Consider the following 467,500-nt stretch of genomic DNA (forward strand, 5'->3'; position numbering starts at 1 on the left):
TGTGTGGCTGGTGCAAGTCAGTGTGTGTGTGGCTGGTGCAAGTCAGTGTGTGTGTGGCTGGTGCAAGTCAGTGCGTGTGTGGCTGGTGCAAGTCAGTGCATGTGTGGCTGGTGCAAGTCAGTGCGTGTGTGGCTGGTGCAAGTCAGTGCATGTGTGGCTGGTGAAAGTCAGTGCGTGTGTGGCTGGTGCAAGTCAGTGCATGTGTGGCTGGTGCAAGTCAGTGCATGTGTGGCTGGTGAAAGTCAGTGCGTGTGTGGCTGGTGCAAGTCAGTGCATGTGTGGCTGGTGCAAGTCAGTGCATGTGTGGCTGGTGCAAGTCAGTGCATGTGTGGCTGGTGCAAGTCAGTGTGTGTGTGGCTGGTGCAAGTCAGTGTGTGTGTGGCTGGTGCAAGTCAGTGCCTGTGTGGCTGGTGCAAGTCAGTGTGTGTGTGTGTGTGTGTGTGGCTGGTGCAAGTCAGTGTGTGTGTGGCTGGTGCAAGTCAGTGTGTGTGTGGCTGGTGCAAGTCAGTGTGTGTGTGGCTGGTGCAAGTCAGTGTGTGTGTGGCTGGTGCAAGTCAGTGCGTGTGTGGCTGGTGAAAGTCAGTGCGTGTGTGTGTGTGGCTGGTGCAAGTCAGTGCGTGTGTGGCTGGTGAAAGTCAGTGCGTGTGTGGCTGGTGCAAGTCAGTGTGTGTGTGGCTGGTGCAAGTCAGTGCGTGTGTGGCTGGTGCAAGTCAGTGTGTGTGTGGCTGGTGCAAGTCAGTGCGTGTGTGGCTGGTGCAAGTCAGTGCGTGTGTGGCTGGTGCAAGTCAGTGTGTGTGTGGCTGGTGCAAGTCAGTGCGTGTGTGGCTGGTGCAAGTCAGTGTGTGTGTGGCTGGTGCAAGTCAGTGCGTGTGTGGCTGGTGAAAGTCAGTGTGTGTGTGGCTGGTGAAAGTCAGTGCGTGTGTGTGTGTGGCTGGTGCAAGTCAGTGCGTGTGTGGCTGGTGAAAGTCAGTGCGTGTGTGTGTGTGGCTGGTGCAAGTCAGTGCGTGTGTGGCATGGTGTGCATGGGGAGTCTGTGTAATGGGAATAATAAACTACAGGTTCCAGGGAATCAGCAAGCTTTAATAAAGAACGACAAGTCAGAGCGTAGTGATCTAATCCAAGCTGGGAGAGTCAGGTATGGGAAAGAAAGTGTCATCCATAAAGGGCCACTTCTGGAGAACAGGACTCAAGAGGGTGAGACAAGTTGGAGGAGTGTAGATTTCCAGATCACTGTAGTAGCTGGGATAGGAAAACTCATTATTATTATTAACCCTCACCCGTCCCTTTAATACAGGTGCATTGGACTTTGAACTCCTGTATTGTAGCCGGTTTTGTCATCCTAGATACTTTTGTGATGCTAATATCTGTTTGTACAGTCAAACCTGCCCATTCAAGCCTCACCGGCTTTGAAGTAGAATATTGGCACACTGTTATCGAAAACAGGCCATTCTCATGATCAGCATGCTACAGTCAAATGCTATCAAGGCATGCTGGTATCATGAGTCCTCTGTGCAGAGCATCTTGCACATTAGGAGATGCTCTGCTGTGTTTTCCTGGGCTACTGGCTGGCAGGTTGATTGACAGTGCAGGATTCTATGCTGGTTCTGAGAAATGCTGATAACTCAGGTGTTCCATCTTTCTGGTAATTGCTTTGCTTCTTTACTGAGCATGCTCTCCCAGAACATTGCCAGTCGTACATTCTGGTTCTGTAGTTGTGCTGTTGGCTTGTGTCTCTGCTTTGTTCTGATCTTTGTTTCCGAACCACTGGACTGTTATGTGACTACACTCTGCTCGCTCCCTGTTCTTATCATGACCTCCCGGCTTTTGACCTCGGACTGTTACCTGACCACGTCTCAGTTTACCCCCTGAATCCATTACGTGCCTTCCCGGAATTCTGACCCCTGGATTGTGACCTGACTATGCCTCTGTGTACTCCCTGTGTCCATATGTGTCCTCCTGTTACCAGACCCCGGCTTTCCTGACTACCCTATCATTTGTACTACCCGTAAGTAGTGTCAAGCATCACAGCTGGGAGTTGTAGTTTTGCAACAGCTGAAGAGTCGCTGAATCACACCAACCCCATGATCAGGTATGATTTTTCCTCTTTCCATGGATGGGGGATCAGGATCTATTAAAGCCACAGGAAACAAAAAAAAAAAATCTCTATACCATTCTTTTCCTCCCTCCTCCTTTCCTGGCCGAAATATCTAAAAATAATCTTAGATTACCAGAATAAAACTTTGTGGGGGGTGGAGGGACTTTTGATCAATCAGTAGAACATAAATTGGCAGTCACCACTAGGGGGAGCTTGATGAATATGTATTTTTAACAATTTAAAGGGTTATTTCCATCTTAGTTCCATCTTTGTAAATCAGCGTTGTCAGATAGTGCTCTTAAGAACAAGCACTTTTGCAATTTACTTCTTAATAAAATTTGCAGCCGTTCTTGAGATATTAACACTTTTTCTTTTGTTTACATCTCGTTGCCTAGGAAACCGACTACGGCTGTTATCTAGCTTGTAAGCACTGAGAAGAAGCCAGCTGGGATTAGGAGGTACAGTTTGGTCCAGAAATCTTTGGACAGTGACACAATTTTCGCGAGTTGGGCTCTGCATGCCACCACATTGGATTTGAAATGAAACCTCTACAACAGAATTCAAGTGCAGATTGTAACGTTTAATTTGAAGGTTTGAACAAAAATATCTGATAGAGATTGTAGGAATTGTCACATTTCTTTACAAACACTCCACATTTTAGGAGGTCAAAAGTAATTGGACAAATAAACCAAACCCAAACAAAATATTTTTATTTTCAATATTTTGTTGCGAATCCTTTGGAGGCAATCACTGCCTTAAGTCTGGAACCCATGGACATCACCAAACGCTGGGTTTCCTCCTTCTTAATGCTTTGCCAGGCCTTTACAGCCGCAGCCTTCAGGTCTTGCTTGTTTGTGGGTCTTTCCGTCTTAAGTCTGGATTTGAGCAAGTGAAATGCATGCTCAATTGGGTTAAGATCTGGTGATTGACTTGGCCATTGCAGAATGTTCTACTTTTTTGCACTCATGAACTCCTGGGTAGCTTTGGCTGTATGCTTGGGGTCATTGTCCATCTGTACTATGAAGCGCCGTCTGATCAACTTTGCGGCATTTGGCTGAATCTGGGCTGAAAGTATATCCCGGTACACTTCAGAATTCATCCGGCTAATCTTGTCTGCTGTTATGTCATCAATAAACACAAGTGACCCAGTGCCATTGAAAGCCATGCATGCCCATGCCATCACGTTGCCTCCACCATGTTTTACAGAGGATGTGGTGTGTCTTGGATCATGTGCCGTTCCCTTTCTTCTCCAAACTTTTTTCTTCCCATCATTCTGGTACAGGTTGATCTTGGTCTCATCTGTCCATAGAATACTTTTCCAGAACTGAGCTGGCTTCATGAGGTGTTTTTCAGCAAATTTAACTCTGGCCTGTCTATTTTTGGAATTGATGAATGGTTTGCATCTAGATGTGAACCCTTTGTATTTACTTTCATGGAGTCTTCTCTTTACTGGTGACTTAGAGACAGATACACCTACTTCACTGAGAGTGTTCTGGACTTCAGTTGATGTTGTGAACGGGTTCTTCTTCACCAAAGGAAGTATGCGGCGATCATCCACCACTGTTGTCATCCGTGGACGCCCAGGCCTTTTTGAGTTCCCAAGCTCACCAGTCAATTCCTTTTTTCTCAGAATGTACCCGACTGTTGATTTTGCTACTCCAAGCATGTCTGCTATCTCTCTGATGGATTTTTTCTTTTTTTTCAGCCTCAGGATGTTCTGCTTCACCTCAATTGAGAGTTCCTTAGACCGCATGTTGTCTGGTCACAGCAACAGCTTCCAAATGCAAAACCACACACCTGTAATCAACCCCAGACCTTTTAACTACTTCATTGATTACAGGTTAACGAGGGAGACGCCTTCAGAGTTAATTGCAGCCCTTAGAGTCCCTTGTCCAATTACTTTTGGTCCCTTGAAAAAGAGGAGGCTATGCATTACAGAGCTATGATTCCTAAACCCTTTCTCCGATTTGGATGTGAAAACTCTCATATTGCAGCTGGGAGTGTGCACTTTCAGCCCATATTATATATATAATTGTATTTCTGAACATGTTTTTGTAAACAGCTAAAATAACAAAACTTGTGTCACTGTCCAAATATTTCTGGACCTAACTGTAACAGCACGCTCCAGTAATCTTGGCTTCCTTACTAGCTCAATAGAATACTACTTGTGAGTATTCTGCATTCTGTGCTGTTTAACTGCAGTGGTCGGTGTCCAAGGCAACGAACTGTAAACAAACTGTAAACAAAAGAAGAAATGTTAATATCACAGGAATGGATGAAAATGTTAATACGCAGTAAATTGCAAAAATGCTTGTTTTTGCAAGCACTATCTGATGATAGTACTCATTTCTGGAGGTGGGAATAACCCTTTTAATTGGAGCTGTATAAAAATATATGTGCAGTGAGCTCCCCCTAGTGGTGAGTGCAGGCAGATAAAATTTTTATCATTTAGTACTATGTCTATGTGAATTTACTGTAGATGCAGGTGAAATTCACCCAAACTGTATCCATTGTTTCACCATTTCGCTGCTGCCTTTGTGAGAAAATCTGCATGACGCTGGTACAATTACAGCAATATAATGAATAGAAAGTGAAAGGGAGAAACGGCATAATACAGAAAGGTTACACAAACCCATATTAGAGAGATAGGAGTAAACGCAAGGGACAGAAGCTTGTGTTATTGTCGTTTGCTGAATACAATCGATTGTTCTCTGTTATCAGCCATTCTAGGAGTAGGCGAAGCGGACTGTAATGTTCTTTGAAGCTTTAACTGGCAGGAAGTCCAGAAAAGTTCCCTGCCCTGTAATCCATGCTTTATCTCACATATTTCCAATTCTGAGACCCTCCAGATACATTTACACACAAAGGTGTGACTAATATCGGCCAGTCGGTATCCAAGGATGGTGGGGAGGCAGAATTTTATCACCTCCTATAGGATATCAGGGGCAATGAGGGTGCGCCCCCTAGATATCAACATGTGCTCAGCTTTTTTCCCCTCTGTATTGAGAAAAAGAGTAAAGTATAAAAAAGAGGTGTGGTCATGGGATGTGGGTGGAGCTTAAAGGGGTTGTCCACCACAGAGAACAAGTAATACTCACCTTCACCAATCCAATATTTTTGTGGTCCTCGATGGTCTCTACCCCTGGTTTTGTCCTGAAACAGCAAAAAGAGCCCACACAGCCATTGTTTTTGCCATTGTCTGAGTGTTTAAAAGAGAGTAGGGTTAGTGGACCCCCTGGACCACAGGGGGGGACAAATGCTTACAATTTAGTGGGAGGCAGACACCAGGTACCATTCCCAGGGCAGTGACCGGGACTGTGGCAGCTAACCTCCAGGGCAGGAGACTGACTAAGGTATAGGCACAGGTGAAGACAGGTACAGGCTGGATGGCTGGGGCAGACAGGCAGGTGGGTAAGGACAGATATGGTGGGCACGACAGGGACAGATGGGTAAGGGAAGGCATTTACAAGTGATGTACATAGGGATAAACGGGACCTGACAACTAGCTAGAAGACTGGTAGCTAATCTGCCTAAGGATGTTGCGCAGGCACCTCCCCTAATGGGAAGGTGCCTCAAATAAATAGTTAGTCTCAGCCTTAGGCTGAGAGACATTTCCTGGAAATAGTGCCGGCCCTTTAAGAGGAGGGCCGGTGTGCGTGCGTGCACCCTAAGCACATTCCCAAAAGACCTGGGCTGCATGCACAGGCCTCGGGAGGGGCAGGAGAAAGCAACACATGTGGACGGCCGGGGAGGTACGGGGAGGATGTGACCTGGCTGGGGCAGTAAACTAGGAAGTAGGGATTAGCAAGGATCAGGCAAATGAGAGTGGTGATCTGAGCTCTATGTAAAAAGAATTTTCCACCAACCCTATGAATATAGACATGGTAACCACCTGTCATACTAGAGGGTGCAGATGCTCAATGTACAGCGTGACACAAGTGTAATAGAAGGAAAGCCCTGGCGTTAGGGAGAGGGTACACTTTTTGCAACTTACCTGAGTTTGTAACCTATGTTCCCTACCGTACCTAACTTCCCCCCCATTGCCGTCAGGTGACTAGGCTCTTGCTTGTAGTGAACTCACACTGATTAGTGAGTCGACCAGCGATAACAATAGTCTCACCACTGCAATAATCGAAGACAAGGTAATTGAGACAGATAGAGGGAAAATAGACTCAAAAAAGAAAACACTTCAAGCTCTTCCAATGCAGCTAAACACCACAGCTACAACAGTCACAACTCCTCAGCTTCTTCCAGAGACAGGCATCTTCCAAAGTGGTCAGCATAGACTGAGAATGTGTAACCGGCATCAGATGGTAAGACACATGAGTTCTTATAGCAAAGGGGAGTGGTCACAAAAGAGCTGCACCTGAGATTAAGGCTACAAAGGACAACCAGATAGGAAAGAGTCCTTAACCCCTACAGCACTAAAAGCAAGTAGATTAACTCAAATTCAAGTTGTAGACCTGTGAGCAATAAGGCATTGTGACCTTGTGGTCCCAGACTCACCAAAGAACTCCCCAGAGTGGGACACACTTATGACACAACCATGTTGACCTTCCAGATTTGAGCGAGCAGACAGCACCTTGCAAAAACAACCTGCTATTACCTGAATACTCAGGTGCTGCACCACTGCCTGAGCCGGCCTTAAGAGACCTGGCAGAATTATAACAGAGGCATGTGCCACTTACCCGACGAGCACTAATAATGCTGGCTCCCAGGGAAGGAATAAGCACAGCCCAGTACTGAAGCCAGGACAGGTGAGTCTAAACAGCGCCTTCCCTGCCTTTTTAGTGGAGTGGAGCTGTTGTTCTCTTGTATGCAGGAGAACTGGAATTACCTGAATACTCAAGTGGTGTGCTCTGCCTGAGCTGGCCTTAAGAAACCAGGGAGAATTATAACAGAGGCATGTGCCACTAACCTGACGTGCACTAATACAAAGAATGCTATCTCCCGGGGAGAGAAGAAGCACAGCCCGGCACTGGAGCCAGGACAGGGGAGTCTAAACTACGCCTTCCCTGCCTGTTCAGTGCTATGGAGATGTAGTTCTTTTATATGCAGGGAAACTGGAATTACCTGAATACTCAGGTAATGTGCCACTGCCTGAGCCGGCCTTAAGAAACCTGGAAGAATTATAAAAGAGGCATATGCCACTAACCTGACGTGCACTAATACAAAGAATGCTATCCCCCGGGGACGGAAGAAGCACAGCTCGGCACTGGAGCCAGGACAGGTGAGTCTACACTATGCCTTCCCTGCCTCTTCAGTGCCATGGAGATGTAGTTCTCTTATATGCAGGGGAACTGGAATTATCTGAATGCTGCTCAGGTAATGTGCCACTACCTGAGCTGACCTTAAGATAACTGGGAGAATTATAACTGAGGCATGTGCCACTAACCTGACGTGCACTAATACAAAGAATGCTATCTCCCGGGGAGAGAAGAAGCACAGCCCGGCACTGGAGCCAGGACAGATGAGTCTAAACTACGCCTTCCCCGCCTTTTCAGTGCTGTGGAGCTCTAGATCTGTTGTATGCAGTACCTGAATACTCAAGTGGTGTGCCACTGCCTGAGCCAGCCTTAAGAAACCTGGAAGAATTATAACAGAGGCATGTGCCACTAACCTGACCGCACTAGTACAAAGAATGTTGGCTCCCAGAGGAGGAAGCACAACCCGGCACTGGAGCCAGGACAGGTGAGTCTACACTAAGCCTTCCCCGCCTTTTCAGTGCTGTGGAGCTGTAGGCAGGAAAACTGGAACACTACCGTCACTAAAGGAGGCAGCAAGAGGCAAACAATGGGCATAAGTTGAGGGTCACAATACTTTTAGTGCCAGAATGGAAAGTCACGATAAAGGGCGATGTACCCGGACCGATTTGTATGGTTCCAGTTGACAGGTCTGGCACTTTACCGTCAATGTATCTTCATTATGGCAGCCAATAATTAAACCACCGGACCCTCATGGCTGATGTTAGGCCTCGTTATACTGTGTCATTTATCAGCAGCACCCGGACAATGTGCTCTTTGTATGGAGCAAAACTAATGAATGCCAAGCGGGACACTTATTATACGGAGATCAGTGCCCGCTCTCCCATTCTCAGGCCCCCCCTCCCTCTTGTTTTCCCATTTTATATGCTCTTTTGTGAAATGCTTCGGGTTATTGTATAAGGTTTCCAGCCGCCTTAAGTATGTCAGAGCGGAGACTGTGCCAAATTCTGCAAGAGATCCTCTCACCGCGCAAGACCATTGTTTCAGGTCGAGAACTGCCAGCTTTTAACTCTCACTGTATAAACCTGGGAATTACCTGGACGCGAAACAAGGTCAACCTGTTCACCAGGACTTACACCACTCATGATACGGGTGTCTGAATGCAGCAACAAAAAATAACACAAATGTTGGTATTTTCTAAAAAAAAATAATACACAAACATAAAAATATGTAATAAAAATAAAAATAAACATAACAAAAAAAAATTTTTGGTATTTTCTAAAAAAAATTAAAAAAAATACACAAACATAAAAATATGTAATAATGGAGCTGGGAGCCACAGTGCAGACAGAACTTCAGAAGAATGCGCAGCCACGCCCTTAAATGGAATGTTGACGTGTCACAATGCAGCCAGGGAAAGAGACAGACACAGACAGGGAAAGAGGCAGACACAGACAGGGTAAGAAACAGACATAGACAGGGTAAGAGACAGACACAAAGAGACAGACACAGACAAAGAGACAGACTGACAGGGAAAGAGACAGACAGGGAAAGAGAGGGAAAGAGAGAGACAGGTTAAGAGACAGACACAGACAGGAAAAGAGACAGACACAGATAAAGAGACAGAGACAGACACAGGGAAACAGACAGACAGGGAAAGAGAGGGAAACAGACAGATAGGGTAAGAGACAGACAAAGACAGGTAAAAAGACAGACAAAGAGACAGACACAGGGAAAGAGACAGAGGGAAAGACGGAAAGAGACAGATAGGGAAAGAGAGAAAGAGACAGACAGGGAAAGAGAGGGAAAGAGACAGACAGGGAAAGAGACAGACAGGGAAAGTGACAGAGATAGACAGACAGGGAAAGAGATAGATAGACAGACATGGAAAGAGATTGAGACAGACGAAGAAAGAGACAGAGACAGTCAGAGACAGACAGGGAAAGAGACAGAGAGACAAAGAGATAGAGAGAGAGAGACAGAGAGATATATACAGAGGGGGAGACAGACATTATAATTACATTTGTATCTATTTGTTTTGTGGTGTTTGTGTGCAGAATACATTTTTGTTAATACATTCTATTTTGTTAACAGCAGTTATTAACCCGGGCGAAGCCGAGTAGTACAGCTAGTAATATATAGCAATAAACATAACAAAAAAAACACAAATTATGGTATTTTATAAAAAAATATATACACAAAAATATAAAAATATGTAACATAAAACAAAAATTTTGGTATTTTCTAAAAAAAAAATACACAAACAAAAATATAATAAAAAAATAACAAAAAACCCCCACAACTTATGGTCTTTTCTAAAAAATATATATATTTACACAAAAACTTAAAAATATGAAATAAAAACACAAATTTTGGTATATTCTAAAAAAAATACACAGATAAAAATTTATAATAAGAAAACATAACAAAAGAAATCCCAAATTATGCTATTTTCTAAAAAAAAAACCAAAACAAACATATATACACAAAAACATAATATGTAATATAAAACACAAATTTTGGTATTTTCTAAAAAAAAAAAAATACAAAATCATAAAAATATGTAATAAAAATAAACAACAAAAAAAACACAAATTATGGTATTTTCTAAAAAAAAAACCACACAAAAGCATAAGAATATGTAATAAAAACACAAATTATGGTACTTTCTAAAAAAAAATATTCACAAAAAAATGTAATAAAAAAACACAAATTTTGGTATTTTTTAAACATAATACAAAAACATAAAAATATGTAATAAAAATGAACATAATAAAAAGTACACAACTTAGGGTATCAACATGGGTTTATGACAGAGTATCAACATGGGTTTATGAGGGATCGATCATGTCAAACTAATTTGATCAGCTTCTATGAAGAGGTAAGTTCAAGCCTGGACCAGGGAAATGCAGTGGATGTTGTGTATATGGACTTTTCAAAAGCTTTTGATACGGTGCCACACAAAAGGTTGGTACATAAAACGAGAATAATGGGGATAGGGGAAAATATGTGTAACTGGGTTAAAAACTGGCTCAGTGATAGGAAACAAAGGGTGGTTATTAATGGTACGTACTCGGACTGGGTCTCAGTTCATAGTGGGGTACCACAGGGGTCAGTATTGGGCCCGCTTCTTTTCAACATATTTATAAATGACCTTGTTGGGGGCATGCGGAGTAGAATTTCAATATTTGCACATGATACTAAACTCTGCAGGGTAATCAATACAGAGGAGGATAATTTTATATTACAGGGAGATTTATGTAAATTGGAGGATTGGGCTGAGAAGTGGCAATTGAAGTTTAATGTAGATAAATGTAAGGTCATGCACTTGGGTAGAGGAAATAACATTTATGATTATGTACTTAATTGTAGAACACTGGGTAAAACAGACACAGAAAAAGACTTGGGTGTATGGGTGGATGGTAAACTTCACTTTAGTGGACAGTGTCAGGCAACTGCTGCCAGGGCTAATAAAATAATGGGATGTATTAAAAGAGGTATAAGTGTTCATGAAAAAAATATAGTTCTTCCTCTGTACAAGTCACTAGTGCGACCGCACTTATATACTGTGTACAATTCTGGTCACCGATATATAAGAAGGACATAGCTGAACTGGAGAGGGTGCAGAGAAGAGCCACCAAGATTATTAGAGGAATCGGTGGGCTGCAATACCAAGACAGGTTATTAAACTGGGGGTTATTTAGTTCGGAAAAACGAAGGCTTAGGGGGGATCTAATCACAATGTATAAATATATGAGGGGACAGTACAGAGACCTTTCCAAAGATCTCTTTACACCTAGGCCTGCGACTGGAACACGGGGGCATCCGCTACGTCTTGAGGAAAGAAGGTTTAATCATAATCACAGACGAGGATTCTTTACTGTACGAGCAGTGAGACTATGGAGCTCTCTGCCGCATGATGCTGTAATGAGTGATTCACTACTAACATTTAAGCAGAGCCTGGATGCCTTTCTTGAAAAATTTAATATTACCAGTTATGTATATTGGATTTTATGACAGGGTATTGATCCAGGGAACTAGTCTGATTGCCGGATGTGGAGTCAGGAAGGACATTTTTTCCCCATTGGAACTTGTTTGCCACATTGGGGTTTTTTTGCCTTCCTCTGGATCAACATATTAGGCTACGGGTTGAACTAGATGGACTTAGAGTCTCCCTTCAACCTTAAAAACTATGATACTATGATACTATGATACTATGAGGGTATTTTCTAAATATAAAAATATATATATTTATATATAAATACATATATATATACACAAAAACATAAAAATATGTAATAAAGAAAATACAAATTTTGGTATTTTCTAAAAAAAAAAAAATAAATACACAAACATAAAAATATATAATAGAAAACAACAAAAAGCTACAAATTATGGTATTTTCTAAAAAAAAATATATATATAAACACAAAAACATAAAAAATATGTAATAAAGAAAACACAAATTTTGGTATTTTCTAAAAAATAATACAAAAACATAAAAATATGTAATAAAAATAAACATAACAAAAATAAATTTTGGTATTTTCTAAAAAAAAAAAATACACAAACATAAAAATATATAATAAAAAACATAACAAAAACCCCACAAATTTTGGTATTTTCTTAAAAAAAAGTATCCAAAAACATAAAAATATATAATAAAAATAAACATAATCAATAAAGCAGAAATTATGGTATTTTCTAAAAAAAAAAATATATACACAAAAATATAAAAATATGTAATAGAAAACACACATTTTGGTTTCTAAAAAAAATAAAAAAATAAAAAGAAATACACAAACATAAAAATATATAATTAAAGTAAACATAATAAAAAAGCAAAAAATATTCTATAAATTTGGAGATAGCATAATTGGTACAACCAACAAAATAAAGAAATCATGGCACTTATAGAAAATGGTAAATGCCACAAGGGTGATGAAACACAATAAACAAAAGCTGTTTTTGGGGAGCTTTATTTTACTCCCCTCCCCCCAAAATATTAAAAAGTTATACTTTATTTTTCCCTAAAAAATACCATCATGCAAAAAAAATAAAAAAGCTCAAATACAAGGACATAGACTGAAAAATAAAACATTTTAAAAGTTTCTGAAATTCAGATTACAGCCAGTGAGAATAGAGGAAATACATATATATATATATATATATATATATATATATATATATATATATAAAAAAAATTATTTAAAATATATATATATATATATATATATATATATAAAAATATATCTATATGTATATATATTTTTATATATATATATATATATATACTGCATATATATATATGTACTGTATATATATATATATATATATATTCCTTTAAAGGGAATTTGTCAGTAAAACCAACCCTCTTAAGCCGTCTATATGGCTACGTGGGTCATAGGAAGCTGAATAAAATGACACCTTGATATTTGCGATCCAGTGTTTTATTCCAGAGAAATCCATATATTTCTTAATATGTAAATGAGCTGTTAAGATCTATGGGTGGGACATAGCTCTCCTTGAGAATCTGCCTCCAGAGATTATCTTAAAGGGGTCCTCCACTACTTGGACAACCCCTTCTGATTCCACATGTTTCCCTAATGTAAAATAACAAAACCTATACTCACCTTCTATACCGGAACCCTTCCAGCGGTGGTCAGGGCTCGTGGTTTCGGGACTCACATAGGGGTTGTGACATCACGTCCAATCAGCGTCAGCCTTTCTCTCCCCGCCTTTGGACCAAATGAACAATCAACAGGAAGTGAGCACAGCCACAGAGCTCACTTCCTGTTTCAGGGTGAGCTATGTCCAGCCCATAGATCCTAACAACTGATTTACATAGTAAGAAAAACTTGGATTTCTCCGAAATAAGACATAGGATCGTAGATATCAAGACCTAAGACATTTTCTATGTTAGGCCTGTTTCACACGTCAGTGAAAACACAGATGTTTTTCACTGTCGTGTTAAAGACGCATATGTCCCTCCGTGTGCAGTGATTCACGGCACACATGGGTTCTACATGTGCTATCCGTGATCAGTGATCCGTGATCTGTGATAGCACATGGAGATAAACTCACCTGTCCCTACTCCTGCTGTCCGTGGTGCTGAAGTCTCCCGGATGCTGTGTCCGGCCACCATGGTCTCCCGTCTGCAGTTACATCTGGGTCGGCTGTGCAGTGCATAAATGCATATACATGAGAATAATGAGCTGGCCTGGAAGTAGCAGAGAGGAGCAGCAGGAGACAGCGTTGCTGGAGAAGGTGAGTATAAAAAGCTCTTTATTTTCAATGTACAAATTTCTCTGGCATGTGTTTCATGGATCACACCATAGTGTGGTTCGTGATACATCAGTGATGCTAGAAAAAAACGGACATGTCTACGTGCGGATCACATGGACACGCATGTGCGTTGCATGGAGACACGGTGAGTGAAAAATCACTGATGTGTGTGCAGACTTATTGATTTTAATGGGTCTGCGTATGTACATGATTCTGGTACGTATAAAAACTGTGACATATGTACTAGAATCACTGATGTGTGAAACAGGTCTTAGTGATCACTTCTCCTTTGCCGAGATAATTCATCCACTTCACAGGTGTGACATATCAAGATGCTGATTAGACAGCATGATTATTGCAATGGTGTGTCTTAGGCTGGCCAGCATGATTATTGCATAGTTGTACCTTTGGCTGGCCAGCATGATTATTGCACAGGTGTGCCTGAGGCTGGCCATTATGATTATTGCTCAGGTGTTCCTGAGGCTGGCCATTATGATTATTGCACAGGTGTGCCTGAGGATGGCCAGCATGATTATTGCACATGTGTGCCTTTGGTTGGCCAGCATGATTATTGCACAGGTATGCCTTAGGCTGGCCAGCATGATTATTGCACAGGTGTGCCTTAGGTTGGCCAACATGATTATTGCACAGGTGTTACTTAGGCTGGCCATCATGATTATTGCACAGGTGTTAGGCTGGCCACTATGATTATTGCACAGGTGTGCCTTTGGATGGCCAGCATGATTATTGCACAGGTGTGCCTTTCACTGGCCAGCATGATTATTGCACAGGTGTGCCTTAGGTTGGCCAACATGATTATTGCACAGGTGTTACTTAGGCTGGCCATCATGATTATTGCACAGGTGTTAGGCTGGCCACTATGATTATTGCACAGGTGTGCCTTTAGATGGCCAGCATGATTATTGCACAGGTGTGCCTTTCACTGGCCAGCATGATTATTGCACAGGTGTGCCTGAGGATAGCCAGCATTATTATTGCACATGTGTGCCTTAGGCTGGCCAGCATGATTATTGCACATGTGTGCCTTAGGCTGGCCAGCATGATTATTGCACATGTGTGCCTTAGGCGGGCCAGCATGATTATTTCAAATGTGTGCCTTTGGCTGGCCAGCATGATTATTGGACAGGTGTGCCTTTGGTTGGCCAGCATTATTATTGCACAGGTGTGCCTTAGGCTGGCCAGCATGATTACTGCACAGGTGTGCCTTAAGATGGCCAGCATAATTATTGCACAGGTGTGCCTTAGGCTGGCCAGCATGATTATTGCACAGGTGTGCCTTAGGTTGGCCAACATGATTATTGCACAGGTGTTACTTAGGCTGGCCATCATGATTATTGCACAGGTGTTACTTAGGCTGGTCACTATGATTATTGCACAGGTGTGCCTTTGGATGGCCAGCATGATTATTGGACAGGTGTGCCTTTCGCTGGCCAGCATGATTATTGCACATGTGTGCCTTAGGCTGGCCAGCATGATTATTGCACAGGTGTGCCTGAGGATAGCCAGCATGATTATTGCACATGTGTGCCTTAGGCGGGCCAGCATGATTATTTCAAATGTGTGCCTTTGGCTGGCCAGCATGATTATTGGACAGGTGTGCCTTTGGTTGGCCAGCATTATTATTGCACAGGTGTGCCTTAGGCTGGCCAGCATGATTACTGCACAGGTGTGCCTTAGGATGGCCAGCATAATTATTGCACAGGTGTGCCTTAGGCTGGCCAGCATGATTATTGCACAGGTGTGCCTTAGGTTGGCCAACGTGATTATTGCACAGGTGTGCCTTAGGCTGGCCACAATAAAAGGCCACTCCAAAATGTGCAGATATACAGTGTTAAGGGTATCTGGGGAGTTAAAAAAAGCAGTCAGTATCTGGTGTGAGCACCATCTGCCTCACACATCTCCTGCGCATAGAGTTGATCAGGTTGTTGATTGTGGCAGGTGGATGTTGGTCCTCTCCTCATCTATGGCTGCGAAGCTGCTGGATATTGGCAGGAGCTTGCACACGCTGCCGATCCAGAGCATAAGAAGTAGAAGTCGCACCCTGTGTCCATCCTGCTCAGTCACACCCCTCATCATTGCTTTGTTCTACTCTTCTGGTGAGAACTAACACACCCTTGTTATGAAATTTGGCAGGCTGGAAGAAATTAACCCCTTCCGTAATCTTAACAGGACCAGAAGATACCAAAACATAAACAGGATAAGACTGCATCTGCAGCCAATCCGTGGCCTTACTGGTCTGGTGGGCAAATAATGATCTTTTCTGGACCCACCGAAGAGCACCAAAATGATGAAACTTTAGAGGGGTCCAAAACCTTTTGTTTATTTTTAGAAAGATCCCTTACAAAAAATGGTGAACCCCTTTAAGGTATCCCCCCTACCTCCAATGTATAGCGGCTTATTGGCCCCCGCGACACAGTGACGATGCCCCACCAGCCTCTCCTATGCCCTGGTCCCTAATGATCAATGATAATGGTGAGGATGTAGCTGCACAGACAGTACATGTGGCCTTCAGAGACAGGCGTGGCATCATGGGAGCGTCACTGTTTGTGACTACGTGTTTTACAGCCAGGTGGATCGTGTCACATGGAATTAGATCTTGTTTGATTAAACCTGGCTCATCAGAGATGTCAGTGGAAAGTAAAACATAGAGTGCCACCTATACGTGTGCACCCCCACAAGTGTCCCCAACTTAGGACAGTCAGTAATTAGGGCCCGTTATCCTCTGAAACTGTAGTTCTGCTCCCACGATGAACCATAGAGATCTTGTCGTGGGAGATGCCTCCTCCAAACTTCGAATGGAGGAAAACATGTAGTAAAAGAGCTTTTTATTATATAGGACCGGTACCACTGAGACTGGTGTAGAGTGGCGTGGGGCGGTAGTCGTGAGCAAGGGATTATCTATGGACTCCCCGGCATGCTACTGTGACGCCCCTGGACTATCGGGTCGTCACAGGGTATTGCACAATCTGCCCTCCCGTGCAGTATCCACCTCCTTCTTGGTTGTGGGTCCCTAACTACATGGTGTTGCCTACATCAGCTGATTAAAGTCCTAGGTACACTCTGCACCACACCCACCGGACACACCAGTGGACGGCCTGAGTGGAATAGGGTCGCCCACTTGGGGGGTTGGTTAGGGGAGGTCAAAAGTGTAAGCAGAAGGAGAGTGGAGTGTTGGAAGTGAAGGAGAGAGGAGGTCAGGAGTCGGGCTCCTTGGAGACACCTAGGTGGCAGATGTTGGTCTGGGCCTAGAGGAGCTGGACCCTCCTCGGTCGCAGGGGATCGTGACAAGGGGCACGGAATTGTCGAGGAGGACAGTTGGCAGCCTTGTACCTGTGGCGCCCCTGAGGCTTCCGTCGCCACAGAGACATTGCACCCCAGTCAGAGGTGTGATGTCCCATCCTGAGTAAGGAAAGGGGTACATGCCAGTTCACAGGTAAAACTGCACTACACCCATTGCTAGGCACACACTGGGACCAGGGACAGTGGCAGCAACCCTCCCATGCTGCATGCTGAGAGGGGCCGTAAGACCCATCCCTGCTCCCATAGGGTGGTAGCTTAGCAACCGGGGGGTGGGAAGAGCCAGCCGAGTGTAGAGCAGAGAGGAAGGTCAGAGTTTCAGTTTACCTCAGAGAGTGAGAGAGTGAGGAGCCAGCATGTAGCTGTGAAAGAGAAAGGAGCTCTGTGAGTTCAGAGTGTCCACAACAGAGAAAGAAAGCAACAGAGAAGGAGAGAAACAGAGAGTAGAAGAAGAGCTCTAGTCAGGCAGGAGCTAAAGAAAGAAGAAAGAGACGCTTCCTGGTGAAGACCCTGGGACTCGGAGGGTCCAGGTGACACCAAGCAGGGAACGAAGGGATTCCAGGGCCACAGATAGCTTCAGAGCTGGTGGCCAGTGAAGTCAGCTGAGAAAGGACACAATTAGAAGGGTGCACTGGCATCAACCCCCAGATCTACCCGGGATCGGCGGAGGTCCCTGACAGTGGTCCCAGCAGTCCAAAGGCTCCTGCAGGCCTTGACAAGAACTGTGAGTAAAGACCAACTGAAACTGCACCCCTGGTGTTGCCTCAGTTATTTCTCTGCATAGACACTAATAAGCACCAACTGTGCCCCGGGGCTCCGCTCCACCTGTGGGGAGCAGTACCACCATTGCTGCCATAACATCACCCCGGAGGCCTCACACAGCAGCGGCGGCTTAATAGCTGCATACCACAGGTGGCGTCACGAACACAAACTTTATTCACCCCAACACTGCAGCCATATTTTATTGACACCCACCAGGGCCACGGAGTCGGGCCCCGCCACCACTGACAACCACCGGACTAGTCCGGCCCGGCACCGGGTGTCCCATAGCCCTGGGGTGGGCGAGTCAATTTTGGCGTCACAAACAGGATTTCGTGCCCGGACCCACCGGGTACTGTGCGCCTGAAAAGACTGTGAAAGAACTGTGTTTTACTGAAAAAACTGCCGCCATTAGCCTGGCTGAGCGTGGGAAGAAGAGGGGCGTGCCTGCAGAAAGAGCGCGAAAGTAAGCCCCACCCGCTTTGATCTTGCAAGGAAGAGCGCAAAGCGGTGCCCGCTATGGAGAGCGGACGGAAGATGTCTGCGTTCAGCCCTGTCGGCGGCATAGCGGGACTCCGAAGTGGAGGAGGCGGAGTGGCTTTTGAAGTGGAGGATCGCGGCCCGAGTGAGCTCCCCGCGGGAACCGCTGCCTGGTTGGAGCGGGAGCTGGGTCGATTCTGCGTCCGGGTGAGAGCACAGACACTGCAGCAGGTGCTCGACTGGAAGGCGGAAGTCAGGAGGATGGTCGCCACAGTGTGGGCCCAGGAACAGAGGGCCGCCGCAGCAGCCGTGTCGCGTGAAGATAAAGCCACGCAGACCCCTACGGCATCCCTCCTCAGCTGGGAGCCAGGACCCGACAGCACCGTGACGCGTGAGCCCTGTGAAGCACCACTTCGGGATCAAGAGGTACCGTGTACGCTGCCCCCGCCACCGTTCCCGCTGGAGGTTCAGAGCCCGGGGATGTATTGTGCCTGGAGAAGAAGTCCGGTGTCCCGTACGACATTGGCACAGTACGGTCCCCTGCAATGGTAATCGCATCCGTAAGTTCACCCCTGAAGTTAAACGTTTGAGTTGAAAGTTTTAAAGGACCTGCTCCAGAAATAATGCTTCCTGCCTTTGTTGAACGTCCCTAAGTTCTCCAGGAGACGCCACCCAGCACAAGAGGTGGAAGGAGGAGGACCTTGTCAGACTTGTTGACCGTCGCTGGGTCAGAGTCCCAGTGGGCGCCATCAAGGGTCGGAGCCCCTGGTGGAGGACGACAAGGAGTTAATGGAGTCAGGACAGTACATAGCCCCTGAATGTCTGCCCATTGTTCTTTTCAAAGATGACACCCTATTCCTGAATCCTTGTCCCCTGTTCTTTTTGAAGATGACCCCCCCCCCCCCGTTTATGTGTTACCGGGCTACTGGACTGGAATGTGGTCCCCGGTGAATGTGTTATTTATGTGCCTCCCATAAAGGGATGTAATGTCCTAAAGTTTTAATGTTTTATGCATAACAAAATTTTGCAGTTTGTTCTATTGTTTTTGTTGTTTCAGCCCGAGGACGTGCTGGGATTCGCTGTGGGGGAGTGTGGCGCCCCTGAGGCTTCCGTCGCCACAGAGACATTGCACCCCAGTCAGAGGTGTGATGTCCCATCCTGAGTAAGGAAAGGGGTACATGCCAGTTCACAGGTAAAACTGCACTACACCCATTGCTAGGCACACACTGGGACCAGGGACAGTGGCAGCAACCCTCCCATGCTGCATGCTGAGAGGGGCCGTAAGACCCATCCCTGCTCCCATAGGGTGGTAGCTTAGCAACCGGGGGGTGGGAAGAGCCAGCCGAGTGTAGAGCAGAGAGGAAGGTCAGAGTTTCAGTTTACCTCAGAGAGTGAGAGAGTGAGGAGCCAGCATGTAGCTGTGAAAGAGAAAGGGGCTCTGTGAGTTCAGAGTGTTCACAACAGAGAAAGAAAGCAACAGAGAAGGAGAGAAACAGAGAGTAGAAGAAGAGCTCTAGTCAGGCAGGAGCTAAAGAAAGAAGAAAGAGACGCTTCCTGGTGAAGACCCTGGGAGTCGGAGGGTCCAGGTGACACCAAGCAGGGAACGAAGGGATTCCAGGGCCACAGATAGCTTCAGAGCTGGTGGCCAGTGAAGTCAGCTGAGAAAGGACACAATTAGAAGGGTGCACTGGCATCAACCCCCAGATCTACCCGGGATCGGCGGAGGTCCCTGACAGTGGTCCCAGCAGTCCAAAGGCTCCTGCAGGCCTTGACAAGAACTGTGAGTAAAGACCAACTGAAACTGCACCCCTGGTGTTGCCTCAGTTATTTCTCTGCATAGACACTAATAAGCACCAACTGTGCCCCGGGGCTCCGCTCCACCTGTGGGGAGCAGTACCACCATTGCTGCCATAACATCACCCCGGAGGCCTCACACAGCAGCGGCGGCTTAATAGCTGCATACCACAGGTGGCGTCACGAACACAAACTTTATTCACCCCAACACTGCAGCCATATTTTATTGACACCCACCAGGGCCACGGAGTCGGGCCCCGCCACCACTGACAACCACCGGACTAGTCCGGCCCGGCACCGGGTGTCCCATAGCCCTGGGGTGGGCGAGTCATACCATCACCAGGCTGGGACCAGGGCACAACCGGGTACGTGGACCCTAGGTCAGGGAGTAGCTTCAGGCAACCTGACAATTTACCCGACGAGAACGAAGCCTCTCCACCCGCTCCAGAATTGGGGTACCAGCGCAACAAGGGGGATAGGACTTTCCACAAAAACGGTCCAGAAAATCCCAAGCGTGAACCCTGAGAGCAAGGTCCCACTGGTTGGCTTTGTTATGGGTTCACTATGGTTATCTCTGTTATTGAGGCCCTGTTATGGGGGCCCTGTGGTTAGCTCGGTCATAGGGCTCTGCGGCTGGGTCTCTTTTGGGGCACTCTGGCTGTTACAGCTATGGGGCCCTGAGGCCAACTCTGTTATGAAGTCTGTAGTCGAATCTGTTATGAGGGCACTGTGGCTGACACTGCTATGGGGCCCTGAGGATAGCTTTGTTATGGGGCTCTCAGGCTGGCACTGTTATGGGGATATAGTAGATACAGAAGTTTGTTCTTCAGAAGCAACAGACACAGAAACAGTTGAAAGATCTGTTCAACTCCATAGCACAGTGCTGCTTCCGGTAAGCCTCTATGAGGTTGGCCAATGTTTCGGGGAGGTCCAGTCAGACAGGGTTTATAGCAATATGCAGCCGATAAACCTGGTGATCCCCTTTAAATGGAATTGCAACATGTGGGTGTAGTTAGGATAAGAATTACAGTTTACCGGTGACTAAATATAAATCAGTCAGGCTATAATTTACTATGCTACTGTCTGCCAATGTGAGATCCCGGAGCCCGAGAAAATCCTCAATATGATGTACAATATAAATCTCCTCGAATGAAGAGGTGACGTTCACACTCAGTATATACCGCTACATTCAAGCTCAGTATATACCGTTATATACCACCAGGTACGATGTAGGTACTTTCATGATGTTGAAGGAGAACGTCACGTTTTCATTTGTGATCCGTGTTCTCTTCATGGGTGAGTTCTGTGAGCTCTTCATGGGTGAGTTCTGTGAGCTCTTCATGGGTGAGTTCTGTGAGCTCTTCATGGGTGAGTTCTGTGAGTTCTTCATGGGTGAGTTCTGTGAGTTCTTCATGGGTGAGTTCTGTGAGCTCTTCATGGGTGAGATCTGTGTGCTCTTCATGGGTGAGTTCTGTGAGTTCTTCATGGGTGAGTTCTGTGAGTTCTTCATGGGTGAGTTCTGTGAGCTCTTCATGGGTGAGTTCTGTGAGTTCTTCATGGGTGAGTTCTGTGAGCTCTTCATGGGTGAGATCTGTGTGCTCTTCATGGGTGAGTTCTGTGAGTTCTTCATGGGTGAGATCTGTGAGTTCTTCATGGGTGAGTTCTGTGAGCTCTTCATGGGTGAGTTCTGTGAGTTCTTCATGGGTGAGATCTGTGTGCTCTTCATGGGTGAGTTCTGTGAGCTCTTCATGGGTGAGTTCTGTGAGTTCTTCATGGGTGAGTTCTGTGAGTTCTTCATGGGTGAGTTCTGTGAGTTCTTCATGGGTGAGTTCTGTGAGCTCTTCATGGGTGAGATCTGTGTGCTCTTCATGGGTGAGTTCTGTGAGTTCTTCATGGGTGAGTTCTGTGAGCTCTTCATGGGTGATATCTGTGTGCTCTTCATGGGTGAGTTCTGTGAGTTCTTCATGGGTGAGTTCTGTGAGCTCTTCATGGGTGAGATCGGTGTGCTCTACATGGGTGAGTTTTGTGAGTTCTTCATGGGTGAGTTCTGTGAGTTCTTCATGGGTGAGTTCTGTGAGTTCTTCATGGGTGAGTTCTGTATGGGTGAGTTCTGTGAGCTCTTCATGGGTGAGTTCTGTGAGTTCTTCATGGGTGAGTTCTGTGAGTTCTTCATGGGTGAGTTCTGTGAGTTCTTCATGGGTGAGTTCTGTGAGCTCTTCATGGGTGAGTTCTGTGAGTTCTTCATGGGTGAGTTCTGTGAGTTCTTCATGGGTGAGTTCTGTGAGTTCTTCATGGGAGGAACCAATCCAAAAAGTCATAATTTGATTCCAGGAGCGCTGTAACAAGGTCTTCATGGAATGTTGCATAGGAAGGTGAGATTCTATGATTCTATGAATAGTTAATTGTGGGAAACGCCTCAAGAAGTCATATTTTCAAGATCGCCTTGGAAGTTCCTCATGGGAGGAGACAAATCAAGACGTTTTAGTATAAAGATGATTTCAGGAATACTTCAGAAAATGATAGTAGTGATGAGCGAGTACTACCAATCTCGGGTGCGCCATACTTGTTAAGAGCAGTTGGATGCTTGGATGGGCGCGACTCAAATGACTCAATAATGAAAGTCAATGGGGGACTCGAGCATTTTTCCTGAAGATATCCTGGAAAAATGCTCGAGTCCCCATTGACTTCCTTTAGATTCAGGTGCTCAAGTGATGCCCATCCGAGCATCCAACTGTTTTAAATGAGTACTGAGCACCCGAGCATAGCAGTGCTCGCTCATCACTAGTTACGAGTACTGAGCAACCGAGCATGGTAGTGCTCGCTCATCACTAGTTACGAGTACTGAGCACCCGAGCATGGTAGTGCCCGCTCATCACTAGTTACGAGGACAGAGCATCCGAGCATGGTAGTGCCAGCTCATCACTAGTTACGAGTACTGAGCACCTGAGCATGGTAGTGTCCGCTAATCACTAGTTACTAGTACTGAGCACCTGAGCATGGTAGTGCCCGCTCATCACTAGTTACGAGGACAGAGCATCCGAGCATGGTAGTGCCCGCTCATCACTAGTTACGAGTACAGAGCACCCGAGCATGGTAGTGCCCGCTCATCACTAGTTACGAGTACTGAGCACCCGAGCATGGCAGTGCCCGCTCATCACTAGTTACGAGTACTGGGCACCTGAGCATGGTAGTGCCCGCTCATCACTAGTTACAAGTACTGAGCACCTGAGCATGGTAGTGCTCGCTCATCACTAGTTACGAGTACTGAGCACCCGAGCATGGTAGTGCTCGCTCATCACTAGTTACGAGTACAGAGCACCCGAGCATGGTAGTGCCCGCTCATCACTGGTTATGAGTACAGAGCACTCGAGCATGGTAGTGCCCGCTCATCACTAGTTACGAGTACAGAGCACCCGAGCATGGTAGTGCCCGCTCATCACTAGTTACGAGCACTGAGCACCTGAGCATGGTAGTGCTCGCTCATCACTAGTTACGAGTACTGAGCACCCGAGCATGGTAGTGCCCGGTCATCACTAGTTACGAGTACAGAGCACCCGAGCATGGTAGTGCTCGCTCATCACTAGTTACGAGTACTGAGCACCCGAGCATGGTAGTGCTCGCTCATCACTAGTTACGAGTACTGAGCACCCGAGCATGGTAGTGCCCGCTCATCACTAGTTACGAGTACAGAGCACCCGAGCATGGTAGTGCCCGCTCATCACTAGTTACGAGTACAGAGCACCCGAGCATGGTAGTGCCTGCTCATCACTAGTTACGAGCACTGAGCACCTGAGCATGGTAGTGCTCGCTCATCACTAGTTACGAGTACTGAGCACCCGAGCATGGTAGTGCCCGGTCATCACTAGTTACGAGTACAGAGCACCCGAGCATGGTAGTGCTCGCTCATCACTAGTTACGAGTACTGAGCACCCGAGCATGGTAGTGCCCGCTCATCACTCGTTACGAGTACAGAGCACCCGAGCATGGTAGTGATCGCTCATCACTAGTTACGAGTACTGAGCACCTGAGCATGGTAGTGCCCGCTCATCACTAGTTACGAGTGCTGAGCACCCGAGCATGGTAGTGCCCGCTCATCACTAGTTACGAGTACTGAGCACCCGAGCATGGTAGTGCCCGCTCATCACTAGTTACGAGTACTGAGCACCCGAGCATGGTAGTGCCCGCTCATCACTAGTTACGAGTACTGAGCACCTGATCATGGTAGTGTCAGCTCATCACTAGTTACGAGTACTGAGCACCCGAGCATGGTAGTGCCCGCTCATCACTAGTTACGAGTACTGAGCACCCGAGCATGGTAGTGATCGCTCATCACTAGTTACGAGTACAGAGCACCCGAGCATGGTAGTGCCCGGTCATCACTAGTTACGAGTACAGAGCACCCAAGCATGGTAGTGCCCGCTCATCACTAGTTACGAGTACTGAGCACCTGAGCATGGTAGTGCCCGCTCATCACTAGTTACGAGTACAGAGCACCCGAGCAATGTAGTGCCCGGTCATCACTAGTTACGAGTACAGAGCACCCGAGCATGGTAGTGCTCGCTCATCACTAGTTACAAGTACTGAGCACCTGAGCATGGTAGTGCCCGCTCATCACTAGTTATGAGTACTGAGCACCTGAGCATGGTAGTGCTCGCTCATCACTAGTTACGAGTACTGAGAACCTGAGCATGGTAGTGCTCGCTCATCACTAGTTACGAGTACTGAGCACCTGAGCATGGTAGTGCCCGCTCATCACTAGTTACGAGTACTGAGCACCCGAGCATGGTAGTGACCGCTCATCACTAGTTACGAGTACAGAGCACCCGAGCATGGTAGTGCCCGGTCATCACTAGTTACGAGTACAGATCACCCAAGCATGGTAGTTCCAGTTCATCACTAGTTACGAGTACTGAGCACCTGAGCATGGTAGTGCCCGCTCATCACTAGTTACGAGTACAGAGCACCCGAGCATGGTAGTGCTCCCTCATCACTAGTTACAAGTACTGAGCACCCAAGCATGGTAGTGCCCGCTCATCACTAGTTACGAGTACTGAGAACCCAAGCATGGTAGTGCCCGCTCATCACTAGTTACCAGTACTGAGCACCTGAGCATGGTAGTGCCCGCTCATCACTAGTTACGAGTACAGAGCACCCGAGCATGGTAGTGCTCCCTCATCACTAGTTACGAGTACTGAGCACCCGAGCATGGTAGTGCCCGCTCATCACTAGTTACGAGTACTGAGCACCTGATCATGGTAGTGTCAGCTCATCACTAGTTACGAGTACTGAGCACCCGAGCATGGTAGTGCCCGCTCATCACTAGTTACGAGTACTGAGCACCCGAGCATGGTAGTGATCGCTCATCACTAGTTACGAGTACAGAGCACCCGAGCATGGTAGTGCCCGGTCATCACTAGTTACGAGTACAGAGCACCCAAGCATGGTAGTGCCCGCTCATCACTAGTTACGAGTACTGAGCACCTGAGCATGGTAGTGCCCGCTCATCACTAGTTACGAGTACAGAGCACCCGAGCAATGTAGTGCCCGGTCATCACTAGTTACGAGTACAGAGCACCCGAGCATGGTAGTGCTCGCTCATCACTAGTTACGAGTACAGAGCACCTGAGCATGGTAGTGCCCGCTCATCACTAGTTACGAGTACTGAGCACCTGAGCATGGTAGTGCCCGCTCATCACTAGTTACAAGTACTGAGCACCTGAGCATGGTAGTGCCCGCTCATCACTAGTTATGAGTACTGAGCACCTGAGCATGGTAGTGCTCGCTCATCACTAGTTACGAGTACTGAGAACCTGAGCATGGTAGTGCTCGCTCATCACTAGTTACGAGTACTGAGCACCTGAGCATGGTAGTGCCCGCTCATCACTAGTTACGAGTACTGAGCACCCGAGCATGGTAGTGACCGCTCATCACTAGTTACGAGTACAGAGCACCCGAGCATGGTAGTGCCCGGTCATCACTAGTTACGAGTACAGATCACCCAAGCATGGTAGTTCCAGCTCATCACTAGTTACGAGTACTGAGCACCTGAGCATGGTAGTGCCCGCTCATCACTAGTTACGAGTACAGAGCACCCGAGCATGGTAGTGCTCCCTCATCACTAGTTACGAGTACAGAGCACCTGAGCATGGTAGTGCCCACTCATCACTAGTTACGAGTACTGAGCACCCAAGCATGGTAGTGCCCGCTCATCACTAGTTACGAGTACTGAGAACCCAAGCATGGTAGTGCCCGCTCATCACTAGTTACCAGTACTGAGCACCTGAGCATGGTAGTGCCCGCTCATCACTAGTTACGAGTACAGAGCACCCGAGCATGGTAGTGCCCGGTCATCACTAGTTACGAGTACAGATCACCCAAGCATGGTAGTTCCAGCTCATCACTAGTTACGAGTACTGAGCACCTGAGCATGGTAGTGCCCGCTCATCACTAGTTACGAGTACAGAGCACCCGAGCATGGTAGTGCTCCCTCATCACTAGTTACGAGTACAGAGCACCTGAGCATGGTAGTGCCCACTCATCACTAGTTACGAGTACTGAGCACCCAAGCATGGTAGTGCCCGCTCATCACTAGTTACGAGTACTGAGAACCCAAGCATGGTAGTGCCCGCTCATCACTAGTTACCAGTACTGAGCACCTGAGCATGGTAGTGCCTGCTCATCACTAGTTACGAGTACAGAGCACCCGAGCATGGTAGTGCTCCCTCATCACTAGTTACGAGTACAGAGCACCTGAGCATGGTAGTGCCCACTCATCACTAGTTACGAGTACTGAGCACCCGAGCATGGTAGTGCCCGCTCATCACTAGTTACGAGTACTGAGCACCCGAGCATGGTAGTGCCCGCTCATCACTAGTTACGAGTACTGAGCACCCGAGCATGGTAGTGATCGCTCATCACTAGTTACGAGTACAGAGCACCCGAGCATGGTAGTGTCCGCTCATCACTAGTTACGAGTACAGAGCACCCGAGCATGGTAGTGCCCGGTCATCACTAGTTACGAGTACAGAGCACCCAAGCATGGTAGTGCCCGCTCACTTGTTACGAGTACTGAGCACCTGAGCATGGTAGTGCCCGCTCATCACTAGTTACGAGTACAGATCACCCGAGCATTGTAGTGCCCGGTCATCACTAGTTATGAGTACAGAGCACCCAAGCATGGTAGTTCCAGCTCATCACTAGTTACGAGTACTGAGCACCCGAGCATGGTAGTGCCCGCTCATCACTAGTTACGAGTACTGAGCACCTGAGCATGGTAGTGCTCGCTCATCACTAGTTTCGAGTACCAAGCACCCGAGCATGGTAGTGCCTGCTCATCACTAGTTACGAGTACCGAGCACCCGAGCATGGTAGTGCCCACTCATTACTAGTTACGAGTACTGAGCACCCGAGCATGGTAGTGCTCGCTCATCACTATTGGATCCACTGGACAAAAGGCACTGATCACTGACCTGGAGGACCTAACCTGAATGGCTAACAAATTATTGATAAAGGCACAGATGGTGGATATAGGCTAACACACTGGTAGGTAGCTGACAAGGGCAGCCCCAGGGGATCACGGTACCTTGGCAGCTGGCACCACAGGTATGGACACAACAGTCTCTAATAATAAGATCAGCAGCAGCAGCCAGTATGCTAGGTTTTACCAAGATGGATGGACATAGCAGCAAGGGCCAGACTGGATAGTTGCAGCAACAGCAGTGGACAGTAACGTAGGTGTGGCCTATCTGGATGGTTTGCGGCTGTGGTATGGATAATGGCAGCAGCAGCAAACTTGACAGCAAAATAACAGCAGCAGCAAAAAAAGAACTGAGAACTAGCAACAGAAAAAAGACATTGCCCAGGCACCTGCCCGAAGGGGAAAGGTGCCTTTAATACCTGATGTCTCTCAGTGATAGGCTGAGAGGATCTTCCAGCTGATGGAGTACTAGCTCTTTAAGAAAAGGGACGTGTCCATGCGCATGCCGTAAGGACACTCCCAGGAGGCCCTGTGAGACAGTAGCATGGACTAGGGACAGAGCAGCGCAGTCGGGGAGGTGAGAGTGCCAGCGCCCCTGCAACTAGAGAGGGGCAGGACAGTTCAGGGATAAAGCAGTATAAATATTAAGTACTCCAAAAATCCTCTTAATATTATGACTTCTCTGGTTATCTCCTCACGGTAGGAACTCTTAAGGTGATCTTTTGGAGTACTTCAGAAGAGATAGTAACTAAAGAAGCCTAAAGATTCCTACTTTCTGCATTTTCATTGGTTGCCAGCCCTGCGCGTTTTGTTATCCCTCTCTGCTGATATTGCCACCCTTTTTTAACCCTTCACAACTAGCACAATTTATGGTGTCTGGACTGACTCCTCTGCGGGAATGATGCTGCTTAGATAAAGCAGGCAGAGAAATGTAAAAGTCTTTCTGCCCATATTTGCCACCAGGGGGAGCTCTTCCATTTTAGAATTATACTGTGTAGCAAGTATTATTTTCAAAAGGAGCTGTATAAATCTGTATCCATCAAGTTTTAACTAATGTTGACCGTAGGAAGCCAGAATTTTAGCATTTAGGGCTGTGTTCATGGAACCGGAAAACAGTTTCAGCGATGGCCGTCATGAGACTGTCACCGGTATCGCTCTGTCCATTCACCTTTGTGCTGTGTATCATTCAGGCACTGTTATTCCAGGTAACCTGACGGATTCATTACTAATGGATGTTTAAGTTTTGGGTTGTTGAATCATGACGAGCCATCGTTATGCCATCCGGAGCTGCGGCAGGCATGTGCACCAATGACTCACTCCAGAGATCCTGAATGCTGACTTTCCACTGTCCCTTTATTTCCTGAACGTGGAGAAGTGACACAATCATAGGAGATGGAACTTCTTATGAAAACACTGGCGGGGCTGCCAGCAAAAAATGCATTCAGTCATTTCGGCAAAGTGTTTGTACTGGGGGTTGGGACTCTGCAGTTGCTCCACTTTGACAAATAATAGAGATGCTATTGAAGGTGCTCATCTCGGAATGTGCGCCTCTCCGCCCCGGTGTGCGGTGTAAGGTTTCCCCTGCAAACAATGGAATGAAGGAACGCCTGCTGTAATGGAGGCCTGGGCATTGCAAACCTACACAGAACTACACGCTGCAGCTAAAAAACATTTCCGAATACTGTAAAAAAAAAAATATCTTAATGCCGAGTAATTTTTATATAATAAAAAATAAAATTGTGCCTACCTTCAGCCACCACTAGAGGGAGCTTCTGAGCCAACTGTATACAGGTGTAAAGCACCAGCAATGGGAGCTGGAGCACAAGTGTACGGGCTGTAAAGCATCCACTAGGTGAAGTTCTTACACAGTGGATGAAAGGGGATAGTCGTAAGAGCCGGGGTCGGTGCCAGGAGATAAGGCAATACCAGGGGTTGGACGGAAACTGAGTCAAGGGAAGCCGGGTCAGAAGCCAAGAAAGAGTATCAAGGACCGAAGGGGTGCGGAAACCAGAGTCAGTGACGAGCCGTGGTCGGGAGCTGGGAGAGCAGATAAAGGTGGGGAAACGCAGGGAGAGGAGCGACGAAGAGGGAGTCGGAGAAAGTAGGACGGGAGTCAGGGAGGACAGACGCAGTCAGGAGAACAGGAAACAGGGAGGATGGAAACAGTCAGGAGGACGGGAGACAGGGAGGATGGAAACAGTCAGGAGGACGGGAGACAGGGAGGATGGAAACAGTCAGGAGGACGGGAGACAGGGAGGATGGAAACAGTCAGGAGAACGGGAGACAGGGAGGATGGAAACAGTCAGGAGAACGAGAGACAGGGAGGATGGAAACAGTCAGGAGAACGAGAGACAGGGAAGATTGACGCAGTCAGGAGAACCTGAGACAGGGAGGATGGAAACAGGAGGACGGGAGACAGGGAGGATGGACGCAGTCAGAACGGGAGACAGGGAGGACAGAAACAGGAGGATGGGAGAACAGGGAGGACGGACGCAGTCAGGAGAATGGGTGACAGGGAGGATGGAAACAGTCAGGAGGACGGGAGACAGGGAGGACGGACGCAGTCAGGAGAACAGGAAACAGGGAGGACGGACGCAGTCAGGAGAACAGGAAACAGGGAGGATGGAAACAGTCAGGAGGACGGGAGAGAGGGAGGATGGAAACAGTCGGGAGGACGGGAGACAGGGAGGATGGAAACAGTCAGGAGGACGGGAGACAGGTAGGATGGAAACAGTCAGGAGGACGGGAGACAGGGAGGATGGAAACAGTCAGGAGGACGGGAGACAGGGAGGATGGGAAACAGTCAGGAGAACGGGAGACAGGGAGGATGGAAACAGTCAGGAGAACGAGAGACAGGGAGGATGGAAACAGTCAGGAGAACGAGAGACAGGGAAGATTGACGCAGTCAGGAGAACCTGAGACAGGGAGGATGGAAACAGGATGACGGGATACAGGGAGGATGGACGCAGTCAGAACGGGAGACAGGGAGGACAGAAACAGGAGGATGGGAGAACAGGGAGGACGGACGCAGTCAGGAGAATGGGTGACAGGGAGCATGGAAACAGTCAGGAGGACGGGAGACAGGGAGGACGGACGCAGTCAGGAGAACAGGAAACAGGGAGGACGGACGCAGTCAGGAGAACAGGAAACAGGGAAGATGGAAACAGTCAGGAGGACGGGAGACAGGGAGGATGGAAACAGCCAGGAGGACGGGAGACAGGGAGGATGGAAACAGTCAGGAGGACGGGAGACAGGGAGGATGGAAACAGTCAGGAGAACGAGAGACAGGGAGGATGGAAACAGTCAGGAGAACGGGAGAAAGGGAGGATGGAAACAGTCAGGAGAACGAGAGACAGGGAGGATGGAAACAGTCAGGAGAACGAGAGACAGGGAAGATTGACGCAGTCAGGAGAACCTGAGACAGGGAGGATGGAAACAGGAGGACGGGAGACAGGGAGGATGGACGCAGTCAGAACGGGAGACAGGGAGGACAGAAACAGGAGGATGGGAGAACAGGGAGGACGGACGCAGTCAGGAGAATGGGTGACAGGGAGGATGGAAACAGTCAGGAGGACGGGAGACAGGGAGGATGGACGCAGTCAGGAGAACGGGAAACAGGGAGGACAGAAACAGTCAGGAGGATGGGAGAACAGGGAGGATGGGCAGGATCAGGTACTTACAGGGACCAGCAATCACGCTGCGGAGCAAAACTATAACTGGTACCAGATCACCGGAGATGACCCCTAGATAAGGTGCCATGATCCTGGAAACGAGGCACAGGAGAAAAACTCCTCCCACAGGCCAAGCCTTGGCAAAAGCTGACAGTCCTGCAGCAGTAGGGTCAAATAGGTTGTGACAACAGGTATAAACAGTATGCAGTGAACTCCCTTTACACATAAAACACAAACATGAGCAATTCCTGCTCCCCCATGTAATACACCCTCATTAGCAGGACATTACTGGTGGTACAGGTTTGAAGCAAACTCTCCGAGTGTAATGGCGGCATCAGACACTGTTCACACTACAGATTCTGACACTCCACACTAGGGTTTCTATTGTGTATCTGAGTCGGGCATCGACCAGCTGTGCGCTCATTAATGGTCAGCCTAGTAAGAGTTAGCCTCTGCTAGCTACTTGTTACTTCTGGGATCACATGTTGTTGGAAACCTATCACATTGGCTCCCTTCCTATTTAGATGGTGGAATCTGTCTTCCCATGCCGACTATAGCTTTGCTGTGTTGGCCTGTGTGCTGTTGTGTCCAATTCCTGCTGGTGATTTTATTGCTTTGTGTTTGGAGTTGTTGTGGCGTTCTCTCATTGTCTTGTTTCCTCCCTGCTTTTATTTTCCTCCTTACCTCTTATCTTATGGTTTCCTCCCTGCTCTTATTTTTCTCCTTACCGCTTATCATCTTGTTATTTCCTCCCTGCTCTTATTTTCCTCCTTAACTCTTATTGTCTTATACCACTGGGTGACCGTGCTGTGAGATAGAGTTTTGGTTTCCCCCTGTTTGTCTATTTCTGTTGGCTTAATCAAACTCTTGTCTCGGTCCTCTAATGGGGTTGGGTGTATAAGATCAGAGCTGGTCAGAAGGGCGGTTTAGATATCATCACCTTCAGAGGTAACTCTGAGATCGGGATAGCTAGGGCCCCCCCCAAGTCTGAGGGCCAGTCTAAGAGACCCTGTAACCTGCTTTCTCTATAATCACCGTGACATTTACACAGTAGTATTGAAAAGTGTAGCTGTGAATTCAGAATGGGGCTGAGATAAAACACTTACTAGAATGTGTGCGTGTCTGTGCATCTCCCTTCTACTTTGTTTGGGCCACCTATGATATAAATAAACCATCTTACATACCTATGAGTAATTGCCTATGATATGTATTAATATATGAGCAGAGTTCTTATAGATGGTGAAGAATTGATACACAAAATATATAAAGAAGTTGCTAAACTTTCATGACACAACGATTTACACTTTACTTTAAAAAAATTAGAATTCCCCTTTAAGGATCCCCACCCCCACACACGTTTCAGAAGAAATTTCAGGCATTTTCCAGACTTCCATGTTTTCAGTTTCCCTGTGGATCATAATTCTTGATCATCAGCAGCCAATTACAAGTAAATTATAGAGATCGAGATGAGTAAACTAAGAAAAAAATATCCATTAAAGCTTTCTCCGTCCATGTATTACTTGTCCGGAGCAGACATCTGATTATCTCCAAGGCTAGAAATTACATTATCTGACTCTGGGTTAAAGATTTACCCGTCTGCAAAGAATTACAGCTTTTCTTACTGAAAGCCAAAGAGGGAGTTACCAGGACAAATGAATCCAGGGTAAAGGCGGCCACAGACTCAACTTCACCATCTGGAGGTCCGTAGACACATTGCCCTATAATGTATAATGGCTTTACCTGCAGATGACAGACACTGTGCACTATACAAGAAATCTTTCTAGGCTTCCAGGATGATAAGATGGCATTGGGATTAAGGTTATTACTTAAACGGACTATAGATTACCCTACGTATGTACCTCCTCTAAACTTGACATCTACAGTCATGGCTGAAAGTGTTGGCACCCTTGAAATTGGTTCCAGAAAATTAAGTATTTCTCCCAGAAAATTATTGAAATTACACGTTAATATCTTTGTGTATTGGAAGAACAGAAAAAAAACAGAAAAAAAAAAAAAAAAAGACTACAAAAATGGGCTGGTTGGTCAAACACCTTTGTTTCTATTATGTGATGCTGTATGGGCAATATAAAAATCAAACCTGAAACAAGACAAAAAGGGGAGAAGTTGACTCAAATTTTGCATTGTGTGCCACACTAAGGATGGAGAACAGAAAGAGGAGGAGAACTGTGAGGGTTTGAGAAGCACAATTGTAGAAAAATATCAACAATCTTAAGGTTATATCTCCAGAGATCTTGATGTTTCTTTGTCCACAGTGGTGCAACATAATCAAACGTTTACACCCCATGACACTGTAGCTAATTTCCCTGGACGTGGACGGCAGGAAAAAAAAAAAATTGTGAAAGCTTGCAATGCAGGATAGTCTGGATGGTGGATAGGCTGCCTCCAATCAAGTTCCAAAGAAATTCAAGCTCTCCTGCAGGTTCAGGGGGCATCAGTGTCAGTGCGAACTATCCGTCCATATTTGAATAAAATGAAACACTATGGAGAAGACCCAGGAGGACCCCACTGCTGACAGTGATATAGAAAATCTAGACTAGTGTGCCAAAATGTATGTAACCAAAATCCTTATTTGAAAGTGTCTCGTGGACAGATGAGACCTAGGTAGCGCTTTTTTGTAAAACACATCATTCTGATGTTTGCCAAAAACAGAATGAGGCCTACAAAGAAAGGAACACAGGACCTACAGTCAGATATGGTGGGGGTCAGAGATGTTTTGGGGTTGTTTTGCTGCCTCTGGCACTGGGTGCCTTGACTTTGTGCATCTGAAGATTACCGAAGGATTTTGGGTGGCAGTGTACTGCCCAGTGTCAGAAAGCTGGGTTTGTGTCCTAGGTGAAGGGTCTTCCAGCAGGACAATGACCCCAAACTTACTTCAAGAAGCCCCGGAAATGGATGAAAACAAAGCACTGGAGAATTCTTAAGTGGCAGCAATGAGTCCGGATCTAAATCCCATTGAGATCTGTGGAGAGATCTGAAAATTGCTGTTGGGAGAAGAGAAGATGCCTTCAAATATGAGAGACCTGGAGCAGATTATAAAGAAGAGTCCAAAATTCCACTTGAGAGGTGTAAGGCTATGTTCACACAGGGCGTTTTTGCTCAGGTTTGTTTCTGCAGCAAAACCTCATCTTTGACCAGGAAATAAACTGCAGTTTTGCACTTCCTCAATGATTTGCGGTAAAACCGCAGCAAAACCAGTGAAAAGAATTGACACGCTCATTCTTTCAAAAAAGGAGCAAAAACCAAGGGGGTTGACAAAACAGGAAAAAAAACAAAACAGGTGCTCGCTGATCACTAGTTACGAGTACCGAGCACCTGAGCATGGTAGTGCCCGCTCATCACTAGTTACGAGTACCGAGCACCCGAGCATGGTAGTGCCCGCTCATCACTAGTTACGAGTACTGAGCATGGTAGTGCCCGCTCATCACTAGTTACAAGTACAGAGCACCCGAGCATGGTAGTGCCCGCTCATCACTAGTTACGAGTACTGAGTACCCGAGCATGGTAGTGCCCGCTCATCACTAGTTACCAGTACTGAGCACCCTGAGCATGGTAGTGCCCGCTCATCACTAGTTACGAGTACCGAGCATCCGAGCATGGTAGTGCCCGCTCATCACTAGTTACGAGTACCGAGCATCCGAGCATGGTAGTTGCCCGTTCATCACTAGTTACGAGTACCGAGCATCCGAGCATGGTAGTGCCCGTTCATCACTAGTTACGAGTACCGAGCATCCGAGCATGGTAGTGCCCGCTCATCACTAGTTACGAATACCGAGCATCCGAGCATTGTAGTGCCCGCTCATCACTAGTTACGAGTACCGAGCATCCGAGCATGGTAGTGCCCGCTCATCACTAGTTACGAGTACCGAGCATCCGAGCATGGTAGTGCCCGTTCATCACTAGTTACGAGTACCGAGCATCCGAGCATGGTAGTGCCCGTTCATCACTAGTTACGAGTACCGAGCAACCGAGCATGGTAGTGCCCGTTCATCACTAGTTACGAGTATTGAGCATCCGAGCATGGTAGTGCCCGCTCATCACTAGTTACGAGTACTGAGCACCCGAGCATGGTAGTGCCCGCTCATCACTAGTTACGAGTATTGAGCATCCGAGCATGGTAGTGCCCGCTCATCACTAGTTACGAGTACTGAGCATCCGAGCATGGTAGTGCCCACTCATCACTAGTTACGAGTACTGAGCACCTGAGCATGGTAGTGCCCGCTCATCACTAGTTACGAGTACCAAGCACCCGAGCATGGTAGTGCCCGCTCATCACTAGTTACGAGTACTGAGCACCTGAGCATGGTAGTGCCCGCTCATCACTAATCGTATCAGATTTAGGTAACAGTCTAAAAGAATAATAGTATTGCTTTAACAACCAATCACATCGCTTTCAATTTCTAAAACCAGAATATAAAATGAAACCTGTGCCGTGATTGGTTGCTATTGGCAACAAAGGCCTCATTTATCCTGTAGACACTTCTATAAATCTCTCCCATATTAGAAAGTGGTAAAACTTCATTACACTGCGCTTAGTCTATACATCGAAGAACCGGAAAACCCCTTTAAGTAGACTTTTGACATTTACTGAGTCACTAATGCGTTGTTATTTCCTTCTCGGCCTCATCTCCCCGGTGTGCGCCATTCACATCAGATAAACAAGGCCTGTTATTGTAAGTCTCCCGTGGAGACCGGGCCGAGCGCTCCTCCGTAGATTATATACTCAGGTGGAAGGGTTTGGTTTGGATGACTTGTTCATTTGTCATCGCGTCTAAAATCAACGTTCAGCATTTTGTGTCGCCGCGGAAACCAAACACCATAATAAAAGGTCAAAAACAGAAAAAAAAAAAAAAAAATTTCATATAAATCTTAAAGGGGTTTTTCCAGTTTTCAGTCGGTTTTCTGGGATGGGGACATTGATGACCTTTCCAGATAAGTTATTAATATCATAGGCTCAAGTCTAGTCATAAACCTTACATATGAAGAATATTTGGAATCCTTCACAAACAACCAGGCAGCCATGTTGATTTTTTTAGACAATGATCAGTACTGCCTAGTGATCATTCATCAGGGGTCTTAGAGGGATTATCTACTTATCAGGGCCTGCGTCACCACCCGACGTACGCGGGCAAGTGCCGGGGCCCACTTGCTCTCGGGGACACCATCAGCGCTGTTTGCCAGTCTGTGTCCACAGCGCTTTGTGATGTTTGGTGCCCACCGTCCGGGTAACAGTCTCGCCACTCCCCGTGTACTCTTTCCTCTCGTGCGCTCTCTCTCTGCATTATGTAATGAGCGCAGCGTCCTGACTGCTCCTGGCATATGAATACTAATAAGTCGGGAGCAGAGACCAGTGATATCACCTGACACCTATGGGTCAGCAGCACTGATCTCCTGCATCGCTGGGACACCGCTCTGCAGGAAGGACGCTGCCTCATCACACAGCGCAGGGGACCGCACGGGGGTGGGGTAAAAAGACGGACCGGGGGGGGGGGGGGGGGGAGCTGAACACAAGAGACTGCACAGGGAGGGGGGGGGGGAGAAGAGACCGCAAAAGGGAGGGGGGGGGGGGAAGAGAAGAGACCGCAAAAGGGGGGGAGGGAGACCGCAAAAGGGGGGGGAGGGAGACCGCAAAAGGGGGGGGGGAGGGAGACCGCAAAAGGGGGGGGAGGGAGACCGCAAAAGGGGGGGGGGGAGGGAGACCGCAAAAGGGGGGGGGGAGGGAGACCGCAAAAGGGGGGGGGAGGGAGACCGCAAAAGGGGGGGGGGGAGGGAGACCGCAAAAGGGGGGGGGGAAGGGAGACCGCAAAAGGGGGGGGGGGAGGGAGATCGCAAAAGGGGGGGGGGGAGGGAGATCGCAAAAGGGGGGGGGGGAGAGAGACCGCAAAAGGGGGGGGAGGGAGACCGCAAAAGGGGGGGGGGGGGGAGACCGCAAAAGGGGGGGGAGGGAGACCGCAAAGGGGGGGGGAGGGAGACCGCAAAAGGGGGGGGGAGGGAGACCGCAAAAGGGGGGGGGAGGGAGACCGCAAAAGGGGGGTGGAGGGAGACCGCAAAAGGGGGGAGGGAGACCGCAAAAGGGGGGGGGGGGGAGAGAAGAGACCGCAAAAGGGGGGGGGGAGGGAGACCGCAAAAGGGGGGGGGAAGAGAAGAGACCGCAAAGGGGGGGGGGAGGGAGACCGCAAAAGGGGGGGGGAGGGAGACCGCAAAAGGGGGGGGGGAGGGAGACCGCAAAAGGGGGGGGGGGAGGGAGACCGCAAAAGGGGGGGGGGAGGGAGACCGCAAAGGGGGGGGGGAGGGAGACCGCAAAAGGGGGGGGGGAGGGAGACCGCAAAAGGGGGGGGGGAGGGAGACCGCAAAAGGGGGGGGGGAGGGAGACCGCAAAAGGGGGGGGGGAGGGAGACCGCAAAAGGGGGGGGGGAGGGAGGACCGCAAAAGGGGGGGGGAGGGAGACCGCAAAAGGGGCGGGAGGGAGACCGCAAAAGGGGGGGGGAGGGAGACCGCAAAAGGGGGGGGGAAGAGAAGAGACCGCAAAAGGGGGGGGGAGGGAGACCGCAAAAGGGGGGGGGGAGGGAGACCGCAAAAGGGGGGGGAGGGAGACCGCAAAAGGGGGGGGGGGGAGACCGCAAAAGGGGGTGGGGGGGGGGGGGGGGAGACCGCAAAAGGGGGTGGGGGGAGACCGCAAAAGGGGGGGTGGGGGTGGGAAGACCGCAAAGGGGGGGTGGGGAGACCGCAAAGGGGGATGGGAGACCGCAAAGGGGGGTGGGGGTGGGGAGACCGCAAAGGGGGGGTGGGGAGACCACAAAAGGGGGGGGGGAAGAAAAAATAAGACCGCAAAAGTAGGAAGAGAGTATGGTGAGAGACCGCACACAGGGACAAGAAACCATACAGGGGAGAGTATACACAAGGGGAGAAGAAAAAGCACATGGGGAAAGACAGCGCATAGGGGGGGGGGTTATATTTATGGGAATTGTATAATTATATAGCTAAGGCGAGGATGGGGGGGGGGATGCAATTTTGTGGCACTTAAATAAAGTGTTACATGTTCTCATTTATTTCTTATTCACAGACTGTGCAGATCTCAAGTTCTCAAAGTGGAAAATGGAAAATCATGTGACCAGCCCTGCCCATCAGCCTCCTCCAATTGCAAAACACCACTTTAATGCAGCATTAAATTAATGCTGCATTTCTATTGGAGACCAATGGGCAGGGCTGGTCACATGATTCTCCTACCATCTTCCACTATAAGAAGAGGAGAACTGTGCAGTCTGTGTGGAAGTACGGGAAGAAAACGTGTAATACTTATATATTAGAGTCACAAAATTACATGTGCAACGCATTTGTTAAAAATTAAAATAAAGTGGAGAACCCCTTTAAGTGTGTGCAGAGTCTTTGCGACAACTCTGATTGTTTCTTCACTTCTCCGGCACTCTCCTCCTCCTCCTCCTCCTCTTGGCACAGACTTGAATGATGAACTTGCTGAGCAAAGTGATTTACGCTTCCCAGTCAGTCAGTGACCGGAAACATCAGCGCAGCCCTGGAGGCGAGTGAACTACCAAAGTATCGACTCCCCCCCCCCCCCCCCCTCTACCCTAGACCACCAGCGAGGATCAGTAGTTATCCCTGGTGGCAATCGAAGGGTTATTTAAAATGATTAACTCCTTCAGTACTCTAGCTCACCAGGGCTCATATGGAATTATCCAATTTCTGTTGTATCTTAAATTTCGGGAAATACGGTAAATTTTTCTTTTCCGTTTAAAGCAAAAAAAAACAGGGAGTGCCTGGGGCCTCTGACATGTAAGGCTTAAGAAACTTCCAGGAGAGAGAAAAAACATGTGTTTCCAATCTGCGCCGCCAGTGACTCCCAGCTCTTAGTCATCGTTTCCATGATTTAGAGGAAAGACGTTTTAAGCATTTTTTTCAGTTTTCGCCTCATATCTGTATCCGCCTGTTAATGTTCTGCTTTCCATTAGAATCTAAAGTATTTTTTATTTTGCCCCCCCCCCATTACACAACGCAAAGGCCCATAATGACCCTGCGGACATTGAGCCCTCTAACTTGGGCTCATTTTAGGCTAATCTGATGGCCGTCACTTCTCCCCTCCCCCACTTGCTTACACTACACAAGTAAAGGGAAGATTCGCCGTCTCCGCGGGTTTAGGTCGCAGCCACAGGCCCATGAAATAAGCGCTGATGGCGATAATCGCTGCCCTTGCCCTGTGCCCTTCTACTGCTTTCTGTGGCTTGTAAAAGCCAGAGGTGACCACAAAAAGGAAGAGCACAATAAGGGCACAAAAACCAGAAGAACAAAAGAAAAAAAAAAATGCATAAAATAAGTATTTTATCACCAAGCCACCATCAAGAATTCTGTTCTTACAGACCAGTTATTTTTTCTCCAACTCTGCACTCATTACCTGTATTAAATGCACCTGTTTGAACCAGTTACCTGTATAAAAGACAAGACTAACAAGCTGTCTAAGGATACTGAGGGCAAAATTGTGGACCTGCACATGGCTGAGATAGGCTACAGGACAATAGGCAAGCAAGACTAACAAGCTGTCTAAGGATACTGAGGGCAAAATTGTGGACCTGCACATGGCTGAGATAGGCTACAGGACAATAGGCAAGCAGCTTGGTAAGAAGGCAACAACTGTTGGTGCAATTATTTTAAAATGCAAGAAACACAAAAGGATTCTCAATCTTAATTGGTTTGGGGCTCCATGCAAAATCTCGCCTCAAGGATTACTCTGAGAAAGTTCTGGGCTGGTTCCTGACCTACACGGGAGGACCTGGTTGATGACCTAAAGAGAGCTGGGACCACAGTCTCAAAGATTACAGTTAGTAACACACTGCGTCGTGATAGATTAAAATCTTGTAGTGCACGCAAGATCCTCCTGCTCACACTAACTCATGTCCAGGCCCGTTTGAAGTTCGCCAGTGACCGTCTGGATGATCAGAGGAGGCATGGATGGTCATGTGGTCAGATGAGACCAAAAGAGAACTTTTTGGTATCAACTTCACTCTCCGTGTTTGGAGAAAGAATAAGGATGAGTACAACCCCAAGAACACCGTCCCAACGTGAAGCATAGGAGTGGAAACATCATAGTTTGGAGGTGCTTATCTACAAAGGGGACAGGATGACTGCACTGTATTAATGGAAGATGGATGAGATCATGTATCGCAAGATTTTGGCCAACAACCTCCTTCCCTCAGTAGATGGATCGTGGCTGGGTCTTCCAACATGACATGACCCGATAAACACAGCCAGGGCAACTATGGAGCGGCTCCCAAGAAGCATTTCAAGGTTCTGGAGTAGCCTAGCCAGTCTATGGACCTGAACCCAATAGAAAATCTTTGGAGGAACCTGAAAGTCAATTTTGTCCAGTGACAGCCCCGAAACCTGAAAGACCATGTGTATGGAAGAGTGACCTGAAAGATCTGAAGAAGATCTGTATGGAGGAGTGAGCAGAAAGATCTGGAGAAGATCTGTATGGAGGAGTGAGCTGAAAGATCTGGAGAAGATCTGTATGGAGGAGTGAGCGGAAAGATCTGGAGAAGATCTGTATGGAGGGAGTGAGCGGAAAGATCTGGAGAAGATCTGTATGGAGAGTGAGCGGAAAGATCTGGAGAAGATCTGTATGGAGGAGTGAGCTGAAAGATCTGGAGAAGATCTGTATGAAGGAGTGACCTGAAAGAGCTGGAGAAGATCTATATAGAGGAGTGACCTGAAAGATCTGGAGAAGATATGTATGGAGGCGTGACCTGAAAGATCTGGAGAAGATCTGTATGGAAGAGTGACCTGAAAGATCTGGAGAAGATCTGTGTGGAGGAGTTGGTCAAAATCCCTGCTGCAGGGTGTCCAAACTTGGTCCAACCTGTTGTGCACAATCATTGGCTGGTCACCGCTGCAAAAGTCACATATGGTAGCAAAGAGAAAAGCCTAGAAGAGGAAATGCGGGGGTCTGAGGGCGAGGAACCATGCTTGGCCACTTTTTTTTTTTTTTTTAAAGTTTAGTTGTAGACAACCCCTTTAAGGATGGTTTTAAAATGGTCGTGAAAACCGGTCAGGTCGGAGAACATCGGCATCGTAAAGATTTTGCTAGAAACAAAATGTTGGATTATTGAATGTCAGATTAAAAGGAATTAAATTGTATTTTTTAAAATTCACGGGCACGGATCCCAATAAAGTAAAAACAGATCACGTTGATTTTTTGTACAGGATTTTTATTTTCTAATTAGGTATCAAATTATATTCAACATAAGTTATGTCTGATTAATATAAGAAAGAGGCAAAATTCAGAATAAAAAGGAATAAACTCGACACGGCCTTGTGTACATATACAATATACATATATGAATTTAACCCATCAACAAATCAGGTACCTTGTATCATTGGTTGAACATCTGAAAACATACGAGTGGCAAGCTTCATATTGAAAAAAAAAGAAAAAAAAATACAAAAAAATAAAAACAAAAATACAATAAAGCCCAAGAAAAAAAAAAAAAGCCTTGCATTAAAATAAAAATATAGCACAACTTTATTTTTTTTTTTTAGAAAAGGCTGTTCAAAATACTAAGACTGACATCATCCCTTTATCCCCATCCCCCGCCCCCCATATGAACTTTTTGGTTGACTTTACACTTCCATTATACCATCTCTCTGTTGTTTCGGATGGCGCAACAAAGGATCATGCTGAAGATCATTCCGAAAATCTGCAAGATACAAAGTCCCGCAGGTTAAAGAGGTTGCCACAGTGGAAAATCAAAATGGCCGATTGATAGATCAAGGAGGACTACAGCGATGGTCAGGACTCCTGGACTGACCCGGACTGGCCCACAGGAGGGCAGGAGAATTCTCTGGTGGGCCCCTTTGCAGCATTAGATCATTTAACACCCTCAATATAATCAGTAATTGACGCAATACACTTGATTCACTATGTACACACAAAGGAAACCTCTCATCATTGATTTTATAAACTCCCGAGTATATTATTATATAGAAGCATAGGTAAATGTAGGACTAGTATTTGCATGTAGTTAATCAGTAGGCCCCAGAGTCCAAGTCACTGGTGGGCTCCTGCCTCCTTAGGGTAGTTTCACACTTGCGTTGAACGGTATCCGTTGCATTGCGTTGTGTAACGATGCAACGGATGTGTTGCATATAGTGACACAACGGATGCAACGGATGCTGCAAAACAACGCAATTCGTTTTGAGTTTTTTTTTTTTCCCGGTTTTACCAGCGCAGACTATAGTGAACGATCAGCTGATCGTTCCCTGCAGCCGGCCGCCGGGTGATCAGCTGATTGCTCCCAGTAGCCGGCCGCCGGGTGATCAGCTGATCGTTCCCTGCAGCCGGCCGCTGGGTGATCAGCTGATCGCTGTCACTTGCCGGCGCCCGGGCATGCCGGCGGGCGCTCAGCTGAGCGCTGTGACTTGCCGGCGGCCGGGCATGCTGGTGGCCGGTCGTTCAGCTGAGCGCTGTCGCTTGCCGACGGCCGGGCGCTCAGCTGAACGTTCGGCCACCGCGAGCCAAAATAAAGTTGATTTAAAAAAAAAAAAAGAGCATGCGCAGTGAAATCCAGAGGATTCCGCTGCTCAAAATAACGTTACATGCCGCGTTCCTCCCGCTGGGCGGAAGCAACGGAGCGTCGCCCAGCGGAAGCAACGCAGCTCTTTTGGTACAATCCGTCAACCATACAAGTCTATGGGAAACAGCGGAATCCGTTAACGGATTACGCTGTTTCCCAAAAGGGCGGATTGTAACGGAAGGAAAATAACGCAAGTGTGAAAGTACCCTAAGTCTGCACACTATTCAAGGACCAACATGTGATCAGTAGAACAAGGAGGACTATAGCACAAGTCTAACTCAGTCACTAACGAGTGATCAATAGATCATGGAGGACTAGATCATCAGTCTAATTCCTGGACCAACTAATGATCAGTAGATCAAAGAAGACTACAGCGACGGTCTGACTCCTGGACCATGTAGTGATCAGTAGATCAAGAAGGACTATAGTGAGTGACTGACTCCTGGACCAAGTAGCGATTAGTAGATCAAGGACTATAACACCAGTCTAATTTCTGGGACCAACTAATGATCAGTAGAACAAAGGACTACAGCGCTGCCTGACTCTTGGACCATGTAGCCATCAGTAGATCAGAGAAGGACTATATCACCGGTTTGACTTCTGGACCAAACAATGATCAATAGATCAAGGAGGACTACATCACCGGTCTAACTTCCAGACCAACTAGCTATCAGTAGATCAAGGAAGAGTAAATCACTTGTCTGACTTCTGGATCAACCAATGCTCAGTAGATCAAGAAGGACTTCAGCACCGGTCTGACTACAGGACCAACTAGCAATCAGTAGATCAAAGAGGACTATATCACCAGTCTAACTTCTGGACCAAACAATGATCAGTAGATCAAAAAGGACTACAGTGACGGTCTGACTGCTGGACTAAGCAGCGATCAGTAGATCAAGAAGGACTACAGCGCCCGTCTAATTTCTGGACCAACTAATGATCAGTAGAACAAAGAAGACTACAGCGCCGGCCTGACTCCTGGACCATGTAGCCATCAGTAGATCAAGGAGGACTACAGCACTGATTTGACTCATGGACCAACCAGTGATCAGTAGATCAAGGAGGACAAAATCACTTGTCTGACTTCCGGATCAACCAATGCTCAGTAGAGAAGGACTACAGCACCAGTCTAACTCCTGGATCAATTAGCCATCAGTAGATCAAGGAGGACTATATCACCGGTCTAACTTCTGGACCAAACAATGATCAGTAGATCAAAGAGGAAAACAGCACCGGTTGACTCTTGCCCAACCAATGAAACAGTAGAACAAGGAGGACTACAGCATTGGTCTGACACCTGGAGCAACCAGATGATCATTAGAACAAGCAGGATTTCAGCACCAGTCCGTCTCCTGACCAACCAGCAGCAATTAGTAGATCTAGGAGGACTACAGCTACATTTAGACAACACGTGGTTTGGGGCCATTCTTAAAAGGTTATAACGCCTTTGACATGTGGTATTTGTGGTGGATGCTTTCTATTCCAATACACATGCTGCGAAATTCATCCCATCCCACTTCAGACCAATTTGACTGTCACGGCCCGAGTATAGGCTGCAATGTCTGGGACCGGCCGGCGCGGGGCTCCTAACTCAAACTCAACAGCCTCATAAGAATAAATAAGGATGTCGAATTCAGGTCCTTTAACCCTTCGTCTGTCCGTATACCATCATACATAGGTGGATAGTTGGATTGTGAAAGTCGAATGTGTGCAACCTCCTAATTCAGGACAGCCCGTGTGATCTGCCCTCCCTGAATACTTAGCCGCTTTCCTCCATTCTGATCTGCCATGTGCAACTTCCTACTCCTCACTTGTATCTCTAAACAGGAGAAAGGGAGACTGGGAGCACCGGCTCCGCTTAAAAGGTCTAAATTAGGGGCACCAACTACAGGTGGGGAGGAGATATTAACCCATCCATGGCTACCAGAGGTTCAAACACCGTGAAGAGCACCCTAACTATGCCGACCAAGGATTGTCATAGCTTGAAGGGGTTGTCCACGACTAGGACAAACCCTTTCTGATTCCACGCTTCCCGCAGGTAATATAATAAAGCGTATATTTCCCTCCGTGGCCAGCGCGATTCCAGCAGTTTCCGGCTCGTGGTGCTGGGCTCACGTGAGGTTGTCACGTCACACCAGTCCCACATTCAATCAGTGCCGCCTTCCTTCTCCCTGGGTTCGGACCAGTTTTGGATTAGTGGGTGCAAGCCGCGGACAGCCTTACATACGTACCATGACCACTGCAATTCCAATCCCAACTGCTCCAATAATGTGAAATTTCTTGGTGAAAATTTCTTCGATGGCTCTAGGACAACCCTGGAAAACAGAATGTAATATTACAATCTCAAAGCCGGGTCACAATGTCCCAATAAAGAGAATATTGCGGCCGTTATTTTGACCTAGGTAATCTAACATATTATATGTCCTGCCACCACTAGGGGGAGCTAAGGAGATCACTTCACACCAGTTTATTACCGAGTATACAGGAAGCTCCCCTAGTGGTGGCGGCAGGCAGCCCAACTTTTAGCATTTAAATGGGTATGCTGGCTGCATAAATTATCACCTATCCAGGGGCGTAACAACCGTGGTCGCAGAGGTAGTCATCGCGACCAGGCCTGCAGTGTTAGGGCCGGCACACTATACACGGAGGCCTATGGGGGGCCGGCACACTATACACGGAGGCCCTATAGGGGCCGGCACACTATACACGGAGGCCTATGGGGGCCGGCACACTATACACGGAGGCCTATGGGGGCCGGCACACTATACACGGAGGCCTATGGGGGCCGGCACACTATACACGGAGCCTATGGGGGCCGCACACTATACACGAGGCCTATGGGGGCCGGCACACTATACACGGAGGCCTATGGGGGCCGGCACACTATACACGGAGGCCTATGGGGGCCGGCACACTATACACGGAGGCCTATGGGGGCCGGCACACTATAGACGGAGGCCTATGGGGGCGGGGCACACTATAGACGGAGGCCTATGGGGGCGGGGCACACTATAGACGGATGCCTATGGGGGCAGGGCACACTATAGACGGAGGCCTATGGGGGGCGGCACACTATAGACGGAGGCCTATGGGGGCGGCACACTATAGACGGAGGCCTATGGGGGCGGCACACTATAGACGGGAGGCCTATGGGGGCGGCACACTATAGACGGAGGCCTATGGGGGCGGCACACTATAGACGGAGGGCCCTATGGGGGGCGGGCACACTATAGACGGAGGCCTATGGGGGCGGCACACTATAGACGGAGGCCTATGGGGGCGGCACACTATAGACGGAGGCCTATGGGGGGCGGCACACTATAGACGGAGGCCTATGGGGGGCGGCACACTATAGACGGAGGCCTATGGGGGCGGCACACTATAGACGGAGGCCTATGGGGCTGTATTATACAATATGAAGGGGCACCTTATAAATAGACTATAGGGGTGCATTATACATGGAGTTCTAGGGGCTGCATAATACAATATGAAAGACACCTTATACATGGACTATGGGGCTGCATTATACAATATGGAGGACTATGGGACTGGATTATAATACATATAGGACTATGGGGACTACCTTATACATTGACTATAGAGGTAGTGTAGAAAATTATCTAGCATCCAGATCAGTAGATTGGCTAAAAATCAATTATTCCAAACTTCATAAAAGCATAAAATTCTCCATCATGATGAAGAACGCATCACAAGGCGTGTAAGGTGGACCATTATTGTATTTGGAGAACTATATACGAGGGGGGCAAAGATACAGACCTGGGATGAGAAAGTTTTGTACTGAGGGAAAAAGGCTCTGCTATACATCTTCTCTCAGTACCAAGCTTTCCCATGCTCTGCTATAAATCTTCTCTCAGTACCCAGCTTTTCCCATGCTCGGCTATACATCTTCTCTCAGTACCCAGCTTTTCCCATGCTCGGCTATACATCTTTAACTGAGCACCCAGCTTTCCCATGCTCTAATATGAAAAAGCTGGGTGCTGAGGGAACGATGTATAGCAGAGTATGGGGAAGCTGGGTGCCGAGGACAAGATGGATATCAGAACATAGGAAAGCTGGGTGCTGATAGAGGGATTTCAGGTCATGTGAAACCTGGTGCTGAGTGAAAAAGCCAAAGTGTCAGCATCATTATCCTGTACCCAGAGCCCAAACTTTGCACCGGGCGAATCAAACTAATTACGCCACTGCACCTATCCTTTGTATATGGTCACGGTTTACCCACACGACAGATGGTCTACATGCCACCACATACACTAAACAGGTCCACACATTATGATATAACTATACCTGGACAGTGAATTGCTCCAATCCAGACTTTGGACAAGTATCTGTCATGAAAGTTTCTGCTCCTAAGACTTTACCGCAACAATCCAACTGCAAAATAAGACCGCCAAACAGCAAGACGTACATCAGAGACAAGCAAGAATGGCAAAAAAAAAAAAAACAGGTACTAAAATAAAATTGATGGTTTAATGATCAAACATTGTTAAAATATTTATACATATTAAAAAGCTAGTGGATGTGGTAAAGAGAAAGAAAAGAGGGACATACAGCTAGCTGGGGAGGGGGTGGTCAGAGAGGGAGGGACCAAGAGGCAAAGGGGTCAGAGAGGCAAAGGGGTCAGAGAGAGAAAGAGGGACCAAGAGGCAAAGGGGTCAGAGAGAGAAAGAGGGACCAAGAGGCAAAGGGGTCAGAGAGAGAAAGAGGGACCAAGAGGCAAAGGGGTCAGAGAGAGAAAGAGGGACCAAGAGGCAAAGGGGTCAGAGAGAGAAAGAGGGACCAAGAGGCAAAGGGGTCAGAGAGAGAAAGAGGGACCAAGAGGCAAAGGGGTCAGAGAGAGAAAGAGGGACCAAGAGGCAAAGGGGTCAGAGAGGCAAAGGGGTCAGAGAGAGAAAGAGGGTCAGAGAGGCAAAGGGGTCAGAGAGGCAAAGGGGTCAGAGAGGCAAAGGGGTCAGAGAGGCAAAGGGGTCAGAGAGGCAAAGGGGTCAGAGAGGCAAAGGGGTCAGAGAGGCAAAGGGGTCAGAGAGGCAAAGGGGTCAGAGAGGCAAAGGGGTCAGAGAGGCAAAGGGGTCAGAGAGGCAAAGGGGTCAGAGAGGCAAAGGGGTCAGAGAGGCAAAGGGGTCAGAGAGGCAAAGGGGTCAGAGAGGCAAAGGGGTCAGAGAGGCAAAGGGGTCAGAGAGGCAAAGGGGTCAGAGAGGCAAAGGGGTCAGAGAGGCAAAGGGGTCAGAGAGGCAAAGGGGTCAGAGAGGCAAAGGGGTCAGAGAGGCAAAGGGGTCAGAGAGGCAAAGGGGTCAGAGAGGCAAAGGGGTCAGAGAGGCAAAGGGGTCAGAGAGGCAAAGGGGTCAGAGAGGCAAAGGGGTCAGAGAGGCAAAGGGGTCAGAGAGGCAAAGGTGTCAGAGAGGCAAAGGTGTCAGAGAGGCAAAGGGGTCAGAGAGGCAAAGGGGTCAGAGAGGCAAAGGGGTCAGAGAGGCAAAGGGGTCAGAGAGGCAAAGGGGTCAGAGAGGCAAAGGGGTCAGAGAGGCAAAGGGGTCAGAGAGGCAAAGGGGTCAGAGAGGCAAAGGGGTCAGAGAGGCAAAGGGGTCAGAGAGGCAAAGGGGTCAGAGAGAGAGGGAGGGACAAACAGGCAAAGGGGTCAGAGAGTAAAACGACAGCTGGGGAGGTAGGTCAAGAAGGAAGAAGCAAACATCTGGTGGGAATGGGGGGAGTGTCAGAGAGGGAGGGATGGACAGCCATGTGAGTCAAAGAGGGAGCAACGGATAGCCATGAGGGTAGGTGGGGAGGGGGGTAGGGGGGGGGTTCAGAGAGATAGGCAGACAGCCAGGGAATGACAGAGTGAGAGCGAGTGACAGACAGCAAAGGAAGTGTCAGAGGAAGGGACAGACAAAGAGGGAGCAACTGATAGTCATGTGGGGAGGGGGATTAGAGAGAGTGGGAGACACTGTCGGCAAGGAAAGGGTCTGAAGGACAGGAAGAAAGAGGGGCAGACAACCACGGGGTATCAGACAGGGAAGGACGGAAAGACCAAGGGGGTCAGAGAGTGACAGACAGCTGGGATGGGGAAGGGGGGGGGGGGGGGGAGGATGTTGGGGCAGTGAGCCAGGGATGGAGATTCAAGGGGGACGAGTCAGAGCAGGAAAAATCAGCCATGAGGGTCAGAGACAGAGAGGAACGGACAGCCACGAGGGTCAGAGACTGAGAGGAACGGACAGCCACGAGGGTCAGAGACTGAGAGGAACGGACAGCCACGAGGGTCAGAGACTGAGAGGAACGGACAGCCACGAGGGTCAGAGACTGAGAGGAACGGACAGCCATGAGGGTCAGAGACTGAGAAAAACGGACAGCCACGAGGGTCAGAGACTGAGAGGAACGGACAGCCACGAGGGTCAGAGACAGAGAGGAACGGACAGCCACGAGGGTCAGAGACAGAGAGGAACGGACAGCCACGAGGGTCAGAGACAGAGAGGAACGGACAGCCACGAGGGTCAGAGACCGAGAGGAACGGACAGCCACGAGGGTCAGAGACAGAGAGGAACGGACAGCCACGAGGGTCAGAGACAGAGAGGAACGGACAGCCACGAGGGTCAGAGACAGAGAGGAACGGACAGCCACGAGGGTCAGAGACAGAGAGGAACGGACAGCCATGAGGGTCAGAGACTGAGGGATGGACGGCTGGGAGATAGGGGGGTGTAAGAGACAACAGGGAAAGCCAAGTGTGGAGTAGGAGAAGGAGACAGACAGATAAGTGGCGACTGTCCCCTTATTTCAGGGGCACGGACACTTACAGCAGCATGAATGGACTTGAGTGTTTCCTTCAGAGCGGGGTCTGGATTCTGCTTATATTTATCATAGGTATCACTGTAAATTGCCTGGAGCTCCTCCACTATCTGAAGAGGAAGAACAAGAACATCCCATGATTACAGCTCCGAAAAACAAAAAGCAAAACCTACACAGTACAGCAGTACATAATACCGCCAAACAGTGCTCACAATACTAAGTGTATATAAAGCCAAGATGCTGTAGTCCTCAAGCAATGCGACTTTCTAAAAACCTGGCAGATGCCCACCCCTAAAGCTGACCAGTCTATTTTATATCTACAAAAATCATTTTTTTTTTTTTTTTTTTTTTACCTTGTCCTTATTGGCGAAACCCCAGATTCCTGCCGCGATTTCAATGGCAAAAATGACCAGAAGGAAAGCAAAGAACTGCAGGGATAAAAACACAACAGTAAGGGAAAAAAAAAAAAAAAAAAAAGTTCCACGACATCTACAACATACAACAGTCTGAGGGAAACAGCGCCACCATTATTCCTTGGCTAAGTCTGGTATTGCAACTGCGCACCAATACCACACATATACAAGACTGGATCTGTTTCTCCTCCCAAAATAAAAAAGGGCCATCATATCACCAAAAATCTATATTTAAAGGGGAGATCCAAAAATTGTACATCCATAGGTGCCTGATCATTGGGGGTGGAAGGGGTGGGTGGGGGGGTGGGGGAGTTGTTGAGGCCTTTGGAAAAGGCCATTGTAGTCACGACTGGTGAAGAGGCCGCTTTTCTCCAGGAAGTCTTTGAATTCTATGGAGGTGGGGACCCCGGTGATGGGATATGAAACCCAAAAACTTACCAGTCCCAGCATGCATTCTGACTCCTGAATTGCCCCACAGCATCCGAGGAAGCCAACCAACATCATAAGGGCGCCAGCGCCGATCAAGATGTAGACCCCTGCGAGAAGAAACACGGGAGATGAACATTACATCTTAAGGTGATCTCGAGACAAGAATGAAGAACCATACCACTGACCAAAGTCAGTGAATAGAATCAAAGACTACCATAATGTATGGCTGCAGGGATCACAGGCGATGAAGAATCATCCTATAAGGGCAGTAGTACAAAAAAAAGGGACGGGACCAGATTACCATAATCCACTAAGATTGAGTCTTGTATTTTTTTTTAAACTTTGGGAAGAGTTTTTCCCATTTATTTGAGCAACTATTGCATTTTGTCTGCTCACGGCCACCACTAGATGGAGCTTTTTGTGTAATGTTCATCCATTTAAAAAGAGACTGTCAACAGGTTTCTGCATTGTAACCTGAAGACAGCATGCTGCAAGAGTTAAAACAGAGAATTCAGTCCAGTGTCTGTTATCACAGTTTTGTGTTTTTTTACCTGTAATTTTAGTTTAAGCCTCTTATCTTTATCATTAGTGGATCTCAGCAGCAGTGAGTTGTAGTCAGACACCGTCCCCTTCTGTGATTAGCAGCTTCTCTCTATGGAAATGTGCACTGAAGGCCTGATGTGAGCTGGGGCAAGTCTCAGAGCACAGTAATCTAAGTAATACATCGTTGAAATCAGGGCCTCTTTACCTACATCATGTTCTCACGAGACAGCAAAAACCTGCTGACAGATTCCCTTTAACTCTATAATAAAACCGTATGCAGTAAGCTTCAGGGCTCCCTCTAATTGTGGCTTCCAGAAAAAAAAAAAAAAAAATAAAAGTAATTATCGTTTTAGTTTTTAATTCATAAAACAATTGTACATATGAAAATAAACAACTTTGTAATAGATCTTATCAGAGAAATCCGCTTCTGTCTCCCACCCCTGGACTGATCTTTTACTCTCTAATCATGGGTTAAGTCTACACATTTTTCACATTATTGAGATGGGAGATGACAGTTGGTGCTTATAAAATTCTATGAAGAGGGGAGGAGCTAGAGGCCGACACAGACATCTGCTGCAAGTTCTCCTGAAATGACAGTTACATATTAACTTATTTTTTTCCCCATAGATTTAAAGTGTAACTGTTATGTTGTGGCACTTGCAGCAGAATGTTCGTGTCTCTAGCTCCTCCCTCTCCATAGAATCTTATAAGCACCAATTGTCCTCTCCTATCTCAGTAATGTCTGTGTCGGCCTCTAGCTCCTCCCCTCTCTATAGAATCTTATAAGCACCAATTGTCCTCTCCTATCTCAGTAATGTCTGTGTCAGCCTCTAGCTCCTCCCCTCTCCATAGAATCTTATATGCACCAACTGCCCTCTCCTATCTCAGTAATGTCTGTGTCGGCCTCTAGCTCCTCCCCTTTTCCATAGAATCTCATAAGCACCAACTGTCATCTCCTCTCTCACTAAAGGCTGAAGAAGTAATTTACTGATTTTCCACCATGAATTAAAAGTGAAAGCTCAGTCCAGGAGGATAAAGGCAGATTTCTCTGATAAGATATATTACAAAGTTGCTTACTTTCATGTGCACTATGGATTGATGAAATAAAAATTAAAACCACAAACACCCTTTAAAATTACTGAATTCTATGGTTAAAGAAAATTGAGCTCTAAAGGCTACAGATTGATAATATTAAAGGGGAGACTTACCAGTATAAAAGGAATTTCCGTTGGTATCTACTTCAAACATGGTCTTTGTCTGATTGTCGAACCGCAGCCATAGTCCTATTGCGAGAACGGCTGTTCCTGCCAGCTGTGGAGACACAGGAGAAAAAATATATATATTTATATATATATATATATATATATATATATATATATATATATATATATATATATATATATATATATATATATATATATATATCTATATCAAATAGGCTGCTGCAGGAGATTGTTCTGATATGCAAAACACTTTCACTGCCAACATCTGTACTCCCAAGTGAGTACATTCAAATATCAATGCAGCTGAAGGCGATAGACTGGGGAGTTTGGAAGTTCTTCTATGCAATTTTTTTTTTTTTTTTTTTTTTTAAAGGGATGAAAAAGCCCCTAATATAATAAAGCAATTTGCAGATTTTCAAAACTCTCCATGCTGGATAAAATGATAAAAAATAATAATAAAAGTTTAGTTACTCTTTATAGGGGTATCCCAATATGTAGTAGGTGTAATAATATTAGCAAATACCTCCAATTAGAAATGATTAGCTATGTCACTTACCTCATGTGCAGGGCATTGCATGATCTTAGGTATCCATGATTCCGACCACTCCTATAGTGACAGTTAGTTGCTAGTGTTTCTAACCATGGATATATAAGTTGCAATGCCCTGCACATGAGGTAAGTGACATAGCTAATCAGGAGAACTATACTACATTTCTAGTTGGAGGCATTTGCTAATAATATTATTATTTATTAATAAAATAATAATATTAGCAAATATATTCAATTATGTTTGTAGTATAGCTCTCTTGATTAGTTATGTCACTTACCTCATGTGCAGGGCATTTCAGGACCTTAGGTATTTATGGTTACAACCACTCATATAGTGACAGTTAGTGGCTAGTGTTCATAACTATGGATAGTTATGAACACTAGCCACTCATATAGTGATAGGGTAAGTGACATAGCAACTGTCACTATATGAGTGGCTTTGTCACTTACCCCATGTGCAAATGTTAGCAAATACCTCCAATTAGCAATGTAGTATAGTTCTCCTGAAGCTGCAATGCCCTGCACATGAGGTAAGAGACGTAGCTAATCAGGAGAACTATACTACATTTCTAATTGGACGTAATAATAATAATAATAATAAATTAGTATTATTATTATTAATATTATTATTATTAATAATTATTTATTATTATTATGAATATTAAATAATAATAATAAGCTAACATTTGCACATAGGGTAAGTGACATAGCAACTATGTGGAAATGTTAGCTTATTAATAATAATAATAATAATAATAATAATAATAAATACCTCCAATTAGAAATGTAGTATAGTTCTCCTGATTAGCTACATCTCTTACCTCATGTGCAGGGCATTGCAGCTTCAGGAGAACTATACTACATTGCTAATTGGAGGTAATTATTTATTATTATTATTATTATTATTATTATTGCTGCTAACATTTGCACATGGGGTAAGTGACAAAGCCACTCATATAGTGACAGTTAGTTGCTAGTGTTCATAACTATCCATGGTTATGAACACTAGCAACTGTCACCATATGAGTGGTTGTAACCATGGATACCTAAGGTCCTGAAATGCCCTGCACATGAGGTAAGTGACATAGCTAATCAGGAGAACTATACTACATTTCTAATTGGAGGTATTTGCTAATATTATTATTACTACACCTACTACATATTAGGATAGGATCTTGGAGATGGGAATAAACCTTTAATCTGAATGACAAGTCTATTAGAAGCAGTGATGGCAGCCATATTGGCTGTCCGCTTACCCAGGAACAGGCAAAGGTAAAAAAAATGGCTGAATAAAATAGTAACAATCCGATGACGACTAAGAAGATCATAGAAAAAGGAGCTTCATTTCCCTGCAGCGCCCCTACAGGATCAAAAAGGTATTAAACAAATCCTGCACTATTGAGATCATTGGGATGGCTGAGTAATGAGGGCGAAAGATGCTCTTTGTAGCCGCTGTCTGGAGGCGGATGAGGGGAGGGGATTGGCTTAGAAAGGGGAGTGGTTAGTTACTTAGCCATCCACTGCCTAAAATTGGCATTACCAGTAATATCTGCCAGCTTAAAGTCTGTCATATCAGCATTAAAGGGGTATTAAAGATCTTATCCCAATATGTAGTAGGAATGATAATATTATTATTATTATTATTATTATTATTATTATTATTAATAATAATAATAATAATAATAATAATAGCAAATACCTCCAATTAGAAATGCAGTATAGTTCTCCTGATCAGCTATGTCTCTTCCCTCATGTGCAGGGCATTGCAACTAAGGTATCCATGGTTGCGACCATTCATATAGTCACAGTTGCTTAGATACCTAAGCTGCAATGCCCTGTCCATTAGCTACGTCTCTTACCTCATGTGTAGGGCATTGCAACTAAGGTATCCATGGTTACAACCATTCATATAGTGACAGTTGCATATATACCTAAGCTGCAATGCCCTGCATATTAGCTATGTCTCTTACCTCATGTGTAGGGCATTGCAGCTTAGGTATCCATGGTTACAACCATTCATATAGTGACAGTTGCTTAGATACCTAAACTGTATGCCCTGCATATTAGCCATGTCTTTTACCTCATGTGCAGTGTATTGCAGCTAAGGTATCCATGGTTACAACCATTCATATAGTGACAGTTGCTTAGATACCCTAAGCTGCAATGCCCTGCACATTAGCTACGTCTCTTACCTCATGTGCAGGGCATTGCAGCTTCGGTATACATGGTTATGACCACTCATAAAATGACAGTTGTTCGCGGTCATAACCATAGATACCTAAGCTGCAATGCCCTGCACATTAGCTACATCTCTTACCTCGTGCAGGGCATTGCAGCTTAGTTATCCATGGTTATAACCACTCATATAGTGACAGTTATGTAGTTAGTTGCTCGTGGTCATAACCATGGATACCTAAGCTGCAATGCCCTGCACATGAGGTAAGTGACATAGCTAATCAGGAGAACTATACTACATTTTTAATTAGAGGTATTTGCTATTACACCTCCTAAGATGTGTGGCAATGGGAATACCCCTTTATCTAAGTAAAATGTATTGTTACCTGTTATCAGCCAGCTTAAGTTAAAAATAAATTGTAAGATTGTTAAAACTAAAAAAACAACAAAACAAACCTGCGCCTCCCTCCCCCATCGCCACTGCTTTATCTTATACATCTCTAGTTCTAAGAACCTACGAATACGTGTACGTACCAGGGCTGTGGAGTCGGTAAGCCAAACCTTCGACTCCGACTCCGACTCCTCAAATTCTTTTGCACCGACTCCGACTCCGGCTCCGACTCCGACTCCTACATATATTGCTTATAGTTAGGTGAAAAATTTATTGTAGTACATGAATATGTGTATGTGAACATCAGACATTTAATAATTTTTATGATACAATAATCAAGATATTTGGATAGAACATAAAATATATTTATTGGAATACAACTTTAGAACCACAAAAACTGTAATAAATTGTAAATATGTAATACACTATGTAATATACAGTAGATTACATATATATCTTGTGTGTGTGTGTATACACTGTATATATATATATATATATTATATATATTACATATTTACAATTTATTAGTTTTTTTGTGTTCTAAAGTTGTATTCCAATAAATATTTTATGTTCTATCCAAATATCTTGATTATTGTATCATAAAAACAATTAAATGTCTGATGTTCACATTATACTACAATAAATTTTTCACTTAAATATAAGCATTATACTAAATGTTGTTATTTAGTAAAATATTCAGCACATTCTGCATTGCACTCCTGTCCCCAATTTATTATATATTTTAGGAGTCGGAGTCGGTGCATTTTATACCGACTCCGACTCCACCAAAATGAGCTCCGACTCCGACTCCACGACTCCGACTGCGACTCCACAGCCCTGGTACGTACGTGACAGTTTGTACGTAATTTTGAGGTTAGTGGCCCTTTAAGTAATAGTGGAAATTATACAGGTCAGGTGAAACCGCAGCGCTCTACCCAAATTTTCCACAAAGATGACTCATTGTTGTGTGGTGTGACGCGGTAATAATGGAGACTACTGCTCAGACTGGTTTTTCTCACATCGCGCAACCAGACGGCTCAGAATGGGAAATCTCATACTGCGAAACGTGAATCAGGGGGTTCAGGATGAGCAGTGCAGAGATTCTTCACAGATATTTATGTAGTGAATGAGAACAGGTGATGAGGGCAAACCTAAATGTACAGCCTGTGGTAACTTCCTATATAGCACCGAACACAAGGGAAAAAGGTAAGGCTGAAAACACCGAGCGAAGAAAACAGCGAGTGTTATGTTTCCATAGCAACAGGTGGACAGCAACAAAATCTCCATGCAACCGCAGTCTGAACTCCGTGATATGGTATCCGTGGGACGAAACTACCACGTGACTGCCGAAAAGAGCAGAGATTTCTTTACATATGGAACAGGTGTGTCACTTGGTTTAACAGCAGTCGCAGAGCGTCCACTCCTCCATGACGAAGCTGCCACAGAGCGTCCCCCCCTCCACGACGGCGCTGCCACAGAGCGTCCCCCCCCCACGACAGCGCTGCCACAGAGCATTCCCCCCACGACGGCGCTGCCACAGGACATCCCCCCCCCCCCCCCCCCCCCCCCCCACCGAAGGCGCTGCTACAGCCGCAGGACGTCCCCCCCACAACGGCGGCAGTCGCAGGGCTTCCCCCCACCCTCCATGACAGCCCTCCAATAACAGTTCCATACCGGCAGTATTTTCCTAACACTAAACGCCGCAGAGTCGCCCCTCAACAACAGGGCCCGCCGCAGAGTCGCCCCTCAATAACAGGGCCCGCACGCAGAGTCTCCCCTCAATAACAGGGCCCGCACGCAGAGTCTCCCCTCAGCAACAGGGCCCGCCGCAGAGTCGCCCCTCAACAACAGGGCCCGCCGCAGAGTCGCCCCTCAACAACAGGGCCCGCCGCAGAGTCGCCCCTCAACAACAGGGCCCGCCGCAGAGTCGCCCCTCAACAACAGGGCCCGCCGCAGAGTCGCCCCTCAACAACAGGGCCCGCCGCAGAGTCGCCCCTCAACAACAGGGCCCGCCGCAGAGTCGCCCCTCAACAACAGGGCCCGCCGCAGAGTCGCCCCTCAACAACAGGGCCCGCCACAGAGTCGCCCCTCAATAACAGGGCCCGCCGCAGAGTCGCCCCTCAATAACAGGGCCCGCCGCAGAGTCGCCCCTCAATAACAGGGCCCGCCGCAGAGTCGCCCCTCAATAACAGGGCCCGCCGCAGAGTCGCCCCTCAATAACAGGGCCCGCCGCAGAGTCGCCCCTCAATAACAGGGCCCGCCGCAGAGTCGCCCCTCAATAACAGGGCCCGCCGCAGAGTCGCCCCTCAATAACAGGGCCCGCCGCAGAGTCGCCCCTCAATAACAGGGCCCGCCGCAGAGTCGCCCCTCAATAACAGGGCCCACCACAGAGTCGCCCCTCAATAACAGGGCCCACCGCAGAGTCTCCTTTCAATAGCAGTGCCCGCACGCAGTCTCCCCTCAATAACAGTGTCAGCCACAGAGTCTCCCCTCAATAACAGGGCCCTCCGCAGAGTCGCTCCTCAATAACAGGGCCCTCCGCAGAGTCGCCCCTCAATAACAGGGCCCGCCACAGAGTTGCCCCTCAATAGCAGTGCCCGCATGCAGAGCCTCCCCTCAATAACAGTGTCAGCCGCAGAGTCTCCCTTCAATAACAGGGCCCGCCGCAGTCTCCTCTCAATAACAGGGCCCACCGCAGAGTCTCCCTTAAATAACAGGGCCCGCCGCAGTCTCCTCTCAATAACAGGGCCCACCGCAGAGTCTCCTCTCAATAACAGGGCCCACCGCAGAGTCTCCTCTCAATAACAAGGCCCACCGCAGAGTCTCCTCTCAATAACAGGGCCCACCGCAGAGTCTCCTCTCAATAACAGGGCCCACCGCAGAGTCTCCTCTCAATAACAGGGCCCACCGCAGAGTCTCCTCTCAATAACAGGGCCCACCGCAGAGTCTCCTCTCAATAACAGGGTCAGCCACAGTCTCCCCTCAATAACAGGGCCCACCGCAGAGTCTCCCCTCAATAACAATGTCAGGCAGAGTCCTCCACCCAATACCAACGCCAGACTAATAATCCCACCAGTGGGCAGTACAAGCCTAACCCATTCCCATCAATGAGGAATAAAGTACTGTATGAGGAAACCCTGGAGAAGGTTGTGTGCAGAATACGGGGGATGACGTTGGGAAGGAGACCCCGCTGGTGGAGGATGTGAGTGATGACAGCAGCAGAGGAGGAGTGCTCTGATCTTGTAGGAGGCAGTGACCTGACCAACCACATGATGATGTTAGGGAGGACAAGCCGCTGTGTGATCTGCATCGTGATCTGATGAGGAGGAAGTTTGTGGGAAGTCACAGACAGAAGAAAAGTTCATAGCACAGAGAGGTGGGTAACGCCACATGGTCTGGCTCAGCCGAAAAAAACTCGATAATTTATAGATGTGAAAAAAAAAAAAAAAGAATCCGTTCCTGACTACTTTTGAGAAATATTTTAAAAGGGACAAGTTGTGGGGAGGTTTAAAAATATTTGCCCTGCCCCCTACTTTTTAGGTCACACTCCATTTACCCTAGAACCATGCGTACTTCACATGATCTGCACCCAAAGTAATGGTAGGTCTTTATGCACGTCACAAAACTTAAGGAAACGACTGTCCTAGAAATGTATGGGATATCCACCTAATCTGCACTTCTCTCTGGATTCGGGCAGGTAATGGATGAAGGAGTGGCTGTGCACACAGTTCTCTACATTCACTTCAATAAATTACTGAAAAGGCCTTTCTTTGGACAATGCCCATAAAAATGAGTGGATAGTGTAGGGCATAGAGAAGAGGTCCTCAACCTTTTTTGACTGGCAAGCCCCGACAGAGGCCAGAGAGCCCCAGCCAGCCCCGACAGAGGCCAGAGAGCCCCAGCCAGCCCCGACAGAGGCCAGAGAGCCCCAGCCAGCCCCGACAGAGGCCAGAGAGCCCCAGCCAGCCCCGACAGAGGCCAGAGAGCCCCGGCCAGCCCCGACAGAGGCCAGAGAGCCCCAGCCAGCCCCGACAGAGGCCAGAGAGCCCCAGCCAGCCCCGACAGAGGCCAGAGAGCCCCAGCCAGCCCCGACAGAGGCCAGAGAGAGGCCCGCCAGCCCCGGCCAGCTCTCACCGTCATCACAGTAGTGACACCCAGAGCGCCCATTACCACTACAATGACAGCCAAAGCTTTTCCACAGAAATCACACCGAGGTAGTACACCAAGATCCAGGGGTACCTACCTTACCCCCCATTCAGATCTACTTACAAAAGTCACCATCTGGAGACCTGCTCTTCATAGCTGTTTGCTAGACCTGTTGCTAATGCAACAATCGGAAACACAGCCGCGAGGCACACATAATGGGCCCATGAGCCACATGTGGCTCCAAAGCTACCTGTTGGGGACCCCTGGTATAGAGTATAGGATGAGGTGGACCCACAATTTCATCCACTATAAACACATATCCTATGCTGAAGACAAAAATGTCTTGAATGAGAAAACTCCTTTGAGATTCCAGAACCCAAACCTCAAGAGGAGACACCGGCCACTCACCAACCTCACCGGCTCATACTCCCCCAATACGGAGATCTCCCCCAATCACATCTAAGAATATCCCTAACCTAGACTGGACCACCCAACTTTGTGGCCAAAAGGGGTTCATTATTTATGCAAACCTTACCCAAACTCCAAGGATTGTGGCTGAAAAATCGTGACAGACCTGTAACTATCCAAACAGTGGCCCAATGCCAATGGCCAGCGTAGGGGAACTAATACAATGTGACATTTATCAAGAGGATGTAATGGATTACTAGACCGAGCGATGACGGACCTAATACACCGGAGTGCAATATCCCGAATATTAAGACACGTTGACTCATCCAAACATTAGCAAAAGTCCAGATTTTTCACAAAATGAATGCAAAGATCCACAAAATGTCTTGCGAATTCTCAGTCCCATCCCTTTAAGTTTCATCCCTTTAAGCAATTATCAGACCTAATCCTGCTACGACGCTAATTACATGCAGAAAACGACATCAAAAGACGTAATAACCTCCATAAGGAGCAGCGCTAAGATCTCAGAGGGCCATGAAGAATATACAAGGGCAGGTGCATTATAACCAAAACAGCCTCATCATAAACCCAAGGTCATAAACTGAATACAAACAGATGTCAGAATCATTTATGGGGGGAGACGTCTTAGGGCAAATCCCTGTCTGGATATAAAAGGGTATGAATACTTTTGCAACCAATTATGACTTTCTAAAGAATGAAATGAAAAGGTACAAAGAAATTCTATGAACGAGAAAATAAATATCTGATTCTACTGGTCTGTGTATACAGCTCCTCTGCCAACCTATGTGTCGCCATGGTTACAGATTACAAATAAACCCTATGTGGAGTTTTCTTGTAGTCATGTGTTACTTATTCGCTCTGCCCCTTCTTGATACCGTAAAGGTAATTGAGGAGGTAGATAGAAAAGAGTAACACATGACTGCAGGCTCTGACTACACAGGACTGTTTGTAGTCTGTAACCATGGAAACACAGAAACCTGGTTACCAATGTTCTATTCCCTGTTAAGTTGTCATGTAAACAGCCATCATCGCTGGTTAATGACATTTCACTTTAAAAGGACGATCCCCAGGGATTAAAACACTTGAAATCCCTCTCACTGAGATGTAACCAACCCTCCTGATATAGCCCCCTCACTGATATGCCACCAGCGGACTTTAGATAACCCCATCACTGATGTCACTAGTTCTCCTAAGCCGAGAGCACACCCTTGTTGTGATGTCACCAGCCCTCCTCCTCAATATGATTGTCATAAACCCTCCCGAGAACCCTCCTCTATCACTGTGATGTCATCAGCTCTCCCTCACTGTGAGGTTACCAGACCTCCTGAGACAAGCCCTCCCCTTCTCTGATGTCACCAACCTTGAGACAAACCCACCCCCTCACTGTGATGTCACCAGCCCTTAGACAAACCCAACCCCTCACTGTGATTGTCATAAGCCCCCCCCAAAATAAGCCCTCCCCATCACTATTATGTCATCAGCTCTCTTCTGTGAGGTTACCAGATCTCCTGAGAAAAGCCCTCCCCCACTGTGATGTCACCAGCCCTAAGACAACCCCCCCACTGTGATGTCACCAGCCCCCTCAAGACTACCCTTTCCCATCACTGTGATGTCAGACCTCCTGAGACAAGCCCTCCCAGTCTCTATGATGTCACAGCCCTCCTGAGACAAGCCCACCCGCTCACTGTGATGTCACCAGCCTTCCTGCTAAAAGCCCTCCTCCCCTCTATGATGTCACCAGCCCTCCTGAGACAAGCCCACCTGCTCTCTGTGAGGTCACCAGCCCTCCTGAGACAAGCCCACCTGCTCTCTGTGAGGTCACCAGCCCTCCTGAGACAAGCCCACCTGCTCTCTGTGAGGTCACCAGCCCTCCTGAGACAAGCCCACCCGCTCACTGTGATGTCACCAGCCCTCCTGAGACAAGCCCACCCGCTCACTGTGATGTCACCAGCCCTCCTGAGACAAGCCCACCCGCTCACTGTGAGGTCACCAGCCCTCCTGAGACAAGCCCACCAGCTCACTGTGATGTCACCAGACCTCCCCTTCACTGCGACTGTCAAAAGCTGTAGAGATAATCCCTCCCCATAATTATGATCTCACTAATGAACTCCCATCCTCACAGTGATGTCACCATCGCCCCTAGAATGAGCCCTGCCCCTTGCTATATCACTGTCCTGTCTCAGATGATGTCTCCCCTCCCTGTGAGTCTTTTGCACCCCTGTGATTTTACTAGCCCCCCAATCTAGTGAGGTCGCTCCATTCCTGCAATGTCCCTTTAATTTCCAGATTACAATGTGTGTGTGTAGTTCTCCTTTCTGGAAACCACAGTCGGGTCGTGAACCTCCTGTCATATTACCAAAGCACATGATGTCACGATGGACATTGCCCCATACCCGCAGTGTATTGGCTGTGGTGCCGTACGTAATTTCCGTCTATGCAATATATGTATGTCAGAGGAAAACCCCTTTAATTCTTTACATGGGCTATACACAAAGCTTTGAGATGATGTAACTATTCATTATTGTTCCCATTCCCTAATGAGCTACCATTTTTAATTGGGGTTGTGATAGCATTGGCCACTTATAATCTTATGCCATGCTGAAAGAGCGCCACCGCTGATTGCAGGTGGTGTCTGGTATTACAGGAGACTAGCTGCAACAAGCAGGTATGGAGGATTTAGCTTGACTATGTATTTAAATGGATTCCACGAGCAAAATGTCATTCACGTGAACAAGTAAAATTTTTCATACACATGCAATAAAAAAAGTTTTTTTTTTCCTGAAATAGCACCACTTGCCCATAAGCATCTTATTAAAGGAGTTATTCAAATTTAGAAAAACATGGCAGCTTTTTTTTTCTAAAAATGGCGCCACATCTGTCTGCAGGTTGTGTCTGGTATTGCAGCTTAGCCACCAAATTGTATAGGGCAGAGCTGCAATACTAAATGCAACGTATGGACCAGTTTGGTACAGTTTTTGAAAAAGACAGCAACCATATTTTTCTTCTTCTGTAAAATCCCTTTAAGGAGGATCTGTCACTTGCCATAAATATGTATTTTTTTTTCTAACCTAAACGCCGCTGTTCTCCTGAATCTGACGATGTTTTTCTTTTGTTCCTACGCCTCTCCGTTCCTGGGATATAGCCCTGTTGATAAATCTAGTATTTTTGCCAAGTGGGCAGTCCTAAAGAAAACTCCCATGAAGAAGAGATGAGGACCACACCCACTTGTCTAAAAAGACTAGATTTAGAAGCAGGGAAGATGGGGCCATATCTCAGGAACGGAGAGGCGTAGAAACAAAATAAAAACATCGCCGGATTCAGGAGAACAGCGGGATTTGGGTCAGGTAAAGAAAGTACATATTTATGGCAAGTCCTGTTTAAAGGGGTCCTGCCATCTACACAATGTTTATCCACCTATGCTAGACGTAAGAGTCTGTCTGTGCTATAGACTTTAAAAAAAGCGGCAGGGCACGTGCTCAAACCACCAATATATTAAAACATCTCTTTTTCACTATCTTGTGGCTCCAGGTAAAAGGGGGTCTCAGGTGTTCTAGCGACCCTGGGAACCCATCACCGATATAGCACTTATCACCAAAAAAAAAAAAAAATCTGCAGATTGGAATACCCCTTTAATTTGACCAAGATGCAATACCAGGCACAGCCTAGGACAGAGAGTGGCGCTATTTTTGAAAAAAAGAGTAAAATGATACGACTGTCTTTTTTTAATGTCTAATTTTTAGCAGCAGCATATACATTGTGAATAGAAGGAATGATATTTTCTGTCCTGGAACTAAAAGGACATTTGACCTACAGAAACCAGACTGATGGAAATGAAGCGGTGCCCCTTTATAGTCCCTCACACACCATGTGAAACCTCATAAACAATCCTTGCGGTGAAGGCGTGGCGGCCTCGTGACATCACCGCAGACGGGCGATTAGCACAAAACAATGGCCTTTTCAAGACAGCAGATCAAGAATGGCAAGTATTTCAGAAGAAGGGTCACAGAAGAGCGGCCCGAGCTAATATTTACATTTCTAACCTCTCTCCTTCACGCCATCTATAGCAGACGGTCCCTGAGCAATAATCACACAGGGGCCCCTTGCTTTCAGAAATCTCATCATAGAACATTCCCTTATTAGTGATGAGCGGGCACTACCATGCTCGGGTGCTCGGTACTCATAACTAGTGATGAGCGGGCACTACCATGCTCAGGTGCTCAGTACTCGTAACTAGTGATGAGCGGGCACTACCATGCTCGGGTGCTCAGTTCTCGTAACTAGTGATGAGCGGGCACTACCATTGCTCAGGTGCTCAGTACTTGTAACTAGTGATGAGCGAGCACTACCATGCTCAGGTGCTCGGTACTGGTAACTAGAGATGAGCGGCACTACCATGCTCAGGTGCTCGGTACTCGTAACTAGTGATGAGCGGACACTACCATGCTCGGGTGCTCAGTACTCGTAACTAGTGATGAGCGGGCACTACCATGCTCGGGTGCTCGGTACTCGTAACTAGTGATGAGCGGGCACTACCATTGCTCAGGTGCTCGGTACTCGTAACTAGTGATGAGCGGGCACTACCATGCTCGGATGCTCGGTAATGGTAACTAGTGATGAGCGGGCACTACCATGCTCGGGTGCTCGGTAATGGTAACTAGTGATGAGCGGGCACTACCATGCTCGGGTGCTCAGTACTCATAACTAGTGATGAGCGGGCACTACCATGCTCGGGTGCTCAGTACTCGTAACTAGTGATGATCGGGCACTACCATGCTCGGGTGCTCAGTACTCGTAACTAGTGATGAGTGAGCACTACCATGCTCAGGTGCTCGGTACTGGTAACTAGTGATGAGCGGGCACTACCATGCTCGGGTGCTCTGTACTGGTAACTAGTGATGAGCAGGCACTACCATGCTCGGATGCTCGGTACTCGTAACTAGTGATGAGTGGGCACTACCATTGCTCAGGTGCTCAGTACTCGTAACTAGTGATGAGCGGGCACTACCATGCTCGGGTGCTCAGTACTCATAACTAGTGATGAGCGGGCACTACCATGCTCAGGTGCTCAGTACTCGTAACTAGTGATGAGCGGGCACTACCATGCTCGGGTGCTCAGTTCTCGTAACTAGTGATGAGCGGGCACTACCATTGCTCAGGTGCTCAGTACTTGTAACTAGTGATGAGCGAGCACTACCATGCTCAGGTGCTCGGTACTGGTAACTAGAGATGAGCGGCACTACCATGCTCAGGTGCTCGGTACTCGTAACTAGTGATGAGCGGACACTACCATGCTCGGGTGCTCAGTACTCGTAACTAGTGATGAGCGGGCACTACCATGCTCGGGTGCTCGGTACTCGTAACTAGTGATGAGCGGGGCACTACCATTGCTCAGGTGCTCGGTACTCGTAACTAGTGATGAGCGGGCACTACCATGCTCGGATGCTCGGTAATGGTAACTAGTGATGAGCGGGCACTACCATGCTCGGGTGCTCGGTAATGGTAACTAGTGATGAGCGGGCACTACCATGCTCGGGTGCTCAGTACTCATAACTAGTGATGAGCGGGCACTACCATGCTCGGGTGCTCAGTACTCGTAACTAGTGATGATCGGGCACTACCATGCTCGGGTGCTCAGTACTCGTAACTAGTGATGAGTGAGCACTACCATGCTCAGGTGCTCGGTACTGGTAACTAGTGATGAGCGGGCACTACCATGCTCGGGTGCTCTGTACTGGTAACTAGTGATGAGCAGGCACTACCATGCTCGGATGCTCGGTACTCGTAACTAGTGATGAGTGGGCACTACCATTGCTCAGGTGCTCAGTACTCGTAACTAGTGATGAGCGGGCACTACCATGCTCGGGTGCTCAGTACTCATAACTAGTGATGAGCGGGCACTACCCATGCTCGGGTGCTCAGTACTCGTAACTAGTGATGATCGGGCACTACCATGCTCGGGTGCTCAGTACTCGTAACTAGTGATGAGTGAGCACTACCATGCTCAGGTGCTCGGTACTGGTAACTAGGGATGAGCGGGCACTACCATGCTCGGGTGCTCTGTACTCGTAACTAGTGATGAGCGAGCACTACCATGCTCGGGTGCTCAGTACTCATAACTAGTGATGAGCGGGCACTACCATGCTCGGGTGCTCGGTAATGGTAACTAGTGATGAGCGGGCACTACCATGCTCGGGGTGCTCGGTAATGGTAACTAGTGATGAGCGGGGCACTACCATGCTTGGGTGCTCAGTACTCGTAACTAGTGATGAGCGGGCACTACCATGCTCGGGTGCTCAGTACTCGTAACTAGTGATGAGCGGGCACTACCATGCTCGGTGTGCTCGGTAATGGTAACTAGTGATGAGCGGGCACTACCATGCTCGGGTGCTCGGTAAATGGTAACTAGTGATGAGCGGGCACTACCATGCTTGGGTGCTCAGTACTCGTAACTAGTGATGAGCGGGCACTACCATGCTCGGGTGCTCGATACTAGTAATTAGCAGTTCGACGCTCTGATGGGCATGACTTGAGTACCCGAATATAATGGCAGTCAATGGAGAACTCAAGTATTTTTCGGGAATTTTTCCTGGAAAAATGCTCAGAGTTCCATTGACTTCCATTTACCTGAATCGTGCCCATCCAAGCGAGCATGGTAGTGCCCGATCATCACTAGTTACGATTACAGAGCACCCCAAGCATGGTAGTGCCCGCTCATCACTAGTTACCATTACCGAGCACCCCGAGCATGGTAGTGCCCGCCTCATCACTAGTTACGAGTACTGAGCACCCGAGCATGGTAGTGCCCCGCTCATCACTAGTTACCAGTACTGAGCACCCGAGCATGGTAGTGCCCGCTCATCACTAGTTACGAGTACAGAGCACCCGAGCATGGTAGTGCCCACTCATCACTAGTTACCAGTACTGAGCACCCGAGCATGGTAGTGCCCACTCATCACTAGTTACGAGTACAGAGCACCCGAGCATGGTAGTGCCTGCTCATCACTAGTTACCAGTACTGAGCACCCGAGCATGGTAGTGCTCGCTCATCACTAGTTACGAGTACAGAGCACCCGAGCATGGTAGCGCCCCGCTCATCACTAGTTACCAGTACTGAGCACCAGAGCATGGTAGTGCCCGCTCATCACTAGTTACCAGTACTGAGCACCAGAGCATGGTAGTGCCCACTCATCACTAGTTATGAGTACAGAGCACCCCGAGCATGGTAGTGCCTGCTCATCACTAGTTACCAGTACTGAGCACCCGAGCATGGTAGTGCTCGCTCATCACTAGTTACGAGTACAGAGCACCCGAGCATGGTAGTGCCCGCTCATCACTAGTTACCAATACTGAGCACCCCGAGCATGGTAGTGCCCGCTCATCACTAGTTACGAGTACTGAGCACCCCGAGCATGGTAGTGCCCGCTCATCACTAGTTACGAGTACTGAGCACCCCGAGCATGGTAGTGCCCGCTCATCACTAGTTACGAGTACTGAGCACCCGAGCATGGTAGTGCCCGCTCATCATTAGTTACGAGTACTGAGCACCCGAGCATGGTAGTGCCCGCTCATCACTAGTTACGAGTACAGAGCACCCGAGCATGGTAGTGCCTGCTCATCACTAGTTACCAGTACTGAGCACCCGAGCATGGTAGTGCTCGCTCATCACTAGTTACGAGTACTGAGCACCCGAGCATGGTAGTGCCCCGCTCATCACTAGTTACCAGTACTGAGCACCCGAGCATGGTAGTGCCCGCTCATCACTAGTTACGAGTACTGAGCACCCCGAGCATGGTAGTGCCCACTCATCACTAGTTACCAGTACCGAGCACCCGAGCATGGTAGCGCCCGCTCATCACTAGTTACCAGTACTGAGCACCAGAGCATGGTAGTGCCCGCTCATCACTAGTTACCAGTACTGAGCACCAGAGCATGGTAGTGCCCACTCATCACTAGTTACCAGTACTGAGCACCAGAGCATGGTAGTGCCCACTCATCACTAGTTATGAGTACAGAGCACCTGAGCATGGTAGTGCCCGCTCATCACTAGTTACCAGTACTGAGCACCCGAGCATGGTAGTGCCCGCTCATCACTAGTTACGAGTACTGAGCACCCGAGCATGGTAGTGCCCACTCATCACTAGTTACCAGTACCGAGCACCCGAGCATGGTAGCGCCCGCTCATCACTAGTTACCAGTACTGAGCACCAGAGCATGGTAGTGCCCGCTCATCACTAGTTACCAGTACTGAGCACCAGAGCATGGTAGTGCCCACTCATCACTAGTTACCAGTACTGAGCACCAGAGCATGGTAGTGCCCACTCATCACTAGTTATGAGTACAGAGCACCTGAGCATGGTAGTGCCCGCTCATCACTAGTTACCAGTACTGAGCACCCGAGCATGGTAGTGCCCGCTCATCACTAGTTACGAGTACTGAGCACCCGAGCATGGTAGCGCCCGCTCATCACTAGTTACCAGTACAGAGCACCTGAGCATGGTAGTGCCTGCTCATCACTAGTTACAAGAACTGAGCACCAGAGCATGGTAGTGCCCATGTGACGCCCTGGACAAGCTAGGGGTCACAGGTAATGACATCACCACACCCTACACCCCGGTTAAGCACACCTAAGCTAGACCTGAAATCCTTGTTGCCTTCCCCAGGGGCTGATGTCCACACCAGGGGGTGGAGCCAGGCCCCACCAAGGAGTTCACAGCTCTGGAGGAAGGAAAACACAGGCAGTTAGAGTTTGGAGGAGGAAGTGAGAGGAGTTGAGTTTTGACAGTGAAAGTGAAAAGAGGAAAGTGACAGCTTAAGAGCCTGAAGTTGGTCCGGGTGTGTGCCCCGGACGGAGACAGCAAGGTTAGCAGACGGCGGTGACCGTCTGCAGGAGAGGCTGATTGGAGGTTGCCGAAAGGACCGTGGACGGGTGGTGGCCCGGCGGTACCGGAGCGGTATACGAAGAGAAGCCAGCACCATTGGCAGGGGACTTTCGGATCCCGGCAAGGCTAGGAGTCGCCGTGAATTTGCCAAATCCGTCAGTGAAGGGGACCTCCGGGTCTCCAAACAACTAAGTCCCGATTGAAGGCAACCGTCCAACCGTATGAGAGAGACACCGCCACCCGCCAAGGCACCAGTTTCTCAGGGCCAGCACCTGCGGGCAAAGAGGGGCTCCTCCGGCCCATATCCAAGCCGGGGAGCGGGCTACCGGTGGGAATCCATCGCTACCAACATTACACAAGGTGCAGGGAAAGAGACAGTCACCGTTAACTACCGGGGAAAAACAACAGCAGCCGTCCGTGGGAACCGTCTTTCCAGCCGTGTGTTTTACCGAGAACTGTGTCACCGTCTCAGGCTGAGTGAGTACCACCGTGCCGTGAGGCACAGCGCTGCCCCCCGCGACCCTGCACCTCACCAGGCCCCGCACCCGGCCTGCCATCCCTCATCCTCCACCTCATCACTGGGCCCCGGGACAACCCACCCCTACCCACGGAGGGGAGAACTAACAACTCTGCTGCTCCCTGTCACCGCTCCCGGGATCCCCATACAGAGCAGCGGTGGTGTTACCAAAAATCATCACAACCGTGGGTGGCGTCACGGACAATAAATCCCCAAAACCAAACCCCTTTTCACTCACGGGCGAAGAGCGCCGCTCGAGTCCCCGGGATCCGGCCCATCGCTCGAGCCACCGAGCAGCAGCAGGCCGCAGCAGCGGCGGCAGCCGGACCCGAGCAGTGGGAGAGCGCAGCGTCCCCTCCTCCGCCCGCGACACCCGCTCATCACTAGTTACAAGTACTGAGCACCAGAGCATGGTAGTGCCCGCTCATCACTAGTTACGAGTACTGAGCACCAGAGCATGGTAGTGCCCGCTCATCACTAGTTACGAGTACCGAGCATGGTAGTGCCCGCTCATCACTAGTTACGAGTACCGAGCACCCAAGCATGGTAGTGCCCGCTCATCACTAGTTACGAGTACCGAGCACCCGAGCATGGTAGTGCCCGCTCATCACTAGTTACGAGTACTGAGCAACCGAGCATGGTAGTGCCCGCTCATCACTAGTTACAAGTACCGAGCACCCGAGCATGGTAGTGCCCGCTCATCACTAGTTACAAGTACCGAGCACCCGAGCATGGTAGTGCCCGCTCATCACTAGTTACGAGTACTGAGCACCTGAGTATGGTAGTGCAGTATGGTAGTGCCCGCTCATCACTAGTTACAAGTACCGAGCACCCGAGCATGGTAGTGCCCGCTTAACACCATCTCTTAAAATCAACTAGTAATTGTCATTAGCACAGTACTTAAACCTGCCCCATTCACTTAGCCTGAACACTCGGCAGATAGCCATTATTACCGACCCCCCCCCAAATCAAAACTATGCACACCCAGCTCACCCCACCATTCACGTATTTTGAATAGACTAAGGGATAAAAGTCGCTGCCAAAAAGCTCTGGTTGCGCCTTATCTCCCCTTAAAATAAAAGGATTGTGCCTATTGGTTAATATGCCCCATCATTTTCCTTCCTCCCAACATTAAAGGAAAATTGATAGGCACATCAGATAGATAGCCAGTCCCTCCATAAATTAGTGGTTTTAGCTGACTTTATTCCAATTTGTCTTGGGGCCTTTAAATACAATCTAAATGACAATAAGAAGCTGCTTTTAAAGGGGGATCTTTTACTGGATTTTTTCATTTAAACCTAGCATCTTCTCCAATTCATGCTGCCCCTCTGATTCTGGAGCAGTTTTTCTTTTTCTTCTGCGCCCCTCCGTTCCAGAGCTATGCCCACCGCTAGTAAAGCAGCAAATTTTCCCCTTTAACTGAGCGTGTACCAGTGAACTCTGTGGGTGTGGCTATGTTTTGACTGGCCAGCGCCTAAGGAGGAAAAGGCAAAACGCCCACAGAGAAGTTCTGTGGTAGACACCCACTTAGGGATTTCCGGGGAGCATAACTTTGGAACGGAGGGTCACAGAAGAAAAAGAACAACTGTTCTAGAATCAGTTGAGAAGCAGCAATTGGAGGAGGTAATAGGTTAAATAAAACAAAATCAAGTGGAAAGTCCCCTTTAAGTATTGGTCCCATTATTAAAAGCTATCAATACAAAAGCTAGGTGAGAACTTGCAGATCAGTGGTGGTCCAAAAATTAGGGCGCCCTCAAATCCTTAAAATTAGGTTCTGAAATGCAGTGTTGGAGTGTAGAGGGCAGCCGATACACCACTTATTAATTCCCATTGGCTTAATACTCGAGCTCCGATAACTCTGGATAGTTCTGTAGAATGAAGCGATGGTGCGCGACCACTACCCCATTCCGATGGGCATTTCAACACTGCGTTCTCAGGATCTGTGGAGATCCTAGCGGTTGCCTAGAAGCCTATCTGCCCCCCCCCCCCCCCCCCCACAAAAAAGAAAAAATGTACCATGAATCCAGTTTCATACACTGAACGTGACTCATAAGAAATATACCAAGAATTGCTGTTGTACGTCACAGACTCGGAATATTGTGGGATTTCCCCTTTAAGAGCGATCGGTGAGAGAGAAACTTGGAGCTGCACAATCCTCCCTTTATGAGGCATTTCTCCTGCCAATGTTTGTAAAACAATGAACAGACATGTAGGCCGGTCCAGCGCGCAGCTCCACGCCCTGACAGATCACTACAGCGCTCCTAATCAATGTCAGCCCCAGAAATAGAGGAGTCCTCGGAGCATCGTCTCATGGGGAGGGAGAAGGCTGCGACATAACCTGCCGGAGCGGGGACTCCCTAGAGAGGTGACAGTATTACATATACAGTCAGGAGGCTGCGGGAAACATGACCAGATCTACAGTGAACGAAAACACAGAGTATTTTAGAGCTTAAAGGGAATGTACCACTTTCCATAAATATGGAATTTTGTTTACATTGTGTTAACGCCGCTGTTTTCCTGAATCCGGCGATGTTTTTCTTTTGTTCCTGCGCCTCTCCGTTCCCGAGATATGGCCCTACATAAATCTAGTCTTGTTACCAAATGGGCGTGTTCGTGACTCTTCTCTATGGAATCTTCTTGATGACCACACCCACTTTTTAACAAGGCTAGATTTGCATGCAAGGAAGAAGGGCCCTTATCTCAGGAACGGAAAGGCGCAGGAACAAAAGAAAAACATCGCCGGATTCAGGAGAAAAGGGGCATTTACACCAGGACTAAAGAAATCATATTTATGACAAGTGACAGGTCCACCTTAAAGGGGTTTTCCTGTTGTACTTTTTTGCCATGATAAGCCGATGGAACCTCTGTGATCATCTCTGATGGAACTTGAGAGCAAGTGTTCAAATTTACCTACAGCGCCACCTTTAGGAGACAAGAGGGATTACACCATTCTTATGGAAATCACTGCCAGAATAGCGCAAGGACATAATTAGTCCTCCAAAGCAAGAGACGCTCTTTGTACAAGATGTACCGACAACAAGCAGAGAATCTTACAAATAGTGAGGAATCGAGACAAAGACTGGAAAATCCAATTAAGGCCAGTTTCAGGTGGCTGTTTAAGGGCAGCAAGACCCCAACGTAGCCCATGAGGCGGCAAGAACGGGGTCAGAAGACCTACGGTTGGAGATGCAGGCTGTTTTATGACAGCCTGTTCCTGCTTTTCCATAATAGTCCTGGTTGAAGTAATTTATGGAATTGCTTTCTATGCAATTTCCTATTAAACTAGCAATGGGTCACATGCTTCCCAGTTGGGTGGCAAATACCTTTTAGACGTGGGCAACAAATCATGGGCAACGGGACGTCTGACTTAAAGGGCCACCTGTCCAAATGGCTCCACCATGACAGCACATCTGCTGCTTCCATCACCCATAAAGGAGGGGAGGGGGTGTTCTCCTTCAAGAGCACCTGCCCCCCTAATCTTAGGTAGTAGGTGGCTGCAATTTTTGAGGGTCACTATGTCATCTAAGGGTGTTTTCACTACTTATATAACTCATTTTTTCATTACAGCGCCACCATGAGGACAAAATAAGTAGTGCAAGTTTCATTTGGAATCACATCCCAAGCCTTGAAGGTCTGCTGTTCCATTAATCTATAGGGGGCGCTATTGCAACAGATCGTAAATCCCATCACATTTGGTCCTCAATAAAAGAAGGACAGGAATAACAACATCCATGATGGCGACACCTTAGCCCCTTTGATCTTCGCTCTTCCCTATTGATCTCCAGCAAAAAGCCCCAACATCTGTATAGTCCATCATGTCCAGATGCGAACTCCATTACTATGGCCTGGTATGAAGGGGTTAACAGTCGCCCAATAAGGAGGACGGGGGAGGTGACGTGTTTAACCCATTCGATTCTCAAAAACCAGACAGAACTGCTGCTGTTTAAATGTCTGTAGAACTACAAGTACCATCACACCTCCCCTCTAGACAGACAGTGGGAAAGCTATGTATGGGATGAATACACACTCTTCTGCTTGAGAAGGACTACAATTCCCAGCAGAGAACAACAAGTACCATCACATCAATCACACTCATGTAGTCATAACATGGAGTTTAGAAAACCAGGCATGATCAGGTACTTTTTCACTTGTGGGACTACAAGTCCCAGCATCTATCTATAGCTGTACCAGATACTGGAAGAACTCCTTCCAAATGGAGGTTTCAGTGGAACTACAAGTTCCAACATGTCCAGAGTTAACTGGTGCCTGCATAAATGTTTAACCTATTCTGAGTAGAGTGGAACCACAAGTACCAGCATAGTAGGTTGGAAGGTGTGTGTGTGTGTGTGTGTGTGTGTGTGTGTGTGTGTGTGTGTGTGTGTGTGTGTGGTGTGTGTGTGTGTGTGTGTGTTGCTTAGAGTGGAACTACAAGAACCAGCATGGTGTGTTTCTGATTAGAGTGGAACTACAAGTGCCGGCATGATATCTTGGGAGGGGATAAGTTTCTGGTTCGAGTGGGACCACAAGTACCAGCATGGTATGGGGGGGGGGTAAGTATCTGATTAGAGTGGGAATTCCAGTACCAGCATGGTATGTTGAAGAGGGGGTGGGGGAGGTTTCTGGTGAGAGTGGAACTACAAGTACCAGCATGGTATGGGGGGGGTAAGTATCTTCTTATAGTAGAACTACAAGTACCAGTATGGCATGTTGTGGGGGGGGGGGTTAGGTTTCTTATTAGAGTGGGACTACCAGCATGGTAGGTTTCTTATTAAAGTAGAACTACAAGTACCAGCATGGTATGTTGGGGGCATAAGTATCTGATCGTGAGTGGAACTACAGATATCAGCATGTATGTTGGAGGGGGGGGGGGAATGGGGGATAAGTAGCTGATTAGAGTGGAACTACAAGTACCAGCATGGTATGTTGAAGAGGGGGTGGGGGGGAGGTTTCTGGTGAGAGTGGAACTACAAGTACCAGCATGGTATGGGGGGTAAGTATCTTCTTATAGTAGAACTACAAGTACCAGCATGGCATGTTGGGGGGGGGGGGTTAGGTTTCTTATTAGAGTGGGACTACAAGCATGGTAGGTTTCTTATTAAAGTAGAACTACAAGTACCAGCATGGTATGTTGGGGGGGGGGGAGGTTTCTTATTAAGGTAGAACTACAAGTACCAGCATAGTATGTTGGGGGCATAAGTATCTGATCGGAGTGGAACTACAGATATCAGCATGGTATGTTGGGGAGGGGGGGGGGGGAATGGGGGATAAGTAGCTGATTAGAGTGGAACTACAAGTACCAGCATGGTAATGGGGGGGGGGGGGTGTGTGTTAATTATTACATACTGTGGGAGTATTCCAGCTAAGTACATGAAGGCACATGGAGAGAAAACGTGAGGTTGTGTGTATTCCCTGCGCTACAGATACGCAATATGATAGAACAAAAAACATAACACCCCAAAAGTACAAAACAACATACCATAATGTAAATCACAGCATATAAACACATAAAAACACAAATTACTATGTAGAAATGACAAAACGCACAACCTATAACCACATAATACATAACACAATGAAAAAAGAACATATTAAAACACATAATACACAATATATAACCAGATAATACATAAACCACAATGAGACAATAAAAAAACACAAGTCACATAATACAAACACAATGTGAAAGAACACTATAACACATCACACAAACATCATGCACAATAAACAACCATATAATATATAAATCACTATGAAAAATATAAAATAAATAATAAAACACAATATAGTCACATAATACAGAAACAACATAAAAGAACACTATAACACATCATACACAATATATAACCAGATAATATATAAATCACTGTGAAACATAACATAAAACACAACATATAAACCACATAATACATAAAACACAATGTCAAATATAACAAAACACAACATACAATGAAATAACATAAAACAACCCTATAAAACACATAGTACAAAAGTTCCAAAGGAGCACTCCACCAAAAGTTCCCAGAGAAGCTCAGGCTCTCCCCAACCCCTGGTTTTCACCTTCCTCTCCCCCCTCTCCCCCCTCCAACCTTCCCCTCCAGACCCCTCACATTTGCCCGCAGAGCTTACACTCACCCAGAAGATGAAATTAAAGGCAAAGAGCAGATATTTAATGCACTTGGTTCCTCCTTTGACGGGCATGGTGGAAGTTGTGTGTGTGGTGGGGTCCGGAGAAGTTGTGTGTAGAGCAGAGCTCAGGGTGTGCCTGCCCTGCCTTACAAGCAATGCTGCCGTCCAGCCTCTGCTCTGGCGCCCTCTGGCGGCGGACACTCGCACTGCGGGCTCAGGTTACAGCCACACCTTCCTGGTGGGAGCCTCAGTGCTCGGTGTTATTATTAGAGGCTATTCTCACCTATTATATCACTTTATATCATTGCATTTGCTTCCTGGTGATTATAAGATGCCAGGGTCTCCTGCTCCTGTCCTCTTCTGTCCTCTATGGGGCACTGTCCTGGCCAATTCTCCGCCATGAGTGACATTGGGCAAATGGACGAATTTTACTGCCAAATCTGACACCAATTTTGGCCAGAATCATGCACCGGTCCCTTATACATGACCCAATACCTGAGCCCAACCAGCCGCGCCCTTCTTTTCTCCAAGAACCCAATACGCACTGATGAAATCATCCACCCCCTTAGCTCCACTGTAGAAGTTCAAACCTCCATTACAAGCTCAGCTCTGCTACACCGCTTCCCCCTTGCGGAGTTAACTTTGCTGCGCTGCTGTGCTATAATGAGTTTCATTGCAAAATCAGCCCCACTTCACCGTTTCTGCTTTGCTGACAGCTCTGCTACATCGCTATGCTATCATATGCGAATTCAGCTCTGCTACATCAATATGCTATCTCTCACATGGGAATTCAGCTCTGCTACATCGCTATGCTATCTCTCATGCAAATTCAGCTCTGCTACATAGCTATGATATTTTTCATATCCAACTCCACTCTGCTACATAACTATGCTATCTCTCATATGCGAATTCAGCTCTGCTACATCATGATGCTATCTCTCACATGGGAATTCAGCTCTGCTACATTGCTATGCTATCTCTCATGCGAATTCAGCTCTGCTACATCACTATGCTATCTCTCACATGGGAATTCAGCTCTGCTACATCGCTGTGCTATCTCTCACATGGGAATTCAGCTCTGCTACATCGCTATGCTATCTCTCACATGCCAAATGCAGCTTTCCTACATTGTCTCCTCACCGCAGAGTAATCTCTTCTACATCACTAGATTCACACTGTGAGAGTGATCCTTCGTTGCAAACTTGGCTCTGCTACTTTATTTCTTCATTGTTGAGCGCACTCTGCTACATCACGGATCCAGCTCTGCTGCCAACAAATATTGCTGTGCTGCACCAGCTCCACCTGTCCGTGCTGCATTAGAACTGCTCATCCGGACCGAGAGCTTCAAGGATCCAAACCTGTGAGGCCGGAAACACACGACCAATTTTTGATGAATTTTTTGAGCCAAAGACAGGAATGGGTTCATTAGGTATCACTGTTTTTCCCACCATAGAGACACTCCCGGCCACCAGGCTATGGAAGGTTAATGGTGTCATTTACGAGTGAAGCACCATCTCCAGGCTTGATCCAGACCCCTGTGAGTCTCCTTGGTTCCCTCTTTGCCTAAATTGTTTCTTCCTCACCTTCCATGAGCTGTAACTTTTTCAATTTTTCATCGATTTCTTAGTATTCGGCCTTGTTTTCTTGCGGACAAGCTGTTGTTTCTTATTGATACTGGTGGAGGCGAATGGCACGGTCAGGATGGACAGGCAGAGTCACTAGCAAGGCTGGGACCACCGGAGTGGTGTAGGCAGATGGTATGGCCAAGACGGAGAGGCAGAGTCACTAGAGCCAACAGGGTAGGACGGACAGGTAGCAGGTACCAACAGGACAGGAGATACTGGAACCAGGTACAGGCAGGTCAGGAAGGACAAGGAGACCTGACAACTAGCTGGCTAAGGTACGGAACACTAACTAAACACGGCGTTGATCAGGCACCTTCGTCTCATTCACAGGTATGAACACTGTTCATTTGAATTGACCCTCTGAATTTCCTGCACAGATCCTAATCTACTCTCCTGTTCTGTCTTCACACTTAAAGCTGTTTCTGATATTGGTATGTTAAACTGACCTATCTCTGCTGTGTAATTAGTTATGTGTTGTCTTCTCTCCTGTGAGTTGTTTCCATACATGGTGTAACTCTTTGATCTGCTTCCTTCTCTCTTGCTCACCTGCTGTTCATCTTGTGTAATGAGACTGGTATATATTTAGGGCATTAGGTCTGTGTACCTTGGTCTTTGTACTTCTACAAGTGCTTCATAAGTGCTCAGAAATATACCAGAAGTGACCAGAAGGTGAACTCTACTTCTTTAACTGTGTGTCTTTCACTTGCATTTAGTTCCTTCCCCTTATTCCCACTTGAAAACCTAATTCACACCATGTTCACTTACGCCCTCACAGTTTTTGCTCCACTCCTCCTCACTCTCCTTCGCTATCCCCAAACCCCAGCAATCTCCAAACAAATATTCATCTCCCCTTCCATCTTACCTCCCCACCTGTTCTCATCTGCTGACCTGCTCCTAAACCTCAGATCGCTTCTAGTATCGCGCAGACCAGGCCGTCCACTCTCCTTCTCCCACCTGCTCTCCCTTTCTCTACTTCTCCTCACTGCTGGCGACATATCTCCCAATCCTGGACCCCCACAGATGGGACACTCCTCTTTATCACCCCCCTATCGCTCCCCATCTAGTAGTAACTACCGCAACCTCTCCAACATAAAATCCATTCCCCTCTCTGCCACTCCGCAGCCCCCTCTCTCTGGAGCGCTCTGGAATGCCCGTTCCGTCTGTAATAAACTGCACTTCATTCACGACCTCTTTACCTCTAGCAGTCTATCCTTTCTGGCCCTCACCGAAACATGGCTGACACCATCCAACACTGCCTCCCCTGCTGCGCTGTGCTACGGTGGCCTCCACTTCACCCACACTCCTCGCCCTGGCAATAGACAGGGTGGAGGAGTGGGCCTCCTCCTTTCTAACAACTGCAGCTTCACCCCAATGCCACCTCTACCCTCCCTTGTCCTGCCTTCCTTTGAAGTGCACTCTGTCCGCATCTATTCTCCCTCCAACCTCCAAGTGGCCGTCATATACAGACCCCCGGGCCCAACCACTGCCTTTATTGACCAGTTCTCTGCCTGGCTTCTACACTTTCTCTCTGCCGACATCCCCACTATCATCATGGGTGACTTCAACATCCCTACTGACACCCGCCAGTCAGCAGCCTCCAAACTCCTCTCCCTCGCCTCATCTTTTGGTCTAACTCAGTTGTCCGCCTCTGCCACCCACAAAGATGGCCACACACTAGACCTTATCTTCACCCGTCTCTGCTCTCTATCTAACCTCACTACCTCCCCTCTCCCCTTATCTGACCACCATCTGCTGACCTTTTCAGCCCTGTCCTCCTCACCTGCCCCCCCTGTCCAGCACGTATCACACCCCCGCAGAAACCTTGCACACATCAACATACACACCCTTTCTGACTCTATCCTACCGCTGTCCTCCATATCTTCACTCCACGACACAAACAGTGCCACCATTTTCTACAACGCCACTCTCACATCAGCTATTGATTCAGTCGCTCCTCTTGTGAACGGCAGAGCAAGACGAATCAATAGACAACCCTGGCACAACAGCCTCACTAAAAAACTACGGCAAGTGTCTAGAGCCGCAGAGCGGCGCTGGAAGAAAACGCACTCCCAGGAAGACTTCACCACATTCAAAAATACAATTCACACATTTCGCTTGGCCCTTACCTCTGCTAAACAGAATTACTTCAAAAACCTCATATCCTCTTTAACACACAACCCCAAACAGTTATTTAACACTTTTACCTCCCTCCTTCGCCCACCGCTGCCCCCTCCAACCTCCCTCATCTCCGCAGAAGAATTTGCCACATATTTCAAAGAAAAGATCGACCAAACCAGACAAGTCTTTTCTGCTGAACCACCACAACCCCTTCATATAACAGACCACTGCTCCTCCCCCATAAACTTCCTCCCCACCATCACCGAAGGAGAGCTTGCACATCTTCTCTCAAAAGCGCACCTCACCACATGCGCACTTGACCCCATCCCATCCCACCTCCTCCCCAACCTCACCACTATCCTTATTCCAGCCTTATCCCATCTCTTCAACCTATCTCTAACAACTGGTACCTTCCCTTCTGCCTTTAAGCATGCAACAGTCACACCTATCCTAAAGAAACCTTCCCTCGACCCAACCTCTACTACCAGCTATCGACCCATATCGCTACTCCCACTTGCCTCAAAACTCCTGGAACAGCACGTCCATGCTGAACTTTCCTCCCACCTCTCCTCTAACTCTCTCTTTGACAACCTACAGTCCGGCTTCCGTCCACATCATTCCACTGAAACTGCCCTGACTAAAATCACAAATGACTTACTTACCGCCAAAGCTAACAACCACTTCTCTGTACTCCTACTTCTAGACCTATCCTCAGCCTTTGACACTGTTGACCACTCCCTGCTACTACAGATCCTCTCTTCCCTTGGTGTCAGAGATCTCGCCCTCTCTTGGATCTCTTCATACCTCTCCAACCGCACTTTTAGTGTCTCCCATTCCCACACAACCTCTTCATCCCGTTCTCTCTCTGTTGGTGTCCCTCAAGGCTCTGTCCTGGGACCCTTACTTTTTTCTATCTATACATTTGGCCTGGGACAACTCATAAAGTCCCATGGCTTTCAGTTCCACCTATATGCCGATGACACTCAGATCTACCTCTCTGGTCCAGATGTCACATCTCTGCTGTCCAGAATCTCAGAGTGCCTATCTGCTATATCTTCCTTCTTTTCCTCTCGCTTTCTAAAGCTTAACGTGGCCAAAACTGAACTGATCATCTTTCCTCCATCTCCCCTACACTCTCCACCTGACCTATCCATTACAATTAATAACATCACGCTCTCCCCAGCACCCAAAGTTCGGTGCCTCGGAGTGACCTTTGACTCTGCCCTGTCCTTCATACCGCACATCCAATCCCTCACCACCTCCTGCCGTTTTCAACTCAAAAATATCTCCAGAATCCGCCCTTTCCTCAATCCCCAATCTACAAAAATGCTAGTGCATGCCCTCATAATCTCCCGCATCGACTACTGCAACATCCTCCTCTGTGGTCTCCCTGCTAACACACTCGCCCCTCTCCAGTCCATCCTTAACTCTGCTGCCCGAATGATCCACCTCTCTCCTCAATACCACCCCGCTTCTCCTCTCTGCAAGACCCTCCACTGGCTCCCAATCGTCTATCGTATCCAATTCAAACTACTAACCCTGACCTACAAAGCAATCCATAATCTGTCTCCTCCATATATCTCTGAACTAATCTCTTGCTACACTCCAAAACGTAACCTCCGGTCCTCCCAAGATCTCCTTCTCTCCTCCTCTCTCATTCGCTCCTCATGCAACCGACTCCAAGACTTCTCCCGAGCATCCCCAGTCTCCTGGAACTCACTGCCTCAACACGTCAGACTATCTACTACACTTGCAAACTTCAAACGGACTCTGAAAACTCATCTGTTCAGAAATGCCTATAATCTACAATGACGCCACTGCCCCACCATCGTGCGGAGCTGCCGCCCCACCACCGTGCGGAGCTGCCGCCCCACCACCGTGCGGAGCTGCCGCCCCACCACCGTGCGGAGCTGCCGCCCCACCACCGTGCGGAGCTGCCGCCCCACCACCGTGCGGAGCTGCCGCCCCACCACCGTGCGGAGCTGCCGCCCCACCACCGTGCGGAGCTGCCGCCCCACCACCGTGCGGAGCTGCCGCCCCACCTACACCCCACCTACTGTCTCCTCCCCAAAATCCTTTAGGATGTAAGCCCGCAAGGGCAGGGCCCTCTTCCCTCTGTACCAGTCTGTCTATTGTAACTTGTATATGTATTCTGTATGTAACCCCCTCATGTACAGCACCATGGAATCAATGGTGCTCTATAAATAAACAATAATAATAATAATAATAAAGTACCCAGTGCCTCTCAGCGATAGGGTGAGAGGCACTTCCTGGGAGTGATGCGCTGACCCTTTAAGAGAAGGGCAGCTGTGCGCGTGCACGCCCTTGGAGCGATCCTGGAGGACCTGTGTCATATGCACAGGCCCTGGAAGAGGGATACAGGACGCGGCAGGGATGCTGGGTAGCGTGGCAAGGGCGTGGTGAGTGAGCGCGTTTCCAGACGGGGAGGAGAGCAAGGGGTGCAGTGACGCTGGTGCGACAGTTGGCGTGTGACAGATGGTTTATTAGCGCAACCGCAAATTGCTGCTAACGGTTTGAAGGTGTCGGAATGGATCATCCTCATTGTTTAGGACTCGTTGACAATCATTATGCCCGTAGACACCTGACTAGTAAAAATCCCACAACCGCTCCTTTTCCTTTACGTGACTGGACCTGTTTAGGACTCTACAGCGGAGGTAGGAGCCCGGTCAGCACAGATTTCTCTTTTGATCGGTGGAGAGTGACGTTGCTCGGATGTTTACACTATGGCTAATGTTATTGTTGCGTACAATAAGGTCAGGCGTGGCCCTCTATTGAGTAAATTGTCTTGGAGGAGGTAAAATGTTCACGGTAAGAGGGGAAAATACACATTTTTGTGCTGTTCTAAGGTCTGGACCAGATCCATAGACTGAAAGCAGAGATGGAGCTGGTGGAGGAATCACAGTGGACCCTGGAGGGCCACCATGTAATGTCCATATGACCTTGGCACACTCCTTTGATCACCTTTCCAAACAAGTGGGCAACCACCACATCTAGAAGATTTCTGCATCCTGTAAGGCTGTGTGCACGCAACATATTTGCCGGGGAGTTTTTCTATGCGAAGACGTCTTTTTCCTTAAACAGTTTTGCCGGCGGCTTTGCCATTGTTTTTTCCCACCGGCGTCTTTTCTTCGGGCTTTCCCATACAGTGGTGAAGGTCTTCCATCCTAAGAATGTACGGTACTTTCTTAACCTGAAAAATAGAATTCTCGACAGGGCAGGTCGCTTTAATTAGGCAGATGGAGTTACATTGTGTGTTTCGGCACGGACCTCCTTTCTAAGGAGAGCATAAAACAGAAGGAGGACACTGCCAAAACAGAAGCCACACGTGACTCCATGACTCATTTACATGAACACTCAGTTGAGGTTCCTCTAAATTCCGAATTTTAGGGCTTCAGACCAAAGCTCCAATGAAGCCATTGATGCGTGACCAAAACGCAATGTGAACCCACATGGACAATCCATGGCAATTAGGACCCATGAAAACATAAGCTATTATTATTTATTATTATAGCGCCATTTATTCCATGGCGCTTTACTTGTGAAAAAGTACAATAATCATGAATAATACACGGCATCAACCGGTACAGAAGGAGAGCGGATCCTGCCCACGAGGGCTCACAGTCAACAGGAAGAGAGAGGACCCTACCCTCGAGGGCTCACAGTCTACAGGAGGAGAGAGGACCCTGCCCATGAGGGCTCACAGTCTACAGGAGGAGAGAGGACCCTGCCCACGAGGGCTCACAGTCAACAGGAGGAGAGAGGACCCTGCTCACGAGGGCTCACAGTCAACAGGAGGAGAGAGGACCCTACCCACGAGGGCTCACAGTCTACAGGAGGAGAGATGTCCCTGTCCACTAGGGCTCACAGTCTACAGTAGGAGAGAGGACCCTGCCCGCGAGGGCTCACAGTCTACAGGAGGAGAGATGTCCCTGTTCACTAGGGCTCACAGTCTACAGTAGGAGAGAGGACCCTGCCCGCGAGGGCTCACAGTCTACAGGAGGAGAGAGGACCCTGCCCATGAGGGATCACAGTCTACAGGAGGAGAGAGGACCCTACCCACGAGGGCTCACAGTCTACAGGAGGAGAGAGGACCCTGCCCACGAGGGCTCACAGTCTACAGGAGGAGAGATGTCCCTGCCCACGAGGGTTCACAGTGTACAAGAAATACCCCGATTCACCATGACCTTTAGCCTGTTTTTTTGTCTAGTGTTGTGTGTTTTTTCTTTGCATCCAATTCATTATTCTATTTGTGCCTCGTTTTGAAGGCCACTTTGTATGCAGAGTTTAGCAATTCCTGATATTTTCGCCTGAAGTAGCAACATTTGGTGCAACTCCACCCCAGCCGCCCAGCCCCCACCTTTCTTGGTCTATTTCCGAGTAAGCCAGTATTTTGGCACAATTTTACAAATACGTCAAAAAATTGCAAAAAAAACCTTCAAGGCACAAAGAAAGATAAAATTTTGATTCATGACATTTTGAAGAATATGATGCCAATGAATAACAAAAGACAGAAAAAGGAAAGTGGTCTTAAAGAGGACTAACCACCAGGATTTTGCTGTATGAGGCGCAGGCAGTGCCATATTGGCAGTAAGATGCTGAATCCAGGCATACCTGTTGTAGAAAGATTGGATGCAAAAATATCTTTAATCAAAGTTGCACAAATGCCCCGCACTTTGATTGACAGGTGCAACGAGGGCGGGTGTTTGAACTCTTGAGTTTCCGTCAAATCTGAAGCAGAAACCTAAAAAGTTCAGCCTTCAGGTTAATCATGGCCAATAATTAACGCTTATCTCTAGATTACTTCCCCTGTTTATCTGTAGACATACCTGCTACTTTTAAGGAATGCGGTCTATCCACCCGTACCAGATCTGTATGGCTTTTGCCAGTTGTTACTCCTCATTCCATCAATGTTGTACTGGATATAATTCAAGAAACAAACAAAATAAATAAACTTTTTATAAGGGAAAAAATTCTAAACATTTACAGAAAGTGTAACAGAAACTAAAATCTGACCTTTTGCCTCTGAGCTTTTAGGATCTTTCTCATGTTTCTTTGTGCCGGCAAACCGGCCATACCTGAAGAAGGGATCCTAATTTAAGCTCTTTCAGAAAGACTGTGTAGGCTTACGGATAGTATATAGACGGAAGATTAGTCAGGAAAGCCGGGGTATGGTAACAAGATGACATGTATGATCACAGGGAGTAAACAGAGGCGTAGTCAGGTCACAATCCGAGGGGCAGAATTCCAGGAAAGCACATAATAAGTTCAGGGAGAAGACAGAGATGTGGTCAAGTAATGGTCCGAGGTCAAAAGGCAGGAGGTCACGACAGGAACGGCGCGGGCAGAGAGAAGTCAAATACCGGTAACAGTCCGGGGTCAGGGAGAAAAGATCAGAATACTGGCAGAGACACAAGCCAAGAGCACAACTGCAGAACCAGAAAATACAACTGGCAAAGTTCTGGGTGAGTATGCTCAGTAAAGAAGCCTGAGCAATTACCAGGAAGGTGAAATGCCTGAGTAATCAGCACCAACATGGAATCCTGCGCTGTCAATAAAGCTGCTAGCTTGGTAGCTCAGGAAAGTGCAGCAGAGCATCTCCTAGTCTGCAAGATGCTCTGCACAGAGGAATCGTGATAGACTGACTCCTCCATACTCAGAGAGGAGGGGTGAGTTTTCCCTAATAGTAGCTGTTGGTGGAAAGAATGATCAGGCAGTTGGATCAACATGCCCTATGTTTTTGCTCTCAGGTTAAGAATAATATAATAATATATATTCATTTATATAGCGCTGTTAATTCCACAGCGCTTTGCATACAATAGCATCACTATCCCCATTGGGGCTCACAATCTAGGTTCCCTATGAGTATGTTTTTGGAGTGTGGGAGGAAACCGGAGTTCCCGGAGGAAACCCACGCAAACATGGCGAGAACATACAAACTCCTTGCAGCTGGTGTCCTTGGTGGGATATGAGCCCAGGACCCCGGCACTGCAAGACTGCAGTGCTAACCTCTGAGCCACCGTGCCGCCCCAGGTTAGTGGCTTAAGTCCCTTAAAGAGACTCTGTCAGTAAGATCCACCCGTCTAAGCCGTCTATCTTGACATATAGGTCATAGGAAGCTGAGTAAAATGATACCTTGATATCTGCGATCCGATGACTTATTCCAGAGAAATCCATGTTTTTTCTTAATATGTAAATGAGCTCTATCTCATTTACATATTACTTGAAAAGTGGATTTCTCCGGAATAAAACATCAGATTGCAGATATCAAGGTATCATTTTATTCAGCTTCCTATGAACTAGATGCCCATGTAAACGACATAGGAGTGTTGATCTTACTGACACACTCCCTTCAAGGAACTTAAGTCACTACCCTCAGAGCGAAAAGATGGGGCATACTGAAATCCAACTGCATGATCCTTTTTTCCAGCAACAGCTACTATTGGGGAAAGCCCACCCCTCCTCTCTGAAGTGTATGGGGGGGGGGGCAGTCTTTCTGAAAGCGCTTAAATTAGGAACCCTCCTTCGTGTATGGCAGGAATGACTGACGACAGAAGGAGGATTTGACCAACAGCTATCTAAAGCGTATGGCTAAGATGTAAGGCCACTAAAAGTTTCTGTTTATTGCCTGTTTACACTTTTTTGGTGTCCCCATTTGTATAAGACTACACAGGCTTTATTTGTAGTCTGTATTTGGGGAGACACATAGGTCTTCATGGGAGCTGTTAACACAAAACGGTAGGCATTTTTTACTTGAGACTATTTGCAAACTTTCTCCATTTTTTATTACAGATGCGCATAAAGCATGAACCTACAAACTTAATGAACTATTATGCAGTACATGGCAGAGCAAGCCCAAACAGGCAGCTCTAAATACGTGAAATGACGCATGTCATTAAGTTTTATAATTAGATCTTTGCTTGTTTTGCAGTTGCACAATTTATATATTATGTAATGTATATATTAGGCTCATTACAGTCACTCCGTGTCTTAGAGTCCTAGATAACCCCTTGTAGGACCTAGTGGGCGCTAAGGGTCCAATTTAATCAGGGTAAATCTGTATTATGCTTAGGAAGTCGATGGCGGAGAAACGAGGACAAGGACAAGGTGCAAAACAATCTAGACCAGCGGTGGGTCATTAATTTTCCCGAGGGGGTCACATGAGGACCAGAACTGTGGTGGAGGATCGAACCTTATCAATAACATATTAATTGTAATGATTATTTTATATTAATATTAAATTGTGTCACTTAATATTGATCAGAATTAGGTATGCTCACAGCCCCTATATACAGTTTAAGGCCCTACACAGCCCCATATACAGTATAAGACCAAACATAGTCCTCCTATATACAGTGTGAGCCCTCACACAGCCTCCTATATTCAGTATGAGCCCTCACACAGCCTCCTATATACAGTATAAGCCCCACATAGCCTCCTATATATAGTATGAGCCCCCACATAGCCTCCTATATACAGTATAAGCCCCACATAGCCTCTTATATATAGTATAAGCCCCCACATAGCCTCCTATATACAGTATGAGCCCCACATAGCCTCCTATATATAGTATAAGCCCCCACATAGCCTCCTATATACAGTATGAGCCCTCACACAGCCTCCTATATTCAGTATGAGCCCTCACACAGCCTCCATACACAGTATGAACCTTCACACAGCCCGTTATATTAAGTATGAGCCCTCACACAGCCTCCTATATACAGTATAAGCCCCACATAGCCTCCTATATACAGTATAAGCCCCACATAGCCTCCTATATACAGTATAAGCCCCACATAACCTCCTATATACAGTATAAGCCCCACATAGCCTCTTATATATAGTATAAGCCCCCACATAGCCTCCTATATACAGTATGAGCCCCACATAGCCTCCTATATATAGTATGAGCCCCCACATAGCCTCCTATATACAGTATGAGCCCCCACATAGCCTCCTATATACAGTATAAGCCCCACATAGCCTCCTATATATAGTATGAGCCCCCACATAGCCTCCTATATACAGTATGAGCCCTCACACAGCCTCCTATATACAGTATGAGCCCCCACATAGCCTCCTATATACAGTATAAGCCCCACATAGCCTCTTATATATAGTATAAGCCCCCACATAGCCTCCTATATACAGTATGAGCCCCACATAGCCTCCTATATATAGTATGAGCCCCCACATAGCCTCCTATATACAGTATGAGCCCTCACACAGCCTCCTATATAAAGTATGAGCCCCCACATAGCCTCCTATATACAGTATAAGCCCCACATAGCCTCTTATATATAGTATAAGCCCCCACATAGCCTCCTATATACAGTATGAGCCCCACATAGCCTCCTATATATAGTATAAGCCCCACATAGCCTCCTATATATAGTATGAGCCCCCACATAGCCTCCTATATACAGTATGAGCCCTCACACAGCCTCCTATATACAGTATGAGCCCCCACATAGCCTCCTATATACAGTATAAGCCCCACATAGCCTCTTATATATAGTATAAGCCCCCACATAGCCTCCTATATACAGTATGAGCCCCACATAGCCTCCTATATACAGTATGAGCCCCCACATAGCCTCCTATATACAGTATAAGCCCCACATAGCCTCTTATATATAGTATAAGCCCCCACATAGCCTCCTATATACAGTATGAGCCCCACATAGCCTCCTATATACAGTATAAGCCCCACATAGCCTCTTATATATAGTATAAGCCCCCACATAGCCTCCTATATACAGTATGAACCCCACATAGCCTCCTATATATAGTATGAGCCCCCACATAGCCTCCTATATACAGTGTGAGTACTCACATAATTCCTTTATATACAGTAGGAGCGCCACATAGCCTCCTATATACAGTATGAGCCCCCACATAGCCTCCTATATACAGTATGAGCGCCACTTAGCCTCCTATATACAGTATGAGCCCCCACATAGCCTCCTATATACAGTATAAGCCGCACATAGCCTCCTATATATAGTATGAGCCCCCACATAGCCTCCTATATTCAGTATGAGCCCCACATAGTCTCCTATATACAGTATGAGCCCCCATATAGCCCACCTATATACAGTATGAGCCCCACACAATCCTCTATATACAGTATGAGCGCCACATAGCCCCTATATACAATAAAAGCTCCCACACAGCCCTCTACATACAGTATGAGAGACACATAGTCTCCTATATAAAGTAAGAGTCCACACACAGCCCTCCTTTATACAGTATAAGCTCACATACAGGCCCCCTATATACAGCATGCGCCTCGACATAGCCCCCTATATACAGCATTATCCCACACACAGCCACTTATATACAATATGACCCTCACACGGTCCCTCTACATACAGCATGAGCTCTCATGTAGCCTCCGCATACAGTTTGAGCCCCTATGTATCCCCTCTATAAACAGTATAAGCCCCAACATAGTCCCCTTATATTCAGCATGAGCCCCCACATAGACCTAGTATATACAGTATGAGCCCCCACATACCCCCTATGTAGAGTATGAGCCCTCACATAGCTTCTTACTGTGTATACAGTATGAACCCTCATAGCTTCATATATACAATGCCACATAGCCCCCTATGTACAATATGAGCCCCACATAGCCCTATATTCAGTATGAGCCCCACATAGCCCCCTATGTACAGTATGAGCCCCACATAGCCCCCTATGTACAGTATGAGCCCCACATAGCCCCCTATGTACAGTATGAGCCCCACAAAGCTCCCTATATACAGTATGAGCCCCACATAGCCCCTATATACAGTATGAGCCCCATATAGCCTCATATGTACAGTATGTACTCCCCCATAGCCCCTATATACAGTATGAGCTCCCACATAGCCCCCTATATACAGTATGAGCCCCATATAGCCTCATATGTACACTATAAACCCCCACATAGCCCCTATATTCAGTATGAGCCCCCTATATACAGTGTGAGCCCCTACATAGCCCCCTATATACAGTATGAACCCCCATATAGCCCTCCTATATACAGCCACACATCTTACACACACATAGGGGAAAACAAACAAAAAAAATAACAAATACTCACCTCACGCCCGTTCCCCTGATTTCCTGCTCCGGTCTCGGGTGTACTGAATTTCTGCAAGGCAAACACAATTAATTGAAGTAATCTCGTCTGCTGTCTAAGTCGCAAACGTTGACTGGTGGAAGAAGGAGCCGGCGGCTCTGTCCTCCACCAATGTATTCAGATGCAGATAGCGGTGACATCGGGACGCGTGCAGCAGGAGGGGGAGGGCATGGTGTGGTCCGTCAGCCACTGTTTTTAGTCCTTCAACTTTCTCGGTCTACAGGCCAGACCAGAAAAGCAACAGGGCCAGACCAGAAAAGCAACAGGGCCAGACCAGAAAAGCAACAGGGCCAGACCAGAACAGCCAAAGGGGCCCAGGTCTGTATTAGACCCCAATGCAAAATCCGTAATCTGCCATGGGGGGTCTCCTTATGTGGCAGAGGTCCGTAGTGTGTCTACACCTCTTATATCTACCCCTCTTCTTTACCAAGGAGCTCCCCAAAACTTGACTCCATATCTACATTAGAAAAACTTAAAATCCCTTCCTGGCAGCTCGGACAGAACAAATGTGTTTTGCAGAGAATGATCAGAACAAAGCGGCCATTATGCTGCCGGCTCCAGAAAATCCTGACTTCTGGTGAGCTCTGTCGGCTCCGTGCTGCATGGGCCAGATACTACAGATGCTAGAAGGGGAAAAAAATAAGTTGCTTTGTGCTGGGTTCACAATTCTCAGAAATGCTCGGGTCTATGCATCTTCTATTATTAAGCTGGATGACAACCGATATGTCATCACTTGTCTTTCCCCCAGATCCCTTTATGGATCTCTGTATAACTAATTATCAAAATGTGACTGCAGGATAGCGAGGCACAGGGGGCTAGGGGTCGCTAGGCTATCCCTAATCTCCGGATTACCATTAATGGTGGAGATGCCTGAGTCCTGTACCTGACTATTTGTCACATACCGGCTGGAGTCCGCTCCTGTATCTTCTGCTTTGGTCATCAGGAGATGCCGTCTTCCCGCCATGGATAGTGCTGGTGATAGGAGTGGAGTCGGTGCCAGTGGCTCTTGCAATACCATTGGCTGACTGTACGTGGCATATGTCTTCCAGCTGAAGTTACCACCATTCAGCTACAGCCAATGGGAAGACACCACACCCTTCTAATTCCACCTGTGGTCTGCTGGTCCCTGCCAGATATCATTTTGTATTCCTGCGTGTGTCTGGTTCTCCCTGTTCTGAATATTGATCCCTGTGTTTTGACCCCTGCCTGTTCTCTGACTACTCTCCCGCCTGCTGTTTTTGTACCTCACTGCAATCTCCAGTTTTGACCTCTTCCTGGTTTCCTGACTACGCCCTTGTCTGCTGATTTTGTCCCTTTTTCGTATCTCCTGGTTTGACCACTACTCTTCTTGGACTCAGCCTTCCACAGGTAGCGATCTCCGGGGCCCTGTAGTAATTCCAAATCCCTGTACGGGTGTTAAAGGGTTTCGGGGTTCTCGGGATCCTGTTTAGTGAGTGCACTGAGCGGCTTTCCCCTAGCTTGTCCGTCACAGCCATTCTGAGACTGTGGTTCCAGGCAGGCGTGACACTATTTTCCTAATCAGAACTAATCTGTCCCCCCCACCCACCCAGAAAAGGAAGGGTCAGGAATGTGATGGCAACACAGATAAAGACAGACAAGGAAAAACAAAACTCAAACACACCGCAAACTCACAGGAACAAACAGTGAGAAACTAAGGAGAAAAGCAAGAGCAGGAAGGCAGCAGCAAAAGGATGAAAAGGGTTAACACCAAAACTGCTCATAGCAATAAAGTACTACAATCACCACTAAAGGCCCTGTCACACACAGAGATAAATCTGCGGCAGATCTGTGGTTGCAGTGAAATTGTGGACAATCAGTGCCAGGTTTGTGGCTGTGTACAAATAGAACAACATGTCCATGATTTCACTGCAACCACAGATCTGCCAAAGATTTATCTCTGTGTGTGACGGGGCCTTAAGTCTGGATCACAACACCTCACCAGACCAATATAGAGAAGCTATAGCTGGCATTGATGAAATTGTCCAGCCAGCATATATAGGAGTGGAGGGAATGTGACTGGCTCTCCTACAGCATGTGATCAAAGGAGACTAACAAGCAGACCAGCAGAGATCAACGCTTGCTAGCCTGCCTATGAACTACAAGTCTGTGGGTTGACACCCGAGTCTGGCTGTGTTGATCACAGACATTAGAGAAGTTATCAGGTAGGGGGCCATAATCCGTAATCTCCATCTGTTGGAAAAAAAACTGTCAGATCTCCTAAAGCCTCCTGACGCCACCTGGAACACACGGTGATTACAAGGACATCCATAGGGCATGAACAAAAACAGGGGACGTGGCTAAACAGGTCCAAAACTATTCACCCCTGGACATCAAACTTCAAAATTTGGGGTGATTATGTCCACAATGGTCAGGTAGCATTTCCGTGGTAGAAGACCGACCTGATCCTTGGAGTTTTGTGCCGAGGATTTGCTCCTTGTAGATGGTCGTCCGAACCCGTCGATGGTTAAGGAGGTCTTTATGGTCCAGGTTGGACGCCTTTATCCATATTGATGGATTTCTTGACAGCGTTTGGTGCTAAAATAACACTTCTCAGAATACAAATCCCCAGATCAAACTCTGGGCAGGCACTGAACAGGCAGGGGATGCCGGGAAATGTGAGCTCAGCAGTAAAGGGAAACACAGCCAAAGGGAAAACAATAATTTGTCCCTATAGAGGTCTGAAATCCAATTTTATCATGGTATAAATGATAAATTTCTCTTTACTTGAAGCCACCACTAGGGGGAGCTCACTGCACACAATACTACAACAGCAAGCAATAAGCTCCCAATCTCCCCCTAGTGGTGGCTAAAATATTGCCCTTTATTAGTGTGGATGTAAAATTGACAATTTGTGATGTTTTTTCATATTTTTTGTGGATTTATTATTTATATAATTGGGAATCTTAAAGGGGATCTGATTTTTTTTTTCATTTAAAGCAATGAATCTTTTTTTGCAATGGGGCTATATTAAACATTTTGCATTTTTTTTGCTTGTACAGGATGTTTTCCTGCACATTCAACTTTGATGTTGTCTGTTCTTATCAATCAGATGAAAGGAGGAAAAAAACAGGGATTAAAAAGAGTTACAAACTATCCTCTATGGCAGAGCTCACTGATGGATATTCAGTTAACTCATTTTGACAAACAAAACATAGTGAAGACCAGCTGTCACTCAGGACCAGACTGGATTAAGTCCTTTAGCTAAAAAAACGGGAAAAAAAAGTTACAAAGTCTCCTCAAAGGCAGAGCTCACTGATGGATACTCAGTTAACTCATTCTGACAATAATAGTTAATGAAGACTAGCTGTTGCAGAGGGCAAGACTGGATTAAGTCCTTTAGCTAAAAAAAAAAACGGGAAAAAAAAAGTTTCAAAGTCTTCTCTAAGGCAGAGCTCACTGATGGATACTCAGTTAACTCATTCTGGCAATAATAGATCTTGAAGACTAGCTGTTGCAGAGGGCAAGACTGGATTAAGTCCTTTAGCTAAAAAAACAGGGATAAAAAAGAGTTACAAAGTCTTCTCTAAGGCAGAGCTCACTGATGGATTCTCAGTTAACTCATTCTGGCAATAATAGATAATGAAGACTAGCTGTCGCAGAGGGCAAGACTGGATTAAGTCCTTTAGCTAAAAAGACAGGGATAAAAAAAAGAATTACACAGTCTTCTCTAAGGCAGAGGTCACTGATGGATACTTAGTTAACTCATTCTGGTAATAATAAAGTCCTTTAGCTAAAAAAATGGGGATAAAAAAGAGTTACAAAGTCTTCTCTAAGGCAGAGCTCACTGATGGATTCTCAGTTAACTCATTCTGGCAATAATATAGTCCGTTAGCTAAAAAAACTGGGATAAAAAAGAGTTACAAAGTCTTCTCTAAGGCAGAGCTCACTGATGGATTCTCAGTTAACTCATTCTGGCAATAATATAGTCCTTTAGCTAAAAAAAACTGGGATAAAAAAGAGTTACAAAGTCTCCCCTAAGGCAGAGCTCACTGACGGATACTTAGTTAACTCATTTTGACAAACAAAAGATAGTGAAGACCTGCTGTCACTGGGGACCAAACTGGATTAAGTCCTTTAGCTAAAAAGAAAGGGATAAAAAAAGAGTTACAAAGTCTTCTCTAAGGCAGAGCTCACTGACGGATACTCAGTTAACTCATTCTGGCAATAATAAAGTCCTTTAGCTAAAAAGACAGGGATAAAAAAGAGTTACAAAGTCTTCTCTAAGGCAGAGCTCACTGATGGATACTCGGTTAACTCATTCTGGCAATGATAGATAATGAAGACTAGCTGTTGCAGAGGGCAAGACTGGATTAAGTCCTTTAGCTACTTTTGAGCTTCTGCAAACAATTCTGCAATTATTTGAGAGTATAGCGCCACCGTTCTCTAGTGGTCGTGGCTGGTATTACAAGTCCTAATTGGAAACAGACCTACTAAAGAACTGACTTTGTACCATGTCCCCCCCCGTTAACCCATTGCTCTCCCCCCACCGCTAGCCTACATTGCTTATCTAAAAAGTTTTTGAAAAAGTCTAAAAACTCTTTGTTTTGTGTGTAGCTTGCTGCAGGCCGTCTTACCACCCAGTGTACATGGCATTGTTTAGTATATAAACTACAAAGTTACTTTCTGGTCTGCCATTGTTTACAATATATACATTTCTATAAGGAAGGAAACTTCCAGGGAAAACTCCGAGATTTACATGACTCCAAATTTGGTTAAAAAAAAATCCATTCCTTTAAAAGCTGGAAATTTCGGATGTATGTTACCCTCGGAAGTATCTGCCCTTCCTCAAGAGGCCGAGTCTTTCCACATATTACAGCCACAATGCTACTTTTTGGGGAAAAAAATTCAAATATCCAAAAATGTAAAATATTTACTTTTGCATCTCTATTGCCACCTAGTGGCCAGAAGTAGTTCTGCATCATTTTTTTTTATTTTTTTTTTTAGATTAATTTTTGCAACTTTTTTAATTTTTATGACATTTTGATTCTTTGACAGGCACAAGTAATGTTTTCAGTATGACTTTTTTTGGGATAGGTAAGGTGTAATTTATCTATAGCCTAGTACAGTCAATCAGTTATTGTACAGACGGGGGAGAAGGTGATCTGTGATATCACCTAATGTGAATGGTGGATTCTACGTTATCTACTGTATATAGAGGTGCTATCAATCATTGTAGAGGAGGGAAAGAAGGTGAGCTGTGACATCAATTATTGTGAATGGTGGATTCTGTGTTATCTACTGTATATAGAGATGTTATCAGTCATTGTACAGGAGGGGAGAAGGTGAGCTGTGATATCACCTATTGGGAATAGTGGATCTTGTGTTATCTACTGTATATAGAGGTGTTAACAGTCATAGTACAGGAGGAGGTGGAGGTGAGCTGTGACATCACATATTGTGAATGGTGGATCCTGTGTTATTTACTTTATATAGAGGTGCTATCAGTCATTGTACAGGAGGAGGTGAGCTGTGACATCACCTATTGTGAATGGTGGATCCTGTGTTAGCTACAGTATATAAAGGTGTTATCAATCACTGTACTGGAAGAGGTGAGCTGTGATATCACCTATTGTGAATGGTGGATCCTTGGTTATCTACTTTATATATAGGTGTTATCAGTCATTGTACAGGAGGGGGAGGAGGTGAGCTGTGATATTACTTATTGTGAATGGTGGATTTCGTGTTATGTACTGTATACAGCGGCATGCAAAAGTTTGGGCACCCCTGGTCAAAATTACTGTTATTGTGAACAGTTAAACGAGTTGAAGATGAAATTATCTCTAAAAGGCATAACGTTAAAGTTGACACCTTTCCTTTGTATTTTAGATTTTCGTCTTGCATGCTCTGTGAGATTCCTGGCTCGTCGTCCAGTTCTGTGAGATTCCTGGCTCGTCTTCCAGTTCTGTGAGATTCCTGGCTCGTCTTCCAGGTCTGTGAGATTCCTGGCTCGTCTTCCAGTTCTGTGAGATTCCTGGCTCGTCTTCCAGTCCTGTGAGATTCCTGGCTTGTCTTCCAGTTCTGTGAGATTCCTGGCTCGTCTTCTAGTTCTGTGAGATTCCTGGCTCGTCTTCCAGTTCTGTGAGATTCCTGGCTCGTCTTCCAGTTCTGTGAGATTCCTGGCTCGTCTTCCAGTCCTGTGAGATTCCTGGCTCGTCTTCCAGTTCTGTGAGATTCCTGGCTCGTCTTCTAGTTCTGTGAGATTCCTGGCTCGTCTTCCAGTTCTGTGAGATTCCTGGCTCGTCTTCCAGGTTTGTGAGATTCCTGGCTCGTCTTCCAGTCCTGTGAGATTCCTGGCTCGTCTTCCAGTTCTGTGAGATTCCTGGCTCGTCTTCCAGTCCTGTGAGATTCCTGGCTCATCTTCCAGTTCTGTGAGATTCCTGGCTCGTCTTCCAGTCCTGTGAGATTCCTGGCTCATCTTCCAGGTTTGTGAGATTCCTGGCTCATCTTCCAGGTTTGTGAGATTCCTGGCTCGTCTTCCAGTTCTGTGAGATTCCTGGCTCGTCTTCCAGTCCTGTGAGATTCCTGGCTCATCTTCCAGTCCTGTGAGATTCCTGGCTCGTCTTCCAGTCCTGTGAGATTCCTGGCTCATCTTCCAGGTTTGTGAGATTCCTGGCTCATCTGCCAGGTTTGTGAGATTCCTGGCTTGTCTTCCAGTTCTGTGAGATTCCTGGCTTGTCTTGCATGCACTGCTCTTTTGAGCTCTACTCACAGATTTTCAATGATGTTCAGATCTGGGGACTGTGAGGGCCATTGTAAAATCTGCAGCTTGCGCCTTCTGAGGTCATCCATTGTGGATTTTGATGTGTGTTTAGGATCCATTTATAGAAGCCTCCTCTTTTCTCCTCTTTTCAACTTCAGCTTTTTTACAGACTGTGTTATGTTTGCATCAAGAATTTGTTGACATTTCATTGAATCCATTCTTCCCTCTACCTGTGAAATGTTCCCAGTGCCATTGGCTGTAACACAACCCCAAAGCATGATTGATCCGCCCCCATGCTTAATGGTTGGCGAGATATTCTTTTCCTGAAATTCTGTGCCCTTTTTTCTCTACACATATCTTTGATCATTGTGGCCAAAGACTTCTATTTTAACCTCATCGGTCCACAGGACTTATTTCCAAAATGCTTCAGGCTTGTTTAGATGTTGTTTTGCAGACTTCTAATGCTGAATTATATGGTGAGGACGCAGGAGAGGTTATTTTCTGATCACTCTTCCATGAAGGCCATATTTGTGCAGGAGTCTCTGAACAGTAGAACAATGTACCACAACTCCAAAGTCTGCTACATCTTCCTGAAGGTCTTTTGCAGTCATGCAGGGGGTTCTGATTTGCCTCTCTAGCAATCCTACAAGCAGCTCTCACATAGCTTTTGGTTGGTCTTACAGATCTTATCTTGACCTCTGCTGTTCCTGGTAACTACCATCTCTTTATTACATTTTGAACAGAGGAAAGGGCGACTTTAAAATGCTTTGCTAACTTCTTATAGCCTTCTCCTTCTTTGTGAGCCTTTACCATTTTCATTTTCAGAGTGCTAGGCAGCTGTTTACAAGAACCTAAGGCTGCTGTCTATTGGCACAGGATTAGAGAAGTCTGGGTTTTTATGAAGTTGTGAAATTTGCCTTTCCTAATGATGATAGCGAACAAGCCATAACCCTAACATGGTCATTAAGGTCTGAAACCTTGATCAAAGTTATTTGAGCACACAAATCTCCAAGGGTGTCTAAACTTTTTCATCGTTGCGTATTCCTTTTTTGACAATTTTAAAATGTAAAATGTAAAGTATTAAGGAAATGTGGCATCTTTAACTTTTTGCCTTTTTAGAGATCATTTCATTCTCAACTTGCTTTACTGTTCACAATAACAGTAATTTTGACCAGGGGTGGCCAAACCTTTGCATGCCACTGTATAGAAGTGCTATCAGTCATTGTACAGGAGGAGGAAGATGTGATCTGTGATATCATATATTGTGAATGGTAGATCTTCTGTTATCTTCTGTATATAGAGGTGTTAGCAGTCATTGTACAGGAGGAGGAGGAGGTGAGCTGTGATATTATATATTGTGAATGGTGGATCCTCTGTTATCTACTGTATAAATAGGTGTTATCAGTCATTGTACAGGAGGGGAAGAGATGAGCTGTGACATCACCTATTGCGAATGGTGGATCCTGCGTTATCTACTGTATACACCGTAGAGCTATTAGTCCTAGTACAGGAGGAGGAGGTGAGTTGTGACATAACCTATTGTGAATGAAGGATCCTGTGTTATTTACTGTATACAGAGGTGTTATCAGTCATTGTACAGAAGGAGGAGGAGGTGAGCTGTGATATCTATTGTGAATGGAGGACCTTGTGTTATCTAGTGTATACAGAGATGTTATCAGTCATTATACAGGAGGAGGAGGTGAGCTGTGATATCTATTGTGAATGGAGGACCTTGTGTTATCTAGTGTATACAGAGATGTTATCAGTCATTATACAGGAGGAGGTGAGCTGTGATATCTATTGTGAATGATGGATCCTGTGTTATCTAGTGTATACAGAGGTGTTATCAGTCATTATACAGGAGGAGGTGAGCTGTGATATCTATTGTGAATGATGGATCCTGTGTTATCTAGTGTATACAGAGGTGTTATCAGTCATTATACAGGAGGAGGAGGTGAGCTGTGATATCTATTGTGAATGGTGGATCCTGTGTTATCTAGTGTATACAGAGGTGTTATCAGTCATTATACAGGAGGAGGTGAGCTGTGATATCTATTGTGAATGATGGATCCTGTGTTATCTAGTGTATACAGAGGTGTTATCAGTCATTATACAGGAGGAGGTGAGCTGTGATATCTATTGTGAATGATGGATCCTGTGTTATCTAGTGTATACAGAGGTGTTATCAGTCATTATACAGGAGGAGGAGGTGAGCTGTGATATCTATTGTGAATGGTGGATCCTGTGTTATCTAGTGTATACAGAGGTGTATACAGAGGTGTTATCAGTCATTTTTCGATGACACTTTCCCTCTATAGATCCCCTATAATGCTAGATATTACCAATCATCCTAATGTCCGGTCTGGTGGTTATCATGAGCTTTTTATCCTTCCATTGCAGTCACTTGATGGGTGTTTGAAATAATTTCATAATTGTCGCCCCCTACTGGCCATACTGGTCAGTGCCTGGTTCTCTCCCGGATGGCCATGAGCACAGAGGTCTCTGCTTTCCTGCGGGGCAGTGCGAGGATTTCCCTTTGTGATCGCACTTTTTACTGTTTGCCAGAGATTATGAGAGCTAAATCCTTGGAAATATTTCCTTTTGAAGGCTAATATTTGGCATGTGCCTGCGATGGTGACTGATTCTTTCATCTGATGGGTTTTGACTTCATATCCTTTGAAAATTGAAACAAAGCATCATCCACGCCCCTAGACATGTTATCACGGTATTATTGTGGAGTTTGATGGCAGTTTAGGGCTACGGTCACGCATGGTGCTCGCCGTGTGGTGGATGAGGGCGGATTTCAGGTTTGTGTTTTTGCTTTAACAAAACATTTCTTTATTTTGTCTACCAAAAGGACTAATCTGCGATGTCACAGCAGCAGCAAGGACTAATCTGCGATGTCACAGCAGCAGCAAGGACTAATCTGTGATGTCACAGCAGCAGCAAGGACTAATCTGTGATGTCACAGCAACAGCAAGGACTAATCTGCGATGTCACAGCAGCAGCAAGAACTAATCTGTGATGTCACAGCAACAGCAAGGACTAAACTGTGATGTCACAGCAGCAGCAAGGACAAATCTGTGATGTCACAGCAACAGCAAGGACTAATCTGCGATGTCACAGCAGCAGCAAGAACTAATCTGTGATGTCACAGCAACAGCAAGGACTAAACTGTGATGTCACAGCAGCAGCAAGGACAAATCTGTGATGTCACAGCAACAGCAAGGACTAATCTGCGATGTCACAGCAGCAGCAAGAACTAATCTGTGATGTCACAGCAACAGCAAGGACTAAACTGTGATGTCACAGCAGCAAGGACTAATCTGTGATGTCACAGCAGCAGCAAGGACTAAACCGTGATGTCACAGCAGCAAGGACTAATCTGTGATGTCACAGCAGCAGCAAGGACTAATCTGTGATGTCACAGCAGCATCTCCAAGGACTAATCTGTGATGTCACAGCTGCTCTAAGTGATCTGTGATGTCACAGCAGCAGCAAGGGACTGATCTGTGATGTCACAGCAGCAGCAAGGACTAATCTGTGATGTCACAGCAGCAGCAGGGACTGATCTGTGATGTCACAGCAGCAGCAAGGACTGACCTGTGATGTCACAGCAGCAGCAAGGACTGATCTGTGATGTCACAGCAGCAAGGACTAATCTGTGATGTCACAGCAGCAGTAAGGACTAATCTGTGATGTCATAGCAGCAGCAAGGACAAATCTGTGATGTCACAGCAGCAGCAAGGACTAATCTGTGATGTCACAGCAGCAAGGACAAATCTGTGATGTCACAGCAGCAACAAGGACTAATCTGCGATGTCACAGCAGCAGCAAGGACTAATCTGTGATGTTACAGCAGCAGTAAGGACTAATCTGTGATGTCACAGCAGCAACAAGGACTAATCTGTGATGTCACAGCAGCAGCAAGGACTAATCAGTGATGTCACAGCAGCAGCAAGGACTAATCAGTGATGTCACAGCAGCAAGGACTGATCTGTAATGTCACAGCAGCAGCAAGCACTGATCTGTGATGTCACAGCAGCAGCTCTAGGGACTGATCTATTATGTCACCACCACTTTAATGACTGATCTGATGAACTGTACTGTACGCATTATAGAGAAAAAAAAATCAAGTGAAACAGCGTTATCATTGTTATCCTGTAATACATCGGTAGAGCAGAAACCACATCCCTCATCCATTTAGTTTATTGCCCATTTTATCTAAACCACAACCATTTGCTCAAAATGTCAACATTTTTTTAGTTTCCACTCTCAATATTAATGTAAAAATATATGAAAGAGGAAACTTTGTATTTGTATGATCAGTACTATTACAGTGTATACTATACTCCAGAGCTGCATTCATAATTCTGTAAACATCAGAATCACCCAGAATCCTCATTTATAACTCAAGAACCCTGTGAACAGGGTAGTATATATATATACTTACAATTTTTTCATTTTATGAATAAAAGCCATATGGAGCTTGCCCATTGCATCCGGTAACAACCAGCTGAATTGTGATTCCAGTGTCGCGGGCGGAGGAGGGGACGCCGCGCTCTCCCACTGCTTGGGTGCGGCTGCGGCCTGCTGCTGCTCGGTGGCTCGAGCGATGGGCCGGATCCCCGGGACTCTAGCGGCGCTCCTCGCCCGTGAGTGAAAGGGGTTTGGTTTTTGGGATAGTCTATTGTCCATGACGCCACCCACGGTTGTAGTGATTGAGTGGACACCACCGCTGCTCTGTCTGGGGAGCCCGGGAGTGATGGTATGGAGCAGCCAGTTGTTGATTTGCCCCTCCGTGGGTAGGGGGTTTGGTGATCCCGGGGCCCAGTGATGGGGTTGGAATGTTGGACAGGCGGGTATGGGGCCTGTAGAGGTGCAGGGGCGCAGGGGCAGCGCTGTGCCGCACGGCATGGAGGTACTCACTCAGCCAGTAAACACGACACAGTTCTCGGTAAACAAACGGCTGGTTGGACGGGTCCCTCAGACGGTTACGGTGCTGATGTTCCCTGCAGTTGACGGTGACGGTCTCTTCCCTGCACCTATGTGTAATCTTTTGGTAGCGATGGATTCCCACCGGTAACCCGCTCCCCGACCTGGATATGAGCCGGAGGAGCTCCACTCTTGCCCGCAGGCGCTGGCCCTGGGAAACTGGTGCCTTGGCGGTGGCGGTGTCTCCCCTTAACGGTCGGACTGTTGCCTTCAAACGGGACTTGGTTGTTGGGAGACAGACGTCCCCTTCACTGACGGATTTGGCAAATTATGGCGACTCCTAGCCTTGCCGGGATCCGAAAGGCCCCTGCCCTGGTGCTGACTGTTCTTTGTATACCGCTCCGGTACCGCCAGGTCACCACCCGTCCGCGGTCCTTTCGGCAACCTCCGAGCAGTCTCTCCTGCAGACGGTCACCGCCGTCTGCCAACCTTGCTGTCTCAGTCCGGGGCACACACCCGGACCAACTTCAGGCTTCTTGCTGTCACTTTTCTCTTTTCACTTCCACTACTGTCACTTGCTCCTTTACCACTTCCTTCTACTCTCAACTCTACAACTCAACTGCCTGGTTTTCCCGCCTCCAGGGCTGTGAACTCCTCGGTGGGCGGAGCCAACCGCCTGGCCCACCCCCTGGTGTGGACACCAGCCCCTGGAGGAAGGCAACAAGGATTTTAGTTTTGACTTCGGTGTACCTGCAGGGAATGTGGGGTGCATGTGGTGTTGTGACCTGTGACCCCTGGCTTGCCCAGGGCGTCACACCAGCTCTGGAGTACTATACAGATACAGGATGAGGATGAGGATAAGATGACTAATACAATGTATTTATATTATAACTCAACCTTTTTTTACAGTGGTGTAATGTGAAGCTCATGGATTCCAATGCAAAATGTCCAACTATCACAAATTTTCCCATATGGGCCAAGGGGACTGCAACCCCTGTACCAACTTTAGTGTCACCCTGGATGTGTGGAGACATCAATTTGCTCACATCCATGCAGCTCAGATTGGGAAAACTTGATGGCCTACTATGGAGCACAGATGGTCTCTTAAACTCGATGGCCTACTATGAAGCACAGACGGTCTCGTAAACGAGATGGCCTACTATGGAGTACAGACAGTTTGTTTTCTAAACTTGATAGCCTACTATGGAGCTCTGACGGTCTCCTAAACTCAATGGCCTACTAATGGAGCACAAACTGTCTTTTAAAATCGAAGGCTACTATGGAGCTCTGACGGTCTCCTAAACTCAATGGCCTACTAATGGAGCACAAACTGTCTTTTAAAATCGAAGGCTACTATGGAGCACAAACGATTTGTTTCCTAAACTCGATAATCTACTATGGAGCACAGACGGTTTCTTAAACTTGATGGCCTACTATGGAGCAGAGACGGTCTGAAAATCGATGGCCTACTATGGAACTAAACTTGATGCTATACTATGGAGCAGAGACGGTCTCAAAATTGATGGCCTACTATGGAACATAGACGGTCTCCTAAACTCGATGGTCTACTATAGAACTCAGATGGTCTCCTAAATTCGATGACCTACTAAGGAGCGCAGATGGTTTTCTAAACTTGATGGCCTACTAAGGAGCATAGACAGTCTCCTAAACTCGATGGCCTACTATGGAGCACAGATGGTCTCCTAAATTCGATGGCTCACTATGGAGCACAGATGGTCTCCTAAACTCGATGGCCTACTAAGGAGCATAGACGGTCGCCTAAACTCGATGGCCTATTATGGAGCAAAGATTGGTTTCTTAAACTCGATGGCCTACTATGGAGCACAGACGGTCTCCTAAAATTGATGGCCTACTATGGAACTCAAATTTTCTCCTAAACTCGATGGCCTACTAAGGAGCATAGACGGTCGCCTAAACTCGATGGCCTACTATGGAGCACAGACGGTCGCCTAAACTCGATGGCCTACTAAGGAGCACAGACGGTCTTCTAAACTTGATGGCCTACTATGGAGCACAGACGGTCTTCTAAACTTGATGGCCTACTGTGGGGCACAGATGGTCTCCTAAACTCGATGGCCTACCAAGGAGCACAGATGTCTCCTAAACTCAATGGCCTACTCTGGAGCACAGATGGTTTCCTAAACTCGATGGCCTACTATGGAGCACAGATGGTCTTCTAAAATCCTAAAATTGATGGCCTACTATGGAACACAAATGTTCTCCTAAACTCGATGGCCTACTATGGAGCACAGGTGGTCTCCTAGAATTGACGGCCTACTATGGAGCACAGGTGGTCTCCTAGAATTGACGGCCTACTATGGAACACAAATGTTCTCCTAAACTTGATGGCCTACTATGGAGCAGAGACGGTCTGAAAATCGATGGCCTACTATGGAACTAAACTTGATGCTATACTATGGAGCAGAGACGGTCTCAAAATTGATGGCCTACTATGGAACATAGACGGTCTCCTAAACTCGATGGTCTACTATAGAACTCAGATGGTCTCCTAAATTCGATGACCTACTAAGGAGCGCAGATGGTTTTCTAAACTTGATGGCCTACTAAGGAGCATATGGTATGCACACCAGTGACTATGGAAGGGGAATACATGGAATAGCAGAAACTGCTGTGTGAATACTGACATGAAAAATTCAATAGCTATTAGTAAGAATGAAATGTGAAAAATGGAACCTGCATTACTGCCATGAATATATGAATAAAGAGAAATTTAGCTACTGAATTGATCAATGCAGAAGAGCCCCAACACTACGCCAAAGTATTTCTCTACGTTGGGGTCCCTAGCTTGTGTGTGTCCTCTCATGCAGTTAAAAAACTTACCGTGTATGGGACGCTGAGACCCAGGCTATATATGCGTATAATGTGGATTGGCAATAGGTGTGTCTGGGGAGGGTTCACAAACGAAGGTTTTTTGCACCCAGTTCAGACATAGAATGGAGTTCCAAACGTTATTCCTTAATGTTAGTAGTTTTTCGTTTGTGAACCCTCCCCAGACACACCTATTGCCAATCCACATTATACGCATATATAGCCTGGGTCTCAGCGTCCCATACACGGTAAGTTTTTTAACTGCATGAGAGGACACACACAAGCTAGGGACCCCAACGTAGAGAAATACTTTGGCGTAGTGTTGGGGCTCTTCTGCATTGATCAATTCAGTAGCTAAATTTCTCTTTATTCATATATTCATGGCAGTAATGCAGGTTCCATTTTTCACATTTCATTCTTACTAATAGCTATTGAATTTTTCATGTCAGTATTCACACAGCAGTTTCTGCTATTCCATGTATTCCCCTTCCATAGTCACTGGTGTGCATACCTTATCTCCCCATAGTGATGTTTTTTAGGTTTTTTGCACCCAGTTCAGACATAGAATGGAGTTCCAAACGTTATTCCTTAATGTTAGTAGTTTTTCGTTTGTGAACCCTCCCCAGACACACCTATTGCCAATCCACATTATACGCATAAATAGCCTGGGTCTCAGCGTCCCATACACGGTAAGTTTTTTAACTGCATGAGAGGACACACACAAGCTAGGGACCCCAACGTAGAGAAATACTTTGGCGTAGTGTTGGGGCTCTTCTGCATTGATCAATTCAGTAGCTAAATTTCTCTTTATTCATATATTCATGGCAGTAATGCAGGTTCCATTTTTCACATTTCATTCTTACTAATAGCTATTGAATTTTTCATGTCAGTATTCACACAGCAGTTTCTGCTATTCCATGTATTCCCCTTCCATAGTCACTGGTGTGCATACCTTATCTCCCCATAGTGATGTTTTTTAGGTTTTTTGCACCCAGTTCAGACATAGAATGGAGTTCCAAACGTTATTCCTTAATGTTAGTAGTTTTTCGTTTGTGAACCCTCCCCAGACACACCTATTGCCAATCCACATTATACGCATATATAGCCTGGGTCTCAGCGTCCCATACACGGTAAGTTTTTTAACTGCATGAGAGGACACACACAAGCTAGGGACCCCAACGTAGAGAAATACTTTGGCGTAGTGTTGGGGCTCTTCTGCATTGATCAATTCAGTAGCTAAATTTCTCTTTATTCATATATTCATGGCAGTAATGCAGGTTCCATTTTTCACATTTCATTCTTACTAATAGCTATTGAATTTTTCATGTCAGTATTCACACAGCAGTTTCTGCTATTCCATGTATTCCCCTTCCATAGTCACTGGTGTGCATACCTTATCTCCCCATAGTGATGTTTTTTAGGTTTTTTGCACCCAGTTCAGACATAGAATGGAGTTCCAAACGTTATTCCTTAATGTTAGTAGTTTTTCGTTTGTGAACCCTCCCCAGACACACCTATTGCCAATCCACATTATACGCATATATAGCCTGGGTCTCAGCGTCTCATACACGGTAAGTTTTTTAACTGCATGAGAGGACACACACAAGCTAGGGACCCCAACGTAGAGAAATACTTTGGCGTAGTGTTGGGGCTCTTCTGCATTGATCAATTCAGTAGCTAAATTTCTCTTTATTCATATATTCATGGCAGTAATGCAGGTTCCATTTTTCACATTTCATTCTTACTAATAGCTATTGAATTTTTCATGTCAGTATTCACACAGCAGTTTCTGCTATTCCATGTATTCCCCTTCCATAGTCACTGGTGTGCATACCTTATCTCCCCATAGTGATGTTTTTTAGGTTTTTTGCACCCAGTTCAGACATAGAATGGAGTTCCAAACGTTATTCCTTAATACTAAGGAGCATAGACAGTCTCCTAAACTCGATGGCCTACTATGGAGCACAGATGGTCTCCTAAATTCGATGGCTCACTATGGAGCACAGATGGTCTCCTAAAATTGATGGCCTACTATGGAACACAAATTTTCTCCTAAACTCGATGGCCTACTAAGGAGCATAGACGGTCGCCTAAACTCGATAGCCTATTATGGAGCAAAGATTGGTTTCTTAAACTCGATGGCCTACTATGGAGCACAGACGGTCTCCTAAAATTGATGGCCTACTATGGAACTCAAATTTTCTCCTAAACTCGATGGCCTACTAAGGAGCATAGACGGTCGCCTAAACTCGATGGCCTACTACGGAGCACAGACGGTCGCCTAAACTCGATGGCCTACTATGGAGCACAGACGGTCTTCTAAACTTGATGGCCTACTATGGAGCACAGACGGTCTTCTAAACTTGATGGCCTACTGTGGAGCACAGATGGTCTCATAAACGCAATGGCCTACTATGGAGCTAAGATGGTCTCCTTAACTCGATGGCTATTGAGCACAGATGGTCTCCTAAACTCGATGGCCTACCAAGGAGCACAGATGTCTCCTAAACTCGATGGCCTACTCTGGAGCACAGATGGTTTCCTAAACTCGATGGCCTACTATGGAGCACAGATGGTCTTCTAAAATCCTAAAATTGATGGCCTACTATGGAACACAAATGTTCTCCTAAACTCGATGGCCTACTATGGAGCACAGATGGTCTCCTAGAATTGATGGCCTACTATGGAACACAAATGTTCTCCTAAACTCGATGGCCTACTAAGGAGCATAGACGGTCGCCTAAACTCGATGGCCTACTATGGAGCACAGATGGTCTCCTAAACTTGATGGCCTACTATGGAGCACAGACGGTCTCCTAAACTTAATGATCTACTATGGAACACAGACGGTCTCCTAAACTCGATAGCCTACTATGGAGCACAGGCAGTCTCCTAAACTCGATGGCCTACTCTGGAGCACAGATGGTTTCCTAAACTTGTTGGCCTACTCTGGAACACAGACGGTCTCCTAAACTCGATGGCCTACTATGGAGCACAGGCAGTCTCCTAAACTCGATGGCCTACTCTGGAGCACAGATGGTTTCCTAAACTCGTTGGCCTACTCTGGAGCACAGACGTCTCCTAAACTCCATGTCCTACTCTGGAGCACAGATGGTTTCCTAAACTCGATGGCCTACTATGGAGCACAGACGTTCTCCTTTTCCTTTGGTGAGGGAAGGTAATTATAGCATGATCCTTGCAAAACCTTTTGACTTAGATGTTTAGGATGCAGATCATGGTGGCTTCTTATTTTGGAGACGGCTTGCCATATTTTGCATCTTTGTTCCCTTTTTTTGCATTGCGAAAGTATATTCCTCAGGGTAATTTGATGTAATTTTTTTTCAGTAGTGGATTCTTTAGGTTTACAGATATCAAAAACACTGACCTAGATCATTAGTTTCCGACAGTGGTTTGAGAACCACATAGAATTACAATTTCCTGCCATCCACATGCTAAACACAACACTTCCCACAGTGCACATCCACACAGCTCGCTGCAGACCAGCGGTGGGTTGCATTTAGATTGGGGTTGCTGCAATACGAGAGCCAAGAAATAATGTCCTGAATTTCCTTTCACTGTTTTTAGAAATGTCCATGTTGCAGCTGTAGATCCACCACACGATAAGGAATGAAAAAGATCTGCAGCAGCTGATTATTATAAAATAGATCTCAGACCTAATGAGACTGATGGATTCATTTAGATCAACTAATGCATGTCAGAATGTCTGGATAGTCTATAGATAGTCTATAGAAAAATCTTTAACTCAGTCTCTGCCTACCTAGTCTTATTACCAGCTCCTCAGTGTCCCACCATGCTGCTGCTCAATTACCACCCACCTAGGCTGATTGAGAAGTCTTCAAGGTCCTTCCTCCCTGCTACTGCTCAATCTCCACCCACCCAGTCTGATTAACAGCCCCTCAGTGTTCCTCCTTCCTGTTGCTGAATCTCTTCCCACTTAGCTTCAATGACAGCTCCTCAGTGTCCCTCCTATCTACGGTTACAACTCTGCCCACCTAGCCTGATTGACAGCTCCTCAATGTACCTTCTCCCTGCTTCTGCTGAATCTCTGCCTACCTAGTCTAATGATTGCCCCTCAGTGTCCCTCCTATCTACTGTTACAACTCTGCCCACCTGGCCTGATTGACAGCTCCTCAATGTACCTTCTCCCTGCTTCTGCTGAATCTCTGCCTACCTAGTCTAATTGATTGCGACTCAGTGACCCTCCTCCCTACTTCTCTTGGATCTCTACCTACCTAGTCTAATTGATTGTCCCTCAGTGACCCTCCTCCCTGCTTCTGTTGAATCTCCACCCACTTAGTCTGATTACCAGCTCCTCGGGGTCCCTCCTATCTGCTGTTACAATGTTGCCCACCTAGCTTGATTGATAGCTCCTCAGTGACCCTCTTCCCTGCTTCTGTTGGATCTCTACCTTTCTAGTCTAATTGATCGCTACTGAGTGACCCTCCTCCCTGCTTCTGCTGAATCTCCATCCTCCTAGCCTGATTGACAGCTTCTCAGTGTCTCTTCTCCCTGTTTCTGCTGAATCTCTGCCTACCTAGTCTAATTGATTGACCTTCAGTGACCCTCCTCCCTTCTTCTCTAGGATCTCTGCCTACCTAGTATTATTGATCACTCCTCAGTGACCCTCCTCCCTGCTTCTGCTTAATCTCCACACACTTAGTCTGATCAACAGCTCCTCAGGGTCCTATCTGCTTTTACAATGTTGCCCACCTAGCTTGATTGATAGCTCCTAAGTAACCTGCTTCTGTTGGATCTCTACCTTTCTAGTCTAATTGATTACTACTGAGTGATCCTCCTCCCTGCTTCTGCTGAATCTCCATCCACCTAGTCTGATTAACAGCTCCTCAATGTCCCTCCTATCTGCTGTTACAACACTGCCCACCTAGCCTTATCAACAGCTCCTCAGTGTCCCTTCTCTCTGCTTCTGCTGAAGCTCTACCTACAGTACCTAGTCTAGTTGATCACTCCTCAATGACCCTCCTCCCTGCTTCTGCTGAATCTCCTTCCTCCTAGTCTGATTAACAGCTCCACAGTGTCCCTCCTATCTGCTTTTACAATGTTACCCACCTAGCCTGATCGACAGCTCCTTGGTGTCCCTTCTTTCTGGTTCTAGTGAAGCTCTACCTACCTAGTCTAGCTGATCGCTCCTCAATGACCCTCCTCCCTGCATATGCTGAATTTCCATTCACCTAGTCTGATTAACAGCTCCTCAGTGACCCTTCTATCTGCTGTGACAACAGTTCCCATCAAGCCTGATTGACAGCTCTTCAATGTCCCCTCTCCCTGCTTTACTGAAACTCTGCCTACCTAGTCTAATTGATCACTCCTCAGTGACCCTCCTCCCTGCTTCTGCTGACTCTCCATCCACCTAGCCTGATTGACAGATCCTCAGTGTCCCTCCTCCCTGCTTCTGCTGAATATCTGCCTATCTAGTCTAATTGATTTCTCCTCAGTGTTCCTCCTCTCTGCTTCTCTTGGATCTCTGCCTACCTAGTTTAATTAATCACTCCTCACTGCCCCTCTTCCCTGCTTCTGCTGAATCTCCACCCACCTAGCCTGATTGACAGCTCCTCAGTGTCCCCTCTCCCTGCTTCTGCTCACTCTCCATCCACCTAGCCTGATTGACAGCTCCTCAGTGACCCTCCTCCCTGCTTCTGCTCACTCTCCATCCACCTAGCCTGATTGACAGCTCCTCAGTGTCCCCTCTCCCTGCTTCTGATGACTCTCTGCTCATCTAGTCTAATGAATCCCTCCTCAGTGTCCCTTCTCCCTGCTCTTGCATCTCTGCCCACGTACCTTGATTTGACAGTTCCTCAATGTCTCTCCTCCCCGCTTCTGCTGAATCTCTCGCCACCTAGTCTGATTGACAGCTCCTCACTAATTTTTCTCCCTTCTGTTGATGAATCTCCACTCACCCAGCCTTACTGACAGCTCCTCAGTGCCCTCCTCCCTGCATTTCTGTCCATTTGACCAGTTTCTCAGTGTGCTTCCTCCCTGCTGTTGCGGAATCTCCACCCACTTAGCCTTGTTAATAGCTCCTCAGATCTGTCAGTCATGCTGGGTGGGCAGAGACTGATTACACTTACCGTAGACTCAAGCTCCTATTTTCCCATTTTCCATTGAACCCAATATTAAAATATCATTACGATCGCATTATTTCACAGCAGGCTGTAAAGCAAGTCAGCTATCAGAGCGTTAAACTGTTGCGCTGACATCTAGTGGACACCATAAGAATTGCAATATTTAAATTTTTCATTAGCCTTCCTAATAATTAATAGGAGTGAATAGAGGAGTGTGTCCATTATCCAGGCCGGAGATAAATATTCATACTTGATTTAGTAATTAATACCGCGAGCCGTCGGCTCCGGACAGAACAACCGCAGGTGACCACTCGTCCGCAGCCGGTCAGGTATAGTTCTGTGTTTAGAAAATAAAACAAAATCCTCATATAGAGCAGGAATGTCTCCGATCGCTGTTTACACCAAAGCACATTATCCTCTATAGAAACTTTGCTTGCAAACAAACCAGGGACTTGGCTGGCATTGTAGACACAATACGGGGAGGGGGGGCGATGTCTTCATGTTATTTACCGGTATACAGACGTATTGCTAGGATAGAAGCAGCTTAGAGAAACATGTTGTAACTAGAAAGGTCTGCTGTGCCTGATGAGAGATGCAGGTCGTGGGGGCAGTCCATGTCCATAGATTTTTTAAGGGGTGTCTTCTAGGAGCCAAGAAGCTATGCAAGACTCAGTCTCTATCAAGGAACCATCACTTTGTGATCAATGGAGGGCAGACGTCCACAAGTGCAATTGTCATGAGTATATCACACTCTGGGGGATCTGGGATCATAAGATCACAATGTATAGTTGATCGCAGATCCGCTTTGGTGCCCACTCATCATTTACCCTGAGTTGTAGCATATTTAATGCCATCCAGTACTGAAGGGGTTAAGGTTCCTTTCTATCCTGCAGTGATCTAACAGGTAGCTCTAACCTCAGCTGCAGCCAGTCCCTTCTGCTATAAATATCGACTCCTCACTATTCCCTATGCCGGCTATAGCTCATACCTATGCTGTCCATGTTGAAGGAGCTTGTCTGTGGAGAAGCTGAGGTGTTGCTGTCCATGTTGAAGGAGCCAGTCTCTGGAGAAAGCTGAGGTGTTGCTGTCCTTATTGAAGGAGCTTGTCTCTACATATGTGTTACTGTTGCAGCTCCGAAGTTCTTAATTGTCATGAGTGTGTCACGGCGTGATGTGATCTCGGGGGGAGCTGGGATCAGAAGGTTACAGCGTATTGTGGATTGCAGATCCACTTTAGTGTCCACTTGGAGCATATTTAATTCCATCCGGTACTGAAGGGGTTAAGGCTCCTTTCTATCCTGCAGTGATCTAACAGGTAGTTGTAACCTCAGCTGCAGCCACTCCCTTCTGCTATAACTATCCGCTCCTCACTCCTTCCAATGCCGGCTATAGCTCATACCTATACTGTCCATGTTGAAGGAGCCAGTCTCTGGAGAAGCTGAGGTGTTGCTATCCTTATTGAAGGAGCCAGCCTCAGCAGAAGCTGAGGTGTTGCTGTCCTTGTTGAAGGAGCCAGTCTCAGCAGAAGCTGAGGTGTTGCTGTCCTTGTTGAAGGAGCCAGTCTCTGAAGAAGCTGAGGTGTTGCTGTCCTTGTTGAAGGAGCCAGTCTCTGAAGAAGCTGAGGTGTTGCTGTCCTTGTTGAAGGAGCCAGTCTCAGCAGAAGCTGAGGTGTTGCTGTCCTTGTTGAAGGAGCCAGTCTCTGGAGAAGCTGAGGTGTTCCTATCCTTGTTGTAGATATAGAGAAAGGAACAAAAACCGCTCACCACTGCAGAGACAAGCCTGAATATATCCTCCTGTTAATGTCCTTTAGTCCGGCACGGATTACAGCAGCAAGCTGAGAAGGTAATGGAACAGAACAATGGAAAAGATCCAGCTGGACCCAAGGGGATGAATAAAAATGCTTCTTTATTTGTAACTTGGTTAAAAATAAATATCCATTTTCCAAGTGAAAACACCGGCTTGTGCACACTGATGAATGGCAGATGTATACCACAACGCGTTTCGGCGGGACGTCAGGGTCATGACCTGAGGAAGGCGTCCCGCCGAAATGCGTTGTGGTATACATCTGCCATTCATCAGTGTGCACAAGCCGGTGTTTTCACTTGGAAAATGGATATTTATTTTTAACCAAGTTACAAATAAAGAAGCATTTTTATTCATCCCCTTGGGTCCAGCTGGATCTTTTCCATTGTTCTGTTTCATATCCTTGTTGTAGGAGCCAGTCTTTGGAGAAACTGAGGTGTTGTTCTCCTTGTTGAAGGAGCCAGTCTCTGGAGAAGCTGAGGTGTTCCTGTCCTCGTTGAAGGAGCTAGTCTCTGGAGAAGCTCAGGTGTTGCTGTCCATGTTGAAGGAGCCAGTCTCTGGAGAAGCTTGCGTGTTGCTGTCCTCGTTGAAGGAGCCAGTCTCTGGAGAAGTTGAAGTGTTGCTGTCCTTGTTGAAGGAGCCAGTCTCTGGAGAAGCTGAGGTGTTGTTGTCCTTGTTGAAGGAGCCAGTCTCTGGAGAAGCTGAGGTGTTGCTGTCCACATTGAAGGAGCTTGTGTCTCTGGAGAAGCTGAGGTGTTGCTGTCCTCGTTGAAGGAGCTTGTGTCTGGAGAAGCTGAGGTGCTGCTATCCATATTGAAGGAGCCAGTCTCTGGAGAAGTTGAAGTGTTGCTGTCCTTGTTGAAGGAGCCAGTCTCTGGAGAAGCTGAGGTGTTGTTGTCCTTGTTGAAGGAGCTTGTCTCTGGAGAAGCTGAGGTGCTGCTGTCCTTGGTGAAGGAGCCAGTCTCTGGATAAGCTAAGGTGTTGTTGTCCTTGTTGAAGGAGCCAGTCTCTGGAGAAGCTGAGGTGATGCTGTCCTTGTTGAAGGAGTTTGTCTCTGGAGAAGCTGAGGTGCTGCTGTCCTTGTTGAAGGAGCCAGTCTCTGGAGAAGCTGAGGTGTTGTCCTTGTTGAAGGAGCCAGTCTCTGTAGAAGCTGAGGTGTTGCTGTCCATGTTGAAGGAGCCAGTCTCTGGAGAAGCTCAGCTGTTGCTGTCCATGTTGAAGGAGCCAGTCTCTGGAGAAGCTGAGGTGTTGCTGTCCTCATTGAAGGAGCTTGTCTCTGGAGAAGCTGAAGTGTTGCTGTCCATGTTGAAGGAGCTTGTCTCAGGAGAAGCTGAGGTGTTGCTGCCCTTGTTGAAGGAGCTTGTCTCTGCCCATCTGTGTTGTCATTACTGTTGCAGCTGCGAAGTTCCTGCTAAAGAAAACCTAGGAGAGCTTTTTGTTGAGTCTTTCCCCACCCATTTCTCTTAGCTTCCTCATGTTGTCTTATTGCAGTGGCGAGACTAGCGCCTCGCTGGCCTTCACTAGTCAGGGTGAGTTCAGAGCCAGCAAGGGCCTAGGCATCTGATCGGGATATGGGGGGAGGACCCATCTAGGGATGTTACAGAGTGCAGGGATGTTACAGAGTGCAGTGATCAGCCTCAGGTGAGTGTTAGGAGGTGACCCCAGTCCCCTCTCCCTAGCGCCAGGGTCTCCCCTTACCCTGGTTTTCCCTCTGTGTCGCGCCACTCGTTGGGAATCATCGTGTACCTGACGTGACAACCACAGTCACATCGTGACACCAATATGACAGAAGCTGCTGTGATGGTTCAGCAATGTAACCTCTACTGCTCCTGGACCTATCACGCACAATTACATCCTATTTTTGGTGCGGTTTTATGAAGTGGGTGCCAGCTGTGTTATACAGCCAACACTTGTCTCTAACACCAATGACTGGAGCCAGGTCCAGAAAATCAAGAACCACCCTCCGCTCTGGCTCATAGAGTGGATCCCACTACTTGACGAGACAGGATAGATCTCATTTATCAAAACTGCATTAAGACACAATAAAGTACGCTAATGATTTGGGGGGGATCAGCCAAGTATCTAATGTATATGGAGACCTCCTGACTCTCGTTTGACACATGATGTCAGGAAGAGAAGGATTTGACCATTGGAAGTCCAACAACCGATCATTTTGTTTTCGGGGGATAAAGCCACTGCCAGATTCCTCTGCCAGTGACCTTGACTTAAAATCAAACACATGTGAATGCTCGGTCAATTTTTCTTATACACAACTTTGAAAGGCTCAAATGCTGGGGGACGGGAATTCTAATGCAAAAATGAAGCTGCGCTTTATAATTTAGTTGATGATTTATTTACCACTCACAAAAGGTGATATCACAACTCACCTCCCCTGCTTTTTCCATAATAGTTGAAAACAACTTTATATATAATAAATAACACAGGATCCATCATTCACAATATATGTTGTCACAGCTCACCTCCTCCTCCTCTTGTACAATGACTGATAACACCTCTATATACAATAGATAACTCCGGATCCACAATTCATAATAGGTGATGTCACAGCTCACCTCCTCCACTCCTGTACAATGACTGATAACACCTCTATATACAGTAGATAACACAAGATCCACCATTCATAATAGGTGATGTCACAGCTCACCTCCTGAACCATTCACAATAGATGATGTCACAGCTCACCTTCTCCACCTCTTGTACAATGGTTGATAACACCTCTATATACAGTAGATAACACAAGATTTACCATTCACAATAGGTGATGTCACAGCTCCCCTCCTCCCCTCCTGTACAATGACTGATAACACCTCTATATACAGTAGATAACACTGGATCCACAATTCATAATAGGTGATGTCACAGCTCACCTCCCCCTCTTGTACAATGACTGATAACACCTCTATTATACAGTAGATAAAACAGGATCCACCATTCACAATAGGTGATGACACAGCTCACCTCCTCCTCCACCATTCACAATAGGTAATGACACAGCTCACCTCCTCCTCCACCATTCACAATAGGTGATATCACTGCTCACCTCCTCCTCCTCTTGTACAATGACTAATAACACCTGTATATACAGTAGATAACACAGGATTCACCATTCACAATAAGTGATGTCACAGCTCACCTCCTCCTCATCCTGTACAATGACTGATAACAACACTACATACAGTAGATAACACAGGATCCACCATTCACAATAGGTGATGACACAGCTCACCTCCTCCTCCACCATTCACAATAGGTGATGTCACAGCTCCCCTCCTCCCCTCCTGTACAATGACTGATAACACTTGTATATACTGTAGATAACACAGGATCCACCATTCACAATAGGTGATGTCACAGCTCACCTCATCCTCCTGTACAATGACTGATAACACCTCTATATACAGTAGATAAAACAGGATCCACCATTCACAATAGGTGATGACACCGCTCACCTCCTCCTCCACCATTCACAATAGGTGATGTCACAGCTCACCTCATCCTCCTGTACAATGACTGATAACACCTCTATATACAGTAGATAAAACAGGATCCACCATTCACAATAGGTGATGTCACAGCTCACCTCCTCCTCCACCATTCACAATAGGTGATGTCACAGCTCACCTCCTCCTCCACCATTCACAATAGGTGATGTCACAGCTCACCTCCTCCCCTCCTGTACAATGACTGATAACACCTGTATATACAGTAGATAACACAGTGTCACCATATACCTGTATATATAGAGAGCTTGCTCAGCAGGAGCGGTGACATTCTTTGTGAGCTCCAGTTTTCCATGATAAACACTGATTACATGAGATAAACCCCTGCAGTGTACTATTTCTCTCTGAATAGTAATGACCTGCACACATTGTTATTTGATCAGGAACCTTTATGGTCGTTTTGTTATTTGTCTTTTTGGATAATAAATAATATCTTATCTGAATAGTTATTGAATGATTTAGGGATCAGAACTTTTTTTTTCTTTTTCTTTCACCTTTCTTTTTGCTATAACATTTTTTTTTTTTTACATACAGTTGAAATCATACATACATCCACTCTCTAGAAAAACACATCTGCAGATAAAGTATCCATGTGCTACGCAATAAAACCACCTATAGCGCCACCTAGTGGAAAACAACGGAGTTAGCATTTTTATCTAGAAAACGGAACGAGATAGAGAAAAAAAGTGAATTACAAAGTTGTAGGGCATCATCAATTCAATACGAATCGACACCTTGCATGCAGAAATGCTATGATTAGAACGTGTAAAACTCACAAGACTGCGGACGTGAAGCGATACCTCATGGAGACCTTCCTACAAGTCATTGGGTATGGTGTCTGTGTGGAGTGGCCTCCGCGCTCACCTGACCTGACCCCATTGGACTTCTTTCTGTGAGGTCACATCAAACAGCAGGTGTATACGACCCCTCCACCAACATTGCAGGACCTACGACGACATATCACAGATGCTTGTGCAAACGTGTCACCTGCCATATTGCACAATTGCAGCAGATACAGTATGCTGTGCAGAGGCCAGACGTGCATTGCAGCTGACGGGGACCACCAAGAGCATCAAAGTTACATGAGCGCCATATGCGTGACCAGCATTCAATGTTTTGGGGGGGTCATGGGTTTTATATCATAGCATTTCTGTATGCAAGGTGTCGATTCGTATTGAATTGATGATGCCCTGCAACTTTGTAATTTACTTTTTTTCTCTATCTTGTTCCGTTTTCAAGATAAAAATGCTAATTCCGTTGTTTTCCACCAGGTGGCGCTATAGGTGGTTTCATTGCATAGCGCATGGCTACTTTACTATACCTAGACACCACTTCTATGCCTATAGCTGCCGCCGTTCTCAAGTTAATGGCGGTGGACAGGATATGGGTGGACACTCTGTATATGGAGACCGGTGTGCAGCCAGATATCTGGGATCAATTCCGGGCCCGAGCCCCGTTTTTTTTTTTTAAAAAAACCCGGTTGGACCTGCCGATTCTGGGTATCTGTGGGCCAGCCCATCACTATTCGATTGAGGATACGACAGAGCCTAAGGAGGGAGATATATGACACGGTATATATACATTCCCAGCTCCAAGTTTAGCATTCTATTATTCTATTGAGCTTTTTAGTACAGGATTTAGGTCAAAGTAGTTGTGTGGGAATACTTTACATGAATTCTCCAATTACATGAGTATTTGATAGGAGTCACACGGTTGGAGGGTCCGTATTGTGTGACCGCTCATTCATGTACCCTTGTGTTTATGCTCCGGGGAAAACAATGACTCCGGGATTGTTGTTCGGGGTATTGTTTGATAAGTGATTCTTTTTGTTTAGTCTGTGTATATACATATGTATATCACTATGAAATCTGCTTTTTCTTCTTGGCTTCCTCTGTCGTCTCCTTCCATGCACTGGTGACATTCTCTTTACTTTAGATTTCCATAGACTTATATTATGCCATAGAATAAAAGCACAAAAAATGAAATTGCTTGATTAGATTGGATAACCCTGGTCAATGTGTTCTAGATTCCTGCTAAAACCCAGAGTGGAAGTTTAGTGTCTCCGTTTGGGGATTCAATCTGGTGACCGGGGGTTTCGTGGTCAGTTCCACTATCTGCTGGGCTATTGCCTTTTCTTCCCTATCCAAATACTGATGGTTCTTATGATCTTTGTTGTACTTTCTTGGTTTGCTCCTCTCCAGGTGTTTCTCATTTTCCTGTTACAGTTTGAACCATCACATTCGGGGTTGGGTTATATATGTTCACCTTTTCACTTTTTTCCTTGCTGGCTATATCTCTATGTGGACTTGTTTCTGGGAGTTCCAGCCCTTCAGTTTTGGGGTTTAACTTTGAAGTACACACCAGGTGAATGCCTGCTGTGAGTTGTTGTGTTTTCCTTCCCAAACCCGATTCCTTTCTTCTTATTTGATCTTGTTCTAGCTTATCTCACTCCAGGTTCCTATTTGTTCCTGTGCACTTTCCTCTCCCATTGTAGGTACTGTGTGGAGACCTCTTTCTTGGTCCTTCAGATGGCACGAGAAACTGCTTGATGGCCTTTTAGGGAGCCACATTCAAGGTTGTGGTTAGTTGTGAAGATAGGGTCTTTTAGTCTGTACAGGGACAAACTGGATGTGACCGTGTCTTCCCCTTTACCTTTACCCATGTGTGTGAGTGATTTATGTTCATAAAATTAAGAAGATGGCGTCCAACCCAATGCCCCATATGAAAATGTATTTTGATCCAGAAGAAAGAAAGAGCCACGGCACAATCCATCCAATGTTCCAAAGTGCTTTATTTACTTCATTCGGTGCAGGTAAAAATAGCGGGGAAAGAGCCGGGTGCAGGCCCCCAGTGGACGACGGCCTTGTGTCAAATGGCTTCACTATCGATAAGGGCAGAGCAGGACACAGGCCTGTCTGTTCAGAAACCTGCCCATGGAAAGCTATTAGGATGAGATCCCTAGCTCAAAAAGGGTGGCCACACCCTGTATGTAGAAAATACAAGAAACTACAGTAAAACCAAAGAAATCAGCCAGAGCACTGCATCTGTGAGGTAGGAGGGTCACTGTGCCTGTAAAGAAGAAGGGTCACTGTGTCTGTGAGGCAGGAGAGTCACAGTGTCTGTGAGGCAGGAGAGTCACAGTGTCTGTGAGGCAGGAGAGTCACTGTGTCTGTGAGGCAGGAGAGTCACTGTGTCTGTGAGGCAGGAGAGTCACTGTGTCTGTGAGGCAGGAGAGTCACTGTGTCTGTGAGGCAGGAGAGTCACTTTGTCTGTGAGGCAGGAGAGTCACTGTGTCTGTGAGGCAGGAGAGTCACTGTGTCTGTGAGGCAGGAGAGTCACTGTGTCTGTGAGGCAGGAGAGTCACTGTGTCTGTGAGGTAAGTGACACTGTATCTGTGAGGCAGAAGAGTCACTGTATCTGTGAGGCAGGAGAGTCACTGTGTCTGTGAGGCAGGAGAGTCACTGTGTCTGTGAGGCAGGAGACTCACTGTGTCGGTGAGGCAGAAGAGTCACTGTGTCGGTGAGGCAGAAGAGTCACTGTGTCTGTGAGGCAGGAGAGTCACTGTGTCTGTGAGGCAGGAGAGGCACTGTGTCTGTGAGGAAGAAGAGTCACTGTCTCTGTGAGGCAGGAGAGTCACTGTGTCTGTGAGGCAGGAGAGTCACTGTGTCTGTGAGGCAGGAGAGTCACTGTGTCTGTGAGGCAGGAGAGTCACTGTGTCTGTGAGGTAAGTGACACTGTATCTGTGAGGCAGAAGAGTCACTGTATCTGTGAGGCAGGAGAGTCACTGTGTCTGTGAGGCAGGAGAGTCACTGTGTGTGTGAGGCAGGAGAGTCACTGTATCTGTGAGGCAGGAGACTCACTGTGTCGGTGAGGCAGAAGAGTCACTGTGTCGGTGAGGCATGAGAGTCACTGTGTCTGTGAGGCAGGAGAGTCACTGTGTCTGTGAGGCAGAAGAGTCACTGTGTCTGTGAGGCAGGAGAGTCACTGTGTCTGTGAGGCAGAAGAGTCACTGTCTCTGTGAGGCAGGAGAGGCACTGTGTCTGTGAGGCAGGAGAGGCACTGTGTCTTTGAGGCAGGAGAGGCACTGTGTCTTTGAGGCAGAAGAGTCACTGTGTATGTGAGGCAGGAGAGTCACTGTGTCTGTGAGGCAGGAGAGTCACTGTGTCTGTGAGGCAGGAGAGTCACTGTCTGTGAGGCAGGAGAGTCACTGTGTCTGTGAGGCAGGAGAGTCACTGTGTGTGTGAGGCAGGAGAGTCACTGTGTGTGTGAGGCAGGAGAGTCACTGTGTGTGTGAGGCAGGAGAGTCACTTTGCCTGTGAGGTAGGAGAGTCTCTGTGTGTGTGAGGCAGGAGAGTCTCTCAGTGTGTGAGGTAGGAGAGTCACTGTGCCTGTGAGGCAGGAGAGTCACTGTGTCTGTGAGGCAGGAGAGTCACTGTCTCTGTGAGATAGAAGAGTCACTGTGTCTGTGAGGTAGGAGAGTCACTGTCTCTGTGAGATAGGAGAGTCACTGTGTCTGTGAGGCAGGAGAGTCACTGTGTCTGTGAGGTAGGAGAGTCACTGTCTCTGTGAGGCAGGAGAGTCACTGTGTCTGTGAGGTAGGAAAGTCACTGTGTCTGTGAGGCAGGAGAGTCACTGTGTCTGTGAGGTAGGAGAGTCACTGTGTCTGTGAGGCAGAAGAGTCTGTGTCTGTGAGGCAGGAGAGTCACTGTGTCTGTGAGGCAGGAGAGTCACTGTGTCTGTGAGGCAGGAGAGTCACTGTGTCTGTGAGGCAGGAGAGTCTGTGTCTGTGAGGCAGGAGAGTCACTGTGTCTGTGAGGCAGGAGAGTCACTGTGTCTGTGAGGCAGGAGAGTCACTGTGCCTGTGAGACAGGAGAGTCACTGTGTCTGTGATGCAGGAGAGTCACTGTGTCTGTGAGGCAGGAGAGTCACTGTGTCTGTGAGGCAGGAGAGTCACTGTATCTGTGAGGCAGGAGACTCACTGTGTCGGTGAGGCAGAAGAGTCACTGTGTCGGTGAGGCAGGAGAGTCACTGTGTCTGTGAGGCAGGAGAGTCACTGTGTCTGTGAGGCAGGAGAGTCACTGTGTCTGTGAGGCAGGAGAGTCACTGTGTCTGTGAGGCAGAAGAGTCACTGTCTCTGTGAGGCAGGAGAGGCACTGTGTCTGTGAGGCAGGAGAGGCACTGTGTCTTTGAGGCAGGAGAGGCACTGTGTCTTTGAGGCAGAAGAGTCACTGTGTATGTGAGGCAGGAGAGTCACTGTGTCTGTGAGGCAGGAGAGTCACTGTCTCTGTGAGGCAGGAGAGTCACTGTGTCTGTGAGGCAGGAGAGTCACTGTCTGTGAGGCAGGAGAGTCACTGTGTCTGTGAGGCAGGAGAGTCACTGTGTGTGTGAGGCAGGAGAGTCACTGTGTGTGTGAGGCAGGAGAGTCACTGTGTGTGTGAGGCAGGAGAGTCACTGTGCCTGTGAGGCAGGAGAGTCACTTTGCCTGTGAGGTAGGAGAGTCTCTGAGTGTGTGAGGCAGGAGAGTCTCTGTGTGTGTGAGGTAGGAGAGTCACTGTGCCTGTGAGGCAGGAGAGTCACTGTGTCTGTGAGGCAGGAGAGGCACTGTCTCTGTGAGATAGAAGAGTCACTGTGTCTGTGAGGCAGGAGAGTCACTGTGTCTGTGAGGTAGGAGAGTCACTGTCTCTGTGAGATAGGAGAGTCACTGTGTCTGTGAGGCAGGAGAGTCACTGTGTCTGTGAGGTAGGAGAGTCACTGTCTCTGTGAGGCAGGAGAGTCACTGTGTCTGTGAGGTAGGAGAGTCACTGTGTCTGTGAGACAGAAGAGTCTGTGTCTGTGAGGCAGGAGAGTCACTGTGTCTGTGAGGCAGGAGAGTCACTGTGTCTGTGAGGCAGGAGAGTCACTGTGTCTGTGAGGCAGGAGAGTCACTGTGTCTGTGAGGCAGGAGAGTCACTGTGTGTGTGAGGCAGGAGAGTCACTGTGTGTGTGAGGCAGGAGAGTCACTGTCTGTGAGGCAGGAGAGTCTGTGTCTGTGAGGCAGGAGAGTCACTGTGTCTGTGAGGCAGGAGAGTCACTGTGTCTGTGAGGCAGGAGAGTCACTGTGTCTGTAAGGCAGGAGAGTCACTGTCTGTGAGGCAGGAGAGTCTGTGTCTGTGAGGCAGGAGAGTCACTGTGTCTGTGAGGCAGGAGAGTCACTGTGTCTGTGAGGCAGGAGAGTCACTGTGCCTGTGAGACAGGAGAGTCACTGTGTCTGTGAGGCAGGAGAGTCACTGTGTCTGTGAGGCAGGAGAGTCACTGTCTCTGTGAGATAGAAGAGTCACTGTGTCTGTGAGGCAGGAGAGTCACTGTGTCTGTGAGGTAGGAGAGTCACTGTCTCTGTGAGGCAGGAGAGTCACTGTGTCTGTGAGGTAGGAGAGTCACTGTGTCTGTGAGGCAGGAGAGTCACTGTGTCTGTGAGGCAGGAGAGTCACTGTGTCTGTGAGGCAGGAGAGTCACTGTCTCTGTAAGATAGGGCTGCGGAGGGGGAAATATTCAATTTGCGCAAAATATAATTTCCTAACAAATTTTGGTAAAGATGGTGCCAATTTGAATTCCAGAAGATTTGCTCATCGCTAAACATTCCACTTACCCTGAAGAGGTTCCTTCTTTTTCCTGGTGATTTTCTGCTTTCCTTCTTACTATTTGACCATTAGTTATTTTTTGTCACTTTTTTGTAAATGCCTTTTAGTTTGTGACGTCAAATTGTTCAGCGTAAAGTTAATGGATTTATCAGAAGTGGCAGGAATCGCTCCTTAGTAGATGAGGCTGATTTTATAAGTTTCCTCTTAAAAACTGAACAATGGTGAGTCTGTTTCTATAAAATCCCTGCGATACAGAGGCCAGGCTTATTTTCCTGTAACCGGCATATTCCTCTGCTGGGGAAGTCACCCCGTTGGACATCTGTACATGGTGCAGGGAACATTTTACTGGCAAAACACCAGAAAACCTTTTCTGTATAAAGAATGTTATAATAATGTATTGGTTCAGTTTATACAATTTTTAATAGAAATATTTTTGTTATTTTTCAAAACATTTTTTTATTCTATTTTTGTTCCATAAAGTTCTCAAAAAAAGGACAGTTTCCTGAAGCACTTTTCACTAGAAAACAGTTTTTTATGGCCTCAAATCTATTCTCTGTACATATCCTAATGGATATGTTCACACTGAGTTTTTGACACGAGGTATGAAATGACATAACAGGGGTTCCTAGGCTGGCTCTCAGACTTGAGACTTTGCGCTGTCCCTTATCTCAGATGTAGACTTGATGGTAGCCAGGTCCGAGCCTCCAGTATGACCCTGACACCTTTCCGAGCCCTGATCTTACTACCCCTCTCCCACACCCTTGGGGTGGGCCAGGATACACAGTAACAACACCCTGCAGAAACAACATGGACGAGGGAGAACGAAAACTCGTACATACTGCACTCAAACACAAAGGAGAGACTATATGTGTACAGGGGAATAAAGAGAAAGGAAGTAAACACACAACAGGGGAACTTCCACACCACTCAAAATCACAACTACAGATCACCACCAACTTGATCACCACAAAGACCGGAATCGCTGGAGCTACTCTTAAGCCATAAGTGGCGCTGAGTATCAAGGTCCAGAATCTTATATAGAAATGAGATGGCGGTGTTTCGTAATTAGCAATCTGAGCTCCTAGCGGAGTTCCCCGGGTCAGCAGGAATTAACTCCTGCAGGACTGAGGAATGGAGTGTGATATCGAGAGTTTACTTCCAGGATACAGCGGGTCACGAAACGGAATGAAACCAGACTAAGTTTAACTGCAAACTATACCCCGGTAAGGGAAACAGGAGGAGAACCTCAAAATGCAAAGTGAATATAGACTCCAATAAATGTACAAACACCCGCTTACCAAATCAGTATCAGCATGCTGGGCCAGAGACCGATTCTAGTGGGACAAGAACCAGCATGAACAATTTACTATCCAGGAACTTCTGGAAGCACTAGAAGGTGTAAATCACTGGGTGTATTAAGGAGCTGTCTCTGGACCAGCACATCAATTAACAATCTTAACAGAAATTCTAATTCCCTGCCCTTCCCCCACACATATGATCAATATAGGAAACTACCCGGGGGGGTTAAACCCCTGCTAGCAAAGATATACAAACAGTAAAATTCAGTACTGCAACAGTGACCGCTGCATGGTATATATATTAGACCTGGTTTAGCGCTAAAACCACTACCGAGACTGTGTGCACACTTGTCCGCAAGAACAAAAAGATATAGGCCAGGCCTGAGCTCAGGACTCACTGTTACACGTATTTGTCGAGGAAGGCTCTGGGAATAGGGGTATCTGCTCCGCGTCCAGCTCTGCAACAGTTCTCTATGGCACCAGAAAACACAGGGGCAGTTCTCCTCAGGCTCAAGTCATAGTCTCATAGGAAGGCATCAGATGCAGAACAGCTTCAATCACAGTTTTGCCTCTCCCTGGCAACAATCAATGAACATAGGCACTTAGCTGTGTGGCCTTACTTCACACAGCAATTAGCAGGCTGTCTGGAGCAGTTCAGGGACTTGAGACCAATGCAGGGACATTCAGCCCCTACACTTCAGTGTCGCTCTTACTCTCTCTCCCTCACTGCTTCTCACTTCCGGTCCTTTTCTCCTCCCAGAATCCTCCTCTAGGACTGAACAGACATCCCTCTGGTGGACAGAAGGAGACACTGCAGCTGGAGTATCAGCAATATCAGCACTCCCACAAGAGCACATGTATCAGCTAATGCTCAGCTCTGGCTGAACAACTAGGAGACATCAGGTTGCCTGTCAGGGTCTGCAGTCTGAACAGAGCCTGATGCCACCAAAACACCTAATGAATCTGGAACCAAGAAGAAACCTCTTCAAGAAACTGTTTTTCTTTGGGAAGTTTTTGGAGGAATGTTTCTCTTCCTGGAGCGCTTTTTAAGATATTATGAAGGATTTTGGTAGAGGGGTTTTTTTTCCTGACATGTTTGATTGCACAAAGCGAGGTTTCTTACAGGATATGTGACGCCGCTGGTCTATCGGGTCGTCAAAGGGTATTGAACAATCTGCCCTCCCGTGCAGTATCCACCTCCTTCTTGGCTTAGGGTCCCTAACTACACGGTGTTGCCTTCATCAGCTAATCAAACCCTAGATACACCCTGCACCACACCCACCAGACACACCAGTGGACAGCTTGAGTGGAATAGAGTCGCCCACTTGGGGGGGTTGGAGAGGAGAGGTCAGGAGTGTCAAGAGGAGAGAGTTGGGTCTGAGAAGTGAAAGTGAGAGGAGGTCAGGAGCGGGGCTCCTGGGAAGTAATCTAGGTGGCAGACGGTGGTCTGGGCCTAGAGGAGCTGGATCCCCGGTCACAAGGGATCGTGGCACGGGGCACGGATCTGTCGAGGAGGATAGCCGGCGGCCTTGCACCATCACCGTGCTGGGACAAAGGCACGACGAGGTACGTGGACCCTAGGTCGGGGAGTAGCTTCAGGCAACCCGATAATTTACCCGAGGATAACGGAGTCTTCAAGATCCATTCCCACCCGCTCCAAAATTCAGGCATTAGCGCAACGAGGGGGATAGGACTTTCCAATTCAAAACAGTTTAGAAAATCCCAAGCGTGAGCCCTGAGAACAAGCTCCCACACTTAGCCATAGTGGGGAGCGGGGCCCGGCAAGTTTCACACTACCGGGACCACCAAAGAAGTAAACTTAGGGGTACTTTGCATGCTGCGACATCACTAGCCGATGCTAGCGATGCCGAGCGCGATAGTACCCGCCCCCGTCGCACATGCGATATCGTGTGATAGCTGCCGTAGCGAACATTATCGCTACGGCAGCTTCACACGCACTTACCTGCCCTGCGACGTCGCTCTGGCCGGCGACCCGCCTCCTTCCTAAGGGGATGGGTCATGCGGCGTCACAGCGACGTCACACGGCAGGCGGCCAATAGAAGCGGAGGGGCGGAGATGAGCAGGACGTAAACATCCCGCCCACGTCCTTCCTTCCGCATAGCCGGTGGAGGCACGTAAGGAGATGTTCCTCGCTCCTGCGGTGTCATACACAGCGATGTGTGCTGCCGCAGGAACGAGGAACAACATCGTATCACCCGATGTAGCGACATTATGAAAATGGCCGACGCTACACAGATCTCCGATTTACGACGCTTTTGCGATCGTTTATCGGCGCATCTAGGCTTTACACGTTGTGACGTCGTTACCGGCGCCGGATGTGCGTCACTTTCGATTTGACCCCGACGATATCGCAGTAGCGATGTTGCAATGTGCAAAGTACGCCTTAGTGCCAGGAGGCAGGTCACGGATCACCAGGAAGCACCATTGGGGACGAGACCCGAACTAAGCTCCCCTTTAGTTGCAAAGGCATCCAGAGACTTGTTTGACCAGTTGTCGGTGTCAGCTTAATGGACTGAGTGAGTAGTACCACAGTGACCCCCTTGCATACAACGGTACTCCCCTTCGATCACTGAGCCCCGGGGTATCGCCCCTACCCATGGAGGGTCACAACACCTGGCTGCCCCATTCCATCACCCCCGGGTACTCCCAACTGCAGCGGTGGTCCTCCTAATTACCACATACCACGGGCGGCGTCACAAACTCTGTAAAATCCCTTGTAAATAACCCCCTTCATTTGAGTGGTCGCACAACCCCCGGGTCCGGAGACCCTCGAGCCACTGAGAACCAAGATCCGAGCAGCCCGGCTGCTACCACGGGGGCAGCACAGATACAGCTCCAAAAAAAGTGACATGCACAAGGCTTTGTGCCTACCGAGCGTTTTGAGGAGGTTTTGGATCGGAAACTGAGCAGAAACTAAGTGGAAACTCTCCAAATCCTGTGGAAAAAAATGCAAAAATCCACAAAAATTTGTGCCAATAACAGTGGAAAAGACTCCGTGTGGACATAGCCTACTTCTTTTTTTCCAGCAGGAGATTTTCAAAACCTCTTCAGGATAAAAGGAAAAGCTGAAAAAACTCACAATATTTTCCGTAATAGTGATTTGGAAGAGTTTTCCAAGAGTTTTTCAGGCTAAGTGCACACGACACCTTTAATAGTCTGCGGCAGAACATTTCCGGTCGTTTTAGCAGTCGAGCCACCACTGATGTTTTTCCCTATATCTTCTATAGGCCACACAGAGAATGAACATGTTGGGAAAAGTATATAATCTCTCTCCTCTTAGCTAAACTACATTTCAGTTATGTATATTTTTGGGGTCACCGGGGCAAAGGCTGCCGCTGGGTTTGGGCTGTTCCCCATAAAGTTCTAAAAGACGTTAGAGAATATTTTATTATTTAATTAGGTTTTTGTATTCTTGTTTTCTCCTGTAATGGAGGCGGCTAGTTGTCTCTCCTGAGCCCAATTCTAATGGTATCCCTGTGTCACCCACGGATAGGGGGTACTCAGAGCCGGACCAATGGGGTCGCTTCTAGAGGTATCACGGTGGCGTGACCCGGTCTGTGATCCCAGGCTCCACAACAAAAGGGGAATATGTAAATGGAGATTGTCTGTGACGCCACCCGTGGGTTGCGGTGATGAGATGGTGGCACCGCCGCTGCCTCTGGGGACCGTGCCCGGGACTGATGGTGTGGGGCAGCAAGGTGGAATCCCCTCCACGGGTAGGGGATGTGTAGTCCTGGGGCCCAATTGGGAGTTGTGGTGGTGGCAGGGATTGCAGGGAGCAGGAAACTCACAGTTCGGTTGTCCTGGTGTTGGATGAGGCTGTTTTCATGTGTAGGGTCAGGAAACACAGAGTCCAGCACTTAACCAGAAATTGCCGGGGTCCGTAGGCCTTTGGTACGGTGGTGTTCGGATCCGACACCCGGTACAAGAAGCAGGGCCCTCTATCTCCCCTGCACTCCAGCTATGAGTCACCTTCTCCGTTTCGGACGGGTGAAATCCTCCCTCTGCCCAAGTCCGGGGTCCCGTGCACACTACCGGCGAGCCACTACCCTGCCCCGGTCCACTACGGGTACCCCTGAGCCTACTCTCCACTTCAGCTCCAAGACTCTGCCTTTTCCTTGCTCCACTTCCCCAGCAGCACAAGAGCTGCAGCCCTTGTCTGCTTTCCTTCCTCTCACCTTCCACCGACTGACTCAACTCCTCCCCTCCTGCCCTTTTTGTTACACTGGGGGGAGGGGGCGGCTGCCTCACTGTACCAGTGTGTGATCAGGTGGTACCAAGGAGGTTTAACTCTTTCTGTGACTACCTGGCTGGTCAGGGCGTCACATACCCACATTGTTGTCCTGTCCCTCTTCCCTGGCAGTCGGTTCTCTCACCTTCCTAGTTGTCCTGCGGTGGTTACCCCATTTTCAGTTCATGCTGCCATCTGCCGGTGCCTGCACACATCGCACAGGCCTTCTGGGAATGCCCGTAGGTTGTGCATGCCACCACAATCCTTTTCTTAAAGTGCAAGTACGCCTTGGCCCGGAAGTGCCCCTCACGTCAGCTGAGAGTGGTATTTAAGGCACCTTCCCTTAAGGGAGGTGCCTGGGCAACGAGTTCCTAACGTTGCTAGTTCTCAGGTCTCATTGTGCTGCTGTTGTCATTATGGTGAGTGTGGACCCTAGTGCTGAAAGACAACCTGTCAGCAAGTGCACAAGATACATAACAGAGCATATTCAAATGCAAAATGCTCCGCACAGTGGAGCCGTGACAAAAGCATTCCAAATGCAAAATGCTAAGGACTTTTTTGGTATAAGGGCGGCATGTTGTTCCTGTTTTCTGTTATTAGAACACAATGTAATCGTCTGATAGGGACTTTTATGAAGGAATAAAGGAAACTCCGGATGTCATTGCAGGTGGAGAAACGATTAACGTAATTCCACACAGGTAGCAGGAAACAATTGAATCATGGAAGCGACATATGTGAATGTTAGAGGACAAATACTGAGTGTAACTGAGCGCTGACCCTGGTAGCCTGGCAGCTCCTAATAGGGCTTCAATAAATAGGTTTTGCACATGGTACTCTGTTTAGCTGGTCCTGGGTACCTTGGCATTTACACTTCATCCCCTATATAGGGATTGGGCCCCCTATGTTATATCCACGGGGTGACTGCTGGCCGATGGAGCGGTATGGCAGAGAGAAGAGTCATAAAGCCTTGTTGTTACCAGGAGGTCAAAGTCAGGAACAAAATCAAGAGACTGTCAGGTAGTCAAAATACAAGCCAAGGTCAGGAACAAAACACCAGAAAATAACGCTTGCTATAACTAGAGAAGCAACAGACCAAGGTAGCTACAAACTATAACTGGCAGCTAGAAGTAGCTTCTGGGAGTTTAAATAATGAGTGGCTCTTCCCAAGGCTCACAGCAGAGAGTTGACTACAACAGATATCTGTTGCGTTCACAGGTTACATCTTGTGTTGGAGCAGATTTTCTTTCATTGACAATGAAAGAGTTAAGGACGCTTTCCTGTCTGGCTGAGATTACTCATAGCTGTGGCATCTTGTTATCACGCCCTTCTGCTATATTTACCCACTCCTGGCTTTTCTCCGTGTCGGTGATAGAATCTCTATACTGACCACTTTGAAGGAGCCCATCTCTGGATTAGCTGAGGTGTCATTTCAGTTGCAGCTGTGAAGTTCCTGCTGAAGAAACCTAGGAGAGTTATTTGTTGTGTCTTACCCCACCCAGTTTGTCTTACTTTCGATGTGTTGTTTTATTGTAGTAGTGGGACTATTATCTGGCTGACCTTCTCACTAGTCAGGATCAGCGAGGGCCTAGACACTTGATGGCGCAGGGGGGAAGGACCCGTCAAGGGACGTTAGGGAACTCAGGGATCAATCACAGGTGAGTGCAAGGTGGTGATCCCTCTCCCTATTGCCAGGGCCTTCCCTGATTTTTCCCTTGTGTGTTGCACTGCACGCCAGGTGTTCCCTAGCCCAATCGTGTCGATATCACTTTGAACATCCATTTAGCCTCTCTTCTGATGAATAGGTCCGGCGCAACATTATCATTGCTGCGCAACAAAGGAATTTAATATCGACAGCATATCTTCATCAGTATCAGATCAGTTGAGGTCCAGCACCCGACACCTCCACCCATCAGATGTTGGCAAGTTAAGTCTTTGCTGAATTCTCACAGTAGATGAAGTCGGTATAGCCCAGCTCAGTACACCGCCTAGTGGCCATTCTTGGGTACTGCAACTCTACTTCCATTGAAATGAATGGGAGCTAAGCTGCAATAACTGAGAACCTCCACTATACGGAAGGATGAACTCCATACGCTGTGCACAACCTGCTGCATACAGGCGGGCTCTTCATCACGGCAGCTCCGCCCAGATAACTATTGAGGGCGACGAACAGTGGTTTTATTACTTCATCTTTCCCAACCTGGTAAAATTAAGGTGTAAGGGGAGGTGACTTTTACAAACACCTACAGCAAAGCTAATAATCATAATGCTGAAAGAATCGCTATAAAGCTATGACTATGCTGAAGATTTGGAACACTGCTTAAGGCCCCCTTCACATGTACGTGAAAAAAACGAACCATTTTTTCACGGACGTATTAAAGGGGTGGTTTGCTCCCCGTGTGCCGTGTTTGTGGCACATTCCTGTTCTCCGTGTGCTATACGTAATAACACACTGAGAACGGATAGTCCTGCCTTACCTGATTCTTCTGGAGCTGTCTGTGGTGCTGACTGACAGCGTCCGGCACAGGCCACGCCCCGCTGACGCTGCTTCCGGCCCCCAGTGAGGAAGATGCGTTGTTCAAATTCACTGGGGTCGGATGCCGGTGACAGGCGCGGTAGAGACTACAGGGACGGTGGAGGTGAGTTTGTGTTTTTTTATTTTAACAATGACACGTGTGTTTCTCTGGCGCATGTCACGTGGGTCCGCATCCACACTACATCCGTGTGGTACGGGTGCGGGCCGCGTGACACCCGTGCTGCCGGAGAAAAATGGCATGCCTCCGTATGGATCACACGGGCACACGTCTGCTCCACACGGAGGCACGGGCCAATGGCTGAACACGTGCGTGCACATAAACCCATTGATTTTAATGGGTATACATGTGCCCGTGTCTCCGGTACATGCGGAAACGGACCTAGCACGTACCAGAGACACGTGCGTGTGAAGGGGGCCTTAGGAAAATTAAGCTCTTTTCATTTAGTAAGGTTTTGAGGAAGAGGCATTGATGGCTATGTGGCGCCCCTGACCTGGTCAGGCACCACAGAGTATTGCACCCATGCGGGGACAATGCTTCCAGGTAATTTCCAAAGGCCAGGATGAGGTGCACACACAAACATATAGTGATCAGGCCTCCCACATCACCAGAGGGGACCCTTGAGTAGCCAGAAGGAGTTAACTTTCAATTCCCAGCTAGGGGTGTGTTCAGGGGCTGGTTGCTAGGAAGCAGGGCAGAGAGAGAGAGAGAGGAAGTGAGAGAGTCGAGAGGAAGAAGTTGAAGTGTATGGAGGGGGGGCAGAGAAGCTCCCGTGCAGACAGGTCCTGAGGAGTGCTGTAGCTGAAAGCGGAGGAGAACGGAGTACTGTGGGTCGGCCTGAAGAGCATCCAGAGAAAGAGGGGTGGCTGAGTACGGAGATCCCAGTATCCGAGCACACAAGGGGAACTAGGTCCCCAGAACAGGCAGCAGATCATCCAGAGCTGCTTAACCTACAGGTTGGGGGGGTACTTCATGCCCTCACCACGACTACACAGAGCTTGAGCCAAGCAGCACACCAGGCCCATAAGGGGACAGGGCCAGAAGCCATCCCACCAAGGCCACGCTGCCGGCAGACGAGCCAGAGAGAGGGGAGCAGGGTGGTAGCAGCTTCCCTGGAGGGGTCCTACCACGCTTCAAGCAAAGGATCCTCCTAAAACAGAAAGAGTGCAAGGAAGGCGAGTGGACAGCTACCCTCAGAACGGCCTCCTGGAATTCCTGGTTCCACCTGGTTATCACAGTGTCGCCCGGGCATCTCACCGTGACCTCCAAACAGTGAGTAAACACGTTAAAAGACTTCTTGGACTGTGTTTGAGTCATTCTGCGACTTGTGGTACTACAAACTCACACCGGGCCCTGGGGCTTGCCTCACTCTCAGGAGGCTACTATATCCGACTGCACCCACCATCAGCCCCAGGCGTCCCCTAACCTGCAGTGGCGGTCTCCACTGACCGCAATACTGAGAGTGGCGTCACGATCAAAACTGAAGATTCCCTACCTGTGACCAGCACCAGCTACGTGGAGTCCCTGAAGGTATGCACCGATACAACACCTGTGGGGCTTCACATCTTCTGGCGTCACGAACAGGATAAGGACTAGACCTGTTCAGACAGGTGACCGTGTGCCTCAGAGGTCCGACCGCAAAAATTGAACCGCCGCCATATTGCCATCTTCAAAAGCGCGCGCTGCAGCCCGCGCGAGGGAGAAGAGCACCGCCCACGAAGAGGTGTGGCCGCCCCAGAATCCCCACAATTCAGAGAGCGTTCTGACCCAGGAAGTGGAAAGGGAGCGCGCAGATTTCTGAAGAAAAATGGACGCTGCAGGAGGTAATGCCCCTGGTCAGGGCGACGCAGCCCAAGCGATGCCAGCCCCTGTCGCGCTGGACGCCGCAGCGCCTGGTGCCGGTGCCGCGGTCGCAGCTGCGCCGGCCGAGGTCGCCCCCATAATGCCAGTGTCCTTGTTGTATGCCCCAGGGGCGCAATGGCTGCCTCAATACGCCGGTAAAATAGACACGCTGACCGGGTTTAAGAAAAAGATCAACACCCTGCTAGACATGCACGCGATGACTGGTAAACAGAGGGCCGCTGTGGTGCTGGGACAATTGACTGAGGCAGCAGAATTGGAAGCTGAGTCCTGGACCAATGATGACCGGAGCTCTGTTGAGACCATCTTTGCCAAACTAGCAGCTGCTTTTGAACACCGCACCGAGGGAGAGCTGAGGACGGACTTCTATAACTGCCGGCAGAAGCCCCAAGATAGCATAAGAGACTATGCCCTCAGGCTGCAGGCTGCACTACGGGCTCTCAAGCTGGTGGACCCTGTCAGTGATCAGGAAGGAAACCGGATGATGAAGGAACAATTCTTGCGGGGCCTGCGCTCTCCTGAGGATGGGAAGCAGATGAAGCTGTGGTCCCTAGAACACCCCGACGTGGACTTTGCCATTCTGAAAGACCGGGCAGTGAAAGCACTCCAACCCCCTGTGGACACAGACCCTGCCAGTTCCACGGCTGCAGGAGCGGAATCCTCCACGCAGGCCCTGATGACTGCAAAAGGACTCAACGCGCCAGCAGAGACCATAAGTACGCTATCCTCCCAAGTGCAGCAGCTCACTAAGGACGTCGCACAAATCCTGAAAGCAATGCAGTTGCCCTCAGAGACCAAAGTCCCTCATCAGATCCTGCTAGCCGACAACCCAGAGGACGTCCCTTGGATGCGGAGGAGAAGGGGTCCCCCAACTCGAGGCAGGAGCAGTGATCGCTATGACTCAGCTGGACAACCCATCTGTCGTCGTTGCCAGAAGGCAGGTCACTATGCAAGGGCCTGTCCTTTAAACGAGTCAAACCTGGGGCCGAGGGCCAGTCCTCAGGATTAAGAAGATCAGGCCCAAGTCGCTGCTGTGATCAGTACGTGGGTGGACGTCCTGTCCTGTCCATCGTCTTGGACGGGATCCCTACCCCGGCATTATTGGACACCGGCTCTCAGGTCACCACGATCCCGCATGTCCTGTATCGGAGGTTTTGGTCGGACGGCAATCTCCGACCACCGGACCCCTCCCTCACCATCTATGCTGCCAACGGACAACCTATAGACCAGATCGGGGTCAAAGAGGTAACCATAAAGGTGGGAAGGCAGGAAATGAAGGGACAAGGACTGATTGTTGTGGACACTGATGTTAGAGAAAGGAACCCGCAAATGATTTTGGGCACTAATGTCATAGAAAATTGCCTAGGGGAAGTGTTGTTGTTGCTTCACCAGATTGTTGAAGGTGCTGACGGCAGGTCGCAAAGAGCCTTGCAAAAGGAGATCCGAATCATTCTGAGGAAGCAACAGGTAAAACAGACTGGCGGTGAGATTGGTAGTGTACGGGTGATGGATGCTAACCCCATTGTGATACCCCCACGGAGTGAAATGATGATGTGGTGTAGAGCAGCGGTAGGTCTCAGAGGACAAGATTACCAGGCTGTACTAGAGCCCACTCATTCAGACCACTGGCCCACGATTCTGACAGCCAGGGGGGTAGTTGATGTACACAAGGGACGAGTGCCTGTACGAGTGTTGAACTGTGGGGAGGAGGAAGCCAGACTACCAAGGTACGCTACCATAGCCAAACTGTTTACATGCTCAGATGACGCCATAACACCTGTAGGTCCCCTGACACAAGCTGACTCAAAAGAGGGCGAGACCTCCCAAAAGCAGTTAGAGGATTGGTGCCAGAAACTACACGTGGGGACTGACTCTACACCCGACTACCAGAAACATGGGGTTTACAGGGTCGTGCAGGAATACGAGCAGGTCTTTAGTAAGAACCCACTAGACTTTGGTAGGATCAAAGGGGTGCAACATCACATACCCACAGGCAGTCATCCTCCCATTAAGGAAAGACATAGGCCTATTCCACCAGCCCATTACCAACGCACAAAGGACATGCTGAAGGACATGAAGGAGGCAGGCGTCATAAGGGACAGTTGTAGCCCCTGGGCGGCTCCCCTGGTCCTGGTAAGAAAGAAGGATGGCACGATGAGGATGTGTGTGGATTACAGACGGATAAATCAGATAACACACAAGGATGCCTACCCTTTGCCAAGGATAGAGGAATCCCTCGCTGCCTTGAAAGCCTCTAACTACTTTTCTACCCTAGATCTTACTAGTGGCTACTGGCAAGTATCTGTAGCAGAAGAAGATCGGGAGAAGACGGCCTTCACCACCCCAATGGGCCTCTGTGAGTTCAACAGCATGCCATTTGGACTCTGCAATGCCCCCGGGACCTTCCAGAGGCTTATGGAATGCTGCCTAGGGCACCTCAACTTTGAAACCGTCCTGCTCTACCTGGATGATGTCATCGTGTACTCCAAGACCTACGAGGACCACCTGAAACACCTGGCTGAAGTCTTTGAAGCACTATCCCGATATGGAATGAAGCTGAAACCATCCAAGTGCCATTTACTGAAGCCAAAGGTCCAGTACCTAGGTCACGTGGTCAGTGCAGAAGGAGTAGCACCGGACCCAGAGAAGGTCACAGTCATCCAGGAATGGCCCACACCTACTACCGTCCGGGAGGTACGTCAGTTCCTTGGCTTGGTAGGCTACTACCGAAGGTTCATCAAGGGCTACACGAAAATGGCAGCGCCTTTGCAAGAGCTCCTGGTAGGCCACCCAAAGAAGAAAGGAAAGATCTCCGGCCCGCCATTTCACTGGGGAGAAGCAGAAGAACACTCCTTCAGACAAATGAAAGGGGCCTTGACGGGTGAAGAGATCCTAGCCTACCCTGACTACGGTCTGCCATTCGTACTGTACACAGATGCCAGTAATGTGGGACTGGGAGCAGTGCTTTCACAGGTGCAGGGAGGCAAAGAGCGTGTGATTGCTTACGCCAGCAGGAAGCTCAGGCCTACTGAAAGAAACCCGGAGAATTATAGCTCATTCAAGCTAGAGTTCCTGGCCATGGTATGGGCTATCACAGAGCGGTTCAAGCACTACCTGGCAGCCACCAAATTCACTGTCTTCACGGACAACAACCCCCTGACTCACTTGGATACTGCTAAATTGGGTGCCATGGAGCAGCGTTGGGTAGCCCGACTGGCGAATTATGACTTTACTGTCAAGTATCGAGCTGGCCGCAAGAACGGCAACGCAGATGCTCTGTCCAGGATGCCTCACCTAGCAGACGAGGGTGAAGATGAAGATGATCTTGAAGAGATTGAGCTGCCAGCGTTCCATCGCCATGGAGCAAAACAGTGTCGGCAGTCGCGTGCCAACCGCCAAGAGGTGACCCTGAACCCACTACCTCACTACAACTGGAAGGAGACCCAGGAAAATGATCCAGCGGTAGGCTTGGTAAAGAAACTGATCAGCCAGCCTGGCGCCAGCCTTGACAAAGGAGCCCCACCTGAGGCACAGTACCTATGGAAGGAGAGGGGTCGATTATTCATCTATCAAGACAAACTTTACAGGAGCATCATTGACCCGAGGACGCATGAGAAGGTGTGGCAAGTGATTGTACCACAGAAGGATACGAGGATGGTGCTAGAAGCCTATCACAATGGTGCAGGCCATTTTGGTTGGAAGAAACTGGAGGCCCTACTTAAAGTAAGATTCTACTGGGTGGGCATGAGATCTGCCCTAGAGAAGTGGTGTCGAAACTGCGGGCCTTGCAATCTTAGAAGAAAAGACCAGCACCGCCAGAGAGCACCACTCCAGCCCATCCAAACTAAACGGCCTCTGGAGATCGTGGCCCTGGACCATGTAAAGTTGGCACCCAGCAGACAAGGCTACAACTACGCTCTCACTATGGTTGACCACTACTCCAGATTCCTGGTGGTAGTACCAGTCAAGGACTTGACAGGTCAAACTGCAGCCAAAGCTTTCCAGACACACTTCTGTCGACCACATGGCTATCCAGATCAAGTGCTCACTGACCAAGGACCAGCCTTTGAAGCTGAAGTGTTTAAGGAGTTTTGTAACCTGTACGGCTGCCAGAAGATCCGTACTACGCCTTACCATCCTCAGACCAATGGCATGTGTGAGAAGATGAACCACATCATTCTCGATCTTCTGAAGACGCTCCCATTGGAGGAACGAAGTCAGTGGCCAGAAAAACTACCCGATCTAGTGGACATGTATAACAACATCCCTGTGAGTTCCACGAACTGCACACCGGCATACCTGATGAGGGCCAGACCAGGGAGATTGCCAGTAGATCTGGAAATGGGAGTTGAGACCCCTGAAGACCATCTACAAGGTGCTGATTGGGATTCCAACCGCCAAGCCCAATACAAGAAAGTACAAGAGTGTGTGGAGCGAAGCCTGACTCAGCAGCGTGAGAAACAAGAAAAGGCCTACAATCGAAAAGCACCTGCTGTTCCTTTGATGCCAGGAGATATAGTTCTCAAGGGAAAGAGAAGGCGTCATAAACTTGACAATCACTGGGAAGAAGAACCCTATACTGTGTTACCATCGATGCTTAGCAATGAAAAGACATGCCTTATCAGCAAAGATGGAGGAAAAACAACAGCTGTCGTTTCTAGAGATCGCCTAAAGAAATGTCCTGAACAACTAAGAATCCCTGAAGAAATTCCCAACCCTTTGCCAGTTCAGGAACCAAAAGAAAGGATGATCCATACTGCGCTTGGAGATTTTCCAGCAAGTTGGCCTCAATACAATGGAGCAGTTGTTATTCCAGTCATTACATTCACTCAATCTAGAGAAGTAGGAGACCTAGAAGCACCTGTTCAGAACCTAGAAGTGCCAAATGTAGCTGAAGCAGAAAACCACGCATTGGTATCAGTACCCAGTACATCCAGAATTCACATTGAGACACATACATCGGGTGGGAGGACACAACCTCAGACAGATGACAGTATAGTACTGCGTAGATCAACCCGCAGCAACTTTGGTCAGCTCCCATTACGCTATAGACAAAGTACAGTTTAGTTCAAAGTGACTGTATGAAATGTAATGTTTAACCTGTTTATAGTTAAGCAACGTTTAAGCGAAATGTGCCCACAAGGACTATTGTGAGACCTTCTTAAAATGTTAGACCACTGGTTATGAACTGGCTTTAACCACAAACTTTGCATTGTAAAAAGTTGCCTTCTTGGTACCAACCCCAGAGTCTGCCTGTTGAGGGGCATGGCTCTGCACCAACAAGGGGGCACGCCTGTTTATGGGGCCTGCCCTCCAACACTCGGAAGCGGGTACGCCTGTTTATGGGGCCTACCTTACACCACTCCCCTCAGGAGAGGAAGATTGGAGGAAAGGTCTGGGGAATGTGATGGCCCAGACCTGGTTACCAAAAGGACCGGTGACCTACCTCCTGGAGGTTTTTGGGTGGGTTCGGACATGTGGGTGGTTGGTGGTGGAATGGTACCTGGCATGTTTAAATGTAAATAATTGCCCCTGTGTGGGAAAAGTTTGTATTTACCTTTTTCTCTTGTCTTTGCAGCCCGAGGACGTGCTGATGATAACTAAGGGGGAATGTGGCGCCCCTGACCTGGTCAGGCACCACAGAGTATTGCACCCATGCGGGGACAATGCTTCCAGGTAATTTCCAAAGGCCAGGATGAGGTGCACACACAAACATATAGTGATCAGGCCTCCCACATCACCAGAGGGGACCCTTGAGTAGCCAGAAGGAGTTAACTTTCAATTCCCAGCTAGGGGTGTGTTCAGGGGCTGGTTGCTAGGAAGCAGGGCAGAGAGAGAGAGAGAGGAAGTGAGAGAGTCGAGAGGAAGAAGTTGAAGTGTATGGAGGGGGGGCAGAGAAGCTCCCGTGCAGACAGGTCCTGAGGAGTGCTGTAGCTGAAAGCGGAGGAGAACGGAGTACTGTGGGTCGGCCTGAAGAGCATCCAGAGAAAGAGGGGTGGCTGAGTACGGAGATCCCAGTATCCGAGCACACAAGGGGAACTAGGTCCCCAGAACAGGCAGCAGATCATCCAGAGCTGCTTAACCTACAGGTTGGGGGGGTACTTCATGCCCTCACCACGACTACACAGAGCTTGAGCCAAGCAGCACACCAGGCCCATAAGGGGACAGGGCCAGAAGCCATCCCACCAAGGCCACGCTGCCGGCAGACGAGCCAGAGAGAGGGGAGCAGGGTGGTAGCAGCTTCCCTGGAGGGGTCCTACCACGCTTCAAGCAAAGGATCCTCCTAAAACAGAAAGAGTGCAAGGAAGGCGAGTGGACAGCTACCCTCAGAACGGCCTCCTGGAATTCCTGGTTCCACCTGGTTATCACAGTGTCGCCCGGGCATCTCACCGTGACCTCCAAACAGTGAGTAAACACGTTAAAAGACTTCTTGGACTGTGTTTGAGTCATTCTGCGACTTGTGGTACTACAAACTCACACCGGGCCCTGGGGCTTGCCTCACTCTCAGGAGGCTACTATATCCGACTGCACCCACCATCAGCCCCAGGCGTCCCCTAACCTGCAGTGGCGGTCTCCACTGACCGCAATACTGAGAGTGGCGTCACGATCAAAACTGAAGATTCCCTACCTGTGACCAGCACCAGCTACGTGGAGTCCCTGAAGGTATGCACCGATACAACACCTGTGGGGCTTCACAGCTATATTTGAGATGCAAAATTCATGTTTTCTATCACGGATGTGTCACAGGTGACAAAACAGTCATGTGGTTTCTGGCAATAGAAGGTCACAACGTTTGGATGCGCAAAATGCTCCCTGACTTTCTATTGTTCCTGCTGTCAGTATTCATTGTACTAGGTATTTTTCCTGCTAGGTTTTCATCTCCTTCCCCTTAAGACTCAGTAGAGCTTTCCTTACGTCCAGCTGCTGATTATCAGTATTCCCCTTGTGCTTAAATACTCCCTTCTTCCCTGGACTGGTGCTGGTGATATTTTCCGTTCCTTCAAGCCCTGGTTGCAAGCAGGTGGCTTGTACTCATCTGTGGTATCGTTGATGAAACTTTGCTGAACTTCTGCCTGAGTCAACTGTGGATAAGTAGTTTATGCTTTTCCCCCTTTTTGTCCTTCTTGTGTCTTCTCTAGTGTTTAGTGGGGTTTACAAAGAGCTCATCCTACCCGTTCCCTATTTAAGGCCCAGTACTAGGGATACCTAGGGTCAGGCGTACGGCTCAGCGCATAGGTGCGGAATCTATCTAGGGTGGTGAGGGACCTCAGGGCCCAGCACTAGGGATACCTAGGGTCAGGTATCCGGCTCGGTGCATAGGTGCAGAACCTATCTAGGGTGGTGAGGGACCCCAGGGACCAGCACTAGGGATACCTAGGGTCAGGTATCCGGCTCAGCGCATAGGTGTGGAACCTATCTAGGGTGGTGAGGGACCCCAGGGACCAGCACTAGGGATACCTAGGGTCAGGTATCCGGCTCGGCACATAGGTGAGGAACCTATCTAGGGTGGTGAGGGACCCCAGGGACCAGCACTAGGGATACCTAGGGTCAGGTATCCGGCTCGGCACATAGGTGAGGAACCTATCTAGGGTGGTGAGGGACCTCAGGGCCCAGCACTAGGGATACCTAGGGTCAGGTATCCGGCTCGGTGCATAGGTGCAGAACCTATCTAGGGTGGTGAGGGACCCCAGGGACCAGCACTAGGGATACCTAGGGTCAGGTATCCGGCTCGGCACATAGGTGAGGAACCTATCTAGGGTGGTGAGGGACCTCAGGGCCCAGCACTAGGGATACCTAGGGTCAGGTATCCGGCTCGGTGCATAGGTGCAGAACCTATCTAGGGTGGTGAGGGACACCAGGGACCAGCAGTAGGTTCGGTCAGGGGTCACCATCTCCCCCTTCCCTAGACGCAGGTATCCCCTTTTCTTACCTTTCACCGTTTGCTTGGTACTCCCCCGTACCTACTGTGACATTTTCTCTGTCAAATCTCTATAATCGTGTCCGAGAATTTAGTCTAAAGCCTTACACACTGTTTCCATTTTACTTATTATTACGGGAATGAAAAGAAGATAGAACTGGATAGAGGAGTGGAATATTTACCTTGTATGTCTGCCAAGAGCTGCGTGCGAGCCGCCTCCTGTAGTAAACCGATGGTGAGGATCGGGCCCGATAAGACATCAATAAAGTAAATGTTAGCTGTGTACACAGAGTATATACAGAGGTGTCAGGTAATGGCCTGACTTGTCTAGCAGTGATCAGTCGCACCACAATTATGCTTTTACATTGCACTCCAGAGGGAAGACTCAGGAAGAAAAGTACAGTTAGGTCCAGAAATATTTGGACAGTGACACAATTTTGGCGAGTTGGGCTCTGCATGCCACCACATTGGATTTGAAATGAAACCTCTACAACAGAATTCAAGTGCAGATTGTAACGTTTAATTTGAAGGTTTGAACAAAAATATCTGATAGAAATTGTAGGAATTGTCACATTTCTTTACAAACACTCCACATTTTAGGAGGTCAAAAGTAATTGGACAAATAAACCAAACCCAAACAAAATATTTTTATTTTCAATATTTGTTGCGAATCCTTTGGAGGCAATCACTGCCTTAAGTCTGGAACCCATGGACACCACCAAACGCTGGGTTTCCTCCTTCTTAATGCTTTGCCAGGCCTTTACAGCCGCAGCCTTCAGGTCTTACTTGTTTGTGGGTCTTTCCGTCTTAAGTCTGGATTTGAGCAAGTGAAATGCATGCTCAATTGGGTTAAGATCTGGTGATTGACTTGGCCATTGCAGAAGGTTCCACTTTTTTGCACTCATGAACTCCTGGGTAGCTTTGGCTGTATGCTTGGGGTCATTGTCCATCTGTACTATGAAGCGCCGTCCAATCAACTTTGCGGCATTTGGCTGAATCTGGGCTGAAAGTATATCCCGGTACACTTCAGAATTCATCCGGCTACTCTTGTCTGCTGTTATGTCATCAATAAACACAAGTGACCCAGTGCCATTGAAAGCCATGCATGCCCATGCCATCACGTTGCCTCCACCATGTTTTACAGAGGATGTGGTGTGCCTTGGATCATGTGCCGTTCCCTTTCTTCTCCAAACTTTTTTCTCCCCATCATTCTGGTACAGGTTGATCTTGGTCTCATCTGTGCATAGAATACTTTTCCAGAACTGAGCTGGCTTCATAAGGTGTTTTTCAGCAAATTTAACTCTGGCCTGTCTATTTTTGGAATTGATGAATGGTTTGCATCTAGATGTGAACCCTTTGTATTTACTTTCATGGAGTCTTTCCTTTACTGTTGACTTAGAGACAGATACACCTACTTCACTGAGAGTGTTCTGGACTTCAGTTGATGTTGTGAACGGGTTCTTCTTCACCAAAGAAAGTATGCGGCGATCATCCACCACTGTTGTCATCCGTGGACCCCCAGGCCTTTTTGAGTTCCCAAGCTCACCAGTCAATTCCTTATTTCTCAGAATGTACCCGACTGTTGATTTTGCTACTCCAAGCATGTCTGCTATCTCTCTGATGGATTTTTTCTTTTTTTTTCAGCCTCAGGATGTTCTTCTTCACCTCAATTGAGAGTTCCTTAGACCGCATGTTGTCTGGTCACAGCAACAGCTTCCAAATGCAAAACCACACACCTGTAATCAACCCCAGACCTTTTAACTACTTCATTGATTACAGGTTAACGAGGGAGACGCCTTCAGAGTTAATTGCAGCCCTTAGAGTCCCTTGTCCAATTACTTTTGGTCCCTTTAAAAAGAGGAGGCTATGCATTACAGAGCTATGATTCCTAAACCCTTTCTCCGATTTGGATGTGAAAACTCTCATATTGCAGCTGGGAGTGTGCACTTTCAGCCCATATATATATATATATATATATATATATAATTGTATTTCTGAACATGTTTTTGTAAACAGCTAAAATAACAAAACTTGTGTCACTGTCCAAATATTTCTGGACCTAACTGTATAAATAAGCCAAAAACGTATACTTACCTAGTCCCCCTGAACTTCAAAAAAGCCCGATCTCTAGAAAATCTGTTATAGATCTTACATTGGTGTTTAGGGGGTCCCATTTATGCTCCTCTTGGGTTTTGGAATTACACCTAGAATGCAGGTCTGAAACGCGTCAGTTCTGTAACGTTTGTCAGGTCTGATGTTCTACTGCGATCTTGGACTTCTATCATGTTCTTATTTTTCTTCTAAGTTCTCCTATCATTAGACTATTTCCACTTAAATCCATAACTGTCCATGTAATCCATGGACACATTGTTACATTAGGTATGGGAAAATCCCAAGTAAACGGTGAGAAGGGAGGAAAGGGAAGAAGGAAACACTTTATTTAGGGAAGGGGGAGATGGTAACCCCTGATCAAACCTTCTGTTGGCCCCTGGCTCTCCTGACCACTCTAGATAGGTTCTGCACCTATGCGCCGAGTAGGATACCTGGCCTTGACTGACCCTGAACTGGGTCCTAGGTAAGTGACGGATGGGATGAGCACTTAGTCATGCCCAATAAGATGTAAAGAACACACAGGGAACACAAACAGGAAAGTAAATGAGAAACTTATCATCAAGATGACTCATGGAGAGGAACAGCAACACACAACAATGTTTCTTCAGATGAATACAAGCCAACTGCTTGCACTCAAACCCTATAGAAATATAACTCTATCACCAGCAAACACCATGGGGAAATGCAGGTATTTAAGGACACAAGGGGTAATGATGAGGATTAAGAGCTGAGAAGTGAGGATATCCACAGGGTCCTAAAAGGAAAGGGGTTTACCCCAAACAGAGAAGATACATAGGTTTCTAGTTACTCCACGGAAGGGAAAAGAGAATGTCTGGGAGCAGTTTGTGTAGCCAAACACTGCGACCTTCTACCGCCGGACACCAGAGGACTGACTGTCACCCATGATACACCCGTGACACACATTGAGTGCTCCAGAATGAGAGACTCTCCTTGTAAAAAAATTGAAAAATCCTGAACACGGGACTCTGTCTCATCCCTTATAAACTATTGCAATTGAGTTTTCTAAATGAGAAGGTTCCTTTAAGGGACATTTGGCTTTCCAAGAGAAGTGACTTACTAGATATTGGCTCATATGTTTTTAAGACCTGGCTGATGCTCCATTCATTCTCATTTGATATCTGCTATATGACATCCATTCGTTTGTTTTTGTACATCTGTTGCTTTGGCGGACGTCCCAGAAGTAATTACATTGGAAGTCACTTCTGATATCCACAACCGGCCTGAGAGCATCCGCCTACAACCTTGTCGTTTTTCATGACCAGTGAATTCTGACTTTAGTAAATGATGGTGACACTTCTGGTTGTGTTATATAGAGATGTCATTTATAAAGATCCATGTCCCACCTTGATCTCCTGACGTCTTCTTCATATGACCACTGTGGTTACTGGCCACTGATCAGCTGCAGCCTTCACATCCAAGACAGAGGAAATAATTTGTTTTCTTGCTCGGATTAAAGGTAAACTCTTCAACCAATCAGTGATTGCTGATCAGCTGCAGTGGTCATGAGATGTCCACCGGTGGAGAAAACCTGAAAACCGGTGGGGGACACAGGCGGCAGAACGTCAGGACCTGGGTAGGTCATTGGCAACTAATCAGCTGCAGCCTTCACATCCAAGACAGAGGAAATAATTTGTTTTCTTGCTCGGATGAAAGGTAAACTCTTCAACCAATCAGTGATTGCTGATCAGCTGCAGTGGTCATGAGATGTCCACCGGTGGAGAAAACCTGAAAACCGGTGGGGGACACAGACGGCAGAAAGTCAGGACCTGGGTAGGTCATTGGCAACTAATCAGCTGCAGCCTTCACATCCAAGACACAGGAAATAATTTGTTTTCTTGCTGGGATGATAGGTAAGCGCTTCAACCAATCAGTAATTGCTGATTAGCTGCAGTGGTCATGTGATGTCCACCGGTGGAGAAAACCTGAAAACTGGTGGGGGACACAGGCAGCAGAATATCAGGACCTGGGTAGGTCAGTATATATTTTTCTTTGTTTGAATCTGAGCTCATTTTTTATAATAAAAAATCCAGTGGACAACCCCTTTAAATCTATTGAAATCTGATGAGCTCCCTCTAGTGGTGGCTGCAGACACCATACTTTTATTATGCTCAGATCACCGACATTTAGTACCCTGAATGTTAGCCCCTGTAGATCCATAGGGCTAATAAAACAAAACTCATCAACATCCTCCCTCAATGTAAAATGGATTTCATATTTTAGAATTTCTTTAAAAAGCCTTTTTTTAGAGATTTTGGAGACCAGAAATGTTTTTTTCTTAGCCACAAGTCCTTATATAACCCTTTTCCCTGACCCTTTCCCACCCCTGGATACTAGCTCTATCTGATGATGAACCATAATGGCACCAAGGACTAGAAACATTTCTGGGAGGTTTTTGAAGGCTTCTCCAGCACCCAGAAGATTTGATGGCTCTTCCAAGAGTCCAGGCAGTTCCTCGTTTTTTTTCGTGGCGTCTCCTGGATGTTCCACAAAATAGGTGTGACGCCCTGGGCAAGCCAGGGGTCACAGGTCACAACACCACACACACCCCACATCCCTGCAGGAACACCAAGGTCAGACCAGAAACCCTTGTTGCCTTCCTCCAGGGGCTGATGATCACACCAGGGGGTGGAGCCAGGCGGTTGGTCTCCACCCACCAAGGAGTTCACAGTCCTGGAGGCGGGAAAACCAGGCAGATAGTGTTTAGTTGAAGTTGAGTGCAGAGGAGTTTTAGAGTTGAAAGAGTGAGGAGTAAACAGTGGAGTTGTAGTGAGAGAAGGAAGAAGTAAAAGGAGAAAAGTGTCAACAAGAAGCCTGAAGTTGGTCCGGGTGTGTGCCCCGGACTGAGACAGCAAGGTTGACAGACGGCGGTGACCGTCTGCAGGAGAGACTGCTCGGAGGTTGCCGAAAGGACCGTGGACGGGTGGTGGCCCAGCGGTACCGGAGCGGTATACAAAGAACAGTCAGCACCAGTGGCAGGGGCCTTTCGGATCCCGGCTAGGCTAGGAGTCGCCATAATTTGCCAAATCCATCAGTGAAGGGGACCTCCGGGTCTCCCAGCAACAAAGTCCCGATTGAAGGCAACAGTCCGACCATTAAGGCGAGACACCGCCACCGCCAAGGCACCAGTTTCCCAGGGCCAGCACCTGCGGGCAAGAGTGGGGCTCCTCCGGCCCATATCCAAGCCGGGGAGCGGGTTACCGGTGGGAATCCATCGCTACCAAAGAACCGTACTTAGGTGCAGGGAAGTGACCGTCACCGCTAACTGCAGGGAACATCAGCACCGTAGCCGTCCGAGGGACCCGTCCAACCAGCCGTTTGTTTACCGTGAACTGTGTCATCATCCTTGGGCTGAGTGAGTACCTCCGTGCCGTGCGGCACAGCGCTACCCCTGCGTCCCTGCACCTCCACAGGCCCCATAACCCGCCTGTCCACCATCCCAACCCCATCACTGGGCCCCGGGACCACTAAACCCCCTACCCACGGAGGGGTCAATCAACAACTAGCTGCTCCCTGTCACCGCTCCCGGGAATCCCATACAGAGCAGCGGTGGTGTCCCTACAATCACCACAACCGTGGGTGGCGTCACGGACAATAAACTATCCCAAAAACCAAACCCCTTTCACTCGCGGGTGAGGAGTGCCGCTCGAGTCCCCGGGATCCGGCCCATCGCTCGAGCCACCGAGCAGCAGCAGGCCGCATCAGCAGCGGCAGCCGGACCCGAGCAGTGGGAGGGCGCGGCGTCCCCTCCTCCGCCCGCGACATAGGCAAGTATGATGTTTACCCACTTGCCAACATTCCTGATTTTTCTGGGGTAATCCCACAAATCCCATCCCAAAAGGAACATGACTAGTGATGAGTGAGCACTAAAATGCTTGAGTGCTCAGTACTCGAATTGAGACGGTCGGAGGCTCAGAAGGGCTTGACTCGTGTACCGAGCATAATGGAAGTCATTGGGAAGCTTAAGCCTTTTTCCAGAAGCCCCTAAAAAGAGGGCTGGGGACAAGATCTCTATCTCTCTCATTCATGGTCCTCCTCTTAGGGGCCTCTTGAAAAATGAAAGTGCAAGAATATGCCGGGCAGGAAATTGATCATATTGCGCAACCGCACGATACAGGGCCGAGTATCCTGATACTCGATCGAGTATCGAGCAGAGCCGAGCACGCTCGCTCTTCACTAATCATGACATCCAAAAGCACACATACAAAATCCAATGTTTAGAGGCCATTCTGAGCCATATTAGGGGCATGCCTCTGGGTGGGTTTTAAGGGCTCAAATTTTTAGCTGTAATTTCTTAGTTATGAATAACAGATCATTCTATAACCACAGGGACATTACAGGAATGCTATCACCCAGGCCCCCATACACATGAGATAAAAGTCAACTAAACCCACCAGTTTTGACCGGATCCACCTTTCATCTAATGTGTGGAGGTCTCCTGACTCTACACTAACAGATGATATTGGAGGGCAGGAATTGGCCATCGGAATTTCATCGGCCAAGCCTTTTTGTTCAATATTGAGATTAGCCTCTCTGGTAGAGAACATTGGAGTGCTCGGCCAAGCCTTATCATTGGAATAGATAGCTCTGTCCCGAACAAACCTTCAGCCGACAGCTATCTGTTACACTGTCAGCACTCCCAGCTCAGGAGTGCTCTCCACAGCTTACCTCCGTTGTACCCACTGTCCCTGCTCATTACCACAGTCCCCAGGGCTCTCTTGCCCTGCTGGTCCTCCGGTTCCCTGCGTGTCAGGGGCACCTCTATGTCCCTGCTTGTTCCCCACTGTCTGCTCCTTCCTTTGGCTCCTGAGGCCCACACATGTACTGTAGGGCTCTCAGCAGAGTGCTTAGGGTGCGTCCACACTGTTCTCCCTTTTCTTAAAGGGCCAGCGCCACCTTACCCGGAAGTGGTTCCCGGTCCCCGTCATTACCCCAATGTATATAAGGCATCCTCCCCCATAGGGAGGTGCCTGTTCAACGTGTCCCTGTAGCTTAGTCTTCCCTCACTAGTTGTCAGGTCTCCTGTGCTATTTCACACTCTGTCTTGGTGTCTTACTCTGTCTCTGTTCTCATCCAGTAGTACACATGTTTCTGTCTTGTCCGTCGGATTACCTCCGGTTCCTGCAAGTATCAACTATCTGCCAGTTACCACCAGCCCCAGCCAGCTTTGGACTGTTCCAGCATTTGTCCATGTTCCCGGTCTACATCTTGTGGCACCAGCTGCTGAGGTATCGGGATCCCTCGGGGCTACCTCCAGGCAGCCACTTACCAGCGTGTGTATCGGCTGTCACCTTCGGTGGCAGTAGTGAAGACTCAACGGCGGCTCCGGTTTGCTCCTCTGGGGCAGTGAACACTACCTAGGTCCACCTCACCCGGTAACACAGGAGTTACACTATCTTATGTGTATGGGTGCCTTATTTCTTCCTATATCAAAATATAGAGATAAAGTTGGTGAAATGACTGCATATAAAAGGGGGTGAAAGGTAAAGGAGGCAAATTTTGCCATTTTGGGCACTAACTCATTTCGAAAACCCTCATGAAATTCCTTCATTTGCTTCTGTATCATATGATATTAGCTATAAATCCCACAGTCTTTCAAAAACCTCACTGCTTTATTAGTGTTGAAATGTGTCGTGACCCACAGAGATAAAAGCCTTTCTTCATCACTAATGTAAAACGATATTTCGAAGTGGAAAAGAAGCCGATAAAAGTCAATATGGATTTTAATTATTAAAAAGCATTAAATAAAGCTAAAATAAATTCTCTGCAAACCATAATATGGAGCATTATTTGATCTGGATAAACAACGGAACAAAATAAAAGAGCCGCAAATTTCGCTATTAAAATTGTTTACAATTGTTTGTTTTAAAATTAAATATGCAAAAGAAGAGGATTTAGAAGTCTAGCAATCCCAAAAGTCAATATCTACCCTTTAACGAGCCTCGCCACATGACAAAATAAAAGCCAAAGCAGAATCTCTTTTTCTCAAAAATGGGTTTCAGGGTGTTTTCCCCTCATCAGTGCAAAGGAAGAGGTCTGATTTAAGAGTATCAAACTGACACTGAAATGTCAAGCATATCACTCTCCTCAACCATAGATATTACCCCTTAGATACCTGTCAGGTGCTTATCAATCAGCCAAATCAGACCTCTTGCTTTGCACTGATGAGGGGTAAACACTCTGAAACATGTATCTTCCAATAGAAAGTATGGCTTGACTTTTTGATCCAAGTCATGGGAAAGGTTTGTTTAAAAGTTGATATTACCTTTTAGAATTGCTTGTCATGCGATCTCCAGCTTTGCACACATCTGCGGGCACGGTGTTGTTGGACAATGTTCACATCACAGAGCCTGACAAGCAACGTGAGGCTTCGGTATTGACCAACCTGTTTCTGGTTCACTGGTCTTCAGCTCTGTAGGAGTTAATTCCTGCAGACTGGTGAGCAGGACCTAAATTCTCACGGATGCTAATTGCCCTGTGCAGCTGTCTCCTCCCTATTTAAAGCACGGCTTTCTTCCAGTAGGTGCCAACGATGATAGCTTCTGCTTTAGCTCCAGCAATTCCAGGTCTTTGTGATCTTCCTGTTTATGGTGATCCATGTTGTGTTTCTGAGTGGTGTGAACATTCCCCTGTAACTTCTTTACATTTCTATTTACACTGCTTTACTCTCGAAAATGGACAGGGATCTGACCGTGGGTACTACGTTGTGACCTACGTAGAATTGGTGGTTTTCCTTCACTGTTTGGTGTGTTTTCTGACCTGTCCTGGTCTCCTATGTCTATGTTACAAGTAGGCCTAGGTCTTACTGGTAGGGTGGGCAGCCACCTACGACTCCTTAGACTTCCCATGAGCATGACATATTCGCTGCTGGCAGGGAGTATGTTCTCCTGTTCCACTGCTGGTGTGGCATCTGTTTCCTTAGCCGACTGGTCTTCAGGTTGGTCTTGAGTCTCTGCCGCTTCAGGTAAGACAACTTGAGGAAAGGTCAGGACTGGTACCACAATGGCTTGGTTCACCTATGTTCAGGTCTTGGAAAACTCTCCAAGGATAGTTCGAACTGTCTCTACCACTTTTTCTGCAGGTTGGGGAACTTCTTGATCTTCCTTCCTGGTCTTCAATTGGTTAGGGCATGCCTTCAGGTGATCCCTTGAAACCGTTTTTGAAGTCTTTCCTCCATCCTTACTGATGAGGCACACTTTGTGGTTGTCAAAGTTCAAGGGCATGATGGTGTATGGCTCAGCCTCCCACTGGTTGTCCAGCTTGTGAATCCCCCGCTTCCTTTTGAGGTCCTGTTCCCCAGGTGTTAAGAGAGTCACTGGGGCCATCAGGTTATAATTCTTCTTTTGTCTCAGCCTTGCCTGGGATAAACTTTTCTCCATGCACTCTTGGACCTTGTAGTACTGTTGCTGCTGCTCAGTATCCCAATCCGCATCTAGTTGGATTGCCTCAGGCGTTAAGACTCCCATGTCTAAGTCTACAGGTAACTTGCCAGGTCTTGCCCGCCTCAAGTAGGCTGGGATACAGTTGGTGTACAGCTGTCTCCTCCCTATTTAAGGTTCTGGAGCCTGTTTGTAGCTTCATCTTATGCTCCTGCGATTCCCGTCTTTGTGGTGATCCAATTCTTGGTGACCTGTAGTTTGCTGTTTGAGTGGTGTGGAAGTTTCTCCATTGTATGTATACTTCCTTCCTCATACTTTTTTCCCTCCTGTACATGTATAGTTTATCCCTTGTGTTTGAGTTTATGAGTTTTGTTTTTTCCCTTGTCTGTGTTATTTGTGGGGTTTGCATCTCCACTCATGGGGTGGAGGAGAGGGGGTGTTAGATCATGGTTTGGACAGGAGTTAGGGTCATGCAGGAGGTCCAGACCTGGCTACCATCAAGCCTACTTCTGGGATAAGGGACAGCACAGTGTCTCTAGTCTGAGGGCCAGTTTAGGGGTCCCTGCTCCAGTTACACCGACAACTCCATGATACCCAGGGGTGCAGCTATAGGCTGATACAATGGTACTCAGTGGCTTTTGGACCATATAAGAAGACTCCCTGGGGGACATGATACAATGGCATTTGGTAGGTGAGATTTTTTACAGATGTCACCTTTGGTCTAGTAGCTTCACATTATACCTCTGATAGGGTCTAAAGATCCCAAGGATCAGTGGTATCCGAGAAAGTCCTAACCCCACATCTGGACTTGCAACTATTCAGGTAAATCGTTGTACAACATTCCGACCTATTGTTTTTGGGCGAAATAATGGGTTGAGATCTAAATTTTTACTGTTCCTTGGAGCTTTAGGTCCCAACAAAAAATGGAAAATCTCAGTCTGCAAATTCTCCGGTGACGAAAAAGCATTTCTATTTTCCAAATGTTCTCATAGCAGTGTATTAGCCATAGAGCATTTTACTCGTAATATCGTGGGCCATCATCACGTGAAGCTAAAAGCTTATCTTCATTACTAATGTAAGACACAATTGGGTGCTAATTACACTGCATTAGATGGATTGAAAAGACTGAAGCCAGGAGAACACCGCGCAAATTTTTCAGCAAGATGAGAGAAAGAATCAATATCTTCATTTGACTGGAAAAGTGATTACAGTCTTGTTTCCATAAATATTAATGTTTATCTGATTTGAGGTCCAATTCACATATGAAATTAGAATTTGGATAAATTATTTATCTGTTAATGATCCTGACAATTTTATATACTTCAGAGCTGCATTCATAATTCTGGAGGCTTCACAGGTGAAATCCCCCAACATTCTATGCTCACAAGGTCGACAACCTTTTCTGCTGATTGGCTGCAGTGCTCACGCGGCATAACAGCTACTTTCCAATAAACTGAATCAACCTGTAGACCTGTGTGACACTATTTTCGGACAAAAACAGCCTTATTTTTTTAATCCCATTTAGGAGACCCTGTCATTTGCTATAAATATGTAATTTTTTAATCTAATATATAAAGATGTGTGTATGTATGTATGCATGTATGTATATCCGCTAAAGGAATTTGCACCATCGCATTTACAATCACAAATTTTTGCACAGACACCCCATGTGACTCAGGGAACGTCATAGACTATGTTTTGACGGGAAAATTTAATCCCGCGCTTTACAGTTACTCTCCAAAAAACCTGCCTCCATTAAAGACAATGGAGCTGCGAGCTATTAGGTTATTAATAGGAGCTGTGATTTGTTGCTACAGGAACAAAGGAAATTGTCAGTATAAGAAGCTTATGTGTGAGGTAATAAGATGTTGGTGGGGAGACGTATAGAGAAAGACAGAGAGAGACAGAGAAAGAGAGATATACAGTCAAAGACACAGACAGAGACAGACAGACAGAGACAGATAGACAGAGAAAGAGACAGACAGACAGGGAAAGAGACAGACAGAGAGACAAAGACAGACAGGGAAAGAGACAGAGACAAGTAAAGAGACAGGGAAAGAGACAGAAACAAGTAAAGAGACAGGGAAAGAGACAGCCGGGGAAAGAGACAGCCAGGGAAAGAGACAGACGGGAAAAGAGACAGACGGGAAAAGAGACAGATGGGGAAAGAGACAGACGGGAAAAGAGACAGACGGGAAAAGAGACAGACGGGGAAAGAGACAGACGGGGGAAAGAGACAGATGGGGGAAGGAGACAGACGGGGGAAAGAGACAGACGGGGGAAAGAGACAACGGGGGAAAGAGACAACGGGTGAAAGAAAAAGACGGTGGAAAGAGACAGACCGAGGAAAGAGACAGATGGGTGAAAGAGATAGACGAGGGAAAGAGACAGGCGGGGCAAAGAGACATTTACTATCCCAGGCAACGCTCGGGTACTACAGCTAGTGTAATATAAAAGCTGCTGTTCGCCGGAATCCGGCGATATTTTTCATTTGTTCCAGCGCCTCTCCATACCTGAGATATGGCGCTTTCTTCCAATTTAGTTTTGTTAGCCAAGTAGGTGGGATCCTCGATTCTTCTCTGTGGGCGTGTACATTTGGACTCCGCCCTTTAACGTCAAGACTAGATTTATATATGGAGAAGATAGGAGCATATCTCAAGAAAGGAGTGGCGCAGGAACAAAAGAAAAACATCACCGGATTCAGGAGAACAGGGGCATCCATGCCAGATGACATATTTATAGGTAGTGATGGGTCTTTTCTAAGTGCTGATTAAGATGCCATGTTCAAACTTTTACTCTATTGCCCTACAAGCTTTTGTTCTATGAGTGTAAGATCATAAGTCATTGATCTATAGATCATAGATTAATTTGAGTTTATGTAAGGTCATAAGTACTATAAAGGCAATTTATTAACCTGCTATGGGGCCAAGACAAGTGAGTGTAGAGGGTGCACTTGCCCCTGTACTGTTTATACCATGTATTTTATGTGTTATACCAATTGTCTATGTTAATGTGTTATGCTGCTAGGTGGGTGCACATTCCAGGTTCTGTGGAGCAGGACTATCACCAAAGGTGCCACTTAGTGGTTGGGCTGGGATAGCAGTAGGATGGAAGAGGAAGGGTTAAAGGGGAAGTGAAGAGGACAGTTGGGAATACTGAAGAGGAGCCAGAGTGGAATAGGGTTCAAGTGTGAAAAGACATGGCCTTCGTGCTAGCGCCAGTCAGGGAACCCTGACGTAACTTCGAAAGGTCCGGAGCCTACAGCTCACCCCAGCAGGCTTAGAGAGTCATCCGGCTAGAGAGCCACCAAGGCTCAGAATTGTATGAAAGGGAATAGAGTCAGGGTGAAGGAGACACAGACCCCGAAGCTTGAGGAAGAGATCCAAGATAGCAGAGGGGAACAAGTCGAGAAGTAGTGTTCCAAACTGGAAGGAAGGAAGGAAAGGAAGGCTATGTCTGTCATAATGGTGTAAAGAATAAAAGGTAATGTTTCTGGCTGGCTAAGCGAGCTCTGGTATTTGCGTGTGTTATTGTCGGACCCAGAGATATGGGGTGCTCGTTTCCGGGCAAAGTCTCTATTGGGGATGTCACGGTGATGGCCGTTACCCGGTTCCGTGCCCTGGGCCCTTCTTGTAATAGGGTTATTTACAGGGGATGTTGAGAAAATGTTTGGTATTGGCAGCTAGAATGGTATATGGTGCAGTGGGCGTCGGAAGAAGGAGTCCACACAAGTATTCAGTGCAACTGGTTTACTCACTGCTGGTAGATGTTAACTGGTTGCCCGAGGCCAGCTGGTTTCGCCTCCAGGTCCCCTTCGTCCCAGTGCCAGTCTGGTTCTCTGGTACCTTCTTCCCCTGCACCAGTCTCTGGTAAGTGGGTACCCGTGGTATAGAACACTGGGGGTCCCCGGTCTGTGTTTTGTCCACTTTCCGCCTGACGGTAGCGTGAACCCTGTGGTGTTGGAGTCTCTGGTCCTGTCCCCGATTGTCCCTTTGCTACTGAGTCTTCGGATTCGTTAGGGTCGGCAAGGTCCTTAATGGTCCCCTTTGCTGTGCAGGTGTTAACAGGATGGCTTGAAGCTCTTTCCTGTCCTAGGGTCCTGTACCCCATCGGTGTATAGTTCCAGGAGTACTCTACCATACTCCACCGACAACCACTTCTCCTGGGTACCAGGTCACCGTTAACCCGCGTCAGACCGTCACTTTGCTTCCACCTTCACACTCACTCTTACTCTGTCTGCTCTGTCCTCAGTCCACCCCTCCCACCTGGTCAACTAGTAGACTGGAGTGGCTCCACCTCTAGGCGGCCATCCATTGGTCCCACCCTAGCTGGGTACCACTGTATGGGGGATTGTTTGGGGAAAACTGGTATTACCTGGGTTTTTGGTGTTACCGGCACTGGGGTTCTGGGTCCCTAAGGGGGTAGGACCTGCATCCTTGTGGGGATGCAGAACCTTGTAGCACCCTGATGGTTTCAGGGGTGCTACATTAGTGTCTATGATTACCACCAGCAGGGTGAGGAAACAGGCCTGAAGATTACAGTAAGTTTCATGCACCCCACCTGAAGTCACATTCACACACAGAGTCCCCTTGGCGAAGGAGTGTGGCCTGGGGCCAGCACCTTCCATCATGAGGGCCAAGCTCAGAGGATGAAGAGGCAAGTTTAGTCCTTTCTTTCATGTCTTGAGAAGGGTGAGTTGTTAAAGTGGTTGTCCACTAATATACTTATCTTACTGATGAACCCATGGTGATGTTAGAAAAAAAAATAAACAAAATCAGCTACTTGTCCCCAGTCATTCCTTTGCACGGCTGCCCATGTCACCTGCCGGTCTTCTCTCTTATGCAAGGGGTTTATCACGTGGCCATCTTGGCTGCAGTGGTAGCGTTCTACACAAACTTCAAGAGAGTATTAGGAAATTGTCTCTTCTGGCTCCGACAGGTCATAACTAGTGATGAAAGAGCACTTCCATGTTTGAGAGCTCAGTACTCGTAACTAGTGATGAGCGGGCACTACCATGCTCGGGAGCTCGGTTCTCGTAACTAGTGATGAGCGGCCACTACCATGCTCGGGAGCTCGGTACTCATAACTAGTGATGAGTGAGCACTACCATGCTCGGGTGCTCAGTACTCATAAGTAGTGATGAGCGAGCACTACCATGCTCGGGTGCTTGGTACTCGTAACTAGTGATGAGTGAGCACTACCATGCTCGGGTGCTCAGTACTCGTAACTAGTGATGAGTGAGCACTACCATGCTCGGGTGCTCAGTACTCGCAACTAGTGATGAACGAGCACTACCATGCTCGGGTGCTCAGTACTCGTAACTAGTGATGAGCGGACACTACCATGCTCGAATGATCTGTACTTGTAACTAGTGATGAGCGGGCACTACCATGCTCGGGTGCTCAGTACTCGTAACTAGTGATGAGTGAGGATTTCCATGTTTGGGAGCTCGGTACTCATATCTAGTGATGAGCGGGCACTACTATGCTCGGGTGCTCGGTACTCGTAACTAGTGATGAGCGAGTACTACCATGCTTGTGTGCTCAGTACTCGTAACTAGTGATGAGCGGGCACTACCATGCCCGGGTGCTCGGTACTCGTAACTAGTGATGAGCGGGCACTACCATGCTCGGATGCTCAGTACTCGTAACTAGTGATGAGCGGGCACTACCATGCCCGGGTGCTCGGTACTCGTAACTAGTGATGAGCGGGCACTACCATGCCCGGGTGCTCGGTACTCGTAACTAGTGATGAGCGGGCACTACCATGCCCGGGTGCTCGGTACTCGTAACTAGTGATGAGCGAGTACTACCATGCTCGGATGCTCAGTACTCGTAACTAGTGATGAGCGGGCACTACCATGCTCGGGGGCTCGGTACTCGTAACTAGTGATGAGCGGGCACTACCATGCTCGGGTGCTCAGTACTCGTAACTAGTGATGAGCGGGCACTACCATGCTCGGGTGCTCTGTGCTTGTAACTAGTGATGAGCGGGCACTACCTTGCTCGGGTGGTCTGTGCTTGTAACTAGTGATGAGCGGGCACTACCTTGCTCGGGTGCTCTGTGCTTGTAACTAGTGATGAGCGGGCACTACCATGCTCGGGTGCTCAGTACTCGTAACTAGTGATGAGCGGGCACTACCATGCTCGGGTGCTCAGTACTCGTAACTAGTGATGAGCGGGCACTACCATGCTCGGGTGCTCAGTACTCGTAACTAGTGATGAGCGGGCACTACCTTGCTCGGGTGCTCTGTGCTTGTAACTAGTGATGAGGGGGCCATACCATGCTCGGGTGCTCGGTACTTGTAATGAGCAGTTGGACGGTCGGATGGGAGAAACTTGAGTGCCCAAGTGTAATGGAAGTCAATTTGGAACTCAAGTGTTTTTCGGGGAAATATCCTGGAAAAATATTCGAGTTCTCCATTGACTTCCATTCTGCTCCGGTACTCAAGTTGCATCCATCCAATACTGGTCTTCATGAGTATCGAACACCCGAGCATGGTAGTACCCGCTCATTACTAATTGTGATCTCTGTTTTGCCTTTATTGTTAGCACCATATAGAAGTAAAGAAAAACAATTTTCACATCGGTAAGGATCCCATTTGTTGCACACCTCTTTTCTTCTTTTTATTGTCTTAAGGCCCCGTCACACGGTACGATATATCGGGTGATATGTCGTCGGGGTCACTGAGCTTGTGACGCACATCCGGCATCGTTAGAGATGTCGTAGCGTGTGACACCTCCGAACGACTGTTAACGAGCAAAAATACTCACCTTATCGTTGCTCGTTGACACGTCGTTCATTTTTATAATGTCGTTCCTCCTACTGTATGCCGGTTGTTCATCGTTCGCGAGGCAGCACACATTGCTATGTGTGACACCCCGGGAATAACGAACACAGCTTACCTGCATCCCACCAGCAATGCGGAAGGGAGGAGGTGGGCGGGATGTTACATCCCACTCATCTCCACCCCTCTGCTTCTATTGGCCGGCCGCTGTGTGACGTCGCTGTGACACCGAACGTCCCTGCTCCTTCAGGAAGAGGATGTTCGCTGCCCGCAGCGACGTCGTTAGGGAGGTAACTACAAGTGACAGTGGGTTAACGAGTTTGTGCACCACGGGCAACTAATTGCCCATGACGCACAAACGATGGGGGCGGGTGCGATCACTCTTGCGATCGCATGATATATCGGCGCGTGTGACGCCGCCTTTAGTCTTAGGGGTACTTTACATGTTGCGACATCGCTGCCGATATATCGTCGGGGTCACGTCATTAGTGACGCACATCCGGTGCTGGTGGCGACATCGCAGCGTGTAACACAAATGAGAGACCATCAACGAGCGCAAAAACGTGCAAAATCGTTGATCATTGACACGTCGTTCATTTCCATAATATCGGTGCTGCTGCAAGTACGATGTTGTTTGTCATTCCTGCGGCAGCACACATCTCTATGTGTGACGCCACTGGAACGACAAACATCTCCTTACCTCCGTCCACCGGAAAGGGAAGAAGGAAGGAGGTGGGCGGCATGTTCCGGCCATTCATCTCCACCCCTCCTTTTCTATTGGGCGACGGTTCAGTGACGCTGCTGTGACGCTGAACGAACCGCCCCCTTAGAAAGGAGGCGGTTCGCCGGTCACAACGACGTCGCAGAGCAGGTATGTGCGTGTGACGCTGCCGTAGCGATAATGTTCGCTACGGCAGCGATCACCACATATCGTGCCACCGACGGGGGCGGGTGCTATCGCACGCGACATCGCTAGCGATGTCGCAACGTGTAAAGCACCCCTTACAGGTGTGTTTTTTGGATTGATCCCGTTTATATTGCTGTAGTGCCCTCTTGTTCTCAGTTCCATATAAATCGGTAAGGATGGACACATCAGAGCTGGGTCCATGGAGAACTCATTGTTAACATAATACATTCATTGTCTTGGATGTTGTAGTTACAAATTCAATCACTGGATACGTAGAATAAGAATGAGTCATCATTGACGCTTCCTCTAAAATGTGACTTATTTCCTGAGCGATCCCTTCAAAAGAAAAGTACAAAGTCAAGATGGAGGCTGCTGGGAATTTGTGACTACACGTAAACCATCTTTCATCTACTGTTTTTCAGAACCATAAAGAAGCCCGATCTACAGAGCCAAGGCCACATCTTAAGTGTCTGCAGGAAGCATGGCGCTAACGTATCCCTTGTTGAAATGGGACCAAAACATGAGACGCTGCCAGAGTCGGTGAAAGCGTCTTCAAGAAATGCCTGAGTCATACGCTTTCCTTGGAATATTGTCTAAGGCACACACAGATGAAACTGCACTAATTTTGTTCTTCATTTTTTTATTCTACCCATAAAAGTGCAAATATCTTATTGTTATCAAAATTTGTGATCATGAAAAAGTGAAATAACTTTTTGTTGAATTGCACCAAGTAGGGAATAGGTAGAAAATTAACTTAAAAGGAACTCAGTTGCAACACTGGAGATAACCCATAGATGGGTGTGGTGCCGTTTATGGAAAAAGAAGCCACAAATTTAAAGAGTGCACCATTAGAAAAGAAGTCGGGCAGTTCCGTCCCATTCACATATGTTGAATAAGCTATAATACTTTACCGTCACGGGTGACAGACAACCTGTGGTGTCCAGCTATGGAAGGCCACAGCATTTGGCTGCACAAACTGATCCCTCATCTTCTATCATTTCTGATTGATTTTCATCCTTTTCCCTTTAGGACCCTGCAAATTTCCTCAGCCTGGCAGCTGCTGTTCATCAGTACTTCCTTTGTCTTTATATACCTTCATTTCCTATTATTCAGTGCTGGTGATATTTGATACATCTTTGTCAAGTCTTCAGTGCAAGCAGGCGGCTTGCATACATCTGGAGAATCTTGGTGGTTGTTGCAGCTTCTATCCCTGAGTAAACTGGAGATAAGTTGTTTGTTGTTTTCCCTTGTTTGTTATGCCTGTGTGTCCTGTAGAGCCTTGTGGGGTTGGTGAAGAGCTCATCCCATCCGCTCCGTACCTATGGCACAGATCAGGGGCAGCCTAGGGTCAGGTATCCAGCTTGGCGCATAGGTGAAGAATAGTGTTGAGCGGACCCGGATCCGCAAAATCTGGATCCGCACGGTTTGAGAGTCCGATCCGAGTCCGACCAGTACCCGGGATTCGGGGTGCACGATCCGGATCCGTTTTTTTTTTCTCTCTCTCTCTCTCCATTTACATGGACACGGATTCTGGATCGGATCCGGACTTCTGCGGCTACCCAATCCGGATCTGCCGGACCCGATTTATGACCAATCCGCTCAGCTCAAAATGACATGGAAAAATATATTGCAGAAAATAATATGATAACTGACAAACAGCATGGATTCATGAAAGATAAGTCGTGTCTAACCAACCTGTTGGGGTTCTATGAGGGGGTAAGTTCAAACCTGAATATTGGTAATGCAGCTGATGTGATTTATTTGGACTTTGCAAAGGCATTTGATACTGTACCACATAATAGGCTTATACTAAAGCTCCAGAAGCAAGGACTAGGGGACACAATATGCAACTGGGTAAGGAATTGGCTAAAAGGTAGGAAACAAAGAGTAGTCATAAATGGTACATTCTCTAAATGAGCTATAGTCAGCAGTGGGGTGCCGCAGGGATCTGTGCTTGGACCGATTCTTTTTAATCTCTTTATTAATGACCTTGTGGATGGGATTGATAGTACAGTGTCAGTCTTTGCCGATGACACCAAACTATGTAGGATATTAAAAACTGACCTGGATGGTACAATATTACAAAAAGATCAGGATAAGATGTCAGAATGGGCAGATACTTGGCAAATGAGATTTAATGTTGATAAATGTAAAGTAATGCACCTAGGACGGAGTAATCCTATAGCTGCGTATACATTAAATGGAAGTAAACTCGGGACTACAGAACAGGAGAAGGACTTGGGTATTCTCATTACACATAAGCTGAGCAGCAGCACTCAATGTCAAGCAGCAGCTCCTAAAGCAAACAAGATTTTAGGGTGTATAAAAAGAGAGATTAGATCCCGTGATCCCAACGTATTGTTACCCCTCTATAAATCACTTGTAAGGCCACATCTGGACTACGGGATCCAGTTTTGGGCTCCACATTTTAAAAAGGACATTCAGAAGTTAGAGTCAGTTCAAAGGTGGGCAACTAGACTATTACAAGGAATGGAGGCCGCACATATGATGACAGGTTGAAAAAGTTAGATATGTTTAGCTTAGAAAAAAGACGTCTCAGAGGAGATCTCATTTATATGTATAAATACATGTGTGGTCAATATAAAGGACTGGCACATGACTTATTTCTTCCAAAGACAGTACTAAGGACCAGGGGGCACTCACTGCGAGTGGAAGAAAAGCGATTCCGGCAGCTAAATAGGAAAGGGTTCTTTACAGTTAGAGCGGTCAGACTGTGGAATGCCGACCACAAGAGGTAGTAATGGCAGACACTATAACAGCTTTTATATCAGGGCTGGATGATTTCCTCAGTACGCACAACATTGTTGGTTATAAATGACTTAGTGACCAAATGTAGAACTGGTGGAGGAAGGGTGAACTAGATGGACCTAGGTCTTTTTTCAACCTAAGTAACTATGTAACTATGTAACTATGTAACTCTAGTGAAGAACCTATCTAGGGCAGTGAGGGACCTCAGGGCCCAACGGTAGGCTTGGTCAGCGGTCTCCATCTTCCTCTTCCGTACGCACAGGGTTTCCCTTCCCTTTCGCTTTTCACTTGGTACGTCCCCGTACCTAGCGTGACACATACATGATTAATGGATTGAAAATAAAACAGATCCATTATTTTTCTGATCTTAACAGTCCCCTTTAAGGCAAATATATTGTCATGGCTCAGGTTGGGCATTCAATCCAGTGACCTATGTTTTTGTGGTCAGTTCTTTTTTTCTGTCTGTTCAAATTCTGATGGTTCTTATGGTCTTTGTTTTCCTTTCTTCATTTGCTCCTCTCCAGGTGTTTCTCATTTTTCCATTATTGTTTTCCCCATCACATTCTGGGTTGGGTTATGTATGCTCACCTGTCGCTGCACTTCCTTGCTGGGTATATCTCTAGGTAGATTTGTTTCTATAAGTTCCAGCCCTTCAGTTTAGGAGGTTTACCTTTGATGTAAATAACAATTGAGTGCCTACTGTGAGTCCTTGTGTTTTCCTTCCCAGGCCCTATTCCTTTCTCTTTATTTGATTTTTTTTTCAGCCTCTTTCACTCCAGGTTTCTTTTTGTTCTGCACACCTTCCCCTCCCCTTGTAGGTAGTGTGTGGAGGCCTCCTCTTTGGTCTGTCAGGAGGTACGAGAAACCCCTTGACGGCCTTTTAGGGAGCCAGGTCCAAGGTAGTGCTGATAGTTGTGCAGCTAGGGTGGTGAGACTACATCTTCCCCTTTTCCTTTACCCATGTGTGTGTTGTTCATTCATGTTTACAACATTAATAAGATGGCTTCCAGCCCATTGCTCCATACGAAAATATATTTTGGATTTGGATGGGATATAGCAGAGGTGAAGATACTATCTGTTGAGAAGTACCAAAAGGAACTGGCAAAAGAAATGAACCGATAGGTGCGTTAGTAAACTTTATGGAGAAAAAGGGCAAAAATGGTGGACTCTACCATCTCTATTCAAGTATCCAGTATTATATTCTGTAGAGGAAGTTAAACTGAGGAAGTAGATGAAGGAGGAAACATATGGGAAGGCAAGGAAAGATAAAGCAATCCAGGTTTGGTCTGGGACAGTCTTCAAACTAGACCATATGGGGCAACCTCTACTGGTTCCCCAAGATAGAACCTTCATTATCAAAAAGTCTACAGGAGATGACCAGCGCTCATGCCTTCTTTCCATTGACCCAACACTATCTTTTCCTACAGGCAGGAGAAGACCCATGTGCAAGAACAGAATGTGGTCTCTTTTCAGTTCAGTTGCTCATGATAAAGTAGGCCCTTTATTGTCTGCCAGAATCAGTTTGCAACTTTGGAGGTGGGAGAAGGCCCTCTAAACTTTGGAACACCAGTGAAGCCGCACAGGTTGCACCAGTAGTATGTCCATCACTGGTCTTTCCATGTTATTTAGATCTCACAGGTACTCAAAGGTGAGTGGGTCCAAGAGCAGCGCGGATTAACCCGTTTCTTCCAGTCTTCTAGCATCCAAATGGTTTGGCCAACTGCAATCTGAGCTGACACTACCAGACAAAGGAGCTGTATTTTCATGAGTTACTTGTGAGAAAACCATTGGCTGACATGTTGGCTTATCTCTGGGAGAACAATGTGATGGCAGTCTGAAATTGAACATATGTAATCAACATCTCCTGACCATAAACATTAGATAGTCTGCCAAACTCAATGATATCGACAGGTTTAGCAGAAATTAATTTAATGTGTATGATGGCTTAAAGGCACCAAAAAGCTCTGGGCTTTGTCTCACCAAGGACCCCTTAGCAGCCGTATTGACGTCCCATATGGTACATATGGCATTGGTAGCCACCAATGATGAAGTATATCATTGATATAGGCAACAGGTTGGATCTACAGTAAAGCGGGCTTTACACGTTGCGACATCACTAGCCGATGCTAGTGATGCCGAGCGTGATAGCACCCGCCCCCGTCGCACATGCGATATGTGGTGATCGCTGCCGTAGCGAACATTATCGCTACGGCAGCTTCACATGCACATACCTGCTCTGCGACGTCGCTGTGACCGGCGAACCGCCGCCTTTCTAAGGGGGCGTTTCGTTCAGTGTCACAGCGACGTCACAGCAGCGTCACTGAACCGCCGGCCAATAGAAAAGGAGGGGCGGAGATGAGCGGCCGGTACATGCCGCCCACCTCCTTCCTTCCTCCTTTTCCGGTGGACGCAGGTAAGGAGATGTTTGTTGGTCCAGCGGTGTCACACACAGCGATGTGTGCTGCCGCAGGAACGACAAACAACATCGTACCTGTCGCTGCAGTGATATTAAGGAAATGAGCGACGTGACAACGAGCAACGATTTTTGACGTTTTTGTGCTCATTGATCATCGCTCATTTGCGTTACATGCTGCGATATCGGTAACGGCGCCGGATGTGCGTCACTAACGACGTGATCCCGACGATGCAACGTGTAAAGACCGCTTTAGACACTGTAAGCATTAGATTTTTTTTAAGTAAATTCAGAGAAACTTTTGTAATTATTTTGGTCTATTACTTAATTTGTTGATACCAAATATATATGTAATCAGTGTGGGCATAAAAGCTGATTGAGTTTCTGGGGTCCAGACAGACTCTTGTATCTTTCATCCATCCACTGATGTTTCTGGATTGTGAGTCATGGGGAAAGCGAAAAAATTGTCAATGGATCTACAGGAAAAGATAGTTGAACTCTATGAAACAGGAAAGGGATACAAAAAGATATCTAAGGAATTGATGTCAGTCAGCAGTGTTAAACTGTAATTAATAAATGGAAAAACAGGGCTCTGTAAAAACCAAACTACGATCAGGTAGACCAAGAAAAATTTCAGCCACAACTGCCAGGAAAATTGTTTGAGATGCAAAGAATAACCCACATATAACATCAGCTGAAATACACGACTCTCTGAAAACTAGCGGTGTGGCTGTTTCAAGATGCCCAATAAGGAGGCACTTGACAAAAAATGGGCTGCATGGTCGAGTCACCAGAAGAAAGCCATTACTGCACACATGCCACAAAGTATCTCACCTACAATATGCCAAAGAGTACAGAGACAAGCCTTCAAACTTCTAGAACAGGGTTATTTGAAGTGATGAGACCAAAATCAAACTTTTTAGCCACAACCATAAACGTTACATTTGGAGAGGTGTCAACAAGGCCTATGATGAAAGGAATACCATTCCTACTGTAAAGCATGGCGGTGGATCGCTGATGATGTGGGGATGTGTGAGCTACAAAGGCACAGGAACCTTCGTCAAATTTGAAGGAAAGATGAATGCAGCACATTATCAGCAAATACTGGAAGCAAAGTTGCGCTCATCAGCCTGGAAGCTGCGCATGGGACGTACGTGGAAGTTCCAACATGACAACGATCCAAAACACAAGACTAAATCGACCTGTGATTGGCTACAGCAGAGCAAAGTGAAGTTCTGGAGTGGCCATCTCAGTCTCCTAACCTCAATATCATTGAGCCACTCTGGGGAGAACTCAAGCGCGTAGTTCATGCAAGAAAACCCCAGGAATTTTCAGGAACTGGAGGCTTTTTGCCAAGAAGAATGGGCAGCTTTACCATCTGAGAAAATAAAGAGCCTCATCCACAACTACCACAAAAGACTTTAAGCTGTCATTGATGTTAGACTGGGCAATACACAATATTAAGAACTGGGGTATGTGAAATTTTGATCAGGTTAATTCGGATGTTTTTGGTTGTCATTATGATTTAAAAAGAGAAAACACAGTAGTTTGACAATAAATGGCTTCACCCGACCACTAACCATGAGTGGAAAAAATCATTTTGTGTTAGCATTCATATTCTCTGAAAAAAGGCCAAGAAAGCAAAAAATATTACGGGGTATGTAAACTTTCGAGCACAAGTATATACAGTACAGACCAAAAGTTTGGACACCCCTTCTCATCTCTAGAACAACTATTAAGAGGAGACTTTGCGCAGCAGGCCTTCTTGGTAAAATAGCTGCTAGGAAACCACTGCTAAGGACAGGCAACAAGCAGAAGAGACTTTTTTTGGGCTAAAGAACACAAGGAATGGACATTAGACCAGTGGAAATCTGTGCTTTGGTCTGATGAGTCCAAATTTGAGATCTTTGGATCCAACCACCGTGTCTTTGTAGAAAAGGTGAACGGATGGACTCTACATGCCTGGTTCCCACCGTGAAGCATGGAGGAGGAGGTGTGATGGTGTGGGGGGGCTTTGCTGGTGACACTGTTGGGGATTTATTCAAAATTGAAGGCATACAGAACCAGCATGGCTACCACAGCATCTTGCAGCGGCATGCTATTCCATCCGGTTTGTGTTTAGTTGGATCATCATTTATTTCTCAACAGGACAATGACCCCAAACACACCTCCAGGCTGTGTAGGGGCTATTTGACTAGGAAGGAGAGTGATGGGGTACTACGCCAGATGACCTGGCCTCCACAGTCACCAGACCTGAACCCAATCGAGATGGTTTGGGGTGAGCTGGACCGCAGAGTGAAGGCAAAAGGGCCAACAAAAGCTAAGCATCTCTGGGAACTCCTTCAAGACTGTTGGAAAACCATTTCCGGTGACTACCTCTTGAAGCTCATCAAGAGAATGCCAAGAGTGTGCAAAGCAGTAATCAAAGCAAAAGGTGGCTACTTTGAAGAACCTAGAAGATAAGACATATTTTCAGTTGTTTCACACTTTTTTAAGTATTTCATTCCACATGTTTTCATTCATAGTTTTGATGTCTTCAATGTGAATGTACAATTTTTAGAGTCATGAAAATAAAGAAAACTCTTTGAATGAGAAGGTGTGTCCAAACGTTTGGTCTGTACTGTATATATATATATATATATATATATATATATATATATATATATATATATATACTAGAAGGTGGCCCGATTCTACGCATCGGGTATTCTAGAATTTACGTATTGTGTAGTTCATGTATGATTTTTGTTATATATATATGTAGATGTTGTTGTGTGTAGTTACCAAGTGTTTGTGTAGGGGCTGTACATGTTCTGGGTGTTGTCTGGGTGTGATGGGGGGTGAGAGCAGTGTTGTTTGTGTGTTGCGTTGTTTGTGGAGCGCTGTGTGTGTAGCGTTGTGTGTGTGTGTTGCGCGGTTTGTGTGTGTGTGGTGTGTTTTGGGGGGAGGTATGTTTTGAGCAATGTGTGTGTTGTGCAGTATGTGCGTATATTTGTGTGTGCAGCGTTGTCTGTGTGTGGGTGTCTGTGTAGGGCAGTTGTTTGTGGTTCCCAGTGTGTCCCAAGGCTCTTGCCAACTGGTCCAGGAAGCCATCATCTATCCCCCATGAGCTGGCTGGATTGTCATTTTAAATAAACACTTGTACCTTGCCCCTCCCCCCATCTCATTGTAGATTGTAAGCTCTCACGAGCAGGGTTGCCATTTTTCCTTTTAAATATTGTAGCCTCTATAATTGTTACTTGTTTGTATATGTTTATGTATATGATATGTATATGTTCCTCCTGAATTGTAAAGCGCTGCGGAATATGTTGGCGCTATAGAAATAAAGATTATTATTATTATTATTATGTGTGTGTGGTGTGTTGTGCAGTGCACGCGCGCGTGTGTGTGTGTGTGTTGGGGGGAGGTGTGCACTCCCCATCGTGCTCCATCCCCCATGCAGCGCACTCCCTATCATGCTCCATCTCCCATCCTGCGCACTCCCAAACGTGCTCCATCCGCCATGCTGCGCACTCCGAAACGTGCTCCATCCGCCATGCTGCGCACTCCCAAACGTGCTCCATCCGCCATGCTGCGCACTCCCAAACGTGCTCCATCCGCCATGCTGCGCACTCCCCATCGTGCTCCATCCCCCATGCTGCGCACTTCCCAAACGTGCTCCATCCGCCATGCTGCGCACTCCCCATCGTGCTCCATCTCCCATGCTGCGCACTCCCAAACGTGCTCCATCCGCCATGCTGCGCACTCCCAAACGTGCTCCATCCCCTATGCTGCGCACCCTCCATCGTGCTCCATCTCCCATCCTGCGCACTCCCAAACGTGCTCCATCCGCCATGCTGCGCACTCCCAAACGTGCTTCATCCGCCATACTCCGCACTCCCCATCGTGCTCCATCCCCCATGCAGCGCACTCCCCATCGTGCTCCATCCCCTATGCTGCGCACCCCCCATCGTGCTCCATCTCCCATGCTGCGCACTCCCAAACGTGCTCCATCCGCCATACTCCGCACTCCCCATCGTGCTCAATCCCCCATGCTGCGCACTCCCAAACGTGCTCCATCCGCCATGCTGCGCACTCCCAAACGTGCTCCATCCGCCATGCTGCGCACTCCCAAACGTGCTCCATCCGCCATGCTGCGTACTCCCAAACGTGCTCCATCCGCCATGCTGCGCACTCCCAAACGTGCTCCATCCGCCATGCTGCGCACTCCCAAACGTGCTCCATCCGCCATGCTGCGCACTTCCAAACGTGCTCCATCCGCCATGCTGCGCACTCCCAAACGTGCTCCATCTGCCATGCTGCGCCAGCATCAGCCTCTCTACCCGCAGCATCACCCTCTCTGCCCGCAGCATCAGCCTCTCTGTCCCCAGCATCAGCCTCTCTGTCCCCAGCATCAGCCTCTCTGTCCCCAGCATCAGCCTCTCTGTCCCCAGCATCAGCCTCTCTGTCCCCAGCATCAGCCTCTCTTCTCCCAGCATCAGCCTCTCTCATCCCAGCATCAGCCTCTCTGTCCCCAGCATCAGCCTCTCTGTCCCGAGCATCAGCCTCTCTGTCCCCAGCATCAGCCTCTCCTCTCTGTCCCCAGCATCAGCCTCTCTCCTCCCAGCCTTCCCCAGCATCAGCCTCTCTCCTCCCAGCCTCCCCCAGCATCAGCCTCTCTCCTCCCAGCCTCCCCCAGCATCAGCCTCTCTTCTTCCAGCCTCCCCCAGCATCAGCCTCTCTCCTTCCAGCCTCCCCCAGCATCAGCCTCCCTCTCCCAGCCTTCCCCAGGATCAGCCTCTCTCCTCCCAGCCTCCGTCCTCCCAGCCTTCCCCAGCATCAGCTTTCCCCTTCCAGCCTCCCTCAGCATCAGCCTTCCCCAGCATCAGCCTCTCTCCTCCCAGCCTCAGCCTCTCTCCTTCCAGCCTCCCCCAGCATCAGCCTCTCTCCTTCCAGCCTCCCTCAGCATCAGCCTCCCCTTCCCAGCCTTCCCCTGGATCAGCCTCTCTCCTCCAAGCCTCCTTCCTCCCAGCCTCCTCCTCCCAGCCTCCTTCAGCATCAGGCTTCCCCTCCCAGTCTCCCCCAGCATCAGCCTCCCCCTCCCAGCCTTCCCCAAGATCAGCCTCTCTGCTCCCAGCCTCCTCCAGCATCAGCCTCCCTCTCCCAGCCTTCCCCAGGATCAGCCTCTCTCCTCCCAGCCTCCGTCCAGCCTTCCCCAAGATCAGCCTCTCTGCTCCCAGCCTCCTCCAGCACGCCGTGCTCCTCTGGCGACACTCACACACACGATCGCATCCACTCACACACACGATCGCATACACTCACACACACCCGATCCCGACACTCACACACACGATCGCATCCACTCACACACACGATCGCATCCACTCACACACACGATCGCATACACTCACACACACCCGATCCCGACACTCACACACACCCGATCGCATACACTCACACACACAGACACTGACGATATCGCACATACGCGCTCACAGTCACAACATCCGGAGATACCACATGCTTCTGGCCATGTGATCCTCCGTCAGGTCCTGGAAGGTCACAACAGCACAGTATCGAGGCCGAGAAGCAAGGGATATCGCCGGATGCTGTGAGTGTGTGGATGCGATGTGATGTGTGTGTGAGGTGTGTGTGAGGTGTGTGTGAGAGTGAGTGTGAGAGTGAGTGTGAGCTGATGTGTGTGTGTGTGTGCGTGTGGATCTTCCGCCGCTACAGGACCTCGATGCGCTTGTAACCATGCCAACGTATCCCGTCCCCCCGCTCGCACGGGAGCCCACACCACTCCTGTGCGAGCGGGGGATGGGGGATGGGGGGGGAGTACAGTACTCACCCCCCTTAACAGCCGTGTCAGTTCGGGGAATGCGCGGGGGGGGGGGAGTACAGTACTCACCTCCGTGACAGCCCTGTCAGTTCGGGGAATGCGCGGGGGGAGGTGGGCGGGGCCAGAGCTAACGTGCGTTGCGTGAGGGGGGCGGGGCGTGGCGTGGCCGAATTGCCAATGCCTGCAGGGTGCCGGGGCGAGAGGCCAATCTGTGGGGGGGGCGGAGGCTGGGCGAGCGGCTGGCCAATCCGTGTGGGGGCGCAGCCTGGGCGAGCGGCCAATCGGTGTGGGGGGGCGGGGCCATGGCGAGCCCAGCGGCCAATCAGCTTTGTGTCACCGTAAGGACACAATGTCACCGGAAGGACACAATTTTGAAGCATGACAGACAGACAGACAGACAGACAGACAGAATAAGGCAATTATATATATAGATATATATATATATTCTATACAGAGCGGCATCTCTCTGGAGGACCTCGTATTTCCATATATTACAGGGGTAGCTTATTGAGTTCTATGGCCAGCTTGTAATGCTTCATTTTTCCTGCGGGGGTGCTGTAGGAGAATTAAACATTTGTTGGCACAACCTGTTCCTCCGGTGATGATCCAAAAAAAGAACAAACTCGTTGCCCCTATAAAAAGACTCAATATCCTCAGCACATTATGACAGAATATTTATTTTTTTTTGGTTCTTGAGAAGAAAACTTTATTTTTTTTCTTAAACAAATCTGCAGTATCTCATGCCTGGATTATTTTCAGCTCCTTTATCCAACTTAAGTACATAATACAGAGTTCACCAGAGGCCAGATATCCACTATATTCTCCTCCCGGGGTAATTGGATTTCGTCTGTATCTTTTGGAACATTTTCTTCCTAATAATTAAATCTCTCCGAATCGTAAGATCTTGGTTGTTGCTTTATAGGAGTAACTGGACAAGGGAAGCGAGCGGTAGACTCGGCCATGTCTGTGATCTCAGATCTAAAGTGTCTGTTGAATTATGGATGAATACATGAAAACAAAAGATCTTTGAGAAGCATGATATACTAAATATACTGAGGATCCAAAAAGTACTCGGATGACAACCCCTTCCCTCAAAATTAAGCTAATTCCTATTTTTTTCTACTGGTATAGAAAACTATGCTTCAAGAAAAGTGCAATTGGCAGAAGAAACCTTTCGAGGATTTGTTAACTCTTCCGGTAGTCAAGCCTTGTTAAGCAACGGAGACAGCTCAGCTTCTCCGCCTTCTTCCCGCTCAACATGTTTATAACACCAATGCAGCCAATAGAGATTTTATTTTTAAAAATCCTTGGCGGACGTCCAAGTCTGAAATTGACCAGGAGAGCTGATTGCCGATGAGCCCCATTGTTACGCCAAGGAGGCAATGGATTATTTTTATTCCTCAACATGTAAATAGAAGTATACAATATTCCAATTACATGTATTGATGGCAGTATGTTGGTGACTATATACATACATCCTAGGGGGCACTACTGGAGGATAAGAGGTTACCTGAGAAGAGTTTTTGGGAACATAAGGGTACCGAGCAAAGTGTGAGACAAAAGGAAACCACTATGTGGGCAACACATGTGGTAGAGGTGTCTTGGTTTAACGCAAGCTTTACACGCTGCGATCTCGCTAGCGCGATCGCAAGCGATCGTACCCGCCCCTGTCAGTTGTGCAACACGGGCAAATCGCTGCCCGTGGCGCACAACCTCGCTTAACCCTATCACACGGATTCACCTGCCCTGCGACGTCGCTCTGGCCGGCGATCCACCTCCTTTCTAAAGGGGCGGTTCGTGCGGCGTCACAGCGACGTCACACGGCAGGCGTCCAATAGAAGCGGAGGGGCGGAGATGAGCGGGACGTAACATCCCGCCCACCTCCTTTCTTCCGCATTGCCAGTGGAGGCAGGTACGGAGATGTTCGTCGCTCCTGCGGTGTCACACACAGCGATGTGTGGTGCCGCAGGAATGAGGAACAACATCGCTAATAAGCAGAAAACGATTTTTTGTTTCAGGACGACCTTTCCGTGGCAAACGATTTTGACCGCTTTTGCGATCGTTTAAGGTCGCTCATAAGTGTCACACACTGCGATCTCGTTAATGAAGCCGGATGTGCGTCGCTAACGACGGACCCCAACGATAATTCAGTAACAATATCGTAGTGTGTAAAGCCCGCTTAAGACTCGAAATAAAGATGAGCAAGGTAGTGGAGCAAAAAGGAGCTGAACTGTAGCACTGGTTTATTCACCCTCTAGTTTGAGGCAGACAGGAGCGGACGGGGGCCAAGAGGTCAGGGGCCACATCCACCTCCAAATCAGGGGGATTGTGCATTTCGATGAGCTCTTGGACTGCAAAGGGTCACATATACTGTTCTTGTACAGGGGCCCTCTTCTGTCTGTGTCCACCAGTGGTGGTGGGGGCCTCATGAGCAGAAACTACAGCTTTAAAAGGGATATAGGGGGTTGTCAGGAACTATTTTTTTTATTATGTGGCCTAAGAACAAACAGCCAAGTAGCTCCTACCGGCGAGTCTGTGATTTTCGCTGATGTCACATCGACAGAACAGTTTTCTACACCTCTGCTTTGTTGACAGGGTGTGACAGCTGATATCATGCTGATTGACAATCGCCTCCCTGCTGCCTAAGGGGTGCTTCACACACAGCGAGCTCGCTGCCGAGATCGCTGCTGAGTCACGCTTTTTGTGACGCAGCAGTGACCTCATTAGCGATCTCGCTGTGTGTGACACTGAGCAGCGATCTGGCCCCTGCTGCGAGATCGCTGCTCGTTACACACAGCCCTGGTTCGTTTTCTTCAAAGGCGCTCTCCCGCTGTGACACACAGATCGCTGTGTGTGACAGCGAGAGAGCGACAAATGAAGCGAGCAGGGAGCAGGAGCTGGCATCTGGCAGCTGCGGTAAGCTGTAACCAAGATAAACATCGGGTAACCAAGGTGGTTACCCGATATTTACCTTAGTTACCAGCCTCCGCCGCTCTCACGCTGCCTGTGCTGCCGGCTCCGGCTCTCTGCACATGTAGCTGCTGTACACATCGGGTTAATTAACCCGATGTGTACTGTAGCTAGGAGAGCAAGGAGCCAGCGCTAAGCAGTGTGCGCGGCTCCCTGCTCCCTGCACATGTAGCTGCATTACACATCGGGTTAATTAACCCGATGTGTACTGTAGCTAGGAGAGCAAGGAGCCAGCGCTCAGTGTGCGCGGCTCCCTGCTCCCTGCACACACAGCTAAGCGGTGTGCTCTGGTAACTAATGTAAACATCGGGTAACCATACCCGATGTTTACCTTAGTTACCAGTGTCCGCAGCTTCCAGACGCCGGCTCCGTGCAAGCGCAGCGTCGCTTGCACGTCGCTGCTGGCTGGGGGCTGGTCACTGGTCGCTGGTGAGATCTGCCTGTTTGACAGCTCACCAACGACCATGTAGCGATGCAGCAGCGATCCTGACCAGGTCAGATCGCTGGTCGGATCGCTGCTGCATCGCTAAAGTGTGAAGGTACCCTAACTGCAGAAAGCAGGCTGTCAATCAAATCAGCATGAAATCTGCAGTCATGGTTTGTCATCAGAGTAGAGTGGAAGATGAAAAGCTGCTCTGGTATCAGGAGTGGTCCATCACCCCTCTTTGTTGCCAAGATCTGTGCCGGTCAGAACAGGCAAGTAGTTAGCAATTACCTGGCTGCTGTTTGTTGGGCCCATTGTAAAAAAAAATAATACTGGACAACACTTTAATAGGGGAGTATGTTCCATGAAGCTGCAAAGAGATCAAACAGAAGCACAGAGCACCTGGTGTACCGACAGTACAAATACCTAAAAGATAGAACAGACTATGCCAAACCTGTGTGCAATTGCTAAGGTTTAATGATAAGAGAGCACAAAAGTGTTGAGTGCTCTTTAGTCAAGTTGGGCAGGTTGGACACCTTGACCAGCTTGTCTCGAGTAACGAGTATAATGGAAGTCACTGATGGGGCAGATCGACTTTCCACCCGCTTACAGCCAGTCATACAAAGAGCATTTCCGGGGAGGGAGAGTTTTTCTTTTTTTTGGGACACACTTCATCGGAACATATAGTTTTTACCCCCAGTAAGAGCCATTCAGAGACTACAAGTGTCTCTCACTGGGGTGCCGGCTCCCATCATTCAGTGTATTTTTTGTTAAATTTTTCATGAATGACACATCCGATCACGGCGAGTACCAGAGCATCCCAATGCTCCATCGAGTGTCGAACAGTGACGAGCTTGCTCGCTCATCGTTAGTGATGGCATCTTGACCATGGTCACCAAGCCCTGCAGCCAAGGAACAAAGGAACAGGAAGCAGTGGTGATTATTTCTTCTTTCTTTCTAAAGATCATTACCCTATGTAAACTTTTTTTTCTGTAATGTAGCTACAAACCCCTTTTAATGATGATGTAGACTACTTTAGTGAAAAGAAGAGAGATACTTTAATCAAGTCTTTGATTTTGAGACTCTAGCCTGTTTCTCAGGTGATCAATCTACAAATACTCGAACATTGCCCATCACACGTACATGGCCTTCTTGGTTTCCTTATGTCCAAGTGCCTACAAGAACTTCTAGTCTAGAATAGGCCCCTCATAATAGAAGTTTTTTTTTTTTACTTTTACAAAGTCTATATATACTGTATATATGTTTATGTACCGGTCTTTAGAAAAACTAATTTAATCATTTTTTTCTGGTAATTTATTTAACTATTTCTAAATCAGAGAGAATTTTATGTTTTTTTGTTATGTTTCTAGTCATTTTCCACAAAAATTGGCTTCTGTTACTGATTTGCTGACAGCTTAGCAAGGATGATCAAAGTGTATAGGTCAAGGTGAAATGAATGAATCGTAAAGGCTGATAGTTCAATTTAGCAACCTCATGATGATCAATAACCAAATATCATTATTATAGTCTGGCTTCTTTACTCCCTATTCAAAACACACATCTACTTGGGACAAAGGAGCATGCTTGTTCATGGAGAAATCAGATGACCCCACGGCCACTTCACCACCACAGGAGCTGCCACCTTACCACCATGGGAGCTTCCGCCTCATCACCACCAGAGCTGTCACCTCACTACTGGAGCTGCCCCCTCATCACCACATGAGCTGCCCTCCCAGCACAATCGGAGCTGCTGCCTCACCACCACTGGAGCTGCCGCCTCATCACCATCGGAGCTGCTGCTTCACCACCACAGGAGCTGCCACCTCACCACCACTAGAGCTGCTGCCTCATCACCACCTAAGCTGTGACCTCACCATCACCGGAACTGCTACCACACCACCACTGGAGCTGCTGCCTAACCACTACCAGAGCTCCTGCCTCCCCACCATTAGAGCTGCCCCCTCACTACCACTGTAGCTGCCCTCTTACCACCACACCACTACTGAAGCTGCCACATCACCACCATCAGAGCTGCTGTCTTACCACCACCGGAGCTGCCCCTTCACCACCACTGAAGCCTCCATCACACCACCACCAGTGCTGCCACAACCCCCCAATCTACTGCATCCTCTCCCATTGCTCTGCAGACTGTAAGCCCTCAAGGGTAGTGCCCTCTCCCCTCTGTATCAGCCTGTCTCTATTATTTTATTTATTGTAATTTTATATTTTATATGTAACCCCTTCTTACTTTTACATTTTCATGAAATAATTAGTGCTCTAAAAATGAATAATAATTTTGAATACAACATTAATAAGATAATATATCCAACCATTGAATTGAACAGGAATTGATATTGGCCATATGGTCATTTTTTTGTTTTCAAAAACATTTAATTAAATAAAGTTTATTTTGTTATATTTCTTTAAATCATAGAAGAGTTGTAAAAATGCCGTCTTTGGCTTAAAAATGTGGTCTTCTGACAATGTACAGCTAATAATATACAACTTTTAATTCCAAAACATTATCCATTCATACTTAGATTTTTATTTTTTATTTTTATATTATTTTAACAAGTTCATAACATTCTCTTGTCTTATGTAATTCTTTTTTTTGTTTGCTCATCAGTATTGCCAAGTGTATTCTCCCATAAAACCTTTCAATGTCTAATCAGTCATGAACCATTTTCGTATTTTTTTTTCAAGTTGTTTCCTTTCATTGTCCTCGTCTGGTAATTAAGCCAACTGATTTTTTCTGATAGGAGTTTTACACCATTGTGTCTACGTTCAGACGGATGTAGCACTCACCATTTATCTTTCCTTTTAACGAACAAAAGTTCCTGCTTTAAGTATACATAAGATGTCAAACTTCTAGGACCCTCCAGATCGGTCCGGGCGTGAAGGTGACCGGTTGCAATGGGCTGCTAAAACTTCAGATCCTCCAGGTTGTTTGGGATTTTTAACTTCTTTAACACGGTAAGTGGATGAGTTCTCTCGCGGATTTATACTTTTTTTGCCTTTTATGTAAAGTTCCAAAAAGTTTATTTGTACAAAGTGTTTCTAAGACGTTGACTCAAATCTTAGACTTTTTGTAATTGCCTTATGTCAGAGATTTTCTCAACTTTTTGGGTTATTTTTTTTTATTTAACACCTACATATACCGTACTTAAAAACAAAATTGATCTTTAGTCAATATAACAATTGAATGCCTATGTTTTATGTCCCAGTTGATGAAACTAATAGACAGATATCTCTCCAATAAAATATTTCACAAAATGTACTCCAATTTTGTTTCTGTTTTATGTTTTACAAGAATTCAGAGCAGTAAATGACAAAAACAATTTAAAGATCTTTTCCCTTATATCTTCTATTGTATAGATAGCCCTCCTATAGTGTTGTATGGAGGTGCACAAAAAAACACATTCAATTCTAAAATGATTTATAGCAGGTTTACATTGAAATTCAAAATTATTATTAACTTCACGTAAGATATTTGTATTGCATCTTTTTTGGTATTTTTTTGTAAACTTATTAATATTGTCAACTTAAAAACATGATTTTTTTGGCACAAACAGCAAAAATAAGTGTTATACAGGTTATTTCTATTTTGGGGGGGGGGCTTTTTTTACAAGTTGTTTTTAATTAAAGGAACTTAATATTATTTCTTACTTTTGTTTTAAAATGTGTGCCAGGGTTTGCACATTTATTGCACTTTTTCACTCATTTTAATATTTTTTTTTAGCACCAGGAAGTATATTGGCACCATATATATACTGTATAAATAAAATATTATTATTATTTACATATTTCTGTTACTTATGACTTTTTTCTGCTTTTTATGCATTGTGTTCACTTTTAATACATGAACAGATGCATTCCCTGCCATTCACCGTCTTACTGGCCTGCTTGATTCCACAAGGTATGTTAATTATATTATTATTGTTATTATTATTATTATTATTATTATATTTGATTATTATTATTATTGCTAGTATTATCATCATTATTATTGTATTTTATTATTATAACTACTTTATTTGAATATTTTTAAAATTGTTATTTATTATTATTGTTATTATTACTATTATATGTATTATTATTATCTTTTTTATGATTATTTTCATTATTAGTATTATTATTTTATTATTTTATTATTATTACCATTATCATTATTAATTATCATGTATTATTATTGATTATTATTACTAGTTTATTTAATTATACGTATTATTATTATTATTATTACTTTATTTAATTATTAGATTTATTATTCTTATTATTTTATTCATTATTATATAAAAAAAGTATGTGCTTTTTATATATATATATATATATATATATATATATATATATATATATATATATATATATATATATATATATATATAAAAATAGTCTAGAACAATTAGTTAACCCCTTTACCCATGAGGAATTTTCCATTTTTTTTTCTTCCTCCCCTTCTCCCAAGATCCATAACACTTTTATTTTTTCCATCAATATAGCCATAGCAGCCCTTTTTTTGCAGAACAAGTTGTACTTTTGAACAACACCATTCATTCTGCCCCATATTGTACTGGAAAGAAATTCCAAGTGCAGTGACACTGCAAAAAAAGTGCAATTCCACAATTGTTTTATGTTTTCAGTTTTTTTTTTATTTATTATGGTCACTATCTGATAAAACTGACCTGGCAGTATGGTTCCCCAGGTCAGTACGAGTTTGTAGATACCAATCATGTATAGTTTTACTTTTATGTAAGTGGTGAAACAAATTCTGAGGTTTGTAAAAAAAAAAAAAAATGAATTGCGTTTTTGTCGCCATTTTCCCAGACCCATAGTATTCTCATTTTTCGGGATCTCGGGCTCAGTGGTGGCTTATTTTTTGCATCTTGAGATGATGTTTTTAATTATACTATTTTTGCATAGATGTGATGTTTTGATCTCCTGTTATTGCATTTTAATGCATTGTGGCGGCGACAAAAAAATGTAATTCTGAGGTTTTGATTATTTTTTTCTCTATGCCCTTTTTCAATCAGATTGCTTGAGTTTATATTTTGACAGGTCGGGAATTTCTGAAAGCGGTGATACCAAATATGTGTATTTTTTAAAACTTAAACTTAACATATTTTTAAAAACTTTTATTATACATTTTTTAGGGATTTTACTATGGATGTGCTACTCTTCAGAGTGATACTTCAGCAGAAATGCTGATTTCCTGTGAGTGTCGATGCTCTGCCGGCTCTAACAGGAAACACGTCATGGCAGCGACTGGGGTCATCATATGACCCCGCACTGTCTGGGCAATCCATCTACGATCCGTGATCATTTCAGGAGGTCAACAATGGCGGTGTGAGCAAAATACACTCCTTCTATGCCATTGGATCTCCAAATTAGTAAGATTTGTTTTACAAGCGCTTGGGAAATCATTACAGCCCACACGCTTTGTGGTGTACTGAAACTTGCTTTTTTACATCATGTGACCATTTTATATAGTACCCCAAACAAAGAAATAACTCCTCAGAACTATGCACCAATAAGAGCCACAGGGGTGTGTATAGAAATGTGAAACGTCCTCGCCAATCAGTGTTAGCTGATTCCTATGACATCATTCAGTTAGAAGACAAGATGGTTTCTATAAGAACAAAAGGTATTCTCTCACACCGGTGGGGATCAGCATGATCCCCACTGGAGCATGTTAGATCTCGCCGTATGAGTGTGATCTAAGGATGCGGGTGGATCTCCAATCTATCCGCGCCTGTTAGCCACAAATGTCTGCTGATCAGTTCAGCCAACATGTGCAGGGAATAATGCAGGCTCACCGAGCGAACCCGCATCAAAGGGACAGACACAGCCAAGGACTTATATATACGTCCTTGGTCTTGAAGTGGTTAAAGTGTAATACATTTCCAGAGTTAATTTTATGAAAACCATAATTCCAAAAGTTGACAACAAAATCAGGCCATTTTGGAATAAAATCAAATGATTTTCCATATCGCAATATTCAAAATATTCTGTAAAATAATCATTAGAAATATGGTTTAAAATTTAAAAAAAATCCCCAAAAATTCAAAAATATACTCATGAAAATTGAAAAAAAAGTTTAAATATGTAAAATTATTATTGGCTTTAACTTTTTTTTTAAAAGGAAAATCTCTGGATGTATTTGGTAAGCCGGACTTTTCCTCGCTGTCAAGGTGCAGCCTTTTTGGAAAAAATCACATCCGAACATTTGATGGAACGTTCTATGATTTTCTGGGAGACTGCAGTTACATGTTGGCCGGGGACTGTCACAAGCATTCATTCTCACTACTAGGTGAGTACAGTCGTCCCCCGCTATATCGCGGTTTGCTTATTGCGGCTTCAATGTATCCTGGGTGCTGGGGGTGGCAGCAGTGGTGGTGGAGGGATGTCACAGGAGGCAGGGGCGGAGGTGGAGCAGGGCGATAATGCGGACGGTGCAGTGGGTGTCCCAGATTCTTGCTGCAAGTGCTGTCAGGAACGTCCAAAAAAAAGGCGGAGTGGGCTTCAAATAATGGCGCCCGGAATCAGCGCATGTGCAGGTTGCGCTCTCGCCTAAAGATCTCTTCTGCGCACGCGCTGCCTCCAGCCCACTGATTTCCCAGCAGTGGACTTAAGGTGACACATGTGCTGATGAGATCTCGGTTCGTCATTGAGCCGATAGCTTAGGCACTTGGAGGCACTTGGAGTTGATGCGTACGCAGAATAAGGCCGGTGTCACACTTGCGAGTACTTTGCATGTATCTGGCGCGAGTTTCGTGGTGCATCACCCGGCACGGACTCACACTCTCCTCACAGGAGTGGGTCGGTTGCATGCATCTCTATGCAGCCGATCCGCTCCTGTGAGGAGAGTGTGAGTTTGTGCTGGGTGATGCAACATGAGACTCATGAGAGATACACACAAGGCACTCGCAAGTGTGACACCGGCCTAAGCTATCGGCTCAATGACGAACCAAGATCTCATCAGCACACGTGTCACCTTAAGTCCACTGCTGGGAAATCATTGGGCTGGAGGCAGCGCGTGCGCAGAAGAGATCTTGAGCCGAGAATGCAACCTGCGCATGCGCTGACTACGGGCGCCATTATTTGAAGCCTGCTCCGCCGGCATTTTCAGGATGGCCCCTACCTAACCTTCTGCAGCGCACAGTCCACAGTGTTTCTGCCCCCTGTCATCACTCTCCACCACCCCCCGGTAAGCTAGATTTGGCTTATAAGACGCACCCCTCATTTTCCAACCTTATTGGGAGGAAAAGTGAGTCTTATAATCTGAAAAATACAGGTAAATAATAAAGTAAATATAACTCCGCTATTTCGCGGATTGTCACCTATCGCGGGGTCTCTAGAACGTAACTCCCGCGATAGGTGAGGGATCACTGTATATACTCATTCATGTTATTATAATAGTTTCTATGTCATAAGGATGGGTGGATTTGAGGGAGGGCAAAATTGGTGACTACCAGGAGGCTCCAAAAACTCAAGAGGAGCTTATCTCTTTGCAATTTGTAAATAGTAATTCTATATATACAATGATGTATTATCTCTTCAGTGGACTACAGACAAGGTAAAAAGAACAGCGTATCCATGTACCTGGGAGAATACTATGACATTCATGTGTTTCTGGATGGGACAGCCACTGAAGGAGAGAAAACGTAAGTAAAATGAGCGAAACCGCCTATATATGTGTCGGTGACCACCTAGATGAGCTTCTGGCCCTTGACCTTTATTCTTGGCCCCGCTGGTTGCCCCAATGATAAGAGAGGAGTGACGTGTCTTCTGGGTCTCTCCGTCTCTCCGTGTGTTCAGTAATATTATCATCGAGCTTTTCCCGCAGCATCACTATGCCGTACGCCGCAAATGGGATTTACCTGGAGAACGAGGCGGGATACTACAAACTCTCCAGTGAGGAGCACGGAATCATGGTGAAGATCGATGTCAGTGGGAACGTGCAGGTCATCCTGTCCAATGAGCACTTCAATAGGACGTGTGGACTCTGCGGGAACTTCAACCAGTTTGCAGAAGACGATTTTATGACTCAGGAAGGTAAAATAATAATTTTACAAAATTAAAGGGGAGGTCCACACAAAATAATTTTGACTAAAGGGGGCTTTACACGCTACGACATCGCTAATGCGAACTCGTTTGGGTCACGGAATTGGTGACGCACATCCGGCCGCATTAGCGATGCCGTTGCGTGTAACAACTATGAGCGATTTTGCATCGTTGCAAAAACGTGCAAAATCGCTCATCGGTGATATGGGGGTCCATTCTCAAAAATCGTTACTGCAGCAGTAACGAGGTTGTTCCTCGTTCCTGCGGCAGCACACATCGCTCCGTGTGACACCGCAAGAACGAGGAAGCTCTCCTTACCTGCCTCCCGGCCACAATGCGGAAGGAAGGAGGTGGGCGGGATGTTACGTCCCGCTCATCTCCGCCCCTCCGCTTCTATTGGGCGGCCGCTCAGTGACGTCGCTGTGATGCCGCACGGACCGCCCCCTTAGAAAGGAGGCGGTTCGCCGGTCACAGCGACGTCGCCGGGCAGGTAAGTATGTGTGACGGGTCTGGGCGATGTTGTGCGGCACGGGCAGCGATTTGCCCGTGTCGCACAACAGATGGGGGCGGGTACCCACGCTGGCGATATCGGGACTGATATCGCAGTGTGTAAAGCCCGCTTTAGTCATTTTTTATGACCTTTCAGCTTTGCTCTGAGGCACATGTGGAGTGATCCCTCTCTCATCTTTTTTGAACCTATAATGGTGGGCACAGATCATATTTACAAAGGTTTAATTTACCTGCTTACATTTATTATTCTCTATGTACTGCTAAGTTTACCCCCAAAAGAAAACAAACACCCCCCAAAAGAATTGCACTTACCAGACCCCAAACAATTAGAGTTGGCAAATGAATGGGCTCTCACATATAGATCTGCATCGCTGTCAGGTCCTCCTGCATTCTACAGGGGTTGGCTCCCCCTAGTGACTGGAAGCAGTATCACTTGCGCAGGGTGATATTTGTACACGATCTGTGTGTAAGAGATGTAGTGCAATGCAGCTGGAATGGCGATGGACCCGACAGCGACGCAGATCTCTGTGTGAGAGTCCATCCACTCTTGGCACTTGCCAACTGTAAATTGTTTGGGGTCTAGTGAGTGAGATTTTTTTAGAGGGGTGTCTGCTTTCTTTTGGGGGTGTCTGCTTTCTTTGATGAAGAGTCTTGCTGTTAGGGGGCGTTGTCAGGTTTCGACGGGAGCTGGCAAGCGCATGACCACAAGTGTGAGATTTCAATAATTGCGGTCACGTGCCAACTAGACTTGAGTCACATCAGTCAATAGATGTAAATTAAGTGAGGCCAGACACGTCTAGTTGGAATGTGCCTAAGAGTATGCAAATCACAAACCTACAGCTACGTGACTAATTGTATCCTGACAGCGCACATTGTGTGCTCTGTGAGGATTCACATATCTGCAGTCACATAGAGTGAGAATAGAGTTGCATCCGAAGCCTGGAAAACCCCTTTAAGGCTATGTCCGCACTTTGCGTCGTCCAAAACGCATGTCAAAACGCACCCTCTGGCAGTAATTGATTATGCCCAAAGTTGCTTTTGACCAAAAAATAGCGCTAAAAACGCATGCGTATTTACCGCGTTTTTAGCGCTTTTTACATGCTTTTCCATTGCGTTTTGATAGATGTGTTTTGAACATGAAGACACTGCTTGATAAAGTTGTAACAGTCAAACTTAATGAAAAAAATGAAAAAAAAGAAACAAATTTATATTTTTAAGGAAAAAAAGGAAATAGATATATTTCATAAAATTATTGCGGTAATATTAAATTTATCGCAAAAATAACAAAAAAATAATAATTTTCTTTAATTAAATTGTCGGACTATGTGTGTGTGTAAAGGGACATATGATTTCATTATTTTCCTGTTCAAAAAGCATAATTTCTGCACCTGAAAAGCAGGGAAAACGCTGGAATTTTGATGTTTCTTGGTTTTTGCCATTTCTCATTGACTGCAATGTTAGCAAAACGCACCCAAAATGGCAAAAATAATTGACATTCTGCTTCTTTGAACGCATGTTTTTTGCCACAAATTATGCAAAATAAACGCTGCGTTTAGAAACGCTAAGTGCGGACAGGAATTGAACATTTTCCATAGACTTTGCTGGAAAATCAAAACGCATGCCTTTTGGCATGAAAACGCTCCAGTTCAAAACGGACCTAAAAAGCAGCTAAAACGCAGGTGAAAACGGAAAGTGCGGACACAGCCTTAGGCTATGTGTCCACGGTAGAATGTACCTGCAGATTTTTCTGCCTGAAAATCCGCGACTTTCGCGGCAAATCCGCACCCGCGGATTTGCCGCGGATTTGCCGCGGATTTACCGCGGATTTGCCGCGGATTTTGATGCAGATTTTTTTTTTCCCCATTCAAAACCAAAAATCCGCACCAAATCTGCACCAAACAATTGACATGCTGCAGATTTTTCAGGATCAAAATCCGCGGCAAATCCGCAGCGGAAAAATCCGCAGCATGGACACAGCATTTCCAAAATGCCATTGAAATGGCTTGGAAGTGCCGCTGCTGCAGATTTTCGGGAAATCCGCGGCAAATCCGCGGCAAATCCGCGGTAAATCCGCAGCGTGGGCACATAGCCTTACAGTAATGAGTAAGATATGCCGGAGGTGAAGCTGCTGCCAGAACAGCAAAGCTGCCTCAGGAAAGCGAATGACAGCATTTTCCTGAAGTGCACCTGGGAGAACTCGGTGTCTGACAGACACTGTGTGCACATAACGTAAGGGTACGTTAACACTGAGATTTGTTTTTTGTTGTTTTTTTTTTGTTTTTACCAGCAACTGCTGTAGGTTACTCTACTGTTTTGGGGATTCTCATTATGAGATTTTTTTTTTTTTAAATCTTTTGGGAAAAAAAAATCTTTAAAAACTGCTTTTATATACTCTTCGAAAACTCTTGCAAGTAAGTTCCGTAGGAAAATGTATATGAAGAGAGTAAAACAGTACTTGTGTTACGTTGCCACCGGAGTCTGCTCCAGCGACTTCTGCTCCGATCGCCAGGCGACGCCGTGTTCCTGCCGTGGATAGTGCTTGTGATGGGAGAGGAGTCGATGGCAGCGGCACCGGTGGGCGCAGGCTCCGATCATCCACTGGGCTGGGTTAGCTTGGGATCTGCAGTACCACTGGCTGACTGTGGGTGGCTTGTGTCTTGCAGCTGAAGTTGCCAGCGTTCAGCTACAGCCAATGGGAAGACACCACACCCTTCTTAGTTCACCTCCTGTCACATGACCACTGCCAGAGATAGTTCTGATTTCCTGGCTCCTGGTCCGACCCTATTCTGTTTAGTGATTCCTGTGTGCTGACTTCTGCTTGTTTCCTGACTACCCTCCTGCCTGCTGTTTTTGTACCTCGCTGCCCGATCCTGATTTGACCTCTCCTACGTTTTCTGACTACGTCATTGCCTGCCGATTCTGTCCCTGTTCTGCTATTCCTGGTTTGACCCTGCCTGACGACTACTCTCATTGGACTGCAGCCTTCCACAGGTAGTGATCACCGGGGCCCTGTGTAATTCCAAATCCCTGTATAGGGGTTAAAGGGTTTCAGGGTTCTGGGGGTCCTGCTTGGTGAGTGGCTTCCCTCTAGTCTGTCCATTACATCCCCCCTGAGTCTGTTGATCCAGGCAGGCGTTACAACTTGTTATGAGTATAGCGAGTACGAATAGTTAGGTACTCGCTCAACTCTAATAATACCTAGTAGTAAAAAAAAGAAAGTTTTCCCAATGGAGTCCGCTCCAAACTAGGCACTGGCCAATCAAAAGGCTACAAAGAATCCATCATGGAAAAAAATCTTTTGCGAAACGTTTCAAAATCTCTACGAAAAAAGAATAACTTCTCAGAAAATGCATCTGAAGAAGAATGTTTACTGAAGCTATTTCCACTTGAAATTTTTTTTTATTTTTAAAAATCTCCAAAAAACTGTGTGTGAATAAAGCCTTAAATGGGTTGTCCACTACTAGGACAACCCCTTCTGATTCCACGTTTCCCCCAGGTAAAGTAATAAAACTTATAGCGTCACCATTCCAGCGGTGCCGCATTTCGCGTTCTTGGGGTTCACGTGACATTTTTACTTCCAATCAGCGCCACCTTCTGACCAAATGAGCAATCAACAGGAAGTGAGGGGCAGCCACAGCGTCACTTCCTGTTGAAGTCAGGAAGCCAGCACTGATTGGATGCGTACCTCGTGTGACGTCGCAATGTCACGTGAGCCCCAAGAACGCGAAACGTGGCACTGCTAGAATGGCGCCGTTACGGGAGGTGAGTATAGGCTTTATTATTTTACCTGGGGGAAACAAGTGAAATCCGAAGCGGTTGTCCTAGTAGACGACAACTCCCTTAAGGCCCCAAGAAGTGGTCTCCTTTTAGTGAATTTGGTGCATCTTTCCACGTCCCATTCCCCCAACCCACAAAGCTGGACAATATTTAACAAAACGTCGGCACAGCTTTGTCGGTCTTGACAAAAACTGTTTGATTAATCGGGGCCATTATGGTTTTTACGGGACTGACCCCCTCCCCCACTGCATTACTTTAACTCAAGGCCACTCAGAAATAGCCCAGCAAAATATTCAACTCTGTTACAATTTTTTTTTTATGCTTTGTTGTTTTTATTTTAGGTATTTTGGCTGAAAAAAGTTATGAATTTGCCAATTCCTGGGCCCTGCACGGTGGTGAAAAGAGATGTAAAAGAATTTATCCTCCCAGTAATACCTGCAATATTTCTTCTGACGCTGCGGAGAAGGTATGCCCGCGATTACCCTTTAATGATATATATCTAAGCAGAGGTGTAATTATTGGGGGTTGCGTAGGTCCCCAATATATTTGGAGGCTGTGGGGGCAAAAGGTGGTTTACCCCTTACTGGAGTAAGATGTGTAACTGTTACTGTGACTTTACACTGGTAGAAGTTCAGCAAACGTTTCAGCAACGATACCACAGATGAGTACAAGCCACCTGCTTGCACCCAGGGCTTGAATAAACGGGAAAATATCACCAGCAGCAGTCCAATAAAGGAACGGGTATTTAAGCACCAAGAGAATACTGATGATCAGCAACTGGGTGGAAGGCAAGATCCTGCTGAGTCCAAGAGGGGGAGAGATGAATCCAGCAGGAAATCTTCCTATACCAATGAATACTGACAGCAGGAACAATGGAAAGTCAGGAAGCATTCTGTGCAGCCAAACACTGTGACCTTGTATGGCCAGAAACCACATGACTGTCTGTCACCCATGACACACCCGTGACAACAATGATATCTCTCTCAACTGGCTTCAATTCTGTGACGTAAAGTAGTCTGTCATCCCGATATTATGTTCTGCCATCTACTTCAACATAGCTACATGTGTGTTTTTACATCATTGATCTGTTAACTGCTTTCCAGTCCTGCACTTTGCATTGCTCTGTCTGCATAATAGAGCACTCCATAACTGATACAAGAAGGGCTGATCTATGTTTGATTCCTGCTGCTGACAAATAAATGATGCAAAATTGCAAATGCCACTTTGTTGATGCATATGGCAGAAGATTATCTTCTGCCATATGCATCAACAGAGCTGCATTTGCAGATTTGCATAATTGATCAGTGAGCAGAAGGCGGTAATCAGCTGTCACCTCTGCACTGCTTGTATACAGACAGAGAAAGGGTAGGAATGTTGATCTTTACTCTAAACAAGCTAACAGATCAATAACATAAAAACACACATTCAGCTATGCTGATGCTATATATAACTGCCTGTCCTTCCTCCCCATGTCCTTCCTCCCCCTGTAATAACAGAGACAAGGGGAGGAAGGACAGGCAGCAGACAGGGGCGGAAATAACTAGCAAAACCCGACCTACCTATTAGATATTCCGTTGCACCTATCAATCAAGTAACAGTGCATTTCACAAACCTTACTTGCCTATATCTCAGAAAGTATATATCTGATCTCACAACTAAAGGTATGTATAGAATCCGCATGATAGCATCAGGATAGCACTGGCTTTAGTTTATATATGAAAATCCTGGTGGTTGGTCCTCTTTAAGGTCATGCTTTATGGCAGGCTGCAAAGTTACACTATCCTAATTAATTTGGTATATCAGAAGGAAAAAAAGATAAACTCAACTTCCCTTCTCATCTAGCCAATGTATCTGTGACAATATTGGATACAAATCCTTTGGTCACTTACGATTATGGAAGTCATGCTTTATGGCAGGCTGCAAAGTCACACTTTTCCTATTACTCTGGTATGTTTAAGAAGGGAACGATCCATGCTATTTTTCTTTAGGCACTGCCTCTCCTTTCTATGTAACCCCATATATTGATGACAATAATGGATACAAGTTCATTGACCGCTTATTTTCATTGCTCAAGTGCGAAGGTCATGCTTTATGGCAGGCTGCAAAGTCAAACATTTCCTATTACTTTAGTATGTGAGAAGGATCACAACAGCTATGGCTCGGAGGAGTAATTTTGGATTATTACCTGCTGATAACTTGCCCAATATTGCAATGTGGGTGACAATTTATGGTTTCGCGCTTTCTAACTCTATTTTTGCGGCCAGATTGGTAGCTCATATACTATTTTTTGTGTTATGAATGTAATGCAGTCAATGTCATCGCCTTTTTTTTTTTACAAAACTTGGAATAAAATATCTCGATTCACGGACTGTAAATAAAATTCTTTGTTTCTTAGCATCACTTCCAGGAATGCAAATTCCTCCACCCTCCCCATCGCCCCCTTAACACTTAGCCTTTCTGTTGGGGGCTCAGATGCCAACGATCGTGAACAATAAGAATGGTTGATTTCTTTGCTTTTCAATGGTTTTGTTTCTCTTTTCGACCCACTCAGAAGAAATAGTTCTTACATAGTGTTATGAGTCTATTTCGGGATTGGAGCAGATAGGATGAGCCGATTATGTCCTGATGTTGACTGCCTAGATTAGGATCCATTGAAAACAATGAGTCTTTTTATATATATATATATATATATATATATATATATATATATATATATATATATATATATATATATATTTATTTATTATATACATATATATATATATGTATACATATATATATACACATAATATATATTTATATATATATATATATAATATACATATATATTATATACATATATATATATATATTATATACATATATATATATATATATATATATATACAGTTAGGTCCAGAAATATTTGGACAGTGACACAATTTTGGCGAGTTGGGCTCTGCATGCCTCCACATTGGATTTGAAATGAAACCTCTACAACAGAATTCAAGTGCAGATTGTAACGTTTAATTTGAAGGTTTGAACAAAAATATCTGATAGAAATTGTAGGAATTGTACACATTTCTTTACAAACACTCCACATTTTAGGAGGTCAAAAGTAATTGGACAAATAAACCAAACCCAAACAAAATATTTTTATTTTCAATATTTTGTTGCGAATCCTTTGGAGGCAATCACTGCCTTAAGTCTGGAACCCATGGACATCACCAAACGCTGGGTTTCCTCCTTCTTAATGCTTTGCCAGGCCTTTACAGCCGCAGCCTTCAGGTCTTGCTTGTTTGTGGGTCTTTCCGTCTTAAGTCTGGATTTGAGCAAGTGAAATGCATGCTCAATTGGGTTAAGATCTGGTGATTGACTTGGCCATTGCAGAATGTTCCACTTTTTTGCACTCATGAACTCCTGGGTAGCTTTGGCTGTATGCTTGGGGTCATTGTCCATCTGTACTATGAAGCGCCGTCCGATCAACTTTGCGGCATTTGGCTGAATCTGGGCTGAAAGTATATCCCGGTACACTTCAGAATTCATCCGGCTACTCTTGTCTGCTGTTATGTCATCAATAAACACAAGTGACCCAGTGCCATTGAAAGCCATGCATGCCCATGCCATCACGTTGCCTCCACCATGTTTTACAGAGGATGTGGTGTGCCTTGGATCATGTGCCGTTCCCTTTCTTCTCCAAACTTTTTTCTTCCCATCATTCTGGTACAGGTTGATCTTTGTCTCATCTGTCCATAGAATACTTTTCCAGAACTGAGCTGGCTTCATGAGGTGTTTTTCAGCAAATTTATCTCTGGCCTGTCTATTTTTGGAATTGATGAATGGTTTGCATCTAGATGTGAACCCTTTGTATTTACTTTCATGGAGTCTTCTCTTTACTGTTGACTTAGAGACAGATACACCTACTTCACTGAGAGGGTTCTGGACTTCAGTTGATGTTGTGAACGGGTTCTTCTTCACCAAAGAAAGTATGCGGCGATCATCCACCACTGTTGTCATCCGTGGACGCCCAGGCCTTTTTGAGTTCCCAAGCTCACCAGTCAATTCCTTTTTTCTCAGAATGTACCCGACTGTTGATTTTGCTACTCCAAGCATGTCTGCTATCTCTCTGATGGATTTTTTCTTTTTTTTCAGCCTCAGGATGTTCTGCTTCACCTCAATTGAGAGTTCCTTAGACCGCATGTTGTCTGGTCACAGCAACAGCTTCCAAATGCAAAACCACACACCTGTAATCAACCCCAGACCTTTTAACTACTTCATTGATTACAAGTTAACGAGTGAGACGCCTTCAGAGTTAATTGCAGCCCTTAGAGTCACTTGTCCAATTACTTTTGGTCCCTTTAAAAAGAGGAGGCTATGCATTACAGAGCTATGATTCCTAAACCCTTTCTCCGATTTGGATGTGAAAACTCTCATATTGCAGCTGGGAGTGTGCACTTTCAGCCCATATTATATATATAATTGTATTTCTGAACATGTTTTTGTAAACAGCTAAAATAACAAAACTTGTGTCACTGTCCAAATATTTCTGGACCTAACTGTATGTATATATATATATATATATATATATATATATATATATATGTATATATATATATGTGTGTATATACATATATATATATATATCTCATTCCACATGTGTTAATTCATAGTTTTGATGCCTTCAATGTGAGTCTACAATTTTCAGAGTTATGAAAATAAAGAAAACTCTTCGAATGAGAAGGTGTTTCCAAACTTTTGGTCTGTACTGTATATATATATATATATATATATATATATATATATGGGCCTCCAAAACAGCAGAATTTGCTAATAAAACTATTAATTTGCTGGTCATTAATTTTATTGGTCGTCATGTAATACTACTTTTCACCTGTAGTGGCCACTGTAGGGAAAAAGTACAGTATGACTAACTCAACCGGATTGCCAAGAATTTTTGTGATTGGCTTAAATGAATTGTCCAGTTTAGAAAACCCATTTTTATTTATCTTATTAACAAATTTGGAGTTAAAGGGGTTGGTCAGGGCTGACATATTGATGAACAATCTTCAGAATAGGTCGACAATATCAGATTAGTAGAGGTCTGACTCTGGGCACCCCCACCTGTCGCGCAGTTACTACCGGGGTCCAGCCAGGTATAAGGGAACTCCCGACGAATGCCACAACACAGGTAACACGATACAACAGTGAGCCCTGGTGCTAGGGAGAGGGGAACGAGGTCACCTCTTAACACTCACCTGAGGCTGATCACAGTACTGATTAAATTTCCTTTACGGGTTCTTCCCCTTCTCGCCTATGCCATTGCTTGCCCTGAACTCACCCTGACCAATGAGAAGGCCAGTGAGAGCACTAGTCTCACCACTACATTGATCACTCTAATCCCTAAAGTCCTTATTCGGGTCCTTCCTCCCCATCGCCTAGGCCCTCTCTTGCCCTGAACTCATCTTGACCAATGAGAAGGACAGTGAGAGCACTAGTGTCACCACTACACTGATCATTGTAATCCCTAACGTCCTTATACGAGTCCTTCCCCCCATCGGCTAGGCCTTACCTTGCCCTGAACTCATCTTGACCAGTGAGAAGGCCAGTGAGAGCACTAGTCTCACCACTACACTGATTACTGTAATCCCTAAAGTCCTTATTCGGGTCCTTCCTCCCATCGCCTAGGCACTCGCTTGCCCTGAATCACCCTGGCTAGTGACAAGGTAAGCAAGAGCACTAGTCTCACCCCTACACTGATCACTGTACTCCCTAACATCCCTATACGGTTATTTCTCCCTGTCGTCTAGACCCTTGCTTATCCTGAACTCACCCTGGCTAGTGAGAAGGTCAGCAAGATCACTAGTCTCACCCCTGCAACAATAGAACACAAGGGAAGGAAGACAGATGGGGGAAAATAGACATAAAAGGAAAACACCCCATGCTCCCCCAATGCAGCTAAACACCACAATTGCAATTATCACAACTCCTCAGCTTCTTACAGAGACAGGCTCCTTCTAAAGTGGTCAGCATAAGAATGTAGAATCTTTAACCGGCATCAGATGGTGAGACATGTTACATTTTATAGCAAAAGGGAGTGGTCACAAAGAGCTGCACCTGACAATAAGGCTACAAAGGATAGCCAGTTAGGAAAGAGTCCTTAGCCCCTACAGCACCAAACTAAAGCTGATTCACCCAAACACAAGCTGCAGACCTGCGCATAATAAGGCACTGTGACCTTCTGGTTCCAGACTCGCCAGAGATCTCCCCAAAGCAGGACGCATCCATGACACCACCAATCAGCTGTTATCAGCTTCTCCAGGACTGCACAGCCCCATATGCTAAGTAGTGGCCATTCTAAGGTACTGCAGCTTAATGCCTATTGAAGTGAATGGGCACTGATCAGCAGTTCCTGGTAATGGCCACTACAGAGTTGTGTTGTTCTGGCTCCATACACTATTTACAGTAAAAGCTGATCAGTATCGGTGCCGGATGTCACAGATCTGATACGGATTACCTATGCTAATAATAGATAATCAATATTTAAGTATTGGGAAACCAACTCAATAGAGAATAATTGTCTGGTCAGGATCCTTGCCTGTTGACCACAGCAGGGAGCGGGTTCAAAGAGTGTCTCTAAATTTGGAGGATCAGTGTTGCCCTGCATTTCGCCGACAGCCCTTTGTATTGAATGGGGGTGCTGGTGGGGATAGAAATGAAGATCGGCTCAATGTTTTTACCCACCGTTCTATGGAAGAATTGATTCTAATTTCCCCTATTCTCTGGATTGGTGGGATTCAGTATCTTTTGAACATGTCCTATGGGGTACTAAAATCTTTTATGCAGGGGTGGAATGATCGCGGTCGCAGTGTTCGTGACCGTGACCGGGGCCTGCCGGCCCTAACCCCTACTTTAGCTGGATGTGCCTCCGAAGGCACGCATCCAGCTGAAATGTGTCGCTGTGCAGAGACCCGTCAGGTCCCTGTGCTGCAATACACGCTGCCAGCCAAACAAAAGCTGGCAGCTTTCAGCGGCATCCCCTTGACTGAGGTGGCGCATAACAATGACATGAGGTGTCATGGCACGGACGCTGATGAAAGCTGGTGGTCACTGCAAGCCGTCTATAGAGATTTGAACCACGGAGGGTGAGTACAGTATAAGTATATACCAGGAGGAGGACAGTATACATGGGAGGGGCCCAGGAAAGGAACATATATACCTGCAGGGTGACAGTATATTCCAGGAGGGGCCCAGGAGAGAAACATATATTCGAGGAGAGGGACAGTATATACTAGAGGGGTACAGAAGGGGGACAGTATATATCAGGATGGGGGACATGTATGCCAGGATGGGGGACGTACCAGGATGTGGACATATATACCAGGATGTGGGACATGTATGCCAGGATGGGGGACATGTATACCAGGATGGGGGACATATTTACTAACATGGGGGACGTACCAGGATGTGGACATATATACCAGGATGGGGGACATATTTACTAAGATGGGGGACGTACCAGGATGGGGGCATATATATTAAGTAAGGGGGCATATATACCAAAATGTGGGACATATTTACCAGGACGTAGCCAAGGAGGGGTAACATTAGAACAGGATGGGGGACTTTACTACATAATGGGGTGGGGAGGGCAACTCATATGTCTTTATAAGATATGGAACACTAAATGTATACATACATATATATATATATATATATACATACATCTGACCAACATGCAGGTATGGGGGGGGAATCTAGGTCTAATTTTTGCACTTGGGCTCATCGAACTCTAGTTACTCCACTGCCCTTATGAACACTAATTTGGAAAAAAAAAACATTTGTAGCTATAGGGGGTTGAGTTATAAAACATAATGGGGGGGGGGGCTATATTAGGTTTTTCACTGTGACCCAAAAGATATACCTCCTCTGTAATCCTGGTCTTGTTTTACTACATTTTTATGTTCTTTTAGCTTTGACCGCTAAGGTAAATCTTGGCAAAAGAAACTGGAAAGGATGAGTCAGGGGGGATGTTTTCGGTGCAGAAAAGATAATATTGATGTTTCGTAAATTCTTGAGTTTTCTGGCACGAGAGGCTTTAGACAATGATCATGTTTGTTTTATGTTATTATTGCATACGACAAATTGTAAGTGTAAAAGTCCCATACACAGAGCGAAGGTGGCCGAATCTGACCACATCGGGCCAAAAATGTAATGTGTTTGGAGGTTTCTGACTCCCCCCCCAGCTTTAAAGGGAATTTGTCAGCAGATTTTTGCTACCTCATCCGACAGTAGCATGATGTAGGGGCAGAGACCCTGATTCCAACGATATATCACTTACTTTACTCGGTGCAACAGTTGTGATAGAATCACTGTTTTTTCTGCTGCAAATTTACCAGTGCTTAGAAGTATAACCCCGCCCCCACTAGTGATTGGCAGTTAACCAGTGCTGGGGGCCGAGTTGAACCAGGAGGCAGAAGACACCTAGTCCTGGAGTGATAATCTCCTGGTGATAAAACACTGATTTTCTTGAAACAACAAGTAAGTGACACATCGCTGGAATCAGGCTGTCAGCCCCTACATCAACTTGTTCTCAAATTACATAGCAAAAACCTGCTGACAGATTCCCTTTAAGAAAAGCACCTGTATAGAGGAAAAAGTCCTTCTAGGACAATCCTCCAGGCCTTAATTTTATTTTTCACAGTTGAATTAAAAATAATAAAAATGACCGTGGATTTCTGGAAACCATGGTTGGAACCTTTCACCATCAACAGTAGCATGGAGATCCAGTATTATCACTTCTATCTTGGAAAACTGAATGTGCCTGTGGTTCACTCTAAATGGAGCCATTTGAGAGATTTGGGGGTATCTCCGAGAAGAATAATGTATGGGGGCTTTGGTTTTCCCAAAAGGACAGATATGGACTACAATTACAAACCTTAGTTTCTATGAAAACTTCCTTTTCGTATTCTATATAAAAAGAGGCAACTTATCAGCAGAGGCTGGATTAAAATGCTAGATAACACCTCTATATAAAGGAAGGACTTTTCAGCAGGCTCCATATCAGCAGAGGCTGGATTAAAATGCTAGATAACAGCTCTATATAAAGGAAGACTTTTAAGCAGGCTCCATATCAGCAGAGGCTGGATTAAAATGCCAGATAACACCTCTATATAAAGGAAGGACTTTTCAGCAGGCTCCTTATCAGCAGAGGCTGGGTTAAAATGACAGGTAACACCTCTATATAAAGGAAGACTTTTCAGCAGGCTCCTTATCAGCAGAGGCTGTATTAAAATACCAGATAGTACTTCTATATAAAGGAAGACTTTTCAGCAGGCTCCTTATCAGCAGAGGCTGGATTAAAATGCCAGATAGCACTTCTATATAAAGGAAGACTTTTCAGCAGGCTCCTTATCAGCAGAGGCTTGATTAAAATGCCAGATAACACGTCTATATAAAGGAAGACTTTTCAGCAGGCTCCTTATCAGCAGAGGCTGGATTAAAATGTCAGATAGCACTTCTATATAAAGGAAGACTTTTCAGCAGGCTCCTTATCAGCAGAGGCTGGATTAAAATGCCAGATAGCACTTCTAAATAAAGGAAGACTTTTCAGCAGGCTCCTTATCAGCAGAGGCTGGATTAAAATGCCAGATAGCACTTCTATTTAAAGGAAGACTTTTCAGCAGGCTCCATATCAGCAGAGGCTGGATTAAAATGCCAGATAACACCTCTATATAAAGGAAGGACTTTTCAGCAGGCTCCTTATCAGCAGAGGTTGGGTTAAAATGACAGCTAACACCTCTATATAAAGGAAGACTTTTCAGCAGGCTCCTTATCAGCAGAGGCTGGATTAAAATGCCAGCTAACACCTCTATATAAAGGAAGACTTTTCAGCAGGCTCCTTATCAGCAAAGGCTGTATTAAAATACCAGATAGTACTTCTATATAAAGGAAGACTTTTCAGCAGGCTCCTTATCAGCAGAGGCTTGATTAAAATGCCAGATAACACGTCTATATAAAGGAAAGACTTTTCAGCAGGCTCCTTATCAGCAGAGGCTGGATTAAAATGTCAGATAGTACTTCTATATAAAGGAAGACTTTTCAGCAGGCTCCTTATTAGCAGAGGCTGGATTAAAATGCCAGATAGCACTTCTATATAAAGGAAGACTTTTCAGCAGGCTCCTTATCAGCAGAGGCTTGATTAAAATGCCAGATAACACCTCTATATAAAGGAAAGACTTTTCAGCAGGCTCCTTATCAGCAGAGGCTGGATTAAAATGTCAGATAGCACTTCTATATAAAGGAAGACTTTTCAGCAGGCTCCTTATCAGCAGAGGCTGGATTAAAATGCCAGATAGCACTTCTATTTAAAGGAAGACTTTTCAGCAGGCTCCTTATCAGCAGAGGCTGAATTAAAATGACAGGTAACACCTCTATAGACGACTGATAACACAGGATCCACCAATAGCTATAGCTGACATCAAAGCTCCACTTTTTTTCACAATGAACTTTGCACACGCTCATTAGATGCTTCAATACAAATGTCAATTAATTGCTGTTAATGTTCATGTTTATTTCCTTAAATATCAGAAAGTTAGATTTTAAAAAAGCTATTGTTCCTTATTCCAGGACTTCATGCAGCGGTGTCAGTATCTGAAAACATCCCCGGTATTCGAGAAGTGTCACCAGGCCGTCAACCCTGATCCCTTCATTGCCATCTGTGAGAATGACATGTGTGATTGCGCAGAGGACGTGAACTGCCCGTGTCATACCTTCCTGGAATATGCGAGAACCTGCGCACAGCAAGGCGTCATTGTCAGCAGCTGGCCGATACACACCACCTGCAGTAAGTTAAAAAAATGCAAGGTGTAATGCATAAAATCTCCTGTAGGTGTCACTGTAAGTAGTGTGAAGCATAAAAAATAATCTAATATAAACACTAACAACAGGGCAAAGCCTAACAACAAAGCGGGCCTGACTCCAGGTCAGTACGATTGCGAGGATACCAAACATATATTATATAAATATATATATATATATATATATACATATATTTTTTTTTATTTTTTTTTTGGGGGGGGGAGGGTTGTTGTTTTTTTTTTTTTGTTTTAAATTTAAGTAGTGAAAAAAAAATTTGAAAATTTGTCCAAATTTTTCATTACATTTTTTGCTTGTGTCGCCATTTTCCAAGACCCATAACGCTTTACATTTTTGGGATCTGGGGCTCAGTGACAGCTAATTTTTTGCGCCCTGAGTTTATGTTTTTACTGATAATATGGTGAGTTAGGTGTGATATTTTGATCGCCTCTTATTACATTTGCAATGTTGCGGCGGCCAAAACCCCTCGTTCTGGAATTTTGATTTTTTTTCTTGTTGTGCTATTTAGTGATAGGGTCAATTTATCTTATACTAGCTGTAGTACCCAGCGTTGCCCGGGATAGTAACTGTCTCTCTGTCTCTCTCCAAGTCTCTGTCTGTCTCTGATGTCTGTCTCTGATGTTTCTGTCTGTATCAGTCTCTTTCTCTGTCTCTGTATCAGTCTCTCTGTCTGTCTCTCTCTAGCTCTGTGTCTGTCTGACTCTCTCTGTCTGTCAGTCTCTTTCCTCGTCTGTCTCTTGCCTCGTCTGTCTCTTTCCCCTTCTGTTTTTGTCTGTCTCTCTGTCTCTTTCCTTGTCTGCCTCTTTCCAGGTCTGTCTCTTTCCCTGTTTGTCTCTTTCCTCATCTGTCTCTTTCCCCGTCTGTTTTTGTCTGTCTCTCTGTCTCTTTCCCCGTCTGTTTTTATCTGTCTCTTGCCTCGTCTGTCTCTTTCCCCTTCTGTTTTTGTCTCTCTCTCTGTCTCTTTCCTTGTCTGCCTCTTTCCAGGTCTGTCTCTTTCCCTGTTTGTCTCTTTCCCCGTCTATCTCTTTCCCCGTCTGTTTTTGTCTGTCTCTCTGTCTCTTTCCCCGTCTGTTTTTGTCTGTCTCTCTGTCTCTTTCCTCGTCTGTCTCTTTTCAGGTCTGTCTCTTTCCAGGTCTGTCCCTTTCCAGGTCTGTCCCTGGAAAGACCTGGAAAGGGACAGACCTGGAAAGAGACAGACCTGTCTGTCTCTTTCTAGGTCTGTCTCTTTCTATGTCTGTCTCTATCTCTCTTTCCCTGTCTCTCTCTCTCTGTCTCTCTCTATCCGTCTCCCCACTGACATCTTATTACCTCACATATAAGCTTCTTATACTAACAATGTCTTTTGTTGTTATAGCAACCACTCACAGCTGCTATTAAAACCTGTAGTTCCAGGCTCCATTTACTTTAATGGAGGCAGTTTTTTTGGAGAGCAACTGTAAAGTGCGGGGTTAAATTTTTCTGTCAAAACATAGTCTACGACGTTCCCTGAGTTACATGGGGTGTTTGTGCAAAATTTCATGATTATAAATGCGACTGTGCAAATTTCTTTAGCGGACATACACACACATACATATACTCAGCTTCATATATTAGATTTTGATAGATCGGGCTTTTACATATGCAGCGATGCCAAATATATGTTATTTTTCTTCATTTATTGTTTTATTTTTAATGGGGCAAAAGGTGGGTGAGTTGAACTTTTATATTTTTTATTCATATTTTTAAAAACAATTTTCATAATTTACTGTGCTTTACTGTGTTTGTTAGTCCTCTTAGGTTACTTGAGTTTGAGCTATACACAGTAGTGCATCAGCACTGCTATGTATAGCAAAAATAATAATAATATTATTCACTTATATAGTGCCATTAATTCCACAGCGCTTTACACACATTGGTATCACTGTCCCCATTGGGGCTCAAAATCTAAATTCCCTATCTGTATGTCTTTGTAGTGTGGGAGGAAACCCACGCAAACACGGGGAGAACATACAAACTCCCTGCAGAGGTTGTCCTTGGTGGGATTTGAACCCAGAACCCCAGTGAAAATCAATGTATCTTATTAATGCATGCTAAATACTGGCTTTCACAGGACAAGCACAAGGTCTTCAGCAGCCCCCTGGCTGTCATGGCCATGGCCCCTCCTGATTGATACAACCCACAACCTCAGATCTTCACAGGTGGATTTCCAAAATAATAACAAAATAATTAAAATTTAAATTAAAATTTTTAGGAGCAAAACAGTAACAATGCAGTGACATGACAAGAATCTGCATAACTAATCATATGCTAAATAGTTCCAAGTCAAATTTATGTATGAGCTAGCCAAGATGATTGTCTATAAAATGAAGGTCGTCCCACGCTGAAAGCTGTAGTGGATGATGAGATATGGAGTCTGAAATTCAAAAGTTCAACACATTGTTACCCTTTTGCTCTTGCATCCAGACTACAAACAAACTCTGTGTAGTCAGCAATTTGAACCGTTTCTATCTTTCTCCAATTTCTCTCCATTAGCAAAAAGTACTATGTAAGAGTGAATGTTTTTTTTTTCTTTTTTTTGCCCAGAGGAATATTTGGAATATTTTTGTGGTGTTTTTTTCCTTAGTTTTTGGCTACTTTGTTCTAATTTTTCATACTTTCTCCGTTATCCAATATATTGTAGAGGGGGGTCCTAGGTTAACTCTATGGTGCTGAAAGATGGGTATGCGTGCCTAAAACACAAAAACAATACAAGCAGGAGGCCTTTTGAGGCTGGACCTCACTGCAGGAGGCTTAGTTTCCCTAAAGCTCGGAGGTAGGAGATGCCTCCTGCATGCGTCTACTGTGTAGAAGAGATACCGATTTGAGGCTGTAAAGGGAGTGTCCAAGTTTGGACAGAAAGTCTATGTGACTGCAGATTTGTGACTCCTGACAGTGAGGGGTGTGCACGCCTTCAGAAGTCTACAATGTTGCCTATGAGAGTGAGTGGTCATGTGACTGCAAGTATACGATTTGCATTTTTCTGGCCACATTCCAACTAGACCTGAGTGAGGCTGAGCACGTCTAGTGGGAATGCATACAAATCATATACTTACAGTCATGTGACAATCTGCTCTCACAGGCAACACTGGAGACTCCTGATGGCGTGCACACCACTCACTGTCAGGATTCATAAGTCTGAAGTCACATAGAGTGATTGGAGATTTTCATTCCAAGCTTGGACAAACCCTTTAAACTATAAAGATTTCATACTAGTCCATCCCTTCCCATAGAGAGCTTCACAAATGGACATTAGGAAGGGAGCGTGACTTCAAGACCGGTCTACCGAGGGTTTGTTTTGTAGTCTCTTACAATGGAGACATCTAGGTCTTCATAGGAGCTTTAGATGCAAAATTGTAGAAGGTTTTGACTCAAAATGATTTGTACAGTTGATTGTTTTTTATTTCTTTTTGGATTTTAGGTGTTTAGGAATAATTCTGTTATGAATCCTTATTGAGGTTGTCAATCTTTTATTCATGCAGAGCCCCAATGTCCGCATGGAATGGTGTACAATGAGTGCGTGTCGCCGTGTGTTAAATCCTGCCAGAGCCTCGATATTAATGAAGTGTGCCAGGAGCAGTGCACTGATGGCTGCAGTTGTCCTGGTAAGTGGAATCATTATCTATATGTCCTCATTTTAAAATAAATCCGACCCAACGATCAGCCGATCAATGCAAATCATCAAGAAAGTATCAACTATTAGCCACATTTCCTGCAGTGGCCACTAGAGGCATGATGTAGTATTACATATTGACCATTCTCCTCCAGGTAATAAGTGCCTGGGCCTGGTCCTCCAGAGTGGATGACCTGTGCTTTTTGCTCTCGGCTTTGATAATAGTGAGGTTTCCGAGTGGAGGACGAAGTACTCCCATCTCATCATGACCATATCCCTTTTATGATACATAGCTAACTATCACTTGTGTGATGCTACGGATAGTATAGACAGGAGGGTAGTCAGACAAGCCGGGGTCAGGAAACTGGAGGACACGACAGGACACAGGGAGTAAGCAGAAACGCAGTCAAGTCACAGGCCAAGGGTCAGAATTCCAGGAGAGTATGTATTAGATTCAGGGAGCAGACAGAGACGTGGTCAGGTAACAGTCTGAGGTCAGAAGCCAGGAGGTAACAACAAGAATGGGGAGAGAGCAGAGAGGAGTCAATGAATGGTCTGAGGTCAAGAGACTTAGATCAGAGCACAAGCACAAAAACAAGCCAAGAGCACAACTGCAGAACCAGATAGTACAACTGTCAAGGTTTTGGGAGAGCATGCTCAGTAATGAAACAGAGCAATTACCGGGAAGAAGGAAGACCTGAGTAATTAGCACCTCCCAGAACCAGAATGTATGACTGGCGAGATTCTGGGAGAGCACACTCAGTAATGAATCAGAGCAACTACCGGGAAGGAGGAACACCTGAGTAATCAGCACCTCCCAGAACCAGAATGTATGACTGGCGAGATTCTGGGAGAGCACACTCAGTAATGAAACAGAGCAACTACTGGGAAGGAGGAACACCTATGTAATCGGCACCTCCCAGAACCAGAATGTATGACTGGCGAGATTCTGGGAGAGCACACTCAGTAATGAAACAGAGCAACTACTGGGAAGGAGGAACACCTATGTAATCGGCACCTCCCAGAACCAGAATGTATGACTGGCGAGATTCTGGGAGAGCACACTCAGTAATGAAACAGAGCAACTACCGGGAAGGAGGAACACCTGAGTAATCAGCACCTCCCAGAACCAGAATGTATGATTGGCGAGATTCTGGGAGAGCACACTCAGTAAGGAAACAGAGCAACTACCGGGAAGGAGGAACACCTGAGTAATCAGCACCTCCCAGAACCAGAATGTATGACTGGCGAGATTCTGGGAGAGCACACTCAGTAATGAAACAGAGCAAAAACCGGGAAGGAGGAACACCTGAGTAATCAGCACCTCCCAGAACCAGAATGTATGACTGGCGAGATTCTGGGAGAGCACACTCAGTAATGAAACAGAGCAACTACTGGGAAGGAGGAACATCTAAGTAATCGGCACCTCCCAGAACCAGAATGTATGACTGGCGAGATTCTGGGAGAGCACACTCAGTAAGGAAACAGAGCAACTACCGGGAAGGAGGAACACCTGAGTAATCAGCACCTCCCAGAACCAGAATGTATGACTGGCGAGATTCTGGGAGAGCACACTCAGTAATGAAACAGAGCAACTACTGGGAAGGAGAAACACCTGAGTAATCAGCACCTCCCAGAACCAGAATGTATGACTGGCGAGATTCTGGGAGAGCACACTCAGTAATGAAACAAAGCAATTACCAGAAAGATGGAACACCTGAGTAAAAGCACCTCCTAGAACCTGCATGGAAACCTGTGCTATCAAACAACCTATCAGCTAGTGCTCAAAGAAACACAGCAGAGCATCTTCAAATGCAAGATGCTCTGCACAAGGAAACATGTCACTGTGGCTCTGCAGTTCAGGAAGGCACGGCAGAGCATCACCAGGGTGCGAGATGCTCTGCACAGAGGAATCATGACAACCTGTTTATGTTCTGTGGTTTTTTAACTCTCTGGTGGATGTGGTATTATATGGCCTCCATTTAAAGGGGTTGACCACTTTTGGGGACAATTTCTTTTTTCATTTCGGGCTAAAAAAAATATTTTTTTTTTTCATTATTTGGCTTCTACAGGCTCTTTGTTTCACTGCACATTCAATCTTGATAAAAGGGTTACAAACTTGCCTGTGATTCATTCTGAATGAACTCACTGATGGATTCTCAGTTAACTTATTACAGCTATCAAGAGAGCAATACAGAGGCTATAGTAGATTTTGTTAACCCCACTCTATGCATTTAGAAAAAAAGCATGTCCCCAAAGGTGAACAACCCCCTTTTCCTCTCCCCGCATAAAGAAGGAAAAGTCCTTGATGGATCCCGTTGTGTGGCACCCGCAGAGTGCTCCTGCATCCATTCTGGTAATCGCTATCCTGTAGGATCCACAATCAAAAGAGACTGTAATACTTGGTAGGTGATATTTTATCTACTTCTTATTATACTGCTTTTAATATATATTATTATTTCATGACATTTAGGCTAAATATGTTGCACAACTATGAGCTGATGAATGAGGGTCTACCATGTGTGGTAAGAGGAGCATCCTAACAAAAAAGGAGACAGCTGCACTCTGAAATGCTAAGATACTGTATGTTTACAATGAATATAGGAATATGAATATGCATTACATACAAATTGAGATACATAGCAAAAAAGGCAAGTTTTATGTGAGCCCAACAGCCAACGTCAAGGCGTATCTCTTAGTGTTTCATCCCTATCTACTATAATGCGCTATTTTCACCTTCACTTTCACCTTTCACTGTTCACACTTGCATGTTAGGAAATGCCAACAGTCTTTTTCCTGAGATTATGCCTTCTAGTTGAGCACTCCTTCTCATTAGCCTTAGGTGATTTTAATTCTGCTTAGCGGGTTCCTAGTGACCTATAAATTGGAGGGGTTTTTTTTAACACAAAGAGAGGCATTATAGTAGATAGGGAGCCAGCATTAAGAGATACGCCTTGATATTGGCTGTTGGGCTCTCATAAAACTGAATTTTGCTAAGTATCTCATGTTTATATTTTTTTTATTAGCAGTAATGAATGCTCAGTCATATTCCTATATCCATTGTTAACATATTGTCATGGGGTGTGAAGGGATAACAGGGGACCTGAGCTCCTAGAATAGCCCTCAGGCTAGGGGGCCCTAGTTGTCCCTAATCCAAGCTGTGATTAGGCATTAATCACAAAGAGAGGCGTTATAGTAGATAGGGACACTGCATTAAGAGATACGCCTTGATATTGGCTGTTAAGCTCTCATAAAACTGGCTTTTTTATATGCTAAGTATCTCATTTTTATATTTTTTTATTACCAGTAATGCATACTCATATTCCTATATCCATTGTTAACATATTGTCATGGCGTGTGAGGGAATAACAGGGGACCTGGGCTCCTAGAATAGCCCTCAGGCTAAGGGGCCCTAGTTGTCCCTAATCCAAGAGATACTTCTAATTGTTAAGATATCTGAGCCGCCTTCCTTTCCCTACTCTTGGCAGATATTTGGTCCGCCTTCCTTGACCTGCTCTTGGCAGATATCTGGGCCGCCTTCCTTGACCTGCTCTTGGCAGATATTTGGGCCGCCTTCCTTGACCTGCTCTTGGCAGATATTTGGGCCGCCTTCCTTCACCTGCTCTTGGCAGATATTTGGGCTGCCTTCCTTCACCTGCTCTTGGCAGATATCTGGGCCACCTTCCTTGACCTGCTCTTGGCAAACCCTGATCTTATACCCCCACTCCCCCACCCCAGGGGAGTACCGGGACAGGAATGGTTGAGCCCACAGATATAGACAAACGGTGAAACCAAAAACTCTATCACACAGCTAGAACATACTGAGAAATAAGACAATATTGGATAGGGAGGAAATAAAGAGCATGTAGGAAATAACCAGATGATGAGAGAATTTCCACAGCACACTAAGCAGAATGCAATATAATTACCAGCAACTGGAATATAACAGCACCTGGACCGGTTTAGCAAAAGCTATAGTCGGCATGGGTAGACAGGCTCCACCATCTTAAAAAGGCAGAAAGTTACTGTGTTAGGTCTCCCACAACATGTGATACAAGAGGTAACCAGCAGGCTAGTAGAAATTAACTTCTGCGAGCCCAGTCATTAATGAGCACACAGTTGGTTGATGCCCGAGCCTGTCTGTGCAGGAAGCAGAAGCAGTAGAAAAGGCATAGTGTGGAGTGTCAGATTCTGCAGTGACACTCGGCAAGTTTAGAGGCAAACACCTTGTGACACATATCTTAGCATTTCATAGTGCAATTGTCTCTTTATTTGTTAATATATCTCCTGCTCAGTATGCACCTGTTCACACTTGCCTGTTAGGAAGTGCCATCAGTCTTTTTCCTTAAGATCATGAATTTCTATTTCTATCCTGTATACATCCCATGAGCGTCAAATACATTTTCATTCTCATTTGATTTTCTTTTTAAGCTCCTGCAAAAGCGGGCTGTGGGAGTGCAGCAACGAAGACTGTCCAGGTAATTCCATAAACATGGTCCATACAATAAAAATGTTGTGCTTTGAGGAGTTTTTTCATTTTTCACAAAATTAAAGGGTTTGTCCAGGAGAAATATATTAATGACCTATTCTTCGCATAGGTTCAGATTGGTGAGAGGGGTGATGACATCTGACAATCCTATCGATCAGTTGTCGCCTTGAAAAGGTTGTCCATCTCTGGGTTGGGTTTATTTTTTTACGAAACTATGTATTTTGGGCTAAAATCATTTTCACAATTGGATTTCTTTAAAGTATTTGCACCATTTGGCTTTTACACGACTTTTTTGTCACCGGTGTGGCACGGTTGACATACAACCCTGTGGTGCCCGGCTGCAGAAGGTCGCTGTGTTTGGCTGCACAAACTGCTCCTTGATTTTTCCATCCTTTCCTCTGCTGTGCAAATGGAGTTTTTCATCTTCTCTGTTAGGGTTTACTCTTTCCCCTTTAGGACCCTGCAGAGATCTTTTCCTTTCAGCTGCTAATCATCATCCCTCACCCTCTGTGTCTTTATACATCTGCATTTCCCCATGGATGTTGCTGGTGATAGGCTAAGGGGTACTTTGCACACTACGACATCGCAGCTGCGATGTCGGTGGGGTCAAATGAAAAGTGACGCACTTCCGGCATCGCATGCGACATCGTAGTGTGTAAAGGCTCGATGATACGATTAACGAGCGCAAAAGCGTCGTAATCGTATCATCGCTGCAGCGTCGGTGTCACGAACCACCGGGGGGGTCACTCAGAAATCCCCCGCGCTGGCTACCAGTACGTCACAATCGGGGGGTAACAAGTGGGGGGTCACCCCTCCTTTATACCTCCCGACCGACAGAGCACGTGATGCGCTCTCTAGCGCCCCTCTTATAGTCAGGCCAATTATGGAATTGCCCGACAATAAGCAAGGAGGCCGCTATACTACTTATGCCGATTATTGAAGGGTCCCCGGTGAGAGTAGGGTATATATTCCCCCGACCTCCGCGGGCGGAATATATAAAATCTCCCCGAATCTCACTGGCCTCCCCACAATAATCCTTGGCACAAACTCGCTGCCACCAACCGCTTCACGGTAACTATTAGCCGAACACACAGACGTGGGATTCAAGATCGAGATAACAGAACAGCCCAAGATTAATTATATAATTTAATCAGCCTAAAGCACACTAGAAACTACAATATATACAATAGGGAATCTACAGAATATACATATGTCAGAGTACAGTTACAGATAAAGCATGGTTTACAAACAGGCATACACAGTTCCAGCAGTTACCTTGTTGCGTCTGGCCACAGGGGGGCGCTGTACCCAGGTTTCTAGGATCCTTCCCACAGATGTTTCCTACACGTGCCCCCAGCGAAAAGAACACTGGAAAATGGCCGAAGTAGGGTTATCAACCTGGACAAATCCAGGTCCCCTCCTACCTTCGTGACCTCAGAGGGAGCACTGCTCCACCCCTGGCTTGAGTTATGGACAATCCACAACATGGAATATGGGCCATAACTTTGCCTGGGAGCGTCGTAGGCGGACGCCAATGCTCTCATTGTGACAGTTATGAATTTAGCTACAGAACGAGGGGACTCATGACCTGTCTGCCAGTTCCCCATTGGCTGATATCACGCCTGGGGCATTTCCCAATGTCCTGCTCCCATAAAAAGGGTGTGCCGGCATCGTCCGCATGCGGAGACACCATTTTTATGGTTGCCATATTTATCGGAAATATGGCTTGCGAGATATGAACCATTTTTTACTGGAGTCGTTCTGTCTGGCTAGTTCCAGAGCCTTATAATGAGATACAACTCTTGTTACAGGGTGACGGCAGGGAGTCATCCTGTGTCCATTGTTCCCACACCACCTCATCTCCATATCACAGGAGATGGCCATGGGATTTGTTGCTAAACCAGTTGTGTGAAGGAAAGGGGGGGTGACACCAGGAGAGGGCTTCCTGACATACTTGAATATCATGATTTATCGTCATATCTCCGGATTTACCTCACACCTCCCCCCTTTTGAGGGCGCTAGGGGGCAGCACACTCCGGTGTTCCCCCGTGCGCCCGTCCGCGACCTCTCCTTGTCGGGACAGCCCGTCTGCGTTACCGTGGTCACGGCCCCTTTTGTGGCGAATGGTGAAGGTGTATTGCTGGAGCGCAAGGCTCCATCGCAACAATCGCCCATTCGTCCCAGAGACGGTGTGCAACCAGCTGAGGGGATTGTGGTCCGTCTCCACGATGAAGTGGCGCCCGTATAGATAGGGTTGCAGACGCTGCAGGGCCCACACTATGGCCAGGCACTCCTTCTCCATCGTGGAATAGGCAACTTCCCTTGGTAACAGCTTCCTGCTCAGGTACAAGACTGGGTGCTCTTGGCTCGCAGAGTCCACCTGGCTGAGCACCGCACCGAGGCCGAAGTCACTGGCGTCGGTCTGTACTACAAACGGCCGCGTGAAGTCGGCTGCCTGTAGCACGGGCGGGCTGGACAGGGCGTCCTTTAGGGCCCGGAAGGCTGTCTCGCAGTCCATTGTCCAATCGACTGCAGAGGGCAGCTTCTTCTTGGTGAGGTCCGTCAAGGGCTTTGCCAGGCTACTATAGCATGGAACAAACCTCCTATAGTACCCAGCGGTCCCCAAGAAGGACATCACCTGCTTCTTGGTCCTGGGGGTGGGCCAGGATGCGATGGCTTCCACTTTCTCAGGCTCGGGCTTCAGTGTTCTCCCACCTACCCGGTGACCGAGGTACTGGACCTCGCTCATGGCCAGCTGACACTTTCCCGGCTTGATGGTCAAACCTGCCCGGTGGATCCGCCTGAGCACCTGTGCTAGATGCTCTAGGTGATCTTCCCAGGTGGGACTGAAGACGGCAATGTCATCCAGGTACGCGGCCGCGTACCCTTCAAGTCCCTTGAGCAGGGTGTTGACCATCCGCTGGAAAGTGGCAGGGGCATTCCTCATCCCGAATGGCATCACCGTGGACTCGTACAGTCCAAATGGGGTAATAAAGGCAGAGCGTTCCCTGGCCTTGCGAGTCAGGGGGATCTGCCAATATCCCCGGCTCAGGTCCATGATGGTCAGGTACTGAGCCCCGGCCAACTGATCGAGCAGGTCATCGATGCGTGGCATTGGGTACGCATCGGCGACCGTGACAGCATTGAGCCCCCTGTAGTCCACGCAGAACCGAGTGGTTCGGTCCTTCTTAGGGACGAGGACTACAGGCGAGGCCCAAGCGCTGTTGGATGCCTGGATCACCCCCAGCTTCAGCATCTCGTCAATCTCCTGGCGCATGTGTTGCTGCACCTCCAGGGAGACCCGATATGCTGAACGCCGGATCGGGGGATGATCCCCAGTGTCCACGTGATGGACAGCCAAGTCAGTCCTTCCGGGCTGGTTGGTAAACAACCCCCGGAAGGGGAGGAGGGTGGCCCACAGCTGGGACCGTTGGTCTTCCAAGAGCTGGTGGCCAACCTCCACATCCTCAATGGATCCGCCTGCCCTAACCTGGGCTAGCATATCCAAGAGGGTTTCCGCTTCTCCCTCCTCGGGCAGGTTGCACACGGGGAGCGCACATGCCTCCCGCTCATGATGTGCCTTCATCATGTTCACATGGAAGGGCTTCCGCCTTCCACGGGCGGGGTCCAGGGTGACCAGGTACGTTACAGGGTTGAGCTGCTGGTACACGAGGTATGGGCCCTCCCAGGCTGCCTGAAGCTTGTCCTGTGGTACGGGGACCAGTACCCACACCTTTTGACCCACTTGGTAGGTCCTCTCACAAGCGTTCTGGTCGTACCAACGCTTCTGATCGGCCTGGGCTTGAGCCATATTGTCGTGTACCAGTTGCGTCAAGGCCTGCATTTTGTCCCGGAAGCGCATGACATACTCGATAACCGACACTCCAGGGGTGGCCAAATCCCCTTCCCAAGCCTCTTTCACCAGAGCCAGGGGGCCCCGCACACGTCGCCCGTACAGGAGCTCAAACGGTGAGAATCCTGTTGAGGCCTGTGGAACCTCCCGGTAAGCAAATAACAGGTGTGGGAGATACCGCTCCCAGTCACGCCCATGGGAGTCGACCAACATCTTAAGCATCTGCTTTAAGGTGCCATTGAACCGCTCGCACAGGCCATTAGTCTGTGGATGGTACGGGCTGGCCACCAGATGTCGCACCTGGACTTGCTTACAGAGGGCCTCCATCAGCTGGGACATGAATTGGGTCCCCCGGTCAGTGAGCATTTCCTGGGGAAAACCCACTCGGGAGAAAATCTCCAGCAATGCGGTGGCCACCTTGTCAGCCCGAATGGACGACAAGGCCACTGCTTCTGGGTACCGGGTGGCATAGTCCACTACCGTCAGTATGAAGCGTTTCCCGGAGCTGCTGGGGATGGCCAGCGGGCCGACCAGATCCACAGCCACCCTCCTGAAAGGCTCATCGATGATTGGCAGAGATACTAGTGGGGCTTTGGGGCGTGGCCCCGCCTTCCCCACTCTCTGACAGGTTTCACACGAACGGCAGTAGGCAGCCACATCGGCCCCCATTTTTGGCCAGTAGAAATGCTGGTTTAACCTGGCCTTGGTCTTAGCGATCCCTAGGTGTCCGGCCATCGGAATCTCATGTGCGATCCGCAACAACTCCGTCCGGAACGGATAGGGTACCACCAACTGTCGGTCCCTGGGCCACGCCTCCGGTGAACCCTGCTGGACCGTGGCCCGGTACAGCCGTCCTTGGTCCCAGACCACTCGCTCCGGGTCCGAGTCCGAGGGAGGCTGTGCCGCCTGCTCCTTAAGAGCTTTCAGGCTGTCGTCAGCTTCTAACGCTGCCTGAAACCCCTGACTAGATGTGGCCAGAATCGACGAGACTGTCACATCTTCAGTCAGTACCCCGGGACCTGTGTCCTGGCCTCCACCTGACTCGGCTGCCACTTGGTCAGAAGGGGAAGAGCTATCGGACCTCCGGGAGGCCCCTTGGCTTCCAGCACTCCCACTGCGGGTGACAGCGGCCACAGCCGCTGCGACCGTGGGTCGTGCCTGCTCCTCCTCCGTTCCTGACCAAGTCGCCGGTTCAGGCAGACCTACCTGGCTTCCTGACACCCCGGTTGTGGGGGAACCATGCACCGAGATCTTACCTGGGAGCACTTCCGCTCCTGGACCGGCCCCAATCTCACCTGCCTGTTCCCCTCCTGCAGCAACAGAACCCCGCTGTGAAATCTCTGGGGACCCCACATTTGCTGTGGTAGCCCCCACCCCACACACTGGTCCTCCCCCTGCAGCACCCTGCTCTCTGCTTATCCCTGCAGAGGGCAACAGATCCCAGCTCACAGGCTGGTTACTTGTAGAGGCATTGTCACACCTTTCTCTGACCCCCTCCCCTCCTGTCACAGCTGCAGCTGCGTGTGTGTCTATGGTGTCTGTGCAAGCAGAAATATCAGAGTTCACTCCCTCCTCCCTTACATCATTCATAGATAACACATTAACATTGTCAGGAGTCATGTCAGTACTGGCTGAAGGTTCAGCCCTTGGGGGGGGCCCAAACTGGGAGGTTATCTGCCCCAAATCTGTCCCAAGTAGCACGTTTGCAGGGATCCGATCAGTTACCCCCACCTCCCTCACCCCCCGCCCTGCGCCACAGTCCACATAAATGTCAGCAACAGGCAGCGCCGGGTCAGTGCCTCCAATCCCGGAGACAGCGAGGGTTTTTCCAGGGATCAAGTCTTGGGGGGACACCATCTCAGGCCGCACCAGAGTCACCTCCGAGGCGCTGTCTCGCAGTCCTATGGTCACAGACCGGCCGACGGTGACAGGTTGGAAGCTGTCCAGGGACCTACCACCACCCCCACCCACACAATACACCTTGGGCGGCCCTTGGGACGGGGACGGAGCCGGGGCCTTGGGACGCTGAGGGCACATGGCCTTGAAGTGTCCAGGTAGGTTGCACTGGTGGCACCGTCTTGGTTCCGCCACGGGCCTGGAGAGGGGAGTTGAGGGGGACACCCCCTGCAGTCTAGGGGCAGGTGGGGCAGTCGCAGAATTCATCTTACCCCCTCTCCAGGTGCTGCTGGTGGCCGCTCTCCTGGCCTCAGGGGCCCGGTTGTTGGTGTAGTCATCGGCAAGGGCAGCTGTAGCCGTGGACCCCTTTGGCTTCTGGTCTCGGATGAACTGGCGGAGATCCTCAGGGCCGTTCCACAAGAGTTGCTCCGTGATGAACAAGTCCAGGATCTCCGGTCCGGTGGAAAGCTGCAGGCCTTGGGTCCAGTGGTCGGCAGCTCGGGCAAGTGCCCGCCGGTGGTCAGCCCAGGAGTCCTTTGGTCCCTTCTGTAGGCTCCGGAACTTCTTGCGGTAGGACTCTGGAGTGAGGTTGTACTGTTGGATCAGGGCCCGCTTGATGGTGTCGTAGCCCTGATCTGCCTCAGCAGGCAAGTCCCCAAGGATATCCAGGGCCTTACCCCTTAAACGGGGGGTCAGGTATTTGGCCCACTGGTCCTTGCCCAGATGGTGCTGCAAGCAAGTCCGTTCAAAAGCAGTCAAGAAAGAGTCCAAGTCTCCATCCTTCTCCAGCACTGGGAAGTCCTCAACACGGACGTTTGGAAGTTTGGTGTCTCGAAGGTCACATGTGGCTGATGAGGGCCGGAGCTGAGCTAGCTGCAGCTGGTAGTCACGGTCTGCCTGTCGCTCTCGCTCTTCACGCGCTGCCTGCCGCTCTCGCTCCGCAGCCTCACGCTCTGCGTGCCGCTCCGCAGCCTCAGCGTCACGCGCTGCCTGCCGCTCTGCCCTGCGCTCTGCCAGGAGTTCCTTGTAGCCCTTCTGGTCTCCAGCCTGGAGAAGGGCCATAGCCATTTGAAGAAGGCTATCCGAGCCTCCCAGGCTCGGTGGAATGGCACGTGGTGATCTGCGGCACGCTGCAGAGCTAGGCGATTCACTGTCCCTTTCAGAGCGGAGGGCTGGCATCTGGCTCGTTGAGGAACCTTGGGTGAGCTCCTCCTCATCTTGTCCAGCAGTGCCAGGTTGCGCAATGTCCTCGGCAGAACGGTTTTCTGGCTTCGAGCTCCTGGAGGACTCGTGGGCAACCTCCTCATTGCTGTCCACAGCACCGTCCTCCCTCTCTTCGGCTCCTGCCTTAGCATTGGCCAGTTGCATAGCTCTGCTCCTGGTGCCATCAGCCATTCTTGCAGACTTTTGGTCACTGACACAGAACTGACACCTGATGCCTCCACACACCTTACAGTATCTGCACTCTGACACTCTAGTGTTGAGCTAGTCTGAAGACCCCAGCAGCCACAGCTGCTGCAGGCAGTCTTTAGTGTCTGGGAGTATGGGTCTCACACTCACACACACTATTATCTCGATCCCACCGCTATGCCACCAATATGTCACGAACCACCGGGGGGGTCACTCAGAAATCCCCCGCGCTGGCTACCAGTACGTCACAATCGGGGGGTAACAAGTGGGGGGTCACCCCTCCTTTATACCTCCCGACCGACAGAGCACGTGATGCGCTCTCTAGCGCCCCTCTTATAGTCAGGCCAATTATGGAATTGCCCGACAATAAGCAAGGAGGCCGCTATACTACTTATGCCGATTATTGAAGGGTCCCCGGTGAGAGTAGGGTATATATTCCCCCGACCTCCGCGGGCGGAATATATAAAATCTCCCCGAATCTCACTGGCCTCCCCACAATAATCCTTGGCACAAACTCGCTGCCACCAACCGCTTCACGGTAACTATTAGCCGAACACACAGACGTGGGATTCAAGATCGAGATAACAGAACAGCCCAAGATTAATTATATAATTTAATCAGCCTAAAGCACACTAGAAACTACAATATATACAATAGGGAATCTACAGAATATACATATGTCAGAGTACAGTTACAGATAAAGCATGGTTTACAAACAGGCATACACAGTTCCAGCAGTTACCTTGTTGCGTCTGGCCACAGGGGGGCGCTGTACCCAGGTTTCTAGGATCCTTCCCACAGATGTTTCCTACACGTGCCCCCAGCGAAAAGAACACTGGAAAATGGCCGAAGTAGGGTTATCAACCTGGACAAATCCAGGTCCCCTCCTACCTTCGTGACCTCAGAGGGAGCACTGCTCCACCCCTAGCTTGAGTTATGGACAATCCACAACATGGAATATGGGCCATAACTTTGCCTGGGAGCGTCGTAGGCGGACGCCAATGCTCTCATTGTGACAGTTATGAATTTAGCTACAGAACGAGGGGACTCATGACCTGTCTGCCAGTTCCCCATTGGCTGATATCACGCCTGGGGCATTTCCCAATGTCCTGCTCCCATAAAAAGGGTGTGCCGGCATCGTCCGCATGCGGAGACACCATTTTTATGGTTGCCATATTTATCGGAAATATGGCTTGCGAGATATGAACCATTTTTTACTGGAGTCGTTCTGTCTGGCTAGTTCCAGAGCCTTATAATGAGATACAACTCTTGTTACAGGGTGACGGCAGGGAGTCATCCTGTGTCCATTGTTCCCACACCACCTCATCTCCATATCACAGGAGATGGCCATGGGATTTGTTGCTAAACCAGTTGTGTGAAGGAAAGGGGGGGTGACACCAGGAGAGGGCTTCCTGACATACTTGAATATCATGATTTATCGTCATATCTCCGGATTTACCTCACAGTCGGCATAATCCATAATTACGCTGACGCGACAGTCCGATGTTGTTCCTCGCTCCTGCGGCAGCACACATCGCTGTGTGTGAAGCCGCAGGAGCGAGGAACATCTCCTACCGGTGTCACTGCGGCTTCCGTAGAATATGCAGAAGGAAGGAGAGGGGCGGGATGTTTACATCCCACTCATCTCCGCCCCTCCGCTCCGATTGGCCGCCTGGCGTGTGACGTCGCTATGACGCCGCACGACCCGCCCCCTTAACAAGGAGGCGGGTCGCCGGCCACAGCGACGGTCGCAGGACTGGTGAGTCCATGTGAAGCTGCCGTAGCGATAATGTTCGCTACGGCAGCTATCACAAGGATATCGCTGCTGCGACGGGGGCGGGTACTATCGCGCTCGGCATCGCAGCATCGGCCTGCGATGTCGCAGCGTGCAAAGTACCCCTAAGTTTCTATAAATATCCTGATTGCAAGCAGTCGGCTTGTAATCATCTGGAGAAATGTTGTATGTTGCTGTTTCTCTCCCTAAGTAATCATGGAGATAAGTTGGCTATTTGCTTTCTCTGTTTGCTTTCTGTGTGTATTCTTTAGGACTTAGGGTACCGTCTCACTAAACGACGTACCATCGATTCCGACCACGATATGACCTGGTCAGGATCGCTGGTGCGTCGCTACATGGTCGCTGGTGAGCTGTCAATCAGGCAGATCTCACCAGCCACCAGCGACTCTTGGTAACCAGGGTAAATATTGGGTAACTAAGCAAAGCGCTTTACTTGGTTACCCTATATTTATCCTGGTTACCAGCATACACCGCTTAGCTCTAGCTCCCTGCACATGTGTAGCCAGGGTACACATCGGGTTACTAAGCAAAGCGCTTTGCTTAGTTACCTGATATTTACCCTGGCTACTTGTGCAGGGAGGCAGCGCTAAGCGGTGTACGGTGATAACCAGGGTAAGTATCGGGTAACCAAGCAAAGAGCTTTGCTTAGTTACCCGATATTTACCCTGGTTTCCAGCGTACACCGCTTACAGGCTGCCCACACTGGCTCCCTGTATACATAGCTAGGGTACACATCGGGTTACTAAGCAAAGCGCTTTCGTTAGTTACCCAATATTTACTCTGGTTACCAGCGTACACCGCTTAGTGCTGGCTCCCTGCACACGTGTAGCCAGTGTACACATCGGGTTACTAAGCAAAGCGCTTTGCTTAGTTACCCGATATTTACCCTGGCTACTTGTGCAGGGAGCCAGCGCTAAGCGGTGTACGCTGATAACCAGGGTCAATATCGCGTAACCAAGCACAGGTAGTACAGCTAGTTGTCTATAAAAGGCAAACGGTGCAAACATTTCTAATGAAATCCAATTACAAAGATTCTTTTTAGCTTCCAAATACACGTATTTAGGTATAAAAAAAGAAATTATCCCAAATGGTAGACGACCCAGGACACTATAGCTCCATTCACATCGCCAATCTGGCTTCAGGGCCCGTTTTTATGCGTTGTGTCTTCTTTAAAATATCCTAATGGGGGAATTTAAAGCACTGTCTATATCAAACTATTATAATAATTATTATAAGCCGCATTATCACAATTTACGGGAGCTTTATATGATTATAGTTCAGAGCAGGACAAGTTCCGGCCTATTCAGGAATAATTATATTCCGGCTCTAGGTAATCGTCCTCGTATTAGTAAACCAGACATATCTGGACCAGTTTCCATTCAGCGTGGTAACAAGAATGATTCTGTAATCATTAACTATTATGAGCCGTACATTTTCCGCTATTTCAAAGCAAAACTTTCCACATCCCCTGAAGGCCCGGACATCAGATATTTCGACAAACTTGTCCACGCAAAAATGGTGGAAGATTCAAATTTATGTCTAAAACTAAGACTTTCTTTGTTGCCCACAGCGACCAATCAGAGCGCGGCTTTTATTTCATACTGAGCTCTTGAAAAACAAAAGCTGCGCTGTGATTGGTTGCTATGAGCAAAAAAGACAGTTTTCTTTTAGGCCGAATTCAGATCCATTAAACATGGCCCTTTTTCCTCATATATGCCTATGAGGCCTTCAAGTTCTTGTCAGGAGACCCTCGTCTATTCCGTGTTTAGTATATGTCTGAATTCACCCCTTAAATGTTAGAAAACTGACCCATGTAATCCCATATAAAAGAGTAAGACGACAGTGGGCCTCATTTGTCAAAACTGTCTAAACGTAAAATTGCCCATAGCAACCAATCAGAGCTCGGCATTCATTACTCAAACTGCTCTTGAGAAATGAAAGCTGCGCTGTGATTGGTTGCTATGAGCAACCAAAGACAGTCTTCTTTTAGGCCGAATTCAGACCGATTAAACATGGCCCTTTTTCTGACTTAAACTTGACTGCCTCGTATATGGCAATGAAGCTTTCAAGTTCGGGTCATTAGACCCTCATCTAGTCCATGTATTATGGTCCATTCACGGACCGCGTATAATATATGTATGAATTTGCCCCTTAAATGTTAGAAAACTGACCCATATAATCCCATATAACAGAATAAGATGAAAATGGGCCTCAGTTAGCAAAATTGTCTTTGTTGCCCATAGCAACCAATCAGAGCTCAGCATTCATTGCTCAAACTACTTTTGAGAAATGAAAGCTGCGCTGTGATTGGTTAATATGGATAACAAAGACAATCTTTATTTTAGGCAGCTATAAATCTTCCCCCATGTGTGCATGATCAAGAAAGTTTGTTAATGGTCTGTATGTTCACGCCTGTGAGCAGAGGCGTAACTATAATAAGTAAAGGGGTTGCCCTGGAGCCTAGGGGACCCCAAAAATCCATTTGGCCTATAGGAAAAGACCAATGTTACCAAAGACTTGCAATAATTGGGGGTCCTGTTGGAGCTTATATGATCGGAGTCGTGAGCTTCAAGTTGCAACACTGCCTTTAGGGAATATGAGGGATCAGATTAGAGGTGCCCATTGACATCTATGAAAGGATGAGGTTGTGAAGAGTAGGAGGGAAGTGCAGCGTGAGGTACAACTGTACCACCCCCAGCAGTGGTCGAACCGCTCGGATCCGGGTGTCACTACTCGTGGCTCAAGGGTCTCCGGACCCGGGGGGCGTGGGGTCACTCTTAATTTTAGATAGGGGGTTATTTACAGGGGAGATATAGTTTGTGACGCCACCCGTGGTGTGCAGTAATAGGGAGTACTGCCGCTGCCGATGGGAGTATCGGGGTTGATGGAACGGGGCAGCTAGATGGCGTTTTCCCTCCATGGCTAGGGAAGACCCCAGGACTCTGGATGGTGGGATGGATTGCAGGGGGAGCGCAGGCTCGCTGGTGGCAGGGGCTGATCAGGTACTCAGAAGGAAAGCAGACGCTGACAACGTTGTAAACCAAGTCTCTGAGTGCCGCTGCCCTATTGGGGGAGCTCGTCCGGGTCCCGTTCCCCTGCAGTACTGCTTGATGGTCCGGATCCTGCCTCCGTGCACATTAATTTAGTAGTGTGCAAGTGGCCCGTAAGCTTGCAGCTGTCCAGGCCCCGTTCCCTGCTATGGGTAGAAGAGGAGCTTGCTCTCAGGGGCTCACGCTTAGGATTTCAGTGGGCTGCTTTGCTTGGAAAGCCTGATCCCCCTCGTTGCGCTAGTGCCCCTGATCTCTGAGCTTTGTGGGGACAGTCATTAAAGCCCCTGTCCTCCGCAGGTTAATTGCCAGGTTGCTTGAAGCCTCTCCCCGACCTAGGGTCCAGTACCCCGACGTGCCTTCGGCCCCAGCCCAGCTATTGCACTGCAGCTGCCGACCGTCCTCCTAGACGCAGCCAGGCACCCAGTCCCAATATCCCGCGACCGGGTCTCCGACTCCTCCGGGTCCAGACCACCATCTGCAACCTAGTCCACTTTTCCCCTGGGAGTTCTAACTTTCAGCCTCCTACTAGCTCCTCACTGCTCGAGGGCTACCACAGAACTTCCTCTCACTTTGCTCCCCTGGAGCCGACTCACTTGTCACCTCCCACCTCCCTGCCTGACCCCTAGGTGGGTGGCCTTATTCCAGTTTAGCAGTCCACTGGTGTGCCTGACAGGGTGTGGTGCGAGGTGTGATTAGGATTAGGATGTGATGGAGGCAGTACTGCAAGGTGGGAACCCAGAACCATGGGGGGTTGAGTCTTGCACTGGAAGATAAAGAGCGTGCAGTACCCTGTGACGCCCTGACTAGTCCAGGGGCGTCACACAACCACACATAGACAGATTGTGCTGCAGCTTTTTAGTAAGTGTTTTATCTCACAACAGAGCTGGATTCACTGCAACACTGCTCAGTACTAGAAATATAATGTGCTGCATCTTGACATGTAGTACATAGAGACAGGGGAGCAGGAATCCCTAATGGCTGTGTATGGGAGACATTACAGCACTCAGTGTTAGCTCAGAAACAGGGGGAAATTAGAAGGGAGAACTTCCTGCAGAAGGGAGAACTGGTGACAAATGCAGGATACAAGACATATAATGGTCATACATAGTGTAAATCTTCATGCTCACACAACAGTATATTATCAACAGTCACCTGAAATGAAAAGTATGCCTTAAAGAACAACCGTCATTTTAATTCTTCTTTCATACATCAAGTACATGTTAAAATAAGAGACTTTGTAATATGTTATTTGAGAAATCAGTTTCTTTTGGAGATGACAGTTGGTGCTCACAAAGTTCTATGGAGAACTGTAACTGTTGTTTCTGTCTCTTCCACCTCCTCTCCATAGAATCTTATAAGCACCAACTGTCTTCTCCTGTCTAAGTAATGTTGAAAATCTGTCGTCACTGATTAGATTCTACCCATCCAGGAGGAGAAATAAGCAGATTTTTTCTGTTAATATTACAAAGTTGCTGATTTTGTACTATTAAAGGAAATCTGTCAAGTGATTTTCTAGTACAATACTAATGTTATCTTTAAATAGGGCTTAAGGAGACTGTAATACCTGCTTTGAACCACAGACTCAGAATGGCTGTAACGGACAGGCTAGAGGAAAACCGCTCACAAAACAGAACCCCGAGAACTCTGAAACCCTTTAACCCCTATACAGGGATTAGGAATTAAGCAGGGCCCCAGAGAGCACTACCTGTGGTAGGCTGCAGTCCAATGACAAGGAGAAAATTGTAGAAAAAATACCCTGACTATAAATAAATAAATTGCAAGTGCTTAATAAACAGGGTACTTACTCACTAAGTACCCTGTTTATTAAGCACTTGCAATTTATTTATTTATAGCCAGGTTATTTTTTCTACAATTTTCTCCTTGGTTTTTTTCTAGTCTTGAGGCTGCAATTCACATGCTTGTAATGTTGCATGTTTATTGAACATTTGTCACAGCTCAGTTTTTTGGGTTTTTTTTGCAGTCCAATGACAGTAGTAGTCAGGCAGGGTCAAACCAGGAAATGCAAAACAGGGACAAAATCAGGCAGGCAAGGATGTAATCAGAAAACAAGGCCGAGGTCAAATCCGGATCAGGCAGCGAGGTACAAAAAGGGCAGGCAGGAGGGTAGTCAGAGAACAGGCAGAGGTCAAAACACAGGAATCACAAAACAGAACGGGAAACAGGTAGCATGAATTCAGAACTATCTCTGGCAGAGACCAGCAGACAGGAGGGGGAATTAGAAGGGTGTGGTGTCTTCCCATTGGCTGTAGCTGAATGGTGGTAACTTCAGCTGGAAGACACACGCCACCTACAGTCAGCCAGTGGTACTGCAGATCCCAGGCAAACCCAGCCTAGTGGATGAGCGGAGTCTGTGCCCACCAGAGCCACTAGCACCGACTCCTCTTCTATCACCAGCACTATCCAGAGCGGGAACGCGGCGCCGCCTGGGGATCGAAGCAGAAGCCGCAGGAGCGGACTCTGGTAGGGACCTGACAGAAACCTTTCAGGATCAGTAAGTTTTATTCTTCTACCTTATCCTGTTATCTTGTTGTAAGCTCTGTAGAATTCAGTGTGAGGCAGTTACTAGTCAAGTGTATTTAAATACAAACTGCATATGCCCTGCTCCCTCTCCAATCTCTCAGTGCTAGCATCAGTGACAGTAAGGGTACCTTCACACTTAGCGATGCAGCAGCGATCCGACCAGCGATCTGACCTGGTCAGGATCGCTGCTGCATCGCTACATGGTCGCTGGTGAGCTGTCAAACAGGCAGATCTCACCAGCGACCAGTGAACAGCCCCCAGCCAGCAGCGACGTGCAAGCGAAGCTGCGCTTGCACGGAGCCGCCGTCTGGAAGCTGCGGAGACTGGTAACTAAGGTAAACATCGGGTATGGTTACCCGATGTTTACATTAGTTACCAGTGTGAGCAGGGAGCAGGGAGCCGCGCACACTGAGCGCTGGCTCCTTGCTCTCCTAGCTACAGTACACATCGGGTTAATTAACCCGATGTGTAATGCAGCTACATGTGCAGAGAGCAGGGAGCCGCGCACACTGCTTAGCGCTGGCTCCTTGCTCTCCTAGCTGCTGTACACATCGGGTTAATTAACCCGGTGTGTACAGCAGCTACATGTGCAGAGAGCCGGAGCCGGCAGCACAGGCAGAGTGAGAGCTGCAGAGGCTGGTAACTAAGGTAAATATCGGGTAACCACCTTGGTTACCCGATGTTTATCTTGGATACAGCTTACCTCAGCTGTCAGACGCCGGCTCCTGCTCCCTGCTCGCTTCATTTGTCGCTCTCTTGCTGTCACACACAGCGATCTGTGTGTCACAGCAGGAGAGCGGCTTTGAAGAAAACGAACCAGGGCTGTGTGTAACGAGCAGCGATCTCGCAGCAGGGGCCAGATCGCTGCTCATTGTCACACACAGCGAGATCGCTAATGAGGTCACTGCTGCGTCACAAAAAGCGTGACTCAGCAGCGATCTCGGCAGCGAGCTCGCTGTGTGTGAAGCACCCCTGAATCTGAACTGAATTTGCACTGCACCCATACTCCTTCTTTTTCACCTCTCAGAAGTGATAGTGAATACACTGAGAGGTAGGTAGGGGGAGCAGTGAATATGCAAATTGTATTTACATTCACTTGTCTAGCAATGCATTGAATTCTATGGAGCTTACAACAAGATAACAGGATAAGGTAGAACAATAAAACTTACTGATCCTGAAAGGTCTCCTAAAGTCCTATCTAAAGATAACATTAGTATTGTACTACAAAATTACCTAACATATTTCCATTAATTGTACTATTAATTAATAAAATAAAAACTAAAACAACAGTTTTGTGAAAATGAAAAGAGCTCCCCACCTTTGCTGATATGTAGAATCACTGTCAATGAGTGTAGAATCAGCTGAAAGAAATCATTGTTGATGGATGCTATATTCTGCTGAAGGAGCTCAACCACAAACGTGGAATAAATGGGGAATTTAGCGCATCCATTCGAGAATATATTTTTCAAAGTTTTCATTTTTATTGATGATCCAAAAGGAAAATCTATGAGAAAATCCTAGAATGATATTTAAAATCTGATGCATTTTTGGCGAAACCGACCTTATTCATAGCATCAAATCCTTTGACTAAGGGCGGTTTCGCCATGTGTCATATTTTAAATATTATTCTAAAACGACACTTAATCTAAGTGTGTTACCCAATTCCTGCAAATATCTTCTATATGCTTCTCCTAATTATGTGTATGTTTTACATTATTTTTTTGCTCAGGTGAATGCTACGTCACTGGACAATCACACTTCAAGAGCTTTGACAACAAGCATTTTACCTTCAGTGGGATCTGTCATTACTTACTTGCCAAGGACATGGTGGACGGAGCTTTTTCTGTGGCTATAGAGACCGTGCAGGTACTATATTAGATCAAAAGAGATGTCTCAGAACTCATAAGGAGATAAATATGGGGAATTTGTTATGTGGGCTGCTGTATGGCTTCTTAAAGGGGTTGCCCAGTTAAAACAAGTTATCACTTAGCCGCGGGTTGTTGATCAGTGCGGGGTCCGATGGCTGGGTTCTGCACCCATCGGGAGAATAGGGAACTTTTATCCTCGTGAAGATGGAGCATCAGTGCATGTACTCAACCTGCCACTCCATATACTACCTGTCGGGCTGTCGAGTGCTGCGCTCGGCTTTTATCAGTAGCTCCATAGGAAATTAATGGAGCGACAGTCAGGCGTCTGACCTGCGGCGCCATCTTATAGTGGTGGGACACAGGACCATCAACAAGGTATCACCTATCCTAAATTATTACTTTTTTTAACCAGACAACCCCTTTAAAGAGGCATAGTTATTAGACCATGTAGTCAAACTGCCCAACCCGCAGGCAAGAAAATTGTACGTTTGGTCAATATACTGATAAGTCAAATTGAGGCCCAGTCATAGACCATATGTCACGCTGGGTACGGGGGAAGTACTAAGCAAACTGCAAAAAGCAAACCTTGTGTCTAGGTAAGGGGCAAATGGGGACGCCTGACCAACCTTCCGCTGGTCCCTGGGGTCCCTCACCACCTTAGTTCCACACCTATGCGTTGAGCCGGATATTTGACCCTAGGTATCCCTAGTGCTGGACCCTAAATAGGGTACGGGTGGGTTGAGCTCTTCGTCAACCCCACTAAACACTAGAAAAGACACAAGGAAGACATATAGTAGGAAAATGCATTATTATTTAACTACAGATGACTCAGGTTGAAATTAAGAAAGGTTTCAGCAATGATACCACAGAGGAGTACAAGCCACCTGCTTGCAACCAGAGCTTGAATGAATTGTATATTATCACCAGTACCAGTCCAGGAAAGATGGGAGCATTTAAGAACATGGAGAATACTGATAATGAGCAGCTGAAAGGAAGGAGGGCTCCGCTGGGTCCAAAAGGGGAATAGATGAAATCCCAGCAGGAAAGCTACCTATAATTGACAGCAGGAACAATAGAAAGTCAGGGAGCATTTTGCGCAGCCAAACACTGTGACCTTCTATTGCCAGAAATCACATAACTGTGACACCATGGGGTGGAAAAAAAAGTTGATCATAGCAATCTTCTCATCAAGTCTACTTCTGCCTCCACCTATACATGTACGATTAGTTCATCTGACTAGCCATGCTGATTCTTATGTGGAGAGGGAGACATGCTGCTGCAAAACAAAACAGGAAAATAAATATTTTCTATTTTTTATTTCCTGTAGTTCCTAGTTGAGGTCTATATAGACCGTAATTGGAAATGCTGAATAGACCTTTGCATTAGATTAAGGGGGCTTTCTTAAAGGGGATCTATCACCCAGTCAAAATTGGCCACTTTTTGCTCTTCTGTTATTTCCGCTTCTCCCCTGAGTATTCTATTTTTTTTTAATTTGACATTCTGTTCCAGAAATATAGGCCTTTGTATTAAGTGCTAATTTTTTGGGTTTTTACAAAAGGTGGGTGGCTCAGTGACTCCTCGGGGGCGTGTCTTTTGAGGTCCAACCCCTTAGTAAAGACTATGAAAAGTAGCACTGAATAAAAAGGCCTATATCTCTGGAACCGTTTAAGGGATTTAAGAAAACTCCAAAAACAAAACTGGCCCCTTTTGACTTCATGACAGGTCCTCATTAAAGAGGGATATCCTCCCTAATGCTATAAATCATGTGGACCCGAGACTGTCATGTAATGTATGAACAACCTCTGCTTTAATGACTGCCTTGTAATACTATCTTTTCTCAGCAGGGGGCGCTGGCTCTAATGAGAAAACCCCTTTAATTGTGAGCTGGTGTTCCAGTAAACTCTGGCATAGCTTTCTCCACTCTTGGCTTTCTCCGCTTTCTGATAAATATGCTGAGAAATATATAGTAGACTCAAGCCAAGACAGATGGAAACATGGAGAGGGATCAAGCAAGGCATCCAAGATGTGCTAAAGACTAATCTGCCAAGCGCATGGCGCCCTCATGTGGACTCTCAAATTTACTATTGTGATAATGTCATTATTGTAAGCTTACCAAAAGGGAATGTGGCCAGTATTATGGTCAACCGATTGGGCTTTTCGCTAGGAATCATGGATTTGAGATAGCAAAATTAGGAACTGCCCCCTAGGAGTTTAGGAAGTGTTATAAGCCATAGGTCATCAGCAGGATGAAGGGCTTGCAGTTGTCCCCTGTCAATTGCACCATTGCTATTTAGTAGGGAACCTCTTCTATGACGGAGACAATGTCACGCTAGGTACGGGGAAGTACCAAGTGAACGCCGAAAGGGAAGGGAAGGGACACCCTCTGTCTGGGGAAGGGGAAGATGGTGACCTCTGACCAAACCTACTGCTGGTCCCTGGGGTCCCTCACAAGCTAAGATAGGTTCCGCACCTATGCGCCGAGCAGGATACCTGACCCTAGGTATCCCTAGTGCTGGGCCCTGAGGTCCCTCACCACCCTAGATAGGTTCTGCACCTATACGCCGAGCCGGATATCTGACCCTAGATATCCCTAGTACTGGTCCCTGGGGTCCCTCACCACCCTAGATAGGTTCCGCACCTATGCGCCGAGCAGGATACCTGACCCTAGGTATCCCTAGTGCTGGGCCCTGAGGTCCCGCACCACCCTAGATAGGTTCTGCACCTATACGCCGAGCCGGATACCTGACCCTAGGTATCCCTAGCCCTGAGGTCCCTCACCACCCTAGATAGGTTCTGCACCTATACGCCGAGACGGATACCTGACCCTAGGTATCCCTAGTGCTGGGCCCTGAGGTCCCTCACCACCCTAGATAGGTTCCGCACCTATGCGCCGAGCAGGATACCTGACCCTAGGTATCCCTAGTGCTGGCCCTGAGGTCCCTCACCACCCTAGATAGGTTCTGCACCTATGTGCCGAGCCAGATACCTGACTTTAGGTATTCCTAGTATTGGGCTCTAAATAAAGAACAGATGGGATGAGCTCTTTGTCAACCCCACTAAACGCTATAGATGACACAAGGAGGATACACAGGGGAAAATCCATGAACTACTTATCTACAGATGACACAGGTAGAAGTTCAGCAAAGCTTCAGCAATGATACCACAGAGGAGCACAAGCCACCTGCTTGCACCCAGGGTTTGAATGAACTGAAAAATATCACCTGCACCAGTCCAAGGAAGGGGTATATAAGCACCAAGAGAATACTGATGATGTTTTTACAAGCTCTATTCAACAATGCTTAATTATGAAAATGGAGATAACCCCTTTAAGTCAATTTTGGTATTGGTTTCTAGTGTGCAGATGACCCCGATGCTGTGTGCACCAGATCAGCAACTGTGCGCCTCCTGGACATGCATAACATGACGCTGAAATTTAAACATGGAGGAGGCGTCTCCATAGATGGACAAGACATCATGCTTCCATTGCTGCATGGTAATAATGCACTATAGGACAATACTGGACGTGTGTTTTTCATTTATTTTTTACTTTTATGTATGGATGAGTGGACTCGTGGATGTTGGGGTCCAGCCGAACTTTAGTTAAAAGCTCGGTTTGGGACCTGGACTTGACCAGCACTTGACTCCGGACCCCGATCCCCATATAAGTCAATTGTGACTCGAAATTTGGTGCTGTAAAATGGCTGTTTGATGATCATAGTAAGGGCTAGGGGGTTGCAAAAGGTAGCAGCATAGGGGTATAAGCATGCCAATTGCCCAGCAAACAAATGTGGATAAGGAATAATTAAAAAAAAATGGCATGGGGTCCCCCTATTTTGATAACCAGCGCAGGTAAAGCAGACAGCTGCAGGATACAACCCTCAGCTGTCTGCTTTTTCTTGGTTGGTTATCAAAAATAGAAGGGATCCCATGCTGTTTTTTTTTAATTATTTATTTAATTGTATAAAAAAAAATGGTGTGGGGGTCTCCCCTAGTTTTCATAATCAGTTAAGGTAAAGCAGACAGCTGGGGGCTGCAACCCTCAACTGTCAGCTTTACCTTGGCTGGTTATCAAAAGTAGAGGGGATCTCATGCCGTTTTTTTAAAAAATTATTTATTTAAATAATTTTAAAAAAATGACGTGGGGTCTCTCCTGGTTTTTATAATCAGCCAAGGTAAAGCAGACAGCTGGAGGGTGGTATTATCAGGCTGGGAAGGTCCATGGTTGTTGGGTACTTTCCAGCCTAAAAGTAGCAGCTCACAGCTGCCCCGGAAGTGGCACATCCTTGGCTGGTTAGCAAAAATAGAGGGGATCACATGCTTTTTAAAAAACTAAATTATTTATTTAAATAATTAAAAAAGAATACTCAATCAAGGTAAAGCAGACATCTGGGGACTTGTATTATCAGGCTGGGAAGGTCCATGGTGGTTGGGTACTTCCCAGCCTAAAAATAGCAGCACGCAGCTGCCCCATAAGTGGCACTTCCTTGGCTGGTTAGCAAAAATAGAGGAGATCTCATGCTTTTTCTTAAATTGTTTATTTAAATAATTTAAAAAAAATAACATGGGGTCTCTCCCAGTTTTAATAATCAGCCAAGGTGAAGCAGACAGCTGGGAGCTGGTATTATCAGGCTGGCAAGGTCCATGATTGTAGGGTACCTCCCAGCCAGAAATAGCAGCTCACAGCCACCCCAGAAGTGGCACATCCTTTAGATTTCTACCTCTTTGGCAGAATAATAAATTAATCTGCATTCCCTACAAAGCCAGAAAAAGCGCTACCGCTATCAATGGGCAGTGTCTAATATTGCAGCTAATCAGCATTCGAATAGCTGCAATACTACATTCAGCCAGTGTACTTGAGTGGCGCTCTTTCCAGAAAAAATAAGATTCCTTAAAAGTCATCTAGAGAATGTCTTCTAACCAAGCATTAGATCTTGGTTAAATGTCTCCCCTCTATAGCTACACCCCTATGTGAGAAATAAGGAGACCCCAGCAGCAGCGGCTCGTCATTAGTCAGTGTTCAGTGCATTGCGGTGGGAGAGCAGTCTGTGGATAAATGCATTAAATGTCATTAAGTCTCGCTGTCTTGTGTCTGACTTGCCTCAGAAGAGGCTGGATGGAATATGTGAAGCCTAAATTGATGTAATTGGATTCCTTGCAGGCTACCTTCGTATACAGACTACAGCATTGTTCTCCGTACGGCTCTCGTATCGGGAGGATCTACAGATTGATTGGGATGGCCATGGAAAACTCATAATAAAGGTGAGGATCATTAAGGCTTGGTCCTTGTAGTCTTCTTAGAGACGTAAGGTCCCCATACACATTACACTAAAGTCGCCCGATATCGGTGGGATCGGCCGACAGTCACATATGGAGATCTCCCGACTCTTCCCCAACAAATGATGTTGGGGAGATAAGGTTCCCAAGTTTAATCCTTTTATTCTTCAAGAGATGTTTCTGCCAGAGGAGTCTGGAGGACTGTAAAAAAAAACAACTAAAAAAATATTCACCAAGCCTAATACTAGCCTCCTATTTCCTGTTCTGTATAGCAGCCACATGGACATCAGCAGAATAGACCAACTCTGACTCAAGGGAGCTTTTCTAGGCATGCCGTAATTTGGGAGAAGCTCAACGTCATGCTGGAGTATAGGAAGTGACTACATAGGGACACCTAAGCTGGCCGTCAAACTAGGTGCACCCTGAGCTGACCCTCAACCCAGAGGTACACTAGATGGTAGTGAGGTCTGAGCCCCCAGCTTCTCCCTGTCTCCTGGCCAGGCCCTAATGTAACTCCCTCCACACTCACCACCCAAAGGATGGACCGGGACAGAAGTCACTGCCCCACAAAAGGACACAAAAAAGCGGTACAATACAGCCAAAGCAAACCACTACTAAACACACAAGGGATCGCACAAACAGTATACAGGAGGTAAATAAAGAGGGGAAGAAAGTTACAAATGTGAAGGTATCCTGGCTATAAATTGTTTGTTCAAACGTAATAAGAATATCTGTGTATGTAAATAATTAAAATATAGATGTAGTAGCATAATTATCTGTGTGTCTATATGACAATTGCACAGACGCCATAATATGATTCTAAACTGTATATACAAGAAAGAGTTAACCAAGGTACAAATGAACAAGGGAGATATATTTAAAAGTTAATTGGGAGCCTTAGGCGGGCTTTGCACACTGCGACATCGCAGGTGCGATGTCGGTGGGGTCAAATTGAAAATGACGCACTTCCGGCATCGCATGCGACATCGCAGTGTGTAAAGCCTAGATGATACGATTAACGAGCGCAAAAGCGTCGTTATCGTATCATCCGTGCAGCGTCGGCGTAATCCATGATTACGCTGACGCGACGGTCCGATGTTGTTCCTCGCTCCTGCGGCAGCACACATCGCTGTGTGTGAAGCCGCAGGAGCGAGGAACATCTCCTACCGGCCTCACTGCGGCTTCCGTAGGATATGCGGAAGGAAAGAGATGGGCAGGATGTTTACATCCTGCTCATCTCCGCCCCTCCGCTCCGATTGGCCGCCTGCCGTGTGACGTCACAGTGACGCCGCACGACCCGCCCCCTTAACAAGGAGGCGGGCCGCCGGCCACAGGGACGTCGCACGGCAGGTGAGTGTGTGTGTGAAGCTGGCATAGCGATAATTTTCGCTACGCCAGCTATCACCACATATCGCTGCTGCGACGGGGGCGGGCACTATCGCACTCGGCATCGCAGCATCGGGCTGCGATGTCGCAGTGTGCAAAGCCCGCCTTAGTGGCTTCACACAGAAAGAAGGAATAATGAGCAGAGAGGTATTTTATAACACACTGGGAAAAATTGGGGAGTTGACTACTCCCTACTCCCTGTTCTAGTTTCAAGGTCACTGTTGTATTCTGTATAATTGAGTCTTTTTCAATACACGAGTCCAGTCTATGGCATTGGCTCATACGGTGAACACATTTTGTGTGATCATTGTCTGATTCAGTAATATCTGCGCAGATATCTAGCTAATTCGATCCGTGCCTCTGAGAATTCTGAATGAAGATACCATTAGCTATCTTCACCTAAATTTCTCCCTTGACACAAACAACCGGGTAACTTTCACACAGAATGCAACAGAGAGCAGCTTCAACACAAAATTAACCCTCCTGGCCAAGCTCCAGAATGAAATGTGAATAACCGGCGCCCTCTGTAGGGAGCAGAGGGTATTAATCCAGGTTGGGAGTGGTAATCAGCAGAAACACCTCAGCAGGGGTAATAAGCTTGCTGCAAACAGAGAAAACGGATATTAACCCCATGTATGCCAAAAGTAAAAACAACAAACAAACACATTTAAGGTATATAGTCTCAGATGATATAGCAGAGACTCCGAACCTGAACCTGTCACTAATCTCCAAGGGAGACGACCGTGACACTCACTTTGAAGGAAGGAGGAGGAGGTGAGCTGCTATCATCACTTATTGAGAATGGTGCACAACAGGAAGTATGAGTCTAATATTAGACTTAGTGGTCAATGTAAAGATTTCAGCTATTTTTTGTAATATAAATCATTATATGAAAAACAGAACCCCAAAAAAACACCAAAATGTTTAAAAAAATTAATCTTATCATAAAAATTGGTCATTTTCAGACCTCACATTCCTTTAAAGGGGTGTTTGACTTTGGACAGTTCCTAAAGGGTCACTTAACAATAAGTTGATCTTAAAGTGACCTCATGCTGAGACCTTCAGTGACCAGCTGCATAGAAAGCGTTCAGTTTCCCAACAGCGCCACTAGAGGGCAAACTAAGCATTACACAGCACCCATTGAACACAATGGGTTGGCTGTAAGGTAGGACAGATCCCCCATGAAGACAGATGTTTTTGGCAATCTCCCCTCTGCCTAAATTATGAGGATCCCAAACAGAGGACCCCCTTTGTTAACTCACATTTGGCTAATAGAGGGTATAAGATTAGTGTTTCTGAATTGGAAAATGATTTTAACATCTTCATCTTGATATGCCCTTCCAGCTTTCTCCAGTTTTTGCTGAATCCACTAGTGGCCTTTGCGGGAACTACAATGGAAATCAAGGTGATGACTTCCTTACACCCTCAGGACTTGTCGAGACCAACGTGGAAGACTTTGGAAATTCTTGGAAACTAAACGGTGACTGTGCCGATCTGGTAAAACAAGACACCGATCCTTGTAGTCTGAACCCAAGACAAGGTAAGGGTCTATGTGAAAGAAGAGAGAACTCCAGGATCGGGGCTTCACCAGCAAAATGAAAAAGAGTTGATAGAAAAAGTAAAGTTTTTATTTGTAATATATGCAAATATTCAATACTATAGGGATCCATTGTCATTTCTGTCAGTATCTTGTTTAGTGTATGAGTGGTTGACATTACTTACAGGAAGAGGCACTGTCTCTGTCACTGTTTATAGGGGAGGGCATTGTTGCTTTTGCTGTTAATAAGGGATGACCTTGTGGATGTTCTGTTAATAGGGGAGGACATTGTGGCAATCACTGTTAATAGGGAAGGACATTGTGGCAATCACTGTTAATAGGGGAGGGCACTGTGGATGTTCTGTTAATAGGGAAGGACATTGTGGCAATCACTGTTAATAAGGGAGGACATTGTGGATGTTGCTATTAAGAGGGGTGGACATTGTGGATGTTGCTATTAAGGGTGGTGGACATTGTGGATGTCGCTGTTAATAAGGGAGGACATTGTGGCAATCGCTGTTAATAGGAATGACATTGTGGATGTTGTTAATAGGGGAGGACATTGTAGATGTGACTGTTAATAAGGGAGAACATTGTGGCAACTGCTGTTAATAGGGGAGAGCATTGTGGATGTCGCTGTTAATAGGGGAGTACATGGTGGCAATCGCTGTTAATAGGGGAGGACATTGTGGCAATCGCTGTTAATAGGAGAGGGCATTGTGGGTGTCGCTGTTAAAAGGGGAGGACATTGTGCATGTCGTTGTTAATAAGGGAGGACATTGTGGATGTCGCTGTTAATAGGGAAGGACATTGTAGATGTCACTGTTAATAAAAGAGAACATTGTGGCAACTTCTGGTAATAAGGGAGGGCATTGTGGATGTCGCTGTTAATAAGGGAGGACATTGTGGCAATCACTGTTAATAGGGGAGGACATTGAACATGTCACTGTTAATAGGGGAGGACATTGTGGCAACTGGTGTTAATAGGGGAGAACATTGTGGGTGTCGCTGTTAATAGGACAGGACATTGTGGCAATCGCTGTTAATAGGGGAGGACATTGTAGATCTCACTGTTAATAAGGGAGAACATTGTGGCAACTGCTGTTAATAGGAAAGAACATTGTGGATGTTGCTGTTAATAGGGTTGGACATTGTGGGTGGCAATTGCTGTTAATAGGGGAGGACATTGTGGCAATCGCTGTTAATAGGAAGGACATTGTGGATGTTGTTGTTAATAAGGGAGAACATTGTGGCAACTGCTGTTAATAGGGGAGAACATTGTGGATGTCACTGTTAATAGGGGAGGACATTGTGGCAATCGCTGTTAATAGGGCAGGACATTGTGGCAACTGCTGTTAACAGGGGAGGACATTGTGGATGTCACTGATAATAGAGGAGGACATTGTAGATGTTGCTGTTAATAGAGGAGGACATTGTAGATGTTGCTGTTAATAGAGGAGGACATTGTAGATATCACTGGTAATAAGGGAGAACATTGTGGCAAATGCTCTTAATAGGGGAGGACACTGTGGCTATCGGTAGATATAGGAGAAGGCATTGTGGCTATCACTGTGTATAGGATAGGGTGTTGTGTTTGACACTTTTTATAGAAGACACTGAGTTGTCAATGAATATCAGAATGTAATTTTGGCTGACATTTTGAAATAACTTACCAAGGCTGTCACTAGTTATGTGACCACCATTGGATATGGAGCATATTCGGGGGGGGGGGGGGGGGTCATTGTTTATAAGAAAGTAAGAAAGTACCCAAAAAGTGAAAATGACAATAATATTAGACTCTCACAAACCATAGCCATCAGATATGAACTAAACAATGTTGCAATGGAAATTTTTCACCTTCTTCATCTCTAGTCGGCTGACCAGGCACATGGGATCTGTCGTCAACAATTGTCTACATGTCCAAAATAAATATTATTAAGCAATAACTATGTCTTTTCTAATTGCCCTTAGCCCGATATGCAGAGGAAGTCTGCTCCACCCTCATGGAGTACACATTCCAGCCCTGTCACAGTGAGGTCAATCCCCTTCCATATCTGAAGAATTGCCGCTATGACGTCTGCTCTTGTTCCAATGGGAAGGAATGCATGTGCTCAGCTATTTCCACCTATGCCATGGCCTGCTCCAGGAAAGGCGTTCTCATAGAGTGGAGATCACCAGAATTTTGCTGTAAGTATAATGGTTGTGAGTCACTTTGGTCAAGGGTTTAACCTAATACAACTATACCATCGTGACCAGCCGAAGTAGGAGGAGAAGCCAAATCAAACACATCTCAATATTGGATATACAGGACAGAGTGGCTGGTAGATGACAGCTGTTCCATTTCCCTGATAGATGACAGCTGTTCCATTTTTCCTGGTAGATGACAGCTGTTCCATTTTTCCTGGTAGATGATAGCTGTTCCATATTTCCTGGTAGATGACAGCTGCTCCATATTTCCTGGTAGATGACAGCTGCTCCATTTTTCCTGGTAGATGACAGCTGTTCCATATTTCCTGGTAGATGACAGCTGCTCCATTTTTCCTGGTAGATGATAGCTGTTCCATATTTCCTGATAGATGACAGCTGTTCCATTTTTCTTGGTAGATGACAGCTATTCCATTTTTCTTGATAGATGACAGCTGTTCCATTTTTCTTGATAGATGACAGCTGTTCCATTTTTCCTGGTAGATGATATCTGTTCCATTTTTCCTGGTAGACGACAACTGTTCCATTTTTCTTGGTAGATGACAGCTGTTCATTTTTTTTGGTAGATGACAGCTGGTCCTTTTTTTTGATAGATGACAGCTGTTCCTTTTTTTGGTAGATGGCAGCTGTTCCATTGTTCCTGGTAGATGACAGGTGTCCATTTTCCCTGGTAGATGATAGCTGTTCCATTTTTCCTGGTAGATGATAGCTGTTGCATTGTTCCTGGTAGATGACAGGTGTCCATTTTCCCTGGTAGATGATAGCTGTTCCATTTTCCCTGGTAGATGATAGCTGTTCCATTGTTCCTGGTAGATGACAGGTGTCCATTTTCCCTTGTAGATGATAGCTGTTCCATTTTCCCTGGTAGATGACAGCTGTTCCATTGTTCCTGGTAGATGACAGGTGTCCATTTTCCCTGGTAGATGACAGCTGTTCCATTTTCCCTGGTAGATGATAGCTGTTCCATTTTTCCTGGTAGATGACAGCTGTTCCATTTTTCCTGGTAGACGACAGCTGTTCATTTTTCCTGGTAGATGACAGCTGTTCCATTTTTCTTGGTAGATGACAGCTGTTCATTTTTTTTGGTAGATGACAGCTGTTCCTTTTTTTTTGATAGATGACAGCTGTTCCTTTTTTGGTAGATGGCAGCTGTTCCATTGTTCCTGGTAGATGACAGGTGTCCATTTTCCCTGGTAGATGATAGCTGTTCCATTTTCCCTGGTAGATGATAGCTGTTCCATTTTTCCTGGTAGATGACAGCTGTTCTATTTTCCCTGGTAGATGGCAGGAATTCCATATTTCCTGGTAGATGACAGCTGTTCCATTTTTTTTTTATAGATGACTGCTGTTCCATTTTTCCTGTTTTGCTTGGTAGATAACAATAGTTTTTGGTTGATCCATTTTTGGTGATAGATGACAGTTTTGTTTGTAGATGGATACTTCCCTGATAAGTACAATCTTACCCCCATAACCTGACACCTGTACTCCAATAAGCTCAGCTGTGTCACCTCACTATGGAATTTCAATGTTGTATTTCCTCAGCGATCAGATGCTCTGAAGGGAAGATTTACCAGCAATGTGGGAGTCCATGTAACCAAACCTGCAGGTCCTTGTCTCAACCTGACACCAACTGCAGAGAGCTGTGTATGGAAGGATGCTACTGCCCCCCTGGTCTGTACACCAATGAATATGGAGAATGTGTCCACAAGTCCGAGTGCTCATGTTATTATGATGGGGAATTATTCCAACCAGATGATGTGTTCTCTGACCATCATTCCATGTGGTACGTGCTAATGTGGATGTGCATATTTATGGTATATTTAATGTAGATCCTCAGTTACATCTTATGTTATACTCCAGAGCTGCACTCACTATTCTGCTGGTGCAGTCACTGTGTACATACATTACATTACTGATCCTGTGCTGATCCTGAGTTACATCCTGTATTATACTCCAGAGCTGCACTCACTATTCTGCTGGTGCAGTCACTGTGTACATACATTGCATTACTGATCCTGTACTGATCCTGAGTTACATCCTGTATTATACTCCAGAGCTGCACTCACTATTCTGCTGGTGCAGTCACTGTGTACATACATTGCATTACTGATCCTGAGTTAAATCCTGTATTATACTCCAGAGCTGCACTCACTATTCTGCTGGTGGAGTCACTGTGTACATACATTACATTACTAATCTTATACTGATACTGAGTTATATGCTGTATAATACTCCAGAGCTGCACTCACTATTCTGCTGGTGCAGTCACTGTGTACATAGACTACATTACTGATCCTGTACTGATCCTGAGTTACATCCTGTATTATACTCCAGAGCTGCACTCACTATTCTGCTGGTGTAGTCACTGTGTACTTACATTACATATTGACACTCAACTAAGCTGTTAGGACTGTGTGTGACAACAACCTTGCTGATGGTTTCCGAGAAAAAAAAATTGTGTATAATTTTGAATGCAGCTCTGGAGCTTAATACATATTTTGACTAAGGATCAGTACAAAGTAAGTAATGTAATGTTTTTACAAAGTTATTTTTCTTGTTGAGTGATGTATCCAGATGATTCATGTATTACTGATTGATCTATGAAACATGTCTGCAGTGTGAGCGCATGTGCAGACCGCTGTCCTGCAGCGACATCTAGTGGTCATATTTAATACTTACATGTAGTAACATAATCAGCCTCAAAAAAGGGAGCTCCCAAATTCAGCCACAAATTTGCTGGGATTAGATTAGAAAAATCTGGTCAGTCCTGAAAAATTCAAGGATGTTGGCAATTATGGGGTATGTCCAACCATGGTAGAAAAACGCAGCAGCAAATCTCGCTGCAAATTGGTGGCCAAAGGCTGAAATAATCACGATCAGCTGCAGCCCATTTAGTGCAATTATAATAATATAATAATATAATGTAATTTTTACTCATTTCCAGTTACTGTGAGAATGGCCTGATGCATTGCACCATGAATGATCTACCAGGCAACTATTATGCAGAAGCCTTCTTTAGTCAGTCAGCCAGAGGTAAGTCATTACATAATCTGCTGTAAACTATGTTATTCCAGATATTTTTAATGATTTAACACTTAAAGGGATTTGTCTGAATGATTTTGGAAATGGAAACTAGTGTTACGGTTGTACAGGTCCTACTACAACGATAAAAATGATACCTGTCTTGTAGTAATCGGATGTACCAGCGCTGAGAAATTAGAACTTTGAAATCACATGCAAATTAGCCTGTAAGTGCATGAGGAAAGTGACACGCCCACATTGCACTTGCAGGCAAATTTGCATGTGCCTTCAAAGCTCAATTTCTCAGCGCTGGCACATCCAATTACTACAAGACTGGTATCATTTTTATCGTTATACTCAGACCTATACAACCGTATCTCTAGTATCTATAGTAAAAATGATCCCTTTAATTTACCTCCAGTGACACAAGCTTAACTGATACATGGATTCCAGTATGTCATAAAATTAGAAAAAAATAAAAAAATATTTTTTTGTAAAAGCAGTACCACGTGGGAATGGGAATAAACAATAACATAAATAGATAAAATAGACATAAGTAAAGAAATTGAAAATAAATATGATGGAAGTATAGACAAAAACATATAAACAAATAGGCAAACAAATAAAATAAACTAAATTTAAATAAAGCAAAAATAGATATAGATGTAAAATGTAAAAAAAATGTAAAAAACATGTAAATATCAATACATAAATTATAAAAAAGATGAAAGAATCCAATTTTAAATAAAGCAAAAATAAATGGGAATAATCTATAAAAATGATCAAATATATAAATATATATATATCAAATATATAAAAAAGTAAAACGTAAACAATAAACATGTATAACATATATATATATATATATATATACATACATATATATATACATATATATATATATATATATATGTTTATAGATATATATAAATTATATATAGCGAAATTTTTGTCTGCAATATTATATTTTTCTATTTTATATATATATATATATATATATATATATATATATATATATGTGTATATGTATATATATATATGTGTATATATATATATATATATATATATACATATATATATGTATATATATATTGCAGATAAAAAATTTGTATTGGCCAGCATATCTAGCCTGAAAAATCAGCCTCATTTTCAAAATATTCAATTTTATATTTATTCAAAATAAACATGCATATATATATATAAAATATCCATAAAAAATAAGCATAAATCAGCCTCATTTTCTTCTTTTAATGAATGGATCTAATTATTTCATGGATGGATCTAAATGAGAATAAACAATCACATAAATAGATAAAATATAAATAAGTAAAAAAAATGACAAACACATGATGCAAATATAATCACATAAATTATAATAAAAAGATGAAAGAATCTGATTTTAAATAAAGCAAAAATAAATGATAATAATCCATAAAAATATCCAAATATGTAAAAGAATAAAACATAAAAAATAAACATGTGTATATATATATATATATATATATATATATATATATATATATATATATATATATATATATATATATATATATGTATAAAAAAAATCCATAATCATAGACTTAAAAATTAGCCTCATTTTCTTTGTTTAGTAGATGGAGTTAAATGGGAATAAACAATTGCATAAATAAATATAAATAAGTACAAACATTTACCATTTAAAAAAACATGATGCAAATATAATCACATAAATTATAAAAGAAAAGGTCTAAGAGTCTAATTTAAAATAAAGCAAAAATAAATGAAAATAATCTATAATCTATAAAAATATCCAAATATGTAAAAATATAAAACAATTATATACAGTGGGGAAAAAAGTCATTAGGCAGCCACCAATTGTGTTTCTCACTAATAAAGATGAGAGGCCTGTAAGTGACATCATAGGTGACCACAACTATGAGAGAGAAAATGAGAAAATAAATCCAGAAAATCACCGCGTCTGATTTGGGAAGATTTTTTTTTTTTTGCAAATTATGGTGGAAAATAAGTATTTGGTCAATAACAAAAGTTCATCTCAATATTTTATTATATCTCCTTTGTTGGCAATGACAGAGGTCAGACATTTTCTGTAAGTCTTCACAAAGTTGGCACACAATTTTGGTGGTATGTTGGCCCATTCCTCCATGCAGATCTCTATAGCAGTGATGTTTTGGGCCTGTCGCTGGACAACATGGACTTTCAACTCCCTCCGAAGGTTTTCTATGGGTTGAGATCTGGAGACTGGCTAGGCCACTCCAGGACCTTCATATGCTTCTTATGAGGCCACTCCATTGCCCTGGCGGTGTGCTTGGGATCATTATCATGCTGAAAGACCCAGCCACGTTTCATCTTCAATGCCCTTACTAATGGAAGGAGGTTTGCACTCAAAATCACACGATACATGGCCCCATTAATTCTTTCATGTACACGGATCAGTCGTCCTGGTCCCTTTGCAGAGAAACAGCCCCAGAGCGTGATGTTGCCACCCCCATGCTTCACAGTAGGTATGGTGTTCTTTGGGTGCAACTCAGCATTCTACCAAACAGTTCTACTTTGGTTTCATCAGACCATATGACATTCTCACTATACTCTTCTGGATAATCCAAATACTCTCTAGTAAACTTCAGACGGGCCCGGACATGTACTGTCTTAAACAGAGGAACACATCTGGCACTGCAGGATCTGCGTCCCTGGTGGCGTGCATAGTGTGTTACTGATGGTAGCCTTTGTTACGGTGGTCCCAGCTCTATGCAGGTCATTCACTAGGTCCCCCCGTGTGGTTCTGACATTTTTGCTCACTGTTCTTGTGATCATTTTAACTCCACGGGGTGAGATCTTGTATGGAGCCCCAGATCAAGGGAGATTATCAGTGGTCTTTTATGTCTTCCATTTTCTTATTAGTGCTCCCACAGTTGATTTTATCACACCAAGCTGCTTGCCTATTGCAGATTCAGTCTTCCCAGCCTGGTGCAGGGCAACAATTTTGTTTCTGGTGTCCTTCGACAGCTCTTTGTTCTTCACCATAGTGGAGTTTGGAGTGTGACTGTTTGAGGTTGTGGACAGGTGTCTTTTATACTGATAACAAGTTCAAACTGGTGCCATTACTACAGGTAATGAGTGGAGGACAGAGGAGCCTCTTAAAGAAGAAGTCACAGGTCTGTGAGAGCCAGAAATCTTGTATATTTTTAGATGACTGAGTACTTATTTTCCACCATAATTTGCAAACAAAATCTTACAAATCAGACGCGGTGATTTTCTGGATTTGTTTTCTCATTTTGCCTCTCATAGTTGTGGTCACCTATGATGTCAGTTACAGGCCGACATCATCTTTATAAGTGGGAGAACCTGCACAACTGGTGGCTGACTAAATACTATTTTTTTACCCACTGTATAATATACAGATATAAATATAACATTGGCCGTCATATCTATCCAGAACCGTAGCCTGAAAAATCGGCCTCATTTTCTTTGTTTAAAAGATGGATGTAAATGGGGAAAAAAAAAAAATCACATAAATAGATAAAATATAAATAAGTAAAACATGTGGAAAAAAAATCTGAAAATATAAGGAAACAAAAAAGAAAAAAATCCAAATTTAAATAAAGCAAAAATTAATTAGTATTAATCAACAGAAATATCTAAATATCTAATATATAAAGTTCAGTGTATGTATGTGTATGTGTGTGTGTCCGCTAAAGGAATCCGCACCGTCGCATTTACAATCACAAAATTTTGCACAGACACTCCATGTGACTCAGGGAACGTCATAGACTATGTTTGGGCGGGAAAATTTAACCCCGTGCTTTCCAGTTACGCTACAAAATCCTACAGCCATTAAACTGAATGGAGCTGGGAGCTATAGTAGACTATAAATAGCAACTGTCAGTGGTTGCTATAGGAACAAAATAAACTGTTAGTATAAGATAGGATAGACGGATAGAGAGAGACAGAAAAAGACAGACAGACATAGAGACAGACTGGGCAAAGAGACAGCCGGAGAAAGAGACAGCCCTGGAAAGAGACAGAGCGGGGAAAGAGACAGACCAGGCAAAGAGACAGCCGGGCAAAGAGACAGCCGGGCAAAGAGACAGACCAGGCAAAGAGACAGCCGGGCAAAGAGACAGCCGGGCAAAGAGACAGACGGGCAAAGAGACAGACCAGGCAAAGAGACAGCCGGGCAAAGAGACAGACCAGGCAAAGAGACAGACCAGGCAAAGAGACAGACGGGCAAAGAGACAGACCATGCAAAGAGACAGCCGGGCAAAGAGACAGACCAAGCAAAGAGACAGACCAGGCAAAGAGATAGCTGGGCAAAGAGACAGACCAGGCAAAGAGACAGACCAGGCAAAGAGACAGCCGGAGAAAGAGACATCCGGAGAAAGAGACAGCCGGGCAAAGAGACAGCCGGGCAAAGAGACAGACCAGGCAAAGAGACAGACCAGGCAAAGAGACAGCCGGGCAAAGAGACAGACCAAGCAAAGAGACAGACCAGGCAAAGAGATAGCCGGGCAAAGAGACAGACCAGGCAAAGAGACAGACCAGGCAAAGAGACAGCCGGAGAAAGAGACATCCGGAGAAAGAGACAGCCGGGCAAAGAGACAGACCAGGCAAAGAGACAGCCGGGCAAAGAGACAGACCAGGCAAAGAGACAGCCAGGCAAAGAGACAGCCGGGCAAAGAGACAGACCAGGCAAAGAGACAGCCGGGCAAAGAGACAGCCGGGCAAAGAGACAGACCAGGCAAAGAGACAGACCAGGCAAAGAGACAGCCGGGCAAAGAGACAGCCGGGCAAAGAGACAGACCAGGCAAAGAGACAGACCAGGCAAAGAGACAGCCGGGCAAAGAGACAGACCAGGCAAAGAGACAGCCGGGCAAAGAGACAGCCGGGCAAAGAGACAGCCGGGCAAAGAGACAGACCAGGCAAAGAGACAGACCAGGCAAAGAGACAGCTGGGCAAAGAGACAGAGAGAGAGACAGACAGATACAGAGATTGAGACAGATATTCTGATGCAAATGCAGAGAGATAGAAACAGACAGACAAGGAAAGAGACAGACAGACAGCGACACACAGACAGAGACTGGGAGAGAGACAGAGAGACAGTTACTATCCCGGGTACTACAGCTAGTATAAAAATATAAAACGAAAAGTAAACATAAATAGCATATATAAAAACTAAATTAAAAATATGAAAAAAAATATATAAAATAAAAAAACAAAGGTATAATTTCTTTCAGTGGAATGTCCTTTTCATGGACCAGAAAAAATATTCCAGAGTCTAAATATATACAGTACTCAACTAACTATTAACCTATAGATTTGGATTTATAGAGCACTTTTTTTCTCCTTTTTTTCTCCTTTTTTTTCCCCTTTAATTGTGTCTGGAAGAGTTGAATTAGAACCAATATGGCCGCCTTGATGATTTTCGCGAGTTTTGAATGCTAGATTTGCCTTGTTATTCCTTGGCTACTCTCTGACCCGAAACCAACTCATTCTTCTTCCTTTTTTATTCCCAGTAAAGAGAAGTGCGGATTGTCGGCCTCCCATGGAAAAAGTAGTATGTTCTCCGGATGACCCAACAATTAAAGGGATAGAGTGCGCCAAAACCTGTGCAAACTATGACTGGGAATGCATGGGCATGAAATGTATCTCAGGATGTATGTGCCCGAGTGGGATGGTAAGAAGTTTTTTTTTGTAGATCATTTGTAGTGATTTTTCGACTTTCTGTACGTTATCAAACAAAAACTAACATTTTTGTACCATAAAATTATCGATATTTCTATATGTAAACAAAAAATATTTGATCATAGGACTTTCATAGCATCATAAATGAGATCTCTCTATTTAGTTTTTTTTTAAAATTTTGGCTTGGGAATATTTTATAAAAAAAATACCTTGTAATACCCCTCCTGACCACAGGGAGTGCACTCATGATTTATAACTGGAGCAATTGTCAAATCTGAAGCAGTGGAAACATTTATGCTGTGCACATAAAGTTATACTCAGCTTCTTTCCAACCTGGAAAATCTTTTAAAAAAATAATAGTGTGTAGCTTGGCCCTGCCGGGGTTAAGTTAGGTGGGAGGAGTCTGTTCTGTTGTGCCTCACTCCGGGACTCACGCCGCTTTATTATGGTGTGGAGACCTCCGGAACGCCGCCAGTAATAGCTCCTGCTCCTGGTTCTTGTGAGTTAGCCCTGATCCATCCCGCTACCCAGCTTACCTCTCCCTGACCTCCGTTTTCTTTATACTATTTGTCTGCCCTGTGTCCCAGACCCCAGTCCCGTTCTGTGTCTCAGTTCCCTCCCCCTCCTTTGTTCTGACTTGCTCCCCGGCCTCTGACCTTGGTAACGTTTCCTGACCACGGCTCTGCATCCTCTTTTTGGCTTTTACCATGACCTCTTGTCTCCTGACCCTGGTGCTTCCACCTGTTTACAGCTCGCTCACTCCCCTGTTCAGACTTGACTTCTTGGTTAAGACGTAGGCGGGCTTTGCACGTTGCGACTTCGGAAGCCGATGCTGCGATGTCGCACGCGATAGCCCCCGCCCCCGTCGCAAATACGATATCGTGTGATAGCTGGCGTAGCGAAAATTATCGCTACGCCAGCTTCACATGCACTCACCTGCCCTGCGACCGTCACTCTGGCCGGCGACCCGCCTCCTTCCTAAGGGGGCGGGTTGTGTGGCGTCATAGCGACATCACACGGCAGGCGGCCAATAGCGGCGGAGGGGCGGAGATGAGCAGGATGTAAACATCCCGCCCACCTCCGTCCTTCCGCATAGCCGCCGGCGGCAGGTAAGGAGATGTTCCTCGCTCCTGCGGCTTCATACACAGCGATGTGTGCTGCCGCAGGAACGAGGAACAACATCGTACCTGTCGGGGCACCGGCATTATGGAAATGTCGGTGAATGCAACGATGATACGATAACGACATTTTTGCGCTCGTTCATCGTATCAGCTAGCATTTACACAGTACGATGTCGAATGTGACGCCGGATGTGCGTCACTTTCGATTTGACCCCACCGACATCGCACGTGCGATGTCGCAACGTGCAAAGCCGCCCTTAGGCTTGCTGATTTCCCTTTACTAGTGCGTGTGCCCCTTGTGGGCTTTTGTCTAACTGCTTTTTAGAGTTATATCTCCAATTTGCTTCTTGGTGGAAGGCTAACATCTGCATTAGCCAAGGCTAAAGGTCCACAGGCTTCGACGAATACTTTACGACCGATGACACTTTAAATTAAGGATTAGCTTCATTTTTATGACAATCTCTGTCGGAACGCTGTTAATGGCCACGTTGGTTGTCAAACTGTTTTTCTAAAATTACATTACTGGTGATTTTTTTTTGGGGGGTTGCTTTTAAAATGAATATCCACATTTGATGACAAAATTCTACAGATTCAGTTTATAATATATCTCCATCTGAATTGGAGCTCCCTTTCTCTCTAAACCCCATATATTCCCATAGAAGAAAAGTAATAACGTCCTACCTGCCTGCAGCCACCACTAGGGGGCGCTCACTGTAGGCAGAGTTATACAACTCCTATTAAAATCTATAATAAATCTATCTGTCTTGGGTGTGTCACGGGTGACAGAGTCCTATGGTGCCCGGCTATAGAATGTCACAGCGTTTGGCGGTGTAAACTGCTCCCTGACCTACTATTATTCCTGCATGGTGTATATGGTATCCTATCTATCTCCTCTGCTTGATTTTTATCCCTTTCCATTTAGGACCCTGTGGAGTTCCTCACCCTTTTTGCTGTTTTCCATCAGCACTACCCTTGGTGTCTTTAAATACCCTCATTCCCCCTTACTGTGTGCTGGTGATAGCTCTTATACCCTTAACAAGTCTTCAGTGCAAGCAGTTGGCTTGTATACATCTGGAGAAACTTTTTTTTTGTTGTTGCAGCTCCTCACCCTGAGTCATCTGGAGATAAGTTATTCGTTGACTTACCCTGCTTATTATCCCTGTGTCCTCTTTAGTGCTTTGTGGGGTTTACTAAGCGCTCCTCCTATCTGCTCCCTGGCCTACTTCAGGGTCAGCAACGGCTAGGTATCCTGCTCGGCGCATAGGTGCAGATCCTATCTAGGGTAGTGAGGAAAGCCAGGTCTGGCGGTCGGCTTGATCAGGGGTCACCATCTCCCCCTTCCGTAGGCACAGGTTTTCCCTTTCCTTTTGCCATTCACTTGGTACTTCCACTAGCATGACACTGTCTTCAGTGAGCTCCCCCTAGTGGTAGCTGCCGATAGTGAGAATAGTTATATTAATTTGGCAGTGCTTTTGGAGCTGTGCGTCAGGGAAAAAGGAGCTATAAGTGTTCTAAAGATATATTATGAAATTGCTCAGTACAAAATTTGGACCTAAAAACTTATATTGATCGTAAGTGGACATACCCTTTAAGAGGAAAGCCTTCATTCCTATGACCTACTAATTTTTTTTTTTCATATTACTCAGGTTACAGGGGGGCGTTGTACGCCATGCGCCCAGAATTTCTAATATAACTGTTTCTTTCTACAGAAAATCCACAATAATTAAAGTATTTTCCTCCTTATTGACAGATGGAATGAATCCAAAAAACACACAGTGCAAGTGACAAGTGATTTATGCTCCAGAGAAGGTTTAGCTCACAGACACATCTGGTTTTGTGTGCGGTCCCCGCCGTTCACCAGTTTTACAGATGCGTCCTGTGAAGTGCGCAGAGGTCACGAGGCTTGTTATAGTCGCATAATGGCAGAGTTCACATACAGACCCCAGGGCCTCCGCCTTAACGGGATCTTTCTTTTCAAGCGTCGGTCCCCATTGCCAGACCCGCTGCAGACCTGTCACATCTAAATCCTTTCTAGATGTGAAATGCATTGTAGGCTTTTCATCAGGTTTTCACATTACACATGGTCACTAGATACCTTAGGCGGGTGCGTCCCCAAAACAAAAACTAGCATCTGATCAATTCTGCTATGTGTAACGCTCTCGGCCAGTGTAGAGGCAGCGAGAGGGATTAGTGGACCCACTGGTCCACAGGGGGAACCCGGGCTTACCTCTTAATAGGAGGGACTTGACTAAGTGCCCACCACGAGGTGGACGCCAGGTACCACTCTCAGGCAAGTGACCGGGACTGTGGCAGATTAACCCCAGGACAGGTGATGGACTCGGGACTAGACGGGAACAGGTGGGGTGACTGAGGCAAGCTGGATGGGCAGGAATGGTGGGTGAATCGCCCCTGAAGCCACCAGGAGCTACAAGGAACTGCATCCTGTCAAAGATGCAGGGCCTACCCCCAGGGACCCGAAGACCAGTGCCGGTAACACCAAAACATTCATATAATCTCTGTTTTTCCCTTCCCAAGGACTGGTGACGGGCTAGGGTTGGACTCAATGGATGGCCACCTAGGGGTGAAACCAATCCAGTCAACTAGACGACGACCAGGGAGGAGGGGTCAGGCAGTCAGTAAGTGGAAGTGAAAGGAGACGGACATAACCATACCAACGGGAGAGAATAACAGTGACCTGTCAGGCACAGGCATGTAGTTGCCGAAGGAGTACGATGGCGTACTCTTGGAACCATATGATGCAGCTGCAGGTGCAGAGCCCTAGGCCAGGCAAACACTCCAGGCAGACCTGATAAAATCTGAACGGTGAGGGGACCATCCAGGACCTCACCCACCGTAAAGTCCGGGGCGCCAGCAGTGATGGGAGAACCTGGGACAGGAACAGAGCACCGCATCAGCCCCAGCGGTGAGAGACTGTGCAGCGGTGGTTCAATCCATATAGCCGCAACCCGCAAGTGCCGTCACAACAAAACCTTTATTATTATTCCCCTGTACATAACCCCTTTTAAGCGACCCCCAGGGTCACGGAACTGGGCAATGGCCACCCAGTGAACTGTCCCAGTAAATTTACTGCCTGAGACCGAGTACCCCAAAGCCCTGGGGTGTGTCATGGGCACGGCAAGGGTACACTGGTATGGGAAGGCAGGTACTGGAGACGGACACAGGATTAACTGGACAGGCGCTCAGGACCTGACAACTAGCTAGGTAGCAGACTGGAGAGTGATTGACTAACTAGATGCATTGTTCAGGCACCTTCCCTAATGGGCGGGAGACTTAAATACACAATGCCTCTCAGTCATAGGCTGAGAGGCACACCGGCCCTTTAAGAGGAGGGCAGGTGTGTGCTAGCACATCTTAGGTGAACTCCCAGGGAACCCTGGGAGCTCATGAGAGGAAGGAGGCAGCAGAGCACGTGGATGGCTGTACGGCAGCGGGGGATGACGCGGGGTGGTAAGTCGGCCTCTCTGCAGAGACACTGGCGCTACACTATGCCATATAGCAACATTTTAACAAAAGATGATCTTTGATCAAAGTAGACTTCTAATTTTGCTAATTTTTCTTCCCTACAGCATAAAATACCCAACCACAGGGAGTGCTCTCATAGTTTATCATTGTAATGAATATCAAATCCCAATGTACAGAATAGCCCTTGGGAATTTATCCTTATATTTTTAAAAAAAATTTTTTAAAGATTTGCCTCACTATTTTTAAAAGTGAGCAAAAAAGTAGTCAGGGATCAAAATAAGGAAAGTGGCGCCATCATCACTCATACAGATACTTATGGCCGAAATTGGCGTAATTAGTAGAACAAATTTATGCTTGCTCGTTTTTTTTCTATTTTTTAAGAACAATCTGAGATCTGCCAATTGAAAAAGGGATATATACATCTTAGTGTCACACAGAACTTTACACAGACTTAGCCGACTGTCATGGCGGCATTGGACTCTGTTCACATTGCAGATTCTGACACTCCACCAAATGGTTTCTCTGGGATCAACATAGGCAGACTCGGATGTCGACCTGCTGTGTGCTGATTCATAGGCAGGCTAGCAAGAGTTAATCTCTACTAGTCTGCTTACTCCATTAATCACATGTTGTGGGGAGGCCTATCATATCTGGTCCCCTCCTATTTATATTGGTGCAATACTTCTACCCATGCCAGCTATAGCTTATTCTGTGTTGGTCTGTGAGGTGTGGTGTCCCAGACGTTCTCTGGTGAAAGTTGTGTTTATTGGTGCTTTTTGCTTGGTGGGATTGTGAAGTTTACCCCTTTTTTTGTATTTATAACAGCAAATTCAGTGGACCACAGGCAGGGATATATAATACTTCCATTTATTGCAAAATTTTTAAATCAGCAGTACCTGTGTCCACAGAATACAAGGTTAACGATCCAACACAAGTCTTGTACGTCATGAATAAGATTTAGCGACTTGCTAATTGTCGAAACGCGTTGGATCGTTAACCTTGTGTGCTGTGAACGCCTGTACTGCTGATTTTAAAATTTTGTAATAAATGGATATTTTATATATCCCTGCCTGCGGTCTGCTGGATTTGCTCTTATAAATGGATTTCGCTATGCGCAAACCTGGGATAAACTGTGCGGACATCATGGTGAAACACCTTAGACTCTAGAAGTGGTGAGCTGGATATTTTTGTGTATGAACTTATACTTTTTTCGTACTTCCTTCCTGCTCTTGTTTTTGATCTTCCTTCCTTTATGTACTTCCTTCCTGCTCTTGTTTTTGACCTAAATTATTGTCTTTTTCTGTATGTGTGTGTGTGTGCTGTGTGACAGAATTTTGATTTTTCCCTTTTCTGTCTTTATCTGTGGGTTTCATCACAGTCCTGTTCCATCTCTCCCTGGGGGGAGGAGGAATAAGATCATTACTGGTTTTTGACTGACCGCCGAGTGGGTAGCAACGCAGAATGTAATGTTTTTCGGGCCGTCAAAATAAACGCGCCCCGCAGGAATCCGTTGCCATCCGTCAAGCTTGTAATGTATGTCTGTGGTGCTGGATTCCGTCGTAATCCGTCTTACGACGGAATCCAGCGCAGGATTCCGTCATGCTCTACTGAGCATGCCCAGCATGTTTGGCACACCCCCTGGGCTGTCCCAAACACAAACGGATCATGACTGATCCGTCAAAAAACGGACGCATAACGGATGTAACGGATGCAACGGATCAGTTTTTTCACAGGATTCCTGTGAAAGGAATCCTGTAAAAAACACATCCGTTGCATCAGTTGACATCTTGAAAACGACTGATCCATTGCTGACGGACCTGACGGATTTAAAACAACTGAAGTGTGAACTTAGCCTAAGCTTGTTTTTCTGTTAATTATAGTTCTAGTGAGAAAATACATGTTTATAGTATCACTCAGTACCACATAGTTTTCTTATCAATGTTTACTGAGAATGTGCGCGTGTTTATAGTATGGTAAAACATCTGAAACCAAGAGCTTTTGGCAAGTGTCATCCGGTGACATATTTGTCCGATGTAGATTGACATCTGAAGAGTTGGCCACTCAGTAGAGTGATACCATATTAGACAAATGGAACCTATTAGGCGGGCTTTGCACGTTGCGACATCGCAAGCCGATGCTGCGATGTCGCACGCGATAGTCCCCGCCCCCGTCGCAGCAGCGATATCTTGTGATTCCTGGAGTAGCGAACATTATCGCTAAGCCAGCTTCACATGCACTCACCTTTCCTGCGACGTCGCTCTGGCCGGCGTCCCGCCTCCTTCCTAAGGAGGCAGGTCGTACAACGTCAGAGCGACATCACACGGCAGACGGCCAATCAAAGCGGAGGGGAGGAGATGAGCAGGATGTAAACATCCCGCCCACCTTCTTCCTTCCGTATAACCGCCGGCGGCAGGTAAGGAGATGTTCCTCGCTCCTGCGGCTTCATACACAGCGATGTGTGCTGCCGCAGGAACGAGGAACAACATCGTACCTGTTGTGGCAGCGTAATTTTGAAAAAGTCGGAGCCTGCACCGATGATACGATAACGATGCTTTTGCGCTCGTTAATCGTATCATCTAGGATTTAAACACTACGATATTGACTGCGACGCCGGATGTGCGTCACTTTCGATTTGACCCCACCGACATCGCACGTGTGATGTTGCAACGTGCAAAGCCGCCCTTAGAGTTTGTGTAATATTTGGTTACACAAGCAATTTCTTTTCAAGTGAGATATAGACTGGTGAAGATTACAGCAAAGTCAGAAGCCTGTTTACCTGTGTAGGGGACGCCGATGACACCACAGTGTGGATCCCGGGAGTTTCTCTGTCTTCGCTGTTTTGCTTCTCACAGCTGATGTTTCCGGACAGATGATGCATGTAACGCCTGGTGAAGTTTCTTCTTATGTAGTGTGTAATGTAAGTACTTTACCTTTGTGATCTATATTATGCAAAAGTGTACGCAATATCACACAATTTCCTGTTTTCTGTAATCATTATAATAAAATTATTCGCCTTCTTTAGAGCCGTATCCGATCCCTTTAAATACTTGGCAAAACATACAGTGTGTCCACCCACATCCTGGTCACCACCATTAACTTGAGAATGGCGGCAGCTATAGGCATAGAAGTGGTGTCTAGGTATAGTAAAGTATCCATGCGCTACGCAATGAAACCACCTATAGCGCCACCTGGTGGATAACAACGGAGTTAGAATTTTTATCTCGAAAACGGAACGAGATAGAGAAAAAAAGTGAATTACAAAGTTGTAGGGCATCATCAATTCAATACGAATCAACACCTTGCATACAGAAATGCTATGATTAGAACGTGTAAAACTCACAAGGCTGCGGACGTGAAGTGATACCTCATGGAGACCTTCCTACAAGTCATTGGGTATGGTGGCTGCGAGGAGTCACCACACACACACCCACACACTCACCTGACCTGACCCCATTGGACTTCTTTCTCTGAGGTCACATCAAACAGCAGGTGTATGCGACCCCTCCACCAACATTGCAGGACCTACGACGACGTATCACAGATGCTTGTGCAAAGGTGTCGCCTACCATATTGCACAACGTGCAGCAAGATACAGTATGCTGTGCAGAGTCCAGATGTGCATTGCAGCTGACGGGGGCCACTTTCAGCATCAGAGTTAAATGCTCGCCATATGCATGACCAGAATTTAATGTTTTGGGGGGGTCATGGGTTTCATATCATAGCATTTCTGTATGCAAGGTGTCGATTCGTACTGAACTGATGATGCCCTACAATTCTTTAATTCACTTTTTTTCTCGTTCTGTTTTCGAGATAAAAATGCTAACGCCGTTGTTTTCCACCAGGTGGCACTATAGGTGGTTTCATTGCGTAGAACATGGCTACTTTACTATACCTAGACACCACTTCTATGCCTATAGCTGCCGCCGTTCTCAGGTTAATGGCGGTGGACAGGATATGGGTGGACACACTGTATATAAAATCACAAGTGATGAAATATCTGCAAACATCTGGAAACCTCAAACTCTGCCTAAAAATAGGAACATAAAAAAAGATCAAGTGAACGTGTAAAATAGAATTTTAGGATATATTCCCCGTGATGATTATTTGCGGAGTTTTTTTTTTATGTTTCTGAATTTCTGCACCTATTATGTAAGTTAAGTTACGTTTTTGAGGGGTTTTTTTGTACTTGCATTTTTGTCTCTTTTTGGTATTTCATGCCTTAAATAAAGCTGTTTTGTTTTTGATACTTACTGTTTTTGGTTTTGAGAAAACTTTATTGATAAAGACATGTGCAGATTCCACCCATTTTACCTGCATTTTTCTGTGTTTGTGGGGAAAACCTAAGGCCGCTTTACACGCTACGACATCGCTAAAGCGATCTCGTTGGGGTCACGGAATTTGTGACGCCCATCCGGCCGCTTTAGCGATGTCATTGCGTGTGACACCTATGAGCGATTTTGAATCGTCGCAAAAATGTGCAAAATCGCTCATCGGTGACATGCCCCCCCCTAATCTCAATTATCGTTGCTGCTGCAGGTACGATGTTGTTTGTTGTTCCTGCGGCAGCACACATGGCTATGTGTGACACCGCAGGAACGAGGAACCTCACCTTACCTGCGGCCGCCGGCAATGAGGAAGGAAGGATGTGGGCGGGATGTTCGTCCCGCCCATCTCTGCCCCTCCGCTTTGATTGGGCGGCCGCTTAGTGACGTTGCTGTGACGCCGAACGAACCGCCCCCTTAGAAAGGAGGCAGTTTGACGGTCACAGCGATGTCGCTAGGCAGGTAAGTAGTGTGATGGGTCCTAGCGATTTTGTGCGCCACGGGCAGCGATTTGCCCGTGACACACAAATGATGGAGGCGGGTACGCACGCTAGCGATTTCGCTAGCGAGATCGCAGCGTGTAAAGCGGCCTTTAGAGTACCTGCAAGAGAAATTTAAGTTGTGGATTTGAATCGCACGCCACGGGTGTTGTGCGGTGTACAGTGTTTCACTCCTTGGGTGTCATGACGGTATCGGACTCTGTTCACACTGCAGAGTCTGACAAACAGCCTGGGATCACTAAGTTGCACAGCCTGTCATGGGCGTTGGCTGGTTCTGGTTTCACTACTCTCCAGTACAGCAGGAGTTAATCCCTGCTGGCTTGTGATCATCTGCTGGGAGCCCAAGTTGCTGATCACCAGCTGCTTTCATCCTGTAAAAGGCTCTAGATACTGGGGCTGAGTGCCGGATATAGCTTCGCTTCCTTGGTTCTTTGAGTTATCCTGTGTATGGTGATCTACCAGTGGTGGTTCTGCGTGGTGTGTGAGTCCTCCAGTTGTGCGTTAATACCCTACCCCTTTTGCTTTACCCCCCTCTTCACATACTGTCCCCCCTTCGTGTTTAAGTGCAGTGTGTGTGAGTTTTTGTTTACCATTGTCTGTGCCTATTTGTGGGGTTTTGGTTACTGGATTTCCGGCCCGCTCCAAGGATGGTGGAGAGTAGTATCAGGGCTCGGACAGGAGACGAGGCCACGTTAGAGGCTCGAACCTGGCTACCATCAAGCCTACCTTTGAGATAAGGGACAGCACAGGTGCCCCAGCCTTATGGTCAGCCTAGGAGCCCCTGTTCCATCTGTACACCCCCATGACAGTGGGTCAGTGTACGCTGAGTAAAAAAGCAGCATCGGCAGAAGATTTCAATAAATCCCATCCACTTTGCTAGAGCTGTAAGCTATTGCTTTTTTGACACAGCGAAAACATGCAGCATCATAAATTTAACAATAATGCATTATGGGCACAAAGCCTAAGAAAGGCACAAATCAAAAATGGTGAAAACACACCACAAACTAGACAAAAAAATATGTAAATGCAATAATGAGTTGAGCCCATGGTGTTTTGAGCAGAGGTTATTTAGGGGCTGATTTCTCACCCACTGGGTCAGTTGCAGAGAATATGTCAAGAGACGTTCCGGAAAGGAGATTACTTCTGTCACTGGTGGACACAGAAAAAAAAGGGCCCCTGTGCAAGGACAATATATGGGCCCTTTTCAGTCCAAGAGCTCATCATAATGCACAATTCCACCTGTTTTGGAGGTAGATATCGGCCCCCTGATCTCTTGGGCCCCACTGACCTCTGTGACTGTCCTGCGCAGAGAAGGCAATGCCCACTCATAAAGAGAGAAGTTTACCACTGAAGAGACAGGGAAGGTGGAAAGTGGCAAGTGTCCTAAGCCTGAAGAAGATGACCATGCTGTGAGGGATGAAGGCCTGAGGTTCAAGCTTGTAATGTGTGACATGTGGTTCCTTCTTCAGAGCCCTTCTTCCTGATAATCTTCTGACAAATCGTTATACTTTTTGCGGCTTCTTGTCTGAGCTTCTAGTGTAATGCTTGGTTCTGACTATAGAGGGCGCTCCAAATTTGACTCTACTTTCTTTTCCTTACATGCCCCATGCGTTTGTTTCTTCAATCACAACAAATTTACCACTGGTGTCACAATGTGACTATAGGTCTCTTGCCTGGTCATGGGAGGACTCCTGGTGAGCGGAGAGGAACAGCGGTAACACCAATGTAGTGTCATGTCGGGGGGATGGGTGGACCCCAGGTGAGCAACACAACACACAGGGTACACCAGGAAAATGATGCAATGGTGGGCCCTCACGCTAGGGGCACCTTCTAGCATTCACCTGAGGCTGAACACTCCCAAACATCCCTATATGGGTCCTTTCCCCCATCGCCGATCACGTGCCTAGGCCCTCGCTTACCCTAAACTCACCCTGGCTCGTGAAGGCCAGTCCTCTTAGACAACACAAGGTAGGTAAGACAAATGGGTGGGAAAGACACAATAACAAGTTCTCCCAGGTTTCTTCACTAAGGAACACCACAGCTGCAATAGAAACCACACCACAGTGATGCGGCAACAAGCTCCTTCAACTGGAAATGTCAGCATAGGTATGAGCTATAGCCGGCATAGGGAGGAGTGAGGAGCGGATATTGATAGCTGATGGGAGTGGCTGCAGCTGAGGTTACAACTACAGTGGAACCTTGCTTAACGAGAACAATCCGTTCTGGGACTGTGCTTGTTAACCAAGTTACTCGTTCAGCAAAGCAAGATTTCCCATAGGAAATCATTGCAATGCAGACAATTCGTTCCACAACATGTTAAATTTCCCATCCTGGTCCCCTATTCTGTCATTCCACACATGCAAAAACACACACAAACTCACACAAACACACACAAACACACATGCACGCATGCACACGCACATATTATATGCTCACCTTACCTTCCGTTCCATTGCCGGTCTCCTGGGACTTGCTGTTCTCTGGTACAGGGCCTGCCTGTGTATCGCGTTACCATAACGACGAGGGAGGAACTTCCCGGCCAGAGCGCTGATGTCAAAGGCAGGAGACGCTTGCCTCTGATTGGCCAGCGCGCTGCCTTTCAGTAGCGGTGACAGGAAGTTCCTCCCGCGTCGCTATGGATGCCGATGCCTGGAGTGGAACGGAGCAGCGAACTACAGGACTCAGGAGGCCGGCGATGAAACGGAAGGTACAGTATATTATGTTATATTATATGCTCACCTTACCTTCCGTTCCATCGCCGGCCTCCTGGGTCTTGTAGTTCGCCGCGAGGACGTCGCGATGTACCCGGGAACTACAAGATCCATGAGGCTGGCGGTGGAACCGGAAGGTAAGGTGAGCATAATACTGTATGTGCGTGCGTGCTAGTGTGTTTTTGCATACATGTGTGTGTTTGTGTGGACTGCAAGTGCGGGTTAGAGCGCGGTGGATGTACGGAACCGGAAGTGTGTGCGGTGAGGACTTCGCTCGTACAGCAAAGATTTCTCGTAAAGCGGGTTACAAATTTACAGAAAGCTTTGCTTGTTAAGTGAAATTCTCGTTAAGTGGGTTACTCGTTAAGCGAGGTTCCACTCTACCTGTTAGATCACTGCAGGATAGAAAGGAAACTTTACCCGTTCAGTGCTGGATGGACTCTAATACGTCTCAACTCAGGGTAAATGAGGAGCGGGCACTAAGGCGGATCTGCGATCCACAGTACACTGCAACCTTCTGATCCCAGATCCCCCTCATGACAAATAGTCAGATTACTTGTAGTTCCATGATGAGTCCTGGAGTGAAATTATAGTGGTGCTTGGGTGGCAGCTGTACCCGGTCACTGGTGCCTATATTTCATACTAAGGCTTACATTGGGGAAGTGATGGGAGACTCAGCTGTTACCGCTCAACATGTGGGAAGTGAAGGCTGCGGTTTATTAAGTGCTAAGTCTGGTAATAAGCAGGTAGCCAAAGCCAGAGAAAGCCTAATTGTTCCTCACCTGCCTACTATTATGTAGTAAAAAATGTATGCAAAATTACATGAACAGTCAAATACAACCAATGGTCACAAACCTGAAATTTCTGTCATCTGTGCCACAAAAAAATCAGGAGGCAGAATTATATTTACGTATAATTAATTTGTTCTGTTATCAACTTTTTTTTTAATTTTCTTTTATATAGTAAACAAATATGTAGATAAAAAAAATTGTAACAAAAAAATACATGCAAAGAAAATAGTATATATATATATATATATATATATATATACAGTTAGGTCCAGAAATATTTGGACAGTGACACAAGTTTTGTTATTTTAGCTGTTTACAAAAACATGTTCAGAAATACAATTCTATATATAATATGGGCTGAAAGTGCACACTCCCAGCTGCAATATGAGAGTTTTCACATCCAAATCGGAGAAAGGGTTTAGGAATCATAGCTCTGTAATGCATAGCCTCCTCTTTTTCAAGGGACCAAAAGTAATTGGACAAGGGACTCTAAGGGCTGCAATTAACTCTGAAGGCGTCTCCCTCGTTAACCTGTAATCAATGAAGTAGTTAAAAGGTCTGGGGTTGATTACAGGTGTGTGGTTTTGCATTTGGAAGCTGTTGCTGTGACCAGACAACATGCGGTCTAAGGAACTCTCAATTGAGGTGAAGCAGAACATCCTGAGGCTGAAAAAAAAGAAAAAATCCATCAGAGAGATAGCAGACATGCTTGGAGTAGCAAAATCAACAGTCGGGTACATTCTGAGAAAAAAGGAATTGACTGGTGAGCTTGGGAACTCAAAAAGGCCTGGGCGTCCACGGATGACAACAGTGGTGGATGATCGCCGCATACTTTCTTTGGTGAAGAAGAACCCGTTCACAACATCAACTGAAGTCCAGAACACTCTCAGTGAAGTAGGTGTATCTGTCTCTAAGTCAACAGTAAAGAGAAGACTCCATGAAAGTAAATACAAAGGGTTCACATCTAGATGCAAACCATTCATCAATTCCAAAAATAGACAGGCCAGAGTTAAATTTGCTGAAAAACACCTCATGAAGCCAGCTCAGTTCTGGAAAAGTATTCTATGGACAGATGAGACAAAGATCAACCTGTACCAGAATGATGGGAAGAAAAAAGTTTGGAGAAGAAAGGGAACGGCACATGATCCAAGGCACACCACATCCTCTGTAAAACATGGTGGAGGCAACGTGATGGCATGGGCATGCATGGCTTTCAATGGCACTGGGTCACTTGTGTTTATTGATGACATAACAGCAGACAAGAGTAGCCGGATGAATTCTGAAGTGTACCGGGATATACTTTCAGCCCAGATTCAGCCAAATGCCGCAAAGTTGATCGGACGGCGCTTCATAGTACAGATGGACAATGACCCCAAGCATACAGCCAAAGCTACCCAGAGTGCAAAAAAGTGGAACATTCTGCAATGGCCAAGTCAATCACCAGATCTTAACCCAATTGAGCATGCATTTCACTTGCTCAAATCCAGACTTAAGACGGAAAGACCCACAAACAAGCAAGACCTGAAGGCTGCGGCTGTAAAGGCCTGGCAAAGCATTAAGAAGGAGGAAACCCAGCGTTTGGTGATGTCCATGGGTTCCAGACTTAAGGCAGTGATTGCCTCCAAAGGATTCGCAACAAAATATTGAAAATAAAAATATTTTGTTTGGGTTTGGTTTATTTGTCCAATTACTTTTGACCTCCTAAAATGTGGAGTGTTTGTAAAGAAATGTGACAATTCCTACAATTTCTATCAGATATTTTTGTTCAAACCTTCAAATTAAACGTTACAATCTGCACTTGAATTCTGTTGTAGAGGTTTCATTTCAAATCCAATGTGGTGGCATGCAGAGCCCAACTCGCCAAAATTGTGTCACTGTCCAAATATTTCTGGACCTAACTGTATATATAATTGCCTTATTCGGTCTGTCTTGCTCCAAAATGACGTCATTACAGTGACAACCGTCGCCACACCGCGCACGCTAAAGAGCCTGCGACCAACGGCTCAGTTAACTGAACAGCCCGAACTACGGGCCGAAAGGACGACGCACAACACTTTTCCCCGCACCCACACGGAGCCTCGACTCCCCGGTGAGTGCTGCACCCCCGGGAGTCCACATCGGCAACCCAGCCGAGACATACCCACCGCTCGCCTCCGCCCCCAACACACATTACCCCACTCGGCTCCACCCCCCTACTCCACACTTCGCATGTATACACTGAACACACACACACACACACACATGAATAGGCACCTGTCCCCAGCCATGCAGTCCCCAGCACTGACGTCCTCAGCGCCATAGCCCCGCTCGGCTCCACCCCCACGCACTCCACCCCCCGCACACATTACCCCGCTCGGCTCCGCCCTCCGCATGTATACACTGAACACACACACACACACACCTGGATAGTCACCTGTCCCCTCCCCCCGCACACATTACCCCACAGGATGGAGGCACATGTCAGGATGGGGGCACATACCTGCATCAGCATGTTTTTACTTAACTTTATACTGGTCATGGCCTTCTTTCATTACAAGCCATGGACATCATTAAACATTAGACTCCTCTATTACAACTGTTCTTTCTGTTGTTTGTCATTTTAAAGCCAATAAACAATTATAAGAATACTAAATTAACCCTAACCCATCCAGACCATTCATTACTTTATTATTCAATCTGCTAACCTACATACACATTCTAGACTAATACGTTAGAATCGGGCCACCTTCTAGTATATATATATATATATGTGTATATATATAAAAATAAGTTTTTTCCTTTTCCTTATACTTTCGGGTCATGGTACACTGTCTCCACTAGATGGCAGAAAACTACAGGACAAAAAATGCACAATAAGTAAATAAAGTAAAAAAAGACCTTGAGAGTGTGTAATATATGTGTTACATTATTTAGTTATGTTATTTAGTTACATTTATTTTTATATATTTTTTATATTTATATACATCTAAAGATACACTATATAAACAAAAAAAGTGTAAATATATACATATCACAGTCACATATTATTTTAATTTAATTATTAATTACTATTATTTCTATTGTATTATTATTATCATTATTATTATTTATTGTCTTTAGTAATTATTATTATTCTTTTATATGTATATACATTATTAAATTATTATATATTTTTATACTTAATATTATTTATTTATGTTATTTAGTTACATTTATTTTTATATATTTTTTATATTCATATACATCTAAAAATACACTATATAAACTAAAAAAAAGTTTAAATATATACATATCACAGTCACATATTATTTTAATGTAATTGTATTAATTACTATTATTATTTATATTATATTATTATCATCATTATTATTTATTTTCTTTATTAATTATTATTATTTTATATGTATATACATTATTAAATTATTATAATTATAATTATTCTATTATTATTATTTTGTCATTATTAGCTTTATTATTTTCTTTATTACCATTATTATTCATTATTATTACAATAATTATATCATTATTAATATATTAGAATATTATTATTATTATTTTGTTATTATTAGCTTTAGTATAATTATTAGTCATTATTATTGCAATTATTCTATTATTATTATTTTATCATTATCTTTATTATTATCTTTATTATCATTATTAGTCATTGTTATTACAATTATTCTAGCATTATTAATGTATTATTATTATTAATAATAATAATAATAATTGATCATCATTATCTTTATCATTATTAGTCATTATTACAATTATTCTATCATTATTAATGTATTATTATTATATTTTTTATATATTTTATTATTATTATTATTATTATTATTATTATTGTCTGTCGGTGACATATTAGTGTTATTTTTTGCAAGATGCTAAAACCTGACAACACAATATAATTCTCTGTCTTTATTGCTTTTCTCCATGTTTAGGTCCGCCATAATAACAGGTGCATATTTCCTCACAAGTGTCCTTGTAGACATGCTGGGAAGGATTATGCTCCGGGGGAGACAGTGATCCAAGATTGTAACACATGGTAAATATACAGAACTGAATAATTGCTGCTAAAATCAGGGTAGATGTATTGTCTCTGCTGCCAATAGCAACCAATCTCAGCGCAGCTTTCACTTTACTAGAGCAGTTTAAGAAATGAAAGCTGTGTTGTGATTGGTTGCTATTGGCAACAAAGACCGGTTTTATTTATGACACTGTGATATATGAGACCTATCGGAGTTTCCACATTTACAAGGAGATTTTTATTTTCATCATTAAGGAAAGAATTTGGCCTGGTCTCAGGGCCATAATAAGGTTTTTTGAATCCTTATTTCACCTTAGGCCTCCCTCACACGTCCATTGCAAAAACACAAGTGTTGCACGGTCCGTTTTGTCTATCCATGTGTATGTGTGTGTCACCCGTGCAACACTGAAAAGAATAGTTTGGATACAATATGTAAAAAGTGTGCAAAGATGGATGGATGGATGGATGGATGGATGGATAAATGGATGGATAAATGGATGGATGGATGGATGGATAAATGGATGGATGGATGGATAAATGGATGGATGGATAAATGGATAGATGGATGGATGGATGGATGGATGGATGGATGGATAGATGGATGGATAGATGGATGGATGGATAAATGGATGGATGGATAAATGGATGGATGGATAAATGGATAGATGGATGGATAAATGGATGGATGGATGGATGGATAAATGGATGGATGGATGGATAGATGGATGGATGGATAAATGGATGGATAAATGGATGGATGGATAAATGCATAAATGGATGGACGGATGGATGGATGGATGGATAAATGGATGGATAGATGGATAGATGGATAGATAGATGGATGCATTTTAGATGGATGGATGGATAGATGGATAGATGGATGGATGGATGGATGAATAGATGGATGGATGGATGGATAGATGGATGGATGGATAGATGGATAGATAGATGGATGGATAAATGGATAGATGGATAGATAGATGGATGGATAAATGGATGGATGGATAAATGGATGGATGGATAAATGGATGGATGGATAAATGGATGGATAGATAGGAGGATAGATGGATAGATAGGAGGATAGATGGATAGAAAAATAAATAAATGGATAGCTTGTACAGCTATTTAGCCAAATAAATAAATAATTAAATGAAAAACAACTATGTGGGGTCCCCCCATTTTTGATAAACAGCACTGGAAAACCAGACAGCTATGGGCTGAAACCCTAACCTGTCTTCCTTACCTTGGCTGGTTATCACAAATAGAGGAGACCTCAAGCTATTTTTTTTTAATAATTTATTTAAATATTAAAAAACAGCATGAAATCCCATCTATTATTGATAAGCAGCCAAGGTAAAGCAGGCAGCTGGGGTTAGTATTATCAGTCTGGGAAGGTCCATATTTATATGGCTCTTCCCAGCCTAAAAATAGCAGCTAGAAGCCGCCCAAGAAGTGGCACATCACATTAGATGCACCAATTCTGTTGTTGTATCTGGGTCTTCTTGATTGCCCTGGTGCGGTAGCAATCAGGGTAATATATTTGGGGTTGATGTCAGCTGTGAATTTGTCAGCTGGCATCAAGCCCACGGGTTGGTAATGGAGAGGCATCTATCAGGCACCTCCATTACTAACCCAGTAGATATAAAGAGAAATAAAAAAACTCCCAAAAAGTCAGCGATCTACCCTGCACTTCTGTGTGTATTCACACCTCCCTCTTGTTTCTGGGTCCCTATCTTAATAGTGTTGCCTTCAAAAGCAAATCAAATCCTAGATACACCCTGCACCACACCTACCAGGCACACCAGTGGACGGCTTGAGTGGAATAGAGTCGCCCACCTGAGGAGTCAGGGTGGGGAGGTGAGGAGTGTAGTCAGTTGAGAGAGAGAGAGTAGTCAGAGAGGGTGAGAGAGAGGAAGTTGGGAGCGGTGGCTCCTGGAGAAGCTATCTAGGTTGCAGACGGTGGTCTTGGCCTAGAGGAGTCGGACCCCCGCTCGCAGGGAATTGTGGCAAGGTGCCTGGACCTGTCGAGGAGGACAGCCGACAGCCTAGCACTGCCAACGGTCGGGGGCCGAAGGCACGACGGGGTACGCGGACCCTAGGTCGGGGAGTAGCTTCCGGCAACCCGACAATTCACCTGAGGAGAACGGAGCCTTTATGATCGGACTTTCCAATCCAAAACGGTCCAGAAAATCCAAACATGAGCCCTGAGAGCAAGCTCCCACACTTAGCCACAGTGAGGAGCGGGGCCTGGCAAGTTCCATACTACTGGGCCACCACGTTGAAGTTAAACTTAGTGCCAGGAGGCAGGTCACGGATCACCAGGCAACACTATAACGAACGGGACATGGATGAGCTCCCCTCAGCGGCAGCGGTACCCAGAGAAATGGTTTACCCGGTTGTCAGCGCCAGCTTATGAACTGAGTGAGTACGAGAGTGACCCCCTGCATCCCACGGCACCCCACACCGAGTCCCCGGGGCATCCCCCTTACCCGTGAAGGGCTACGACACCATGCTACCCCACTTCATCACCCCGGGTACTCCCAACGGCAGCGGCGCTACTCATAAATTACCGTACACCATGGGTGGCGTCACAAACTATACATCAACTCCCCTGTAAATACCCCCTTTTCATTTGAGTTGCCGCATGACCCCGGGTCCGGAGACCCTCGAGCCACAGCGAACCCGGATCCGAGCAGCTCGGCTGCTTCCACGGGGGTGGCACAGCTGCATGAGAAGCGAATGAGTGAGGAGGAGAGAAGGAAAACTTGGGAGGACCGGAGATTATGTGTTGGAGTGTAGCGGGTGATTAGTTCAGAGATACAGTATACAGAGGAGACTGATTATGGATGGCTTTATATGTCAGTATTAGTAGTTTGACTTGGATACGGTGGAGGATTTGGAGCCAATGGAGGGATTTGCAGAGAGAAGAAGTGGGGTGGTAGGGAGGAGTAAGGTGGATCAGTTGGGCACCAGAGATAAGGATGGACTGAACAGGTGTGGGGGTGTTAGCAGGGGAAGGCCACATATAATACAATATACAGTGCCTACAAGTAGTATTCAACCCCCTGCAGATTTAGCACAATGAGCTTCAGATGTTTGGATTAATTATCTCTTTTTCCAGCCTTTTCTGACTAATTAAGACCCTCCCCTAACTTGTGAACAGCACTCATACTTGGTCAACATGGGAAAGACAAAGGAGCATTCCAAGGCCATCAGAGACAAGATCGTGGAGGGTCACAAGGCTGGCAAGGGGTACAAAACCCTTTCCAAGGAGTTGGGCCTACCTGTCTCCACTGTTGGGAGCATCATCCGGAAGTGGAAGGCTTATGGAACTACTGTTAGCCTTCCACGGCCTGGACAGCCTTTGAAAGTTTCCACCCGTGCCAAGGCCAGGCTTGTCCGAAGAGTCAAGGCTAACCCAAGGACAACAAGGAAGGAGGTCCGGGAAGATCTCATGGCAGTGGGGACATTGGTTTCAGTCAATACCATAAATAACGTACTCCACCGCAATGGTCTCCGTTCCAGATGAGCCCGTAAGGTACCTTTACTTTCAAAGCGTCATGTCAAAGCTCGTCTACAGTTTGCTCATGATCACTTGGAGGACTCTGAGACAGACTGGTTCAAGGTTCTGTGGTCTGATGAGACCAAGATCGAGATCTTTGGTGCCAACCACACACGTGACGTTTGGAGACTGGATGGCACTGCATACGACCCCAAGAATACCATCCCTACAGTCAAGCATGGTGGTGGCAGCATCATGCTGTGGGGCTGTTTCTCAGCCAAGGGGCCTGGTCATCTGGTCCGCATCCATGGGAAGATGGATAGCACGGCCTACCTGGAGATTTTGGCCAAGAACCTCCGCTCCTCCATCAAGGATCTTAAGATGGGTCGTCATTTCATCTTCCAACAAGACAACAACCCAAAGCACACAGCCAAGAAAACCAAGGCCTGGTTCAAGAGGGAAAAAATCAAGGTGTTGCAGTGGCCTAGTCAGTCTCCTGACCTTAACCCAATTGAAAACTTGTGGAAGGAGCTCAAGATTAAAGTCCACATGAGACACCCAAAGAACCTAGATAACTTGGAGAAGATCTGCATGGAGGAGTGGGCCAAGATAACTCCAGAGACCTGTGCCGGCCTGATCAGGTCTTATAAAAGACGATTATTAGCTGTAATTACAAACAAGGGTTATTCCACAAAATATTAAACCTAGGGGTTGAATAATAATTGACCCACACTTTTATGTTGAAAATGTATTAAAATTTAACTGAGCAACATAACTTGTTGGTTTGTAAGATTTATGCATCTGTTAATAAATCCTGCTCTTGTTTGAAGTTTGCAGGCTCTAACTTATTTGCATCTTATCAAACCTGCTAAATCTGCAGGGGGTTGAATACTACTTGTAGGCACTGTATGTGGCCATATAATGGTCCAAACTGAAGTAAATGAAGAACAATTATTTTTCAGGTGAAACTCAACGATATATGATGACCTTTGTCATCCAATGCCACATCGTCAACTTTTCAGAAGAAGTTTAGTCCGATAGTCGCGAGTCTATGAAAGATCTTTGTATAAAATAATGTTTACAGAAGATCCCCAGAACGATCTTTCATCTTTCATTCTACTCTTCTGAAGAATGTTTTTTTTTATTGTTTGGATTGTGTATACGCTGTTTTGGGTGTGGACAATACAACTAGTGATGTCCTAGTCACCATAATAGAAACATATTCCCATTCTGATCTCGTTAACACTAAATCAACTATTAATTTGGAAACGTATCAGGGTATAATAGCCCGAGAATTACTCAGAGACAGTCATATTATGTTTCAGAATCATCCTAAATTGGTCACTTGGGTTTAGTAATGCATTTTATTATGTGTACCCCATAAATTGTAGCGTATAAGCCTATCTGTACCATGGGTTAATTGTTAAACAAATTGTTCTACATGAACGTCATCAAAACAGCTGATGTTATGGATTTCTGTAAATTAATGTATGGATATGACTATCTATCTGCCAACTAAACCAGAATTTGGTTTTCAGTGTATGTCGTGATAGAACGTGGGAATGTACGAAAAATGTTTGCCCCAGCACGTGCTCAGCCATCGGAGTGTCACACTACTTCACATTTGATGGCATGGTCTACAACTTCCCTGGAGACTGCCAATATGTTTTAGCTCAGGTAAGACTTAGGCGAGCTTTGCAAACTGCGACATTGCAGGCCAATGCTGCGATGCCGAGTGCGATAGTCCCCGCCCCCGTCGCAGCAGCGATATGTGGTGATAGCTGGCGTAGCGAAAATTATTGCTACGCCAGCTTCACACACACACTCACCTGCCGTGCGACGTCCCTGTGGCCGGCGACCCGCCTCCTTGTTAAGGGGGCGGGTCGTGCGGCGTCACTGCGGCGTCACACGGCAGGCGGCCAATCGGATCGGAGGGGCGGAGATGAGCAGGATGTAAACATCCTGCCCACCTCCTTCCTTCCGCATAACCTACGGGAGCCGCGGTGACGCCGGTAGGAGATGTTCCTCGCTCCTGCGACTTCACACACAGCGATGTGTGCTGCTGCTGGAGCGAGGAACAACATCGGACCGTCGCGTCATCGTAATTATGAATTACACCGACGCTGCACCGATGATACGATTACGACGCTTTTGCGCTCGTTAATCGTATCATCTAGGCTTTACACACTGCGATGTCGCATGCGATGCCGGAAGTGCGTCACTTTCAATTTGACCCCACCGACATCGCACCTGCAATGTCGTAGTGTGCAAAGTGCCCCTTAGACATAGCAGTAGTCCAACATGCCAACAATGAATAATTCCATTCATGTTTAACAAAAGGTTGTCTTCTAGGATTTCTGTGGTGGAGAACCAGGAAGCTTCCGTATTCTTGTGGGAAATGTTGGTTGTGGATTCACCGGAGACAGATGTTCCAAGAGGATCACAATTCTCTTTAGAAATGGAGAAATTGAGTTAGAAAATGAGCAGGTAGGTACATGGGAGTACACAGAAATCACAGAATCACATAAATCTGTAACGATTTGAGAATACACGCAACGAGCGGCGTAACACAGAGGGAACAGCAGGGTAACAATACAACGGAGGGCCCTGAAGCTAGGGAGAGGGAATCAGGGTCACCTCCTAATTCTCACCTAGGCTGATCACTGTTCTCGCTAAAGGCCCTAGACGGGTCCTTCCACTGTATGCTGATTATGTGTCTAGAACCTTGCTGGCCATGAACGCACCCTAACTATTGACATAGTCATGTTGTTTGCGTCATCCCCAGTGCCCCCCTCAAGTGTCATGCTATATTTCAACCTTCCCCGAAGTGTGAACCCCAGTGTTACTTAAGTGTTATATTCAGTGTCTAACCCTAAGTGTCAGCCCAGTGACCCCTAAAATGACAGTACCAATTCTCCTCTAGATTTTATCTCCAGTGTCCCCTTAAGTGTCAGTCCAGTGACCCCTACAATGACAGTACCAATTCTCCTCTAGGTGTTATCTCCAGTGTCCCCTTAAGTGTCAACCCAGTGACTCCCTAAAGTTCCATTCTCAGTACTTCTTTAGGTGTTATCCCCAGTACCCCCATAAGTGTTTGCCTCATTGTCTGCCTAAAGTGTCAATCCCAGTGTCCCCTTAGGTATTATCCCCAGTGCTCTCCTAAATATTGGCTTTGGTGCTTCCTAAAGTGTGTGTGCGAGCGCTCCCTCTAGTATAAGTCATGTAGTTCCCTCTCTAGTGTAAGCCACTGTGTCCCCCTAAAGCAGGCTTTATACACTGCGATATCAGTCCCGATATCGCTAGAGTGGGTACCCGCCCCCATCTGTTGCGCGACACGGGCAAATCGCTGCCTGTGCCGCACAACATCGCCCAGACCCGTCACACATACTTACCTGCCCGGCGACGTCGCTGTGACCAGCGAACCGCCTCCTTTCTAAGGGGGCGGTTCGTGCGGCGACACAGCGACGTCACAGAGCAGCCGCCCAATAGCAGCGGAGGGGCGGAGCTGAGCGGGACATAACATCCCGCCCACCTCCTTCCTTCCGCATAGCGGCCGGGAGGCAGGTAAGGAGAGCTTCCTCGTTCCTGTGGTGTCACACGGAGCGATGTGTGCTGCCGCAGGAACGAGGAACAACCTCATAACTGCTGCAGTAACGATTTTTGAGAATGAACCCCCATGTCACCGATGAGCGATTTTGCACGTTTTTGCAACGATGCAAAATCGCGCATCGGTGTCACACGCAACGGTATCGCTAATGCGGCCGGATGTGCGTCACCAATTCCGTGACCCCAACGAGTTCGCATTAGCGATGTCGTAGCGTGTAAAGCCCCCTTAAGTGTCTCCCAATGCCCCTTCTAGTGTAAGTCACAATGCTCAATCCGGTGGGTGGCATGGTGATCCCTCTAGTTCAATCCTGATTGCCCTACTGTTCCTCTTAGTTGTTAACTTTGATGTCCTACAGCCCAGAAAATCTACCATATATACTTCCTCCTTCATGACGTATCATTTACTCCATCAATACAACGTTGTTCTTCCAAACCTTGTCCAGACACCTCCAACATGACTCCTCTCTTCATTTCCTAAAACTTTGCACTGCTGTTTGTTAAGGGCGGGAGGAACGGACTCAGTAGATGCTAGGCCTCGCCTCTTTTGCCCTGCGGAACCACCCAGGAGGAGCAATCACATTCTCCGAATTGTTATTTTTTTATCAAAAATTTCAGAGGAACTTGGGAGAACCAGCTGGCGCCCTTCATTGATAGTGAGTCTCTCAACCCTTAGAATTTGGTTACAAGAGGACCTTTCCTGTCCTGCATTACCTAGACAATTAATAATTTCAATGGACATTGTGTGATGCTTAATTTTCCTTGTGGTGGAACTGCAGGGAATTTAGGTATTTACTGCCACGATTACCCATACACCGTGTGCAGAATTATCAGGCAAATTGTATTTTAGAGGATTTTTTTTTATTATTGATCTACAACTATGTTCTCAATCAACCCAAAAGACTCATAAATATCAAAGCTTAATATTTTTGGAAGTTGGAGCAGTGTTTTTTTAGATTTGGCTATCTTAGGAGGATATCTGTTTGTGAAGTTGACTCGCCCACCCCAGGGCTATGGGACACCCGGTGCCAGGCCGGACTAGTCTGGGGGTCGTCAGTGGTGGCGGGGCCCGACTCCGTGGCCCTGGTGGGTGTCAATTAAATATGGCTGGTGACTTGGGGGTGAATACAGTTTGTGTTCGTGACGCCACCTGTGGTATGCGGCTATTAAGCCGCCGCCGCTGTATGAGGCCTCCGAGGTGATGAAATGGCAGCAATGATGGTACTGCTCCCCACAGGTGGAGCGGTGCCCCGGGGACACTGTTGGTGCTCATAAGTGTCTATGCAGATAAATAACTGAGGCAACACCAGGGGTGCAGTTTCAAGGTCTTTACTCACAGTTCTTGTCAAGGCCTGCAGGAGCCTTTGGACTGCTGGAACCACCGTCAGGAACCTCCGCCGATCCCGGGTAGATCTTGGGGTAAATGCCAGTGCACCCCTCTAATTGTGTCCTTTCTCAGCTGACTTCACTAGCCTTGCCTTTTGTGGCTGAACCTGGCTCGGCCTCCACTGCAGCCTCTGGGCTGGGAGCTCGCCTGTCGGTATTCGCCCCTTTTCCTGAGATTCTTGCTGTGGGCTTTGGTCCGGGGAGCATGCGGCTTTCCCCGGACCTCGGTCTTTTAACTTTTGGAGATGGCTTCTCCTCCTCCAGTGACTAGGGACCGTCCCCTGGATGCAGCTTGATCCCTCCACCGATGTTCCTGTGGAACAGGCCACCAGCTCTGAAGCTATCTGTGGCCCTGGAATCCCTTCGTTCCCTGCTTGGTGTCACCTGGACCCTCTGAGTCCCAGGGTCTTCACCAGGAAGCGTCACTTTCTTCTCTCTTTAGCTCCTGCCTGACTAGAGCTCTTTTTCTACTCTCTGTTTCTCTCCTTCTCTGTTGCGGACACTCTGAACTCACAGAGCTCCTTTCTCTTTCACAGCTACATGCTGGCTCCTCACTCTCTCACTCTCTGAGGTAAACTGAAACTCTGACCTTCCTCTCTGCTCTACACTCGGCTGGCTCTTCCCACCCCCCGGTTGCTAAGCTACCACCCTATGGGAGCAGGGATGGGTCTTACGACCCCTCCCAGCATGCAGCATGGGAGGGTTGCTGCCACTGTCCCTGGTCCCAGTCTGTGCCTAGCAATGGGTGTAGTGCAGTTTTACCTGTGAACTGGCATGTACCCCTTTCCTTACCCAGGATGGGACATCACACCTTTGACTGGGGTGCAATGTCTCTGTGGCGACGGAAGCCTCAGGGGCGCCACACTGCCCCACAGCGAATCCCAGCATGTCCTCGGGCTGAAATAACAAAAACATTGGAAGAAACTGCAAAATTTTGTTATGCATAAAACATTAAAACTTTAGGACATTACATCCCTTTATGGGAGGCACATAAATAACACATTCACCGGGGACCACATTCCAGTCCAGTGGCCCGGTAACACATAAACAGGGGGGGGTCATCTTCAAAAAGAACAGGGGACAAGGATTCAGGATAAGGGTGTCATCTTCGAAAAGAACAATGGGCAGACATTCAGGGGCTATGTACTGTCCTGACTCCATTAACTCCTTGTCGTCCTCCACCAGGGGCTCCGACCCTTGATGGCGCCCACTGGGACTCCGACCTAGCGACGGTCAACAAGTCAGACAAGGTCCTCCTCCTTCCACCTCTTGTGCTGGGTGGCGTCTCCTGGAGAACTTAGGGACGTTCAACAAAGGCAGGAGGCATTATTTCTGGAGCAGGTCCTTTAAAACTTTCAACTCGAACGTTTAACTTCAGGGGTTAACTTACGGATGCAGTTAGCATTGCAGGGGACCGTACTGTGCCAATGTTGTACGGGACACCGGACTTCTCCAGGAACAATACATCCCCGGGCTCTGAACCTCCAGTGGGAATGGTGGCGGGGGCAGCGTACACGGTACCTCTTGATCCCGGAGTGGTGCTTCACAGGGCTCACTCGTCACGGTGCTGTCGGGTCCTGGCTCCCAGCTGAGGAGGGATGCCGTGGGGGTCTGCGTGGCTTTATCTTCACGCGACACGGCTGCTGCGGCGGCCCTCTGTTCCTGGGCCCACACCATGGCGACCATCCTCCGGACTTCTGCCTTCCAGTCGAGCACCTGCTGCAGCGTCTGTGCTCTCACCCGGACACAGAATCGACCCAGCTCCCGCTCCAACCAGGCAGCGGTTCCCGCGGGGAGCTCACTCGGGCCGCGATCCTCCACATCAAAAGCCACTCCGCCTCCTCCACTTCGGAGTCCCGCCATGCCGCCGACAGGGCTGAACGCAGACATCTTCCGTCCGCTCTCCATAGCGGGCACCGCTTCGCGCGCTTCCTTGCAAGATCAAAGGGGGCGGGGCTTACTTTCGCGCTCTTTCTGCAGACACGCCCCTCTTCTTCCCGCGCTCAGCCAGGCTAATGGCGGCAGTTTTTTTCAGTAAAACACAGTTCTTTCACAGTCTTTTCAGGCGCACAGTACCCGGTGGGTCCGGGCACGAAATCCTGTTCGTGACGCCAAAGTTGACTCGCCCACCCCAGGGCTATGGGACACCCGGTGCCAGACCGGACTAGCCTGGGGGTCGTCAGTGGTGGCGGGGCCCGACTCCGTGGCCCTGGTGGGTGTCAATTAAATATGGCTGGTGACTTGGGGGTGAATAAAGTTTGTGTTCGTGACGCCACCTGTGGTATGCGGCTATTAAGCCGCCGCCGCTGTATGAGGCCTCCGGGGTGATGGAATGGCAGCAATGATGGTACTGCTCCCCACAGGTGGAGCAATACCCCGGGGACACTGTTGGTGCTTGTAAGTGTCTATGCAGATAAATAACTGAGGCAACACCAGGGGTGGAGTTTCAAGGTCTTTACTCACAGTTCTTGTCAAGGTCTGCAGGAGCCTTTGGACTGCTGGAACCACCGTCAGGAACCTCCGCCGATCCCGGGTAGATCTGGGGGTAAATGCCAGTGCACCCCTCTAATTGTGTCCTTTCTCAGCTGACTTCACTACCCTTGCCTTTTGTGGCTGAACCTGGCTCGGCCTCCACTGCAGCCTCCGGGCTGGGAGCTCGCCTGTCGGTATTCGCCCCTTTTCCAGAGATTCTTGCTGTGGGCTTTGGTCCGGGGAGCATGCAGCTTTCCCCGGACCTCGGTCTTTTAACCTTTGGAGATGGCTTCTCCTCCTCCAGTCACTAGGGACCGTCCCCTGGATGCAGCTTGATCCCTCCACCGATGTTCCCTGTGGCCCTGGAATCCCTTCGTTCCCTGCTTGGTGTCACCTGGACGCTCTGAGTCCCAGGGTCTTCACCAGGAAGTGTCACTTTCTTCTCTCTTTAGCTCCTGCCTGACTAGAGCTCTTTTTCTACTCTCTGTTTCTCTCCTTCTCTGTTGCTTTCTTTCTCTGTTGCGGACACTCTGAACTCACAGAGCTCCTTTCTCTTTCACAGCTACATGCTGTCTCCTCACTCTCTCACTCTCTGAGGTAAACTGAAACTCTGACCTTCCTCTCTGCTCTACACTCGGCTGGCTCTTCCCACCCCCCGGTTGCTAAGCTACCCCCCTATGGGAGCAGGGATGGGTCTTACGACCCCTCCCAGCATGCAGCATGGGAGGGTTGCTGCCACTGTCCCTGGTCGCAGTGTGTGCCTAGCAATGGGTGTAGTGCAGTTTTACCTGTGAACTGGCATGTACCCCTTTCCTTACCCAGGATGGGACATCACACCTTTGACTGGGGTGCAATGTCTCTGTGGCGACGGAAGCCTCAGGGGCGCCACACAGGTAACTATTACTGTGCAGGATTATTAGGCAACTTAATAAAAACCAAATATATTCCCATCTCACTTGTTTATTTTCACCAGGTAAACCAATATAACTGCACAAAATTTAGAAATAAACATTTCAGACATGCAAAAACAATCCCCCAAAAATAGTGACCAATATAGCCCCCTTTCTTTATAATAACACTCAGCAGCCGACCATCCATAGATTCTGTCATTGCTTGATCTGTTTACGATCAACATTGCATGCAGCAGCCACCACAGCCTCCAGACACTGCTCCGAGAGGTGTACTGTTTTCCCTCCCTGTAGATCTCACATTTTATGAGGGACCCCAGGTTCTCTATGGGGTTCAGATCAGGTGAACAAGGGGGCCATGTCATTATTTTTTCATCTTTTAGACCTTTACTGGCCAGCCACGACGTGGAGTAGTTGGATGCATGTGATGGAGCATTGTCCTGCATGAAAATCATGTTTTTCTTGAATGATACCAACTTCTTCCTGTACCACTGCTTGAAGAAGTTGTCTTCCAGAAACTGGCAGTAGGTCTGGGAGTTGAGCTTCACTCCATCCTCAACCTGAAAAGGTCCCCCAAGTTGATCTTTGATGATCCCAGCCCATACCAGTGCCCACCTCCAACTTGCTGGCGTCTGAGTCGGAGTGGAGCTCTCTGCCCTTTACTGATCCAGCCTCTGGCCCATCCATCTGGCCCATCAAGAGTCACTCTCATTTCATCAGTCCATAAAACCTTTGAAAAATCAGTCTTAAGATATTTCTTGGCCCAGTCTTGACGTTTTATCTCATGTGTCTTGTTCAGAGGTGGTGGTTTTTTAGCCTTCTTTACCTTGGCCATGTCCCTGAGTATGGCACACCTTGTGCTTTCTGATACTCCAGTAACGTTGCCGCTCTGAAATATGGCCAAACTGGTGGCAAATGGCATCTTGGCAGCTTCACGCTTGATTTTCCTCAATTCATGGGCAGTTATTTTGCGGCTTTTTTGCCCATCACGATTCTTGCGACCCTGTTGGCTATTTAATAAATTAGCAATCCAAATATAAATAGGTACAAATCAGCATATAAATTACACCTTTATTCCTAAACTTGTAGGAGCAATAGTGTTTACTCCAAAACACACAAGTCAGGTACTGAAAGCCATCACTAATAAAAAACACCCTGGTCAGGTAAGTTGACCCCAATAGGTACGCACCCGAGGGGGTCACATATAGTGATGGCCACTAGAAATAACAAACACATGCAAAAAAACTAAACAAACATAAATGAAAATTGATGTTGCTGTAGACAAAGGACAGTGGTCCAATTGGCCAAAAAACACAACAAACTAAATAATACCTAAAAAAACAAAACAAGGTGCAATGCACTCCATTGACTGACAATGGTCAGACATACAGGTACATGAAATGCAATTGAATTTTAGGCATTAAAAAAGGAATGGTCTCACCCAATCCCTTTTGATGGAGGGAGATGCAGTCTCTTGGTCCTGAGTAGTGGATACGGTCGCCATATACTGGCCCTACCACCTACCAAATATAAAATAACAAAAGACTGCTGCCCCAAACTTCCGTCCTAACAAGGACGGACCACAACTAGGTCTCAAGCTGGACCCCTATGCTGACCCTGATGACATCCCGGCGTCCCGACGCGTTTCGTCACTAAGACTCCTCAGGGGACATGATAATCGTCAGTCAGGTCCTTGCTGCCAGCCCTCACCAAACCATAGTGTCAAAGGTTCTGGCGTGGTCAATATTAGGGTCATTTAAACCTATGGGTGGTATCATTGCTCCAATCAGAAACCACATTCCACCTGATGCTTATTCAATCAAAGTCACGTGGATATCCTCATGTGGGTTTGGAATAAACACATGAAAAGCACACCCCCTATGTGATGTCACTGGCACTCCACCTAGGTGACGTCCACATTCTCAAAGAGAGCTGGTCCAATCAACACTTAGGTGTACACCTGCGATAGGTGCACATACAGGAGTCCTCCCCATAACCCCTCCAATAGAGTATCAACTCACATTCGGCCGGGGAAGTACGTCGCACGTGCGCCGGCATCAGGGGGGCGGAACTTCCTCTATAATCAGGCGTCTGTTCACATCCGGCCAGGGATGCCCATCCAGTGTGCACCAGCGTCAGAGGGGAGGGACTTCCTCTCTAGCCGGATAATGATTCACTTCCGACCGGGGAAGCACATCCCATGTGCACCAGTATCAGGGCGGGACTTCCTCTCCTCAGATGATGATTCATATCCGGCCGGGGACGCATATCTCATGTGCGCCAATAGCAGGGGGGAGGGAATTTCCTATGGGCCGTAATCATGTGATCGGGAGTTTGCCGCATCACTTCCGGTCCATCGTGTCAGTCATTCCACCTCCGAAGCGACTCCCACATGCATCAACAATAGGGGAGGTACTCCCATTATGCATGGCCGCGTCATCGGAGGTGGGCGTCAAGACTGCACCACGCATACCCACCCACTCCATGCCTAGTATGGAGATAAGAGGACCACCCCCTCTCCATAAGGATACGGTCCGAACGACATATGCCTGCCATAACATGCATAGCCTCCCACCCCCATAGACGACAACAGTACAGGGGCAAGATGTTACACAAGGACATATAGCAAACAAGGATGGCACTGTATGGGGGATATCTGGGCCCGGTTGATTATTAAGGACCTGATAAGCTCGATTGTCTTTAAAGTCCAAGATATCCCTATTATACTGTTTATGTTTTCGTTCCTTAAGATGGTACTGGAATCTTTCCAAACTATCCTGTAATTTCTTTTCTTTACTGGTAAAGTCTGGCTCACCAGAGTATTTTTTAGTGACTTCTATAGACTCCCTAAGTTTGGCGTTCAGCTGTGAGAGAGTGGCCCTCTCCTCCTCCAGCATAATCTGCATCAATCTCAGGGAGCTATTGGTGGCCTCTTTTTCCCAATTAGCCACAAAAGAAGCACTCTTATACCGTGGCCCAACTGACAGTTGAATTCTCAGGCCCCTTGGGACTATTCCAGCCTTAATGTAACTCTCAAGGGACTGAACCTCCCACCAAGAGGCAATTTGGTCCCTATATACTTGAGTCAATTCATTAAAGGCTGCCCCATAGGACGGTATATATTTCTTCTGTGTGAACTCTTTATCAGAAAAGACATTTCTGGCCTCAGCCAACCATTCCTCAGTATTTAGACCAGTGGAGAGGAACCCTGCCATCACCATGTAATAAATTAGCAATCCAAATATGGAGTGTAGTTCGCTGCCACCTCAATCGTATTATACCTATTTATTGGAATTATGGCAAGGACTGTATTTTTGCCTCCTTTTACCTTTCATCAACAATTGTCACAAGTATTATGTATGCTTCTGCCAACTGCAGCCGCATACATGTGTGATAATATTATAACACCTCGTGGATTTGACTATCCTGATGGGTTGGATCTATTTACTGTAACCTCTATTTTTAAGATATTCAGGTGTCTGTGATACCGCCTAACATACCCACATGAATAATAGTGATCTGTCCGGTGAAGCCTTGTTTGCTATATGTCCTTGTGTAACATCTTGCCCCTGTACTGTTGTCGTCTATGGGGGTGGGAGGCTATGCATGTTATGGCAGGCATATGTCGTTCGGACCGTATCCTTATGGAGAGGGGGTGGTCCTCTTATCTCCATACTAGGCATGGAGTGGGTGGGTATGCGTGGTGCAGTCTTGACGCCCACCTCCGATGACGTGGCCATGCATAATGGGAGTACCTCCCCTATTGTTGATGCATGTGGGAGTCGCTTCGGAGGTGGAATGACTGACACGATGGACCGGAAGTGATGCGGCAAACTCCCGATCACATGATTACGGCCCATAGGAAATTCCCTCCCCCCTGCTATTGGCGCACATGAGATATGCGTCCCCGGCCGGATATGAATCATCATCTGAGGAGAGGAAGTCCCGCCCTGATACTGGTGCACATGGGATGTGCTTCCCCGGTCGGAAGTGAATCATTATCCGGCTAGAGAGGAAGTCCCTCCCCTCTGACGCTGGTGCACACTGGATGGGCATCCCTGGCCGGATGTGAACAGACGCCTGATTATAGAGGAAGTTCCGCCCCCCTGATGCCGGCGCACGTGCGACGTACTTCCCTGGCCGAATGTGAGTTGATACTCTATTGGAGGGGTTATGGGGAGGACTCCTGTATGTGCACCTATCGCAGGTGTACACCTAAGTGTTGATTGGACCAGCTCTCTTTGAGAATGTGGACGTCACCTAGGTGGAGTGCCAGTGACATCACATAGGGGGTGTGCTTTTCATGTGTTTATTCCAAACCCACATGAGGATATCCACGTGACTTTGATTGAATAAGCATCAGGTGGAATGTGGTTTCTGATTGGAGCAATGATACCACCCATAGGTTTAAATGACCCTAATATTGACCACGCCAGAACCTTTGACACTATGGTTTGGTGAGGGCTGGCAGCAAGGACCTGACTGACGATTATCATGTCCCCTGAGGAGTCTTAGTGACGAAACGCGTCGGGACGCCGGGATGTCATCAGGGTCAGCATAGGGGTCCAGCTTGAGACCTAGTTGTGGTCCGTCCTTGTTAGGACGGAAGTTTGGGGCAGCAGTCTTTTGTTATTTTATATTTGGTAGGTGGTAGGGCCAGTATATGGCGACCGTATCCACTACTCAGGACCAAGAGACTGCATCTCCCTCCATCAAAAGGGATTGGGTGAGACCATTCCTTTTTTAATGCCTAAAATTCAATTGCATTTCATGTACCTGTATGTCTGACCATTGTCAGTCAATGGAGTGCATTGCACCTTGTTTTGTTTTTTTAGGTATTATTTAGTTTGTTGTGTTTTTTGGCCAATTGGACCACTGTCCTTTGTCTACAGCAACATCAATTTTCATTTATGTTTGTTTAGTTTTTTTGCATGTGTTTGTTATTTCTAGTGGCCATCACTATATGTGACCCCCTCGGGTGCGTACCTATTGGGGTCAACTTACCTGACCAGGGTGTTTTTTATTAGTGATGGCTTTCAGTACCTGACTTGTGTGTTTTGGAGTAAACACTATTGCTCCTACAAGTTTAGGAATAAAGGTGTAATTTATATGCTGATTTGTACCTGTTGGCTATTTGCCATGAAACGCTTGATTGTTCGGTGATCACGCTTCAAAAGTTTGGTAATTTCAAGATTGCTGCATCCCTCTGCAAGACATCTCACAATTTTGGACTTTTCAGAGCCCGTCAAATCTCTCTTCTGACCCATTTTGCCAAAGGAAAAGAAGTTGCCTAATAATTAAGCACCCCTTATATAGGGTGTTGATGTCATTACACCGCACCCCTCCTCATTACAGAGAGGTGTGGCGCCCCTGACCTGGTCAGGCACCACTGAGTACTGCACCCATGCTGGGGACAGTACAATACAGGTAATCCAGAAGGCTGACAGGGGTGTGGTACACAGGCGCATAGTAATCAGCTCTCACACATGTACCCCTGAGAGGACCCCTGGGGATCCCAGGAGGGGGAAAAGCCTTGACCTTCACTGGAATAGTGGAGGGGGCCAAAAGCCTCCATCTCCTCTCAAGGGGTGTGGTAAGGGAGCCTGGTTGCTAGGTGGCGTAGGCAAGAACAGGAGAGGAGGAGCAGTGAGCCGGTTCAGAGCAGAGGCCAGGGAGCTCCGAGAGGAGCTGACCCCTTCCCCTGGGCTGCTGGAGTCTGACAGCGTCCGCGCAGTGGCTACCGACGGGGGAGAACGGTCAACTAGGAGTGCTACCCGAAACCCATCTCCAGCTAAAGAGAGAGCACAGAGTGGGAAGTAAGGAGACTGCTAGGGAGTACCAGGCCCAAACGGGCGGCAGATCCCGAAGCGGAGATAGATCCAGCTTTCTTTTGCTAAACCTGCCGGTGTGGGGCTCTCAAAGCCCACGCCACAACACCACAAAAGCCGCAGCCACGTAGCCACAGTTAGGGCCCATAGCTCACAGGAGGCAAGAAGCTGGAGTGATCTGGCCCAGGCAACAAGCACACGGCAAACGAAGGGGAGTGAGGCTTCAGCAACTTCCCTGGGTGACCCCCATAGGGACTAAAAGTCGGGGTCACCCCAAACCAAAAAGGGCTAAGGAAGGCGAGTTAGTAGTCACCCTCACAAGTCAGCCTGAAGGACACCTGGTTCCCGCCTGGTTCATCCCAGCTACGCCCGGGTTACTCACCCTGCCACCTGAAGTGAGTAAAAACCCTGAAAGACATTCTGCCTGTGTGGAGTTATTCTGCGCCTTGTGGTACTACGCACCTACATCGGGCCCTGGGGCTTGCCTCACTCTCAGGAGGCTATTCCAACTAACTGCACATACCATCAGCCCCAGGCGACCCTCAACCTGCAGTGGCGGTCCCTACTGGCCGCAATACTGAGAGTGGCGTCACGACAAGAAGAAGATCTCCTACCTGTGACCAGATCCAGCTGAGTGGAGTCCCTGAAGGTAATGCACCGACACAACACCTGTGGGGCTTCACATCTGGCGTCACGAACAGGATAAGGACTAGACCTGTTGAGACAGGTGACCATGTGCCTGGGCGGTCCGCTTGAAAAATTGGAAGCGCCGCCATATTGCCACCATGAAAAGCGCGCTGAAAAACAACAGCAGCCCGCGCTGGAAGAAGTTACCGCCCACGAAGAGGTGTGGCTACCCAGAGATCCCCTGCAGAGTTCTGACCTCGCTTGTGAAGAGAACGGGAGCGTCCAGAGACGGCGGGAAGGAAAGAGAGCCACAAGCCTGCTGCTGCAGAGAGAAGAGATGGAGTCCAGACGTGGATACCCAGAACCAGGCTCTGCTGCCTGGTGGTGCCGGGAGCTTGCTATCTTCTGCGATCAGCTGGAGGCCAGGATCATGCGACAGCTCAGTGAGGGACGCACGGAGCTTCTGGAGATGGCTGCGGCGGTTCGGACCTACGAGGAGGGAGCCGCGCGACGCCTGCCAGATCGAGCGGCGACGACTCAGATCCCGATGGTGCCACTGATGGGTGAGTCCAGAGTTGCCCCGGCCAGTGCAAGTGCTCCAACCCCTGCTGCTACGACCGCGGTCCCAGAAGAGGCGCCCGGCGCGGCGACGCTGAGCCAGGCCGCAGCCACGCCAGGTGCGGCCCGCCAAGCCCAGGCCGCCGCAGCGATGCCCTGCTCGGCCCGCCAAGCCCCGGCCGCCGCAGCGATGCCCTGCTCGGCCTGCCAAGCCCCGGCCGCCGCAGCGATGCCCTGCTCGGCCCACCAAGACCCGGTCCCTGCAGCGACGCCCAGCCCAGCCTGCACAGATCCCATCGCAGCTGCGACGCCGATCCAGGCCGCCGCCATACAGGGCGCGGCCCGCCAAGACCAGGCCGCCGCCATACAGGGCGCGGCCCGCCAAGACCAGGCCGCCGCCATACAGGGCGCGGCCCGCCAAGACCAGGCCGCTGCCATACAGGGCGCGGCCCGCCAAGACCAGGCCGCCGCCATACAGGGCGCGGCCCGCCAAGAGATTGCATCACCATTTACCCCGGCCTGCAAGGCCAGAGCAGACACCGCTCCCCAGCCTAAGGAAGTCCCTACTAGGAAATCCCTGATAGGTGAAGACTCCGCATACTGGCAGCTGAAGGCTGACCTGGAGGCTAAGTTCCCACAGGAGATGGTGGACCGATACATGCTCCCTCCGAACACCCCTAAGGCAACCCCTGCAGCAACCACGCTGAAGAGTCCACCGCCTGGGCCAGCTGAGGAACACTCATCCCCAGTGCTGCCACGACCAGAGTGCAGCGAAGAACTAAGGGGGAGAGGAGGGCAAGAAGCTGAGGAGTTGCCCCCGGAGCCAGCAGCAGTGCTAGTCCCAGAGCCGGAGATGCTGCCATATTCCCGTTGGGACGAGGAAGACCTGACACCTCCTGCTGACGAAGAAGACCTGCCCCAAAGCCTCACCTGGGAGCTTGTAAGCTGCACTTCGCAGAATCCAGCCCGCAAGACACAGCGCCGCAGCAGAACCCAGTTTTCCCCTGCACCGCCATCCCCAGAGCAGAGAGAAGTCACGGCCAGAGACCTACAAGAAAAAAGGTTCCTGAGAAGAGCCAAAGCCCAGGCCAGAGGACCCCTTTGTAGAGGAGTAGTGGAGGACTTCAGCCTAAAGTCAGGATATGGATTCATCGTTGCACCTGGCATAAAGGAAGGTATCTTCGTCAATAGAAGAGATGTGAGAGCTCATCTGCCCAGAGGACATCCTGGAAGAAACTTAAAGATGGGAGACTCCGTACAATTTACCATGCATCAAGGAGAAAGAGGCTGGTACGCGCTAGATGTAGTGCCATGTCCCAAAGAAGAAGAAAGGAAAGACAGTAATAAAGAAAGAAAAGACCAAAGACCTAATGAAGAGATAACCACAGATGAAGAAAAAGGTCAAGGAAGCAACAGGTGCCGCAGCCCTACAGGCCCAAGCCCTGGTGAAGAGGAATCCGCCTAAGTTTAAGTAAAGTACAGCAAGTTTTGACCAGTTTGGAAAGTTTGTTTTGCAACGTTTTAAAGTTCAAGAATGTGCCCACAAAAACTATTGTGAGAAATAAACCTTAAGGCTATGAACTGGCTATAGCCACAAACTCTCGCAGTGTAAATAGTTACACCAAAAGGGCACCACCGCCACCAGAGTCAGCCTGTTTAGGGGCTTGGCCCGTCTGCAACCAGGAGGAGCCCGTCCGTATATAGGGCCTTGGCTTACCTGCAACCAGAGAGCATGCCTGTTTATGGGGCCTGGCTCTCCACCACAAAGAGGGTACCTGGTCAGCACCAACTGTGGAGGCCGCCTCTGCATCCTGCCAGAAGAGGCTGAAGGCGCGGATCCACCAGGCCAGGTATACCCTGAAACCACCAGCCCATGAAAGCCGCCTCTACATCCTGCCAGAAGTGGCTGAAGTCGCGGCCAACGTGAAAGGGTTTTGGGTGGGTTAACGGACTTGTGGGTGGAGGGTGGTGATGTATGGTACCTGGTGCTTTTAAAAATGTTTTACATGTTTTAATGTTTTATGCATTTTAAAAAAATGTTGTCTTGCAGCCCGAGGACGTGCTGGTGATAACTAAGGGGGAATGTGGCGCCCCTGACCTGGTCAGGCACCACTGAGTACTGCACCCATGCTGGGGACAGTACAATACAGGTAATCCAGAAGGCTGACAGGGGTGTGGTACACAGGCGCATAGTAATCAGCTCTCACACATGTACCCATGAGAGGACCCCTGGGGATCCCAGGAGGGGGAAAAGCCTTGACCTTCACTGGAATAGTGGAGGGGGCCAAAAGCCTCCATCTCCTCTCAAGGGGTGTGGTAAGGGAGCCTGGTTGCTAGGTGGCGTAGGCAAGAACAGGAGAGGAGGAGCAGTGAGCCGGTTCAGAGCAGAGGCCAGGGAGCTCCGAGAGGAGCTGACCCCTTCCCCTGGGCTGCTGGAGTCTGACAGCGTCCGCGCAGTGGCTACCGACGGGGGAGAACGGTCAACTAGGAGTGCTACCCGAAACCCATCTCCAGCTAAAGAGAGAGCACAGAGTGGGAAGTAAGGAGACTGCTAGGGAGTACCAGGCCCAAACGGGCGGCAGATCCCGAAGCGGAGATAGATCCAGCTTTCTTTTGCTAAACCTGCCGGTGTGGGGCTCTCAAAGCCCACGCCACAACACCACAAAAGCCGCAGCCACGTAGCCACAGTTAGGGCCCATAGCTCACAGGAGGCAAGAAGCTGGAGTGATCTGGCCCAGGCAACAAGCACACGGCAAACGAAGGGGAGTGAGGCTTCAGCAACTTCCCTGGGTGACCCCCATAGGGACTAAAAGTCGGGGTCACCCCAAACCAAAAAGGGCTAAGGAAGGCGAGTTAGTAGTCACCCTCACAAATCAGCCTGAAGGACACCTGGTTCCCGCCTGGTTCATCCCAGCTACGCCCGGGTTACTCACCCTGCCACCTGAAGTGAGTAAAAACCCTGAAAGACATTCTGCCTGTGTGGAGTTATTCTGCGCCTTGTGGTACTACGCACCTACATCGGGCCCTGGGGCTTGCCTCACTCTCAGGAGGCTATTCCAACTAACTGCACATACCATCAGCCCCAGGCGACCCTCAACCTGCAGTGGCGGTCCCTACTGGCCGCAATACTGAGAGTGGCGTCACGACAAGAAGAAGATCTCCTACCTGTGACCAGATCCAGCTGAGTGGAGTCCCTGAAGGTAATGCACCGACACAACACCTGTGGGGCTTCACAGAGGCACATCACCTGATTTACTTCATTGGTAGTTGGCTCTCAGCCTATACAGCTTGGAGTAGGACGACATGTATAAAAAGTATCATGTGATCAAAATACTCATTTGCCTAATAATTCTGCACACAGTGTAGATTAAATCAGATGTCCTGTTTTCACATGGACTAGTTTCGGTGCGCCCACCCACCAAATTTGTCAATTTGGCTCTAATGCACAATAATAACAATACTTACAGATTGATTCTGATAAATGACCTCATGAAGATGAAGAATCAGGTGTCGAATGACAACTTGGTGCTCATAGGACTCATACAGTTAGTCAGAGAATGAGCATGTGTCCTGGCTGATAGGGGTCCTGTTCACACCTGTCAAGGGCTTTGATATCATGCACAGGTGTACATGAAATGGCCATTTTCCCCAACACCTGCTTATTCTCCATACTCAATTTTTGGCTTCAAGAAGTTAATAAACCATTGGATCCAGTATTCAGTGTTGGATGTGTTCCTGTTTTTTTGCGACTTATGTTGTAATTTATGAACTTTGTGTATAATCCCTTGAGCGCCTTGCGTTAGGTTGTCTTAGCTGCCTCCATGCTTCAAGAAATTACTTCAACAATTATATTTTTGAGTTAGTACATATCAAGGCCTTTTTGTACATGTTCTCTGTATGTAATATTGCTCACAAGGCGCCTCGAACATAACCAGTGGCACCACCTCCACCACCCATGATGTAGACCAAATTCTTCTGTATCCTGTGTACGAATGTGCTCCTTTTAGCTCGACATATGCCAAAATCAGTGGCATGAGAAGACCACTTTGAAAAAAAACATGATTTTGAGATACTCTGCCAGGAGATGTTTATATTTTATGTGTGTAAAGGAGGCCATTATATAGTTGCGATGATTATTTCAACTTGTCAAGGATTTTTTCAGCATGTCTTGTCAAATGAAAGCTGTCAACAGGCTTTCTACCGTAAAGTAATGGCATATCACGTCCGTCTCTCTGCAGTGTCAGATTACTGGCAGGTCCAGGGTTAGAGTCTCTCATTGCCATGTAAGACTCTCCATATTAAGTGTAGTTTCCTTTCAAAGAGTTAATGTCAGTTTCTCCCTGCCAGCAGCATTGTCATTACCTCTCCTCAGGTGCTTTCAGTTTGGGACCACTCCCAGTCCCAATATATACCATCTTCTCCCAGTAGAGGGCACCAGTTATTTTTTCCATTTGGATGCTCAGCCTTGAGGTGGAAGGAGCTGTTGCTGTGTAGGTTGCAGTCCTGGTTCTGACTGCAGCCGTGAGTTGAATATTTATTTTGTTGTTATCTCCGTCTGTCTTTCCTTGCCCTGGTGTTGTATTAGTACTGCAGTGGGATTAGCGTTCCTCACCTGTCAACTCACTAGCCAGGGTTATTACTGGTTCTGCCAGGGTCTCAGGTATGCTGTTCAGCGACAGGTGCGAACCTTTACAGGGATTGTCTAGGAGTGCAGGGTACAGCTGCAGGTGAGTGAAAGAGGTGTCCCATCTTCCCAATCACTAACGCTAGGGCCCATCATTGTTATAGTGTCCCATGTGTACCCCTTGTTTTGCTGTATGTTGTGCCGCACAGCAGACTTGCCATAGTCAATTCGTGACATGGTATCAAAGCTGTAAAAGAGATTAATATTTATACTTTTATCATGGAAGAGTGATTTCCCATTTTTCTTTAAGAAATCCCTTGCACAATTTTTACATTACTGAGTGTCAAGTAGAGAAGGGCTGGCACTGCACTTACATCGCTTCTGCCTCTCTCCTTCTTTCCTTCCCATGCCACCGGAATCCTGTCATTTACTGACAGGTAACTCTTGTCTGAGTGACATGACTCCCATGCCTGAGATCTCATGCATGCGCCACCACTCCCTCTGTTGGCGCATGCGCAGAGCAATAATTTGGCTCTCGCAGTCATTAGGACCTTACTGTGCGCCCCAGGGAATGATGGTGCATGTGCAAGATCTTGAGAAAGCAAGGGAGGTCACTCAGACAAAAGGGACCTGTCAGTCAATCTTTGGAGGCTGTTGACAGGGCAGAGAAAGAGAGAGAGGCAGGAGCGTTGTAAGTGCATTGTCAATGAATTTCTACACCAAAAGTACTAATTTAAGCTCCTTTACAGCAACTTTGCTTAAAAACTCTTAGGGGTACTTTGCACACTACGACATCGCAGGTGCGATGTCGGTGGGGTCAAATCGAAAATGACGCACATCCGGCGTCGCTGTCGACATCGGAGTATGTGAATCGTTTTTACTACGATTAACGAGCACAAAAGCGTCGAAATCGTATGATCGGTGTAGCGTCGGTCATTTCCATAATTTCGGAAGGCCGATGTTACGATGTTGTTCCTCGTTCCTGCGGCAGCACACATCGCTGTGTGTGAAGCCGCAGGAGCGAGGAACATCTCCTACCTGCGTCCCGACGGCAATCCGGAAGGAAGGAGGTGGGTGGGATGTTTACGTCCCGCTCATCCCCGCCCCTCCGCTTCTATTGGCCGCCTGCCGTGTGACGTCGCTGTGACGCCGCATGACCCGCCCCCTTAGGAAGGAGGCGGGTCGCCGGCCAGAGCGACGTCGCAGGGCAGGTGAGTGCATGTGAAGCTGCCGTAGTGATAATGTTTGCTTCGGCAGCTATCACAAGATATCGCAGCTGCGACAGGGGCGGGGACTATCGCGCTCGGCATCGCTATCATCGGCTTGCGATGTCGTACTGTGCAAAGTGCCCCTTAGTTTGGGCTAATAAAGACTGATGATAGGTTTTCTTTAATGCATTGAATTGTATGGTGAGAAGTCAAAACCCCTTACAAAATTTGGGGAAAAGTAAGGGTGGACACTAAAGATGAATGGGCTTAGTTTGAGTCAAATTGAATTTATCTTGATTTTACCAAGAATTTGGAATCCATATTTTTGGGATTAATTTCTGGCAATTCCAGCAAAATGGTGAAAGGCCCCACTCTGGTCAATCGGTTTCTATGGTCCGGTCCGGCCTTTGTGAGTCCGGTGAAGTCTCTTCTTTGGCAAATGGCATCTCCACGTAACGTAATCTATGTGATTAGGCCTTACGTGATATCATAACATGTCTCGTCCAGCAATGTCAGGGTGATACGGGGACTTTTCTGTGCCTGAGGCGCTAAGTGAAGAGGCAGCATTGGACTAAAGCGGTCGACTGGACCGGCTGAGGATCATTATCATTCAATTTCACCATATTTCTTTTTCTTCTTCAGGTCTATATCAGGAAACCTCTGAGCAGTGAGATTGGCTTTGACATACAGCAGTCTGGGAACTACTTTATTTTGACACTTGGAAGTGAAATATCCGTCACCTGGGACAAAGGGAAGAGAGTCTACGTCACCTTGAAGGGAACCTTGAGGGTAATTCTCCTTTAATTACTGTTTTTTTTTTCATATAATTACATTTTATTTAAAAAAAAGTAGGAAACACCATTGACTTACATAGAAGCAACCCATATTTATCGCCTTCTTAAGAATAAAGGTGAATGGATGTTATTGATTTAGTTTGCGAGGACGGGGAATGTGATATTACAGAGCAGCCATTCAGATGAGTGGCCTTCTAAGCATTGAATGGTTGAAAATGTACTGGGGGTGGCTGGCAGAGGACCCCCATATTCAGTGCTCCTCGGCATTTGAAGATCAAAATTGCCATCTGCCGCTGAACCAAAATCGCCAGGAACTGAACTGTAAAGAGTGAGTTTCCTAGAGTGAAGAGTTAGAAGAGAATGACGGGTCAGTTGACAATTGTGGTGTTGTTACAAAATCTAAAACGTTTAGCCGGCAGTGAAGAGTTCCAATCACCAGGGGAGCAGACCTGTTCACCGAAGAGAAGGCCTGCGTCATCTGTAGTGGAAGCATCTGGAAGTGTACTGAGTCCTAAGAAGACTTGAGACCTACTGTTGTACCGCCCCGGTGTTACTCGGGCTGCTCGGATCCGGGATCGTGGCTCGATGGGGGGGGTGCGGACCCAGCTTGGCGGACACTTTGATCCATAAAAAGGGGGTTATTTACAGGGGAGAAGTTTGTGGCGCCACCTGTGGGTTGCGGTAAAGGGATTACCGCCGCTGCTGGAGGGAGTACCTGGGCAGATGGTGTGGAGCAGCAAGGTGTCAGTCCCTCTGCAGCTAGGGAAGGCCCCGGACTCAGGGTGTTGGTAGTTACTTGGGAGAGCAGGGTGCAGGGGACCAGGGTATTCACTGTGGGTAGTCGTGGTGCTGGATGAGGATTATAAAGGAGACACACACGCTGCAGGTAAACCAAATTCTCTGTGGGCCGCTGTCGCTGCTGGAAGCCTGTCCAAGTACTTGGTCCCACCGGTGTGACATAGTAATCCGGAGCCTGTCTCTGTGCACAGTTTCGTGCCCGTGTGGGTCCCTCTAGCTTGAAACTATAATGTCCCGCTCTTCAGTTTTTAAGTGAAGATTTGCTCCCAAGGGCTGGTACTTGGGACTTTAATGGGTTGCTTTCTCTGGAAAACCCTGTCCCCCACGGTGTGCTGATGCCCTCAGTCTCTGAGCTCTCTGGGAAGGTCCCTGAAGGTCCCTTTCCTCTGCAGGTTAATTGTCAGGACGTTGAATCGGCTCCTGATCTAGGGTCCTGTACCCTGTTGTGCTCGGTACCGGTCAGGTCTTTTGGGCTTTCTGGTGCCGACAGTCCTCCAAGACTATGTCCGTCGTATCCTTATCCAATGTCACTGCTACCGGTCCCCAACTCCTCTGGTCTCGGACCACCGTCTGCAACCCAACCTCGGTCCTTCTATCTCCCCTGGGAGCTAACACTCCCCAGCTCCTCTCTCTTTGAAGGCTCTCACTAGACTCTCCTTGTTCCTCCTAGCAGTCTGCCTGACCCCTAGGTGGGTGACCCCATTCCAGCTAGACCAACCCACTAGTGTGTCTGACAGGTCATAATGTGAGGTGTTGATTGGGATTTGTGGTTCTGATGGAAGTGACACCGATATCTGGGAACTTGGAACCAGGGGGGGGTAGGTCCTGCACCCCGAGTAAAAGGATGTGTCGCGGGCGGAGGAGGGGACACCGCGCCCTCCCTACTGCTCGGGTCCGGCTGCTGCGGCCCGCTGCTGCCGCTGCTCGGTGGCTCGAGCGATGGGCCGGATCCCGGGGGCTCGAGCGACGTTCCTCGCCCGTGAGTGAAAGGGGAATTGGTGTTTTGGGATAGTTTATTGTCCGTGACGCCACCCACGGTTGTGGTGATTTGTTGACACCACCGCTGCTCTGTATGGGGATCCCGGGAGTGGTGGTATGGAGCAGCTAGATGTGAGTCCTCCCCTCCGTGGGTAGGGGGGTTGGTTGTCCCGGGGCCCAGTGATGAGGTGGGTGATGCAGGGCTTGGTGGGGTGCAGGGACGCGGGGGCAGCTCTGTGCCTTGCGGCACTGTAGTACTCACTCAGCCTGAGACGATGACACAGTTCTCGGTAAAACACACGGCTGGAAAGACGGTTCCCACGGACGGCTGCACTTGCTTTCCCCAGTAGGTGACGGTCCCTTTTTCCTGCAAATAAGATGATGATGGTTGCGATGGGTTCCCACCGGTAACCCGCTCCCCGGCTTGGATATGGGCCGGAGGAGCCCTACTTTGCCCGCAGGTGCTGGCCCTGAGAAACTGGTGCCCTGGCGGTGGTGGTGTCTCTCCGTTACGGTTGGACTGTTGCCTTTAATCGGGACTTGGTTGTTAGGAGACAGACGTCCCCTTCACTGACGGATTTGGCAAATTATGGCGACTCCTAGCCTTGCTGGGATCCGAAAGGCCCCTGCCCTGGTGCTGACTGTTCTTCGTATACTGCTCCAGACCGCCGGGTCACCACCCGTCCGCGGTCCTTCCAGCAACCTCCAAGCAGTCACCCCTGCGGACTATCACCGCCGTCTGCTGACCTTGCTGTCACTGTCCGGGGCACACACCCGGAACAACTTCAGGCTTTACTACTCTCGCTTTTTCTGTCACTTCAGCTTTTCTCCTTAGCTCCACTACTACTTCCTTCTACTTCACTCCCCTAGCTTGCACTCCTCCTCAGACTCTAGTCTGGCTTCAACTGCCTGGTTCTCCCGCCTCCAGGGCTGTGAACCCCTCGGTGGGCGGAGCCAACCGCCTGACCCACCCCCTGGTGTGGACACCAGCTCCTGGAGGAAGGCAACAAGTATTTTTGGTTAGCTGTGTGTGCCTAGCTGGGGTGTAGGGTGTGGTGGTGTGATGACCTGTGACCCCTGGCTTGCCCAGGGCGTCACATTCCCCCTTAGCAAAATGCAGACCGTCCGCGGGCTGCCCGTCCAACACCGGTTTTATTTTCTGAAAAATATATAAGGTAAAACGGTAAACATAACAACTTATGACATCATCCCACATCGGGAGGTCAGTACTTAAACGTTGCAAACGGTTTACGGTTACGGTCTCCGCTCTCTCCCACCCAAGTAACCTGGCCCTGATGCTGCCCCTAAAGCCCAGGCAGCACCCCTTGACCCCAGTCCTGCACCAAGTTACCCGAGCGGGATCTGTCCTTCCCCTCCAGAGGGTAGCCACCGGTTCCTGTGGTGGCTGGGCCCCAGCCTGCTCTGCTGTGGGCCCTCCCTCCAACCTGCGTCTCCGGAGGCGGCAAATGCGGAAACGGTAACGGTAAAACAACTTATTTACATGCCACTTAACGTTTGTGGTTGCCCTGCAAGTTCACGGGCTTGTCCATGAGCAGTTCCTCATGCAACTTTTTGAACGGTCCCCACGGGGACAACGGTGCCGGTAACGGCCGGTTCTCTCAATCATGGTCAGACAATCTGGTAACTGTTCGGTTATCATTTTTGCTTATTATCTTTTGTAAACTTTTTCAAACAAAAACTCAGTGGTGGTCCCAACGGGGACGGTGTAACGGTGTTCCGCTGCCTTTACTCAGAGTATCCGGCTTCATCTGAGGGAGGGGGTGCAGAACTCACTCGGCTCTCCTGGCTGCCCCTCAGTTTTGCATCTAGGGCGAACCACCCCCTCTCTCCACAGTGCCGGGTATACTGCACGATGTCACCCGGCATCAGGTTACGGCCGGGATGCTCTTCAGGCAGGTGGGCATTCACATCCCGCCGAGCTATAAACACTTCGGCCTCCAGGCCCGGTTCATATATAAACCCATAGCCCCGGCGGACATCAAACCGCCTCACCTGCCCTTCGTACAACGGGCCCCGGACACGGAACGTTGCCTGACGGAGGCTCTCTTTTTCCCGGATTGCACGGGCCACCAGCTCCGCCTTCTTCCTCTCCCTCTCACCGATCTCCAGGCCCAACGGTACCGGCTCCCTGTCCCAGTACGGCGCTGCTGCGAGCTCCGGCGCACGGGTCGGGCCCCGCACAACCTGTTTGACATTGCCCACTGCTGGTACTCTGGGCGACAGGTCCCGCGGTGACGTGTCCTTAGACGCTGCCTTGCATCGGCAACCTGGCGCAACCTCAGCCGAGGTGTGGGGGATGGGCACAGGGGCTTTCCGCAGTTGGGCCTTCGGCACAGAGCGGGTCACCGGCTCCGGCTCGGGGACTTTCTCGGAAGACGCCTCCGGTTCGGTCTTCGGAGCCTTCCAGGGCAACACCTCCGGTCGACTACGGGCTCCGGCTACAGGTCGGCCCGCCTGGGCGGGCATGCTGGGTATCGCTACCGGTTGCGGTGGTAGCGGGCCTAATGGTGGGGTCATGGCTTCCGAGACGGGTGGCGAGGGAGGCAGCGGGGGGAGAGGGCTTGGACCGGGTCCCGCAGCCGCGATGACCGGCCCTTCAAGGGCATCAGGGCGTGGGTCACTCACCCTCCCTTCCTCCGTTTCCTCCTCGCGTCTCCGCACGGTTGCTATAACGTCCGCCATGTCGGTCTCCCACTCCTCCATGAGGAGCTGCATCTTAACCTGCAGCCGTTGGTAGAGCTGCGCGGTCCGGATCTCCACCCACGCCGCGGTTCCAGGCGCGGGGGCTACGGTGTTGCGGGACGGCATCCACATGCTGCTGGCGGCTTCTCCCAGGAGCAAGATGTCCGCAGAGTCCTGGCGTCCCTGCTTTTATAGCTGCGTTCACATGCAGCCAGCCGCCATCGCGTCCCCCTTAGCCTCTTTCCGGCCCCTCCTGTCTCGGGGCGGGGTTTTGGCCTTCGCGCCTCTACTACTCGAGAAGACGCTCGAGCGGGAACTTTTCGCGCCAAAGATGGCGACTTCTCAATTTTTCCGGCCGGATACCTCCGGCGGTCACAAGGCGCACCTCTACCCAACGGCAGAGCGGTAAGATCCTGTTCGTGACGCCAAGTTGTCGCGGGCGGAGGAGGGGACGCCGCGCCCTCGCTACTGCTCGGGTCCGGCTGCTGCGGCCCGCTGCTGCCGCTGCTCGGTGGCTCGAGCGATGGGCCGGATCCCGGGGGCTCGAGCGGTGTTCCTCGCCCGTCAGTGAAAGGGGAATTGGTGTTTTGGGATAGTTTATTGTCCGTGACGCCACCCACGGTTGTGGTGATTTGTTGACACCACCGCTGCTCTGTATGGGGATCCCGGGAGTGGTGGTATGGAGCAGCTAGATGTGAGTCCTCCCCTCCGTGGGTAGGGGGGTTGGTTGTCCCGGGGCCCAGTGATGAGGTGGGTGATGCAGGGCTTGGTGGGGTGCAGGGATGCGGGGGCAGCTCTGTGCCTTGCGGCACTGTGGTACTCACTCAGCCTGAGACGATGACACAGTTCTCGGTAAAACACACGGCTGGAAAGACGGTTCCCACGGACGGCTGCACTTGCTTTCCCCAGTAGGTGACGGTGACGGTCCCTTTTTCCTGCACCTAAGATGATGATGGTTGCGATGGGTTCCCACCGGTAACCCGCTCCCCGGCTTGGATATGGGCCGGAGGAGCCCTACTTTGCCCGCAGGCGCTGGCCCTGAGAAACTGGTGCCCTGGCGGTGGTGGTGTCTCTCCGTTACGGTTGGACTGTTGCCTTCAATCGGGACTTGGTTGTTAGGAGACAGACGTCCCCTTCACTGACGGATTTGGCAAATTATGGCGACTCCTAGCCTTGCCGGGATCCGAAAGGCCCCTGCCCTGGTGCTGACTGTTCTTCGTATTCTGCTCCAGACCGCCGGGTCACCACCCGTCCGCGGTCCTTCCAGCAACCTCCAAGCAGTCACCCCTGCGGACTATCACCGCCGTCTGCTGACCTTGCTGTCACTGTCCGGGGCACACACCCGGAACAACTTCAGGCTTTACTACTCTCGCTTTTTCCTTCACTTCAGCTTTTCTCCTTAGCTCCACTACTACTTCCTTCTACTTCACTCCCCTAGCTTGCACTCCTCCTCAGACTCTAGTCTGGCTTCAACTGCCTGGTTCTCCCGCCTCCAGGGCTGTGAACTCCTCAGTGGGCGGAGCCAACCGCCTGGCCCACCCCCTGGTGTGGACATCAGCCCCTGGAGGAAGGAAACAAGGATTGTAGGTTAGCCTTGGTGTTCCTAACTGGGGTGTAGGGTGTGGTGGTGTTATGACCTGTGACCCCTGGCTTGCCCAGGGCGTCACAGATGCAATTCCCTGTAGCACCCTGATGTATTCAGGGGTGCTACATTGTCTCCAGATGAACCTCAAAGACTGAATACCGTCGTAAGAGGGTTCCAAAGACCAAACATCAAATACCGTCACCAGAGTAGAACAAGACTGCGATGTCAAACATCGAAGCCAGAACACAGAGTATCATCTTCAGTGGTCAAGCATCAAAGATTGAACATTGCGAGCCGGAGATTAGTAAACAAACATTTGTGGTATCCATGTGAGCCAGGCCATAACTTCTCACCTTGACGTATGGTACTAAGAGAGAATAACTATATAACAGTGTTGAACTCTCGACATAGTGAATTGCAAAGCAACTGTGTTAAGTTTAGTGTACTGTTAATATAGATAGACTATAGGTAGAGTCCAAAGAAGACCTGAGCTCTACCGTCACCAGAGAAACCTATAAACTGAATACCATTGCCAGAGAAACTCGAAGACGGAACACTGAATACCATTGCCAGAGGAACCCAAAGACTGCATACCATCACCAGAGGAACCTGAAGAACAAACACCAAATACTGTCACCAGAGGACTAGACTACGTGGTCAAGCACTGAAGCCAGAACACTGAGCATCATCTACAGTGAAGGACCAACCTACGCAGTCAAGAACCGAAGAACGAAAATTGAGAGTCGGAGACCGGGAAACGAACATTTGCGATGTCCAAGTGAGCCGGGCCATTACTTCCACCTTGATGTATAGTACTAAGAGAGAATAGTTATATAACAGCGTTGAACATTTGTGGCAGAAAACTAACACTGCACATGTTGGTAGCAGCATCATGCTGTGGGGAGGCTTTTCTTCAGCAGGGGCAGGGAAGTTGGCCAGAGTTGATGTGAAGATGGATGGAGATAAAAACAGGGCAATTAAATTATTATTTTTTTTTTTATAAACCATAGATGGTATGTTTCTGCTCAGGACAATCTAGATGATTATGGTCTGACAGCTGCTCTAAGCCAATCAGAATCATTGAGAACATTTTTTAAGATATTGATTAGCTGAGAGAAACTGATTCACTTCTATATATTCTTTTCCGTTGGATGCCAGGCTTAGTGTATACTTATAGCTTTCAATACTTTAAAAAATAATTAGGGTGACAGTTCCCTTTAAGGGGAAGCTATTATCAGAAAAAGGACCTATTGATTAAATCAGGGTTTTGTATTAAATGTCTTTTTTAAAATTTTGCCAAAATGTTTTCTTTTTTACATGTCACAATTTGTATTAAACATAAAAAATAGAAATCTTTCCATTTTCACACCACCCACTGCGGCTATTTTAATTTATTTTAAGGAAACAAATGTACATTAGCCACAATGAACAAGCCCCACCCTCTTTTTGTATTAAAGTGTTGTGATGAAAAACCACTAGGTGTCACTAGATGTAACTAGTGGAAGGATAATCAAACAAGATGGAGGTCAGAGCCAGGAAGTCACATATGGTACACAGAGCGAAAGCGGAGCTGAGGTCAGGGTACGAGCCGGAAGTCAGAGGCCAGGAAGTCACATAAGTTACGCAGGGAAAAAATGGAGCCGAGGTCAGGGTATAAGCCAGAGGTCAGAGGCCCGGAAGTCACGTAAAGTATACAGGGAGAAAGTAGAGCTGAGGTTGGGGTTGGAGCCTGAAGTAAGAGGCCAGGAAGTCACGTAAGGTTTGCAGGGAGAAAGCAGAGCCGAGGTCAGAGTACAAGCCAGAGGTCAGAGGCCAGGAAGTCACGTAAGGTATACAGGGAGAAAGTAGAGCTGAGGTCAGGGTATGAGCCAGAGGTCAGAGGCCAGGAAGTCACATAAGGTATACAGGGAGAAAGCAGAGCCGAGGTCAGGGTATGAGCCAGAGGTCAGAGGCCAGGAAGTCATGTAAGGTATAAAGGGAAAAAGCAGAGCCGAGGTCAGGGTATGAGCCAGAGGTCAGAGGCCATGAAGTCACATAAGGTATACAGGGTGAAAGCAGAGCTGAGGTAAGGGTATAAGCCAGGGGATCAGAAGCCAGCAGAAAATGTCAGAGTCAGGGGCACTTGCAGAGAAGAGTCACAGGGGTCTGGCGTAGCAAGACAAGATCAGAATGAGGCACTTATGGGAGCCAGAGCACTCACTGCAGAGCAGGAACTACGACTGGACCTAATGAAGCAAAGCAATCACTCGGAACAAGGCACCTAAAAACAGGCTCCTCCTAACACCAGCGCAGGACCCAAGGCCGGGAACAACCCATCCTTCGGAACACAATACAAAACAGAGCATCGGCTCTGCAAGAGAGCAGAACACCACGGATCAGAACCACGTCTAATGAGTGTGTGAAGGAAGGAGGAGGAAGTCAGCCGGGATACCCTCTAATGTGATTGGTGTATCCTGAGTTATAAGCTGTGTATAGCGGTATTATCAGTCATTGTAATGAGATAAGAAAACACCTTTTCAAAGAACAGGAAGTATGAGTCTAAAAAACTATCAAAATTCCAGGATTATTATTTTTTTAATAAAAATTTTAATTTCACAAGAAAAAATATACGGTAACACCTTTTTTTTTTTTCTTTTTTTTTCTTTTTTAAATACTCATAAAAATAAACTTGATTTAAATAATGGGTAATTTTCTAAAGCCTGCTTTACACCTTACAATTAGGGATGCGATCTCGTATGCGATGTGACACGCCCAGGTCGCATATGTGATCTAATGAGATTGCACGTAGGTCGTTCATTTGCTGTCACACGTGCGTTAGTAGTCTATGTTAAATTGATCAATTTTGTGTGCGATCCTTTAGATCATGTGATCCGTGACGTATGCATTGGGCACCTTTTTTTTTTTTTAATTTATTGACTTGACAAGCGTGTGTAATGTGTAGGGATGCGTTTTTACTATGTCATCTGCCATTCAGCTCTGCTACATGGCCGCTGACAGCAGACACAGACAGCCATGTAGCAGAGCTGAATGGCAGATGACAGCAGACACAGACAGAGCCGCACTGTCAGAATGAACTCGGGTGAACCTCACCCGACTTCATTGTCTTGCTGCGGCTCTGTCTGTGCCGCGTCCTGATTAGCGGTCACCAGTGAAGACTCACCGGTGACCGCTAAACTCCTGAGTAAGTGAATTGAGCAGCCCTCTCTCATATACTCACTGATCCCCGATCCCCGGCGCTGCACGGCATTCACACTGCTGAGGCGGCTTTTACTGTTTTGAAAAAGCCGGCCGCCCATTAAACAATCTCGTATTCCCTGCTTTCCCCGCCCACCGGCGCCTATGATTGGTTACAGTGAGACACGCCCCCACGCTGAGTGACAGGTGTCACACTGCACCCAATCACAGCAGCCGGTGGGCGTGTCTATACTGTGTAGTGAAATAAATAATTAAATAATTAAAAAAAACGGCGTGCGGTTCCCCCCAATTTTAATACCAGCCAGATAAAGCCATACGGCTGAAGGCTGGTATTCTCAGGATGGGGAGCTCCACGTTATGGGGAGCCCCCCACCCTAACAATATCAGCCAACAGCCGCCCAGAATTGCCGCATACATTAGATGCGACAGTTCTGGGACTGTACCCGGCTCTTCCCGATTTGCCCTGGTGCCGTTGGCAAATCGGGGTAATAAGGAGTTATTGGCAGCCCATAGCTGCCAATAAGTCCTAGATTAATCATGTCAGGCGTCTATGAGACACCTTCCATGATTAATCTGTAAGTGACAGTAAAAAAACACACACCCGAAAAAATCCTTTATTAGAAATAAAAACACACACATATACCCTGGTTCACCACTTTAATCAGCCCCAAAAAGCCCTCCATGTCCGGCGTACTCCAGGATGGTCCAGCGTCGCTTCCAGCGCTGCTGCATGGAGGTGACCGGAGCTGCAGCAGACACAGCCGCTCCGGTCACCTCCACGCAGGTAATGAAGACAGCCGCGCGATCAGCTGCTGTCACTGAGGTTACCCGCTGTCACTGGATCCAGCGGTGGCCGCGGGTAACCTCAGTGACAGATCAGCTGATCGCGCTACTCACCTCAGTTGCTGACTGGAGCTGACCGGAGCAGCGGTGAGTAGCGCGATCAGCTGATCTGTCACTGAGGTTACCCGCGGCCACCGCTGCATCCACCGCTGGATCCAGTGACAGCGGGTAACCTCAGTGACAGATCAGCTGATCGCCGGCTGTCTTCATTACCTGCGTGGAGGTGACCGGAGCGGCTGTGTGTGCTGCAGCTCCGGTCACCTCCATGCAGCAGCGCTGGATGCGACGCTGGACCATCCTGGATTACGCCGGACATGGAGGGCTTTTTGGGGCTGATTAAAGTGGTGAACCAGGGTATATGTGTGTGTTTTTTATTTCCAATAAAGGGTTTTTTCGGGTGTGTGTGTTTATTTACTGTAATTTACAGATTAATCATGGAGGGTGTCTCATAGACGCCTGACATGATTAATCTAGGACTTATTGGCAGCTATGGGCTGCCAATAACTCCTTATTACCCCGATTTGCCAACGGCACCAGGGCAAATCGGGAAGAGCCGGGTACAGTCCCAGAACTGCCGCATATAATGTATGCGGCAATTCTGGGCGGCTGTTGGCTGATATTGTTAGGCTGGGGGGCTCCCCATAACGTGGAGCTCCCCATCCTGAGAATACCAGCCTTCAGCCGTATGGCTTTATCTGGCTGGTATTAAAATTGGGGGGGACCGCACGCCGTTTTTTTTAATTATTTAATTATTTATTTCACTACACAGTATAGACACGCCCACCGGCTGCTGTGATTGGGTGCAGTGTGACACCTGTCACTCAGCGTGGGGGCGTGTCTCACTGTAACCAATCATAGGCGCCGGTGGGCGGGGAAAGCAGGGAATACGAGATTGTTTAATGGGCGGCCGGCTTTTTCAAAACAGTAAAAGCCGCCTCAGCAGTGTGAATGCCGTGCAGCGCCGGGGATCGGGGATCGGTGAGTATATGAGAGAGGGGGATAGACTGACATGGACAGAGATAGTGACGGACTGACAGAGATTAGTGAATGACAGACATTGTGAGGCGCTTCAGAACGCAGCTTTTCAGCTGCGCTCTGAAGCAGACCTTTTTTAAGCTGCGGTGCAGAGCGCACACCTGCGCACATAGCATCAGACATCACAATCGTATGATGGATGTCACACGTTACAATTCACTAGTTTCGTACTACTAAACGTCCAATGTATGAGGAATAAACGACGTGTATGCAATCACCGTATTTTCGTTCAATATCGATCGCATGTAGGTTTCACACACAAATACATCACGAACGATGCCGGATGTGCGTCACTTACAACTTGACCCCGACGACGGATTGAAAGATTTATTGAAGTGTGTAAAGCAGGCTTTACGATGAGTGACTATAAGTAATCTTTTTTTTCATCTTTTCTTAATTTTATACTGTTTATTTTTTTGTCTTGGCCGGCTGCGTTTGGCTCCATAAGATCATTTGCAGCGTGACCGGAGTGTGATATAGGTGTTCTGTCCTGTCGGATTTTGCTTTTCTCCTTCGGCGTACTCTAGTCTTTGTTTAGGTGTTAAACCTCCGGTGTCAGCCAATGTGCTACGGTGATTGACAGGTGACCTCTGCGATATTTGCACCAGACGTGACCCCGAAAACGCACACTATGGCTGTAATTTCTGACTAAGCTCTTATTTATTACTGTTGACTTCTCTTTTTTTTTTACTTTGCCTTTAGAACATTATTATTATGTCTGTTTTCAATTTGACATCATCCCGCGCCCGCTCAGCCTTCGTCCTTAATGTCCCTATTATATTTGCCCACTTGACTGAGTAAATATAGATGAAATATGGGATTTTTTTTTATTTTCAAAGTCCCCAAAAAATGTAAAATACGTTCCCCTTTGAAGTGCAGATGTATGATCACAATACGCCCGATGTATTAATGGAGTCCATGGTAACGCAGGTACCTGATGGCCTCAATGTCGAAACAATACTGCTTCATATTGAGTCCAGGCTCACCGAATTGGCACAAACCCTGATCAGTGAGACATGGAGCCCCAAATGGATATTGTGAACTTGTCTGTATACTGTGACGTTGACAGACAGTCATGTGGTTTCTGGCCATAGAAGGTCACAGTGTTTGGCTGCGCAGAATGCTCCCTGACTTTCCATTGTTCCTGCTGTCAGTATTCATTGGTATAGGTAGCTTTCCTGCTGGATTAATCTCTGCCCCCTTTTGGACCCAGCAGGAGCTCACCTTCCACTGATCATCAGTATTCTCTTGCTGCTTAAATACCCCTTCCTTCCTGGGACTGGTGCTGGTGATATTTTTCAGTCCATTCAAGCTTTAATTGCAAGCAGGTGGCTTGCTTTCATCTGTAGTATCATTGCTGGACTTCTACCTAAGTCATCTGTGTTAGTCCATGCATTTTCCCTCTGTGTGTCCCCCTTGTGTCTTCTATAGTGTTTAGTTGGTTTGACAAAGAGCTCATCCCATCTGTACCCAATTAGGGCCCAACACTAGGGATACTTAGAACGCATAGGTGCGGAACCTATCTAGGGTGGTGAGGGACCCCAGGGACCAGCACTAGGGATAACTAGGGTCAGGTATCCGGCTCGGTGCATAGGTGCGGAACCTATCTAGGGTGGTGAGGGACCCCAGGGACCAGCACTAGGGATAACTAGGGTCAGGTATCCGGCTCGGTGCATAGGTGCGGAACCTATCTAGGGTGGTGAGGGACCCCAGGGACCAGCACTAGGGATAACTAGGGTCAGGTATCCGGCTCGGTGCATAGGTGCGGAACCTATCTAGGTTGGTGAGGGACCAGCAGTAGGTTTGGTCAGGGGTCACCATCTTCCCTTTCCATAGACACAGGGTTTCCCTTCCCTTTCGCCGTTCGCTTGGTATTTCTTAGTATCTAGCGTGACATATACTCTCTTTTGTATCCTCCCTGGCCCAGGAGATGTGGTATGATCAGTCCATGTCCCTGTACAGACAGACACAGGAATTACACAGCACATAGCAGGGACACATATATAAGATTATTTCAGCATAGGAATTTTTTTTTTAAACACATCCAATTATGAAAATTATTATTATTCCAAGATCTACTGATTACAATTAACTTTAAAATTAAGTTTCTTTTTGGGGAAAATCCCTTTAAGTGTTTGGACTAGTTCACAATGGGAGGGGCTGGTGGATAGGGAAAGAGACGGTGCCTTGTAGAATGCGGGTGAAGACCCAGTGGACGTATAATCTGCACGCTGTCAAGGCTGTATGCAGTGGGTGACTTGCAGCAGGAGGAGGAAGGAGACCAGAATGGAGATAGCGTGATCCTTGAGTGTTGGATGGAACTAAAGTGAGGCTAGACACTAACTCTCGAATGGAGCGGCCCCAGACTGAAGGAGCCGGAGGACAGGGCTCTAACCGTCAACGTAACGAGTTGATCCCAACTGACGTGCAATTATAGTCCTGTAGTCAGTTCCTGGTGGAATCTCGACCAAGCGTCTGAAGAGTCTAGTCTCTGTTCCCCTACACCGAGAAGAAGAGACGTCAAGCCGAAGAAAGTGAAGTGACTGTGACAAGCTCTACTTTTGTAGTGGACTGGGCTACTCTAGAACTCTAAGGACTTGAGGACAGTAGAAATGGAGGCAACCCAGTGGGATCTTAGACCGTGTTTGAGAATGCTTTGTAGTGGCGAAACAATGATCTGGAAGTTATGTGCCTGCTATCTCATGTGTGAAGTTGCTGCTGAGGGACTGTTGAGAAAAGAGCTGTTAAAATGGACAGGGGGTCTTCTGACCCCTCATGTGGTCCTGGACAGCCAAAACCAGAGGCAGGATGTGGTATGCGAGGCAGAACGGCCAAAACAACACAAATCCAGAACCGAGTATTTCAAATAGCATGTTGGGGCATCCAGGATCAATAAATTGGCAGCGACTACCACCGCACGACAACCTACAGGTGCACCCTGGGTGTGACCAAGAGGCTCACTGCACTATTCCACCTAACAGTTCTGAATGCTCCGCCTCCAACTCTAATGATTGACAGCACTGGCTTGTCTGAACTTTCTTTACAGATAGTGCAAGTTCCAGGTAAACCAGTCACCAGTGAGAGAGTTGCTAGACCTAAATCTAAAGGGCACTTTACACGCTGCAATCTCGCTACCGATATCGCTAGCGAGCGTACCCGCCCCCGTCGGTTGTGCTTCACGAGCAAATCGCTGCTTGTGGCGCACAACATCGCTTACACCCGTCACACGGACTTACCTTCCCTGTGACGTCGCTGTGGCCGGCGAACCGCCTCCTTTCTAAGGGGGCGGTTCGTGCGGCGTCACAGCAACATCACGCGGCAGCCTGTCCAATAGAAGCGGAGGGGCGGAGATGAGCGGAACGAACATCCCGCCAATCTTCTTCCTTCCTCATTGCGCGTGGCCGCAGGTACGAGGTTGTTCCTCATTCCTGCGGTGTCACACACAGCGATGTGTGCGACCGCAGGAACGAGAAACAACCTCGCTACTGACCAGACAACGATTTATGGTAAATGAACGATGTCTCACAGACGAACGATTTTTGCCTCTTTTGCGATCGTTTAAGGTCACTCATAGGTGTTAGATGCTGCGACATCGCTAACGACGCCGGATGTGCGTCACAAACACCGTGACCCCGACTATATATCGTTAGCGGTCGCAGCCTGTAAATGGCCCTTAAGTCCCCTGTCCTCGGTCGGATACTTATCCTCCAGCGTTCCACTTTTTTTCAGTGTCACCATCTTGTGCTCGTATCTTCTGACTGGTTGAAAGTCAGAAGTTAAGCCACCGCTCAATACAAGCATATGAGATCAAGAACGAGGCCTTAACAAGGCTCTTATAGACTTTTATTGAGTTGTGACCTCAAGCCGCTCAAGTGAAACACTGGAGCTGCCGCGACAGATCACGAATCACCAGAGACTGGAGTGACGGTGATAGAAAAGAAGAAAAAAAAAAATTAAAAAATTAAAAAAAAAAACAACAAAAAAACCCTGCTAAAGTGGTGGTTTAAATTTGTATAATAAAAAGCTGCAAAAATGCTGCATGTGAACATAGCCTTAATTAAAAAAAAAATAATTGCAGTAAATTGCAATATTGCTTCTATTTACAAACACTATGAAGTTGAGAATAACCCTTTAAAAATAGAACAATTCCGGACGAAAGTTGATAATTTAATAAAATTAATTTATATATATATATATATATATATATATATATACACATATATATATACATATATATATATATATATATATATATATATATATATATATATATATATATATATATATTGTATATACGAGGGGCTGCTGATAGGTCTTTGGCTTTACCCAGAAAAAAACGAGATAAGTTGATGTAACGTTGCATTTCTTCCACATACTCTCCACTTATGACAACGCACTTCTTACATCAGTATTCCAAGTTCTGTAAGCCTAGCTAAAAAAAGGATTTCGGTTGTGCCTCAAACCAGGCATCCGTAGCAGCCATGACATCAGAAATGGTGTGAAATTTGATATCCTTGAGAGAGACCTAGAGAGGGAGCTAGATCTGGTGAATAAAGTGGGTGGTCAACCAGCTGGAAGCTCAGCTCTTCCAGTTTTGCCGTGGTCGCTTGTGCGGTGTGAGCGGAGGCATTGTCTTGCAGGAACAAGATTCCTTTGGACAGCTTCTGGCGCCTTTTGGCGTTCAGAGCTGCCTTCAATTGGTCCAAAGGTTTAATGTAATACATTGCACTGATGGTGCAACTCTTTTGAAGGTAGTCCACTAGCAGCACACCCTCCTTATCCCAGAACACAGACGCCATCACCTTAGTGGATGATTTTTGCTCCCTGAACTTCTGTAAACGAGGAGGACCACTGTACCTCCACTCTTTTTAGACTTCTCCTTGTTTTCAGGGTCATACAAATAAATCCAGGTCTCATCCATAGTGACCAGTCGATCCAGGAAGTTCTTATTAGTCTGGAAACGCTGACAAATGGACCAGGAAGTTTTCTCTCGCATGCTTCTCTGATCTGTTGTCAAACATTTGAGGACCCACTTTGCAGATTGCTTCATCATGTCCAAATTTTCATGGATAATGACACAAACACGGTCACGGGAAATCCCCATGATGTCTGCTATTGCTTTAGCTGAAATTCGTGGATTCTCCAGTATGAGGTTGTGCACAGCATCGACGATCTCCGGTACAACAACCACTCTCGGTCGTCCAGGACGTTCCACATCATTGGGGCTGAAGTGGCCCGTTTTAAATTTGGCAACCCATATCTTAACTGTGGAATATGAAGGGCATTGATCCCCAAAGTCTGCGACATATCACCAGGAATATCCTTCACGGACTTTCCTTGCAGAAACTATATATATATATATAAAAATATCTAGGTTTTGTAATTTTCCTTAAATATATGTAAATGTATAAATAAAGGAACAAAAATATACTCAGTGTCAGATTTAATGGTGGGATGATGAAGCATGCCAGTTCTGAATAGAATAATCATAAAATAGCATTTACTGGAATATACCTATACATTATATTAGATTAAGAAATTTCGAAAAATATGTATTTTTCCTCCATTTTTTTGTCTCCCAGAACAAAGTCTGTGGTTTATGTGGAAACTTTGATGGAATTGAAAACAACGATTTGATGAGTAGCAATAATCAGGTGGAAAATAACCCAAGCAACTTTGGAAATTCTTGGAAAGTGAAGCCTTTTTGTGCTGATGTTGCAATTGTGAGTGTAAAGAACGCATATTAACATTTTTACCAGACTTTTTATTTCATTTATGAAAGATATTCATTATGTTAGATTTTATGTTATATATTTTATAATACGTTAATATTGTTAAAGAAATAATATATTGTTATTTATATATATATATATAAATAATATATATAAATAATATATTGTTATTTTTATATATATATATATATATATATATATATATATATATATATATATATATATATATATATATAATTTATTATATATAATAAATGTTATATAAAATAAACCAATTCTATGAAAATTAATTTGTAAATAATTATATTAATTTTATATCTAATTAATTGTCTGATATATTTGCAATTTTTTAAAATTATTTAAATAAATAACTAACAACACAGGCTTGCGGTTCTCCCGAATTTTGATACCCTTTCATGATAAAGCCTGACAGCTGTGGGCTGGTATTCTTAGGATGGGGAGAGCCATGGTTATTGGGCCCCTCAGTCTAAAACTAGCAGCCTGCAGCCTCCAAGAATTGTCACACTCATTAGATGCAACAATTCCAGCACTTTACCCGGCTCTTCCCGATTGCCCTGGTGCGGTGGCAATCAAGGTAATAAGGGGTAAATCGCAGCTCACAGCTGCCACTAAGCCCTAGATTAGTAATGGGAGGTGTCTATGAGATGCTTCACATTACTAATTTCAATTATTGAAAGTGGAATTTAAGCCGCACAATCCTGCCTGAGTGTGTTTTACATGTCAATTGGCCATATGGCTACAAGACTGTACGGTGCCTATGAATTGCCACCACAGCAAAGTCTAACTACAAACTGGACTGTCACATCGGTCACTAAAAATGCAACAAAAAGTGATCAAAATATCATCTGCACCCCAAAATAGTAATAAAAACCTGGCCCCAATACCACTCCTTTGATAGAAAAATAGTTTCCAGTCTCAAAAAATGATGACACAAACCAATTTTTTTTATTAAAAAAATCCACTTTTTTCACCACTTAAGTAAAAAAAAAAAAACCTACACGAGTTTAGTATTGCCGTAACAGTAATGACCTGAAGAATCATATCACCAGTTCATTTTATCCCAAATAATGGTGTCTTTAAAAAAATAAAAAAAAATAAATAAATAAATACAAAAATTCAGAATTGATTTTTTTTTTATCTTACTTTATCTTTTTTTCCCACTTTCTTTTCCATTATATGGAAAAGGGAATGGTTTCCTTCAAAACTATTATGTAATTTAGTCTACAAAAAATAACCCTTCATATCCATATGGCCTCTTTGACGGAGAAATGTAAAAGGAATGACTCTTTAAAGAAGGATAGGTGTTAAAGGGAATCTGTCAGCAGGATTTCACACCCCAAACTATTCATGTTCGCATTTAGCTCTTTCAAAGACAAGTCCAGCGATACCTTTACATGGCCGGTCTGTTCCTCCATTCCTGAGAAATTAGCAAATAGCTGTAGTAGATCTGAAGCCTTTGTCACTCCAGCTCTGTTATGCCTTTAAATCCTTATAAGGACATTACACAGTACAGGGTTAAAATAAGACCTCAAGCTCTTTCTTCCTACGCCACTCCTTTTAATCCAGGTACAGTATATCCTTATATTACAGTGTCATATAACAAGGTATTGACATTTCTCTCTTTTTTTTAGATAGCGACCATCGCTAACATGCCGCTTTGTCAAGGCAATGCCCTGAAACAAGCTGCGGTGGAAAATGCCTGCGACATTTTATGGGATGACATCTTTAAAGATTGCCATAAAGTGGTAAGTGGATTTTTTTTTTTACTGGTTGGGAAAGTTATAGCAACTGCTGAAGTCTCATTTACACATTGGACCCTATATCTCCGGAAGCTTTAGTTTCATAATTTTTTTTTCACAATAGGTGGACCCCGTGCACTACCATGATATCTGCACTCATGACACCTGCATCTGTGAATCCATCGGGGACTGTGCCTGCTTCTGTGACTCTGTAGCCGCCTATACTCATGCTTGCGCTCAGGAAGGAGTTCACATACAATGGAGGTCATCTCACTTTTGTCGTAAGTAAATGTAAAAAATTTGGGAGGAAAATGAGGGGTGCGTCTTATAATCCGAATGTACAGTAGCTTACCGGGAGATGGAGTATAGGCACTGTGTTGGCTGCAGGCACTGGGCTGGCTGCGGGGGCTGGGCTGGCGGTGCGGCGGGTGTTCCAGATGCTCTGTTGGCAGTGTGGGCTTCAAATAATTGCACCTGAAGTCGGCGCATCCACAGCTGGACCTCTCAGCTCAAGATCTCATCTGCGCACGCGCCACCTCCAGCCCATTGATCTCCCAGCAGTGGACTTAAGGAAAATGGCCCGTGCGCAGATGAGAACTTGGCTTGTCATTGAACCAATAGCTCAATCTGCGCATGCGCTGACTCTGGACGCCATTTCTTTGAAGCCCATGTGGCGCCCTGGACAAGCCAGGGGCCACAGAGCACAACACCCTACACACCCCACACTCCCAGCAGGCACACCGAAGTCAGACAAAAACCCTTGTTGCCTTCCTCCAGGGGCTGATGATCACACCAGGGGGTGGGCCAGGCGGTTGGTCCCGCCCACCGAGGAGCTCACAGTCCTGGAGGCGGGAAAAGAGTTAGTTTAGCTCAGGCAGTTAAGCTAGGGAAGTGCAAGAGGAAGGAGTAAAGTGTGGTAAAGGAGCAACTGACTGACAGCGTCCGGGTGTGTGGCCCGGGCGAGACAGCAAGGTTGGCAGACGGTGGTGACCGTCTGCAGGAGTGGCCTATCGGAGTTACCGTGAGGACCGTGGACGGACGGTAGCCCGGCGGTACCGGACCGGTACACGAAGAGAAGCCAGCACCATCTGGCAGGGGCTTGTGGACCCCGGCAAGGCTAGGAGTCGCCGTTAATTTGCCGAATCCGTTAGTGAAGGGGACCTCCTGGGTTTCCAAACAGCTAAGTCCCGACAGAAGGCAACAGTCCAACCAGAATAGGGAAACACCGCCACCGCCAAGGCAACCATTTCTCAGGGCCAGAGCCTGCGGGAAAGAAGGGGGCTCCTCCAGCCCACATCCAAGCTGGGGAGCGGGTTACCGGTGGGGACCCATCGGAACCAACAACCGTACACAGGTGCAGGGAAAGGCAGTCACTAACAACCTGCCGGGAGTAACAACACCGCAGCCGTCTGTGGGAACCGTCCATCCAGCTGAGTTTTACCGAGAACTGTGTCCTCATCATTGGGCTGAGTGAGTACCACCGTGCCGTGCGGCACAGCGCTGCCCTTGCGACCCTGCACCTCTCCAGGTCCCGTAATCCGCCTGCCATTCACCCTTACCCCATCACCGGGCCCCGGGACAACCAACCCCCTACCCACGGAGGTAGGAATTAACAACAAAGCTGCTCCCTGTCATCGCTCCCGGGATCCCCGTACAGAGCAGCGGTGGTGTCACCAAAATCACCACAACCGTGGGTGGCGTCACGGACAATAAATCCCCACAATCAACCCCCTTTTCACTCACGGGCGAGGAGCGCCGCTCGAGTCCCCGGGATCCGGCCCACCGCTCGAGCCACCACCGAGCAGCTGCAGCCGCAGCAGCGGCCGGACTGGGGCGGTGGGAGAGCGCGGCGTCCCCTCCTCTGCCCGCGACAACTTGGCGTCATGAACAGGATCCTACCGCTCTGCCGTTGGGTAGAGGTGCGCCTTGTTATAGCCGGAGGTGTCCGGCTGAAAATTTGCAGAAGCCGCCATCTTTGGCGCGAAGAATTCCCGCTCGAGCGTCTCCTCGAGTAGTTGAGGCGCGAAGGTCAAAACCCCGCCCCGATAGAGGAGGAGCCGGAAAGAAACTAAGGGGGACGAAATGGCTGCTGGACGCATGTGAGCACGGCTAAAAAAGCAGGGATGCCAGGACCCTGCGTCCATCTTGTTCCTGGGAGAGGCCGCCAGCAAGATGTACATGCCGTCCCGAAGCACCGTAGCCCCCGCGCCTGGAACAGCGGCGTGGGTGGAGATCCGGACCGCACAGCTCTATCAGAGGCTGCAGGTCAAGATGCAGCTCCTCTTGGAGGAGTGGGAGACCGACATGACGGAGGTCATAGCGACCGTGCGGAGACGCGAGGAGGAAGTTGCGGAAGGGAGGGTGAGTGACCCACGCCCCGATACCCCTAGTGGGTCGGTCATCGTGGTTGCGGAACCCGGTCTAAACCCCCTCGCCCTGCTGCCTCCCTCGCCACCCACCCTGACTGCCGTGACCCCGTCACTAGGCCCGCTACCACTGCCACCGGTAGCGATACCCCGCATGCCCGCCCAGGCGGGCCGACCTGTAGCCAGAGCCCATAGCCGACCGGAGGTGCTACCATGGAAATCCCCGAAGCCTGAACCGGAGGCATCCCCCGAGAGGTCCCCCGAGCCGGAGCCGATAGACCGCTCCGTGAAAAAGGCCCAGCAGCGGAAAGCCCCTGTGCCCATCCCCCACACCTCGGCTGAGGTTGCACCGGGTTGTCGCTGCAAGGCAGCGTCCAAGGCCAAGTCACCGCGGGACCTTCTGCCCAGATCACCAGCAGTGGGCAGTGTCCAAAAGGTCTCGCGGGGCCCGACCCGTGCGCCGGAGCTCGCAGCAGCTCCATACTGGGATAGGGAGCCGGTACCGTTGGGCCTAGAAATCGAGGAAAGGGAGAGGAAGAAGGCGGAGTTGGTGGCCCGTGCGATCCAGGAGAAAGAGAGCCTCCGCCAGGCAACCTTCTGTGTCCGGGGCCCGCTGTATGAGGAGCAGGTGAGGCGGTTTGATGTCCGCCGGGGCTATGGATTCATTTATGAACCAGGCCTGGAGGCCGAAGTTTTTATAGCCCGGCGGGATGTTAATGCTCACCTGCCAGAAGAGCACCCAGGCCGCAACTTGATGCCAGGGGACCTGGTACAGTACACCCGGCACTGCGGGGAGAGGGGGTGGTTCGCCCTGGATACGAAGTTGAGGGGCAGCCAGGAGGCCCGTGTGTGCACCGCGCTCCCTCCCCCCAGTGATGCCGAGGACTCGGAGTAAGGGCAGCGGAATACCGTTGTCACCGTCCCCGTTGGGACCACTACTGTTGTAAAGTTTAAAAGTTTTTGCAAAAATTATAAGAAATGATTAACCGATGAAGTCACCTGATTTGAAGCCCTGATTGAAACCGGTTGTTACCGACACCGTTGTCCCCGTGGGGACCATTCCAAAAGTTGCATAAAGGACTCTTTATGAACAGGCCCGAGAACTTGCAGGGCAACCACAAACGTTAGTGGCATGTAAATAATTGTTGTTATGGCCTTCTACCGTTGCCGCCTCCGGAGAGGCAGATTGGGGGAAGGGCCCGCAGTGGAGCAGGCTGGGGCCCAGCCACCACCGGAACCGGTGGCAATCCTCTGGGGGTTTCAGGGGTTCCCCATGGTCGTGGGTCCCCTGAAAAAGACAGAACCCGCTCGGGCAACTTGTGCAGGACTGGGGTCAAGGGGTGCTGCCTATTTGCTTAGGGTCAGCATCAGGGCCAGGTTGCTTGGGTGGGAGAGAGCGGAAGCCGTAACCGTTACGCAACGTTTAAGTAAGAGTACCTCCCGATGTGGGAAGATGTTATTATACTTGTAAATATGTTTACCGTTAACCGTTTTACTATTTTTCAGTTGGTGAAAATAAAACCGGTGATGGACGGGCAGCCCGCGGACGGTCTGCATTTAACTAAGGGGGAATGTGGCGCCCTGCACAAGCAAGAGGCCACAGAGCACAACACCCTACACACCCCACACTCCCAGCAGGCACACCGAAGTCAGACAAAAACCCTTGTTGCCTTCCTCCAGGGGCTGATGATCACACCAGGGGGTGGGCCAAGCAGTTGGTCCCGCCTACCGAGGAGTTCACAGTCCTGGAGGCGGGAAAAGAGTTAGTTTAGCTCAGGCAGTTAAGCTAGGGAAGTGCAAGAGGAAGGAGTAAAGTGTGGTAAAGGAGCAACTGACTAGGCAAGGCTAGGAGTCGCCGTTAATTTGCCGAATCCGTTAGTGAAGGGGACCTCCTGGGTTTCCAAACAGCTAAGTCCCGACAGAAGGCAAAAGTCCAACCAGAATAGGGAAACACCGCCACCGCCAAGGCAACCGTTTCTCAGGGCCAGAGCCTGCGGGCAAGAAGGGGGCTCCTCCAGCCCACATCCAAGCTGGGGAGCGGGTTACCGGTGGGGACCCATCGGAACCAACAACCGTACACAGGTGCAGGGAAAGGCAGTCACCATCAACCTGCCGGGAGTAACAACACTGCAGCCGTCTGTGGGACCCGTCCATCCAGCCAAGTGTTTTACCGAGAACTGTGTCTTCATCATTGGGCTGAGTGAGTACCACCGTGCCGTGCGGCACAGCGCTGCCCCTGCGACCCTGCACCTCTCCAGGCCCCGTAACCCGCCTGCCATTCACCCTTACCCCATCACCGGGCCCCGGGACAACCAACCCCCTACCCACGGAGGGAGGAATTAACAACAAAGCTGCTCCCTGTCATCGCTCCCGGGATCCCCGTACAGAGCAGCGGTGGTGTCACCAAAATCACCACAACCGTGGGTGGCGTCACGGACAATAAATCCCCACAATCAACCCCCTTTTCACTCACGGGCGAGGAGCGCCGCTCGAGTCCCCGGGATCCGGCCCACCGCTCGAGCCACCACCGAGCAGCGGCAGCCGCAGCAGCAGCAGCGGCCGCACCCGGGCGGTGGGAGAGCGCGGCGTCCCCTCCTCTGCCCGCGACACCCACACCATCGACAGAGCATCTGGGTCACCCGCTGCACTGCCCTGCCCCACCACCGCCCCTGCCTCCTGTGATCCCGCTCCACCACCGCTAAAGCACCCCCCCGGTAAGACACCACCGGATTGTAAGATAAGACGGACCCCCTTTCGTTTTCTTTTATTTCTCTCTAAGTTCTAAAATGAAAAATATGGTATGTGCCCCCTCCACATTCCACCTAAAGGAGCTCCTCTGACCCACCATCCTACATCCATATTATGGAGTCAGCCCCTCTGCAGATATAACGGCTACCGCCCTTCTGAGAAGGGTTTCTATAAGGTTTTGGAGGAGTCTGTTCGAATTTTTGCCGAAGAGTTGAAGTACATCCTTTGTACGGCCGGTTGTGTTCCATCACCAAAGGACCCCGTCAATGTCATTATGGACCTTCCAGACTGGACAAAGTCTTGGAACAGAAAAGGTCCTTCCTCAAACTGTTCCCACCAAGAAGGAAGCTATAATTATTTACATGTCTTGTACTGAAGAATTAAGATTTCCTCTCACTGGAACTAAGGGCTAAGGCCAACCCTGGAAAAACAAGTCTTTAACATTATCCCACCTCCACCAAACTGTACAGCGGGCACAATGCAGTCACCCGGGTAACTTTCTTCTGGCCTTCACCAAACCAAGACTTGTCCATCAGACTAGTATAGAGAAGTGTGATCTGTGACTGCATAGAACACGTCACCTCCATAGTCTTCTCCATATGACACTAGGCATTATGCTTGGATCTTACTAGTATCAGTAAGGCCTTTACCACCAGTCATTCTGTCAGACGTTGGTTAGTAAAGGCAGAGAGCCAGATGTTATACACTACGGGGCAATGGGAAGGAGTCAAAAACCTGAATTCAATGATTAAGACATGAGTCCCAATACATAAGTTCATATGATATTTATTCAGGAATCCCTGTAGATATCTGATGCCTCTTATTTGCTAATTTTTGTTTGCATTTTTTGACTATAGCACAGAGTTGTGAAGAGAAGAATGTGAAGGAGCTGGACTATGTGTGTGAATGGAGGTACAACAGTTGCGCACCGGCTTGTCCAGTGACCTGTCAACATCCCGAACACACAAATTGCCCCCTTAAATGTGTGGAAGGCTGCCATGCCCACTGTCCCCCCGGTAAGTTCTCTATTGATGCCTTTAAAATATTACAAGAACACTTTGGCGAAGGATTAGCCACAATCACACATGAAGTAGGAACCTCGTCGTCATGATGTGACTGCAGGATAGAGAGGGACAGGGGCTCCTCTACTGTCACTTACGCTAGGGGACCCTAGGCTATGAAGGATTTGTGACTTATTTGTGCTCAAAAAGGGTACAAAAAACAGCTAAAGACAAAAATAAAAAAAACAGTTTTGAATTTGCACCAAATTTATGCACTACATGTTCCCTTTTAAAGAATTTGGCACAAAACCCCTCAGCAAATACCACTGATGGAAAAAAAGATGAATCGCGCCCATAGATTTGCATAGATTCGGCAGAGACGAAACGACAAATTTATAATTTGCTTTAGTTGCTATTTTCACTACTTTGCAGCAATAAACATAAGAGAAAATGTATTAAATATTAAATATAAATTAAAATTAAATTAAATATAAATTAAATCTAATATATAAAGCTGAGTGTATGTATGTGTGTGTATGTCCGTTAAAGGAATCCGCACCGTCACATTTACAATCACGAAATTTTGCACAGGCGCCTCATGTGATTCAGGGAACGTCATACTGTAGACTATGTTTTGCTGAGAAAATTTAACCCTGCGCTTTACAGTTACTCTCCAAAAATCCTGCCTCCATTAAAGTCAATGGAGCTGCGAGCTACAGGTTATTAATAGGAGCTGTAATTGGTTGTTATAGGAATAAAATAAATTGTTAGTATAAGAAGCTTATGTGTGAGGTGGAGAGACGGATAGAGAGAGACAGAAAGAGACAGACAGAGACAGACAGACAGGGAAAGAGAGATAGAGACTGTAAAAGAGACATACAGAGGCAGACAGACGCAGACAGACAGGGAAAGAGACAGACAGGGAAAGAGACAAGTAAACTTATAGGGAAAGAGACAGAGACAGACGAGGAAAGAGACAAAGACAAGTAAACAGCTAGGGAAAGAGACAGAGACAGATGGGGAAAGAGACAGACGGGGAAAGAGACAGACGAGGAAAGAGACAAACGGGGAAAGAGATGGGGAAAGAGAGAGACGGGGAAAGAGACAGACGGGGGAAGAGACAGACGGAGAAAGAGACAGATGGGGAAAGAGACAGATGGGGAAAGAGACAGACGGGGAAAGAGACAGAGACAATGAAAGAGACAGAGACAAGTAAAGAGACAGGGAAAGAGACAGACCTGGAATGAGACAGACCTGGAACGAGACAGACCTGGAACGAGACAGACCTGGAACGAGACAGACCGGGAAAGAGACCGGTAAAGAGACAGACCGGTAAAGAGACAGACCGGGAAAGAGACAGACCGGGAACGAGACAGACCTGGAACGAGAAAGCCCTGGAACGAGACAGACCTGGAACGAGACAGACCTGGAACGAGACAGACGGGGAAAGAGACAGACGGGGAAAGAGACAGACGGGGAAAGAGACAGATGGGGAAAGAGACAGATGGGGAAAGAGACAGATGGGGAAAGAGACAGATGGGGAAAGAGACAGACGGGGAAAGAGACAGATCTGGAACGAGACAGATTTGGAACGAGACAGATTTGGAACGAGACAGACGGGGAAAGACACAGATGGGGAAAGAGACAGACCTGGAACGAGGCAGAACTGGAACGAGACAGAACTGGAACGAGACAGACGGGGAAAGAGACTGACAGACAGAGAGAGAGAGAGAGACAGACAGAGAGACTGATACAGACAGAGACTGGGAGAGAAATAGAGAGATAGTTACTATCCCGGGCAACGCCGGGTACTACAGATAGTATAAATTATAATTAAATATACTGGTAAATTAAATCTAAAAGTATTAAATATTAATATTAAAGTATTTGCAAAAGTATTAACACCCTTTGAATATTTTTTTTAGTGTAATGAAAACATTTTGTTGTACGTTTTGACTAAAATGTTAATAATCATACGGCAGCAAAAAAAATAAATAAATAAAAATAATAATAATAATTACACGCAGCCTCAAGCATTATGGAAACTTCTTGTTTTGTAGCTGTTCTGCTATCAGCAAGAATTCAAGGAATATGAAATAATTTGTTACAGCCGAGCAGATGTTTTTTTTTGTTTTTTTTTATAGAATGGATAAATATTGTTGGCCGGGACTTCAGAAAACAAATTCCAACATTTATAAGAATGTGCAAATAATTTTTTTACAGGCTGGAAAAGGAATGCTTTTAGTAGTTATCTAAGTTTTTTCTTCATTTTTTTACACTTTTTTTTTTTTTTATAAATTTTTACATTGTAAATTGAGTAACTGTGAGAATAATGTAGATTCGGCCCAATTATAAGAGATATTTCCTGGCCGTATATATGTCTGAAGGAGCATCGCTTGAATTTATGGGGAAGGTTATACCAAAACCCTTACGATTGTTATTGTGTCACTTAGGTAAAATCTTGAATGAGGAGACGGGATCATGTATTGACGTGCAAGACTGCCCTGTGTGTGTGGTCGAAGGACGCCGCATCCCGCATGGAAAACACATATTGTTGAACCAAGATGACCCTGCACTTTGCCAGGAATGGTATTATCACTATTATCATTTGGCTTATTGTAGTTACCATCAATCTATATGACATTGTGTCTTACCAAAAATATACCTTTTAAAGGGAAACTGTCAGCAGGTTTTTACTACCTCATCTGAGAGCAGCATGATGTCGGCAAAGGGATCCTGAAGCCAATGATGTATTACTTAGATTAGGGGTGAAATATTTTAGATTTGAGCTCTGAGAGCTGTCTCTGCCCACACCAGGCTTTCAGTACACATTTCCATAGACAGAAGCTGCTAATTACACAGGGGGAGGAGTCAGACTATAACTCACAGGCTGCTGAGACCCACTAATAATAAAGATAAGAGGCTTAAGCTGAAATATCTGTTTTAACACTTGCAGCATACTGTCTTCAGGTTACATTGCAGAAATTTGCTGTCAGAGCCACTTTAAGTCTTATTTTATTTTTTTCCTCTACAACTTTGCTTATCCAAATTTGTTAGACAGGCTCATGAAAATCAACTTTTACCAAATGTACTGGCTGCAGCCGGTCTGACACAATCAGAATGTTTAGATTTAGCCATGTAGCAGAGCTGAGAGAGCTCTCTAAAGAGATTGTATATTGACATTAAGCTGTCAATCAGGGGAGGGGGCATGCCGGACTGCCATGCACATGACATTATAGCTTGAGCAATGATAAGTCCTGCTGCTTAAACAAACATGGCAAGTAAATATCAAGGGATGTGATGGGATAACCAGGGAGCAGGGCATCCAAATTGCCTAGGGGACCCCAAGCTGTTCTTGATCCCAGACATACGCCTGATGGTGACGATGTCTGGGCCACCTTCCTAGCCCTGCTCCTGGCCATCCCTGATCTCATACCTCCTCTCCCTCACCCCAGGGGGGGGCGGCACAGGAGTGGTAGAACCCACATATAAGGACAAACAGGGGAAACCAAAACACAATCAAACAGCATGCTCATACAGCGGCATTAGACAACAAGTGATAAGGAGGAAAATAAGAGCAGGGACAAGAGAGAACCACAACAACGCCACGCACAAAGCACTACAATCACCAGCAGGACTGGGACACAACAGCACACAGACCATTGTAGCAAAAGCTATAGTCGGCATGGGAAGACAGATTCCACCATGTTAAAAAGGCAAGGAGTAGCTGTGATAGGTTTTCCCACAACATGTGATCCCAGAGATAAGCAGCAGGCCAGCACAAAGTAACTCCTGCTAGCCTGATCACAAATGAGCACACAGCTGATCGATACCCGAGCCTGCCTGTGCAACTCAGAAGCACCAGAGAAACCACAGTGCAGAGTATCAGAGTCTGTTGCTTGAAAAGCGTCTGCTGCTGCCATGACACTCGGCGAGTTTATAGCCAATCACCGTTTGACAACAACAGATAGAGCCTTGACAAGAAAAGCATCTCTGAAATCTATTTCTTAACCCTTTCAGCATACTGTCTTCAACTTACATAGCAAAAACATGCTCACAGATTCCCTTTAAAAATGAACCCTTCCTCCCCCCAAAAAAAGGACTTTAAATGTTTATATTAAAATAACCCCTATTCATATGGTAGTCACAGATACAGATAGTTATTCCATTGTAGAGAAAGTGATGGAGGTGCCAGAAGCCAGATCCATGGTGATCTGTTGATCACTCTGGCAGTCAGACCTGTTTAGGGCCCAAGCAGGTAGCATAGGTTTATGTATAAATCTGTGATACAGAGTGAGAAGAAAAATATAGGCTAATACTGTGTGTCGCCCTGGGCAAGCCAGGGGACACAGATAACAACACCACTACACCCCACACTCCAGGTAGGCACATCTGCTAACCAGAAACCCTTGTTGCCTCCCTCCAAGAGTCTGTTGATGCACACCACGGGGTGGGCCAGGCGGTTGGCTCCGCCCACCAAGGAGCTCACAACTCTGGAGGCAGGAAGTTACCAGGCAGATAGCCCCGGGCAGGGGGAGAGTGCAGAACTGTCAGGGAGGAGGAAGTGGAAGGAGTGAGGAGTAGCCCAGGCAGGGGCTAGAGTAAACAACCAGAAGTGAAAGTGAAGGAAAGGAAAGTGGAAAAGGAGGAAAGCAAGAAGTGGAGAGAGCGCAGAGATTGCGCAGAGCCTGAGAGCCCAGCTGTGTGTAGGGCTAGAACAGCAAGGTCAGCGACGGCGGTGACTGTCCGGAGTGGGACGGTTCGGAAGTTCCTGGAAGGACCCCGTTGGCTGTGTGCCCGGTGGTCTGGAGCAGTGTTCCGAAGGACAGTCAGCACCAGGGCAGGGGCCTCTCGGACCCCGGCAAGGCTAGGAGTCGCCCAATTTGCCGAATCCGTCAGTGAAGGGGACGCAGATCCCCCAGCAACAAAGTCCCGATTGACGGCAACAGCCCGACCATTACCGGGGAGACACCGCCACCGCCAAGGCACCAGTTTCCCCAGGGCCAGCGCCTGCGGGCAAAGTGTAGAGCTCCTCCGGCCCAGATTGCAGTCGGGGAGCGGGTAACCGGAGGGAATCCACCGATACCATCAGACAACACAGGTGCAAGGAGGAGAGACATCACCGTCACCTACCGGGAGTGCAGGTGCAGCCGTCCGTGGGACCGTCCTACCAGCCGTTGGTTTACCGTACAAACTGTGTCCAAGTCTCAGGCTGAGTGAGTACCACAGTGCCGCAAGGCACAGCGCTGCCCCCGCGTCCCTGCGCCCTTCAGGCCCTACACTTTACATCTCTTCACCGGGCCCCGGGATCACCAACCCCTACCCACGGAGGGGCAACACAACACCTGGCTGCTCCCATCACCATCCCCGGGATCCCCATCCAAAGCAGCGGTGGTGCAATCACCACAACCGTGGGTGGCGTCACGAACTATAATCCCAACAAACACCCCCCTTTCACTCACGGGCGAGGAGTGTCGCTCGAGACACCCCGGGATCCGGCCCGCAGCTCGAGCCACCAGGAGCAACTGCCGGACCCGAGCAGAAGGGGTGAGCGCGGTGTGCTGACACCCTCCTCCCCGCCCGCGACAACTGCACCTCCACGTTCTTTTGATTTCCATCTTGGGTGCACAAAAGTTAGGTTGGGACGATCGATTAGTGAGACTCTGGGCCATCAGCCAAGTCAGTAGTTTCTGGCCTCTGGATGGGAGACACATGACTATCCTTTCGGGATTGTTGGCATGGCTTTTGAGTAGCCGAGCTTGTGCAATGTCATCATTGTGGCATGATGCACCTATTACATCATGCCAGCCCGGTTAATCAAGTGCCACTTTGGGGATTCAGATAGGTAAGAAATTTGCAAACCTCTTGTCCTCCAGCTCCCTGGGACTACTGACCTGGTCAATGCACCGGAATCTTATGAATTGATCCGCCCAACTCTAGGAGAAAGATACTGTATTTCTTGGGTTTGCTGAATGTTCAAGTATTTTCAATGGAGAGAGGAGAAAACCACTACCAGATTCTTCTGGCAGTGGCCTATCTCTCATGAAAAAAAAAGTATTGGCTGTTTCAACCTTCTCTGTATTGAAATCATGTTGTCATGGTTCTGATCCGCGGTGCTCTGATATTCAGTAGAGCCGATGTTCTGTTTTGTATTATGCTCCGGTGGATGGGTTATTTCTCATCCTCGGATCCTACGCTGGGATTAGGAGGGGCTTCTCAGGCCCCTCGTTCTGGGTGATTGCTTTGCTTCATTAGGGAGCAACCTCACCCAGAACATCGCCAGTCATAGTAAGAGCATGAATGCCTTGGCTCTCGTATGTGCTTGCTCTGATCTTGTCTACCTACCTGGTTCTTGGTTACCTCTCTCCTCCCATTCCCCTGACTCTGACATTACCCCTCTGGCTTCTGACCTCTGGCTTATGCCATGACCTCGACTCTGCTTTCTCCCTGTGTATTTTACTTGATTTCCTGGTTTCTGACCTCTGGCTCATACCCCAACCTCGGCTCTGCTTTCTCCCTGTGTTTCATATGTGACCTCCTGGCTCCTGACCCCTGGCTTGTTTGACTTCCCTGCCACTAGTTGAATCTAGTGACACCAAGTGGTAGAACGTCATACATGTTTTGGGAAAATCGATATATACTATACATCAAATTGTTTTCCTCTGTAGATAATACCTGTTTGTTAAGAAGGTCAAGCACTAAGATGATGGCAGGATGTCCCACACTGATCAACTGTGGGATCTCAGAAGGAAGCAATCAATTTCCCTGCACTGCTACCATAGTGAAAATATAGCATTATATAGTTCTCGTTGATATTTTTGGACTGTCTGTAGAATCTGAGAACATGTTGGGTTCTCCAAAGTGATAGATGCTCTTTAAGACTACTTATTACAATATTTTATGGGTTTCTTTTCTCTTTCAAGTCATTGTGAAGAACAAAGATTACAGTGCAGCACTTGTACAGTACATACAACATCACCGCCTACAAGATCACCAGAAATTCCCCCTGGAGAACCAACCCCTGAACCCACACCATTTGAGGAAGAATATGAGGGCACAGTGGCACCTGGGACATATAACTGTGAGAAAGCCATGGATTTGGTCTTCCTGGTTGACGGTTCCTCGAAACTTCCAAAAACAAGTTTTGAAACCGTAAAGGATTTTATTGTCAGTATTATGGAAAAAATACGTATCTCCCAAAAAAGAATCCGAGTCTCTGTCGTCCAGTACAATTCTACACACACGCCTAAATTATTCAGCCTTAATGAGAGACGGAAACTCTCCGACATGGTTGCCAAAGTGAGAAATATGAAATATATGGGAAGTCCAACATCTTCTGCCGCTGAGGGGATTAAATTTACAAATTCGTACGTTTTTGATCTGGCTAAAAGGGACAACGCCCCAAGAATGATCTTATTAATAACAGCCTCCAAAAGTTCAAAGAGCTTGTCATTTATAAGAGGAATAAAAAAGCGTAAAATCACTCTGATTCCAATCGGGATTGGGCCTTATGTTGACATGGGTGATATTGAATTCATTAAAATGCAATCGCCAATGAACAAACCATTCCTTGTGCCCAACGTGGAGGATTTGATGGCTCGCAAAGATGAAATAATTGACTATTTATGTGACTTAGTACCGGAACCAACACGACGTTCAATAGCACCTTCTAAAATTCCAACAGAGCCACCGGTAGACATTACCACCACCACGGCAGAGCCTTCAAGACAAACCCCCATGATGACTACACCAGGTCACGTCCCCGTAATACCTGATAGGGAACTTACAATTGCGTTTGAAGGTTCTATGAGCATCGAGAAGATTAAGATCTTCCTTGAAGATTTGATTCAGAGAATGGATATCGGAGAAGAAACCATACATATCACCATCATTCAGTATTCTTTCACTGTCACAGTCGAATACACCTTCACGGGGAGATTACGGAAACAGGAGATCATTAGACAGATCAGACAAATTGAACATAGAGGTGGAAATGCCACCAACACCGGAGAAGCTCTTCGATATATCAGTCAACACACATCGAAGAAATACATTCCAAGTAGTCACCCAAGTCCTCACTTGGTGTATATGATACAGGAAAATCCACCTACCGATGTCATAAGAAAAGAGGAAAACATAAATGTATTTCCTATATCAGTTGGCCCAAAAGCCCCCATAAGAGAGCTCGATATTTTTGGGCATCAAAAAGTTTTCGAAAGTTATGACCAATTGTCAAGTATAACAGAAGAGATACTCACGGGCTGTTGCACAAGAATTGATCAACCAACACATATCCCCATAGGTAGGCATATCTTATGTATTTTTTATTATTATTTTTTTATTTTTATTTTAGTACATAGATTAAGTTGCCTTGAAGACACCAAATAAAAGCAACTTCTACTTTGGTGGTCTTGGCCCGCCTATGTTTTACATTTTTGACATTTTTTGTCTAATTTTTGTAATACCTTTTCACAGTAAAGTGATTGATAAAATGAATTCAGATTAGCTATATTTAGACTATTCTATATTAATAATGAATAAATGTTGACAATTTGTTGTCTTGATGTTTTTTTACCCTTTCAAGTACCATGCATAAAACAGATGGATGTCATATTCATGCTGGACAGTGGGTTGAATGTCAAAGAATCAGAATTTGAGAATATGAAAACATTCGTGAAAAATTTTATTAAAAAGGCTCATATTGGTAAGAATAAAAATGTATTTATCTATCTCTCTCTCTATCTATCATTTCCCTCTATATCTTATCGAAATACCACCTCTTTTTTTTCAAGGTCATGAGGCAACACAAGTGGCCGTCCTTCAGTATGGATGGGCACCTAATATGGAGGTTGCATGGACAGACCCTCAAGAAAAGATAAGTCTCATTAAAGCAGTGGACAACATACAAAAAATCGGAGAAGGATCCAGCAGAATTGGTAAGTTGAAAACAGTCTATTTTTTTCCTTAGTTTTTTATATGTTGCCACATTTTTTAGCACACGGATTAGACATACTAGGCTGGATCAGGCCTAGTAGGCATATCAGTAGGTGCCCATTGCGATACCTACATATTTTTAGAGATACCAGACTGGATCAGGCCTTGTAGGCATATCAGTAGGTACCCATTGCGGTACCTACACATTTTTAGAGATGAACAAAAAAATGAAAAATTGTGGTTTAAGGTATAACAATAAATGCTTTATTAAGTGGAAAATGTCACTTAATAAAGCATTTATTGTTATCCCTTAAACCACAATTTTTCGTTTTTTGTTCATTATTGCCTGTGGTGGGTTACTTATTTTGCTGCTTTACATTATGATATGCCCTGTCAAAGAATTTTGGATCTTTTTTTCTGTTAACATTTTTAGAGGTTCTAGACTGGATCAGGCCTTGTAGGCATATCAGTAGGTACCCATTGCGGTACTTACACATTTTTAGAGATACCGGACTGGATCAGGCCTTGTAGGCATATCAGTAGGTACCCATTGCGGTACTTACATACTTACACATTTTTAGAGATACCGGACTGGATCAGGCCTTGTAGGCATATCAGTAGATACCCATTACGGTACTTACACATTTTTAGAGATACCGGACTGGATCAGGCCTTGTAGGCATATCAGTAGGTACCCATTTTGGTACTTACACATTTTTAGAGATACTAGACTGGATCAGGCCTTGTAGGCATATCAGTAGGTACCCATTGCGGTACCTAAATGTTTTTAGAGATACCGGAGTGGATCAGGCCTTGTAGGCATATCAGTACATACCCATTACGGTACCTACACATTTTAGACATTTTTTTTACCTAATAAAGATCTTTATGTGAAATTTAAGTAATGTTTTTGAATATGATTGTATACCTTGGCCCTTGAAAGCCAAGTGTAGGAGAGGTGGAGAAGTGGTGACATCCCATCCCACTAGTCATATGGTAGAAAGCATATATAAATTTGTTCTGTTTCTAGCTTTGCCCATGCAGCCACAGAAATTAACTTTAAAAGTGTCCATAGTGTCATGTTTCATGCTTGTTTGGCCAACAACCTTAACTGCATAGGCTATAGAAAACAAAATGGCTACTCCACACTTGGATGTATACAAATATTCTAGTGCCCCAATTTATAGCAGTTCATATGTGATTTATTATATCAATCAATGTTAAATAAAACATTATATATTGCGTATGTTTTTTCTTTCTTTTATAGGAGATGCATTAAATTTTGCTGTCCAGAGCGCCGTGTCAGATTTACATGGAGCCAGACCGCTATCTTCTAAGATCGCAATCGACATTGTAGCAGACAAGTCCTCAGATCAAGTGGACTACGCCGCCACATTTGCAACAGCAAACTGTAATATTACCTAGATTATTATACTATTTGAGGATTTAAAGGGAATGTCCTGCTGGACTGAGATGGTTTTAATATAAAGAAGTCAGTTAATATTTTGACCCTGAGCTTAAGGGGGTGCTTTGAATTACTATAGGCACCATATGTTCTAATATATTTATACTGTATGAATTATACTCTCTACAGGAGCCAATAGACACAATGGACACTGTTTTATGTGCACTGTGTGATATCATAATGAAATATGGGGCCGGCCAGTGCTATCCTCAGCAGTATTAGCCAATTTCAAAGGGTTTCAGATCCATGAGCTATGGCTAGTAGTTGATCACAATGGCTTCTTTTGAGAAACAGCTTATCCAGACTCCTTAGGGGTGGGACTTTATTGTAGTTAGCCAATCAATAGATTTAGAGGGTTTACATGTAATTGCAATGTCATATACTGAATGTTTTCATAAAAAAAATTGTTTACACACATTACATATTAATTTCTGCATCTTATGCTCTTGGCAATTGATTTGTGAAGGGCATACAGTTAGATGTTGTACATTGAAACCCACTCATATGTTTTTATAAAACACTCTTCATTTGTATTTCAGTGGTATCAGTTTTTCCAATCGGTGTTGGATCCAGGTATGAGGATGATGAACTGGTAACGCTTGCTGGGCCGTCTGGAAACCATAAGATCACAAAAGTGCAACTTTTTGATGATTTGCCAACCATGCTGTTATTACGGGATGACTTCATCAACAAACTCTGCATTGGTGAATACGTACTCATTATCAATAAATGTGTAAATATTAAAGGAATCAATCTATCTATCCCTCTATCTATCTATCTATCTATCTATCTATCTATCTATCTATCTATCTATCTATCTATCTATCTATCTCTCTATCTATCTATCTATCTACAGTGCTGGCCAAAAGTATTGGAACCCCTGCAATTCTGTCAGATAATACTCAGTTTCTTCCTGAAAATGATTGCAATCACAGATTCTTTGGTATTATTATCTTCATTTATTTTGCTTGCAATGAAAAAACACAAAAGAGAATGAAACAAAAATCAAATCATTGATCATTTCACACAAAACTCCAAAAATGGGCCAGACAAAAGTATTGGCATCCTTAGCCTAATACTTGGTTGCACAACCTTTAGCCAAAATAACGGCGAACAACCGCTTCCGGTAACCATCAATGAGTTTCTTACAATGCTCTGCTGGAATTTTAGACCATTCTTCTTTGGGAAACTGCTCCAGGTCCCTGAGATTTGAAGGGGGCCTTCTCCAAACTGCCATTGTGAGATCTCTCCACAGGTCTTCTATGGGGTTCAGGTCTGGACTCATTGCTGGCCACTTTAGTAGTCTCCAGGGCTTTCTCTCAAACCATTTTCTAGTGCTTTTTGAAGTGTGTTTTGTGTCATTGTCCTGCTGGAAGACCCATGACCTCTGAGGGAGACCCAGCTTTCTCACATTGGGCCCTACATTATGCTGCAAAATTTGTTGGTAGTCTTCAGACTTCATAATGCCATGCACACGGTCAAGCAGTCCAGTGCCAGAGGCAGCAAAGCAACCCCAAAACATCAGAGAACCTCCGCCATGTTTGACTGTAGGGACCATGTTCTTTTCTTTGAATGCCTCTTTTTTTTTTTTTTTCCTGTAAACTCTGTGTTGATGGCTTTTCCCAAAAAGCTCTACTTTTGTCTCATCTGACCAGAGAACATTCTTCCAAAACGTTTTAGACTTTCTTAGGTAAGTTTTGGCAAACTCCAGCCTGGCTTTTTTATGTCTCGAGGTAAGAAGTGGGGTCTTCCTGGGTATCCTACCATACCGTCCCTTTTCATTCAGACGCCGACGGATAGTACGGGTTGACACTGTTGTACCCTCGGACTGCAGGGCAGCTTGAACTTATTTGGATGTTAGTCAAGGTTCTTTATCCACCATCCGCACAATCTTGCGTTGAAATCTCTCTTCAATTTTTCTTTTCCTTCCACATCTAGGGAGGTTAGCCACAGTGCCATGGGCTTTACACTTCTTGATGACACTGCGCACCGTAGACACAGGAACTTTCAGGTCTTTGGAGATGGACTTGTAGCCTTGAGATTGCTCATGCTTCCTCACAATTTGGAGTCTCAAGTCCTCAGACAGTTCTTTGTTCTTCTTTCTTTTCTCCATGCTCAATGTGGTACACACAAGGACACAGGACAGAGGCTGAGTCAACTTTAATCTATGTCAACTGGCTGCAAGTGTGATTTAGTTATTGCCAACACCTGTTAGGTGCCACAGGTAAGTTACAGGCGCTGTTAATTACACAAATTAGAGAAGCATCATATGATTTTTCAAACAGTGCCAATACTTTTCTCCACCCCCTTTTTTATGTTTGGTGTGGAATTAGATCCAATTTGGCTTTATGACAATTTTTTTTATTTATTTTCATTGAAGACAAATTAAATGAAGATAATAATACCAAAGAATTTGTGATTGCAATCATTTTCAGGAAGAAACTGAGTATTATCTGACAGAATTGCAGAGGTGCCAATACTTTTGGCCAGCACTGTATCTATCTATCTATCTATCATCTATCTATTATTTATCATCTATCAATACTATATACTGTAGCTGTATATATATATATATATATATATATATATATATATATATATATATATAAAAAAAATCTTGTAATTTTTACACTGGCCACTAGGCCTAATTTAAGACCCCAACTTCCTGTTTGGCACATGGACTTTATCATCCATAGACAGACTTCATCTTTATCTTTTGTATAGAAGCCCTTTGAGCAACAAATCTAAGCATGCTCTGAGGTCATTGTAGAGGAGGAGGAGGAGGTGAGCTGTGACATCACCTTTTGTGAGTGGGGATTCCTGTGTTATCTAATATATATAGAAATGTTATCAGTCGTTGTACAGAAAGGAAATGACATCCAGTGGCATAACTAGAGTTCGATTGGCCCCAGTGCAAAATTTGGACCTAAGCCCCTCCCCACTTTGCATGTTAGTCAGATGTATATGCCTTTATAGCGCTAGTGCTCGAAATCCTGTAAAGACATGTTTTTTCCCCCTCCTCCTTTATTATGTAGTAATGTCCCCCATCCCGTACCAATGTCCCCCATCCTGGGCCCCTACCTGGCAAGTATGTCTCCATCGTGGTAAATATATCACCCATCCTAGCCCCCTTTCTGGTATATATGTCCCCCATCCTGGAATATATGTCCGCATCTGGGCCCAGTCCTCTGTGACCACAATCCTTATACACCTGGTGGCATCACCTGTTGTGAATGGTGAATACTGTGTTCTCTACTGTATATAGAGGTGTTATCAGTCATTGTAGAGGAGGAGGGGGTGAGCTGTGACATCACCTATTGTGAATGGTGGATACTGCGTTCTCTACTGTATATGGGTGTTATCAGTCATTGTAGTCCAGTCTGTGATGATAATGAGACTGCTGAGAAGTCTTTCAAGTACAGGAAGTATTAGTTTAGCATGAGGCCCAGTGACCAGTGTGAAAATTTAAGGATTTTTTTTATATATACAGTAGATTGGTTATTTTTGGATGACCCATTTAACGCGCCAACAGGGTCGGGGGGTTACTCGTCACCGGGCCGCGGTGCTTCTCTGCTGCTGGGACCCCTTGCCCAGTTCCGTGACCCAGGCGGGGTCAATAAAAGACGGGGATGGGGATGATGGGAGTAGTTGTTCGTGACACCACCTGTGGTGTGCGGCCAATATCAGCCGCAGCTGCGGGATCGCTTCTCTCTGCTGGGGCGGATGACTACACAGCTCGGATGGTACGGCTCTCCACAGGCTGAGCTATGCCCCAGGGAGGATGTTGGTGGTAGTAGTCTCTCAGATGCTCATAGCGCTGTGGCGCGATGTTGAGGGCGCCGGCAGTAACAGGATGACACAGATGGTGCAGTTCAAGGTCTTTTACTCACTGGTCACACACTGATGTTGGAAGTGATGATTCCTGCTGTGATGGGATCCAGCCGATCCCGGATACTTCAGAGGTCGTGACCGGCGGTCCCTTCTGTTAGTCTCCTGTTGATGGACACCCTCCACCCCAGTCCTGGACCGTGGAACGGGTTACGGACACCTGCTGCACTCCCTGCGAACCCTGGGATCCCCTTTCTTCCTAAGAACCCGGGTCGAGGCTGCAGCTCCAGACCACAGGCCCCAAACTGTTCGTTTTCTGCCTGCTCCACTCCTCCTAAGTGCGACCACACATGGACACTGTGCGGTGCTGACTGCCTACTGAGTGTAGGATGGCTCCTAACATCCCAAGTGGATTCCATGCCTCCCGGGTTCATACACTAGTGGGCATGAGGTCCTATTCCTCATGATGGCCACCCCTAGCCCGGTCCCAGTAACAGAACCCCCATGTTATGTGTTGGTTGAGTGTGGTTGTGGTGGTTACCGGTGACAACCTCCTCCGTATCCACGATGAATACTGCACCTCGGGTGAGGTGCAGTACCCTGTGGCCCCTGAAGCCTCAGGGGTGCCACACATCCACCATATAAGCAATAAACTTATTGGTGTATACGATACAAAAAAAAATCCAACTACTGATCTCATAAGAAAAGTGGAAAGTTTAAATGTTTTCCTTATGTTAAGTTATCGGTTTTAATGCCATAGCGCTATCCAGGTTATTGTCCAGTTCAGGCCCTTCTATTAAATATACCATTTTTCCCTGTAATTCTCCAATTTATTTATAAAGCTGATTAATCGTGCAAATGTCCTCGCTGATTTTCTCTTTCAGATTATATTAAAGTTTGCATTGACGAGGGTGGAAATCCAAGAAAGGTATTTATGGTTCATTTTCATAGGTTTATATAACATTTTATAATAAGTATTTATGACGACTAATTGCCTATTTGAAGAGGAGGTTTTCTCAGAAATACACGGTGATGAATGATTGGGGCCTACCTAATATACTGTCACCGGCTGTACACATCTCTAATGAAATACAACCAAGCTCATCACAGCATTCCCATGGGGCCGACCTACGCTGTATATGGCCCCACTACAGACCTACCATGGGGCTGACATACGCCGTATATGGCCCCACTATATACCTACCATGGATCTGACATAGGCTGTATATGGCCCCACTACATACCTACCATGGGGCTGACATACGCCATATTTGGCCCCACTACAGACCTACCATGGGGCTGACATACGCCATATATGGCCCCACTACATACCTACCTTGGGGCTGACATACGCCGTATATGGCCCCACTACAGACCTACCATGGGGCTGATATACACCGTATATGGCCCCACTACATACCTACCATGGATCTGACATACGCCGTATATGGCCCCACTATAGACCTACCATGGGGCTGATATTTGCCGTATATGGCCCCACTACATACCTACCATGGATCTGACATATGCCGTATATGGCCCCACTACAGACCTACCATGGGGCTGATATACGCTGTATATGGCCCCACTACATACCTACCATGGGGCTGATATACCCCATATATGGCCCCACTGCATACCTACCAGGCGGCCGACATACGCCGTATATGGCCCCATTATATACCTACCATGGGGGTGACATAGGCCGTATAGGGCTCCACTATATACCTACCATGTGGCCGACATAGGCCGTATACAGCCCCACTATATACTTACCCTGGAGGCGACATAGGCCGTATAGAGCCCCACTATATACCTACCATGGGGGCGACATAGGCTGTATAGAGCCCCACTATATACCTACCATGGGGCCGACATATGCCATATATGGCCCCTCTACATACCTACCTTGGTGGTGACATAGGCCGTAAAGGGCTCCACTATATACCTAACATGGGGCCGACATATGCCGTATAAGGCCCCACTATATACCTAACAACTAATTTATCCAGTGTAAAGTGATCATACATCTCCTTTCTCATGAGTGTCATGTTGTCAGGGAATTATTTGCATAATCCCCTATAGAGCGTCTAGTAGACAATACATCCCTTTTCTTAATAATATTGACAGGCTCAAAACATTTTACCTAACCTAAACTAATTTTCGGTGGATTGTACTGGCTCTTAGTAAAGGGAATCCATCAGAAGGTTTTTTGCTATGTAACCTGAGAGCAGCATGATGTAGGAGCTAAAAGCCTGATTCCAGCAATGTATCACTTAGTTTACTGGGTGCAGCAGTTTTGTTAGTATCACTGTTTTATATGCTGCAGATCTGGCAGAGATCGGAATGCTGAAATGTGTATAACCCCGCCCACACCACTGATTGGCTGCTTTTTATATACAGGTGGGGGTGTGGTTGGACCAGGAGGCATGAGACATTTAGTCTTGTAGTGATAAACTCCTGCTGATAAAACATTGATTGTATTGAAACAGCAAAACACAGCCCAGTTAAGTGACACATCGCTGGAATCAGGCTGTCAGCCTCTACATCAGGGGTGGGGAACCTTTTTACTGCCGGGGGCCATTTGGAATTTCCTACTAACCTTTGGGGGCCGCACAACATTATCAACCTGAAAAATAACCCTGCTATATTTGGTCAAACGATTAACTCACCCCTATTGTGGTGGCCGGAGCTGCTTCTCTTTGGTGCAATTGTAATGTTCGGTGATATTGATCATCTTGTTTCTCACAGCTGCTTTTCCAGGTTTGTCTCTGTCTGGAGATGCTGGGGGCATACACATCACAGGAGGGGCCAGGGCGCATAAATTACAGGAGACACTGGGAGTACACATCACAGGAGGGGCTGGGGCATATACATCACAGGAGGGGCTGGGGCATATACATCACAGGAGGGGCTGGGGCATATACATCACAGGAGGGGCTGGGGCATATACATCACAGAAGGGGCTGGGGCATATACATCACAGGAGGGGCTGGGGCATATACATCACAGGAGGGGCTGGGGCATATACATCACAGGAGGGGCTGGGGCATATACATCACAGGAGGGGCTGGGGCATATACATCACAGGAGGGGCTGGGGCATATACATCACAGGAGGGGCTGGGGCATATACATCACAGGAGGGGCTGAGGCATATACATCACAGAAGGGGCTGGGGCATATACATCACAGGAGGGGCTGGGGCATATACATCACAGGAGGGGCTGGGGCATATACATCACAGGAGGAGCTGGGGCATATACATCACAGGAGGGGCTGGGGCATATACATCAGTAGGGGGCATGGACAGCCCTGGCGGTGGCACAGACATGACTGGGGACACGCACAGCACTGGGTGGCAGCACGCACAGCACTGGGTGGCAGCACGCACTGCACTGGGTGGCAGCACGCACTGCACTGGGTGGCAGCACGCACTGCACTGGGTGGCAGCACGCACTGCACTGGGTGGCAGCACGGACTGCACTGGGTGGCAGCATTAGGGAGACAGACAGGTCTGGGGGAACATAGACATCAATAGGAGAGCACGGACTGGGGAGCATAGAAAGCAGTGGGAGGGTACAGACAGCAGTAGCGAGTTAAGAGCACTGAGGGGTGGCACACAGCACTGGGGAGCATGGACAGCATAAGGGGGACACAGGCAGCACTCACCGTGGCATGGACAGCACTGGTGGCAGCATGGACAGCATTAGGTGGTGCGGACAGCACTGGTGTGGGGGCATAGACATCACCCAGGGGGTACAGACAGCACTAGGGGGGGCACGGACAGCAGTGAGGGGTTACACCGCGCTGAGGGGGTACACAGCACTGGGGTGTACACAGCATTAGGGGGTACACACAGCACTAGGGGGTACACACAGCACCTGGGGGTACACAGCACTGGGGGGTACACACTGTACTAAGAGGTACACAGCATGAGGGGGTACACACAGCACGAGGGGGTACACAGCACGAGGGGGTACACAGCACGAGGGGGTACACACAGCATTAAGGGGTACACAGCATTAGGGGGTACACACAGCATTAAGGGGTACACACAGCATTAAGGGGTACTCACTGTACTAGGGGGTACTCGCTGCACTAGGTGGTACACACTGCACTAGGGGGCACATAGCACGAGGGGGTACACACAGCACTGGGGTGTACACAGCACTAGGGGGTACACACAGCACCTGGGGGTACACACAGCACCTGGGGGGTACACACTGTACTAGGAGGTACACAGCATGAGGGGGTACACACAGCACGAGGGGGTACACAGCATGAGGGGGTACACACAGCATTAAGGGGTACACACAGCATTAAGGGGTACACACAGCATTAGGGGGTACACACAGCATTAGGGGGTACTCACTGTACTAGGGGGTACACACTGTACTAGGGGGTACACACTGCACAAGGGGGTACACAGCATTGGGGGGTACATACAGCACGAGGGGGTACACACAGCATTGGGGGGTACATACAGCATTGGGGGGTACACACAGTACGAGGGTGTACACAGCACTGAACGGGGGGGGGGGGGGGCAGCGATGGGTTGAGTACTCGCAGTGAGGGGGAGGGAGAGTCTCACACACACACACAGCAGGTCCGGGAGGCTGGTAAACCTGCTGCAGCTCTTCTGTGTGACTTTATCGCAGCGTGCTGCTTACCCGCCCACCAGAGCACACATGCCGGGGATAAGCCTAGAATGTATGGGCTGCAGTCAGGTCCTGGAAGTCAGGATCTGGAGAGAGCCCGTACATTCTAGCATCTACCCACAGGGCATCAGGCTGTGGGATTTAAAGGGCCGGCAGCCGGGAAAAGCGCGGCTGCCACCAAAGCACAATGGTCCCCGGGAATGTGCCCGGGGGCCGCATAAAAAGTCGTCACGGGCCGTATACGGCCCGCGGGCCGGAGGTTCCCCACCCCTGCTCTACATCATAGTGCTGTCAAATTACATAGCAAAAACTTGCTGGCAGATTCCCTTTAAGGGGACCAGTTGAGCATGGAGAGTTATTGGTAATACTCCATGGTGAAAAAAATATCTCTTTATCATTGGAAGTAGCCAATGTCTAACTTTTGACATAACCATGGCTATTAGCTATCCCATCAGGGCTCTTTAAGAGGACCAACCACCAGGATTTTCCTATATAAATTGAACCAAGTGCTATACTGGCACTATCATGCTGATTCTATATATACCTTTAATTGTGAGATCGGATGTATAGTTTCTGAAATATATTCAAGTAAAATTTGTGAAATGCACTGTTACTTGATTGATAGGTGCAACGGAATATCTAATAGGTGGGTTGGGTTTTGCTAGTTATTCCTGCCCCTGTCTGCCTGCCTGTCCTTATCCCTCTGTATTAACAGAGACAGGGGGAGGAAAGACAGACAGGCAGACGACATGGGTGGGAATAATTAGCAAAACCCGACCCACCTATTAGATATTCCGTTGCACCTATCAATCAAATAACAATGCATTTCACAAACTTTACTTGCCTGTATTTCATAAACTATACATCCGATCTCACAACTAAAGGTATGTATAGAATCATAGAATCATAGAATGTTAGAATTGGAATGGACCTCTTGGGTCATTTGGTCCAACCCCCTGCTCAAAGTAGGATTCACTAAATCATCCCAGACCGATATCCGTCGAACCTCTTTTTAAAGACTTCCATTGAAGGAGAACTCACAACCTCTGGTGGCAGACTGTTCCACTCGTTGATCACCCTCACTGTCAAAAAGTTTTTTCTAAGATCTAATCTGTGTCTCCTCCCCATCAGTTTCATTGCTTCTAGTCTTTCCTTGTGAAAATGAGAATAAAACTGATCCCTCTACAGTGTGACAGCCTTTAAGATATTTGTAGACAGCTATTACGTCTCCTCTCAGTCTTCTCTTTTGCAAGCTAAACAATCCTAAATCCTGTAACCGTTTTTCATAGGACATGGTTTGCAGTCCAGTCACCATTCTGGTCACTCTTCTCTGAACTTGCTCCAGTTTGTTGATGTCTTTTTTAAAATGTGGTGCCCAGAACTGGACACAGTATTCCAGATGAGATCTGACCAAAGAGGAGTAAAGGGGGATAATGACTTCACGTGATCTAGACTGTATGCTTCTGTTAATACATCCTAGAATGGTGTTTGCCTTTTTTGCTGCTGCATCACACTGTTGACTCATGTTCAGTCTGTGATCTATTAGTATACCTAAGTCTTTTTCACACATGCTTTTGGATAGCTCTATTCCTCCCATGCTGTATAGAATCAGTGGTATAGAATCAGCATGATACCGCCAGTATAGCACTGGCTTTAGTTTATATAGGAAAATCCTGGTGGGTGGTCCTCTTAAAGTGTAAAAAATAGACTTATTGGGTAGCTACCTACTATAGGTAGCACTAGTGAGTTTTCTTTCCTTTTGGGAGCTAATTTACATGCATATTTTGTTTTCACTTTGAGCATTGGCAATAAAACCATACTCAACTGGTCTCCAATCAAAGCCAGTGCCCACCCAAAATGAGTTCAGATTAGTTCCACATTTTGGGGCGGCTACCCTCCAGTAAGTGGCGATATATGGAGCTCCATGTTCCACTTGTATAAGTGAGAATGAAATCGTTGGGCACAACCTTGAGCTGTAAATCTCTAAGCGGCCCCATGCGTGACGTCTAAAAAGAAATACTGACATGAAATATTTTTGACTAGATTAGACAGGTAAATATTCTGTTTGTCTTAGGCGGACACAATACAGAAACTATTTACTATATACACTCCCCCTGATGATTCATATGAGTCCGGGGGTGGCATTTACCTGCCCACCTTCACTACAAGGTACAGAAACAAAGGCAAAGAGTACAAAAAGTCCATGTCTTTCTGCATAATCCAACAATCCAGGTTCTTTCATTTTCATCTTGATTTTGCATTATATATATGGCTGAATGCAAGCTTTATTTTACATATTTTTTTTGTATAATGATTATAATATAAATATACAAATTATATAGAATTGTCGGAATCCCTTTAAATACATAGGAGTCACTAATTATTGATAATTATCAGTAAGTAAGTAGTGACTCCTGTGTATGTGAAGGGATTCCAACAATTTTGCTTTTTTTTGCCCCCTCCCCTCAGTGATTTGAATATAGTATAGTAAGGACAAGAGACGGACAGGAGTAAAATTACATGTCCACTTTATCATGGCATCTAAAATGGCCACAAGCTCGTCTCATTTGGTAGATATTGTGATAAATAATCTACAAATCATTTAAAGTAAAAATTATTATTTTGTGATTAGTAAAACTCACTCACAAGGACCGGCCACTAGATGTCGCCTTCTGCTTTTGTAATCAGCAGAGACATCTAAAGAGATTACAGGAAGTGTAGGGCAGGTCTTTGTCTCTTTACAGAAAGTGGAGACAGGTCTTTGTCTCTACAGGAAGTGGGGGCAGGTCTTTGTTTCTACAAGATGTGGGGGCTGGTCTTTGTCTCTACAAGATGTGGGGGCTGGTCTTTGTCTTTACAAGATCTAGGGGCTCGTCTTTGTCTCTACAGGAAGTGGGGGTGGGTCTTTGTCTCTCTACAGGAAGTGGAGGCGGGTCTTTGTCTCTCTACAGGAAGTGGAGGTGAGTTTTTGTCTCTCTACAGGAAGTGGGGGCTGGTCTTTGTCTCTCTACAGGAAGTGGGGGCGGGTCTTTCCCTCTCTACAGGAAGTGGGGGTGGGTCTTTGTCTCTCTACAGGAAGTGGGGGTAGGTCTTTGTCTCTCTACAGGAAGTGGAGGTGAGTCTTTGTCTCTCTACAGGAGGTGGGGGCAGGTCTTTGTTTCTACAAGATGTGGGGGCTGGTCTTTGTCTCTACAAGATGTGGGGGCTGGTCTTTGTCTCTACAAGATGTGGGGGCTGGTCTTTGTCTTTACAAGATCTAGGGGCTCGTCTTTGTCTCTACAGGAAGTGGGGGTGGGTCTTTGTCTCTCTACAGGAAGTGGAGGCGGGTCTTTGTCTCTCTACAGGAAGTGGAGGTGAGTTTTTGTCTCTCTACAGGAAGTGGGGGCTGGTCTTTGTCTCTCTACAGGAAGTGGGGGCGGGTCTTTCCCTCTCTACAGGAAGTGGGGGTGGGTCTTTGTCTCTCTACAGGAAGTGGGGGTAGGTCTTTGTCTCTCTACAGGAAGTGGAGGTGAGTCTTTGTCTCTCTACAGGAGGTGGGGTCGGGTCTTTGTCTCTACAGGAAGTGGGGGCAGGTCTTTGTCTCTACAGGAAGTGGGGGCAGGTCTTTGTCTCTACAAGATGTGGGGGCTGGTCTTTGTCTCTACAAGAAGTGGGGGTGGGTCTTTGTCTCTACAGGAAGTGGGGCCGGGTCTTTGTCTCTCTACAGGAAGTGGGGCCGGGTCTTTGTCTCTCTACCGGAAGTGGGGGTGGGTCTTTGTCTCTCTATAGGAAGTGGAGGCGGGTCTTTGTCTCTCTACAGGAAGTGGAGGTGAGTCTTTGTCTCTCTACAGGAGGTGGGGGCGGGCCATTCCCTGATGAAGCTTTGGTGAAATGCGCATTGGAGGCATAAGAGGTCACACTCAGAAGCTGCTCAAGTAAAAATGGGTAATTTAAAATGATTAACTTTCATTGATTTTATGGGCTCTCACTAATAGGGGTGGTGTTTGTATATTAAATATAACAGGTTATATACAATTCACCTTATCATGAGAAAAATGCATTTGTGTGTGCCTGAGTGAGGAAAAAAAAAAAAAAATTTTGCATAGATGCATAACTTCTTACTTGGTATATGTACCTGACTGACAGCTATTTAGCTGCGGTATTTTTCTTGATCCAGAGATTCAATCTAGTGAAGATTTCAATTGCAGTCAGGTTCAATGGCACACACAAGTGCGCACCCACCCTTTGATGTTCCTCTGCTCTATTTGGAAGAGGCTAAATAAAATGGAGGATTAACCCCTACATATCCTCTTGAGGAAAAGTAAATATAACAGTCATCTTTCAATATATAGAGCAGATCTTAATTAATTTTGACATAATATGACTGGAAGAATGGATCCAGTCAATAAGTGCTAAAAATAATGAGACCAGAATTTGTGTAGGTTATCCTAAAAAATATACATAAAAATAATTTGAGCATATCTCTGTGTGAACCTGTTTATCCTGGACTATGAGTTATTGCCTGTGACCTTGTATGTGCTTTTTATGAGATCAATTTTTGTACTATGTTTCTTTAATTATAATAAAGTGAATATTGCTAATTTTTTGCAAAAAAATATACTATTGCATCAGAGACTCCCTTTTTTCTTGGTTGTGGTGTTTTCAGGAGGTGGGGCGGGTCTTTGTCTCTCTGCAGGAAGTGAGGGTGGGTGTTTGTCTCTCTACAGGAAGTGGGGGCGGGCCTTTGTCTCTCTACCGGAAGTGGAGGCGGGTCTCTGTCTCTCTACAGGAAGTGGTGGTGAGTCTTTGTCTCTCTACAGGAGGTGGGGGCGGGTCTTTGTCTCTGCAGGAAGTGGGGGTGGGTGTTTGTCTCTCTACAGGAAGTGGGGGCGGGTCTTTGTCTCTACAGGAAGTCAGGGAAGATCTTTCCCTAACTACAGGAAATGGGGGCTAGTCTTTGTCTCTCTACAGGAAGTAGAGGTGGGTCTTTGTCTTTACAGGAAGTGAGGGAAGATCTTTGCCTATCATCAGGAAGTGGGGGTGGGTCTATGTTTCTCTATACGAAGTGGGGCGGATCTTTATCTCTACTAGAGGGAGAGACAGGTCTTTGTCTCTACAAAAGGTGGGGGTGGATGTTTGCCTTTATACAAAAAGTGGGGGCATCTCTTTGTCTCTCTACAAGATGTGGGGACAGGTCTTTGTCTCTACATGAAGTAGGGGTGGGTCTTTGTCTTTCTACAGGTAATAAGAATGGGTCAATGTCTCTACAGGAAATGGAGGAAGATCTTTGCCTACCATCAGAAAGTGGGGGTGGGTTTATGTCTCTCTACAGGAAGTGGTGGTGGGTCTATGTCTCTATACAAGAAGTGGGTCTATGTCTCTCTACAGGAAATGGGGGTGGGTTTATGTCTCTCTACAGGAAGTGGGGGTGGGTCTATGTCTCTCTAAAGGAAATGGAGGTGGTCTTTGCCTCTGTACAGGAAGCATGTAGGTGAAACAGAGAAGACGGCATTGAGTTCAGGGCAATCACACCATTGGACAATGGCAGGGCCTTGACATGCTGGAAGATGACAGAAATCAATTTCTGGCTCCTCTGATGCTGACAGAAGGCAGATGAGGAGGAACCACCCACATAGTGGATTGTAGGTTACAGGGCAGGAGAATCGGTACAGTTCTTGAACATACTTTAGCATGTCCACCAGAGACAACTTTAATTGGTTGTGGGACATGTATTAAGACCACGGGAACACAGAGTTTTACGGGCAGGATATTTCTGTTCTGGAGGTTAGACTACACTGATGGCTCATTGGCCATTCCCGATCTAGTCATGTGTTGTATTTACTACAAAGGTCCATTCACTTGAGTCTTCACTGCTTTTCTTCACGTAGACCGGAGATACTTGGATGTTACAAGACTCATGTCACAAAGTCACATGTCTGGAAGGCGGCATAACCAAACTAAGCAACATCGGAGTGGACTGTACGAAGATACCACAACCAATGTGTGACAACGATCTACCGGCCATAAAGATTAAGGAGAGGTGCGGATGTCGATGGGTGTGCCCATGTAAGTGCTGCATTTCCATTTTTCAATCGTAAGCCATTTGTTAAAGAGGCTTCCACCACCCAAAAGTTTAAAAATGTTAATTTTACAAATAAATTACCTTTTCAGTAACTTATTGATTTGATAATTGAAAAAGTGTCAACCAAACTGGCCGCTCTTTCTGTAACTTTTAGACAATATGGTTGCTAGAACAGGACAGAAAATTGGCAGACAGGTGCTACTCCCTTTCGACCATTGCTTACTTCTAACCTAAAAATAGTAGAAAAGGGGAAGAGAAAGTAGAGCAAGAAGTGACTGCAGTATCATACACAAGATGTGTTGTAAGGTGTAGACATCGAGATACTTACTGTAGGTCTGCATTGGAGCTGTATACAGATAATGGTAGGAGATTTGTAGTGAAGACTATTTACGCAGTTTCTTTATTTTATTGCAGTTGCACTAGAGCAATGGAAAAAATTTGCGGTGAAAATGAATATGCTTTTTAAACGGAGCCTATCATGCTCAAAACAACATTTACCTGCAGATATGGGGTTGATCTACATACAGGCAAATGGCATTAAAATCCTGCCTGGCTGCCTTACTGGAGCAGCAGCTACAGGGACAAAATGAAATTAAATCTTCCCTGTAGCTGCTTGTGTAGCGCTGACATCTATACAGGGACACAGACTTGCTCACTGCCTCAGCCGGATCGCGTCCTCCCCCACACTTCCCCAGCCATCCACGTGTGCTGCTGCTTCCCTCCCCTCCTGAGCCTTGTACATGCAGCGCAGAGTTCCTAGCAGTGCATCTAAGATGCACGCACGCACACCGGCCCTCCTATTAAAGGTCCAGCATCTAATTTCTAAGGCTGAGAGGCACTGTGTATTTAAGCTACTCTCCCATTAGGGGAGGTGCCTGCGCAAAACCTTCAGTTAGTTAGTATACCAGTCTGCTGATAGCTAATTGTCAGGTTCCTGTGCTCCTGTGCCGTTATCCCTGTGTCCGACACCCTGTACCTGCCTTCCCATACCTATCTGTCTCTGATGGGCCCAAAATACCTGTCCGTAGCCACCTCCCTGTTCATCTCTCCTGTACCTGCCTGCACCTGTGTCCGTACCTGAGTCTGTCTCCTGTCCTGGGGTCAGCTGCCACAGTCCCGGTCACTTCCCTGGGAGTGGTACCTGGTGTCCGCCTTGTGGTGGGTGCTGAGTTAAGCCTCTCCTACTAAAGGGTAAGCCTGGGTTTCACCTGTAGTCCAGTGGGTCCATTAATCCCACTCGCTGCCCCTACACCGGCTTGATTTGAGTAATTGGGGTGGTGCATGTATCGGTTACAGTCACCGCTCACTACACATGGAGGGCACTGCAAAGTCAGCTGTCAATCAATGTTCCAGTGAGTGATTACAGCATGCTCAATGTATATTGAGCGGTGACTGTAACCTCTTCATTCACCGCCCCATTGACTTTAAGCAAGAGGTTACAGGGAGGATATAAGTTCTTTTTCTCCGTGTAGCCGCTGTGTCAGTAATCCAGCTACATGAGGTTTAAATATTTACCAATCCCCATATCTGCAGTTAAATAGTATTTTTGGAGATGAAAGGTTCTCTTTAAAGGGATATTCCTCTGGAGAGGTGATCGGTAGGAGTCAATCCGCTGAGTTCCCTGACAATCTTATTAACGTGTCTCTAAGTTGACCTGTTAGCGTAGCGCAGTGATCCTTCATTTGTCAGTGGGACTACCCGAGAATCCGATAATGAAAGGGGCTGTGGCGCTTCATTCTATCTGGGTATTTCAGAGCTTTATTCGAAGGATCGATGATCAACTTTCTTCAAAGGAGAGGAGAAAATACGATGCTCGAAGAATTTTTTAAGATACAGGTACCCAAAATATTTCACAATAGATACAATTGCACCTTCTCATTCCTTCCTCAGGTATTTGTAAGGGAAGTTCCAGCCGACACATTGTCACTTTTGATGGACTTAATTTTAAACTCCTCGGTAATTGCTCCTATGTGTTGTTTAATGACCCAAAAAACAATCTGGAAGTCGTCCTTCAGAATGGTGAATGCGTGTCATCGAATGGTCAGACCTGCATGGATTCAGTGACCATGAAGTACAACGGGGACACTGCAAAGCTCTCATACAACATGCAGGTAACTCAACGTACTTCTGTCTTCTTAATTGTTTTGTGCCTGTATATAAAATTTTCAATTTTATAAAGAAAATACTGTGTAAGTTTTCTTTGGTTTAATTAATCAATTTCAAACTGTTCTGAATTATTGCATTGTGGGGGAGATGGGGCTCTAAACTTACAGAAACCGTGGCAAAGATTATCATCTCTCTCCAGAAGACGAGATACATCTGTGTGTATTTGTCAATAGTGAGGGACAGGGGGCTCCTATATTGTCCCTCATGCTAGAGGACCCTAGGCTATCCCTAACCTACAGATTAACCTTGATGGTGGAGATGCTGGAATCCCGTGCCTGGCTAGTCTCTTGGTCAGATCTAATCTGTTCTCTTCCCACCCAGGGAATGAAGGGGCAGGCGTGTGATAGCAACACAGATAAAGACAGACCAGGGGAAAACCAAAATTCAGACACACTGCAAACTCACAAGAACAAACAATAAGAGACTAAGGAGAAAAGCAAGTGCAGTAAGGCAGCAACACAAGGACAACAAGGGTTAACAACCGCTCACAGCAATAAAGTCCTACAATCACATGTAAGTCTGGATTTCACCACCTCACCAGACAAGTATAGAGAAACTATAGCTGGCATTAAAGCAAGTGTCCAGCCAGCATATATAGAAGGGGAGCGAATATGACTGGCTCCACCACAGCATGTGATCACAGGATCTAACAAGCAGCTTAGCAGAGATTAACATTTGCTATCCTGCCTATGAACTATAAATCTATGGGTCGATGCCTGAGTCTACCAACGCTGATCACACACATCAGAGAAGTAAGCAAGCAGAGTGCCAGACTCTGTAGTCTCCACAGATCCTGACGCCTCCAGGACAGTCAGCGTTAATTGTAAAAACCTCCTAGTGACAATTTTACATAGACAAACCATTGATTTGAATGGACAAAATGAAATTCCTGGAGGTGCTGCAAGGAAACTGAACACTTATTCACCAAAGATGACAACTCCTCACAGTAATAAAGTACTACAATCATCAGTAAGTCTGGATCTCAACACCTCACTATACCAGTATAGAAAAGCTATAGCTGGCATTAAAGCAAGTGTCTAGCCAGCATACTTATATAGGATGGGAGCAAATGTGACTGGCTCCCCACAGCATGTGATCAAACTGAACACTAAGTCACCATAGATGACAGCTGATCTCTAGGATTTCCAGGATGGGAGGCACCTTGTATTTAGTTTATTGTCTTAAAGGTAGGGATTGTCCAAAACAAAGGCACGTCATAGGTGTGAAGTCACCTATATCACTATAAAGTTAGCCTAAAAGGCATTTTGTGGTAAGAGACCCCCTTTAACTGAAGATCAAGGTATGGAGTGGGCTCAGTGCATTTGAACTTGCTTCATACAACAGTTTTTTGAGTTCTGCCATACATACATTGGATGTTGAGCGATGTAGCTGTCATGCACCGTCCGAATCCACACACATGGATTACTACTATGGCGTCAGACTCTGTTCACATTGCATAGTCCGACAGGCAACCTGGTCTCTCTTAAGTGCTCAACACTGCTGGGCGTCGGCTGAGTTGTTTCACTGCTCCCAGCCATGCAGGAGTAAATCCTTTTTTGAAGCAGTGTGCAACTCGTCTGAGAGCCAGGTTGCTGATTACCATCCACAGCTGCTCCTTCCTATTTTAGGTTGGGGGAGTGTAGTAGGAGACCGCCGAAGATAGCATCAGTGATCCCTGGCTCAATTTTTGTCAGTTCATGGTGAACAACAGTTTCTTTTCTGTGTGGTGTGAACGTTCCTCTGTCCTGAGTTTATTCCCTACCCTTTTTCCTTATTCCCCTGTACACATATTGTCTCTCCTTTGTGTTTGAGTGCAGTGTGTACAAGGTAACGTTCTCCCTTGTCTGTATCTTTTCTGTGGGATTTTGTTACTGGGTTTCTGGCCCACTCCCAGTGTGGGGGGAGTAAGATCAGGGCTTGGACTGGAGACAGGGTCAAGTTGGGGGCTCGGACCTGGCTACCATCAAGCTTACCTCCGAGAAGAGGGACAGCTCAGGATCTCCAGTCTAAGGGCCAGTTTAGGAACTGGTCCGTGAGTAAATTCCCCGTGACAGTGGCTGACGCCAGGTAGTGACCTGTGATGATCATCTCCAGGGTCCTCCACATCACAGATGCCATAGCGGCTGTGTAGTCTTCCACCATTGACGGCATGAGACTGCCAATGGAAAGTGAATAGAATGGGGATCACAATTGCGCACCACTCCTACATTTACATCAGGATACCCCAATTCAGGGTGGAATCCTAACAGTTAATCAACAGCAATCACACTGATAAGTTTAGTTTATGGCAGAACCCGTCTAATATTACATCTTTTCAGATAATTTGGAGCCTTGTATATTGATACGGAATATTTGACCTTGAAATAACATTAAATAATAACTTCAAGTTTAGTGTCTTATTCATAAATATCCTTCACCTTTATTCCGATATTTTCTCGTTAAATTCTAATTTTCCTTAGAGGCCCTGTAGTCACAGCACCCAATATAAAATCCTGCTTGCTGACTTCTCCCCGACCTCTGGCAGGATGACTGCAGTGTGTGAGTAATCTCCAGCGAACAATGATGCACAGTGAAAAACATCCCAAACAGCTAGAACATAACTGCTCACCAAGCGCTAAGGAAAACAACGCTTTACAACGCCGGCCGAGATTAAATGGATTATTGCCAGTTTCTACAGGCGCTCGTGCGCTTCTATGCGTTCTTACTTTAAAAATATGTATTGCATCGGCTTTTGTATCATTTTTTTTTTTTTTTTCATTCTACTGTAGATTTCAACTTCAAAATTAACTTTTTCCATTTTTAGTGAAAAATACAAATAAAACAAAACTACACTTTACAGAATTCCTTGACTATACCAGTCTATTAGTTTTACAAGAGGAACACCTGATTGGAAAACTTTCCTCGTAGATTCTCCGTTCCTTGGGGGTGGTCCAAGCATATTGTGGGCTGTAGTTGTGATCAGGGCCGCCACCAGAAATTTCAGGGTATTATACTGGCAAGATGTTCGGGCCTTCTTGAGACTACAAGGCTACACCCCATGAGCTTTCCAAAATCCCTAAAACCTGCCATTCTGCAATCCTCATCATTGTCTCCCATAGATATGAATAGGAGGCATGATGGATATTCGGCATAATGACATAAGAAGAATAGCGGGTGGGTGGGCCGGCGGCTGGGCGAATAGTAGGTTGGATGGGGGAATAGGAGATCACACAGATGAGTGGGTGGGAGGGCGTGCATGCGCACCTTATCACTTTTGGGCTTTCAACCCCTGCATATACCGAAATGGGCCGCAAGGACCTGTGGGGTGGTGGCGCGGTAGCATAGTTACAGAGGGTGGGCCAGTAGTGTCTGACGTCGCTGATGTCAGACGCTGCCGGCCCCCTCTGCTGTGACCATACAATGGAAGTAGTTGCAGTTGTGATTGAGGAGTATGGGTCTTAATAAAAGAAAATGAATTACCACGGGCCCCAGTGTGCCACACAGTTTGCTAGTCTGTTTATACAGTGTCCTGCCTGTATAGTCCACAGCGCAGGCTGAGCCACGTGATTCACCCAGTCCGGGACCCCCCACTGTACTTCTGTGGCGCCCTGGACTAGCCAGGTCGTCACAGGGATTACAACACGACACTCCCACCCCGAGATAGGCACATCAGTCAGACACAAATCCTTGTTGCCTCCCTCCAGGGGCTGATGTCCACACCAGGTGGGGTGGAGCCAGGCAGTTGGCCCCAACCATTGAGGAGTTCACAGTCCTGGAGGCGGGAAAGAAAGTCAGTGAAGTGAGGGAAGGGAAACAGTGAGGAGTGAAGTGATAGTAGAGGAGCAAACTGACTGTGTCCGGGTACGTGGCCCGGGCACCAAGAGCAAGGTTGGCAGACGGTGGTGGCCGTCTGCAGGAGAGGCGGATCAACGCGGAACCGTAGGACCGGGGACGGGCGGTGGCCCGCCGGTACCGAACCAGGGAGCGAAGTGAAGCCAGCACAAACCGGCAGGGCCTGCGGACCCCGACCAGGCTTGGAGTCGCCGTTAAACAGGTCAAATCCGTTAGTGACCGGAACCCCAGGGGTTTCCAAACAGCCAAGACCCGATTGAAGGCAACCGTCCAAACAGCACAAGGGAAATACAGCTACCGCCACAGCTAGAGTTCCCAGGGCCAGAGCCTGCGGGCAAAAGGGCTCCTCCGGCGCATATCCACTCTGGGGAGCGGGTTACCGGTGGGAAGCCATCGGGACCGAACACACACAAAAGGTGCAGGGAAAGGCAGCCACCACCAACCGTCCGGGAGAAACCACAGCAGCTGGCTGCGGGACCTGTCCATCCAGCCATTTGTTTTACCAGAGACTTGCATCCGTTTGTGGATGAGTGAGTACTACCGTGCCGTCCGTCACCGCGCTGCGCAGTTCAAGCGCCCCCTGCACCTTGTCCAGCCCTGCTTCCCCGTCACCTCACCGGGCCCCGGGACCACCAACCCCCTACCCACGGAGGGGGAAACAACATCCCAGCTGCTCCCTGCCATCGCTCCTGGGATCCCCGTCAACAGCAGCGGTGGTATCCAACCTCACCACAACCCGTGGGTGGCGTCACGGACTAAATCCCCAAGCCAAATCACCCTTTTCACTCACGGGCGAGGAGCGCCGCTCGAGTCCCCGGATCCGGCCCACCGCTCGAGCCACCGAGCAGCAGCAGCGCCGGACCCGAGCGCCAGCGAGAGCGCAGCAGCGACGGCTCCCTCCCCGCCCATGACACTTCTGCTCACAATGCCCTCTTTGGTCTAGTGGTATGATTGTCACTTGGGCAGCAAGATGTCCTGGGTTCGAATCCTGAACAGAGCTCATGGACTGTGACAGCCTGTTTGGCTGCGACCAGTGGTTTGTTCCATTGCTGGCAGATGACTGCACAGTGCAGGCTGAGCAGCATGTCTCACCCAGTCTGGGCCCCCCACTGTGCTTCTGCTCACCAGGCCCCTTACACCAGTAATGGCAGCAATTTCCTGATGGCGGCCCTGGTTGTGCTGCAGCTATGAGCTGGAGACAAGTGTTGTAAAGACACATGATATCTGGTAGGCTGTCCCGGCATGCTAGGTACAGTTAACCAAAAACATTGTAGGACCCTGGTGCAGTGGCTACATTGATAATCCATTACTATTGGAACAGAGCCCTACGACCTTCCCCCTATCTGGCACTATACCTTCTTATTAGAAGAGGTGCTGGATAGCAGTGAGGTAGAAGTTCACTAACTTCTGGTACGAAGGCCACACACTACCGACGTGACCATCTCCACCAGGATCTTGCTAATCGTTTTGCTCCATGATAATGCTGAGACTTCAAGTTCTGCTATATCTGAAGCTACACACATAAACTTACCAATATTAGAGTTGGTAGCATAGGAATGTTTGGTTCCTGCCACCTACCCTGCCTTGGCGTTAAACATCACCGATTCATCGAGAATGCCCATTTTGGGTCACTTTTTCTTTACATAAACCCTACTTCTTTTCCAGCTCAAGGAAGCCATGAATTCACTAGGATTCTATCTAAAATATTGGGACAATTTGAGGAAATTTGGAACTGTTGGCAAATATACACACCATCATGGAGACATTGGGAGATTTGGCATGGGGAATTGTCACATTTTGGTAAAACGTTTATTTCTATTTTGCTCCAGCCTAGTCACTTCTAAAAAGTGGACAGTAAGGAGCTGGGAAACAAGGAGATAGGGACAGAGGGGAAGCTGGGGCCACCTTGAAGAGTTGGGCTCACCTTGAGAAGTTGGACCCTTCTTGAGAAGTTGGGCCCATCTTGAGGAGCTGGGCTCACATTGAGGAGCTGGGCCCACCATGGCCTGATATAGTTACTATAATTTGGAGTAAATTATGGTAGAAATATATGCCAGGTCATAGAGCGTAGAGCATGGTCAGGGGATTCTGGGATTTGTAGTTTTCATATGCTCTATGGCGCACGTAGGAGACCAATAGTATAGGTTGACAGGACATGCAAAAAGTTGTCATATAACAAGAACTGGAGAGCTTCTGGGTAAGGACCATGGTCATAGAGACATTTTATATAGGCTACCATTTATTTAACCCATCAAAGCATGCTGTATTTAGCTGTAGCTGGGAAATTACTGGTTGAGGACCAGATATTACTTCTTGAGAAAACTCCTTTATATATGGATAGGATACAATGGCAATACAAAATTACCCAAAAGTAGTCTCTGAGATACCTTGTATTCAGGTGTACAACTGTGCCTATGCTTGGATGGTCTTGATTTCTATTCCCCTTCACTTTTGCATGGGGGAAGGGAAGTGACTACCACTTTAAGCACCATGTCAAAATCCACTAATACCCACGAGCCTAAGGGGTACTTTGCACGCTGCGACATCGCAGGCCGATGCTGCGATAGTCCCCGCCCCCGTCGCAGCAGCGATATCCTTGTGATAACTGCCGTAGCGAACATTATCGGTACGGCAGCTTCACATGGACTCACCTGTCCTGCGACCGTCGCTCTGGCCGGCGACCCGCCTCCTTGTTAAGGGGGCGGGTCGTGCGGCGTCATAGCGACGTCACATGCCAGGCGGCCAATCGGAGCGGAGGGGCGGAGATGAGTGGGATGTAAACATCCCTCCCACCTCCTTCCTTCCGCATATCCTACGGAAGCCCCAGTGACGCCGGTAGGAGATGTTCCTCGCTCCTGCGGCTTCACACACAGCGATGTGTGCTGCCGCAGGAGCGAGGAACAACATCGGACCGTCGCGTCAGCGTAATTATGGATTACGCCGACGCTGCACCGATGATACGATTACGACGCTTTTGCGCTCGTTAATCGTATCATCTAGGCTTTACACACTACGATGTCGCATGTGATGCCGGAAGTGTGTCATTTTCAATTTGACCCCACCGACATCGCACCTGCGATGTCGTAGTGTGCAAAGCCCGCCTACGGATAAAGAAGAACAATGGGTGTTCAGTGGTAAAAGTATAAGATGGACATCATTGACTTACTGTATGTTCTGCTTCACAACTCTTAGGTCTCCGTCAATGGAGAGCAGGTCCAGGTGCCGTACAACAACACCTTCGAGGTGGCCGTTTTTGGAGCTATTATGCATAATATTAAAATTCCTGAGCTGGGATTTGTTTTTACATTTACACCAACAAACAATGAATTCATACTCGAGTTTATCCCTCATGGCTTCTCGGCAAAGACGTCAGGACTTTGTGGTAAGTAATCCTAATTTACATCTTTCTACTAAACAGGCACCCAGACCTTCAATGTCTTTCCTTCTGGCTCGAAATATACTGATATGACAGCTGTCGTTACCCAATGGCATTACTCAACAGATGTCGAGTAACAAAAAAGTATTTTCTCAGAGCTAGTTATCTTGCGTCATCTTGGGATATCTCCAGCCAGGAGGAAAGGTACAGAAGAACACATGCCAATAACGTGGTCAAAAGAAGTAAACCCAACCTCAATCCTACAAAAACTTTTTGTTTTAATGAGTCAGAATTGCAGCTATATTTCTCCTTCAACCTTTTGAATCGGTCACGCATAGAAGAAAACCTAATGGCAAGTTATAGGAAACCCTCAAAGCACTTAGAGTCAAGCATGGGGTCAGTAGGTTTACCAAACCAGGGAGAAAAAGGCCCTTATTGAGCCAGCTTGAACAGGACGTCACCTACTAAAAGCGACTGATAACATATTGATTAGTTCCACAGTGTCACTCATTCATTGATTCATTGAGGACATTGTCCTTTTTCCAGTTCCTCCTGTGTCCACCAACAGGGGCAGCCTGTTCAAAATATTTAGCCAACCCATCCATTTAGGGTGAAATATTCTACCCAATTGTTTAGCATGCGTAATGATGCTTTGGGTCTTTTGTTTTTGGACAATGGAAGTTCTTCTACAAAATTTAAGGCCAAAAAGTATTTCTTGATCTATTGATAAGAGCTATTAAATAATAGCTTTTGTTGTTGGGCCACTCAACCGTTTTTCCTCTTGCCTTTGAAGAAGTAGTAGGAATATTGCCCGTGTTGATTTCTGAGGGAGCAGAAGGGTCATGTATGTAGAAGTTAGTCATGGCTGTGGAGCAAGTGCTAAAGGTATTTTACCTGGTACATCTACCCAAGTCATAAAGTAGATCCTCTCCAACTATGTGTGACCAGTGTGTGACATTAAGGAGGCATTCAATTTTTGGCCTCAATGATCTTTGGGCAATGTGTGCACCTTGCCGGCCCACTCAGTTTTGGCTTTCCTTTCTTTGTAAACAGGAATATGTGACCACAACCCAGTTAATGACTTCATACTCAAGGACGGCTCCGTTACTAGAGACAAAAGCAGGTTCGTAAAAGAATGGACCCTGGTCGATGAGTTTGGAAGAACATGCGAAACCAAGCTAGATGACGTATGTCGCCAAAGTCCAAGTCATCAGTGCAACATTCTGCTTTCCGAAACATTCGAACAATGCCATTCCAAGATCCAACCAAGTGATTATTTCAAGTTATGTCAAGAAACCAGCTGTCATGGTCAGGATCCCTGCGAGATCATTGCAAGTTACAGCCACCTCTGCCACCTCCATGGAGTGTGCGTAAACTGGAGGTCATCAGAGGTTTGTCGTGAGTATAACCAATTTTAGCTTAAGTGAATACAAGACTAGAAAGTGAGAACAACCAAGTGTAGGTGGAAGTAAGAGCTATAGGTGCTTCCTTAAAATAGCATTCCCATGTCTTACGTTTCTAGCATATCCATATATGTATAGCATTGGCAGAAACAGACAGAAAAGGGCCCCTGTGCAAGAACAATGTCTGGGACCACCTTTGAAGTCCAATAGCTCATTAAATTGAACAATTCCATCTGTTTTAGAGGTGGGAATCGGCCCCTGTGCGATTGCACAGGTTGCACCAATGATATGTCTACCCCTGATGTAGAGTAGATGTGGGTCGCACCAATAGGACTTGCATCTATCTCGAGAAAGGAGCCAGTCGCATGCTAGTTTTAGTGGAAAGGTTGTTATAGTTTTTCAAAAAGATCATTATAGGTACACTTCTCCCCGATACCCGACTGGTTCCTGGACTCTCCTAAGCCCATCACGAGGTGAGCCATAGGCTCCGAACAGCATGGAGGATACCTCCTGGTTCTGCGACAGACTGGTACAGATCTGTGGCCTTCTCGCCTGTCTAGACCTTAGGCCTTTTCTAGTCACTAAACCTATATCAAGAAAGAACTCCATAACACAAATCTAAAAATGTAAATTCTTTATTATAATATCAATAATAAAAAGCTTTACATAAAAGAAGAGAAAAATTACAGAAAAAAAGCCTTATACAAATCCTAATATACAATTTCATCTCACCTAAACATACACTTTTATTAATTTATATATAAAACATGTAAAAATACCCTTAAATTGAACAATAGCATGGAAAAAGGCTTCACACCAAAGTGGAGTGTGTTAACTACTATACAATTTGATCAATAGTATATATAGAATATAATATAGTACTTTCTTAAATAGCAAAATAGATTGTATTACATCCTTACTAGTAGAAAAATATGTGGGTTATATATACCATGTGTGGTCAGTAGGTGGCAATAGAATCAACCATTCCACAGCCTGCAGCCAAAAACAATAGTAATGCTAAATAGACCAAGAGATAAGTGGCATTATCCAAAAATCTCACAGTACATGAGAGCATAAGTAAACAAAGGTGCCAATCAGCTTCACTGTGTATGAGAGGTATAGTAAATAGAGAGATAAAGATAATTACCAGGGGGACCCTCCTCACGCGCGTTTCGCCGCTATAGCTTCCTCAGAACGGGCGTACTTTTCTAGTCACTAGCTAGACCCTATCTAATGTTCCACAGGAGACGTCACTTTCCCTGCACCCTAACCACTCCCGCTATGGGTCAGTCCCAACTATTAGCCATTTCTGACCCTACTGCCATAGTATAAACACATCATTTCACTATTACACGGTACAAAACTGCTATACATCACAATTTACATTACATGTCAACAATGCGATTGGTGTCTTCAAGGGGGAACAAAAAACTAGTCCATCTGCTTAAACTGAAAAATACAGGCAAATAGTCCGGGAATTTATGGTCTTTATGTAGCCTCTCATGCCCATAATGTGTTTTTTCCAATATAAGGCACTATGATGGGAACCAGATTTGCACCTTTTTACCCATTAAAAATAGATCCCTCTCGCTTTGTAAATTAAACATTGTAGTTCCCCTTCAGCAACTGTAAAATGTATATCCCAGAAACCATATGTTGAATATTCCATCACCTCATGTGACGCTACTAAATTCCTTCGTGTAGCTCGATTCTCTCTGTCCCTACATGTCTTTTCCGCAGTCACCCGCATTACTATTGAAGGGCTTTCCCTCTTTTGTTGCTTTCAAATAAATGACTCAAGGGATAACAACACCTGATGTCATCCATCTTCTGCGAGGAAGACTTTTACTCATCGCTGTAGGAATCCTCCTCGTCCGTGTCACCACACGCAGATCCTTGTCCTCTCACAATTCCCAAAACACAATAAAATTTGAGACTATATAAGTTTACGAGTCTTTTATCCAAAAGCTCATTCCATAAATGTCCTCAGCCTTTTGGAATTCTTTGATTCTCTCATTTTCGCAAACAGAAATTCAGCATCACATATTTCACTACTTTATTTTCATTTTTGTATTAGCAAAACACTTCCGGGGCAGGGTGGGTGGGGTTTATAATTTTTTTTTTTTTGGGGGGGGGGGTTGTGTGTGTGCACTACATCTGATCATGCTAATATTACCCCAAATGTGAGCCGATCAAAAACTGCCCGCAGAACGCACAGGGCTAAGCGTCACTCATACCCAAGCACAGCGCTGCTTCCTTGAGTGGTTCATACTCGTCACTCGCTCGTACATCGCACCTGAACCTTGTTTTTTGGAGCTCAAATTCCGAACCTCGAACCTCATGTTCACTCATTTCTACCCCTGAGCATGGTAGTGCTCGCTCATGACTAGTTATGGGTACAGAGCACCCGAGCATGGTAGTGCCCGCTCATCACAAGTTACGGGTACTGAGCACCTGAGCATGGTAGTGCTCGCTCATCACTAGTTACGAGTACTGAGGACCTGAGAATGGTAGTGCCCGCTCATCACTAGTTACGAGTACTGAGCACCCGAGCATGGTAGTGCCCGCTCATCACTAGTTATGAGTACTGAGCACCCGAGCATGGTAGTGCTCGCTCATCACTAGTTACGGGTACTGAGCACCCGAGCATGGTAGTGCTCGCTCATCACTAGTTACGAGTACTGAGGACCTGAGAATGGTAGTGCCCGCTCATCACTAGTTACGAGTACTGAGCACCCGAGCATGGTAGTGCCCGCTCATCACTAGTTATGAGTACTGAGCACCCGAGCATGGTAGTGCTCGCTCATCACTAGTTACGGGTACTGAGCACCCGAGCATGGTAGTGCTCGCTCATCACTAGTTACGAGTACTGAGGACCTGAGAATGGTAGTGCCCGCTCATCACTAGTTACGAGTACAGAGCACCTGAGCATGGTAGTGCCCGCTCATCACTAGTTATGAGTACCGAGCACCCGAGCATGGTAGAGCCCGCTCATCACTAGTTACGAGTACTGAGCACCTGAGCATGGTAGTGCCCGCTCATCACTAGTTACGAGTACTGAGCACCTGAGCATGATAGTGCTCGCTCATCACTAGTTCCGAGTACAGAGCACATGAGCATGGTAGTGCTCGCTCATCACTAGTTCCGAGTACCGAGCACATGAGCATGGTAGTGCCCGCTCATCACTAGTTACGGGTACCGAGCACCCGAGCATGGTAGTGCCCGCTCATCACTAGTTACGGGTACCGAGCACCCGAGCATGGTAGTGCCCGCTCATCACTAGTTACGAGTACCGAGCACATGAGCATGGTAGTACTCGCTGATTTCTAGTCTTTACATGATTTTGTGTATTCAGTTGGTTAACATATGATAAAAATGAAATGCCACCTATAAACAGTAAATACATATCAAGGCCTACACACACATTTTCCTCAGTCCACAAAAATTTACAGCTGCACAGAATGTACGGTAATTTGGTGTATACACTGTATGATTTCTCTGCTTGAAGATAATTCGCCATGTAATTTTACACCGATCCGAGCCCCAACTCCACCCCTGGACATGGATCCTCATATACATTTCCTTGACGTAACTCAATAGCGTCAATTCTAAATATTTACACAAAATCAAATGATCAAAAACGCGATTGCGAAACCGCATAACGTGTAATATTTGGATTTTCCTAATTTTCTATTTATATATTTATTTTTTTGGTTTTACAAAATGAGTTACATTCACAATTTGGGATGTTTTATTGCAAGGATTTTAAAATCAAACGCACATGATTCCTCTTTTATTTATGTAAAAGATGCCCTATTATTTAGCATGTTAAAGGAATAAACTATACACATGGCGAGGAAAATTCGCTTTTTATGCTGATTAATGGCATGTGTTATTTGAAAGAAATAACCCTCCCGAGTTACAGAAAACATCAAATTTCACATGAAAAACAATGTTAATTAAACATTTCGGCGCTAGTAGCAAATAAGAAGACCGCATTGATTTTATCCTCTGCTTACGTATGTGTATTTTTGTAAATATATATTTAAAAAGTTTGTATAAAATCAATTAGATTTATTTTTGGGGGGCTTGTAGCTCAGGTGTACCCCATTCTGACCCCCCAATGGGTCATGTGAACTTTTCCACAAGGACAATGTTGGCAGAAAAAGAAATAGAATAGGGGTTTCTTAAGGTTCATTGACGTTGTGTAATCTTCGAAGCTGGTGTAGGGGTAGCGAGCGGGATTAGTGGACCCACTGGACCACATGGGCATCCCGCGCTTACCCTTTAGTCGAAGGGTTTAACTAAACACCCACTGCTAGGCGGACGCCAGGTACTACTCCCAGGGCAGTGACTGGGACTGTGGCATCTGACCCCAGGACAGGCGATGGACAGGCAGGATGACTGAGGCACATGGACAGGTGGGTACAGACAGGAATGGTGGACATGGCAGAGACAGACTGGTATGGGAAGGCAGGTACAGGGCGATGAAAACAGGGGTAATGAGATCTGACAACTAGCTAGCAGACTGGAACAACAACTAACTGAATGCATTGCGCAGGCACCTCCTCTTATGGGAGCGTGCCTTAAATATACAGTGCCTTTCAACCATAGGCTGAGAGGCATTTCCAGGTAATGGCATGCGGACTCTTTAAGATGAGGGCCGGTGTGTGCACGCGCGTTTTAAGTGCACTCCCAGGAGCCTTGTGCAGCATGTACAGGGCCTAGGAGGGGAAGGAGGAAGCAGCACTCGTGGAAGACTAGGGAAGGGCAGGGGAGGACGCAACCCGGCTGGGGCGGGGAGTAAGTCTATGTCTCTGCAGAGACGCCGGCGCTGCACGTTGCTCTTGTGGGGGAAAACAAGTCCTTGGCTAAAAAGGAAACTGGGTATGATCTAGCATGAGAAAGAAGACCCTAAAATATATAGCTTTGAATTAGCAATGAGCGAACACTAAAATGCTTGAGTGCTCGGTACTCGAATCGAGTAGGTTGTATGCTTGGACAGGGTTGACTCGAATAATGAGCATAATGGTCTGTAAGGAGAGGCTGGGTGGTAGCCGGGGGTGAGGGACGCCTGACACATTACAGGAACTGGGGACGGAGTGTGCAGGGGTGTAGCTGGTGGAGTAGGTGCAGTGTGATTACCTGAGCACTATGGTGCTCCTGGGCTGCCAGCCCGCTGCCTCGGGTCCAGTTCACACAGTGCCTCGGGTCCAGTTCACACGGTGCAGATTTCCTTCCATAGGAATTAAAGATGCACTCAAACTGGTTACCAAAGGCTCCAACTTTACTCATAACAAGATCCACACACTATTGTTCTTCTCTCACAGTTGTTCTTTACAGGCATTCCACAGATACAACACGGCTATTCCTTAAAGGGGTTCTCCACTATTTTGACATTGATGGACAATCCTTAGAATAGGTCATCAATGTCTGATTGTCTGGGGTCCGATACTCCGCACTCCCATCGATCAGCTGATCCTGGTCCTGGTGGCAGGAGCAGGCGGCCGGAAATGCTCAGTTCCAGCGCAGCTCCATCTTTTGATAGCAGCCGTGGCTGGGTACTACACATCCTTTTCCCATTCTAATCAATAGGAGGCAGATGTGCAGTACCCGGCCAAGGCCACTATGAGAAGACAGAGTAGTGCTGGAACTATGTATTTCTATCCTCCTGCCTCTGCCGCTGGTAACGGGATCAGCTGATCGGCGGGGTGCAGTGTGTCAGACCCTGGACGATCAGACATTGATGACTTATCCTAAGGATAGGCAATCAATGTCAAAGTAGTGGACAACCCCTTTAACGGCTGTGAACAGAGGGAGCATGAGAGTCTTTCTAATCCAGGTAGAGGCTATTCTACACCGAGTGATGGTGGCTGTTCAAAGACTAAAGGCCGCTTTACACGCAACAACATCGCTAACGAGATGTCGTTGGGGTTACGGAATTCGTGACGCACATTCGGCCTCGTTAGCGACGTTGTTGCGTGTGAAACGTACGAACGACCGTTAACGATCAAAAATACTCACCTTATAGTTGATCGTTGACACGTCGTTCTAATCCCAAATATCGTTGCTGGTGCTGGATGCAGGTTGTTCGTCGTCCCTGAGGCAGCACACATCGCTACGTGTGACACCCCAGGAACGACAAACAAGACCTTACCTGCATCCTCCGGCAACGAGGTGGGCGTCACTTTCTTTTGGCTGCTCTTCGCCCCTCCGCTTCTATTGGACAGCTGCCGTGTGACGTCGCTGTGACACCACACGAACCGCTCCCTTAGAAAGAAAGCGGTTTGCAGGCCACAGTGACGTCGCTAGGCAGGTAAGTCTGTGTGACAGGGACTAACGATATTGTGCGCCACGGGCAGTGATTTGCCCGTGACGCACAAACGATGGGGGCGGGTACGATCAGCAGTGACACCGCTAGCGATGTCGCTGCATGTAAAGTGCCCTTTAGGCCCATTCATTAATCGCACTATTCTTGTAAGCCTGCTTGCCACGGGGGCGCGGTTCCTGATTCCTCTCACTACTTCCAAGAAACCGCTCTGCTACAATCTGTTTCTGGTCACCAGCCTTTTCTTCCTCCTGCTGTTCGCTGTTCTTCCTCACCACACCACTCTCTCCACTATACTACAGTGATTCACTCTATCCCTATATAACTAATGTAACTAAAACCAGGAAATCCTTACTACTATATTCCCTTCACTGTTGGCCGGGCCTTTTCTAGCTAACTCTTCCAGTCTTACTGCTATACCTTCGATCTGAGACTTCCCCTAGCTAGAGAACCCAGTCGCTCCCAGTGGTAGCTGGCAGTACTGCGACATAACCCACAAGGGAACTTTACACATATTATTCTACACATATAAAATATACCTCTACAATGCAACCAGTGCTGTCTTCAGGGGAGAACTGACCGTATCTCACCCTTTTACAAGTCAATGAGAAACTCAAGCATTTTTAAGGAAGACCCTAACAAGAGGGCTGGGCATGATCTCTCTCTCTCTCGGCCCCTACCTCCCGTTTATGGGCTACTAAAATCAAGCATATTGGGCAGCCACACGATACTTGATCAAGTATAGAACATATTGATCACCCTGATACTTGATCGAGCAGTGCCGAGCATGCTCACTCATCATTATTTTGAAAAAGAAGAGGGCCCAATACTGATCCTTGTAGTACCCCACTGACTACTCTAAGGGATTAGAAAACATGGTGAGAACCAACTCAATGGTAATAGCACCTTTTTTCTCTCTCAACAAGCTCCACATCACACCATAACCACTGGTTGGCCATAAGTAGAAACATATAACATAAACATCTCCCAACAGCGAATCTTAAGATATGTCAAGCCAATAGGAATAGTAAAGAAGGACACATTGTACCAATCAATGATTATAGATACATTTATCTAAGCACTGATTGATCATATACTTATTTATCTTCTCTATCTCATCTGCAGCAATGGTCTGTCCCAATACTATGGCATATAATCATTGTCATACCGGATGTGAGAAGGACTGTAACAATACACACATCAAAACTATGTGTTTCGACCATCCTACCGAAGGTTGCTTCTGCCCCTCAGGAGAGGTGATGTTCAATGGAAAATGTGTCTCCGAAAGTGTTTGCGACCAGTGCACTGATGACAATGGAGACCATCACAAGGTAACAACGTCCCAAGTTATCCATGTGAAAACTAAAAGTAGGAGCTGTTTAATGTATATCTCACATATTGAGCCACTAGAGACCTTCGTCCATAAATTGGGTAACCAATATCCTGTGTGATTCTTGGGTTGGAAGAAGAAGAAAAAATGTTAAGTGTTGAGTTAAAGTGAACTACCTAAAAGGGTTCTTGAACGATAATAGAGGGCTTATGTTTGTTCTATGAAGTGTCACACTTTTCCATGGGAGGTACCTGTTATGACACGTCAACTTGATGGCATATTCTGGAAGCCATGTAGGTAGTTGATGGCATCTTCTGGCGGCCATGTAGATAGTTGATGGCATCTTCTGGTGGCCATGTAGATAGTTGATGGCATCTTCTGGTGGCCATGTAGGTAGCTGATGGCATCTTCTGGTGGACAAGTAGATAGATTTCCTTCAAAATGTTTATCTCCTTGATGGGTTTTTGGGTTTTTAATTGGCTTATTCCAAATTTTAGTAGGGTATTCATAGCTATGATAATTATTCTGTTTGGATCAATAATTTTTCTTAACATTTTTATTAGCATTTGGAAACTTGGATCCCCTTCCACGACCCCTGCAGTATCTGCATTTGCCTAGACGATAGGATCACAAACTGCTCCGTGAAGCCATGTCCTACAGCTAAACGTAATACCAAAATCTATTGTTCAATTTTGAAAAGTTTTGGTAATTTTGTTACTGACAGCTCATTAAACTCTTGTATTTTATTTTTTTTAGCTTCCGCCTGTGGCGCATGTGAAATCCCGTCACTAAAACAAAGGTCTGATCGATGTTGCCCGGAGTATGAATGTGGTAGGTAATTAGATCATGAGTTCGATGAAGAAAGGACAAAAATATACACAGATGGAGCAAAGGACTTCTGCTCGATCTGGCCACTCACATGTGACAAGACTTGGTCAACAGGTTGATATGCAGCTTCTACTTTGACTTAAAGATGATACTTGTTAATTGAGGGGACCTCTGCATGGTTCTTGTAGAGGAGCTTTCAAACACACTAAGTACGGTGGATCCATGAATCCCAAGGTCTTGGTGGGCACACAGACATCAGTGTAGCAGGCAGTTGAGGCAGACAGGTAGCAGGGACTGAAAGCTGCAGGCAGACAGCAGATGTCCTGGAGACCGCAGAAAGATAGTAGAGGTACTGGAAGACCATAAATACGTAACAGAGGTACTGGAAACTGTAGGCAGACAGTAGACATCCTGGAGACTGCAGACAGGTGGCAGAAGTACTAAAGGCCGCAAGAAGACAGGAGATATCCTGAAGACCGCAGACATATAGTAAAGGTACTGGAAGCCGCAAGCAGACTGGAGACTGCAGACAGATAGCAGAAGTACTGGAAGCCACTGGAAGACAGGAGACATTCTGGAGACCGCAGACAGGTAGCAGATGTCCTGTAGAATGCATACAGGTTATTCTGCACAGACAAACTAAAATACTTAATACCAACAAACAGGTGTGTGTCTTGGAAGGCCTTATATAGGTCCGGGAAGCTCAACACATGGGAGCTTTCCAGGCTACTTGCAAAGCCTGACTTGGAGTTCAAGAAGTTTAGTGGACCGGGGTGTAGGGTGGGGAGACCAGATCTTCTACAGCTTTGTAACAGAACTCTATACATGAAGAATTTGTAAATCCTTGAAACTCAGCAACACTTTTATGGAGTGTCAGGTGACGTCTCTTGTTGGAGTGGCCAATCGAACTCTATTTATGGCAACAGTAGAAGGAGTAACTTTGACTTGCTTTCATCTCCCCTCAATATAGACTCTGTGTGTGATATGGTCATGATTTTGGCAAAAGTACATTTTTGTTAGGGTTGCTGTCACGCTGGTGGGTAGACTCACTGCACCACATGTCCGGGCTTACCTTGGAACAGTGTGACTAAGCAACTACCTCATCGTCACTAAAGCCTCTGATGGTGAGGTTAGGGTTGCGTTGGAAGGTAGCTGCCAAATACCACTCCAGGGCAGTCCTCTGTTCTTCGGCAGCTGTCCCCAGGGGACAGGAATGCAGATAAAGACTAAGGTACAAAAAGGAAAGCTGGAACAGAATGGCAGTCTGGCACTGGAAGGACAACTGGTACAGACAGGATGGCTGGTACAAGCTGGCAGGCTGGTACTGGCAGGAAAGGCTGGTAAAGACTGGATGGCAGGTACTGACAGGACGGTTTTTACGGACTGGATGGCAGATACTGGCAGGATGACTGGTACATGGGTACAGGTATGCAGGACTGGAACGGACTCGGGAACTAAGATACAGGAACACAGGACTGAAACAAGTGAGACAACTAGCTAACATAAAGACTAACTGACAAGACAAATTGTTCAGGCACCTCCCTAAGGGTGAGGATGCCTTAAGCAACCAGTGCCTCTCAGCCGTAGGCTGAGAAGCACTTCTAGATTAAGCATGTTGCCCCTTTAAAAAGAGGTAGAGAGCACGCAAGTGCCCAAAGAGTGGTTCCAAAAGGATTGTGCAGCATGCGCCGGCCCCAAGATCATGAAGCTGCAGCGGGAGCAGGAGACACAGCAGAGCAGCTTGGCTGTTGAGTGCACCGGCATCCCTGCCGGGTGGAAAAAGCGGTACACTACAGGGATACCAGCATCGGCGTTACAGTCACCTTCAGAAGTATCTAAGCCTCATAAAGCAAAAAGTTTTACTCAGTATTTGCCCAGGAATTTACATCTTGTATGCTATTGTGCACATTTCGTGACATCTGAACACAGAAGGTTAATACGCCGACAATTAAAAATGTGGTTGTGCTTGGCAACTTTTACAGAAGCTTTTTTGGGAGGATGTAAAAAGTGGTCCATTAAATATTTCCCCCCAAACCATGCTCCCTTTCACAGGCAACACCTTCTTTTGTGTCTCTTCTTGACCCCCTGAATGTATGATTGGACACCACGGCTCTTATACTGGTGTCACGCACTAGAAACCTACTGCTTTTTTGAAGCCCTGGAGAATCGCCAACTCTTCTGGGAGGTCATCCATTTGTACAGGAACCTCCTGTACATTGGAGGAGAGTCAGCAAGTAGAAATTTATAAGATTTAAGTGAGAAACTGATTAGAATATTTATTGGGACCTTTTACAGTGATATGACAGGGACATTGATGGGAACCAAGCTTGTCCATCATTGCCTTTCAAATTAAGCCCTTTTGTTAAAATTTTAGAGATGCCATGCAGAAACTAGTGCATAGCAGGTGAATTGTAGCCCACAAGGGAGTTTGGACCTTTTATGTGTTCGGCCCTTTATCTTTACCTCGGCCCTTTATCGTAATCATAGAAGTGGAACATATTGGTATGTGGGAGCTTTTTTAGTGGGTTCCTCACATTTTTAAGGAACAGGATAGTTAAAAACCTCCATTATTGACTCCATTCTTGAGTCTGGTGACTTGCAGTGGTCTTTTCAGTAGATTCCAAGTGAAAGAGAGTAAAGTTCAGCCTACCATTGCCATGTGATCCATAGCTATGGTCCATCCTTTTCAGTAGATATGGTTAGACATCAGATACAGATGTGTATACGGTGCTTGTAATTTGAAGACCATAGATTTTAATACTTAAAAACCATAGTCACTCAATGTCCTGCTATATGGGAGGAATATTTATCGAGTGAATGGAACATGCCACAATTTTTGAGGCCCATAGACTAGTGTTGAGCGGATCCGGATCGGCAAAATCCGGATCCGCATGGTTTGAGTACCCGATCCGAGTACGACCCGGATGCGGGATTCCGGGTGCACGATCCGGATCCTTTTTTCTCTCTCTCTCTCCTCTCTCTCTCTCTCTCTCTCTCTCCCTCCCCCTCCCTCCCTCTCTCTCTCTCTCTCTCTCTCTCTCTCTCCTCCCTCTCTCTCTCTCTCTCTCTCCTCCCTCTCTCTCCCCCTCTCTCTCTCTTTCTCTCTCCTCCCTCTCTCTCTCTCCCCCTCTCTCTCTCTCCCTCTCTCTCTCCCACTCTCCCTCTCTCTCCCTCTCCCCCTCCCTCCCTCCCTCTCTCTCTCTCTCTCTCTCCCCCTCTCTCTCTCTCCCCCTCTCCCTCTCCCTCTCCCTCTCTCTCTCTCTCTCTCTCCCTCTCTCCCCCTGCGCCGGGTAGCCTCCGGACCCGGATTTTTCACTATCCGCTCAACTCTACCATAGACCCCTCCAAAAATGCCCTCCTATGAGTATTCTGTCCATCTTTTTAGTAGGTGATGTGAGCGGCAGTAAAATATTGACGTTCATTGCCCTTTTTGAGAAAAGTGACTATTATTTATCAATTTATTTTGTTATTTTGGAAGAATATTCTCTTGATCTTTGGGGGGAATTCTCATACATCCCTCTAATTTTGGCTTCCTATGATTAAACCATTACATTTTTACTTCCATTCTCAGGGATAAACATTTTGTCCTGTTCCCTGACCATAGTGGGTTAGGAAATATCATGGTTTCTGGCAGATCCTAAGACGTAAACCTTAATATTCCAGTGGAAAATATTTTTGTCATTAGGACTGACTCAGTGTGTCTATCTTGTGCGATGGATTCCAAGAATGACACGTCAATAGATGCAGAGAGCCAGGCACTAATTCATTTCAGATAAAGAGGGGCGATCCGCGTGATGTCAACGTGGGTGGTTTTTCAATTTATATGTTGTTTTTATTAATGTACCTTGAAATCACATTAAAATTACAGTCCCAACTGATGGAGGACAGGATTACAAGAGAGAACGTCTCACCTACTAAAGGTATAAGTTAGAATGAAGAAGGGAATATGGCTCCAAAATCCAACAACGTGGGGTTTGTAGCTTGTAGTCTGTTCTTTGGAAACATAAAGGCCTGTATTGGATCTTTATACACAAATTTATAGGGAATTTTTAACTAAAACTAGTTGCAAAGTTGCTTCATTTTTGATGACAAAAAGTTTAGTGGACATAATTTTGCAATCCAGGAACTAAAAGGATTCGTTGATCTCTAATCATATTTTGTAAATGCCCCAATCTGTCATGAATCCATGCAAGGTCAATACTTAATGTCTTATCTTCCAAGGATGCTGCAGCTGCCATTGTCCAATATTTACACCTCTCCTCCAGAGGGTCTTGAAATACAGTGCATATTATACACAAAAGATTGGGGCATTTTAGAAATGTGGCCAGAAAATGTTCAACACCCCCCCCCCCCCCCCCTTTAAAGGGATATTCTCAAGTTGTCTCTTGGCAGCTCATAGCTATGTAGGCTGCAGTCTTGGTGCTGACTGCAGCAGTCTGTTGGTGTTTCCCCCTGTCTGTCTTTATTTCCCTTGTGTGTTGTTTTAGTGCAGCGGTGAGGCTAGCATTCCTTACCTGTCCACTCACTAGCTAGGACTATTGTAGAGTCACTCGGGGATTCAGGTTCCTGCTCGGTGACAGGTGAGGAACCTGTATAGGGACTGGCTAGGAGTGCAGGGTACAGTTGCAGGTAAGTGGAAGAGATGTCCATCTTTCCTTTGACTAGTGCTAGGTCCCACCATTGCTAAAGTGTCCCCGGTGTACCACTTGCATTGTGTTGTGTGCCTTAGTTCCCTGTCACTAGTGTGACACTAACCTCCTGTATATAAATTAGTGGGCTAAAGTGAGCTTACTGGGTTATTAGGAATACATTTCTCTGCTGGAATGTAACTACTGTGCACACTCGGACAGACTCTGGTGTCCAAGCTCCATGGAAACAAGCTGTACACTATGTATGATAAAAGCTCTCAGAGCAGGAGAATGAAAACAGATGGAAAAAGAAAGTCAATTGCAAACTTGCTTATTTTCATGCTGTCTAACAAGACGATACCTATTTCATTTATGACATCCTTAACTATAGCAATAAAAATGATTCTTCACTGGCTGGGAGTCCCATAATAACTAGAAAGGGGTCCCAAGTGTGCATGTCTGGACCCCGTTCTTAGTGATTAACAGGAAGCTCAATGGTAGGGCCCCTAGCAATCATATGATCAAAGTGTGGTTAGATTGGGATAACCCCTTTACCTGCCAAGTCCAAACTATGCTACTCATGTTTTCTTAAATTCTTCTCGTTGACACACTTAATCGCTTCTACACCTTCAGGTGTCTTTTGTATGTACAGACTTGGGCGAGACTAAACACAGTGGAAAGACCTCAGGGTAAGGTGAGGAACTGTGCCGTCTTTGGAGGTTACATACCGGTTCGGACACGTTGGTTGTGTGTTTCCCTTTAGCGACGGACTATTCGCGCTGCCGTGATGTTACCATAGGGAAAAACATCAAGAAGGAACATAACAACCTTTCTTCTAATGTGAAAATCTTTTTTTTTTTTTTTGCATCTAAACATTTTTAGTTAACGATCTGAAATTTCTTTAATCCCTCCGTTGACAAATTTTTAACTTCCTTCCCGTGGAAACTTTTTATCATGTAGGGTCTTAATCTGCCCGTGTAGGTATAAAGCATGGTCGCCTCGGGCTTTATATGAAATGTCAGAGCTTTATTGAATAGAAATCTCCGGCTTACTCTGCTTTGATTTTCTGTATGTTTTACATTAGATTTACTTAGAATCATGTTTTTTTTCCTTCCTCGGAAACCATTTCACATTAAGATTTCAGAGATTAAACTGAATGCGATATGTTGCTGTCAACACAGATGTATGACAGCTGATAAAGGCCAAGAACCTCGTTGGCTGCCTAGTTCTTATCTTTGTTCAGAAAATACTAAATATTTGCTTGTTTTTGTTTAGTTTTTTTCCCCCATTTCTTTCTTTTACCTGAAATTTTGTGTTAACATTATGTCTAACTAATAGAGATGAAACAATAAATTAGAAGGGAACCAAGCTCTACTTTTTAATCAACCACAAAGGGCCATCAAAAGCTTAATAAAGCCCCAAAAATACTTATACTCACCTCACACCGCTTCTCACTATCACCTATCCGGTCCTCATCGCTTCTTCTGATCCCCACCACTTATGCTGAAATCTCCGGACCTGTCACACTGAGCTGGGACTTCTGGCTTTGATAAGGCCCAAGATGGTCATGCAATTAAGAAAACAAGATCAAGGTATACGTCATGACATCATGACCTTTTGTGCTCTTGCACAGAACCATCCCTCATGAAAGCCAGCTCAGCGTGAGAGGCCTTGGGATTTCAGCACAAGTGGTAAGGATCAGAATATACGACAAAGACCGGTTGGTTGACGTTGAACAGTAGAAGGCCTAAAGAGGTGAGTGAGTATGATCTGGGGTATAACCATCTTCAGGCTGACATCTGGGTATGAATTAAGCCCCCAAAATACTTATACTCCCCTCACCGCACACCTCTCTGGCCCATCCGCTCCTCACTGTCACTTATCTGCTCCTCACCACGTTTTCTGATCCCCACTGGTTGGGCTGAAATCCCCGGACCTCTCACAATGAGCTAGGACTTCTAGCTCTGATAAGTCCCAGGATGGTCATGCAAATGAGAGCACAAGGTCAAGTTGTACGTCTTGACATCGTGACCTTTTGTGCTCTTGCGCAGAACCATCCCTCATAAAAGCCAAGTCGGCGTGATAGACTTTGGGAATTCAGCACAAGTGGTGTGATTCAGAAGATACGGCAAGGACCAGTTGGTTGACATTGTGGAGACGAAGGGCCGAAGAGGTGAGTGAGTATGTTCTGGGGTATGACCATCTTGAGCCTGACGTCTTGGTATGAATTAATTTTTGGGTTGGAAGCTGAGAAATTAATTATTGTTAAAGGGTCTGAGATCTTCTGATCCCCACTGCTTGTGCTGAAATTCCTGGACCTCTCACACTGAGCGGGGACTTCTAGCTCTGATAAGGCCCAGGATGATCCTTATCATTTGCTTGTGCTGAAATCCCTTGACCTCTTACACTGAGCTAGGACATCTAGCTCTGATAAGTCCAGGATGGTCATGCAAATGAGAGCACAAGGTCAAGGTGTGCATCATCACGACATCATGACTTTTTGTGCTCTTGCGAAGAACCATCTTTCATGAAAGCTGGCTTGGTGTGAGAGGCTTTGGGATTTCAACACAAGTGGTGAGGATCAGAAAATACGATGAGGACCGGTTGGTCAACGTTGAGAAGCAGAAGGGTCAAAGAGGTTAGTGAGTATGATCTGAGGTATGACCATCTTGAGCCTGACATCTGGGTATGAATTAATATTGGGACTGGAAGCTGAGAAATTAGTTATTGTTAAAGGGTCTGAGATCTTCTGATTACCACTGCTTGTGCTGAAATTTATAGACCTCTCACACTGAACCAGGACTTCTGGCTCTGGTAAAGCTAAGGATGGTCATGTGAATGAGAGGACAAGGTCAAGGTGTGCATCATCACAATGTTGTTACCTTTTGTGCTCTTGCGCACAACCCTCCCTCATGAAAGCCAGCTTGGCGTGAGAGGCCTTAGGATTTCAGAACAAGTGGTGAGCATCAGAAGATACAACAAGGACTGATTGGTTGATGTTCAGGAACAGAAGGGCCGAATAAGTGAGTGAGTATGATTTGAGGTATGACCATCTTGAGCTTGATGTCTTGGTATGGAAGCTAAGGTCTGAATTATTGTTAAGGGGTCTGAGATCTTCTGATCCCCACTGCTTGTGCTGAAATCCCCAGACCTCTCACACTGAGCCAGGACTTTTGGCTTTGATAAGGATGGTCAAGCAAATGAGAGCACAGGGTCAAGGTGTGCATCATCATGACGTTTTGACCTTTTGTGCTCTTGCGAACAACCATCCCTCATAAAAGCCAAGTCGGCGTGATAGACTTTGGGACTTCAGCACAAGTGGTGTGGATCAGAAGATACGACAAGGACTGGTTGGTTGACGTTAATGAGCAGAAGGGCCGTAGAGGTGGGTGAGTATGATCTGAGGTATGACCATCTTGAGCCTGTTGTCTTGGTATGAATTAATTTTGGGGCTGGAAATCTGAGGTCTGAATTATTTTTAAGGGGTCTTAGATCTTAATTAAATATTTGGCTACTAGTCCGATATAATTCTTTGCAGTCTGAATTAATTTTTGAGGTCTAGGTTTATTTTCATGGGATCTGAGGTCTTTGGTGTGAATTCACGTTAGGGTCCTAACATCTATGTACCAAACTCATTTTCTGAGGTCTAAAATTTGAGGTCTGAAATATTTTTGGGGGGGTTTGAATTGATTATTTGGATGTGAATTCAGTTTTACAGTCTAAGGCCTAAATTATTTTTGGATTCCAGAGTCTGAATTAATTTGGGATTCTAAAGTAATCATAAAATTTAATAAAGGGGTCTGAGTTCTATTAAAGGGGTTATGTCTACTTATTGTGCATGTGGTTGGGAGGTGTTTTAGTTTTTCGCTCAATATTGACCTGTAGTCCATATTAATGACATATCACTTACTGTAGTCAGAATATCTATTTGTGACCAGCATATAAAATGGCACGAATAACAACATATCCACCAGAGTGATCTGGTCAAGTACAGATGAATAAGTTAGGGCACCATAATGGGGTCTCTGAAGTTGCCTGATGGCCTAAAAAATGCTGACACCATTGGTCTATATTTTATTTTCATTTGTCAAATTAGTAAAATTTGCTTACCCTTATTTATTTTTTTTACACCATAACATTTCTACTTCCTTTTTCGTTCTAGTTTGTGATGAAAGTTCCTGTGAAATCCCTCCAGTGCCGCATTGTGAGAATGGAATGGAACTAGTCCTAACCAACCCGGGAGAGTGCAAACCTGTCTATGAATGTGGTAGGTTTAAAAGTGATTTTATTTTTAATTTTCAAAAACTTTATAAATATATGTATATATACATTCAACGCAAGAAAGCGGCTCTCTGCTTCAGTCAATATCTACCTCTTAAAGAGTCCAGTCTAAAATGATGTCTTCAGTCACTCCATGCGACTGCAAACTTATGAATCCTCCCAGCGCACACAGTCGGCGTTGCGGGGATTTGCCGGTTTCTGACCTGGAAATGGCGGTTACGTGCCCACAATTGTGCGATATTAATGTTCCTGGTCAGGACCTTACTTGTGGGCATTGAATCACTCAACACAAGTATAAGGAGTGGACACATCCAACTAGCGGGTTTGGCTGTCCAGTGAGCAAAGCCTTGCTCGATACAATTTTATGGAGTGAGGCCGTGCTCACTAGCCAAGTTCTACCCGGGAACATGAATATCACACAATTGCGGTCACATGACTGCCATTCCGAGCTTAGAATCTGGTGAATCCGCGCAGTGCCCACTGTGTGCGCTGGGAAGATTCATAAGTCTGCAGTCACATAGAATAACTACAGACTTATTACTTTAGACTGGACCACCACGTTAAGTGTTGTTCTTCTGAAACCCTCAGCTATCATTGAGAAACCAATCAGTACGCATTCAGTTTCTCTGCAGTGTGTTATGCCTGTACGCACTCACACCCAGGAACAAATGCAAATAAAGTCTAAACCACTGAAACTCTTATGATTCATGTACAAACTAGAATCCAAATCTGCACAGCTCTCTAATAGTTAACTGCATGGACCGGAATATCCTTAGTTGCCTGTAGAAACAAACAAATAAAATATTGCTGCATGATAGGCCGTCGGATTGTTTCTCGTTCCCCCTAAAGAAGCAGAGGAGAGATGATGACACACAACTAACCGAACTAAGGTAAAAGTGTAGGCAACAATGCAAAGTGAGTAAACATATAACAAGAGCACAAGTGAGCAAAGGAGAAATAATAAATGCAAACAAGGGAAACCTACACCCAACCTTATAGAAAACAGAAGGAAGGTAAAGGAAAGACACATGAGATAAAAACCAAACAACAGACAAAATCTCAAGCTGCAAAAGTGGATCTCCTTAGAAACAGTCCAGACAGAAATATGGCCAGCTCTGAATGCTGGAAACAGGAGAGTAGGTAAAGCCCCACCCAGAATGTGATAGGAAGACCAAATGAGCAAGTCATAACCTGTGACTGCAACCCAAGGGAATAGAAGCAAAGGTAGAAGTAGAATAGCCCTTCAACAGTTGGACATGGACAGACCAAACTATGGCTCAACAGAGAAGAAAACAGACTGTGGAGTAGAAGGTCACCAGATTAAATCCTGAGGCATGGCACAGTGCCTCCACAGGGGAAATAAGGTATTACACACTGTCCATTCAAATCATTGACCATTTTAGTAAAGGTTAGAATGATGGACTCTCCTTGTATCAATTTAAAGGGATTGTCCGGGACTTTCACATTGATGGCTTATCCTTAGGATATCTCATCTATGTCTGATCAGTGGGGGTGCAACACCTTGACACCCCCACCAATTAGCGGTTCCCAGTTTCGGCAGTGACCGGAACTGCTTAGTTGCGGAGCTGCACAGCACGGTTCCATCAACTGTATAGTGGCCGTAGCTGGATTTTGCATATCTGCCCCATATTCAAATCAATAGGGGATGGATGTGCAGTACGCATCCACGGCCACTATTCCGTCAACAGAGCTGTGCAGACTAAACAGTAACAGCTGAATGGCGGGGCTGCCAGGTGTTGCACCCCCACGGATGAGACATTGATAACCTATTTTAAGGATAGGCCAACAGTGTTAAAGTTCCAGAATCCCCTTTAGGCCTTGGCGCCACTTGTGCAAAGGTTCCGATGCAAGAGCATTGGAAGCGATATGCTATTGACCATCTTCAGCGAGCGTGTGAACCGAGGGTCATGTGACTTGCAATCAGATCACAGCTGCGGAGGAGAGAGAGCACTTTCTCCCTCTTCTCCATAGCCTGTCTCTGCATACATCGCACTGCACTTGGATGACATTCAAGTGCACTGCGATTTCTTACACGTGCCCATAGGTTTGTATGGGTGCATGTGAGCCGAGACTCTCTGCCAAACACAGCATGCTACGATTTTTTTCTCATGCTGAAATGACTTCAGAAATCAATTGCAGATGGAGACTGTGTTACATGGGAGGACGGTTACAGCAAAACTAAAAACAGCTCCAATGCCTCCCAAGGTACTCTGGACAGATGACAAAGCCACAGATGGGCAGGCGGCCAGACAGCACAACTTCAGAGGAACACAAAAATAAAAAACACAATCGTTGGTGTTCGCAGCACACCAATGAGTACAGGACCTCCCCTGTTAGCAGCAAAGAGAGACCTTAGGGGAGTCATCCATGTGCGAACGGAGCACAGCCGGACCAAGGACGCAGCCCGATTGACGTTACTGAGCTGCCTTAGTATGGTCAGAGTGGTAGGACAGGAGCGGGTTAGCTGACCCTGGGTGAGCCTCACCGCGAATCTTGGCGCGACAGGCCCCGGACACCTAACGCCGCCTACCGCTCCTATTGACTAATGATTGCAGCCCTGTCACAAGCTCTATAGGGCTGATGGCGCTTGTAGCCGCTACAGACTGCTCTGCACCAATGGTGTCACTGAGCTAGAAAGACACTCAAGCAGCCATGGGCATCGTCCAGGGTCCTTTATAGTCTAAGCCCTGCCCCAAGCCAAACACCAGATGGCAATGATGCTGGCCGCGGCCACTCAGGTACCGCCACGTCACCAATAACGTCATTGATGGCCAATCAGCGGGTGCCGCGTCACCGCTGACATCAACGGCCAATCAGCGGTCACCACGTCATGGTGACGTCCGTGACAGCCAATCAGGAGCTGCCGAGTCACTGGTGACTTTATGTGCATGCGCAGTAGTGGGAATCCCACACTTAAGGGTGCTTTACATGCTGCGACATCGCTAACGATATATCGTCGGGGTCACGTCATTAGTGATGCACATCCAACGTCGTTAGTGACATCGCAGCGTGTGGTGTGACACCAAGGAGCGACAATCAACGATCACAAAAACATCAAAAATCGTTGATCGTTGACACGTCACTCCTTTTCATAATATCGTTGGTGGTGCATGCCGCTGGTTGTTAGTCGCTCCTGCGGCGTCACACATCGCTGTGTGTGACACCGCAGGAACGACGAACATCTCCTTACCTGTGTCCACCGGCTATGAGGAAGGAAGGAGGTGGGCAGAATGTTCCGGCCGCTCATCTCCGACCCTCCTCTGCTATTGGGCGGCTGCTTAGTCACGCCGCTGTGACGCCGAACGAACCGCCCCCTTAGAAAGGAGGCGGTTCGCCGGTCACAGCAACATTGCTAGGCAGGTAAGTACGTGTGACGGGTGTTAGCGATGTTGTGCGCCACGGGCAGCGATTTACCCGTGAAGCACATCCGACGGGGACGGGTAAGCTCGGCGGCACGGTGGCTCAGTGGTTAGCACTGCAGTCTTGCAGTGCTGGGGTCCTGGGTTCAAATCCCACCAAGGACACTATCTGCAAGGAGTTTGTATGTTCTCCCCGTGTTTGCGTGGGTTTCCTCCGGGTACTCCGGTTTCCTCCCACACTCCAAAGACATACAGATAGGGAACCTAGATTGTGAGCCCCAATGGGGACAGTGTTGCCAATGTATGTAAAGCGCTGTGGAATTAATAGCGCTATATAAATGAATAAAATTATTATTATTATTATTATTATTATTATATATCACAGCGTGTAAAGTACCCTTTAGAGCCTGGAGAGGAAGAGGGAACCCGCTCTTGTGCGGTAGGGAAGGACTTAGGCCCAGAACAAACCAAGACCTTGGACACCTGATGCCTAGGAGCCAGGTGCCTGGAGCGGTGGACAGATGGTTCCGGGGAGTCAACCGACACCGTGCAGAGGATGAGGACTGGGCAGGAGCGGTCCGAGGCTCGGGGGAACCCTGAACCGTAACAGACTGCCCCATAGTTTTGCACTGGTGCGAGTGCAAGTCAATGTTTTATCGGATTACACTACTCGTCCATGCAAAATTCAAGTGGAACCGAGGCCTTAATGCTAGATGCAAAAGAGCTCTGTATACAAATGGGGGATAAAGTGATAAAAGGTGGAACTCTTGAACCCCTGCAGACTGCATCAAAACAGGTATTTAATGGGCCTGTGCCAAATAAATATAGGCCACATATACAGATTATATATGTGTAGTCTCCATATAAGTGGTGTGGCGTGGTAGGGAGCCGTCCTTGCCCCCATGTACGTCCCTCTATAGAGAATAATATAGCTGCTACTGTTCTCTGTATTCCCATCACAGAATTCCTCACTGACTCATGATATTATTAGAATTTAAAGTGGGGGGTGGGGGGGCCGGGGGGCACGTTATCCCGTCTATGTTGTAAGTTCGGTCAGTTGTGTAATGTGAAGATCTGATTGGCCATAAATAAAAAATATGACATGAAATCCATGTTCCGCTGCCGATTCTCGAGCTCCTTCTTCTTTCAACACTTGACCTTTGGTTTCAATCTGACTCTTTTTTTATATTCTGCTACGAAACTCTTGATCCCTCCGTATTATTACCCAAACTCCGATTCCATACCACCAGCTTGGTCAAGGATTTTCTATTCACATTCCAAAGCAGTGAGCTTCCATCGAGAGGCAACGACGCCGAGAAGAAGGCTTTTCACACGGGAAAGAGAAGGAAACTGCAGAGAGAACCTTAAGCAGGGTCCAAGCATATGTTCCTGACTGTACGGCAGACTGGCTGTCAAATGTGACAGCTGCATCAGTCACACGTATATATTTACTGGATCCGACACTTTCATTGCCTAAAAATAGATGTAGCAGAGCCGAGCTCATCTGATATGGCGAAATTCAGCGTGGCGGATACAGCAGAGCTGGTTTTGTTTAGGGTAGTAAAGATGAGTTTGTCATGTTGGAGCTGTATGGGTCAAATGCAGCAATGCAAGCGTCTTTGATGTAGCAGAGCTGATTTTGTCAGAAAGGCATAGCTTCTCTGATGTAGCAGAGCAGAGTTTTTCAGCAATGCCTACTCTCTCTGATGTATTAGAGCTGTTTGTCAGCAAAGCACAGCTTCTCTGATGTAGCAGAGCTGAGTTTGCCACCAATACATAGCTTCTCTGATGTAGTAGAGATTTGTCAGCAATGCAGAGCTTCTTTGATGTTGCAGAGCTGAGTTTGTCAGCAAAGTATAACTTCTCTGATGTAGCAGAGCTGAATTTGTCAGCAAAGCACAGCTTCTCTGATGTAGCAGAGCTGAGTTTGTCAGCAAAGCACAGCTTCTCTGATGTTGCAGAGCTTAGTTTGTCACCAATGCATAGTTTTCCTGATGTAGCAGAGCTTAGTTTGTCACCAGTGCATAGTTTTCCTGATGTAGTAGAGCTGAGTTTGCCACCCATGCATAGATTATCTGATGCAGCAGAGCTGAACTTGTCAGCAATGTATAGCTTCTCTGATGTAGCAGAGCTGAGTTTGTCAGCAATGCATAGCTTCTCTGATGTAGCAGAGCGGAGTTTTTCAGCAATGCCTACTCTCTCTGATGTAGCAGAGCTGAGTTTGTCACCAATACATTGCTTCTGATGTAGCAGAGCTGAGTTTGTCACCAATGCGTAGCTTCTCTGATGTAGCAGAGCTGAGTTTGTCAGAATTACATAGCTTCTCTGATGTGTCAGAGCTGAGTTTGTCACCAATACATTGCTTCTCTGATGTAGCAAAGCTGAGTTTGTCACCAATGTGTAGCTTCTCTGATGTAGCAGAGCAGAGTTTGTCACCAATGCGTAGCTTCTCTGATGTGTCAGAGCTGAGTTTGTCACCAATACATTGCTTCTCTGATGTAGCAAAGCTGAGTTTGTCAACAATGCATAGCTTCTCTAACGTAGCAGAGCTAAGTTTGTCACCAATGCGTAGCTTCTCTGATGTAGCAGAGCTGAGCTTGTCACCAATACATTGCTTCTCTGATGTAGCAAAGCTGAGTTTGTCAACAATGCATAGCTTCTCTAACGTAGCAGAGCTAAGTTTGTCACCAATGCGTAGCTTCTCTGATGTAGCAGAGCTGAGCTTGTCAGCAATGCATAGCTTCTCCGATGTAGCAGAGCTGAGTTTGTCAGTTTATACAAATCGTAGTAAGATAATCTGGCTTTACATAAGACTACAGTAGGTACTTACTGCATTATTTCAGCTCTGCTACAACTGCACTGTTATAAACTTAAAAGCATATTAAATATAGCAGAGCTGAGTTTGGAATTCCGCGCAAATCAGAATAACGTGGGTAATCTTTGTGGTTTTCCAGCAAATTCTAGGAATCTGTAATCCATAGGACCCCCACGTATCGGGAGAACACAGAATCCCTAATCTGCAAGGCGAGAACATCCAAAAAAGGCAGATTAATAATAGAAAGCTGCACTCAACTTTCCCAGATCCCTGAATGGCAAAAATATTTCGATTGATTATGGTCTTGTCATAACCCAGATAGAAATACAGAGATATGAACATGACATATAGAGAAATAAATATTTCTCTGACATTCTGGAGAATTGCAGAATACTTTTATAGCAGTTTTCCATAATGTCAGCAGATGGCGCTGTTTATTCTCCGCTGTGCGGTGCATACCTCCTGTATAGTGACCGCTGGTCTCCAATAGTGCAGACGTGACCTGATATATGGAATATTTATGTAGCAGCGATGTTGTGATGCACGGAGAAACTCTTTTTTCTTATCTGTTTAAATAGTATTTTAAAGATATAAATCTAAAATATTGACTATATGAATATATGTTTGATAGAGTAACTTACTTGTTTTATGTATAATTCCTCACTGGCCCCTTACGTGGAAGTGGTGCACTGTATAAAATTAGGAGGACCCGTGGCAATCAGTTGATGACTGGGGCAAGTATTTGTAGAGAGACCCCCTAAGACTTAAAGAGTTATTCCTAATATAGCAAGTTATCTCCTATCTATAGGTGGATAATTTGCTGATTGCTGGGGGTCTTACATCTGGAACCTCCTGGGTTCTGATCTATGGAAGCTCCTGGGCTCTGGCCTCTGGAACCTTCGGAGGTCTGATCTCTAGAACCTCTGGGGGCCCGACCTCTGGAACCTCCAGGGGTCTAATCTCTGTAACCTCCGGTGGTCTAACCTCTGGAACCTCCGGAGGACCGATCTTTGGAACCTCCGGAGCTCTGACCTCGGGAACCTCCAGGGACCCAAACTCTGGAACCACCAGGGGTCCAACCTCTGGAACCCCCAGGTGCGCGACTTCTGGAACCCCCGGGGCTCTGACCTCTGGAACTTCTAGGAGTCTGATCTCTGGAACCTCCGGGAGTCCAATCTTTGGAACCTCTGGGGGTCTGAACTCTGGAACCTCTGTTGGTCTGCCCTCTAGAACCTATGAGGGCCCGACCTCTGGAACCTCCAGGGGTCCGATCTCTGGAGCCTCCTGGGCTCTGACCTTTGGAGCCTCCTGGGCTCTGACTTCTGGAGCCTCCTGGGCTCTGACCTCTGGAGCCTCCGGTGGTCTGACCTCTGGAACCTCCGGGGCTCTAACCTCTGGAACCTCCGGGGCTCTGACCTCTGGAACCTCCAGGGACCCGACCTTTGTAAGCCCGTGGGCCCAACCTCTGGAAGCTCCGTGGCTCTGACCTCTGGAACCTCCGGGAGTCTTATCTCTGGAACCTCTGATCTCCAATCTCTGGAACCTCCAGGGTTTTGCCCTCTGGAACCTCAGGGGGTCTGACCTCTGGAACCTACGAGGGCCCGATCTCTGGAACCTCCAGGGGTCTGACCTCTGGAACCTATGAGGGTCTGACCTCTGGAAACTCCGGGGTCCAAACTCTGGAACCTCCTGGGGCCGAACTCTAAAACCTCTGGGGGTCTGATCTCTGGAACCTCCGGGGGTCCAATCTCTGGACCCTCAAGGGGTCTGATCTCTGCAACCTCCGGGGGACTGACCTCTGGAACTTCTCTAGGTTTGAACTCTGGAACCTCTGGGGAACTGATCTCTGGAACCTCCAGGGGTCTGACCTCTGGAACACTTTCAAAGGTCTGACCTCTGGAATCTCTGGGAGTTCGACCTCAAGAACCTCTATAAATCTGAGAATACCAATTACCGTGCTCTGCTATTTCCAAACATTCTATGGACAATGAAAAGAGCTACAGTTGATCATGTGCAATTCTGCTCCTTTCGAGACTGCAGAGCCACATTCTTTACTCTTTAGATCACTGGGGGACCCAGCGGTCCCCCAACAATCAGGAAGTTATAACTTACTATTTTGAGAATACTCTTTTAAGATGGTTATACATTTGAGGTGCACCCCAGCAGTTATTTGTCCTGACTCCATGAACACGCATGCCAGGCTTGGCTGAACATGTGGGGAGAGGGGCGTAAACTGTGGTCAAACAGTTGTGGCAGCGTGTTGTTTTCTCTGAGAATGAAAGGATTGGGCATGTCTAAATGCAGTGTGCCTGATCTCTCTTTCCCTCAACATCTGCCATTAAAGAAGAGTAAGAACACCCCCTACATATTAGGGGATCATTCAATCTCTCCAAAATGAATGGGTTCACCTGACAATCTAATGTCCATGCCAAGCTTTACTTGTATCCAACCAAAGTTGCTCTGATATAATTTTGTAGATGGTTTTCAAGGGAAGACAACTCTCTCCCCAAAGGTATTGCTTCTTCCCCTTTGGATCATCTGATCACTGGAGGGTCTTCTGAGACCCCTGAAGTTTAGCTGATACTACAGTAATGACGAACCTGGTTGGCCTAACAGGATGATCAGTTGTATAAGTAGTGCTATATGCGGTATGTGTTGAGTTTACTGTTAGATTTCTTTATTGTCCTTTGTTTCATATTATCAGCCTGCAGAAGGGAAACCTGCCCGCTGTTACGTCGTCCCAGCTGCCCACCTTACAAAAGGCTTACTAAGATGACCACCGAGTGCTGCGATACCTACGAATGTAAATGTAGCTGCTTCAATTCCACCGACACCTGTCCATCCGGATATACATCGTCCATTCATATCAATGACTGCGGATGCACCAGTGTCACCTGTGATGCAGATAAGGTGAGGGGACGGGCAGACCTTCTCTTAAAGGGAATCTACAGTCATATGAAAAAGTTTCATTCTAAGCAGTTTCCTTTCCAAAGAACTAAAATCATCAAGCACTGGTGTTAGCAGCGCCTGCAGATACAGTCATATGAAAAAGTTTGGGCACCCCTATTAATGTTAACCTTTTTTCTTTATAACAATTTGGGTTTTTGCAACAGCTATTTCAGTTTCATATATCTAATAACTGATGGACTCCGTAATATTTCTGGATTGAAATGAGGTTTATTGTACTAACAGAAAATGTGCAATCTGCATTTAAACTAAATTTGACCGGTGCAAAAGTATAGGCACCTCAACATAAAAGTGACATTAATATTTTGCAGATCCTCCTTTTGCAAAAATCACAGCCTCTAGTCGCTTCCTGTAGCTTTTAATGAGTTCCTGGATCCTGGATGAAGGTAGATTTGACCATTCCTGTTTACAAAACAATTCCAGTTCAGTTAAGTTTGATGGTCGCCGAGCATGGACAGCCGCTTCACATCATCCCACAGATGTTCAATGATATTCAGGTCTGGGGACTGGGATGGCCATTCCAGAGCATTGTAATTGTTCCTCTGCATGAATGCCTGAGTAGATTTGGAGCAGTGTTTTGGATCATTGTCTTGCTGAAATATCCATCCCCTGCGTAACTTCAACTTCATCACTGATTCTTGCACATTATTGTCAAGAATCTGCTGATACTGAGTTGAATCCATGCGACCCTCAACTTTAACAAGATTCCCGGTGCCGGCATTGGCCACACAGCCCCAAAGCATGATGGAACCTCCACCAAATTTTACTGTGGGTAGCAAGTGCTTTTCTTGGAATGCCGTGTTTTTTGCCTCCATGCATAACGCCTTTTTGTATGACCAAACAACTCAATCTTTGTTTCATCAGTCCACAGGACATTCTTCCAAAATGTAACTGGCTTGTCCAAATGTGCTTTTGCATACCTCAGGCGACTCTGTTTGTGGCGTCCTTGCAGAAACGGCTTCTTTCGCATCACTCTCCCATACAGCCTCTCCTTGTGCAACGTGCGCTGTATTGTTGACCGATGCACAGTGACACCATCTGCAGCAAGAGGATGCTGCAGGTCTTTGGAGGTGGTCTGTGGATTGTCCTTGACTGTTCTCACCATTCTTCTTCTCTGCCTTTCTGATATTTTTCTTGGCCTGCCACTTCTGGGCGTAACATGAACTGTACCTGTGTTCTTCCATTTCCTTACTATGTTCCTCACAGTGGAAACTGACAGTTTAAATCTCTGAGACAACTTTTTGTACCTTCCCCTGAACAACTATGTTGAATCTTTGCTTTCAGATCATTTGAGAGTTGTTTTGAGGAGCCCATGATGCCCTCTTGATAGGAGATTCAAATAGGAGAACAACTTGCAAGTGGCCACCTTAAATACCTTTTCTCATGATTGGATACACCTGCCTATGAAGTTCAAAGCTCAATGAGGTTACAAAACCAATTTAGTGCTTCAGTAAGTCAGTAAAAAGTAGTTAGGAGTGTTCAAATCAAGAAATTGATAAGGGTGCCCATACTTTTGCACCGGTCAAATTTTGTTTAAATGCGGATTGCACATTTTCTGTTAGTACAATAAACCTCATTTCAATCCAGAAATATTACTCAGTCCATCAGTTATTAGATATATGAAACTGAAATAGCTGCTGCAAAAACCCAAATTGTTATAAAGAAAAAAGGTTAACATTAATAGGGGTGCTTAAACTTTTTCATATGACTGTATCTGCAGGCACTGCTAACACCAGTGCTTGATGACTTTAGTTATTTGGAAAGGAAACTGCTTAGAATGAAACTGTCTGCAGGTTTTTGCTGTGTAATCTGAAAGCAGCATGATGTAGGGGCAGATATCCTGTTTCCAGCGATGTATCACTTACTGTGCTGTGTGTTGCTGTTTTAACAAAATCAGTGTTATAGCAGCAGGAGATTATCATTACAGGACTAGGTGTTGTTTGCCTCCTGGTCCAGCCACACCCCTAAGATTGAATAACAGCTTTCTGTCAGTATACAGCGTACACAGACAGCTGCCAACCAGTGGTGTGAGCTGGGTTATACACAGTGGTGTAGGCGGGGTTATACAGGGCTCAGCATTTTCAGCCCTGCTAGATCTGCAGCAGAGAAAGCTTTTATCAAAACGACATTGTGCAGACCACAGCAAGTGATACATCCCTGGAATTAGGTTCTCAGCCCCTACATCATGCTGTTGTCAAATTACATAGCAAAAACCTGCTGACAGATTCTCTTTAAAGGGGACTTAACAACAAAATCCTTGAATTCGGCATTATGAATGCTTCTGGATACTGGATTGGAATGTCATAGAAATATATATATATATATATATATATATATATATATATATATATATATATATATATATATATACTGTACATCTATCTATCTATCTATCTATCTATCTATCTATCTATCTATATATATATATATATATGCTATGTTTAGTGGCAATTAAGTAATCTATGCCAGACTAATTCAATCATTGAATAGATTTATTGACTTGCAACCTCCCTCTGTCATCCCAAAATATGCCACCACTATGCATCATCACTAAGTCATGCTGCATCCTTGCTGTATATAATTATTAAATATTGGGTTTTTTCTCTGCATAGGTCTGTGTGCATAAAAATAATATCTACCACGTTGGGAGCTCATGGGAAGATGGCTGCCTAAGTTGTCAGTGCACCAATGCTGCAGACCCTATCACAAACCTTCTCAGTGTAACGTGCGAAAAGAAGCCATGTAAAGAAAACTGCCTTTCTGTAAGTACCAAAAAATTACCGTACACACTTAAAAGTGTCATTTATTGAACTGGAATTGATTCCTGAAAGTGTAAAACTTTGATATCCATTGATCTATGCTAATATGGGTGGTATAATATTTTATGACTATTCCGATTTTGAAGGATTGTCCTATGAAAAGCACCTCAGGGGTGGGGTTTCTTATTTTCCCAGGGTTGTTCTGTGAGAAGCACCTCAGGGGTGGAGCTTCTTTTTTTACCCCCAGGTTTGTCCTGTGAGAAGCACCTCAGGGGTGGGGCTTCTTATTTTCCCAGGGTTGTCCTGTGAGAAGCACCTCAGGGGTGGAGCTTCTTTTTATCCCCCCAGGATTGTCCTGTGAGAAGCACCTCAGGGGTGGGGCTTCTTATTTTTCAGGATTGTCTTTTGAAAAGCACCTCAGGGGTGGAGCTTTTTATTTTCCAGGATTGTCCTATGAAAATCACTTCAGGGGTGGGACATCTTATTTTTCCCCAGGATTGTCCTGTAAGAAGCACCTCAGGGGTGGGTCTTCTCCATATATGAATTTTTCTGGGAAATTTTCCATATTTCTTGGCAAAAAGGGTCTGGTATTAAATTTATCGTGAATATGGGATCTATATTTTAGGGTAGTGTTTTTTGATGCTGGTAAAATGGAGCCTAGAGGGCAGTGATTGATGTGAGATATATTGATTGCTACCCAAGATGTCCACCTAAGTTGAATTTGATATGTATCCAGCCCATACCCATGTTTCAAGACCTGCCAGCTCCCTTTTTCCAAATACCTATGTGTATCAAATTGAGGCAGCCAATACTTTGGCTTGACCCATTGGAACTTGACCTAGGCGAAAACTTTCAGGTTACTGTCATAAAGACAAAGGGCCAGGTTCATCAAGACCCACATCGTTCGCACAGATAATAATGAGGACATGGGATTAAATGGAATCTGTCAGCAGGATTTTGCCATGTAATCTGAACACAGCATGATGTAGGGGTTAACATTCATATTACAGCCCTGCTTCTCTTATCTCAAAGTGTGTTTTTGTTTACCTGCAATCTTAAGGCCCAGTCACACACAACGACTTACCAGCGATCCCGAAAACGATGCGACCTGATAGGGATCGCAGGTAAGTCGCTGGGAGGTCGCAGGTGAGATGTCACACAGTCAGATCTTACCAGCGATGCAGGAACAATACAGGTCGCAGTAGCGACCTGTATAACGATCTCAGCAGTCACTGTGACCCTGTCACACAGCGTCAAACACAGCGATGTGTCCTGCCCAGCAGGACGTCGCCTTTGAAGAAAATGACCTGGACCATTCAGCAACGACTAGCGATTTCACAGCAGGGGCCTGATCGCTGGTAAGTGTCACACATAACGAGATCGCTAACGGGATCGCTACTGCGTCACCAAACGGTGACTCAGCTGCGATCTCGCTAGCGATCTCGTTATGTGTGACAGTACTGTGTCGCCCTGGGCAAGCCAGGGGACACAGGTCACACACCACCACACCCCACACTCCAGGTAGGCACATCACAGCTAACCACAAATCCTTGTTGCCTTCCTCCAGAGGTTGATGATGCACACCAGGGGGTGGGTCAGGCGGTTGGCTCCGCCCACCAAGGAGCTCACAGCTCTGGAGGCAGGAAGTAACCAGGCAGTGCAGCGAGGGACATGAAAGAGTAAACAACAGAGAAGAGCTCAGGGAGAGCTTGAGAGAGGAGTCTAGGAGCTAAAGTGGAGGAGTTAAGAAAGTGAAAGTAGGAAAGGAGGAAAAGCAAGTAAAGTGACAGAAGAGAAAGACAGCCTGAAGGGTCCAGCTTTGTGAGGGCCAGAACAGCAAGGTCAGCAACGGCGGTGACTGTCTGGAGGGGGACCGTTTGGAAGTTCCTGGAAGGACCCCGTTGGCTGTGTGCCCGGTGGTCTGGAGCAGTGTTCCGAAGGACAGTCAGCACCAGGGCAGGGGCCTCTCGGACCCCGGCAAGGCTAGGAGTCGCCAGATTTGCCAAATCCGTCAGTGACGGGGACGCAGCTCCCCCAACAACCAAGTCCCGATTGAAGGCAACAGCCCAACCTGAACCGGGGAGACACCGCCACCGCCAGGGCACCAGTTTCCCCAGGGCCAGCGCCTGCGGGCAAAGTGTAGAGCTCCTCCGGCCCAGATTGCAGCCGGGGAGCGGGTAATCGGAGGGAATCCACCGCTACCATCAGTCAACACAGGTGCAAGGAAGAGAGACATCACCGTCACCTACCGGGAGTGCAGGTGCAGCCGTCTGTGGGACCGTCCTACCAGCCGTTGGTTTACCGTACAAACTGTGTCCGTGTGTCAGGCTGAGTGAGTACCATAGTGCCGCAAGGCACAGCGCTGCCCCCGCGTCCCTGCGCCCTCCAGGCCCTACACTTCACATCTCTTCACTGGGCCCCGGGATCACCAACCCCTACCCACGGAGGGGCAACACAACACCTGGCTGCTCCGCATCACCATCCCCGGGACCCTCATACTGAGCAGCGGTGGTGCAATCACCACAACCGTGGGTGGCGTCACGAACTATAACAATCCCCACACCCAACAAACACCCCCTTTCACTCACGGGCGAGGAGTGTCGCTCGAGAAACCCCGGGATCCGGCCCACAGCTCGAGCCACCAGGAGCAGCTGCCGGACCCGAGCAGAAGGGGTGAGCGCGGTGTGCTGACACCCTCCTCCCCGCCCGCGACAGTACCTTTAGTAGAAGCTTCCTTGTTTTATCAGTAGTCTAACTGAGGAGCTGAGCTGAAGTCCGACTCCGCCACCTCCTGTGATTGGCAGCTTCTGTCTATGGAAATCTACATAGTCTGGTGTTGGGCGCCCCCACCTAACACCAGACTATGTAGATTTCCATAGACAGAAGCTTGCTAAAAATTAAATAGACAGAAAAAATGTACATAGACAGAAGCTTGTTAAAAATTAAATTTTTGATTATATCAAAACAGCTCCACCCAGTAAACTAAGTAATACAGCATTAGATTCAGGATCTCTTTGCCTACATCATGCTTCTCTCAGATGAGGTAGCAAAAACTTGCTGACAGATTCCCCTTAAGTCAGACGCTCCTTATTTATGTAGATGTGTCATGGCTCATCATGAATCAGGAGCGCCAGTGTGTGCCTTGACACAAATCCTACTCCAGTACCTGCTGGAAAAAGATTTGACATAGTAAAAGCTATAAATCTGACAATCGGCGGTAACAATGCCCCCTTCCCATTCCAGATCTGTCCACTTACTGGGTGAAAATGGTGACACTACAAGTCGCATAATTTTATTGCAATCTCGAGTTACACCAAAATGTGTTTTTTCAAAGACTTTTATACCAAAAAACTGGTGTAAAAGCTTTGACAAATCAGGCCCACTGGTTCTATAAAAAGCACAACAAAAGATGATAACTCACTGTCACGCTAGGTACAGGGAAGTAGAAAGTGAACAGCGAAAGGGAAGGGAAGGTAAACCCTGTGTCTAGGGAAGAGGAAGATGGTGACCCCTGACCAACCCTACCACTAGCCCCTGGCTTCCCTCACCAGATAGGTTCCGCACCTGTGTGCCGAGTTGGATACCTGACCCTGAAATAGGCCTTAGGTAGGGAACGGATGGGATGAGCACTTAGTCAACCCCACTAAGCAGAAAAGAAGACACAGGGAGCACAAACTGGGGGAAAGCAAACAAATAATGTATCTCCAGATGACTTAAGGAGAGGAACAGCAACAACAACAAAGTATCCAGAGAACCCTGGGGCACTTGGGCATTGGCTGGATATAGTGGCCCATGATGACCAGAGCTGTGTCATAGAGCAATGAGGGAAGGTATTGTGAAAACCCTGGGGCACTTGGGCATTGGCTGGATATAGTAACCCATGATGACCAGAGCTGTGTCATAGAGCAATGAGGGAAGGTATCATGAAAACCCTGGGGCACTTGGGTATTGGCAGGATATAGTGACCCATGATGACCAGAGCTGTATCATAGAGCAATGAGGGAGGGTATCATGAGAGTCCTGGGGCACTTGGGCATCGGCTGGATATAGTGACCGATGATAACCAGAGCTGTGTCATAGAGCAATGAGGGAGGGTATCATGAGAGTCCTAAGGCACTTGGGCATCGGCTGGATATAGTGACCTATGATGACCAGAGCTGTGTCATAGAGCAATGAGGGAGGGTATCATGAGAGTCCTAAGGCACTTGGGCATCGGCTGGATATAGTGACCGATGATGACCAGAGCTGTGTCATAGAGCAATTTGGGAGGTTATCATCAGAACCCTAGAGCACTTGGGTATTGGCTGGATATAGTGACCCATGATGGCCATAGATGTATCATGGGAACCCAGGGGCATTTGGGCATTGGCTGGATATAGTGACCCATGATGACCAGACCTGTGTCATAGAGCAATGAGGGAGGGTATCATGAGAGCCCTGGGGCACTTGGGCATCAGCTACATATAGTGACCCATGATGACCAGAGCTGTGTCATAGAGCAATGAGGGAAGGTATCATGAGAACCCTGGGGCACTTGGGTATTGGCAGGATATAGTGACCCATGATGGCCATAGATGTATCATGGGAACCCTGGGGCATTTGGGCATTGGCTGGACATAGTGACAAATGATGACCAGAGCTGTGTCGTAGAGCAATGAGGGAAGGTATCATGAGAACTCTGGGGCATTTGGGTATTGGCAGGATATAATGACCCATTAAAAGAACCATGTCATAGTGGAGCAAAGAGCCACCAAGGAACGAAATGACCGGTCACCTAAAACGATGAACAGGCAAATCATGCCAGCTTTCCATCAGAGCCAGGAAAAGACAACGCAATTCACTAGGTGTTTTCAACTGGGGAGGTGTACTTAATTTTAAAATCCTGACTAATCATGTTACACATCTGCTTCATGGAGGTCGCATCGAGTACCCAAGTTCTACACACTCCAAACACCTACTGTATTTGAGGTCAATAAGCAAAGTGTGACTTTTCTTTTGGTGCCTTCTAAGTGGAACATGTCTGGCTTACATTACAGCACAAATGAGGTGCCAGGGCAATGGCTAATTCTACTGTGGGCACCAGTCTAAATAGAGATAAAGCCGCCTGATTAATTTAGCAGCACGATTCTGCAAAAACACCACTTTGTCTTTATGGCTGGAGCTTCTTAGAAGAGCTTAGTGTAAGCTTTTGCTTTCATTTCTAAGATATTCCAAGGCACTTCTACATCCCTCAAGTGTGTTGACTTTACAGAAAATGTTTGGGAATATCTGTGTGGAACAATGATTAGGCTGTGTTTTATGACCTCTCCTTCGTAAGTGCTTCAAAGCTTTTTTTTCTATATTTTGACACTTTTTAATTGAAGAAGTAGTGTATCATGCCAGAAGACTATGCGAGGCAGTCATCCAATGCGTGGCATGGCTCCTTGATGGGTGGTCAGGGGCAAATGTAGTGCCCATTATGGTTCCTCGGAATGGGGAAAGAAGCAAAATGATGTTGTTGTTTAGTGCTAATAATTTACTGAGCTGTCAAAGTAAAACTACGGATGACCCTTCATGGAATCTCGAATATTTTTTTTAATTTTTATATGTTTTATTTAGTTTCTTTTAAGCCATCCCCTTATGGGAGCATGAACTCAAAAATTATTCACAACGATGTATCATGAAATAAGCTCATAAAAATTATTCAATGTTTAATATAATGACCTTTATATGGAGTAAGAAATCACTTATCAACATTTTCGTAGAGATTTAAAAATATTCGACTTTATTTAGTTGATCCACGTAAAACAAGGGTGGGGAACGTTTTTTCTACCAAGAGCCATTTGGATATTTATAACCTAATTCGAGGGCTCTATAAAAATATCAATTTGAAATTTAAAGAGGTTGGCCACTAATGTTACATTGATGATCTATCCTTAGGATCAATGTCTGATTGGCCGGGGTGAAACGAGCTGCACCCCTGCCTATTAGGTGTTCTTGGTCCCAGCAGCCAGAAATGCTCAGTTCCGGAGCTGCTCTGTATTTTGATAGTGGCTGCGGCCTGGTACTGCACACGCACCTTTTATTGGTTTGAATGGGAGGCGGATGCGCAGTACCTTGCAGCTGCCACTATCAGTTGATGGGGCAGCTTCGAAACTGAGCTTTTACGGCTGCGAGCTGCAACCGATGGGACTGACAACTGATCGGCAGGGGTGCCGGGTGTTGGACTTCAGCCGATCAGACATTGATGACCAATCCTAGGGATAGGTCATCAAAGGTATACATCAAATAGGATACACTGAGACTGCTGTGTACATCACATATGATACTATAAGACTGCTGTATACACATCGCATAGGAGGCACTAAAACTACTATATATGTCACATAAGATACACTGGGACTCATGTATATACATCACATAGTAGACACCGAGACTGCTTTATATACATCACATAGGATACACCGGGACTGGTGTATATACATCACATAGGATACACTGCAACTGGTGTATATATATCACATAATAGACACTGAGGATGCAGCATATACATCACATAGGAGACACTGGTGCTGGAGCATATCTATCACATAGAAAACAATGGGGCTAGAGCATATTCATTACATAGGAGACATTGGGGTTGTAGCATATACATCACATAGGACACACTGGGGCTGAGGCATGTTCAATAGGAAACATTGGGGCTGCTGGAGCATATACATCACATTGGAGACACTGGGGCTGCTGCTGCTGTCTTCATCGATGGTACGCGAGCACATAACACGCAAACTGTGGCATTGGCCAGCATCAGGATCTAATCCTTCATTGCATGCGCTACAGCATTCAGTAGTTCAAGGAGGACTTAAACGCCGGCAAAATGGGGGCCCTAGCACGAGCACTGTGGTCCCTGGGAATCTCCTGGAGAAAAGGCCATCGTTTACAGCCTAAGGGCCTGAGGTTCCCTGCCCCTGATGTAAAAGATCATCATTTAGGTGTCCTCAAAAAATGTGACCTCAAAGGTGAAAATGAGCAGGAAAAACTGTGCTCGGACCTGTCATCAATTTATATCTTCATGTATTTAGCCTGTCAGACATTAATAGTCCTAACTGATATGTCCTAAAAAAAGGCAAGGTCAAGTGAATTTTTTTCGGGAATAAGTCATCCAATACTGATTGTTTTGGGGCATAGCATTCTGTTTTGCACATAATTCTCCTAGGTTGGACATAATGACATTGCCCATAAGAGTTGGGCCGGTCCACAAAGATACTAATACGTTAGTATGTTGATGGAGGTCTTACTTAATTACCATGAAAGATCAATGAGGTGGAATGAGCTTGCAGATTTTTGGTCAGGAATGGCATGTATACTGAGGAGCAGATCAGTCCAAGGAAAAGAAGGGATGAAATGATGACATATGTCTTCCAAAGAACCATATAGAAATGCCCATGACCAATGTTAGAAGCTTATAGCTGGATATAATTTTACTTAGATCATATGAAGCTCCACTGGAAGATCAATAACAGAACTCTTTTGCCACCTTGTTCCTATCCATTTATTTATCAGAATTAGCCCAACTTCTCATTCGGGAAAAGGGCAGTCTGGCCTCAAAAAATGAGACTTTGGCAGTCTTCCAATTATTCGGTTGATAGGCAACTCTTCCATACACAGGAACACTCACTTGGCATAGCTCCAGTGTTCCCTGTGAGAAAGTCGCCAGCTGAGACCTCGGCTGGTGCCTTATCTCTGGGAGAACAATGTGATCGACAGTCTGAAATAGGACATGATCGAATGACATCATTTTAGACCACCAGTCACCCGGTGCCCCTATACCCATTAGATTACAGTGGTCAAACCTTTTGATAACGATGGAGTCTAACTAGTTTATCACTTTCATGTCTTCTAAGAGTTAAACCTATTTTGTCACCTTTGCATGGTTGAAGACCCATTGCGTCTCCCCTCGTTTGTCTTCAAATTCTGTCCTAAGTGGATGAGAAACCTTTTATCCCTCAAGAAAAATAAGTAATGTAAACCCTCTTTTAATAGAGGCCATTGTTTTCTCTTAAGGTTCCATTAGCTTATCTCTACCAAACCAGTAGGCTCCTGTCCCACTAGGTACAGGGAAGTACCAAGCTCAAGGCGAAAGAAAACGGAAACCCTGTGTCTAGGGAAAGGGAAGATGGTGACCCCCTGACCAAACCTACTGCTGATCTTTGCCCTAGATAGATTCCACAGCTATGCGACGAACATGATACCTGACCCTAAATATCTCTAGTGCAGGGGTCTAAATAGGGAACGGAGGGGATGAGTTCTTTCTCAACCCCACTAAACACTAGAGAAGACACAAGGAGGACACACAGGGGGAAGAACCATGAACTACTTACCTATAGATGACTCAAGTAGAAGTTCAGCAGAGTTTTCAGCCACAATACCACAGAGGAGTACAAACCACCTGCTTACCACCAGAGCTTGAAGGAACTGAAAATATCACCAGCAGCAGTCCAAGAAAGGAAGTTGTATTTAAACACCAAGAGAATACTGAAGTCGAGCTCCTGCTGGGTCCAAACGGGAGAGAGATGAATCCAGCAGGGAAGCTACCTATACCAATGAATACTGACAGCAGGAACAATGGAAAGTCAGGGCGCATTCTGCATAGCCAGACGCTGTGACCTTCTATTGTCAGAAACCACATAACTGTCTGTCACTCGTGATAGCTCCAATGTAAAATTTCCAATATGGCCCCCAACTTATTAAGGTTCCTTAATAATACTGGTCTACTCATATGGACCGATAGGACCTTTTGTCCTCTCTTGAGCTCCAGGGTCTCCTGCGCCCACTATAATTACAACCATGGTGGAGAACTTTTTGTCCAAGGAGGGCGAATGATGGTCTTCAACATAAAGTGAGACCACTTATCAATAAACCTCATTGTAATGGAAGGAGGACTTTTTGTTCCTAAAAAAGAAGCTGTGTGATAACCTAAGACTCCTGTAGTGTAGTCATAAGGGCTAAATTCCGAGAAATGAGGAATTGACCAAGTTGGAAGTAAAATATTGATAAATTATCTCATTGTTTTGTACATTTCAATCTATATCTGGTCAAACCCCGGGAGTAATGATCAATCCTCGACTCTTTTCTCACGTGCTTCGTCATGCACAGTACAGACCATATGGCATATATGAGCCATGACTCAGGGCTTTCTCCGTGCTGCAGCTTAACCTTCGTTTTAATTAAAGTCAAGCACTTGCACAAACACCTGGATCCATGTAAAAACCTTCCTCTTGTTTGCCTTCCATTAGAGTGATGAAACCTGTCCGCAGACAATAGGTAATACAGCGGAGAGGATGAGCCGGATGTCCAATAGTAACCCTTTGCATTCTCCCTTTTGTGAGGGGGAAACAGGAGGTTTAACATTAAATAAATGGTAGATTTTAGGATCATGTTCCCTGAGCATATTTGCACTGATTATCTCAATGTTGTGTCCATCAATTAATGGTTTCCTCTTGCTTTTAAGTTCCATACAACATGGAACAACATGATAAACCATTCCACTTGGGGCTGAATGAAGGGGTAAAGGTACCGTCACACTTTAGCGACGCTCCAGCGATCCCACCAGCGATATGACCTTGTCAGGATCGCTGGTGTGTCGCTACATGGTCGCTGGTGAGCTGTCAATCAGGCAGATCTCACCAGCGACCAGTGACCAGCCCCCAGCCAGCAGCGACGTGTGGAAGCGACGCTGCACTTGGTACCGTAACTAAGGTAAATATCGGGTAACCAAGCGCTTGGTTACCCGATATTTACCTTTGTTACCAGCTCACACCGCTTAGCGCTGGCTCCCTGCACTCCTAGCCAGAGTACACATCGGGTTAATAAGCAAACCACTGTGCTTATTTACCCGATCTGTACTCCAGCTACGTGTGCAGGGAGCAGGGAGCCCGCACTGGCAGCCTGAGAGCGGCGGATGCTAGTAACCAAGGTAAATATCGGGTAACCAAGAAAGGGCTTCCCTTGGTTACCCGATATTTACCTTGGTTACAGCTTACCGCAGGCTGCCAGACGCCGGCTCCCTGCTCCCTGCACATTCAGATTGTTGCTCTCTCGCTGTCAAACACAGCGATGTGTGCTTCACAGCGGGAGAGCAACGTCAAAAAAATGAACCAGCACTGTGTGTAATGAGCAGCGATCTCACAGCAGGGGCCAGATCGCTGCTCAGTGTCACACACAGCGAGATCGCTAATGAGGTTGTCGCGGGCGGGGAGGAGGGTATCAGCACACCGCGCTCACCCCTTCTGCTCGGGTCCGGCAGTTGCTCCTGGTGGCTCGAGCTGTGGGCCGGATCCCGGGGTGTCTCGAGCGACACTCCTCGCCCGTGAGTGAAAGGGGGTGTTTGTTGGGTGTGGGGATTGTTATAGTTCGTGACGCCACCCACGGTTGTGGTGATTGCACCACCACTGCTCAGTATGGGGGTCCCGGGGATGGTGATGCGGAGCAGCCAGGTGTTGTGTTGCCCCTCCGTGGGTAGGGGTTGGTGATCCCGGGGCCCAGTGAAGAGATGTAAAGTGTAGGGCCCGGTGGGCGCAGGGACGCGGGGGCAGCGCTGTGCCTTGCGGCACTGTGGTACTCACTCAGCCTGAGACACGGACACAGTTTGTACGGTAAACCAACGGCTGGTAGGACGGTCCCACAGACGGCTGCACCTGCACTCCCGGTAGGTGACGGTGACGTCTCTCTTCCTTGCACCTGTGTTGTCTGATGGTAGCGGTGGATTCCCTCCGGTTACCCGCTCCCCGACTGCAATCTGGGCCGGAGGAGCTCTACACTTTGCCCGCAGGCGCTGGCCCTGGGGAAACTGGTGCCCTGGCGGTGGCGGTGTCTCCCCTGTAATGGTTGGGCTGTTGCCGTCAATCGGGACTTGGTTGCTGGGGGATCTACGTCCCCTTCACTGACGGATTCGGCAAATTTGGCGACTCCTAGCCTTGCCGGGGTCCGAGAGGCCCCTGCCCTGGTGCTGACTGTCCTTCGGAACACTGCTCCAGACCACCGGGCACACAGCCAACGGGGTCCTTCCAGGAACTTCCAAACGGTCCCCCTCCAGACAGTCACCGCCGTCGCTGACCTTGCTGTTCTGGCCCTACACAGAGCTGGACCTTCCAGGCTTTCCTTCCCTTTTTCCACTTCCTTCACTTTCACTTCTTGTACTTAGTTGTTTACTCTTGCCCTGTCTGGGCTTCTCCTCTACTCCTTCTACTTCCTCCTCCCTGACTGAACTGCACTCTTGCCCTCCCTGGGCTAATCTGCCTGGTTACTTCCTGCCTCCAGAGTTGTGAGCTCCTTGGTGGGCGGAGCCAACCGCCTGGCCCACCCCCTGGTGTGCATCATCAGACTCCTGGAGGAAGGCAACAAGGATTTCTGGTTAGCATGGTGTGCCTACCTGGAGTGTGGGGTGTGGTGGTGTTGTGACCTGTGTCCCCTGGCTTGCCCAGGGCGACACATTCCCCCTTAGCAAAATGCAGACCGTCCGCGGGCTGCCGTCCTACACCGGTTTTATTTTTCTGTAAAAAGGGGATAACAGGGTTAAGAAAACATAAATAACATTTTTAATCAACACTCTTCCCAAGACGGGAGGCACATTTTCTTAACGTTGCAACGGTTTACAGTTACGGTTTCCGCTCTCTCCCACCCAAGCAACCTGGCCCTGATGCTGCCCCTAAAGCCCAGGCAGCACCCCTTGACCCACAGTCCAGCACAAGTCACCCGAGCGGGATCTGTCCTTCCCCTCCAGAGGGTAGCCACCGGTTCCTTTGGTGGCTGGGCCCCAGCCTGCTCTGCTCAGGGCCCTCCCTCCAACCTGCCTCTCCGGAGGCGGCATTGCGGAAACGGTAACGGTAACCAACATATTTACAAGCCACTTAACGTTTGTGGTGCCCTGCAAGTTCACGGGCTTGTCCATGGATAGTTCCCATGCATTTTAAACGGTCCCCACGGGGACAACGGTGCCAGCTCCTGCCGGTTGCAAATCAACAAACAAATCAGGTGACTTCTTCAGTAATTTCACTTATCATTCAGCTTTTAAACTTTTCAACTTTAAACAAACACACAACTTCAGTGATGGTCCCAACGGAGACGGTGCAGCGGGCATCCGCTGCCCTACTCCGGTCCTTTTACTGCTTCATCCGAGGGAGGGGATGCAGAGCTCACCTTGCTCTCCGAGCTGCCCTTCAGCTTTACATCCAGGGCAAACCACCCCCTCTCTCCGCAGTGCCGGGTGTAGCGCACCATGTCCCCCGGTATGAGATTGCGGCCAGGATGCTCCTCGGGCAGATGGGCATTCACGTCCCGCCGGGCCACAAACACCTCGGCCTCCAGGCCCGGTTCGTATATGAATCCGTAGCCCCGGCGGACATCAAACCGCCTCACCTGCCCCTCGTAGAACGGGCCCCGGACACGGAAGGTCGCTTGCCGCAGGTTTTCCTTTTCCCGAATGGCTCGGGCCACCAGCTCGGCTTTCCTCCGCTCCCTCTCCGCGATCTCCAGGCCCAGCTTTGTCGGCTCCCTGTCCCAGTATGGCGCTGCTGCCAGCTCCGGCGCACGGGTTGAGCCCCGCGGGACATCCAGCACGTTACCCACTGTCAGGAAGGTGGGTAGCGTATCCCGCGGTGTCATGGCCTTGGGCGCTGCCTTGCAGCAACAACCCGGCGCCACCTCAGCCGAGGTGTGGGGGATGGGCACAGGGGCTTTCCGCAGTTGGGCCTTCGGCTCGGAGCGGGTCATCGGCTCCGGCTCGGGAAACTGCTCGGGGACTGTCTCTGGCACAATCTTCGGGGCCTTCCAAGGCAATGCCTCCGGTTTGCTTCGGGCTCCGGCTACAGGTCGGTCCGCTGGGGCGGACGGGCTGGGTATCGCTACCGGTTGCGGTGGTAGCGGGCCTAGTGGCGGGATCACGGCCCCCGAGACGGGTGGCGAGGGAGGCAACGGGGGGAGAGGGCTTGGACCGGGTCCCTCAGCCGCAGCGACCGGTCCCTCCGGGACATAGGGGCGTGGGTCACTCACCCTCCCTTCCTCCGCTTCCTCCTCGCGTCTCCGCACGGTGGCTATAACGTCCGCCATGTCGGTCTCCCACTCCTCCAAGAGGAGCTGCATCTTGACCTGCAGCCTTAGGTGGAGCTGCGCGGTCCGGATTTCCACCCACGCTGCGGTTCCCGGTGCGGGGGCCACGGTGTTTCGGGACGGCATCCACATGGTGTCTTTTCTGTTTGCTTCCAGGAACGGTTTTCTGGCAAGGTCCTGGCGTCCCTGCTTTTATAGCGGCGACTACATGCCGCCAGCCGCCATCGCGTCCCCCTTAGCTCTTTTCGGCCCCTCCTCTCTCGGGGCGGGGTTTTGGCCTTCGCGCCTCTACTGCTCGAGAAGACGCTCGAGCGGGAACTTTTCGCGCCAAAGATGGCGGCTTCTGAAATTTTCCTGCCGGATACCTCCGGCGGTAACAAGGCGCACCTCTACCAGACGGCAGAGCGGTAAGATCCTGTTCGTGACGCCAAGTTGTCGCGGGCGGGGAGGAGGGTGTCAGCACACCGCGCTCACCCCTTCTGCTCGGGTCCGGCAGTTGCTCCTGGTGGCTCGATCTGTGGGCCGGATCCCGGGGTGTCTCGAGCGACACTCCTCGCCCGTGAGTGAAAGGGGGTGTTTGTTGGGTGTGGGGATTGTTATAGTTCGTGACGCCACCCACGGTTGTGGTGATTGCACCACCGCTGCTCAGTATGGGGGTCCCGGGGATGGTGATGCGGAGCAGCCAGGTGTTGTGTTGCCCCTCCGTGGGTAGGGGTTGGTGATCCCGGGGCCCAGTGAAGAGATGTAAAGTGTAGGGCCCGGTGGGCGCAGGGACGCGGGGGCAGCGCTGTGCCTTGCGGCACTGTGGTACTCACTCAGCCTGAGACACGGACACAGTTTGTATGGTAAACCAACGGCTGGTAGGACGGTCCCACAGACGGCTGCACCTGCACTCCCGGTAGGTGACGGTGACGTCTCTCTTCCTTGCACCTGTGTTGTCTGATGGTAGCGGTGGATTCCCTCCGGTTACCCGCTCCCCGACTGCAATCTGGGCCGGAGGAGCTCTACACTTTGCCCGCAGGCGCTGGCCCTGGGGAAACTGGTGCCCTGGCGGTGGCGGTGTCTCCCCTGTAATGGTTGGGCTGTTGCCGTCAATCGGGACTTGGTTGCTGGGGGATCTACGTCCCCTTCACTGACGGATTCGGCAAATTTGGCGACTCCTAGCCTTGCCGGGGTCCGAGAGGCCCCTGCCCTGGTGCTGACTGTCCTTCGGAACACTGCTCCAGACCACCGGGCACACAGCCAACGGGGTCCTTCCAGGAACTTCCAAACGGTCCCCCTCCAGACAGTCACCGCCGTCGCTGACCTTGCTGTTCTGGCCCTACACAGAGCTGGACCTTCCAGGCTTTCCTTCCTTTTTCCACTTCCTTCACTTTCACTTCTTGTACTTAGTTGTTTACTCTTGCCCTGTCTGGGCTTCTCCTCTACTCCTTCTACTTCCTCCTCCCTGACTGAACTGCACTCTTGCCCTCCCTGGGCTAATCTGCCTGGTTACTTCCTGCCTCCAGAGTTTTGAGCTCCTTGGTGGGCGGAGCCAACCGCCTGGCCCACCCCCTGGTGTGCATCATCAGACTCCTGGAGGAAGGCAACAAGGATTTCTGGTTAGCATGGTGTGCCTACCTGGAGTGTGGGGTGTGGTGGTGTTGTGACCTGTGTCCCCTGGCTTGCCCAGGGGACACAAGGTCACTGGTGCGACACAAAAACCGTGACTCAGCAGCGATCTCGCTAGCGATCTTGCTATGTGAGAAGTACCCCTTAAGCTGGGTTCACACTAAGCGACAGCGACAACGACGTTGCTGTTACGTCACCATTTTCTGTGACGTAACAGCGACCTTGTAAGTCGCTGTTATGATCGCTGCTTAGCTGTCAAACACAGCGACGCAGCAGCGATCATAACGTCGCTGTGCTACATGTGCAGAGAGCAGGGAGCCGCGCTTAGCGCTGTCTCCTTGCTCTCCTAGGTACACTACACATCGGGTTAATTAACCCGATGTGTACTGCAGCTACATGTCACAGTGCAGAGAGCAGGGAGCCGCGCGCACTGCTTAGCGCTGGCTCCTTGCTCTCCTTGCTACAGTATACATCGGGTTAATTACCCGATGTGTACTGCAGCCACATGTGCACAGAGCAGGAGCCGGCACTGGCAGCAAGAGCGGAGGCTGGTAACGAAGGTAAATATCGGGTAACCAGGGAAAGGTCTTCCCTTGGTTACCCGATGTTTACGCTGGTTACAGCTTACCGCAGCTGCCAGTGCCGGCTCCTGATCGCTTCATTTCGTCGCTCTCTCGCTGTCACACACAGCGATGTGTGTGTCACAGCGGGAGAGTGACGACCAAAAAATGAAGCTGGACATTCAGCAACGACCGGCGACCTCACAGCAGGGGCCAGGTCGTTGCTGGATGTCACACACAGCGACGGGACGTCGCTGAAACGTCACAGAAAATGGTGACGTAGCAGCGACGTCGTTGTCGTTGTCGCTGTGTGTGACACCAGCTTTATACTATCAAAGCAAAGTAATATGATGTAAATGTGTTTAGATGCCTAATCACTATTCAAGTAAAACAAATAGGCCTGAATGGGCAAATAGTCAGGGGTATTTGTGTTTTATTGCGTATATTTGACGAGTACTGAATACTCCTTCACTGATGAGCAAAAGGGTAATAATGTTTTGATCTTTTGACTTTCAGTCTCCATATCTCACCATCCACTACAGCTTTGAGTGTGACGCCCTGGCAAAACCAGGTTGTCACAGGAGACTGCATCTATCTTCAAGATGCAGGATCCCCTCCTCCTTGTCCTACCAACACAACCCCACGCACAGGTACAAACACCAGCCACAAAGCCTAGTCATCCCCCCAGTACAATAGGGACACACCAGTGGGCGGAGCCAGGCAGATGGTGACGCCCACCTAGGGGTTCTGAGGTGTCAGGGAAGGGAACACAACAGTTAAGCTTGAGCAGAGGAAGTGAGAGGAGTGAAGTGGTAGTCGGGGGTTGTAGCTCCCGGACTACCGGACCACCTGAGCTGACTAGGTGGCAGACGGCAGAACAGGGTCACAGGCGACGGAGATCCGGTCGCAGGAAACCTTAAGTGGACCAGGGCAGGGTTGTAGCCCGCCAGTGCCGACAGCAGGAATCCAGTCCAGAGGCCGTGCACAGTCGGGGTACCTGGACCCCAGGGCGAGGACATCTGCAAGCACCTTGTCAATTAGCCAGCAGGGGACAAGGCTCCAGATTTTGCCCCACGAGTAGTCCAGATAGAGCGAGACGGAAGTCCAACGTGGGGGATAGGGCGTCTGCAAGTGCCTGCAAAGAACCCAAGGGTCAGATCTCGCGGGCAACAGCTCCCACAGCAAAGACACCGGGAGTGGACTTCTCCCGTTCCATGCGGACTAGTCAACACACGAGACACAAAACTAGAAGTGCAGGAGAAAGGGCCCCTGATCTGTTCACCGATGTGCGGGACACGAGCACACCCCTCCGGAGGCTACCGGTATCCGGCACTTGGTTTACTACTTGGACTTTGTGTGGTTTATTCAACAACAGTGAGTACACCGGTGTCATCCGGTGCAACCTGCAAACTGCACCCCAGCACTGCACTCCACCTTCACCTGGGCCCCAGGACAACACCTCCCCTACCCGTGCAGGGGATACCATCCTGCTGCCCCGCTCCATCACCGCAACCCACGGGTGGTGTCACTGACATACTCTCCCCTGTAAATAACCGCTTTATTAAGCTGTGGTCGACGGGCTGCTGCACGAGCCCTGGATCCGGCTGCCACTCAAGCCACAGCCACGATCCCGGATCTGAGTGTCCCAAGTAGTGTCCCCCTGGCTGTCGCCTGCGCCCCCGACATGAGCGTGAGACGACCTTCATTTTATAGACAATCATCTAGGCTATCTCATATAAATTTGACTTGCAGCTATTTAGCATATGATTAGTTATGCAGATTCTTGTCATGTCACTGCATTGTTACTGTTTATCTCCTTTTTCTTCACTTATACTACAAATCACAACCTGTTCTCACATTCCCTAGTAGCTCATTGTGTTATTAGGTTGATTCCGAAGTGAAAGGTCACTGGTTCGAATCGTGGCACAGCCATGAAGAAGATTTCCCAAGAAAAGAGAAACAGCATCATCCAGCTCATCGATAGCGGTCTCTCAGCCAAGAAAATTGCCAAACTGCATCATGTGAGGCCATGATAGGTGGAAGAAAAAGAAATGAAGTCCGTCCATCCATTCAAAAGCCAAGAGGTGACGTCCAGGGAAAATATTGGAGTCAACAAGTTGACTCATCACAACGTCTATCAGTTCTGGGGCGACAAACCCGGCAGTGGAGGCGGCTCGTATGCTCCATAATAGTGACATCACATGACATCACAGAAGGCCATACAAGCACTGAGCGACGCACGTTACTCAAGTCTGGAGTGGTGGCCCGAAAAAAGGTGAAGAAGCCTCAACTACAATATCATGATAAGAAACGTCGGCTCAAGTTTACAAAGAAGTATGAAAAGTGGAAAGTAGAAGATTGGAAAGGGGTGATTAGGAGCAATGAGAGGAAAGTCGATAATCGACTCTGATGGGGGCAAATGGGTCTGGAAGAAACAATGGAAAAATGGGCTAATGGATCGAAAAATTTAAGGAACTGTCGAGTTCGGTGGAGGAAGCCTGATGATATGGGGGTGTTCTCACAGCTAAAAGTTGGATACTTGACCAGGATGAATGGTGGTCTCAATGTTGAGCTAAATGTGAGTGTCCTACAAGACGAGTTACTTCATGCACTTGAGTATTATGGGTATGAAAAGGACGACATAGTGTTCAGCAGGACAACGACCTGAAGCATACGGCGAGACTGGAGAAGAAATGGTTCAATGACAATGAAGTAGAGAAGCTGGATTGTCCCCACAGTCCCCAGACCTCAACCCAATCAACACGTGTGGGTAGAGTTGAAGATAAAGCCGTATACATCTACAAGTGAGCGACCAGTATACACCAACACTGGGAAAGTGGAGAAGAGACCTGGGATCAGGTTTCGGTGTAGACATGCTTGAATCTTATCAAGAGCCCAGAAGGATTCAGGAGGGGTCAAAGCCAAAGATGGATTTACAAAATACTAACAAAATAATGAAAATAAAAATTTAGATTTTTAGGAGCAAAACAGTAACAATGCAGTGACATGACAATAATCTGCATAACTCATTATATGCTAACGAGTAGCAAGTCAAATTCCCATAGAGATGTGTCCTTTACCTTTTCTCTTGGGTCAGCGCATCCCAACATGGCTAGTTTAGAAAAAAGAAACATGGTTTTCTGATTCTGTCAGGAGTTACATTTTCTATATGTGTCTATAGGTGGCCACCCAGTGGTTCTGATATTTATCTCAGATTCAATACTGTCTTTCTCAACCTCTGTCATCTCGATCACTGCCTATGCAGAGAGCAGCAGCCAATGACAAATTTGATATTGACTGCTGCACTCTGCATAGGAATTAGCAGCAGCAACCGGGATGACAAAGCGGCCGATTGCTGCTTTACTCATTTAGCTCACAGAGACGTGGGGTGAGCACTGTTGGCCCAAAAAGAAGCAATACTTGCTGCTGTAACATTTGGCAGCGAAGACAGGATAGGGAGCTGAACTTTGTGGCTCATAGGAAATTGGGCCAGAGCACCTTTGCCTGATCCTCCCTCTTGCTACGAGACTCTTCTTTTGATTTAGTGCTATTATGTCCTAATTAAGCTTTTTTATTATTATCTTTAATATTGTTTTACCTTATTTTATGTTTAACAAGGTTTGATTCTGTTCCCTCCACTTAGGGCTTTAAGTATGTGACTAAGGAACACGAGTGCTGTGGAACATGTAAGAGGGCCGTGTGTGAACAGGAGCTGATCTCCAGAAGGAGAGGAGACGTGGAGGGATCAGACACTGACAAACGCTACTACAGTGTAAGGGGGCATACTAACCGGTATCCATGTCTTAATATTATGCATGTTCCCTTGAAGAAACCTCTATGTTCATAGGCTCTTATCTTATATGCACAATTTCTTCTTGGGTAGTCTAGTTTTGAAAGCCCATCTAGTAAATTATGAGTTTCATTTTGATCCCCCTACCTACTAACTGGAGCTTTTAGTGGTTGTAGATTTCATCAAATCTCCCAAACTCCAGTTTGAGTACATTCGATTAATTCAGGGATAAAATTCAATGCAAATTGAACTTTCCAGGAACAATTTAACGCCCCTTTCTTATAGTTGACTTTCCTTGGTTCTCAACCAACCTGTCTTGCCACGGTCAATGCTCCAATCACCGCCTTTGTCTTCTATCTCCATTCCGGCCCTATGGTCACTTCCAGCCAAGTCTGCTAGTCCCCTCATTGGTTTAACCACCCATCTTATACTTGTCTTTCCTTAGTCCTCACACAACCTGTCTGCAGCGGTCATTTGTCCAATCACCCCTTTTGTCTTCTGTCTCCATTCGGGGCATATGGCCACTTCCAGCCAAGTCCGCTAGTCCCCACATTGGTTTAACCACCCTTCTTATACTTTTCTTTCCTTGGCTCTCACCCAACCTGTCTCGCCGCGGTCATTCCTCCAATCACCACTTTTGTCTTCTATCTCCATTCCGGTCCTATGGTCACTGCCAATCAAGTCCACTAGCTCTACATTGGTTTAACCACCCTTCTTATACTTGTGTTTCCTTTGTTCTCACCCAACCTGTCCTGCCGCAATCAATCCTCCAATCACTGCCTTTGTCTTCTATCTTCATTCCGGGCATATGGCCACTTCCAGCCAAGTCCCGTAGTCCCCGCTAGTCCCCACATTGGTTTAACCACCCTTCTTATACTTGTCTTTCCTTGGTTCTCAACCAACATGTCATGTCGCGTTCATTCCTCCAATCGCCACCTTTGTCTTCTATCTTCATTCCAGGCCTATGGCCACTTCCATCCAAGTCCTCTAGTCCCCACATTGGTTTATTCATCCTTTTTTTACTTGTCTTTCCTTGTTTCTAACCCAACCTGTCTCGCCACGGTCATTCCTCCAATCACTACCATTGCCTTCAATCTTCATTCTGGGCCTATGACCACTTCCAGCCAAGTCCGCTAATCCCCACATTGGTTTATACTTGTCTTTCCTTGTTTCTAACCCAACCTGTCTCGCCACGGTCATTCCTCCAATCAGTACCATTGCCTTCAATCTTCATTCTGGGCCTATGATCACTTCCATCCAAGTCCTCTAGTCCCCAAATTGGTTTATTGACCCTTCTTTTACTTGTCTTTCCTTGGTTCTAACCCAACCTGTCTCGCCACGGTCATTCCTCCAATCACTACCTTTGTCTTCTATCTTCATTCCGGGCCTATGACCACTTCCAGCCAAGTCCTTTAGTCCCCACATTGGTTTAACCAACCTTCTTATACTTGTCTTACCTTTGCTCTCACCCAACTTGTCCTGCCGTAGTCATTCCTCCAATCACCACTTTTGTCTTCTATCTCCATTCCGGGTCTATGGCCACTTCCAGTCAAGTCCACTAGGGGGGGTGGTGTCTATTTTCCTTTATGTTGTTTTCAAGATTAAACATAACTTTTGATGTGTTTTGGGGAAATTGCAGGTTGGTGCAAGATGGACATTTCCTTACGATCCTTGTATCATTAATGAATGCGCCGAAGTGAACGGAGAAGTCTTCACCCTGCAGAGAAACATCTCCTGCTCTGATATAGAGACCAAGAAATGTCCTACGGGCTATGAGCTGAGCTGCACCCATGGTTCAGAGTGTTGTCCCATCTGCCAATGTGGTAAGGTCCTATTTTTCCATTAGGTTGCATGAATATTATCGAGGTACACATAGGTGTATGTGCCGGAACCTAGAACCACTCAGTATCAGCGGCCTCTACTCCTCCATATCTGGCCTGGATACTTGCAACAGAGGATATCATGGTAGCCAGTCGGCGTGGGTAGTTGTAGTAGCAAGCAGCATATTAGAAATGCACTGAAACTCAAAGACGAATCAGCAGCAGAATATAGCTCAGTAGGAGCAGCAACAGCAGCTCTGAAGCGCTAAGAACTAGCAATGTAACTAACTGGTTGCCCAGGCACCTCCCTTAAGAGGAAGGTGCCTTAAATACCTAAAGTCTCACATCAGACCTGAAAGGCACTTCCGAGTAAAAGCATACTGGCAATTTAAGAAAACAAGGCGCGGCCTACGGGCATTCCTGGAAGGCCTGTACAATGTGTGCTAGCCCTGGCAGACAGGAGCATGGACCGGGGACAAAGCAGCCACCGCTGAGCGGCCAGGAAGACGAGAGGGATGGTGTCCCATCCAGAGCGGGGGGCAGGCCAGTGCGGGGATGCTGACATGGGCACTACAGTATCATGGGGCACGATAGGGCAGCCCACGGTGCTTACAAATCTATAATATAGAGGTGTAGAGACTCAATTTGCCACCAAACAAAGCTCATGAGATCGATTGGATGTGGATGATGTATTTCCGTTCTTTTTTAATGGTTTTATATTTAAATAGAATATTATTCTTTTTATAGAACCTATTCCTGGCTGCCTCCATAATGGTACTATTATCGGGGTAAGTACTGAGGACTCCATTGTGATCACAATTAACAAGCCCACTTTGCTCGCTATTCCTCACTTCCATTTTCTTATGTCATCTTGTCGCTTACAGCAAAGTGGGATTTAATATAAACAAATCCACCAGTCAGAACGCAAAGACTCCCGGGGGACAACCCCTGAGCTACAGGACAACCCCCAAGGAAGCTTAAAACAATGAATAGAATTTTGAAAAAAACATTTTACTTTTGTTGAAATATTTTCTTTTCAGATCCTTCAATCCTCAAGATTCTGGTGTCCTCCATAATATTAAAATATTAAGATTTTAAGACATCATAGTGGCGGATTAAATGCAAACGCTATAACTATTTCACCGGGTTATACAGAAATCAATTTTTCGTCTTTAAACTAAAAATAAGGCGCGGCACCTAATAGCGCAGATCAAGGGAGTAATTAAGATTGGCAGCAGATGTTTTGTTGCTAGGGAAGGCAATCTTTTCCCCTCGAGACGAGGTATCTCAGGTGGCTTTAATCGTGCTAGAGATTACTGAGAATACACCATGTCCCTTTCACTGGGTGAGAGCACAGCTCGCCCACACCTTCCTTCTGCCCCAGCCATAGGGATACTGTAATCTGAAGTCACCAGGTGACATTATCACTGGCCATGTACTCTGCTATATACATTACCTACTGTATACAGTCATGGCCAACATCCTTCAAATTGTTCCAGAAAATGAAGTATTTCTCCTAAAAAATTATTCCAATTACGAACAACACAAAAAAAAACAGAAAAAAGGAACATCATTTCACACAAAACTCAAAAAAATTGGCCTAGACAAAACTGTTATCCCCCTCAATTTAATATTTGGCTGTAGACGCTTTGGAATAATTAACTGCAATCAATCGCTTCCTACAAGCTTATTACTCCTCTCACCTGGAATCTCGGAGTCTTCTTCTTTATAAACTGCTCCAGGTCTCTGATATCTGAAGGCGTCTTCTCTTCTCCCAACAGCAATTTTAAGATCTTTCCAAGGGTGTCAATGGGATTTAGATCCAGACTCATTGCTGCCACTTCGGAACTCTCCAGTGCTTTGTTTCCATCCATTTCTGGGGGCTTCTTGAAGTCTGTTTGGAGTCATTGTCCTGCTGGAAGACCAATGACTTAGAAAGCAAACCCAGATTTCCGACATTGAGCACTACATTGTGACCCCAAATCCTTCAGATTTCATGATGCCTTGCATACAGTCAAGGTACCCGGTGATAGAGCAGCAAAATACCTCAAAGACATCTCTGAGCCTCCCCCATATTTGACTGTAGGTCTTGTGTTCTTTTATTTGTAGGCCTAATTCCATTCTCAGTAAACAGTAGAATAATGTCGTTTTCCAAATAGCTCTATCTTGGTCTCATCTGTCCACAAGATGCTTTCCCAGAAGGATTTTGATTACTCACGTACATTTTGGCAAACTGCAGTCTAGATTTTTATGTCTCTGTGTCAGCAGTGGGGTCCTCCTGGGTCTGGGTTTGATTTAATTCCACTGTGGACGAATAGTTCGCGCTGACACTGATGCCCCCTGATCCTGCAGGACAGAGTGAATTTCTTTGGAACTTGATTGGGGATGCTTATCCACCATCCGGTCTATCCTGCATTGCAACTGTTCATCAATTTTCTCTGCCCTCCACGCTCATGGAGATTAGCAACAGTGCTGTGGGTTGTTAACTTCTTGATTATGTTGCACACAGTGGATAAAGGAACATCAAAATCTCTAGAGACGGATTTGTAACCTTTGGGATTGTTGATATTTTTCAACAATTTTGGTTCTCAAGTCCTCAGACAGTTCTCTTCTCGTTGTTCTGTTCTCCATGTTTAGTGTGGCACACACAGACACTCAAAGCAAAGATTGAGTCAACTTCTCCCCTTTTTATCCGGTTTCAGGTGTGATTTTCATATTGCCCACACCTGTTACTTGCCACAGGTGAGTTTGAACGAGCATCACATGCTGGAAACAAAGTAGTTTACCCAAAGTTTTGGAAAAGTACCAACAATTTTGTCTGGCCGATTTTTGGGGTTTTGTGTACAATTATGTCCAATTTTCCTTTTTTGTCTGTTTTTTTGTGTGTTGTTCCAATACACATAAAAGAGGTGAAGATATATAACAAAATATGTAAATGCAATAATTTTCTGGGAGAAATACCTCATTTTCTGGAACAATTTCACGGGTACCAACACTTTCAGCCATGACTGCATGTAAAAACATTACACGATAACTACTTTTGGGCAGTGTTCTCATCTTCTGTGATGTTGGTTCTACATATAAAGAAAACCATAATGTTCTACTATATCCATTGCATGAAAAATGCACAAAGATCTAACATTCCCATCTGCTTGAAGCACCTTTTTTTGGAACATCTGCCCTCTTATATATAACATCCCAAATGTAAAGGGAATCTTTCAGCAGGTTTTTCTATGTAATCTGACAGTAGCATGATATAGGGACAGAGACACTCCAGTGATGTATCACGCAGTTTACTGGGTACAGCAATTGCGGAAGAATCACAGTTTTCTCTGATGCAGATGTAGCAGAGCTCAGAATGCTGAGCTGTGTATAACCCACTCATAACACTGATTGGCAGCTTTCTGTGTACATTTTATATTGATAGAAAGCTACTAATCAGTGGTGGGGGCGTGGTTGGACAAGGATGTATGAACTACCTAGTCCTCTAATTTCTTGACAATAAAACACTGATTTTATTGAAACAATAAAACTCAGACCAGTGAGGGACACAACGCTGAAATCAGGGTCTCTGCCCCTACATCGTGCTGCTCTCAGATTCATAGCAAAAACCTGCTGACAGATTGCCCTTCTAGAAATCATAACTTTTTCTGTATCTTCTCTCACTACTTGACATAAGTACCATCAAAACAATAGAGTATAAACACATGCAGGAAATCTCCTTAACCATTTAATCACCTCATGTACATCATGTTTTTTTGCATGAAAGGGAACCTGTCACCAGATTTGGTGACTATAAGCTGCGGCCACCACCAGTGGGCTCTTATATACAGCATTCTAACATACTGAATATAAGAGCCCAGGCCGCTGTGTAGAACATAAAAATCACTTTATAATACTCACCTAGAAGGTTGCTTCGGTGCTGGTTGGCCCGGTGGGCGGCGCTGTTCTCCGGGACCGGCGCCTCCCCTTTCGGCCATCTTGCTCCTCTGTCTTCTGAAGCCTGAGTGCATGACGCATCTACGTCATACACACTCGTCTGTATTGAGGTCCCACTCATACGCACTACAATACTTTAATCTGCCCTGAGTAATGCAGATCAAAGTGCGCCTGCGCAAGACCTCAATGCCGGTGCGTGTACATGACGTAGGACGCGTCATGCACACAGGCTTCAGAAGACGGCGGACCAAGATGGCCGAAAGAGCAGGCACTGGTCCTGGAGAACAGAAGACTGGTGACAAGTTCCCTTTAAAATGGATAACAAAGCCACCCCCACCAGAGTTTTTGTAGAAAATAGTTGTCTTAAGCTGGTGTCACACACAGTGACGACGACAACGACGTCGCTGCTACGTCACCATTTTCTGTGACGTAGCAGCGACGTCCCGTCGCTGTCGCTGTGTGTAACATCCAGCAACGACCTGGCCCCTGCTGTGAGGTCGCCGGTCGTTGCTGAATGTTCAGCTTCATTTTTTGGTCGTCGCTCTCCCGCTGTGACACACACATCGCTGTGTGTGACAGTGAGAGAGCGACGAAATGAAGGGAGCAGGAGCCGGCGTCTGGCAGCCTGCGGTAAGCTGTAACCAGGGTAAACATCGGGTAACCAAGGGAAGACCTTTCCCTGGTTACCCGATATTTACCTTCGTTACCAGCGTCCGCCGCTCTCGCTGCTAGTGCCGGCTCCTGCTCTGTGCACATGTAGCTGCAGTACACATCGGGTAATTAACCCGATGTGTACTGTAGCTAGGAGTGCAGGGAGCCAGCGCTAAGCAGTGTGCGCGGCTCCCTGCTCTCTGCACATGTAGCACAGCGACGAGTGTCGTTATGATCGCTGCTGCGTCTGCTGTGTTTGACAGCTAAGCAGCGATCATAACAGCGACTTACAAGGTCCCTGTTGCGTCACAGAAAATGGTGATGTAACAGCAACGTCGCTGTCGCTATGTATGAACCCAGCTTTACCTCAGGACTGAACCGGTGACCTTGAGCAGTTTTGTCAGCACTACAGCTAAGGGATTTAGGCAGTGACTACTGTTCTTATCTCTGTATATTCTATTTTACATTTCCTACACCTACCTTTTCTGTTAGGATGTTAGGAGTTTGCCCTTGTTTTCATTTATTATTTCTCATTTGTCCATTTGTGCACATGTTTTATGTTTCCTTACCTTGGGTCCCCTAGTATCTCTGCACATTTTACCCTATCTTGATTTGTAGTGTTAGTAATCTCCCCTCTGGTTCCTCAGGAGGTTCGAGAGACAACTCGACGGCCTTTCAGGCAGACAGGACCTTGTTGTGGATTTCTAGTTGTGCGGCTAGGGATATTCCAGTCTGTTCAAGAACCATTAGAGTGTTGTACAGCTAGGGATACAAGTCACTACAGGAACTCTGAGAGTGAAATAGGTTATATTACCTCTTTGCCCGTGTTGGAATACGTACATGCATAGCAATAGTCCCTAAAAAACATTGTACAGCCTTATTTTTTTAGAACTAATTAGAGTTGCAACCCCAGAACAAACATATACTTAATCTATCATGAACACCTTTACATTTTAATAATCTACGTATAATAACCAGAAATTAAATAGACAGGGTACACACACCTTCACTTGCTTTCATATAGCTACATTTGCTCACCAGTACTTGTTTGCCCCCATGCATAAAGACATTTCAGCTCCCCCCATGGTTAAACAAGAAACACAATACCGTCATACATCATATTTTCCCTAAGCTCAATCCCCAGATACAAAATATTGCTTGATCATCTCCTGAAAATGACTTTATCATTATAGCTATAACTTACGCATCAAATTCACACACATCGCCCATGACCACCATGTGCACAACATGAGTATCACTTTAACTCCCTTAAATTCCAAAATGGACCATATTTCCAGATTATAAGACACACTATTTTCCCTCCAAACTGGTGCGTCTTATAATCCGGATATGGCTTACCGGAGCGGCGGTGGTGGCACAGGGTTGGCGATATTGAGGGCTCAGGAGGGTCAGTGGAAGAAGGGTCTGCGATACTGCGGGCTCCCGGGGTTTTGCGGCACCGGGCGCCATTGATCTACCTGCGGGCTGCTTTGAATTGCGTTTGATGCAATGGACTTCAAGAAAATGGCTGCAGATGCGATGCATGCGCAGTTTGGCCTCCACAGCCATTTTCTTGAAGTCCATTGCGTCAATAGAGCCCTTAGCCCGCCAGCAGATCAATGGTGCCGACCGCCACTGCGACACCACACAAACCTGCAGTATTGCCGACCCTCCATCCACTGACCCTCCTGATCCGAGACACCCCCTCCTCCGAGCCCACAGCAGCACTGACCCTCCTGAGCCGCGACACCCCCTCCTCATAACCTACAGATTCGCTGACCCTCCTGAGCCGAACACCCCCTCCTCCGAACCCGCAGCATCGCTGACCCTCCTGAGCCGTAACACCCCCTCCTCTGAACCCGCAGCATCGCTGACCCTCCTGAGCCGTATTACCCCCTCCTCCGAACCCGCAGCATTGCTGACCCTCCTGAGCCGCAACACCCCCTCCTCCGAGCCCTCAGCATCGCCCCCCCTCCTGATGAGCCCTAACACCCCCTCCTCCGAGCGCTCAACATCGCTCCCCCTCCTGAGCCGTAACACCCCCTCCTCCAAGCCCTCAGCAGCGCTGACCCTCCTGAGCCGTAACACCCCCTCCTCCGAGCCCTCAGCAGCGCTGACCCTCCTGAGCCATAACACCCTCTCCTCTGAGCCCACAGCATCGCCGACCCTGCCTCCTGAGCCACTCCACCACCGCCGCTCCCCCCGATAAGCTAATATAAGAGGCACTAGGATTATAAGATGGACCCTAATTTTAAGAGTAACAATTATTTTTTCCTATTTTCCTCCTTCAAATTTGGGGGTGCGTCTTATAATCCAGTGAGTCTTATAAAACGAAAAATATGGTATACTGCACCTTTTATGTCTCCGCTCATACACAGTTTTCTTCTGCTTCAGTCTTCTCCTGCAGAATATATCTTCCTCACCTCTTTCATCATACAGAACAAAGACAAGATAGGCAAGACGCACACAACTTTATGCATAGGAGGTCCCTTTCTAATGCTCTCCATTTGCTCCAGGGACTTCTTTTTTTTTTCACCAAATCAAACCCAAAAATCCTTCTAAATGCTAAAATGTTCTCAAATTGTTTGATCGATAACCATTATCTATTCTCTGAGACTATAGAAATTCTATCATTTTTATCATTTCAGCCCGGAAAAACTTTATTGATTGATGAATGCTCAAATTGTAAATGCAGTGTTTCCAGTGGACCCATTCCAGGCTATAAACTCTCTTGTAGACATATCCGCTGTGAGTCGTGTCCAGAGGTCAGTTTTATTCCTGGTATTTTGACCATTTATGGAAATTTTTTCCAAATTTGGGTAACATAATTTATTTTTTCCCCCTAGAATACAGTTCAGCAGAAGACTGATGGATCATGTTGCGGTAAATGTGTACTGATTGCCTGTCCTGTCACCATGAATAATGGAAATCGTGTCACAGTGGAGGTGAGGGCATCTCTGCTATGGATGGTCGCAATTTTGTTTCACAAGTCCCCTAAAAATAAGCAAATCAGTTCTCACAACAGTTTGTTAATTTGATCTGATCACAAGCGATCATCCATAAAGAACCTGGCAGCAAGTGTTCTATTTCTCTGCACTGCCCCCGGAGGCGAAATGGAGAATTACACACTGAAAGCTATGTACATTCCATGTAATGCATGGACACGCCGGGTCCTCCAGGGCGAGAGATATATTCTATAGCTGAATAAACTGTCAATAGATTACCAATATAACAAATGTATATCTGTCTCAAACTCTTGCCCAGTATATCCTATCGATACACTTGATGAACATACTGAACATAGCCCTCCTTGCTCACTGAAACTTGATTGATTCACCTTAACTCCTTCCCTGGTACTGTCGGGGGAGACCGCTAAGGGGTCTTCAGGGTCACAGAGACGGAGTCTAAATCAAATCTGCGCAGATGTACTGTATGTATGAGGAAAAATGACCACACAAAGACGTATCTCTATCCAAGAGAAGCTCAATGCTCTTCTAACCCATATATTATAAAATACACACAGTTATTCAGTTCAACATTTTCCCTGATTGGTTAGAGATAACCGACAAAGTCTATATAGTACGTCATCAGCCTGCTACTGGCTTCCTAATACCAGTTTGAACCAGCTACTGAATACTTCTTTGTTCATTGTGCATTTTGGAAAGATAAATCCCCAGCTTCACATCTCAGCTGGTGAGAACCAACATGTTATGAATACAATCAGTGTGTTATGAATACTTGCATTGTTCAGCCTAATATAATTTGTTTCAATAACACATTCCAAAGGTGCATCCTGGTATGCACATAGCAATAATCATACAAACACAGATGATCTTATTATATGGACAATTGATTCATATCCTGGACCTTCACTCACAGTATGTCCTATGTCGGCTCCCTGATTATGATGCGGCCCCACATGCTGAGACCGCATCTTTCCCTGCACATGTCAGCTGTTAACTAGTCAAATTCTGCTGTCAATCTCTGACAGCGGGACTTAACACTCGCCGGCAGGGAGCGCATCATTCCCTGCTCCCATCGGCAGCCCTGTGATGTGATTGCGGCACAACGATGGGTTGTCATGGTTTGTCTTGACAGCCGGGGGACAGCTTATGACCCCTGTCACTGTCATGATGAACTTCCTGTGAACGCTGGTTGTGAGTCAGCGTTCACAGGAAGTCAGTATTTCTGCTGTACAGAGCAATGCTGATGCTGATGAACGACTCTGTACAACACGAGCGATCGGAAGATCAAAACATCAGTAAAAACAGTAAAATTGGGGGAAAAGTTTTCAAAAATATGAAAAAAATAAACAAAATGTTATAAAAAAATAAAAAAGTTCAAATCCTTCCACTTTTGCCACATTGAAAATAAAACAATAAAAAATACACATTTTTGGTACCGCCGCATTCAGAAATGCCAGATCTATCAAAATATTAAATAAATTAATCAATTGGTAGTGTGTATTGAGGAAAAAAAGCCAGAATTAAGATTTTGAGGTTGCCGCAACATTGCAATAAAATGCAATAAGAAGCAATCAAAACATCGCATCAACCCAAAAGTGGTATCAGTAAAAACAGCAGCTCAAGACACAAAAAATAAGCCATCACTGAGCCCCAGATCCTGAAAAATGAGAGTGTTACAGGTCTTAAAATATAGCGCCAAAAGGGCAATTTTTTAATTTTTTACAAATTTCGGATTATTTTTCACCACTTACGGTGAATACATAACAAAAACTATACATGTTTGGTATCTATGAACTCGTACTGACCTGGGGAATCATACTGACCACTCAGTTTTACCATATAGTGAACATAGTGAATAAAAAAACAAAGAAACATTGTGAAATTGAACTTTTTTTTTCAATTTCACCACACTTGGAATTTTTTTTCCCATTTTCCAGTAAAATGTGGGGCAGAATGAATAGTGTCATTCAAAAGTACAACTCATCCCGCAAAAAACAAACCCGCATACAGCTATATGGGTGGAAAAATAAAAACATTATGGCTCTTGGAAGAAGGGCAAGATAAACATGAAAATGAAAAATGGCCGCGGTGGGGAGGGGATAATGCAAAACTCTGTGGAAGGTGAATGGAAGGGAGTTACCGTAATTATAACTGAAAGATCAGACTACACAGGGTTTGTTTGTAGTCCGTAACCATAGAAACACATATGCCTGCATAGGAGCTGCAGACAGGAAAACGGAAGGAAATAATCACAACTTATCCACTGATCTTCCTATAACAACGTCCTTTCCCGACAGCCAAATGAAACCTTACGAGACGGCTGTAACACTCACATCTGCAGAGCGAACGAGCAAGGGGACCTGATGTTGGTAACTAACAAGATTACGTGCCTGGACTTCAATCGAGAAAAATGCTTAGCGGACGGGGTGAGTTCTTATGTGTTCATGATTTCAAGATTTATAGGATATTCACTTTCTGGATTCTATAGATTTGTGATCTATCTCATTTAGAAAGAGGAAGGGTCAACTTTGCATTTAAGTGGTCTGGGGGGACTCAGGGACTCCAGATAATAATACTACTAGTACTTGTAAAATATATTTATAGTCATCAAAGTCTTTTTCTTCTGATAAGATAAAGTCTGCCCCAAAAAAACAAGTAAAAAATAAAATTCTGCCTCCTGTAGTCACCACTAGGGGGAGCCGAAATTCATATTGCATATAGGGATGAGTGTACCCTTGGAATTTCGGGTTTGCTTGGTTCGACTAGGCTTTAGTTAAGTTATGATCGGGACCTGGACTTGACCCCGGACCCCGAACCCCATATAAGTCAATGTGGACCGGAACTTATGTGCTATAAGATGTTAGATGGAGTTTTGCACAAACATCACTGACTATCATGGTGGCATTGGGCTCTGTTCTCATTGTAGATTCTGACACTCCACCTGATGGTTTCTCTGGTGTTTGGAATAAACACAGACAGACACAGGCATTGACCTGCTGTGTGCTGATCTATAGGCAGGCTAGCAAGAGTTGACCTCTGCTAGTCTGCTTGTGAGACACCTGTGATCACATGTGGTGAGGAAGCCAATCACATCTGCTCCTCTCTTATTTATGCTGGATGAAATCTTCTACCCATGCCAGCTATAGTTTATTCTATGTTGGTCTGTGAACGTTGGTGCCCCAGACTTTCTGGTGAAAGCGTCGCTTTTGTTTGGAGCAGTTGTGGAATTTACCCCTGTTGTCTTGTTGCTTCCTTTCTGCTCTTGTTTTCCTCCTCAGCTCTTATTGTTTTATAACTCTGTGTGTGTGCTGTGTGACAGAGTTTTTATTTCCACTGTCTGTCTGTTTTTGTGATTTTTAACCCACTCCTGTGGAGAAGGGGGATCAGACCATCACTGGTCAGTAGCAGGGCCAGGAAGGAGACTCAGGCCTGTCCACCATTATGAGTATCCCTGAGGCTAGGGATAGCTTAGAGCCCCCTAGCTTGAGTGTCAACTTAGGAACCCCAGTTCCCCACTATCCCACAGTCATCGGGACATAAAATGTTCATAGCAAAAGATAGAGGGCTGCAAAAGGAAGAAAATGGGGGAAAGAGCAGGACAATTTCCCTGTACACAAATCTGGATAGCGAAAAACTAAAAAAATAAAAAAACGTGGGGTCCCACCTATTTTTTATAGCCAGCCCAGGTAAAGCAGACAGCTGGGGGCTGCAACCCTCAGCTGTCAGCTTTACCTTGGCTGCTTATCAAAAATAGGGGGGGGACCCAATCTGTTTATTAAAAAATCATTTAAATAAATAGGAGATTATAGGAGCCATTATGCATTTTAACCAAAAGTTCAATGTTCCCTGGGAACAGGTTGGGGCAACTAAATCTCCCCCTCCTTCCCCAAGTTCATAGATTTAGTTACAGAATAGGTGACATTATGGACCATATTCTGCTGTGTGGTCATACAGTAGGGAGGATATTGTATTATAAAGCTTTGTAATTATCGGTGAATATACTGGATATTATTCATTTATTTGCTTATAATTTTGCTTTTAGGGTAAAATCAAACAGCTTGACGATTCCTGTTGTGAAACTTGTAAGTAAAAAATATAAGATTGTCTTGCATAAGCAATATCTATCCATCCTTCTATCCCTCTATCAATCTATCTATCCCTCTATCATCTATCTATCTATCTATCCCTCCATCTATCTATCTATCTAGCTATCTATCCCTCTATCTATCTCTCTATCTATCTATCCCTCTATCTATCTATCTATCTATCTATCTATCCCTCTATCTATCTATCTATCTATCTATCTATCCCTCTATCTATCTATCTATCTATCTATCCCTCTATCTATCTATCCATCCTTCTATCCCTCTATCTATCTATCCATCCTTCTATCCCTCTATCTATCTATCCATCCTTCTATCTATCTATCTATCTATCTATCCCTCTATCTATCTATCTATCTATCTATCTATCTATCTATCTATCTATCTATCTATCCCTCTATCTATCTATCCCTCTATCTATCTATCTATCTATCTATCTATCCCTCTATCTATCTATCTATCTATCCCTCTATCTATCTGTCTATCTATCTATCTATCTATCTATCTATCTATCTATCTATCCCTCTATCTATCCCTCTATCTATCTATCTATCTATCTCTCTATCTATCTATCCCTCTATCTATCTGTCTATCTATCTATCTATCTATCTATCTATCCCTCTATCTATCCCTCTATCTATCTATCTATCTATCCATCTATCCCTCTATCTATCTATCTATCCCTCTATCTATCTATCCATCTATCTATCCCTCTATCTATCTATCTATCTATCTATCCCTCTATCTATCTATCTATCTATCTATCCCTCTATCTATCTATCTATCTATCTATCTATCTATCTATCCCTCTATCTATCTATCTATCTATCCCTCTATCTATCTATCCATCTATCTATCCCTCTATCTATCTATCTATCTATCTATCTATCTATCTATCTATCTATCTATCCCTCTATCTATCTATCTATCTATCTATCTATCCCTCTATCTATCTATCTATCTATCTATCTATCTATCTATCTATCCATCCTTCTATCTCTCTATCTATCTATCTATCTATCTATCTATCTATCTATATATCTATCTATCTATCTATCTATCTATCCCTCTATCTATCTATCTATCTATCTATCCCTCTATCTATCTATCCATCTATCTATCCCTCTATCTATCTATCTATCTATCTATCTATCCCTCTATCTATCTATCTATCTATCCATCCTTCTATCTCTCTATCTATCTATCTCTCTATCTATCTATCTATCTATCTATCTATCTATCTATCTATCTATCTATCTATCTATCTATCTATCTATCTATCTATCTATCTATCCCTCTATCTATCTATCCATCCTTCTATCTCTCTATCTATCTATCTATCTATCTATCTATCTATCTATCTATCTATCTATCTGTCTGTCTGTCTGTCTTATTACATAGTTACATAGTTACTTAGGTTGAAAAAAGCCCTAGGTCCATCTAGTTCCCCCTTCCTCCACCAGTTCTACATTTTGTCCCTAAGTCACTTATAACCAACAATGTTGTGTGTACTGAGGAAATCATCCAGCCCTGATATAAAAGCTGTTATAGTATCTGCCATTACTACCTCTTGTGGTCGGCATTCCACAGTCTAGAAATATCAAAGAACTGACCCGCACATCCAACAAATGTGAACAGGTGCTAACTGAAAAAACATAGTAACTATAAATGCATACAGTCGCACACTGAAAAAGCCAAAAATGTACAAGGGAAAATATCTCTCTTTTGCAGTAATGCAGTGCCATATTTTCCCTTGTACATTTTTGGCTTTTTCAGTGTGCGACTGTATGCATTTATAGGCATTCCACAGTCTGACTGCTCTAACTGTAAAGAACCCTTTCCTATTTAGCTGTCGGAATCTCTTTTCTTCCACTCGCAGTGAGTGCCCCCTGGTCCTTAGTATTGTCTTCGGAAGAAATAAGTCATGAGCCAGTCCTTTATATTGACCACACAAGTATTTATACATATAAATGAGATCTCCTCTGAGACGTCTTTTTTCTAAGCTAAGCATATCTAACTTTTTCAACCTCTCATCATACGGGCGGCCTCCATTACTCATCATACGGGCGGCCTCCATTACTCATCATACGGGCGGCCTCCATTCCTCTCATCATATGGGCGGCCTCCATTACTCATCATACGGGCGGCCTCCATTCCTTGTAGTAGTCTAGTTGCCCGCCTTTGAACTGACTCTAACTTCTGAATGTCCTTTTTAAAATGTGGAGCCCAAAACTGGATCCCATATTCCAGATGTGGCCTTACAAGTGATTTATAGAGGGGTAACAATACGTTGGGATCACGGGATCTAATCTCTCTTTTTATACACCCTAAAATCTTGTTTGCTTTTGCAGCTGCTGCCTGACATTGAGTGCTGCTGCTCAGCTTATTTGTAATGAGAATACCCAAGTCCTTCTCCTGTTCTGTAGTCCCAAGTTTACTTCCATTTAATGTATACGCAGCTATAGGATTACTCTGTCCTAGGTGCATTACTTTACATTTATCAACATTAAATCTCATTTGCCAAGGATCTGCCCATTCTGACATCTTATCCAGATCTTTTTGTAATATTGTACTATCAAGGTCAGTTTTAAATATCCTACATAGTTTGGTGTCATCAGCAAAGACTGACACTGTACTATCAATCCCATCCACAAGGTCATTAATAAAGAGATTAAAAAGAATTGGTCCTAGCACAGATCCCTGCGGCCCCCACTGCTGACTATGGCCCATTTAGAGAATATACCACTTATGACTACTCTTTGTTTCCTATTTTTTAGCCAATTCCTTACCCAGTTGCTTATAGTTTCCCCTAGTCCTTGCTTCTGGAGCTTTAGTATAAGGCTATTATGTGGTACAGTATCAAATGCCTTTACAAAGTCCAAATAAATCACATCAGCTGCATTACCAATATCCAGGTTTGCACTTACCCCCTCATAGAACCCCAACAGGTTGGTTAGACACGACTTATCTTTCATGAATCCAGTCTGTCTGTCTGTCTTACATTTGCCGTGCAATGTTCTAGGTGTGGAGCCAGAGTGTAAACAAGCCGGAGTTCCCGAATATATTCACGTTGATGACTGTGTGTCCGAGAGAGAGCTGAGCATCGTGTCCTGTAAGGTAAGAACAAGGCAGGGACCGATATGGCTATGATATATCTGTATAATCAGCACTGACGAACAGGGACAGAAAAAGACCCCTCTGCAAGAACAATATATGGACCCTGTGCGGTCCAATAACTCATCATAATGCACAATTCCGCCTGATTTGGAAGTATAAATTCCCCCCCTTACTTCTTGGGCCCCTGGAGTATGAGAAACGCCATTTGAAACAGGTGACCTCACTTAAAAGGGTAATCTTATGATATCATGTGATGACTTATCCTTAGTGTATGACATCATTTATGATTGGACCCCCACCGATATTGAGAAAGAAGGGGCCACCCGGACTGTTTTCTCTGCATAGTGACATTGTTTAAAGGGAATCTCTCAGGTGATTTTGTAGTACAATGCTAGTGTGGATTTTTTTTAAATAGGGATTAAGGAGACCTTTCAGGATCAGTAAGTTTTATTGCTCTACCTTATCCTGTTATCTTGCTGTAATCTCCATAGAATTTAGTGTCTCCTGGTGAATAGTCAAGTATATGTAAATACAATTTGCATATTCACTGCTCACCCACCCATCTCTCACTGTCACTGCTGAGAGGTGGGAGTGAGTATGGGTGGGGTCAGCAGTGCAAATTCAGTTCAGATTTACTATCACTGATGCCAGCACTGAGAGATGGGAGAGGGAGCAGTGAACATGCAATTTGTATTTACATCTGCTTGACTAGTTACTAATATGTCACACTGAATTCTATGAAGCTTGCAACAAGATAATGTAGAGCAATAAAACTTACTGCTCCTGAAAGGTCTCATTATGCCCTATTTAAAGATAACATTAGTATTGTACTAGAAAATCACCTGACAGATTCCCTTTAATATTTGTTTATGGCGGGAATTAGAGCCAGCCCCATACACAAGGCACAAATGTACAGTGAGGAATGTGAAGGGTAAACTGCAATAAATCAGCCCTGTATCACCTTAAGCTTTAGAAGATACTCAGAGGTCAGACCCCCAGTAATGGGTTACCCTAGCCATTCTATAATTATTATAGCAACTTCTTCACTTTTGGAGCACTCTTAATTTAGTTTTGTCAGTAGGATATTGACCTTCTAAGTTTACCTTTACAAACTAATGGAGGCTTGTTTGGCCATCAAGTCTCTCAAACCTCATACAACCCTTGGCCACGTGATGACTTATCTCTAGTGTATGACATCATTTATGATTGGACTCCCACCGATCTTGAGAAAGAAGGGACCACAGAGACTGTTTTCCCTGCATAGTGGCACTGTTTAAAGGGAATCTGTCAGGTGTTTTTGTAGGACAATACTAATGTTATCTTTGAATACTGTAGGCCTTAAGGCCACGTCTCACTAAGCAACATCGCTAAAAACATCGCTGCTGAGGCACGATTTTTGTGACGCAACAGCGATCTTGATAGCGATGTTGCTGTGTGTGACATCCAGCAACAACCTGGCCCTTGCTGTGAGGTTGCCGGTTGTTGCTGAATGTCCTGGACCATTTTTTAGTTGTTGCTGTCCCGCTGTGAAGCACACATCGCTGTGTGTGACAGCGAGAGAGCAACAACTGATGTGCAGAGAGCAGGAGCCGCCTTCTGCAGACGCTGGTAACCAAGGTAAACATCGGGTAACCAAGAAGCCCTTTCCTTGGTTACCCGATATTTACCTTCGTTACCAGCGTCCGCCGCTCTCAGGCTGCCAGTGCCGGCTCCCTGCTCCCTGCACACGTAGCCGGAGTACACATCGGGTAATTAAGCCGATGTGTACTGTGGCTAGAAGTGCAGGGAGCCAGCGCTAAGCGGTGTGCTCTCACGCTGCCAGTGCCGGCTCCCTGCTCCCTACACATGTAGCTGGAGTACACATCGGGTAATTAACCCGATGTGTACTCTGGCTAGGAGTGCAGGGAACAGGGAGCCAGCACTGGCAGTGTGAGAGCGGCGGACGCTAGTAACTAAGGTAAATATCAGGTAACCAAGAGAAGTGCTTTTCTTGGTTACCCGATATTTACCTTAGTTACCAAGCGCAGCATCGCTTCCACGCGTCGCTGCTGGCAGGGGGCTGGTCACTGGTCGCTGGTGAGATCTGCCTGTTTGACAGCTCACCAGTGACCATGTAGCGATGCACCAGCGATCCCTGCCAGGTCAGGTCGCTGGTGGGATCGCTGGAGCGTCGCTTAGTGTGACGGTACCTTTAAGGAGACCTTTCAGGATCTGTATGTTTTATTGTTCTACTTTATTCTGTTATCTTGAGGTAAGCTCTATAGAATTCAGTGTCTCCTGACTGCTAGAGACTCTACTGAAGGCAGAGTCCAGGACCAGATGACTATCTAAGCTGTATCCTGTCCTTGACTCTCACCGGGCTTTTCATTGGTACAAACGGGGCTCTTCTCCTTTTGCAGATGGTTTGTACTAGGCTACTTCATACTTCACTTTTTACACTTCGGTGATATAAAGATCTGTCTTGGACTTTAATGTTTCCAGATTAGTGTTAATGTCCCTTTGATCTTGACTATTTAAGAAGTTTCAAGGATCTTTAAGGTGTTGCCCATAGACCTACAGGGTAACAAAAAAGATACAGTCGCACTCTGTAGTGCTAAGATATGTGTAACAATGAATATGGGAATATAGACATGCATTACTTCTATAGAAAACTTGTCAAAAATTAGAGACTTAGCACACAAAAATGGCCAGTTTTATGTGAGCCCAACAGCCAACAGCAAGACGACCTCCGTTTGTTGGGTCCCTATCAAACTAATGCCTCTCTTTGGGTTAAAAAACCTACAATTTATGGGCGGACAGGAACCTGCAAATGGATAATTAAAATAGCCTAAGGCTGAAGAGCAGGAGTGATCAATCAGAAGGCATGACCCTAAGAAAAACACATACTACCTTTCCAATGGGAACAGGTGCAAACCCTTGGTCACCATGTTCTAGAGACTCTACTGAAGGCAGATGATTATGTAAGTAGTGTCCTGTCCATCACTCTCACCAGGCTTTCCTTAGGTAGAAATGGGGCCCTTCTCCTTTTGCAGATTATTTATACTAGACCACTTCATACTTCACTTTGTACACTTGGGTGATATAAACAGTTGTCTTGGACTTTAATGTCTCCAGATTAGTGTCAGTGTCTCTCGTTTAGTCTTGACTATTTAAGAAGTTTCAATGATCTTAAAGGTATTGCCTATTGACCTACATGGTAACAAAAAAGAGCTTCCATGGGTATAAATGGGGCCCTTCTCCTTTTGCAGATTGTTTATACTAGGTCACTTCATACTTCACTTTCCACACTTGGGCTATCGCGAGATTTGCCTTGGGCTTTACTGTCTTCAGATTAGTCTCAGTGTCTCCCGTTTGGGCTTGACTAGGGATGATCAAATACCTCAAATATTCGGCTTCGTGAATATTTTCCGAATACCTCGCCGCTATTCGATTATTTGATGCGCAATGTAAGTCTATGGGAAGCCCGAATAGTACCGAATAATTGTTATTTGGGTTTCCCATAGACTTACATTGCGGATTGGATATTCGCGAATAGTCGAATATCGGCGAGGTATTCGGAAAATATTCGTGAAGCCGAATGATCGAAGTATTTGATCATCCCTAGTCTTGACTATTTGAGGTCAAATTCCTTAAAGAACCAAGTTTCAAGGTTCTTTAAGATGTTGCCCATTGACCTACCGGGTAGCAACTTGCAGGTGGCCCTCGTGAGATTTCAGATATGGAGATGATGAGAGAAGAAGACCTTCTTAAATAGAACCCATTAAAGTGTTCTGCTTTGTTTAGTATTTCTTATTTTTGCCCTTTGTAGGGTAAATGCACCAGTACATCAATCTATAACACAAAAACCCGCAGTATGGAAGACCAGTGCACCTGCTGCTCCGCGACACAGACCGAACTGGTGAACGTCTCCCTCCGATGCACCAACGGGACTACGGTGGAACATAAAGTTACACAGGCCACAAACTGCGAATGTCTGTCCCGGCAATGTGAAAAGTAAAAATGTCCGACTACTGCTTTGTATACATTTGACCCTTTTTTGCATTTTGAGCCTATATTTCCCTGAACAGAAGGAAACATTGATAAAAATGTGCAATTTTAAGTGTTTTACAGTTTTCAAAACTTCTATTTTTTAGTCAAATTATTTTATATAACAGAAATACATAACAGAGTATTTTATATTTTTACTAATGCAATAAAGCTCTGAGAACTTTACATTACCTTTACGCTAAAAAGTAAAATTCTGCATTGTAGATAGTGACTCCATTTAGCCGTGAATGGCGGAAATTGTTATATGTACCAAAGGGGGCAAAAAAAATCTAACTACTGCTTTACGCGAAACACCAATATTGTCACTTATGGTTATTCTTTGCATTTTTTTCATTTTTTTCTTCATTTGTAAAAAGAAAGAGCAAAAGATAAATGTAAAAAATATAAATAAAATACATTTTAATAACTCAACCATGAGTCCATGTTCTTTCTTCACTGCGGCCATTCCTGAATACTGACTTTGATTCCTCAGATGTCCATGATGGACTCCAAAAAGGGTGGGTCTAGTGCTTCTTCAGATCTATATCAACCTTGAAGACTTAAAAAAGGTCCATAAACACTGCAAAAATGTGTGCAAATACCATATACACAGATTGTTTAGGTGGAAATTACCAATTGTCCAGCACCCCCGTCCTTTAACAGCTAAAACCTGCCAGTCCTCCATTATTAGTGAACTTTCCGAGGTTTTTAGTGCAGTAGGACCGTTTGTCTTGCACCCTGAGGAAGGACGGAAAAATTGAAGAAGAAAGAGACTGGTAAATCCTATACAATGTGTGTGTGTGTTATATACTGATGTGTATACGCAGAGCTCCAAACCATCCTAGATCCAGCAGTACAGATGCATATAGGGGAATATATTCCAATGTTTCCATATTTCTATGCCATGCAGCTTAGACGATGCCATGATTATTCAGTTCCTCCTTCTCCAGACACAAGAACTTTAGAGAAGTGTTAGCATCTGTCTCTGTGCTCTGTACATACATTTATTAATAAATTATTTACTTTTCTAATATGTGGTCTACCCTGGATTTAAACTCACAATGTCTTGCATGACAGGCGACAGCTTTAGCTATGAGCCACAGGCTCCACTGCGAAGTGTAGGAGAATTTCTAAATAATCTTCTTCTTTACAGGTACGTTGTACTGGTACATAGAGAGCTATCTCTAACGACACACTACGTGATGTGACTGCTAACTGGTCAATTGTGAACGCACATAATTTCACAATTCCTCTGTATTCCCCGTGTGGGTGGGCAGTCACGTGTGTGTTATATACTGATGTGTGTGTTATGTATTAGGGTGTTATAAATGGGACTGATGTTGGTATCTCAGTGTTCCCATATATATGTGCATATGTGTTTATAAAACATGTATTGTGTGTATTTAATATGAATTGTGTGTGTATGTGTTACTGTCATGGCTCGAGTTGGGGATTCAGTCCAGTGACCACCTGCTCTGTGGTCAGTTCCTCTGTTTGCTGAGCTCAGTCCTAACACTGATGATTAGTATTACTTTTGTTTTTTCTCTCTGGGCCTTAAGGCCTCGTCACACGCAGCGATATCACTAGCGAGCATACCCGCCCCCGTCGTTTGTGCGTCACAGGCAAATCGCTGCCCGTGGCGCATAATATCGTTAGGAGCCATCACACGGACTTACCTGCCTTGCGACGTCGCTGTGGCCGGCAAACTGCCTCCTTTCTAAGGGGGCGGTTCATGCTGCGTCACTAAGCGGCGTCACTAAGCGGCCACCCAATAGAATTTGAGGGACGGAGATGAGCGGCTGTAACATCCCGCCCACCTCCTTCCTTCCTCATTGCCGGCGGCCGCAGGTAAGCTGTAGTTCGTCGTTCCCGGGGTGTCACACGTAGCGATGTGTGCTGCCACGGGAACGACGAACAACCAGCGTCCTCAACAATCAACGATTTTTTGAAAATGAACGACGTGTCAACGATGGACGATTTGGTGAGTATTTTCCATCGTTAACAGACGCTCGTTGGTGTCACACTCAACGACGTCGCTAACGATGCCGAATGTGCATCATGTTATCCGTAACTCCAGCGATATATCGTTAGATACGTCGTTGCGTGTAATGGGGCCTTTATCCTCTAAAGATGTAGAAGGAGGGACAGAAGGCACAGACTAGGGCGCCCATTGGACAGGACCGGACAATTTACATAAAGGGCGGGAGATTTTAAAAAGGGTAATTTTGGGGTCTACAGTGGGGTGAGGGAGTAACGTGCACTTTTATAGAATGCAGCACAGGTGCTGCTTAAGGTACTAGTTTTAGTTTAGAAGGCCAAAATCTGGTGACAGGTTCCCCTTAACAGTCAGAAATCAGCTCGTGTAAATGCACCCTACATGTTCATGTGTGGTGATGGTAAAATATGTTAGCATTTGAGGCGCCACTTTTAATTTTTGGCCAAGGCTACACTTTGTTTAAAACTGGCTATGATTATAATTGCATACGGATAAAGCTTGTATAAGGTGCCATTCACACAGACACGTGTAGTGCATCATACCAGGTTATGTCCTATTAGTGACACCCATAAGATCAGGCGGGCTACCCAAAACTATGAAGGTGTACCCCACATGGACAGACAACCCAATTCACACATCAATTCTGCAAGTCCCGACTGTTTACTGCAAATATAAAACAAATAATGAGGAATTAGCTGATATTTTGGCCAAAATAAGCTTTTAAAGGAGCTTAAAGTGAAGCTGTAATCAGTCTTTAGCCTAAGAAGCTCGCACCATGCTGCGGCATTTTTTTAAAGGGGTTGTCTTGTCACAGAAGAAAAGTCTATAGGTGCTTAATGTGACTGTAGACTGTCAAATTGTGACACTGTGAGATACATACACCATCATGATGCTGTAATCACCAAACAGGTGACATCACATATTTGCGGTCACATTGACTAGACACCTGGGCTTCTATTAATTTTCTTCTATTGTGAGAAATTGGGTGAGATGAATCGGCAAACGACTTGCATGAAGAATCGTAACAATGTGCGCATTGCATGGAGTGATGTTGAAATTTTCTTAAGATTGGACAATTCCTTTAAATAGAAAACACAATCATGATTGTATAAAAGCTGCACCTTTTGTCAATTTTCATCAGTTACACTTGGTGTTAGTCAGTTACCTTGAGATATCGGGGTGTTGCGTCAGGATTTATAGTAATTAAAAACCTGTAGAAACTGTCACAAGGAGGTTTTTGCAAGCATTGCCGACTGTCATGGAGGCGTCAAGATCGGTGGAAACTACAGATTCTTACACTTTGCCTTTTAGCTTGACTAATGTCTGTTATCAGCACGATGAGACTCGGGCGTCGACCCACAGACTTGTAGTTCATAGGCAGGCTAGCAAGTGTGACTGATCCTCTGTTATCCCTGTCTGTCTAAATCTGTATTTCCATCACACTCTTGCCCCTTCCTTGCCTGGTGGAAGGGACAGAATAGCTCTGTTTAGAAGAATAGTAAAGCACAAGACTCAGGCACCTCCACCATTAGGAGCAACACCTGAGAAAAGGCATAGCCTAGGGTCCCCTAGCATGCGGGACAGTAAAGGAGCTTCTTGTCCCTTGCTAAACTACAGTCACATTGTGACAGAAACACAGTACTAACGTCAGAAGCAAAAAGCTGATGACATGTCCCCTTTCAATTGGGCATTGAAAAAGCACTTACAGCAATATTTGGGTAAAATTAAGGCAAAATAAGGTGATAAATAGGGATGATCGAATATCACAAATATTCGGCAATATTCAGCTTCGCGAATATTCGATGAATAGGTCACTTCTATGCGAATATTCGATGCGCAATGTAAGTCTATGGGAAGCCTGAATAGTTTCTATTCGGCAACTATTCGGGTTTCCCATAGACTTACATTGCGCATCGAATATTTGCAAATAGTCGAATAGCAGCAACCTATTCAGCGAATATGGGCGTGGCCAAATATTTGAGGTAGTCAATCATCCCTAGTAATAAAGTGTATTACAATACCTTGTAATTAGAGGTGAGCAGACCTGAAGTTTGGTGTTCAGTGCTCGGTACTAACTCAGATTTTTCCAAGAAATCAAAGTTCGAGTTTGGAGTTCGGGTGCTTTACGAATGCAAACCACTCACGTGAGCATCGCTGTGCTTGGGTATGCACAGTCCTCGCCCACTGCAGTGTTTGAACTGCTCATACTGGAGGTAACAACAGCAGGATTGGATGTAGTGTGCACCCCCCACTACAAACCATCCCCCGACCACTAGAGATGATTGGTTCTGTTGAGGTTCAGTTCACCCTAGCAAACAAGTCTAGCTTCCACAGGCTTGAGCTTTACCCAAACCCCGTATCAAGTCATTGATTGGCAGTTTGAGTCTCCGCCGACATACAGTCAGCCATAAGCAGAATACTTCCAGGAGAGGGTGGGTGGTCTTTTTCAAATTCTTTTTGTTGCACACTACATCTAAGCCTGCTGTTGTTACGCCCAGTGAGTGTTATTATCAAACACAGCAAGCAGTTCGTACAGGGCTGAGAACCAAGTGTACTTGAGCACAGCATTACTCGCACGAGTTTTGTTTACATGTACGTCCACGAACCCGAACCTTGATTTTTAAATTTGGTGTTCAGTTCAAAAACCCAACCTCAGGTTTGCTTATCTCTTCCGACACCCCTCTGGCTAGGTGCATGTAGCGGAGACCCAAACTACCAATCACTGACTTCAAATGAAGTTCAGGTCAAGTCCTGGTCCAAAACGGAACCTTAAAACAAGTTCAGCTGGACCAGCAGAACCCGAACTTCCACGCGTCCGTTCATCTCTACTCGTAACTTTCCAAGTGAGTTTAGTTATTCTTTACGTTTCTTGCCTAAAACCTATAGTAGACATATAGTATAGATATCAGTGTTAAAAGTCTGATTGTGTCCACCACTAGGGGGAGCTTAGGAGCCTGCTGCATACTGTTTATCAATTAAAAGTAGCTCCTTGGCTCCACCTAAGAAGGGACTACAGGTAGGATCCTCTCATTTAATTCTATCTATGCAAGAGATTGGAAACTCTATTAGAGGAAATGGAGTTACAGCAGCTGCAATAAAATAGACGTTTTTGACCATCGACCTTCACTTTAAGGTATACATTTCCCACTAGATATAAGGTTTTAACTTAAATCCCATTCTTTTTTATTCCTTGTCTAAAAAGGACAGAATGATCTCGTCATATCTAAACGAGCAGGTGATTACAAGGTAAACCTTTTAATATTTAAAGCAAGACAGCATCTTCTCATACCAAGTGTAACCTGAGATTAAAAGAAAAAAAAAAGACCTATAAAAGGCTCAACCCTTCACACTCTATAGCAGAACAGTTTTTTTTTGCCTCTACAAAGAGCATTGTTCTCTCTCCAACAATACCACAACATACAGAGAGCAGGACCCTGGGTATCATGCTTATTGGATTTCCCATCTTCTGGATTTTCCACGTTATTGCTCTTTTGTGCATTTCTACAAATGGAATGGCTTTTTATTTGACGACTGCCCTACGGGAGACAATACCTTCCCTTTGTGGCTCGTTTTCTAAAGAATTTTCCAAACTTAGTAATTATTAGGTGCCATAATTTCCGATTGTTTAGCGTATTTTTGTGTTATTTTTCGACTTGGCTTTGTTGGGGGATTTGTATTTTTGAAATTTTTCATTTTTTTTTTGTTAGACTATTGTTCTTCCAGGCTGATGATTACGTTACCAGAAGGTCTGGTGTTTGTCTAAAGTAGGTTCAGACTGGTATGGAATTAGCAGCCAGTACCATTGGCAAATTAAGACGGGTTAGAAGCAGAAGCAGATTGTACTCGGTAGCTTCACATTCACATCATCCTATTAGCAGTGTGTCAACTCTGAGCAGACAAATCCCTCAGTGCAATATGGAATCTTCCGCTGCACAACTAACCGGTGAGTTTATCCCTCCAAACTATTGAATTTTGTTCCTAATTTTCTTAACATTTACAATTTGTAAATTTGACATAATCCATCATTAACCACAGAGAGTGGCTATTGAATACACGATTTCTCCGAGGGAGTGTGTAGCAGGTGCACTGAGTATACACAAGATTCCTAATTTACTTGTTTTGTTAGTCTATAATATGATTATTCCTTTAACCTTTATCGTTTAGCATTACAAACATATTAAGTGTTTTTTTAAGTGTTTATATGGTCTTTGCCTTGGTTAATCCACTGGTATGTTATTTTATACATATATTGTAGTTTTTTTATTTTCTTAGGCTTTAAAAAATAATTTTTAGAATTTAGAAAACTAATCGCGTCACTCAATAATGTTGTATTTAAAGGCAAACATCATTGTTTTTAGAATAAATACAATTAAAAAAATATATAAATAATGTTAAAAAAATATTTCTGAGTGAGGTTAGTTATTATAATGGTATAATAAAAACTAAAAACAGATAAGATAGCTTTAGAGCGAGATGTTTTCTCCAACAGGTGGTGAACTAAAGGCTTTTTCTTCCATTATTAATAGGGTTGGATATTTGTAACTGTGCTTACAATAGACGTGTATAATGGTATTAGTTGTGTTGTGCTGCCTGAACTCAAACGTCTTACTACAAATAATTATTTTAAAAAATACCAATACATTTTAATGGTTGATATTACTAGGTTTCATAAAAGGAAAAAAACTCTCAAAAAGCTTATGGTTTTATTATATTAATTTTATATTGAGCCTATTCAGTGAATCCAGGACAATAATTAGCTTCAAGAATTTTAATAGTTTGGTTAACCCTTTAATGGCTCATTTATTTCTACTCAACGAGTAATTAGATTTCTGTAAAAATCCTTATTGCCGCATTGTAGAAAGAAAATCTAAAAATATTGTTGTTTGGAATGGGAGGCATGCTTTACTTAATCATTTGGAACAAATTACAAAAATACCATGTTAGTGTGATAGATTATAATAAAAAAAAGTACCTTTAAAATTTTTTATTTCTTTTTTTACTTACATTTCTTTTTCAGAACAGCAAAATTCTAAGAAATTTAAATGAAAAACATTTACATTTTTACTATTTGCATAGCAAATGCTCAGATGTACATGTGTTGAGTTCATTGTGGGTCCCAGATTTGACACACCTACTGTATATACTAATATAACTGATCCACACCTATATACAGATCCAGAACCACACCTACATACAGATCCAGAACAACACCTATATACAGATCCAGTGCCACATCCATCCAGAATCACACCTATATACAGATCCAGAACCACACCTATATCGAGATCCAGAGCCACATCCATATACAGGGCCAGAACCACACCAATATACAGATCTAGAGCCATACCTATATACAGATGCAGGACCACACCCATATACAGGTCCAGAAGCACACACACACACACACACACACACACACACACGCGCGCGCACACACACACACACACACACACACACACACACACACACACACACACACACATATATATATATCCAGAACCACATCTATATACAGATCCATACCCATATACAGGTCCAGAATCACATCAATATACAGATTCAGAGCCACACCTATATACAGACTTTTAACCACACCTATATACAGCTCCAGAACCACACCTATATACAGATCCAGAACCACATCCATATACAGGTCCAGAACCACACCAATATACAGATCCAGAGCCACATCCATATACAGGTCCAGAACCACACCAATATACAGATCTAGAGCCATACCTATATACAGATCCAGAGCCACACTCATATACAGGTCCAGAATCACACTAATATATAGATCCAGGACCACATCTATATACAGATCCAAAGCCACACCCATATACAGATCCAGAATCACATCAATATACAGATTCAGAGCCACAGCTATCTACAAATAGAGTCACACCTATATACAGATCCATAGCCACACCAATATACAAGTCCAGAATCATACTAATATACAGATTCAGAATCACATCTATATACAGGTCCAAAGCTACACCCATATACAGAATCACACCAATATACAGATTCAGAACCACATCTACATACAGATCCAGAGCCACACCCATATACAGGTCCAGAATCACACCAATATACAGATCCAGGGCCACACCTGTATACAGATCCAGAGCCAAACCTATGTACAGATCCACAGCCACTCCTATATTTAGATTGAGAGCCAAACGATATACAGAGCCCTGAAAAGAAATCTGTAAGTCAGAATGGCTATATTTTAGTCACCTCACCTCTTCCAAAAAATGAAATAAAAAGAGATCAGAAAGTTATATGGACCTTAACATGGTACCAATAAAAACTGTAGCTGATACTGCCTTATAATGATGCTCCAGAAGCAAGGATTAATGGAAACTATAAGCAGATGGGTAAGGAATTGGCTAAAAGTTAGGAAACAAAGAGTCGTTATAAATGATATATTCTCAAATTGGGCTATAGTCAGAAGTGGGGACCGCAGGGATCTGTGCTAGGACCGATTCTTTTTAATCTCTTTATTAATGACCTTGTGGATGGGATTGAAAGTAAATTGTCAGTCTTTGCTGATGACACCAAACTATGTAGGATATTAAATACTGACCTTGATAGGACAATATTACAAAATGATCTGGATAAGATATCGGAATGGGAAGACACTTGGTAATTGAGATTTAATGTTGATAAATGTAAAGTAATGCACCTAGGACGGAGTAATCCTATAGCTGCGTATACATTAAATGGAAGTAAACTCGTGACTACAGAACAGGAGAAGGACTTGGGTATTCTCATTACAAATAAGCTGAGCAGCAGCACTCAATGTCAGGCAGCAGCTGCTAAAGCAAACAAGATTTTAGGGTGTATAAAAAGAGAAATCAGATTCCGTGATCCCAACGTATTGTTACCCCTCTATAAATCACTTGTAAGGTCACATCTGGAATATGGGATCCAGTTTTGGACTCCACATTTTAAAAAGGACATTCAGAAATTAGAGTCAGTTCAAAGGCGGTTAACCAGACTACTACAAGAAATGGAAGGTATCCCATATGATGAGAGGTTGAAAAAGTTGAGCTTTTTTAACTTAGAATAAACGTCTCAGAGGAGATCTCATTTACAGTCATATGAAAAAGTTTGGGCACCCCTATTAATGTTAACCTTTTTTCTTTATAACAATTTGGGTTTTTGCAGCAGCTATTTCAGTTTCATATATCTAATAATTGATGGACTCAGTAATATTTCTGGATTGAAATGAGGTTTATTGTACTAACAGAAAATGTGCAATCCGCATTTAAACAAAATTTGACCAGTGCAAAAGTATGGGCACCTCAACATAAAAGTGACATTAATATTTTGTAGATCCTCCTTTTGCAAAACTCACAGCCTCTAGTCGCTTTCTGTAGCTTTTAATGAGTTCCTGGATCCTGGATGAAGGGATATTTGACCATTCCTGTTTACAAAACAATTCCAGTTCAGTTAAGTTTGATGGTCGCCGAGCATGGACAGCCGCTTCACATCATCCCACAGATTTTCAATGATATTCAGGTCTGGGGACTGGAATGGCCATTCCAGAACATTGTAATTGTTCCTCTGCATGAATGCCTGAGTAGATTTGGAGCGGTGTTTTGGATCATTGTCTTGCTGAAATATCCATCCCCTGCGTAACTTCAACTTCGTCACTGATTCTTGCACATTATTGTCAAGAATCTGCTGATACTGAGTTGAATCCATGCGACCCTCAACTTTAACAAGGTTCCCGGAGCCGGCATTGGCCACACAGCCCCAAAGCATGATGGAACCTCCACCAAATTTTACTGTGGGTAGCAAGTGCTTTTCTTGGAATGCCGTGTTTTTTTGCCTCCATGCATAACGCCTTTTTGTATGACCAAACAACTCAATCTTTGTTTCATCAGTCCACAGGATCTTCTTCCAAAATGTAACTGGCTTGTCCAAATATGCTTTTGCATACCTCAGGCGACTCTGTTTGTGGCGTGCTTGCAGAAATGGCTTCTTTCGCATCACTCTCCCATACAGCTTCTCCTTGTGCAACGTGCGCTGTATTGTTGACCAATGCACATTGACACCATCTGCAGCAAGATGAAGCTGCAGGTCTTTGGAGGTGGTCTGTGGATTGTCCTTGACTGTTCTCACCATTCTTCTTCTCTGCCTTTCTGATATTTTTCTTGGCCTGCCACTTCTGGGCTTAACAAGAACTGTACCTGTGTTCTTCCATTTCCTTACTATGTACCTCACAGTGGAAACTGACAGTTTAAGGCGGGCTTTGCACACTACGACATCGCAGGTGCGATGTCGGTGGGGTCAAATCGAAAGTGACGCACATCCGGCGTCACTTGTGATGTCGTAGTGTGTAAATCCTAGATGATACGATGAACGAGCGCAAAATCGTCGTCATCGTATCATCGCTGCAGCCTCCGACATTTCCATAATGCCGGGGGAGCGACAGGTACGATGTAGTTCCTCGTTCCTGCGGCCGCACACATCGCTGTGTGTGAAGCCGCAGGAGCGAGGAACTTCACCTTACCTGCCTCCCGGCTGCAATGAGAAGGACGGAGGTGGGCGGGATGTTTACATCCTGCTCATCTCCGCCCCTCCACTTCAATTGGCCGCCTGCCGTGTGACGTCACTGTGACGCCGCACGACCCGCCCCCTAAGGAAGGAGGCGGGTCGCCGGCCAGAGGGACGTCGCACGGCAGGTATGTGCGTGTAAAGCTGCCGTAGCGATAATAATCGCTACGGCAGCTTTCACTATATATCGAACGTGCGACGGGGGCGGGACTATCGCTGCAGCATCGGTAACACATTGTTACCGATGTTGCAACGTGCAAAGCCCGCCTAAATCTCTGAGACAACTTTTTGTACCTTCCCCTGAAGAACTATGCTGAATAATCTTTGTTTTCTGATCATTTGAGAGTTGTTTTGAGGAGCTCCTGATGCCACTCTTCATAGGAGATTCAAATAGGAGAACAACTTGCAAGTGGCCACCTTAAATACCTTTTCTCATGATTGGATACACCTGCCTATGAAGTTAAAAGCTCAATATGGTTACAAAACCAATTTAGTGCTTTAGTAAGTCAGTAAAAAGTAGTTAGGAGTGTTCAAATCAAGAAATTGATAAGGGTGCCCATACCTTTGCATCGGTCAAATTTTGGTTAAATGTGGATTGCACATTTTCTGTTAGTACAATAAACCTCATTTCAATCCAGAAATATTACTCAGTCCATCAGTTATTAGATATATGAAACTGAAATAGCTGTTGCAAAAACCCAAATTGTTATAAAGAAAAAAGGTTAACATTAATAGGGGTGCCCAAACTTTTTCATATGACTGTATATGTATAAATACATGTGTGGTCAACATAAAGGACTGGCACATGACTTATTCCTTCCAAAGACAACTAAGGGGTACTTTTCACGCTGCGACATCGCTAGCCGATTGTAGCGATGCCGAGCACGATAGTCCCCGCCCCCGTCGCAGATGCAATATCTTGTGATGGCATCACAGCGACGTCACACGGCAGGCGGCCAATAGAAGCGGAGGGGCGGAGATGAGCGTGACGTAAACATCCCGCCCACCTTCTTCCTTCCGCATTGCAGGCGGGACGCAGGTAAGGAGATGTTCCTCGCTCCTGCGGCTTCATACATAGCGATGTGTGCTGCCGCAGGAATGAGGAACAATATCGTACCTGTCGCTGCAGCGAAATTATGGAAATGACCGACACTACACAGATCACCGATTTACGACACTTTTGCAATCGCTTATCGGTGCTTCTAGGCTTTACACATTGCGACGTCATTACCGGCACCGGATTGTGCATCACTTTCGATTTGACCCCGACGATATCGCAGTAGCGATGTCACAACGTGCAAAGTACCCCTAAGGACCAGGGGGCATAAACTGCGGGTGGATGACAGATGATTCCGACAGATAAATAGGAAAGGGTTCTTTGCAGTTAGAGCAGTCAGACTGTGGAATGCCGACCACAAGAGGTAGTAATGGCAGATACTATAACAGCTTTTAAAAAAGGGCTGGATGATTTCCTCAGTACACAACATTGTGAGTTATAGATAATTTAATGACAAAATGTATAATTCGTAGTGGAAGGTTGAAATTGATGAACCCAAGTCTTTTTTTAACCTATGTAACCACATAAAAATCATTCCGTAATGCAACTCTCTCAACAGTAAAATAAAAAAGTTATCGTTCTTAGAATATGACGACACAAACAATTTTTTATTAAGTAGTAAAACAGAAATAAAAATATCTATTTGGTATAATTATAAATCTACTGACAAATAAAGTTAACATAATTTTCAACATAATGTGAACATTGTCAAAACAAACCTTTGAAAAAAAACAAGGAATTAATTACTGTTTTGTTTAGTTTTTTGGGGGGATTTTTCAGTTTCGCCCCATTTGGAATTTTTTTTTCCATTTTCACATAAATGGTGTTTAAAACTTCAACTCATTCTGCAAAAAATCAAGCCCTTATGTTGATGGAAAAATTCTAAAGTTATGTCTCTTGGAAGGCGAAGAGTGAAAAATGAAATGGAAAAACAAAAAATGGACATGTCTACAAAGGGTTGTATAGACCTTATGAGAGAGGGGGTACTTACTTTTAAAATCCAGGTGGGTAGCATGGTGGATCGGTGGTTACCTGAAAACCTACCAAGGCCAACATATGCAAGGAGTTTGTATGTTCTCCTCTTGTTTGCCTGGGTTTCCTCCCACCCTCCAAAGACTGATCGGGGATCTAGATTTCAAACAGGAGAAGAGAAGGGGTTAATGCCACGCATGAGCTAAATGAAGATGTAGAGTTGTTGATAAATTGATATCTTTTTTATTTCATAGGTCTAAGCGTTTCGAGGTAGAAACCTCTTCCTCAGGACCAGAATATCAACAAAGTTGCTTTGTTGCTATTCTGGTCCTGAGGAAGAGGTTTCTACCTCGAAACACGTAGACCTATGAAATACTGCTCGTGTCATCTGGTAATACCCTATCAGCGCTTCTTTTTTCTAGTTTTAATACGGGAATCTAGATTGTGAGCCTCAATGGGGAGAGTGATGATGACTTCTGTAAAGAGCTGTGGAATTGATGGCGCTATGTAAATGAGTAACATAGATAAATAAACAAAAAAATAATACTTTTTAAAAGTTTACCCACCTGTCTTAGCCTGTAGCTGGACTAAAGTCTAGAGAGACTAGAGAGGCAGAAAAACTTTCACAAGTGATGTCAGTTGTTTGAAAGGGGTTTTGGTGCACTGTCATGATTCTCCGGTGTCGGGGGTGGGCAGTCATGTGATCGTAAGTATGCAATTTGCAAACTCTTTGCCACATCAAGACTAGACTTATCCAGCCTCGCTCAGTTCTCTTGTAATGGGCAGGGCCGGGCACGTCTAGTTGACATGTGATCACATAGAGTGACTGCAGACTTTTACCCAGGCCTGACAATCTCTTCAACATTGTTTCTCAAATTAAGTACAATATCCTCGTCAGATTTAAGAAATCCTTTTAGAAAGGTATGCAGTATCATAGTGTTTAAGGTTGAAGGTAGACTTAAGTCCATCGAGTTCAACCCATGACCTAACCTAACATGATGATCAGAGGAAGACAAAAAACCCCATGGGGCCCATGGGGCAGACAGTAAGCGCCACTTTAGGGGAAAACTTTCCTTCCCGACTCGACATACGGCAATGTACCATAGTTAGTACAATAAAATCTGGGGAAACTCTTTTCAGACGGCCTTCTCTGTCTCCATTTACCATATGGGCTGGGAAAGAATACATTAATCTCACACATAGTAGTACAATATATGTTGATTAGAGTTGAGTGAGTACCTAACTTTTCGTACTCCCTATACTCACACAGTACTGCATATACTCGGGTATTCAATCCGAATAGCGTGTGCAATGCAAGTCAATGGGGAAAAACTGGCAAAGTATTATTATTATTATTTATTATTATTATAGCGCCATTTATTCCATGGCGCTTTACAAGTGAAAGAGGGTATACGTACAACAATCATTAACAGTACAAGACAGACTGGTATAGGAGGAGAGAGGACCCTGCCCGCGAGGGCTCACAGTCTACAGGAGGAGAGAGGACCCTGCCCACGAGGGCTCACAGTCTACAGGAGGAGAGAGGACCCTGCCCCCGAGGGCTCACAGTCTACAGGAGGAGAGAGGACCCTGCCCGTGAGGGATCACAGTCTACAGGAGGAGAGAGGACCCTGCCCCCGAGGGCTCACAGTCTACAGGAGGAGAGAGGACCCTGCCCACGAGGGCTCACAGTCTACAGGAGGAGAGAGGACCCTGCCCCCGAGGGCTCACAGTCTACAGGAGGAGAGAGGATCCTGCCCGTGAGGGATCACAGTCTACAGGAGGAGAGAGGACCCTGCCTCCGAGGGATCACAGTCTACAAGAGGAGAGAGGACCCTGCCCGTGAGGGATCACAGTCTACAGGAGGAGAGAGGACCCTGCCCACGAGGGCTCACAGTCTACAGGGAATGGGTGAGGATACAATGTGTGAGGACAGAGCTGGTTGCGAAGTGGTGTACTGGACTGAGGGCTATTGTAGGTTGTAGGCTTGTTGGAAGAGATGGGTCTTCAAGTTCCTCTTGAAGCTTTCCACGGTAGGCGAGAGTCTGATATGCTGAGGTAGAGCCCAAATACTACTATTCGTGGAAGTAGCGAATAGTATGGAATTTGGGTTACTCGCTACATTGTGAGTATTCCCCATTGACTTGCATTAAACACACTAATCTGAACGAATACGTAAGTATTAGACAGGACTTGTTATGAGTATAGCGAGTACAAATAGTTAGGTAGTCACTCAACTTTAATGTTGATGTTTGTGCTTATTTCCCTATACCGGTAGTTGCATGTAGTAAGAAAATATTTTACTGGATTATAAGACGCACCCCAAATTCAGAGCAAGAAAAGGTGAAGAAACAAATAGGGTCCATCTTGTAATCTGGTGGTGTCTTACTGGAGGGGGAAGTAGCGGTGGTGGAGGAGGCTGCGTTGGTGCAGCGGCGAAGGCTGAGGCTGTGGCGGAGGCTGGGGCTGGGGTTGCAGCAGAGACTGGGCCGTGAGCTGCGGCAGAGGCTGGTGCTTCTGTGCTTGGGCTTGGGCTGCGGTGGCTGCTGCTGCTGCGGAGGCTGGGGTTCGGACTGTGGTGGAGGCTGGTGCTGCTGTGCTGGGGCAGCTGTGCTGGGGCTCGGGCTGCGGCGGTTGCTGCTGCGGCAGTTGCGGATGGTGAGGAGTTCAAAGAAATCGAGCCTGGAGTCAGCACAGATTGCGCTCTAGACTCAATGTCAAGCCGAGATCTCATCTGCGTAAGCGCCACCTCCAGGCACCATTTCCCTGAAGTCCACTGGAGGGAGATCAACGGGCTGGAGGCGGCACCTGCGCAGATGATAGTTTGAGCCGAGAGCTGCAACTGCGCACGCGCCGACTTCAGGCGGCATTATTTGAAGTCCTCACTGCCTGACCCGCAACACCAGTAAAGCCACCGGAGACCCCGCACAGCAGCCCCAGCATCAGCCGACGGACGCCCGCGTAGACCCCGCACAGCTGCTACAGCAGCCGGAGACCCCGCACAGCAGCTGCTGACAGTGCACAGCTGCCCCTGCACCGGCTTCCGCAGACCCCACACTAGCCCAGCCACCGCAGCCCCTGCACTGCCACCGCAGCATTCCCCTGGGCCCTTGCGACCCCTCTCCACCACCCCAGTAAGCTACATTCAGATTATAAGATGCACCCCTCACTTTTCTTCCAACGTCTTGGGAGGAAAAGTGCGTCTCATAATCCAAAAAATACGGTACTTAATTGTAAAATAGTTAGTCTTATGACTTGCGACTGCCACTATATGGTTTACAACACACTCTTTCGTTAAACATGTATCTTTGCATGGCCTATTTGTCTACCGGAAGGAAAACTGCAGTCTGAATAGAGCTTTACAGATCCTCTTTAATATTGTATGAGAAATGATATAGTATGTTTGAATCTATATCTATGTCATTACAGTACTCATGAGTAAGATACTGGTGGAACTCATAGATTATGTTGCATAAGTTGGTGCATACCTTGGTCTCTAGGTGTTGGCCTACACCAATGTTTTCCAACCTTGGGCTCAATTTTGGGACCACAGACCTGTAGCCTTTGATATCGACCATGTACATTGAAATGCAATGGAACTGTTATATCTAGCTAATTAGAGATCACTTGTTTTTTGTAGAAGGATGCAACTATACATTGAAAATCCTTCCAGTTAATTTTGACTCAACATATCTCAAGATGGGTGATGCGAGATGACCTTCTTTGAAAAAACAAACATCATTTCTCAATACTGTGCTGGGAGATATTTATACTTTATGTCACCAGCAAGCAGTTATGATTGGCATTGCAGACTTTGAAGGGATTGTCCGGGTAAATTAATTTGATGACCTATGTAAAGGATAGGTCATCAATAGTGATGAGTGAGCACTGAAATGCTGAAGTGCTCATTACTCGAATCGAGCAGGTCGGACTGTTGTATGGGCTTGATCTTGAGTAATGATTATAATGGAAGTCAGTTGGAAACTTGAGCATTTTACAGAAGCTCCTAACAGGAGGGTCGAAAATGAGATCTCTCTTTGTCTCTCGGGCTTCCGGTAAAATGAGAATATGCCCGCCAGGAGATTGAGCTCCCGTATGACCGAGCACTGAGCATCTTGAGTACCCTGTTACTCGATCAAGCAGTGATGACTAAGCTGTCATCCCTTACGGAAAATCTAATTACTTCAGGTTTTATGTGCTAAGATATTAGAAGAACAGAGCATGGCACTATTAGGTACTTGACTCCTCTACTCATGGGCCATTGGTGTGACGATAAGAGCAAGTTGAAGACCCCAACTGTATGGAATAATTCTTGTATGGTTTAGTGGTGCTTGTGTAATAGGGGTTTCTTCTTTGACAGTTTCAGCCATACTTCTACACCTTCAATGGTCTATAATTCTGGAGTGTTTCACCGGCAGAGACCTGAGTTGTTAAAAGTCTCCCATCCTTCATGAGTGGGTCATTTGTGTAAATGTTTTCCTATGTGGTTATTGTGAGAAAAATACACTTCATTTTGACTTTTCTTCTCTGGCACCTTCTACCACTTCTTGTTTCTTTTTTATAGATCCCCAAATGTAGTGAAAGGGCCTCAATGTGAAGGGCCTACTGTAATAAGCATGAAAAACGGTTTGGTGTCTGTCCCCACCTCATTGCCCCGTCTTTAATCTGTGGATCAATTACTCTCAGGTATCAGGGGACAGTTCTTCTGAAGTCCTGCCCTCCATCCCCCATTTTACTATCCAATAGTACAAAAGGAGATCACAACAACCTGAGTTTGGCCCCAACTTTCCAAAGGCATCATGGTTCCTCTGTCATAGATGTGTCACAGCCTGTCACGAAGGTATCACGGCCAGCTGAGAATCCAGTGGCAGCGAATGCTAGAAGATCACAGAGATTGATGGCACGTGTTGTTATCTGATAGTTCTCTGTTTTCAAAGCCAGTGGACTCTGTGACCCTGGAGTAATGTTGTCCTTCCTCTCAGTTGCTATCCTCTGACTTCCTTTATTAACCTCACCCTGGGGTGGTTTAGGTGCTGTTTATAGTTTGTTCCTTGCTGTGCTCTGGTGAGGTCATCTTCTGCTGCTTCTGAGCCTTCTGTGGTTGCTGCTGCTCAGATAAGGGTTTGTCCTTTGATATCTACCAGGGCTCTGGTGATTTTAGTCATGTTTTCCCTGTGTTGTTCCTTTGTGTCTTCCTTTGATGTTGGCGGTGTTGACTTTGCACTCATACCCTCCATCCTTACTTGGGTCACATTTGCCAGGGTAAAACAGGGCCCCAGGTATCCAGCTCAGTGATGGTTATGGAGCCAGTATAGGGTTGGTGAGGGCCTTGATGATGAGCTGCAAGTTGTTGTTGGGAGTCTCCACTTCCCCCTTTGCCTAGCTATAAGGCATTGCTTCCCCCTTCCTGTGTGTTGTCCTATAGGGTTGGCATAGCCTCTCTCCCCTGTCATGACATTCCCTTTATGACATCATAAACCTGGCCCAATAGCCTCCCAATTTTCTATGCAAATGTGACGCCCCTGGACTATCAGGTCATCACAGGGTACTGCACACTCTTTTCCCTTAGTGCAGTATTCAAATCCCTCATGGTTCTGTGTCCCCAACTTACAGTGCTGCCTCCAACAGCAAATCAAATCCTACCACACAACACCCACCAGACACATCAGTGGGTGGCTTGAGTGGAATAGGGCCACCCACCTAGGGGTCAGGAAGGGGGGTGAGGAGTGTTGAGCAGAGAAGTTGAGCAGAGAAGTTGTGGAGAGGAGGTTAGGAGTAGTGGCTGCGAGGAGAAGCTTACTAGGGTGCAGACGGTTGTCTGGACCTAGAGGAGTCGGACCCCCGGTTGCAGGGGATTGAGGCTAGGTGCCTGGGACCTGTCAGAGAGGACGGTCAGCAGCCTGGTCCTATCAACGGTCCGGTACCAAAGGCACGGTGGGGTACACGGACCCTAGGTCGGGGAGAAGCTTCAGGAAACCCGGCAATTAGCCTGCGGAGCCTTTATGGACTGTTCCCACCAGCTCCAGAATCAGGGCACTAGCGTAATGAGGAGGATAGGGCCTTCCACATATGCAGCTCACTAATTTCCAAGCGTGAGCCCTCAGAGCAGGCTCCCACACTTAGCCATAGTGGGGAGCTGGGCCCGGTAAGTTCCATACTACCGGGCCACTTCAGTGAATCTAAACTTTGTGTCAGGAGGTAGGTCACGGATCACCAGGCAGCACTGCAGGGGACGGGACCCGGATGAGCTCCCCTTGAGAGGCAGCAGCACCAGAGACTTGGTTTACCCGGTTGTCAGTGTCTGCTTATTGGCTGAGTGAGTACATGAGTGATTTCCCTCTTCACAGCACCCAGTATCACCTCCCAGAGCCCCGGGGCCTACCCCTACCCATGGAGGGTAACAACACCTTGCTGCCTCATTTCATCACCCTGGGTACTCCCAACGGCAGCGGCGGTACTCCCAATTACCGCACACCATGGGTGGCGTCACGAACTATCATCCCCCTGTAAATATCCCCTTTTAATTTAGAATGTGGCCCTGAGCCCCCGGGTCCGGAGACCCTCGAGCCATGAACGGACATTGCCTTCGGATCTGAGCGGTTCGATCCGCTGCTGTGGCGGCACACATACATTTCTATCATCTTTTCTTGTATACTCCATAGCTACTAGTTGTGTTATTGTGGTCTCTGTTAACCCTGGATTACCCATTCAGCAATCCAGCTTTTCATGATCATTTGACAAAATCCTGAAAAAAATATACAGTAAATTGCAAACATAAATATTTTCTATGGTCTCATTCTTTGTAGAATAGTGGAGCTTCCATGATGACCTCAATCACAATATCACATTTCATATGCCACAAAACAAATTCGGCATTGTATGTAATATATATGTAAACAGCGTGTTATTAGGGACAGAAGAATGTATACAAAGCATGTTTGTACGGTAGAGAAAATTGCCCTGGCTTAAAGGACAACCACCGGTTTTATATAGTAGAGACAACCACCGGTTTCATATAGTATAACGATGTATGTATACAAGGTAAATATAACAGGAGGGTACTCACAAGTAGAAGATCTCAGTGTCTATATACCGCAAACTGCTAAACCTGGTAACTAGGCACAGATACTTTTTGTTCTCAAGTGCAGCTTTTTTAAAAGATATTTCAATCTATTATTTCTTAAAGGGGTTGTCCAGAACATTGAATAAATCACCACTGTCAAATCAGTGGCGGTCCAACAACTGGTGCCCCCCACCGATCAGCGGTGGCTGGATATACACTACAGTTCAAAAGTTTAGGGTCACTTAGATATTTCCTTATTTTTGAAAGAAGAGCACATTTTTTTTTCAATGAAGCTAACATTAAATTACACAGAAATCCACTCTATACATTGTTAATGTGGTAAATGACTATGCTAGCTGCAAACGTCTGTTTTTTAATGCAATATCTACATAGGTGTATAGAGGCCCATTTCCAACAACCACCACTCCAGTGTTCTAATGGTACATGGTGTTTGCTAACTGTGTTAGAAGGCTAATGGATGTTTAAAAATCCCTTGAAAACCCTTGTGCAAGTATGTTAGCACAGCTGAAATCAGTTTTGCTGATTAGAGAAGCTGTAAAACTGACCTTCCTTTGAGCTAGTTGAGAATCTGGAGCATTACATTTGTTGGTTCCATTAAACTCTCAAAATGGCCAGAAAAAGAGAACTTTCATGTGAAACTCGACAGTCTATTCTTGTTCTTAGAAATGAAGGATATTCCATGCGAGAAATTGCCAAGAAACTGAAGATTTCCTACAACGGTGTGTACTACTCCCTTCAGAGGAGAGCAGAAACAGGCTCTAACCAGAGTAGAAAGAGAAGTGGGAGGCCGCGCTGCACAACTGAGCAACAAGACAAGTACATTACAGGCTCTAGTATGAGAAATCGACGCCTCACAGGTCCTAAACTGACAGCTTCATTACATAGTACCCACAAAACACCAGTGTCACCGTCTACAGTGAAGAGGCAACTCCAGGATGCTGGCCTTCAGGGCAGAGGGGCAAAGAAAAAGCCATATCTGAGACTGGCTAATAAAAGGAAAAGATTAATATGAGCAAAAGAACACAGACATTGGACAGAGGAAGATTGGAAATCAAAGTTTGAGGTGTTTGGATCAAACAAAAGAACATTTGTGAGATGCAGAACAACTGAAAAGATGCTGGAAGAGTGCCTGACGCCATCTGTCAAGCATGGTGGAGGTAATGTGATGGTCTGGGGTTGCTTTGTTGCAGGTAAAGTGGGAGATTTGTACAAGGTAAAAGGGATTTTGAATAAGGAAGGCTATCACTCCATTTTGCAATGCCATACCCTGTGGACAGAGATTGATTGGAGCCAGTTTCATCCTACAACAGGACAATGACCCAAAGCAATGTCCAAATTATGCATGAACTATTTAGGGAAGAAGCCAGCAGCTGGTATTCTGCCTGTAATGGAGTGGCCAGCCCAGTCACCAGATCTCAACCCCATAGAGCTGTTGTGGGAGCAGCTTGACCGTATGGTGCGCAAAAAGTGCCCATCAAGCCAATCCAACTTGTGAGAGGGGGGAAGCATGGGGCGAAATGTCTCCAGATTACCTCCGCAAATGAACAGCTAGAATGCCAAAGGTCTGCAAAGCTGGAATTGCTGCAAAGGAGCATTCTGTGCCGAAAGCAAAGTGTGAAGATAAAATTATTTCATGTAAAAATCATTATTTCTAACCTCGTCACTGTCTGGACGATATTCTCTATTCATTATGCAACTCATCTGATAAATAAAAGTAGGATTTTTCATAGAAAAGACAAAATTGTCTGTGTGACCCCAAACTTTTGAACGGTAGTGTAAACAGTGTGTAAAGTGGTAAAATCATAGCCTTGTACACTCTATAGTGGCTGTTCCTGAGTACCAGCAGCCATTAACTTCATTCATTACATCTATCTATCTATCTATCTACAATTCATCTATATAATCTCTTTGCTAACATTCTCATTTCTTTTTTTCTTTTTTCTTTCTTTCTCTCTTCTTTCCTTCATTTCTTTCCCTTTATCTTTAATTTTCTCTCTCCTTCCTTCTTTCCTTCCTTCCATTCCTTCAATCTTTCTTTCTTTCTCTCTCTAATTCTTCCTTCTTTCTCATTCTTTGTTTCTTTCTTTCTTTCTTTCCTTCTAGCTTTCTTTCTCTTTCTTTCTCTCTCTTCTTTTCTCTTTCATTCGTTCTTTTTTCTTTCTTTTTCTTTCTTTCTTTCTTCTTTCCTTTATCTTGCTCTTACTCTTTTTTCTCTTTCTTTTTCTCTGTCTGTTCAGTTCTTTCTTTCCTTCTTTCTTTCTTTCTCTTTCTTTCTTTCTTTCTTTCTTTCTTTCTTTCTTTCTTTCTTTCTTTCTTTCTCTCTTTCATTCTTGCCTCCTTTATTTTGCTCTTTCTCTTTTTTTTTCTCTCTCTCTTTATTCATTTTTTTTTCTTTTTCTCACTCTTTTCTTTCTCTCTCTTCCTTCTTTCTTTATTTTGTTTCTTCTAAATCTCTATGTAATCTATTATGTATTATATCATTATATTTATTAGTTGGTTGCAGACTAACTCAGCATTTTTCTTTTTCAGATATTCCTTTATCTGTAAATCAACTGAGCAATGGGCAGCAGCAAAGATCAGGAACAGGGAGTCCTAAAAGCACACAGAAGTCCAAATACCTGGCAGTCACCCAGTATCTCCCTTCCTCGTATCCTCAGCAAGGAAACATTAATGGTGCTTTTGAACCGTCCTGTGTGGACATCCAAAATAGCTCAGTAAGTACTGTGCTCCAATAATCAATAATAAGACTACAAGATGTTCACAAGTAACACTTCGGAATGGTGGCTGCCCTACATGATAATGTCTGACCCTTTAATGACTCTTGACGGAAAGTAAATGTCAATCCAGGAAGGTATCTACAAACAACCTGTTTCTGGATGTTTGCCCTTCATCAGTGCAGAACAGAGTATCGCTGGTTGAGTATGATGTTGTTTCTTAAAGTGACCCTCTGAACCGTGGTTTATTGATTCAACGGGTTTCAAAGCTGCCATCGGGAAAATGAAAAAGCATAAGCTTGGTTTTCTCACTTTACTGTTTAAAAGTGAGGTGGCTTCGAAACGCGTTGAATCAATAAACCATGGTTCTTGAATAACGCTCAGCATCATTATTGGCAGGCAACGCATATTAAACACTAATCATCCTCTCGCCTAAGTACTACCAAGAAAAAATAGCTATCCAGTAAGTCAAAAGTAAACCTGACAGCTGGATCATGCTGCCAGAACCATGGTTATCAGAGTCTGGCTGTGTTATTTTAGAGAAACATAGCCATTCAGGAAGCCCCTATTATGGTCGCCGAGGAGTGGTGGGCATCCAGGAGTGGACCCACTGGGCGGTACACCAGACTCTCCTGGAGGAGCTAACCTTGAGCTAATCCCCTATGCAGGGACTGTCAGGCGCAGCCCCAGGGGCCTAAACGCACAACTGCCAAGACCAGTCGTATCCGACAGGACAGTCTCTGAAGTCCAGTATGGATGTGCACAGAGGTAACGGCACAGACCAGGAATTACAGGCAACAGGACGTGGTATCCCAGATATGGCAGCATGGAGGTGGTGGCTCAGACGTGGTAGTCCAGAAGTGGTGACTCAGATGTGGCTGCACGGAGGTGGTAACTCAGATGTAGCTGCATGGAGGTGGTAACTCAGATGTGACAGCACAGAGGTGGTGTTAGCAGCTGGCTCTAGGAAGAGACACCGATTAGTAGGTACAGGCAACTGGTACTAGGACAAGTGATGCAGGACTAGACATAGTAACAGGTATGGGACTTGAGAACTAGCAACACACTACAGATAGGGGAGGTGCCTGAGCAATGCAGCCTAAGGGAAAAATGTCTTAAATACCTTCAGGATGATAGCTGACCTCAAGGGTCACTTCCTGGTAATAGGACGCGGTCCTTTAAGAAACGAGGTATGGCCGAGAACCCACCCTTCTGGCACTCCCATAATGCCTGCGTGTAGCCTGGAAGTAGGAAGAGGCCTCGGCAGGCCCCGGAGCAGGAATGGGGCACATGGGCCTGCCGAGGCATGAGAGCAGGGGTGTGCAGGGGTGCTGCCCTCGGACCGGGCGCTACACCTCTGCCTCAATCTCTTTGACTTACAGATCTCTCCCTATGGATATACATAGAAAGCTGTCAACCTAAGGGAGTGAGAAGAAACTGATGGGGGTCCGCCTTGGACTAATCATTAATGACACATTGTCCTCGGTTGTTTTTTCAAACTCTGCTTTCTCTGATACGCCGCAGTGTTTCACTGTAATACATATGTGGCTGCAATATTGGTGCCAGACTGGTCGATGCTGCTTGGGATTCAGGCAACATGAATCATATGGCAGGTTCTTAATGAGCCATAGAGCATGAGAAGGGATAAATGCCAAGACAGAAACTCCTTACAGATACAGATAGATCAACATGAAGCAGGTGGATAAGTGAAAACTATGCATAGGAGATAGAGAGATCAATAGATATGATTTCTATAGGTCAGGCGTGCACAACCTGCAACTCGGAGGCCACCTGTGGCCCTCCATTCCATTTTCTAGAACTTTCAACCTTCTGTGTATATTAGTTTCCATGTGAAAAGATGTAGCAGACAACACGGGAGCAGGGATGGTCAATTACGAAAAGAGCATTGTGTACCCATGTCTGAGTCCCGCATACATGGAGAGATTCGGGTTCCTAAACTCCTCTTTAGCACTCTGTAAAGTCATATGTGAGTTAGAGTGGTGGTTGCCTCAGCATGAAGTTATATCTATGCTATTTTAAGGAAATTATGAAATGCCGCCAACACCCCTAGTCTTCACCCTTGGAAGTTGTTTCAATATGTGTCACAGGGGTGTACGGATGGAACAGAGGCTCCTAGGCTGACCCTGAAACTGGGGCCTCTGTGCCTCTTATCTCGAAGGTAGACTTGATGGTAGCCTGCTTTGAGCCTCCAACATGGCCCTGTCTACTGTCCAAGTCCTGATACTACTTCCCACCACCCAGGGAGCTGGCCAGAAACCCAGTAACCAAAACTCCACAAATAATCACAGACAGGTAAATGAAAACTTGTACACACCACACTCAAACACAAAGGAGGGACAGCATGTAGCCTGAGGAGTAACCCAAAAGGGGTAGGAAATAAATACCCAACTGGAGGACTCACACACCATGAAGAACCACAACTTGCAGATCACCATACAACTGGATAACCACAGGAACCAGGAAGCAAAAAGCTATATCCGGCACCCAGCCCCAGTGTCTAGAAGCTTATAAACGGTGAGTGCAGCTGGTGGTGATCAGCAGCCTGGGCTCCCAGCAAATGATCACAAGCCAGTACTGGAGAGCAGTGAAGCCAGAACCAGCCAATGCCAAATAAAGGCTGTGCAACTAAGTGATCCCAGGCTGTTTCTGCAGTGTGAACAGAGTCTGACACTGTTGTGACATCCAACGAGTGCAACGCTGAACACCGCATGTGTGACGCCCTGGCCTATCAGGTAGTCACAGGGTATTGTGCAATCTGCCCTTCTGTGCAATATCCATCTCCTCCTTGGTTACAGGTCCCTAACCAAATGGTGTTGCCAAAGACCAGCTAATCAAAATCCTAAGAACACTCTGCACCACACCCACCAGACACACCAGTGGATGGCCTGAGTGGAATAAGGTTGCCCACTTGGGGGGTTGGTTAAGGGGAGGTCAGGAGTGTCAAGAGTCAGTCAGTTGGAGTCAGACAGAGTGTAGAGTTGGAAGTGAAGGAGAGAGGAGGTCAGGAGCTGGGCTCCTTGGAACTACTAGGTAGCAGACGTTGGTCTAGGCCTGGTAGGAGCTGGACCCCCCATTGCAGGGGATCGTGACAAGGGGCACGGCATTGTCATGGAGGACAGCCGGCGGCCTTGTACCATCACCAGGCTGGGACCAAGGTACGACGGGGTACGTGGTCCATAGGTTAGGGAGTAGCTTCAGGCAACCTGACAATTTACCCGACGAGAACGGAGCCTTCAAGATCCGCTCTCCACCCGATCCAAAATCGGGGTACTAGCGCAACGAGAGGGATAGGACTTTCCACAAATATGGTCCAAGAAATCCCAAGCGTGAACCCTGAGAGCAAGCTCCCTCAGTTAGCCATACTGTGGAGCAGGACCCGACTAGTTTTAGGCTACAGGGACCAACCAGAGAGAAACAAGGTGCCAAGGGAAAGGTCACAGATCAACAGGCAACACCAATGGAAACGGGACCAAGGCGTGCTCCCCCTCAGCGGCAGCGGTGTCAGGACTTTGGTTTACTACAGTTGTCGGTGTCAGCATTATTGGACTGAGTGGGTATGCAAGTGACCCTTATCTCCCCAACGGCACCTCCCTGTCTCCCATCACTGAGTCCCGGGGTATCCCCCCTACTTGTGGAGGAGTTAAACACCTGGCTGCCCACAACATCACCACTGGGTACTCCCAGCTGCAGCGGTGGTACTCCACCTTACCACACACCACGGGTGGTGTCACGAACTTTAAATACACAATCCCCTGTCAATACCTCCTTTATTCGAATGGCCGCACGACCCCCGGGTCCGGACGCCCCTCGAGCCACCGCGGATCCGGATCCGAGCAGCCCGGCTGCTGACACGGGGGCGGCACACATGACAATATGACAATGTGGTCCACTGACCAGAAAAGGTTGTGCACCGCTGCTCTTGATAGCTATGAGTTAGATGATAGAGATAGATAGATGTGAAATAAAACATATACAGACCACAAACTCAGCTTTACTACATTGGTAGTTACAAATAATCTCACAACCAAATCTATATTCTAGTGATTCACCCTGTGATGTGATGGATAATTCTTTGCTCAAGCTTAGAGTCCATCAGTGACGTGGATAGGCTTTGGTTGGGAGTCTATTTACATTGTTTTAGGAGATTTAGAACCTGAAATGTCACGTCGATGGTGAGACTCTTTCCTTTCTCCAGTATAATTACTTTCAAGGTAAGAGTCTTTTCTTCCCCTCCCGTGTCCACCTGGGAGCAGAGCTTCTTCATGTTCTCAGTGTCTCTATGGAGACATCTTTTACTGGGAAGATTAGGTGCCAAGGCAATGAGAGAAAACAGTGCCCAGATTTATACTGAACCTGCAGAGAAGAAAGGATCTACCGGTGATCAGTTACACCACACATCCTATCTACTATAAACCGGCCATTGACTGTCACCACGTCCCAAAGCAAGCTGAAACTCTGCAGATCCTGTTTCATCTCACGATGGATTGTGTTTCATGGGTTCTGTATCTTTCAAAACCAAGAGGATGACATACGCTGAATTCCCAGTTGAGGCGATTCGATGACTCTCTCCTAAGGAGGGGATACTTTTGCATTTTGGTTTCAAATATGGATCCCGAAAGCCTTCAAGGACTTCCAGTAAGTATACAAAGGTCAAGAGATATTCTAAATACAGGGATATCTACCCACTAGGTGCACCGCCACACCCCCAAGATTATAGGTTAACCCCAAGAAGGTACCAGAAATTAGAGACACTAAAAATGTCACCATTGCATGGATTTTATAAACAATGGGTGGATTTTCACGGTGAATAACACATAATTATAAGGCGCAGGTTCCATGGCGTAGAGCAAATTATAGGAGGTGGCCTTATCTTTCATCAGGTGTCAGACTATACCTTCAATTAAGCTACCATGATACTGCCACCTGCCTTCAAAAGTCTTTGAATAGACGTGAAATCATTGCAGATGTCTAAAATTTAGTCATGTAGGAATTAAAATTTACCTTGGTGTATAATCTCTGTAAAACAAAAATATGTTTTCCTTTTTTAATTGCTAACATTTTAAATTAATTTTTATTCCTAAAAACTATTCTAAATTAATTAACTTTAATTTAAATGTTGGAAATGGTTTTTTATTATTATTATTATTATTATTATTATTATTATTATTATTATTATTATTAATAATAATAATAATAATAATAATATTGTCTTAAAATGTTTTAAATTGTTTATTTTTTATATTTAATGTATTTTATTCTTATCTAAAAAAAAAATATGCTTTATTTTGTTATTTATTTATTTATTTGTATGTATGTACCGTATATCATTTTTGGATATGGTTATAATGTCAGACATTCAGTCTTTTTGAGTTTTAGAATCTCCATGACTGTAATGTAAATGATCCTACAATACTTTATATATGATATTTCGCAGCAACTGTTTTTATCTGTTGTTTTTTTTATTTCAATACTTTTTATTTTGCATTTTCTTATTTGACTGCACTTATAGTTATTTTAATTCTTAGAATTGTTTGTGTATGCTACTCAATGTTTTCTTAAAGATTTCTATAGTTGTGCATGATGAAGATGTTCCAGCCTCATCTTAAAGGTATCTGACTAGAAATCAGTTGCAATTTACAGGTTTAGTACAGTCTGGAAAACTACTTATCACAGAACAGGTCTCTTGGTGTTGAGCGCATCATGAGATTTCCCATTGCCGTACCCAGGAGTGTGAAAAAACATTATACACTACCAATTAAAATCAAGTGGAATGAGATTTACTTTGTGTAGTGGCTCATTATTGGGCATAACAGAGTCCAGAATTTGAGACCAACTTGTATTCCATCCATATACCCAAATAGAAGATATGGATACTTGTCTAAGCCAGAAGTATCAAAAAAGAGGAACTTGGCTTGAGCTCATCGTGAGGGATCCCATTACCGTACCCAGGAGTGTGAAATAACATTACACACTATCAATTAAAATCAAGTGGAGTGAGATTTACTTTGTGTAGTGGCTCATTATTCAACATAATAGAGTCCAGAATTTGAGACCAACTTGTATTCCATCCATATCCCCAAATAGAGGATATGGATACTTGTCTAAACCAGGAAAAAAGAGGATCTTGGCTTAAAATGATCCTCTGGCTTTAAATATGATGTTATGTAAGTGGGATCATACATCCTGGATATTTAGGAGTTGCTTTCTCTGGATCAGGTCTCTTGGCATTGAGCTCATCGTGAGGGATCCCATTGTGATACCCAGGAGTGTGAAAAAAACATTATACACTACCAATTAAAATCAAGTGGAGTCAGATTTACTTTGTGTAGTGGCTCATTATTGGGCATAATAGAGTACAGAATTTGAGACCAGCTTGTATTCCATCCATATACCCAAATAGAGGATTTGGATACTTGTCTAAGCCAAAAGTATAAAAAAAGAGAATTTTGGCTTGAACTCATTGTGAAGGATCCCATTGCTGTACCTAATAGTGTGAAAAACATATTACACTAACAATTAAAATCAAGTGAAACTAAATTTACTTTGTGTAGTAGCTCATTATTGGACATAATAGAGTCCAGAATTTGAGACCAGTTGGTATTCCATCCATATAGCCATATAGAGGACATGGATACTTGTCTAAACAAGAAGTATCAAAAAAGAAGATCTTGGCTTAAGCTCATCGTGAGGGATCCCATTGCTGTACCCAGTGGTGTGAAAAAACATTATACACTACCAATTAAAATGAAGTAGAGTGTGATTTGCTTTGTGTAGTGGCTCATTATTGGACATAGTAGAGTCCAAAATTTGAGACCAGCTTGTATTCCATCCATATACCCAAATAAAGGATATGGATAATTGTCTAAACAGAGGAAAGAGGATCTTGGCTTAAAATGGACATTTGGCTTTAAATATGATGTTATGTAAGTGGGATCGTACAACTTGAAGATTTAGGACTTGATAAAGTGAACATAGGTTTATCCTGGCCTGCTTTCTCTGGATCACAATAAAATGGACTCCTGACCTTCCCTGCAATCTGTATATATCTAAACCTGTAGGGGTAAACATTGGCAAGTACAGATGAGTGGAGCCTTGGAAGTTCGGATTGGTGGCTTCAGCCAGACTTTTGAAAACGTTTGGTTTGGGACTCGGACTTGAATCCCAATGGAAGTCATTAATTAGGCAGTTCGGGTCTTTGACTGATAGCAGCCAGCCATAAACAGAACACTGCCAGGGTAGCGTGGACGGGGTTTTTACATTTTTCTTTTTGGTGTACACTACATCCAATCATGCTGTTGTTAGTGCAAGCTGATCAAACACTGCAAGCAGCTCTCAGTGGACTGAGCACCGAGCGTACCCGAGCATAGCGATGCTCGCGTGACTAGTTTGCATACATAAAGCACCCGAACTCCAAATTCGAACTCTGTTTTTTTTGTAAAGTCTTTGTTCGGTATGAATACTCAACACCAACCTCTTGTTTGGTCATCTCTATTGACAAGTAAACGAGCCAGGAAAAAAATAAAAATCTTCATGTTGTTTTAAAGTAGTAGAACCAAGTTCAAACATAGAAAAAGTCCAGCAAACCAGAGATATTCCCATAAAAGTTTAAGGGAACATGTCAGCAGGTTTTTAGACCCCAAACTGAGGTCCTCTATCTAAGGTCCCTGTAATGTTGATAACATCCGAAATTTGTTTTAGAAGTCCATGTCTCCATTTTAGTTATACATTGGCAATTTTTAATGAACATAGGCCACAAGTTGTGGGCACTTGCAGCTCTCTGGCCTGTCTTCATCTCTTCCCAGCAACAACTGGCCTCCTGTCATTGACTGACGGGTAACTCTTCTCTGTGACCTGTACCTCAACCTGATTTTTCACGTAAGCGCCATCATTCCTAGGAGCAGATATATAGTCCAGCTCTTGTCACATCATCATAACCTTACCGTCGTCGCTATGCCCATGAAATATTACGGCTCTTGTGCCAAATCTTGGGCGGGGAGCAGGTCACAGAGAAGAGTGTCCTGTCAATCAGTGACAGGAGGCTGGAGGGGAGAGGAAAAAGAGGGAGAAAGGCTGCAGATCTGTAAGTAGAGGGCCAAATATCCTCCTTGTACTTGCGGCTCATTATAAAAATGATATGAGTAATTTCTAGAAAATGGAGACTTATAAAACAAAGGTATGGATATCAGTAACATTACAGAGATCTAACATGGATTAGAGACTAAACACTTACAGACAGGTTGCCTTCAAAGCTTATTCCATTATGGTTAAAGTAGCAAAAATATTAGAGCCCATGAACAGGGTCAAAAGGGGGCGAGAAACTTGTTGTTGGTCGAGAAGAAGGCTCAATCTGCCGAAACATGTAGGCCAGCACATTGGCTCCGACATGTATTTTTTTATACCTTATTTTATCCATGATGGAAGAAATGATTATTAGAAATGAGTCCACCCACGGGAGTTCGGATTCTGCAGGTTTTTCTGGATTTTAGATAAGGTTCTCTTCTAGACCTGGACTTGACCCGAACCTCATTGGAAATCACTGATTGGGCAGCTCGGCTTTCTGCCCACATACATCCAGCCATAAAGAGAGCATTTCGAGAGGAGGGAAAGGGGGGTTTATCAAATTTTTTGGAGGGGTGCCCACTTTATCTGATAATAACACTGTTTTTACCCCCAGTACGAGGCATTCAAATACTGCATGTGGCTCACCAAGTGTACGCGAGCAAGCGATGCTCGCACGAGTGGTCAACATACGTAAAGCACCCAAGCTAGAACAATGATTTTTTTGTAAAGTCTGTGTTCGGTATGAACCCCGAATTTATAGTTCAGGTCCACTCATATCTGATGTTAATTATTTTAGGATTATCTCTTGGCTTTTTCTGTGTTTGGAATTGAGAAGTTTATGGATCCAGGCAGATGTCCATGCAATCCACTATACGTGATCTGAACTTTGGTACATGTTCATACTACGGTAGTAGAATCAAGAGTTGAGTTGATAATTTGGCCAGTGGACGGGGAATGCTTATGTTTTTAACACAATGAGTTACTATGTTGTTGTTTATGACTTAATTAATTAATTAATATAATCAGCAGAGATTTAGCTTTTAATGCCAAGTTTTTTGGATGCTAACCCTTAAGGGTACTTTACATGCTGCGATCTCGCTAGCAAGATCGCTAGCGAGCATACCTGCCCCCGTCGGTTGTGCGACATGGGCAAATTGCTGCCCATGCCGCACAGCATTGCTTACACCCGTCACACGGACTTATCTTCCCTGCGCTCTGGCCGGCGAACCACCTCCTTTCTAAGGGGGCGGTTTGTGCAGCGTCACAGCGTCGTCACACGGCAGACATCCAACAGAAGCGGAGGGGCAGAAATGAGCGAGACGTAACATCCCGCCCACCTCCTTCCTTCCGCATTGCCGGTGGATGCAGGTAAGGAGATGTTTGTCGTTCCTGCGGTGTCACACATAGCGATGTGTGGTGCCGCAGGAACGACGAACAACATCGTACCTGCAGCAGCAACGATATTGTGGAAAGGAGCAACGTGTCAACGATCACCGATTTTGGTCATTTTTGCGATCGTTGCTCCTTGGTGTCACACGCTGTGATGTTGCTACCGGCGCCGGATGTGCGTCACTAACGACGTGACCCCGACGATATATCGGTGGCGATGTCGCAGCGTGTAAAGCACCCTTAAATCCCCCATCTGTCTGACTATACCATTTTTCACAATATAGCTTTTCCGGCTAAGTGCAGTTTGGTCTGAACCAAAATGTTCAGTATTTTAGCTCCTAGAGAGATTGTCACTAGGGATGATCAAATACCTCAAATATTCAGCTTTGCGAATATCCAACGAATAGGTCGCCGCTATGCGAATATTCGATGCTCAATGTAAGTCTATGGGAATCCCGAATAGTTCTGAATAGTTGTTATTTGGGTTTTCCATAGAATTACATTGCTCATTGAATATTCGCGAATAGTCGAATAGCGGCAACCTATTCGGCAAATATTCGCGAAGCCGAATATTAGAGGTATTTGATCATCCCTAATTGTCACTCAACTTTCTGAACTTTATTGGAGGCAAATTTGGAAAAGAGCATTGTTACGTTGGAGGTAGAAGTTGCATCCACCCAAGGTGATGGAGGAAGCCTTGAGGATGATGTAAATGGCACATGGTGTGTTGTGGTGGGTTACACATTGTGCCAAAAATTATGATTCTAGTGGACAAATGTAGATTTAGAGGATGGTTTAATTCCCGTTCTACAGTATAAATGTTGAATGACCATCCCTACTATACGAAGGAGTAAGGATCAGAAGAGAGTCAAGAGGTTTTACGATTTACTGATACATCAGTCAAAATCACCTATCGAGGATTTGCCAGATCAAGATTTGTAGGGGTCTTGTGATGACATACAATGGGTGAAACATTCAAGTATAGTCAGGGTTTGATTAGACATTTTTAAGAATGCGTTTTTTTGTCCAATTTTTTTGGGATGTCTCTTCTTGTACATAAAAAATAAATCATACTTTGATGCGTGGAATCTGTAGCTATTTGCCATCACAGGTGACATTTTCTGCAGTAACATATTATGCCAAAAATTAGCTCAATAACGAAAAAAGAAAAGCCTAGCGATGTTCCCTTTGGCCACATCAACCCTAACCAGTGTCGGAACATGGCTTTTAATTTGCTGAACTACAGAAATATAAGCTTTAATTGGTTTGTGTTGGATATATTACACAGTGCCATAAAGTTATGAAATAGTGGTACTATAAAGTCCATAAATAATACCTCTATACAGTATCTATACAGTAGTAGCTAGGCCAGACTGACATACTGTACACATAAATAATACCTCTATACAGTATCTAAACAATTAAATGCCTATTTTCCATCCAAAATTAAATAATATTGTAATCAAGATGGAAAGAGACCCCCCAACCAGATTATCAGCAACTGAGATAACCATAAAGAAACCGGATGTCAGGCTACCACCAGGGGGAGCTGGAGCCCTGCAGGAAAAGACACTACACAGAGCTGAATCAGCATGGAGGTGGACACACAGTGTGTGCTGGAGCACTGCCCTGCAGAGTCAGCCAGAATACAGAAGCCACGGGGCGTGCAGGGGATGGTCAGGCAGGCCAGGTCATACACAGTACGGTGAGAGAGAAGACTGGAGGAACGAGCAAAAGTGGGGTTGAGGTCAGGCCGAGGTTAGTACCAGAGGAAGCAACCGAGTAGAGAGGTAGGAGAAGGGGGGACGACTGGGACTATTGTGGGAAGGAAGGAGGTGGGACGGAACACAGACAGAGCACAGGGGAAGGACAGATCAGGAAACACTTCCAGGGACCAGCAATCGCAGGCAAAGCAGTGCTAAGCTTATAGCCGACGTTGGTTCACCAGAGATGACAAAATTTAAAGCATCCAAACTCCGGAAGTGAGGCCCCAGAGAAGGCTCCGCCCCCTAGCCATGTGGACGGGGAGGTGGAACCTTGACACCGGAGGACAAAGAGTTGATGCTGAACCAAATAACTTTATTGAAAATTATAATAAAGTGCAATCGTGCATAGAGGATAAGAACAGAAGGAAGAAGGTGGCTTAAAAGAAAAAGTCCCTGAATTATCCTGCAAGGTGCATGTACAATTACAAAAGTACCATAATAGTGTCGCGGGCGGAGGAGGGGACACCGCGCTCTCCCACTGCTCGGGTCCGGTTGCCGCGGCTGCTGCGCACTGCTGCTGCTCGGTGGCTCGAGCGATGGGCCGGATCCCGGGGACTCTAGCGGCGCTCCTCGCCCGTGAGTGAAAGGGGTTTGATTGTTGGGATAGTTTATTGTCCGTGACGCCACCCACGGTTGTGGTGATTAAGTGTACACCACCGCTGCTCTGGCTGGGGAACCCGGGAGTGATGGTATGGAACAGCCAGTTGTTGTTTTGCCCCTCCGTGGGTAGGGGTTGGTGATCCCGGGGCCCAGTGATGGAATTGGATGGTGGACAGGCGGGTATGGGGCCTGTGGAGGTGCAGGGGCGCAGGGGCAGCGCTGTGCCGCACGGCACGGAGGTACTCACTCAGCCAGTAAACACGACACAGTTCTCGGTAAACAAACGGCTGGTTGGACGGGTCCCTCGGACGGTTACGGTGCTGATGTTCCCTGCAGTTGACGGTGACGGTCTCTTCCCTGCACCTATGTGTAGTTGTTTGGTAGCGATGGGTTCCCACCGGAAACCTGCTCCCCAGCTTGGATATGAGCCGGAGGAGCTCCACTCTTGCCCGCAGGCGCTGGCCCTGGGAAACTGGTGCCTTGGGGGTGGCGGTGTCTCCTTTTAACGGTCGGACTGTTGCCTTCAATCGGGACTTGGTTGTTGGGAGACAGACGTCCCCTTCACTGACGGATTTGGCAAATTATGGCGACTCCTAGCCTTGCCGGGATCCGAAAGGCCCCTGCCCTGGTGCTGACTGTTCTTTGTATACCGCTCTGGTACCGCCGGGTTACCACCGTCTGCGGTCCTTTCGGCAACCTCCGAGCAGCCTCTCCTGCAGACGGTCACCGCCGTCTGCCAACCTTGCTGTCTCAGTCCGGGGCACACACCCGGACCAACTTCAGGCTTCCTGCTGTCACTTTCTCTGTCACCTCTCTCACTTTCCTCCTTTGCCACTTCACCAGCTTCACTCTCACTTCCTTTCACTTTCACTGCCCTAGCTGGACTGCCTGGTTTTCCCGCCTCCAGAGCTGTGAACTCCTTGGTGGGTGGAGCCAACCGCCTGGCCCACCCCCTGGTGTGGACACCAGCCCCTGGAGGAAGGCAACAAGGATTTTAGTTTTGACCTCGGTGTACTTGCAGGGAATGTTGAATGCGTGTGGTGTAGTGACCTGTGACCCCTGGCTTGCCCAGGGCGTCACAATAGCGTAAAGCAATGATATATGCAGGACAAAGAGAAGAACCACAACTAAAACCTTGGGCCAAACACAGAAACGGTTAGACTGAGCTGCATTCAGAATAAGGATGGTGTCATGATTCGCCTCCCTATCCACATGGCTAGGGGGCGGAGCCTTCTCTCGGGCCTCACTTCCGGCCCCTGGATGCCTTAAAAGCTGACACTTCCAGTGAACCAGCGCCGGCTATAAGCTTAGCTCTGCTTTGCCTGTGATTGCTGGTCCTGTGAGTGATATCCTGATCTGTCTGTTCCTGTGTCCCTGTGCCCTTGTCTGTGTTTCGTCCCCTGGTCGTCCGTCCTGTCCTGTGTCCCCCCTCCTATTTCCCCACTCGGTTGCTTCCTCTGGTACTGACCTTAGCCTGACTTTGACTTCGCTTCTGCTCGCTCCTCCGGTCCTGCATCTGCCCGTACGGTGTTTGACCCAGCCTGCCTGACTATTCCTCGCATGCTCTGCAGTTCTGCCTCTCAGCTGTGCTGATTAGGCAGTGCATGAGAACGCTGTGTATTTACTTCCTGGTTCTCATTGCTCTGTGTAGTCATCTGCTGCAGAGCTCTGGCTCCCCCTGGTGGCAGCATTACAGATGGACAGTAATTGTAAACAGACAAGTGATTACTGTATACAGCCCAGTAGAACCAAAAGTGCAGAAAGAGCAATACATAGGCCATAATAATTACCTAAATAGGAATAAAGCCCAGGGCCCAGAGTGGTGTACCCCAACGCACGTTTCACTGCCTATGGGGTCACTTTCAGCTTCATCAGAGATGAGCCAGTACCGTAAAATTTGTAATCACTATACTCATAACGAGTACTTTGTAATATTCGTGTATTCATTCAGAATAGCGAGTACGATGTAAGTCAATGGGAAATGCGGGTAATTTTCTGATGGACCAACAAAGAGGTTTGGGGGCCTGAGGAAAAGGCTGAAATGGATGGGAAAATGCCAAAAAAATGATAGCTGTGCGTTTGCACCCCGATTTTGTTTTGTTTTGGATCCATTTTTGTCAACAAAAATGCAGGTCAACCACATTGTTCCAGGGTAATTTCATTCTCCAGCTGTGACCGGACATCACCTGAGTGATGTCACCGCTTATCACGCGGTTCACTTCACTTGCTGCGTGGAGCTCACAGCGGGCGGTCTTGTTCTATGGCACTCGCTGTGAGTGTCAGCTGTAGCAGTGCTGAAAGCATCGTGGGACCTCTTGTGTATTACGTTGACTGTAATGAGAGGCTCCGGAAAAAGGAGAGGCTGCGGGAGCAGTGTGACAGCTGTGCCGCACCGGTGATCGGTGAGTATGAAGCGCTGATAGAGAGAGACAGAGAGAGAGAGAATGAATTGATCTTGGACCAATGTGGGTAACCCTATGATGCTGCGTGACCAGCCAATCACAGTAATGCCACAACCAAGATGGTTGCGGCATTACTGTGATTGGTTATAAAGCCCAGCATGTTTAGTGGCTGCAAATCAGGTGCCAAACCTGCTGGGCGGGACATACGAATATCGTGAGGCGAGTACAAAAAAATTTGCAATGTATCGGGTAACCCAAATACCGTAAAATTACACTGGCTCATCACTAGTGGCCTTTTATTGTGGCCAGCCTAAGGCTCACCTGTGCAATAATCATGCTGGCCAGCCTAAGGCGCACCTGTGTACTAATCATGCTAGCCAGCCTAAGGCGCACCAGTGTAATAATCAAGCTGGCAAGCCTAAAGGCGGCGTCACATGCTACGATATATCAGGCAATATGTCGTCGGGGTCACGGATTCCGTGACACACATCTGGCATCGTTCGAGATATCATAGCGCGTGGCAGCTACGAATGACTGTGAACAAGCAAAAATACTTACCTTATCGTTGCTCGTTGACACGTCGTTCATTTTCATAATCTTGTTCCTCCTTCTGCGCTCCGGTTGTTCGTCGTTCCCGTATGACACCTTGGGAACGACGAACACAGCTTACCTGCGTCCCGCTGGCAATGCGGAAGGAAGGAGGTGGGCAGGAAGTTGCGCCCCGCTCATCTCCGCCCCTCCGCTTCTATTGGGCGGCCGCTGTGTGACGTTGCTGTGACGCCAAACGTCCCTCCCCCTTCAGGATTTCTCCGCCCACAGCGAGGTCGTTCGGGAGGTAAGTACGTGTGACAGGGGGTTATCGACTTTGTGCGCCCCGGGCAACAAATTGCCTGTGACGCACAAACGACAGGGTCGGGTGAGATCGCTCATGCGATCGCGCGACATATCAACGCGTGTGACAGGGCCTTTAGGCCGCACCTGTGTAATAATCATGCTGGACAGCCTAAGGCACACCTGTGCAATAACCATGCTGCCTAATCAGCATCTTGATATGTCACACCTGTGAGGTGGATGGATTATCTCAGCAAATAAGAAGTGCTCACTAACACAGATGTAGACAAATTTGTGAACAATATTTAGGAGAAAAAGGCTTTTTGTGTCCATAGAAAACGTCGTAGATCTTTGAGTTCAGGTCATAAAAAATGGAAAAAACCCCAAACGTGTTGTGTTTTATATTTTTGTTCAGAGTAGTTTGTGTTTTTACAGATCATCTGAAAAGTTGTGGGTTAAATTATTAATATCTCATTCTTATGTCTTCACCTTGATGTTTTCACATCTTTATCTCAATGGGGCAAACTCTTCTTTGGCGTCTTGCCCTAATGTGAAGAATGTAGACTGGTTTGGGTCCTGTTTGTTTATTAGTTTCCACTTTGTTACCCAGGTAATATTCTGGATCACTTTTCTGTTTGTGTATTCTTGTCCCACTGGGATTTACTCATTACTTTGTATTACTTCTCATCCAGGTTGTTAACAATTATGTGGATGGAGACCAGCCCATCAAACACAGTGGTTTGCATTTTGGGGACGGTAAAAGAAAAGTGGACTATGTCCTTGCCTATCATTACAGGCACCGTACTGCCCACCACAATGGTTCCCCCACAAATCACAGACCTCCAGCGGTTATTGTTTCCAACGGGAATTCAGTGACCCCAGAAGAAAATGGGAAAACGCCGTCCGAACAGCCTCTTCCAGGAGAATTACAAAATCAACAACAAAAAGTACAAGAGCACAATCCACAGAAGCCACAGAACCACGATCACCAAAATTCTCGAAATGGAAACTCATCCTGTCATCCGCATGAGGTGGTTGTGGTGGAGATGAACCACCACGATGCCCTTGAGGAAGAGAAGAAATGTCAACGAGAGGAATTCGAGCATAACCTCATCGAAGCTGGACTGGAATTGGAAAAAGACCCTGAGGTATGTAGAGTCTTTTAAGAAAAATGACAATTCCACATGGCAGAGTCCAGGCTAAATCATTATTAGTCAGTTGAATCATTCAAAATTTAGGTTCAATGTGACAAAGGCTCTCACGATTCACCTTTGGCTCTGCTCCTTGCACAGCCATTAGGTTTTGTCTATTGCTCGGTTGTTTGTATTCCCCGGGTCCTTGCCTGTGGTCGGGGCTTGTTTGGTGTCTCATCCTGGTAATCATCTTGCTTTATCTGTTGGTTGTTTCCACCAGAACTCTGCACTGTGCGCTTTTGATTCCAATGAATTCATCCTGATCCTCGTCCCGCTACCCCGACTCCTCCCCATGTCCTCTGCTCCGTCCATCTTGTCTGTACTCCCTGCCTTCCTGACCCTCCGTTTGTCTGTTCCCTCAGTCCCACTTTACCCCTTTTATACTGCCGTTCCTCTTCGGCTTCTGACCCCGGCTTGCTCTCAGACTATGGTTCTGCTTCCCATCTGTATCTGACGTTCCCCTTCGGCTTCTGACCTTGGCTTGCTCTTTGACTATGGTTCTGCTCCCCATCTGTATCTGACGTTACCTCCCGGCTACCGACCTTAGGCTTCCACGTGACTTCGGCTCCTCTTCCTCCTTTGTACTGACGTGACTTCCTGGCTCTGACTCTCAGCTTGTATGACCATTCTGCTATCTCCCCATCTAGATACTGGTGACATCTAGTGGGCAGACGCCACATTACATCTAGAAGCTCTACATCTCTCCTGTGCCCCCTGGTGGTAGCATTACAGGATCCATATCAGTCGTGGTTCCAGTAAGAATGAAGGCCATGTTGGTTGTGCACCTAACAAATTTGAGATATTGCATTCTAGTTCCATCTGTTTTGGTAAAAGAAAAATCTCTAATTGAAACTTAAAAAGGTTGTCCCACGAATGTAGAAGATTTTAATAAATAAATCTTGGAATAAAAATAAGTTCCAAAAATGGATGCTGAGATAATCTTATAAATGTGTCCCTTCTATATTCTGTGTAATGGCCGTGTCTGACTGTACAGGCAGAACCATAGCTGCCACATACCACAATTCCTGGTCAGGGGAGAAAGCAAAACAGTAGAACATGGTATCACAGTTGACTCTTTCTGTGAGGTAAAACATTTCCTTGTCTGTTTTATCACAGGAGCGAGTGTTTCTAGCACTCTGAGCTCATCATAAATCAAGTAAGTGACATGTGAACTAAGTGGCACCCATGACTCCTATTTCAATGACTTGATTTGTGATGAGTTCAGTGGATTGGAGACGTGGCACAAACACTAGATCCTGTGATAAAACAGGCAGGGTTATGTTTTGCTTCACAGAAAGTAGTGACTTGCAGCTGATTCTTTTTGTGCAGCACAGCATTACCCTGCTTGTTTTATCATAGGAGTGAGTGTTTTGTTGTGTTTTCAGTCCCCTGAGCTCATCATAATTAAAGTTAGTGGGGTAGTGGCTCCAACTGCTACTGAGCTCATATGTCACTGACTTGATTTATGATGAGCACATCATTCTTGAAATATAGAAGAAACACTTGCTTCCATGATAAAATAGACAGGGAAATGTTTTACCTCACAGAAAGACTCAATGTGATCCCAAGCTATCCTGTCCGTATACTCTCTTTTGCTTCCTCCCTTGCCCAGGAGCTGTTGTATGATTAGACCATGTCTCTGTATAGTCAGACACGGCCATTACACAGCACATAGCAGGGACACATATATAAGATTATCTCAGCACAGGAACATTTTAAAAAAACAACAACTAATTGTGGAGATTATTATTCCAAGATCTATTGATTAAATGTATTTTTTTCTTGGCACAACCCCTTTAAAGCATCATTCCAATGATGATTGGTATTGTATTGGTTTCTCTTGTCTTTAGCTTCCTCTAGGGTTGTCAGAAGAACTAGTGTTTGGATTTTCCTGCTGTATTAGATTTTTTGCGGTGTAGATAGAATAATAAGAAAACAAATATATGGTGCACCAAAGGCTGTTCTTGATGAATTTTATAAATCTTCTATGTGTATGCATTGTTTATATCTGTTTTAATTGATGTGTTATTTCTGTAATTTAAGCCATGATGTTTCCTTATTTCATCTTGATATGACTACTTTACAGCAGACTACAATTTCTAGCCCCTGTGTTTGCAATGATTCTGTGTATCATCAAAAATTGTCCATCTTGTCTGTGCTCCCTGACTTCCTGACCCTCCGTTAGTCTATTCCCACAGTTCCACTTCCCCCCATTTGTAGTTACGTTACCCTTCGACCTCTGACCTCAGCTTGCTCTTTGACTATGGTTCTGCTCCCCATCTGTATCTGACGTTACCTCCCGGCTACCGACCTTAGGCTTCACGTGACTTCAGCTTCTCTTCCTCCTTTGCACTGACGTGACTTCCTGGCTCTGACTCTCAGCTTGTACGACCATTCTGCTACCTCCCCATCTAGATACTGGTGACTACTCTGAGTCTTATATACAATAAGTGCTAGAACTACTGTCCTATATCACAAACTGCAGAATATTATGGGATACAGCTTCACATTTTAGCATCCCCATGTATCATGTGTGATATTTCTTCATATTGTAGTCTCGGAATTTCAATTACCCTGAACAATGTATATATAGCAGTCTCAGTGTATCCTATGTGATGTGTAAACATCAGTCTCAGTATATTCTGTGTGATGAGTATAGCAGAATCTCAGGAAATCCTATGTGATGTATACAGCAGTCTCAGTGTATCCTATTTGATGTATATACAGCAGTCTCAGTATATCCTATGTGATGTTATCAAGGTTGGGAGTTTTGGGGGAGACCACAAATAAGGTCCCTCGTTAGGGTCACAGAGGCGGATTTCAAATTGGTCTGCACAGATATAAATGAATCAGACAATGAGACATGTTCACTGCTTGAGCAGAAGCCAGCTTCTGACTTGTGTATTAAAGAATCAAGTCAACATCCCACATCCCACATGGTGTGAACCAACTGATTATGAATTCTCTCAGTATGTTATGAATACTTCTTTGTTCATTGTTCACCTTGGCTTCATTATCTTTGCTAACACCCTGCGGAACACACATCTTAGAATCATATTATGAAGCTTCTATGCGATTGTCATTTAGACACAGATAATTATACAACGACATCTATACTTTGATTATTTACACACACAGAACATCTTATTAAATCTGGACAAACGGCCTACAGCCCAGGCCTACCCTCACAATGTATACAACGGTCTCAGTGTATCCTATGTGATGTATACAACATTGTCAGTCTCATTGTATACTATGTAATGTATCCAACAATCTCAGTGTATCCTAAGTGTTGTATATACAGCAGTCTCAGTGTATTCTGTGTGATGAATATAGCAGAATCTCAGCGACTCATATGTGATGTATACAGCAGCCTCAGTGTATCCTATTTGATGTATAAACAGCAGGCTCTGCATCCTATATGATGTATACAGCAGTATTAGTGTATCCTATGTGATGTATACAAGGGTATCAGTCTCAGTGTATACTATGTAATATATACAACAATCTCAGTGTATCCTATGTGATGTATACATCAGTCTAAGTGTATTCTATTTGATATATACAGCAGTCTCAGTGTATCCTATGTGATGTATACAGCAGTCTCAGTGCATCCTATGTGATGTATACAACAGTGTCAGTCTCAATGTATATTATGTAATGTATACAACAATCTCAGTCTATCCTATGTGATGTATTTAGAAGTCCAAGTGATCCTATTTGATGTACAGTTAGGTCCAGAAATCTTTGGACAGTGACACAATTTTCGCGAGTTGGGCTCTGCATGCCACCACATTGGATTTGAAATGAAACCTCTACAACAGAATTCAAGTGCAGATTGTAACGTTTAATTTGAAGGTTTGAACAAAAATATCTGATAGAAATTGTAGGAATTGTCACATTTCTTTACAAACACTCCACATTTTAGGAGGTCAAAAGTAATTGGACAAATAAACCAAACCCAAAAAAAAAATTTTTATTTTCAAAATTTTGTTGCGAATCCTTTGGAGGCAATCACTGCCTTAAGTCTGGAACCCATGGACATCACCAAACGCTGGGTTTCCTCCTTCTTAATGCTTTGCCAGGCCTTTACAGCCGCAGCCTTCAGGTCTTGCTTGTTTGTGGGTCTTTCCGTCTTAAGTCTGGATTTGAGCAAGTGAAATGCATGCTCAATTGGGTTAAGATCTGGTGATTGACTTGGCCATTGCAGAATGTTCCACTTTTTTGCACTCATGAACTCCTGGGTAGCTTTGGCTGTATGCTTGGGGTCATTGTCCATCTGTACTATGAAGCGCCGTCCGATCAACTTTGCGGCATTTGGCTGAATCTGGGCTGAAAGTATATCCCGGTACACTTCAGAATTCATCCGGCTACTCTTGTCTGCTGTTATGTCATCAATAAACACAAGTGACCCAGTGCGATTGAAAGCCATGCATGCCCATGCCATCACGTTGCCTCCACCATGTTTTACAGAGGATGTGGTGTGCCTTGGATCATGTGCCGTTCCCTTTCTTCTCCAAACTTTTTTCTTCCCATCATTCTGGTACAGGTTGATCTTTGTCTCATCTGTCCATAGAATACTTTTCCAGAACTGAGCTGGCTTCATGAGGTGTTTTTCAGCAAATTTAACTCTGGCCTGTCTATTTTTGGAATTGATGAATGGTTTGCATCTAGATGTGAACCCTTTGTATTTACTTTCATGGAGTCTTCTCTTTACTGTTGACTTAGAGACAGATGCACCTACTTCACTGAGAGTGTTCTGGACTTCAGTTGATGTTGTGAACGGGTTCTTCTTCACCAAAGAAAGTATGCGGCGATCATCCACCACTGTTGTCATCCGTGGACGCCCAGGCCTTTTTGAGTTCCCAAGCTCACCAGTCAATTCCTTTTTTCTCAGAATGTACCCGACTGTTGATTTTGCTACTCCAAGCATGTCTGCTATCTCTCTGATGGATTTTTTATTTTTTTTCAGCCTCAGGATGTTCTGCTTCACCTCAATTGAGAGTTCCTTAGACCGCATGTTGTCTGGTCACAGCAACAGCTTCCAAATGCAAAACAACACACCTGTAATCAACCCCAGACCTTTTAACTACTTCATTGATTACAGGTTAACGAGGGAGACGCCTTCAGAGTTAATTGCAGCCCTTAGAGTCCCTTGTCCAATTACTTTTGGTCCCTTGAAAAAGAGGAGGCTATGCATTACAGAGCTATGATTCCTAAACCCTTGCTCCGATTTGGATGTGAAAACTCTCATATTGCAGCTGGGAGTGTGCACTTTCAGCCCATATTATATATATAATTGTATTTCTGAACATGTTTTTGTAAACAGCTAAAATAACAAAACTTGTGTCACTGTCCAAATATTTCTGGACCTAACTGTATATACAGCAGTTTCAATGTATCCTATGTAATGTATACAGCATGTTCAGTATATCCTATATGATGTATACGGTAGAGTAACAGTACATCTTATGGATGTATTTAGCAGACTCTCAGTATATTTTAAATAATATGTACAGCAGTGTCTCAGTGTATCCTATATAATGCAGCTTCAGCCTAGCTCTCTGCCTATTGCTTGTAATAGGTTTCTCAATGTCAGTTCTTACAAGCTGGAGGCAGGGGAGACAGCTGAAGATATAGCTCTTAATATAAACTGGCCAAAGCTCTCACAAATAGTATAAACAGGTAGGGTAAGTCAGGGTGGTGTTTTTTCTACAGCTGATCACTATATGACTCTTCTGCTAAAACACTGCTCTCCTATATAAGGAAGAAATATGTTCCTCAGCATGCCAGACATACAGAATATCAAGATAGTGGAAATTGGTGGGGAGAAGTGTCTGAATGCTCTCAGGAAGGATTTCATAGGTGATGATGTTATCCATGAAGTCATAGCCTGACCTACTATCTACACAAGAGCAGGTAGTGAACTTGTAGTCCGTCTAAAGAACATATGACACAGATGTCTAAAATGAGATGGTTTGGATGTAACTGAGGTTGGGTGAACAAATCACACTGTGGTCATATTGCTAGTGAGCTACTATTACAGCAGTATATGTATATGAACAAGAAAAAAAGCTTATATCTACTTTAAGCGTGGTCGTCACGTCCTTTGCACGCATTGCAGAGAGTTGCAGGTTGTATTGCAGCTAAAGGAAAAAACTATTTTGATCATCTTCAATTGGGAGTGGGAAAGAGCGTGCGAGTGTGATTGGTTTCTAAGTGTAATTTGTGATTCAATTACTTTGGATTCAGGGACTTTAGAGGGGAGTAACTTGTACTGAATAGCTGTTTGTATTTATATGTTTACTTAATATTTCCATCTTGTGCAATCCCCATTAGGAAAATGTGCTCCATTATTGGCAGTGCATCCAGTGTACATTTTGTTGCATGTATGCACTCCTTGAACAGCCATTTTAGGGTGCATATTGCTGTACGAGATGTGTAGGAAGCCAAGGTAATGGATCTAGATGAGCAGCTGGCAACACTGACATCCATTGACAATATGGAGAAAAGTTTGCTGCTCACTGAGCAGCTGTTTGCTGGGGTAGATGTGGAGGAGGATCATAGCTGGCGCTACAGGACAGGGAGGTAGGTAGCCGATGAAGAGTTGTGATCAGAAAGCCATGGACCCCATAGGGGAGAGGGGCGACATGACCAGTGGGAAGGGAGGGAGTGAGGGGTTAATAAAGTGAATTAAAGGGCATTATGGGCCCTTATAGGGGATTGGTGGAATAGGGTCACTGTAGGGTGGGGAGGGGGCTAGTATATAAACTATAGGGGAGGGGTCTTACCTTCCTTGTGACTCCGGACAGCAAAGGATTCCCGCCCACCCGCCCTTGTGTTTTTGCGAGTTCGTTTTGGCTATGTTTTGGGGTTTTTTTAAAAAAAAAAAAAAAAAAAGTGAAAACAGAATGAGAAAATGGAATGATGCAGTTTTTAAAAGAAAAAAAAAAAAAAAAAAAAAGGGAATACAGGTTAAAAAGAGTCGTATGTTCTGTCGCAGCAGCAGGGGTAGGTCTGGTCCAGAGGCGGTTGTAAGGGATTGGTGGCTGGACTGAGAGGCACTGTCTTGGTATGGTGTCTCCGGGTTCCGGTAAATTGCAGGCACGGGGTTCTGCAAGGTTTGGGGGGTATTAATCCACGGGGTGATTAATACCTCATCTCTGGGTCGGAGTGTTGCGGCCAGGGATATTGGTGGAGGAAGTGGTTTCTGGACCGGGCCTACATGGGGTTACATGTACTGTTATTATTTATGTGTTACCTATTATTTGTTTGGGGTCGCCCGTTGGACGGCGCCCCCTTGTGTTAGAATGTTAATAATAGGTAATAAAGGCTGCTGTGGCCAATTTGTTTAACCAAGTCACATGCAGTCGGTGTGTTATTTATTAGGTTAAGTTGGGTATACTAACCATCACGACCGGAGAATCCTTCCTCAGTGGTCATGGCACACTCCATCAAGTTTGCTAAGTTGGCAAATGAGGGGGATAGCAGTACAGGGGTAGCACTGATGCAGCAAGACACGTCCTTTGAAAGCCGGGGGAATTTTTGCTCCAGTAAGGGGGAAACAGCACTGCAGGGCAGGCAAGACAGGGGCTGGTAGTAGGGGATTCCATTATTAGGGGAACAGATAGGGCAATCTTGTCACATCCCCACCAGAGTCTGCTCCTCCTACTTCTGCTTCAATCACTAGGCGCCACCATATTCCTGCCGTGGGCAATGCTGGTAATAAGGAAGGAGTCAGTACCAGTGGCTCTCCTGGGCGCATGCTCCACCCATCCACTAAGCTGAGCTTCACTGGGACCTGCAGTACCACTGGCTGACTGTGGTGGCGTGTGTCTTCCAGCTGAAGTTACCACCTTTCAGCTACAGCCAATGGGAAGGCACCACACGATTCTTATTCCTCCTCCTGTCTGCTGGTCACTGCCAGATATAGTCTTGCAGTATACTGCTGTGCCTCTGGTTCACACCGTACTCTTGAACTTTGATTCCTGTGTTTTTGACCTCTGCCTGTTCACTGATGACACTTCTGCCTGCTGTGTTTTATACTTCACTGCCATCCCCGGTTTGACCTTAGCCTGATTTCCTGACAACCCTTTTGCCTGCCGATTTTGTCCCTTTTTGTACCTCCTGGTTTTGACTCTGTCTTACAATTACTCTTTCTTGGATTCCAGCCTTCCATAGGCAGCGATATCCTTGACCTTGTTGTAATTCCAGATCACTGTACAGGGGTTAAAGAGTTTTGGGGTTCTTGGGATCCTGCAGAGTAGGCAATGAGCCTCTAGTCTGTCCGTGACAGCCATCGTGAGACTGTGGTCCTGGGCAGATGTCACAAATCTGTCACAAAGACAGGGATCGCTGAAATATGTGTTATCTTCCTGGTGCCTGAGGTCGGCACATTGCTGATCAGGTTGACAGATCACTGGAAGGAGCTGGTGAGGACCCAGCGGCCATGGTGCACATCAGCACAAAGGACAAAGTTAGAGGTAGGTGGAAGGTCCTTAAAGGTATTTTCAGGGAATTAAGCTGTAAGCTGAAGGCAAAGACGTCGAAGGTGGTAGTTTCGGAAATACTGCCTGAACCACCTCATAGGCACCAATAGATTAGGCAGGTAAATAGGTAGTTCAGGAATTGGTGTAGGAAGGAGGGTTTTGGGTTTCTGGAGAACTGGGCTGACTTCTCTGTTGGCTACAGGCTCTATGCTAGTAATGGGCTTCACCTCAATGGTGAGGGGGGGAAAAATGGTTAGAAGGTCAGAGGAATTTTTACACTAGGGACAGGCAGGGAAAGATAGTACAAATGAATTAAAATGAATACTGTTGGGAAAAATTCTGATATGCTGGGGATAACGGAGACCTGGCTAGATGTGTTCTACGACTGGGATTTTAATTTACAGGACTACAGTCTGTTCAGAAATGACCGTACGAATAAGCGAGGGGGGAGGGGTGTGGTTATATGTAAAATAGTCCCTAAAATCCATCCTACGTGAACATAAGTGAAACTAATGAAAATGTAGAGTCCCTATGGGTGGAGATAGGGGGAGGGAGAAAGAAAAATAAAACACCGAAAGGGGTTTGTTACAAGTCTCCAAATATAATAGAAGTGGAAGAAAATATCCTCATAAAAAAATACATGAGGCAGCGAATGAAGGGAAAGTCGTTTTCATGGGGGACATTGTGAGCGAAATACACTGCTTCTATGCCATTAGTGCTCCAAATAAATAAGATTTGTTTTACAAGCGCTTAGAGAAATCAATACAGCACAACCAGATATGGTGTACTGAAAGTTTCTGTTTTATGACATCATGTGACCAGCTTATATAGTACCTCAAACAAAGAAATTACCATGCACCAATAAGAGACGCAGGGGTGTGTGTAGAAATGTGAAACTTCCCCGCCCATCAGTGTTAGTTAAACCCTATGACATCATTCAATTATAAGACAAGATGGTTTCTAGACAATGCAAAATGGCTTGTATTCTCTCACAACATCAACTATCCATATATAAATTGGGGGTCCAGAAGCCTGCAGGTCCACCATGGAGACAATGAAAGACAATTATCTTTCACACCTCGTCCAGGACTCAAAAAGAAGGGGGAAGGGCGCTGCTAGAGCTAATATTAACCAATATGCCTGACTCCATATCAAGTATGTGGGTTGCGGGTCACTTGGTGATCACAAAATAATAAGTTTTCATGTATCCTTTAATAAGATGTACGGTAGGGGGGCTATAACACGCTACACTTGAGGAAGGAGAATTTCCAACATATAAGAGATGAACTAGGTGCAATAAACTGGGGCAATGTCCTGAGAAATAAAAGTACACAAAGCAAATGGGACACTTTTTTAAGCATCCTGAATAGGACATGTGCACAATATACAGTGTGTCCACCCATATCCTGTCCACCCCATTAACTTGAGAACATCGACAGCTATAGGCATAGAAGTGGTGTCTAGGTATAGTAAAGTAGCCATGCGCTACGCAATGAAACCACCTATAGCGCCACCTGGTGGAACACAATGGAGTTAGCGTTTTTATCTCGAAAACGGAACGAGATAGAGAAAAAAAGTGAATTACAAAGTTGTAGGGCATCATCAATTCAATACGAGTCTACACCTTGCATACAGAAATGCTATGATTAGAATGTGTAAAACTCACAAGGCTGCGGACGTGAAGCGATACCTCATGGAGACCTTCCCACAAGTCATTGGGTATGGTGGCTGTGTGGAGTGGCCTCCGCTCACCTGACCTGACCCCATGGACTTCTTTCTGTGAGGTCACATCAAACAGCAGGTGTATGCGACCCCTCCACCAACATTGCAGGACCTACGACGACATATCACAGATGCTTGTGCAAACGTGTCACCTACCATATTGCACAACGTGCAGCAAGATACAGTATGCTGTGCAGAGTCCAGATGTGCATTGCAGCTGACGGGGACCACCAAGAGCATCAAAGTTACATGAGCGCCATATGCGTGACCAGCATTCTATTCAATGTTTTGGGGGGGGTCATGGGTTTCATATCATAGCATTTCTGTATGCAATGTGTCGATTCGTATTGAATTGATGATGCTCTACAATTTTTTAATTCGCTTTTTTTCTCTATCTCGTCCCGTTTTCGAGATAAAAATGCTAATTCCGTTGTTTTACACCAGGTGGCGCTATAGGTGGTTTCATTGCGCAGCGCATGGCTACTTTACTATACCTAGACACCACTTCTATGCCTATAGCTGCCCCCGTTCTCAAGTTAATGGCGGTGGACAGGATACTGCAGGAATTAAGTACAATGATAGACAGACCATTATTTCTAATATTCACAGATTCTACAATAACAGGGTCTGTACCACAGGACTGGCGCATAGCAAATGTGGGGCCAATATTCAAAAAGGGGACAAAATGTGAGCCTGGTAATTATAGGCCGGTAAGTTTAACTTCTGATGTGTGTAAAATCTTTGAGGGTTTCCCAAGAGACGCTATCCTGGAGTATCACAAGAAGAATAACCTCATGACCTGGTATCAACATGGGTTTATGAGGGTTCGGTCCTGTCAAACTAATCTGTCCTGCACAGGACCTCAATGCCGGCCTGTGTGGATGACGTAGGACGTGTCATGCACCCAAGCTTCAGAAGAAGGACAAAGATGGCCGAAAGAGGAGGCGTCGGTACCGGAGAACAAAGACTCCCATTCGACGGACCCTTAGGTGAATATTATAAAGTGATTTTTATGTTCTACACAGCACCCTAGGCTCTTATATACAGTATGTTAAAATGCTGTAAGAGCCCACTGGTGGTTGCCGCAGCTTATTGTCACCAAATCTGGTGACAGGTTCCCTTTAAGTCACTGATTTTCCTCTCAGCTCAGGCCTTCTCTGTGCTATGACCACTCTAGGACCCTTTTGTGGGAATGAGGCTGTAAGCCTGCTTTACTGCCACACTACCTTCCTGGACCAGGATTCTGGCCCCAATTCCTCCCCTCTTGACACGGCCAGGCCTTTTATATTTACTAACTGCGACAAAACTGTCACCTGACCTGATGTCTTTTCTTATTCCTTCCCTCTAGGAAACACACACGTTACTGTTTAGTTCCTGTTTACTGGCATTATCTTCTGCTCTTGTTAGTTTTGACCAGCAGATGGCGGTGTTTCCTTGCAGACAGTATGGGAGGTTAGCTGAATGCATCTTCTGCTAATTACAAATTCATAAGAGGCCTGGATGCCTTTCTTGAAAACTATATTATCGGTTGTATGCACTAGATTCTGTGATTGAGCATTGATCTAGGGAACTAGTCTGATTCCAGTATGTGGAGCCGGGAAGGAATTTTTTCCCTAGTATGGATCTTACTGTCTGTTCCATGGGGTTTTTGCCTTCCCCTGGATCAACATGTTAGGTTATAGGTTAAACTCAATGGACTTAAGTCTACCTTCAACCTTAAAACTATGTGTACTTCAAATTGAAGGTTCACTTTTTCGAGATAGGACCACAGCTGGACTGAAATATCACTTTTTTTGTCACTATTGACTATTTTAGGGGTTGTCCACTACTAGGACAAACCCTTCTGATTCCACTTGTTTACCCCAGGTAAAATAATAGACCCTGTACTCACGTCTCAGTCTGGTGCCACTCCAGTGCTGTTGGTAATCGCAATTTGGGGCTCATGAGACATTGTGACATCACGTGAGCCCTGCGTCCAATCAGTGCCAGCTCCTCTCTTCCCATCTTCGGACCAAATCAGTTAATCAACAGGAAGTGCTGCTGTGGCTGCCACTCACTTCCTGTTGTTGCTCGTTTGGTCCAAAGGCTTGGTGAAAGAAGTCGACGGTGATTGGGTGAGGGGCTTGCATAATGTCATAATGTCACATGAGCCTTGAACGGTGATTACTGACACTGGAATAGCACCAGAACGGGAGGTGAGTACATAAAACAAGTTGAATCAGAAGGGGTTGTCCTAGTAGTTGGACAACCCCTTTAAAAAATGTTCTACTTTTCCATATAAGAGAGCTGCCGCTATTTTTTGGCAAGATATTGTAGAGTAATCCTTGTTGAGGTAGATATTCCAAATCGTCATCCATCAAATAGTCCTCATCTCAATATTTCCGCGTATATTTCCGGTTATGTTTGTGTGAGATCATTTTGTTCTCCAGATGCTGTTCCACAGGAACCCAAGTTTATTAATAGATTTTTTCAGGAGTCAGAAACTCTCATAAATCTCCATAGTGCCCAAACTCTGCAAATGCTTCTCAAAATTAGTCATAGTAAGGACCAGGGAAATGTTCAGATGTTGGGCGAGACCTAACAACTTCAACATCTGCTGATTATCTCCCATACACATCCTTCCGAGCTGTGAATATGTGATATGTACTGCGCAGTCTTGGCCGTCCTCGGGGAGTGCTTGCATCATTATGCAGCCTGTTGGGTCCCAGCTGCGCAGGCGGCCACCGCTGCTGAGTGATTCACTTAATCACATGGCTGCGCTATTATTTCCACAACAAACAACATACAGCACGGTACATATATGTTATTATGTCCTGGATGTCCTTTGTTATAAATGACTATGAGTCCTAGTTGGGGAACCAAAAGGCTAGCTGCTAAGTACAGGTTGAGGTCTACAAACGGTGCTACCTTGGCCACTTGAAGGAAAGACTAGCTTTGTCTTGAAAGACTGATGGTTCCCTCCAGGTTTACCTTATCGGGTCTGGATCCTACCAGCCCCAAAGGTGGGGAAAGCTATGGCCAACCAGACATATTTCCATCGGGCTGTAAAGAGTGGCTTGTCCCATTCAAGGAATCCTACATTGGGTAAAAGTCCCAATAGAAGATTTATGGTGGATGTATTGGCCATCACCACTATGAGTCCTAGTTGTGGAACCAAAAGGCTAAGTACCAGGTTGAAGTCCACAAGCGGTACCACCTTGACCACGTGAAGGAAAGACTAGCTTTGTCTCTAAAGAATGATGGTTCCCCCCAGGTTTGCCTTATTGGGTCTGGATTCTACCAGCTGCAGAGGGGGGGAAAGCTATGGCCAACCAGACATATTTCCATCGGGCGGGCTGGTCAGAGTAGATTGTCCCATTCAAGGAGTCCTAATAGAAGATGTATGGTGGACGTGTTGGCCATCGCCCATCTTTTTGTAGAATCTTGGGTTCCTTCTTCAGCCATGCTACAGTTTTACTGAGCGTTGGTCTATGTATTTCTTTATCCTCTCGAGCCAAAGGGTCCACATTTTGCTAAGCCCTTTGGTTACTGAGCTAATTAATCTGTACAGCTAATGATCCTGCTCTTATTTTGTTCCATCCTTGGAGAAGACCGAGACTGAAGTTTAATGAATCCATCATCTGACTGACTGACATTTCCGCAATTACTAGAAAGTCTGTTTTTTTCTTTAATGGAGTTTAATCTTTGCTCTCTCAGGAGTTTTACATCAAAGGATATAAATATTCAACTTTCCAGGGGAGCATTGCTTGTCCTCCCTCTACCGAATTGGCACTCTTCACAATGAGAAACTTTAGCCCTTAGACCTTCCTCTCACTCAGCCAAAACAGTTCTTTTGCTTTTCACTGATGAGGGGCAACCACCCCCAAACATGTGTCCGTTATAGGAGTTCTGTCTTGGTGTCTTATCCTAATTCATGTGAGAAGACCCTTTCAAGAGAACCTGTTTTAATGATGTGATAGTAAAGCTATCGCCATAATGGTCCTGTTGTACTGGTGCAATAGATATATTTCAGAAATTCATAGCCTGGTTATTGTTTAATTCGTTATAGAAGTAATGGTGCAATATCCCATTGGTGCCGGACTGTGACTGTGGGTAGAGTCTACGGCTCTGCTATGGCCCCTCCTTGTTTGTACAAGGGTGGTGCTTGCACACATTCATCTCCCAGTGAGTCCTCAGCAAAGTCACTTCATGGGCGGCGCATGTGCTCATTGACATCCAAAGATCTTGAGCCCAAGTCAAAATAGTCTTCACATTTTTTGACTTTTGGTATATTTACACCAATATCGGCTTCTGACAACTGATAAATGAGCAAAGATCTGATGGGACAGGTCATGACCAACCATGCGAACAAATTCATCATAATTTGTGCCCAAAAAGGGGCTTTGTACCCATGACTTATCTCGTGGGGGCACAGAGCAATCAAAGGATGCACCAAACTAATCGAGAGGTGCACTCTTCATAATGAATGTGTCACTTATTACTCTAGTGCTCTCTTCATATAGAGTGGCGGACAAAATCCTGGTGCATTGTGGCCTTACTATTTTGTAGAATTTGATGAGAGGAACAAGTATGGTAATGTTAGGTGTCATCTGAACAGTGGCGTAACTAGAATTCGATGTGCTCTGGTGCAAAATTTGGACCTGCACCCCCCCCTTAAGTTCGTCAGATGTATGTATATGTATGTATACATTTAGCCTTCTAAATCCTAGAAAAATATAGGAGATGGCCACCCCATATGTAGTAATCTCCCCATCCTGCTCTAATGTTCCCCATCCTGGGCTCCTTCCTGGTATATATGCCCCCCATCCTGGTATATATGCCCCCCATCCTGATAAGTATGTCCCCGATTCTGGTATGTATGTCCCCATACTGGTATATATGTCCTCCATCCTAGTATATATGTTCCCTATTGTAGCCCACACCCTGGTGTATGTATAACGCCATCCTGGATCCTGGTATATATGTCCCCATCCTGGTATATATGTCACCATCCTGGTATATCCTGGTTCCTCATTCTAGCCCACATCCTGGTGTATGTATAACCCCATCCTGGTAAAATTTTCCTCCATCCTGGTATATATGTCCCCATACTGGGCCCCTCCTGGTATATACTGCTCCCCTCCTTTTATCTCCTGTCCCCCTATTGGTTTATATTTCCCCCTTCCTGGTATCCACTGTCCCCCTCCTTGTATCTACTGTCACCCTCCTGTTATATACTGTGCCCCACTGAGGCCCTCCTGATATCTACTGTCCCCCTCCTGGTATATATGTCCCCATCCTGGTAAATATGTCTCCATTCTGTCTAATGCAAAAAACAACAACATTGTACTCACTACCCTTGGCTCCCATGTCGCACAGTGTCCTCCTGTGTAGCCAGCGCACAGTGGCCGTCAGCTTTCATAGGTGTCGGTGCTATTGCAAAGCATGACGTCATTGCAATTCGCCGCCCTCAGTCACAGGGACACAGATGAAAGCTGCCGGCTTCTGTTTGGCCAGCAGCATGTATCGCAACACAGGAACCCGAGGGGTCTCTACACTGGGATGTATTTCAGCTGGATGCAGTCCCCTTATACCTTTGATCCTGAGATGTATAAATCTGTAAACAGTAAGTTCCTCTTTAGCACTTTTCGAATTTTATAATTTAAAGGGGTTTTCCAAGAATAACTCTTTATTATTAAAATCATGTCTCCATGCGACCTTAAGCAACTTTGTAATTTACACCCTGTCAAAATTGTTTTCCGCTGCCGACATTCTGTCTCCCGTTACTTTACCCCCCCTTCCAGTTTGCTCCTGTTCCTGCTTCAGATCATGTATCATACATTGCCCATGTGATCTGTTTCTGCTTGAGTAATCCCACAATGAACGGTGATATTCAATCGTGATCATTATCCGCCTTCAGCTCAGGTTCACAGTGCGCATGCGCGATCTAATAATGTGCATCAGCGATCTCGTTCTGCACGTGCTCACTTTACCTCCTAGATATGCAGCGGCTTTAGAGCTCATTGTAAAAAAATCGAGTTCTCGTAATGTTCAGTTATCTAAATTGTGAGTCCACCCCAAAATGTCTTTTTAAAGGATATGTACATCTTTACATGCAAGTACTTGGGGATAAAAATATATACATTTTTACCTCTTAATTTTATGAAAATGATGCCGTGTTTGGATTTTATGTATTCTTTGTTTCCCTGCTCATTGCTGGTTAAAGTTAAAGAATGAGTTAACTGAAAATCCGCCAGTGAGCTCACTCTGAAGAAGAGTTTGTAACTTTATTTGTTTTTTTTTTTCTTTTAGATGATTTAAGATTACAACGTTCTGCTCAACTTTGATGTGATCTTTATTCCTAAATTAAGACACATGAGTAAAGAAAAAGACAGATAATAAGGTGATAAGCTTCCCATCAGAATGAGCTCACTGATAGATTACTAGTTAATTCATTGGGAACCAGCAATGGACAACAGCCACATGCCAAAGGATTAAAATTTTAGCCCAAAATTAGCCCGAATATATGCATTTAAAGGGAGTCTGTCAGCAGGTTTTTGCTATGTACTCAGAGAGTACAATGATGCAAGGGCAGAGACCCTGATTCCAGCAATGTGTGACTTACTGATCTGTGTTTTGCGGTTTCAAATAAATCAGTGTTTTATCAGCAGGAGATTATCACTGCAGGACTAGGTGTCTCGTGCTTCCTGGTCCAACCCCGCTTCCTCCATTTATTTGCATCTTTCTGTCAATGTACAGTGTACACAAAGCAGCCAATCAGTGATGAGGGCAGGTATACTGATAAGGAATTTAGATTGTGAGCCCCAAATGGGGACAGTGTTGCTGATGTATGTAAAGCGCTGTGGAATTAATAGCACTATATAGAGGAATAAATATATTATAAATATGTATTATACATAATCAGTGATGAGGGCAGGGTTATAGATAATTAGTGGTGTGGGTGCGGTTATACACAATGAGTGGGATGGGTGGAGTTATACATAATCAGGGGTGTGGGCGGGGTTATACATAATCAGGGGTGTGGGTGGGGTTATAGATAATCAGTGGTGTGGGTGGGGCTATACATAATCATTGGTGTGGGCGGGGTTATATACAATCAGTGGTGTGGGTGGGGTTATACATAATCAGTGGTGTGGGTGGGGTTATAGATAATCAGTGGTGTGGGCGGGGTTATACATAATCATTGGTGTGGGCGGGGTTATATACAATCAGTGGTGTGGGTGGGGTTATACATAATCAGGGGTGTGGGCGGGGTTATACATAATCAGTGGTGTGGGTGGGGTTATACATAATCAGGGGTGTGGGCGGGGTTATACATAATCAGTGGTGTGGGTGGGGTTATACATAATCAGTGGTCTGGGTGGGGTTATATATAATCAGGGGTGTGGGTGGGGCTATACATAATCAGGGGTGTGGGTGGGGTTATACATAATCAGTGGTCTGGGTGGGGTTATATATAATCAGGGGTGTGGGTGGGGCTATACATAATCAGGGGTGTGGGTGGGGTTATACATAATCAGTGATGTGGGAGGGGTTATACACAATCAGTGGTGTGGGTGGGGTTATATATAATCAGGGGTGTGGGTGGGGTTATACATAATCAGTAGTGTGGGTGGGGATATACATAATCAGTGGTGTGGGTGGGGTTATACATAATCAGTGGTGTGGGAGGGGTTATACACAATCAGTCATGTGGGTGGGGTTATATATAATCAGTGGTGTGGGTGGGGCTATACACAATCAGGGGTGGGGGTGGGGTTATACATAATCAGTGGTGTGGGCGGGGTTATACATAATCAGTGGTGTGGGTGGGGCTATACACAATCAGGGGTGTGGGTGGGGTTATACATAATCAGTGGTGTGGGCGGGGTTATACATAATCAGTGGTGTGGGCGGGGTTATACATAATCAGTGGTGTGGGTGGGGTTATACATAATCATGGGTGTGGGTGGGGCTATACATAATCAGGGGTGTGGGTGGGGCTATACATAATCAGGGGTGTGGGTGGGGCTATACACAATCAGGGGTGTGGGTGGGGTTATACATAATCAGTGGTGTGGGCGGGGTTATACATAATCAGTGGTGTGGGTGGGGTTATACATAATCATGGGTGTGGGTGGGGCTATACATAATCAGGGGTGTGGGTGGGGCTATACATAATCAGGGGTGTGGGTGGGGTTATACATAATCAGCTGTGTGGGTGGGTTTATACATAATCAGGGGTCTGGGTGGGGTTATACATAATCAGTGATGTGGGCGGGGTTATACATAATTAGTGGTAAGGATGGGGTTATACATAATCAGTGGTGTGGGCGGGGTTATACATAATTAGTGGTAAGGATGGGGTTATACATAATCAGTGGTGTGGGCGGGGTTATACATAATTAGTGGTGTGGGCTCGGTAATACATAATAAGTGATGAGGGCGGGGTTATACATAATCAGCATTCCTAGCTTTGCTAGATCTCCAGAGGGAAAACTATGATTTTATCACAACTGCTCCACCCAGTAAACTAAGTGACACATCGCTGGAATCAGGGTCTCAGCCTCTACATTATGCTGCTCTCAGGTTACATAGCAAAAACCTGCTGACAGATTCCCTTTAAGTAAAAAGAACTAAATTACCCTTGAGGGTGCCTATATAATTTCAATGTTTTAAAGATTTCAATTTTTTTCTTTTTAAATAAATCCTAAACATATTTTTTAATGT

The 467,500-nt window shown here is 46.3% G+C and overlaps 3 protein-coding genes across 3 annotated transcripts in view; 2 read left to right on the top strand and 1 right to left on the bottom strand.

Moving 5' to 3' along the window:
• Window positions 1-41,277: 41,277 nt before the first annotated feature.
• CD9 (CD9 molecule) lies at window positions 41,278-75,452 on the bottom strand. The gene is made up of 8 exons (XM_075344245.1): window positions 75,302-75,452; window positions 52,069-52,171; window positions 50,327-50,424; window positions 49,829-49,903; window positions 49,484-49,585; window positions 46,989-47,075; window positions 44,915-44,998; window positions 41,278-41,807 (listed from the first exon to the last, which is right to left on the bottom strand). Exons 1-8 carry the CDS (start codon window positions 75,365-75,367, stop codon window positions 41,742-41,744), a joined length of 681 nt encoding a protein of 226 aa, XP_075200360.1. The 5' UTR covers window positions 75,368-75,452; the 3' UTR covers window positions 41,278-41,741.
• Window positions 75,453-174,081: 98,629 nt separating this feature from the next.
• On the top strand, window positions 174,082-410,355 carry VWF (von Willebrand factor). The gene is made up of 52 exons (XM_075344246.1): window positions 174,082-174,165; window positions 175,060-175,108; window positions 177,332-177,499; window positions 178,751-178,853; window positions 179,036-179,244; window positions 183,882-184,006; window positions 194,146-194,362; window positions 197,892-198,014; window positions 200,316-200,427; window positions 202,454-202,500; window positions 218,786-218,922; window positions 222,279-222,417; window positions 224,083-224,183; window positions 226,929-227,124; window positions 229,093-229,308; window positions 230,869-231,109; window positions 232,271-232,359; window positions 237,858-238,018; window positions 254,875-254,978; window positions 260,001-260,139; window positions 260,815-260,949; window positions 280,319-280,465; window positions 297,190-297,330; window positions 298,992-299,105; window positions 299,224-299,380; window positions 305,071-305,229; window positions 307,668-307,803; window positions 312,138-313,516; window positions 313,799-313,918; window positions 314,007-314,150; window positions 315,416-315,559; window positions 316,153-316,317; window positions 320,326-320,369; window positions 329,969-330,146; window positions 332,053-332,273; window positions 339,352-339,541; window positions 340,589-340,933; window positions 348,392-348,597; window positions 349,160-349,262; window positions 349,353-349,427; window positions 358,215-358,319; window positions 367,233-367,438; window positions 370,108-370,257; window positions 389,155-389,283; window positions 390,941-391,124; window positions 391,869-391,909; window positions 398,360-398,476; window positions 398,558-398,656; window positions 400,975-401,103; window positions 402,720-402,759; window positions 405,803-405,897; window positions 409,706-410,355. The coding sequence occupies exons 2-52, from the start codon at window positions 175,060-175,062 to the stop codon at window positions 409,892-409,894; spliced, it is 8,463 nt and encodes a 2,820-aa protein (XP_075200361.1). The 5' UTR covers window positions 174,082-174,165; the 3' UTR covers window positions 409,895-410,355.
• A 5,344-nt stretch (window positions 410,356-415,699) lies between these two features.
• Window positions 415,700-467,500, top strand: part of ANO2 (anoctamin 2) — a 318,321-nt gene continuing 266,520 nt past the window's right edge. The window contains exons 1-3 of the mRNA XM_075342181.1: window positions 415,700-415,862; window positions 432,133-432,317; window positions 448,080-448,535. Coding sequence (XP_075198296.1) covers window positions 415,700-415,862; window positions 432,133-432,317; window positions 448,080-448,535 — 804 coding nt within the window. The remainder of the gene's footprint in view (window positions 415,863-432,132; window positions 432,318-448,079; window positions 448,536-467,500) is intronic.

This window comes from Anomaloglossus baeobatrachus, chromosome 4 (assembly GCF_048569485.1).
Source record: "Anomaloglossus baeobatrachus isolate aAnoBae1 chromosome 4, aAnoBae1.hap1, whole genome shotgun sequence".
NCBI classification, from domain to species: Eukaryota; Metazoa; Chordata; class Amphibia; order Anura; family Aromobatidae; genus Anomaloglossus; species Anomaloglossus baeobatrachus.

Coding starts and splice junctions, on each gene's coding strand:
- VWF (XM_075344246.1), top strand. CDS start 175,060: ATGCATTCCCTGCCATTCACCGTCTTACTGGCCTGCTTGATTCCACAA. Junction 280,466..297,189: donor CCTTGAAGGGAACCTTGAGG/GTAATTCTCCTT, acceptor TTTGTCTCCCAG/AACAAAGTCTGTGGTTTATG. Junction 316,318..320,325: donor CATCAACAAACTCTGCATTG/GTGAATACGTAC, acceptor TTTCTCTTTCAG/ATTATATTAAAGTTTGCATT.
- CD9 (XM_075344245.1), bottom strand. CDS start 75,367: ATGCCCGTCAAAGGAGGAACCAAGTGCATTAAATATCTGCTCTTTGCC. Junction 52,172..75,301: donor CCTTTAATTTCATCTTCTGG/GTGAGTGTAAGC, acceptor GTGTCTCCACAG/CTGGCAGGAACAGCCGTTCT. Junction 44,999..46,988: donor TGGAGCAATTCACTGTCCAG/GTATAGTTATAT, acceptor TCTGTTTTCCAG/GGTTGTCCTAGAGCCATCGA.